This window comes from Sarcophilus harrisii, chromosome 2, assembly GCF_902635505.1.
Source record: "Sarcophilus harrisii chromosome 2, mSarHar1.11, whole genome shotgun sequence".
NCBI lineage: Eukaryota > Metazoa > Chordata > Mammalia > Dasyuromorphia > Dasyuridae > Sarcophilus > Sarcophilus harrisii.
This window is the reverse complement of record NC_045427.1, coordinates 511,382,505-511,869,993: the sequence shown is the minus strand read 5'-3', so window position 1 is coordinate 511,869,993 and position 487,489 is coordinate 511,382,505. Positions and strand designations below refer to the sequence as shown.

General features: G+C 35.5%; 3 protein-coding genes across 5 annotated transcripts; 1 reads left to right on the top strand and 2 right to left on the bottom strand.

Annotated features, from left to right (window-relative positions):
* Positions 1–59,207: 59,207 nt before the first annotated feature.
* Positions 59,208–154,251, bottom strand: FAM81A (family with sequence similarity 81 member A). Its single transcript, XM_003755710.2, has 9 exons — positions 154,122–154,251; positions 133,001–133,068; positions 132,035–132,308; positions 100,153–100,271; positions 87,215–87,344; positions 84,674–84,780; positions 67,599–67,734; positions 63,259–63,454; positions 59,208–62,134 (listed from the first exon to the last, which is right to left on the bottom strand). Exons 2-9 carry the CDS (start codon positions 133,045–133,047, stop codon positions 62,010–62,012), a joined length of 1,134 nt encoding a protein of 377 aa, XP_003755758.1. The 5' UTR covers positions 133,048–133,068; positions 154,122–154,251; the 3' UTR covers positions 59,208–62,009.
* A 44,027-nt stretch (positions 154,252–198,278) lies between these two features.
* MYO1E (myosin IE) lies at positions 198,279–423,105 on the top strand. 2 transcript variants are annotated; one of them, XM_012543770.3, is made up of 28 exons: positions 198,279–198,739; positions 280,245–280,388; positions 292,137–292,226; positions 294,533–294,627; positions 306,576–306,663; positions 311,188–311,277; positions 316,513–316,644; positions 318,140–318,274; positions 319,588–319,720; positions 324,169–324,365; positions 325,583–325,663; positions 326,317–326,403; positions 328,889–328,975; positions 330,077–330,244; positions 331,071–331,156; positions 333,104–333,185; positions 351,613–351,719; positions 361,192–361,290; positions 368,864–369,008; positions 377,939–378,053; positions 378,284–378,453; positions 380,750–380,895; positions 391,463–391,609; positions 396,500–396,657; positions 400,005–400,097; positions 402,276–402,480; positions 420,728–420,897; positions 421,901–423,105. In XM_012543770.3, the coding sequence occupies exons 1-28, from the start codon at positions 198,737–198,739 to the stop codon at positions 421,975–421,977; spliced, it is 3,330 nt and encodes a 1,109-aa protein (XP_012399224.1). In that variant the 5' UTR covers positions 198,279–198,736; the 3' UTR covers positions 421,978–423,105. The 2 variants fall into 2 exon arrangements, with proteins under 2 accessions (XP_012399224.1, XP_031811145.1); XM_031955285.1 differs by lacking the exons at positions 280,245–280,388; positions 292,137–292,226.
* A 5,009-nt stretch (positions 423,106–428,114) lies between these two features.
* Positions 428,115–471,412, bottom strand: CCNB2 (cyclin B2). 2 transcript variants are annotated; one of them, XM_031955284.1, is made up of 9 exons: positions 471,236–471,412; positions 457,392–457,520; positions 457,194–457,307; positions 434,441–434,611; positions 434,186–434,344; positions 432,927–433,163; positions 432,289–432,429; positions 431,254–431,364; positions 428,115–430,099 (listed from the first exon to the last, which is right to left on the bottom strand). In XM_031955284.1, exons 1-9 carry the CDS (start codon positions 471,269–471,271, stop codon positions 429,989–429,991), a joined length of 1,209 nt encoding a protein of 402 aa, XP_031811144.1. In that variant the 5' UTR covers positions 471,272–471,412; the 3' UTR covers positions 428,115–429,988. The 2 variants fall into 2 exon arrangements, with proteins under 2 accessions (XP_031811144.1, XP_003755755.1); XM_003755707.4 differs by lacking the exon at positions 471,236–471,412 and adding an exon at positions 470,817–470,958 and having other exon boundaries at positions 429,912–430,099.
* Positions 471,413–487,489: the final 16,077 nt, after the last annotated feature.

Genomic DNA, 487,489 nt, shown 5'->3' with positions numbered 1-487,489 from the left:
CACAAAAATAATTCGATCAAAAAATCCTCCTGTACATCTATTTACTGTATACTTTGAAGGAAACTAGAAATTCTGCATTTCAAACCTGAGGCACCCCAAAGTTTTGTATGCATCTGAAATGGTTAGCAAGGATCTGACTGAATGTCTACCTACCTCCCTCTGCAGGAGATTCAAATATTCTGCAGGAGAAACCACTAATCATTAAGCAAAAATTTTGAGTGAACAGCTATACTGCACATCTAGTACAGAGTTCCATACTGTGGAGTTTTAAAAACAATGGATAAAACACTAAATGATGTATCCCCAAAGAAACATATAACTTGGAGCATGTTTTTAATCTTTTTGTGTCATGAACTCTCTTGTGCAGTCTGGTGAAGCCCATGGACTCCTTAGAATAATGTTTATAACCATATAAAATAAAATACACAGCATTACTCACAATAATAAACATTTTAAAGTATTTAGGTGCCAGGCATTGTGCTAAGCACTCTACAAATATTATCTCATTTGACCCTCCCAACAACTCTAAGAGGTAGGGGCTGTCATTAGCCCCATTTTACAGATAAGAAACAGGTAAACAGGTTAAATGTCTTGCCCAGGGTAACATAGCTAGTAAGTGTTAGAGGTCATATTTGAACTCAGGACTTACTGACTTCAGGCACAGCAACTTATCCATTATACTATAACTAATCACATTGAAATATAGTAATCAAAAAAATGTTTCAGGTCACTGATCCCTGGTGTAGGAGAAGATAGTATTTGGAGGCAATATGACACCCCAGGCCTGAAGTCAAAAAGATAACTCAAGTTCTAGTCCTTGGAATTTCCTGCCACTTTTGAGTTGTATAATTTTCTTCACATTTCTATATTTCAGTAAAATAAAGGGATTGGATTAGTTGGTCTGTAAGGTCCAGGAGAGAGAGAGAGAGAGAGAGAGAGAGAGAGAGAGAGAGAGAGAGAGAGAGAGAGAGAAACAAGTGATACAGACAGAGATAGATAAATTTAGATAGATTGAGATGATAGTGATATATAGATGTAACCCGTGTCTTAAAAGCTATTTGCATAAAATCGTCTCCTTATTGGTCGAGATGAGTACTCCATTGCATGAGGGACCAGGCAAAGTCGGCAAAAGCAAGAGTTCTCCAGCCTTCTTCAGTCCTTTTTGGGACTCTTTAAGCTTCAAGTCTTCAAGTTTTGAGTCACTCCTGGTGCTTCTAGCTTCCAGCTTCAAGAAGTAGGATGGATGAGGTCAACCCCACTACAGGTTGCTGAAGAAAAAGACTCTGCGAAGACACAAGAGGAGCTGGTGGTCTCCATTATGTCTGTCTCCAGCTCATTAGGGACTATGAAGAGTTTCTCCTTGGTGAGACCTACATCTCACTTTCCTGGCAGAGAGAAGTTATTTCACTCTCAGTGAAAGAACTGCTTCACTCTGTATTGTCTCATGTATTATCCTACATATACCTTCTACAATTTCTCTTTTACTACAATTTGGATAAACGTGTTTCTTTGCTATTTACTATGTGTGTTCGTTGTAGAAGTGGTATGTAGTGGAGAAAGGCATCAAAGCTTGGAAAAGAACTTGTGGTCTTCCTTCTCCCAGTAGCAATGATAAAGCCATCAGAAGTGAGATTGAATACAATCACATCTCCTAAACTAATGATATTTAATTTCTCTAGGGAAAGCAGAGTGACCTCCAGCCTCAACTTTCTGCTTCCCCTCCTGGAAGAAATTAAAGCTTCCCTTGTAGAAGGTGGTGGGAGAAAAGGGTAGAGATATGTAGTCTACAATTCCATGCAACATGGGGAAATCCAGTCATTGCAATGTGTGGGCTCCTACAACATATGGGCTTCTTTCATTACATTATTGTTGAGTCATTTCAATCATGCCACACAATCCATGACTCGAAATTGGGGTTTTCTTGGCAAAAATACTGGAATGGTTTGTCATTTCCTTCTCTAGCCTCTTTTACAGAGGAGGAAACTGAGGCAAAAAGGGAAAGACCCAGGGTCACACAGCTGATCAGTGTCTGAGGTTGGATTTGAACTCACAAAGATGATTCTTCCTAATTCCTGGCAGTCTATCCACTGTACCACCTGCTCTTTCATTATATATATATATATATATATATATATATATATATATATATCTTCCTATCTTAAGGAATTTCTTGAAACTCCTTTACTAAAGCTGCCTAAGTGTGTTCTGATTGCATTGATATATAATGCAAGACTACATCATGGTCCCTTAGGTAACTACACTTTATTAATGACTTAATTAAATATAATGGAATTCTAAATCACCGAAAATGAAAAAGAGACCAAAAAACACCCACCTGAAGGATCAGTCTGCTCATTAATGTTTATCTTTAACCAAGTGCACTCTTGATTCACATTTTAGTCTAGTTTTAAAAACACAAAGTGCTGCTGCTCCTGAAATATTTTACACTCTTGAAATCCCGGCAGAATGTTTTCAATTTAATCAGCATTTGTTAAGCACCTACTGTGCACTTTGCATGCCACTGGGTAATAGAATTTGAGAGTTAGGTCACATATTCCTGTCCCTGGATAAAAAATTCTTCGTTAAAAAGCTTATAAGAATAGGAGTAGAGAATACAAAGGCTTTTGGTTATGCTTATGTTTATTTTTCTAAACCATTTACATAAGTAAAAAAAAAAAAAAAAAAGCCTAAAGCAAGGAACATGGGTGAGGACCTGAATCCCAGTGACTTTTCCTTACCTCTAGGATAAAAAATGAAATCCTGAGCATTTAAAATTCCCTATAATCCAGTTTTAGTTCCTATTCTTTTCTTTTTCTCAGTCTCCAATCCAGCCAAAATGGCTTGCCGGCTATTCCAACATTCCATCTCCCATCTTGTTGTTGCACAATATTCCCTGACCCCTATGTCTAGAATACATTCTCCCTTCACATGAGGAGCATTAAATTTCTGACTCCCTTCAAATCACAATTGAAACGCCATCATTTACATTGAAAGTACTCATTTCTTATTATATATATTATATATTACATATATATATAACACATATAATTTATATATATATATATATATATTCTTATTATAAAGTGTACACAGTTTATTCCTCAGTATAATGTAAGCTCCTTGAAAGCAGAGACTTTTGGTTTGGTGTCTGAATCCCCAACATTTCCTTCTTCAGCTCATTTCCCAAATAAGGAAACTGAGACAAATAGAAGTAAGCCCCAAGTCCCACAGCTAGTGAGTGTCAAAGGCCAGATTTGAACTCAATGACTCTTTCCTGGGTCCAGGCCAAACACTCTACTTCACTACCTCACTATCCCATGTGAAGAGTAGTATATTAAACTAAAAAGAGAGTATAGAGCCAGGTTGTGAAGGGCCCTAAATATCTAGCTAAGGAATTTTTACACCGTAGATACCAGGGAGACACTACATATATTTGAGCAAAGGGGTGACCTGGTCAGACTAGTATGTTAGGAAAATTTAACTTAGAAATCACAATAGGATGAGATTGGAAACACTGTGTACTAGTACTATGTTCCAGATAAGAAGTATATAAGAAGTATTGGAGGATGCAGGCCTTCATGACTTCAAAAACTTTGAGAAATCATGCTGAAATGTCAATTTTCTTTACACAGACAGGACTAGAGAAACTTACATTTCCCAACATTGCCAAGTGATACCAACATAGGAAATGCTCAAGTGAAAATTCTTTCACAATTCCAAGGTCCAACTTTCACAATGATGATGGTTGAAATGAAAATATTAGAGAAAGAGAGAAAAATATTTCCCACTGCTGGAAATATTGTGCAAAATTATTCAAAGTTAAATCTTCTCTCATAAAATTAGTAGAAAGGCCTCCATGATACCTGTATGTTGGTCTCTTTCACAATTTAGAAGCATCCTAGAAAAAAAAGCTTTCATACCCATTTGGGGGCATTACAGAGTAATAGCTTGGCTAGAAAAGCTGCAGGAAGCATATCATTATACTAGATGAGAGGGACCTCTTTCTTCACCCACTTGATGAGGATCCGGGTGAATGGACAGCTTTCAAGAGAAGTGCTGAACATACTCCCTGCATCTGGCACAAAAAAAAAGCAACCCTTGCACAAAATACATTCCAGTTTCTGCTCTAATCTATGATTTTCTGTTAAATCAAAAGAGTCCGATTTTGAAGTATAGTGATTCTGAAGTTCAAATCCCTCTGAAAGTCTCCATTTTTAGATCTTCTTCCTTTCTGGTGAGATATCACAGAAAGTACTCACTTGTGTTTCTGTTGCCAAGGAAGGGACTGATTAGAAGAAATAAAGGAGATGCTCTAAGCTCCTTAATGGTGCTTTTTCATAAACTAATTGGGAATGATGGGCTGAATTTGAGGATGGTATAGTGGGTTTGGAGTCAGAGTTCAAACCCAATCTCTGAACCTTACTCCGTCTATGTTACCTTAAACAAGTCAATTTTCCTGAGTCTCAGTTTGTTCACCTAAGAAAGGAGAGGGTTGAATCAAATGACTTTCCAAGTTTACTTCTTGTTCTAGAAGGTTTTTTGCCCAAGAAATTTTTATGCAACCCCAGGTATATAGACATATAAAACAGGTATAAAAATCAAACATTTACTAATAATAAATCATAGAGAAATTTATTTTAAACCAGTTTTTGATATCTATAATTTTACAATTAAAAACAAAAGCAAATTTGCATGCTAGTGAAATGGGTGTGCTTGTTTATTTTTATATAAAGAATTACATTTTGGCAGAATATATGATACCTTTTACTGTTGCCAAATTTTTTGCAACCCTCACATTCAGCTACCAGATATAGGATCATGATCCACAGTTTAAGAAGCTTCGATCTAGCTCAGAACATGACTGCATAGTTGAGGTAATTAAGGACCCCGCCCCCAGAAATTAGCTGTCTTGCTCAATGTCACACATAGTAAACATCAGATGAAGAAAGGCCCTTATCCCACTTTACTCTCTTCATGTTCTTTATCTCCAGTGAAAACACTTTATTCATCACTATATAGACCCAAACTTTGGCATAATATCTTGCCTTTAGAAGATACATAATAAGTAATTATTGAGTTGAATTGAATGTCCCATATTTTCCAACCTGTATGCCTTTATATATAGTTTATTCATACTGTTACTCATGCTGGGATCTTTCGTTCTTCCTCATCTCTTGAAAAGAATGGTGTTTCCTAAGAGATTTGGAGAAGCCATAACTCTTCCTATCCCTCTCCACTTAAAAATATTTTTTTTAATTTTCTTTTTTGTTATGAACATAACAATCATCAGCAAACAATCATTTCAAAATACAAAATACAAGAAAGACTTGCATAGGAAATTTTCACTATAATTTGGGTTTTTTAAGTGTCTATTAAACTTAAAAGCAGCTATACATAATGAAAATTCCTATTTTCATATGTAGCCCTCATTTTCTGTTCTTTGTATAAAGAGATATTCATGTTTAGTAATTTTTGGCAGAATCATTATAATAAAATAGATTTTTTTAAATTAAGCATATATAAAATTTAACAAAGTAATAAAAATTGTTTTGATTTAGGGGCTCACATCCTTCTTTTTGGTTTCTTATTAATGCTTTTTTGCATTTTTTTTTATTACTACCTTCCTTTCAACCCACAAAAATAAGAGTCCTGCCTTGTTACAAATATAATCAAGTAAAATTTATTAGCACATAAGCTAGATCTAAAATCATATGTCCCAAATGATTTGAATAATTATAACCACTTATTTAAGAAAAGTTTTTCAATACTTAATGGGACTCATTTAGGGAGAAACTAGGATGATTTGTGAATTCCCAAATAGCCGAGAAGCATTCCTTGAGATATCAAAGAAAGGAGAAAGGACATCAAGATTGGTTGTCACCAAACTGACAGATCATAGATTTAGAGCCAGATTTTTAATCTAGGACTCATGAGTAGATTTCAGAGTATCTGAGACTTTGGATGGGAAAAAAATTACCTTTTTTCCCACTAACTTTTAACTGAAAATTAGCATTTCCTTCAAGTATTTAAAAACACCATTCTGAGAAAGAACCTATGGGCTTCACCAGATTTCCAAAGAGGTCCAGGACACATAAAAAAGTTTTTTTTTTAATTTTGGTGAAAAAAACACATTTATTTAAACTCATTGAGCAAGGCTGGTATCCACTGATTCTCTCACAAAAGTAGGAGATAATGAGAGAGGTCTCCAGTATTTTTGACAGTCCCTCTATGGCAATCTTATATCTTTTTTTTTTTTTTTACAAAACATATGCATGGGTAATTTTTTCAACAGTGACTCTTGCAAAAACCTTCTGTTCCAAATTTTCCCCTCCTTCCCTTTACTCCCCCTTCCCCTAGATGGCAGATAATACATGTTAAATATGTTAAATTATATGTTAAATCCAATATATGTATACATATCCATACAGTTATTTTGCTGCACAAGAAAAATCGGATCTAGAGAGAAAAAAAAAAACCTGAGAAGGAAAACAAAAATGCAAGCAAACACTCAGTTCCCATAATCCTCTCTCTGGGTGCAGATGGCTCTCTTCATTACTAGACAATTGGAACTGGTTTGAATCATCTCATTGTTGAAGAAAGCCATGTCCATCAGAATTAATCATTGTATAGTCCTGTTGTTGCCATGTACAATAATCTGGTTCTGCTCATTTCACGTAGCATCAGTTCATGTAAGTCTCTCCAATACTCTCTGAAATCATCCTGCTGGTCATTTCTTATAGAACAATAATATTCCATAACATTCATATACCACAATTTACCCAACCATTCTCCAATTGATGGGCATCCACTCAGTTTCCAGTTTCTGGCCACTAAAAAAAGGGTTGCTACAAACATTCTTGCACATACAGGTCCCTTTCCCTCCTTTAAAATATCTTTGGGATATAAGTAGAAAGACTACTGAATCAAAGGGTATGTATAGTTTGGTAACTTTTTGAGCATAGTTTCAAATTCCCCCCCACAATGGTTGGATCTGTTCACAATTCCACCAACAATGTACCAGTGTCCCAGTTTTCCCACATCCCCTCCAACATTTGTCATTATCTTTTCCTGTCATCTTAGCCAATCTGAGAGGTGTGCAGTAGTATCTCAGAGTTGTCTTAATTTGCATTTTTCTGATCAATCGTGATTTGGAGCACCTTTAAAAAGTTCTTTAAACTTATTTAAAAGCATTATTCTGAGAAAGGATCTGTAGGCTTCACCAGATTTCCAAAGAGCTCCAGGACACACACAAAAGATTCAGAACTTCTGATTTAGAACTAGACGGTCCTTTAAAGGTCATCCAATCCTACCTATTGATTTTCAGATAAAGAAACTGAGATTAAGTGACTTTTCCCAAAGGAAATAACTGTAGCTCCTTTATCTCCAAAACTCAGGTGTTTTCTACCATGTTATACCCACTCTGGTTTCTAAATCTGAGGTTGGTGAAAGAAGTTATCAGTCAGTCAGTGAATACCCATTTATTAAGAACCTACTAAGTGTCAGGCACAGATGTTAACCACTGGGGGATACACAGAGACAAAAGATCCCAGACTTCAAGAAACTCACAATCTAATGGAGAAGATAACAAGGATACAGGATTATCCTGGATATACAGGATACAGGATAAACTGGAAATAATTAGGAGAGGAAGGACTCTAGGATTAAAAGATGTTGGGAAAGACTTCCTGTACAAGATGGGATTTTAGTTAGGGCTTAGGGAAGCCAGTAGATAGAGATGAGAAGGAAAGGTCTTCCAGACATGGGAGCAGCCGGAGCTAAGAGGTGGAGTGTCTTATTCATGGAACAGCAAAGAGATCAATGTTGCTAGATTCAAAGAGTAAATGATGGGAAATGAGGTGTAAGAAGATTGGAAAGGTAGAAGACTATCTTCATAGTATTTAAATAGGCTTTGAATACTAAATAGAGCATTTTATATTTAACCTTAGAAGAGATAGGGATCCCCTGGAGTTTATTAAATTGGGGGGTAGTATGGTTGGACTTGTATTTTAGGAAAATCGATTTAGTGGCTGAATGGAGGATGTATGGGAGTAGGGAGAGATTTGAGGCAGGCAGACCCATAAGCAGGTGATGAGGTGATGAAGGCCTGCACCAAAGTGGTGTTAGAGGCAGATGAGAAGAGAGCATCAAGAGATGCTGCAAGGGTGAAATCCAATGGACATAAGACTCAGCAACAGATGAGAAACTCAGAAATGCCAGTTAGGTTTCAAACCTGATGGACTGGGAGGATGTGATGCCCTCTATAGTAAAAGAAAAAGTAGAATATAGGAAGAGAGGTTTATGGGGAAAGAAAATGAGCTTTATATTGCACATACTAAGTTTAAGATGTCTACTAGATATCCAATTTTAGAAGTCTGAAAGGTACTTGGGAGATGTGAAATTGAGGTCAGCAGAGAGGTTGGGACAGGATGCAGAGATCTGAGAACTGGATTTGGATTCAAAACCCCTAGATCTGATCTTTACTTGGCTAAGTGACAACAAGCAAGTTTTTCAACCTCCAGCCCTTAGTTTCCCTATTTGTAAAATGAAAAGATGAATAAAAGGACATCTCTATTGTCCCCTCCAAATCTAAGTGCTATACTTTCACAAAGTGTAAGGTACTATTACAGAACATTGCATAATAAATTTGTATGGATTTGAAAGTATTTACTTGTTTCTTCAAAAGGTATGATATAAACAGTGTTGATTTATTTTGCTTGATGATATAAAAAGATGGGTTTCTATAGGGAAGGGAAGAATATTTGATGGGCAATGTAAGAAATTTTTTTAAAAAGAAGAAACAAAAGAATATCAATAAAACATTAAAAATTACCCAGGCAAGTAAAAGGAAAGGGACAGAAAACTGCTATTATCATATAAAATGCAACATATGCTTTTAAAAAACAAGCTATGTAACAAAATTTGAACAGTTTCATATATGACCCTCTTTCTGTTCTTTTTTATTGAAATGCTCATATTGCTTATGTGGCTTAAGTTTATAATAAAGAAAATAATATTTTTAAGAATGTAGCATATAATAATTCAGATAGTCCCAAAATATCTGAGGGAGAAAGAGAAAGAATTTGGTTAGTACTTAATGAGTTCCCAGACAGGGAAGTGCTAATGAAGTAATTAGCACCTGTAGCTTTGAGAATAAGCTGAGGTAGTTTGTGGCACTCTCAGATTTCAGCACATGCTCCCCAAACAAGAAATCATCACAAAGCTTATAAGGGATCAAGCAAAACCTGAGGGACAGAGTATCCCAGATCCTTTCTGATTGGCCAGACTCCTGTGGCCCGATTCTAGCACTCTGACTAGAGGCAGACACAGACACCATTTTGCTGCTCTTGCCTTTCCCCAAAGATGGCCAGCACATCGCCAAAGCATTCTAGCCCACACAGAGGAAAGCAGTCTGCCATGATCACCAAACCACTGAGAGTTCTACTAACACCATCCCTTTCTCTCCTTGCTTTAGGTCACTCTGCCTCTTTTGAGATATACATACATACATACATACAACAGCACTGTGTGAGACCAGTAAGAGTTGCATTATCTCAAAGAACTACCATAGTCACAAGTTTATAAGTAAGCTTAATGCAGCCATTGTTAAGGGCAGCTAGGTGGAACGGTGGATGGAGAGCCAGGCCTAGAATCAGGAGCACCTGAGTTCAGTTCACACGACAACAACACTTTCATTTCAAAAATGTAAAAATGGACAACCTTTGGTTGGTGATCCAAAGTAGTTAAATAACTTACACTATAACCAGGAGCAGAATGAAATTTCAAATCCAACTCTTCATTCCAAAATTTTTCCATTGAACCACAGCTGCAATTTTGATTCATCTAGCTTCTGCCCGAAGCCACGTTATCTAATCTTCCAAAAAAAAAATGAGCTTAATCCCTCCTCACTAGGAAAAGCTGCCCTGCAGTGGGTGTATGATGATAATTTTGTTCTCAAAACAGTTCAATAGAATATTAGTAAAGGGTATTTAATGTCAAATATAAGGTAAAATTCATTTTTTTACATTTGGAATTATAGCGTTAGAGCTGGAAGAGATCCAGAGATCATACAATCCAATCTCCACATTTTACAGATGAGGAAGCTGAGGTCAGTGCTCAATGACAGACAGTTAGTAAGGTCAGAGGTAGCATTGGAACCCAGGTCCGCTAATTTTGGAGCCAGTAAGTGCTCTTCCCATTGTACTATATTGAATACATGCACTATTTTTTTTTACAATTTCTTTATATAAAAAGCACAAGTGAATGGATCAAATTTAGCATCTATTATTTTTAGTTATCCACATGTCAAGGAAGCCTAATCACTTCACCCACTGTATCTCAAATGTCTACCAAGGGTTATTAGCTGGAAGCTGCTGTTAGTATAGACATAGTATCTGGGTAAAATTAATCCTTCTACATTATATCAGCTATAGATCTTTTAGCCTATTTTAGTCATGTAACCATCACTTTCATATATGAATTACAAAATTCAGGTTCAGGAGCAATATGTAACTTGCCCAAAGGAATGCAGTTAGTTAAAAGGGCATTAGAATATCAGTCAAGAATCTTGTCTATTTGAATGTTGGAGGGGATGTGGGAAAACTGGGACACTGATGCATTGTTGGTGGAGTTGTGAATATATCCAGCCATTCTGGAGAGCAATCTGGAATTATGCCCAAAAAGTTATCAAACTGTGAATACCCTTTGATCCAGCAGTGTTTCTACTGGGCTTATATCCCAAAGAGATCTTAAAGAAGGGAAAGGGACCTGTATGTGCCAAAATGTTTGTGGCAGCCCTCTTTGTAGTGGCCAGAAACTGGAAAATGAATGGATGCCCATCAATTGGAGAATGGCTGAATAAATTGTGGTATATGAATATTATGGAATATTATTGTTCGGTAAGAAATAACCAGCAAGATGATTTCAGAGAGACCTGGAGAGACCTACATGATCTGATGCTGAGTGAAATGAGCAGAACCAGGAGATCATTATACATGACAGCAAGATTATACGATGATCAATTCTTATGGGCATGTCTGTCTTCAACAAAACAAGTTCCAAAGATCTTGAAATGGAGAAAGCTATCTGCACCCAGAGGGAGAACTATGGGAACTGAGTGTGGATCACAACATAGCATTTTCATCTTTTTGTTGTTGCTTACTTGTGTTTTGTTTTCTCTCTCATTTTTTCCTTTTTGATCTGATTTTTCTTGGAAGAAAGATAATTGTAGAAATATATGTAGAAGAATTGCACATGTTTGTCATATATTGGATTATTTGCCATCTAGAGGAGGAGTGAGAGGAAGGAGGGGGTAATTTGGAACATAAGGTTTTCCAAGAGTCAGTGTTGAAAAAATATCCATGCATATGTTTTGAAAATAAAAAGCTTTATTTAAAAAAAAATCTTGTCTATTATACCATGATCAAGCCCAGTATGTTCTTAGGATTGTCCTCCAAGTAGATGTGCCTCAGAGCAGTAGTCAGGGTGGAACATCAGAATGGAACAGAAAAGGATGGTAGTCTATTGTAGGAAAAAGAAAACTAGATCTGGAATCAGAGAACATGATTTCAATTTCTGGCTTTGCTACTGACTATTGTGTGATCTTAGAAAAATTCCATCATGTCTCTGAGCCTTAGTTTCCTCATCTTTAAAATAACTAGGTATTGTCTAAGATCCACTCTAGCTCTAAAATATGTGCTCCTGGGCTAAAATCAACAGTTAAAAAAAATAAAAAATTTTAAAAAAAGAAAAGGAAAAAACAGTTTCCACTGGAACCTTCCTGACACAACATTCAAGATTTTTAGGCTACTAAGGGATAGGGTAAGCTCTCTTTTTCTGGTTTTATTTATAAGCCAAAAAGTAAATTCATTTTTTTCTCCAGCAGCCTTCAAATAATTTACAAAGTCAAATTCCTTAGACCTTTGCAATTATGCTATTTCCCAGATGCAAAAGGAAAAAATTTAAAACTTCAGTGCAAAGGAAAAATAAGACATCATTTTTTCCACTGAAACAATTTTCATTCATACTGGCCAATTCATACTAATAAATGTTTTTGTCTTGTGGGTGCCTTACAGATTATCTAGTCCACCTTCATTTGGAAGAGTGGGAAGGGAAGAAGAGATGATTTGATCTGATTTACTCAAGTTCACACAGTTAAGCTAGAACCAGAATATCAGTCTGATGATTCACAGTATAAGACCTTGGTATTATACCATGGATCAAACACAGAAAACTGCCTGTCAGTGATAAGCTCATTTTTAGACTAACTTCATCATTTTTATTTTTTTATTTCTGAGTTTTGGTTTTGCTTTTTTTTATTCCCCAAGGCTTCTTCCTTCTCTGACTATGGAATCTGGCATATTTGTCCAAGTATTGGAAACCTAAATTCCAGTTCTTGCTATATCCACTAGGCTGGTGATAATTCTTTTCAAATTTGACTCAATTCAACAAATATTTATTTTGTTTTTGCTTTCTGACTCAATAGTTTATTGTCCTTGGTATTAGCCACTGTTCCCTTTTCTTACTTCTGATTTCCAGAATCAGAATGCTTTTTTGCCAGTATCACCTGCAATCTTTTCCTAGCCAAGTCTCATTAACTAGACATCAACCAGGACCTATCACAAAGGAGTGGTTAATTTCATTGGTAGTCATATAGTACTTTGCTTTTTAAGAAATACTTAGGAACTAAATGACTACATATATTTCTTAGAGGAACAAATATGATATAAGTAATAAAAATCTCAAGTTTCCAGGGTCATGAATGCAGTTCAAGATCATAAGCAGTTATAGAACATGGTCTGGGTAACCCAAGATGTGCCAACACACTTCTGACCATTAGCATTACCATTGACCCTATCCCAAGGATAAGACCATACTGGATTCCCATCCAATGGATCCCCATGAATTAAACAGAATGGATCCCAAGGACCATCAAACCTGATGACTACTACTCACTTCTAGTAATTCATATGAGGTCAAAAGATACTATCATCATTGACAAACAGTGTTGCTAAGGAATATGCATAATGAATAAAAAAAAGGTACTTCAGACGTTGAATATATAAGTGAATTTTTCATTTGTAGGACCAAAAAAAAGGTAGGAGACCTGGGAGGGAAATTATATTCAGGGAGTGATCAACTGGATAAAAGGATGGTATCTGAAAATGTTTAGGGTTACTGAACCATGGCCTAAAATACATGAATGATGTGTTTTTGGCAAGGGATAGAGTGCACCTGGTAAAGCAAAGAGTACACCTATCAACATATTTGTTACAGGAAAAAATATTTGTCTGGCAGTCTCGAAAATCTATTCAAAAGACTTAAAATGAAAGAGGAAGGATTGGGAGAAAATTGCTCATGTAATCTGACAAGCCTTATACCACAGGACATGACAGGCCCAATAATTCAGGAGACAGTACCCAAAAAGAGAGCTAGCAATAATACTTGGACCTCAGATGTCTATGTACAAAAACACATCATATGAACAATAAACCAAATGAACTAAAGAGAATCAAAAGCAAAGGAACAATCATTGAAATCATGTGGTATGAAATTCATAACAGTAATATGGCTGTGAAAAAATATTCCTTATTCAGAAGGAACAAAATAGAGGTGAGAGAAGGAAAATGAAGTAGAAATAGATATTAAAAACATAATTCTTTGAAAATAAATTGAGGGACTTTAGGGGAGAGATGTTTTGGAAAACATATGCATGAGGATTAAAATAGGCATTCCATGTCTACTACCTTTGTCTGAGACACTCCATCCCCTTTTCTGTTCCTGTCAGTTGTAATCATTTCCTGGTCAATTCTCATTAACTAGACACATCAACTAGGAACTATCAGACATAATATTGGAAGAGGGATGTTCCACAGACCATCTAACTAGAACGAGAAATTTAGATGAGAACTCTGAAAAACACATCTCAGATCTAACGAAGAAGCGTGATATTATAGAGATATAGTATCTCAACAGTCTGAATATTAGCTGGTGCTTCCTCACAATATACACTATACACAAGTAGTCAGCCATATTTTGAACTACTCACATCATTTCTGGAGTACAATGTTCAATTTGGGGCACATTTTATGAAAGATGTGCCTGAGCTGTCAAGAAGGCAACTCAGATGATGAAAAGGTTGAAACAATATGCCACATGTTGATTGGCTGAGTAATAGAGAAAGTATAGCCTGAAGAAGAGAATGTTTAGAAAGAGGATATGACAGCTGTCTTCAAGTTATCTGAAAGACTGTGCTGGCTCCCAGAACTATGGAAGTGAAAGCTCTAGAGGAACAGATTTAAGTTTGATTTAAGGAAAAAGTGTCAATGGATGGGGGGGGGAATGGATAGGGAGGGGGAAAGCTTATAGCAAGGCATGTAGATTATCGTTCTCTGAAGGGAATCCTGTATATTATAAATAATTAGTGTAATTATTGGTGCTGTGTGTTCTTCAAGATGAGACGAGGTCTCACCTAATCAAAGAGATAACTGTCAAATCAAAGCTTTTCAAATTATTTTTCTTTCAATGAACAAGCATTTATTTTCTCTTCCTCCTTCTTCCCTCCTCCAATATGGAAAAATGAAAACAAAAACAAAACCTTTAGAACAAACACACATAATCAAGCAAAACAAATTTTCATATTGGCTTTTTCTAAAAATGTGAGTCTTACTCTACATATTTAATCCATCACCTCCATGTTGGATGGTAAATGGCACTTTTTTTCATTGGTCCTGTGCAATACTGATGGATCATGCATTGATAAGAATTAATTTCCCCAGATTTGTTATACTATAAGTTGTTCTTTTTCCCTTCTTCCTTTGATTTCTTGAGGAGCTAGGACTAATATATATTAGACACTGGCTTACAGAAGATGCACAATTCAGTAATTTAGGGACAAGTTTTCAGATTATTTTCCAGAATGACTGGACCAACTTCCAGCTCCAGTAATGGAATATTCACTATTTACCTACATCCCCTCTAACATTTATTATTCTTTTTTTTTTACCAACTTTGTCAATTTGATGGGTATAAGGTAGAATCTTAGGATTACTTTATTATGTATTTCTCTAATTATTAAGGATTTGGAGCGTTTTTCCCCATGGCATTAGTAATTTGAGCAAAAATGAAGATGAAGAAGGTCCTTACTAAGTTCCTCCTAGATTTACCCTCTAAATAAGAACCAGTGTGGTATAAGGACTAAAGTGCCAAACTTGAATTCAGAAAGATTTGTATTTGAATCCTGTTTTACATACCGCAACAACCAAGTCACTTAACTTGTATGCACTTCAGTTTCCCCATCTGTAAAAAGGGGACAACAATCACACCTGCCTCACAGGTTTCTGTAAAGATTCTGTAATGAGAGAAAATTTGCAAAGTGGCTTGCAAACTCTACAATACTTTATAAATCCAAACAATTTATAATAATTAGAGCTATCCAAGAGTGAAGTTGACTGCCTTGTGAGATCATGTGAGATCAAGAGATCCTCTTCTTTGGAGGATTTCAAGCAGAAATTGATTGACCACTTATGTGATTGCAAAGTGATTTCTTGCTTAGTTATGAGATAAACTAGTTCACCATCAGGATAAAGGATAAAAAGATGGTGGGGAAAGGCTAGAATCAATCTGGATCTCCAATGTTACTTCAAACTTAAATAACAAGAAACATGGAGTTAGAATGGATCTTAAAGCCTAGTTCAGCTCTATCTAGAGCAGGAATCCCTGCTTGTGATACTCCTTTCAGACCCCAGACTGTTAGATGTGATGAGTAACCAGGGATAAGGAGGCATGCAATATGACAGACAGAACACTGCCCACTCACTGCTTATCCTCAAGCAAGTTGATTCACCCTGGGTCTCAGTTTTCTCATCTCCTAGATGATGGGGAAGAAGGCTAGAATAGATCAGAGGCTCTTAACCTAAGGTCTGTGAACTTTAAAAAATATTTTTGATAATTGTATACCAACATGAGTTTTCCTGTGCAATTCGTTGTAGTTTATTTTATGTATTTAAAACATTATTCTGAGAAGGATTCATCAGATGGCCAAAGAGGTCTATGATAAAAATTGGTTAAGACCCCTTAACCAGCTGATTCCCAAGGCTTCTCTAGCCTTTCTACATTGTGAAGCAGTTCATTCCTTGGTCAGAATTCTAGTTGTTAGAAAATTCTGTCTCAGGTTAAGCCAAAATCTGCTTCACCCATTGATCCTTTTTCTGTACCCTATAGTTACTCCCCTGGGTCTAAAGTGTCCTCTACATGACAACCCTGAATTCTGAAGAATTCCTAAATATAAGATATTAGGGAGAGGAAGTTGGGCAGGTGTTCAACACAGAGGCAAAGCCTAGCAATCCACTGAAGGAAATGAGAGTTGCTGAATATACTATGATTGCCTAGAAAATATTCACCTAATATAATAATGATAACCACGGCAACAACAATAATAATGAACTTTAGATAATAATGCACTTTCAATGCACTAAAGCTCTTTAATGAACGTTATCTCATTTAAACCTTAGGACATGGCTTACCCTCACAAGGGAAGAATTTCTTAGCTTTTATATATAGCAACATAAAAACATTTACAAGGAGTTTCTTGTTTTCTTTCAGCCCCATTAAATTCATTTTTAGTGGATCTATCACCCGCAGAACGTGCTAGCATTTCTGAGGAGCCACTGAGCTGGCAATATTCCCGTTTTCCATCACAATTGAATGGTTATTAAAACTTTCTCAGGCAGAAAACAGAAGAGCTCAGGCTGTCACATAATGGAACCAATTGCATTGTGAGGTGGTGAGTTCCTTATTCATGGAGGTATTTAAGTAAATTCTGTTTGCCTATGTGGTATAGTGGTAGTAACTTGAAAGGTGGGAATTTTCAGCCTGCTTAGGGATGACTAGGAAAGGGACTAATAATATCTGAAATTTATATGACCCTTTAAAATTTACAAAGAAGTTTATACATATCATTTTGTCAGAATCTCCTAATAATACTTTTGACAGATATACAAATATTCTTACCCACTTTGGTAGATGAGAGAAGTAGGAATCAGAGGGAGTGTTTCACAGAGAGCATTTAGGTAGTGCAATGGACAGAGACCCAGACCTGGAATCAGGAAGACTTCAAATCCAGTCTCAGACACTTACTAGCTATATGACCCTAGTGACTCATTCTACCACTGTCTGTCTCAGTTTCTTCAACTATGAAATGGGCATGATAATAACATCTACCTCCCAGGGATGCTGTGAGCATCAAAGGAGATAACATTTATAACAGTGTCTGGCCCACAGTAGATACTTAATGTTTCTCTCCTTCCTTGTATCCCTAAAACCTAGTACATAATAAGAACTTTATAAATGCCTGTTGGCTAATCAACTGACCAATTAATTTGTTTATGACAGTAAGTATGAGAGGTAACATTCAAACCCAGAGCTTGCTGACTCTAAGTCTAGACTCCCAGCCAGCCTTTATTAATCAATGGTAGTTACAGCATGTCCCAGTAGTAGCTTAGGACACCACATATACCAAGATTCTTAGAGCAGTTTTACTAAAGCTGAAAATGGCTTTAAGGGTTTTCAGACACTCTGCACATCACATTTTAGACTTTACAAAGTGTTTTGTACAGTGCACAGTGACCTTCAGCTGAAGACCCAATGACTACCCGTCCACTACGCTGCAGAGTGCACTCTTGTTCAGTTAGGAGTTGGACAATAAGGTCCCCTAAATCCCTTCCACCTCAAATATTCTGTGACCTCAAAATTCGCCTGTGATTCAGCTCTAACACCTTTCGTACTAATGCCCAAATCCTCTTAGGCTAGAATGACTGATACAATTATCTAATAATTCAAGAAGATAAATTGGGCTGTAGGATAGTATGGAATATCACTGGCCTGGAATCAGAGAACCTGGGCTTACATCTCACATGAGATGCTGGTTGCCCAAGTGATAATGAGCAAGTCATTTATACTTCCTGGACCTCAGTAAGAGAGTCTTTGGGGCCTGGAGAGACTTACACGAACTGATGCTGAGTGAAATGAGCAGGACCAGGAGATCATTATATACTTCAACAACAATACTAGATGATGACCAGTTCTGATGGATCAGGCCATCCTCAGCAACAAGATCAACCAAATCATTTCTAATGGAGCAGTAATGAACTGAACCAGCTATACCCAGAAAAAGAACTCTGGGGGATGACTAAAAACCATTACATTGAATTCCCAATCCCTATATTTATGCACACCTGCATTTTTGATTTCCTTCACAAGCTAATTGTACAATAATTCAGAGTCTGATTCTTTTTGTACAGCAAAATAATGTTTTGGTCATATATACTTATTATGTATCTAAGTTATATTTTAATATATTTAACATCTACTGGTCATCCTGCCATTTAGGGGAGGGGGTGGGGGGGTAAGAGGTGAAAAATTGGAACAAGAGGTTTGGCAATTGTTAATGCTGTAAAGTTACCCATGTATATATCCTGTAAATAAAAGGCTATTAAATTAAAAAAAAAAAAAAAAAAAAAAAAAAGAGAGTCTTTGGGTAAATCATTTAATTTTTTATATTTTAATTTCCTCATCCACAAAACAAGGAGGTTCTATTAAGTGGTATTTTCATTTTCTAAATCTACAATTATATGGTCCTATTTCATTTATCTAAGGCAAATGAGAAGGCAGCTAGGCAGTACAGTGTATAGAAGTAGGAAGACCTGTGTTTAAATCTGATCTGAGATAGTTCTTAGCTACATGATCCTGCTTGCCTCAGTTTCCTCATCTGTAAAATGAGCTGGAGAAGAAAATGGCAAACCACTCCTGTATCTTTGCCAAGAAAATCCTAAGTGATCAGTAAGAGTCAGACATGAGTGAACAACTGTTCAGCCAAGCACTGTGTTAAGTATCTTTGTCAAGAAAATCTCATGAACTTATTCATGGGGTCATGAGGAACAGAACACAACTAAATGACTGAACAATAACAATGCAAATGAGAACTAAATGAGAGAATTCCTCTAAATGAAATCTAACTTCAAATCAATAATTCTTGTCCTGAAGACCTAAATGTAATGGGCTGAGGTTTGAGTTGATGCACTGAGGTCCCAAGTACGTGAGGCTAAATAGTAATTGGGCTATACTCTATTAATATACATGATTGGATAAAGAATGGTCCCTGCCCACTCTCCGTGCAAGTCCTGATGTGTTGTATAGGAAATGATGATTTTGGTGGGTGGAGGCAGAGAGAGAGACAGGAAGAGAAGCTGGGAGAGATTGGGCCTGGGTTCAAGACTCCGAGCTGCTGGTTGTGTGGCTGCTGGTCAAGCTAGCTTCTTGACTCAGCTGCACACATTGCTATCGCCGATTCTCTTCCACCTCCGATCCTTCTTCACTGAGAATAAAGACTGAAAGTTTTCCCCTAACCTGAATTCCTGACTCCTGCTGATTTAAAAATACACGATCTTCACACCTAAATCTAAAGATACCTCATTCTCCCTTTGTCCTTTCATCCCCCAAAATGCTTGCTTGGATTTTGTTGCAAACAATAATCTTAGATTTTAATTCAGTAGGTAGTTAACAATATTCCATGCTGTCATATTATCTTTTCATTAGGACTCATTTAAATTATCTTGGAATTGCATAGGTAATAGAGTAGAACCAAGTAATCACCAAATTGCAGTTACGCTATGCTTATAATGCAATTTTTTTAATGCAGGGTTGTCGAGATCACCATTCTTTCATTCAGTCAATTTTTAACAACTAACATGAACTTTGTGGCCTTACTTGAGAATTAATGAGATAGGCAATGTGCATTGGAAGATTAAAGTTTTAACAAAACTTGATACTTTCAACAACTTGAAACTCAACCTTGACAGTGTCATTTCAATTGCAAACCTTGACCTGACACAGCACTTGGTTTCTTTCTATAGATGAAAACACACACACACACACACACACACACACACACACACGCACACACATATATATATATATATATATATGGATTAATTCAATTCAATAAACTTTTTCTAATGTGTACTATGTACAACATACTTTGTTAAGCTCTGGAATAAAAAGTTCTGAAGTTATAAAAGTCTATCCAACCCTCTCATTTTACAGATGAGGGAAGAGAAGACCAGAGGTATTAAACGATTTATGAAGGATAATGAGAATCAGGACTCAAGCCAAAGTCTCCTAACTCAAAACCTATAGTTTTATCACCATGTGCCTTCATAGAAAGATGAGATCAGACACAATCTGTACCCTTATAATCTAGTTGGGAGGAGAAAATGCACATCTAAATCTCAAGTCCCACAGATAGACGTAAGGGAGTAGCATGAACTAGTTGCTATGGGAGATCCATGAAAGAAAAGATATCCTTTCTGACTATGGGGATTAAAGATTTTATAGAATAGATGGGCCTTGAAGCATTTCCAGGGGTAATAGTTGTTATTCTGATTCAGTTTTTCCAGTCATATCTAACTCTTCTTGACCCCATTTGGGGTTTTCTTGGCAGAGACATTGAAGAGGCCTGCCATTTCCTTCTCCAGCTCATTTTACAGATGAGCAAGCAGAGTTAAGAAGTGTCTTGAGACTGGATTTGAACTCAAGAAGATAAGTCTTCCTGACTCCAAGTCCTGTGCTCTGTATACTAGCTGCCTTTCTCAGGGTAGAGATGATTTCAAATCATTTCTCTCCCTTTTTGTCTTTCCTCAAATCAAAATGAAATCTCTCTCTCTCTTTCTCTCTCTCTCTCTCTCTCTCTCTCTCTCTCTCTCTCTCTCCTTCTCTCTTTCTCCTTGCAAATATTATTTCCTTAAATTTACCTTCTCTCTTCAAGCTTCCTCCTCCATTTCCCAATCTCTCTTCTAGTATAATTATCCCTTTATTATTTCTTCATATATTTATGTTATGCCCTCCACCCAAAATTCTCTTGCCTGACTTAGATAAGAGAGATTCATGCAACCTACTTCCATGTTTGTGTATTGTCTTATAGGGCCTCAATTACTAAAAATAATTAGATTCCTTCTCCAGCTCCCTATTCCATTTCTAGGGTATTTCCTTCCTTCTTTCCTTTTTTTCTCTTTCTTTCTTTCCTTTCTTAATTTTTTTCTCTTCTCTTTTCTTCCTTTCTTTTTTACACTCAGGCTCCAAGTTTATTTTTATTTCCTAATTCATACTAGAGGAGAATGGTTGTCTAAAAGAAAAAAATGTCTTCTCCTTTCCAGATAAAATCATTTGATCATAATTTAGTCCTTTTAAGTTGCAATTTTGTTGGTTTAATTTTATTTTTTTGAGCTTCTCTTATCTCCTGTGTTTCCATTTCAAAGATACTATTCAACTGTTTCTCTCAAAAGGAAAGCTTGGAAATCATCATCCTATTAAATGTACTTTTTCCCTCTGTAGGATTAATCTCTAGCTTCTCATAATAGGTTCTTCTAGCACTTGCAAAGGTTCATAGACTTTTTTCCATTAGTTTTTATTATTTCACACTTCATTGTTCCTTTGCTTTCTCATATTTACTATATAATCCTTTTGACTGAGATTCCCTGGTGTACAATCTGTCTTTGTTCTGCTACGCTTTACAAATTTTTTTTTTAAGTGAGAGCTCTGAAGTTTGGCAAACACATTTCTGGGTGCATTGAAATTGAGATTTCTTTCAGGTAGTGATCTATAAATTCTACTTTCAATAGGAAACTAAGTGGTAGAGCAGATAGAGTCCTAAACATGGAGTAAAAAAATCTGGGTTCAAATCTTGTATTAAATACTTATTAAGAATGGGAAAGTCATTAAACTCTGTTCTCCTGTAGAAAAAATAATAATAATAATAGCATTTATTGCCAAAGGTTTATGTAAATACAAATAATATTTGTAATGTGCTTTATAACCCTTAAAATGCTATATTAATGCTAGCTATTATTATTATCCTCATTAGTATGATTATTCTATTTATATCTGATTTCAATAGTTCTGAAACTAATTTTCTTCTATACTTCCTTGGATTGTGTTGTCCAGATTTTTTTATTTTATCATGATTTTGGTAGAGTTATTGGTTTTAAAATCATCTCTTTTTGTTCTGCTGTCAGTTGTTTTGGGTAGTAGACACCTTGCATATTCTTTCAATTTTCCTAACTTTTAACTACACTTTAACAAGTCATCTCATAGTTTTGAATTTTTGAATTCTTCTTCTCTCATTTTATTTTTCAGAGCATCTGCTACTTTGGCAAGGTTTTCCAGCTTCTCTTCTAAACTATTTATCTTCCTTCCAAGTTTTTCTAGTCTGCTTTCACATACCTTCTTTCATTTTTTTTTCACTAGGCCTGCAATTTCACTCTTAGTATCTCTGTGGCCAATCCATTCCTTTTCTGGTATTTTAAACAGTGGTTATTGTCAAGTTTTTCTCTTTTTTGGGGAGGGGGGGAGAGGCAGAAAGAGGTGATTTCTTCCCTATATTTAAGAGTTTCTTTATGTTGGCTCATTTCATCATCTCTCCAATGGCTAGGGAAAACTGACCCACCCTCCCACCTCAACTTTCTATTTATTTTGAACTTTCCTTGGCTATACAATTGCTGGAATTACAGTCATTGCAATTGCTGGAATAATTGTGATAGTTACTTCCAAAGGGAGTACTGCCAATCCCTCAGCATAGGGCCTAGGATAGGAAAGAAGGATTGTTAGCAGCCAAATAGCATTCTCAGTCCTCAGCCTGAAGCAGAGAAGCTTTCAAGTCTGGATTCTTTTGGGGCCTTTTTTCCTCTCCACACTCCTAGATGAAGACAATATTGAGTAGGGTAAACAAGGCTATTAAAGAACATATTAAAGAACAATGACTTCAATAGGGATCTGGGGGAAGGGCAGTGTCCATTCATGCAGTCATAGACACCTCTCTACCATAGCCATAGCTAACCAGGAGATAGAAGCCATATCTTTTCTAGTCAATGCAAGTTAGTAGTACAGTTCTTTATCATTTTTTTTCTTGTGGATTACCTTATTGTAAATGTTTTATGTTGTCTTTTGTTTCCTTTTATATTTTATGTGTTTTTTAGAGCTCAAATTTTTAATCTGCAATTCATGAACTTTTCTTTACTATTTTTTCTATTTTGATAACTGTAAATCTCTAATCAATACATTTTATATAATACATTGTATTTAATATATAATGGTATACACAATAAGTAATTCAATTGATTCCTGTTGTCATACTATGTATTCTTTTTTAAGCATTTAAAAATATCATTGTGAGAAGTGGTCTGTAGGCTTTATCATATTGCTGAAGAAATTCATGACACATAAAAAGGGGGAGTTAAGGTTAGCCAGAGGCTTTCATATCATAATCTCTATTGAAATTTTCAAACTTTCTTTTAGAAAAAAATGTGTCATATTTCAGAGTCCGATTCTTTTTGTACAGCAAAATAACGGTTTGGTCATGTATACTTATTGTGTATCTAATTTATATTTTAATATATTTAACATCTATTGGTCATTCTGCCATCTGGGGGAGGGAGTGGGGGGACAGAGGGGAAAAACTGGAACAAGAGGTTTGACAATTGTCAATGCTGTAAAGTTACCCATACATATAACCTGTAAATAAAAGGCTATTTTAAAAAAATAAATAAATAAAATAATTTTTTTTAAATGTGTTTAAGAGGAAGATGAAGAAAATTAGGAAAGGTAAAAAGATACCTCTTAGAAGACAGGTGATAGATTGGAAATATTAAATGAAACAAATATTCTCAGAAATCACTTGTTGATTTTACTTAACTATATTATAAAAGAAAGCTTCTGGGATGAGAGAGGTTTTGAGTAAATATAGTAATAGAAGTAAGAAAAAGAGAATCAATAAACCATTAAAATAAAGGAAAGTTCTGAAGGGAATTCAAACAAAGCAGTTTTGTTATTACTGCATTAATTTAAATTATGGTTATTGTTTTGTTAATGTTGTTGTTGTTGTTTTTAAATGTGCCAGGCCAGATGTGGTAGCACATACTTGTAAACCTTGCTGCTGGGGAGACCGAAAGCTGATAGATTGCTTGAATTTGGGAGTTCAAGAGGACTGAAGCTTATCCAATGGATGAAATAAGTCTGGCACCAGTATTTTGAGCTCCTGGCAGAAAGAGCCATTAGACTACCTATGGAGATATGAAACAACCCAAGTAGAAAATGAAGTAGGTATAAAATTCTGTGACTGTTGGTAGTGAGAACAGTCCTTGAGTGGCCAATGTTCTTCCAACTCAGAGGAGATAAGGAGACCAAATCTCAAAACAAAACAATTTTTAAAAAGCTATTGTAATGTAAAAGAAGTTCAATTTTATGATCAATCATCTTTTTTTGTTCTCTGTATATTGAAATGTGCATAAATGATTATTAAATTAATGATAAAATATTTTTAAATAAAGTTTGGGGGAATGAGTCATAAGGCATAAAAAGAAGAGGCTTCCAAATAATTTACACTTGGTTAGAAATAGCTGTCAAAGAGTGGTCCAGGGACCCCTAAGAATCCTCAAAACTTTCCAGGTGGTTTTCAAGGTCAAAACTCTTTTCATGATAATACTCATTTTTAAATCTCAATATAGTAAATATGGATAGATAACCCAAATAAAGCTCTTTGAAAGGTAGTCAATAATTTATGAAAGCATAAAGGAATTCTGAGACCTTAAGTTTGAAAATCACTAAAGTAGAAAAACCAAATTAAAGCTGAAGGAAAAAAAGAATAGAATACTGCTTCTAATGATCCCTTCTGAGTCAATCCCCAGTTGCTCCATATGTTAAAGGCTTCAGATAAGGAGGAAAAAAATTAATTTCATCTGCCTCAGATAATGATAACACTGAAAGAGAAGAGAGGAAAAGGGTGGAAACAAAGGAAAGAAATGAGGGAGAGAGAGAGAGATGAAGGAACAATAGAAGTGGAGAGAGAAGGAAGGGAGAAAGGGGAGAGAGGGAAGTAGGGAGGAAATGAGAGGGGAAAAGGGAAGAAGAATTGGGAGAAAGAGAGAGAGAGAGAGAGAAAGAGAGAGAGAGAGAGAGAGAGAGAGAGAGAGAGAGAGAGAGAGACTATTTTGGTTTGGTTTTCCCCTTATATCAAAGAATCTTTAAAGTCACTTCCATTTCACACATTTTATGATTCTCTGATTGAGTTAAGAATAGTGAAAAGAGTTTTGTGTTTGTTTTTTAATGCCATGTGGGGATCAGTTGAAAGTTCTTTAGCCTGAAAAAAAAAAGTTTAGGTATAACATGATAGCTATCATCAGATATTTGAAGAACTGTCACTTGGAAGGATTAATCTTGTTCTGCTTGGTCTCACAGAAGAGAACTAAGAGAGTTAGAAGTCACAGAAAGCACATTTTAGCTCACTATAAGGAGAAATTTCCCAATAATTCAATCTAAGAGCAAAATGGACTGATTTAAGAAATAGTAAGTTTCTGTGTCTAGTGGCATATGGGTATAGTCCCTGCTTCTGGGGAGACTGAGATGGATGGATCAATTACATTCCGGAGTTCTAAGTTTCAGTACTTCTGAAGCCAATCAAGTGTCTATAACCAAGTACACCACCAATATGGTATGCCCCTTGAAGTGGAGAGCCTCCAAGTTGCCTAAGGAGAGGCAAAACAGGTCTGGTCAGAAAAATAGAGGAAGTTAAAGCTTCCACAACAATCAGGGATCAGTCTCATAATTTGTCATCAGAATTCCAGTCTGGGTAAGATATAGAAATTTATGACAACTTATTAAGAATATTATAGATTGCTACTTAGGTGCAAGATGAACAAGGTAACCTCCATGGTTCCTTTCAAAATTCTGAGATTCTATGATTGTGTAAGATATTAACATAATCCTTAACAGTTTACAAAGAACTTTGGGAATTTCATTTCATCTTTATAACCATGTGATGATATAACATGATTCTTGGCTTACAGTTAAAATAACTAAAGCTTTACAAAGTAAAACAGTAATTTAGGAGAACTAGAATTTAAATCTGTGACATTCTGGATCTAAATTCAGTTTTTCTTCCCTTTACTTGCTGATGAAGATAAGATCAACTAGATGCTTAGTAAGTACTGAATAAATCAAAGAGGTAGTTAAGAAATTAATGCAGGACCTCATAAGAAGCTTAAGTCCCTAGCCCAATGACCAAGTCAGATCCTTCAGAACAAGGTACATCTGTGGAACACCTTGTAATACAAAAGTTCACAGTCTGGAGTTTGAAATATATTTATCTGTGCTTTACTTCCCCTGGGAGAGGTAAAGGAAGGGGTCAGAAATTATTATTGTCTCACCTTTCCATTATCATTCTTAAATACATTCAAATATAATTTCATTGGTATTCAACACCCAAATAGCCTTAGCTTAAATTTCTTTTCTTAGGATTAATGACTTAAAGAAAAAGGATTTAAGAAATAATCTGCTCCTACTCCCTTATGGGACAGCTAAGTCATTTTACTGAAATCATACAAGTAATGAGTAGAGGAGCTAAAATCTGAATCCAATTCCCTACAGTCAGATCCAGAATTTTTCCCCCATAGGAGTTGCCTTCCCCCCAAAAAAACTCATTTGTTTCCTAATTGATCTTTTTAACCCCCCAAAAAGCTTTAGTATTTCTTCTTTCTGTGTTCATTCCAACTAGCCTTTGGCTCTTCTCTTAAAATTCACTATGAATGGTACTGTGAGCCTTCATTTGATAGTATCCATGTGTGTCCCACTGAGAAAGCATTTCCTAAGATTCTAGTGCCCATGGCTTCTTTTCCTAAGCTCATCTTAGAAAAGACAATTCATCAGACTATCAGTATGATGGAAAGACCTTGGATGTAACAAGTATAAAAGTGGCCATGGGGATTTCTCAAGTTACTTAAACTATTAAAGAATCATTGGAATCCCCATCAGCAATTATACCCTGTAAATGATTAAAGATGGCTATCAGATGTTTGAGCTACTTGAATGTGGAAGCCATTTAATGTTTTAGCTGTACAGTGCCTAGTAGAGTGTTTTGCTCTCCTAGTTGCCAAACAAGCATTTTCTCTTTGAAAAGGTTGGGTTTTTTTCCCCTCTGATTTCTGAACACTTTTAAAGCCTGTTATTCTTTTCACAAAAACATGACCTGGCTATAAAATCTGTTGGTAATTAAACATGGGAAATAATAAGATTCTTTAATTAAGGAAATTCTTTAGAATTAGAATTTAAAATTATTTAATTTCCCCTCCTGGTGGTATCAAAGAACAGGATTTTTTTAGTACAAGGTAAAATACATTTGGTTCCTTTTTTAAAAAAAAATCAGAAGAATGAATAAGGTTCAGTTCCATTCAATAAATTTTTATTTTAAAGACATCTTTTATTGATGCATTTTTTACATCACTGTCATTTCCTAATGACCCTACCACCACCATCATAAAACTCTCTCTTGTCATAAAGAATTATATCTAAACAAAACAGATTGGTTTCTTGGCCATTTCTGATACTTTATGCCTTATTCTTCACCTTTAAACCACCACTTTTCTTCTGAGAAGGGAGGTGTATTTCTCTATCAGTCTTCTGAAGTCAACTGTTCATTGTACTGATTAAAGTTCCATTGCCTTCCTTCCTATATTTTAATCCTGTTTTTAAATGACATTTTTTGTTTTTACATTACCTTCATATACAAATATATCCTTCCCCTTCCTACATAGCAAGCCATCACCTCATAAAGATTTTAAAAGAGAAAAAAGAAGCTCAGTAAAATCATCCAACACATTTCATGTCTTTCAGTGTTATTCTCCTTCATACTATTATGGTCAATGAGTAGATTGTTATCCCAGTTCTGTTTACTTTATCCTTATGTACAAGATAAGAGGCAATGTGACATAAGGGATAGAGAGCAAAAAAGATCTGAATTCAAGTCTTTCCTGTGACATTTATTTGCATACATGTACATACATATATGCATACATGTACAAATAAATACAAACACACACACATAAGCTGTACGACCATGTGTAAATAATTTAACCTCTCAGTGCTCCAGCTAATTCTCTAAAACTGTAAATCACAATTAAATTGTCATCATTGAGATAATTTCCAAATCAGATACTCCCTTACTGATAAAATTTGTTTCCAGATTGATAAAGAAAAAACAGAGAAGTTAATAATCTAGTGATATTTCCTAAAATTCTTATGAGAGAAGCACCCAAAGTGCTGCATTATGTCACAAGTCCTTCATAAGAAAATTGTCAAAGGGCCAAAGGGATAGAGTTGTTATATCAACCTCTGCTCCCTCCATGCAGCTACATAATTCTCCCCCAAAAGGAGGATGGCCATTAATTTCAAGAGAATAATAATCCAACCACTCAAATTGAACATTACAACATGGCATGACAAAAAATCTATTGGGGAAAACGAGGTGATGGCCTTTTTGTGATCTTCTAGCATACACACACATACACAGAGACAGACACACACAATCCACCATGCATATTTAATTAAAAATAACTGCCAACAGTAAGTGAGATGAATGGCTCAGAGTCTAAATTATGAGTCCTGGTCATATACTTGAATCATATCTAAGACTTGACATATATAATAAACAAGGAGATAGACAGATCCGATCTACAACTAGTCGTTGAAGTAAAATCTGGGTTATTCAGCTGAAAACTACATTTCCACAAATAAATAAGTAGAAGCTTTAGAGATCCCTGAGCTGTCCTGGGAGCATAAGATTGGGAACCAAAGCCAGACCACAGGTTCCTGAAGCCCAGAAGAACAGTAATCCTGTGCTTCAAGTTATTTGACAAGTTTTTGTATGTCTCAATTCATTTTCTACATAAGACAGGGCTAAACGGGCAAGGAAAAGATAATAGTAGTAGTAGTAATAGTAGTACTAGTAGCAGAAGTAGTAGTTGTTGTTGTAGGAGTAGTAGCTAATTTTTATAGAGAGCTTTAAAATTTTCAAAGTATTATATATGCATATATACATAAATATGTATCTGTGTGTGTATATATATATGTATGTATATATATATCATAACAGCCTTGAGAGGTACATGCTATTACTCTCTCCTTTTTACAGATAAGGAAACTGAGGCAAACAGAGGTTAAGTCACTCAGGCTCACATAGTCAATGAGTATCTGACAGTGAATTTGAACTCCAATCTATCTTGAATGCAAGCTCAGTACTCTTGGTCACCTAGTTGCTAGTTAAAAAAAAAAAGTTTAGATTGGATGTTGGATAGAACTTTATGATCACAAGACCTATAATACAGTGGTATCAGTTATCCAGAGAAATTGCAGCATCCTTTTTTTTCAGAAACTCTTAAAGAGAAAAGATGACAATTATCTGGAATGATACCTGGCACACAGCAGACATTTATTTAATTAATAAATGTGCAGCACTCCCTCTAGGTTTACTTCACCATGGCTGCTTGATCCCCAGAGGCTGGCTGATTGTTCTCAAAATTCTAAAGACTTATGATTTTTATTACTGTTACTCACTAGCCCCAATTTAGTGTGCTCCCTAATATGGATATTGGTTGATAAATATAGTAAGGACAGAAGCTACAAAAATATCCCTAAAATCAGAGGCACATTCTGCATTGTTCACACAGATGATCCCTGGAAAGAGGAGAACATAAGCTAAAACTTAAAACACAAAGGTGCTGTAAAGAGCATGTGAGATTTAAGGACTCTTGGCCCCAGGAGAACTTTTCTCCCTCCAAAGAATCTCCACACATTTCTCTTTGGGGCATATATTCATTAAGGACAAGTCACTCTTTTACTCAGTGAGTCAGTTCCCAGTGAATGCAAGTTTTGGCTAGCAGATCAATCTAGGTCTGTCCTTAGTCCTTATAGGACTCTGTTGCTGCTGCTTCTGTCTCCAATTGTTGTCCTGTTATCCAAGAACTCTCTAATACTCATTCACCGAAGATCAGGAAAGAAAAAATAACAAAAAGGGGAGGGGGAGCCATCCAGTCATGCCCTCAAGGACACAGAGTGTCTGGTGAGAGATCAAGCAGCCAGTATCTCTCCACCAGTGACTCACAATAGTTTTTGGCTCAAGCACTGTTGGAAAGGAAAATGTAAAAGGAGTCAAGCTTTGGGGTATATAGATCATTTTGGATGTGAGCTCAATTCTGGTTCTGTGCTTCCTGAATCATCAGTTCTTCCATCTCTGAAACCTATAAAAAGGCTTTTATCATGACAGTGTGGACCTGAGATATCACAGCCAAAACCAATTTCAGAAATTCAATACACTGGAATGAAAACAGCAGATTCTCATTGACTATTCATCCCTATTTTAAACAAACAAATAAAAAGAATATTAAGTGATTACTTTATGACAAGTCTATGACAAGAAGATGCAAATAGAAAAAACAAAATAATTCCAGTCTTGCCTACAGACCAAGAAAAGAATTAGATGTCTCCTAGAGGACATTGACATGTCTTTCTACTTCTAGAGTTTGTATAGAATTGAATTCTCTATCTTAGTATTCTCTTATACATGGAGAAGAAATGTAGCTGTACAAAAATGGGTAAATTAATGAGAAGGGATTTATTAAAAAATGTCAAATTGAGGGGGGAATTAATTAATATCTCAACTCTGGGGAGAAAAAAAAATGTAGGATTTTCATGATGGAAATGATTCCTTCTAATTCCATAGATAATGGGACAAAACAGCACATAAGACCTCCCCAAAAATGTGACCTCCATGGCTGTGATAGGAATAAAAATAACATCTGTTTAAGATCCTTCACTCTACTAAAATAACATCATCCTCTACCAGATAACATTTTCCTTATTAATGTCAGAGAATATGTATGACATTGCCATGGTAGGAGAAAGAGAACATGCATTTTAATAAGCATTTATATAGCTCCTGTTATGTGCCAGGCTCTCTACTAAATGTTTTTTTTACAAGTTTTATTTCATTTTATGATTTTATGATTTCTTATTGAAAACAAATGATACAACTTAGGGAAACTGGTCTCAATACTTCATAATAAAACCTCCTATCCTTGGGATAATCCTAGAAAGAGATGCATAAATATAATTTGATTCAGCAGTCACTACTGGGTTTGTATCCCAAAGAAATAATAAAAGAGGGGAAATGACTCACATATGCAAAAATGTTTGTGACAATTATTTTTCTAATGGCAAGAATGGAAAGTGAGTAGATACCTATCAACTGTGGAATGACTGAATAAATTATGGTATATGGATGTAATGGAATATTATTGTTCTATAAGAAATGATGAGCAGGATGGTTTCAGAAAAGCCTGAAAAGACTTATATGAAGTGATGCTGAGTGAAGTGAGCAGAACCAGGAGAAAATCATATACAATAACAGCGACATTATGTGATGATCAACTCTGATAGATTTAGCTCTTCTCAATAATACAGGGATCCAAGGCAATGCCAAAAGACTTTTGATGCTATCTGCATCCAGAGAAAGAATTATGGAAACTGAATGCAGATAAAAGTATACCATTTTCACCTTATTGTTATTTGCTTTTTCTTCCTCATTTTCCTCTTTTGTTCTGATTTTTTTTCATAACATGACTAATATGGAAATGTTTAAATTGGTTGTACATGTGTAATACCAGATTACTTGCTGTATTGGGAAAGGGGAGATAAGGGAGGGAGAGACAGATTTGGAACTCAAAATCTTACAAAAATGAATGTTGAGGGGGCAGCTAAGTGGCACAGTAGATAGAGCACCAGCCCTAAAATCAGGAAGATTTGAGTTCAAATCTTAATGCTTCTTAGCTGTGTGACCTTGGGCAAGTCACTTAACCCCAATTTCCTCAACCAAAAAAAAAATGAATGTTGAGAACTACCTTTACATGTGATTGGAAAAATAAAATAATATTGAAATTTTTTTAAAAAGGAGAGATGTACAAAATCCAGATTCTAGGACAATATAGAATGATGGAAAATAGACTGGATTTGAAATCAAAGAACCTAACTTTGAATTTCAGATCCACTGTTTGCTTCCTTTATGTCCTTGGACAAATCACTTAAAATCACTGAATATGAATTTCTTCATTTATAAAGTAAAAGGATTAGACAAGATGACCTCTAATTCTAAATCTATGACCCTGTGATCTAATCCTAGTTCATCCATTATCTAGTTTTATGCATTTGGATCACAGAAAGTGAGATCTAGTGGGGAAAACACTGAGCTTCTAAGTTCAGTAATCAAGAAATTCACTTTTTAGTCCTGATTTTACCACCAGGAAGGCCATTTTGACAGAGAGACTGGTTGGCTGTGTGGAATGATTAGAGGGGCTTTGAAAGTGCTCTTCCTTTTGACCTGCCACAGATTCTTTCCATTAGTCATCCTTTATGTTGCAGCAGAAAAGGGCCCTATTAAAATATAAATATAAACATCATCTGAGAAGACTAACACATAAAATCATTATTACTCATTAACAATTTACCATGAATTGGTTTGTCAAATTAGCCAGCTAGCCATCTAGCAAATCTGTTGAGGACTGGGAAATAGGCTTAGTAAACAGTGATGAATCAGGATATTGCAATGTGGGATGATTTCAGGAAATAGTGAGGTTTCATAGTGAGTGAGAGGTCTGAGCACCTAGGAACATAAATGTAGTTGCAAAAGATTTTACAGAACCTACCTCACAAACTTGCCTACAGACAGCTTTGGTCAAAATTTAGCTGTGACCTTCAACAACATGCTAATATAAAGAAAACACATCATCAACAAGTATATTCCAACAGAGTAGAAGGGAAAAAATGAAAGACCAGACTTTAATGGGGAAATAAAAGTCAAAAGTAGTCTAATGACTCTTCTTTGTCATATATACTAAGGCATAAGTAGGTTGATATTTAATCATATTGAGAAGGTCATAAGCTTCTATACCCACAGGAAATAAGCCAGATTCCATTAAAAATACTCAAGTTTATTACTCTGCCAGCTAACAGAAAAATACTAAGAATATCACATTCTAATCTATTTCAAATTTGTTATCGATCATAAGAAATGCTTTGACTCACTAGGATATAAAGCTTTCTTCATTTTCCTTAATAAGATTAGCATTGGTTCAACTATGTAGATGGGCTTTCTGGAAATTAAGGGGACACAAAAAGCTCAAAATTACTGTGTTTAATGGTTTATGCCCTACAAATCTATTCAGAATATATATTCACAAATATAATATACACACATACACACAAATGTGTATGTACATATATACATGTTCATATATATATATATATATATATATATATATATATATATACATATATTTCAAGAAAGTTGCTGTCTGTCTGCTGGAAATCAGTACCATAAGAAACTCATGGGGAAATTTATCTTTATTTCCATTAGCAACAGTCTTTTCACACCAAGACAATTCAAGAATGCAAGTGATGAAGAAGAGAGACAGTCGACTATCAAACCCATCCAGAATTCCCTTGATGTGATAAGTTGGCAAAGCTATTCCCATTTAGGTATAAAACTTTCCTGGCTACTCACTAGATTTACCTTCAGTGCTTTCTCATGAGCAAATCATTGCTTTGCAGGGCTTCCCGATCTTTCTAATCTTAACTTTTTATCAAACTCTACATAGCCTATTCCTGGTCATTTATGAACTCAAACATAAGCTTTATGACTAAGTTTATATTACAGAGACAAAATCTAGTTATGTCATTAATTAGTCCATACATCTTTAATATATAATTAATTAAATTAAGATCGTTTAGAGCTAGCATCAAAAATAGCATGTCAGAGAATCTAAATACAAACCCAATTAAAAACCTGATGTTGGCTGGGGCAGAACTATAATTAGAAATTTTTGCACCTGTAGTAAATGACAATAAATGGAAATGGGTTGGTTCAGATAGGGTGACACTATGAGATTTTTAAGATATTAAGGGGTCAGGAAGTACCCCTAAAATATAGCTGTTGCATACAAGCAAATGACAAAAAGTGGGCTAGGTAAGGGAAGAAGCACAATACCAGGAAGGGATTGTTCAGAATTCTCTAAATTTCTGAGCTGGAGCAAAGTTCCAATAGTCTCATCCTAAGTAAGATAATCTGTAGTTATGGAATATTTGCCAAGACTATCTTAGCTATCCTTCTATTTACCCATTTTCTCATGAAATCCTGCTGTCTCCTTTTAAATAGTTTATTGTGTCTAATTTAATCTTTGACGTACTGATTTTCCACCCTTCAAAGATCCTCTTGGGTAGATATTTAGAAAAACATATTACTGTGTGTGCTGTAATACAAATTTGATTCAATTTCCTGACTCTCCACAGCTAATTTTCATTCCCTAATTTCCTAATAACTTGTTCTAGGATGTTCTGCTCACCTTAAAAGGCATATCCAACCAAGATTTCCTGAATTAGTTTGCAGCTAGATTCTTGTCACTAATTCTTTTCTTGTGTACTGACACAGAAAGAGCAAGGAAAGCCAGAGGCAGACTCGACATGAGCAATCATCAAGGTCTCTATTGCAGAGCCATTCCCTGTGATGCCAGAAGTCAGAGAGATAGACCAGATCAGGGCTAGTCTTAGGAAGAACTATTAAGGATTATTTGGTTTGAGAATTTGTCCTTTCTTCTTCAAGTCATATTAATGTAAAGTACACTGTCCCTTTAAGGCATTTTAATAAGTAGCAAACATTGATAAAATGCCTCTGCACTAACATCAATTGCTCTGGGATCCAACAATCCCCTCATCATACAGATCTGACTTACCTACACAATATCCCTCAATCTACAAACTTTCTCCTTACCTGCTGTACTACTAAAATCTATTCTCAGTTTTTGTCAAGTTGAAAGTGTCCTAATCAATTAATTCATGTTAAGTTGTAAAGATAACATGATACTTACATTTTTCACAGAGAATCATTCCTTAACCCAAAGTGAGAAAGCTTTCTAATGATAGAATTTCAGGGATCAGTGGGAGGTCAATGAAAATCATATTTTAGTAGGAAAACCTTCCCAGTTCTCTTAAATCATATCATAATAAACAGTTCCTTACTCCATTTGATAAGTTCATCCTTGCCTAAGGCAATCTCCGGCCCTATGACTCATGACTATGAGGTGTGATATAGTAATAATTTGGGACTTCAATTACCCACACTATTCTCTCTCTCTCTCTCTCTCTCTCTCTCTCTCTCTCTCTCTCTCTCTCTCTCTCTCCCCACCCAAAGCAGAGAAGTTCACAATTTCTTAATTTTCCTTAATAATAGTTTCTTTCTTCAAAAGTTAGAGGAAGCAATGAGGAAATTTCCATTCTGGATGTGATTTCACCAACACAGAGAAGCAGGTTCCTGAAGAAGAAATGATGGAAACCTTAGTAGCAAGGAGGGGAATAGCTAATAACCATGTCTCCTTGGAATAAATGAATAAATAACAGAGAAAGAGGAAATTTGGATAGAGTTTGACATGTACACTGAATTACTGAAGAACAGGCTTCAAAGGATTCAAAGAAAGAACAGATACAATGGCAAGAACTAAAATCCTACAGGAGATATCATCTCAGAAGAAAAAAAATCTCTCAAGAATGAAATTCAGAGGACACAAAAAGAAACAATTCCATAAAAGAGTGAGGAGATTTGTCTAAAAAGATCACTGTGGCCACAGAAGATACATAAACCAACTTAGATTTTTTAAAGGAATATAGATAAGATGTAAGAAAAGGCAGGTAATGGAGTATAAATTTAAAAAGAAAAAAGAATCTTTGGCAAGACATATAATGGAATACCAAAGCTAAGAATCTGTTGAGAGCAGCAAGGAAAGTTCAAAACAGTAAGAAGAGTTTTTTTTTTTTTTAAATACAAACTATATTGAAGATTTTTTCTTAATATGATAAGCAGTATCTATCTAAAATCAAGAACCAGCATTATGTATAGTGATGATAAGCCAGACACTTTTCCAGTAAGATCCTGGATAAAGCAAGGATTTCCATTATTACTATTCAACATCATCCTAGAAATACTAGCTATAGAAATAAGAATGAAAGAGAAATTGGGAAAATAAATATAGGCAAAGAGTAAACAAAATTATTGCTTTTTTTCAGATGACATGGATGTTTTATTTAGAGAACCATAGAGAAAAGGGTTAATTGAAACAATGATCAACTTCCACAAAGTTGCAGGATATAAAATAAACCCATACAAATCATTCTACATATTACAAAATCTTTATATAAACAAATATTTCTATATATTACCAAAATAACAGTAGAAAGAGATAGATAAATTCCATTTTAAATAACTACAAAAAATGTAAAATATTTGAGTCTATAAGTCAAGTCTATAAGTCTATAGTTAGAAAAACTATAGAAATACAACTCAAAACATTTTATATACAAATATAGATTTAAATAATTGAAGAAATACTAATTGTTCATTAATTTACAAGACATAATCAAATGACTATGCTACCAAAATTAATTTACTTACTCAGTGCCATACCAAGTAATCCCTTTATAAAATATTAAAAATAACAAAAATGTAAAGGAATAAAAGGTCAAAAATATCAAAAAAGTTAATGAAAAAATGGGAAGGAGGCCTAGATTTTATAAAAAGCCATCATTATCAAAAAAACAATTTAGTACCAGTTAAGAAAGAGAGAGAGTGGTAAATAGAACAGAATAAGCACACAAAATATAGACACAAACCAGCACAATAACAGCAATTGGTTAAACCTGAAGAACCAAATTTTGGGAGCAAACTCCCAATATTTTACAAAAACTGTTGGGAAAACTGGAGAGCAGTCTGGCCAAAAATCAGTACAGATATAATCTCATACCAAGTTAAACCTCAAATAGATACATGACTTAAATTTAAAGGATAACATCATAAAGAGAAGCATTAAAGAAATTACATGTCAGTTCTATGCAGAGAGGAAAAGTTCATGAGAAAACAAGAGATAGAGAAGTTCACAGAAAGTAAAATGGAAAATTTTGGTTACATAAAATTTAAAAGTTTTTGCCCAAGCAAAAACAATGCAGCTAAAATTAGAAGAGAAACAGTCAAACAGGAAAAAAATCATTGCAGAAGTTTTCTCTGACAAAGGTCTCGTTACATAGGTAACTAATTCAAATTTATAAGAATAAAAGACAATCTTCAATTGATAAATGGTGAAAAGATATTATCAAGAAGTTTTTAGAGAATGAAATACAAATCAATAAACCATATGAACAAAATGTTCTACATCTCTAATAATTAAAGAAATACAAATTTAAAACAACCTTAAGGTTCTGTCTCACGCCTCTCGGATTGGAAAAGTTGCCCCCAAAAAGGAAAATAATAAATGCTATAGGTAGCATTGGGAAAGAACTATTGATGGTAAAATGATCCAGCTTTTCTGGGAAGCAATTTGTAAGTAAGTAAGCCTTAAAAGCTATTAAATTATGTATATCCTTTGATTCAGCGATACCTGTAATCCTAAAGAGATTAAATAAAGAGGAAAAGCACCATATGTACAAAAAAAAAAAAAATACAGCACCTCTGTTGATGGTGATGAAGAATTGGAAATTGAGAGTGTGTCAACCAATTAGGTAGGGAATGACTAAATAAGCTAGGGTATATGAATGTAATGGAACACTTATGCTATATGAAGTGATGGAGGGGATGGTTTCAAAGAAACTTAGGAAGACATGAATTGGTGAAGCATGGAGCACAGAGAGGATGATTTATGCAACAACAATATTATAAAAACAATTTAAGTTTTAAGAATTCTGATCAATACTATGACCAGCCATGATTCCAGAGTCTTCATGATAAGATATCCTACCTATCTCCTAATAGAGAAGCAAAGGAATTCAGAGTATATTTTGAGAATTTTTTTCATAGTTAAGGTAGGAATTTGTTTTTCTTGACGATGTAACAAAATTTTTGGGGTTTTGTTTTTTTTTTTTTTACTTTCTCACTGGAAGAAAAGGGAGAGAGTAAACGCAAGTTTTTCTTTGAAAATAGTTATAAAGTTTAATTGTTAAACGAAATTGTATCAAAAAGGCAAGATGATCAAAAAAAGAATAGGGCCACTGCTTAGGATAGATGGATAATAATGATAACAATAAAAGATAGAAGGCAGAGTTATGCAACTCTTATTATGATTCTGCAGAACAAAATTAACTAAGGGAGGGTTAATTCCCAATATAAGAGGGTAGCTAGATGACTCAGTGGATAGAACACCAAGAGGATCTAAATTCAAATACAGCCTCAGACACTTAATACTTCCTAGCTGTGTGACCCTGTACAAGTCACTTAACCCCAATTGCCTCGCCAAAAAATAAATACATTCATACATACTCAATATAAGAAGGGAAATAAGAGATTATCTCATTACCTTTTGATTAATTCAAATTAGCAATCTCAAATGAACTATTTAACTATTTCCTAAGGTAATGAATGAAAAAATTATCCTGAGTAATTGGGGAGAATAAGAAATGTTATTCTTATTAGGATTAGAGAAAAATAAATGTCTCAATTTTTGAAAAAGGAAAGAACATACAGTCAAAAAGCTACAGGGCACTGAGATTTATCAAAATTCCTCATAAAATTCTAGAACATATTATTAAAGAGATTGTTAGTTTAAAAAAATAAGGAAGGAGGAGTAAAAAAGAAATCACAAAGAGCCACCGGCATATTTTTATTAAGAACAAATCAAAGTAGATTATTCTCCATTTCTTAGACTTAATTTTGCTTGGTTCTAGAAGGTGGAGTTATAGAAGAAATTTGTAGAGAGGCAAATTTTAGCTCAACATAAGGAAAAGAATCCTAACAGTTGGAACTGTCCAAAAGATGAAATTATTTCCCTAAAATAGCATTGAATAAATTCTTCACCATTAAAATGATGAAAAAGGACCTTGTTAAAGATATTTTTGCTGAAATTCCTATTGTAGAATCAATTAAACTCTATGTCTGTTATTAGGTGATTAGAATATTTCTTAAATTCATTCTTCCAAGTCTGCAATTCTTTGTTTTTATAGTTCAATTTTACCTAATTAAAGAATAATTTATTGGATGACTATTATTCCAGGACCAGTCCTAAATTGCTGGAGATACAAAGACAGAGATGGAAGAGTGCTGACCCTCAAGAAGCTTCTTTAGTATTCAGGAAGAGAGGATGATCAAAAAGGCCAAGTAGAGAAATGGCTGAGAATAGGACCTTTCAGAGAGCATTTTTCAATAAATCTATGGGGTTGAAAGTCATGTTTTAGAGAATTGAAGAATAATAGGTATAGAAATGGAAGCAATGATTTTAAACTGGACTAAGAGTTTTTAGCAGTGAAAGAAAGGAGAGATATATAACAATGCTTGAGGGTATGACAGGGTTGCTTGGTTGTGATCCAGAGGCTTAAGGGGTGATGTTTTTTTGTTTGCTTGTATTAGTGACAGAGAAGACCTAAGATGTACAAGTGGAAACAGGCAAAGAGCCAATATATGAAGAGAAATTGAAGATGAGAAGCTAGCGATTAAAGAGGAGAGAGGTCAAGGAATACCCAGGAGGCCAGTGTCATTGAGATGCAGAGTGCAGATAGGAAAACTGTGAGAATACTGGGTCAGATTGTGAAGGGTTTTAAATGCCAAACCAAGGACTTTATATTCTGGGGGTAATAGGGAGGTGTTGAGTTTATTGAGCAGGGAAGTTAGATGTGCTTTAGGAAAGTCACTTTGGCGGTTGAGCAGAAAATAGATTGGAGTGAGGAGTTTGATTGTTGTCCTTTGTTCTCAAAAAGAACCAAAATAACATAAGTATTTTAGAGTCAAGTTACAGTGTTTCACTCAAGGCTGCTAGTTGGATGCATCACCTGCTGAGTTCTCTCATAAGAACTGTCCATCTTTCAGATCTACAAGATTCTGCTTAAGGGTGCATGGGTGGTGAGGGGAATCATCTTTGCAGAATTTTTGTACATTTCTTCCTATTTTGACCACAGGGTGGGATCCCTGCTTGCTGGTAATCAGGCCAAGGTTGGGTAAGCAGACAATTTTTAGGCACCTTTTCCAGCCCCTTCCCACACACGGAGGTGAGCAGTCTAGTCCTTAAATAAGGCTGCTCAGAGACCCAGGGGGACTGCTGCTTCCAGAGAGAAGATGGCCCTACGGTCTGGGCCACCTGTGTGCAGGGTTGTGACTACAACTCCCAGTCTATCTGCACCTGCCGCTTCATCCCTTGCCTGTCACCACTGGACTTTGAAACAAATACAAATGGTGAAATGTTATGGTTGATATCTTTTGATTAATTTATAAATTGGATCTAAGTGAGATAGGGTTGCACAAAGTCATTGGTCTTATTCTCACTTCCCCATTCTCTATCACCATCCAGTTGCAGGACAGAGTCAAGACAACAGGTGATGGCTTGGGATGCAGTGAACGACCTTGGTGACCTAAGTTACTGTAAGGTTTTAGACCCTTGGTTACCCTCAACCTGGTCCAGCCTGTCTGATGAGGTGGTTTCCTGAGGTATAGCCTTTGTGCATGCAACAGCTTCTTGGAGACCTAGGTGAAAATTAGATGAATCAGGTGGACCCCAAAGTGAAAAGAAACCCTTAAAAGCACTCAGCAGCCCTCCTGCCAGAGCCACTAGTCTTCCTGAATACACCCAATGCTCCAGTGAGGAGATCCTTGACTGAGGGAGACCTAGGCATGAGGTGATAGGGCCTTTACAAGGATGGTGGCTGGGTGAATGAAGTGAAGGAGAACATAGGAGAGAAATAAAGGTAGAATACAAGAGGGTTCGAGAAGAAGTCAGATTTGTGGGATGAGAGAAAGTGAGGAGTCAAGGATAATACCAAGGTGCAGAGCCTGGGTGAGGGACAGTGGTACCTTCTAAAAATAACAGGAAAGTTTAGAAGTGGAGAGGAAGTAGGAGAGAAGATCATGAGTTTGAATTTTAACCCAATTTCTTATGCTGGATGAGTAATCATAATCTAGTCATTGTATTCCCCTGAGCCTCAGGCAACTTTCTACCACTGTAAATTATAGTTGGGAGATCCTTGGGAGAAGGATTTATGAATTTCATGTGAATTTTTTTACCAATTAAGATTGTGGGTTTATGGAAAATAATCATGTAGGTAAGTGCCTCCAAGTTTACTAGAAAAAAAATATAGAAACCCAATGTTTTTTTTTTTTGGGGGGGGGAGGGATTGAGCTGAGGAAATTGGGGTTAAGCGACTTGCCTAAATCACACACCTAGGAAGTATTAAGTGTCTGAGACCAGATTTGAAGTCAGGTCCAGGTCCTCCTGACTTCAGGCCTGATGTTCTATCCACTGCATAAAAACCCCAATTTTAAAAGATCTAAAACAGATCAAGACCACTTTGACATAATGGCAACGCCCAAGAAAATATCTCTCTGCCACTATATAAGTAGTGTCCCCACAAAATGTTCCTCTGCAGGACAAAAGACCATGGCTATCGGTTTAATGGATGCCAGTCTCATTGTAAAATTCAAGTAGAAATATTTTGTTTTTGAGGACAGACTAAAAGTCTGTCTAAAAGATAGTTAGAATAGTTTTTTGCGGTGTAGTGGAGAAAAGGGGAGGATAGAATTTGGAATTGTCTATATAAGACTGAGTCCTCCTATAATAGAGTGTTTAGAAGATTAATGTAAAGATTTAGAGTTTGCTTCCAGGGCATCTGAATATGTAATTTAGTCACAGGCCAAGGTACAGATGGAATATTAGATAGCATTACACCTAATGTGTCTGTCCTGTCCAGATCATTAGCTCGGCTCCATCTTCAAATGTTTTACCCACTGTCCAAAAATATCTAGATTTCAAAGGTGACAAATGTTATAATTCCTAATTCACCAGATGGTCAGAAAGACAGCCGACCAACAGGGAGTTCCTGGAACTAGAAATGAGCAATTAAGAACCAAAGATCGGAACCCAGTTGGTCCAACTTCAAGGTCAGAGAGTTGGGAAGACAAGAAGAATGAAGTAGAATTTATGCCTTCATTTTAGAAGCTTCAAACAATACCCAGAATCATGCCCTCCTTTTCTCTCTTCTTTGGATTAATATCAGTGTGGGGGGAGATTGAAGGGAAGTAGCATCTAAACCAGCGCTAGTGGCTAAGGTTGGAAGGTGGTCAGGTTAATGGTAATCTGCTTGTAAAAATTCTTGGGCACTATGTGACAGATGGCTCTCTCTCTCTCTCAGCTACTAAGAACACCAGTCATCTGCCCTCCCAGACATGATTTTTATACCATCCTTCTTCCCAAGCTTGGTCTGGAAGTGTAATTCACCCATGAAAGATTCATACTCTTTCCCTCCAAACTCTTCCCTCTTCCTAACTTTTCCCACTCATCAAGGCTCCCAACATTGTGTCATCCTCGACTCTTCACTCTTCCTCGTCTCACACTGGTCAAGTTCAGTCGTTCCTACCTTTACCACATCTCTCTTAGACATCCCTTTCCTCTGCTCATATAGCCACCACCCAGGTACAGGCCCTCATCGTGTTATGGTTGGGCTGCAGTAACAAGGCGGCACAGTGGATAGAGTGCTGAGACTGGAATCAGAAAATTCTGAGTTCAAATCCACCCTCAGACACTTTCTAGTGTCCCCAGGCAAACCACTTAACCCTGTTTGCCACAGTTTCCTAATAGGTAAAATGGGCTGGAGAATGAAATGGCAAACTACTCCAGTATTTCTGCCAAGAAAAGCCCAAATGGAGTCAGATATGATTGAAAAACTACTGAATCACATCCTGTTTGACATTTAAAATCCTTTTTACACCCTTCCTACATAAAATCTTACATTTCACTCCCCAGCACTCTCCAGCTGCACTGGTCTTCTTCCTATTTCTAGCTCACGTCTCTTGGCTGTTTTTGCATTGATTGTCCTCCATACCTGCAATGCTCTACCCTCTCACAACAATTCCTTGGTTCCCTGGAAATGCTCCAAGACTCAGCTCAAAATCTACCTTCTTCAAGAGCACTCTCCCTGTTTCTCCCCCGCTCTCCCCCAGCGCCTTCCTCGGTGCCTCCCCTCTGACGTTACCTCGCATTTATACTGTCTTGCACAAACACAGTTGTTTGAATACTGTCTCCCCGCTTAAAATGTGAGCTCCTTGAGGAGAGAATCTCTATTTTAGCTTTTCTTCATACCCCAGCATTCACCACACTTCCTGCTGGCACATAGTAAACACTCAAATGTTTGTTGATTTTTCAACCAACTCATGGAATAAGGAAAGTGAAGCATTTATTCCCAAAGTACTGATAGCCTAACATTCAGCATGTTGTCAAACCTTTATTCTACATCTGTGTCAGGCAATAGGTACCATACTGAGTTCAAATCAGAAGAGATGTGGATGGCAAACCTAACCCCACTTCTGTGTGTCAATAATAAGAGCCTTGGACAAGCTTCTTAAACTGAATGTGGAGACTGAAAAAAATTCAACAGTAAAAGGTATCAAATATTCCTCCTAGATTTATTCTTCATGTAGAAATAAATGGGACAGCTAGTGATGCAGGGGATAGAGCACCAGCCCTGAAGTCAGGAGGACCTGAGTTCAAATCTGAACTCAGACACTTAACACGTCCTGGCTTTGTGACCCTGAGCAAGTCACTTAACCCCAATTGCCTCAGCAAAAAAATAATAATAATAAATGGATAAATGAATAAGCAGGGGCAGCTAGATGGTACAGTGGACAGAGCATTGGCCTTGAAGTCAGGAGGACCTAAGTTCAAATACAGCCTCAGACACAACACTTCTTAGCTGTGTGACCCTGGGCAAATCATTTAACCCCAATTGCCTCAGCAAGATGAATAAATAGATAGCTAGATAAATAAACACATGTATTTCATAAGTATGTAAATTTGCTTTCATCCTTAATAAATGATAAAATTATGTGTATATCAAAGAATTGCTTTAAAATAAATTTCTTTAGAATTTATTATCAATAAATATTTGATTTGCATACCTATTTTATATACTTATATACACTGAGATCATATAAAAATTTCTCAGGCGAAAAGGGGCCCCAAATGGAAAAAGTTTACAAAGTCCTGGACTAGATGATCTCTAAAATCTTTCCCAAATCTAGTGAGATATGATTTTTCCCCCCAAATCTCAACTCTGCTGTTTATTACTTATATGACCTGGAGGTAGTCACTTAGCTAAATTCACTTTCCTCATCTGTAGGAAGCCACTTTTTGCTCTAAATTTATGATTCTAAAGGTAGACTAAAAGACCTCAGCTTGGAGTTTAACAATGCCCAGAATGTCTGCAGCTAGATTTCTATGGAACAACAGTGACACCTGGTGACTCAATCTGTGACCAGTTCTTACTAGATATTACCTAATATTCATCTCAGTCTTCAGGGGGGTTCTGAAGTGCTTCTAAAAGTGCTCTGGCAATTACCAGAAGCACAGCTTCTACCTTGGGCTACACACACACACACAGTTTAAGGTCATGTTTGTTCTGGTTCTGTTTTGCCTGTACCAAGGCTGAAGTTCTCTGCTCTTCCAAGAACACATTTAGGAATTTGATCTTAGAAAATAAAAGATTTGTTGAGCCATTTTCTCCAATACCTTTACTAAACTTTAGCCAAGTGACCAAAAATGCTCAACCGGCTTTCAAAAGTACAGAGGTGGTGAACAAGCAAGCAAGCGAGCACTTATTCATTACTTCCTATGTCAGATACTATGCTAGGGGATTGGAATACAAAGAAGGAAAAAGGAAAGGAAAGGAAAGGAAAGGAAAGGAAAGGAAAGGAAAGGAAAGGAAAGGAAAGGAAAGGAAAGGAAAGGAAAGGAAAGGAAAGGAAAGGAAAGGAAAGGAAAGGAAAGGAAAGGAAAGGAAAGGAAAGGAAAGGAAAGGAAAGGAAAGGAAAGGAAAGGAAAGGAAAGGAAAGGAAAGGAAAGGAAAGGAAAGGAAAGGAAAGGAAAGGAAAGGAAAGGAAAGGAAAGGAAAGGAAAGGAAAGGAAAGGAAAGGAAAGGAAAGGAAAGGAAAGGAAAGGAAAGGAAAGGAAAGGAAAGGAAAGGAAAGGAAAGGAAAGGAGAGGAGGGGAAAGGAAAAAGGAAAGGAAAAAGGAAAGGAAAGGAAAGGAAATGAAAGGAAAAAGGAAAGGAGAAAGGAAAGGAGAAAGGAAAGGAGAAAGGAAAGGAGAAAGGAAAGGAGAAAGGAAAGGAGAAAGGAAAGGAGAAAGGAAAGGAGAAAGGAAAGGAAAGGAAAGGAAAGGAAAGGAAAGGAAAGGAAAGGAAAGGAAAGGAAAGGAAAGGAGAAAGGAAAAAGGAAAGGAAAGGAAAGGAAAAGGAAAAGGAAAGGAAAAAAAGTGAGAATGAAATGTTCTCCAGACATCAGCATAGTAACTGCAAAGGCACAGAAGTAGGAGATAATAGTGTCATAGGTGAGAAAAATCAAAATAGACAATTTAGATGATAGAGTACAGAAAGGGAGGAACAAGGATGGAAAGATAAATTGGAGTCATGTTCGGAAGGGCTTTAAAAGTCACTATTGACACAGGGAGAGACACAGAGCAGGGAAGTCATTCTAGTTAAGCTATAGATTGAGATGATTCTCTATATTTTGCCACTGTGTTATTTTATTCTCTTGCTGATATTTGACAAAGATATTTAAAGTTCTCAGTTTGGAAAAGAGGTCCTTGATGACCAGAACTTAGTGGGCACTTAAGAAATATTTGATGAATCAAACACCATACTATGACCATGGGCAAATCATTTAATTTCCCTCATCTGAAAATGAAGTGGGAAACTTAGAAGACACTTCTCAACTATATACTCTGCAATCCGTAGTCTTAGATTTATTTCTAGATCCTTAGTAATGGTGACATAAACAGCATGGCTAAGAGGCAGTCTTGAATCCAGATTTTCCTAATTTCTAGTTCAGTACTCAATGATATTATTTTTCTCCAACTCTCCTTTGATCCTTCCCTACCATCCACAATACACTAAAATAAAAGATCTTTAAGGGACCAAAGAAAAAACAGGATGCCTTTGTTTTTCCTTTTGTTAAAATTAACACATGCAGGTTTTTTGGCCATGTTATTAATGGAGTTTAGTTTTGTGGATGATCATTTTTATATTGCATATTGGAATGTTCATTAATGGTTACTAGATTTAGAATTTTTAAAAAGAAAACTACATATTATTACACTGTTCCCCAAGAAAGAAAGAGAGGGAAGGAGGGAGGGAGGAAGGGAAGTAGGGAGGGAAGAAAGAAAGAAAGATGATTCATCCTCCAAAGAATGAATCCTTTCTATAGCACAATTATCACTGGCAACATTTTCTGCTTGAAGATCTCCAGAGATAGGGATCTTGCTATCTCATGAATTAGCTCATTTTCTTCCTTTCTTTCTCTTTCTTTCTTTCTTTTTTTTAAAATACAGCTCTTCTGGGAAGTTTGTTCTACTTTTTAAAAAGATTTCAGTTGTCCAGTGGTTCTCCTCTAAGAAGAAATGGGCTTTCTAAAAAGTTAGAAATAATGAATTTTTTAAAGAGCTACTCATTTGGTTCCCTTTACAGTCTTAAAAATATTGTGGATTCCAAAAAGGTTTTGTTTGTATGGGTTATATGTATCAACATTTACTGGACTTGAAATTAAAAGGATAAAATTTTAAAGTATGTATATTAATTTGCTTAAAAATAATAACCAACAGGGGGAGGATTCTGGCAAGATGGAAGAGTAGGTTGGTAAATTTCAAGCTCTTCCAATTTCCCCTACACATAGAACAAATTTGCCCTTCAAGGCAAACAGACTGGTGAAAAATCAAGAAGACTTGGGGCAAAACAGGGGTTCTCCAGATACAATCTGAGAATATGTGAAGAAAGAGCCAGGGCTAGGGATTAACCTGTCTGAAATGCAAACATCTCCGGTCTAGCTTCACAGAAACATCAATGGGGACCCCCTCTCACTAGTGGGCTGTGTTTGGAGCCTTAGGAGGAGCCACAGAGATTTTCACCTCCCAGTCTGTTTGTCTAGTTGGGGGTCTGAGTCCCGGAGGACTGAGGCTGATTAGGAACACCAGAACCAGCTGTGCTGCTGAGACACAGCCCTGGGAGAGAAGGAATCAGCCCCTGGTGAGTGAAGAGGCAGTGGGGTAGGGACTTTGCTGGCTGTGTAGGGACTCTTCCAAGAGGGAAGAAGCTCTTGGTTTGGGATTCCTTGTCAGAGAGGAGAGCAAAGGGAAGCTTGGGGCACTATCTCCCCAGCCCATGATTAAAGATGCTTACACTAATACCTCTTATTTTAAAAAATGAAACAACAAAGAAGAAAGAACCCCCACCACTGAAATATATTATGGGAAAAGGGAAGACTGGGGTTCCCCTTTAGAGAAGGATCCTTCAGTTTAAAAAAAAAGCTTCTACCCCAAAGAGTAATATGAATTGGATCCCCACCCAAAGAGAATTTATAGAAGAACTCAAAAAAGGATTTAAAAATCAAATGAGAGACATTGAGGAAAAACTAAAAATAAAAAACCATCCAACAAAAACAAGAAGATTATGAAAAAAAAAAGTTTACCGACTAGAAAGAGATACACAATCTCAAAGATGAAAATAATGCTTTAAAAATGAGAATCAGGCAAGTGGAAGCCAGTGAATCTATGAGAGACCAAGAAATAATAACAATAAAAAAGAATAAGAAAATAGAATAGAATGTAAAACATCATATAAGAAAGATGACAGATCTGGAGAATAGATCAAGAAGAGAAAATAAAAGAATAATTGAATTGCCAGAAAGTTGTGACCAAAAAGAGAACCTTGCCACATATAATGCAAGAAATCATCCAAGAAAATTGTACTAGAATGATAGAACATGAGGAGAAAGTTGAAATAGGAAAAAAATCCACCAATCACCACTTCAAAGAGATCCTTTGTGGAAACTACACAGGAATATTGCCAAATTTCAAAACCCCCAGATCAAAGAGAAAATTTTGCAAGAAACAAGGGGAAAAGTCAATAAAAAATATGCTGAAGCTACAATTAGAATTGTACAAGATTTAGCAGCCACAATAAATGACTACAGGTCCTAGAATCATATCTACAACCAATCAAAAGAACTAGGCCTGTAGCCAAAAATATCATATCCAGAAAAATTATCTATAATTTTGAATGAGAAAAAAAAATGGACATTCAATGAACAAGCAAATTTTCAGGACTTTCTATTAACTACACCTGAACTTAACAGAAAATTTAACTTATAAGAGACACTACCAAAGATCAATTTTAAGGAACTCAACGTGGATAAACTGTTTAAACATGGACAAATTATTTATTTTTTTTACATAGGAAATGTATACTACATGTTTAAGATTCACATTAACAATAGGGTAGCTCAAAAGAAAGACTGGCAGAATTAAGGTAAAAAATAGTAATCATGTTATACAAACGAGTTGCAGAGGAAAAATAGACACAGAGGATGAAAGGGGGAAGGAGGGTTCATAGTCCTGAAAACCTACTCACATCAGGAAGTAGGCAACACTACATATACACCATGAAGGGTATAGCATCCACTAAAATCTATAAAGAAATAAGGAGGAAGGGATAGGTGGATGCAGAAGCAAAGGGTGAGGGAAGAAGACTAAGGAAAGATCCTTGGATGGGGGGATGATTAAGTAATAGTAAGATAAGTTGGGACTAGAATTTAATTAAAGAATTAGCAGGAGAGCAAAAATGTGTGTATGTAGGGTATGTGTGTCTGTGAGTAGGTATATGTATGTTTATATCTACTTATGTATATATAAATATATCTTTTCTTAACTGTAGCTTGCTTGGAGGGGATGAAAGAAGGGGGAAGGAATAAAGTAAATAAGGTGTGCAGCAGAGAACCAAAGAACAAATTTACAAGGAAATAAAGAAAAGATGGACACTTATGAATATAATTTCTTCTACTATATATACTTACTTGATCTGGCAATTTGTTGTTATATATTTTGAATCCTCCATGATTTTCTGCTGGGCACATGACAAAGTTCTCTTTTGTTTTATTTTATTTTGTTTTATGTTTCTTTTCTGTTTTTCTTTTTTTTTCTTACTCTGTTTTTCAAATAGGTTATAATAAAAAAAAACCTATTACGTATTAGTATAAATAATATTTTATGTAAAAATAACTATTTTCTCAAAACAAAAAATAGTGAGAATGGCATTGCTTTATATAGTTTTTCAAACCTTTTCATGTCTGCTTAGTTAAAATACTACTAGATAAGCATATTAACTTCTATTGTCAATATATGCTGCAATACATTCTATCAAAGCTACTATAACATATTGTTTTAAATGAAGAAAATCCAGCTTCACACAGATAAATAATTGGAAAAGAGAGGAGTAGTTTAATAGGCAAGTGATGTTTCACTATTGTTATGAAAAGTTTTTGACCTCTCAGACTTCTTGAAAGGGTCTTGGAAACCCACAGGGTCCTCAGACCACATTGAGAATCAAAGTTCACAAGGTGGCCGTTTATGGTAGTGACATGCAAATCATATCTTCTTATTCCACTGGGTCAGCATTGATGTGCATGTGAACTGTTCTACAGCATTTAGAATAATGAAAGATCTGAAACCTAGCTCCTGCCTAAGATAAGATACTGCATCTCTTAATAAGACCCCAAAGATTACAGAGCTCAAGGTAATCGGCACAAAAAGGAACACTGGAAAGCCCTCATCACCTAAAAGGAATCCCTTTTCCATTTTTTCCCTTCTATAGAATTATCCTCTTTAAAGGTAACAAAGAACTTTAATGAGCATCTGGCTCCCTGTTATGCTTCAGTTAAAAAAATGTAAATTCAAAACAATCTTGATAATCACAACAACATTGCATTAGTGAAAATGTGGTCATTTCACAAATATATATTAAACACTTTCATCAGGACTGCCCCAAGAAAGCAGTTAGTTACTTGTAACTGGAGCTCTTAAAGCAGAACCCAGTTGACCATGTATGACAGATGTAAAAGGGGATATTCTTATTTGGATTCATATTGGATTACAAGAACTTTGTGGGTCTATATATACCTTTATAAAAATTGATTTCTTAATTTCCACTATTGTTTTCATAGATGCATTCCTTTTTAACTTGTTTTTACTTATAATACAAAATAGAAAGCCTAAAACCATAAAAATCAACCCTAACATTTTATTTTAAAAGAAATATCTCTTGTCACTAAGGAGACTGGGAACATTTGTTCCTGCCATGAGGCCCTATTAGATAAATTATCTAAACTGAAGATCAAGTCATATGGTATTAAGCATTCATACAAAAGTCACATAAATAAATCCCATATATCTTTGTGTCTAATGATAGCCAACTCCATGGCAGGATCAGGAGAGGGAAGAAACAAAAAGAAACTTACATGACTTTATTATATATTTAAAAGGAATAGCTAGTTGTACATAATAAATTTGCAGTTTCAAATGAAATTATTTTTATTATACTATATTATGGAAATGCTTGTTTTATTCCAGAAAATATTTTTAAATCATCTTGATAACTTTTTCAGACTCAGCTTCCTCATCCACAAAATAAGTAGATGAGCAATTCTCAAGCTTTTTGATCCCAGGATCCTTTTAGACTGTTAAAATTTAAAGACCCACCACCAAAAAGCTTTATTTTCACCATGTTAGAAATTAAAACATCTTAGTATTATTATGAAAATAATTTTGACATCTTGGAATCTCTGAAAAGGTCTCCAGGACCCTTTCTTGAAAACCTGGATGGACTAGATCAGTAATGATCCTTTCACTTTTAGCCTAGAATGCTCTTCAAAAATGCACCAACTACATTGTTGATTTCCACTTCCTTGAGTATTCTTTCTCAAACCATATGATGGCAGCAAAGGTCAAAAAATATGCCCCATGATGTTTGAGAGGACTTCCGAATATTCAGCTGTAAAAGACAGAGATGAAATGAACTTGCTAGTAATCCTTTGCATGTTTTAACTTTCTTTACTACTTTACAAAGAAGAATTATGATAAGAAGTCATATTTGCATTTTGTCATTTGCTAGTATTTATAAAATGAAACACAATACAGAATAGAGCAATAGAAAAGAAAAACAGATCAAAGACCACCTAAAGAGAGTAGAAAAAAATTGATGAAATAAAGTTATATTTAGCTAATCACAAAATTTTAGAATAGGAAGGAACTTTAGAGGTCAACCCACCCATGAAAAAGAATTCATTCTACATCAAGTCCAGCAAATGGATGTCCAGTCTTGACTTAAAGCCCAAAGTAGTCATTCTACTTTTAGATAGTTCTAAATCTTAGGAATTTATTGCTGCTTTTCCTTACATCAGGCTTGAATTCACGTTTTTGCAACTTAAACCCTAGGCCCTAGTTCTGCCCTCGGAAGGATCCAACAGAACATGTCTCATCCCTTTACCAGTCCTTCAGATACGTAAGAGTAGCTCTTGTATCTCATCCTACTCCTGTCATCTGTCTTCTCCAACCAATCTTCTCTTCTCTAAGCTAGGCATTCCCTCTCCTTTCCAACAATCCTGATATGGAATGAACTCAAATGCCCTTCGCCGAGGCTTCTTCTATTCTTTCAGAAGTTCTAGAGCTTTTCAATATCTTTCCTAAAATGTGATGGCCAAAACTGAGTGTAACATTTCAGGTAATCTGGACAGATAGAGAAAAGGACACCTCCGTGTTCTTGGCACCTCTCTTCATGTAGCCTGAGATTGCATTCGATTTCTGAGAAGCCTGCTGATTCATAGTTCTCTTGCAGGTCACTACAACCTCTAGACTATTTCAGAAAAATTGCTCTGTAACCAATTACACAGTGCTTTAAGGTAGCACAACAAGCCTCTCAGGTAATATAAATGAATAGGTCACTCCAATTAGAGACTGAAACTGGTTGTTCCTGGCAGCTAAGAGAAATATATTGAGTTATAGAGGGTGTTTGGTTTTGGTTTGGTTTGGTTTGGTTTTTTGACAAGAGGAAAGACACGAACTTAATTGTAGAGATTAACTCCTTCTTGTAATTAATGGTGGGGCTAAGGCTAACACAAACCTAAAGGATGCATACATTAGTTGCAAAACTTCCTAAGTAAGAAATATAATTGTCTACAATATTCCAGTCATACTAGGTTAATTTTGCCACCAAAAAAAAAAAAAAAGGGTTATTTTAGAATGCAGTTTTGGGTCAGTACTACAGAGTTAACTTAGTTTTATAATTATAGTTAGGGTGAAGGTAAAGTTCAAGGTCAGAATCAAACTCAGGCTAAAGGTTTATATTTAGGTTAGAGTTAGGATTAACTTTAGGATAAGAATAACATTATGGTTATGAATATAACACAAGTCCAATTGACATCTTAGAGTTAGGACTAAGTGAGAAAATTAAAATTATATGGTTAATAAGGTCAGAGTCGAGTTTAGTTCTAAAGTTAGGATTGGGTTAAGGACCCAATACTTTGTTCATTTGGTTCAATAAAATTTGAATGAGAAACTGAGGCAAACAGAGTTAAGTGATTTGCCCTGGGTCACATAGATCTCTAGTAAGTATCTGAAGCTATATTTGCAAGCCCAATGTCCTATTCACTATGCCACCTAGCTGCCCATATTCCTGGATACAGTGATTGTAAAGCACATCATATGTCCAAATTGCATGGAAGGACACATTTTTAAAGTAATGCTTTCAACATCTAAATTTTATCTTGACATAAAATCTATCAAAAAAGAGTTAAATACACATTATATCATTTTTATTTTAAAAATCCATCCATTTAAATTTTTTTCTTGATGTCTCATTGCCATCAACAGATTCCCAAATAGAAGTTTCAAAACACATTATTATATGCCTGTGATCAAAGAAGAATCTTTAATTACACATTGCTTCTTCTACTTACAATGCAAAATTGGAAGATTTGTTTCTTAATTGGTCACAAAAGTTTTTAAGTATATGGGCAATTTTCCTCCCAACTTTTATCATCTACAAATAGAACCAATGTTACTTTTCATATAATTTTTCAAGCATTTTATTTCAACTATATCCATAACTATAAATAGCAGTTTCTTTTATTAAATTAACTTTTTTACATTCAGCAATTCTGCAAGGGACTAATCCTATGATTACATGTATTTTATGTATTAAATGATTTTTGAAAAAAGTTTAATTTTGCTTATTGCTGTCATTGAGTCATTTCAGTTACATCTGACTGTTTGTGAGCCCATTTGAGATTTTCTTGACAAAGATATTGGAATGTTTGCCATTTCCTTCTCCAGCTTATTTTACATATGAAGAAAGTGAAGCAAACAGGGCTAAGTAACTTGTTCAGGGTCACACATCTACTGTCTGAAGCCAGATTTGAACTCAGGTTTTCCTGACTTCAGGACTAGTACTTTATCCACTGTACCACCTAGTTCATTATTAGTATTTAAAAACATATAATTTTATCTTTTGTTTTTTAAAAGCAACTAATTTTATTTGGGAAAAGTCTTGTCTTGCCAACATAGTCTGAATAAACACATTCAAGAAAGCAAAAAACTTAATAAATTGAAATGACTTCTGTGTTAAGTATTTATACCACAGAACACAATGGTTTTTCCAGTTCATCAATAACCCATTTGAGAAGCTTCATGATTAAAACAATGAATTCTAGTTTGTGAATTTAGGCTGGCTTTCTATATCTTCATTATTTAAACAGACTCTATTATCTTTGCTTATACCAATTTGAGCTGCTCCGATAAATTTTCTCTTTAAGCTAATTATGTATTTATCCATCACAAAGCAATATTAATTTTTAAAATAAGAGACAAAAATTTGAAATATTAAATCTGCTAAAATTTTCAGTAATTATAAGTTTTCAAGTTATTCTTATTTTTTTAGCTTTGCAAATTTTATAACTTATTGTATATTTCTCTCTCAAACAAATACCACTGAGAAACAGAATAGATATGACAGTACTTGAACCTTCATACAAAATGTTTGACTTTGAGTTTACATACTTCTCAAACTGCAGGCATCAGTGCAATTACACAACTCGCTCACATATATTATGAATCTAACCTCGACCTGACTAACCAGACTAGCCACCTCCTTCTTTGCTACCTGCTTGTGTTCCTTAGAAATTTTCTATCACCACCCCCATCACCTTTATCCCCTTTAAGTTATTTCCCTCCTGCTCCTTTCAAATTCCCTCTGTGTATTTTCTCTTGTTAAACTGTAAACTGCTTGAGGGAGGCCTTTTCTTTTTCATATTTGTATTCCTAGTACTTAGCACACAGTGCCTGAAACATAGTAGATGTTTGATAAACTTTTATTGACTAACCAGTGTTCACAGTGGTAGATGACATAAGTGCTAAGATTCAAATTTTACTTCATATCTATATTATATACAATACAGCAAGCTATATTTACTTTTCAAATGGAAGAAATTTGCCAGATTAGTCTTGTTTTTGTTCACTTTGATTTAAACTTTGCTTTCTTGAGGAAAAAAAAGTCCGTGTATTTTTATGTGAGTTGTACTTGAAATATCCCATACTTTGGCTGTTTCTTTTCCCCCAAAGTGACACACCCCAGATTGTAAAACTCTTGAGGCAGAGAGTAGGGATTATTGAACAGTGAAAATAATCTCACCCTAAACTATTACCATTTCCTTAAAAACAGGACATATAATGAAAGGTAATATGACCTAGTGTGTAGACTTGGAGTAAAGGAAATATAGATTCAAATCCTGCCTCTGATATATATACTATCTCCGTGTGACCATAAGCAAATCATTTTATCTGTTTTCTCATTACTGTTCCAAAGCAATCAGAGCAATTGGTTCACATCAGTCTTGCCTATTACAGACAATATCTAGCTCTAATCCTCGCTATTAACAGTAGCTATTGAGGTAGCTAGGTGGAGCAGTGGGTAGAATACCAGCCCTGAAGTCAGGAGAACTTGAGTTCAAATCTGACCTCAGACACTTAACACTCCCTAGCTGTGTGACTCTGGGCAAGTCACTTAATCCCAATTGCCTCAGGGGGAAAAAAATAATAGCTATCACAATCTTGGCAAGTTTGTCCCAGAATCCTGCCACTGACTTCTGAGACATCTTGAAGGGTAAAAAGAGTGGCAATTCTTTCCCCAAATTAACTGTCAGATTGTTTGATTTATTTCTAACCAATAAACAAAGTTCTTTAGTGTTTCCTAACATAATCTAAGTTCCTTAAAAGAAAGACTGCTTTTTATTTTGTCTTCGAAAAAAGTAGATATTTCTCTTCAACCCCTGAGCTGAAGGATATCTCCAGGGAAATTTGGAATCAAATTTTACCCCTTCATTGAAAGTAGTAATTCTAGGCCTGGAGAGACTTACACGAACTGATGCTGAGTGAAACGATCAGGGCCAAGAGATCATTATCTACTTCAACAACAATACTATATGATGATCAATTCTGATGGACCTGGCCATCTTCAGCAATGAGATGAACCAAATCAGTTCCAATGGAGCAGTAATGAACTGAACTAGCTACGCCCAGGGAAAGAACTCTGGGAGATGACTAAGAACCATTACATTGAATTCCCAATCCCTATATTTTTGCCCATCTGCATTTTGGATTTCCTTCACAGGCTAATTGTACAATAAAAAAAAAAAAAGAAAGAAAAAAAAAGTAGTAATTCTAAATTTCAGGTAAGGGCAGGGCCTGTATCTTTGCACTGACAAAATCCCAAAATACTTTGCAATCTAGAGTAGCCATCTGTTGTGTCTTGCTTTCTAGAGCCCCCAAGCTGGGATGACAAAACGTACTGTTGTTTTCTAGAGCCCCCAAGTTGGGGTGATTAAAATATACCTTCCCAGTGAAGAAGTGATGAGGTGGGACTCCTGAGGATGGTGGGAAAATGGAGTCTGTTTATTTCAAGGGCTTTCCCCTTTATATAATGTAACAAAAACAACACAGCCCACATGGGACCATATAAACAACTTGCTATTGTGCGTAGTTTGCCACCTGCTATCACTCTTCCACCTGGTATCCCTCTGTTTCAATCTCAACACAAGTTGTCACCGCCCCCTGACTTCTCAGGAAGGCCGAGAGTCCTCAGGGGAGATGAGAGCCAAACCAGACGTTGTCAGCAGGTTCCCTCTGGGCTGAAGGATCTTATACCTCACCCAGAGTTTCCCCACTGACTGTGACCCTCTACAGCTTTCCCTTTGCTGTATGTGCTAAGATCATAGAAACATGCAAGCTGGTACATAAGTAAAACACAATTCCTAACATATGTGCATTGACATTTGAATTTTGCAAAGCCTCAAAATCTCAAAATAATATCCAGTGGAACTTTCTGAATCAATTCCTGGTCACTTTAGACTTGATGATCTGCTAATCATTCTAACATACTCAAAAGCTTTTATGTCCAACTATTCCTTCAATACCTGCCCAAGTATTGCATGTATGTCAAATTTCAAAAGTGTTCATTGACCAAGAAGAAATGGACTTTCAAAAGTATCCTCTAGATTACTAATTAACAGTTCTTTTCAACAGAACTGGCATTTAATTGGTATTCTAAGGTTTGCTAATGACAACTGACAATATAATGACAATAATATAATAATATATGTATAATATAATATATAATAATATAATAATGCTTATTGAGCCAACATTGCCAAACATAGGCAATACCTATCTCTCACCCTTCTCCAAAAGCCATGACTAACACAAATCCTGGAAGATGATGTAATGGCTGGCCCAGCACACCAACTTTCAGGACATCTTTATCACACTAACTTTATTCCTAACCGGTTGTTATCCATCAGTCTCAAAGAGAACTAAAATGACATCACTACATTAAACAAGTTACAGTGGTCCAACAGTTGCTGATCAGACCAATATGAGCTCAGAACACTATACTACAGGTCAGACAGAAATGTCCATGGGAACATTTGAGGTAGGCTCTCTAAATTTGCACATCTTGCGTTTCTTTTGAGCTCCTTCGATTCTGTTTCACTCATAGAACCTTCTCTGATGGGGCACACCATGCTAAGTGGTCCTATGCCAGTGTCTCCCATGTCACACAATCAGTTATAAGTTCTTAAGAGGGTCTGACTTTGAGAGTGTCTTGTTTTATTTTTTCTGACTACCAGGTGAACGCTTGCCCTGTGTGAGTTCTCCATAAAATAGCCTTTCTGGTGAGCACGCCATTTGGCATTTGAACAACATGGCCAGCCCAACAAAATTGTTCTCTCTGCAGGAGAGTTTGAATTCTTGGCAGTTTAGTTTAAGAAATAAAGCTGTGTGCTTGCCCCCATGCTTTTTAGAATGTGTTTTCAGTGTTGTTGTCAAAAGCCTTCAATGAGGGTGAACAGTATCAACCCACTACCCCACTGATGGTAAATTCTTCAACTTGAAAAGGCCATAACCCAAGACGAAAGTGGAGAGAGTGTTAGTTCCTGATTTTTTGTTTAAAGATGACTGTGAACATAAATAAATACAGATTGATTTTCTGCTGCTTGTGCTAATTTTGGCCTAACAACACAACAAAACACAGGTGTTTCATCAGTCAGCACATCATCCATATGTGCAATCATCGATTACAGCAAATGGAGAAATTTTGATTGCTGTGGATAAGTTCACTTACCTTGGCAGGATATTTTCCAGAGATGTCCACATTAATAACAAGATTGACAAATACATTGCCAAAGCTAGTTCAGTGTTTGGGAGGCTCCAAAGGAAGGTTTGGGAGAGAAGAGTAGACTGACTATCAAACTGAACATCTACAGAGCCATTGTGCTGACTCCATTGTTGTATGAAAGCTGGGCAATCTACCAGCGCCATGACAGAAAAATGAATCACTTTCATTTGAAGTGTCTCAGATTCTCAAGATCACCTGACAGGGCAAGGTACCAGATAGTGAGGTCCTTTCTTGAACTTACCTGGCAAGCATTCCAACTCTACCTCAGAGTGCAATTCTAACAACAGTCCTATGAAGGATATACTGCAGAGATTTTTAACTCCCATTTGTACAATATGAAACCTGAGGCTTAGAGAGATTGAGTGACTTACCCAAAATCACACAATTAGTAAATATTGAAGGCCAAATCTGAACACACATCCCTCCTGCTTCCCAATTCAGTATTCTTCCCTTTAAACCAACTAGATTATAATTGACATTGAATAATGATTTAAGGTTTGAAAAGTATATACTATGTCTCATTTGACCCTAAAGACAATGAAAAGTCACTGAAGGTTTTTCAGCAAGGGAATGATGCTTTCAGATCTGTATCTTATGAAAATAATTCTGGCAAACAGAGAAAGGAAGAAGGGGGAAAACAAAAAGATGATTCTGAGGCTTTTTGGTATCATCAAAAGAAGTAAGGAAATTTGGAAAAGAGATGGGGAATCATGTCCAATCTGAGGCATGAATTGGGACATTAATGGGGAGATGTTCTGAATATACTTAGAAAAATGAGGCCACAGTTCAAGTTGAAGATTAAGGTTGCATAGACAAATCTGAAAATTACCTGCATAGACATGATGACTATATCCTATTATAATTTACTTCTTGAGCATGCGCTAATTCCTGACTCTATTTGGCTAGACTTTTAATTAGCCACCTTCCTTTTTCATCTCACATTTGTGTCCTTCCAGTTCTGATCCTTCTTTCCCACTCTCCAATATAATATTTGCCCTGATCTGTAATATTTGTACGTACCCTGAATTCAGCTTGTCTTCCTAGAAGTGACCCAAGATTTTGCTCTTGCCTTTACTCTGCTCTGCTCCCCTGCTTCCAGTCTTCAGAGTAGTACTTTTAACCACTAATTTCTACAAAGTGGCCCAACTTCCAATCTTTTCCCATACTCATTCCCCACTCTGCACACTAGGCCTTGACTCTGTGTAGTTAAATTACCTTGTGATCCACAATCTGCACCCACCTGTAAGACCAATACTTAGTAAACCTTTATACTTTTGCATAAGAGTTCTATATTAAAGAAAAGTTATGTGCTTTACCAAAAAACAACTAAATATACTATTTGTGATATTTTCTTTGCATGTACATTCATGCAATAGCATGAAGAAGCCACTGTATCAATTAAATCAATAGAGACTTCTATGGATTAAAAAAAGGTCCCTTATGAATCCAAAAGTTCACTGACACATCTGTAGAGTGGAGTTGAAATATCTTATCTCATTCATTTGTGGTCTTCCTGAAGGGATTTGGTTACTTAAAAATATAACAAGAATTTTATGACAAGACAATCAAGCAACACAGGTACTAAGACAATGTAAAAAATACATAGAGAATTTTGTGTCATTGAGGAATCTATATAGTCAGGTATTTCAATGGACACATGGTATCCATGGAAACTAAGGTTTGGTAACATTTCATACAATATTTTACAGAGTTAAGTCCACACACCAAATTTAACCATTTTTTTATTAAAAACCATACAACAGAATTTTACATGTGGGGTTTTTATGGCACTGTTTATTACAAATTTCTGATAAAGGAAAATAACACTGGAAATGTTTTACATTTAAACTTTGGTGATAAAAATATAATGTAGCTCATTACATGAAGGACCATAACATCAGAAGCACCTGAGAAATTCAGCACACAGCTGATTATCATCTCCTTTCATATGGGCTCTCCTTCATTAAGAACCTAATTTGGTATTCATCACTTCTTTTAAAGAAGCTCATGGACACTGTTGCTCTCCCCTTAGGAATGGACAGATCAACAGCTAAGGAAGGACAAACCTCCCATCACCATGCATCCTGTGTACTGGGCTTGAAAGGAAATTGGCCTAAATGTCTATGATGCCAAAGAGATGAAATAATTTTAGACTTTCAAAGAATATTATGTTCTTTGTGGTGATTGCTCCTTGCTCAGCGTATGTAGATGTAAAGGTGTGTCTGTCACTCCATGAAGCCCTAACAGACCTGCTCATTTCCCCAAAGGCTCAATCCCATCCCTGGGTCCTGGGTCCAAGGATTTAAAGAGAACATTCATGGCCATAGGATCCCGGACTCCAGGAAAAAACAAGGTCCTTGTCTATGTGGACAATGTATACATACTCCATGGAGCCTGCTCAAACAAGCCCAGCACGCTGAGAACTCACATACCTCTTCAAGGCAGAGGAGGCAAGGAATCACTACAGTATTCTTAAGCACATCCCAGCAAGTTGGGAGCAGCTTGTTCCTTGTTGGGAGCAGCAGGAGTTATTATGTTCCTAATTGAGAAAGTCCAAGTTCTCTACATCAGCACTTCTTAAATTTTTTCCACCTGCAACTCCCTTTTTGCCCAAGAAATTTTTATGTGACCAGGCATATAGATATATATAATAGATATACAAATCAAACATTTACTGATAATAAATCATAATTTCACAACCCCCACATTCAATGATGTCACCTCATAGGGTCACCTCCCACAATTTAAGAAGCTTTGCTCTAGACTAGGATTGGTTTCTATCTCAAAAGGAGAAACAGTTCTGCAGGTTTCTAGAGAAGAGAGCTGCCTTACCCCACCCATTTAGAGCTTGAATCAAGATAAAGAAAATACAGATTGGTGGCCAAATGTTTACAACTACAGTATCATCTATCTGATCCTAGAGGCTTTTTTAACTTTTGCCAAGACAAGGAGAAAAAAAAAAATTTGTAGCATTTTTACAAGGGTAAACAGTAGTAGCCAGTTAAATGATTCGTTTATAACTAACCTTAAAAACAGAAGGTGCTTCTTTTCCTGAGTCCTTAGCTAAAATAAAATAAAATAACAAAAAATGTAAAATAATGCTATTTTTATTTTTTCTATAGCACCCTCACAGTTTAGAACGGTTTTCTCAGTATAGATCTTACATCCATAGATTTATAAGCATCTAGATTAGATTACAGCATAGGTGTTAATTTTCAATTTATCATCAAATGTAGCAATTGAAAATAATACACCTAGAACATAAAAATTCCATTCATCTGGATGAAAATATCTTAACAATGTTATAAATTCAATGCCAGCTTGAATCCCAATCCATACAAAAGTATGAATTATTATTTCATTAAAGAATATACTGAAGTATCATATTTTAACAATGATAAAATTTCTAGTACATTATACAATTTTAAAATACATAGCATTTCATTTTTACATCACATTTTGAATTATCATGCCTTCTATTTTGTCAGCAAAACCTTCAGTGTACAATGCATTGACATAATAAAAACAAGGCACAATAATACAGTTACAATAATAATTATAATATACAAAGTATTTTTGTAGATTTTTAATCTTCATTTTGGAAACATTTAAGAAATAGTTCATAAAAATTCTGAAAAATCTTCACATCATATTGTAGTTAATGGGCAATTCTGCATAAACAGCTTAGTGTGAACCATAATTCCCTTATACAGAATACGGTTCTTATCACACAAGTTGTAGAGTTGAAAAGAATTCAGATATCTCATGTTTTATTATAGACATCTTAAATATCCAGATAATTTAAGTAATTTTTGGCTCCATATTTTCTAGAAAATTATCTTGATTGTCTACTTTATTTCCAAGTAGATAATAATCTATATTGCAGTTGAAGAACATTATGAATTCCTTATACTATCTGAATTGGATGCAAATAGTACTGAATTCAAATAGAATAAATTACAATTTTTTTTTAATTGAAAACTCAAATTATCATGGAAACTCCAAGTGAAGGGGAAAGAAGAATTAAAAGAAGCAAACAAAGTAGGAAATGTACAGACAACAACAAAATCCAAACATGGACTTAAATTTTGAATTATCTCTTCTGTCAAAAGATATCTTTTGCATACCAACTGCTTTAACAAATTCATTAGCTTACTAACATAAATCTTCACACTGACATTTTAAAAATGATGAACAGTCTTAGCTAAAGCATCACTACAAGAATTAATTTTAATTCACAGAAGAAAAATATTTTGAAGAGTTTTCAGTCTTAAAATGAATAAAAGCCTTTCCAAAATGGAACAAATTCCATAGAATTTATATTTATAAGTAAAATTAAGCTATAAAAAATGTACTTACTCTTCTCACGTAAAGATTGTCTTCACAACTCAAGTTAAAAATTTAGGCCCATAACACATTATTTGGCACATGCACATCCTAGAAAGAGGCAAACCATACTGCACAAACATCCAGACTCCTACCCCACTGACAAACTCTTCTTTTAGAACATCCCTGTCCCAAACTCTTTATAAGGGAGCCTCTTGTTTCTTTAGCTGATGAATTTGCTTCTGTATCTGGTCTTTATCAAGTTTCATTTTGGCTTCAAGAACTTGTCTGAGTGATCCTATGCTTTCATAGATGGCTGCAAACCCTTATAAAGATGTAAATTTCACAAGAGTTAAAAATTTGCAAATGCTGCATCAAAGTTAAATTCCATATCAAAATAAAACTTTTAATTACAATGCAGTCCTACTGATTGCAGAAACAAGTTAAAATTAAATTTCAAAGCCTTGTATTTAAAAGCCTCTGACATTGAAAAGTGACTTTTTACAAAATGGCTGGGGGAAGATATTCCTTATGCCACTTTCTTTTATCAATTCCCTTACTATACTGAAAATATATAGGTGTATGAAAATATGCCCATGAATTAATTCATGAAATTAATGTTCTCCAACAAGGATTAATTATACTGTGATGTAATGCAATAGATAGTTCCCTAAGTAATTCAATAACCTATCTAAATAATGTTTAGTTTAGTTAGAACAAAGTAGTTTCTACGGAACTTTATTACCAAGTAATTATCTATCTAATTTATACAAAGTGTCATTTTCTATCTTCCAAAATAGTATTAAACCTTTAACATTTTCAACAAAGTCATTCCCATGCTAATAAGCATCTTTAATTTCTACCTGACAAAAGAAAAACAAATTAGCACTTATGGAGAATTTCCTTCATAAAGGAAGAGCAGCATAAGTAATAGCACAAGCATATCTGTGAAATACATTGAAAATTGGTTTCCTGCCCTTAAGGACAAAACACTAGATTTCCTCATCCCCTAAAAGGCAAGTGAAGGTTTCTACTGATTTCTGTATCATCATAAGTCCCTGAATATATTATGGTAGCAACTTACTGTCTGTTTGGGAAGCACATGAATCTTAAAAGAGACAAACTAAGTTGCCAGCACAACAATTTCACTCTTGAAATAGTTCTTTAAAAGTTCTGGTAATAGTTCACTTTGTCAAGCAAACAGTAATTGTATGGAACTTTCAAAACCATATATGTGTGTGTGTGTGTGTGTGTGTGTGTGTGTGTGTGTGTATATATATTAATAGAGCCTAACTAGTCAGCAAAGTGGTTTGATATACTTTGGGGACACTATGGTATACTTACTTTTACAATTAACATAGTTTCTAGAAGATGGTAGAGAATGATACAAATCATTTTGTTTTCACATTAAAGAGAACATAAATTATGTTTAAAAATTTTTTGCCCTACCAGCATTAACTTCTGCTTTCATTTCTTTCATTTCTTCATTCATCTGTAATTCAATCTTGCTGATTCGAATATTGATCTTCTCATCATCATACTTTGGTCTCTGTGCTTCCATATTTTTCTTTTGTATCTCTTCTATTTTGTCTAGTTTTGCTGACATCTGACTGAACTTCTTCTCTATGGTCCTTTCACTGATTTCCTGGGATTGATGAAAATAATTTCACTTAATCACTCTAAAATGAAAATGCATCCCACATAAAAATTACTGAAGTCACCTAATTACTATGCTGAGCATGAATATAAACAAGAGGTGAATTAAATTCAATACATTATTAAGCACCTACAGTGTTTAAGATATGGTAACAGGCAATGAGGATACAATAATTTAAAATGACTGGAAATGACAGTTCTAGCCTTAAAAAAAAGTTACCCAATGGGGAATCAAGAAAAGGAAAAGGAAGCAGCTATATAAAAAAAATGATGTAAGGCATTGTTTCCCAAAGTGGGGTATGGGAAGAGTTTGGTGGGAGTGCGCGATGCACTGGAGTTTGGTGAGGATATGCACTGCACCAAGCTTAGCTGCACCTAATTCTACATTCTCATGAGTCGAGTCAAGACAATTTTGTGAGACGTGAGATGGCCCGGTGTGACACGGCGTGAATATATCACACTTTGTTACAGAGACAACTTACTTCGTTAATAATTAGTGGCTTCTCCAGGTGCCTGTGTACTTTTAGCTTTTGTACGATTTTTCTTATAGGAAAGGTTTGTTATGTGCTTTAGTAAGTCCCACTGATTTTGATTATTTTTATATAGAAGGATGAAATTGTTTGTGCCGAGATAACAGATCATCATAATTTGGTTCCCTAGTTGTTGCTTTTAATCTGAGATGCGAGTCAACATCCAATAGTCTGTTCCTTTTTTTCGACTTAATGTCTACAAATGCTGAAAAAGCAACTTCACATAAATATGAAGTTGGAAAAGACAAGATGTATTTCAGAACTTTTTCTGTCAAAACAGGATACACGTGTTGCTCTTGTAACCAGAATGATGTTAAAGTACACTCCTTATGTTTATTTTTCAAGAATCCATCTGAAGCCAATTCCAACAATTGCTCTTCTTCTGCATGCGACAAACCTTCTGGCATGGATTTATATTTTATTATGAATAATTTTATTTTTATTTATTATTATTTTGTTTATTACCAAAAAAACAAAAAATAAATATATTTTGATTGTAATTAAAATACATCCATTTTTTAATGAGAGGTATTCAGCATTACAAAAATTATAGAAAGGGGTACACATATGTCAAAAGTTTGGGAAACATTGATGTAAGGGGGAAAAAATCAATCAAACAGTTATTAAGTGCTTACAATGTTCCAGGCACTGTGCTAATCACCAGTGACACAAGTTTAAAAAAAAAAAGAAAAGAAAGAAACAGTTCCTGCCCTCAAGGAGTTTACAATTCAATCTAGGGGACAATTTGCAAACAAATTTATACTTTGCAAGCTATATACACTGGTTAAACAGGCACTAGAGAGAAGGCACTAGAATGAAGAGGGATTGGGGAAGGATTCTTATAGGAGGTGGAATTTTAGTTGGGACTTAAAGGAAGCCAGAGAAATTAGTAATCTTAGTGGAGGAAGGAGAGCATTCCAGGAATGGGGAACAAGCAGAGAAAAATGCCCAGAGCTGAGAGATGAAGTGCCTTGTTCATGGAACAGCAAGGGGACAAGCCAGGCTTGTGATTTAAGAAAATCATTTTAGTGACTAAATGGAGGATGGATGGAGTGGAGTGAGGAGAGACTTGAGGCAGACCCATCAATAGGATATTTGCAATAAGATGATGAGGACTTGCACTGGAGAGATGGCAATGTCAGAGGAGAGGGGGGGTGTTTGAGAAATGATGAAGAGGTGAAATTGACAGGCCCTGGCAATAGCTTAGATATGGGGAGTGAGAGATGGTGAGGAGAACTAAATGGCTCCTAGGTCATGAGCCTAAGGGACTGAGAGGATGGTGCTGTCCTTTACAACAATAGAGAAGAGAGGAGATGGGGAGCATTCAAGGGGGAAAATACAAAGACAGGAAGAACAATAAGAAAAGTTGAGATGCAACAACATCTTTTGCAATGAAAAGGGACCAGGGAATTAAAAAAAAATAGCAGCTAAGTTAATTCTTAAAGAAAGCAAAAGATTTCAAAAAGTAGAAATACCAAGTGCTTTTCAGCCATGAAGGAGAAAGGGCCTGCATCAGTGCAAGAAAAGGCACAGAAAATGCAAATCTTGTAAAATAAGGCCAGTACTAGATGATGGAGGGTCTGGGCAAAGGAGCCACTGAAGGTTTTTAAACAGGAGGAGTCAACCAGATTCTGTATATTGGGGGAAGTTATTTTGTCCACAGTGTGAATGATAGATTGAAGAAGAGGAAGACTGGTCCAAGTTAGGAATTCAAGTAATAGCAGTATAATTAGAGATGATGGAACCTAAAAGTTATTAGACAGACTCAACAGGACTTAGTGCCTGATTCCATGGAGGGCAAGCCAGGGTGAGGAATATGTGTCCCACATATCCAAAATCTAAAAAAATCAATGTGAATCTAAAACTATGGACCAGTTGGATTCTGGTAGATGATCTTAAAGAAACTTGATAAGTCATTTTCATTATTTATCTTTCTTTAAGAGTTAATTCATGAAGGCCATATCTAAGAATCCCCAAATAACCTGGCTGTGATATGGCCAAATTAGAAAGAATCAGTCATTGATGATTTTCATTACTAACCCAGATTCATGCATGGTCAATTCAGGAGCACTGAATTTGGGGAGAACAGAGACCGGGGTCAAATTATGCTGACAATTCAACCATAAATTAACAAATATATATCTTAATCCACAAGCACCTCCTATGTGGCAGGAGTTTATAAACATGAGTACAGTATGTTTCTAACAAGCAAACACTTCTCTTTTCTTAGCTTAAAGAAAAACAAAATAAACCAAAACTTGCACAGGGAAAGATGTGGGAATAGTGTTGATAAGTAATCATAAAAGCATGTAATTTACCTAACACAGCTTCTTGATTTACAGATAAAAGAGATTTAGGCCTAGAGAGGTAAATAAGTATATTATGAAGCTGTAACTCAGACACCATATACAACTGCACATTGACTGTGTCGCACCATCTGAGGTTAAAAACTAATAAAAATGAGTCAGCCAAAGAGTTTTATTGCTCAATAACTTCTGAAAATGGGATGTGTAGCTGGTTGATCAAGGGAATTCCCTGATCAACTTGAAGTTTGAAGTAGCTAGACTTTGAGACCTTATATCTTCCTAGGGAGAATATAAACATACCCCATAGAGGCTGAATTTAGTTTAGAGGAGGTGAATTAGTGGGTTATATAATTTGTCACAGTGACCTACTATTGAGGGAGGAGCAACCCATTTGTGCTGGCCTATGAAAGAGTGACATCAGATCTTTTCAGTCCTTTTTCCTTTTCTTTCAAAAAGGTCCTAGAAACACATGAGAACTAAAAGGAACCTAGGTGCCCTGACTGGAGATATCTTACCCACATCTCTAGAAACCTAGACCACATCTGAGATAGATTAGAAGTTTTCTGGAGTAAACTCTGCATGGGGGCATAAAGAAATCAAAGTGTGTTATGAGGAAGAGTAGGAAAGGAAGGACATCCCCTAAGACAAGTCCATGTAAAGCCAGGGCTTGGGAATTCCTGACTACCTGTAACATTCTGGAAACTATTCCAACTACCATTGTCTATGAATCCCTACATATACAAAATTGTTCTAGACCAAATTTTCAAATGAGTCTGTGAAACTCTGAGAAGTTATTAGGAATCCTTAAGCACAAGAAGAGAAGCAAATGAGAAAAGCAACGATAGATAAAAATTTTACTCTCTACCTTTTTGGAAATATAACTTCTTCAGATATAAGTTATTTTAGGGCAAACGAAATTACTTAGTAATAGAATTGTCAAAACTAGATCTCTGAGGTTAGGTGAATACAAAGCTGATGTCAAAGAATTGTTATTACTTGATTTAGCTGCTTAATGAGGATAATCAATTTGGATAACTTTAAATTAAATTTATTTAGTCCCAAGTCCCTGAATTTATGTCTATACAGGCTAAATAAGCTCAAACAAATCTAAGTCCCTTTGTCTCTTTAAAAGGAAAACAAAATAAAGAAAAAAGACTCTTGTCATTTAAAAAACCTTAAAAACTTATATAAGTAAGCAAACTGACAGACAATTGCTATGAATGACCAAAATAGTCTCTAATACAGATTTTTAAATGTCATTTTATTAGGCAATACAAACATAATAATAGATACCTACACTATTTTCCTTAACAACCAAGGCAAGTTGATCAATCTTCTGTAAAAGTTCTTTTTCTATTCGTTCTTGTTCCTGTTGCAACCAATTCCGTGCAGACAAAATCTGGCTGCTAAGTTCTTCCACTGTACCTTTAAATCTAAGAAAAGAAAATTAGTGAATTGAAAATGGAAATGAACTCCAAAGCATTTTACTCTCTCATTTATAGCTCTGTACAAATATCAGCTTTTCACAATTACTTATTATATACCAACTACATGTTCTGAACTATGATAAGATAATGAAGAACAGAAAAGACCCACAACAGAAAAAGAGTAAAGTATGCTACTTGCTCTTACAGAGTCAAATCAGGCAATAATACTTAAAATACACATGAGACAATTAGAGAACAATAAAAAAAAAAATAGAACATAATCAAGCACCAAAATACATGGTTTAAGGATGTGTGCTGTGGAAGGGAAGAAAGTATTCATTTTCAAATACTGAGAAAAGCTCCCCAAATTTTAAAGTTATTTTATCCTCAAAAAGAAAGAGATTTCATCCTTAGACAATTAGTATATTTCTCTCTGTGACTCAGACTGAAAATATAGTCAAGTTGAAAAAGGACTCTCATCAGGTGTCTCATCAAGACAAGGATAGAGTCTTAAAATGCAAGCCAACAGACCACAACCTCTGATTGTTCCTAATTTGCAAAATTTGAAAAGGCTTAGAGAAAAGACCTACCCTCTGAAGAATGGACTAAGCTTATAAAGACTCATCATCAGAGGGGATTGGGTAGCAAATAGGTGATTTATGTGTGGGAGAAAAAGAGAAGGGTTGACAGTGCAACATGCATTGATGGGAAGAGTTCCAGTACCAGTGCCCTTGAAGGTATGTAGGCTTACAAAGAAGATTTTATTTCTTGTTTAAAGTTATAATCTAAGATCATAACTCTAATAAAGCTGGTACTGTGCCTGCCTGTTTCTTCAAGGCAAGTATCTACCATTCTTTTGCTTCCTCCTAAGAAGTTTATGCAATTGTATTACCTAAAATATACCAAGAGAAGAGCTATTAAAGCAAAGAAACCAGGGCTGGAAATAAAAGAAATTCTCCTCTTCTCCAAAATCAAGGAGTACTCTGCTATATCCACTATACCTAGAAAGAAGACTCTGGCTCTATGTGTATATGCATATACATTCTATACATATAATTTTTTACAAGAAAAAGATTTTTTCATTGTTACAATGGACAACTAACATAGAAAAAAAATGCTTTTAACTTTTCCAAATATCAAAATGAACAACAAAGTTTGGGGAATTGAGTGTTTTTAACTTTTAGATGTAAGAATATATAATTAAAAGAAAGAAGGGAAACATGAAAAAGGTTTGCTACCTTTCTTGCTATATAGCCAAAATGCTTCTGAGGAAACCATAAATCTTTACTTATGAAGAATAGGCAACAGTTTTTGCTCAAAGTTGTTTTCTTACTTAGATGTATCATCATAATCACTACACATTTTGTAATCTTAACCAATTAAAAACAGGCTAGTAGAGAAAATACACAAAAGAACTATAGTATAGGAGGGAAAAAAGCATTGTAATTTTTTTTTTGAGGCAATTGGGGTTAAGTGACTTGCCCACTGTCATATACCTAGAAAGTGTTAAATGTCTGAGGTCAAATTTGAACTCAGATCTCCTGACTGCAGGATTGGTGCTCTATCCACTGTACCATCTAGTTTTCCAAAGCACTATAATTTTTACCTGAATTCCAAAATCCTAGCTCTGCCAATTTTTACAGTACTTGTAGATCTATGGACAAGTCATTTTCCCTTTGGGCCTCAATATCCTTATCTCTGAAATGAGAAATTCAGAATAAATGAGCTGAAATTAGAATAAATGGGGTTTTAGGTCCCTTCTAGCTCTAAAACTATGATAATATAACAAAAACTTAAACTGCTGTGCTGCATTTCAAAGACAATACAATTCTAATCCATTGCACTTGGCAGAAGAAAAGGTAGTTTGAGATTAGGCAGCTGGAATGAGCAACGTGATTTTACAGCTTGGAAATTAAATGTTGCCATGGCTAATGAGTTTATACATCGATAAAGCTGAAGACATTTATACATAATATGTCAAAATGTTGTCTAAATCATATTTTCCTTTGAACAAGATGACCCCCAGATTCTAAAGTAGCTTTTCCCCATACCAGTGGGGAGCCATAGGTCTATATACATCTCATTTTGCACATCTCATTTACATAAGCAACAAAGCTGCAAAGCTACATTCCACCCTATTTCATAATATAGGACCAAGAAAGCTCCCTCTCCTCCAAGTGAAAGAGAAACTAAGGCTGTGACAACGGAAAATAGGAACTGAAAGGAAATAGTTCACATTTTTTTTGGACTCTATGATCTTAATTTTTTTTCATTTCAACAATCCTCTGAAGTAAATTATAGAGTAAAGTAGTGAAAATATAGCCACTTTCCAGGAAATTGGGGCTCAGAAATATCAAATACCTTACCTAGGGTCGCACAGCTAATAACATGATAGAAAGTGATGAAGCTGGAAGTGATCCCAGGTCTTTTGACACCAGTGATGAATTTAGTGCATATGTTGGGAACTGAATTTTACTTAGAAGCAACTATATATTTGTTACGGTGTATTTTCAGCATCCCATACCAATTTCTGTTTCCATCTGCATTTGTTTCTTTTCAAATGAGCAAAAACAATTCATCCAAATGTTGACAGAGCCCAGTGGTTTTCTTCATGTCAACATAAAGAAGTAGATTTATTTGTTTCCTTTTCTTTTAGTAAATGTCTGAGGTATCTTCTTTGGCATATATCAGCAGGGGAGACTTTGGCAAAGAGCTTGCTTTGATTCTCATTTTAAATTTTGTTTCTTCTTTTAGTTGCTTAGGAAAAGGTGGGAGGGGACATACTACAAGTTAAAAAAAATTCATCCATGGACTGCCTGCTGTTCCTCAGAATGTGCAGAATTTTTTTTTTTGGTTTTTATTTAATAGCCTTTTATTTACAGGATATATGCATGGGTAACTTTACAGCATTAACAATTGCCAAACCTCTTGTTCCAATTTTTTTACCTCTTACCCCCCCCACCCCCTCCCCTAGATGGCAGGATGACCAGTAGATGTTAAATATATTAAAATATAAATTAGATACACAATAAGTATACTTGACCAAAACGTTATTTTGCTGTACAAAAAGAATCAGACTCTGAAATATTGTACAATTAGCTTGTGAAGGAAATCAAAAATGCAGGTGTGCATAAATATAGGGATTGGGAATTCAATGTAATGGTTTTTAGTCATCTCCCAGAGTTCTTTTTCTGGGCATAGCTGGTTCAGTTCATTACTGCTCCATTGGAAATGATTTGGTTGATCTCGTTGCTGAGGATGGCCTGGTCCATCAGAACTGGTCATCATAGAATGTGCAGAATTTCACTGAAAGTCTAAAGTTATTAGTTTGAGAAGAGTGGTAGGGGTCTAATGGTATCAGAAGGGAATGGAAATTTATACAAAAGATATTATGAAATTAAAATCAATGCTACTTGGTAACAGATTGTATGTGGGAAGAGGTAAGTAGTGAGACAAGAGTCAAGGATTACATCTAGGTTGTGAACTGAATGACAAGGGTGGCTTTACCCTTGATAATAATAGGGAAGTCTGGAAGAAGAGAGAAGTTAGGGTTGAGTTGGTTTTAGACTGGATGAGTTTAAGATGTCTGTCAGCCATCTAGTTCCAGTTGTGATAGGCATTGGAGATGAAAAACTACAAATTAGAAGAGAGGTTAGACATAGATAAATAGATCAGAGAATAAGATAATTAGATCATCAGCCTACAGATGATAATTGAATTCAAGGTGATGTAATCATCAAGCAAAATAGGTGAAAGGAAGAATTGTTTTTTCTCCAGATAATAGTTTAAATAAAATTCATGTAACTTGTTTTAAAAAGAGCCCATACTATTTGCACTAACAGATTCAAAAATGGAACATATTCATGCTTCTATATTGATTCTAGAAGCCAAAAACAAAAACAAAGACAGGTGCTTGCAAACTAGTGCTTTCTCCTGATCTGCATCTCAGAAGTCTGGTGGGAAGTTTACCAAAAGATTATGGGTCTATCATACTATAAATTCATTAGAAAGGCAAATGAAAGAGGACAAGAAATTCCAACTGAAAAATAATTAACTAATACTACTTCTCTGAACCTGTGATCTCATCAATGTGGATATTCCCTCCAACAACAGACTACAACCCAACTGTAGCCTCTCATTCTGAGCAATAATACTTCTCCCTATCCTTCTATATGTCCTCTACAGGGGCTTTCCTCTAAATTTCTTGTCATTATATGAATATCTATGGATCACACATTGGTCTTTCTCTTTCTCACTCACTATTAAATGATTAAATTACTTTCTTTTCCAACTATACATATATTTGATAATAGCCTCTTCTCTTGCACAATTCTTGGTTAATGATGTTTTGCAGGCTTGCTTTAAAACACTAAAGAAGTCACCTTGAGCTTCTACAATGACCTTTGAATAACTTTAATTCCTCTATGACATGATATTCTAAGACTCACAGCCTCACTAAAAGAATATTGTTTAAAAAAAATTCTTAGGGAGAAGTTGTTGCTCATTAAAAGTACTATGCAATTCCCCAAAGGCAATCTAGGAAGCTCTAGTTTTCAATTCTGAGCCCAACTCCCTGTCCATTTAGTGGCTATCCAAAGCACATGTTGTCTGGTTAGTTGGTTGGTTGGTTGTTGTACTTTACTCTCAAAGAGCACCAAAATATCAACACTATGTTAGAATCGAGTTACAGTATATTCAATTGTGGTTGATCAGATCAATATAAGCTCGGAATGCTCTGCCACAGGTTGGACACAAACAGTCCCTATGAACATTTAGGGTGGCTTCTCTAACTTTGTGCATCTCATGTTTCTTCCAAGCTAATTCAATTCTGCTTTGCTCCTACAGCACAAGACCTTCTCTGAGGAGGGCACGCCATTTCTAAAGTTCTTAAGAGAGATTTTGTGAGTTCCTTATATTGCTTTTTCTGACCACCTTGTAAGCACTTGCCCTGTGTGAGTTCTCCATAAAACAGTTTCTGGTAATCATACATTTGGCATTCCAACACTGTGGCCAGTACAACAGAGTTGTACTCTCTGCAGTAGAGTTTGAATGCTTAACGCTTTCATTTGAGAAATGATCTCAGTGTCTAGTATCTCATTCTGCCAGGTGATCTTCAGAAGTGATTCCGTTTCCTGTCATGGCACTGATAATAGTGTCCAAGTTTCATAGGAATCCAGCAATAAGTCAGCATAACAACTCTGTAGACCCCTGTCTGGTAGTTAACTCTAATACTCTCCTCTCCCACACTTTCCTTTAAAGTTTCCCAAACACTGAGCTAACTCTGGCAATCATTATTAAGTGGACATCTCTGGAAAGCATACTACCAAGGTAATTGAATTTATCCACAGAATTCAAAACTTCACCATTTGCTGTAAGTGATGGTTCTATATATGGATGATGTGGTGTTGGCTGAAGAATACCTGAGTTTTCTTGGGGTTACTTGTTAGACCAAAATTACCATAAACACACAGAATCAATCATGGGGTGAGGGAAGGGGGTCTCTCTCTCTCTCTCTTAATCATTGCTGGCAAGATTCTTGCCAGAGAACTCTTTAATAGGCTGCTCCTGCACCTGGAAAAAGGTTATCTACTTGACAGCCAGTGTGACTTCAGAATATTCTGAGGAACAACTGATATGGTGTTACTGCCTGACAACTCCAGGAGAAACGCCAGGAATTGATTGAACAGAGGTCAGCAAATAACATTTGTAGAGCTGACCAAGGCCTTTGTAACTGTCAGTCATAAGAACTTATGGAAAATTACATCAAAATTTGGTTGCCCAGAGAAGTTCATCAATATGGTACAGCAATTTCATGATGGCATGCTTGTCAGGGTTCTGGAGAATGGATAATGCTCTCACACTTTCCCAGTCACCAATGGAGTGAAACAAGGTTGTGTGGTTGCTGCTATGCTTTTTATCATGATGTTTTCAGCCATGTTGTCAAATACCTTGAAGGAGGACAAATATAGAATCAAAGTCAGCAACTGTACTGATGGTAAATGCTTCAACTTTTTTTGCAGAGGACTGTGCATTCAATGCAGACTCTGAAGCCAAAACAAAACAAAGTATGGATCACTTTTCTGCTACTTGTGCTAATTTTGGTCTAACAATTAATACTAAGAAAACACAGGTACTCCATCAGCCAACGCCACACCATCCATATGTGGAACCATCAGTTACAGAAAATGGTTAAGTTTTGAACACTGTAGATGAGTTCGCTTACCTTGGTGTATACTTTCCAGGGATTCCACACTGATGGATTGTCTACCCAATTTATAAATCATAATCTGGGCAAGAGGCATGCTCCATCAAGTAGTTTTTACCAGTGTGAAGAGTTAGGCTCAACTCTTTTGAGTCACTGTAGAACTCATTTAAGAATCCCTGTAATGATCCAGGATGCATGAAATTAATAAAATGTCGTTTGCAAACAGGAGCATGTGAAGAACTTCACCTACAGAGAATCCTTTATTTGGACTCTATTCTGGGCATCCTCAATGATGGAGGCAAGAATCTTTGGTCTACCTTCACATAACATCTGGCTTGGTTTTAACAGAGGATCAAATAAAATTACCTCAGCTGCAATATTTTTCAAGGAATAGTGTGTGGTTTTGACACATTCATGGGTAATGGCTTACAGGAGGAGGTGATGGTCTATCAAATTAATATCTTTTTATAGTCAACAAACAATGGGATTGTGTATAAACTATATCTTTCACTCAATCGATTGTGTGACTGTAAAGACATAACCTGCTATAGAATATTACTTGAAAAAAGCATTGCCAATTCCCTTCTCATGTTTATCAAGGAGGATGTTAGATTAATAACATAAAATCAGCAGGGAGGAAATAGGAATATGGCTTGGTAGTTATTAATATTCTTTTGTTCACCTTTTTTTAAAGTGTAACAAGGTCAGATTATTTTCTTTGGTATACTCCCCTCTGAGATACCTTCAGAATCAATGTGCTAATGTTCATAAAATTATTTCCCTCTAGCACAGACTTCTTTTGTGTATGTTAGACTAGGCCAGCTGTTCTTCATGTCTCTTTTCTCATGTTGTTTCTACTTCTTCATGTAGAATTTTAGCTACTGTAATATTACTGCCACAGGTCAGTAGCAGAGCATAAAAAGAGTACTCAAAGAAGTCAAGAAGATCTGGATTCATGCCTCTTAATATTTGTCGGATATATGACCACTTCTTGGATCTTTAGGCAACATTTTAAGGCTGTAAATTATAGATAGGTTGTAATTTGTGTCAATGGAGGAAATTCCTACATTAATTAAATTACAGGTCCTCTAAAAATTAATAGTACAGAAATCTTAGAGATATAAAAATATCCTATGGAAATTCTATTAGTGAAACTTCCATACTTTTACAAATATATGTGGCAAATAGGATCATCTATCTATATTTAATGAAATTGAGTTGTAATTGTTAAAAACTGAAGAAGCTGCACGATTAAGCCAGAAAAAAAGGGAAACCTCAATTACCAATTCAAATACCAAACAAGAATTAGTATAAGGCCTTACTCAGACAGATATAGAGGGTAGCTTTGGAACAGTAAAGTGGTCTTTCCTAAGAATATCACTTTTAGAACTTAAGATAAACAATAGAGCCAACTAGGGCCAAAGAAACAATGGTTGATTGATTGATTGGTTGATTCCACTGAGTAATCACAGAACAATTCACCATTCCTCTGAGAGAACAAAACCAAAAAATCCAGCACAGTTATTCATTTTTAGCAAACATGGTACAATAATTAGGGAAGGAAATAAAAGGAAGAGTTAAAGTGACTAATCCACAGGAAGTCTGGAGACTATTTAAAGAAATCACTGAAAGCCCAGGATAAAAATCTGTACTAAGGACAAAAGCAAAAACAAATCTGACGTTTGAAAATTCATTTTGGAGGCTTAGTGAAAGTAGAATATGGTGTTGCTATGCTCTTGAAACTTGAAAGGAAGAGGATCCCCAAATGACAAGCAAAATAAAAGAGGCTATCAAAAGTAATAATCTAATTAAGAAGTACAGGGAATCCCACTTGACTTAACATGTCAAGTGAAAATCATAAATTAGGTGGGCCAAACAAAGAAACACTTGACAAAGGGTTCAAGAAACTACAATGACAAGTTCTTTAAAATATACCAAAGGGAGAAAGTAAGGAAGAAAATAATAGGGATTACTTGATGATGGTACAAAAAATGAATTTAGGGATTAAAAGGAGAAACTAAATTATTTACCTTGGTTTTTAGAAGGGAGGGAAATGGTCTAAAATAACTAAAGTGTAAAATTATTAAACTGTTAACTGAGATGTACAAGTAATTGCTACCATGACCACAATACTAAAATACTTTCAGATTGCTACTGTGACTCACATTGATAATAAAAAATATCTTAGCAAAGACCATAGAGAAAAATGTGACGGTCCATTGGGAACTAAAGAATGATAAAGATTGAGAACTGGCATTTATAAAATCCTGAGGAACAGAGGTAGAATGAAAATAGATTTAATCACCAAATGAAAGAAGACTAGAATTAGCAGGTATCCCTTGATGTTTTACATTTATAGCATCCATTTGTTCGAGAAGCACCAAAATTTATGTAGGGTTGTTTTGGGTTTGGTTTCTTTTTAAGAATTAAGATGTTTGTTTTTCAAATAGGCCATCACAGACTTCCCAAAAATGGAATGTTATTGACTCTTCCACCCTTACAATACATTTTTCAGTATTTCTACTAAACAGAATTCTAGATATTAAAGACTATTTTAACTTGGCTCAATAATGCAATGTTTTAAGTTCTTAAAAATAAAATGGACCTTGATATGTGTTCATGGATATTATTTATGGATATTTAGCCATTTGAAACTCTATTATGGGATGAAGTCAGGAAAGACAAAATCTTTCCTATTCTGAATTCTAGTACAGACTAATTATAAACTATGAGTAATAGGGAATGTTAACTATTAGGTAATATAATTTTCCTCATTTGGATCATAACCACTCTCCTCTACTGCCTGTGCTCCCTCATGTATTTCACCCAAACAATGCAAAAGAAAAAAATTCAAAATTTATTGACTAAAACAAGCATATCCTTCAAAATTTCTCAAACCAAATGCTGAAATAATAAAAGACAAATTACAAAATAGTTGGTAAATCATTGCAAAACTTAAGCAAAACTAATGAAAGGAACAAAAGAAGCAGTTTCAGCATAACTATATATCTTCTGCACATTTGTAAGTTGACAAATGGGTAAGCTCAAATGAACTTCATTTTAACGTGTTCTTTTTTAACCGTGAACTTGAAAACTATCAATAGTATGAACATTTCTACACACAAACACCAGAAAAATAGAGATTATATAAACACATGAATCCACAACTCTACTATACAGTTTATTTCTTTTAAAATGTAATAAACTGAAACCTTGGGGACTGTAAGTCTGGGGGGGCAACTGCATCAGTAATGGCAGCTGCTAGAGTTCAACCCACAGATGATAACAGAATCAGAAAACTGATCAGAATGAGACTACAGGGAATCTTTTGCTGTCACTGGGTACAGGATTTCATTATATTGCCTATATGTGGCTCTAGGTTGAAATCCCAAGGTGGGGAGGAGCATTAAGAAAATGAAGACCCTGATCATAATTCCAGTGTGGAAAAGAATGACTATGGTTGCTCACAAACCAAAACATAGGACAGGAGAGCAGTGATCACTCCTCTCCTTAAATCATAATATGTTGGAAAAACTGAAAACTTACAGACCCCCAGAATTAGCTCTGAAAAAAGCAGCATAAAAAAGCTTAAGTTTGAGATAAATGCCCCTCCACCAGAAGCAGAGACCAAGAAATAGGCTGGAAAATGAGCAAATAACAATATCAAAATAATAATCTGACCACATAAGGTTATTAAGCAGAGAAGGAAAACCAAAACACAAACTCAAAAGACGTTAACCAAGTCAAAACATCTACTTGAAAAGTCTCTAAATATGAATTAATCTCAGGCTCTAAAAAAATTTTCTAGAAGAGCTCAAAAAATGATTTGGAAAATCAAATAAGAAATATGGAGGGGGTGGAAAATGAGAGTTATGCAAGAAAATTATGAGAAAAAAATCAATATGTTGGCAAGGAAACATATAAATAACTGAAAATAATAATGCCTTAAAAAACAAGAATAGGCCAAATGGTAAAAGAGGCATAAAAACCCACTGAAAAGTGAAGAAGATCATTCCTTAAAAATCAGAATTAGGGAAATGAAGGTTATGACTTCATGAGACATCAAGAAAAAAATCAAACAAAATCAAAAGAACAAAAAATGAAATATTTCATTGGAAAAATGCCTTAGAAAATGGATCAAAAAGTTAATTTTAAAATTATTGAACTACCTGAAAGTCATGATCAAAAAAAAAAAAAAAAGAGCCTGAACATCATTTTTCAAGGCTTCATCAAAGAGCACTGCCTTGATATCCTAGAACCAGAGAGTAAAATAAGTTGAAAGAATCACTTCCTAAAAGAGATCCCAAAATGAAAATACCAAGGATATCAGAGTCAAATTCCAAGCTCCCAAGCCAAGAACATATTGCAAGCAGCCAGAAAGAAACAATTCAAATATTGAGGAGCCACAGTCAAAAAAAAAAAAACCCACAGGATTTAGCAGCTTCCAAGTTAAAGGATTGAAGGACTTTAGAATATGATATTCCAGAAGACAAAGAAGCTAAAATTACAACTAAGAATAATCTACCCAGAATAACTGAGTATAATCTATCAGTGGGAAAAAATGGGTATTTAATAAATAGAGGACTTTCTAGTATTCCTAATGAAAAGATCAGAACTGAACAGAAAATCTAATTTTCAAATACAAAACTCAAGAGAAGCATAGAAAGGTAAATATGAAAGAAAAATTATATGGGATTTAATAAAAAATAAAGTATTTACATTACTACATGAGAAGATGATATTTTTAGTTCCTAAATATTTTCTCAATAGAGCAGTGAGAAGAAGTAAGAATATACACAAACTTATAACACAGGTGTGAATTAACTATGATAAGATATCCAATCAAGTTAAATTAAAGAGTGAAAAAGACGTAAATACTGAGGTAGGAAGGGAGAGGTAGAATGGGGTAAATTATCTCACATAAAAGAGGTACAAAAGAGATTTTACTTTAGAGGGGATATTAGGAGGAGGGGTAGAAGTGGCAGGCAACAATTGAATCACTGAAAATGGATCAAAGAGGGAATAATATACACACTCAGTTGAGTATAGAAATCTATCTTACTCTACAGGGACAGGGTGAAAGGAGAAAGAGAAAAGGATAGAGAGAGAAAAATTAGGATGGAGGGAAATACATAGTAATTATAAATATGAATGTGAATGGGATGAACTCACCCATAAATTGAAAATGGATAACAGAATAAATTACATGGCTTAAAAATAAAGGGAGAAACCATAAGCAAATTCGGGATCATGTAGTAGTTTACCTGTCAGATCTATGGGTAAAAATTTATAGTACCATTTTTTTTATGAAGGCAAACTGGGGAGTAAACAAGTTGAGTATATGATTGTGATAGAATTATTGGGCTATAAGATATGACAAGCAGGATGCTTTCTGAAAATCCTGAAAAGATTTGTATAAACTGAAGCAAAGTGAACTGAGCAGAACCAGGAAAACATTATACACAATAACAGTACTACTGTATAATGATCAATGTGTACAACTTAGCTATTCCCAGAAAAAAAAAAAGATTTATGAAAATTTGGAAGCACGTAGGATGAAAAATGTAATCCACCTCCAGAAAATGAACTGATAGAGTCTGAATGAAGATCAGAGTAGATTTTTTTTAACTTTATTTTTCTTGAGGGGGGGGTGTGTATTTTTTTCACAATATGACTAATATGCTTTGTGTGACTGCAGATGTATAATCTTCATCAAATGGTTTACCTTCTCAATAAGTGAGGAGGGAAAGGAGAGAATTTGAAACTCAAATTTTTTTTAAAGAATATAAAAATTATTTTTATGTATAATTGAAAAAAAATTTTTAAATATATATTAAATTAACATGTATGAGAGGAGCAATATCTCAATGCATCTGTCCACACAGGGTAGACTAGTCTTCCTTAAATAGCACTGAGTCATTCCCCAAGACTTGGTTGGCTCAAGAAAACATTGTACATAGCACAAACAAGATTATGCAATGATCAACTCTGATGGACTTGGCTCTTTTCCACAATAAGGTGATTCAGGCCAATTCCAATAGACTTGTGATAGAGAAAGCCATCTGTATCCAGAAAAAGGACTATGGGGACTGAATGTGAATCATAGTGTTTTCACCTTTTTTGTTGTTACTTTCTTGCTTTTTGTTTTCCTTCTCATTTTTTCCTTATTGATCTGATTTTTCTTGTGCAATATGATAACTGGGAAATATGTACAGAATAATTGCACGTTTAACGTATATTGGGTACTTGCTGTCCAGGAGAGGGGGTGAGGGGAAAGGAGGGAGAAAAAATTTGGAACACAGTTTTGCAAGGATGAATGTTGAAAACTATGTTTGCATATATTTTGAAAATAAAAAGCTACTGTTTAAAAAAAAAAACTTAACTCAGAGGAGTAAGGATTCAGAATAAGGTGTTAGAGGGTTCTTCAGATGCTTTTGTGGGGAGGAGGTTGTAATGGGAGTTTCACCTGAATCAACTCAAGGGGTTATGAATCTCTATTCTTGAGGAAAATCCTTCTCTAGAGAGGATTCTGGGAAGATGATAGAGTAGATCAGAAAATTCCAAGCTCTCCAGATTTCCCCCACAAACAGACAAAATTGTGACTCAGGGCAAAAATAGACTTAAAAACAAATAAGAATTGAGGCAGAATAAGATCCTCCTGGGACAAAAGGAGAAGATCCAAAAAAAGCCCCAGTGAAACTAAGTACTTTCAGGTTAGTTCCACTGAAAGGCCTTCCAGACAGTCGTAGCCCAGAACTTGCACCTCCCAGACAGACGAGAGAGTCCAAGTGTCTGAGATGTCTGAGTTAGGGAAAATTGAGGGAACCTCTGTTGATAAAGAATATCAGGCCCAGCTGTGCTGCCCAGATTTGGCCCTGGGCAAGGATGAATACAGAAGAAATAAGGCAGGGACACTGATGGCCACTGTGAGAAATGGATGGGCATTTGGTTTCCACAATGGCAAAGGTTAAATTGGGGAAAGAGGCTGAATTGGAGGGCTGAAACCCACAGGAACATTGGTGGGTGTTGGAGTGGAGTTTATCTCCCCCAAAAGAATGAAAGAATACAAGCTTCTTAGGGGCAGGGATTGGGTTTTGTGATGGAGGTGGTGTTCTTTGCCCCTACCTTTGCACTTCTGAAGTCCCCCTCAGTGCATACACATTTCTTCCATCACATCTCTCCTTGTGACTCTTGCTGATCCCTTTTGAGCAAGCAACTTTGTTTCTTACTCTTTTGTTGCTGGGAAAAGTTCCTGTGTAAACTGGATGTGGATGGTGACTCCATTTTAAACTCTGTATAAATTTGCTGAGAACAGCTCACCTTTGCACTCTCTTGGGTTTTCCTTTTTCATGAGAAAGCAATAAATTCCTTTTTTCCTCTTCTAAAACAAGTCTCTGATTAATTGGAGGGGCTACAGTGACCCTTACCACACACCATGAACACTTGCAGAGGATAGGATTCTGGATTTTGGTTTCTATCCAGAGGAGAGATCTGAAGGAAGATCTGACGTCAGAGGCACCATTCCCCGCACTCCAAGACAAGAGATGATTACACTAATAATCTATTATTAAAAGGAATAGAAAAAAGGAGACACGCATAGAAAATTACTATGGGAATAAAGAAGACTGGGGGGTCATTTTCAGAGGGCAAAACTAAAATAAAAAAGCTCTCCTATCTCAAAGAGCAACATCAAATATTCACCTATACAAGAAGAATTTATAAAAGAACTTTTAAAAGACTTTAAAGAATAAATGAGAGAGGTTGATGAAAAGCTAAAAAAAATCCAAGAAAAGCAAATATTATGAAAAGAAAGTCAATCAAGTAGAAAAGGAAATCCAGAATTTTAAGAAAGAAAATGACTCCTTGGAAACTAGAATTGGCAAGGGGAAGCCAGCAAAGTTATAAGAGACAAAGAAATAATAAAAAAGGATGAAAAGCTAGAAGAGAATATGACACATTTCATAAGAAAAATAACAGATGTGGGAATAGATCAAAAAAAGAAAACATAAGAATGTTTGGACTACTAAAAAGCTACAACCAAAAAAAATTATCGTGATATAATAATACAAGAAATAATTAAATAAAATTGTTCCGGAATGTTAGGGCAAGACAGGAAAATAGATATAGAAAAAAATCCACTGATCACCACCTGAAAGAGATCTTCTGAGAAAATCCTGGAGGAATATAAAACCCTAATTCCCAAACCCCCAGATCATGGAGAAAATATTACAAGCAATGAGAAAAAAAAATTAAAATATGATAGAATCACACTAGACCTACCAGCAGCTAGATTAAAAAACTGCAGGTCTTGGAACACTATATGTTGAAAAGTCAAAGAACTAGGGTTACAACCAAAAATATCATACCAGAAAAATTAAACATAATCTTATATTTTAATGGACATTAAATGAATTATCAGACATTCAAGATTTTGTTGCAAAAAAACCTGAACTTTATAGAAAATTTGACATATGAGATCCAAGAGAAATATCAGGTAAATTACATCAAAGATTAATTTCAAGGGACTCAAAAAGGACAAACTATTTATGCTTTATATGTGGAAATGTAAACCATATGTCTAAGATTGTCATGAGTAAATGAATATTTTGAAAGAAAGAGTGGGATAAAGTTGAGTATGATGTGATTCCAAAAAGCAAAACCACATAGGAAAGGTAAAAAAGAGTAATTAGATTATATAAATAAGATGTGAGAGCAAGAACTGACAGGAATTAGGTAAAGAGACGGGCTGATAGTTCTAAGATCCTACTCACAGTAGGAATGGGTTAAAAAGGGAACAATACATATATTTTTAGAAGAGTATAAAAGTCTTCTAAATCTACTAAGAAATAAGAGATAATGGAATAGGATATGAGAGGGGATAAAAGGGAATATACATTAATAGGAATGGGATAAAGAGGAAGAAAAAAATAGGAGGAAAAGGTAGGGGGAGAAGACAAGAGGATTCCAGAAGAAGGGATAGTTTAAGGAATAACAAGAAAAGGTGTTGGGTACAAATAAAGTAAAGAATCAGAAGAATCCTAGAATTTAGGGAAAAAAAGTAGAGATAATAGTCATTATTCTCAAAGTTTAAGTTAAAATACACTCAATCAAAAAAGAAAAATAGGGAAACTACACTGTCCGCCACATTAATCAATACTGTTTTAGATTATTTAAAAAATAACTAGATAGTATAAGGTTGGGACATTGCTGTGGTATAGGAAACAATAAGTTGATGGATTTAGAAAAATATTTAGAATTTGACTTTAAGAAGGATGATGTTATCTACCTTCAGAGAAACAAAGGACAAACAAGCATAGTATAACAAGCAAATATATGATGTATAGGAATGTATATATATATATATATATGTGCATGATTCTAGAAATCTATGTGTATGTGTGTATGTAAATATATATAAATTTAACTACAGCCTGCTTGGGAGTAATGGAGGGAGAAAAAGGGAAAAACAGAATAAAGTAAAAAATGCCATCAGAGAACAAAAGTAAACCTACCAGGAAGCAAAGAAAAAATGGACAGTTCTGAATACAACATATAGTATTTATTATATATGCTTTCATGAAGTAGAAATTTTTTGTTTCATATTCTGAATCCTTTCTATACTCTGCTTTACACATAACAATGTTTTTTTTTCTTTTTCCTATTTCTATTCAAGTATCAAATAAATATATACATTAAAAAATTTTTAAAACACTAGAATATATAGGAGAAAAAAAGAAATCCTTCTCTAGCTCTAGCCAAGTAAATTTCTTTTTGTTAATACTAAACTGATCTATGAGTGTCTCATTTTGTTCCAATAAAAAACCTGGACTATGAGGAAACTGGCCAAAGTCAAGCCCCACCCAGAACACTGCCCTGTCTTTGTCTCCTTCAGAACACCGCTCTAGTATCATCTGGGTTTTCATTAAAAAGTTTCATCAATGCTCTTTTCTTTCTTTTCTTCCCTTTTTTTTTTATTACACTATCACTAACTGGCAACTTTCCTACCTCCCCAACTAGCACTCTTCAAATAAAAGCTGTCCCTTTTGTTAAACGGTTGTATATATAAATGTATGTACTATTCTGTATCTATAATTTATCACTTTTTCAACAAGAAGTGAGGGACATCTTCATCATGAATCTTCCAGAGTTGTTATTGATCACTGAATTCATTAAACTTCCTAAGTCTCTCAAAAATGTTAGTCTTTATGTTATTGTGGTCATTGTATAAAAAAGTTCTACTTCTACACTTGCTCAGCATCAGTTCATACAAGTTTTCCCACAATTCTCTGAATTTGTCCCTTCCATCATTTCTTATAATATAGTAATACTCCATAATTCATAAAACATAATTTTTGACCATTCCCCAATTGATAGATACTTCATTTCCAGTTTTTTGCTAAAATAAAAAGTACAGTTATAAATACTTTTTATACATATGAATCCTTTCCCTCTTTATCTAATGTAAGAAGAATATTTCTACTAGCAAATGAGCACTTTTCTCCAAATGGGCTATAGCATATTCCTGTAACTGCTAAAAAGAAATTTAAGAAGCAGATTTGGAGTTGTCATATATGAATAGCATAGCAATCAAGAATGAATAACTCTACAGAAACTTACAAATTGCATCCACTTGATTCAACTATTCTCCTAGCAAAATATATTATATATAAGTACTTAATAAATGTTCTCTATATTGAAATGTCTAAATCAAGAAAAAACGTTAGTATAATAGCTACTCACTTAATGTCCAAAAGATGAAGCTGATGGTTGCTATCTCTGTGAGTCATTTTCAGCTTTGTGCTTTGCTCTGATATTGACAGGTCAACTCTGCTTAAAAGCTGAGAAATCTGAAAAAAGGAATTGATGCTTTAAAATTACATATGGAATCTTAGAATTATAGACTTAAATTAACAAGGAACTTAGAGGCCATTACCTATATAGACTTTTACAAAAAGTAACTTTAGGAAAGAGAAATGCATTAATTATATCAGGAATTTTAAAAGCAATCAATAATCTTGTTGAACATTTTTAGCTTTTTTAGAAAACTCCTACTAAAACTCTACTCACAATGCTCATCAAAGTGGGAAAGTAACAGAGTTCTTGAGATCTATGCCAGTGAAGTACATGATCTGGCAGATACTATCAAGCTGGAAAAACTTTTATACTCGCCCAATAATGGGTTGTGGTCCATTGTCCTAGAATCAACCCAGATACAATCAGAGATAGTTATCACCCAAAGGTCAACCTAGAAGTAAAAATTATCTGGGGGGAAGAAGGAGTCTCTTAGCATTCATGAAGATCTATTAAGTCAATGGGAAAAAGACTCAAACAAGAGAAAGAAGAGGAAGAGGAGGAAGAAGAGGAAAGAGAAGTATATCTTCCTCCTCATCTCTCCCCCTTATTCTATCTTCTTCATCCTCCTTTTCCCTCCCTCTTTCTTGAGGTCAGAAGTACCTGCTCCTAATACTGATTGACATAAAAGTTATAGCCTGTTGTTTTTTTCCCTCAAACTTGGGCTGCATGACTTCTAATGAAGGAAAAGCCACTAAATATATAATATCATGTATTTCAATTTAAATTATACATATTTATCTTTCTCTCCAACTAGATGTGAAATTTTGACAATGGAGATCACTTCTTAGACTTTTCTGTATTCCCCACTATACCTGGCACAGTACTATACACATAAAATATTAAATAAATATCTACTAGATGACTAAATTATTATGAAAGTAGACCCAATGTTTTTGCTAGAAGGAACTACCATAAGTCACCATTATCACAGTTACAATTACGCAGCTGAGCTATAGTGAAAAAAGAGGAGATGGTTTCATTCATTTGCTATCCTACCTCATCTCTTCCCATAGGTCCAAACCAATGACCCTACAGCTTTTTGACAACTGTCTGGCTAGTAAAATGGACGTTTTGCTTCAGTCTTTGTACCATCTGTGTGACTGCAAATGCTCCAATCTCTTAGCAGTTTCAATAATGTAACTGGAACAATTCTAATTGTAATGACATCAACTATGTGGGCAGCCTTTCTGGCAAAAGTTCTGAATAGGCTCTCCTCGGGAGACAAGCAGTTCCAGACTGCAGCAATAAACAACTTGTGAAAGGCTACAGACTTCTTATTTTGTGCTTCGCTCGAATATTGACATGAATGCCCATGTTTAACAAAACTGACAGGGCTTGCCTTGAGATTTACCCACAGGAGCACAGTGCCTGCGAAATAGCAGGTGCAATATAAATGCTTATTCTCCCATAATGAACAATGGAGCTTCACCACTTGGTTGTATCTCTTTTCCTAGGAAAAAACATCTTTCTGCCTCACTATTTGGAACCTACGTGACCACTTCTCAAAGATCCTTCTCAGTCATTATAATTAAGTTAAGGCTCAGTAAAAAGACTGTAGAAGGCAAAGTAGTTCTATTCCCAGCCCATGCTGCCTTCCTTCTGGCTCTGCCAACTCATCCCAAATTGGCTGGTGGAAATTGAGTTCATTTTAAAGTCTGAAATAGAGTCAAATGAACCCGGGCAAATGCTTAGGTACATATATCCGCTAACTTCCATACTTTTAGAAGGTGACCTGGTGTGGACAAATGCCCAAGGACCTATCCTTTATTTAAAGAATGGTAGTTTGGGAGTAGGAAGTGGGCAAGGGTGAGCAAGAGGAGTGAAAAAGAGGGGAAAGAGATATTCTTTAGTCTGGGTTTCTTGGAAGAAATTTGGCCTAGTTTCAGTATAGAAAATCCCCAGAAGGGATTAGGTTCATGCCCATGCTGGAGCAGATAAGAGTCTTCACGATGTCCCTGGACTCAATTTGGCTTCTTAAGGTTTTAGGAAATAGAAGTTACTGGGACTGAGCCAGATTTCTTAGAATAGATCATCTGGACCACTTACCACTAGGGTTGAATTATACTGCCAGATCACCCAATACACTTAGGAATTTACCTAGATTCTTTTGAGTACCTGTCACACAATAAAATCAACTGATTCCTTTCATGTATGCAATATTTAAGCAAATCAGATATTATGAAAGACTACTCTCCTAATATATTCAAGATGACAAGGGGCAGTTTAAAGTAAAGAACAAACAATTCTTCCAGTTCTGCATAAATATTTAAAAATATTATATATTAAAAATAAAAATAATTTAAAAATATTTTTTAAAAAAATATATTTAAAAAAAAAACTCATCTTCTTCAAGAAACTATTAACCTAAAGGTATTTGTGCTAACTGCAAATCAACCATTTTAGAAAACTATTTTAAAAATAACATACCTGCCCTTCTGCATCTTTGATTTTAGTTTCCAGAATAAGTTTGGCAGCCTGCTGTTCTTTGTTTAGGTGTTGAAGGCCTTCATATGTTGTTTTATGCTCTGCAGACAATCTAGCTATGCTAGCGTCACATCTGTTCAGGTGAACACCAAAGTTAAAAACAATGAAAATTAAAACAGATGAACCACAATTTTATTTAAATTATCTTAAGATACTTAAGATAACAATATGTTCTGGCAATTTCGAAGGAAGACATCCAAGCTATAAACAAATATAAAAAGGGTCCAAATCTCTAATAGAGAAATGTGAAATAAAGTAACTCTACAATTCTATCTTATACCAATGATATTGGCAAAGATGACAAAAAAAAGAAAATTACATTTGTAAGATGTGTTATAGAAAAATGTTAAGAACACTATTGGTAGAGTTGTGATTAGTCCCACCATTCTGGAAAGCAGTTTGGAATTATGTTTATATTCTCTGACCTAGTGATAATTCACTACTAGGTCTACACAATGAATAGATTTAAAAAAAAAATAAACAGGGCTCATATCTACAAAAATATTTATAGCAACTCTTTTTGCAGTAGCAAAAAGTGGAAAATGGCTAAATAAATTATGGCATAGGCATGTAACAGGCTGGTAAAGAAAGCGAACTTAACTGTGTTCTTACACAGTAATGGGAAGTTGCTGGTTTTATATGGGAGAGTGATGTTGTAGATTAGGGGAAAGGTGAGTATAATAATGGATAGTAGGAGTGAAGAGTTTAATAAGTAGTTAATTACTTTTATTTGGAATTACACCAAAATTTTTAGTTCCTAAGACCAATGGATGACTATTATCCTTTAAAAGTGAGAAAGCTATGGGTTTTAAGCATGGGTTCACCACAATAAAGCTAAAGTGGATGATTTCAAAGAAAAATGAAAAAATCTGATGCCAAATAATTAATGAAATTAACAAAAACCAAGAGAAACAATTTACACAAAGACAATATTATAAAGAAAAACAACTTGGAAAGACCTGAAACCTCTAATCAATGCAATGACCAGCCATCCAGAAGACTGAAGATGAAACATGCTAACTACCTCTAGCTAGTGACATGACAGATTCTAAAAACAGAATAGAATATATACATTTTTGGACCTGTAGAAAACTGTTTTGTTTGACTAGACATGTTACAAGTGTTTTTCAACTTTTTTTTTCAAATGGAGGTAGGAAGGTGAGAAGAGAAAATAAATGCTTGCTAAATTTTTTAATTTTAAATTTTGAATAGTATGTTCTGCAAAGCTTTATTCTAAAGAAAGAAAATGAACAACTCTCTTTAGAATAAATGTATTAAATCCAAATAACAAAATTAAGCAGTGGAGTTATCAATTCGAATCAAGGATTCTCATTTTATTATGCCTACAAAAATTTTAAGAACTTTAAATGTAGGATTCTAGTATGACCACACAATTTCTAATACTGCTCACTGATCATATACTTCTTTGTAATTAAATGAATATAAAAAAAATTTTAAACTATAAATAACAATGCTATGTCATGCTATCACGTGTACCTCACATGGTAGAATTGGAATGATGCTAGTGTTCTAACATTAGATCAGAATTTAATACATATGGTATAAAATCAGATAGCCATCTAGGACATTATGGTACATATTATAGAGCTGTAGAATCTAAACCCCATTTTACTTCTAAATTTCTTTGTGGCTGTGGGCAAGTCAGTAACCTTCCTGAGCCTCACTGTCATGGGCCACAAAGAGAACAATAGGACTAGAAGATGTTTTCCAGCTCAAAAATTCTATAATTCTAAAATGGAGAGATCTCTGACATATATTAGATACTAGCCAAGTCACTTATCCACTCAGGACTCTAGGCCTCTCTCTAAGTAGCACAGAACATTCCAACTTGTGTCAATAGAAAGTTTCCCCAAGCAGGAATTTCCTCTACCAATGAAAGCACAGATGTAGTTCCATCCCTATCTCTCTCAATGCTAGTTGTGTGCATCAAATTTTATAAAGCCAAGAGGTCACACAGAATGAGAATGAAAAAACCCAGTGAATAGAGCAAAAGCCAAAAATGAAAAAAGAGTGGTATAAGTAAGAAAATAGAGAGAACAAATGAAAGATTGTGACACTTTTCAAGTGATAGACTGTACTCATCAATAAACTTTCTGAAAGTCCTGAAGTTTTATAGCTTATGGATTAGTTTTCACCAACTAAGTCTTGGCTCCTTTTGCTAGACCAGAGACATAGGCATTCTCTGACTTATTCACCAAAAACTATTCATTTAAAATATCATTTAGGAACTTTGATTTAATTTATTGATTACTTGATATCCTTACTTAATTCAGAATCTTATCAGCTCTCCTTGCTAAACTTTGGTATTATAAGATATAATTTATAATAAGATTATAACAATATAATAAGATGATAATAAACATTCCAAATTTTCCCTGTGTTGGACCTTTTTAACTGTTACAGGTCTCTATTTTCTGGCAGATTCATTTCTTAGGTTCAATCATGAATAAGCAGAGAGACTCCAATCTCTTTCCAAAAGAAAGATAAAAGTCTGAGAGCCAAGGATCTGTAGATTCCAGTAGAATCTGGTACAGTTGATAAGCCCAAAACTAAAAAGATTTTGGCAAAGTGTTGCAGTGAAACTCTTTCTAATTGTTAATGACATGTTTTTAAGCATTTCCTGAATTGCTCATTTGTTTTAGAGATTAAAAGAATAGCTTTAGTGAACATTCCTCAGCTCTTAGAATTTAGAGGAAAATAATTGGCTAACTTTGTTAGCTATGTATGAAGATTTTACATTTTAAGTCAACAGTGAATTAGGGAGAGAACCTAGAACTTAAAAATTTTAAAAACAAAAGTAAATTTTTTTTTTGTTTTAGATGTAACAGGAAAAATATGAAATAAATAAACCAAATACTAAAGGAATATGATCCAAATATAAACAAATTCTGCCTGATTTCCTATTTATCCCTTTTAAATGTAATTGTGAAATGCACACCATAGAGAAATAGATTCAGAACTGAAAGGTACCTCAGATATCATCTAATCCACTATCTTTCTTTTATGTAATTGGATATTTACATAGAAAACAAGTTCTTTAATTGAAATGGGTTAGGATTGGTAGAACCACTTGATTTAGTTTGAGTTTTATAATCCAAGATTAGCAGATTTAGTGATTTAAAGACCTCTGGGGATATGACAAATTTTCAGCTATCCAATTCTAAATTCTCCTTGAAATTCAATCAAGGAACTTGTTCACACTTTATAAAGAGATCACAGGGTAAATATATTTTTACATGTTTAATACCTTGTTAACATATTAATACTTCAATGCTTTTGGTGTCTACCCTTTGCTTTCTTTGCTTAGAGAAAGTGGAGAAAAACCAACTGATCAAAAACCAACAACCCTTCTCCTCTAACTCTACTACAGGAGGAAGATGAGGTCTGATGGGAAGTGGATTGAGCACAGACAAGAATGAATCCTGCATCCTATAATTCCAAACCAAGCATTCTTTTAACTATGTTATGTTGTCTTGCAAAGGAGTATGCCATCAAACAAAAAGGCTTATGGACTTTAGGGTAAGGGGATTTTCATTCAAAGTCAATAAAAATCAAATAGCCTTTGATATATTATGATCTATAGCAACACAGTACTTATTGCATGATGAGTCAAAAAAAAAAGCCCTCTTTGATGCCCTTCCATTAGCATTTTTTAAATCCTAGGTTCTGAAAAAAGTATTGAAAAAATTCACATGACTTCTGATATGGAACTGTGTCTATCAGGTCTCTGAAAGATCTAATAGCAGTAAAAGAAGGTTAAATACTTTTCTCTCGAAACTATGTATTGACAAATAGCTATAGAGAAATATAAATATCAGATTCTCTATCATCCCATTTTTAAATGAAGCCATATATACCGATTGAAGAAGCATGTTTAGTTTCAAGGACAAGATAAAATAGTGCCTGGCACATAGGAGGTACTTAATAAATGTCTACTGAATGACTAATTGATCTCTTAACTATGACAAAGATTAGCAGGTTTAAGAATAGTGTTAACTATAGTCCATAAAGTTATCTGCTAGCACCAATTGAAAGGGACAGCTTCATCTATCTGGGAGGCCAGCAGATCCACTTTCCTTATCCAAATATCAATTCAATAACAGATCCTGCACTATCACAGTTCTGGCCCAATGTAGCTGAAAATTTCTCCTTATTTTGGATGCATGTATATCAAGCAATTCTTACCCGATGTGCTAGTATTCCATACAAAAAGCAATGAACTATAGATAAAAAAAAATACTAAAAACAAAGACCTTTTTTGAAATTGTAGTGCAAGCTACAGGATACATAAAGAAAGTACATGCCAGAGTGGGTAAAACACTAAGGACAGAGAGAAAGCAAATTATTTCATTTTTATTCTGTCTCCATCCTCATCAGCAAGGAAAACAATTTTTAAATTGGAAGGGATAAAATTTTTAAAAATCTATTGGGAAAAAAAGATAGTAAGTAAAGGATGCAGAAAAACTGACTTGACAGTTTTGTGTAAAACTGTTCATGTAAAAAAGACCAGTGTCTTTTAGTTAATCATATGCTCAAAAGCAATCAACAATATAAAGGGATTACTAAACAAGACAAAATAAAACAACAGCAACAACAACAAAAAAAAAACTAATGCAAGGTTAGACTACATTAATAAAATAAGAGTATACAGATCAAAGGAGTCAGGCATATCCCTGGTACTCTGAGCGGGTCAGAATACTGCAGAAGTATAACATTCAATTCTTGACATCAAACTTGAAGGACAGCAGCAATGTAGGGAATATCTAATAGAGGGTAACTAAAATGGTGAGGGACATAGAAACTTCATCATATGAGAAACTGTTTAGCCTAGGAAATATAACAACTATCGTCAAGTATTTGAAGAGCTAGTAAAAATGTTTGTTGATTGAATGGAAGCAAAACAAGGAAAGAACAATGACTCTTGGAGTCCTCCCTTAGCCTGATGCAGTTGCCTACATGGACTTTGGAGGATTCATTTTGTTTATAACTATTTCAGGTCTGCTTATTGCACAGTGAACAAATGTTTTTTGAGGCTTCTGAGCTGATGCATACAAAAGGCCCAAGAAGTAGATTTTGCTCTTTTTCCTGATGATAAACAAGGCAAAGGCTATTGCAAATTATGCCTTGGAGGATGTAGTAGCAATGACTTCTGCTTACAGCTGCCTAATTCACTATTCAGATCAATATGTGGCCTTGAATATAGGGCCTCTTATCTGTTGGTTCTTAGCATTTGTTCTTTCCTCTTCTTAAATGATGAGTAATGGAGATGAAATGGAATAGGCCATATAATCTCATTATATCTCAAAAAGTCCTAGGCTGGTAGGCCATCTTATGGTTTATCACCAGTGCAACCTAAAGTAGTAACTTATGGGACCTGCCATCCCAGATATCATTTTGTGATCCATCTTCTACTAACTCTGTCATCTTGTTACTATGGTAGAGTTAGTATATTGTAACAAAGGCTTTAAATTTCAGTCTATCCACCCCAAGGACCAAAGTGGAGGAAAGTTTGCCACTGATTCAGAAGGCTGTTTTGCCTTCTGCTCTTGCTATATCTTCTTGGCAAATATCTTTTTATAAAAACTAATTGATAAAAATTGGTTAAATGATACCAGAGCATTAATAAGGAGGAAATTATTGTGTGCAAACCAGATATTCAATAAAGTGAGAAGAAAGTAAGATGAATAACACTAAATTCATTTGGTAACATTTCCTAATTAGAAAAAAAATTATCTTGGAAATTTATATAGACCTGTATAAAAGATAAGTTCTTTTCTCTAGTTTTTCTGCTACATTCCCTCTTTCAGATCAGAAAAAAATAATAGTGTGAATAAGAAAAGATGGTTAATTCTTTCCTTGAAATTGAGGGACTTCTTTCTCAAAGAGAGCTAGTACAAACCATCAATATATCATCAACAATTCTAAGTTCATCAATTTCCCAAATGACTATAAAACTGTGTATGCCCTTTGCTCTTGCAATGTCTACTAGATCTGTATCCCAAAGAGATCATAAAAGAGGGAAAGGGACCCACATGTGCAAAAATGTTTACAGCAGCCCTTTTTGTAGTGGCAAGTAACTGAAAATGGAGTGAGTGGATGTCCATTAGTTGGACATTATATTGTAAATGTAACGGAATATTATTGTTCTATAAGAAATGATAAGTAGGCTGATTTCAGAAAAGCCTGTAAATGTTTACATGAATTGATGCTAAGTAAAGTGAGCAAAACTAGGAGAGTGATGATCCACTCTAATGGACTTGGATCTTTTCAACAATGTAGTGATTCAAGGCAATTCCAACAGACTTGTGAAAGAGAAAGTCATTTGTACCCAGAGAGAGAATATGGAGACTGAATGTGAAGCAAAGAATACTTTTTTCACCTTTTGTTGTTATTATTGTTTGTTTGCTTGGGTTTTTTTTCTTTCTCATATTTTCCCCTTTTGATCTGATTTTTCTTGTGCAACTATGATGAATATGGAAATATGCTTTGAAAGAGTTATACATTTAACCTATATCAGATTGTTTGCTTGAGGAGGGGAAAAGGAGGAGAGAGGGAGAAAAATTTGGAATACAAGGTGTTGCAAAAGTGAATGTTGAAAACTATCTTTGCCTGTATTTGGAAAAGTAAAATACTATTTTAAAAATAATAAATTTTAGGGGCAACTAGTTGTAGTGGATAGAGCACTAGCCCTGAAGTCAGGAGGACCTGAGTTCAAATCTGGCCTCAGACACTTAACACTTCCTGGCTATCTGATCCTTGGCAAGTCACTTAACCCCAATTACCTCAGCAAAAAAAAATTGAAAAAATAATAAATTTTAAAGTTAAAAAATTTCTAAGTTTATGTCAGAAAATGGGTATAAGACATAATAGCAATGCATAAGGAGATATGGTTATAAGGGATCTCAATGTTCATAAACACACAAAAAAATTAAAGTTGTCCCTTAAAAACAAAATAAGAGAAACCAAAATTATATTAAGCACTGATTAATATTAGAGATTTAATCAGAGATACACTGTCCCTAGGTATTTAAATTTCTTTAAACTTTGTATTAATTATGTTTCATTTTCTTAAATTTAATCTTATGCTGTTAAAATTTCATGTAAAAAATGTTACTATATCGTGTTCTGATCTATTCTCTTACTTATTTCTCCTTCAAAACAATTGGTCTATGTAACTCAAAGTCAGATAAAAGTAGACCTGACAACGCAAACCATTTAAATTATGATGAATATCATTGTCTCTTTAAAGTTGGAATCAGCTTGAAAGTGAATTGAAAAACTGCTAGAGATACCATTATTTATCAGCTAATATGTAGATTTAGGTATCTATGGAAAATGTTATTTAAATAAGATCTGACTTTAAAATACAGGGATATAGAGAAGAAATACAATCAGATTGAAGAAAATCTACTTTCTAAATCACTTATAGGAAAGTCATACCAGTAAACAAGTAATATATAAAACATAAATATGACAATGAAACTTGTTTCCATATGTGGAGGAATGATCTCATTACTTTAAAGATATGATATGTGGATAGACATGATCTTTTTCTCCTGGAAGGCCTCATGAAAAGGAAAGGTTGACTTCTGAAGAAAAAGGCACTAATCACTTTGAAAAATGACAATGACGATCATGAATAGCTCATCTAATGAGGAAGTCTACCAAAAGACTAAAACTACAAGTCCTAGAGTCTTGCAGAATTTTAGAAAGATGAATTAGTCACTGACACTGTATTACAAGGAGACAATGTTACATGAATTGGTCATGACACAGTGTTACAAGGAGTCAATACTAAGATTTGTATTCTACATTCTTCCAAAAGGATACAAATCAACTTAAAGATCAAAACTATGTAGCTGAAGAAAATAGAGGAAATAGATATTTTCAAACACTAATCAGCCGTGTTTTCATACATATATATATATATATTTCAGATATTGTGCTAAACACTTAAGATTTAAAAAAAAAAAAAAAAAGCAAAAATCCAGTCGCTGATCTCAAGAAGTTTACAGTCTAATGAGGAAAGAACAAACTCAGGCAAAAAAAAACAACAATATTTGGTTGATAATATTTATAAATAAAAAGCAGAATGGTGCATATGAATCAGCCCTGAATTTAGACTTCAAGGACCTGGGTTCTACACCCATCTCTAGTACATACTATCTATTTAATGCAATCATTCTTCTCTATAGTCTTCAGTTTCTTCATTTGTAAAATAGGCAGGGTTAGATTTGATAATCTCAAGTCCCTAGCTCTAATCTATCATATCATTCCAGCTATTATTTCTTCTTTGGTATAATTTTCTCTAAAGGAAATGAATATTCAATCTTACCTTAAATTAGTTGATATCAACTCTAAGCAACTACATTAAGTAAAAAATTTAAAGCAATCAAAAGTCAAAAGAAGTATCTGAATAAATGCCTTTTTTTTTTTTTTTTTGCTGAGGCACACAGCTTTAGGAAGTGTTAAATGTCTGAGACCAGATTTGAACTCAGTCAGGTCCTCCTGACTTCAGGGCTGGTGCTCTATTCACTGTGCTACTTAGTTGCCCCATAAATGACATTTAAAAAAAAAACATATTACTACTGGGCTTATATCCCAAAGAGATCTTAAAAGGGAAAGGAAGCTGTATGTGCAAAAATGTTTGTGGCAGCCCTCTTTGTAATGGCCAAAAACTGGAAACTGAGTGGATGCCCATTAACTGGAGAATGGCTGAATAAATTGTGATATATGAATGTTATGGAATATTATTGTTCTGTAAGAAATGACCAGCAGGATGATTTCAGAAAGGCCTGGAGAGACTTACATGAACTGATGCTGAGTGAAATGAGCAGGACCAGGAGACCATTATATACTTCAACAACAATACTATATGATGATTGATTCTGATGGACATGGCCATCTTCAACAATGAGATGATCCAAATCAGTTCCAATGGAGCAGTAATGAATTGAACCAGCTACGCCCAGCAAAAGAACTCTGGGAGATGACTATGAACCACTACATAGAATTCCCAATCCCTCTATTTTTGTCCACCTGCATTTTTTATTTCCTTCACAGGTTAATTGTACACTATTTCAAAGTCTGATTTTTTTGTACAGCAAATAACTGTATGGACATGTATCATATATTATATTTGACTTATACTTTAACATATTTAACATGTATTGGTCAACCTGCCATCTGGTAGAGAGAGTGGGGGGAAGGAAGGGAAAAATTAGGGGAAAAAAAAAGGTTTTGCAATTGTCAATGCTGAAAAATTACCCATGCATATATTTTGCAAATAAAAAGCTATAATAAAAAAAACATTCAATATGTGGTAGCATATTCAATAAGTGGAATTTTTTGGAAAAAAATTTATTTATGCTTTCAGCACATATGAATTTCTGCTTGCCTATCAAGTCTATTATTTAGAAAAGGGCATGTAAGTTATATTGTGAAATATTAATTTTCATAGTGGAACAGCCTATACTTTGAGATATGCCCTTTTCCATATCATTTCAACATTACCGTCAAAGTCAAAACTGTCCCAAAAATGTTTTCACAAGAGTCTTTATAATTGTATCTGCATTAGCATTATAAGGAATCTTTGTTTCCAAGAGAACTAAGAAAGGACTTCATCATAGAATTTTTTAAATTTTTTTTAAAGGAAAAAAAGGGGGCAGCTAGGTGGCGCAGTGGATAGAGCACCAACCCTGAATTCAGGAGGACCTGAATTCAAATATGACCTCACACATCTTACAATTCCTGGCTGTGTGTGACCCTGGACAAGTGACTTAACCCCAATTGCTTCAGGAAAAAAAAAAAAAAAAAAAAAAAACCTCATCAAAGCAGAAATACTATGTATTTGTAGTCTGCAGTTCTTAGTGGCAGATAAGTCTACTGCACATTAGGAAAGAGATGGGCCTATGAAATTCCAGAAAAGAAATTTTTTTTAAAAATCATTCAAAACTACTGAACTCTATTTATTAACTAGAATTTATATTAAGAGGAAAGAGCCAATTCAGTGCCATTTAAATAACTATGCTATGTCTCTTCTGTCCTTAATGGCTAAACTCCTTAAGAAAGGTATCTACAATAGGCACCTCCACTTTCTCTCCTCTTCTTGTCAATCCCTTAGAATTATGCTTCTAACCTCACTCATCATTCTGCCAAAACTTCTCTTTAAAGATACCAATGATCTTTAGTTGCCAAATCCAATTCCCTTTTCTCAGTTCTCATTTTTCTTGATCTCTCTGCAGCCTGTGACACTGCTTATCTTCCTCTATTCCTTTCTAAGTTTTTGGGACACCATTCTCTCCTTGCTCTCCTCCTACTGTCAAGCCATTCCTTAGTTTCCTTTGCTGGATGCTCATGCAGATCACACCCTGGGCTCTCTCCTCTTCTCCTTCTATGCTACTTCACTTGGTGATCTCACACCAACTGCCATGAATGTAACTTTCATCTCTCAAATCTAGCTGTCCTGCCCTAACCTCTCTGCTGACCTCTAATCTTGCATCTCCAACTGCCTTCAAACAATTCAAACTGGATGTCCAGTAGACATCTTAACTCCACATATTCAAAACTAAACTCATGTTCTTTCCCCTCCCCCACATTCATTAGATAGAAGGCAATCCTCCTGGTCCCTCAGGCTCTCAATGCAGGAGTCATTCTCACTGCTCACTAGCTCTCACCCACCCTAGCCTCTCTCTCCCTGACATTATCATCCCCTGGCATAGGCTCTCATCACCTCCTACTTGGACTACTGCAACAACCTGCTGTTGAGCCAGCTTGTCTCCACTCCATCTTACATTCAGTCACCAAAGTGATTTTCCTAAAAGGCAGGTCCGACCATGTCACCTTTCCATTCATTAAACTTCAGTGGCTGCCTGTGCTTCCAAAATCAAATCAAATACAAAATCTTCTGTTTGATATTCAAAGTCCTTCATACCCAAGCCCCTCCTGTTGTGTAGAGGGCCACAGATAGTGGGGAACCCTGGGTGAGATATAAGGCCCTTTAGCCCAGTGGAACCCTGCTATGGCAGGGGTTGGCTCCCCATACCCCAAGGGCATCTGGGCCTTCCTGAGAAGTCAGGGGGCCTGACAACCTGTCTGTGGTTGAAGCAGAGATACTGAGTGCAGCAAGATATCTACACATACAAGCAAGCTGCTTCTGTGACCCCCGTGCACAGTATCCTATAGTTGGCGCGTGCCTAGTACAGTTAATGCATGAGCAGTGTGCTATGGTGATGCAAGTATATTGGGGTATTCAAAGCTGAGAGAATATGAAATAAGCAAATTCCATGTCTGACCATCCACATGAGTTCTGCCCCTTCACTCCTCATCCATGATCAGGATTTGGGCCAGGACCAAAATCCTCCAGTGAGCAGATCCAGACGTTACACTATTGTTCTAGCCTTCTTGCACCTTCCTCCCCAATGCTTAGTCTTGAATTCAGTGACACAGGACTCCTAGCTGCTCCATAAACAAGATATTCCATCTCTCAGCTCTGACTGATTGCTATGACTAGAATGCTCTCCCTCCTCATCTCCTCCTCCTGGCTTTCCTGGCTTCCTTAAAGTCCCAACTAAAATCCCACTTTCTACAGGAAGTCTTCCCTAATCTCTTAATTCTAATGCTTCCCTCTCTAAATTATTTCTCATTTATCCAGTATATAACTTGGATGCACATTATCTGTCTGCTTGTCTTCTTCAATAGACCGTGAGCTTCTCGATGAGGAGTTATTTGTATATTTTTGTACAGGCTTAGCACAGCTCCTGGCACATAGTAAGTGCTTAATGTTTAGTGACTGAGTAGGACTTCCTTCAATAGTTGGAGACACTTTGACTCTAAGAATGCTTCATTAATCTATTAACCAAGGAAAAGGTTAACCCCAACCTTAAACAATGAGCTCAAACAATGAGTTTCTAAGGAAACTCCTTAGTTATTAACACAACCACAATTTCAACCAAAGAATTCTATTTTTTACTCCCATTCTATGTAATCAACTCACAGTGGTTCCCAAGAAGCATGTAGTATTAGATCTTGAAAATGTAGCTACAAAAAGTTATCAAACTGTGCATACCCTTTGATCCAGCAGTGTTTCTACTGGGCTTATACCCCAAAGAGATACTAAAGAAGGGAAAGGGACCTGTATGTGTCAAAATGTTTGTGGCAGCCCTGTTTGTAGTGGCTAGAAACTGAAAAATTAATGGATGCCCATCAATTGGAGAATGGTTGAGTAAATTGTGGTATATGAATGTTATGGAATATTATTGTTCTGTAAGAAACGACCAGCAGAATGAATACAGAGAGGCTTGGAGAGATTTACATGAACTGATGCTGAGTGAAACGAGCAGAACCAGGAGATCATTATATACCTCAACAACGATACTGTATTCTGAATACATGTATTCTGATGGAAGTGGATTTCTTCAACAAAGAGAAGATCTAACTTAGTTTCAATTGATCAAGGATGGACAGAAGCAGCTACACCCAAAGAAAGAACACTAGGAAATGAATGTAAACTGCTTTCATTTTTGTTCTTCTTCCCAGGTTATTTATACCTTCTAAATCCAATTCTCCTGAGCAACAAAAGAACTGTTCGGTTCTGCACACATATATTGTATCCAAGATCTACTGTAACCTATTTAACATGTATAGGACTGCTTGCCATCTGGGGGAGGGGGTGGAGGGAGGGAGGAGAAAAATCGGAACAGAAGTGAGTGCAAGGGATAATGTTGTAAAAAAAAATTACTTTGGCATGGGTTCTGTCAATAAAAAGTTATTTTAAAAAAAAGAAAAGAAAATGTAGCTAATATGAAATGTTTTAAAATAACTGTTTACTAAAATAAATATACCAAGTCCTGAAGCCTTACCTTGCTACTCTTCCCCGAAGATCTCCCAAGCCAGAGAGTTGACGCATCTCCAGACTCTTTAAGGCAGAATTTGTTCCATAGCTAATGTTATCCCTGGCACGTATCTGTTCTTGTAGGACCTATGTGCAACAAAAAATTACCAACAAAATCACTTGGATTTGTAGGAAAAAACCTTTAAACTTTCTAATATAAAATTACATATATGATGACAGTAATTTATAAATTAAACCCTTTTCCCTCTTTCCTCTCTCACTTTGATGGTACAATATGTATAGTCTTGTCATAAAGCAGGGCTCTTCTAATCAGATCTAATTGCAAAGAGATCTGTTCCAAAAATAAGTCTTTATATACTAAATATACCAATATATACTAAAAAAGACTAAATGTACTTTAAGTATAAATGTGTTTTGGTTTAGTTTTAAAGTTGATAGAAATAAGGACTGTATGAGTTATAAGCATTTTTAAATGAGCAATATATATGCATATATAAACATATAGGGATATATAGGCTAACTATAGGATCAAGTTGGATAAACTAGGATTTGGGCAATCTATATGTTCTGTTGAACTATCAATCTAAAATCCAGATAGAAACAATGAAGAATATCAGGCTGTGACATATATATGTACAGCATAGTTGCATGATACTATACACCACACAGAAGGCAGGAGCCTTACCTTCCATAGGCTTTATGTCCACCAATAAGCCTTTGCTCCAAGTAGCACTAAAGGGAACTTCTTTCTAAGAAAAGGGCTGATGAAAAGGGTATTACCCAGGGTATACGTTCTAAAACTTAGAAATAACCAGAGACAATATGGGTAATACATCTCTGTAAAATTTAGAATTGATTGTATTATTATCTTTACAAATTTCAAGAAGGTAATTGATTGAAGCCAACTGGACAATGCATATTCAATAATAAAGTCATTAGCACAGAATACCCTGATAATATAATGTACATAATATAAAAATAGGTCATACAAAATTTTTACATTGGAATGTAATTCAAAAAACATTAAATATTAACCTATGTTAACACATTGATTAGAAATGAGGGACACAAAGATGAGAAAACACTTGCCCTCAAGAATTTTACAGTAAGAAAATATATACACAAATAAGTACAAGACAGAAATTGCCAAAGGCAAGAATAAGTCCAGGCAAAGTGAGGTAAAAAATTTGAGGAGGGAAGACATCATATCCCTTTCAACCCTCTTCACTGCTAGCTTCCTACCAACTCATAGGACTAAGTGAAGGAGTGGAATATGTCTTACCTCTGTCACTTTCTTTCAAGTTCAATGAAATCTACTCCCCATCATTTATCAAACTCAAGGTCATTTTTCTTTTCCTGTTTCTTCAGTACTCTCAGTCTTCCTTTCTATTCTATTCTCCAACATCATTATCAAAGATTTCACTTTCTATGTTGAAAATGCCTCTGAAATTATGTACATAATTCATCAATCTCCCTAACAACTACTTCTTTTCCACCCCATTTCAGTTCCAAGCTTACCTCTCCTAAGAAAGGCCCATTTAGGTTTTTTTTTAATCTTTGTATTTGTGGCATCTAGCACAGGACTTCATACTAGCTGCTTAATAATACTGCTTGAAATGAACTGAATTTGAACTTTCAATTTTATTACTTTCGAGATAATAAATTTTTAAATTCTATTTTCTGATCATAATGTTCTATCCTCTACCTCTCCATCTCTCTCACTCACACTAAATTTATACAATTACCTGTTAGAATCCTTATGAAGTGATAGGTTAGTTGCCTAATTTAGCATGGTACTTAGCAAATTCTCTAGCTCACTAATGTATTTAAGTACTCATTGGAGTTCACACTTTTGGGAGATTCACAAGTCAGTATTCAGTATGAAATTCACAAATCAGAAACCCACAATCCCACTCTCTCAGAGGAGGAGTCAACCTTTGAGAGAGCATAAAAACAGCTGAGCTCAGTCAGCAGAGTTCAACTGAAAAGATTGAGAGGGGAGCGTCAGTTCAGAAGAAGCCCACTCTCGGAGGTGGAACCAGATTCATTCATTTCATCTCACACCACTGTAGTGGCTGGCCTCCTGCACTTCCCCCACTGAGACCAAGGCTGGTCTGAAAGGCTCTCCAGAAAGCTGCCCAGCCCCAGGCAAGGAGACAAGACTCGGAAGGAGAAAATAAACATTTGGATTTTATCAGCTGGCTGTATTTGAGGTGATTATTGATCTGAACTGAAACTAAGGCTGCATCCAGAAAATCTCCCCAAGAAACCTGCTCCCAGAGAGAACCATCATATTTTATAAAAAAAAAAGAAAAAGAACACCACAATTACCCTCACCATAAAGTTTGGTTCCTTCACACTTTCTTATTCTTTGAATCTACTTTGGCTTCACTTGCCTCCAATACCATCTTGACCCCATGATTGTGCATTTCAATGATTTACCAGCCATTACCCTAGAATCCTTCATTCTGACCTTCTTCCATCCCCAAAATATGAATCCTAATTTTTCTGCTAACCCCATTTTCCAGTCTCTCTGTTGTTTGTCCAGGAGGGATGAGTATCATTGGAGAAAGTCATAAAATTGAGTTAGTTTCACCCTCAAAGAATTCAAGAACAGTGGTACCTTGGTACTTATTGCTCATTGGTTTCAGAAGGCACAAGTGGAGAAAATGAGTACTGAACAAAGGACTACATCTTCAGTCTGCAGCTTAACCAACCCTCCCCACCCAATTCCACAAAGGGGTCATTGGAGCTTCCAGCTACAGAGAAACAAGCCAATCTAGCTGGGAACTCTTCCTTCTTGACCCAAGTAATTTTCTGAGAGTAACAGTAACCTTTATACTCTTCCCCCACCCTACACCATCCAAGCTTCCTTGGAGGAGAGGGGGAAGAGGGTGGACATAAAGAGAGAAGCTATGGTCCTGAACTGTCTACCACCCAAGGCTCTAGCAGCCACCTGGGCCCTCCTGGGTTCTCCACCAACACCACCTAGACCTGGGTTCCCACAGCTGCTGCTCATGTCAACAGTGCTACTCCTGCTCCTGCTGCTTTTCTTCCTGCTAAGCACATCAGCCTCTCCAAATCCCTTTCAAAACTATTGTTTTGGGAGCCAGGAAATTATACGATCCAGCTACATCATCCTATGGGAACTGACCTGTCCCCTAAGGCACACAATCTCAGCATCATAAGATCCAAGCTAACAATACTATACACCACAGCCTTTGCTGGGGAAGAGCTGCCTACAACCAAGGGCAACAGCAGCAGCTACAGGGGCTGAGTAATACGCCTGGCCAACCTCACATCTCTATTGCTCATCCAAGACCTGCACTTCATTTTTTAAGTGCAAGGAGAGCTGAACAAATATCAAATGCTGAAGCATTTTTTTCCTCTTTAAAATGGATCAAATAGTGAATTCAACAAATATATCGATGAGTACCAAGGTTCCATCGTACTTAGTTTCAGTTGGACCTAAGCTATTATTCAAAAATCCTTCAATTCTATCTTCATCTAATTTCACAATTTTTAATTTCTTCTTTCATCACAGTTTTCCCCTATATTTACATCATATTATACAGCCATCCCATATGCTCAGTTCCGAATCCAAAAAAAAAAAAAAAAAAAGCTTCCTACATCTCCATATTTTACCTTACTACTAAATTTTGAAAAGAACCTTGATTTTGTTCTCCTTAACCCCTTACAATCAAATTTCAATCCCAAACATTCCACTTAGAGAGTAACAAATAACCACATCCAATTAAATGACTAAATCCAAATCTAATCTAATCACCAAAACCAAGTTTTTGTTTTTTTTTTAGTCTTGTCTTCCAAGCCTCAAGCCCTGCCCCAACAATGCCCTCCAAAGGACATCCCCTTTTCTTGGTTCTCCAATTTCTTCTCCAACTCCTAAATGTTCCTCTTCTTTTTTATAGGTTCTTCATCTTCTGCAAGGCTTCTTAATGTGAGTTTTTCTCAAGAATCTCTCTTAGCCCTCTTCTCTTATTCTGCTCATTCTTGGCAATCTCATTCAGTTTTGTAGTTTAGAAATAACTACAAAATTTACATCTCCAGAACTAAGTTTTATTTTTGAGTTCTAGAACCATGGTACTTTCTAAGAGACATCTCTAATTGATTATGCTATGGCTCCTCAAATTCAACATATCTAAACTAAGCTCATTAACTTTCTTTTTTTTTTTATTTAATAGCCTTTTATTTACAGGATATATACATGGGTAACTTTAAGGATTCAAAACCTCTTGTTCCAATTTTCACCCCCCTTTCACCCTCCCTAGATGGAGGATGACCAGTAGATGTTAAATATATTAAAATATAACTTAGATACACAAAAGTATACAACCAAAAAGTTATTTTGCTGTACGAATCAACTCTGAAATATTTAATTAGCTTGTAAGAAATCAAAAAATGAGGGGCAAATAAAGGGATTGGGAATTCAATGTAATGGTTTTATATCTCCCAAGTTCTTTTTCGGGATAATTCAGTTTTAACTGCTCCAAGAAATGATTTGTGATCTGTTGTGAGGATGGCCTTCCATCAGAACTGGGTCATCATATATATTGTTGTTGAAGATATAATGATCCCTGGTCCGATTTCACTCAGCACGCGTAAGTCTTCCAGGCCTTTGGAAAACATCCTGTTTATTTCCAAAAACAGAATATTCCAAATATTCATATACCACAATTTTTAGCCATTCTCCAAGATAATCCATTCAGTTTAGTTTTGACAAAAAAAGGGCCCCACCAAAACACGTAACAGGTCCTTTCCTTCTTTATAATCTCTTTGTATAATCCCAGTATCACTGCTGGATCAAAGGGTTGCAAGTTTGATCTTTTTGACATAGTTCCAAACATTCCAAAATGGTTGGTTGTTCAAGCCCACCAACAATGCATCAATGTCCCAGTTTTCCCGCATCCCCCAAAATCATCATATTTTTTCCCGTCTCTTAGCCAATCTGAACAGGTGTGTTTATTTAGAGTTGTCTTAATTTGATTTCTCTGATTTTGACTTGAGATCTTTTCATATGACTGAAAAGTTTCAATTTCTTCATCTAAATTGTCGTTCATTCCTTTGACCATTTTTCAATTGGAGAATGGCTTGATTTTTAAAATTAGGTTAATTTCTATATTTTTGGTGGGTTTATCAGCCTTTGACTGTAAAAAATATTTTCCCAATTTGCCCCTTCTAATCTGTTGTTAGTTTTTGTTTGTAAAAACTTTTCAGTTTGGTATAATCAATTTTGTATTTTTGATCATAATGACCTAGTTCGCTTTGGTCATAAAGACCTTCCCTTCCACAGGTCTGGGAGGTACTATCCGTGTTCTCTAATTTATTTAAATTTCTTTCTTTATCCTAGGTCAAACCCCATTTTGACCTTTATCTTGGTTCGGGCGAAATATGGATCAATGCCTAACCTATATTGTTTCCAATTTTCCCAGTTTTTTATCAAACAGTAAGTTCTTATCCCAAAAGCTGGGGTCTTTGGGTTTTCAAAACAAAGGGTTATATTTTTCGTTTTATCCCTTGAACCTGTTATTCCACTGATCAACTAACATTCCTTAGCCAATACCAAATGTTTTAAACGCCATAATATAATTTTAGATCTTTTAAAGCAAGCCCCTTCATTTGATTTTTTTTCATTAATGCCCAAATTCTTGGACCTTTTGTTTTTCCATAGAACTTTTTGTTATTTTTCAGGTCAAAAATTTTTGGGAGTCTGATTGGTTAGCGCTAAATAAATAGATTGTTTAGGTAATATTTGTCATCTTTATTATATCTTCCCCATCCAAAATTTAATATTTTTCCAATTGGTTAGACGACTTAATTTGTGTGAAAAGGGTCTGTAATTTTGCTCATAAAGTTTTATTTTTCCTTGGCAGATAGATTCCAAATATTTTATATTATCAGAAGTTACTTTAAATGGAATTTCTTTGTAACCTGACTTTGGTTTTTATGATATAAAGAATGTGATGACTTTGTGGGTTTATTTTAAACCACAACTTTGCTAAAGTTGTGGATTATTTCTTAACTTTTTCAGAATCTCTTTTAAGATATCATGTCACGGAAAGAGGATAATTTGGCTCTTCCCTTTCTTATTCTTAATCTCTTTCCAGTCTTAGCATAGCTAGCTTTAAACACAATATTAAAATGTAATGATGTGGGCAACCTTGTTCCCAGATCTTATTGGGAATGGGGTTTTTCCATTACATATGATGCTTATGATGGTTTTAAAGATGCTGGATTATTTTAAGGAAAATCCATTTTCCTATACTCCAAGTTTTTTAATAGGAATGGATGTTGGATTTTATAAATGCTTTTTTTCTGCATCTAGGATGACATGGTTTTGTTAATTTGGTTATTTAACCCAATTATATTGATGTTTTCTTAAATTAAAAGCCCCATTCCTGGTATAAACCCTACTTGATCATAGTGTATTATCTTGGATGTTTTTGTGTCTTTTTGCTAATATCTTATTTAAGATTTTAGCATCAATAATCATTGGAGATTGGTCTATAATTTTTTTCTCTGTTTCACCACCGGTTTGGAAAATATCCATGTCGGCATGAAGGAATTTTGGGGATCCTTCATTCCCATTTTACAAATATTTATATATATACAATTGTTCTTAAATTTTGGTTAAACACATGTAAATCCATCTTTGGGGGGGTTTTTCTTGGGTTGTTTAATTGCCTGTTCTATTTCTTTTTCTGAAATGGGACTATTCAACAATTTACTTCCTCCTCTGTTAATCTGGGAAGTCTATATTTTTTGGGGTAGTCATCCATTTCACTTGGGTTATCAAATTTATTGGATAAAGGAAAAATAACTCATTATTTTTCTTAATTTCCTTCATTGGTGGGAAAGTTCTCCCCTTTTTCATTTTTTAAGACTACTAATTTATTTTTCCCTTTTTCAATCAGATTTACCAAAGGTTATCTATTTTATTGGCTTTTTCATAGAACCAATTAGTTTTATTAATTAGTTCAATAGTTTTTTACTTTCAATATTTTTAATTTCTCCTTTTAATTTAAATTTAATTTAGTATTTGATTGGAATTTGGGCTTTTTTTTACGGCCAATTATTAATCTTTTTTTCTGTTTTATTCAAGTAAGCCTTAAGGATATAAAATTCCTCTTATTACCTTTGCGATCCCAAATTTTAATGATGTCTCATCATTGTCATTATCTTGAGTGAAATTTTAATTGTATCTATAATTTGCTGCTTCACCAATCATTTTTGAGATGGTTGTTTTTAGTTTCCAATTACTTTTTGGTCTATTTCCCCAACTTTATTTGAATGGTTTTTATTGATTGATCGAAAAAGAAAAGCATTTACTATTTGCTTTTTATTTAATTTTGAGGTCTTTATGTCCTAATATATGGTCAATTTTTGAATAGGTTCCATGAACTGCTGAGAAGAAAGTATATTCCTTTCTATCTCCATTTAATTTTCCAAAGATCCAACATATAATTTTTTAATATTCTATTTACTTTTTAATTTTTTCTAATTTGTTTTGTGGTTTGATTTTTAATTAGAGTCGGTTGAGATCTCCTACTATTAAGTTTTGTTGTTATTTCTTCTTAACTCTTTAACTTCTCCTTTTAGGAAGATGGATGCCATACCACTTGGTGCATTTGGTTTAATATTGATATTGCTTGTTGTTTATGTTCCCCTTTGCGGATGAGTTTCCTTCCTATCTCTTTTTTAGATCAATTTTTATTTTTGCTTCCAGAAAGGATGGCTACCCCCTTTTTTTCACCTGAAGCATTAGATTTTCTCCACCTTTTTCCTTTCTTAGGACTCCCTGCTTTAAATGTGTTTTTTAAACAAATTTAGGGCTGACTTTTGATCCCGTCGCTTCTTCCCTTTATGGGGGAGTTCATCCCATTCCATTTCTTGAATTACTAAATTGTATTTCTGCCATCCTAATACCCCCAGTTTGCGCTTTACTTCCCCCAACCCTCTTTCCCCCTTTTAAACTTATGACCCCTCTTGTATCCGATGTTATCCTCTTTTAAACCCCTCCTCCCCCTTTTGGTTTTCCCTTCCTTTATTTCTTTTCTTTTCCTTCCCCCATTTTTAATGGGAAAGAGAATTTTTCTAAAAAAATGTCAATTATTTTTTTCTTTGAGAACTTATGAGTAAGATTCACCAATGTTCCCCCTCTCTAAGTTCCCCAGATTGATGTTTCCTTTGCCTCTTTGTGGGATGTGGTTTTCTTTTTCCCTCCTTCCCACCTTTTTGCCATCACCCTTTTCCATATCTACCCCTTTTTATGTTATATAGTACAATCAAATTATACATGTATTCTTTTTTGTATATCCACAAAATAAATTTCAAAGTTATTTTTCCTTTTCTACTCTTGAGTTCTTGGTTGGAGATCAAAATTTTTGTTTAGTTTGGTTTTTTCTTCAAAACAAAAATTCAGTTTATTAAATTTCCTCTTCCCTGGGTGCTCACACTGGTGTTTATTCTTGGCTGATCCCAAGTTCTTGTGTTTTCGAATATCATATTCCACCCTTCTTTCCTTTTGTAGGGCAGCCGGATTTGGGTGACCTTGGGCACCCGGTATTTAAATGGTTTTTTGGCTGCTTGTAAAATTTTTTTTCCTTAATCTGATGGGTTCTGAAATCCCCAAATTCCTTGGGTTTTATTTTAGGGTTTTTTTCAGAAGGTGTTGAGAATTTTTTCAATGCCTATTTTACCCCGTTCTATTAATCTAGTTTCTTTGATACTTTGTAAAATACCAGGCCTTTTTTTTCATCATGTTTTAAAGTCCAATAACCCTTTGGTTATCTCTACTAACTATTTTCCGTCTGTCTTTTGCAAGTAGATAATCTGGTTTTTCCAGTTTGCTTTTTTTTTTTTCTTCGTTCTTTGTCTAATGAATCATTATTTCTATTTTTCAGTTCTAATTTTAAAGAATTATTTTCTTCATTAGCTTTTTACCCTTTTCTGTATATGTCCAATTGAGTTTTAAATGTATTGTTTTGGTCGGAATTTTTTCCATTTCCAATTTTTTTTAATTTTTTTTCCAATTCCAGATCCTACTTTCTTTTGGAGTTCCTTGTCTTTTCCCATTCCACAAATCCTACTTTCTAGGAATTCCTTTATTTTTCAATTACAATTTTACTTTCCCGGATTTTTTATTTTTCCAACAAATTTGTTTCCTGTACCCTGGGGAATTTTTAACTTTCCAATTCATATTTGAAGTTGTTGTTCTCTTTGAAGGTTTTTCCTTTCCCCATTTATCTTCTAACTCTTTTTGGATTTTTAAGGTCCTTCGAAGATCAAAGGAGGACAGTCTGATGATTTTTTTGCGTTTGAGGTCTCTTAGGTTTTGGACCTGCCTTTTTTCTGCATAGAAGTGTTCGTTCTTTTCATCTTTTATTCATGTTTTAAAACCTTTAGGGTAGCCCTAGGGATTACCAGCTTCCTCTGAAGAGGGAAATAAACCGTTCCGCCCAGGTATGGGGGTTTGGGGAGTTTTCCCTTCCCCCAACAGGAAGTGGATTCAGCACTGGCCGAATTAAGGCCCAGGGCTGTGTGGGAGCTTGCCCCTGGCTGAGACTGGGGGGTGCCGCCCCAGGCCGGACCCTTGTGGACGTGGTATTGAGCTGACCGAGCCCAGACCACCGAAAACCTGCCCAGCCCCCGCCTGATGCAAATCGGCCCTGGAAAAGCTCTATGGCCCCAAGCCGGCCCCCACGCCAGTTGGAGGCAACCCGGGCGCCTCCTGCGGTAGGATCCAACTGCCCCAAAAAAACCCCCAGCGGGTTGGGGCCCCGCCGGCAGATCTGTGCTTTATTTCGGTTTGAGGCCTCCCTCAGAACCTAATTTCTCCCAGTCTTGCTGATCTCCCCCGGCCCCGGGAACCAACCTTTTGGGAGATCGGATTTTCTTCCCGGGGGGTCTCCTTTTTCTTTTAATTTAGCAGTCAAGACTTTTTGGGCCTATAAATTGGAAAAAGGGTGGGTTAAAGTGCGGGCCTTCTCCGCCATCGGCCCAGCCCAAACTTTCTACTTTTTTTCAGATTTCTTTTGCATCACCATTGTGAAGTCTCTAATTTCAAAAATTTCTGAATTTTCCTTCTCTCTTATGTCTTGTTTTCAATCAATTACCAGGTCCTGTTATGTCCTCTTTTTCAGGGCCCCGTTGGGGTACAAACCCATACCATTGTTTTTAACCTTCATGAGGGTGATTAAAATATATCATCCTACAAAATAGTCAATAACTTTAATAATCTAGTGTTTGAAAACCCAAAGCCCGCTTTTGGGATGTACCACTGTTTGAAAAAAACTATTGGAAAACTAAATTAGTATGGCAAAAAAATAGGCTTGACCCAATTGACACCATAACCATGATAAGGTCAAAATGATTCGTGACCTGGATAAAGAAGGAGTTATAAAAATTTAAAGAACAGAATGTTTACCCTCAGACCTGTGGGGAAAGGAATTTATGACCAAAGAAGAACAAGATCATTATTGATCACAAAATAGAAATTTTATTTATCAAATTTGTTTTTGTACAAACAAAACTAATGCAGACAAGATTATAAAGGGAAACAATAAACTGGGAAAACTTTTTTACAGTCAAAGTTCTGATAAAGGCCCTATTTCCAAAAATATAGGGAATTGACTCAAATTTATAAGAAATAAAGCCTTCCAGTTGATAAGTGGTCAAAGGATATGAAAACATTTCAGACAAAGAAATTAAACTTTTCTACCATATGAAAAAGATGCTCCAATCATTTAAAAGTGAAATTAAGACAACTTTTAATATTACCACACCTGTCAGATTGGCTAGAAACGGAAAATAATGCGGAATTTGGAGGGGATGGGGAAAACTGGGACACTGTACATTGTTGGTGAAAGTACACCAGCCACTCTGAGGCGATTTGAACCCGCCAAAAAGTTATCAAACTGTTTGTACCCTTTGATCCAGCAGTGTTATACACTTATTCCCCGAGATCTTAAAGAAGGTTTTGGGAAGGCACCTGTATGGTGCAAAATTTTGGGCAGTCCTCATGGCCAAAAACTGAAAATGAGGGATGCCCATCAATTGGGAGGCTTTTGGAATAAATTAGGTAGTGTAGAAGGGATTTCGAAAGGCCTGAAGAACTTTAGAACTGATGCTAGGAAATGAGAGACCAGATCATTAATATACTTAACGACAATACTATATGATGATCAACTGATGGACATGGCCCCTTCAAAAATGAGATGAACCAATAACAGTAAGAATTGAACCGTCACCCAGGAGAAAGGAACTCGGAAAATGAGTGTGAACCTTAAACCGAATTTCCAACCCTCTTTTTGTCCACCTTTTTTATTTTTCACAGGTTAATTGTACACTATTTCAAAGTCCAATTTTTTGTACAGCAAAATAACTGTATGAACATGTTATATATATATTGTATTTAAATATACTTTAACATATTTAAATGGTCAACCTCCATCTGGGGGAGAGTGGGGAAGGGAGGGATAAATTGAACAAAAAGGTTTTAATTGTCAATGCTGAAAAATTACCCATGCATATATCTTGTAAATAAAAAGCTCTTATATATATATATATATATATATATATATATATATATATAGTGGAGAAGGGATGAGGCAGGACTCCCGAGGATGGTGGGAAACTGGAGTCCATTCATTACAAGGTCTGTTCCCCCTTTATATCCTTATACCCTTAAGTAACAAAAACACTAGGCATGCACCAAGTATATACTGCCCATGTAGAAATACACAAACAACTTGCTATTGAATGTAGTTTGCCACCTAGTATCACTCTTCCACCTGGTATCTGGTATCACTCTGCTTCATTAGCAACATAGGTTGTCACCACCCCCTGACTTCTCAGGAAGGCTGAGAGCCCTCAGGGGAAATGGGGAGCTGAACCAGACATTGTAGTAAGTTCCCTCTGGGCTGAAGGGTCTTATACCTCTCTCAGAGTTTTCCCATTGACTAATCTTCTACAGGGTCCTATCATCCTACTTCTAAAACATCATTTATATCTGTCTCCTCTTTTCTATACACACCGCCTTCATCCTAATATATAGACCCTTATTAACATTCATCTGAACAACTGCCTTTTTTAAAGACTTCACATCTTCTCTCTCTGCTTCTAATCCATCCTTCATACTGTTGTTTAAAAAAATCAAATTTTTACATAGCTCTACTCATGTCATATTTCTACTCAAAAATCTCCAATGGCTCCCCACTATAAACTAAGTTCAAGCTTTAGCTGGGACTGGTTCTTGTACAATTGGGCACCATCCTACCTTTCTAAAGTATCTTATTTCTCCCTTTTACTGTCCAACCAAACTGGACTACTCCCTGATCCCTGAGCATGTGTTCTACTGTCATACCTCCTTGCTCTGTTTCTTATGCCTCAATTGCCCTTCTGTCCCTTTTTTGACTAATAAATTCCTATCAAGTCTTTGTAGACCCAAGTGAAGTGCCTATGGAAGTCTCCCCCATTTCTCCCTGAGTAGATATTATTCTTCTCTGTCTGCTTTTACATAGAACTGCCCAGCTTTGTACTGAATTTATCATATGTTACTGCAGATATCTATATTGTGTTATTTCCCTATTGGATTCTAAATTCTAAAATAAGGGGACAATGGCCTATCTAAAAGGTACCTTCCTCTATATATCTTCCCCCTCCCAACTACTTAGCTATAGACAAGTTCTTTCACAAATATGCATTATGTTGTACTATATTATATAGTAATGTGCTATACTTTATCATCCTCAAGGTCTCTAGTCTATTCTAATGGATGTGATAATTAATCATGGTTATTGCTGATATTGTTATCTGCTACCACTACCAAGTAAAACTGGTCTCTAATCCCATTTCTTTCATAAAAGAGCAATGATGGAACAAGGATTCAAAGAGCCAAATTCAAAGCCAAGTGAATGGGAGTGACTGGATTAATAGGAGTAGACATGTCAACTTCAAGTCACAATTATATTTTACTGTTCTAGTGTCTTTTTCTCAAAACCATTAAGAAAATAAAAATGCAAACAAGAGATACTCATAAGCAAATGCAGAAGTAACTTGACCCCTATAAGTTGCCCTGCCTTCATAGAGCTAGATAAAGAAAAAACAGCAGCTGGCAAAATAGTAGAAGCCAAAAATACATATTAAGGTATAGACTGCCTCTATTACTTCTAAGACTATATGGATAAGGAATTTCATTAAAAGGTAGTTTACTTCATATCTACACAAATAATTTTTAAAAACTCCTAGTGAATGCATGATGAAACAAATTTTCATCTCTATTTTAAAAAAAAAAAACCTAACGTTAAGTGAGTTTTATAGGGTAAATTTCTTTTTTTAACTAGAAACTCTGAAAAGATAAAGTTCACAAGATCAAAATCATTGGCAGGTTCAAATAACACAATGTTGATAAAAAGCTTTGGAAAGTTTAAATCATAATAAATTATAATTATTATTATCATTAATTATTATTGTTATTAATAAAAAGTAACCTTCTGGAGAGTATATAATGTATAACCTAACCATCACCAATCAAATAAGAAGTCAAATCAGAAAAAACAGGTCTAAGTTATCTCCACACACAAAAAAAAAGTAGCAAACACAAAAGTAAAGTTATAGAAGTAACTTGTGAAAAAAGTAGCTGGCATTTTTTTTTAATTTGTTTTTTTACACATTCATTTTTAACACTTTGTTTTCTGAATTCCCTCTCCCTTCCTAACCCTCTCTTTTCACTGAAAAGGCAAGGAATGTGATATCAATTATACATATAAAATAATGAAAAACAGTTCCATATTTTCTGTTGAGTTGTTTCAGTTATGTCTGATTCTTCATGGGGTTTAAATGAGAAAGATGCTGGAGTGATTTGCCATTCTCTCTCTCATTTGTATTCATTATACTCTCCAGTTCATTTTACAGATGAGGAATGAGGCAAACAGGGTTAAGTGACTTGCCCAGGATCATACATCTAGGAAGAGTCTAAGGACAGATTTGAACTCAGGAAGACTGAAGTCAGGAAGAGTCTTCCTAACTCTAGGCCCAACATTTTAAGTACTGCACCACTAGCTACCCCACATTGGACATTTTGAAAGGAAAAAAGCAAGAACAATTCCAATAGACTTTTGATGGAGAGAGCTACCTGCATCCAGAAAGAAGACTGTGAGGGTTGAATGTAGATCACAACGTAGTATTTTCATCTTTTTTGTTTGCTTGCATTTTGTTTTCTTTCTCATTTTTTTCTTTTTTGATATAATTTTTCTTGTATAGCATGAAAAATATGGAAATATATATATGGAAGAATTGCACATGTTTAACATATATTGGATTATTTGCTGTCTAGGGAAGGGGGGTAGAAGAAAGGAGGAAAATTTGAAACATAAGGTTTTGTAAGGGTAGATGTTAAAAACTAGCTTTGCATGTATTTTGAAAATAAAAAGCTATTATTTTTTAAAAGGTAAGAAAAATAAAGAAAGTGAAAAAATTATGCTTCAATCTGCACACAGACTATATCAGTTCTCTGGAGTAGAAAACATTTTTCATCATTAAGTTCACCAGAATTGGGGCAACTAGGTGGTGCAGTGGTTAGAGAACCAGCCCTGAAGTCAGGAGGACTTGAGTTCAAATCTGGCCTCAGACACTTAAGCCTTCCTAGATGTGTGATCCTAGACAAGTCACTTAATCCCAATTGCCTCACCAAAAAGAAAAAAAAAAGTTCACCAGAATTATCTTGGATCAATGTATTTATCAGAGTAGCTCGATCATTCACAGTTGATCATCATACAATACTGCTGTTACTGTGTACAAAATTTTCCAGATTCTACTCCCTTCATTTTCCAACAGTTCATATAAGTCTTCTCAGGTTTTTCTGAAACAATCTCATGCACCATAGCACAATAACATTCTATCATAACCATGAACTACAACTTGTTCAGTTATTTTCCAGGCCATCCTCTCAATTTCCAGTTCTTTTCCAACACAAAAAGTTGCGATAAATATTTACGTACATAAAAGTATTTTTCCTTTTTCTTTTACCTCTTTGGAATATAGACCCAGTATTGGTAGTATTGGATCAGAGGGTATTCACACTTTTAAAGCCCTCTGGGGGTAGCTCCAAATTGCTCTTCAAAATGATGGAGTTCACAACTCCATCAACAATGCATCAGTGTCTAATTTTTCCATATCCCCTCCAACATCTGCCATTTTCCCCTTTCTAATTTTTTAATTAAATGCCTAATTCACTGAACTGCTCTGATATAAGCATTAAAATATATAATTTTTCCTCTACATACTGTTTTGCTGCATGCCATTGGTATGTTGTCTTATTGTCATTCTCTTTAATAAAATTATTGATTATTTATATGATTTGTTCTTTGACCCACTCATTCTCTAGTTTTAAATTGAAGTTACAGATTAATTTTTAATCTATCTTTCCATATCTTCCCAATCATATGTTTTCCATAGTACTAAAAAAACTTAATTTTGTTTCATGATCTGAGAAAATAACATTTCTTCCTTTTGGCATCTGATGATGAGGTTTTTATATCTTAATACACAATCAATTTTTCTGTAAATGTATATTGCTTTCTTACCCTTTCAATTTTCTTCAGAGGTCTACCATATGGAAATTTCCTAAAATTCTATTCACCTCCTTTACTTTTTTTCTTATTTGTTTATAATTAGTTTTATCTAGTTTTGAGAGAGGAAAATTGAGGTTCCCCCATTGGTATAGTTTTTACTTTCTATTTCTTCCTATAATTCATTTAACTTCTTTAAAAATGTGGATGCTACATGTTTAATCTACATCAGATTCCTTGTTGTCTAGGGGAGAAAGTAAGGGGGGGAGAGAGAGAGAGAGAAAAAAAATGCAACACAAGGTTTTGCAAAGGTGAATGTTGAAAACTATCTTTGCATATATTTGTAAAAATAAAAAGCTATTAATTTTTAATGTAATTATTCATAAAAAACTGGATACTATACTATTTGGAATATATATATGTTTAGTATTAATATTACTTCACTTTGTGTAAAGGGCTGAAACTCTTGAGTTCATGCACTGAGGTCAGGACAACCAAGCACTTAAAGCTAATTACCTATTGGACAATACTCTATTAGCATATGCTTGGAAAATGGCCCTTCTCACTATTCTGTTCTGGCTTGATAATTGGTGTATACAGAGAATTGTAGGAGGGACTAGGGGTGGAGTAAGACTAGCCAGGGGTCACTTTTGGGCAGGAGATGAAGAAGGAAGGTCACAGAGATTCTGCTACCATCCAATCAATCCTACCTCTAAAGATCAAGAATAAAAACCAAGGACTTTTGCTTATCCTGATTCTGGCTGATTCTAAGGTATCCAGGATGCTAACGTGGTCATCACATTTGGTTCCCAACATGTGGACAAAGGACCCTAATTTCACTGAAGAAGTCCCCAGTGACCAGGAAATAGGGTATTTTAATAGACAAACAGGGAACTTACTTTGCTAAGGGCTAACTAGTAACTTTTTCTAGCTGAAATGGGGCAGATATTAGGAAAAGATTCTCCCCCAGCCCCACCCCCGCCCCACCCCCACCCCCACGCCACCCCCATCCCAAAGGGGCGCTATAGAAAGCATGCTTAAGTTGATCATGGGACAAGACTTAATTATAACTTGGTTGCAGATCGCTAGACTCTTGGGTACATTAAAATGCACATCCCCTTGGTTCTTAAAAGAAGAAGAGATAGGGCTAGATAATTGGAAGCTGGGAGGAGATCAACTAAGTGAATACTACAATGATAAAGGTCTTTGTTCAATTTCCAAGGAAACATTCTATACATACAACATAATACAATTGGCCTTAAAGAATCCTGCATGTTATAGAAAAAAGAAAAATTTTCAGAACAGCCAGATGAGAAAGTGTGAGGAAAAAGAGGAAGACAAAGAATGGATTAAAAGTGATATCACCAGAGGGTATGAGGAATTAAGTGAGAATGAAGGGTGTGGTGAAGGGCGTAGTGATTCTAGCTCTCACAAGGCAGCTTCAACCCCACCTAAACCAGAACTGGTTCTTGACACACCCCCATCAACTTCACCTTCAAGGATGGAGTGGGGAAGAGTAGTAGTGGGAAGTGCAATGACACCACCAGCACCTCCCCCCCAGCAATCACCCCCTCCTATGACTGCAAAAGGCATTACTTAAAGCCACAGAAGAAGGGCAGAATTTAGATGATTTGAAACTGGCAATGTATCCTGTGATTCAACAGTTTATAACACTTCAGGTCAAGAAAGTAGAAGATACATTCCTTTTGATATAGAAATCCTCAAAAACCTGAAAAAGGTTTGCACTCTTTATGGGACTACATTAGCTTATGTTAAAATGTTATTACAGAATTTGGCTTATGAAATCTGAACTCCTAGGGACTGGAAATCTATAGCAAGGACATGCTTAGAACCTGGACTAAACTTGTTGTGGCTTCCTGAATATAGTGAGCTCTGTAGGATACAAGCCAAACAAAATAGTCATAGTGGAGTTATTCCTCCAATCACCTATGACCAACTAACAGGGGTAGATTCTTATGCAGACATTTCAGTACAGATTAATTGCCCCATAGCAGCATATGACCAAATTGCTGCTGCTGCTGCTATCAAAGCATGGACTTCTCTCCCCAATAAAAATGACAAGGGTGAAGTCTTCACAAAAATAGCACAAGGACTAAATGAACCCTTTGCTGATTTTGTGGGATGTTTGCAGACAGCTGTCGTAAGAACTAATGGTGAAAATGCAGTAACAAACATTATGATAAGGCAACTTGCTAAAGAAAATGCTAATGAGGTTTGTAGAAGAATTATACTAGGACTGTGCAAGGATGCTCCTTTAGAGGAGATCATAAGATGCTGTGCCACAGTGGGCACAAATACCTTTTATAGTCAGGCTATGATGCAGACTTCCCAAGATCCGAACATGGGAAGACAAGATCCCTTTTGGCAAGGGACTTCCAGAGAGACTTGTCAATGCTTTCAATGTGGTAAAGTAGGGCATATAAAAGCTCGATGTTGGCATAAAGACAGAGTGAGAAAACAGGGTGGGAGAACAAGACCCAATACCCCATGTCCAAAATGCAACAGAGGCTTCCATTGGGCCTCAGAATGTAGACTGATTCAGGGAAATGGGATGAGGGGCCCAGCCCCAGGGCCCAAGACAAAAAATACTTGTGGCATGATGGCAGCTGATGCTACACCCAGAGAGTGCCTAGATGTCCAGTACCTAGACATGACCAATCAGCTAGGAAGCCATATGATGGGAGAAGGGGATTACACAATCAACCAGACAGAAAGCAATCTGATGGGAGAAAGGGATTACAATTGGGGAGAATAGAGTTGTATGCAGCTGAGACAACTGAGATATCCCCTGGAGAGGTGAAATCTGTTCCTCTCCAGCCTATGGATCCCTTGCCTCCAGGCCTAGTAGGCTTGACCATTTCACCTCCTGAGTGTATTTACAAAACAGTGTCCATCCATACCCTGATGTGGGAAACTAGGGAATGTGTAGATAATACCCCAGTCACTAATACAGGTAGATAATGTTTGACATCAACCAGGAGAAGTAGTAGCATCAGGTTTACTGATACAGACTCCTAATAAGCAATCTGGTGTTAGTCACCCAGAATCTGGGTGCAGCAACAAAATTCAGGAATATACTGGACAACAGCTGTAATAGCTGACCGACCTATACTCACTATCTATATAAATGGCATATCATTAGAAGGATTGGTAGACATGGGTGCAGATCGTATAGTCATTAGAGGTGCCAACTGGCCCAGTCACTGGTCAAAGATTAAGGCAGACACCTACATGTCTGGCGTAGGAGGATCAATAGTGGCTGAAGTTAGTGCTACCCCTTTGAGATGGATATTTGAAGGTGAAACAGGAGTTTTCACTCCTTTTATACTTGAAAAAATCTCCATCAATCTGTGGGGAAGAGACATTTTTCAACAATTAGGATTAAAAATGAGCACTTCTGTTTTTTAGGCAAGACTGCTGTTGAAGGCCTGCCAACACTTTCACCTGTTCCTATCCAATGGAAAACTAATACACCAGTGTGGACAGAACAGTGGCCGTTAGGTAGTGATAAAATTCAGGCCTTATTAGATATAGTACAGGAACAACTTGACCAAGGACACTTACAACTTTCTGTAAGTCCTTGGAATTCCCCAGTATTTGTAGTAAGAAAGAAATCTGGAAAATGGAGGATGTTAACTGATTTAAGAAAGGTAAATGAACAGATGGAAACTATGGGAACTCTTCAGCCTGGGCTTCCATCTCCAACTCAGTTGCCTAGAGAATGGCCTCTTTGGGTTATAGATATTAAGGATTGTTTCTATTCTATCCCTCTGGATAATGAGGATATGAAAAGATTTGCCTTTCAATGCCCAGCATTAACTTAGCTGAGCCTTATAAAAGATATGAATGGACAGTTTTGCCATAGGGAATGAAGAACAACCCTGCTATGTGTCAAATGTATGTTGCTGCTGCTCTTACTCCAGTAAGAAAAGCATTTTTAAAAGTTATGTTATTGCATTACATGGATGACATATTGGGATATGCCCCTGCGGAACAAATGTTAGAAGCATGTTTACAAAAGACCATGGAAACACTAAGGAACCACAAATTGCACATAACTCCAAAAAGAATTCAAAGACATGCTCTTTTTCAATATTTAGGATATGAAGTATATTCTAAGGTGCTTACAGTACAAAAACTTTCCTTAAGAACAGAGAAGCTGAACACCTTAAATGACTTTCAGAAATTGATAGGAGATATCCAATGGATGCGTCCAGTGTTAGGCCTGACTACCTATCAATTGCAACCGTTATATGATATTTTAAGGAGAGATTGTGCTTTAAACTCGCCACGCCATCTTACAAAAGAAGCTCAAGAGGCTTTGAGAGAAGTTGAACTGGCTTTATCCAGTGTGGTTGAAAGAGTCACTCAAAAATCCTTGAAAATATCAGTTTTTGCTACACAAGAGGCATCCACAGCAGTCCTTCATCAAGGAAACATTGTGATAGAGTGGGTGAACTTCCCAGCACAACCAGCCCAACCACAACAAAGCCTTATTCCTTACCCAGTGCTTGTGGCTAGAATTTTATTAAAGGCCACTAAGCAAGCAATACAATTATCTGGGATAAGACCTGACAAGATATACACCTTTTATATTAATGCACAAATTAATGTATGCTGTAAAACCATCCCAGAGTGGCAAATTTTTATTAGCCACGGCTCCAAATTTTACACATGGGTCTCCATTAAAAATAACCAGACTATTATATAATTGGCGATGGATTCTTGAAGAAAAGTTTTCTAAAGTTCCTCTTAAAGGACCAACTATCTTTACAAATGCATCTAAACATAATATTTGCACTGTATACTCTTATGACTTAACTATAAAGAGAGTAGTCAGAACTCCTTTTCCATCCACTCAGCAGAATGAATTGTATGCAATCATTTTAGCTCTTACTTATTATCCAGGAGATATAAATATAATATCTAATTCAGTTTATTCAGTAGGTGTGGTACAAAGAATTGCCACAGCCCAAATAAAATTTGTAGCCTCTAATATATATCAGCTCTTTAAGGAACTTCAAGAGCAAGTGAGAAAGCATCCAGGTAAGATTTATATCTTACATGTCCACTCTCATAGTGGACTTCCAGGTCCTATTTTTGATGGTAATTCAAAGGCAGATAGCCTTCTTAACCATGTTGGCCAATACACCTTTATTTCAGGAAGTCCAAGAATCTCATTTTAAATATCATCAGGCTGCTCAAGCTCTATGTTTACAATTTGGAATAACAAGAGAGGAAGGTAGGAGCATAGTAAAAGCCTGCAGAGCTTGCCTTCCTTTCCACGCTCCTACATTCCCTCCAGGGAAGAACTCTCATGGTGTGAGACCCAATGAAATTTGGCAAATGGATGTGACCCATTATAAATCTTTTGGTCATTTGTCTTTTACCCATGTTGTGGTAGACACCTTTTCAGGATTCACTTTTGCAATACCAGCAGCAAAAGAGACAGCCCTCATGGTCACTGAATTCCTTATACAAGCATTTTCAATTAAGGGTGTGCTACAAGCAATAAAAACAAATAATGGAACTGCATATACTTCTAACCATTTTGCACACTTTTGTGCATAGTGTAAGATTTTACATAACACTGGCTTACCCTTTAATCCTCAAGGATAGGCAATAATAGAGAGGAGAAACAGAGACATTAAGACACTTCTCCAAAAACAAAAGAAAGGGGGAGCCACAGGTAACCCTAGAGAACTTCTAAATCTAGCTTTTTATACTTTTAACTTCTTGATTTTTGCCAAAGATGCACTGGCTCCAGCAGACAGGTTTCATAACCCACCAGAAGGGCAGTGTCCAGTGTGAGCAGCTCCACTATCTTTAGGTAATTGCCAGGTGATGTGGAGAGACCCAGAAAGTGGTGAATGGAAGGGACCATATACATTAACTGCTTGGGGGAGAGGGTTTGCTTGTATCTCCACAGATAGAGAAGGAATCAGATGGGTGCCAACAAGCCGTATTCACCTTGTCCATTGGAGAGAGACAGAGCAGACCTTTGAAACGAAGGAGAAGACCCAAGAAACACTGTCTCTGACTGTGCCCACCACTGAAAGAGCCTGGCAGTTATGGCATTTGACTCATAGACATCAAAAATTGTTGGACTTCAAAACCCTCAGGAATCATTGGAATCCCTGGGACATGAAAAGTTTGTTGTAAGACTTCAAAACCCTCAGGAATCATTGGATTCTCTGAGACATGATAAGATTGTTGTAGGACTTCAAAACCCTCAGGAATCATTGGAATCCCTGAGACATGAAAAGATCATTGTAGGACTTCAAAATCTGCTGGATCATTGGATTCTCTGAGACATGATAAAGATTGTTGTAGGACTTCAAAACCCTCAGGAATCATTGGAATCTCTGAGACATGAAAAGATCGTTGTAGGACTTCAAAACCCTCAGGAATCATTGGATTCTCTGAGACATGATAAGATCGTTGTAGGACTTCAAAACCCTCAGGAATCATTGAATTCTCTGAGACATGATAAGATCATTGTAGGACTTGAAAATCCTCAGGAATCATTGGATTTTCTGAGAAATGATAAGACTGTTGCAGGACTTCAAAATCTGCTGGATCATTGGATTCCCTAACACATAAAAAGACTGTTGCAGGACTTCAAATATTTGCTGAGATCATTGGATTCCCTGACATGTGAAGCAATGGACAATAGATTGGTTTTGGATTATCTCTTGGCTGCTGAAGAAAGCATATGTGTGATTGTTGTTTACATACCCTCCTTCTAGGAACTTCTGGAAATCTTTTACAACACCATGTTGATTTATATTGTTTGTTATATCACTATTTGCATGTACAATTCATGTTTGTTACACGACATTGAGCCTGTATGGGATGTGGGGAAAGTCACCACTAATAGCCTGTGCGTTATTGCTATATGCTTGTGTAATACCTCCCATGCTGATGGGTTTGTGCATACCTGTTTCTAATAAGACTCTTCAGCCCAGAAATCTGCTAGCAATCCCCACTTCTTTTTGGTGCTTTTTATCTCCCTTCCTGAGATGTCAGGGGGGACATGATCATCTCCTTTTGGGGGTTCTCACCTCCCTGAGAAGTCAGGGATGGCGTGATCACCTGTGTTCTAAAATAAAACAAAGTGGGAGATGTAAAGGGCTGAAATTCTTGAATTCATGCACTGAGGTCGGGACAACTGAGCATTTAAGGCTAATTACTTATTGGACAATACTCTATTAGCATATGCTTGGAAAATGGCCTGCCCCACTATCCTGTGCTGGCTCCATAATTGGTGTATATAGATAATTGTAGGAGGGACTAGGGGGTGAAGTAAGACTAGTCAGGATCACTCTCTGGGCGGGAGATGAAGAAGGAAGGTCATAGAGATTCTGCTTCCATCCAATTCAATCCTACCTCTAAAGATCAAGAATAAAAACCAAGAACTTTTGCTTATCCTGACTCTGGCTGATTCTAAGGTATCCAGGGTGCTAATGCAATCATCACAATTGTCTATGGTAATACCTTTAGCGAGATGTAGTTTCCTTATCTCTTTTAATTAGAACTTTTCTTTTGCTTGTTTGAGATCATGATTACTATCCCTCCTTTAAAAAAAATATTTTGCTGAAGCAAAATATTCTGCTCTATTCTTTTACTTTTACTCTGTATATGTGTATTTCTACTTCAAATGTGTTTCTTGTAAACAATATATTGTAGGAGTTTGGATTTTAATTCACTCTGCTATCACTTCCATTTTATGGGTGAGTTCATTCCATTCATAATCACAATTATGATTAGTAGCATTATTTCCCTCCATATTATTTACCTGTTTATACTTCTCTCTCTCTCTCTCTCCCTCTCTCCCTCCCTCTGTCTGTCTTTCTATATCTCTGTCTCTGTCTCCCTCTTTCTTTCACACAATTCCCCATCAGAAGTATTCTGCTTCTATCATATCTGCCCTTCCTTTTATTACTCACTCTTTCTTGTCCTCCTCCTCCTCTATTTCCCTATAGAATAGGTAATTTCCCATACCCAACTAAATGTATGTTATTCCCTCTTTGAATCAAATCCTATGAGAGTAAGGTTAAACAATATTCACTGCCCTCCTTTTCCCTCCATTGTAATAGATTTTTTGCACCTCTTCATGTGAGATAATTTATTGTATTTTCTCTCTTCTTTCCCTTATCTTCCTGTACATTCCTCTTTCTCACCCTTTAAAATGTTTTAAATCATCCCATCAAAATTAATTTATGCCCACATATAATGTTCTTGCTAGCTCTCTGGAGGTCCTCCAAATGGGCCTTGGTTTCAGCAGAATAATCACCACAAGAATAATCAGGAATAAACTCCAAAGTCTTTATTATCTTCTTCACAGTCTTTCTCCTTTGCCTGAGGCAGGGATAAATTTCTGGAGGACCTTCAGATGGGTCTTGGTCCCAGTGGAGGAATGCAGGAGGGAAGAAAGCCACCAGGATAGTGGGAGATGGAATGTCTGTGGCTGACTTTGTCCTCAGTTTAAATACCCTATTAAAATTACATCAATTGTAGAATTATTACATCACCATGCTAAGTATATATAAACATCAATTCCTCTGAGTTAAAACGCCTTGTTTTAAGATTAAATCAATCAATACTGAGCCTTAAGTATACCTTTTCAGAGTTCCTGCCCTCTACACTCACATCTATATATATATATATATATATATATATACTCCTTCTAATTGCCCTAATAATAAGTTTTTAAGAGTTATAAGTATCACTTTTCCATGTAATGTAAATAATTTAACCTTATTGAATCTCCTATATTTTTTTCTATTCTGTTTACTTTTTCATGCTTCTCTTAAATCTTGTATTTGAAAATCATATTTTCTGTATAGTTTCAGTCTTCTCATCAGGAATGCTTGAAAGTCCTCTATTTTATTGACTACCCAGTTTTCCCCTGATTATGCTCTTTTGCTGGGTAGATAACTCTTGATTGTAATCCAAGTTCCTTTGCCTTCTAGTTCTTTAATTTGAAAGCTGCTAAATCCTGTGCAATCATGACTATGACTCCTTAATACTTGAATTATTTCATTCTGGCTATCTGCAGTATTTTCTCTTTGACTTCAAGAGTTGTGGAATTTGGCTATAATATTCCTGGGATTTTTTGTTTTCTAATCCCTCTCAGGAAAAATATATTCTGGAGAGAGGATCAACAAGACTTATTAACTAATTTAGATAAAAGAGCTGAGGGAGAAGGAAGGGTCAAGGATTAGAAATTATATGAAAGAAGCATGGAAATAATCTCCAAAAAGGGATATTTAGAAATGAGACAGGTATAAGAATAAAAGTGATGAGTTTTATTTTGAGTTTGAGATTTTGCTGGGACACCTAGGTAAACTCCAACGGCAACTGGTGACATGGGACTAGAATATAAGAGTGATACATGGTTTGAAGATTCACCTGTATGCAGGATGATAACTGTGATCACCAACAGAGTGGGAAAAGAGTCACATAAGACAGGAGATGGATGATAAATCAGCAAATACTTGTATAGCCAAGATTACCAAGACAGAGAGACAGACAAACAGAGAAACAAAGAGAGGGAGAGATAGTTTGAGAGAGATCTACAAGAAATTTAAGGTAAAGAAAATACTATATTTTCTTACTTATTCAATTATATATTCCTTATTCAAATAATCTACAAATACTAGAGTTATTAAAGATTTCAAGAAAGCTATTAGAATATCTTCTGTCATCTCTTTTTTAAGACAAACATACCTAGTTCCTTCAAGTGATATTCATATAGAATAACCTAAAGACTCTTTAGCATCCTGGCTGTCCTGCTCGTAATGTTCTCCAATCTATAAATGTTCTCTCTAAAATGTGGCTCCCTAAACTGAATACATTACTCCAGTTTGAGTCTAATCACGACAGGGTTCGATGAGACTGTCCCCTTCAGAAAAACATGCCTCTCTTAAAGTAACCTAAGATTACTTCAGCTTTTTTAGATGCCATATCAGTCTGCTGAGTCATGCAATTATCAATCTATGAAAATGTCTAGATGTTTTTCAGATGAACTGCTATTTGGCAATGTCCCCTTCCCACCTCCCACCCCAATTAACATATTTATGAAATTAGAGGATTTCTTTTAGCCCAAATATAAAATTTTATGTTTATTTCTATTAAATATGGCCCAACATTTGGTCCTACCAATAAGGCTCTCAATATCTTGCCTTTTGTTTCTCCTATAAACTCCATATCTCGCTTCCCTGCCCTGCCCATACCTTGCCTACCTCAGCCTGCAGAGAGGAATCCCTAGTAAGCACTGAAGTCACACAATGAAAAGTAAGGTTAGGGAACATTAGAGAAATGAAAATTAAACTTCTAAATAAATGATAAAAGAAAAACCCACTAGAGATGGGAACATTTAGAGGAAGCAGAAAAGGCTTCTACTCTAGAACACAAAGAAATCATGATCCCTTCTTTACTTAGGGTCACAATATGTACATATTTAGATTTAAAAGAATATTATTTAGAAGAATTAAGAAGAATTAGAGCATTGTAAAAGAAGAGTTAAAGGGATTGTGTGTTTTTAACAAATGCTTGGTTTTTTCTTAAGTTTTTTCTAGTGAGGGGGAATATTAGGAGCAGTATACCTAAGAAAAATCTGTGTCTTTGCTGAAACCAGGGAGAGATAGGTGAAGTCCAGAAGAGAAAAAGCAGAAAGCTGGCTGCTTATAATTTCCACTGGGCTTTCGGCTCTAGAAAGGAAAAAATCTGACTCTATTTTCCATACATATATATGTATGTTTACATATATATATGTATGTAGTCTATGTGCATATATAAATATATAAAACATATATAATGTATTCAAGCCCCAATATTTAAACTATAAAACATTTTCCCACCAAATTTGAAAGAGTAGATCAGACATCTGCAGTATTTTTAAATGTTTTAAATAAGGTACTATGAAATACTGTTAGTTTACTAGCCCTGAAATCACTGTACTACAGTGCTTTGAAGGATTTGGCAAAGATTTTGTGCATATATTTTCAAACATCTTTAGTGGGAAGCTATGAACAACTCAGCTTTTATTTCTATTGAATTTAATTGATGGTAGGGGACCGGAAAAGCAATTTTAGAGATCTTGATAATTTATTTCAATGATTCTTATAGCTATCCTCATTCTCTTATTCATTTTGATATGAATCTTTGCTTTCTATCTCAGGTTCATCTTAACATTAGCCAGTGTCCTTTCTTTAATCTAGAAAAATTCATCCAGCTAGCTAAATGCATAGGATAACATATGTGACAGACTGTGGCACTAATGTTAATATAGTATATTATTGCATGATATAATCTATATATGGTACACTGCACATTCTGCACAGAGCTTTTTCTGGGCTGCTCTAAATTTTAAGTAGACTAGACAATTGGACATATCCTTCCTATCTAATAAGAGATAAGGGAGATTGAGTTGGAAGAGGAGCAATAAAGATATATATATATAAATGAAAGGCCAAGGCAAAAAAATCACAAATCAGAATGTCAAAAACTCCAAGAAATGCTATAATATATATATATAGCTATGGTGAGAAAGAGAAACAGAGGCAGAGAGAGACAGAGAGACAGAGTTAAGAAAAGTCCCCAAAACAGATTCTACAAAAAGTTCTCCTGTGTCACATTTAAAGAAAGAATGACTTGTAGGTCTTAAGAGCAATTGTTAGAAACTATAATTTTTTTTCCTGCTCATTCCTCTCTAAACTGTACTCTAGCCTTCTTTTACTATGCCCTAGTTCTTCAAGGCTCACTACAGCCATGGAATTCACACTTTGGAAATACCCTCGCTTCTGTGATCCTGCCTCTTACTGAATGGTTCCTTCTACAAACTTCATATAAGGAAAGAGCTGAGACCAGTTCTGTCTCATTCCTCTGTAAGCTGTAATATAGACTTCCTCCATCATATTCCAACACTATGTGCTTGTATTTCTCCTCCCCTTTTTAGCTTCATTTCATTGTTTTCCCCATTCAAATGTAAGTTCCTGGAGGACGAGTATCTATCTTTCTATTTCTATTTGTATCCTCAACACTTAGTAAAATATCTTAAACAAAATAAGGGCTTAATAAATGTTGGTTAACCTATTATTAACCTATATTAACAAAATAAAGTGGAAACCTGAATGTCAAGGGAAGTAGATTAACACTCACTTTATGGACTCATAAATTATAGTAGACTTTCTAAAGGTACAATTCTATTTTAATAAATGAAATTGCAGCATAATACCCAGTTTTAGGTCACAATAGCTACATAGCTTTCACAGCCCCAGTGACAGCATGTTCTCATGGTATTTTATTGATGAAAATACAACAAATTTGGTTGAGAATATACTTTATGAGAAACACATTCAGAGGCCCCATTCCATTCTTTAGACAACATAAATAATATATACTAAATTATATATTAGTAAAATTGACATTTCTCCAAAAAGTATCATTAAGTAGCGATAACATGACTAATTTCTTTATATTGACTGTTATACCAGGAGTTTGGGGAGAAAAAAGGAGTGGGAAGCACTCCATTTCCTGGGTTATCACTTGAATTATGTTATTAAATAAAAAGGTATTCATTCATTCGGTCAAGTCCAACTCTTCAGGATCCCATGAATTATAGCACACCAGACCCTTTTATTCTACATTATTTCCTGAAATCTATCTAAGCTCATGTCTGTTGCTTCTATGACACTATCTATCCATCTCATCTTCTGCCAGGCCTTTCTCCTTTTGCCCTCAATCTTTTTTCCATCATCAAGATCTTTTCCAAAGAGTCCTGTCTTCTTCTTATGTGGCCAAAATATCTAAGCTTCAGTTTCAGTATTTGTCCTTCCTATAGTTAGTCTGAATTAATTTAAGTATTTTCTAATTTAATCTCCGCTGTCTAATGGATTTTCAAAAGTCTTCTCCAGCATCACAATTTGAAAGTGATGCTCAGTTTTCTTTCATAGTCCAAATCTCATAGCCATACATTGCTACTAGAAAAAAACAAAGCTTTTGACTATACAGATCTTTGTTGGCAAGGTAATATCTTTACTTTTTAGTTTGTTGTCCAGATTTGCCATAACTATCCTTCTGAAGGGCAAACATCTTTTCATTCCATGGTTGCAGTTGCCATCTGAAGTAATCTTTGAGACCAAGCATACAAAACTTGACACTGCTTCCATTTCTTATCCCTCTATTTGCCAAGAAGTAATAGAATCAAGCACCATGATCTTAGGGTTTTTTTTAAATATTAAGGTTCAAGTCAGCTTTTGTACTCTACTTTTTCATCCTCATCAAAAGGTTTCTTAATACTTCTTTACTTTCTGCCATCTAAGTGGTATCATCTGCATATCTGAAATTGTTGATATTTCTCCAAGCACCATCCTCAGCAACAAGATCAACCAAATCATTTCTAATGGAGCAGTAATGAACTGAACTAACTATACCCAGAAAAAGAACTCTGGGAGATGACTAGAAACCATTACATTGAATTCCCAGTCCCTATATTTGTGCACACCTGCATCTTTGATTTCCTTCACAAGCTAATTGTACAATAATTCAGAGTCTGATTCTTTTTGTACAGCAAAATGATGTTTTGGTCATGTATACTTATTGTGTATCTAGGTTATATTTTGATATATTTAACATCTACTGGTCATCCTGCCATTTGGGGGAGGGGGGGGGTAAGAGGTGAAAAATTGGAACAAGAGGTTTGGCAATTGTTAATGCTGTAAAGTTACCCATGTATATATCCTGTAAATTAAAGGCTATTAAATAAAAAAAAAAAAAAAAAAGATATTTCTCCAAGAAATCTTAATTCTGACTTTTTATTCATCAAGCCTGGTATTTCACATGATATACTTTGTACATAAGTTAAATAAATGAGGTGACAACATACAAACTTTTCATACTCCTTTCCCATTCTTAAACTAATCCGTTGTTCCTTGTTCAGTTCTAACTTCTTGACCTTATTGCTTTTTGATGTGCCTTCAGCTTCCTCAGGATATAAAATGATCTCTCATCACTTTAAGAACTTGCCACATTTTGTTGTAATCCACAGAGTCAAGGGGAATAATCAACTGCTATTATTGTTTTAGTGATAGGGTAATGAGGGCTTATCAGTTCCTTTTTCTCCAACAGTTATATCTCATTCCTCCTACATCTCTTGGGCTTTAGATACAAACCACAGTCAGCACCCCAATGGACCTTCACCCCTGTATGGGGATGCAAATACTGAGCTGGGTTGCTGCAAATGCCTAATTCTTCTTCCTTTCGGATCAAAAATGCTTAGGCCCCAAATCTGAAACTTAAAAGGAAAGGAAATTCTAAATATAAGAACCACCATCACTTGAAATTGTCCCAAGTTTATTCTTTCTATTTCCATCTCACAAATAAACAGTAAGCAGTCTTTTTCTTTAAATGACATAAAAAGCAAAGGAGAGGAGATCTTTTCAAACCCTAGAAACCAATTAACTTACCTGCTAATTGCAGTAGTAAATGGAGATGGAAACCTCAAAAGATAAATGAAAGCTGGTATTACTTAATAATAAATTAGTATCATAACCTACATGCAGACAGAATTTTAAATTGTATTTCTAATTTAGTTTGGTCAAATGGAAAATAAAAGACCTGGAATAAATTCTAAATATATTGGTAATTTTCTTTATGCCTTTTATTCAAATATTTGACAATTATGCATAAAGTATTTTAATACCATATTAACAATTGGTACTTATAAGTCTTTAGTTATCAGATCTTTTCCAAACTAGAATTTAACAACTAGAGGATAACAACTTTGTGCCTTTTTGATGCTTTGCATACAGTAGATATTTCATGAATATTTACTGATTACAAAAATCCATTATCAGTCATCACTATGTTCATTTAGGAGAAATTTGGAAAAATTAGAAGAGAGTTTAAGTAAAATACTAACAATGAGTGTAAGCTGGAAAATAAAATCTATGATAAAGAATTAAGAAAAGTTATACTACTTAATCTAATGAAAGAAAAGATGATAAATAGTTCAATGTATGTAAAGTTCTTATTTTAAAAATTTGTTTTTTCTCCATGGACCAACAAAAAGAAGCTTATTTAAGAGATCCAAAGGAATTTTGGATTATCCATGAAGAGCATAGACAATGACAAATATTACAGGCAACATGGAACAGTGAGAAGAGCTTTGGGTCTTCTTGGAGCTACAGGATCAGCATTTCAAATTTTGACCTGGCAATTTCCTACATGACCCTCGAAAAATCATTGATCCTCTCTGGGCTTCAGTTCCTTCATCCATAAAATGAAATGCACTGGACTAGATGAATCATGAGGTCCCTTACAGCTTTAAATGTAGACTCTATTATCAAATACAATCATGAATACAAGAATAGCTGTGAAATCTTCTTTCCTGGAAATCATTAGGAAAATGAAAATCATTAGGAAAAAAATATTTATTGGGGATAGTTTAGATTCAGTATTGCCTATAAAATTTCTTGAAAATCCCTCCAGTTCCATAATTTAACAATTATACTAATACTAATAATCCATTTTTTTAAATGTGACATTTTAAAGTGCCTACTATTAGCAAAGTACTGAGGTAAAGGTTCCCTTCTTCCCTCAAATAACATACAACCTATTTAGAAAAATTTGTATACAAACAGCTAAAATGAAAATTAGAGTATGACAAAAGTACTATGATAGTTTTACGTTCTAAAAGAAAAATCATTTCTAACTGAGCAAAAAAAAACCATTATTTCTCAACAAAAAATGAGTAAAGAAGAGTTTTGAAAAATGAATAAGATTTCAACAGGTGGAAAGTGGGGATAGAGAAATTTATATATTGAAAACAATTTGAGTAGAAGCATGAAAGTATCAGAAAAACATAGGACACATTCATGAAAAAGCGATTGATCCATTTTGGCTGAAACACAGAGTATGTAAAAAAGTTTAATTTAAGATAAGGTTTTAAAAGATGGCACCAGCTTGTGGAGGTCTCTAAATGTCAGGCAGAGGAGTTTAATATGTAACAGAAAATCATTAAAGAGTTTTGAACAATGGAATTGCTTAAATACTCAAGGCAAGTTGTAACAAGGACCAGTGACAGAGTGATAGTGCTAGGAAAGGAAAGGAGACAATGAATATAGGAGGTACTGTGTGAATATGAGGTATTTGGCAAGTGAATGGATACAGGAGGTTAGGAGAAACACAAATGAAAAAATTACACGAAGCCTTCAAGGATGTATAACTGCAATACCAACAACATAATATAATCTCTTGACTTAAAAAAAATCTTACCTCAATATCACGATTAAGTTGTTTCACTATTGCCGTGATATTTCTGATGTGCTCTTCTAAGAACAATCTAGCCAATCGATCTCCTCCACCTTTATTTTGCATTTTCTGCAAACTGTTTACAATGTCATCTTTTATACGAAAAGCATGTTCCACAAGTGCTGCAGTTGTTTTTTCATGGCACAAAATTCTATCTTCCAACTGTTCCACTAAGCTTGCAGATGAATATGGAGCAACACTCAAAGACTGGCTATGTCGTGGCATGGTTCTAACTCGCCTGCAAAAGGGAACAATTTCATTTGCATTTCTAACCTAGGAAAAGACTGTGAGTCTGAGTCTACATATTTTATAAAACAAATATAAGCATGCATGCATTATGCAAACAGGGTTTTCTTCCTAATTTTTCCCCACAAGACTAGGTAGCAGCTAGCAAACTACCTGAAGAGTAGGATAAGAGGCAAACAAATATATTAATATCTAATCAGACATAATCTCTAACCTTTGGGGCCCACAAACTACTGGAAATAGGCAGGAAGATCTTCCATCCTACCTTCCATCCTACCTACATTTATCCTCAATATTTACAGACTTTTCCTTCTCAGTAAGGATTCAACTGTCTCTCCAATAGGCTGGGGTCAAGAAACCAGGCAGAATTTTCAAGAGCAAAAATTGATGGCTACTGCCTCAGCTCTTTAACTTTCTAAAAGTACAAATATGAAGGGCTACTCTTCTAGCTATAAGGAAAACAGCTCATTATCTTCTAATATTTTATCCTAGAGAAGAAAACTTTGGAAGAGGAAAGTGAACAATATGTAATACTCTTGTCCTTTAACATAGCTATTTGTGGTTAAACAGACACAGATTAAATACCCACATCACAGAACTATGCAAAATTAGTTTAAAAGAAAAGCAGTATTTGCACTAAAAAAAATTAGGTCCCTAAAAATAGATATTTTTTATATATTATACCTTTCCTCAGTAACAAGGGATGGAAGTACAGTGCTTCGTTGTGCCATTTTCTTTTCAATGATTCACATCTGTTGAAAAAATATGCACCAAATTATTTAACAGTTTATATATGGCACTAAAATAACTTCATAAATCTATAGAACCATAAAAATTTGCAGAAAACTCCAACCCTAAGTTTTCACTCTTTTATTTTTAAGGAAGTTGTGATTTAAATATTAAATAAACAACAAAAGACAAATATTAAAAAGAAACAGATAAAACCAAAAAGTTTCTTAAGACACATCAGACTTATATCCATAAAAAAGCTTGAGCAAAAAGAGTTTTCTTTTATTATCAACATGTCTGCACTCAGTAAATGTGTTAATTGAACTTAGAAAATTATGAGTCTTTGTTAGGAAATTAAATAAAATAATCAATTATCATTATAGTATGATTCTGTGAGTCCATTACTGGCAACAGTCATATTAATGCTATGTTTATATTAACAGCTCATAGAATTTAGACCTGGAAGAGTCTTCAAAGATTACCCAGTCCAATTCCACCCATCAAAAGAAGAAATTGAGGGTCAAAAAGGTAAAGCATTCAGCACAAGGTTGTACAGAAAGCAAAAAAAAAACAGAATCAGGATGTGAATCTAAGCTTTCCTTGAAGAACTATCTCCTTCAAAAGTAGAAGAATTAAGGAAAATTTTATTTTGGATCTGATATTCACTGAGAAGTAGAAATCGGTTTCTCAGGTGGAAACATTAGTGGAAAATGACCATTCTCTTTTAGAGTTTGTGACAGAGGAGAAGAAATTTGGGCATAGTAAGATATACACTATAGATTTTAGAAAAAGGATATCAAAAGGGTCAAAGGAAAGAAAGGGTATAAGCTCATGAACTAAAATGGAAGCCAACACAGGAAGAAGAAGAGATGTTCCAAAACAAAATTCTGGAAACACAAAAACAAATAATTCTAGTGAGAAGGAAACATATGACTTGGGTGAAAAGACTAATATGTATATTCAAAGAATACACATACCAACTAAGATTTCAGCAAAAATCATACAATAATTGTAATGCTTATTAACAAAGATGACTATAGCTGTAAACAATGTCAGGAAGGCAAAAGATCATAATGAGTTAAGCCTGGAGAAGGAAACCAATTCTTCCAGGAAACCAAGGGAAACAGACAAGCATTGAATTAGGTTGTTGTGTTTTGTTGGGGGGTAGGCACTGGGAAAGGATTAAGCTATTTTGAAGAAAGAAAAGCATTCAAGAAGAGATGAGATGTGTGTTTGGAGCAGACAGTAATGATAACTGACAACAAAGAGAAAGCAAAGCTACTCCATTCTTACTTTGTTTCTGCTTCCCCTGCTAAGGAAAATGACTTTTGCAATGATAATATCAGTACAAAAACCATTAATAAGCACCTAATATCCAGATACATTTTCTTAAATATCAAGAAGGTACCTAACTTCCCTGGATAAATGAAGAGAATGAATGAAAAAGCATTTATTAAATGTTTAACATTAAATGTTAAATGCTAAGCACAGGGGATTAAAGAAAAATAAGCTTGGTTCCAAAAGGAAGAATTAGAAGCTGCAAAAGTTTAGACTTGACCACTTCACACCTCTCAGATTGGCTAAGATGACAGAAAAGGGTAATGATAATTCTTGGAGGGGATACAGTAGAGTTGTAAACTGATCCAACAGTATTGAAGAGGTATTTGGAACTATGCCCAAAGAGCTATCAAATCATACATACTCTAATCCAGCAGTGTCTCTACTGAATCTGTATCCCAAAGAGATCATAAAAAAGGGAAAAGAACCCACATGTGCAAAAATGTTTGTAGCAGCCCTTTTTGGCAAGGAACTGGAAAATGAGTGGATGCCCATCAATTGGAGAACAGTTGAATAAGTTATGGTATATGAATGTTATGGAATATTATTATTCTCTAAGAAATGACCAGCAAGAGGATTTCAGAAAGGCCTTGAGAGATTTACATGATCTGATGCTAAATAAAGCGAACCAAGAAAATACGATTATATGATGATCAACTGTGATGGATTTGACTCTTTTCAACAATGAGGTGATTCAAGTCAACATTTGTATGGAGGGAGCCATCTGCATCCAGAAAAATGACTATGGAGAATGACTATGGATCACATTGTTGTTCAGCATGATAAATATGGAAATATGTTTAGAAGACTTGCACAAATTTAACCTGTATTGGATTGCTTGCTATTTAGGGGAAGGAGGAGGTGGAAAGAAAGGGAGGAAATTTTCAAACATAAGGTTTTGCAAGGGTTAATGTATTTTGAAAAATAAAAATCTATTATTATTTTTAAAAAAATCAGAGAATTCTCAAAAAAAAAAGTTTAGACATGATTAGAAAAAAACTTTTTAACAATCAAAGCTGTACAAAATTGAAATGGGTTACATCAGGAAGTAATGGCTTCCCTCTCCTGCAAAGTATTCAAACCAAGGTTATATTAGAAGGATTCCTTTTATGTAAGGGTTAGAAAAGCTGGTAGCTAAGGTTCCTTTCAACTCTCAAATTCTGTAACTATGATTTTGTAATTCAAAACAAATACTCTTTTCATTATATCACATCATCTCACCAATTATTTGGATTATATTTTGGCTATAATAAATATTTTATAATCATCACAAACGAAAGAGAATCATATTAAAAACTTAGTTTTCATTTACTAAATGAATTAGGGTGATAATTTCTTACAAATAGTTTTCTAGATATTGATATTTAATTTGTTTTCATTTAACTTAAAATTTTATTTTCACTAAATATTTTGTATTTCTAATTACATATAAAAACAATTTAACTTTTTTCAAAATTTTGAATTCCAAATTCTCTTCCTCCCTTCATCCCTTATTAAAGAGGTTAACAATTTCATAAAGGTTACACATATGCAATCACATAAAACACTTCCATTTTAATAATGTCAAAGAAAATACAAAAATAAAGAATGGTTTTTAAAAGTATGCTTTCAGGGGCAGCTAGTTGGTATAGTTGACAGAGCACCAGCCCTCTAGTCAGGTGAACCTGAGTTCAAATCTGACCTCAGACACTTAACACTTCCTAGATGTGTGACTCTGGGCAAGGCACTTAACCCCATTTGCCTCAGCGCAAAAAAAAAAAAAAAAGTATGCTTTCATTTGCATTCAGATTCCCTGGGTTCATTCTCTGTAAGTAGATAGCATTTTCTGTCATAAGTCTTTCTGAATTGTCTTGGATTTTATATGCTTGAGAATAGTTAAGTGATTCACAATTGATTATCATATAATATTGCTGCTAATGTTATAATGTTCTCCTGGTTCTGCTCATTTCACTTTGCATCAGTTTATGCAAATCTTTCCAGGTTTTTCTGAAAGCATCCTGCTCATCATTTCTTATACCACAATAGTATTCCACCATAATCATATACCATAAGTTATTTGGCCACTTCCCAATTGATGGGTATCCCCTCAATTTCCAATTTTTTTTATCACAAAAAAGCTACTACGTATAGTTTTGTTTATACAGGTCTTTTTCCTTTTTTAAAAGAATCTCTTTGAGACACATGCATAGTCGTATAATAGTTACTCAAAGAGTATGCACAGTTTTATTGTCCTTTGGGCATAATTAGCTTATAAATTATTAAAATATTTTATGAAAACCATGGTTTTGATATCATTCTCCATCACGTCTTAGAGGGACTTCAACATTTTCCTTATACATATAAGTGATATGTAAGAATAAAAAAAAAAATGTTCTTAGGCCTAAAGAGTTCTCCAATAACTAAGTTAACATTAATAATTTAGGGTACTAATTTTCAGATGAAGAAATGGAAACTATTTCTAGTCATATGGAAAGGTGTTCCAAATCATTGTTGATCAGAGAACTGCAAATTAAGACAACTCTGAGATACCACTACATACCTGTCAAATTGGCTAAGATGACAGGAAAAGATAATGATGAATGTTGGAGGGGATGTGGGAAAACTGGAACACTGATGAATTGTTGGTGGAGTTGTGAACCAATCCAACCATTCTGAAGAGCAATTTGGAACTATACTCAAAAAGTTGTCAAACTGTGCATATCCTTTGATCCAGTAGTGTTACTATTGGGCTTATATCTCAAAGAGATATCAAAGAAAGGAAAGGGACCCATATGTGCAAAAATGTTTGTGGCAGCCCTTTTGATAGTGGCTATAAATTGGAAATTGAAGAGATACTCCAATCAATTGGAGAATGGCTGAGTAAATTGTGGTATATGAATATTATAGAATAATATTGTTCTATAAGAAATGACCAGCAGGATGACTACAGAGAGGCTTGGAGAGACTTACATGAACTGATGTTAAGTGAAATGAGCAGAACCAGGAGATCATTATATACTTCAACAACAATACTATATTATGATCAATTCTGATGGATGTGGCTCTCTCCAACAATGAGAGGATCCAAATCAGTTCCAATTGATCTGTAATGAACAGAACCAGCTACACCCAGAGAAAGAACACTGGGAAATGAGTATGGACCACAGCATTACATTTCCACTCTTTCTGTTATTGTTTGCTTGCATTTTTGTTTTTTTCTTCTCGGGTTATTTTTATCTTCTTTCAAAATCTGATCTTTCTTGTGCAACAAGATAACTGTATAAATATGTATACATATATTGTATTTAACATATACTTTAACATATTTAACATGTATGGTACTACCTGCCATCTAGGGGAGGGGTTAGAGGGAAGGAGGGGAAAAGTTAAAACAGAAGTTTTTGCAAGGGTCAGTGTTGAAAAATTACCCATGCATATGTTTTGTATATAAAAAGCTGTAATAAAAAATTAATAATAATAATTTATGGTACTTATAGAACATGAAAGCAAACTAATAGAAAAATATCAGCGTGAACAATTTAACATGAAATTGTTTATCTGTTATTCATTGTTGGAGAAGATAGACACACATTCTTACACTGTTGGTGAAGCTGTAAATTGATCCAATTATCCCAGGAAAAAAAGGGATACATAGAAAACACTTATAGAGATATACAAATACAAAATAATCTTAGGAATGAAAGAGCAATGCAATTGGGAGTGGAGATCAGAAAAGCATTACCACAAGAAGTATTTAAGGTAAGCAATGGAGAAAAATAGACATTCTAAATAACCTAAAGAAAAAGAAGTAAATCCTAGGGATATAGGACAGCCTGTACAAGACAGCCTGTGCAAAGGAATGGGGCAGCATTAGAAAACCAATGTTGAGTTTAGGAAACAAGAAGGCCAATTTGTTTAAAATAAAATGTGCAATGAGTGAAAATGTGAAATATGTTTAGAAATGTATGATGGTACCAAAGTGTGAAGGCCTTGAAATGACAAGTGAGAAATTGATATTCATCTTAGAGGCAATAGGAGACATTAATGATTCTTGAGCCAAGATAATAGATAATTAGGCCAATGCTTTGTAGTTATTATTTAGTAAAAAGAGAAAGTGGAAGTTACTTAAAAGTTAATAAACTGTTCTTACCTTTGGAATCAATGAAATCACTACTGGGTATATATTATTAGGAAGATCAAAGATAGAAAGGTTTTATATGTACTAAAATATTCACAGCAGTATTATTTATTTTATCTAAAAGCTGAAAACAAAGTATATGCTCCATGATGAGAAATGGTTGAGCAAACTGTTATAAAAACAGAATAAGCGGAATTTTTTCCACTGGGGCAAAAATAGTTGAGGGGGCAGACAAAGAAGTGTTGAGAATAAGAAGGGAGTAGGGGGCAGAGGATAATCTGACTACTGGTATTGTCATGACATAAGACAGGACAGCTTGACTTCCCACTCTAATCAACAGTCCTCCAATAAATTGAAATTCCATTCTCTTTTCCTGGGTCTTCTGTCAGTCCCAAAGGACACCAAGTTGGTGAAATACCAAGAGATAAAAGGAAGATAGTCTCTGGAGCAGTGCAGCAAAGAAGTTCTCTCTACGAGCAAGTTGGTACAATGCACAAAGCACAGACTGCCCTGCCCTAATTATGGTTCTATATATGAATATAGAAGGAAGCATTGAAGCATAACAAAAAGTATATAGTAATATAAAATATATAAACCTTAAAAGTCAGAAAGACCTCAGTTCAAGTCCTCCTCTGATACCTATGGTATCTCTGACTCTGCAAAGTTACTAGAAAGCTAAGACTATTAGTTGCTAAGAAGGATTAACCTACATTGATAGAATTATATCCGCATCTGGGAATTGCCTATTATCAACCGAAATTACAGGTTCAATTCCTGCCCCTAGTCTACATGAACATAGAGACATTTCTGGTCATAAGAAACAAAAACATAAAGAATGAAAAAAACATGGGAAGATCTATATGAACTGGTGCCAAGTAAATAAGGTAGTACCAAAAGAATGCTATATACAAGGACTGTGATCATGTAAATTAAGTTTTATTTTATTTTTTTTGGCTGAGGCAATAGGGATTAAATGACTTGCCTTGGATTACCCAGCTAGGAAGTATTAAGTATCTGAGACCAAATTTGAGCTCAGATCCTCCTGACTTCAGGAGGTGCTCTATCAACTATACCACCTAACTGTCCTGATCACATAAATTAAGATAAAACTAAAAGACAATAAAATTCAGGCCATCCAATGTTGGTTCCAGGTGATTAATGTTAAAATACACTATCTACTTTCCTTTCCATTAACTTAGAAAATCCCACTGCTGTCAAGGACAAAGACTAATATTAGATGGTTTACTTAGCTTTTTTATGGAAAGGTTATTGGGATGTTTGATATGACAAAAAAGAAATTGTGTCCTTAAAAAAAAAAAGTTTTGGGATAGCTAGATGGTGCTAGATAGGGCATCAGCCCTGAAGTAAGGAGGATCTGAGTTCAAATCAGGACTCAGACATTTAATACTTCCTAGTTGTGACCCTGGGCAAGTCATTTAACCACAATTGCCTCTGCCAAAACAAAAAAAAAATTTTTTTTAATTAAATACATATATAGAGAAGTGCTTATAGAACTCTAATGTTAATCTTTCTACTAGAACAAAGAATAAACAGTGACAAAAGTATAAGATATTTAAAAGTAAATACTGAGTCAGCTACAGTTGAATAATAAATAATTAAAGCATATATTTTTTATTTTTTGTAAATAAGGAATAATAAGGGAATTAAATCTAAGACAGGATACCATAGGCTTCAGCAAGATTATGGCTCCATACTAGAGGATGGGAATACCTCTGCTTGACTAAGCTGCCCAGAATTTTGCCTAGAATCCAGCCTTCTGGATTTAATAGCAAGATAGAGATTCATAGATGACCTTGAATGCAGCAGAAGACTTGGTCTTTTTAAGTTAAGATCTTTAACGAATCTCAGTTTGACCAAGCCAACACCCATTCAATAATTAAGGCTAAGTAAAAACTGAGACAAAGAAGAGACTCCTTTACCCAGTCCAAAAAAAAAATCTAATTTGAGAAGGAAAGACCCTCAGGGTTTCTGGCTAAAACAAACAAACAAACAAAAAAAATGCTATTTATATTCATTCTGAGTCAACCGAGACACAAACAACAACCAGTAAAGGCTTAGCCTGGGACTATTGTTGGCTAATCAATGTCAGAAAGATGCCAGAATGTCAAAAGTCTATATATGATGATTGTCTGTGATGGACTTGACTCTTCTCAACAATGCAGTGGGTTCAAGGCAATTTCAATAGACTTCAGATGGAAAATGCTAATCACATCCAGATAAAGAACTATAGAGAATGAATGTGGATCAAAGCATAGAATTTTCTTCTTTTTCGTTGTTTTTCATCCTTTTGGTCTGATTTTTCTTGCATAACATGACATATGGAAATACATTAGGACTGCACATATTTAATTTATATCAGATTGTTTGCTCTCTTGAGGAGAAGAGAGGGGAAAGAGAGAGAAAAAAATTGCAGATCAATTCAGTTGAGTCCCCAATGGGGCAGCTCTACTCACAAAGGTGATCCTTTGCTCTCAAAGAGGATCATGACATCAGAGTGGCAATACCATGACATGAAAGTAAGTCAGAATTAAGTGAAGGAGGGCTGTGCAAGGTCCCCAGCCTCCCTTTCTCCTCCAAGACTCTCTGGTCTAATGGCATTATATAGATTAGGATCAGCAGGTTCATAAGGATCAAAATGAAGACATGCTGTGGTTGGTAACAGCAAGGATAAGGTAGATATTGGTCAATTAGCCTTGTTAAAAAGTTGAAAAAATGGGTGGGCCATGGCAGGGACAGTTGATATTGACTTCCTTCCAATTAAGGATCTTTAAACAGGGGCAGCTAGGTGGTGCAGTGAATAGAGCACCAGTCCTGAAGTCAGGAGGACCTCAGTTCAAATGTGATCTCAGACACTTAACATTTCCTAGCTGTGTGACCCTGGGCAGAATTGCCTCAGGGAAAAAAAGAATCTTTAAACATTTGTTGGAATGTAATTACAATTACAATTCTTGTAATGAAATTCTCCTAGAGGAGGGGACTGAATATAAATATACAAGGTAAGACCCAACAGCCAATTTCTGTTCAAGAGATTAAATAGGAAGTCCACCTTCATATAATCTGAGCAATTCAGCAGTTAATCTGCTCCCTATGATGGCAATAAAATGTTCCCTCAGAATGATACAAAGTATGAGGCTACCTAGAAACACCTTCTTGCAAACATTCTCTGTTAGATAATGGTTCTATTCTTGATTTCAAAGTTTTAATTACTTTTTTAAAAATAAGCTAATCATAATAGAATCATAAATGTAAGGCATTGTCAGCAAACTAGTATTAAAGAATTAAATGAGACATTTCTAAAGTACTTAATCGTTATGAGAGCAACCTACTAGTGACTGCTAGGGATCTACTTCTGTCCAGCAGAATAGATCCCTTCATGTGAGAGGATGATAATGACACAAAGAGACTGAGAGGCAGTTGCATTTTCTGATTCTCCTCTTCCTTCTTGCCCAAAATTTATTTCATCCACAATCCACAAGCAACATCTGAATCAGTAAAGGCTGAGTTGCAATTCCTTCAAGTGTGTTATGATTCACAGATGTGGAGGCTTTCAGAGAATTGGCCTGCCCCTTCACACTTAGGCATGGTCCTTAACACATAATACAAAATTTATCACATTACAGGTGCTTAATAAATGCTTGTTCCTACCCCTCCCTTTAATGAAAATAAACTGATATAGGCCATAATCCAGCTAACATAATTTTAAGTATGGATCTTTCTAAATTAAGAAATGATGACAAGATAAATTCAAACAAAATTTTAACAGAATTTGAGTTAAAGTGGTCTTAAAACAGCTCTAATTTTTCTGTGAGGCATAAAAAAAGTCTTACTCTTTTAGTTAAATTTATTCTAAATTGAATTTGGATATTTAAAAATCAATAAAGTTTATCTTTTCCAAACTATACATATATCTAAAAATGAGAAATACTGGATTAAAAGCATAATTCATGCTTACTAGCTGTGTGATCCTGGGCAAGTCCCTTAATTTTGAAGGATACCCCCTCACACATACATACCCCCAAACACACACACATCACAACTTAGTATAATAAAATATAGTTACCCAGGAAGCTCAGTGAATGAGATTCTAGTTAACTGGATTTTGTGATTCAATGTTAACCATTCAGTCATAGTTGTAAATTATAATATGGCAATTACAATCTTCAGAGGGCAATAACCTAAAAGTCCATGGCTTATTTTGCTATGAAAGCTTACTTCTTCCCATTCCTAAAATGAAGTAACTGATTCAAATATATAAGGACAACAGCCATTCCCCAAGTAATAAGGAGTCAAAGAATATAAACAGGCATTTCAAAAGAAGAAATCCAAACTACCACCAGTTATGTTAGCTCCAAATCATTAATAATGAAAGAAACAGCCAGATTTAAGCTTCATATTTAGGTGATTGGCAAAGATGATTAAAAAAAGGAACAAGAAAACAACAAATATCAAAGGTATGTCACAAAAACAGGTCTATTAATGTACAATTAATAGTTATGAATTGATATCAGCATTCTAGAAAGCAATTTGCAACTATACCTTCAAAGTCACAAAACAGTATATACTTTGCCCTAGCAATACCTCTACTCACATCCCAAAGAGATGAATAAAAGAGGGAAAGGATCTATATGTAAATGCCCCCCCCAAAAAAATGGGAACAGTTTTTTATAATAGCAAAGTTCTGAAAGAGGAGGCAGTACCAATTAATTAGAGAATAACTAAACAAATTATGGTATATGAATGCAATAGAATATGATTGTACATTAAGGCTAACCTAAGACTGTTTTGTTTTACTAAGTATATTGTTATAAAAGTTTTGGTTTTATTCCTTTTTCAGTCAGGGTGGAAAGAAGGAGATGTCAGGAAGGATATAGATAAAAACAAATGCTTGCTAATTGAAAAAATAAAAGTTCAAAATATTTTTAAATTTTAGTTTTTTATTCTAAAATTACTTTAAAATTTAACTGTTTACTCTTCCCTAATTCTCCTAATTGCTCAAGCATCTCAAAACACCTCTACCTTCTCAACAAGTCCTTAACTCATATTTTACTGAGGAAATATGTCATTTGCCTTGAGTTCCCACTTCTCTTACTAGTGTAAATCTCAAAATTCCTTAAAAAAAAAATTCTGTCCTTTATTCTAATCTCCAAGAAAAGCAAAACTCATTCCTTTAGCCTTGATCTCATCTCCCACTGCCTTCAGCATATTGCTTCCACAATCACCCCTACTCCCTCACTAATCTCTCTCTACCTCTACTTATTCCTTCCCTACTACCTACTAAGATGCCCAGGTCTCCCCTATCCTTTAAAAAAAAAATTCATTTGACCCTACAATCCATTCAAGTCATTGTTGTCTCTCTCCCCCCTTTCACAATTATCTACATATTTTGTCTCTACTTCCTCTAATTTCACTCCATAACTCTTTACAAACTGGTTTCTTTATCACTCACCTGAAACTGCCTTCTCCCAAGGTACCAATAGTTTTTGAATTCCAAACCTAAGGGCCCTTTCTCAATTCTCAATTCTCATTTCTTTTGATCATTTAATAGTATTTTACCCTCTTTTCATGGATATACTCTGCTTTGGACTTTTATGACACTTCTCCCCCTTGGTGCTCCCCTCTTATCTATGCAGCTGATTTGGGTCTTCTTTCCTGAATTAAAAACCATGTCCCAACCTTTTACCTATAAGTATGTTCCCAAGGTTCTGTCCTGAGCACTACTCTCACTACTCTTAGGGATTTAATCAGCTCCTTTGGATTCAATTATCATCTCTATGAATATTTCTCTTTGCTGAGATTCAGTCCCATCTCATTACTGGATATTTTCAATTTACCATCCCATAATTATCTCAAACTGCACATAGGCAAAACAGAACTCATTATCTTTTTCAAACCCTTTTCTGAATTTCCTTATTTCTGTCAAGGGGACTACCATTCTTCTAATCACATAGGTTTGCAACCTAAGATTCATCTTTCACTTTTTACAGGCCTTCATCACCCTTTTTACCTGGCCTATTACAACAATCTCCTGTTTTTCAAAATCTATTGTCAAAATTTTCTAACTTTGAACCCTTCTTTTCTCCAGTTTACATGTCACATAGCTAACAGGGATATTCCTAAACAATGAGTCTGATTGTGTCATCCTTGCTCAAGAAGCTAAAGTGGATCTGTCACTTGAAGGATTACATACCAATTCCTCTGTCTAGCATTTAAAGTTCTTTACCATCTGACTCCAATCTATCTTTCTAGATTTAGTACATGTTGTTCCCTTTTATACATTCTATCATCTAGCCGAAATAGCCTACTTGCTGTTCCTCAGACTCACACAACATTCTATTCCCTGAGTCCCTGCCTCAGCAAAGGCTATCCTGTCTCCATTCCTGTGTTGTATTCCCTCCTCATCATCATCTCTGATGAAAATCCCATCCCTAGTTTCCCTCAAATCTCAGTGATTTCAAGGTGAGCTATGACTACCTTGAAGCCTGTCCTGCTCCTTCCCTCAAGTGAATTACCATTACCCCACCTCCCACAATTATCTTATGTTTATTTTGATATCTATTTATATGAGCATATATTTCCCCAAAAAAAGTTAATCTCCCTAAAAGTACAGACTATTTGATTTTTTTGTTTTGCTTTGTTTTGAGCACAGTGCCTGGTACATAGCATGCAAAGTAATCACCTGAGGAATGGTCTGGAATGGAAGAATCTAGGAACTAAAGCCTAAATTCTGGCATTTACCACCTGGATCTGGAGCAAGTCACTTCATGATCTTGTAAGAAGGCAGGGCAGATGGGCTGGGAGAACAAGAAGGCAATAAACTGCCAATAAACTTCTCACCAACTCTAAGAAACTTATAGGTAGCATGGAACAGGGAGAGGCCAAGCCCAGGCGCAGGTCTTCTTCTACTAGCTGTACAGTTAGTTGATTGTAAAAGAAACTCTTTGTGGCAGTACTGCAGTTGTGCCAAGTCTGATTACCCTATTTATGCCTGTTTTCCACTATACCATATATGTACTAGGACAAGTTTCCGTCAAAGAGATCTGATACGAGATGCTGGAATTTTTTGGCACAGAGTAAAATAGGATGGACAATAATGCTTTTGTGTAAACAAAGGCATAACTGGCTACAGAAAAGACTAAAGTTGTAGGAAAATGCTTGCTCTTCTAAAACTGGAGCAGTAACAGATATGCCCCTGGCAATACTTCCTGCAGTTTTCCCTATTTTCCCCATGACAAAGACAAAAATCATAGGACACACAAACTCCTTCTCTGAAACATGAGTCCTCTCTGTGACCACCCTATGTGGAGAATCTTTATCACCTTTTGAAGACCCTCTGTGACAGAGAGTCCATTAACTTATATGATAACCCATTCCATTTTTGGACATCTCTATAGAGTAATTGGAAAAAAATATTAAGTTAAAATGTTTGCCTCTCTGTAGTTTCTAACAAATGGTCTTAGTTTTGTCTACTGAGGGAAGAAAAATAAGTTTAAACCTTCTTCTTTGTAACCATACTCCAATCATCTAAAGACAATGATCTTGCTCTAAGTCTTCTCTACTCTAAACGTCTCCAATTGATTTCATATGGTAAGATTTCAAGATTTCTCATCCTGAACACCTTCTTCTGAATGTATTCCAGGTCACAACACTCTTTCTAATACATAGCATCTTGAATGGAACATAGCATTCCAAATGTAGTCTGACCATACTATTATAAATGCAAGCACATTAGCTTTTTTTTGGGGGGGGGAGAGGGGGAGGTTGCTATCAGCTATTGTACCATACTGAGCTTACAATTCACCAAAACCTCTGGTTCAACTTTTTTTTTAAATTAACTGCATTTGATTTTATCTTATATTTATGAAAACGGTTTTTTAAATAAAAAAATTTTAATAAAAATCTTTTATTTTAACTTCCCAAATAGATTATAAGCAGATCCATGATGCAGAAATGTCTTTATGTCTTGAATCTTTGATGATGCTTTACTGTGCTCTGTTTATAAATACATAATAAATATCTGTTGATGTGATTTTTGAGTCTTGAAATCTATAGTTTCAAATGTTTCCTTCCTTTTCTTTGAGTGATATTTCCTTTGCCAATAGACATTGCCATTCCACCTGTAAGTTTGGCAGACTATTCCAGCTGGCCCTTCAGTAGAAAAAAAAGTCTGAATATTACTTTTTAGGGTGGATTGCTTTTTTAAAAAAATGCAGCAACTATATTTGGCAGGTTTTCTTTCTAACGTTTGAAAAAAATTCCCAAATGTTAAGGAATCTGCCAAATACAACAGCAAAAATAGAAAAACATTTTTCAAAAACTAATGTGTACATCCTAAGACATTGAGGAGCAAGCATTTTTGTACAACCTCAATCTTTTTCAATAGAGAATTATGCTTTTGTTTATTGTTTCACTGAGTACATAAAGACAAAAGTCATAAAAATATACCCTGTGCAACAAAGTACATTTTTTATGAGTTTTGTCTTTATGTTAAACTATGTCACAGAAAAATTCATCTATTAGTTTATTCATCTTTAGAATGAGAGAGTTGGATGACATTATCTCTAAGATTTCTTCCAACACCAAAAACCCTCAACTTTTATGACAGTGAATGTCTTTATCTGAAGTAATCACTTGGATTTGGTAAATTAATCTTATAACCATTTGGGAGAGAGCAGAAGGATCATAATTAATCATTTAAAAAGAAAAAAAACTGAAATCAACAACAAACAAGCTTAAGGCACTAGGAGTGTCTGAATAACATCTTCCCAGTTAAACAATTTTAAGAATCCCATAATGTGAAATCAACCCCCCACACATTCTCTCCCACATAAACATATTTTTTTAGAAGCTACACTAAGCAACAAAGCAGGCTCTCCCATTTAACTTCTCTAACTACCTTATTCAGAAAATTATCTCCCACCAAAGTATTCCTTGAAAAAACAAAGCTGACCACTACATAACAAGAACAAAAAACATTCTGAGAAACACTGAAAATTTCTATCTTGGCTTTTTTTTTTTTTACCAAGATCTGATTATGTGGCATTATATAAAAATTTCTATTAAATAAAGAATGAACATTCTTTTTTGTAACATTTTATTTATATTTGCTTTATTTTTTATATACTCAAAGATTCAAGAAATGTTCGTTTAAACAATTTAGATCGCAAATAAACTTATTTTTTTTAAATCAAGCACCCTCTGATTGGGGGGAGGAAAAACAGCAAAGGAAAGAGAAGGATTGCTGGCCACATACAAACAACAACTTATTTTAGTTTAGTGTGGAGGAAAAAGATCAGAGAGAAAAACAAATTCAACTCATTTTAGATGAAAAACATGAAATAGACATAAAACTTTATTTAAAACACATGCCAATTTAGGAGAAGATGGAAGAAAATGAGATAAGAGAAAGAGAAAAAAAAGAAAATTAAGAAAGAGAAAAGAGGAAGGACAAAAAAGACCAGGGAAAGGTCAGTTAGAGGGGGGAGGTAAAGGAAAGACACAAAGAGATCAGTAATAGGCTTTAAGGTAAATGTGTTAATTGAAATTAAATTGTTCTTGTCATACCCAGCTATTTTTAAAAATTCTTACAGTGGTTTTTAACTCTGTTGTCAGGCAGTCTGAGTTTTTGTTTTGGGGGAATTTTTTCACTAGCTATTATATATAAAGAGAACATGTTTTTTTAAAAAGGAAAAGGAAAACATCATTCATATTACTAAACTAAAAATGTTTTTTTAACTATTCTAAACTCAGTGCTTCATAGTAAGAACACAATTGTGTTAAAAAATGGCTTATCAATACTTTGGTTCAACCTTCCTAAGCTGAAGTTTTGTTACCACTACTCTAAGGCCCCATCCTGGTGTATAGTTTCTCAAAGACTTTTCGGATAGTGCTCTGGCAAGTCCATCAGTAAACAAGTATTTATTTATTAAGTACTTTACTATAATCCAGGGACTGTTCTACCTTGCAGTAGACCCAAATAAAAAAGTAAGGCAATCCTTGACCTCAGGTAGCTTTTAGTTTACTAATCTGGGAAGGCACTAGATATAGCACAATAAGGAGTTTTATGTTTTCATCCAGAAATCAGTCTAGCTAACTTCAGAGTGTCATCAACTCTCCAATCTAGAAGAATGGTAACCAAGTAATTCATTAATTTTAGCTAATTAACTAACAAAACCCAATTACTAAGACACCTAAGGATAAATATTTAATTCAGCACAGAATAAATTAGTCCATGAGTAGAAATATTGTTTCTCCTTCTCAAAATAAGGGAGATGAACATATTTTCCAGACAGTGAGGAAAGACTCAATGGAGAGTATAGAGGCAGCAGAGAGAAAGGAAATAACTGATAACAATGTTTCCAAAGTTGCAGAATAGATTATGATTAAGAGCATTTGCAGAGAACTTAGTCTTAAACAGGCTAAAGGAAAATCTTTTCCTCTATATTGAGTAAGTAAGAAAAGTTGAGTGGCAGTGATAATACAGAGAAATTCTGAAATGATGAAGAGCTCAAAGGAGTTGATGAAATGGTTAGGTAATGCCTCTTCCCCAGATTTCAACATGTGTCTGAGCAGACCCTCTTGTCTAAAAATACATACATATAGAGCACACTGTACAGATGGAAAATAAGCTGGACACAGAGTTGAAAAGGAATAGGAAGGTAGACTAGATTGTTTTGAGTAAATTGCAAAGCAGTTTTACTGACCCCAAACTCGTCATAACAGTAAAGGTCTATATATAATCTTCAGTTCAAATATTTTGCCATTATTGATGTATGCAATGAAACCTGGAATATCTGTCAAAAACTGAAAATAAGTATCATACAACAGCGATGATGTGGTAGGCATAAGCCTATAATCAACAAGGTATTCTAAAGAATTGGAGTAAAAAATATTCATTTTCCATTGGCTGCTCAGCTTGGTTTCAAATCTAGGAACATCAGCTTCCCTCAGGATAAAGTCATCACCTAAAATGCCACCTTCATGCAGACTGACTCAGCTTTTGATACTCAACACTTTCTCAATACTCTTAGTCCCTTGTTCTCTCAAAATGAGCAATAAATTCCTCCCAAATCCTCTTTTTAGAGGGCTCAGAATTTCCAGTCAACTCTTCATTTCTCACCAGCTGCTCTTCTTGGTTTTCATTCCATGAAAATGTTGTCCCATCCCAAAGAGATTATAAAGAAGGGAAAGGGACCTGTATGTGCACGAATGTTTGTGGCAGCCCTTTTTGTAGTGGCTAAAAACTGGAAACTGAATGGATGTCCATCAGTTGGAGAATGGCTGAATAAATTGTGGTATATGAATATTATGGAATATTACTGTTCTGTAAGAAATGACCAACAGGATAATTTCAGAAAGGCCTGGAGAGACTTACACAAACTGATGCTGAGTGAAATGAGCAGGACCAGGAGATCATTATATACTTCAACAACAATACTATATGATGACCAGTTCTGATGGAGCAGGGCCATCCTCAGCAACGAGATCAACCAAATCATTTCTAATGGAGCAGTAATGAACTGAACTAGCTATGCCCAGAAAAAGAACTCTGGGAGATGACTAAAAACCATTACATTGAATTCCCAATCCCTATATTTATGCACACCTGCATTTTTGATTTCCTTCACAAGCTAATTGCACAATATTTCAGAGTCTGATTCTTTTTGTACAGCAAAATAACGTTTTGGTCATGTATACTTATTGTGTATCTAATTTATATTTTAATATATTTAACATCTACTAGTCATCCTGCCATCTAGGGGAGGGGGTGGGGGGGTAAGAGGTGAAAAATTGGAACAAGAGGTTTGGCAATTGTTAATGCTGTAAAGTTACCCATGTATATATCCTGTAAATAAAAGGCTATTAAATAAAAAAAAAAAGAAAATGTTGTCCCAACTGCACCTCTCCCCCTTTTCAGTTTTCTTTTGTGTATTGTCTTCCCCCATTAAGTTGTAAGTTTATTAGAACTGTCTTTTTCTTATTTGTATTTCCAAACTTAACAAAATACCTGTCACAGGATAGGTATTTAACAAATGTTTATTGACTGTGGGCTAAGGATATCATCAAGGAATTGTATGATAAAAAGAAAAGGCATCATTTGACAATAGATGGCTAAAGCCATATGCTATAGGGAAAAATGAGGAAGATCTCTAGCACATTAGGTGAAATGTGCTACATCACACTTTATGGAAGACTTGACTGGGTTTTAATAATGCATGTTGGATGGAACCCTTGAGTTAATTAGATTACAGATACATTTGAGTTTTGGGGAGGAGCTCAACAAGATATTCTTCATCTCAGTAAAGTAGGAGGCAAGTTTATAAGTGTGAGAAAGGTGGGAGGCAGATTGGAGGGAAAAAGGAGTATAAAAATGTATGGAACAATCTCTGTTACAAGTTAAGAGATAAATAAAAGAATAAATAACAGCAGCAACTGTCCAGTTAAAGTTGGACAATAGCATGAATCTGTAGGGGATCCAGTCAGTAATTTTTTATCTATAAAATAATGCTCCGTAGTTTATGTTTGAGAGTTGAAAAATCAAATAGAGATAATCCAGGATTAGCTTTTGGCATGGAAATACTGGCAGAAGATCAAGGAAGCAAAGTATTCTAAAATGCTAGATAGGACTATATCAAAACAGCAGCTCTTCCTTATAGAGGACAGTTGAGGACTAATAGATTGGAAGAATAATAATAGAAAGAAAAGAGTTCACAAAGAAAGCTAAAAGCAATTTCAGTTCCATGAAGAACTGGGACTTGAAGGGTCAACCAGATTTTAGTCAAAAAGAAGACAGGGGAAGTTAGAGGTAAAGCAATTCTGAGTATCAAAATGAATCTCCAAGGTGTAGCCAAACCAATTGAAGCTCAATAGTGATGGAAACTATAGGAGTTGAAAAACTTTGAAATCAGATGCTAGGTGAGTAATTAACATAGACATTAAGTAAGAATAATGGCAAGAGACAGGGCAGAGAAGAAAATTTGAAGTCCTAAAGTTAGGTGGAAGAGTAGCATAAAAATTGATACCATCTTTTCTAGTCCTCCAGATGTCTAGATTTAGACATCTAAGTCTAAGTGCTCTAGACTTAAAAAGCAGCTTTTAGGAGGAGGAAAGAAAGTTAAGGCAAACCCTAGAAGGAAATTCATCTTTCTGGGATATTCCCTCTATTTAGTCAGGGATACAACGCATATTCTCAGAAAATTGTTTTGAAGCAGCTTGGTGGCTCAGTGGATGAAGTACTGGGCTTGGAGTCAAGAAGACATGAGATAAAATTCAACTTTAGATACTTACTAGCTATGTGATCCTAGGTAAGTGATTTAACTTTGTGACAAACCATTCCAGTACCTTTGCCAAGAAAAGTCCATGTACAGTGGTACCTGAAGTCATGAAGAGTCTGACACACCTAAACAACAACTGAGAGTGAGTTGTTCCAAGTCACAGAGTTAGAAGGACTTGAATTTTCATCTCTCAAACTCCAAGGTCCAGTCCCTTAGTAATTACACAACACAGACCCTCTCTTTGCAATAGTTAAATTGACAAATATTTTGTTTCCAAACTAGCACACTTTTAGATTTTTTTTTTTTATGTTTGCTCAGAATATATTTCCAGATCATGGTAATCATACTGAATGCTTCTCCCCACATCCCAGTCACATATTTATAAAAATATATTTGAGCTAAAATGAACATCCTTAGTAAGATGATAAGATGAGATATTAATTCATACTTTCAGAGCCCTTAAATCTACACACACAAAGATGTAAGGTACATATGAAAAGTACTCTTCTCAATTTACAAACAGGTAATAAAAGTTCATCAAAGTCACACAACTACAATTAAATTTTTCTAATGCTCTTTCCACTATACAATACTGTCTGAAGACAGAAGTCATAAAAAAATAAACCCTAGAATTTTGCTAAGTTTAAGATGAAGAGTTTATTATGAGTTAATTATGTGGATATGAGCTCTGTGTTCATAGTATTAGCTTGCTGAGTCTAATTCCTATGTTGCTCTCTCTCTCTCTCTCTCTCTCTCTCTCTCTCTCTCTCTCTCTCTCTCTCTCCCTCCTTCTCTTTTCTTTTCTCTCTCTCTCCTTTCTTCCTCTCTTTCTCTCTCTCTCTTCCCCTCTCCCTCTCTTTTTCTCCCCTCCCCAGCTCTCTCATTTACCTCCCCCTACTCTCTTCTCTTGACTTCTGGTCACTGCCCAGGCAGCAGCTGATTTGCTAAAGCCTCTGCATGGCTCTAATAATAAAATATACTTCTTTTCACAGATAGTTAAATATGGATTTAAAATCTAAAACCTGGATTTTAAAAACTAAATTGTAGCTGTGTACCTATTTCTTTAAGTTTTAAACTGAACCTACCTTTGTCAAACTTAGCAGTTTTCGTTTATTCATGTTAAATCATTAACATTACCATACACAGACTAAGCAGAGTGCCAAAAAAAAAAAAAAAATCTCATACATAATAAAGAAATGACTCACATCATTCCCAGACTCATCTACTATTGGGTTTTGATTTTACCTGTGAAAAATAACAAAGTTACTTTCAGGTCCTACACTCCAGAAAAACAGAGCTCAAGAGGTTCCCAGTTGTGCCGATGATTTAGACAACTAGAAAGCTCACAAAAAGTGGACAATATTAAAATGACTGTTCTCACAACGATCTTTGATTAAAAAAAACAAAAAACAAAAACTACTGGCATTTCTCTGTATTCCCAATCCATTCCATAAAAACGAGTATTAAATGATTAACCCTTTTTGTCTCCAATCTGTTTTTTCCAAATAATGAACTCTTCTCTTTCCAATATTTTTTTTTTCCTCTTTAGATAATGTGCTCTTTCTCAATTCCCATCACATTAATAACAACAAAAAATAGGATGTTTGGTAGAGCTAGAATAATAATGATTGAGTTATTCATCACTTTAATGTTTTCAAAGTGCTTTTGGATCCTCAAAACAGCCCTGTGATGTAAGTTGTAGTTATTTTTACACTGGAAGGAAACTGAAAACTGAGAACCGGGACTTGAGAGATGACCTAGTCCAATTTGGCCTCCCTCATTTTGCAGGCGAGGAAACCGAGGTCTGAAAAGTGACATGAGAGAGATCACCTTGTCCAACCTCATTCTGCAGGTGAGGAAACTGAAACCCATCAGAAATTATAGGATTGAAGTCAAAGGGACGTTCCAAATTTAAATCCTTGTTTGTCCTATTCTTTAAGTGAAATGAATAGCCCAAAGTCACCCAGAGACATTAGTGTTAAGGGCCAAATCAGATTCCCGGTCTCCGCACAATGCCCGCTCTAATGTAACTCAAAGCAACACGATAAGGGCTTTGTCGGCATGCACACTCCCAAGTCCCAGTGCAGTGTCAGTTGTCTGGGTCCAACTTCAGCCCCTCGGTACATCATGCACTCTTCTTGGCAGCAGCAGCCCTCCGCCCCTGGGTCTTGACAGGTCGCGCCCCTGCAGTACCCGACCCCTCACCCCCAGAATCCCCCCCCCTAGGAGGGAGGGGGAAACTACGAAGCCGTGGCCGTCTCAGCAGCAGCCTCCCTTCCTTCCTTCCCTCCCGCCTCCCGGGGTGGGTCCCGGCGGGAGCAGCACTCACCGGCACTGGGGGCGGGCGGGATGCGGCTACCCATTTCCTCCAGCCTCCCTGCTGGGTGGCGGCGGCGGTGGCAGCGGCCGAACCAAGGCGAACCAGGAGCGGAGCACGCGCCCCTCGCCGCCGACACCCCCCTCCCTCTCCACCGCACCCCTCCCTCCCCTACAGCGGGAAGCGCGGGCCAATCGGCTCAAGCCTAGCAGCCTCAGATCCACCGCGTGCCACCCCCCCCTACACCCCCCGCCCCTCCCTACACCCCCCGCCCCCCCGCAGCGGGTTAGCTCCTCGGCGTCTCGAGACCCGCCCCGACCCACTGCGCGCCGGAGCCTAGCGGTTTCCGGGAGCCCGTTGCCTGGACGCGGTTGCTTGGCAGCCCGAAGTGGAGGCTTTCCCCGCCAACCCATCCCTGACAGGTTGCACTGCCCCTCCTCCCTCCCGTTCCCACACCGAAAATAAACTCCCCTAGTCGTCGCTGTTGTTTCCCACCGAGCTCCAAGTAGTGGACGGGGCGGGGATTTCTCGCATAGAAAAATAAATCCCAGGGTTGGAGCGGGATGAGTCGTAGAAAAGGATGCAGCGCGGCATGGCCCGTAAAAATAATAATTATTGCCCTTTAAAAAACAACACCACCAACCAGCCACACTGGGGGGGAGGAGGAGAAAGGGGGGAGGGTGTGGGAGGAAGGATTGCAATAATTGCACCGCTTACGTCGCACCTGAGCAAGGTGTACCAATACTTGGAGGGTTTCATGAATTACCTTTCAATCCACAGCTGAGACTCAAGTTGGTTAATTCCCTGGACAGCTCCTCACTTAGTTTGCATCCTTTACTTTGCACTCCCTTCAGCAGGAGCGGCTCGCACCTCTGTCGGATTTGGGTTCTCTTCAAAATCCATTCTCTCTTTTGACTGCTTCCTTCCAATGCCCCTACCCCCTACCAAATCCTTTCCAGACTTCTGTCTATATTTTGTGTTCTGAGCGTGATGCACGAAGCAACCCACTTCATACATTCTGGAGGAAAAAAAATCTTCCTGGCATTGCACCTATCAGCAGCATCTTTTTTAAACAGCAATCATAGGACATAGGATCATAGATGCAGAGCTGGAGATCTTACAAAAAGTTCAAGCCCTCGTTTTATAGGTAAAGAAACTGAAGCAGATTTGTTTTTTTTTTTTCCTTTTTGTTATTTTTAAAGACATCTCCACTCACAAAGCTTCGGATCTGAAGAAAATTGATCCATTTTAGATGATATTGGCATTGAAAAATAATGCCTATTATAAAATAACAGTAATATTAAGTATTAACCATACTTATAAATAAATTAATCATACATATGAATGTATGCAGTACTGTTTTCAGGGAATGCAAGCTAACCACAACAACATAAAGAAAATTAAAATATTGTTTATTAGAAAAGGTTTCTAAAAAAGGTATCTCTTATAAGACCATTTTTAAAATACTCATTGGCAATTAAGGAAATTCGAATTAAAACAGGTTTAAGATATATTCCTGTTACACAAATAAAAAATAAAATACTGTTAAATCCAATATTGATGAAACAGATACACATAAACTGCTGATGGCAATTTCTTCTTAACTCCAACTAGCAGTGGCAATGTAATATATTGCCAGATTGCTTTTCAGAAAATGTTTAATCCTGGGTATTATTTTGAGCAGTGGAGACAAGAAGACCATCTTGATGGTAGCTGCAGAAGTATGCTAGAGACCCAATAAGGCCTTTTTCAAGAGAAGGAGCCAAGTGAATGTTAAGGATAACAATTGAAAAGATATTGCAGAAGTTGAAACTAGAGTACTTGGGCCGATTTTATATAGGGGTGGGAGAGTGGGGGGATGAAAGAAAAGAGAAGAATAAACAATAGCATACCGAGATCTCAAGCATAGTTATCTGGGGAGATGCTAATATTGCTTTCTTAGGTCCAGAAATCAATTCTCAATACATAACAAAAGTTTGCCAAAAGGGTATTCCAGAACCATTAAAGCCACATAGCAGGTCAATTAAGATCAAGTACACAAAGGAAAGCTAGAAGAATCAAGTTGAAGATATAACCAAGTTCATAGTGTCAAAGGACAATAATTGTTCCTTCTGTCCCAGAACTGCTTTTCCATGCCAGCTGGCACTCAATAGCCAGTGCCAGCACACAACTGCTGGAAGTGCACAGGTGGTGTCATAAATAGGAAGTTCAGAGGGAGGAGCAGGGAAGATGCTTGTGGGGGAAGAAGTTTGAGTAGTTCTGAGTGATGATGAGATCTAGGGTGTGGCTGTGTATATGTGACTGATATAATGGGGTAGAAATGAAGTTTTTGGAGTTGGCATGGGGGAGGAACTGAATAACTGTTAATATGCCAAGTATGTATACTATGTCAACACATGGAAATGTGTATATGAATTAATATGCCAAAACTTTCATGGATCTAATATTTCATTACTGTGTATACATCCTCACCAGTGGAAGTTCTAACTGTTCTATACCCTTTCATTTTTAACTCTTGTTCATTCCATTCTGTAAGCTCTCTAAAGAAGATCTGCCCAATGTACTTCTTTCTCTGTTTTTTTTTTTTTTAATATGTTTCATGGCTAGCAGTGTAGCACTTAGTATCTGTTATCTTTCACTAAAGATTTAGAATTGACCTATCTCCTTTTCTTGTCATGGATGTCTTTGATAATGTCTATTATACTATTTCTCAAATAAATCATTGGTAACATGTTCAATGCTGGATTTCAGGTATAAATTAGTAAGTAATGTGACAATTTAAGACTTTGCAGTATACTAAAACACAATAGAGATTAAAAATTAAAAAGATCATTTTGAATTCAGTATGTTGCTTTCAGGAAATGTTATAAAAACATAAAATACATAAAACACAAAGATAAATAAGGATGAGGAATAGAATTTATGTAAAAAATCAAGCTCTTTCTTTAAATAGAAATGTATTGTTTAATATCTTGACTTCTCTAGAGTGCTGCTATACAAATGGCAATTTTTTTCTTTTCTTCTTTTGTATTTAAATTTAAAAGAAAAAAAGAAAAATATATTATCAAAAAAAAATCAATATAATAAATAGTACTCCAGTATGTATTTGTCCCTCCATGAGTATTCTATAGTTTCTTATATTTCCCATTCTTTTGATTTTCTTTTGTTTCACCTGAGATTTTGATTCTTTTCAGGTTGCAATTTTCTGCAATTATTAGACATATAACTTCACCAATAGACAATTGGTACTAAAATATTAAATAATGCAAAAGGGGAAAAGTAGAATACATAATAATTAGAAAAAGATTTGAAATTATGTAAAAAGAATTCAACTTTGGTAGTTTGGTTTGTTACAGATATGTTTATTCTGTATTTGCATATCTATGTATATGTATAAAATTGCTTTAAGATTGTACTTATAGTCCAATGGATCCATAACATCATCAAGGTGGGTGTTTTCTCCACTGGTATAGCACATCCAAGGCTTCTTATCTGGCACAATTCTTGCCAAACTTTCCTGGAGGCTTTCTTCTAAGTCTTCTTATATTTTGTGAATACAAATATGACATTCATATTGTCTACCCATCCATCCCTCATTCTTGCTGTATAACTGACTCATCTCTTTTTTCAAATGTGCATTTTTCCGTAGAATATACCTTAACTCTATTTCTTGTGCACCAGTCATCAATGAGAATTTATTTCAATTTAAGTTCATAATTGTATACATCTTTTCATCTGTAAAATCTACATGTTCCTTTTCATGTTTTCCTTGTAAATTAGGAATAATGAGAGCAATATTGACAACCAAAGTTAGTAATTTTAACTGAGAAAAAAGATGCCACCTACTTGAACATCAGCTGGAGCTCTGACAACCAAAAACAGAGGTGCCAAGACATTTTAAAACTAATATTTCCCACCCCATTACATGTTAAAATAATTTTAAACTTTTTATTTTTATGTTTTGAGTTCCATATTCTATCCCTCCATCTATCTCTTCCCTCTTTCCTCCTTGAAACGGTAAGCAATTTGATCTAGATTATACATGTATAATCATGTTAAATATTTTCATATTATTCATTTGGTACAAGAAGACTCAAATAGTGTTTTTTAAAAAGAAAAGAAAGGTGAAAAATAGTATGTTCCAGTTTGTATTCAGAGGTTAGTTCTTTCTCTGGCAGTAAATAATATGTTTTATCATGAGTCCTCTGAGATTGTCTTGGATCATTTTATTACTGAGAATGGTCTTGTAAACTTATAGATTCTTTTTGAAAAATAATCTGAAAGTATACAAATGTATTAAAAATAAGTATGCTCATTGATCCAATAATTCCATTTGTGATATTAAAAAAATTCTGAAAAGTGTTATCCAAAAGAAAGTACCTATTCATAAATTTTCATACTTATTTGCAAAAATTGGATGCAACCTAACCACAATACAGGACTTATTAAATAGTAACACATTAATGTAATGGAATAGTATAACAAAACTAAAAAGTATGAGGAATACAAAGAAATCTAGAAAGCTTTATGAAATAATGTAAAATTTAACAAAAAAAAAGAACTAGAAGACTGTTTAGATTATATATATTCAACCAGATAGAAGAAAGGAGAATGAAAATGAACAAAGAAAATCCAATAGTGATTCAGAGGAAATTACTGAAATTTTTCTTATATTTTATGTGTTGAAATTAATTTATATGTAAATAGTTATTAAATAAGCTTATTAATTGTATTTGTGTTGTCAATTTTTTAATAAAACATTTAATTTAAAAAAACTCATTTGATTTTTAATAAGTGGAGAAGCTAATAGGAAGAATTCCTATTTTAGACCTGATTCTACCTAAAAAGGAAGAAATGGTTGACAAAATTAAAATGATGAAAACCTTAGGAACAGTGTATTATGCCAAGAGACCAGCAGAATTTTCAGAAGTGGTCATTTGAAAAACTGTAGCAAACAAGGAAGTTAGTGCAATATTAGACTGGAAATAAGCAAATATCCAAATTTTCAAAGAGGAGAAGATAGATTCTCTAAACTTTCTAAGACATGATAATCTATAAGAGCTAACAGAACTTCATCAAAAACTAGTCAAACCAGACTAATGTAATTGCTCTTTGAAACATGGTTATAAGGTTGAAAGCTTGGGGAATGTCTATGGAATTGTAGCAAGTCACTGAACAAAAGTCTCTCACACTATTCCTATGTACAATATCTAGAGATGAGCACTAGATGATAGATACTTTTCAGCAAATTCAAAGCTGGTTAAGTCATAGAACCCCAAGTTCCACATGACCTAACAGGGTAACATGACAACTAAAAAAGTTAATAAAATTTTGATCTGCACTAATAAAAACATAGTAACTAGAACAAGGAGAATCATAATCCTTTCACGTGCTATCCTGCTCAGATCATATTTAGAATAGTGTGTTCAGATCTTGGAAAAATAAATCAGGCCCTGCCAAATTGCATTGCATTTTAAGGACAACCAGAAAGGTGGAATGACCTAAAAATCATTATATATGGAGATTACTTGAAAAAACTTGAGATGTTTAATTTGATGAAGAAAATACTTGACATTTTTTATTATTTATTTATTCATCTTTATTTAAGGGAAGCTATCTTGTGGAAAGATTAGATTTTTTTTTTCTTGGTGAAAACTAGAAACAACAAATAGAAGGTTCAAAAGAGCAGGTCTTAAGTCTCAATACAAAAAAAAAAAAATTTTCCTAATAATTAGAACTATCCAAAAGTTGAATGAGTTGTGTGGCAATTAAGAGTTACATGGGTGGTTGTTGTGGTTGTTTTTAATCTCTTTACGCCCTCAAGCTAGATGACCATTTCACAGTGAAAGTGTAGAAAAGATTCCTGTTTGGGTATTAGTAATAGATGGAATTTCAACTCTAGCTCTCTGTGATCCTCAGTGCAACTGACAGTACTGGAAATGAAGTTATTACTATATTTGTTCTAGGGATCCATTACTGTCAAATGATTTCCATTTTCTCAGCATAGCATCTTTAAATATATGTTCTTTTTTTTTTCAATCAACAAACTTGTACCTAGAATATAAAAAGCCCTATGCATGTATTCATAATAATACCCAATTTTTATATTTAAAGATGCTGGTGATTATAGTTATTATTTAATACAATCTAACAAATATGTATTAAGTATCTACTATTTTCAAGGCACTCTCCTAAAACTAAAAATTCAAAAATGATGACAGAAACTTGACCCCCAAGAAACTTTCAATCTAATACTTACCTTGTATTTATTTGATATTTACCATTCAAAATATCCTAATACTAGCAAAATTTACTCTTGAATTTTCAACAGGATTATTAAATGATTTATTACAAGTCATCTAAAGATGATGTATAAAATGTTTACTTTTCTGAGCTTACTTCTACTAGACTGGGCATTTAAGAATTTTGTGTGCTAAGTTTGGAAGGTAGGGGAGGTGTTCTGGAGGAAGGAAAATTCTTAAAGAATATACCTTTAAAAATATGACCACCAATTTTTTAATCCGAGTTCATCTGAGATTAGAATCCTATCATCTATGTTCTAATTATAAGAGATTGTGTTCTCAAAAAAGCTCTAAAAAATAATTTTAGTTTAATTTGTAAAATAAATACATGCCATATAGCATTTTTAGAACCAGAAAAAATGTTGCAAAATTAAACAAATGATCATAATTGGGTTACAGCTGGAAAAAGCTAGAGAACTTCTAACATGAAATTTGAAAAAAAAAAAGATAAAAATAGAATCTAGCTTATTGTTAAAGAAATCAGGCTATATCATTGAATAGTCAGTATATTGTGGGGGGGGAGCTATATGTTCCCCCCCAAAAAAGTAGATTTTTGGAATGAGATTAGAAAATATCACTCTGTGAAATTCAAGCTAATTAAAATACACATGGAAAATGGATAAGATTAAGTGGTTGTAGAAGCAATCTATTCTAAGAGACTGTATGTAAATGTTTAAGAGCAGCTTGTCTCTCCATACTTATCAAGGATTAGGCTATATCCCACATCCCATCAAGAAGATACTGATCCAATGTAATTAATGTAAAATAACTATAATTTTGAAAATTGTAATTTGTGAATGGTAAATGCAAACAGAAGGGTGAGTAGTCTTCATGAAGTCTAGAAATAGGAAAGCTAAAATGTAATAATTTGTCAATGTGTCTCAAGCAGCGTCCAGGAGAGTGGGTGCTTTGATTCTTATGACTCATAACAGTTATCAAGCCAGAAATATCCTTAGAGTAGAGAAGGGCAATTACCAGCCTACTGCAGCTTGATAGAAATGTCCCTTAATAACATGAAACTAAAGAAAATGTACTCCAACCCCAATTTTTAACAAAATTCTCTCTTAAGCAAACTTCTAACTTTCAATTTGGTTTGTCATTTAGACTTATATAAGAAAGAAGTATCCTTTGCAATTGACCAGTACTAGCTATTAATTCCAAAGTAAACAGAAATATCTTCAAGAATTCTTTTTCTTCCTCTACCAAGTTTTGCAGTATTTTAAATGGACTCTCTATTTCTTTATAGCGACTTTAGTCTCAACCTATTAAACAACACTTTTGCAGAATTAATTCAGTGAATGAACTTTAGCATTTTATAAATTTGTTTATCATGACAAACATATAAGGATAAAGGAAGATCTTCATTTCACCAAATATGTCACTTTAAGAAACTTGGTAGATATTATTACTTTATTGCAGGTCAATGTTAATAAATGTTTACTGAGAGCTTTCTAAGTATAAGTCTTTGTTAAGCACTGTAGAAATTTTTTTAATAGAAATTAGTATACCTGAGCTCCAATTTTGTCTTTGTCATTGAGTCTTATAAAGTTTATAAAATTTTTAATTTATAAAATTAAAAGTTGGATTAAGTCTCCAAAGTCTTGTCTAGCTCTACTATTCTATGAATCTGAAAAAAAAAATTATTTCCCTCTCTAGGAACTCATCATTAATTGTGAAGATATGTACAATATGAAAAATAAGTAATAATAAGATATATGCATTTTAGTACTTCGGTAGCAAGAGAGGCCACTTTGGGTAAGGATAGTCTGGGAGGAATCACAGAAAACTAGGGTTTGATCTCAGTTTTAAAGGCTTTGAAGAGAAGAGGGACTGACATCAGGGAGCATCCTAAATGATTGATCAGAGTCAGTTTGTGAAGAATTTTGAATTGTAGGCTAAGAAATTTAGCTCTTATTCATTCATTCATTCAAAAACATTTATCAAACATGTAGTATCTTAGATATCTTGCTCAGATGCTAGGGATATGAAGACAGAAACAAAACAATTGCTACCCTCAAGGAACTTAAATTCTACTGATGAAAAGGAAACATAAACTCAGTTAAATTCACAAAAATAGATGAGGTAAATACAAATTCTTTGAAATAAGACATTAAGGAAATACTGATCAGAGAAAGTCTGATGTAGAAATCTGAGTTTGAGCTAAACTTTGAAGTGTATTAGGGATTCTAAGGGGTAGAGGTATCAAGGGAATGCTTTGTACATAAGGGTATGGAAGTGGGAGATGGATTATATATTCAGGGATCAGCAAACAGACTACTTGGTTGGAATGTAGAGTATGTGAGAGGGAGTAGTGCAAAAATTAGTCTGGAAAGATAAATTGGAATCTGATTGTGAAGGGTTTTACATGCTAAATAGTGGTGGGTTTTGTTTTGTTTGTATTTTTTTTTATCCTAGATGACTGAAACATCTTGATCAGGAGAATGACACGATCAGATCTAGGTTTTAGGATTATCAGTCTAGCAGCTGGCAAAAGAATAGGTTGAATAGAGAATAGTTGAAGGCAAGGTGACCATTTGAAAAGGTAGTGCAATAGAGCTTGCAGCCCTGGATTAAGATAGCAGAAATGTTAGCAAAGAAAAGGGGATAGTTGTAAGAGATATGACGGAGATAGAATTGGAAAGACTCAAAAACTGATTGAATATTGAAATTAAAGAGTAGGGAGAATGAAGAATAGAATATGAATCCTAGGTTACAAACTTGAGTGATATGAAATATTATATTGTTGGTAGTACCCTCAAAAGAAATAGGGAGATTTGAAGAGGGGTGAGTTTCATAGAAAAGCTAATGAGTTTTATTTTGGAAATATGGTTTAAAATGACTATAGGAATCCAATTGGAGATGTCCAGTGTTAGTAGTATGGGATTGAAATTCAGTAGACTAGAACTAGACCTGGAGATATCAGTGTCATCTGCATAGAGATAGTCATTGAACCCATAAAAACTAATGAGATCCTTGAAAATATGGAAGGAAGGGGAAAATAAAAGGAACCAGGGAAGAAGACTTGTGGAGAGCCATCAAGCAGTTGTGTTCAATGTTTTAGGAAGACTAATATGACCATTATGTGGGGAATGAATTAGAGAAGCAAAAAACAAGAAGCAGGAATGCCAAATAGGAGTCAACACCATGAAAGAACTCAATTTATTGTCAGCAGACCTAAGTTCAGTTTTGGTTTTCTTAATTACTGCTTGTGTGATCAGAATTTCTCTGGTCTTCAGTTTCCTCATCTATAAAATGAATGATATTTGTGATTCCTTTCAGATTGAAATTCTGTAAACCTATTATAATAGTCCAAGACTTATGAAATAAAATCCTAACTAGTGCTGTGACAGTAGGAAGGGATCAATTAAAAATGTATTACAAAGGATTTGGTGAGTGATTTAGTATGGAGAAATGAGAAGTTAACAAAGATGATTCAAAGATTTTGAGCCTAACATATAGACAAATAGTGATAACCCACAGAAGTTAAAAAAGACAATAATCATTGAAGGAAAATGATAAATTATAGACATGTTCTCTTTGATCTAATGGTAGTTTATCCAAACTGAAATGTCCAGCAAGCAGCTGTGGATTTAGGATTCTTCTCAGAAAAGAATACTGTACATATAAATTTGAGTCATTTTTTCAAAAGTAATAGGCTAGACATTTGAGAATAAATATTTTCCAAACATATAGAGAGAAATACAGAAAATTAAAGTCTAAACCTTGAAGATTGTAAAGGAAAACAATATCAGAGAATCTAACAGAGAAGCTCTTTGAAAATGCAAAGATAATTGACATTCTGTAAAAAGAAAGGTCATGAGAACGAGTACTAAGAAAGGTCTACTGGATTTGGCAATGAGAAAGCATCTTTTTATTTATATGAAAGTCATATGTCATATTATATTTTACATATAATATGTATTATATAAATAAATTTAATTACATATTATATAGAGTTATACATTATTTATAACTTGTAAGGGTTCTAGTAAAATGACTGAGGCATAGAATTAAAAAGAGAATGAATACCTTTTGACATAAGGAGAATACAAAGAAAGAGGGAAAGGTCTTCTCCATACAAAAATATTTTAACAGCATTTTTTGTTGTAGCAAAGAAGTGATTAAGCTATTAATTGTAAAATGGCTTAACAAATTATGGCACTTAAATATAATGGAATATTACTGGGCTATAACAAATGATAAAAGATTCAGAACTGATACAAAGTGAACTGAACAGAACAATTTATACGACTACAATATTATAAAGAAAATATTATATAAAAAAAATAAATTGTATGAAGCAATTTTAAAATCATGATCAACATTTTGATTAATTACTATTTCAGAAAGAAGGATGAATCATGCTTTCCAGATCCTGGAGAAAAGTAAAGAATAAGTATACAATTAGAAATATTTTTAGTCTCCAAAAATATGTGGATTTGGATTTGGATTTAGATTTGTTTTGCATGACTATTATTTTTTGAGAAGACTGAGAGCAGAGAGAAAGAGAAATGAAAGGAAATTGTAGTGACATTAAAAAAAAAAATTAACATCAATCAGTTACTTTTAAATTACACAGAAGAGAGCAGTACAAAGTTCAGAAGAGGACACAAACAAATAGGGTAGTGTTGGAGCCATCATATTAAATATGAATTACATCCACATACACACACAAATTTGTACATAGTAAAGTAGAAAGATAAATTATATATAAGAGAAGTCTTTATTTTGTTTTTTAAGAAAGGGGGATGTTGAGAAAATAGAGGCAAAGGATTGCAAACTATTCTGGCAGTTTGTTGTATAATGAAGAAGAAAAACAGAATAGTAGCTAGAGAACACAAGATCAAGTTCATGATTTTGGGGTATGGTAAAAATCTGTGCATTTTTATAAATATCCATGCACATATGTTGTAGCAGTTATATTAGAGAGTTGTCAATATTCCCTTTGTTCTAAACTGATAACAATATTGTTTATTTTGTGTTTACAAGCTTTTTCTTTTCTCTTTCTTTAGAAAAAAAATTTTAAATATGTGACATTCTAATCAAGTAAAAGTGTCTTAACCTTGGACAAATTAAGGGTTCAATCTATGTGACATTACTCTTTGGTTTATAAGTAAACAAATTAAAAGATTGAGTTAACTGCAAATTCATAACTCCTACAAGGGTCATTTTAAATTAATATTTTTACTTTTACATCACCTAATTTCTTTTTATATTCCCCTCCTCACACCACTTTCTAGTGATACATCTATTAAAATTAAGGTTTTGTTTTGCTGGAAGGGGTTCAAATTTTTAAAAAGGAAATAAGCAAAACTAATCAACATTAAAAAAAAAAGTCTGCCATTCCTATAGATTATTGTTGATAGCTTTTTACTAGTATTCTGTTGTTGATAAGAAACATCTTAGAACATAGGAAATCCTTTTTTTTTTCCTTTTGCAAATAAAAAGCATTGTTTTTTCCTTAAGTTTTGAAACAAGCTGAAATAAACCTAATTGGTTTTGTTAACAACTTCCCTTTATATAGGATGTAATTGTGTCAGACACCTGGATTTTTATAAAAGATCATTGATGTCAGCTGCTCAAGAATTTTTAAAACTAACTACTCTTATTGCAGAACCAGCAGAGGGAGCACAAAATATTAGGATATATTTTTGCTGGTCTTTTTTACATCATATATAATTATTGCAAGATAGATAGATAGATAGATACAGATCTAAGGACAGAATTAGTTTTGCTAGGTGCTCTTATGAACTTTGTTATTCTATGCTTTCTCTTTTTGAAAATTCAGTTGTAGGTTATTTAAATAGGATAAATTGGAATCTTGTCATAGCAATCCTCCCAAAAGTAGAAGTTGGTATTTCTTCTTGTTCCGTTATATCCGACAATTTGTTATCTCATCTGGGGTTTTCTTAAGAAAGATATTGAAATGCTTTTCCATTTCCTTCTCAGTTCATTTTACAAATAAAAAAAAAAAAACTGAAGCAGAATTAAGTGACTGCTTACACAGTCAAAAAGTATCTGAGGTTAGATTTGAACTCCGGTTTTCCTGACTCTGGGGCCAACACTCCATTCACTGAGCCACTTAGGTGCCTTCTAATCTTTTTTGCTGCTCACTTTGTCACTAGTTAATTGTATTCACTACTTGAAATTGACATTTCTGTTTTGAGTATATACAACAATCCTATATCCTCAAGGAACTTAAAATCTAATTTTGAAGATAAAACATGTGCACATGAAGAAGGCAATACATGTAAAAGACCAGAGACAATGCACACTATAAAAGTTCAGAGCAAAATATTTACTTTTCACTAAGATTGTCAAGGGAGGTTTGTTTTACAAGGAGATGGGATTTGATTTGAGCTTTAAAGGATAGGCAGAATTTCAATACATAGTATTCCAAATTAAAAGAACAGAAAGAGGCAAAACAAAAAAGCAAGAATATAGATATGGACTTATTTTCAAATGCCTTCATTCTCTAGGAAAATTATTAAATGAAATAATATGGAAAGTGCTTTGTAAAGTAAACCTTAAAGAGCCATGTAAATGCTAGCTCTTCTAAGTATTAACATTATTATCTGAGCTTGGTGTTAATTTACTTAAATGACTTCGCTTCTCCTTTGTGACAAAGTGGTTGTATTGACAAATCTTGATACTTTGAAATTTTTTGTCTCTAGTGGATCATGTTGGAATTTGATTTTTTATATTAATCAAGAGCAAAATGTTAGGTAGGTAGTTATTATTTCTGCTGACTTCACTATTTTGATATGAAACATACCATCAGCTTCCCTAAGCTGACGTATAATATATAGGGAATATACACAAACCTAGACCAATAGAGATCCTGCAAAAACTATATTTGCTCCAACAGAAACACGAGAGCAAAATCCAAGAGTTCTAAAACCTCTGAACCACTATACAACTTATCATTACTGAACCACTTCTCTCAAACTCACTAGCTTTCTCATCTATTCTGTACCCACACACTTTCTTTTCTCACATATAGTAAAGTTTGACCAAATATATATTCATCCTTTTTCTTCTGTCTGACTCCCGCAATGCCCTGATTAGCTTCAGGCCAATGCAAAAACATTCATGAAATCAGCTCAAAAACTCACCCCAGCTATTCCCCCTAGCCCTGAGAAGGCAGAAATGTTCTTGGCAAGCATCCAAAATAAAATTCATGCATTTCTCCTTGATTTTTCTCCACCCCCAAACCCTGCTGTGCTTTTTTCTTACACTATAAATGTTAATAATCATAGGATCTAAACCATGTACAATGGCAATTATACATTATTGAAAGGATTTGTCCTAGAAATGGCTTTAGAGCTAGCAATGTAGCCCAGTAATTCCATCTAAGTTTACAATAATCAGACATGGATTTTTTTTTTTTTTTTTACAAATAAAGATATAAACCCAATAACCAGATTAGTCATGGGGCATGGCATCAACCAAAGAATCTTTCCTCCAGTCTCCCTTCTATTTTCTGGCCTCTATTATTCATCTTTTCCCTTCTCTTTTGCCTTGTTTCCTTATTCATTATCTTCTTTTCCTTTCATTTAAAAATGGAACAAGCATATATGTCCAAATCAAACTATAAAAAAAAAATGGTGCATTATCCAAAAACTTCAGATAAAGAGAAGATCTTGTTCAAAGTATCCTCTTTAATTAAACAATACCTTACACTAATAGAATTTGCAAAACATTTTTGCTATAACAATCTTATAATAGGACAACTATCATTATCTCCATTTTATAGAGAATATGGGTCCTTATTTAAAGAGAGAGAGAGAATATAGGTTCTTTTTTAGCATTTTCAGTAATTTTTTTCTTTTTTTTAAATAATATTTTATCTTTCCCCAGTTACATGTAAAGACAATTTTAAAAATACTTTAATTTGAGTTCCAAATTTTCTCTCTTCCTTCTTCACCTCCCTCAACCTGAAATAATAAGCAATTTGTTATACCAATTATACAAACCATTTACCAAATTAGTTATATTCTGTAAAAAGTCACAGACCCAAAAAGTGAAAACTGGAAGAAAAAAAAAAAAACAGAAAGTGAAAAATAGTATGCTTTGACCTGCATTCAGACTACATCAGTTCTTTCTGTGTAGCTGGATAGTATTATTCATCCTAAGCCCTTTGGAACTGTCTTGACCATTGTATTGCTGAGAATAGCTAAGTCATTCTTAAGTTGATCATTGTACAATATTGCTATTCCTGTGTACAATGTTCTCCTGTTACAGCTCACTTCATTTTGCATCAATTCATGTCTTTCTAGGTTTTTCTGAAATCCACCTTCTCATTATTTCTTATAATTTAGTAATAGAATTCTATTTACTACAATTTGTTCAGCCATTCCCCAATTAATGGTTATCCCCTCAAAGTACAATTCTTCACCACAAAAGCTGTTATAATTTCTTTTTTGTAGAAATAGGTCCTTTCACCTTTTTAAAAAATCTCTTTGAAACACATCCTGAGAGGTATTGCTGGGTCAAAGATCATGCACATTTTTATAGCCCTTTGTTGTAAATTGCTCTTCTGAGTGGTTCAATCAGTTCACAACTCCACCAATAATCCACTAATGTCACAATTTTCCCACATCCTTTCCAACATTTATTATTTTCCTTTTCTGTCACATTAGCCTATTTCAGTAATTTTTTTAAAAAATAGAACAAAAGCTCCTTATGGTTGTGTGCTAGGCATCATTCCTATAATGCTTCAAAATCCATTATTTCATTTCCTGAATTCACTTCACCAATACAAATCACAATTCCACCACACCGAAGCAAATAATTTCAAGAATTACTATGGTCTGACTATATCATCTGATAATCAACTTTCTGGTGATCAAGTCTCCCTGGACTTAGGTCCAGATAACAATCTCTCAACAGAACATTTTCAAAGCTATTGCAAGTTGACAAGACCTTTCAGAAATGTCCTGAATAAAATCTTTAAGGTGCATTTTCAAATTACAATGAGACCTCAGAACAAGACTTTAATGGAAGTTAGGCACTATGCAAAAAAGCTAGATACAATTTGCCAAATTTAAATTTTATAATCTAAATCTACATATAGAAATCCTATATAAAGACATTCTAGAGACAAGATTGCATAGTAGATAGAGCACTAGACTTGGAGTTAGGAAGACCCAGGTTTGAATCCTTCCTGAAACACTGAATAATTGTATGAATCTAAACAATCATTTAACCTTTCTGAGCCTCAGTTTCCTCACTTTTAAAATGGAAATAATAATAATGATGATGATAATAACAATGATACTTTATAGGATTGTACAGGATCAGATAAAAAATGTACATAATATAGTTTGCCAACATTAGAGTGTTATATAAATGGGAGCTATTATTGTTATTAGCATTATCATCACTATAGAGAAAAGCTACATCTGTCTCTGGGAAATATGAATTCTAAATTGTAAGCTCTGCGGATGCCAAATTGGGGGTAAAGACGAGGACATGCAGTTCCCTACAGTATATATAGATGATAATTAAGTCCAAAAGTTTCTTAAGAGAGATAAAAGTGAGATTAAAAAGAGGAATACACTCATAAAAAAGGATTCAGAGGAAGGGACAGGGATTTGTTGTTTCTCATAATCAGGAGTGAGGAGAATAGACATAAAATTAATCTAAGGAAAGTCTTGAACACTCAAGCATGGACATATATAAAGAGTTTGACATAGAAATATATCAAACTTAACAGAGAAACACATAGGGATAGAAAGAAGGGATTAAAAGGAATAATAATACCTGGGAAAGAATAGATATAAGCAAAACAACCTTCCTGTTTCTTACAGGAAGATTTAAAAAGTGGGGTAGAGAAGAATCAGAATGTAAGAAGGTCTCTTAGATTGCTTCTTCGACAATGAGAAAATAGATGAACAAACTGCAGTATGGATATGATGAAATATTATTTTTCCATAAGAAATTATTTTAAAAGACAATTTTAAAGAATCCACTATAATATGAATTGACAAAGAGTGAAGTGACCAGAATTAGAACACTTTTAAAAGGGGAAGCAACTGTGCAAAAAAAATTCTTTTAAAAAATGACTAGCCATGTCTCCAAAGTACCTGTGATGAAGAATGTTACCTATATCTTGACAGGGAGATAATAGAAAAAAGATATAAATATGCATTTTTGATATGGCTGTTGTATGTATTCATTTTGTTTTATTATGATTATTTATTATATGGGTTGAATTTTTCATCCCTTTTCTTTCTCTTATTTAATGAAGGACAAGAGTTGGGAAAGAGTAATAGTGATGTCCCAACTTCACTCCTCCTCCAAAACAAAAAGATTGCTGAAGCCTTCTTTAATGCACAGAAGAGAAAAAAAGCAAGTTTAGAAGGAAGCCTAGACAAGCAGGACAGTTTTAAAAGCAACATTTAAAATTTATGATATCTTTTTTTTAAAGCAAACAGTATGAAATAAAGATTCATACCTTAAAATAGAATCTATTTTTGTGTTCTGCTATATATGTGTGTGGAAATGCTCTCTTTTTTAGTGTTTAAGTTCAAAATAATAAAGAAAAATAAGAAAATGATGAACACCATCTGCTGTAGTGAAACAACTAGGAAGCTAGGAATGAAGCTCAATTACCAGAGACAGAGTTTAAAAGGACAGTGGTTCCAGGAGCTTAACTGCAGAAAATAGAGCTGTGGGAGGCAGCTAATAGGGCCTCCAAGTTGCTATTTGAATTTGCTGGTAACTCCTGAAAGTAGAGTAAGGAGTAATATGAAGCAATGATGAGTGATGTTTAGAGAAACTTGCTAGGATAAGAGTGGTTCATTGTGGACATCATATTTCAAGGAATTATCAAGGAAAATTGTCCTGATATCCTAGATCCAGAGGGCAAAATAAAAGTTGAAAGAATCCACTAATCAATTTGTCTTAAAACTTAATTTAAAGAGATTCCAAAATGAAAACTCCGAGGAATATTAAAGAGCTCTCAGATCAAAAAGAAAATATTAAAAGCAGAAGATATCATGGAGGCTACAGTCAGGATTCACAAAATTTAGTATCTTCTACATCAAAGAAACAGAAGACTTAAAATATGATATTTCAAAAGGCAAAGTAGTAAGGGTTACAACCAAGAATCATCTACCCAACAAAATTAAGTGTACTCCTTTAGAGGGAAATAGTGATATTTAATGACATAGAAAATACTCCTAATTAAAAGGAATTACAGTTTAAAAAAAATTTTTAATGATCTTCAAAAACTCAAGAGAAGCATGAAAACATTAAAAAAAAACATAGAAAAAAAGAAGAGATTCAATAAGATTACACTATATTCCTATATGGCAAGATAACTTTTAAGAATTATCAATAGAAGGATAAAAATTAAAAAGAATATAAATAGAGAGGGGGGTATGGGTGTGAGATAATTGTCTTAGAATGATATCCAAAAATAAATTGAGAGGTGAGAAAGAAGATTGCACTGGGAGAAGAGGGAAGGAAGAAATAGAATAGGATAAATTATATCACTTTAAAGAGGCATGAAAGACATATTATAGTGAAGAGAAAGATAGGAGGGTAGCAGGCAATGTTTGAACCTTACTCTCATCAGAATTGGCTCAGTGAGGAAATAACACACACACTCATTTGGATATCAAAATCTAGTTTACACCATAAGGAAGTAAAAAGAGAAGAATAAGAGAAGAGAGGTGATAAGTGATTAATAGAAAAAAGGGCAGATTGGGGAAGGTGGCAATCAAAAGTAAAACACAAATGAGGAGGGATAAGTTAAAGGTAAAGGAGAGAAAAGGATAAACAAGGGGTGAAAAGGATGGAGAGAAATACACAATTAGTTATCAGAATTATGAACATGAATGGGATGAACTCATCCATAACAGAAGTAGATAGCAGAATGGATTAAAAAACAGAATCCTACAATATGTTGTTCATAAGAAACACATTTGAAGCACAGAGATACACAGAAAATAAAAGTAAAAGGTAGCAATAATAATTATGATCTCTGACAAAGAAAAAGCAAAAATAGACTTAATTAAAAGAGATAAGAAAGAAAATATCTTTCTAAAAGGTATTTATAGACAATGAAGTAATATCAATTCTGAACATATATGCACTAAATTGTAAAGCATCTGGATTGTTTTTATTAAAGCTTTTTATTTTTAAAACATATGCATGGATAATTTTTCAACATTGAAATTAAAAAATTATCCTTTTAGAAACCTTGTGTTCCAGTTTTGTCCCCATTCCTTACCCCTTCCTCTAGATGGCAAGTAATCCAGTATATATTAAACATGGTAAAAATAGATGTTAAATCAAATATATGCATATATATTTATACAATCATCTTGTTGCACAAGAAAAATCAGGTCAAAAAGGGAAAAATGAGAAAGAAAATAAGATACAAGCAAACAACAGCAAAAAGAGTGAAAATGCTATGTTGTGATCCATACTCAGTTCTACAATCCTTTCTCTGGGTATAGATGACTCTCTTCATCACAAAATCATTGGAACTGGCCTGAATCATCTCATTGTTGAAAAGAGCCACATCCATCAGAATTGATCATTGTATAATCTTGTTGTTGCCATGTACAATCATCTCCTGGTTCTGCTCACTTCATTTAGTATCAGTTCATGTAGGTTTCTTCAGGCCTCTCTGAAATCATCCTGCTGATTATTTCTTAGAGAACAATAATATTCCCTAATATTCATATACCATAACTTATTCAGCCATTCTCCAACTGATGGGCATACACTCAGTTTCCAGTTTCTTGCTCTACAAAAAGGACTGCCACAAACATTTTTGCATATATGTGTCCCTTTCCCTCCTTTATGATCTCTTTGAGAAATAAACCCAGTAGAAACACTGCTGGATCAAAGGGTATGCACATTTTGATACCCCTTTGGGCATAATTCCAAATAAGTATCTAGATTTTTAAAGTAGGAGTTAAATGAGTTACAGGAGAAAATAGATGATAAAATTATAGTAGTGGGGAACCTCAACTTTCCCCTCTCAGAACTACATAAATCTAACCACAATATATGAATGTAATGGAATAATATTGTCCCATAAGAAATAATGAGCAGGCAGATTTCGGAAAAACCTGGAATTACATGAACTGATGCTAAGTGAAAGAAGAAGAACCCAAACAATATTGTATATATGCTATAATATTACATATATAATATATATTATTATATTATTGTATTATATATTATGTATATATATATATATTATATGTAATTATATATTAGTATCATATATTGTATATTATTATTATATATTGTTATATATCATATTATATTATTTTTATTATATATTGTTATATATTATATTATATATAATAATATAATATTAACTATAAAATTAGTTAATAATTATTATTATATTAATTATAATGATAGTAACATTATCTGATGATCACCTTTGATAGGCTTAGCTCCCTTCAGCAATGCAAGGATTTAAAAAAAATTCCAAAGATCTATGATGGAAAATGCTATCCACATTAAGAAAAGAACTATAGAGTCTGAATGCATATTTTCACCTTTTTTTTTGTTGTTGTTGTTTGTTTTTCTTCCTCCCACTTTTTTCCTTTTTTTCTGATTCTTCTTTCACAAAATGATTATTGTGGAAATATGTCTAATATGATTACACATGCATAATCTATATCAGATTACTTGCCACTAGGCAAGAGATAGGAAGAGAGAAAAAAAAAACTTAGAACTCAAAATCTAACAAAAATCACTTTGAAAATTATCTTGCATAAATGGAAAAATAAAACTATTAAAATTTTAAAAAATAAAATAACTGCAAAAAATATTAAACACTTGGGAGTCTACCTGCCGAGATAAACCAAGGAACTATATGAATACAATTTCGCACAAATAAAGTCAGATCTAAACAATTAGAATAATATTAATTGCTCATGAATGTGCTGAGGTAATATACTAAAAATGGCAATTCTATCTAAATTAATCTATTTATTCAAAGCCATACCAAACTATCAAATATTATTTTATAGAGCTAGGAAAAAATTATAACACATTCATCTAGAAGAACAAAAGTTCAAGAATATCAAGATAATGAAGAGAAGAAAGGAGGGAATATGAAGAAAGGAGGCCTAGTCATACCAGGTTTCATTTGATCAATTGGCAATCTCTTGAATGACAATGGGCTTAGATACAAGTCTTTTCTGTGTTTTTTATAAATGAAACAGTTCCTTTTTTTAAACCTTATGAGTATGTACTTATAAATGGAGGTAATGACTGTCTTTGTAGTATTGCCAGACATTGACATTCCCAGTCTCCACCTGGGAGGAGGTAATGAGCCAGAAAAGTGTGAAATCTCCAAAATATATAGCTTTAAGGCTGATGATAATAATAATGAAATCTGTTGTATATGGAACACAACAAAAAGTACTAGTTAAATATATGAAGTAAAATGATCAAAAAAAGCAGTTTGTTAGTGGAACAACTATGTAAAAGTAGAGAAATAGAGAACCAAAGAGTGAAGAAGTAACTGAATTTAAAAGAGCAGTGGCCAATGTGGAGTCTAGTAATTTAAAATGTTCTAGAATGGGAAGTTCGCAATAGGATCTGCAGTAATCTAAGGCATATAAGGATCAAGGAGGTCAACAAAGGTAGGTGTTTCTAATTTATCTCTAGAGCTAACTAGAAAGACTGAGTAGACATTGAGTCCTAGTGCCATCACAATACTTCCATTTGGGGAGCAATGACAGCCAGTCAGTCAATGAACATTTATTAAGCACATGCAATGGGTACAGGCACTGTACTAAACACTGGAGATATAAATATTATAAAAAATAAAAATAATCCTTACTTTCAAAGAGCTTTCAAACTAGTGGGTGAAAACACACGAAAGGAAACTGAAAAGGGGTTGGGGAGTGAATTGACATCAGAAAAGGTAACCACCTCAAGAGAGTAATGCAATCAGTAATGTAGTCCCAAAGTAATGAAGTCCCAAAGTGGTGCATCTAGTTGAGAAAGGAGGGGATGTCTAAGCTGATATTTCTCTTTAAATGGAAGTCTGGGACTTGGTGGTTCCACCCTCCATAGGAATAGAGGTGGAATTTGAAGAGTGATGAGATCATGTAGGATAAGATTTTCCCAAATGAATTTCCTGAGCCAAGGTAGAAAAGTCAAAGACCCTAAGTAGTGCCGCCAGGTAAGAAACAAGGAGAATCAGCTCATTGTATTTCATCCTGTGCCAGTTTCCTGAATCAATATTTTCTAATTTTATTTCTTATTCAGGGAAAAGAAAGATCCAGGGTTGGGGAGAGGGGTACACAAGGAAACATAGGATTTAGCATATGAGCTTAAGAATAGAAATGAGTAAATTGGTACCTAGGAAAAGTTATATAGTGTTCTATATATTCAGTGATCAAAGTTCCCAAGCCACTATTACTGACATTTCAACCTATCGTATGACCCAGGACATTTTTCTATACTCAATGGACATTTTGTAAAAAACAATAATAATTTTGCTATGTAATGGAATAAAAAAGCAGCAATGGAAGAGCAATGCATGCACATACACACATACAGATACACACAGACACATACAAGATAGAGGTGTTTCTGGAATTCAAACTGCATATGTGCTCAGTGTGCCCTATATGGCAGACATATAAAAATTAATTTTAAGGCTATTTCCAAATTCCCTAAATACTTATGGAAAGCTTAGCTTTCTTTTGTCAAAATAGAAATGTCAAAGCCTAAGGACAGCCACAGATAATATGAATACTCCAATACTTTTAGTAGTGATGATTTTATCATTAAGGAATATGCTTGCCAATGAAGATGGCAAATTCTGCATTCTCCATAATGTCCACACATTTGTTGAAGAGTTTCTTTTAACTTATTTAGAATGGTTTTCAAATGACAGACATACAGTATATCACTATACTTGAAGTTCCCCTCTTCCCCCTCTAACCCTCACCATTGATAAAAGTCCAATAGAATTCATGTTCTGTTGATTTCAAAACCCAAGGGAACCTCAACACCAGAAGGGGACTTTAATGAAGGTTACAAATTACACAGACACACATACATACAATATTTAGAAAATGTGTAGCTCATATAGTTTAAGTCATCTACTGCTGCCTTTTTTCCTAAGACCTAAATAATGTCTGTATTTTTATCCAAAATCTACTCTCAAGATGTATGATTTAAAGACTTAAAGTCTTATACATATTATGAAACTTTATTTTAGATGTTTTCAGACATATTAACATTAAGAAAAATAATTGTATTCAATAAAACATAAAACCTGGTCTAAATTTTAGAGAATTTTTCTAAACATATTTAAATAACGTTTGAATAGACAAAAATCAATGAATGTTTTTTACCATCAGCTTAAATCAATTAAAAAGCAATTAAGGTAGTACATTTCTTTTTAAAACATAGCCATAGACTTTTCCAGATTCCTAAAATTGCACTTTAGAAAATTATTCTTTCAGAACTGTATTAAGATTTTAAAGCAAGGCGAAAAAAAAAAAAGAAAATTCTATTTAAGTTTTGTAAAGGGTTATAGGAAAAAAGGATCAATCTAATCTTGTATCACAGCCAAACCTAAATCAAATAATTACCTATTGAATGTATGTAAATCATGATTTTTTTTTTAGAAAGCCCAACAATTTTGAATATGGGTAACTTGAAAATAAGACTAATTTATTCATTGGTTCTTTTTTGTTCATTCAATAACCATTAACCAATTCTACCACTTATTAATATAGAAATAACTATATTTATGATAAATGATATATAGAAGGAAGTCTATTATACAAAAGGAATCTAAATAAATCATGTACAAAAAGATATCAGTCAATAAATGGGCTTTTGCACCAATTCCCCATTACATTTCTGTTACTATAAATAGAAGTTCTCCCTTGTAATAAATAGGTATCATCAAAAAAATTAATTAGTACATGGACTGTTTCTGATAATATCTGTCTTATTCATCACCTCCCTGCCAAGAAGTGAGAAATAGGCTATATCATCAGTCTTCTGTAGTCATGATTCCATTGAGTTCTAATATCTTTCAAATTGTTTTTCTTTCACATTACTGTAGTCATTGCATACTCTATTGTCCTGGTTTTTTTCATTTCACTCTTCCTCAGTTCACATAAGTGTGAACTGGGCTTGAAAAGGGTCGATGCAAAGTTGTCCTTTCTGATTCTGGCCACATAAGCTGATTCAATACTTGGGCACCTGGACAAGCTTCCTAGATGCTTCCTGGGGTGTGACTCAACAGTTTCACTCTTTGAAATGACAATTTCTCTGTTGGCCTCTGAGCTAGGACTCAGCAGATTTTTAGAGAGGAAATAAATTCATCCCTACATAGATCTTCTCTTCTCATTCCAGTTATCTTCCATATAAACTCTAGTGTTATTGGAGAAGATTGTTAACAGCAAGAAGATGAAACTAATTCCCCAGTCCATTTTGCTAAAAGATATCTTCCTTGAAGGGAGTGCAAAGCTGAGATGAAATGTGGAATATTCAATAGGACCACAAACTGTTCACTTTCTGCTGTTTAAAACTGAACCTACTAAAAAAAAAACTGAACCTATTAATGAATTGCAATAGTAGTTACAAGTTATATGTCATTTTTTGTATTTATATCCTCAGAATCTAGCACAGTACTTAGCATAAAGAAATTAAAATATTTATTGATTAATTGATTGATAAGTTGTTGATTATTTAAGTTTTAGAAATTTTGCATGCTGTGAACTTTTTTGTATCACTTAGCATTTATCCCATACATGATCCATAGTGTACATTGTGTATCTTTATACTCTCTTTTGTGGAGACTCTAGACATGAGTCAACACCTAAACCTTAAGCGATTTTTCCCCTGGATGCTAGGATAGAGGATACAATGAGAATGTGAGAAAGAATGTGAGAAAAGAAAACCTGTTGCCTCCTTCTTACAGATCAGATTTTCCTACAACTAAACTCATATGACCACATGGGGTAGGTATAATAGGAAGGCATATAGTGGAAATGAGAAAGGGGAGACTGCCCTAGACCCAAGAACTATTATCAATTATTATTGTTAGTTACATCTTCTCATATTTTTTCCCAATTTACCATATTTTTAATTTTCTATAGTACCACTTTTCTTCCCATCTTTCTGCCTTCCCCAGAAATGTCCCTCCTCCCTTCCTCAATATTTCTACAAAATCTTACCTATCCTTTAAGGCTCATAAAAAATTCCACCATGGAACAGTGCAATGAAAGGAATCATAGATTGGGGAGAAGAAAATCTGACAGATAATTAGCTACAAGGCCTGGGGCAAATTATTTCTTTCCTTTACAAATCTATTTCTATTCTATTGCAAGTAAGGTAATGAAAGAAAACAAAGATAAATAATACAGATACTGTGTAAGCACAAAAACTCAGAAAATCTTCCCTTTGATTAGATATTACCTATCTTTTAAAACCTAGCTCACACTAGATTTGAAGTCAAATTACCTGAATGCTACTATCTATGCTACCACTAAATAATTATAAACTCACACAAATTTATGAGGATTTTATTCAGTAATTTGCCCGAGTATATCTCTTCATCCTTGGGATCAAAAAGTAGGCTTCTTAAAGGAATTAAATATAAAGAAATCATAAAATTAGTATAATGTTAAAAGAAACCCTAAATAAAAATCCTACAGGACCCAAGTTTAAATATTTTTTTTCTTTTATAACATCTGAAGTAATGTCTTTCTCTCAGAATATAGGACTGATAAAAGTTTTCCAGGTTAATTTGATACACTTTAACTCTTAGAAAGAAAAGAGTCCTTTATGGGGTTTTTTCCATGTATTTTGTCATTCTCACCTATGTAACATCTTGAATGATCTTAAAGACTCAGATTTATATACCTCATAGATCCCGTGGAAATAAATTCTTTCAACCATGCTCAATAGAGGTTGTGAATATAAAATGTCTTAGGCTTCTTTCAACCCGTGGGCTGAAAGGGAAGATCATCAGGCACTGAAGAGTGAAGACTATAGCAAATAGAGTTTTGGTGCTGAATACATTTAATTTTCGTTTCATCTTTTCCAGTTCTTCACAGTACTTCCAGGCCCATTCCAAATCTTTTCTCCATAATGGATAATTCTCTACTGATTCAACCAATTTCTCTTTTATGATCTCACCTATCTTTCCAATAGTGTTCACTAATTATAATCATGCTGGCACTGCTGCTTAGGTAATTCAGATATTCTTGACATTATCTCCAGCTTGTTCTACTACTACGGAATCAAAGAGTCTAAGTTGAAAAGCACTCAGAGGCCATTTGGTCCAACAAATGTCTGATCAAGAATTCCCTCTACACCCTTCCCAGCAAAAAATCTATAAGGGAGGAGAACTCTTATCTCTCCAGATATCCCATTCCACTTGTGAGTACCCCTAATTGTTAGGAGTTTTGCCTTGTATTTTATTGAAATCTATCTCTCTACCACTTTCATTCACTACTAATTCTTTCCCTTGGTAATAAGATAACAAATTTAATTCTTCTTGTATTTAAGAGCTTTTTAAATACTAGAAAATAACTATTACATTTTTCTTATATCTTCTATCTAGAGGTCCTTCATTATCTGGGTTCCTTTGTTCTAGACCCTTCCCAATTTATCAATGTGCTTCCTAAAAGTAGTGCCCAAAACTAAACACAGTACTCCAATTATATAATTGCCAGAGCAAAGAACAAATAGATTGTCATTTTCCTTATTCTGGATACTATTCGTTTTTGTTTTGTTTTTTTAACGTAGCTGAAGATCACAATAATCCTTTTGGGAGTGCCATATCACACCACTCATATTAAGCAAAATAAACCCTCAGCCATGCCTCCCTGCATTTAGAAATAGATGAATGAAAAAGCTTTTATCAAGTATTTATAATGTACAAAACAGAATGTTAAGCTCTAGAAATACAAAGAAAAAAAAGAAAATCTCAATTTTCAAGGATATCACATCTTTATAGGGGCAGATAGCATGTAGGAGGGTTTAACTAGACCTTATGGTTCTTAGAATTCGTCAATAGCATGCATGATATGGGAATGATACGGAAAGTTGCAAGGCTAGTGGTTCTTAGATAATAGAAACATTGATTTTGAGCCCAAATGTAAGAATTTTATTTTATTCTTATTGAATTTCATTTATTAAATTCTACCTGATATTGTTATGTTTCCCTGGATCCTCTCTCAGTCATAAAACATGCTAGTGATGCCTAGTTTTGCCTAAATGTGTCAGTGGATCCTCTATGTCTTTAGTCAAGTCACTGGCCAAAATGTTGAACAGCACAGGGTCAAGTACAGATTCTTGGGGTGCCCCACTGTAGATGTCTTTCTAGGTTATCACAGACTGATTAATGATGGCTCTTGTGTTATAATTACTCAATCAGTTCCAAATCTACCTAATATTATTGTCATCTAGCCTCGGAACTAGAACATTCGAGGGCAACCAGGGTTCTGCTCCAAGTGAAAAGGCAGAGATGGGGGTCACTTTTGCTTCTTTGTCCACAGTGTCAGCCATGCCAGCAGCCGCATTCTCCCATCTGGATCAGGGATAATAACACTTTTGTCCTTCACAATTCTCACCAAGAACTAGCTTCTTTATACCTGTCAGGCTACCTGTGAGTCATGAGAAGAAGAATAAAAATAGGAAAAGGAATCATTAGAAGCTCAATCCCAGAAATTGTGAATTTGGACCCTGCCCCTGGTCCTGCTCTCATAACAAATTCTTACTCATTTATAATGCCTACTTCAGAAGTTGTTGGGAAGAACATGCTTCAAAAACTACAAAACATTGTGTAAATGAATTTAATATGTCATAAATTCAGCTTGTGTCCAAAATCCCACTGCAATTCTAGGGTGTTTATTTATACAACATGTGGATTAATATAAAAGAGATTTCTAGCTTTATAAATGATAACAAATGTTTTTGTAGTTTATAGAGAAAATTTAGAAATCACCTAGACTTGTCAATTCATTTGTGAGATATAGAAACTAATGCCTGGATTGTTGATTTGTTGAAACTGAAAACATTTTGGGTACAGCCCTAGAGATGAAAGGTAATATCTTATTTAAAATTCTACAATGGAGCAGCTAGGTGGCACAGTGAATAGAGCACCACCCCTGAAGTCAGGAGGACCTGAGTTCAAATTTAATCTCAGACATTTAATACTTCCTGGCTGTGTGACCCTGGGCAAGTCGATTAACTCCAATTGCCTCAAGAGGAAAAAAATTCTACAATCCCCACATGCATAGGACTGCTAAAATTCACTAAATTTATCTTTATGCCTAAAACTGGGATTCAATTTAAATAAGCCCAATAAGGATCTTATTATGTTTAATGACCAATAATAATGTTATATACCTATAACATGAATTTTTCATCCTTTTTTGTGAGTGCTGGACCTCTCTGGCATAAGAGAGCTGTTGGGTAAACCTTCAAGACTCATCAAAATAGTGTCTTTAAATACATAAAATAGAACAGATAGCTTATTGAGGGTGGTAGAAAAGGAGTGAATAATTCTATACCTACACTAGCAAAAGGAAATATAAAGCTGAGAGAAGAAAGGAAGGATAGATCAGAATAAAGGAGATTGCTAATAATGTTTCAACTTTAAAATACTATTTTTAGCTATTATTATTTTAGTTACTTTCTTCAACCTAATCCCTGACTTCTTTGATGCAACAATAAGCATTCACCCATTTTCTCTCTATCAGGTTGACAAGGGGAGTCCCGAAACTCTAAAACTCCTTGAAGGACAGATTTTCCTTGAATCCTGGCCTCTGTAAAAGATCCAGAGAGACAGGAACCACCCCCATTGATAACACTCACTACTGATTAAGCTTCCCATTGAATTAGAAAGACTCATTCAATTCTATTCAATTCTAGCTCAAGCTAAAACCCAGCCCCCATCAAGAATTGCCCTCAGCTTGTAGCCAAGGCTTCTAGTATAAAAAGAGCCAATTTTAAACTCACTCCTTGCAGAGGACCTAACATGCCATGTCATGCCATACCATGCTATACCAAGCCAAGGAAGCCTCTGACTGCTGAAATGATATTCTCTTTCAGTGTTACCCTCTCTTTATCTTCATCTATTTCCCTAATGAGACTTTATACCTCTCTACCAGGATTTCTCTACTAGAAACTTTACTTCTTTGTCAGGACCTTGCCACTAAGGAATTCAGTCTTTCTATTCATGAATAGCAAAAGCTGACTTCACAATGTCAATGATAAACTTCTTTTTGCCTGTTTAGCTTTTTGGGTTCATAAATTCCTTTACAAAGGACCTCTGCACTGCCAAAAGGGGGTTCCCACAATTCCCAACCTTGTGCCAATCCTAAAGGGACTTACAGGAGCAAAACCTCATCATTTGGTTCCCTGAACCCCAAACCTGCCACTAACCTCATCATCTAACTGCCTGACCACCAGGAACCCTAATCTCATCATTTTGGTTCCCTGAATCTAATCTCATCAAGATCCTGTGCTGGTATTGGGGATACAAAATCAAATTTAAACAGTCTCTGCCCTTAGTAAATTTACTTTATTTTGGAGAGAAACAGCATGTACTATATTTCTATTATGTTTACATTTATTGCACTCTTGCCATCTAGGGGAGAGCATAGGGGAAGGGGGAAGAAAATTGGATTGCAGGGTTTTGAAAAGACTCATGTTGAAGAATTGTCCACATATATTTTTGGAAAAATAAAAACCTTTAATAATAAAAAAAAAAAGAAAAGAAAAGAAAGAAAGAGGAAATAGGATTGACTATCCTGGCTTCCTTATGTCACATTCTCATTTCTATGACTTCTGTCTCTACTCTGTCTTAGCCATAAATAGAATGGCCATACCTCAGACCTTCTACCTTCATACCCTGCTCATCTGACTTTGCTTCAGGTACCATAATTCCTAGTTGTGGCTGTCTAGCTCACTTCTCTCCATCTTACTCAAAAGAAAAAAAACACAACTTTTTTTCAAATGCTTTGCTAAAATCTAAGTAAACTACATTTTCAATATTTCCTTGTTATGGTTACAGTGGTTATTTTTGATGAAGCCATGCTAGCTCTTTGTGATGACTTTGTCTTTTCTAAGTGTCTGTTAACTATTTCCTAAATCAATAATAGTATTTTCTAGACTTTTGCTAGGAATCAAAGTCATACTCAACAGTCTATAGTTTAAAGAGTACTGTCTTCCTTTTTTCCTTCTACAAGAATTGGGATACTATTTACTCTTCTCCAAGCCCATAGAACTTTTCCCATTCCCTGTGATTTTTCAAGGATTACTGACAGTGGTTTTAAAAAATCACATTTGTATATGAATGTTATGGAATATTATTGTTCTGTAAGAAATGACCAGCAGGATGATTTCAGAAAGACCTGGAGAGACTTACATGAACTGATGCTGAGTGAAATGAGTAGGACTAAGAGATCATTATATACTTCAACAACAATACTATATGATGATCAATTCTGATGGATGTGGCCCTCTTCAACAATTAGATGAATCAAATCGGTTCCAATAAAGCAGTAATGAATTGAACCAGCTACACCCAGTGAAAGAACTCTGGGAAATGAGTATGAACCACTACATAGAATTCCCTGCATTTGTCCCCTTGCATTTTTGATTTTCCTTCACAGGTTAATTGTACACTATTTCAAAGTCCAATTCTTTTTGTACAGCAAAATAACTGTTTGGACATGTATACATTTATGGTATTTAACTTATACTTTAACATATTTAACATGTATTGGTCAACATGCCATCTGGGGGAGGGAGTGAGGGGAAGGAGGGGAAAAATTGGAACAAAAGGTTTTGTAATTACTAATGCTAAAATATTACCCATGCATATATCTTGTAAATAAAAAGCTATAATAAAAAAAATCACATTTGCTAGTTTTTCAGTTTTGCCTAAGAACTGACTCGCCTGGGTTTAATGACTTAAATTAATCAAAAGGAACCAGCCAACCTTAAGGCAGGAAAAGGGAAAGTGGAGGGAAGAAAAAAAAAGAGGAAAAGAACATATTTTTGTTGTATATTTGGAGGGAATAGCAAATTGTACATGGTAGATTTGCAGTTTCATGTAGGACCATCTTTTTTATTTTGTTCCGTGAAATGAAAATTTAAAAGAAATGTCTTTTAAACAGGGAATTAAGGGCTTGCTTTCTATGGCCTTAGTTATCTTTAGTTTTAAGCATTCTTTTGTCCATCCTTGTTCTGTCTTTCCAATTAAAAAAAAAATCACTCTCTTTGACAAAGAAAACCAAAGCAAAATAAAATTTGAGTAACTCTTCCTTCTCTAGGGCTTCCATTATTGGTCACAATCACCCTGAGTTTCAGGTCTATCTCTTTTTTGATTCTACTTTTTTACACAGTATGGTTGCTTTCTGTAGCATTCATAGACAACTTGTGTCTTTTTTGAGCATTAGTGCTTTTAAATACTTGTTGGAGGATTATTCCAGACTTGTGATTTCATTCTATAATGCTGCTTGGTTTACCTGCTCTCTATGTTTTTGAAAATCTGAATTAGATGATAAATTCCTTGTGCATTCAAATCTTTCTTTTTAAATAATTCTTCCTTTTCTCCACCAGAATTTTTCTCTTTCTATTTTCAAATTTTCATTTTTGAGAACTTTAGGTTATGAGATCCTACCTATACTTTTTCTAAATCTTTTCAAATCTTCTTTCCTAAAATCTAGGTTACATGTTGGAGTATATCCTTTCTAAGTCTTACAACAAATTCTAAGGTGGAGTGGTTGCTTCCTTGGAAGAATCCCATTGTTCTACTTTAAGAAGTTCTTCCTTTTTAGTGAGAGTTAGATCTAGAAGAGCGGATCTCCACATCATTTCCTCTGCCTTTTGAAGGATAAAATTATCTTTAAGGCAAGCCAAAAATGTATCAGTTACTCCTCTTTTGGTTTAGATGGAGAAATATCCAGCAGACATCCAAATAATTAAAGTCTCCTACCACTATTGAATCTCCATGCCAAGCTTTGAATCATTTCCCAAATTTCTTATCTATTTCCTAGTTCTGTCCAGGTAGCTTTTGGTATATCTCTGCAAAAATGCCATTTCTGTTTCTATCTTCATTAATTGTAATCCAAATAGCCTCTACCATGCTTCCTTCCTCTGGTTCCTGGATTTTCTCACATGCCTATATATTCTTTTTTTAATAATAGCTTTTAATTTTTCAAAATACATGCAAAGATAATTTTAAACATTTACTCTTGCAAAATCTTGTGTTCCATATTTTTTCCCTCCCTTCTCACTTATCTTACTCTCCTTGACAGCAAGTAATCCAATATAGGTTAACCATGTGCAATTCTTCTAAATTTATCTAAATTTATCCACATTTATCATAATTCCTAAATCTTCTATACTTCCTGTTATCTATTCTGTTTCTTTAAGATATTTCCAGTCCATACTCTGATCAAGGGTCATATCTCACAAAGTCTTAGAGATAGCCTCTCTGGTTATTTCAATCTACTCCAATCCAACAAATATATACTATTACCTAAGACTTCATTCATTTATATATAGAATATGAGTTTTATTCATTAGAGCCCCAGTTAGGAAACTTCTTAACCTTAGCATCATAGATTTATTGTTTTAAATATGGAAGAGACTTTAGAGGTCTGGTCACCTCAATTTACTGATTAGAAAACTGAGGCATGGAAAAGTCGTAGAATTTTTCCAGAATCACACAGCTAGTACGTCTTTGAGAGAGGATCTGAACTCTGGACATCTTGATTCCAGATACATCACTCTATCCATTATATCATGCTGCATTTTAAAAATATTACTATCCTCATTTTATAGGTTCATTTATCCAATAAATATTTATTATGAGTCTACTATATTTCAGTAAGTGATGAGGATACAAAAAGAGGCAAAGAACAGTCTCTGTCTCAAGGAGCTTATAATCTAATAGGGAAAAAATACAAATAAATATATACAAAGCAAACTATATATTGTATAGTTAGTTAGAAAATAATTAAAAGAAGGAAAGCACTGCAAATAAGAGGGATTAAGAAAGCTTCCTGTAAAAGGTGGGAGTTTCTTTAGAATTTTAAGAAAGCCAAGGTGATCAGTAGATAGAGCTGAGGAGGGCAAACATCTAAAGCATGGGGTCAGCTAGAGAAAATGCTGGGAGCCCAGAAAAGAAGTATCTTATTTGGAGAACAGCCTGGAGGCCTGTGTCACTGTATAGAAGAATATGTGGCAAGGAGGAAAGCATAAGAAGACTGGAAAGGTAGTTGGGGTAGGTTATGAAGGAATGCCAAGCAAAATTTTGTAATTTTTCCCAGAAGTCATAGGGAGTCACTGGAGTTTATTCAGTAAAGGGATGAAGTGATCAGTCTTCCACTTTGGGCAAATCACTTTGGTGATTGAATGGAGGATAATTAGTGCAGACCTACCATCAGGCTATTGGAATGGTCCAGATATAAAGAAATAAGAGCCTGGAATGGTAGCAGTGTTAAAGAAGGAGTATTCAAAAAATGTTACAAAGGTGAAATCAGCAGCCCTTGGCCATAAGCTGGACATGAAGGGTAAGAGATAATAAGGAATCCAGGAGGCAAAATGAATAGCCTAGGTTCACATGGCCAGTGTACAAGAGGCAGGACTTGAATACAGGTCTTGCTGATTCTTTAGCTACTTCTCTATCTAGGTATTATACTAACTTGTGATTTGAATCAGAAGTTTCTGAATCTGCCCTATTTAAATTCTGTTTATTTCCAATTAATCCCTTTGCTTGGTACAAAGTTTGTCAACATACAGGATAAGTCTTCATAATCAATCATAGATTTTTTCACGAAATAAAAATCAAAATAAAGGAAATAGATTTAAAAGAATAAATAAAAGAGCATATAACAATGTCTATTATCAAGGAGAATGGGGAGGAAAGTTAAAGAAAGAGTGGACCTTTTGGAACTTCTGTCAGTCCTTTCAGAGGCAATTACAACTAGCAACTTCTATTCCACTCTTTTGTTCCAAGACAGCATCAAGGATCTTATACTCTACTATGATTTCTCTCATCTTTGTTCAGATTTAACTCTATTCTCCTTCTCTCTCTCTCTCTCTCTCTCTCTCTCTCTCTCTCTCTCTCTCTCTCATCATCCTTTGCCCCTTGTCTCTCTAGATCACCTCATTAAGTCCTAGGAGGGCACTGAAAGTGTTGCTCTCTCTGCTTCTGCTGTTGCTATCAGCTCCTGCTGCAGTCTAATATCTTTCTCTTATTCTGACTTCTTACCAACTATGTGTGTCTATTTCAAAACTCTCAAGTTTTCCTCTCAGCTCAAAGATTGTGATAATACAAATCTTTTTCTGGGCTGGATGGAACACTTGTCTGTCTGAATTTCAAATTTTAATTGATCAGTCAATTCTTGAATATGAATATGTGTATATGCAATCTATGTGTGTGTGTATATAGGTATATATGTATATATAAACATGTATGCATATACATAAGCATACACACTATACACAATTACATATATATATGCACACACATATACACATATGTGTATGCATGTGTATACACATAAACACACATGAGAACCAGGCTCAGAAAGGATAATTTGCCTAGATTAACATAGTATATACTAAGGGGCCCTTTTCTTGAAGCTGCTTCCAGTCTTGAGACAGTAGCTTTTCAGTGGAGATAGGAGAAGGGATGAGAAAGGCTAGGAGTATTTTTTATTATTATTATAGCTTTTTATTTATAAGATATATGCATGGGTAATTTTACAGCGTTGACAATTGCCAAACCTTTTGTTCCAATTTTTCCCCTCCTTCCCCCATCTCCTTCCCGAGATTGGCAGGTTGGCCAATACATGTTAAATATGTTAAAGTATAAATTAAATACAATATATGTATACATGTTCAAACAGTTATTTTGCTGTGTAAAAAGTGTCAGACTTTGAAATAGCGTACTGTTAGCCTGTGAAGGAAATCAAAAATGGAGGCGGACTAAAATATAGGGATTGGGAATTCTATGTAATTGCTCATAGTCATCTCCCAGAGTTCTTTCACTGGGTATAGCTGGTTCAATTCATTACTGCTCCATTGGAACTGATTTAGTTCATCTCATTGCTGGAGATGGCCATGCCCATCAGAATTGGTTATCATATAGTATTGTTGTTGAAGTATATAGTGATCTCTTGGCCCTGCTTGTTTCACTCAGCATCAGGTCATGTCAGTCTCTCCAGGCCTTTCTGAAATCATCCTGTTGGTCATTTCTTACTGAGCAATAATATTCCATAATATTCATATACCACAATTTATTCAGCCATTCTCCAATTGATGGGCATCCACCCAATTTGACAGGGAGTATTTTCTCCCTTTACTATGCTTTAAGTTCTTTAACTGACTCCAAATGCTACATGGTATACATGTCTGAGTGAGTTGTTTGTCCTTTGTTCTTGAAGAAGATCATGACATCAGGGAGTTGATGCTGTGACATGCAAGTGAATCTATTCTAATATCTATCCTCTTTTTATTATTTTATTATTATAGCTTTGTATTCTAATATTCTAATATCTTTTTCTTCATTATATTTGCATTGTGAAGTTACCATTCCTTGTTTCTCTTATGGTTCTAGTCATTGTGTCCATTGTTTTTCTATAGACTTAGGAAAGATATTGCTGGATCAAAAGGTAGACACAGTTTAATAACTTTGGTGGAATGGTTCCACATGTTAAAGTAAAATTACAGAATGTGATATTAGGAATAATAGGTTAAATCTATTTCTTTAATAAGACATTATTCACAGAGAAAACATAATATAATTAGTTTAATGAATTAGTATATGCCATTTTCTTTGCTGATTCTGTACTGTTTCATACAAAGAGCATTCGAGCTGACTGATGGCACAGAATATGGTTTTAAGGTATTTTTTCCAGTTCTATGTAAAGATAATTTTTAATATTCACTTTTACAAAATTTTGAGTTCAAATTTTTCTCCCACCCTCCCCTCTTCCTAAAATGGTAAGCAATTTGACATAGGTTATATATGTGCCATCATGTAAAACATATTTCCCCTATTATGTATATAGCACCAAGTATCTAAAATCATATGTAAGTTTAATTTATTAAAGCTTAAATATTATTAAAAATAATTAAAGTTTAAGTATTGATTAAACTTTAATAGCTTAATACTGAATTAAAACTTGTAGAACACCAAACTATTTCTCCCTGCTTCTTTTCCTTCACTAACCACCCCCCCACACACTCTGTTTGATTTTCCTAAAGTAAGTTCAATATGAATGAAAAACAGAAGTGTTTATTTTAAAGATGAAGAAACTGAGGCACAAAGAAGTTATGGAAATTGTCCATGATTACACAGGGAGATGAAAGAATTTTTGGGGGGAACTGTAAGGGTCAATTTGGATGGAAAGTAGTATACATGGAGAAGAGTTATATGAAATGTCTGGAAAGGTAGGCAGCAGTTAAGTTATGAAAGGCTTTAAATATCATGACAAGAAACTTTAATTTGGAGTAATATGGAGTCTTTAAAAATTCAAATTATCACTAGTGGGGAATAGACAGTAGGACATTGATATTCCTGATAAGTAACTTTCTTCCTTGAAATTAAATCTACATTTGCCTTTTGTAACATCTATCCATTGCTCCTGATTCTGCTCCTCCTGGAGAAAAACAGAACAGATCTAATTTTTTTTTTTAATGCTTACAGATGATAGTTATATCTCCTTTAAGTGTCTCCTTCAGTTAAACAGTTTATTATTTGTATCATGACTTACCTTAGCAGTAATCTTTCCAAGAATGAACACATTGATTAATAAAGTTGATGCTAAAATAATTGTATGGATATGTATACATATATTATATTTAACATATACTTTAACATATTTAACATGTATTGGTCTACCTGCCATCTGGGGGAGGGGGGAGGGAGAAGGAGGGGAAAAATTGAAACAAAAGGATTTGCAATTGTCAATGCTAAAAAATTACCCATGTATATATCTTGCAAATAAAAAGCTATTATAAAAAAATAATAAAAGTTGATGCTCTTATTGCCAGAGCTAGATCAGTGTTGGGGGGAGAGGTATTAGATTGACAATCAAATTAAAAAGAGCCATTGTGCTAACCCTATTATTATATGACTGTGAAACCTAGACAGTATACCAGTGCCATGCTAGGAAACTGAATCACTTCTATTTGAATTGTCTTGGGAAGATTCTAAAGGTCATGTGGCAGGATTAGGTACATTGAAGTCCTTTCTCAAACTAAACTTCCAAGCATTCAAACTGTAGTTCAGAGAGTGCAACTGCTATGATCTATCCACATTATTTGAATGCCCAATGTACTCTTCCCCAAAAGACACAAGGAAGGTGCTCACATGGTGGTCAGAAGGAATGATACAAAGACACTTTTAAGTTATCTCTGAAGAACTTTGGAATTGATTCCATGACATGGAAGACACTGGCAAAGTAGCATTCAGCACGGCATAATCACATCAAAGAAGGCACTCTGCTCTATGAACAAAGCAGATTTGAAGTAATGCAAAAGAAAAGAAAGATGCCTGTCAATAAAAAGTTATTAAAAAAAAAAAAAAAGAAAAGAAAGATGCACAAATTTAAAGAATCTACCCCAAATGTTCACAGGTTATTTGTGCCTGATCTGTGGTAGAGCACTCTGAGCTCATCTGGGTTTAATCAATCACAGTAGGATACACTGTAACTTGACTCTAATGTAGTGATGTCATTTTGGCCCTCTGAGAATGAAGGACAAAAACCAACAAAGCAACCATATAGACATTATCTAGCTTATCAATGTCTTTCTCAAATTATGGCACCCACAAGTGAACACAATATTCCAGATGAGGTATGATAAGAACAGAACTTGGTGAATTATTTCCTTTTTGGAAACTATTCCTCTCTTAATGCTGCACAATATCACTTGTGCTTGAAGTTTACTAAAAGCCCCAGATTTTTTACTGCTTTCTAATTTAGCCCCCAAACTATCTTGTACTTATGAAGTTGATTTTTTGTACTCAAGAGAAAGATTTTAATCCCTATTGGATTTACTTTATTAGATTCAGCCCAATGCTCTAGTCTGTTAAGATTCTTTTGAATCAGGATCCTGTCATCCAATGTGTTAGCAATGAATGAATGAAGAAAACATTTATTAACTATTTACTATATATTAAGCAAGAAGAGTGGCAATGGGGGTGGGAGAGTGAGAAGAGTAGGCAACAAAGTTATATATGTAATGGTGAATCATGATACTTAGACATTGAACTTTCACTAGTTAAGAGCATAAGATCACAAGGCAGGAATTGGAGTTCCCAATAAGAGGTAGAGGGCAGAACAAGATGAGACAGTATGAAGATGTATGAAAATGACTACAGTGACTCTGGTGGGTCTAGAAATGTATATAATGGTCACATACCTCCAGAACTCACATCATTTTTCACCCAACAACCACTTCTTGCTTATTAATGGGAATAAAATCCAGCATAGAGTTTCCTCTTGCTTGCACCTCAATCTTTTGAAGAATGAATATATCACTAATAACAAGTTAAGAAGTAATTAGCTCCTTTGCATTGGGTAGAGAAAGAACTCTAGCAAATATCTAGATCAGTGGTTCTCAAAGTATGGTCTAGAGAATCTCTGAAACCCTTTTAGAGGGTCTACAAATTCAAAAATAGTTTTTATTTCCAATATGGTAAATGTCTATAAATATAATCCAGATAAACAAAAATGCTTTGGAGAGATCCTCAATAATTTTTCATAGGATATAGATACTCAAAACAAAAGTTTGAGAACCACTGGTCTAGATAATATAATGCCTTTGTGACAGAATTATAATCTTTTCCCAAATTTCTCATTTATTTCCTCCTTCTGTCCAGGTGATCTGTAGTTTAACAAAGCCATTTTTGTTTCTCCTTCCAGGTTTTTTGTTTCTCCTCTTTTTTTTTTTTGTCCCAGTTTCAACCCATTGTTTATGTGGAATATAAAGCTATCTTTTTTTTTTTTTTGCCAAAGGAAAAAAAATAAATAAAAATAAAATAGAGGATCACTAAATTATTAGTTAACTCACTTAAATACTTGAACCTATAAATATGTTGAAAGATTGCTCTAAATTACTAATAATAAGAGAAATATAAATCAAGTAATTTTCAGATTTCACCTTATTTTCGGCAAATTACTACAGATGATAAAAAATGGGAATAGTTAATTTTGATGAGACTGTGAAAATATAAGCCCAAGTGTCATTGATGGAGCTTTAAATTGGGTCCAATCTAGAATGGTAGAAAGCAATTTGGAATTGTGCTAAGAAAGTGACTCTGAACTAGAAATACTACTCTTAGAAAGTATTTCTATGCCCCCAAGAAAGAAAAGGATTAGAAAGAAAAAGAGATGTAAATTCCAAAATATTTATTGCAACTTTTTTTTTTTTGCCGTAGCAAATAAGTAGAAGCAAAATAGTTGCCCATTACTTAAAGAACAGCAAAAACAAACAAAAATCAACCAAACAAACACATCTGTGGTATGGGATGTGGTAAATCAGTTCATATAAGAAACAAGTAATATGAAGAATATAGGGAGGCAAAGTAAGACTTAAATGAATTAATGCAAAGTGAAGTAAGCAGAATAAGGGGGAGGTGGGAATGTATACAATGACTACAACTACAACAAAAACAAAGACTAACAAAATTAAAAAGTAAAAGCATTATAATTTTAATGAGTAAATTTGTCCCTAAATAAGAGAGAGAGAGAGAGAGAGAGAGAGAGAGAGAGAGAGAGAGAGAGAGAAGGGGGAGGGGGGAAACACATATGTACAAAGATATTTCTAAAGGTTTTTTCTGTGATGACAAAGAATTGGAAACTGAGGGAATACTCATCAATTGGGAAATGGCTGGCCAAATTATGTTATATGAATGTAATAAAATATTATTGTATTGTAAGAAAAGATGAAGGGGGTAGTTTCAGAAAAATCTGGAAAGACATAAGAACTGATATAAAATGAAGCAAGTAATTCAGGAGAACAACAGATACAATAACAATGGCATTGTAAAAACTTTAGGAATTCTGATTAATACAAAATCAACTGTAATTCCCTTTTGTCTCTCTCTACCCTTGACTTTTGGGATATATTCTTTTGATTTTCCTACTGCTCTAATCTTCTTTCTTTTGGGCTGGCTCTGTTTCTTTTTTTTCTCCTAAAAGCGAGCATTGCCCAAGATTCAGATCTCAGCCTTCTGTTTTTCACTCTATATACTCTGATCATCAGAGATCTCACTTCTCCCCATTGCTTTAACTCTACAGATCACTTCCAAATCTGTATTTCTAGTTTCCTGAACTACAATCCTACATTTCCAATTACTGGATATTTCTACACAGATATCCTAATATTATATCAAACTCATCAAGTCCAAAACAGAATTCCTCACATTTTCTCCAAAAATAATTTTCCTCTCCTGACTTCCTACTTTTGTTAATTGTAATTATCATACCATTACTGAGGGATAGTAAAGTCAAAAGCAGAGTAAATTAAAAGCCTCTTATTATCAAAACTTGATAGTGCTTCTCTCAAACATTTTTTAATCTATTTCTTTTTATATTCTCTTGTACCAACCTAATTTTGGTCTGAAATATTGCAAGGCTTTAGAATTGGTTTTCATTCTCCTCCATCCTTCCATTTATCCTTCCCACCATAACCAGAGTAATTTTAGTAACAAGAGACCAAGATTTGAAACTGGAATTGAACATGGAGTCCCATCTCAATCCTCAGAGAGACTTAAGGTCTCTAGATTTTAATTGACTTGCCTAAGATCATACAGCTAGCAAATAGAAGAGATGTGATTTAAATTTAGGCTTTCCCACTACAAATATGACACCCTCCAAACATGACTTTGATCATGTCTTTTATCTACACAAATATCCTCAATAGTTTATCATCTTTTATCATCTTTATCATCTAAGCTCTTTAACCTGACTTTCAAATTATAACAATATTGGTCCAACCTACTTTCCCAGTTTTCTCAACCTATTTTCATCACACTTGAACACAAACCTTATACTCTTAAAAAAATTGAAAAAAAATTTTTTTTCTTTTCTCTTTTCTTTCCTCTTATCTCTCTTCCCCACTGAAAAAGAAAAAAGAAAAACAAAGCCCTTGTAACAAGCATGCCTGGACAAACAAAACATATTCCTTAAATGGTCATAATTAAACTGAAATGTCATTGTCCCAAAACATCTCTTATGTTCTCTTGAGTCCACATTTTTTGTTGACATTCTTGCTCCATTGCTTCTTCACCATGTTGATCTCTTTTCTCTTATCCTATCCAAATTCAATTTGATCCCTTAAGTTATAAATCACATTCTACTACTTCTGACTTCCTTTCACTGGAGGGGGAAAAAAAGGGAGCTCCACTCTTATAGCATTTAATTGATAAATGCAGCTTGACATATCACATATATTTTACTTTGGTTACATATATTATTATTCATATCTATTCTGTCTCCCCAATTAGATTGCAGCATCCTTGAAATAAGGGACCACATTTATATGCTTCTTTGAATTTCCCATGGTGCTTTTTTTGACATGATATTTTGTGGATAAATGTGCAATACATAAGGGAAGCTATCAATTCTTATGCTCACTATGTGATGGGTTTGATTTCTTTTCTCATCACTTGCCTGTGGCATCCTTATGTGGCTTATCTTGTGCAATTCTGTTAGTAATGTATAGCAAGGGCAACTAGGTGGCGCTGTGGATAAAATCCCTGGCCTGAAGTTAGGAAGCTGCCTCTTCTGAGTTCAAATTTTCCCTCAGACTCAACTAATTAGGTGACCTTAGACAATTCACTTAACTCCGTTTGCCTCAGTTTCCTCATTTGTAAACTGAGCTGGAGAAGGAAATGGCAAACCACTGCAGTATCTTTACTAAGAAAATTCCAAATAGGGTCATGAAAAGTTGGACTTGACTGAAATGACTCAATAATAGCAATGAATCCATTGTCCAAAGTCTTCAAAATTGGCATGTGGGAATTTGCATTTGGCATTGGGAAGAACTAGGTTTCCATTTTAAATGTCTTCAGGCTAAGGCTGGATGATTACTTATTTAAAAATAAAAATAAAAAAATAAAAATAATATTTAAAAATAAAAAAATAAATTAAAAAAAATAAAAATTAAAAATAATAATAATATTACTTTACATTGGTATAGCATTTTAAGCTTTAGTGAAGCATTCCATGTATAGTATTTCATTTGACTATTTGTTTATGTTATAGAGGGGAATCTTTTTCAAACATAGGTTGAATTAGATTGATATAAAGGTATATTCCAACACAGAAATTCTGAGATTATAACTAATCCTGTGGAGACTAAGCAGTATTCTATGACTCACAATCCCATAGCATTATTGGGGAAAATGCATCAATTTATTGCCAAATCCTGTTGAGTGCCTTTGAAATATAATTACCCCCTTTTTCTCCTCTGATATGGCCACTATCTTCTTGCAGGTCTGCGTTACCTCACACTTGGACTATTGCTGTAGATTTGCCTACCTCAAATCTTTTCCCTCTCCAATCCAACTTTTTCCACTCAATTATCAAAGTGATCTTCCTAAATGCAGGTCTGAACAAGTCACTTTCCTGTTTATCAACTCCATTGTCTTCCTATTGTTGCCAGTATCAAGCATAAAAATCACCTATTTGGCTTGAAAAGTATAATGTGGCTCCTTCCGACCTTTTTAATCTTCTTATACCTTATTCCCTTCCCCATATACTATGATCCAGTGACTGCCATCCTTACCTGAAATCTCCTACTTGTGTCAGCTTCCTAGCTTTCTTTAAGTTCCAACAACTTTCCAACCTCTCCTCCCATGCCTTACCTTTGTTGATTATCTCCAATTTATCTTGTATGAATAATACATCTTGTTTTGTATATTGCTATTTACTTGTTGTTTCTCCCATTAAATTGTGAGCTCCTTGAAAACAAGTTTTGTTTTTGGTCTTAGACTATATCCCAATGTTTAGTACTGTATCTGGCACAAAGTAAGTGCTTGCTGGCTTGACTTGACAGTATTGAAATCCAAGTATCCAAGACTGATTATAGCCTTAGCCTTAGGTAAAAGCACCAGCCTGTCTGCTTGTTATAGTTAAAGCTATATATGACAGGGACCCTGAAATTAGAATTATTGCTGCTTCTCTCACACACAAAGAATAAGAATCACTGCAATTAGAGTCTGAAGAGATGTCAGAGAGCATCTAATTCAACTTCTTCTTAAATAGAAATCCTTTCTACAACATCCTTACTTAACAGTTATCCAGTTTATGTTTGAAAACTTTCTACTAACTCTCAGAGCAGTTCATAGAATGTAAAATGGCAAGAGCACAAAGTCCAATTCCTTCAATTTACAGAGGAGGAAACTGAGGTCAAGAGAGACAAAATGACTTAGAGAGTGAAAAGAAGATTGACTTTAGAATCTGAGCATTATTTTCAAAACCATCTTCTAGCATTATTACATTTCTGACTCTAGGAAACCTTCCCAAAGCCTTCCTAAGTTTTAGTTTATGCAGTTGTTGTTGGGTTTTTTGGTTTTTGGGGGATTGAAGCCTCTTCCAGCTATCGTTTGCATTATCTTCCAAGACAAGATTGTAGTTTTGTCCAAGAGCTGTCCAGCTCTAGCTGTTAAATTTTTTCTTACAATGAGTGAAAAATCTACCTGCCTTGGTACAGAGATTGAAGCAAATGAATAATCAATTTATTCAACTTCTTTAGAGATGCCAGCCCCAAGCTCAGCCTCAGATAAGCCATGATCTCCCCTCCAAAAAGCATTTATTAAGTCTGCTCATGTGCCAGGAGGAGATACAATAACAAAAAATGAAATAAATAGCTTTTTCCCTCAAGAAAGTTATATTCTATTGGGGAAAAGAAAACTATATGCATAACAACTAAAAGCAAAATAGATCCAAAGATATTTTAGGGGGAGCCACTGTATGTTATTATTTGTGAGATCATTTTCAGCTTTAAAAAGTGATACTATCCCTGTAGAAGTTAAGCCTCAGAGATACACTAGACATTTTATCTTTCACAGGGAAGTTATAAGATTTGGCTAAAGTAGGGTTCAACTAGGGACAACAAGGACTCTTTGAGATGTCATTTGGGGTTTTCCTGGCAAAGATACTGGAATGGTTTCTTTTTCTTCTCTAGTTCTTTTTACAGAGGAGGAAACTCAGGCAAACAGGTTAAGTGATTTGCCTAGGGTCACAATGATAAAAGTTCAGATTTGAACTCAGGAAGTTAAAGTGTTTCTCATTCCAGGACTGGCTACCATACCATCTAACTTTCTAAATAGTCCATTATTAGTACTTTTGTGGTTATCAGATATTCTGTAAAAGTTGAGGGAAAGGGTGGGGAAAGGATAACGGTCACCATTTTTGATTTTCCTTATAATCCTAGACCTGAGGGAGAAAAAATAAAAGGATTTCCTCTGGGTTTCTGCCATGACTCTGATCTTCTTTGCTGATAAAATATTTTTCTTCTTTTTCATTGTTCTGGACTAGATTGCTTCTTTAACTTGGAAGATAAGCACAGCTCAGACTTTCATACTGAAAGAAGTTTAAAGCTTTTCTTTACCTTATTTCTTTTTTCTGGAATTCTTTTCTTTTCTAAAAGTACCAAGTCTAAGAGTTTAAGTCAACAAAGTTCTTTTGAAGCTGAAGGGGAGGAGAAAGGAAAAGGCCAGAGGACTACAGGATCCAGAAATCTTTGGAAACCCTAGCTGCTCCATGCTTGTTGGCTGCTGGAGTTTCCCTGAGGAATGACGCTACGAAAATAAACCCTGATTCGTCAGGGCCGAACTGAATTCTCCATTTAAGGACAGATTGCCTGGACTGAGCAGAGGCTTAGCCTGGGGAGTACATAGTGGCAGAGTAAAGAAAGAGGAGGAGCTAGGCTGGCGGCGGAGCTGCAACTGCCGGGACTGCCCCTTAACTAGCACTTCGAGTTGAGAGGCCGGAGGAAGCTCTAGTGTACATCTGACTCCTCACTGAGCAGTTCATTTCTGTGTAGGATGAACAGAGTCTGCTAAAGAAGAGCAACCCCCTTCCCCTTTCCCTCTCTAACCTGCCCTACCGATCCTGCTTGGATGGAGTCCCGCGAGTGTTCCCATTGGCTCCTTTGAGTGTCTAGGGTGTTGGGAGAATTCTACTTTTTCTTTCTTTCTTTTTCTTTTTTTTTTCTGGCGAAAGGAACCAACTTTTGAAGTTAAAAGGAAAATACATTTCAGAATCTCAACTCCCCCAGAAATCGGATTGAGGTGGAGGAGCGACGGCAACCGAAATCACCATGGTGAGTTGGCCGGGGCTTGGAGCTGCCGGTTTCACCGGGGTGGTCAGGGGACCTGGGACCTGGGAGCTGGACCTAGCTGTACGGAAGAGAAAGCCACCTTGCCGGGCCACTTACTCGTCCGTCCTAGAAAACACACCTCGGCCGCTGATTATCCATCGGCCCTGGGAAAGGTTGGGAAAAAGGAGATATAGGGGTCCCGACTCCTTTCTCCCACCTTTTTCAACAGGTTTCTTGAACGAAGAGGAAACAAAAAGTGCTTTAAGTAAATTCTCAGTCTCCACAAACTTGTGTGTGTGTGTGTGTGTGTGTGTGTGTGTGTGTGTGTGTGTGTGATGTGTGTTTGACTGTAAGATTGGCCGTCTGCATCTGGCCGCAGACAGTTGTGGAAAGTGTAGGGCTTGAGCGGGAGGGGAACAAACCACATGTGTTTTCCAAGGGGCACTGCGGGCACGGCCCCTGTCTCGGTGCGTGCGTCCCGTCCCCTTTCTTCCTGTTCGAGGGTGGGGAGAACCCTCAGGGAGTAGTTGCGTTCTTTCCTTCTTGGGCCACCTCTGCCCAAGGCGATGTTGCCGCCTAACCTCAGCCCACCCTCCCCGAGCTCTGGGCAGGGTCTTTTGTCCAACCCGCCAAAGAGCCTAATATATGCCTCTTCTTAGTTCCTTGGGGACCAAGATGGGCTTCCTAATGCTGGCTGGCATTTGCGATGTGGAGTGGGGAAAACCAGTCTGGAGGTTGCTTTTGTTGGCCTGTCCTGGAGAAAGAGAAAGAGGGAGGAAAAGAGAGAGGGTGAGGAGACAGCGCCACCGCCACTGCTATAACCCCGGCCACAAAGGGAGGAGGAGGAAGGGAGGAACAGGTAAAGAGTACCTGGAGATCTCCTGATGGGCTGGGCTGATCGCGCCAAGCGAAAGTGACCGACTGACAGAGTCAAAAATCCTGTAGGTTTAAGAGAACCGGGGCTGGCAAAATCTCTACTTAGAAACACAAAAAAAGCTGTTAATATTTCTCAAACTACAGCCTCGCTGCCCAATTCCCCATAGCTGCAAGGTAACAGTTCTTTAAATAACCGCGAAAGTTTTGAAGGCTCTGCCTTCATGCTCAAATTTTGCCTGCCCTTTTTCGAATTTGTGGTAGTCGCCCATTCTCACCCCACCCTTAGACACAACACAACAGAGTCTTACTTAATCAGTCTTTTCTTGGGTCTTTTCCCTTTCTTGAAAGCCCTAAAAGAAAAGTGTTGGAAGGGGAAGGGGGTTAAAAAAAAAAATTAAAAGATTGGAAAGGCTACAGAAAAGATTACTGAGAAAATACTGAAAGACTAGAGAGACTTTATAGTTTGGTTATTTGCCTTACTGAAAGGAAAAGCTCAGGAAAGTTAAATGAGCTGAATTCGTGTGTGTGTGTGCACTGTGTGCTTTTAACAATTGTAGAAATGGAGATAAGTGAAAATGATACTTAGTACAGTAAAGTATTAGTTTAAAAATGTAGACTTTGTAACAAAGGACAGGAGAGGGTAAAGATGTCCCATAGGGCCTACACTTGCTACTTATCTCCTACTGTCTTGGAAGTCCTATTTATTTACAAAGATCGATCTTTATCTTGGGAAGAACCTCTCTAATCTGAAGGGAACACTTCAGAGCCCATTTTCAATTGACAGTGAAAAATAGCATCATATTTGTCCCGAAAGATAAAGACATAAAGTGCACATCATTTTTTCTTCAGTCGTCAGGGTTCAAGAAGTTATTTAACCCTAAACTTTGGAAACAGTAGCTTATTTAAGTAGAGGGTGTGTTTGGGATTTGTGCTTCCTCGTTGAAATTGAAGTTTAGATAAATGATAGTTCTGTTTAGGAATTTCTAAAATTGATTTCTACAGTTCAGTCTAAAAATTTGGGCAATGAGGTTATGATAAAACATATGTTCTTATAATATTTCAATAGTGAGGGAAAATCCAAAAACTTGGATGCATTTTTGGTGTTCTAAGAGTGCCCCAAAAAGTTATGTGCATTGTTGGATAAATTGAGGCAGTCCATAAACACAGTGTTGAAAAGAAGAATATTATGGCAGAAAAAAATGATATTTCTAAAATTCTGTAAATTATTTATTTTAAGTCTTTCATTGTTTAGCACACATAGCAGCAGCAGGCAGGAGTGTGGCTTACCTATTAGTGGGCACTTTGCCATGGACACAGATGGGCATGTCTGTGGGCAGCCAAGAGACTATCTGTGTATCAGATATGGTTGTTGAGGCCAAGGTTCTCTGTCAGAAAAGTTGAAACAGCTGGCTGCCCTGAAATAGGAGATGGGCCATCACTAAATCAACAGTAATCTAGACTAATTTGCAAAAATAAAATGGATTTTTTTGACTACCATGAAGAATTTAGTGTGCTCATTTTTATAAAATGTGGAATTGCGGACATTCATTATTAAAGGGAGTGAGACTTTATTCTAATAAAAAATATGATATTTTGTTTACGTTGGATTCCATGCCAACTTGGGCACTGTATGTGGATTATGTCATCTGATGCTAAAACCTCAAAATGCACCTTTGTTCAGCTGTGCACAGCTGCACCCTACTGTAATTTAGGGCAGGAAGGGAAGAAGCATAGGGTGGAAGTGGTTGAAAGTTAGGATGGAGACTATAATTGGTATAACTTCAGCCAGGATCTAAGATAATACCCAAGCTGGCTGATTTTTTTTTTTTTTTTAAGGGAGATCTTTCAGGAAATATAGCATGGACCTTACTCTTACACCTCATCAGAAAGTAGCCCCACCTGTCCTGACAAAGACTGATTCATTCCTGACTCATGGAAAATAGCCCTTTTAAGGCTCAGAGGTCTAAGAGACTTTCTTTTAATATCTCTGTCTTGATGATTTTCCAGCTTATTATTTTTATTTTTTATGACTATTTGATGGCAGAAATCTTTACTTATGCATGGCAAATTTGAATGTAGAACTAAAGATATTTGCAATATCATAACAGCATAAATTCACCAGGAAGTTCTACCATATATAAATTTCCTCAGAGAGACCATGTGGTATGATGGATGACAGAACATATCAAACCTAGAATTAGAAAGACCCTGCATTTATGTGATAGTGTGACAATAGGCAAATCTTTGACCTTTCTGTGTTTCATCTTTTTCCTCTGTAAAATGGGGGGAGGGGAGGAAATAACACCTATATCCCCATCCTCAATGTTGTTATGAATTGGTTTTGTTTGCTTGCTTACCATTGCAACCACCAATAGTTATACTTTTTTGACCTTACTCTATTACTAGAGCCTTATGTACATAATTATACTTTCCCCGGGTTCCCAGAAATGACAGTTTGATTTTTTTGTTATTTTTGTTCTAAGGGCTTGAGTAAATTAAATACAGTTAAATCTTTTAGGTCCAAATCTTTTGGCCATACTTCTGTAACATTAGAGCATTCTTAATAATATACTAAAAATCTTACAGAACATGTAAAAGATAACCAATGCCTGGTGATTTACAGACAAAACCCCAATTTTTGCTTTAAAAAGTCTATCAGAAATTGTAACTCAGAATGTAGTTTGTAGTGCTCTAAATAGTAAGTAGTTTTTTTGTGAGGTGATGTAAGAACCTAATTAAAACATACTACTGTAATGATAATATCTGAATCCAGCAATCATAAGTTGAAGACTATCTATTCCAGTTAGAGAAATATAAATCCTTCTCTCATAGATTTTCTATTTATCTCTCCACTAGAAGTTAAGGTTGTGGATTTTGTTGGTTGATGGTAGGGCTACTGGAAATCTAGCATTCTACTCATTTTAGAAAATTCCTGGATGAGGTATGGTTAAAACTTTGAGGGGATTTCAAGATAGGGGAAAAAAGAGGTAGTTTGGTCAATTATAGATTCAGAATCCATTAATTATGAGTAGAAGTACAGGAATACTGTATTAGGAAAAGTGGAATAGGATCCATTTTTAACTAGAGTAAAGAGAGCAGAGTTTATAATGTTAAATGAAGAGTTTTTAAAGTCCTAAAAGAATCAAGTTTGTGCTCTTTGTGAACATGTCCATAAACATAAATTATCAAAGGCTTTTCTTTTTTAAAGAGGCATAGATAGGGAAGTATTTAGTTCTCCTTCAGATCTCAGCCTACTTTAGTGAGGAGAGACAGAATAATCAAAATACATTTGCATGAAACCTTATGATACATTCAAAGGGTCCAGAAATGGATCTCTTGATAGACCCTTCTAAGTCTGGCATGTGTGACTACCTTTTGTAACTGACCTGAAGTTTTGCTATGGTCTAGATAACTGTCACACAAGAGTTAGCCATCAAGTCAAAGTAAAATAGAAATCTAAGACTCGGGTAAAACAAAATGTGGAGGAAACTATGCATTTATTATTAATACTATTATATTCTATAATAGAAATAGCTTTGATTTTGAGCAATTGTATCTTTAAAAAATATCTCCTATAACCAAAAATAAAGCTATTAAAGTATTTCATTATTATATGCCTGACAATGATTTTAACTATTGTGCAACTTTCTAATATGTTTATAGAATGCTAGAATTGGAAGTTATCTTAGAGATCACCTAATACAGTAAACTTAATTTACAATTTAAAAAATTGAGAACTCAAGAAAGGCAAATAACTCAGCCTACATCACAGTTGGTGTCAGAAAGCCAGGACTTATAAACTAGGTTTCTTGACTTTCGATGTATCTATATTATATATTATATCAGACTTTACCATCCCTATGCAAAGTCATGGATCCTAGAATTTAAGTCAATAAATTCAATAAATGTTTATTAAGTGCCTGCTATGTATCAGACACTGTGCTTAGCATTAGGGACACAAAAAGAGGCAAAAGGCAGCCCTTGCTCTGAAAAAGCCTATAATCAAATGAGGGAGACAATGTACAAACAAATATATACAGAGCAAGCTGTTTACAGAATAAAAAGGGAATAACTAAGAGAGGGAAGGCTCTGGAATTAAGAGGAATTGAAGGTTTCCTGGAGGAGGTAGAAGTTTAGTTGGAACTTAAAGGAAGCCAGAGAAGCTAGAGTTGGAATGAAGCAATTGGATTGGAGGACAGTTAGAGAGAATGCCTTAGAACCAAGAGATGGAGTGGTTTCTTCAAGGAACAACCATGAAACTATCATTGAAATATATGTTGGAGAATAATGTATTCAGTAAGTGGGTACAGTGGATACAGTGCCAGACCTGAAGTCAAGAAAACTCATTTTCCTGAGTTTAAAACTGGCCCCTGAAACTTCTTAGCTGTGTCACCCTGGGCAAGTCACTTAATCCTAATATGACTAACAATTCAACAACAATCGCAAGGTTTATAAAAAGATTAGAATTATTGGAGAGGGCTAGGTCTTGAATTTGAATACCAAATCAAGCATTTTGTATTTGTATCTGGGGAAAACGGGAAGCTACTGGAGTTCTTTCATGACAATGAACCTGAAGGGAACTTTGGGGCTGTGTAATCCAACTTCTTCCCTCTGTTTTGCACATCAGAAAACCGTGGCCCAAATTGTTAGTGTAGTCTTGGAAATAGGATCTAAATCCAAATTCCCTGACTTTAGAGCTAGAACTTTTTCCATCACTTCTTCCATACTGAGCAGATAGCTTCTCATCTGGTATGATTTGAAGGGAGGAAGGGTGCTGAAGGTTTCTTTGGTAAAAAGGATTAACTATCACTACATGGTCCTTGAAAAATTTCATGGAAATTACAAGTCATGTAAATGTCACTTTAATGTTTACAAACTCACAACAGTCCTTTGAGATAAGTGAGTGCATATTCCCCCTCCCATTTTATAACTTCTCTTGGCCTCATTTTGAGTAATTTGTCTGTAGCCAAAAAGCCAAAAGTCAAACAAAAATTTCTTTCCTGAAGTCCAGCAGTTTTCCCACTACATACTGCATTGGGAAGGGTAATTTTTAAGAATCCCTGATTAGTTTGTTAGGTAACTGATTTATATCCATTTTGAGACTATATACTTATAAAATGATGTAAGTCTGTATCTTATTTGATACCATCCAGATTATAGGTGGAATAATGGGTTATTGTGGAGAATTGAATTTATCCTGTTTCTTGCTCTTGATTTTTTAAAATTTATTTTTAAATGAATTCATTCCCACAGTTCACAGAATCCTAGAATCTGAGTTTAAATGAGTCCAGTTCTTTATGTGATGCTTGCATCACCTGTAACCTACCTGATAAATGCAGTATTATTTGGCAGCCAGCCTCTCTGCTTGTCACCTGAAGTAGAGAGAACTCTACCTTATTAAAGCAGCCCATCCCTTTTTCTGACAATATCAATTATCAGTTTTTCAGTAATTTTTCAGTCGTGTTGGACTCTTCATGATCCCAGTTAGAGTTTTCTTGGCAAAGACACTAAAGTAGTTTGCCATTTCCTTATCTAGTTCGTTTTACAAATGAGGAAACTGAGGCAACTAGTGTTAAGAGACTTGCCCAAAGCCACACAGCTAGTGAGTATCTGAGACCACATTTGAACTCAGGAAGATAAGTTTTCCTGACTTGAGGTCTAGTACTCTATCCACTGCACCACCTGGCCACCCCAATTGCTAGGGTAGCTCTGTCATTTTTGAGCCAAAAGTTCTTTCCATAGACCTTCTTTTATCCACCCATGCTAGGCCTACACTCTGGACCTTTCTCCTTAGGGGTATTTTGTTCCCAAAGTGCAAGATGAAAAACTTTTATTTTTACTTACTTCCTGACTTTAAATATCAAGTTAATTCAAGGTCTGTTTTAGAAACTATATATAGAGCTAGAATAGAAGCTTAATGTGAACTGAATAAAACTTTCATCTAGCTTCTTAGTGTTTACTTTTATGAGTTTTCATGAGAATGAACTGAACACATTGCTGATTACTTTCTTTCATAATTGGAATTCTGTAATTTATACTTGATGAAAATTTGTAAAGTCTTCATCACCTTGAAAGGGATTAGAGTATAAAATCCCACATGAATGGGAAGTATTATCAGCTACATAATAGAGATTATAAAATTATTCATAATAATTTGGATATTTTTCCAATTTGAAGTCCTCTGCTATTTTTTAATGAAGAGTGGCTAATTTATTATTGTGCCTTGCCTTTTTGTGAAGACAATATTTACTTTTAAAATATGTTTTTCATTCTGGCTTCATTTTTTGGCATCTTATTAATCTTGCTGACTAAGACTTGATATTTACAGAACAAAGAAGAGGTTTCCAAATATCAAAAGCATTAAAAAGTCTCAGCTTCTGGGCACATTTTGTGCTATGTTAAGCAGATTATTTTTTCAAACTTCAATTTCAGTATTTGATGTGGCTGACAAGAGGTTTTGCTACTGCATGACTTTAGAAACTTTGCATTTAGGCAAATGTAGGCTATGATACTCCCTTGTCTGCCATTCCCAAGAGAAATAAGATGGAAGGAGTTTGAAGCAGATTATATGGCGTGATTCTAAAGTGGTGGAACTGATTTTTAAATAATAGACCAGAACTTTATATATAGTCAAATGAATATTATCTTTCAAAGCAATTACTTTGGGAAGCTGCCTTGGTTTTCCTGCCACTACTTTCAATCATCATTAGAACTCCTATGGAATTGTCAGTTGCCTTCTGAGCTACATAAGAAAAGTAGTCTAATTATTTTGTATGAGCAGCAGCATCTAAGTATTTTATTCTATAAGTATCCTATATTTTGGCCACTAACCTAATTCATAACACTAAATAACTTATGGGTATTTCCAGAGCCTGAAAAACTGTGATCATGGAATATATTCAAGAGAATATGTGATAGACTTTGAAGGCAGCTCTGGAAGAGGAGATTCTCCCCCTTTCACCTCCCCACCCCCAAAAAACATTTTGAATAATGGAAGCAGTGTTGTAATGAATGTGTAACACTTGGCTATGGTAAGGGAAACAGCACTCATTTGGATTTGATTTATACTGCATTTGATTTAAAAATCTATTCACATAACCTTGTGGTCATCAGATATTAGAACTAGATGGGACCTTTAAAGATCATTGAATCCAACACATTTAATTTAAAGATCTAAAAATCTTTTTTTGACTGTGACTTGTCCAAGTTCACACAGCATTCATTTTAGTGACATAATGAGAATAATAAGCTGAATCTCCCACCATTGTTGTTTAAGCTAATATGAAATCTTAGTCCTAGTTGAACCTGAGCCGTAGACCAGGTATTCTGCTATAGTGAAGGGTTTCAATAAACTAATTCTCGAATTAGTAAAGTGACACAGAGTGCTGGACTTGGGAATTAGGAAAAAATCCAAGTTCAAAACAAGCCTCAAACACTCCCAGCTTGTGGAATGACCCTACCCTACGCAAGTCACTTAAACTATCTCAGTAATGATAGCATCTCCCTCTCAAGGTTTTTTGTGAAGTTCCATATAAATGCTAGCTGCTATAAGAGGACTTAATAGGAGAGAGTTCTCTCTAGGTTTGTTGTTATTAAATTTATTCAGTCATGTCTGGCTTCATGAGCCCATATGGGGTTTTTTTGGCAAAGGTACTGCAGTGATTTCCCATTTTTTTTTCCAACTCATTCTACCGATGAGGAAATTGAGGCAAACAGGGTTAAGTGACTTGCCCAGGGTCACACAACTAGTATGTCTGAGGTTGAATTTGAACTCACAAAGAGTTTTCCTGACTCTAAGCTAAATATTCTATCCACTGTGCCACCTAAAATCCTCCCTCTACTCAGTAATGCCACTGCAAATTCATCCCGGACAGAGAGGCAGGTTTTTTTGTGCTTAATAACTGGTATTGTCCCTGATGTGCAAATGGACCTTCACACTTTGTAGCATTGTTCCCAAGGCAGCAGACAAATGTGTTGGAGCCAAGGACTGTTTAGGCTTCCAGTCTCAATTAAGTAAACATGAATCTAATTTGAGCAGAGACTTAAAGAGGGTTTCAGGGGAAGAGGTTTATTTCCCTTCCTGGAGGTAGAGCTCAGAGTTGAGCAATGAGATCATGTATTAACATATCAAGCATATTAGATACTGAAATTATGATTCAAGGAAAATCATGACTATTTTGTAATAGTATTTTATTTTTCCAATTACTTGTAAAGACAATTTTTAACATTTAGTTTTGTAAGACTTTGATTTCTAATTTTTTTCTTCCTCCCCTCTACCCAAGACAGAAAGCAATCTGATATGTTACATGTACAATCATTTTAAAGATTTATTGAAAACTGAACACAAAATTTTTTTAAAATAGAAAAACAGAAAAGAAAAACAAAACAAAACAATATTGTCATGTGCTCAGCAGAATAGGGAAGATTCAAAATGTGTAAGAAATTTTTTAAATTTCCATTTCAAAAAAGCACATATAATAAAAGAGATTATATATTCATGACTGTCCATCTTTTCTGTGCTTCCTTGTAGATAATTATTTTGTTCTTTGCTGTGTACTTTTTACTCTATTTTCTCCCCTACTCTTCCACAAGCAGGCTAGAGTTAAACAACAATATTTTTATATATATACACATCATGACTATTTTCCACTTAAAAACATAAACTTAAAAATTTCTTGATCCAAGGAGTCTGTTAGATAATACTTGGAATTTTCAGTTTATAGGCTTTGTACCCATTCCTTTTTTTGTTGTTAAAAAAAAACTGGCCTCTTTCCTTTTTTATTTTTGGAAAGGTATATATTTTAGTAATAACAGTATTAGAAATGGTATGTGTAAAAGCCATTTTATGATATAAATACTCTCAGGCAGAAGGATTTATATTATTTATTTTTAAGGTGTTTTTTTTTAATTTTTGCTTTATTTTTCCCAATTAGATGTAGAGACAATTTTCAACTTTTTTTTTTTAATTTTGAGCTTCAGATTTTCTCCCTTCCTCACTGACATGGTAAGCAATATGATATAGATTACACATGTGCAATCATGCAAGACATATTTCCACATTAGTCATATTATGAAAAAAGACATGGACCCCCAAAAAAATGCACCCACAAAAATAAAGTAAAAAATTGTATGATTCAGCCTGCATTCAGATTCCCTTCAGTTCTTTCTCTGAATGAGAATAGCATTTTTTTTTTTTAAATCATAAGTCTTTTGTAATTGTCTTATATTGTTGTATTGCTGGGAATAGTATTATTTTCATTTTTCTTTAAATAGTAAGGTTTCAAAATTTTATCTGTCCCTCCTTTTTCCTCTAACTGAGCACATTTTAAAGGTGATATAAAATAGATATGACATCATAAAGAATAAAGGCTAAGGAGGAAAAAATTATACTGCACTTGAGTCATGGCGTACGAGAGAAAAATTGAACAAATTAGGATATCCAATAAAATCTTACTTCTTGGTCACTCTGATGGTGCCTATAATTCAAGTTAATGTAGAACCTGGTTATGAGATGTTTTGCCTCTGTGGAGTAATAATGTTCAGGCCTATAAATAAGGTTAAGTTATTTCCTGTTTCCTAGCAGGTAGGGGCAGACTCTTATCAAAGAACATTTTGGACTTAGAAATGGAACCATTTTGAGGTTATGAATGATTTTAAAATATCATTCAAAAACTATTTTCCATGAAACAGTGCACTTATTCTCCCATCTCCTCTCTGCTAGTTCAAGAGTTATAGCAAATGTAAATTCGTTCCTAAATATTAAAGAGTATAATAATTCTCTTCGCTTTACATATTTAACAGCTTTGTAACTCGGCAAGTGTGATATTTGGCCAGACTCCTATTTATCAGGTTTACTATTCTTTTCCCTGGTGTGACCCCAAGAGGAGGTAATGGATGGGCACATTTGTCCTTACTGACCTACATCTTATTACTAGATTCTTTTAATAACAGCTTATTATCTAGATAGTCATCAATTTCATCAAAACCATTAGGTTTCTTTGGTTTTAGTAACTGCTATTTTGATTACTTGAGGCAGAATTAGGCTCAGCCAGAATATGTGGTGGACCAAATTTTCCTCAGTCCTCTCTACGTTTCTTCATAAATGTCAAGGAATCCAGAAGTATTTGGCTTTCTATAAGCTCCACATTTTTTGTAAGCTGTAGGGAATTCCATCTAGCAAATACTTTGCGCTGGTATAGACTCAGCCCTAGTTATTAAAACAAAAACTGAGAAAAACATGAAGGAAAATTGTATTTAATATTTATATAAAAATAAGAATATGTCTTATACAATATGTTTCCACGGCAACGAATAATATCTAACCAGAGAAGTAGCTGGGAGTGAGTCTTACTTACTTACACTTACACTTTTCCAGTTGGTTAGAAAAACCAACACTTCATTGTCCAGAGGAAGAGTGTCAATCTATTCAAAATAAAGTTTAAGTAGCATAGTTTTTTCAAACTGTGGTATGGTTCAATGAAGAAAGAAGCATAGTGTTGTGTTGATTCTACATTATGTACAGATTATGTTGTGCTGCCAGCATACTTTTAGGTGAAAAGTAGGCACCCTACTTGAGGAAGGAAGATGACAAACATTCATGAATGTAGCCACTGCTGATAGGTGTCCAAGTCAGGGCTCTGACATCTTGGTCATAGGAGGAATGGTTGAGGGAAGTTGAGGCATGTTCTGCTTGGAGAAGAAAAGCCTTGGAAGGGGAAGGTGATCACTCTTCTCAAATTTTTGAAGGACTTCTCATGTGGAGAAATGTATACTTTCACATTGTCTTCTAAATAAAGCAAAAACAAAACCCACCCATTCTTTTGTCATCACTGGTTCAGTGTTCTAAGTGAGGGAGGCTTGCACCTCTTTAATATACTGCATGGTCCCCTATCAGAATATTTTGTCACCTGCATTCATAATTGCAGGAAGTGTTAACTTTCAGCCAATAGTTAGTGAAAATAAAGTGGTCATTTTTCCCTATTCAACTTTCCCCAGAAATCTAAGAGTTCATGGACCCTAGGTTAAGAGCCACTACTCTCTAAGTAAGGGAGGCCTATTAAAGCAGAGCCTTCTTCACCCTTGAGGATAGAGATAATCTTATCTTTGCCATGCATTAGGAGGCTCTTTAAAGTTATAATTGGTTAGTTGGGTGGGATAGAGCTGTAATCCACTCCAAACCTCCAAGCAGAAGTATTATATGCCCAAAGTCAATGGTCCTACAAAAGGCATGTTTAAATGAATGATGTATATGAGTGAGCACAGTTAATTCCAGGGCTGCTTTTACAGCCTGAAAAATTCTTATTCCTTATCATGATACTTAATAATTGGAATACATGTGAGTGCAAAGCAATGGGCTGAAGTCAGATTTGAAGATGGTCCTTACTGTTTTTCTCTAAGATTCCTTCTAGCTTCCTAATGCTAGTGTATATCCCAGCCTTGACCATTCACTTTTGAAATCCAACCAGATCATTCTTCATTTTGACTTTCCAAAAGAGAGAGAGGCAAGAAACAAAAATGTGAATGAAAGACAGAAGATTTCTCTATTTAGAAACCAGACAGATCTCATTCCTATTGAGGGTTCTGAAAGTTTACAAAGTGTTTTGAATGAAAGAACTTAAAAGTACCAAAAAAGCTTTCTTCTGCCATTTCAAACACCTTCTTCTACTTCAACTTCTACCTATTAAGGCAAAGGAGCAGCAGTGAAGAATTGTGTACTCTACCATTTGTACTTTGTATTTTCATATTTGCCACTAGACTAAATTCTTTGAGGACAGGAACTATCTTTTATTTATTTATTTTTTGTAATACCCTCTCTCCCACCCCTATCCCCAGCTCTTAGCAAACAGACTGGAACTAAATAAATGTTTTGTTTATTGACTCATTTTTCCTGGTTGCCTTTAAAATCAGTGAGGCAGCATCTTCTCTTTCCTGGGTCATTCAATTGAACAAACTTTATTACCCTGTGTTTCAATGCATAATCTTTCTCTACTTTTGTATTTGTCATTTAAAAGAGGAATAGTTTTCATTTTCGTAGTAAGAAGGTCTTTTTAAAAAATATCTTATTTTCCCTTAACCACATATAAAAACAATTTTGAACTTTTAAAGTTTCAAATTCCTAGTTCTATCTTCTCTTCCTTACCCTTAGTATGATAAAAATTAGATATACACTGATATCTCACACCTTATACCAACATAAGATCAAAATGGATATGTGATGTACACATGAAGGGTGATAACTGTAAGCAAATTAGGAAGGCATAGAATAGTTTACCTGTCAGATGTATAGTTAAGGAAAGAATTTAGGACCAAACAAGATATATAGAACATTATAAAATGTAAAAGTAGAAAGCCTTTGCACAAACAAAATCAATGCAACCAAAATTAGAAGGAAAAAAATTTTTAAGCAAGTATCTCTCTAATAAATACCTTATTTCTCAGATATAGGGAATTGAATCAAACAATCATTCCTCAATTGATAGTCAAAGGAAAAGAACAGGAAATTTTCAGATTAATAAAAACTATTTATAGCCATATGAAAAAAAATACTGCAGGTGGAGATATCTGCCTAGGCTCATTCTTTAGAACTGGAAGGGACCTTAGAGGTCCTCATTTTACAGATGAGATTCTGAGGTCCAGAAATGGAAATATGCTTGTCTACAAAGTCACACGAATAAAGGGAAGAACTAGAATTCAACTCTGAATTCTGACTTCAAATCTAGGCCTTTTTCTTTGGTGCCAAGAAAACAGGATTGTATAAAAGTGAGCTTGAATTTTATTACTTAAGTTATTATTTCCTGAGTTGTTATTATGCCCCCAGAAATAGGATGTAGTTATATGGATAAGCTATGTACTCAAGGGGAGGTTTTGGTCTTGGCTGTATCCCACCTTTCTGTAGTTAATCTAATCTTTAAAAGTATCCTGGGACTGTTATCTTTTGAATAAACGTAGTGGAGTGGAGTCAGGAGTTACATAAATAGTGCTGAAAATCTACTATAGGAAGTTACTCTTGATTATTTAGCCTAGTGAAATGAGAAAGTAATTTGGGTTTACATTAGTTTAAATAGAAAAAAGATTGGAGACACTCTATAGAGTTTCTCCCTTTGGTTGCTGATGCTACTACCTGGGCCTGGAATCAAGAAGACCTGATTTAAGATTTGGCTTTAGACACTTCTTAGCTGTGGCCTTGTTAGCCTTAGTTTCCTTATCTAATAAATAAATAAATAAATAAGCTGGAGAAGGAAATGGCAAACCACATCTTTGCCAAGAAAACTTCAAAATAAGGTCATGAAGAGTTTGGTGTGACTGAAACGTCTTAAAAACAAAAAGCTACCAATCTACTGCTTCTTAAGAGATTATGGGTTGAAATGAGTGTAGATAGGATTTGCAGGTTTAAACTCATTCCAAGTGTAGGGGCAAAGTTTATTGCAATTGTAATGCCAATTGAGGCAAGCTAAATTCCAAAAGGATTTAGCAAAGAACCAGAAGCTAGGAGACAAATTTATCCAGTTCTTCATATCACTGATATGCTACTTTTGTGGCTTAGAGATAGAACTAAGGAGTGGTCTCAGGAATTTGGTTATCACTGACACAGCAGATTATTTATCTGACAATCAACAATATTTGTAAGACTATCCTAAGGCCCAGAGACTTTAGAATCATTGACAAACAGATAATTAAAATGACAGAGCTCTAAGGCCAGGGCACCTTAGGATTATTGCTATGTTTACCCTAGAAGCCTTACCCTGTCAAAACTATTGTTCATCTTTGGAAGCAAGTTTAAGGTGTACTGTCAATGGACATTGGCGTCTCTTCTTCAATCATCAGAACTACTTATTTTCCACCCTGGTAGATATAGTTGAAGTTGGAGCAACCTGTCAACACAGATTTCTATATAACTGTTGAGAGCACTCTCAGTCCCCCCGGGGTTCACAACTTGTATTTGATCATCAGTTCCTCACTTATATTCTCACCTCCGTATCCAATGTCTCAAATACTGACTGCCACATCGTGTTGATTTTGCGTTTGTGACATCTCCTTTTGTCATGATAGTTTGACACTCTGGTGCACGACCTCATCATCTCATGTATCAACTAGTAAAATAGTCTATTGGTTGGTCTCCCTTCTCACTTTTGTTCATGCTTTATTTGGCTGTCAAAATGATCTTCCTGAAGTACAGATCTGACCTGCTCATCTTCCTATTCGGTTCATTTCCCTGGCTCCTATCACCTCCAGGCTCAATATATAATCCCTGTTTGATTTTAAATAGCTTGTTTTGTATATGTGTGTTTGCATATTGTCTCCCCTGTTAAGACTGTCAATTCCTTAGGTCAGTTCTAGAGACTGTCTTTTGCCTAGTGCCAAGCATTCCATAAATGTTTATTTAAATGAATGAATAAAAATCCTGGCTCTGTTCTTTACTATTGTGATTTCACCTTTGTGACCTTGGGATAATAAATGAATAAAAACATTTAACCTTTACACAGCAGTTATACGAGATAGGTATTATTAATATTCATTTCCATTTTACAGATAGGCAAAGTGGGGCTGGAAGAGGTTAACTGGCTTGTGCAAGATCACATCTAGTGTCTGAGGAAGGATTTAAGGCTGGATTCAGTTCTAGTATACCACCCAGGAGCCTGGGATACAGTTTCTATATAAGCAAAAACAGGCAGGCTCTAAATTGTGTAGGGGAGAGGTAATCTAAAGATGGTATTACATCCTACCAGTTAGCAAAAGTAGTTCTTCCTTTCTATTTATTTTTCCTCTTACTAGGTGAGGATGATAGTAAGTTCATCTCAGTTCATGAATGAGACAAGAATCAACGTATCAGTCCTTTCATGAGACAAAAATCATCAGAGGAAAGTAGACTTGATTGTACCCTTCCCACAACCACTTTTTCCTAGATAATTTTGGTTTGGTTGTGTTCTTTGAACGCTGAAGAGGACCAAAATGACATAGATAGCCTTAAAAATCATTAGAAACCACTGATTTCCAAATCCCAAGGCTGAAGTACTTTTGCTTAAAGCCACACATCTTATCCAGAAAGTGTCGGCATTAGAACTCAAGCCTCTAACTGCTTTGAACAACTTGCCAGCCTATTTTTACTGATTTTTTTCCTGATAATTCTCAGTGACAAAATATACAAGACCTACATTCCCGTCCTCACACAGTGATAATACTGACCTTTTAAAAATTGCTGTTATATAAAAATTTGGGCTCCTAGGAGAAAGAACCTCTTCCATCTTATGGTCAGCTGGTGTTGATATTCATATTATTCATTCATCCTTGTTATGCAAATATGAGATTCAAGCCCTTAACTCTTGGCCCAGATCTATAGGATGTGGTGGGAAAGGAACAGAAATTCTTTTGCTGATACTAATTACCAGACAATTGCCTGAGGAGATAAGGATATGCTTTTCTGAGCAATTGAACCTCGACTTTCTGAATCTTTATTTGTGATAGCAGCTGAGTTTAAGTAGAACCTATCTAAATTACGGGGTCCTTTAGAGCTATTAAAAATCATTAGATTCATTGGCTATGACTACAGCTACTATCTCTCATTATATAGATAATTTAGGATTAGCAGAATAAACAACCAGTTTTCCTAAGTGGAAATGAATTTTGTCATCTTTCTAATTCCCTGAAAACCAGAATTTCCAGTTCAGAGAAGTATTTTTCTATTTTTTGCTTGTGGAAACTTCTTGCATTAACATAAATGTACCTAACTTCATATTTGCATTTCGATTAGACCTTTTTCAGAGTTAATCATTTAACAAAGATTTCATTGTATAAAGAAAGCCCTATGTACAAAGAGCCTCTGGAGAAAGACTAAAGTTTTGGTTTCTTTGTTCAGTCTTTTCAGTCATGACTGACCCCTTTGGTGTTTTCTTAGAAAAGACAATGAAATGGTTTCCAATTTTCTCCAGCTCATTTTACAGATGAGGAAACAGAGGCAAACAGGGTTAATTGACTTGCCCAGGGTAATACAGCTAGATATTGTCTGAGTCCAGATTTGAATTTTGGTCTTTTTGACTCAAGGCCTGGTTCTCTATCCATTTTCTTATCTAGCTAAAGTTTAGCAGCAAGTAATGGCTTATTTCCATTAAGTACTTTCTTTATAGTAGCCCATCTATGAATATGGAAACTTGGACTCAGAAATTCAGCAACTGGCTCCTCAGAATTAATGAGGAGGGGAATAGAACTTGAATTCCAGGTCTGACTCCCAGGCCAATCCTTTTTCCATAACACCATTCAGATGAGAGGCAGAAGTAGAGATCAGGTTTTGCAACAAAGTAGGCCTGCATTAAGTCCTGTCTCTGACACATCTGTAACAGTGTGACTTTAAATAAAGTCATTTTACTCCTCCATGTGCTAGTCAATCCTATAAGAATCACAAAAAAGATACTGAGTTGAATTGGTAGTTTTATACAACTAGGAAGTTCTCTATACCACTGAAATCACAGGTCCCCTCAGTCCTTTAACATAGGTCTAAATGCTCCAAAATGTTGGCACAAAGTTCACTTAATATCAGAAAAACTTATATAGTTTCTTGAGCACTTTATGTATAGGAAATGAATTACATGTAGTAAGTCACTTTAAATTGTTGAATGCCTCATACAAATATCTTCTATTGAAATATATTTGCATTTGAAACGTGATGGTTTGTTATTCAAAATGTTTTTTGAAATCACAATTGATTTCTTTATTCCAATATGTTCAAATAAAATGAGGATAGTGGAGTCAGTTACACTTGGAGTGGTGCCTTGCATTATGTAATGAATGCTTTTTTTGATTTTGTTTTATTTTACATTGATTTAAATTAGTAAATCAAGCTTTCTGCAGTGGAAAGCATGATTTGAGCCTGGAGCCCTAGGCTCTGGGTTTGAATTGTACCAGTGTGGCATAGTGGAAAGAGCTGATTCTAGAATCAGAGATGCTAACAGTGTGATACAGTGAAGAGTTCCAGATTCACAAGGTGAAATACTGAGGCAGAGTGGGAAATGATGATATATCTATCATGCCCTTCTTCAATCCTGTTCTGGTACATAAACTGTGTGGCCCTGGGCAGATCTTTTGACATCTTCAATTCAGTGAATTTGGGCTGTGTCAGCCTCAATCTGGACATTTGTGAGCCAGACTGATTGACTTTTTTTTTTAATCTCAACAATTAAATGTTTTTTAAGTTCAGTTTTCCCTTTTGTATCTGGAAGATTTAATTTAGGAATAGAAAAATAAGCCTTTCTCTTCATGGCCTTAGCCCAGGATTAAGGAGAGAAGACATATAGTTGGTTGACCTGAATAATGACTGGTTGAGAAAATTAATTATTTTCATCTTAGATTATGGACAGCACCAATCTTCTTTTACTTCATTATCAGAATTAAAATGCTGTAGGAAACTTATAGGTACATTCCAAGAACTGTGACAAAGTTGTTCTAGTAAGAATTATAATTTAATGCTAAATAAAATAATATCACAAAAGCCAGAAGTCAATATATATCTGGGAGCCTTTAGATTGAATGCTAGAAGAACAAGGATTAGATTAATTTAAAGGATGAGGGATATATCTAAAATGATTTGGGCAAGAAGATCTACTAAGTTTTGCAAAGACAATGTATGGTCTAATTTCTTGAAGTAACACAGGCTCTTTGGTAAGGAAACCAGTAGGTTGGCAGCTAGTTGCTTTTTCCAAGGAGGTAAGGAACTACCTGGTAGTGAGAGATGGGGAGGAAGTACCCCCATTTTTTGTGACCCCTTCATCATCCATCCTGAAAAAATGAAGTTAGCTCTTTATCTTTAGAATAGACTAAGTAGATCTGATTTCAGGGTTACCTCTGCTCTTTGCTCTACTTGCTAAATTTCTTTTGATTGTAGAGTCTGAGGTGAGAGGAAGAAAGTCTTTTGTTTGAGAACTAAGATAAAAGATGGACTGCAAATGCTTTGTTGAGCTAATACTTCATTCAGTCTGATCGAGTTTGCCTGCCTTTTGAGTAGAAATGAAAGATGCCAGATTCTTCTCTGTTTTGTTGGAAGAGATTAGGAAAAGTTTGAGGCAAGAAAGAATACAGAAAGAAGATACTAGTGTGATGAGAGATAAAATTAGACTCAATTTAATGATTTCCCCTAGAGTGGGTACTATTTGCTTTCAACTAGGTGGGGACATATAAAAAGTATGCCTTGTGATATATTTATCATGCAGCAGGCAAAAGCAGGAAACTGGCATGATTTATGAAGATATATATGTATATGTATGTTTATTTATAGATATCTGACTTCCCTAATTCCCACGGAATTTTTAAATTGAAATAACACTCCAAAAACTTCTTTAGTATTCCTTAGATGTACTTAGAACTATAATTTCAGAGCTGGAAGAAAAGTTAGTCAGAAAGCATCTTTAAGCACCTACTGTGTGCCAATCATTGTGCTAAGTAATGGAGGAACCAAAAAAAAAGGTATAATATAATCACGTCTCTCAATAAGTTTATGGTCTAATGAAGGGAGAGAACATGAAAATAATGAGGTATAAACAAGATATACAGGATAAATTATTAGATGATCAACAGAAGGAAGGCTTTCACATTAAGGGTGGCCCAGGAAAGACTTCTTATAGAAGGGTTGGATTCTAGAGTTGGGTGATAAAGTATATTGTTTAAGAAACTGAGTGTCATTAGATCACAGATTTTGTTGGAGTAGGGTATAAGAAGACTGGAAAGGTAAGAGGGACCAGGTTATAAAGGCTTTGAATGCCAAGCTAAAGTTTATTGAATAACACAGTAACATGGTCAATCTAGAAGAAAGATGACTCCAACAACAGAGTGGAGGAGAATGATCATTTAGTATAATCCCCAAATTTTATAGGTAAAGTAACTGGCCTACACCATGCCTAGATCAAGAAATAGAGTGGTGGCCCAGGGAAAGAGGTTTAAGTATGCAAGACACAATAGTCAATGACAGTAGTAATGTACTATTTGATAAACCCAAAGATTCCAGCTATTTGACAAAAATTGCTGGGAAAATTGGAAAACAATATGGCAGAAACTACGTGTAGATCAACATCTATATGCTTGATAAGACTAAAATGAGTTTGTGATTAAGACATAAAACACTATAAGCAAATTAGAAGAGCAAAGGATAGTTTACCTGTCAGATTTTTGAAGAAGGGAAGGATTTAGGGTCAAATAAGAACTAGAGAATACTATGAAATGCAAAATGACTCCAAAATGATCCAGGTAATCATGGGTTACAAATACATGGATTACAAAATGAAATCAAAATGTTATATTAAATTAAAAAGAGTTTGAACAAATAAAATCAATGTAGTCAGAATTAAAAGGGAATCAGAAACCTTGAGGGGAAAATTTTATAGCCAGTGTTTCTGGTAATAGCCTTGTTTCTAAAATTTATAAAGAACTGATTAAAATTTATAAGAATACAAATCATTCCCCAATCGAGTCAAAGTATATGTACAGATAATTTTCATATGTAGAAACTAAAACCATCTATAGTCATTTTTAAAAGTTCTCTAAATTGCTATTGATTAGAGAACTGCAAATTGAAGCAACTCTAAAGTATGACTTCACACCTTTCAGATTGGCTAAGATGACAGGAAAAGATAATGATAAATGTTGGAGGGGATGTATGGAAAACTGGGACACTAATGCATTGTTGGTGGAGTTGTGAGCTGATCCAACCAACTTGGAACTGTGTAAAGGACTATGAGACTGTGCATATCCTTTGGTCCAATGGTGGCACTACTGGGTCTATGCCAAAAGAGTCATAAAAAAAGGGAAAAGGACTCACATGTACAAAAATATTTATAGCAGTTCTTTTTGCAGTGGCAAGGAATTGAAAATTGAATGGATATTATCAATTGGGGAATGTTTGAATAAGTATGGTATATGAATGTAATGGAATATTATTGTTCTATAAGAAATGATCAGCAGGATGATTTCAGAAAAGCCTGGAAAGACTTACATGAACTGATGCTGAGTGAAGTGAGCAGAATCTGGAGAACATTGTACACAGTAATAGCAAGATTACATGATGATCAACTATGATAGACTTAGCTCTTCTCAACAATATATTCTTTTTTTTTAAATAGTTTTTTATATACAAAACATATGCATGGGTAATTTTTCAATATTGACCATTGAAAAAACTTCTGTTTCAACTTTTCCCCTCCTTCCCTCCACCCCTTCCCCTAGATGGCAGGTAGGTCCCATACATTCAACAATACATTCTAAGAAAATTGCAATAGACTTAGGATGAAAACTGCCATTTGGAGCTAGAGAAAGTACAATGAAAACTGAATATGAATCAAGTCATAATATTTTCATTTTTTTTTTTGATAATGAGATAGAAAAGGGGGGGCATAATATCTAGTCAGTAATTATTTGGCTTCATAAGTTCAAATTTGCCCTCAGACATTTACTAGCTGTGTGATTCTGGATAAATCACTTAACCCTATTTGCTTCAGTTTCCTCATCTTTAAATAAGCTGGAGATGGACATGGTAAAAACTATTCCAGTATCTTTGCCAAGAGTCGGATGAGTCCAACTAACTAAAATAATTGATAAAATCACCAAAAACTGGATGATTCAAATAATCCTTATGATTACAAACATAGAAAAATGGAAGGTACAGGATTCAAATTCAGATACTCTGACTCCAAATACACTATATTTACAATGTAACCACGCTTGCTTCTTAGTAACCATTGTATGAATGAAAAAGTTTAAAAATTGAAACAGGATGATGATCATTATTTAGTCTCCTGAATCTTCTGATGCATTCCCTTTTTGGTTGGAAAAAACTCAGGAGGAGAAATAGAAGACAGTTCTGAAGGAGCTCATCTGTAAAAATCTGTATCTAAGATATCTTAGTTCCAGAGTTCCAGAGTGGAATGATTGGTACCATTTGAAACTAAGATGTGCAAAAAACAAATACAAAAGAACTTTAGTACTGAAAAAAAGTCACTTTTTAATCTTCCTGGATGTTATCCCTTCCTTAACACCTTTCCTTTAATAGTTCCCACTTAAGAAATTTCCTCTTCTTGCCAATTTCCCATGAACTTTGGACTATGTGTTGAGGAATTTAACAGGATGCAAAGTAGGTGAAATTTGAATGTAATTCATTGTATAAGTCCTTTGGGGGAAGGAGGGGAAGGAGGAGGAAGGTCTGATTTCCTTAAATAGTTAAGTCAGGCTGAACTCAAATTAAACCAAAGAAGGCAAAATTCTGCAGATCCAGATGTGCAAGAAGCTTTAGCTCAGGTCATCTCGAACTTTCTTAATGTATCTTATTTGCAATATTGACTCTCAGATTACACGGTGGGACTAGATGACTTACTGGGAACAGAGTGTAGATGACTAATGGCCTATCACTATGGCTTTTGTATATAAAAGAAAATAGAAGCAGGAGCAACATAATATTCCCACTCCTTCCTGCTCAACATCCTCCTCCAAACACCATTAATTGATGCACCAGGTTCTCTTTGTTCAGAGAGGATATTTTGTGCTTCAGGTGTCCGACTGGAAATCTTCCTTTTCCTGATCACTTAAGAATTTATATATGGGACTTAAATTCTGAGGTGGCCATCCTCCCTTGAGGTATAGAGTCTTAGAACTGCAATGGCCTACCAGTGAAGAACTGGCTGCTGGAGAGGACTTTACAAATTCAGCAGGAATGATGACTGTCCTCATATTTTTATTTTTTTGCTCTAGTATTTAACCTAGTATTATAGGGTATGTGATGAAGTGAGGCAGGACCCAAACAGAATATCCATCTTCCTTCTTTCCAGGACTATTTGTTGTCTTGGGAAACTTGCATGTCCTCTGTAATTAAAGATATTCAGAATTTAGTCTATTGCATAACAAGGATGAGACAGAACATTTTTGGTATAAACATATATAGTTCTTGTACATCAAATAATCATGTAATTTTGTATATATGTGATGTGTATTTGCATGTATATGAGTTTATATATTGTGTGTATATGTGTGTATGTACATGAGAGAACATCAAAATTAGAGTTTAGGGTGTTATCTATATATAATAAATAAGAACATTGAAATTATAGTTTGAAGTGTATAGATAAGTATGATATATAACATATATAATATATATCTAGAGTTAATATTAATATAATAGTTAATATAGTTAATAGTAGCCCCACAATTTATGTTATACATATAAAGAATAGATATACATTACATATATAATTGCATGTTATCAATATATTTGTGCTTGTGTGTTGTATATGTAATATAATATGGTATAATATTTATACATCTCTACACTCCAAACTCCACACTCCAAATTTCAGTGTTTTCTCTTGGACCTTCTTATTTTCAGCTAAGATTCGTTTTATCTACTCTGTTCTATCTGGTATGTTTTCATTTATACGTGTTGTTTCCTTAGAATATAAGCTCCTTGGGGATTATTTTTGTTTTTTGCTTTTGCTTTGAATTCCCAGCACTTAGCCCAATGCATGGTAAATAGAATGAATTTTTTTTTTTTTTTTTTTTTTTTTTTTTTTTTTTAGTTTACAAGTATTTGTTTTCTCTCTCTCCCTCCTATCCCCCATTGGAAAAAAAAAAGAAAACACTTCAATCAAATATATCAAGCAAAAACAAAATCTCACATTGGCTATTTCAAATAATGTCTCATTCTACCAGTTTGTTTTTCAAAACTATTCACCTTGTTCTCACTTGTCTGCAGCAGCTCATAAGTCTTCTGTGGTTCCTTAGAAACTGTCTTTTTCATCATTTCTTAACTAAAAATAGTATTTATTACATTCATTTTTCATTTTGTTCAACCATTCTCCATTTTAGTTTCCAGTTCTTTAACATTACAAAAAATTCTTTAAATATTTTTATATGGATCATGCTGTTTAATAATTCCTTCTTGATTGATTAATGATTATTTGTTTTTGGTTAAAATTGTTTTTCTTACAGCCACCTTTTCTGTCAAGTTGTCCAATATTCTATGACCAATGTCCTTAAGAATCCTCCATTTGACATTCCCTTTGGTTCTGGGCATTCCCATTTAATGCTTTTCCTTTCAGTTAGATCTGCATATCCTGGATTTTCCTTAGTTTCTTTTTCATCATTTTCTCTCCTGACATTATCTTTAATGGACTCTTTTCCTCTGTAACTTGCAGTTTCTCTTTTAGTCTCTTGTGCTCTTTAAAGCTTTAATCTGCTCTTTAATCTCTTTAATCTGCTCTTTTTAGTCACTTGTGCTCTTTAAAGAAAGATGCTAGCTATAGTTCAGCATCTCATCTATTAATTTCCTAGTAGCCACTGGGCCTAGGAATCAATAGTCTATTAGACTATTGTCTAATAAATTACTAAGTCGCCAATTTCTGACATTCTAATCATGCTTTGCACATTGCTAGGTTTATAATAAGTGTGACTGGCTGACTCAAAACAAGTAGCCCCAGCAGGGCTAATGGGATGTGAAGGCATGATTTTACATATGAGTTATTTCATTATAAGGTGTGTATAGGGTCAAGGGATAAGTAAAAGTAGAAGAGGTCCTCTTTCAGTTTTGTCAAGAAAATCATTGTGACATCAGTAAAATATTAGTACTAGATTTGGTGTTAGAAGAGTCTGAGTTCAAGTCCAAACCATGTTACTTATTACCTGTGTGACTTTTTGGGTATGTCATTTCACATCTCTAAGACTCAGAAAGGGACAAGCATAATGAGGAGTCTGAGGCTCATGGCACACAAGATTGAAGGAATTGAAGGTAGCTGGAGGAGAGAAGACTTCCAAGTAAATATATCAATCAATAAGTATTTTTTTAAATGCCTTCTATGTGCCATATAGTAGAGTACAAGTACAAAGAATTAATCCCTTGTCTTCAGAAACCTTATACTGTCTTCACAAGTATTTGAAGGGCTACCATTTAGAAGAGGAATTAACCTTTCTCTGCTTGACTCCAGAATACAAAACTAGCCTCCAAACAATGGATAGAAGTAGCAGGTGAAAATCTATATGGAAGAGAAAAGAACAATTATAGCTATCCAAGATTGCAGTGGTATGCCTCAGGAGATCAAGTGCTCTGTCTGCTTCCTCTTCCTGGATATTTTGACTCTTCTGAATGCTGGCCACCGACATGATTTATTAATTATGCTGTCTTCCAGCTTTAACTGATCCCATCTAAGGAGCCCCCTTTCTGACTTGCTTCCTAGCATAAAATCTATTGATGATGGAGATAGTGGTTCATGATAAAAATCTATTGATGATGGAGATAGTGGTTCATGATCAGGGATCATTGGATCCCTGGATAGTTTCCGAGTTCCTTTCAGCTCTGAGATTATATAATTCTTTATTTTTGTCCTTTTTTTGATAGTACATTTTACAGTGCGTGGTACATAATGGGTGTTTAATAAATGCTTTTTGATTTTACTTGACTTCTCTAAAGTACCTCAGAGGTCTGAATCTTATACTCAAAAGATCTTACTTGACCTATCTCTCCATGTCACATATATCACTGGATTATGATATCACTTCCTTTCAAAGGGATGTAAAAATTCATTGTTGATTGTAAAACACTTGTAAATAAAAAAGATCATTAAATACTTAAAGAGTAATAATTATACTAATAATAATTGTTGATTTTCCCAAAATTATGTCAGATGTGGTGATTCATTCCACATGTTAGTCTTATTTTTCCTATGATGCATTTTGGTTATAGCTAGCAGCAAATTCTGTCTTACATCACTTTATTTCTTATAGAAAATTTTCATTTCATTAATTTATACTCTTGGGTATATTTCTTAGTTAATGGGAAGATAAAATTAGCTATGTTTAATCACATCAGCCACATTATAGAAAGGAAATTTTAGGCAATGTGTTTCAGTGATTTGCTTTAGGATTTAAAGACCTTTATTTTTGAGCTTAGATTTTTACTTCTCCCTGCAATAAGTTTATAAGCAAGATGTTTTAGACTTTGGTGGTTTAAATATTCTTTTACATCTGTTGCCATAGACTAAGGCCCTATCTTTTGCCAAATGTGAAATTGTAGAACAAAATCAAGCATGTGCTTTACATTAAATTGAATTATATCTGTTAGAGGTACATGTGTGGAAAAATCCTGAGAGTTCACATTTGGCAGATATGTGCACTACAGGATAAAAGTACATATTCACCAATGTTTTTCTTTCTTTAAGGAATTCATACTGGGAACTCTTTATTGTGTTTCCTAGAACTTCAACCCTGTGGTAATGTCCTGCTGGGGAGTGTGTGTGTATGTGTGTGTGTGTTTATATGTATATGTTCATATAGTGTTGTGACTATAAGTTTATCTAGTTTTTAAAGATAATTGTAAATGAAAAAAATGGGAAATATTTCTGATTCATTTATTTTCAAAAAATGATCATTTATTTCTTAAAACTTAAATTATAGGCTTGCTCAAAATAGTGATCCTCAAGGTATAACAAAAAAAAAAATTCAGGTAATTCTAAGTAAGCCTGGTATCAATTTTTTTATGAGATTAAAATGCTTCTTATTGGAACTTTTTGCCCTAAATAAAATGCATTTCCTCTTACATATTTAAAAGCACATAAATGAGCCTATGAGGAATATAACTGTAGAATAATCTTATTTGCTTAGTGTAGCAAAATTTTCTTTCTGTGATAGTGATGGTTAAGTCTGGAGTTGCCTATTTAAGAGAGGAATCCAAGGTACCTTGAGTCCCACCAAAATGGTTCTCAAATTCTCCCAGATCTGAGAACAACTTTGACAAAATTTAACATTCCTACAACTAAACTGAGTCATCAATATGGCTTCTAACCTAATATCTTGGACATATTGGTAACATTTTCAAAGATTTTATGTTTGAAATTATCGATTTTTTTGTTGCCTTTGTTGGAGTTTATTGACCAATAAATTATAAATATAACTATGTGTGTTTCTCCAGGGCACAATAAACAATTCCATTTAAATAGTATATTGGTACAGTATAATTGGTAAGACCTCTTTCTGAGTACAAATAAGTGTAGAATATAGAAAAGAAACCTGGGAATAGGACTAGTATAATTCCATTTGAAGGATTTTTTTTACCTTTAAAAATAATATTCCTTATCATAGTCATTGTGGTTGGAACACAATTCAGATAATAGATGCAGGTAAAATTGCAAAAGGTAATATTTTCTTTATCTGGAATCAAAAACTTCTTAACCTCACGAAATCACTTTTTTTCAATAATGAAAATTTTTTATTTCAAAATACATTTACATTCTTTTAAAAATCATTGTTTTTAACTTATATTGGATTATTTGCCATCTAGGGGAAGAGAAAGAAAGAAAAATTTGAAGCCTAAGATTTTGTAACTGTATGATATGTGTATATATATATATATTGTATTTAATATATACTTTAACATAATTAACATGTATTGATCTACCTGCCATCTAGGGCAGGGGGTGGAAGGAAGGAGGGGAAAAGTTGGAACCAAAGGTTTTGCAAGGATCAATATTGAAAAATTACCCATCATGTATCTTGTAAATAAAAAAAGCTATTAAAAAAAAACCATAAGATTTTGTAAGAATGAATGTTAAAAACTATCTTTGTATGTATTTTGAAAAATAAAAAGCTTTTATAAAAAAAAGTTAATGTAAATTTAATAGCCATTAACAAAGATAATATTAAAAGATAAGATATTTACAAATAACTTTAATGCACAGCATAATGTGAAAATAGAATATGAGTTGCAAATAAAGAATTGCATTAATTAAAAGAAGAAAGGATCACTTCTTACCAGGACAGGAAAGGTTTCATGATTGTCATTTAAGCATGATTGTCCATTGCTTGGAAAGATGAGTTGAAATTGGAGGGGACATTTAATGTTTATTATTCTTATATAGTCAGACTTATTATAAATTACTTTCTGCTTGTGGAATATATTCAAACTCAATCTCTATGTCCATGTGTTCCTCCACTTTACTGGTTCATGGATATCAAAAGAAAATCCCAAAGGAACTGGAAGTATATGTTTATGTTATTAATTGGAGTACAGGTTACAGTTTTAAGTAGACTAACAAGAGAAAACAAATGAGCTCTTAAGATAAAACTTGGAGGGAGGAGAAGGAAGAACTAACATATTGGAACATATAGGTGATATAAAACTATATACAAAAGATTTTGCTTTTTTTTTTTAAAGAAAAAATTCCTTGCACAGAACTTTAAATGTGAAAGACTTTTGCCAATTTGCATCTGATCTTTACCAGTCCAAGACCAAGAAATTTGGGGGCAAGATTTTAGAAATGGCATAGAGCTTGGAATCCTGGGATATAACAATTTCACAGTTATTGTACATGCTTAGTTCTTGCTAAAATATCTCATATTTCATAGACAAAGAATCCTGAGATTAAAAGATAGCTGTAACAAATCTTGTTCAGATTCCTGCCAAACAGATAAATCTACTGTCCAACCCTTGGGTTTCACCCTAAATCAGCACAGTTATCTTTGGGAATTCTGAATTCCAAGGAGTATTAAGGATTAAGATAATGAAATAAACCCATAAATAATCTCTGATATCAGCATTTGATACTAGTAGAAATCAATGCTATAATGTTTTAACAGAAATTCAATTCCAATATTTTGATTTTTTTTTTTTTCAATTCAAGAGAAGTCATACTTTTGTGCCGTCTCAAACCATGTGAAATATCTATTACAGCTAAGGAATTTATTGTGGCTTTCTTTGATAGTGACCCTAGACTCTGGTATATATATTATCTGTTTAGAGCATATGGATCTACACTCAGAATAAAGAGGACTTACTTTTGAAATATTTGGTATTAATCAGTGTCACCTTAGAACATGATCTTTGTTGACATGGATAAAATTTTAATTATGGAAGAAATATTTTATAGTTCTTTAAAATGCTGAAATTCAGTTCATTTTTCTTGTCTTGACGAAGTTTGGTATGGTATTTTTTTTTCCATATATATGAATGAGGATATGTGTCTGTGTGCTTAAGACACTTTCCTTTGGTAAATTATTATTAATCATCATTCCAATGTTTTTCGTGTTTGAAATACCAGTCCACCCTATCCATGGGGATTAGATCTCTGTCTATAATCAGCAGAGGATTCTAGAAAGTGGGAATAGTTGCGGCTTACAGGAAGTTTGCTTGCCCAGGATTTGACAGCTGCCTGTTGCCAAATGGCAGATTCCATATCAAACCATGTGATTCCATGAACTTGGATGAAATAAGATTGTGGGAAAGTTTAGAGGCCAGGTTGTTTAGTTTTGTTTTGGTTTTGGGGTTTTTTATTTTTATTTTTTTTGCCCAATGATTTTAAGAGTGCCTGGAATGTCTTTTAAAGTTTTCCTTGTAGCTCAATGAACTTTGAACATATTTCAGGATCTGTTTGACTTTGGTGTTGGTCTGGGTGTGTTTACATGAGTGCTAGAAACATTTTTCCCATAGTACATATTTGATTCGGTATTTGGAGAATCAGTCAATATAGTAATCAAGTCAACAGGCATTTATTAAGTGTCCACTATATTCCAGGTACTGTACTAAACATTGGAGATAGGCAAAAAAAACTCCAGCCACTTTCAAAGAGCTCGCACTAAGAATGGTACTCTATTTGTAGGTAGAAGACTGGCCCTTAGATCATTTCTGGTCCCCTTCTACTTATCCTCCTGTAATTCTGAAAAGTTCCTTTTGTGTTTTTCTCTTCATTTCCTCTAGGTGTAGGAAAGTTTTAAATAGCATTAATTAATCACTCTGTTCTGTCCTGTTCCACAACAACAATGTACAAGGATTGCAGTTTGTTTTTTGAAGTCAGCATGACATGAGAGACGCCTGGATGCTGAGTCAAAAATCCTTATTTCAGTTGTCAGCACTGCCACTTATTACCCATATGTCCTTTGGGCCTATCTCTTGACCCCTTTGGGCTTCTAATTCCTCGTAAGTAAACTGTGGGGTTTTTAATTTTTGGTCGCCCATGAATGGTTTTGCCTTTTTTTTTTTTTTTTAACTTCCCAGGGACCATATTCATGCATATTTGTATAGAGCAACATTTACAAATGACCAGATTAACTCTACCCAAGTAGAGCGATATTGTAGGTAACAAGTTATCTGCAAATTTCTATATGCAGCCCATAGTGTTAGACATAAATATATTTGTAAGTCTCTCTGAGTAATTCTACAATTGGGTTTACATTTGTGTTTATCCTGTAGCTGCCATTAAATTTTAAACTCCATGAGACCAGCAATAGATTATATCTTCTAGTTCCTTTATAATCCATGTAGGCTTTATACTATGGTTCTGCACATAGTAGGTCCTCAGTAAATGGTGAATGATCTGATCCTTTGCAGTAGACATGCCTCTCCACTTGAGTCTAGGTAATCTAGCATTTGTCCATCTGTCTACATCTGCCTGGTTCAATTCTACTGAACAAGATGGACCTCCCAGGTTAAGTTTATCACCTCTAATCTCATCACCACTGGCTAACTCATGTCCTGACTGCCATTACCTCCATCAGTCTCCTTTCCCCTCCGATTAGAGAGCAAGAGGTTGGAGTATCAAACCCTAAATATTATAGAGAGCAGAAACTGTACTTTGATTCACTTCATTCTGTTTCTATTGCTCTTCCCAATTCCCACTCTACTATCCTCTGGTCTCCTTCACTTTCCCCCACCTCTTTGCTTCCTCCTTTTGTGAATTATTTCCCCTCATTAGATCCTTTTGGGAAGGGGAATGTCTTTCTTTTTAGTAATTATATCCCTAGCATAGTACCTGGCACACAGTAGGCAGTTAATAAATATTTATTGGATTGGGTTGGAATAACTGATATTTTAGTCTGTCTAGCTTTGCAGAGAACTATTTACCAGGATTCAGTGGATAAAGCATTAGGGAGTTCAAATCCATCCTCAGACACTGACTAGCTGTATGACTCTGGGCAAATCACTTAACCTGTATTTGTCTTAATCTGCTGGAGAAGGAAATGGCAAACACTGCAGTATCTTTGCCACAAAAATCCCCATACAGGATCACAAAGATTTGGATACAACTGAACAACAATAGCAATAGAAACCAAAGGGAAAAACAAACAAGGCCATTTAATCAAATTCCCACATGTTTTATAATCAGGAAAATGATTAAAGAAGTTTGACTTTCTATGGCTCCAAATCTAACATTCATTTTCCTACAAAGAAAGGAGATGAAAATGAAAATAGAAAATTGATCTGCAGAGGATTTCTCCATAGGTTCATGATCTGAACTCTGAACCAGAGAATATAGCTTGCCTTATAAAGTCATAAAGAAGATAACTTAGTTGCATTTTCTGATAAGAAGACTGTTACTAAAGCTGGAAGGGATCCTAGAAGTTAAATATTTCCACAAAGAAATGGAAAATAATTTCTAATATTTTTAAATTCTCACTTTCAATTAAAGCTCAGTTACAAAAACAATTGATAAAATATAGCAATGCATATCATCGATAGAAGAGAGTGTGCATAAGTTATTGAGGGGATGATAGAATCATAAATTCACCATGAAAAAGTTCTTCAGAGGCTAAGCATTTTAAAGCCAACAATTCAGTTCATATTTCTTGTTGTGAGTGACATTGAAAAATATGCTGTGATTTTGAAAGCATGAGCCAATCTTCCAAAGCTGCCCAACGTTCTGTGTTCTGTGGTTGAATTTTCCAGAGGAAGAGAGAACCATTTGTGAATGAATAGAAATAAAACAGTAACTCTTATTTATATAGAAAAAAAGTTTATGGTTAGGAAGCTCTTGCCGGGCATGACTTAATTTGATTTCATTGAAAAGTACTGAGTTGTTTAAGTTATTTTTTTTTCCTTCTCATGAACTATTTGACCATGTAAAAGCAATGAAGTAAAAAGGATTGAGAAGGAAGCTAATATTTAAAGAACTTGTGACCTTGAGCAAGCCTATGTAGAATCCTCCTGGGCTTCACACATGATCATCCATAAAAATGAGAAATTTAGACAATATAACTTTTAAAGTCTCTTTCAGTTCCAAATTTATAATCTTATGGCTTCTAAACCTATACTCCTACTTGTATAAATTGTGCTACTGCCTCTTACTTACACTTGGGAGAGATTGTATTGTTTTTTCCTTGAGCCTAAGGACCATAGCCATCTCCCTATTTATTTAGGTACCCAAAATAAAATACTGAAATGCTATACCATTCATCTCAATGGAAGGAAGTTCAGAAAAGAAATTCCATAAATAAATTGTCCATATTTATTTTTTAAAACTTCACTATTAAATTGGGTGCAAAGAATGCCACTAAGTTTGGTATCAGAAGGTCTGGGTATAAAACCCTGCTCTACCATTAATTATCCACATAACTTTCAGTGAGGTGTTTTACGGCATTTATAAAATGTGGCAATTGAATGAGGTGATTCCTAAGGTCCTTTCCAGTAATTGGTATTGTCTCCCAAGAATTTGACTTCAAAACCGGAGAGTCAATTAACATCTATTAAATGATTTTCATAAACTTGACATTGGGCTAAGATAAAACATAGAATATAAAGAAAAAGCAAACATAGTCCCTGCCTCTACGGCAATGACTGAGGAGAAAAGGGGAACTAACATATATAGTGAATACAAGATGGATAAATAAAGATTGGAAGGCACTAATAGCTATGGGAACTGGGTTAAGCCCCCTGGAAGAGAAGACAGAGCTGATTTTTTTTTTTAAGAAATTTTTTAAAAATGAGTCTCAAATTTATAAGAAACCAAGCCATTCTCCAATTGATAAATGGTCAAAAGATATGAACAATTTTCAGATAAAGGAATTAAAACGATTTCTAATGATATGAGAAGGTGCTCTAAATCACTATTGATCAGAGAAATGCAAATTAGAACAACTCTGAGATTCCACTACACACCTCTCGGATTGGCTAAGATGACAGGAAAAAGACAAGGATGAATATTGGAGGCGATGTGGGAAAACTGGGACATTGATACATTGTTGGTGGAATTGTGAACACATCCAGCCATTCTGGGGGTCAATTTGGAACTATGCTCAAAAAATTATCAAACTGTGCATACCCTTGATCCAGCAGTGTTACTACTGGGCTTATATCCCAAAGATATCTTAAAGAAGGGAAAGGGACCTGTATGTGCACTAATGTTTGTGGCAGCCCTTTTTGTAGTGGCAAGAAACTAGAAAATGAATGGATGCTCATCAACTGGAGAATGCTTGTGGTTTATGAATGTTATGGAATATTATTGTTCTATAAGAAATGACCAGCAGGAAGATTTCAGAAAAACTGAAGAGAATTACTTGAACTGATGCTGAGTTAAATGAGCAGAACCAGGAGATCCTTGTACATGGCAACAAGATTATATAATGATCAATCCTAACAGACTTGGTTCTCTTCAACAATGAGATGATTGATGCCAGTTCCAATGATCTCGTGATGAAGAGAGCCATCTACACCCAGAGAGAGGATTGTGGGAACTGAGTGTGGATCACAACATAGCATTCTCACTCTTTTTAATTGTTGTTTGCTTGCATGTTTTCTTACTCATCTGATTTCTCTCATGCAACAAGATAATTGTATAAATATATTTTTATACATATTGGATTTAACATATATTTTAATATGTATAACATATATTGGATTGCTTGCCATCTAGGGGAGTGGTGGGGGGAGGAAGGAGGAAAAATCTGAAACACAAGGCTATGCAATGATCAATGTTGTCAAATTATCTGTGCATATGTTTTGAAAATAAAAATCTTTAGAGAAAAAAAAAGAAATGAGAAGTCTATAGCAGACAGCCAATGCAAAGGCACAGAGATAACAACTGGAGTCATTCCTAAAATATTTTCAGCATTGTATTTATCCTCTGAAATAAAAAGGGAAAAGTTGAATTAGCTAAATTTTTTTGAAATAGAGCTTAAAAACAAAAAAAGACAATAGAAAACATTTCAATTAACCTTTTAAAAAAAACTTACATCACTGAAAATTAATTAAAATGAACAGATTATAACTTATTTCTAATGAAAACATTTTGTAAGTATATTTCCTTTATGAATGTTTTAACTACAATATTTGTTATCCCCAAATAGAATCCAGGTGTTTGAGGAGACAATTGGTACATTATGACATTGAGGTTCCATTCAGTGTATTATCATGAATGAATGAATGAATGAATATTCATTAAGTATTTTCTATGTACAAATAACTAGAAGAATAAAAAAAAATTCTTCTTTTAAACAAGTATGTATAAACTTTAAAAAATGATCCTTCTTACCGCTCAATTTTTTAAAGTCACAATGTTCAAAACAGTGTGTATATGTATATAGACAGCTTTCATATGGTAAATGACCTTATGTTGCATTAGTGTCATGGGAACCATTTAGTTCCTGGACCAGAACACAGACCATCCTATTGCTTACTAAGTGCCAAGCAGTCAGAAATGGTATAGACAAAGAATGAGTCATTTTTGATTACTTATTTAAGTGATGTGTCTTGATCTCAAACTAAACATTAAAGGGACTAAGTCTGAGAAGCTCTAAGAAATAGTTAAAGCCTATAAGTATAACTATAGGAACAAGGTGATAATATGTGGCTAAAGAATACAAGTATTCTCTATGCCAGAGATGGTCTTTCACAGAAAATAATAAGATCTTAAAGATAAAATCAGCTTTAGCGATTCTATAATTCAGCTCCTTGTCTAATATAGAATCTCTCTGCAACAGCTCTAGATTGTGACTATTCACAATGCTTAAATATTTGTTGTCCTGAGGTGCTCTTTATTTCTCCCACCAGTCAGTCAATAAATTTATTCCATTTTGGGATAGGTCTGTTTGTTTTGTTGTGGTTGTTGTTGTAATTGTGTCATTGTCGATGGCATGAGGCAAGAAATTGTACACTTTGGTTTTTGTAGTTCTCAAACTATGACCTCCACACTCCCAATTGAACAATTTTTTTTAGAAGTCCCTCAAAATATAGAGCTCTTTCTTTTTAATAATAATTTTCCCTAGTTACATATAAAGACAATTTAAAAACATTCATTTAAAAATTTTTTGTTTTTTAATTTATGGAATGCAACAAGCATTTTCATAACATAATTCAATAAAAATATGATCACCTATGAAACTGCAAATCTACTGTGCTCAATTTGCTATTCTTTTCAAATATACAACAAAGTTATGAAAAAATTTTTATTCCATGTTCCACTTCCAATAGATACAAATAAAAACTCTTTTTGTGGTAGAGGTATATGTATGTGTGTAAAATTATTCTGTATATGCTTCTATTTATCAGTTCTCTTTCTGAATGCAGATAGCTTCTTTCTTCATGTCCTTTGTAGGCATTTTAAAAACATTTTTGAATTCTAAATCTTCTCTCTCCCCCTTATCACCCCTCTCCTCAAGAGAGTCAGCAATTTGATATAAATGATACATGTTTAATTATGCAAAAACATATTGTCACCTTTAAATTCATATCTACAATCTACACAGCCTGGCAAAATAGATTCTAACAGTAACCATATCTGAAAATGGATGTCACTTTTTGCATTTTAAATTCATCATCTCCCTCGGGAAGTAAATGAAGTGTTTCATCTTCCTTCTTTTGGAGTCTTGGTTTATCAGGGTCTTGGGCCAAGTTTGTGAGAAAGTTCCTCCTTACACTGAGCCCAACCTGTGCCTTCCTATAACTTGCATTCTTTGGTGTCTACTCTTTGCCAGATTAAAAAGCATTTTGAGTTCCCTTAATTGTCCTTTATGAGCTTCCCATACCACTCACCCAACATTTGGTTCTACACTGGATGCTCTCCAGTTTGTTAATGGCTCTCTTAAAAGTTTTGGCACCCAGAACTGAATGGAATACTCCAGATGTGATTTGACTAATGAAATATTCAATGGCACTGTTGCTTCCCTTATAATAAATTTATAAAGTAAAGTTGCATTAGTTTTTGAGTTACGGTTACAGCATACTGTTGGTTTTTATTGAACTTTGTTCTCAACTGAAACCTTTAGGTATTCACATAATTTGTTATTAAATCATATCTCTTCTATACTTGAAGGGATTGATGTTTTCAACATAAATATAGGCTTTACTACTAAATATTGCTGCTTTATTTGAGGCCCATTAATTCAGAGATATTTTTAGATCCTGCTTCCATCATCTGTTGTGTTATCTGTCCCTCCCAATGCTGGGTCATTTGCAGATTTAATAACACAGAATTTCAAAGTAGGGAAAGATCATTTTTTAGTTGACATTATTTGGGAAGAGTTATACTTAATAATACCTAAGATGTATCTTGAAGAATGAGAAAGATTTTAATATTTGGAAATGGAGATGGAGAGAAGAGTTAGAATGAAGCTAAACAGTAAATATATAAGACTTGTAGGGTAACTAGGGGATGCAGTGTGGATGGAGTTCCTGGAGTCAGGTTTAAAGTTTAAATCTGTTTAACCAGTTATTTAGTAGCTATGTGATCCTGGGCAAGTCACTTACTTTAGTTTCCTAATCTGTAAAAAATGAACTAGAGGAGGAAATAGCACACCATTCTAGTGTCTTTTCCAAGAAATCCCCAAAGGGGTCAGATTTAGCCAAAATGATAGAACATTAAACAAGACTTATTAGGAACCATAACAATTAGACCAAACTGTAACTTTGGTAATAGTGGAGGTAAGGCTGGAAAGGTAAACTAAGTTCAGGTTTTAAAGGGCCTTAAAGGTTAAGAAATTTGGATGAGGTAAAGTCTGAACTAATGTTAACTTCAAACATTTATTACCAGCCATCTACTTTCAATGCACCATGAAGTTGTTGGGATGCAAAGGCAAAAATGCCGCCTACTCTGTTTTCACGAAGTTTTCATTCTGTTACAAGATGCTACATATATGTTCATAGATTAATAAGCCTAATGCAAATTGAGGAGAGACAGCACTAATTAGGGACAAAAGAGGCATCAGCAATGTCTTCAAGGTAGTAGCTTCTGAACTGAGCCAGGAAGAAAGCCAGGATTCTGGAGAAATGCAATCCAGGTAAAGGAAGTAACTTTACAAAAATGTGCTGAATGGGAACAAAGGATCAAATATCAAATTGAAATGGAGCTTCTGGTTTGACAGTGTTTACTGGCTCAGGGCAAGAGAGACTTCTGTGCATACTCTATCACATAACTAGAAGTTTGAACCAACATAAAACACTTAAGTCAGTTAGTTCCAAACCAGCATGATTCAGTGGTCAGCTGGTGCAAAATCAGCACTGCATTTGGAGGTAGACCATCGGAGTTTGAATCCTAGTTTTTTCTAACTAGGACATTTTGTGTAGTTTAGTCAACAAGCAGATTATTTTATCTGTGTCTGTTTCCTTATCTGGAAAATAAGTAGGTTGGATTTGTCCCTTCCAGATCTATAGCCATATGAAAATGAGATGTCTAGTCACCTTCAGTAACTTGTACTTTTTGCATTATAAAAAGGAGAATGCTATCATCATAGAAATGGCCCTTTCCTGCTTTGTGAAGGTTCTTGGATCCTTGCTTCATATCACATTCTTTTGTTCTTTGATCCTATTTGATAGTTGAGATGTCAGTTTGGGATTTGTCACAAACATTTTATTTGACCCTAAGATTCAAGTTTATAATTGTATGTTCTTTACAAACACCTCACTCATTTCTCTCTTTCTAAGTCTCTTTAGAAAAGAATGTCTTAACTTTAAAAATAATCTGATAAAAATATTGTTTTAGTATAATTGATTTCCCTTATAACCGTATGTATTGTTATGCACACTTTTCAGTCATATCTGACTCTTCATAACTCCATTTAGGGTTTTCTTGGCAAAAATGTTGGAGTAGTTTGTTACTTTCTCCTCTAGTTCATTTTACAGATGAGAAAACTGAGACAAACAGGGTTAGTTGACTTGTCCCAGGTCATACAGCAAGGCCAGATTTGAACTAATGAAGATGATTTTTCCTGATTCTAGGCCCAACATTCTATCCACTGCACTACTTAGCTGCCCTCAATCTTAGGTAATTTGTTTTTAAAAGGAATTTTCTACATATCTTTGTATTTTATATGTCAACACACTATTAATAAAAATGATACAGTAATGAAAAATATGCAATATTGATAATGATTTATTTTAAAGTCAACATGGCACAATAGATAGGGCCCTTAGAAAGACCTGAGTTCAAATTTGGGTTTAGACATTACCGGTGTGACCCGGGGCAAGTCTATCTGCCTCCATTTCCTCAAATGTAAAATAGAACAAATAATAATAGCACCTACATCCCAGGGTTGATGTGAAGATCAAATAAGATGATAATATTTGTAAAGTGCCTATCACAGTATTTGGCACATAGGAAGAACTTAATAAATGCTGGGTTTCCTTCCTTCCACCTGTGACATAAAAAACTGATTTAAAAATGATATTTTAGGGTAGCATCGTGGACAAGCGCAATCTTGGAATCAAGAAAATCTGGGCTAAAATCTCACCTCAGATACTCACTAGGTATGTGACTTTGGGCAAGTCATCTAGCTTCCCCATACCTTAGTTTCCTCATTTGTAAAATTAGATTTGGAGCTGGAGTCTATAATATTTAATGTTTTTCCCCTGTTCCCAAGTAGGCAGAAAATTCTTAGGAAGGTATCTAGGCCAAGTTTTAGAATCTCTACTTCTGGGCTGCTTCTATTTGACTTTTCTGCTTATAGAATCATAAAGAGGCCACTTTTGGCATTCTAAGAGAACTCTTTCTAACGTCTTCCATCACAGAAATTTGATTTTAATGCTAGCCTCCTTCACTGGTTTTGTCCAAGTTATAGAAATATACCACACCATTCAGTGGTGATGAATAGCCACCAATAATGGGACCTGAAAATCTTGCCCCAAAAGGAAATCATGTAGACACCTCATAAAGTAGTTTATATAAGCAGAAGGCCAGGTGTTCATGTGTGGATGGATTCAAGTCATTTGAATTTTCCCTTACTTCCTGCTGAAGATTCTTGTCCATAGTCTGTACAAGATGGGACCAGAAATGAAGCAAAGAGCATAAACCATGAAGAAAGATGCAAAAACTAGAAAATTTGCTTTCCTTTCTACTATTTACCATTCCTTTTCTTCTTTTCTTCTAGTCTCTCTCTCAGAGAGGAAGTTTGGCTACCAATTCTTTTGGCTGCCTTTGGCATAAAATAATTAGCATTTTGGCCTTCTGTCTGGAGAGCAAATCCTACTCTTTCCTTTGTATGTAATTAGGTGCCATTATGAGCCCTTTCCAAAAGGGGTGAAAAAAATGGCACCCACTCCCCTGACATGAAGTTTTATTTGGGCCAAGTAGACTTTGGCAAGAATCCAGGCTGCAATGGACTTGGCTTCTTATCCAAATAACAAAAGACTTTTGACTGTTTTAGGACTTTTTGACTGTCCATGAGGGCCCAGAGGCCAAATTCTTAAGATAGTGATAATTTGCTGGGCCTCTGTAAGAAGAACTGCTTATATATTTCTCTTTTTTTATTTTTCTTCTTTTATTGGACTTAAGTTTGTTCTCCTCTGTTCTCTCACTTGATGTCTTTGGAATCCATCAAATGAACCTGATAGCCTTATGTACACAATCCAGCATATTCCTTAGAGAGTTCTAAAAAGAGAGTGTCCTAAAAAGAAATATACTTTCACCAAGATATCTAAGTTACTTGATGGACAGGACTTGAAAAGCATCAATTGCCTGATTGAAAATATGTGAAAGATATCTGCATTCCCAGGGATAGACTTTTAGGCTTTTTTCTACTTTTTTAGCCAGTCTTTTAGACGAAGACCTTGTGTGGGACAGTATGGTCCACAAAAACAATCAGAGACTCTCTGAGTAAGAAAAATCAAAAAAGGGCCTAATTATGATCTCATGGGAAGGCATCTTCCATCTGACAAGGTCTTTGTCAGAAAAAGAAGCTCAAAAAAACTGCAAAACACAAAATTAAATAGCCTGAACTCAAAAATCCCCATCCCTCTCAGCCTGGCCTTTTCTCCCATTGTTTAGGGGTGTCCAGGCTTACCTTCTAATTCCTGAAATCTATCCCAGAAATAAAAGAGTACAAGTCAATAATAATAATAATATAAAACTCAATTTAAATTTCCCTAGAGAACTGCTATACAAGCAGATATCCTCAGATAAGAGAATTCAAAGCCATCATTACCTTTAAAAGAAGTACTTAAATACTAACCAAGAGGTGATGGGAAACAGGAGAGAACGAACACCTGTAAATTTTTAGCTATAGCTCTATTTGTTATTATAAAATCTCAAGTCACAATTAAGGTATAGTTTAAGGTTATATTCCCATGAGAGTGTCTTCATTCAGCTAATTCCACACACACACACACACACACACACACACAACCTGATCTATTTATCTGAATAAAGAAAACATATATAAGATAAATGTTTAGTGGAACCTTTTCTTAAAAGATAAACCTTTCAGGGCCAGAAGCTTCTTTTGGGATTGGTTTATAAAGACTTCTAAAGTAATACCAAAAAAGGCCTTTCTTCTATGTATGAAACCTTTTAAGTTGAGATTTCACTAATTGAGAATTTGAGATCACTTGGACAGACAGACAATGGTCACAGGTTTTACCTTTCATTCTTTCTAAAGAAAAGGCTTTCTAAGAAAATGAATAATTCAGATGATTTGGGGAGCAGGAAGAAGAGTTTTGAAGGACTAATCTCATTTATTTCTTGCCTGGATAGAGGCATAGTTCCTGTCATAAAATTTAGAACTGAAACACATGAGATGTCATATATTCCAAAACCCTTATTTTATAGGCAAGGAAACACAAGCCTGGAAAGGTAACTTGCCCACAATCACACAGGTTACTCAATGGCAGAGCCAGAATTCAAATATAAGTCTTTTGATGACAAATCCAACAAAATGTACATAAGAATCTTAGCTTTTCAAAAAGCCATCTGTTAACTCACTTTATCCCTTATATGCCCCAGTGAGACAAGGCAGACTAGGTATTTATTATTAGCCTCTTTTTACAGATGGGGTTATTGAGGCACAGAGAGCACAAATAACTTTTTAAAAAGTCATACCGTTAGTGAGTGGCAAAATCAGCCTTAGATTTAACTCAGGCCTCCCCCAAAGTCAATCTTGTTTTTGTTCTTCTACAACAATAATCAGCTTTCAAAATGGTGCTTAGTGTCCACAGTGGGAAAGTTAAACTTTATGGACATACTTGGGATCTAGCCATTCATGGTTGTGTGTGTGTGTGTGTGTGTGTGTGTGTGTGTGTGTCTATGTGTATGTTGGCTGTAGTCGAGCTGGCAGGAGGATGATCTGTCTGATTCCTGGGGCATAGCAAGTTGAACTGCTCTGGTTGGTCTGGGTGTAACCTAGCTATTATGGCTTCTCCTGGGTTTTTAATACACAAGAACAATTAAGCCAGTGGCATAATTTAGTGTGGGACAGAGAGTCTCAAGCCCAAAATACTTTCCTTGCTTCCCACTTTTAGAATTTGTAACAATTCCCTCTCCACCCACCGCCTCTCTGGACATAAACACAAGAGGATTTTTTATTCCTTTGGCTTAAAAAAAATTTTTTTTATTGCAAGTAGGGCAAGACTGACAGTTCTAACTTGGTTCAGTAGTATAGAGAGCAAGTGCCATACACATAACTCTAAATTCAGGGCCAAGGGCTAATCAAACCTTAAACATCGCCTAGCCAAGTGTCTGCATTCAGTATAGGCTTAAATAAATATTGGTAATAAATATTTAATTTCTTAATAAATATTTAAATAAGTATAATGAAATAAATTATTCTTTCCTGTAATGATGATAGGGACTCTTGAGGCCTTTAAAGATATATATATATGTATGTATGTATTAAGTTTTAGATAACTACTGCTTTTATTTTTTTTTTAAATTTTCCCAAAACATGCTTAGATAATTCTTCAACATTAGCTTTTGAAAAACCCTGTGTTCCAATTTCCCCCTTTTCCCTACCCACTCCCCTAGATGGCAAGTAGTCCAATATATGTTAAACACTGTAGAATTATATGTTAAATCCAATACATATTTATACAATGATTGTGACACACGAGAAAATGTGAAGCAAAATAAAATGCAAGCAAAATGGTATGTTCCCTCAATTCCCACAATCCTCTCTCTGGGTGGAGATGGCTCTCTTCATTACTGGACAATTGAAACTGGTTTGAATCATCTCATTGTTGAAAAGAGCCACGACCATCAGAATTGATCATTATTTAGTCTTATTTTTGCCGTGTACAATTATCTCCTGGTTCTGCTCATTTCACTCAGCATCAGTTCATGTAAGTCTCTCCAAGCCTCTCTGTTCTTCTGATATCACTCTTTATGTCTAAATCATGAACCCATTTTGACCTTATCTTGTTATAAGGTTTTAGGTGTGAGAAAATGCCATACTAATTTCTAATTTTCCCAATAATTTTTGTCAAATAACAAGTTCTTATCCCAGAAGCTGAGGTCTTTAGGTTTATCAAACAATAATTACAGTCCTTGACTATTGTGTCTTGTGAACCTAACCTATTCTACTGATCAACTTCTTTATTTCTTAGCTAGTACCAAATGCTTTTGCTGACCACTGCTTTATAATACAGTTTTAGATCTGGTACAGCTACATACCTGCATTTGCCTTTTTTGTTTTCATTAATAAGAGATAACATTTGAATCTAATCTAATTTTATCTAAGAGATAAATCTCTTAGAACACTGCCTGACATCTATTGGATGCCTAATAAATGCTGATTCCTTTTCATTCCCTACATATTGATAGTTAACTAGCTAAAAGGGCCCTGGGTATGTCATTTTCTCTTAGTCTCAGTTTTCTCATAACACTAGAATAATAATTCTACTATTACAAAATGACAGAATGAGAATTGCTAATTACATACACTTACTAAGTGCTGGGTATATACCAATACAAAAATCAAGACATTCCTGCCCTGTCTAAAAGAAGGTAATAATTTCTTTACTGATTGCCTTGATATCCGCACCAGAGAACATGCGTTGGAGGAACTTCCACTCTGGGGCCCTACTTTCCTGATTATTGACAGCTTTTTCTGGAACCCCTATTAGGAAAGTCCCAGCCAGGGCTTTGCTTCACTTCTTCCTCTCACTTCTACAGCCTCCTCCCACATCAAAGACTGTTCTAAAACAGATTTCACCGCTTAGCCCACTTTCCTCACTGGTAACTGTCTTTCCCTTACCAGTCTTTCCTTTTAATTCTAGAACTTTTGAAACTTGATCAAATCAATTCTTCAATTGTTCCTGGATGGGGTATCTAGTTTCCCATGGCCCCATTCATCCTTAAGTGTTTTGCCTCCTCCCTAGCCATAACTTCCTTGTTGTTTCCTCTATCAGCCCTCCCTCACTTAAATGCAACTCACTTGAATGTCCTTGGATCCTGATGTTATGGTTCTCTTCAAGCTGAAACAATAACACAGTGGATGTAAAACTCCTTGAAATCTGGGACTATTTTTGCTTTTACATTAAAATCTTTATAATTAAATGCTTACCATTTAGCTCAGAGCTTGGCACATTACAACTCCTTAATAAATAAACAAGGTTTTTTTTAATATAATCAATTCTAATTGGAGGAGAAAATACATAGCTGAGTGACTTGTAACCTAGGAAAATGTTTTTTCTATTCACAGAGATGAGCAGGGGAACCATTGAGGAGTCCACTGATACGTTTCCAAATAATGCTAGTATTGAATTTATTTCTGTTGTTGTTCAATTGAAAATCCCAGTTGGGATTTTGTTGGCAAACATTCTGTAGTAGTTTGCAATTTCCTGCTCCAACTCATTTTACAATTGAGGAAACTGAGGTAAACAGAGTTAAGTGACTTGGTCATATAACTAGTATGTCTGAGACTGGATTTGAACTTGGGAAAATGAGTCTTCCTGATTCTAGACACAGCACTCTATCCATGGTGCCACCTAAAATGCCCCACAGATTTTTTTTTTTTAATTCCAAGAAAAAAAAGATGGAAGAGTATAAGGAGGGTTGGGGGTAGGATGGATACTTAGAGAATGACTAGGCTAGTCAACTGGATGGGATATGAATAGTGGTTTGGGGCTGCCTGTGTGAGTGCCTTTCACTCTCTCACCAATCAGGACAGCTCTAAGAACGAGTGAATTAAATGTCCTACATTCCCAACCCTTCCCCTAAACCTGTTCTTTGAGTCCCCAGAGATAACAGAGAGCAGCAGCTGAGCACATGGCAAGAGGATGGGTGATGTGGGTGGCTAGATGGGATGTGAAACAAAGCACGGTATGGTCCAGAGGAACCATGGAGAAGGCAGTAGGCAGACTACCAAGAATTATATGTGGAAGCCATTCTTATTGATAGAAGAAGCAGAAGTAGAACTTGGATCATCTGGCACCAAAATCCTATATATTCTATTTTATAATCAAATACATTTTTAAAAAACTAGCCTATGACTTTAAAAGTTTCTCTCATTCAGACTGGTAGGTCCTCTGCTCCTTCCTCCAATTAATTTGATTTATAAAGAAATCCGTTGCCTTTAATAGAATTTGAAAGAGAAGACTTGAGAGAGGGTACCCAAAGCTAGAACAGATCTCCATCTAGGGCATAGATGTTTAAAGGAAAGGTAGTCACTCCTTCATTATTTCTGAGGGCTTCTTCCAGGAACTAAGCCTAGATGTGCTCAGCTTACACAGGCAGACAAGATCACAGAACCTGAGAAGGGAAGGTTGCATCTCAAGGTGACTCTTGCACACTTTTTTTTTTTTTCCAGTCTAGAATGTTTATTTTTATTTTTTTTTTCAATTAAATAACTTTTTATTGACAGAACCCATGCCAGGGTAATTTTTTACAACATTATCCCTTGCACTCACTTCTGTTCCGATTTTTCCCCTCCCTCCCTCCACCCTCTCCCCAAAGATGGCAAGCAGTCCTATACATGTTAAATAGATTACAGTAGATCTTGGATACAATATATGTGTGCAGAACCGAACAGTTTTCTTGTTGCTCAGTGAGAATTGGATTTAGAAGGTATAAATAACCTGGGAAGAAGAACAAAAATGCAAGCAGTTTACATTCCATTTCCTAGTGTTCTTTCTTTGGGTGTAGCTGCTTCTGTCCATCTTTGATCAATTGAAACTAAGTTAGATCTTGTCTTTGTTGAAGAAATCCACTTCCATCAGAATACATCCTCATACAGTATCACTGTTGAGGTATATAATGATCTCCTGGTTCTGCTCATTTCGTTCAGCATCAGTTCATGTAAGTCTCGCCAATCCTCTCTGTGTTCGTCCTGCTGGTCATTTCTTACAGAACAATAATATTCCATAACATTCATATACCACAATTTACTCAACCATTCTCCAAATGATGGGCATCCATTCATTTTCCAGCTTCTGGTCACTACAAACAGGGCTGCCACAAACATTTTGGCACATACAGGTCCCTTTCCCTTTTTTAGTATCTCTTTGGGGTATAAGCCCAATGGAGACACTGCTGGATCAAAGGGTATGCACAGTTTGATAACTTTTTGGGTATAGTTCCAAATTGCTCTCCAGAATGGCTGGATGTATTCACAATTCCAACAACAATGTATCAGTGTCCCTGTTTTCCCACATCCCCTCCAACATTCTGCATTATCTTTCCCTGTCATTCTGGCCAATCTGACAGGTATAGTGGTATCTCAGAGTTGTCTTAATTTGCATTTCTCTGATCAATAGTGATTTGGAACACTCTTTCATATGAGTAGTAATAGTTTTAATTTCATCATCTGAAAATTGTCTTTTCATATCCTTTGACCATTTATCAATTGGAGAATGGCTTGATTTCTTATAAATTAGAGTCAATTCTCTCTATATATTTTGGAAATGAGTCCTTTATCAGAACCTTTGACTGTAAAAATGTTTTCCCAGTTTATTGTTTCCCTTCTAATCTTGCCTGCATTAGTTTTGTTTGTACAAAACTTTTCAATTTGATATAATCAAAATTTTCAATTTTGTAGTCAATAGTGATCTCTAGTTCTTCTTTGGTCATAAATTCCTTCCTCTTCCATAGGTCTGAGAGGTAAACTATCCTATGCTCTTCCAATTTATTTATGATCTCATTCTTTATGCCTAGATCATGAACCCATTTTGACCTTATCTTGGTGTAGGGTGTTAAGTGTGGGTCAATGCCTAGTTTCTGCCATACTAATTTCCAATTTTCCCAGTAATTTTTGTCAAATAATGCATTCTTATCCCAAAAACTGGGGTCTTTGGGTTTGTCAAACACTAGATAATTAAGCTTATTGGCTGCTTTGTCCTTTGAACCTAACCTATTCCATTGATCAACTAGTCTATTTCTTAGCCAATACCAGATAGTTTTAGTAACTGCTGCCTTATAATATAATTTTAGATCTGGTACAGCTAGGCCACCTTCATTTGATTTTTTTTTTATTAATTCCCTTGAAATTCTTGACCTTTTGTTTTTCCATATGAACTTTGTTGTTATTTTTTCTAGGTCATCAAAATAGTTTTTGAAGTCTGATTGGTATAGCGCTAAATAAATAGATTAGTTTAGGTAGTATTGTCATCTTTATTATATTTGCTCACCCAATCCAAGAGCATTTAATATTTTTCCAGTTAGTTAGATCAGACTTAATTTGTGTGGAAAGTGTTTTGTAGTTTTGCTCATAAAGTTTCTGATTTTCCCTTGGCAGATAGGTTCCTAAATATTTTATACTATCAGTAGTTACTTTAAATGGGATTTCTCTTTGTAACTCTGACTGTTGGGTTTTGTTAGTGATATATAAGAATGCTGATGACTTATGTGGGTTTATTTTATAACCAGCAACTTTGCTAAAATTGTGGATTATTTCTAATAACTTTTTAGTAGAATCTCTGGGGTTCTCTAAGTATACCATCATATCTTGCACATTCTTAATGAAGTTAAGAGATCTGGGCATAAAGGAGAAGATCACACCAACTGGCAGCCAATCTATTGGCAGTCATTTCTAGGTTTGGTACTGAATCATTTGGAAGTAATCTTTAAATCTAGTCTAAAGGTGGTGATTGATTATTCTATAATCAATCAAGTATTTATTAAATTGTCAGCTTGCCAGACATTATTAGGCTGTTGTTCATTCTTCAGTTCAGAAGAGAAACTCGGTTGCTTTTTTTTGTTGTTGTTATTCCTTTATATCTTCTCAGTTGTTGTTGTGCATCTGTCATTTTCTTTTCTTTCTTTTCTTCTTCTTTTTTTTTTTGGTGAGGCAATCAGAGCTAAGTGACTTGTCCAGGGTCACACAGCTAGGAAGTATTAAGTGTCTGAGGTCAGATTTGAACTCCTAATTCCAGGGCCAGGGTTCTATCTACTTCACTATTTAGCTGCCTCACATCCTTCATTTTCAAAGAAGACTGGTGATATCATGGATGTCTTGACTTGTTTTGGAATTGGATTTAAGTGAGGCAGAGTTATACAAAGTTGTCAACTTCATTTTTTTTTTTTTGTTTGTTTGTTTTGTGATGATTTTTTAAATCATCAAAGTCTGGTGGTAGGACAAAAGTCTGGATGTCTGCTCTGGGCTGCAGGAGATGACCTTAGAGTCTCCAATGCCTGATCAAGCTCTCTTAGCCTCCACAGCCCCTGCTTCAGTCACTTTCATGACCATTGGAACAAACTATTCTCATTTGTTGCTCATTCTACTGGGAGAAGTGTTCACATGCATGGGGTAAACATCCCCCTAACTCACCAATGGATTTAACTCCTTTTGATTAGGCAATAATTAGTAAGTTTTAGAAAACTCAAAAGCAGTTATGTAAGAGCAGGGAGATCTGTCTCCAAAACACATATTTTAAAAGATTTTCCCAATTTTCCCAGCTTTCTTAAACTTACTCTGTTTCCTATTCTGCATTTCCCACATATTTCAACTGTCATGGCTCATTTAATGGCTTTGCAACTCACATCTTCCTAACTTCAAGCACAATGTTTAAATCAATGACAAATTCAAAATGGGGGAAGAAAGGAGCAAGAGATAGAAGTAAATCACACAGTTTGAAATTGCAACAGATATATTAGCAATCATCTTTGCCATCTTCATGCTATAGAAATGGAGTAATTTTTTCCAAGTTCACACATCTAGCTAATCATTAGAGCTTAGACTAGAACCCTTGCCATTTAAGGATGACAGACAGTCTTTTAATCAATATAGTAGTTATTGAATATCTACTATGTGATTATTCTCTGCTTTTTGTTGTTGAGTCATTTCACTGACTCCATCTGGGGACTTCTTGACAAAGACCCTGGAATGGTTTGCCCAGGGTCTCTCAGCTAATAAAATCTGAGTCTGGGTTTGAACTCATAAAGGGGATTGTTCCTGACTCTAGGCCCAGTACACTGAATTACTTAGCTGCCCTTCATACTGTGCTAGATAACTTGGCATTCAGAAATGGATATAGAAATGTAAGAAATCTAAACTCTCTAAGGTCCCTTGAAAGGCTAAATTTACAGTACTATTATATGGTCTCTGGCATCACAGAATTTAAATCTCAACAGGGAGTTGAGATATATGTATGAGAGAGAGGACGATACAAAGTAGTAAATAAAGTGTTAAAATGCTGTAGCACACACTGTAGCCTTATGTTAACTCGGAGGAAAGAGAAATCACTTTGGGGAAGTTGAAAATCAAATATAAAAGGCTCTGTCAAACTCCTTTACAATCTGGCTTCCTCCTATCTTTCCAGTCTTTTTTTTTTTTTTCTTCCCAGTCTTCTTATACCTTATTACAAACACACACACACACACACACACACACACACACACAGAGTGATCCAGTGACATTATTTTTGCTGCTATCCCATATCTGGCATTCTCTTCCTTCTCATCTCACCTCCTGGTTTCCATCAAATTCTCAGGAAAGACTTGTATAGGAGTCCTTTCTTGATAATGCTAGAGCTTTTCCTTTATTGAGGACCTGTAATTTATCCTATATGTGTGTCCAGGCTCAGCACTCTATCCACTGTGTCAAATGGTTTCCCCTTTATTATTGCTGACCTATTTGATGTTAGGTGCTAGAATAGACTGTTTGCCTTTAGTCTTGATTATTTTAGATTCGGCCTCTGAATTATATGTATTTCTACACTTCCTTGCCTTTTCACCCTTTGTTCTGTCATTTATTTAAACACTGAACTTGAAGTTAGGAAGGTCTGAGTTCCAATCCACTCTTAGATACTTGTTCTAACTATGTGACCCTAGGCAAATTATTTAATCTCTGCCTTCCTCAGTTTCTCAACTGTAAAATGTGTCCAAAATAGCACTTGCTTTTCAGGGTTGTTGTTAGAATCAAATGAGAGAATAGTTATAAAGCACTTAGCTCCGGGTCTGGCACAATAGTAAGTGCTGTGCTTCATATTTCATCCAGCTATCCACTCCAGGTTTCCTCTTGCTATCTCTCCCAGCCTCCTTCAACTCTTCTGGAAAAATTAATAAAAATTAGAGACTAACTAAATATAGGAGGCAGCTTGATGTTGATTTGGGAATAAGGAAGGTCTGCTTCCAAATATTGCCCCTTTTACTGACATTGCTGTGTGACTGAGAAAGTCATTTACTTACTTGTCTGGGCTTTCTGCTGTAAAATGAGGTTAATAATATCTTCAATACAAGTCTCACAGGGTTGCTCTAATGCTTAAATGAGATCATATATGTAACTTTCTAAAAATTTTAAGCCTCTGTAATCGTTAGTTATTACGAGATTAGTCCAAGGTAGCTGAACCATTTTACAATCTTAGTCCTAACATAGAAGCCAGGGGAGAGACCTTGACCAATTGTAGTTTATTGAAAAGCCATCTTGGATGTACTGAGAACTCCCATGAGTTGGGAGCTATCATTTTTGAGATTCTAAATGCCCAGCCATTACTGGCCCCTTTTCACTTAGATATCTGAGCACTCTCCCTTTCCTGATCTTTTTCATTAAACAAGATTTGTTATTCTTTCTGGGGTCTGCCTCTGGGCATATGTATCCTCCTGTTTTTGTTGAATTCTTGATTGTAAAGGTGAAAATTTCTGGTCAAGTTAGGTCAGGTCAAAGAACAGTCAACTCTGAATATATCCTGGACTAGACATTACAATTAGCTCCATTAAAAAGGTGGTTAAAAAACTAAAAAATTAAGTAGATGCCCATTGATTGGGAAATAGCTAAAAAAAATTTTAGTAAATGAATATAATGGAATATTACTGTGTTTTAAGGAATAACGAATATTCAGAAAAGTTTGGGAAGACTTATAAACTGGTACAAAGTGAAAACAAAATCAGGAAAACTATAGAATACAGGAAATCTATATATGCATACACATATACTTACATAGAGAGAAAAACTATAGCAATGTGAATGGAAAGTTTGTTTTTTTTTTTTTAAAGAATGGAAGAAATTGAACTCCATATAATTTTAATGATCAAGGTTCTCTTTTGTTACAACAAGGACTCTGGATGAGGAGAAATATATTTAGTATGAAAGTTACATTAAAACAAAACTTATCAATAAAAGTCCTACTGGAGTAGAGCTACTTTATTGTACTGTGTATGTATGGGAATTAACACTCTTACTCCAAATCAACTTTTACCAGACATTTTTTCTTCTTCATATTTATATATTTATGATTTATAAAATATTGTGTCAAATGAGGTCAATAAGTATAAAGTAAGGACAAAATCTATCTCCTAAGACATGTGCAAGTAAGGATAATATAAAGGGCTAGTGTAAAGGGGGAAAAGAAGAGATTTAGGATAGCTAAGGAAATTTAAGGAAAACAAAGTGTACTTTAAGATATAGACGGGAGAAAATCTGAGAAGGGCAGGTGAAGGGAATGTAAAATGGAGGAAGCAAGAAATAAGGGTACTCTTGAGTTCTATTTTATATGTATTATATTTTAGGTGAAATCAGAATATTCAAATGGAAATGTCCTTTAGACAGCTATGAAAATGATGTTGGAACCCTGGAAAAGTTGATTTGGAAATCTATGAATAATGCTTAGTCCACTTATCCTGTGATCCAGGTTTTGATTGTTCTCTAGATTTAGCATTCGAATTTCTTTGTAAACCCTTCTAGAGCATCAACTTTTCTTTTGTCTTCTCAGTTCATAAAATTTGGAGAAAAAGCCCTAAGTTTCCTGCTATTAAATTGCTCTCTGTCTCTCTCTGTTTGTGTTTCTGTCTCTGTCTCTGTCTCTGTCTCTCTTCTTTCCCCTCTCCTCCCTCCCCCCTTCCAGTAAATCGCTTTATATTATTATACCTCAGTTTTTTTTTATCTATAAAATGGTGTTTCTGAAGAGGAGGTTATCTCCCTTAGGAAATATTTTGTGAATAACTTGCCTGGAGACTGGTGATGGTTCCATGTAGAGAATACTGGCTCTGAATTGGGAAGACAGACTACCTCTATTTGCCTTAATCCAGTGAAGAAGGAAATGGCAAACAAAACAAAACAAAAAAACACTCCAATACCTTTGCCCAGAAAATCATGGGTCACAAAGACCCAAGCACAACTGAACTACAACAAAATCTTATTGTATTTTGTAAATTAAAAAACATTGCTGTTGCAGGGAGGGGAGGGAAAATTATAAATTGGAGAAGAAAAGCTAATCTCCTTTAGTAACTAGATATTCCAAATGCATTTCCACATCATTTTACAAAATTGTATAATTTTAGTTAGACCCTTGGAGAAGTAAATCCCTTCTTATTAAAAGTGTTCAAAAAAGTTTTTATTCCATTCATGTCAACTTAATCTCCATAAATTTGAATTCACACAGTCATATTCATAACCATATCCAAAGCAAAGAACAATTGGAAGCGGAACAAGATATGCAGGTGTCTCTTTAAATAACAATAACAACAAAACTAACTATGCCAAGAACAAAACTTGGTTACAAGCAACAAAATCTAGAGTCTTTTCAATTTATTTGATTGTATTCTGGTATACATTTAACTACTTAGATGCTTTTTAAAAAAAAGTTACCAAATAAAGTTTTCCTTATGAAACATTAGTCTATTTTATTTCAAAGATGTATATGCATGATAAACTCTAGGCATATATCCTTATATACTGAATAGTTATTGAACATTTATTAAGCTTCTAATGTGTGCGGGGCACTCTGTTAAGCTCTGCTGATACAAAAAGAGACAAAAAACAGCTCCTGTCCTCAAAAAGAGCTTGGGAGAAACTTTACTGAAAACCAAAGAAGTTAACATGGACTAAAGAAGACTGGGAACCCCTCTGCACTATTTGATCCCTAAATTGTCCTCTATATCCTAGTACTCTGGAATTCGTTACCTCCCTGAAATTTTAGAGGAAATAACAAGACTTTTCTGCAAATACAAGTAGCAAAAGTAATTTGAATTATTTGGGATTGGGATGAATAATTTGAATTAAATGATGCTTAATTTTTTGAAGTGATTTTTCTGAGCTCTTTTGAATTGAAATTGCTTTTAGGTCAAGAAAGTTTACCCTCTGTTTAAGACAATTTGCTTTTATAGGATGTTCTCCTTTGAACAGAGATTTGATAAAAGGATGCTCTTTTCCAGGAGTTGGGCTACTCCATGCTAAAGGGGAGACAGAATATGTTCTTCACTACCTGGGAATGTCAAAGGGACAGTTGATACAGATTAGAAAGCATGACATTTCTGGAAATGAGTTTAGGAAAAAAAACAAATTGTGTTTTTTTTTTCTTTCCTTACTAGTACCAGATTCTCACAAAATGCAGACATACTGACTCCTAAATCTTTTTCAACTGCTAATTTTATGTATAGCTGGTATATTTAAGTGGTAATTCTATTGATGTAGAGATTTGGTTTCTAAGTGGATAGTTTACAGAGTAGAAGCTGCCCTTGTTTTTTTCTTCCTGTAAAAATAAAAACATTAGGAGACAAAAATGTGAGAATTTCTGGAAGAATTTCTAAAGTAAATGTGTTTAATTTAGACTAGTGACATAACCTTTTTGTAGATTATATCAGAATATTTTAAATAACCCAGGTCAAATCTTCATGATTTCTCTCTGAGAAAAACTGTTTTAGAGAAGAAGTTTGGAAACCTTGATTTAATAGAGAAACACTGAATTAGAAATCAAGAAATGTGGATTCTATCCCTGGCATTCCTAGGTTTTGGGGATCTCTGGGACAAATTACTTTACCCGTGGGTCTCAGGCAAGGGAGTGCTGGAGTAAGTCACTATACAGCACAGTTTTAAAAGTAAGATGCATTATTAATGTTTTCTTCATCACTTTTTAAAGTCTCAACTATAAAATAATAAGTCAAGCTCTGATCTGACATTTTCAAAATATTAATTTTGGGGGGAAGTTTATTATTAAATATTTACAGGCACATTCCTAATTCAGGTTTTTCTTGTGTTAAAAATAAGGTTGAGTTCAATAATCTCAAAGGTCTAGTGATATTATAAAATACAAAGGATGGTAGGAATTGATGAAGATATGTGTGCATTATCAATCAAATGTTCACCAACAACCTACTATGCTTTTAATATCATGCTTAGCTTGCATGGGATGCAAAAAATTATTTTTGCATCATTAGTTGGTGAGATGGAGCTACATGCATGAAGCCTTTGATGAGTATAATAGCAATATACAACAGCACTCATTACATATTGATGAGATGAAGCTCCAGAATGGATTGGGAATATAGAACATACTAATGACTTTGAAGTATTGCGAAATAAATTTCAAAATTTGCTTCAAAAATGAGAATCACTACCTCTAGTGTATGTTCTAATTGGGTCTTTTTTGTTCAGAAACAGTTTATAAACCTCAATCAAAAAAAACAGACTCTTGTGTTATTACATTCAATTGTTGGTTGTTGATGTTTTTTAATCCCAATAATATTACCCTGAGAGTTTTCCTTTTCAGCAGTTATCTACCCCAAGCAAACAAATTTTTAAAATATCAATCAGTACAGAAACAATGTTGGTGTTGTAGAGACAAATATATAACTTCCAAAAATGACTCCTATTTGGGAGAATCACACTGATATATACCTTAGATTTTAGTCATTGATTTATATTCACATCTCTTAGGCACCAAAAGCCTACATGAATTATTAAAGTATGTGTGTGTGTGTTCATTTGGAGAGAAGGATTTTTATAAATTGATTAGGAATATCAAGATTATGTTTTCTAGTCTTTCTTCATTGAAAGATGAGGTCCCATTTATATGCATGAGTGTGAAAATAAGTTTGTGCTCTGATGTAGTTCCCATTTAGTAGTTTCTATGAGAGTATGGCTGGTATGTCAATGGTAGAAGAGAAGAAAATCATTTATAAAGAAATGTGTTCCTTTAGATTACATGTAAATGTTAAAAATAATGCAATAAATGCAGTTGAACCTTAAAATTTTAAGGATTTTTATCACTTAATACAACAGTGGTCCAATGGAAAGATAAATATTTTATATTCATTACTAGCTATTTTCACTAATTTCTTAAGTGGTTAAGAATAACAAATGAATTTCTGTCTCAGCAAGAGATTGTAAAATTCTTCCATTTTCCGCTATATATTTCTGTGAGATATCATTTTTATTTTATTCTTATTTTAAATCAAAATACTTAAATCAAATCTATGTTTGAATGGTATCAAGCCAAATACTACAAGCCTTTGTTCAAATACAAAAGATCTAGCATTGAGAATAAAGATGATATGATTATTGTTACATAACACATTTTCCAAGTAGTAATTCATTTCATCAAAAATGTTATTTTGACAAAATTTGCAAAAGAAATTTAATGCAAAATCTTATAAATAATAGTAAGCATAAAAGGCCTTGCTGAATTATTTCTTTTAATTCTTACAGAATTTTCCACAAAATATTCATAATTTTTATAATTAAAGTTTTTATGATAGAATAAAAATTGTATGTTTTATAACCATTATAAATCTTAATTTGGACTTTGGATAGGGTCATTATTATACTCACAGTGTTGAGGTTAGGGTCACAGACCAGTGTCTCAGGAATTTGCAGGCTTGAACCTATTTCCAAGTCAAGGGACAAAGTTTATTGTAATTGTAATGTCAGTTGAAGAGGTCTAAATTCTAAAAGAATTTAGGAAAGTAACAGAAGCAAAGAGACACATTTATCTAATTTTTCATGTTATAGATGTGCTAATTTTATGGCCTACAGGTAGAACCAAAGAGTGGTCTCAAGAATTTAGTTATCACTGACTAAAAGACAGTTTGAATGTTTGTTCTAAAGCCAGAAGACTTGAAATCATTGACAGAATATTAGAATAATACTCTCAGAATAATATATCTTCCCGAAAATCTAAGGGAAGAAATATTATCATATTCCTAGGTCAGAGGACTTTTATAATCATTGACAGAACAATAGCATTCTTAGATCATAGGGTCTCAGGATCACAGATTCCAAAGCCAGAAGATTTAAGGACCTTAAAATTATTGCTGTCTCTCCTAGACATCAATGGTATGAACAACAAATTACCATAAAAGTTCATTTTTTTAGTTGAAAAGAGTTTGTTGGGGAAAAAAAGTTGGGAATCACTGAATGGATAGAGAGATCACTAACCACTGTAGTGGGTAGAGAATTGCTTTCACACCAGAAGGACCTGGGTTCAAGGCCTATCTCTGAAACTTATTGGCTGTGTGATCCTGGATGGGTCATCAGGCCTGTGCCCCAAGCAATTCTAAGAATATAAATTGCAGAGAAAGTGCTGCATTGGTAGAAATAATCTCTTTATATGGGTTTTAGTTATTTCTCAGTGGTATCTGATGCTTCATGACCCTATTTGAGATTTTCTTTGTAAAGATACTGGGGTGATTTACCATTTCCTTCAGCTCATTTTACAGATTAAAAAACTGAGGCAGAATGGACTAAGTGACTTGTCCAGGGTCACATAGCTAGTAAGTGTCTGAGGTCAGATTTGAACTCAGGAGGATGAGTCTTTCTGATTCCAGGCCCGGCACTCTGTGCACTATGTCACCACATAGCTGGTCCATTTTATGGGAGTTTCCTATACAAATGAAATCTCAGGTAAAGCCACAGATCCCATCCCTGTTTCTAAATTTTATATTGGCTATAAATTATATGGGTTTTTTTGATTTTTTTTGTTTTCTCTTTATTAACTTTTTATTTTTTCAAAACATATACATGGATAATTCTTCAACATCAATCCTTGCAAAACCTTGTGTTCCAATTTCCCCCCCACTTCCTCAACTCCCTCCCTTAGAGGTCCAATATATGTTAAACATGATAGAAATATATTTTAAATACAATATATGCATATATATTTATACAATTATCTCGCTGCACAAGAAAAATCAAATCAAACCAGAAAAAATGAGAAAGAAAATAAAATGCAAGCAAACAACAAGAAAAAGAGCGAAAATGCTATGTTGTGAACCACACTCAGTTCCCACAGTCCTCTCTCTGGATGTAGATGACTCTCTTCATCACAAGATCACTGGAACTGGCCAGAATCATTTCATTGTTGAGAAGAGCCACATCCATCCGAATTGATCATTGTATAATTTTCTTGTTGCCATGTACATTGATCTCCTAGTTCTGCTCATTTCACTCAGCATCAGTTCATATAAGTCTCTCCAGGTCTCTCAGAAACCATCTTACTTATCAGTTCTTACAGAACAATAATATTCCATAACATTCATATACCATAATTTATTCAGCTATTCTCCAATTGACTGGCATCTACTCAGTTTCCAGTTCCTGGCCACTAAAATAAAAATGATATCTCACAGAAATATATAGCGGAAAAAAGGCTGCACAAACATTTTTGCACATGTGGGTCCCTTTCCCTCCTTTAAGATCTCTTTGGGATATTGGCCCAGTAAGTTTAATAACTCTTTGGGCTAGGCATAGTTCCAAATTGCTCTCCAGAATAGTTAGATCCATTATTCACAGTTTTACCAACAATATAATAGTGCCCCAGTTTTCCCACATCCCCTCCAACATTCAGTATTATTTTTTCCTGTCATCTTAGCCAATCTGAGAGGTGTGTAGTGGTATCTCAAAATTGTCTTAATTTGCATTTCTCTGATCAATAATGATTTAAAGCACCTTTACATATGACTAGAGATGGTTTCAACTTCATCTGAAAATTGTTCATATCCTTTGACCATTTATCAATTGGAGAATACCTTGAATTCTTATAAATTTGAGTCAAATTATATATTTATACATATAACTTATAAATGTCACTTGGATATAAAATGGATTATGGTTTTTGACATTGGAGGTGGAGAGAACAGGAAGGAGACCTGTCTTCCCCAGGGAGTCTACTGTGATTTAGGAAATTTTTAAGTGGGTGGAGCAGGGAGTATATTTCTTGCTGTTCCTAGGCATTTCATATAACCTAGAAAGTCACTATTGTTCAAAGGCACACTTTTTTTGCTTGAATGAGTTATGAATTCCAATTAATGCAACTACTGAATACTAAAGAGATAAGATTAATCCTTTACAAAAGACATAATAACCATAGGTAAGGGGTGAGAGGTGTGTCTCCAAGAAGCTGTAGCATATGCAGTAGCCCCACTGGGATAAAAGGTCTGCACAGAGGAGTTTAAACCAGTTTGAGGGTAATTGCTAAGTTAGAAGAATGTCTTCTCCAAACATGTGAAGATTTATCTTGATGGAATGGGCGGATGAGAATAATTTCTTTTAATGGGCCATGAAGGCAGGAGCCTTAGAATTTGGTCATCCATATCATCTTGAATATTTTCTTGCTACTGGACTTCAGTAACCCTGGAAGAGAAAATGAAGTTTGGGACTTTGTGCAACTCTGTCTAACTTAAATCCAATTCATGCATGGGTCAAAATATCATCCAATGATGTCATTGGTCTATCTTGAAAAGGATGAACAACAACAATAACCATAATAGCTAGTATTTATGGAGCACAAATGATTGCAAAGCATTTTATAAACATTATCACATTTTTTCCTTACAATCTCCCCCTGAGATAAATGCTGTTATTTTCCCTATATTATCTACAGGGTGATTGGAACTAAAGGAATTCTAAAAAGAATTGCAGTGATCATAGACAGTAATCAGGGTTTTTAGAAGCGTGATCTGAGGGAAAAGCATTTGGACTGACACAATAACAGGGGGTCCAATAAAACTGTTGTCATGAGAGTTGCACCAATATGTTTGCAGAAAAGCTTAAATTTATGCATTAAATATTAAAGCACTTCAGTTGGTATTTAAAAACCAAGCTCTCTGATGATAAAACTTTGGTTGATCATGCCAGGCCTTAGATGGCAATCTTTCACATCCTTTCAGTTCCTTTTTTTATTGAGGATCCCCAAAGTTAAATGTGACAAAAGTTTTAATTGAGTGCTTAATAAGATTAAATGGTCCCTTATGGGAAGAAATGGGTCTACCAGAACTCTGATTGATTTTCTTTTAAAAAGAGAATGCCTATAACCAAATCCTTTAATTAGTATCATGGAGGGTGTTTCTGTTGTCAACTATAATCATTTGTTTAAACTAAAGTCTCTTTAAACTATTAAAGTCATTATTATCTGGCTGTAAGCTGCAATATTTCACAATTATAAGAATTATTCATTTCCTTTTGGGGACTGATGCAGTATTTTTACACAATGAAAGAGAATTGGTCTTCTCACCAAAATTCTTTACAATATTGTAACAAACGAGAATCAAATTCATTAATTTCTAAATAGTTTTTCACTATTTGTAGACATTAGCTCAATTTAAAAAGACCGGAATAAAAATGAAGCAATGAATATTTTCAGTCATAACTTAAGGAGTGCTCAATGAGCTAAGAAGCTCGCCAAAATAATTGTTCTTTTTACATAGAATTCTCATGGATGCATATCTAGATGTGTACTTCTTAATTATATAAATTTACTTCTCAGGCTTGTCCCTGTGGTGGAGGAGGGGAGGGAACAACTCATTTTGGGAGAAGAAATGTATTTTATTATGCATATGTGTCCAGTGGCAAAAGTTAGCATTTTTTTTTAACAAAGCAGCCAAATTAATTTTGTGGATTTTAAAAGAGTATTCATGTAGATAAGATCACAGAGCCATTTAACATGAAAGTTTTATTAGTAGCTATTGAGCTATCATTTCGATGGGTAATTTCTCTTAATAAATAAGCCCCAGGTCTTCTTTAAATGTGTGTGTGTGTGTGTGTGTGTGTGTGTGTGTGTGTGTGTATAACTGGAAATATGATTAGAACATTTGTAGGGCAAGATGTTTTATCTTTTTCAATATAGATAATACAGCCTTCCATTCCTGAATCTATTTTCTTATTACCTTGGTAAATATTGTGTTTGCTTGTTGTGGGTATAAACAGATACAGAAAAATATTCCAGCTTTGTGCATCTATTGAACTTAGGGGTGAAGGATATCGCAATTCTTGTAGCACAGCACTCTGTATACTTTCTCTGTTGGATTTCCAACTGGCAGAAAAGGCTACCATGGTGGAGGTCCATCACAGCATCAATCAAGCAATTCCCTTAGGGGAGGCCAAACTTGAAAGCTACAGAAAAATAAGGTTTTGGAGTAAGGGTTTACACTTTATAGAAAGGGAAATAGCCACAAAGGCTTCATATTGTATTGGGAGGAGTCCTGGATATGAACTCAAAAGCTCTCAGTTCGAATCCCTGCCTTGTCAAACTCAGACATGGAAACCCATAAAAACCTGTGGGCAGCAATTAACTTAGTTTTTAAAAAGTAATTTTAAAACTTTTTATTTTGTTGAATATTTCCTAATTACATTTTTATCTGGTTACTCCCCACATATATCCACACATAATCAGGAGTGTTATGGTCCAAATATGTTTGACACTCTTCTACACAAAATTAATTGTCCCTTCTGTTTCCTTATTATGTTTTTATTATTAACCCCCAAAATAACTTTCTCTTGATGAATATTATATATGCATATATATTTATATGTACATATGTGTACACATATATAGAAGAACCCACTTTGAATTTTTTTTTTCTTTTGTTTAGGCAATTGGGGTTAAGTCACTTGCCTAGGGTCACACAGCTAGGAAGTGTTAAGTGTCTGAGGTCACATTTGAACTCAGGTCCTCCTCCTGACTTCAGGGTTTGATGCTCTATCCACTGCACCACCTAGCTGCCCCAACAAACCACTTTGAAGAACCTCTCTGAAAGAGATCATTTCATAAACTTCAAATAAGAGTACCATCTCCAGGAAGGAGGAAGTATTGGTACAATGCCAAAGAGAAAGTTTAATTTGATTTATTTTATTTTCTCAGTTACATGTGAACAAACATTTTTAGCATTTATTTTTTTTAAAAAAATTAAGTTCCAAATTCTCTCCTACTTCTTCAGGGAGGCAAGCAATTTGATATAACTGATAAGTGTGAAGTCATGCAAAACAGAAACTTCCAAACTTCACAATTTAGTCTAATGCTGTGTCCTGGCTCCCCACACCACTGGCTTCATTTTGTTGCTTTTCCTCATACATTTCAATAGTATTTAAAATTTTTTTAAAATTAATTAATATAATTTGAAATGCTGGTGTAAAAACAGCATATCTCTTCCTCAACTCAGCAATCTAATCCTTGTAATAGAAAAATAACAAGCCAAAAAAGAAAACAATTTAGAAAAATTAGCTACTGTGTATCCACTGAGATTGGCAAATATATACAGTGCTGCACATCTTTTGTCCTCAATTCCAATGAAGGGATAGAGGAGAGTTTTTTAATCTCTTCTTTGAGGATGAACTGTATCATTATAATTACATGGCATTCTGTTGTTTCGTTATATTTTTGTTGGGCAACTTCTTATGCAAAGGAGGGAGATAGGTAGATGTATATAGGTTGCTTTAATTGGAATGGAGTGTGGATCAATTCGAATATTATGAAATGGGGAGAAGGTAGGTGGAAGCTAGTTTGAGAGGATGACTTTAAATGGTATCACAAAGTCTATGCTGAAGAGAAGCCCTCAGATTCTCACTCTAATCTTATTAGCCTGAATTTACATTGAATTCCAATAACTAGGTTATCTATTTGCCCTATAGTCAATAAGAATCAGAACGTTTTAAAGGGGCATTGCTGGTACTGGGTAGGTGCATTAATATGTTACAACTAAAACAATAAAATCAGGTTTAACAACTCAAAAAAAGTATGGCAGCCTGGCCTCATTTAGGAAACTTCAATAGTCCCTGAGGACATTTTAAGATGGGTAGTACACAATCTAGTACAGTAGTTGAGTTTTACAACTAATTTATGTCCAGGATAACCTCATTAAGAGGCTAAGAAAGGGAATAATGTATTTTTAAAAGATCAGGAAAGACTTCTTACTTAAACATTCAGCTTTTCAGAAAGTGTAACTATTTGGAACTGCTCAGTCATTCAAGGCATCTGAATAGCAGACGTTTGACCTGTGATAATACTAAGCTGAGATCTTTCTGATAACTTCAAAAAGATGCTAAAAATCCACCTCTTGGGGAGGAATCTTCTTATTTACTTTCTTCCTTATTCAGTCAGAGCTCCTTCCTCTTTCTGGATCAAGGGAACAGTCAATCATTCTGTCCAGCACTTAAAGTCCTCAGGCCTATCTCTGCCCTGTAGAGCCAAAAACTCAAGCTCAGTGATTGCAATAACAGCTCCAGATTGAGGTCAGTAGGAAAACAGATCTGTTTTCAGTTGTAGTAAATGAACACAATGTGATGAGTGACCAGAGAAAAATGTATCCCAGTAAAATGATGGCCTGTGGATCGTGGGTTTGGTTCTGAAAATTCATAAGATACCCAAGCATAGAAAACAGGAAACATCAGTTAAAATGGGAAATAGCTGTGGGCAGAATTACTGTAATTCCCTATTTTACTTTGTAGTTGGCATTGGATAGCAACATACTATAGCTGAGTGAGTGATTGAGACTACATTACAGTGCCTTTCAAGTCTGTCCTTTCTTCTGCAGAGGGTCATACATAGCTAGGCTTATAATCCCCAACTGATGCCTTTTTAGAACTCTTAGAAGCCGTGATTCAGAAAGCTATTGTTGCATTGTCTTCTAGCAGGAAAACAGTATGGGTCTGTGACTGGTTCTGTCTTCCTCTTCCTACCCCTTGTTTCTTTCTTAATGGGTAATAGTCAGCATGTTGAAAGTCATCATCACTTAGTCTACTGACTACTTATTGTAATTTTTAAAATTAGATTTTTATCCACAGTTTTTATTTTTCTGTTTCCCTCATATGTCTCCCTTTCCACCCTCACAGAGACTTAGGCCTCATAGCGAAAAATTAAAAAAGAAAAAAATAGCAAAATCAATTCACAATGAAAAAAATTGGCACTATATCCAGTTTTTCACACCTGTGAACCCTTACTTCTTTTCCTCCTTCTCTTTCTCTTTTTTATATTTCAGCTCTTTTGCTGAATGATTGTAGACTCCTTAAAGACAAGAACTATACTTCTTAAGCTTTTTTTTTTTTTTTTTTTTGCATTCACCATGTCACCTATAGAGCATCTAAATGGTTCAGTGTCAGTGTTGGAGTCAGAAAGACTCTTCTTTGTGAGTTCAAATTTGGTCTCAGACACTTAGTAGCTGTATGACCCTGAAAAAGTCACTTAACTCTGCCTCAGTTTCCTCATTTGTATGACCCTGAAAAAGTCACTTAACTCTGCCTCAGTTTCCTCATTTGTAAAATGAGCTGAAGAAGGATGTGACAAACCACTCCAGTATCTATGCCAAAAAAAACTCCATATGAGATCACGATGAGTTAGACACAAGTGAGCAATAAATGTTGCCTATCATGTTTTAGGGCACAGCACATATGTAAAAGATATCAGTGTTATGAATTGCTGGAATTATAAGTTTCTTATAAAATGTTAGTGAAATTTTTGAAAAATATCTTTACTCATAGAAGAGGTGCAGTTTATAGATTCATATCAGAATTAGAAAGGACCAATTTTAACACCCATCATCTTACAGAGGAGGAAGCAGAATTCCCTAAAAGTAAGTTATGCAAAGCCAGCTTTCTATCTGTCCACGTCTTCAGATTGACCATCACCCTAGAACAGCATTTATCTCCTTATGCTTTATGTATTTCAACTAAATTTATAAACTCTTTTCCATTATTTTCTAGGTTTAGTTCTCTAAGATTAACTTCAGATAGAAAATTGTTTTGGGGGACAGCTGTTTTTCATTTAATAAGATCTTTCCAGATATAAGTCCAGACTTTGACAGAATGTTTTTAAACAAATATAAAATAGTTTTACCAAACCTTAATCCCATGACCTCATTTGGGGTTTTCTTGGTGTAGATTCTGGAAGGGTTTACCATTTCCTTCTCCAGTTCATTTTACAGTTGAGGAAACAGGAAAACAGGGTAAAATGACTTGCCAGGGTCACATAGCTACTAAGTGACTGAGGGTAGATTTGAACTCAGGAGGATGGGTCTTCCTGATTCCAGACCTGCCACTCGATTCACTACACCACTTAGCTGTTCCTTATTAGTAGTAGTGATATTTTTGGGTTGACATAAAATATTTAGGGTGTCATTAGCATAGTGAAATTTAAAGATAAAAATAATAGCTCACATTTTTAGAATACTTTAATGTTTCCAATATCCTTGATAGAAATTATCTCGAATAAGCGTCACAACAACCCTCTAAGATCAGTCTTATCATTGTTCCTATTTTACATTTGAAGAAACTGAGGAACAGGGAAAGAAAGGAACTTGAACAAGTTAAATAGTTAATTCAGGGATGCATCTGAGTCAGGATTTGAATGTGCATCTTTCTGGAGCCAAGACCAGCACTGTATCTACTATGCTTCATGATTCTCTGTGGCAAAGGATTTGTCAGTCAGTTAAACAGTCAGCATGTCTTATTAAAGTCTTGCTCTGTGCCAGGCGTTGTGCTAAACTTTGTGGAGAAGACAGAAGACGATCCTTGATTCCAGGCGCTCACGATCTAATGAAGCAGATCAAATGAAAACAATTATATACAAACAAGATAGATACAGGATAAATTGGTATTAGAGGAAAACAAAAACGTTTTAGAAGGTGCAATGTTAGCTGAGAGTCAGAGTGAATAGGGAGAGAATTTTAGACAGAAGAAGTAGTCATTGAAACTGCCCCACATTGAGAACTGTACAAGTAGGCTTCAGTGTGTCCCTTCTGTTCTTTAGTAGACAGTATAATATTGAGGATGGGAAAATGTATCAGCCTGGCATCAGCCCAGTAGTGAACACCTTTTAAAATAGCTGCATTGATCTCAAGTGATAAGATTTACAGTCTGTCACCCAACTTCAACAGCTTTCCAGTTTCCTGTAGGATATTCTAGATCTTGAATTCTAGTGATAAGACATCTAAATGTCCAGGATTACCATTATACCTTGTTGAGGCATAAAAGTGGTATTCCGACGTAGGTCTTGCTCTCTACTGAACAAATCCCTCAATGCTTCCACCTCCTCTAATCTAAAGGCTTCTACCCAAGTCTTAGAATGCATACCTTATCATTTGGTCTGATTCTTTGGAATCTAAATGTTGCATTTCACCCAGCACCATGTTGTTCTTTGCATAGTTAAAGTGAAATAAATGTTTAGAATAAATCTAAATGTCAGTAACAAGTTAACTTATTTTGTTTTGTTTTGTTTTTCCCAAATGGGATACCCTTAAAAGCAGTTTTTGTTTTATTTTGTTTTCTGAGACAATTGGGGTTAGGTGACTTAAAAGCAGTTTTAAAGCAACTGGGTGCCTTAGCTGCATTTGGAGTTAGGGTTGTAAGTTCAAATTCATACATTTAATAGCAGAATCTAACTCAGAACTCTGAGCTAGATGCTTAACATTTGTCAGTTAGATTTCCTCATCTGTAAAATGAGGATGATAATAGCAACTTGAGATAATTTCTATAAAACACTTTGAAAATCTAAAAGCATTTTTCTAAAAACTAGTTATTTATATTGGCAATAATAATAATTACAAAGTGTGACATGTACTCAAAAACTTTGAAATTAGGACTTTCTAGGTCTAAAAATAATTCCAGGTATAAAAGTTATATGTAATGAGACCACAATTCTCCCTAAGGTCAAAGAAAATTATTTTACAATAGTATTGATATGTGGGCAACAATTGTCTAAGATCCTAGACCTGTTTTACATCTATGAAATTGTGCACCAAGTATACTTTCATCATGTGTCCAATATTTCCAATTTTGTCCAATTCCAATTTCCAATGTGTCCAATTTTTCTTTGGCATTGATATCTTTAAGTCAGGTTGAACAGACTTCCTTGACCCTGCTTAACCCCCAGATCTTTCTGATTTTAACATATTCCTCAGCTGTCCAATGAAAGGATCCTTTTTTCCCAAAACCAGTAGATGGACTAGATAGAGGTCAAGGGAATTGAGCTTCTACCATTCAAATATCCAAGACCTCTAAAAAGGGCTCTTAGCTTTTTTCTATCCAACTCATTGGAGAGTGACATTTTCAATATGATAAGATAAATGATCTAACAGGATTTCTTTTTTTTTCCCCCCCAAGTCTGTCTTGGCAAGTTGGAGTTGTTAATACCTTGCTTGGGAAAAGGGCATTCTTAGTTAATTCTGAACTGTCTGTTCCCAGCTCAGTCCAGATTCAGAACTTAAGATACAAACAGAGTAGGAAGTGAAAAGGAACAGATTTATTTTTTGATCCTGGCACTTGAAATATGAACACCTCAGTCCTCTCATCTTTGACTGTAGTTTTCCCCTCCCAGAACTAAGTATTCTAAAAAGAAAATGAGGAAGAGTTAAAAGGGATCTATTCTAACTATTATGTACTGAAGATAATGAATAGTCCTACTATATTCTGCTTTAATCAGATCCCATCCCAAATATTTGTATTTAGTTCTGAGCCTCACATTCTAGGAAAGACACTGATAACAGAGAACATCCAGTGGGAAAACTTTGAGTTCATGCCTTATGAGGATCTGTGGAAAGAAACATTTAGCCTACAATGAATACTTAGAAATAAGATATGTATTTGAAGTATTTGAAGGACTGTCCTTAAAAGAAGAGTTATATTTATCTTGTTTGGGCCAAGAGGGCAGTACCAGGAACAGTGTATGGAAATTACACCAAAAAAAAAAAAAAAAAAAAAAAGGACTATCCAAATATGGAATAGGCAGCCTCTGAAGCTAGAAGGGCAAGTCAACAAATATTTATTAAATGTTTTAGTTTGTGCTAGGCAGTGTGCTAAACATTGGGGAAACAAGGAAAAGCAATAAAAGGAAAATAAACTACCACAGCCCATCCTCAAAGAAATGACAACTTAATGGAGAAGACAACATGAAAACAACTTTGTACAAATGAGATATATTTGTAAAGCATAGGTATGTCTGTATATAGACAATAAACTGGGGGTAATGAACAAAGAGAAGACACTAGCATTAAGGGACTTTGGGAAAAGCTTCCTAAAGATGAGATTTTAGTTGGTACTTGAAGGGTACTAGGGAATCCAGAAGCAGAGATTAAAAGGAAGAGAAATCTGGGAATAGGGAATAACCAGTGAAAATGAACGATCAGAAGATAAAATGTCCTGTGGAAAGAACAGCAACCTGGGTCACTGGTTTGAACAGTACATGGAGGGAGGAGTATAATGGAAGAGGAGGCTTGAAAGGTAGGAAGGGACCAGGTCTTTAAAAGTCATATAGAGGATTTCTAGAATTTAGGGAAAGGGGTAGAACGTGACTTTGTTGAGGAATGAAGATACCCTAACAGCAATGGGAGTCCCCAGGCTGGTGTCGCAGGTTTTGCGAAAGAATTCACAATCCCAGTCAGCAAGGAGGCTTTTGGCAAAAATGGGTTTATTCCACTGAGAAACTGTTTCTCTCAGTGGGCCGCTTCCTGATTAAGAAGATAACAAAGTTTGGGATACAGTCTTGATTTTTATTGAGCCTTCTATGGTTTGGGGTTAGGGAGCAATTAAGGGCTAATTTCTAAATCAATAAGGGTGGTGATTGTTTCCCAGACCAAAGTGATTCCCAGATCAATTGAAGGTGAGAGTTTCCCATGGAAACTAGGTAGGAGGATGAAGATGGGTTGAGATTCAGGTAGGGATCACCCAAAAGCCAGGTGGCCCACCCTCCATAAAGATCTGAGGGGACACAGAGTCCTAGTACATCAATGTGGTCAGACCTCTACTACTTTTTAGAAAGATCAATTTGAGTTGAGTAGAGAATGGACTGAAGTAGGAAGAGGCTTGACACCTGAAGACAAAACTATCAGGTTGTATCAAGAGCCTGAGCAGGAGGTGATGAAAGCAGCAGGATGGCTGAAGTGTCATAGCACAAAAAGGGGGAAAGGGAAGAGAGAGTTGTTAGAAAGGTAGAATCTTGGGTCTCCTTCAACAAAGACTAGATTACCATTTGTTGTGTGTGCTGGAGAGGGGATATATTGCTTGGATGACATCTGAGGTCCGTCCAACTCCAAAAATCCTGTGATTCAATTCAAGAAATACTTTGCCCCACCCCATGCCTGACCCGCACTCTCAGGGATCAGCCAGAAGGACCTATCCAACACTCTTGCCAAAAACCTCACAAGGAATTCATTATCTTGCCCTCTTTTATTTAGTTCATTCATCCTCTGGTTGTAGCCCCTGGAAACGGGCCGACATGTTGGCCAGTTCAGATTACCCAGGTATCATAAGAGGGTAGTCTCGTGTGTGGATTAAGAAAAGACAGCCCCTCACACACATACTCAGTCACACTCCTCCTGCCCCCAGGCCGGGTGTTCATTTTGCAGCCGGACTTTCTATGGCCTCATTTGCAACTATAGTAATCCCACAATACAGTTGAGATTTTAATCACCCTGGTCAGGAAATTCATAGTGAAGGTTACTACAGCAACCTTAAGTCTGCTCTGGTAAGCATATTCCTTACAATGGGGCCTTTCATTGCTGCTCTCCCTAAACTGGGCAGTGAAACATGCTATTCAAAAAACAATGAGGCGGAATAGAATGGAAAGGAACTGGGCATTGTACTGCAGCCTCTAATGCCATATGTTGCATTTTGTCTTACTGTCCAAGCTTATTGCAAACGTTAATTCCATTTTCCAGTAATATGCTTTAAGGGTCTTCCTAACTCACATGCCTCCCATTTAGAGTATGTTACATTGAACTATTACCATAACACTTGCAATATTTCCTCTTAACCAAGGGAAATAATCAAGTGCATTTTAAGAAAAAAGGGCAAAAATTCTATTCAAGGTATTTGTGTGACTTTTTAAAAGTGGTGCCTTTTAAAAAGGGTGTCATAAAAATACATACCTTCAAAAAAAGGTACAGATGCATTCATGTATAAATTTCTTTCAACTAAATAACAGAATTTACATTGGATTTCCAGATTTTTTTAAAATTACATTTTCCCCTATAATGAAAAACGTTCTATTTCCTCCAAATGACACATAGGACCTTTCTGTGAAACAATTTGGGCTGACTTTTGAGTTTCTCATAAGAAAACATTACTGACCTTTCCAGGTTTTAGTTAATTATGTGAATTAGTACAAAATGTCTTCAGTGTACCAACTCCCAAAGAATCTGTGTGTGTGTGTGTGTGTGTGTGTGTGTGTGTGTGAAGTGCATTAGATTTAGTAGGAAAGAGAATTTTTTTCCCTCTTCTGCTTTTTCTTTAGAGCATTTATGGCATTTTATTTTATTTATTCATACTGCCTACTTTATAACCAAACAACTTTTCTCTGTTGTATCCTCAGATCTCTGAGGTTGCTTTTATTTCCTTCCTTCTTTAATGTTTACCTCATGTATAATTTAAATCATTTGTCTTTTATCTTCCCCAATCTCTCAAGCTATTTCACCTTCTCAGTCTCCTCAGAATATTTCCTTCTTGCTAGGTTCAATTTTTGAAAATGAAATTATATTGCTTTTCCTTTACTTCTAAAATGGAAATATAACCATTAGTTAGACTGCCCTTCCTCCCCTTTGCATTTTGCCTTTCATTCCTGATTCCCATGAACCCTAATTGATGTGCAGTCACTCCCAAATATCTGGGTGTTGGTTATTTGATTAGTAACTAATCTGTAGCCTTGGCATGTCTCCCAGGAAGGGATCCAGGTCAATTCAGCGTGAAGAACCTTGCTGCAGTGCAGAGAGCTCTAAGGAATCTGCTAGAGTTGTTTTGCCTTCTCTGCTCAGCTTTCTAGACTCAGAGAAATAGTGAAGGGAATCATTGTGGTGGGTTTCTAGTGTTGGATCCTAGCAGTGTTTGTCACCTAATGTGCAAATACACATGTGAGCCTTATAGGAATTCCATACAACTGAAAGACTGAAAGAAAATAAGCCATCAGTTATACATAGGTACTTTCTATGCAACAAATCTTGGACCAATCATATCAATTCTTTAGCTCTCAATTTCCTCAGCTATATAAAATAAAGGGAATTAGACTATATCAGGAATTTTTAACGTGGGATCCATGAACTTTAAAACTTTTTTTTAATAACTTTCAACATTAATTTTCCTTTGTACTCCTATGTATTTTATTGTATGCATTTAAAAATATTCTGAGAAAGGCTCCACAAAACCATGGCCTAAGACAGAATGTTGAGCCAGGGGACCACATGATCTCTGAGGTCACTTCTAGCTCCTAAATTCTATGATTCTATGACTCTACCCTTCTCCATATATGACACAGAGCACTCTGCTCCAAATCAATATTTCTCCTCAAATAGGTGACAGCCAGATTGGTCAGGGTTTGGGTATAAATTAGTTTCTGTATGTCTTGCTTTGAGGCAATCCGTAGTCTAATTGCCAGGTACTCTTTGACCTTTGCTAAGTTCTGCCTGCCTTCTGTTGATCATCTTCAATTTATCCCGTATATGTATCTAGTTTGTATATAGTTGTTTTCCTTAAGAATAGAGACCGGGTTTTAATCTTATTGTGCTGTAATAATCTTGAAGACTAATTCTGAAGGATCCTATTGCAGAAGGCAGGATTTAGGACAGCAAAGGGAGAGTGTCATAGTTCCCTCTATCTTTATGAACTAATCAGCAAGCATTTATTGAGTACCCACTAAATGTAGCCAGATCTTATTATAACCAATCAATAGACCATAAGTATTTCCCATGTGCTTTGCCTGTAAGGTATGGGGGCTAGCAAGAAATGAAATAATCTTTGTCTTTAAGGTGATAACATTCAAATTCTGTAGCAAGGACAAAAATATAGTTTACTATGGAGGTTTTGAATAAATCCAATTCAGTAAATATTTGTCAAATGTCTATTATAGGCAGGGTATTCACTTATGTGCTGGTTCCTTTTTTTTTTTTTTCTGAAGCAATTGAGGTTAAGTGACTTGCCCAGGGTCACACAGCTAGAAAATGTTGAGTGTCTGTGGCCAGATTTGAACTCAGGTCTTCCTGACTGCAGGGCTGGTGCTCTACTAGCTGCTCTACACTAGCTGCTTCTCGGGTGCTGGTTCTTTTTTTTTTTTTTTTTTTTTTTTTATTATTATTATAGTAACTTTTTATTGACAGAATCCATGCCAGGGTAATTTTTTTACAACATTATCCCTTGCACTCACTTCTGTTCCAATTTTTTCCTCCCACCCTCCACCCCCTCCCCTAGATGGCAAGCAGTCCTATATATGTTGAGTATGTCCTAGTATATCCTAGATACAATGTATGTGTGCAGATCCAAACAGTTTTCTTGTTGCACAGGGAGAATTGGATTCAGAAGGTAGAAATAACCCGGGAAGAAAAACAAAAATGCAAACAGTTTACATTCATTTCCCAGTGTTTTTTCTTTGGGTATAGCTGCTTCTGTCCATCACTGATCAATTGAAACTGAATTAGGTCTCTTTGTCAAAGAAATCCACTTCCATCAGATTACATCTTCATACAGTATCGTTGTTGACATATATAATGATCTCTTGGTTCTGCGGGTGCTGGTTCTTAAGGGTAAAAAGATGAAAAATTCCAGACAACCTGACTTCCATCAAGGACTTAACAATCTCCTGAATTTTGTGGTTTTTTGACGTTTTTTAGTTTTCATTTTTTAATATATCTCCAATTTACTCAACCTATCTGAGTGAGCCATCCTTGGTGAAGCCAATGGTTTCTCAGTTAAAAATGTCATTTTTGCTAGCTATTTCTTCTCTCCAGTGTGCTTGGGAATGGCTGGGGAGATCTCCCGAACTAGCAGTCCAGTCCCAAGAGGCTTGACTGGGCCCAGACTGAGTTTTGCTGGGCGGTCTGCCTCCCATTCAGGCAGCCATGTTGGCAGGAAGCAAGACACTTTGAGTTTTGGCTGGTGCTCCTGTTGCAAATACTTCTGTAGGTCAACCCCACTGGGGCGCATCAGCTTAGATCTTGTAGCCAGCCCTCTGTTCTGAAATGGATTACAGTTGGCAAACAGAAGCTTTGTCGTTCCCAAACTCCACAGGCTCCTTTTGGAAAAGTGAGTAGAATCAATGTGATCCTAGGCTGTGTCCAGTCACTGAAATCTAATAAGAATCATAAAAAGTCAAATGTAGATAGAGAAAACTTGTGGTGTGACTCCATGACACTGACTGGATCCATATGTCTGCAACTTGCTTATTGTTAGTAATGACTATTCTTCTCTGATCTCGTGTTTCTTCTACAGATTTTTCTTTTAGTTACTTCTCTCAAAAGACTATATTTGACAATCTCAAGGGCGTCTATATTTCATTTGTGCCTTTTCAATTCCTTTGTGTCCAAGACTGGGTCTTTAGAAGTTCTAATCTTTTGGAAGACCCTGATGTTTTTTGTAGAATCTGTGTAACTCATATCTTGGACCTCCAATTTGTTGAGAGAGTCAGAATATATCTCAGTTCATAGGATGTTCCTGACACAAGCTATGTGACCATAAGTAAATAGTGAGGCTCGGTTAAGTCATCTGTAAAATGGATCTAATAATGTCTGAAGTACCCATGTTATAATGTTGTTAAGCAGATATAATTAGATAATGTATGCAAATGCTATATAAATCTCAGTTTCGGGGAATCCCCCAACTTTTATATTTGTTAATCACTTCTTTAGTCAAGACTTTCTTGTGGTTTATAAATCTGAAATTATTTCCTGACTCCTGCATCTATGTGTTCTAGAGCTGAGAGTACTATACAACCTTCATTTTAAAATTTTTCCCACTTTCTGAAGAGTGTAATCTCATATTCCATATATGTTGTCTTGGCAAAAATTCTTTAAGTAATGAACCATAATCCAAATCAGTTCCAATTGATCAGTAATGAACAGAACCAGCTACACCCAGAGAAAGAACACTGGGAAATGAGTGTGGACCACAACATACCATTTATACTCTTTCTGTTATTGTTTGATTGCATTTGTGTTTTTCTTCCCAGGTTATTTTTACCTTCTTTCTAAATCTGATTTTTCTTATGTAGCAAGACAACTGTATAAATATGTATACATATGTTGTATTTAACACATACTTTAACATATTTAACATGTATGGGACTACCTGCTATCTAGGGGAGGAGATAGAGGGAAGGAGGGGAAAACTTGAAACAGAAGTTTTTGCAAGGGTCAATGTTGGAAAATTACCCATGCATATGTTTTGTCAATAAAAAAGCTATAATAATAATAATAAAGTCATGAACCATAAGAAAATGTTCCCTCATTTCCCATACCTATTGCAATTTCATTAACTAAAAGAAATGGTAGAAATTATTGGTGCATCCCTTTTTTATTTGATCTTCAATTCAGCGAATGTTTATTATACATCTCATATTCCAGGTATGCCAGGCACTGGAGATACAAAAACAAAATTTTAGCAGCATTTTTTTCTTTGGGAGATTCCATTCAAAAGAAATGCAACATAGTCACAAATAAATAAATTCAAGCTAGTTGAAAGAAGAAAAGAACTTAACCAGTTCTACTCATAATGGGAAGAAGGAAAAAAAAAAAAAAAAAAAATTGACCCTGAAGACTCATTCAAGTCTAGCTCCAACTTAATTTGGAGTACCTTGTGTGACTCCTCTGTCCTTTCTTCCATTCCCACTCAGCCCCTCTCGGGCTTTAGAGGAGAATTAGCCAGATAGAATAACTTTCATTCCCAGGTATCACTTCACCCAGCCCCAGGAAAAAAAAACCCATCTTCTATATACCAAGAAATTAGTTGAGGAAGTGGGAGAAAATTTTTAACTTCTTCTGAATGGAAGCCTTTTAGGAACTTTGACATCCCAATAATCTTTAAAGCTAAAAGGTCTCTAAGTAGAATGGCCTTATAGGAGATACCTCCTACAAAATAAGGACTGTTAGCAATATTTCATCCCTGTGGGTAATTTAATTTAAAACTAAGTTGTAGAAAGTGTTTAAACACCTCACAGCTCAATTTAAAAGCAATTAGAAGGTACCACAAAGAAAGCAGCTTGGTGCGTTAGACCTCTGGACTTGTAATTAGAAAGACTAATGTTCAAATTGTGCTTCAGATACTTACTAGCCAGGTGACTTTGGGGCATATCCCTGACTGTCAGTTTATTTGGAAATTGGGTGTATAGCACTTATCAGATAGGGTAGTTGTATCTTTGTTATTGCTTGTCTTTCATTTTTGAAAAGGACCTGGAAATCAGAAATATGATGCCTAAAAATGATTTAAGTGAAAGAGGGCTGGGCAATGTCACCAGCCTCCATTTCCCCTCTCTTTCCAGACTCAGTATCACTTCAAAAAAACTGAATCCAAAAAATGATAAAGCTAAAAAAAAGAAAACAACTGATTCAAAACTGAATGCCTTATCCCTTGTTGATTGAAACAAGAACTACCCTGTCTTTATAAGATAAAAAAGTAATAGGGAAGTAGAGCGGAGAAATTGGGGCTGCTTTATGGCCACAAAGGAAGTAGCAGCCCTATAGGACTTCTTCTACCCTGTGACTTAAACTGAAACAGCTGGAGTTTTGTGAAATGGTAATGTTTATAATGACGCAGCATTTAGGCTTTCAATTTTTTGTGGATGTAAGAAAAAAACTACTTGTAAGTTTGATCTTTGTAGATCATGGGAGTTAAGATTGGTGGGAAGTTAAGAGTATTTGTTGGGGTTTTTTTGCCTACTGAGGCACCATTGTTAATTAAAATTGTGAGGGTGGACTGAGATAATAGAATGTTAACCCAAAATTAGTGGTTTCAAGGAAATCAGAAGTGGAAAAGAGGAGAGGGAACTCATTCTAGACATGAAGGAAACCCTCTTTACTATATGTACATCTAGGCTTAAAGTTTTTTGTGTATGACCAGAATTTACTAGCTTTGCTGTGCACATTACTGTGTGTATGGGTCTGGATGAAGAGTAGAATAGTCACACACTGCTGAAGTCCGAATGTTCCAAGTATTGGTTTCTGTAACTGCTCTCCCCCTGCTGCCCCAGTTCCAGCACAGAGTATATCCTTTCAATGAGGGAATAATCATAGCTTTGTTGAATGATTCACCTTTCCTCTCCTTAGGTCACACCCTGGTAAACACACACCATTTAGTGACATTGCACCAATGAAAGTCAGCCAGGGAATCAGCAGAGGCTTTGGCTCTATTTTAAGGGCACCCACAATTGCCTTTACATGCCTTGGTGAAAGCTTGTTCTCAATGTATGGGGAAGAACTGACTCACATGGAGTACTGGCTGTACTTCATTTTATGTAATAGGTGTGTTCTTTCAAAATTGCCCAGAGATCAACAATTTTTTACATGTGTAATTATGCATTAAATATATATTAATCAAAGAAACTGTTCTGAATACTTTCTCCGAGACAGGGACTTTTAAGCTTTCTCTGTGTATCACGGATTTACTGGGATCAAGGCTATGGTTCCTCAAAATAATTTTTTAAAGATATAAAATAAGATAAAAAGGATTCTAAGGGAAATCAATTCTATTGAATTTGAGTTATCAAAATATTTTGAACCTTTGCTCTAAGTAAATGAATAATCAATTCCAATTTTGTTTTTTAAATTTAAATAGTCAATTTTCTTAATTTGATTCATCATATCATTAACTATTACCTATGAGACTGCCATGAAAAAAAAAAAACTTTAAAAAACAACTTAGAAATGACAATTAGAAGATGAGTTATAGAGAAGGGAAATAAAATCCCAAGATATTCTGAATCTATTTAGATATCTGGAAATAACAAATATTGTTTCCTATCTAACCAACATCTTTGAAATTTCCTCCCTTCGTTTTTGTTCCCCTATCTCTGTGGCTTTCCCCAATTCAATTGTCAGTCAGTCAATCAACAGAAGATTAAGCAACTCCTAAATACCAGCTAGGTGGTACAGTGGATAGAATCTGGAGTTAGGAAGACCTGAGTTCAAACCTGGCTCTGTGACCTGGCTCTGGACAAATCACTGAACTGTATTAACATTAATTTCTGGTTGGTAAAATGAGCTGATATAAAGAAGTGGAGAACCATTCCCATATCTTCCCATGAAAACCTCAAATGAGTTATATAAAGTGTTAGAAACAATTGAAAACAACTGAACAAAAGCAATGTGCTAAGTGCTAGGGATACAAAGACAAAAATAAAGCCCCTGCTCTCAAGGAGCTTACAGTCTAATAGGAGAACTTGCACGCAACTGTATAATACAATATATATGTAGAATAAATTGAGGATAATTTCAGGGAACGTACTAATTGTTGAGTGTCTTTGCTTTGGAAATGGTCTTGCTTCTGTATTTGTATCCCAATGCTTAGTACAGGGTTTGGTCCCATAGTAACATTTAATCAATACTTTTTTCTATGATTCATTTATCTGTTCATCATGCCTAGACTAATTGTGCTACATTTTTAGAGGACAACCTGCAATTATCCTTTCTTGCTTCTCAATCCAACTCTGAATCATAACTATTAGGGACTTAAAAGATCATATAGTATCACCTAGTGATCAGCAAACTATGGCCTAAGAGCCCAATATTGTCACCACTTATATGTATGGCCCATGGGCTAAAAAATAAAAAAAATAATAATAATAATAAAGTGTTTTGTATTTTTATAAAATTACATAATTAGTTTAAAAAAAATTTTTTTAATGTAAAAGCCACTTGAAGGCCATCAAAAACAGGCCAGATCTGGTCTGGAGGCCTTAGTTTACCAAATCTTGGATTGTAGATTATCCTTCATTTAAGTTATAGATACTAAAACCCAGCAAAATGAAGTAATTTACCCATTGCCCAAGGTCACACTATTATTCTTTCCAGAGTTAGTACTTTGACTTCTCTCTCCTCCCACAAGAATTCATATTTAATGAATGAATAAGTGGAAAGCATCTCCATCTACCAAGTTCTTATATGAGGGTGCTTTCCAGAGTCCTTGTCTGCTTACCTCATGACAGATGAGTCATTTTTCCCTAAGGAAAGTATATAGTCTTGGCTTCTCACAACCTTAAATTTTGACCATACATTGTACATAATGGACCAAATTTCTGCTTCAAGAAGTAGCAGAACATTCCTCTCATTACATCATATTGGATTGGCCTGATCTGGGTTGGACTGTTTACCCCTACACTAAGCATAAAACAGTGACGAGAAATTAAATGGTATATATTATATGTGCCATAAAAATTCAGAAGAAAGAGAAGTCAGAGTTAAGATAATAAGGGAAAAGTCTTGGAGAAGGTAGACCCTCTGCCCATGAGAATTCATAAAAGTACAAGGGAAAAAGAAAGATTATTCAAGTGTAAAAACTTCAGTTTCTGAAACATGGGAGAATGGGGAAGTAAATTAGATAAGATTTGAGATTTCCTTCCAGCTTTAGATTTAAAATTCCTCAAAGGATCAAAGAATTAGAATGGGAAAGGACCTCAGAAGCCAATTAGTCCATTCTCCCCTTCTCATATTATAGATGAGGAAACTGAGAGATCAGGCAGGTACTAACAAGTAGATTTGAATTCTGACTTTTTTGAGTAACCACATTGACTCATAGTAGTGATGCATCAGGCAAGACCCAGGTAAGGACAATTAAGCCAGAGGGTAGAGGAGTAATGAAAAATAAGATTAAGGAGGCCAGAAAGAATGAGTGAAGTATATGGTAGAAAGCCTCAAAAGCTAAGCAGAGAAATTTAGACAATGTCAAAGGAAGTAAGAAAGTATTAAATAATTTCTAACAGATTGGTGATATGATAAAAGTAATTTTAAGGAAAAGGGAATCTGGGAAGAGTTAAAGAAAGAATGAGTTCAATATATCTATTTCACCTAAATTCATCATTAGGTCAGATTATTTTTCCTCTCTGATTTTACTGTAAAAAGGACATTGATAGGACTGAAAGCTAAAAGATCACAAACCATGAAGACAAAAAAGACCAAAAAAAAAAAAAAAAAACATATTTAGTAATTAATGTTAATGCAAAAATATTAGCAAAGAAACTATATTAATGTGTCTTTTTAAAAGTTATTATAACTAAGCTATGGTCCTATCAAAAATGTAGGGATGGATTAACATTTAAATCATAGTAGTAATGAAAATTAAAATCACATTATTGTTTCAAAAGAGACATTAAAAAGCCTTTGATAAAAAAAAAATACTCATTTGTGTTCAAAACATGAAAAACCAGGATTAAAAGAATCTTTCTTTCATGTCTACAAATCACTATGAAATCACCTTGAGTATTGGTTTGGGGGCTACAAATAAATTTTAGAGAGTAGGTGAATTTACAAATATAGAATCTATAAATCAACTATTGATACAAAAAAATACAACTAATAGGTCATTCAAACTCTTGTCATTTGTAAGGAGGTAGAGTGATAAAATGGGAAAAGGGCTTTAGTTTGAGTCACAAGATAAATCCCATCACTGACATTTGCTACCAATATGATCTTGAGATGTTGTAGTTTCCCCTAAGATCTTTTACAGCCCTACATTTATGATTCTATATAAGAGAATCTTGATCATATCAAATTAAAAGGTTTTCATGCAAATAAAACTAATACAGGTAAAATCAGAAGAATTAAATAGATGAAATTATTTGAGTTAATTGGGACAAGTATTTAAATGCTATAAGGAATTCACACAAATATCTTGAATTACTCCCTATTAGAAAAACAAGTAGAAAGATTCTACCTGGTTTTCAAAAGAAAAAAAAAGTTATCTGGGACAGCTAGGTGGTGCAGTGGATAGAGCACCAGCCCTGAAGTCAGTAGGACTGATTTCAAATCTGACCTCAGACACTTAGCACTTCCTAGCTGTGTGAGACCCTAGGCAAGTCATTTAACCTCAATTGCTTCAGCTAAATAAATAGAAAGAAAGCTATCAGTGACTAGCCTGAAAAAAATGGCAAGTTATAATGTGGTCATACCACCATCTTAATTAGCACTTTCACAAATCAATGCAACAGATACAAAAATGCAAGAAAATTCATGTGGATTGTTGAAGATGGACACACTAAATCACGAGTCGAGCTGTGAAATAGTTCTTCTATTTGGACCATGATTAATTAGAATTATTCAAGATAATTTATTATATTATTCATAATTTATGAGACCCCAAAATCTCACTTGTGGGGCTTTATTCGAGGTTATTGACAGCATGAAAGATTTTTTTTTAACATTATGTTTTTTCATAACATTATTTGTCGTAAGGAAGAGTTGGAAATAAAATATGTATCCAATCATCTCAGCCCAAGTTTCCTCATCCTTAAAAGGAAAGAGTTTGACTTATACCCTCCTGAGGTCCCATCTATCTCATTCAATTCTATGAATATTTTTTAAAGAAAGGCAGGTCTTCCTGGAAAAACTTTTGAAAGTGGAGGTACCTCCACTTCCCGTTTTATCATTTGCCTTCTGAGGCTAGAGCTTGTGTTACTCATCCTTAATTTGAATATAGCCATTCCATTTCCCTTCTTTTCTAATCTGCCTTCATTTAGAAAACCCCTTAGGACTTGTTCTGTAATAAATGCTTGATTTCTAGCCTGAGTTTAACATTTTTAAAAAGGAGAATGACAGGATTTCAAAACAAAAACCCAAAAGTATCATCCCAATTTTTCCCCGTGCCCCACCCTTCTAAGTATGCTGCTCCTTTTTTCCTTCCTGAAGATGTGTCTAGGCTAGAAGAAACTACAGTGGCTACAGAGGTGTTGGGGAGCACACACAGTAAGGAAGGCTTATTGAGCCAACACCTCTAATAAAGCACTTAGAAACATGCAAGGCAAAATATGATCATTGAATACATTTGACATATTGATAATGTATTTATTGTATATATAATAAATATATCTGTTATAGATTTGCTACCGGTAGGTCCCAATTAGAAGGACTATGAACCCCCCAAGATGATTACTTGGATTTGAATTCACACTACTTGAAGTTATAATTACATAAAATATGGTCATTTATTTCCAGTCCAATGGAAATATGCCATATACATTTTTTGCATTAATTTAGCTATATTTTTACATTGAATAAGCTTCCTCTTGGGTGTTCAGTCATATTAATGTGGGAAAGATTCCAATCTTTGATTCCCAACCCCCCCTAATTAATGTAAATTACCCTTTGACTCACAAATCCTGGTCCCTTTGAATTCCAATAGAAAATCCGGACCTGTCCCAGCCCCATCCGGATCTGAGCCAACTTTGGGGCTACACCCAAAAGCCCCTCGAGCTAAGTCTCCTATTACAAAAGGGCCACGCTGGGAACCCCTCTTCCGCAGAGATTCCAAACATGGTAGCCATGTGAGGACTCTCTGTCCACTGGACCCTCTCTGTCCGGTGTCCTCCTTATCTCTACCTTCACCTATCTCCTACTTCTAAACTCAATAATAAACCTCTTTTATCAATCTAGCTCTCGGGCTAATAAATGCTTTTATTGGGGACTCGTGCTGCTACTAGACCTCATTTACCACCGTATCCTTGCGCCAAATCCAAGGGGGTTGAGGGGAGCTCTGTTTGACTCCCTGTACCCCAAACCTGCCACTAGACCTTAACTAAACCCTAATTTCATTTAGGTACCCCAAATCTAGCCCTCAACAATATAACCGATGATTTCATGTGTACTGTATGCCAGGCAACTGTGGGGGCCATAAAAATAAATAAATAAAGCCCCCTGTCATCAAAGAACTTATAATGGGACAGAATGGAGGAGGAGAGGGAAGACGAGCTGGACAAGATAAGTAAACATAAACTTATACAAATTAAACAAAAAGGGATTTAGAATTAGAGTTCCAATAACTGAGAGTATTGGAAAAGGTCTCCGTAAGTGCTGTCATTTGAGCTGAGCCTTGATTGAAACCAAAGATTTCAAAAGAAACATGAAAAACCAGCATTAAAAGAATCTTTCCTTCATATGATCAAAGCATCTATCTAAAAAACTATGAGGTAGCATTGTTTGTGAGGAAGAAAAAACCACAAGGTCAGAGGTAAAACTTAAGGATTCCAATTTCTTTTACAAAGTGCTGAGATGCTACTTAGAGAAATAACAAAAGAAAAAGAAATTGAAATCCCTTTATTCTCAAGTTCTGTAGCTCCTAGAGAACTCTAAAGCACCTAGGGAAGGAGTAAGTTACTGTCGTGAATGGTGATGTTAAGAATCTACATTAAGTCTAGGGGTTGACTTGGTATGCCAAAAAGCCAAATTATCAACTTCTGTCATCATAGAAATCTATAGAAGTCATTGTTTGCCTTATTTAAAAATTTCGCTGTGCTCTGTTATATAATAGCTGCTGTGATCTTATGTTGCCATAACATAATCTTTCCTTTGAATGTGTTTGCCTCAGGTGAAGGAGGGGATTCAATATGTTTAAGCAAACTCATAGTCCCCTCCCCTCTACTCACATTTGTTTGAGTTACCTGGGGGAAAGAAGATGTGCAAACATAGTTGTAATCACACTATTAGATTCTATATTTTAACATGTTTAACATATATTGAATTGCCTGCCATCTAGGTGAGGAGATGAGGGGAAAATCTGAAACACAAGGCTATGCAAAGTCAATGTTGTCAAATTATCCATGTATCTATATGGAAAATAAAAAGTTTTATTAAAAAAAAGTTAGAATGTGTTCTCCATGAGCCAATAAAAGACTATCAGTGTGGATTTTGCTCCTCAGTGGTATAATTCTCATGCATGACCTTCTTTAAATCTTCTATTAAGATTTCACCCAGCACATTGGAACTATTTCATCAATTCTTTAAAAGTTCTGTGGACCGAGGCAGCTAGGTGGTGCAGTGGATAGAGTGCCCACCCTGAAATCAGGAGGACCTGAGTTCAAATCTGGTCTCAGACACTTAACACTACCTAGCTGTGTGGTCCTGGGCAAGTCACTTAATCCCAAATTGCCTCGGTTTAAAAAAAAAAATCTGTGGACCACTCAGACTTTTAATCACTTTCAATGCTTGACTCAGTCTTTTTCCAATCATGTATTTCTTTGTTGATAACTTTTTAATGAAATGTAATGAAATTACCTCATCGGTAATATACTTAAGGAAATACACATGTACTGTTTGTGTTTGTTCTGTTTCCATAAGATCTTAGTGGCTTATGATTTTTAGCTGAAACTATATATTTGTATATAAAACACACTTGTTATAGATACAAATAAACAGAATTAGCAAAACTATACAGCATAGTGAGTGACACATGGCAAGTGCTTAAAGCTTTTTGTTATTCATTTATTTCGTTCACTAAAAAATTGTAAATAAGTCTTTGTGGGAAAGTTTAGGAAGTCAGAAAGTGATCACATCTTTAATTCCAGAAGAAAAATGTGCCTTCTTGATAATCACATTTGGTTTTTTTGGTCTGCTTGTTTTTTCAGGGAAGCAAAGGACATTATCGATACCACTGGCAAAGTCACAATGTTAAACATAGTGGTGTGGATGACATGGTGCTCCTATCAAAAATCACTGAGGACTCCATTGTAGAGAATTTGAGGAAAAGATACATGGATGACTATATTTTTGTATCCTTTGAAGGTTTGATCAGAATGTTTGTAAATGAAATTGTAAGGTCCAAACTATTGGAAAAAGGAAGGTAATGTTGAATTCTGCCCAATTTTCTTGATATTTAACAGAATAAACAGATTTCTTGGCATTCTACCTTAGTTAACTTTTATAACTATAAATTTATATTTTATAACTTTTGAGACTATTGTACTGGCCAGAAGAACCAGTAGGAGTAAACAGGGAGAAGTCACCTAGAATGCTACACCAAAATTTGTTCAGGAGTTCAGGCATATTCATTTCTTCATGATCCCATGGATCACAGCATGCCAGGTCCTTCCATTATCCATCGTCCCCCCAAAGACTGATCAAGCTCATTTCATTGCTTCCACGACCCTACCTATCCATCTCATCTTCTGCCATCCCCTTCTCTTTTTGCCTTCAATCTTCCCAACATCAAGATCTTTTCCAAAAAGTTCTGGCTTCTCATTATGTGGCCAAAGTATTTAAACCTCAATTTCAGCATTTGTCCTTCAAAAGAATAGTATGAATTAATTATTAATTAATAGTATGAATTAATTATTGACTAGTTTGGTCTACTTGCTGACAAAGGTATTCTCAAAAGTCTGCTTTTCAGTATAATTCAAAAATGTTGATTCTGAGATGCTCAGCTTTCGTTATAACCCAACTGTCATAGCCATATACATAACTCCTAGAAAAATTATAGCTTTGACTATCCAGATCTTTATCAGCAGCATGTCTCTGCTTTTTAATATGCTGTCCAGGTTTGCCATAGATTTCCCTCCAAGGAACAAGCATCTTTTAATTTAATGGGTGCAGTCTCTGTCTGCAGTGATCTTTGACTCCAAGACTATATATTAGAATAGATCTAACACTGCTTCCATTTTTTCTCCCTCTGTTTGCCAAGAAGTGATGGAACCAGTTGCATAAGCAAGCTTATAAAATTATTTTAATAATTCATTTAATTTTAATGACAGAAATTTTACCCTGCGTGGCACTTTTGTGATGTCAAGTTACATGTATAATGTTAAGGTTCAAATACTTTATGCACAATAGTGCTCAAGAAACTAATATTTTCTTTAAAATATACATTTTATTATGCCCTTTATCTTGAAATAATTTCTCCCCTCCCTCTTAACTTCTCTTTTGGCAAAGAATAGCAATTAAGTAAAAATCTTCAATTCAATGATTACATTTACCAATGTATGTACAATATCATGTCCTGATGGTTCTCTGCCTTTCTGCCATGAAGGAGTGTTTCATTATCTGTTCTCAAAGACCTTTGCTGCTTTTTCAGTGATTTGAACTTAAGGCTTCCTTTTAGCAATATTTTCATTTATGTCAGAAATGAAAGTCATTATGTGCATTTTTCTCTTGCTTCTACTTGTTTTATGCTGCAAAAGGTCATAGAAGTCTTCTCATTTTTCTCTTATTTTCTTATTTGTTACTCCTCACCACAATACAATATTCCATTGCATTCATTTACCGATTTTTTTCAGCCTCAATCCATATATATATCCACTTTGTTTTTAGTTTTTGGCTACCACAATACTGTTACTATTTGGTATATAATATAATTCAAGGTCATAGCTGTAGAGTTGGTAGAGACCTTAGAAGACCAATCCCCTCGTTATTTATAAATGAAGAAACCAAGAATCAGTGAATTTAAGTGATTTGGCCACAGTTAATGAACAAAGGAGGCAGGATCTTAATCCAGATTTTCTGATTCCAAATCCGGGGCACTTCCTACTCTGCTTCATAGCTTTTTAAAGAAACACAAGAAATTCACTTTTCAAAGTTGGGGTGTGGGAGTAAAAGCAATCAATTCTGAGGGCTTCTTAAGAACTTTTTCCATTCACAACCTCTTTTTGCCTGAGAAATTTTTATGCAACCCTGGGGATATAGGTATATAACATAAATATACAAATCAAATTTTTACTTATTTACTTATAATAAATTATAATTTCACACCCCGCACATTCAGTTATACATTCCCATATGGGGTCATGACCTATAGTTCAAAAAGCTTTGGCCTAGAGCTTACAAAGGCTTTGTTTTCAGCCTGATCTCAGCTGGTTTTAATCTAGAATCATGTCAGAAAAGTCATGGGTTTTCCTAATTTTCCCATGAAGGAGCATTCAGATTCCCCTCTCCTAGTGCTGCTAGGAGAGAAAAAATATTGGAATCATGACAGAAAGAGTCTCTTCTGCCTAACAGACAGACATAACCTTGTTAATAGCCTTCCAGGTTTGAAAAAATTTTTTCAAGGAATTAACAGATTTTTTTTTTAAGTTCAAGAACAAATATGTACATTTTTAAAAGACAGATTTGCATGGAATTTTGGGGGGATTAGTTTTTCAAAAATTATTTCATACCAAAAAAAATGCCAATTTTTCCACATTCTTATCCTAAGGAAACCTCAGCTGCAAATGTATTCCAAGGAATACCTAAAATTCTTGTCTTTCTTTGTATTTCACTTTGGGCATGCCAAAGGCAACTTTTAAAAATTTTTGTAAAAGCAATGTAGAATTTCAATATGAACTTGGGTTACCTTCATTATATAGATGACTAGCTACAGCTAGCATCCTGGGATTGGGACTGGGTCCCAGATGTGCTCCAGCATCCAAGCTGGTACAATTCCTTTCCCTAGGGTCATCCCTTCCCAAAGCCAGATTTGAGAGGCTACCCTCCCAACCCCCAATCCCACCGCACTGTGCTAATTTGGCCCACCTGGCTACCATCTGGATGTCACAAGATCCCACTTGCCCCAGGATGAGAGATGAACTGGCTGCTCTGGACAACCAGATCATGTGGAACACCAGTTGGGAACGTCGGTGTCCTGTTAAAGGTGGTTCACAGGACATCCATGCTGAATTTTGTAGTCACTATCTGCTGCCCTCTCTTCCCACTGCATCTTCTGTGAACCTCATTCTCTTGTGATGCTATGGACCTGATGAGTCAGAGGGCCTGATTTTTAATTTAATTTAGTTCTTGTGTGATTTTGGACAAGTCCCTCCTCCCATCCCCCCAGTTTCTCCATCTGAAAAATTAGGGAGGCCATTATAACTCTTAATCTGTGGTTCTATGATCTTTAAAAACTTAAAGTGATCTAATGATAATCAGTCCTTAATTTCACCCTGACTCTTTCCTAGGTGTTACCAAGCTTAGGTCTTGATTTGCTTTATTCCATGGTCAGGACTCTTTTCTGTTTCTTAGTCAATTTTTGCCCATTTCATGATATGCTCCTGGAGAACAAGGAGCACTATCCCAAGCTTCTTATGCTGGCATGTAGGACTTGATCACTGGCTTTCCACACCAGGGTGACCTAGTGTGGAAGTTCTGTGCCAGGGTTTTGGGTCTTACAGTTTGCCTTCTGTTCTGGGGCTGGAGGCCTCACAGCTGGCCTGCTGCACCACTGGCCTGCTGAGCCAGCATCAAGGGGCTGATTTGTGCTGTACCTAAGAACTTCCTACTGGCTTGCTCAGACACCATCTGCACTGACTGTCCTTCCCTTTTACCCAAATAAGACAGACCTTTCCTGAAGTCCTTCTAAACTATCTTAAACTGGAATATTGTTTCACTGCTTTTGGTGGGTTCTTTCGCTCCAGAATCCATTTAGAAGCTTGAATTAGTGTTTTCAAGGAAAACTGGGGAAAGAGCTCAAGCAACTTAATGGCTTCTCTCTGCTATCTTGGCTCCACCACTTGATTTGTGTTTTTTCCCCAAAAAACTGAAATTTGCCTGTTTATATTACCATAGTGGCCACTTACACAATGGTCTTCCTACAGTTTTGCCTGTATTTCCGTGTTGTATCCTGAAAGGACATTTGCAAGTCAGCTGTTTGGAAATGGAAATACATTTTCTCATATATCTCTCGTGGTTAAATTCTCAGAACAGCTATAAAAGCAGTATGTCAGCTACAATTATGGATAGCTCAGCAAAAGGGAATACTGGATGACAGGATATGTGGCTCCTCCGAACCCCCACAGTCTCATGCAGTAGCCACAGTGATGGTTATTCTTATAGTGAGAAGGAAACTGGGGTAGCACCTCCTTTCCCAACAGTAATTATCCCCCCCAAGGAGATCATAAGTTTCTTGAAGTCAGGGGCTGGTATTATTTATCTTTGTATTTCACGGCCTCTTCTACCCCTCACCATAACTTCTGGCACAGTGCCTTAAAATTTGTGAACTCTCAATAAATATTTCCTGATGGATTGTTTATCATGACATTCTCTTTGAGTTTACACAGCAGGATGGAAACCATGATTCATTTCTGTGGGCTAAAGTATGCAACTTGGTTTTAATTGCCTAAGCTTCTGCTGACTAAGAATGTATTCACCAGTGTGTACCCATGTTAGAGTTAAATTCTCAATGAAAAAGAGAATGAGTTTTTTGAGCACTATTGACATTTAGGGGGGAATTGTACTGATTCATTTTGAATTTTGTATTATAATCATTTTCAGATACATTTTTCCTCCTTCTCTTCCCACCCTACCGCCACCCCAGTGATCCTTCCCTGTCACAAAGAAAAAGAAGTAGTTAAAATCAACCCACACTCCGACAATGTATGCAACATTCTCCAAAGTTCTCCATTTGTCCAATGAAATGGACTATATGATTATCTCTATGTGGGACCAAGATTGGCCATTTAATTATACAAAATTCGATTTTATTTTATTGTTCCTTTAATGTACATTGCTGTGTTCGTTGTATTTGTCTCTTAATTTACCTTGTTGTATCAGTTCATATTCTTCTCATTTCTCTGAATGCTTCATAGTTAGAGTTTTTTCCAGGATAAGAATATTTCATTACAATTATGTAGTATAATTAGCCATTCTCCAACCAGACGATACACATTTTCTTTCTAGTTTTTTACTACCACAAAAAAAATGTCCATTTTAGTCGAATAGCATGAACAACTTGGCTCTTTTTTTCATGCAATTTTTTGTCATTTCCCAGAATGCTCTAACAATGAGTCCAGTAGTGAATATATTAGTTACACTATGGATTTCAAAGAGTTTGTATGGGCTGCTAGTAACACAATAGAGAGAATTGAGGACCTGAAGTTAGGAAGACTCATCTTCTTGAGTTCAAATCATGTTTCCCCCTCCATATTCACAGGCTATTGTCAAGTTTAATTAAATACACAAAGCATTTTCCAACCTTAAAGTGTAATGGAAATGTAAACTTATGTTAAATTTATTATCTTTAATTGCCTCAATGTGGTCGTTCCTTAGGCTACCCTTGCCTCTTTGCCTGCTTTTTACATCCCATTGAGTAAAGAACAGTTTTTACATTTTTAAATACAATAAAACTATTAAAAATATAAGAACCATTCATGTAGAGGCTGACACACCTGAATAATGACTAAACAGTTATTTCTAAAATGAGAAGATTGCCTTTTCTAGTTTCCTCTAATCTCTATAAAAGCTACAGAACACAAGCCATCCATGCTGACCTGCCTATGTGACCTCCATCTTTGTTCTCCCTTGAGTTCTCTATAGGGCTTCCACCCAATGATCTAGAGGCTTTCCTCATCCTCTCCTGGTTGCATGCAGATACTCTTGGACCTCAAGGGATTTTTAACAGTTACCACTTGCTTTGACAAACATGCAGCTCATCTTTTTCATTCATTTGATTAACATCTATAGAAATTAGGAACCATTCAACATAAAATATTTTTCAACCCTTCTGAAAATAAAATAATTTCTGTTTCTATAGCATTTCAAGATTTACCAAGTTACAGATGAAGAAACGGGGCTCAGGAGATGTTAAATGACTTGACCAGGATCACATAGATGTTAGATGCAGATCTTCGTAGGCCATACTATCTTAATAACTTCTTTGTCAGCATATATCTTCCTCACATAGAGGCTTTTGTTGCCTTTTCTTTTAAAGTAATAGATGTCATGGAAATCATAGAGCAGCATTATATTAAAATGATAAGTTTAAGCAATAGTTTTTTTTCCTTTATTTTCTTCCTTCCTCCCTTGCTCTCTCCTTTTCTTTCTTTCTTTCCTTCTTTCTTTCCTTCTTTTTCTTTCTTCTCTTCCTCTTCTCTTTTTCTTTTCTTTCTTGTTAAAGTATTAGATTTCACATTCAATTCTGAAGCTGCTTTCTGTAGCCCCTCTCCTAGGACACTTTTTTTAAATAATTAAAGATCAGCATTTGAATCAATCATTTGTTAATGCTTCCCTTCTGAATGACCATTTCTTTGGACTACATCAAAGTTGGGTTGACCAGGAAAATGCTGACCTTGTTTACTAACAAAGTCCAACATTTCAGCTGTTAATGTTCACAAAAGCATGCTCTATCCTCCATATTTCCTTGGAAAATGGTTATTTTTTTTTTAATTTAAATTCTGCTTTTTCTGAGAGAAATATTGCAGTTTATCCCCCTCCCCCAGACTGAACTTGGAATGACTTAATGTCTAGCTTCTTGGCTGAAAACACCAGTTACTTGTGAAAGTCACTCAGTGTTATATATTCGGCACTTCTTTCCTTCAAGGCTATTTTTGCACTTAACCAACCCCAAGTTATATTTAGCACTTTGAAATATTTACAAATGAGGCTTATAGACTTTGTGCATAGGTCAGGTCAAGAAACACTTAATCTGTACTTTATGCTGGGCACTGTGTTGGCAATACAAGGAAAGGCAGAAATCACCCTGCCCTCATGCAGCCATGTACATACAAGATACAGGCAGGAAAACTGGCATTAATCTCAGAGGGAAGATATTACTCTTGAAGGTGATGAGGACAGGCTTCTTGCAGAAAGAGGGACTTTAACTGAGAATTTAAGAAATTCATGGAAGCAAGAGGGTGTTATAAACATGCAAGACAGCCAGTGAAAATGCAGGGAGTCAAACTATAGTAATGTTGTTGTGCAGTCATTTCAGTCGTGTCTAATTGTCTGAGACCCAATTTGGGTTTTCTTGGCGGAGACACTGGGGTCATTTGTCATTTCTTTTTCCAGCTCATTTTACAGATGAGGAAACTGAGGCCAACAGAATTAAATGATTTGCCCAGGATTATACAACTAGTTAGTATCTGAGGTTTTTCTGACTCTAGGACCCAATAGTATATTCAGTGTACCACTTAGCTGCCCCATATGTAATACCAACTCAACTTTTTTTTTATGAACACTCTTCTTATGACAGTCTTGTGAGATAATCACTAAGCTAATAGTATAATGGAATGCACCAACCCTGTCTTGGGGCAGCTAGTTGGCAAAATAGAGCACTGCTCTTGGAATCAAGAAGATCCATCTTCCTGGGTTCAAATCTGGTCTTAGACACTTACTAGGTGTGTGACCCTGGGCAAGTCGCTTAATGCTGTTTACCTCAGTTTCTTCGTCTACAAAATGAGCTGGAGAAAAGAATGGCAAAGCACTCCAGTACATTTGCTAAGAAAACTCCAAATGGGGTCACAAAAAGTCATGAAGAGGGAGATATGACTGAAATGACCCAACAACAACCTTCTTCAGAACTTTTTCCTATGTCACATTACTTTTATATACTTAATCAATGAACCTAAATTTATTAAATTCCAGTCACTATGGTAAGCCCTAGAGATAGCAAAAAGAACAGAAATAGTCCCAGCCCTTCAGATTGACAATCTGAGAACAACATGTATCAATAGGGACACTACAATACAAGCAGAAGAGAGAGAATATTTAACTCTGAGAAGGAAAGGTTCTGGGTTTCCAAAAGTCTGTGGATTAAGATGAACTCAATGAAGCACCAAAGAACTCAACAAAACAATTTTTACTGACAAAAAAAAAATTATAATTTGTTTTCTCACTCCTGTTCTAGATTTGAGGGAGGCATTGTGATATAGGAAGACTGAATCAGAAAACCTGGGTAGCTACCACATTTTGTGTCTTCCTTGTTGTCCAGTTATCTCCGTCCCTTCATGATGACCCTGTTTGACATTTTCTTTGAGTTTGTCATTTCTTTCTCCAATAATGGTAAATAGGTTAAGGGATTTGCTCAGGATCCCATAGCCAGGAAGCATCTGAGACTGGAATTGAACACAGGTTTTCCTGAGTCCCAACTGGGTGCTCAATCCACTGAACTATGTCATATTTTCTTTAGGTAACTCATTTCACTTATGTAGGGTTATTATCTGCAATCTAATAGTTTACATCCAAATAAAGTTTCAAAACGTTGGAAGCTGAATAATGCAAATGTTATTAACTCATTTCCCAAAGCGGAATCAGAAGGGTGAAATGCCCAAAATGACCAAGTTATTATATAATAGAGCAAGTGCTGAGTTCATATTGTTTTTGGTTCTGAATCCAGGACTCATTCTTCTATACCCCACTCCTTCTAGCCATTCTTAATTTGCCTATTTGTAAAATGAGAGGATTGGATGACATACTCTTTTTCCAGTGAAAAATTTTATTGGAACTGATCCTCATTTGGCATGGTGTACCTTGTGTCACAGAAAAACACATTTTGAAAATTACACTTTTAGGCCACACCTATATGAGTAAAGGTTAACCAGTGGGCTGAAGCAATTAACTGGATCTTTCTGAAGGACCAGCTGAATTATGCAGTAGGACCTGGGAGTCATTGGATTATATTGATGGTTATCTTTGGTTTCCACTTTGCTTTTCTCATTCCACTCCCAATATTTACCCTGTTGCCAAGTCTTGGCTAGTTTGCCATCATAGCATCTTTCATATACAACTCCTTTCCTTTGCCACTGCCACCATCCTGGTGCAGGCTTTTAGTATCTCACTCCTGAACTATTGCAGTAATTTTCTTGTGGGTCTCCTAGGCTACATCTCTCTCTCTCCACTATCAAATTAATCTTTCTAAAGTCTAATATTTACTGTATCTATCTTCCATTCTGTAAACTCATGGTTCCTTCTTACCTCCAGGATCAAATGTAAAAGTCTCTTTGGCATTCAAGGTCCCCACAACCTGAATTCCTACCATTGCAGACTTCTTGTACCCAATTCTCCTCTTCCCTCCCCCTACTGTACTTTGTGAGTACAGTGATACCAGCCTCCTTGTATTCTGCACATGAGACAGTCCATTCCATGTTCCCCAAAGGCTGGATGGAATACTCAGTTCCAGCTCAGATCTCACCTTCTACCAGAAGTTTTTTTTCTGATCCTCCTTAATTCTACTGTCTTCCCTCAGTGTATTGTCTTCTGTCATTATTATTTATTCTTTTTTTTCTTTATTTATTTATTCTTTATCCTGTCTATATCTTCTTTATACATAATTGTTTTCATGTTGTTTAGACCATGAGCTCCTTAAGAGCAGAGACTATGTTTTTGCCATCCTTTACATTGCCTGGCATATAGGAGATGGTTAATAAATGCTTATTGATTGACTGATAGATTATGTTCATGCATCCACTTTGGATCTGTAGACAAGTACTTTAGGCCAAAGGTTTGTTGGGGCAATCTCATCATTCTGCAAGATCCCATTAACCACAGTACTCTACCTTATCACCACCTTTTTTCCTTCTGATAAAAAAGTGGAGCCACTAACTCTTAAAACCAACATGAAAGGAAGGAGCTCAGCTCAAAATACCTCATTTCTAATCTCTCTTCACTGCTTTCTCTGCCTTCTCTGCCTTTTCCACTGTGTCCCCTGTAGAATACATTTCCTGCCCCCCACCCTCTTGCTTCTTAAAATTCCATTTCTGTACTATAAAAGACTATAGTCTTCTATTAGACTGCAAGTTCCTCTTTGAGAATAAGAACTTTATCTTTTTTTTTAATTTGTTTCTTCTGGATTTTGCACTTCTGAATGCACCAACCCTGTCCTGGGGCAGTTATATCACTTATAATGTTTATTGACTGATTTTTTTATCCTGGAGGTGAGGGGTGGGGGAACAACCTAAAAAGCTTAGGCCAGTAGGCATGATAGAGATAGACCCACTTATCCTGTTCTGTGTACTGCTCTTTGTTGTTACCTAAATCATTCTGGTAACTAACTTGGCAGTTAATACCAGAATAACCCATATTCATAGAATCATAGATTCTGATCTGGAAGGAACATTAATAATTATCACTTAATTCATGTGGAAACTTGAGGTCTAAAGAGATAAAAACATTTGTCCAAGGTTATATAAGTATTAAATAGAGGAGGTGGGATTTTTAACTCATTCCTGTTAAAATCTGCATATTCCCACTGCACCCATTTATTAGTCTGAAGTGTATAGGGACTACATAGCTACTAACCAAATTCTGTCTTGTGAGGATTTCAGAATAATAATCTTGTCCTTGCATATAGTTAGATATAGGTGTCTATATCTGTCTTATCTATCCATCTATCTTTCCATTCATCATTGGGATGTCTAATGGTCAGTTTCTGGATGCTTAACCATCCTTATTTCAATCTGAGTTAATGAAGAGTGATTTAAGATATTAACTTTATATATGTTTTGTACTTATCTTTATATGTATTTTATTTTCCCTCAGCAGAATAAAAATTCCTCAAGGATAGAAAAAGATTTTGGGGTTGGGAGTGTGTTTATCTTCTCAGCCCCCAATTAGCACCCACTCAGTGTTTAGGGAGCAGCTAGGTGGATAAAGTACCAGGCTTGGAGTGGGAAGACTCTCAGGAAATTCAACTCTGGCTTCAGATACTTAGCTGTGTAATCCAGACCAAGTCACTTAACCCTATTTGCCTAAGTTTCCTCATCTGTACAAGGAGATGGAGAAGGCAATTTGCCAAGCAAATCCTAAATGGGGTCATGAAGAGTCAGACATAACTGAAATAACTGAACTACAATAATCATTGTTTGTATGCTACTGGACCAAGAATCAGGGGAATCTAAATTCAAAAAATGGTCCTAGACCATTAACTAGCTATGTGACCTTTGATAAGAAAGTTATTTAACCTAATCTCTCTTAGCTTCAGTTTTTTCATCCTAAAGGGGAATACTAATAATATCTGCTTCTCAGGATTGTTGTGAGGGTAATGCATTTTGCAAACCTTAAAGCAGTAAATATTCCTAGCTAATATTAGGTCATCAAGTATTTTGCTAAGAAGAGGTAGAGAGGTAGATTAGACATTTGGCTGGCCCAGGGGAATTGACAAAAGCTTAGCAATAAATATGAATTGCCATGTTAGGGGGCATGAATGGACATTAAGGATGTTGCCTAATAGCCTTAAAGTACTATTAATCATGAAATAATTGACTTTCTTTTGTTTCAAGTTATTTTTATCTGAGATGGTATAATATTTTACAGTTTACAAAGTGTTTTCCCACAATCTAATTTTACTGATTTTATGAAGTTAAGAAAGGTAACATAAAATAAAATAAAGATAAAACAAAAAAGATATCTATAAAGGTTGTTATTTGTAAATCCAAGACTAGTGAATGGCAGAGTTTTAGAACCCAGCTTTGCTAATTTCCAGAGTCTTTAGTGACATAGTGCATAGAGTTCTTGGCTTTGAGTCAGAAAGATTTGAATTCAAATCCTGACTTAGATTCTTATTATCTGTGTGACCTTGGGGTAAATCATTTAACTTCTAACTTGTGTTTACTCATCTTTATGGTCAAACTTGATGCTCTCAAGCATTCCTTCTAAATCTAAATCTTTGATTCTGTGATACTAAGTTCAGCTGTTCGATTTTTCACATATATTTTTCAAGAAAAAAGTGTTCAATAAATAGGAAGAATGAATAACTCTAACTTGGATCAATAATGTTCTTAGGACAGAAGAGCATTCACTTTAAAGATTTCATAATTATGGACCTTAACTAAATGTAAATACAGACATATATTGGATCTGTATTAATTTCTGTCAACCCTTTCAAACAGATGCCATACTTTGGAGATAAGGAAATTGAAATGTACCAAGGAGCTGTAAGTAACATTCTGTAAATGACCATAATATTCTGAGCTGTATAATATAGAGGTTCTTTTCCTTGAAATTAACTATATGTATATTTACCTTACATAAATACATTCCTGCATATCACCTTATCTTGCATAATTCAATTATGTGACAGTGTTTGATCATAAATACAAAAACCACAGGACCATCTAATTTGGTTGTAGTTTTGCATGTTATTAATGGATTTAAGAAAGAAAGAATGTCAGGGGTCATCAGGTACAGTTTCCTCATTTTTTCTGATTAGGATTTTGGGATTTGCCTAAAGCCACCCAGAGGTAATAGTAGCAGAAGTGTGATCAGACCTCAGACCTTCCAACTCCAAATTTTGAGTTTTTTTGGTACCATCTTGCCTCCAGAAACTGGAGCTCAGTGGAATTTGACATTTGGTTTAGATATTTTTTTTCTGTTCAAAATTTACTCCCTTTTCCTCACTTAAAAAAAAAAAAAAAGTCTTAGATCCTATAATACTAATAATACTATTATTACACAATTCCAAATTAATCACAAAAAAAGGACTCTTGCCATTTCTGATTAGGATTGGACTGTATTTAAATGTTCCTATTTTCCTATTTCATATACAAAGGATGATTTTTTTTTTCTAGATGCAAGTGTGCTCCCCATTGAATTCTACATAAAAGCAGTTAAAATGGTAGGGAGAGTAAGATACAGTGTGAAATAAATAAATAGGACATTGGAATGTGGATAATGATATAGCCTGGGGTGGGGGTGGGGGTTGTTTTATTCCTTGGTTACTTTTTGTTTTCCCCTTTACACCTGCTTGTTTTTTTATCTCCTATCCCCACCTTTTTTCTTTTTTCTTCTCTCCTTTTTATTCCTAGGGCAGACACTCTAGAGCTTTCATTGATCCTGATCTTGTAAAAATAAATAAAAAGATAATCTACACAAATTCATTGTAGTGGAAATCCTGAGCTTTCCACTTAGAGCCAGAACCAAACCAGTTGTTAATAGATAAAGGGCCCCGGGGACCTCAGCAGTCTAGAGGGCTGGCTTTAAAATTTTGTCCTTATGACTTTGTGATCCTCGGCAATTCAGTGTCTCAGACAAACTCTGTTTATACCAAGTTACTGGTAAGTAGCCAGCCATCTCCATCAGCAAAGGGAGTTCCCTTGAGTTAAGAAATCATTATTACAAACTAACACATACACTGTTCACTTTATCTTTCTTAACACTTTAATCTTGATTATTTTATTTAAATCTCACTACTATCCTGTGAAATAATCACACCTTTTACTGCTGAGGACACAGGATCTGAGGGATTTGTGGGCCTTGACAAAGCTCTTGACCTAGATCTCCTGACTTTTAGTCCAAATCTCCTTTCTTAACCTGGATTTTAAGTGTTTGTGATTCAAAGTGAGTTTGTGATTAAGTAGGGGTATTGTTTGGAACTAGAGATGGGGCAGGGATAGTTTCAAAAACTGGATGGAAGTCAGTGTGAAAAGGAGAATTTGGTTGGTTACAGAGAACTGAGTTACTTCTATTTTGAGAGCTAACAAAGAGGTCTCATGAAACTGGGAGGAACAAAACAATTGAGTCCTGTTTGTTAGTTATCCACTAGAGATAAAACAAACAGGTCAAACCAGTTTGTTTCCTCAGACTACCACCCTCTCTTCCTCATAGAAAGTCCCACCTCTTTCACCTAACTCCCACCTCACCTGCCCTACCTCATGTCTCCTTCAAGGCCTGAAGTGTTCTCAACTCCTCTCTTCAGGAAAATTGGAGCACTCTAGTTCAGGTGGCAATTAAGTCAAAATTCTATGTGCTGGCTCTCATGAACAGCTTACAGTTTTCAATTTAGTTCAGCCCAAAGGCCATAGGTGGGCAGTACTAATGGGCAGCTCTCACCAAGGTGTGGCGTTAAGTGGTAGGGTGTGGTGTTAGAATATCTGAAGACTATGGTCATGTCTAGAGCTGAATCACATCTGCCTATTGGGTATTCCTGCCATTCAGTTTTCAGAAAAGAAATGCCTTGAGTCAAATTCCACTTTTAAATGCATGTGGAACTCCTGTTGACTAAGAGCAGGGAGCTGTCAGATTCTGACCTTTCATTGAGCGACCAAACAACTTGCAATTGCAAGAACCTGACCTGAAAAAAGGTGTGTTCTAGAAAGGAATGTTTCCACAGTAATTTTGTTTTGTTCCGTTTGACCATATGTCCTTAGGACAAATTACTAGTGTCTCTGGTTCTGCCAAATGTTTAAAATCTGCTTTTATGATTGATGTGTCATGAATGCCTTTCCCTTTTCTTCTTCTGCAGGCACAGTATGAAAATCCGCCCCATATCTATGCGCTTGCTGACAATATGTACAGAAATATGATTATTGACAGAGAAAACCAGTGTGTCATCATCAGGTATGATATTCATAAATTCCATTCCTGGGACTGTCTGGCAAAGCTCCCTACTAAACCACGCCAAGTGCTTTCTCCAGAAGGAATACAAGCAAAGTTGATGTCTACAACACTCACTTAATTGCACGATCTTGTCCACGGGCATGTCGCCCATTGGGCTATTTGTCGAACCTTGTCAATCAGTGGTGCTTTCATGTCGGCAGGCAGTGCTCCAAGCCTGTTCACGTGGTTGAGTCCAAAGTCTGCTGGCTGTTTCATCTTATCTTAGCTTCCTAAAAGCAGCAATAACTAGCACAGAAGTAACTTCTGCAGTATTAGTGTTTGTCCCACGTGGTTTAAAAAAACAACTGACTCTTGGCTTCAAGTCCCATGATGCAACCCAAGATTACTTTTTTCAGGAGAAGGAAAGGCCTTCCTGCCATGTTTTGCACTAAAATAGTAAAGCAGCTGCCCTTGGAAATGACAGTTTCCTTGCTCACCTTCAACTTCCCTTTAGATTAGAAGGGAATACATAGAAGTTTAAGAATATTTCTAGCCAAGGTTTTTTTTTTCTTTAACATGTCAACCAGAGCCTTTATTCTCTTTCTTTTCATAATAGAATTTTGTCTCTTACTAGTGTGAATATTCCTGGTGTGCTTTGAATTGTATGAATAATTACAATTGAACTTCTCTGCTTGCTCTCTCTTACTTCCCATTTCATTATTCTTTTTTCCCAACACTTCTTAAGTTAGTCAATAGCAGGAATGTCAAGGGCTATGACTTTGAGACGTGGGACAGAGGATAATAATTAAAATGCATGAACAAAAATAAAAGAGAAAAGAATCTTATGAATTTACTGAATTTTAAAAACTTTCAGCAGTAAGCAATGAAATTGATTATTTTCCTTCCCAAAGGATTTCCAATCATAACTAAATTTAGTTGTGGAAGAGAGTCTCTGTCATGTCCATTAACTAAAGGGGTTCACAGACTACTAGACAGAAAGGAAGTCAAGACAAGTTTGAGGAAGAGAGAATGAAGTTGGTCATGGGGATGAGTTTTATTAATAAAGTGCCTCTCCTACACACTTTTCTTTTCCTCTGAACCTGCAGCTAAAGCAGGAGGCAAAAATAAATTAACTCCTTCAAGTCTCAGTTTCTTGATCTATAAAAATGAGATGATTAGATTTTTGACCTCTAAGCTCTCTTCTAGTTCTAAAGGTACAATCCTATGAACCTATGAAAGGTGCTATTTGAATTGGGCCTTTGATAGAATTTTGACTGACAGAAAAAAAGCAATTTCTGGAGTCAGAGGACCTGGTCTCAAAATTCTGCCTCTGTGTGAATTTGGGGATATCACATAGGAGGAGGTTGGACCCAGCAACAGATCTGGGATAGTGTTTCAGTCAGGAATAGAATAAACAAAGACAGGAAGGCAGGACAACATAGAACATGTTTAGGAAATAGTAAGTAACTCAGTTTGGCTAGATTGCATGCAGTCCCTAAGGAGAAATAAAGCTGGAAAGGGAGGCTGAAACTTGATTGTGGAAGATTTGGAATTTCTCTGAAGGGTAATGAAGAGTCACTGATATGTTTTGAACAGAGAAGTAGTATGGTCAGAATTATGTTTTTCCAAAGATTACTCAGAAGTGATTCATGGGTTTCTATATTAACCAAGTTCTTATGTATCTGAATAACTAAATGCTTATTTATATGAATAACTATTAGCTCGGCACACTAAGAGCATATGCTTTCAGAGCCTAATGTGTGTATTAATATAAGGCTTTAAGTGCTTTCAACAGGCGTGAACTGGAGCTGCTTCTGTTCAATCAAAATCATGCTTCCTGCCAGCTGTTAGCCAGGTGTTCCAATGAATTAATCCAAGAATTAAAAAGCTGTTGCTTCTCAGGGCCATTTCCATGCTACCATGTTTGGACTCAGAATACAGAGGTCTGTTTCTTGCAGACTGGGGTTGATTGGGTGGTCATTCTGGGAGCTGCCAAAATCCAATCTCACCCTAATTTTTGTCTGCTAAGTGAGACTGGATATGGGGGAAAGGGAAGGGGTGCTTGCCTCTCTCCTTAAGTTACTGTAGGTTGAAATGATAAATCCTATGGATTCATAAGACTTCTGCATCAACCAATAATAATCTGTTGTGATGTTGGGAAATAATTTTCTTTCTCTGGGTGTGTTTTTCCTTCTCTAAGAAATGAGGAGTTCAGACTTAGTGGCCTCCATAGACCTTTCTTCCAGTTCTAAAGCAATGATCTAGCATCCTCAGTCAAAAGTCAAGGGTACGTTCCACTGTTTCTCCTTGTCTTAAGTCCTAACTGAAATCCCTTCATTGAATTCTCTTTCCCTGTTTTCCACATGATCTAATGGCATTCCTGCTATCTGGCATAAGTTGTAGGGCAGTTTTGGCTGATTTAATAAGAAGATGTTGCCCCAGAACTTGAGATTAAAGACTTTCTGTGTAAATGTCAGGTGTGATTGTTATAAGAATCATTTGGAATGGCTGTTTGCCCAAAAGTTATAGACTTACTTCTCAATAGTCTAAACGTTACTGAGAGTGAATCAACACAGCATTTATCAAGCATCAAGCACTGTGCTGAGAATATGAACACAGGCAAAAATAACCTCTGTCCTCAAGGAGCTGATAGTCTAAATGGGGAAATAACAATAACATGAAAATAATTACGTTTACAAGATAAATTGGAGATGATATCAAAGGTGCTGGCTTTGAGGGGGACCCTGAAGACTTTTTGTAAAAGGTAGAATTTTAGCAGAGGTTTCAAAGAAGGCAAAGATCAGGAAAGAAGATTCCAATGATGGGTCTTTATGATATACAAGAAAGAGTTTCAATAGTAAGAGAAGAGGGAAAATATGGTAAGACATCAGGTTACCATGAGGTTGGGACATGGCTCCATTCCCATAACACTTCGGCATTAGTCTCCTGGCAGCTAGTCTCCTTGGCATGCGATTCCCCATAGTCCTCATCCACTGAGGAACAGGTGTGAGTAGAACACTGCCAGATTTCCATCCACTTGCAGTCTTTGCTTCTTGCCACAACACACTCCTAGAAGCCATGTGGTTAAATGGATTATATTTTTCCCCTAGAAACAGTGTTGTAATTGGGGGGTTGTGGTCCGAACCAAGAACTCAGTATCAAATAAATTATAACTATGACCCAAAATGATATAAGTAAAGCTATAATAAATATAAACCTCTATAATCATTATACAAGGGTCCCTAATGTACTATAAAGTATATGATTATAAGATTTCAGTGAAGGGGAGATAAATGTAGGTTAACTACTCAAGAAGAATCTTAAGGAAGAGAACCATCAAGGGTAGAATGTGGGTAGTTCTAGACAACTAGGAAGGAGAGCATTGGGAGAATAGCCAGAGTCTATGATGAAAATTGCCTTTCACCCCCTGAGAAAGCCTCAATGGACTATATAAGTACAAGGTGAGACACATTGTCCAAAACAGCCAGGGTTATTGATTTGTTTTGTCCAGATGCACAGTGTTATAAGGAATGGTTTCATTATAGTAAGGGAAGGGAAAGTGATTGGGAGATAATAGTCGTGTAAGCAATAGAATGATGCATCAACTAAATTTTGGGGGATTGGGAGAAGGCAGGAAAAGACTAGCCTGGACACAAGTTTGGCACATAGGATCACCAAGTCACTTTCAAGAGGAAGTAGGACTGATTGGAGCAGCAGAAGGATTTTGTTGGGAAACACTGTTATGAGCTTCTTGCAAGAAGAGATTATGTCTTGCACTACTTTGATAACTCCCACAGATGATAACATGGTGCTGTAGAATCTAATAGGTGCTTAATATTTGATTAATTGATTAATAGGAGAGATTGGGTTAAATAGATAGGGAGATAGGATTGGAATAAGGAGACAGAGTGTGGCAAAATTGTTGAAGGTCTTGGATACATAGGTGTTTAGATTCATCCTCCAAAGAAAGCATAAATTTTTCATAAAGAAAATCAATGAAAGTCTTTAACTATTATGCATTTGAGGGGTTTGTTTATTTTCATCTTTTGCTGTTGGAAATCTTTCTTGGATATAATTTTTTTTTTAAATAGAGATTTTTAGAAAGTTATCTGCAAGAAGTGTCCAAGGTAAAGGTCCCTACATGTGCCTAGTGTATGATGGAGAAGAGAAGCATTCTTGGTGATATTAAGGAGTGAAGGGAAGAGACAAGAGGCACAAGTGGTTCTGTCAGTCTTAGCACACACACACACACACACACACTCCAGAAAGAACAATGTTGAAAGCTATTGATTATTTCTATTGCTTATCCTATCTCTTTATTAGACTGTAATTTCCCTGAGGACAGGGATTATATTTCATTTAATCTTTTTAATAATGTAATTAATATTTACATATCACCTTACATTTTACAAAGCTTTTTATATTCATTATCTCATTTGATTCTCAGTACAATTCTGTGTGATGGGTATTGTCAGTATTAACCTATTTTTAATAGATTAAACTGAGGCTTAAAGACAGTATTTGCATGTGAGAGTTACCTGAATGCAAAGCCCAGACATCTCTCCACTGCACGATAATGGCTTCTCAGTGATATCTAGTGCAGAGTCTTTAGAAGACATTAGTTGGCATTTCATAAAGTTTAAGGTCAATATTTTTTAATATTATTATTGTCATCCTAGTAGTCACCCAGCTACTATAATTCAAAACTAGTACTCAAAAACAGGTCAAACCAAATCATTCTCATTTGAAATTTAGTTCTCCCAGGGGAAAAAAAGCAGAAAGTTTTTGTCTCATTGACCAACTGTATAAGAGGAGGCAGCAATATAAGACAGCATCTTGTACCTCAAAGCACCATCTTCATAGAAGAAAATGGCAACTTTTACATTCATTTCCAGGAGGCAATTTGATATTGAGATTTCAATGAAACCAAGGGCATTTACCTTTGTAAAGAACTGGGAATGCTTTCCTATATTGCCTTGTAATTTTCCATAAACTTAAAAATTATTTCTTCATTTATTTAAGTTCAATAATCATTTATTCATTTTGTATCTGTAAGATCCTGTCAGTGAAACGTTGTTTGGTTGAAGCTGAAGCAAAATTCAGTCACTAATCTATCTGACAATTCTATCTGTAGATTCAGTCATTTTGCAACTTCTTTTCAGCACAAGGACATAGAGGAGGAAGGATGAGTCGGGAGGGTATTTTTATTGTTTTAGCTTTGGTAAGCTTTTTCTAAAACCATTTAATTAATCATTTCTGAGTAAAGCTTTGCATCTGAGGGGAAATGTTCCAAATTTGACTGTAAGCCATGGAAATGATTATTTTTTAAAATTTAAGAATTCTTTTCTTTGTGAATTTGGAATTCCAAATTCTGTCCCTCCCCCACTCACTGAGAAGGCAAGCAATATGATATCAATTATACATATGAAATCGTGCAAAATTTATTTTCCATATTGGCCTTTATTTTTCCCCCCCAAAAATTTTTTTGGCATTGTTTTCTTTTCTTTTTTTTTAAATTTTGTGTTCCATATGATAAATTATTAACTCTTTGAACAGGAATGTGGAAACTGGTTCACTTTTGACTGAAAACAGAGAGCTTGGTTAATTATCTGATTCAAACAGACTGCTGAGTGGAGGCAGGCTTTGACTGGACCACATACATAATTTAGCTGTTGTTGATGCTGTTGGAGTTTTACTAAGTGCCCACAAACAAATACTGCCTAGAAAGATGTCTACGCTGTCCATTTTTTTGAAGATTAAATGGTAGGACTTTCCTGTTTGACAATGTGATTTAAATATAGATTTATTTGCTATTTGGGAAGAGGAAAATTTTTGTGCACATAATCCTCAAAATCCTGGAAATAAAATTGAGATCATCATTCAAGTAATTACATTTTGCAAACCTAATTCAGCAAGTGTCTATTAAAGAGCTATTATATGCAATCTACTGTACTTAATAGTAGTGACACAAAGATCCCTTTCCATAACAAATTTAAATTTTAGTAAATTTTTGTTAGATGAATGAATTAATTTGACTAGAAGATATAGCATATATTTGTGTATTTATATGATATTTTGAGGAGAAGGAAACAATAATGATGGAATGATTAATAATTTACCTAACATTAAAGGACAAAATGGATAAAGTATAGGACCTAGAAGATGGAAGATCTGAGTTAAAATCTGACCTCACATACTTACTAATTACGTGAACTTGAACAAGTCTCTCAGCCTCAATTTCCTTCTTCTGTAAAAAGGGGGTATTAATAGTATAAATCTTACAGATTGGTTGTGAGGACCAAAGGAAATAATATTTGTAAAGCTCTTTGAAAATTTTAAATCATTATGTAAATGCTATCTATTATTGTTATTGCTGTTATTATCCCTCATTTTGTACTAAGCATTCTTCATTTCCCTTTTAGAGAGAAATTTGTCCAAGTTAATGTTATTGTTCAATCTGACTCTTCATGACATCATCTGGGGGGTTTCTTGACAAAGATACTAGAGTGCTTTGCCATTTCCTTCTCCAGCTCATCTTCTAAATAAGGAAACTGAGGCAAACATGATTAAGTGACTTGCCCAGAGTCACATAGCTAGTAAGTGTCTGAAGCCAGGTTTGACTGCAGGCCTCTTGCTCTATCTTCTGTGCCATCTAGGTGCCATCCCAAGGTCACATATCTAGCTAATTCAGAGGCAGGTTTCAAATTTTAAGTGTTTCTGCCTCAAAAATCCAGCCGTCTTGTCCAATATGAACAGGATCAGGAAAGACTTCCCATAACACCACCTGGGCTGTTCTTGAAGAAGGGCAGGGAATCCAAGAGATGACACAAGAAAGGAGTATATTCTAACCATGAGAGACCAGCCTGTAAACAGGTACAGAGTGGGAAATGAAGCACTTAAGTTCATTGTCAATATAGACATATAATAATTACATTTAAATTGCCAATTTCAAGATCTGAGTTTTGTGTATCTCCTTCCTCACTTCCTCCAAAATGACTAGAAAAGATGTTTTGCATATTTAACATGTATTGGTCTGCCTGTCATCTCGGGGGGGGGGGGGGGGGGGGGGGGGGGGGGGGGGGTGGGGGTGGTAGGGATCGGTGAGGAAGGAAGAGAAAAATTGGAACAAAAGGTTTTGCAATTGTCAATGCTGAAAAATTACCCATGCATACATCTTGTAAATAAAAAGCTATAATTAAAAAAAAGAAGAAGAAAAGAAAAGATGTTTTGAAGGAAAAAAAATAAACATCTTCCCTTCAGACACTGTATCCCTGCCAAGAAAGGACTGCATGAACTGAGTTGTGAGTGATGTTGGGCTGGCCAGAACCCTTCTTTGATGTGGCCTCTCATTCTCTGGAGATTATCTTGTCTTGTGATCATTGTGGTGCAAGGCTATTATTTGTTATTTCCGACTTTGTTTGAGATAGCAAATATTTTTGGCAGAATGAGATTACTAAAGGGATGTGCTTGCATAAAGATGCAGAAAGGATTGGAGTCCTTGAGATTTTGATTCCAGTTAATGAGAGTCATTTGCCAATGAGGATCACCAAATTCTCATCACATTTATGATTGCTTCAGCAAGGTACCTTCAGCAGCTTTCAAATCTTCCCTTTTCTGATGGCATTATTTATTACCTTTTCTTCCGGACTAATGATCAGTTACAGCAATGCTTTGGCCTTGTATAACCTCAGAATTTGCAGCCTCTTTTATTTTTCATTAATTTGATTCTTTTCTTACTTGAGAAATCCCTCACTATTTAAAAAAAAAAGCCAATTTTGATATCAGGCAGCCTCTGGTTTCTGGAAACTGTAGTGCAAAAGAAAGAACACTAAACTTGGAGCCCCGGGACCTGTGTTCAAATCCAACTTTTGAATTTCATTTCTTCTTGGCTAATTCACTAAACATTTGGGGGATCTCAGTTTTTAATTCTCTGATAGCTAGGTGGTACATTGGATAGAGAAAGACTTATCTTTGTGTGTTCAGATGTGAATTCAAACAGTCACTAGCTGTGTGACCCAGGACAAGTCACTTAATCCCGTTTATCTAAGTTTCTTCATCTACATAATGAACAGAGAAGGAAATGTCAAACCAAACTAATAGTATCTTTGCTAAGAAAACTCGTTAGGTTCACCAATAGTCAGACATGCCTGAAAAAACTGAAGAACAATAACAAATTTTTATCTTATTCTTTAAAATGTGGGGAGGGAGGCAGGTAAGATGATTTCTAAGATCCCTTCCAACTTCAAGTTTTTGTTACTCTATAAAATTCTATGTGGTTTATTAATTGAGTACCAGAAATTTCTTCACCTGAAAGATGACTTCAGACTGGAATTCATACCTCTGGATTGGACTGGACCTCTGCACCTGAAGTCCCTTTTCCTCATTGAATGACTCCTCCTAGAACCTTCATTTAAGGAAGACACTCAAGCCAGCAGATAATACTCCTCTGCTCTCCTCCTTTGTGTCCCTTTGTTGGGTACCTTCTCTTCTCTCCTTTATTATTGTGGTTCATTCATTTCAGTTTTATCCTATTTTATATGACCTTTTTGGGACTTTTTTTAAATAAGGCACTGCAGTGATTTCCCATTTTCTTTTCCAGTTCACTATATAGGTGGGGGAAATAAAGCAAACAGAGTTAAATGACTTGTCCAGGGTCAAACAGCTAAGACGTGTCTGAGGCCAGATTTTAACTCAGGAAGATGAGTCTTTCTAACTCTTAAGTCCTGTGTCCTATCTTCTGTGCCCCTTAGCTACTCCCTCCCTCTCTCCAGCTTCCTTTTACCTGCTGCTTTCTCCATTAGAAAATAAGCTCCCAGAGGACAGAAATTATCTTTTTGCTTGTATTTGTATTCCCTTACTGCGTTTCAATTTACATACTTTGTATTGAGTGCTTAATAAATGCTTATTGAGTGACTGACTGAATAGTGAGTCCCTGCTAAGTAGAAAAGACTTTTATTCTTACCAAAAAATAAAGCAGCACATTTGTACTATATTTAAAGAAAAGGAACAAATACTATAAAAACTAAAAGCATTGTAGTACAAAGCCTGTATTGAAAATACTTGGGGGCAGAGGAAGGTAGGGGAGATGCATCTTATCTATAGATGAACTTGGCCCTGATGAGTCTGTAGTTTTCCACTGGAAGAAATGTTTTGTGGTGTCATGAATTTGGATTTGATAGCAGAGGTAGAGATGTATTGAGATTATTTAATTGCTCTTTGGTGCTGAATGACCTTGTACCTGGCTGCAAAAAATGTCCTTGGAGCTAATAATTAAATTACTGTCATAAGTAGTTTATGTTTTGTAAGCCACTTTTCCCATTTCTTGTTGAATTTATACCACATGTTCCAATTTCTGTTCGATCGTGTGAGGAAATGTTAAATTGTGCTCCTATTTAAACTGACATTTTGTATGAAATCTGTGAGAGTTTTTGTTCGAAAGTGTCTCAAAGCTTTTTAGCAGCTGGTTTTCTAAACATAAAGAAAATAAACTCTTAGGATAGTTTTTTGTGAAAACTAAGTCAGAAAAGGGGAGTTCACATTGCTTGTTACCATAAGCATAGCTGATGGTGCTGAAATCTCTTGAGACATTGGTTAATCATTTTATGTTCCATTACCTGTTACTTTGCTTTAGTCTTTCATTGGTGCTATCTCCAAGAGAAGGAAAGCAGTTGACTTTAACCAAAGAGAGCACCAGGTATAATTAAGGTTCCATATACTTACTGTACAATTCAGATAATTGTAACATTCCATCATTGTACAATATTGTGAGCAAATTACCGGGTCAAATCAATAAAACTCTTTAAAAGTGTATGTAAATTGAAACCCATAATGACAATTCAAATCAATGTCTAGACAAATTTCTAATTTCCACTGAAGCTACTAAAAGAGACAACATTTAGAGATCTTAATTCCAGACCAGAAACCCTTAATGTATAAAATCAGTTATTTTCCCTTCCATTGTGATTGTTTTCATTTGCTTTCAGGAAAAGAGAAAATGCTTCAGTTTTCCTTCATTTTCTTCATTATAGTCATAAGAATAGGGAGCAATGCTATCAGGGTTTGTTTTTATTTTCTAATTTATGAAATAAAACAAGCATTTTCATGACTTAGTGTAAATAAAAAGATGATTGTACATAAAACTTCAAATCTATTCTGTACAACTTGCTATTAAAATAATGTAATAAAATTATTATAATCATGTATCTTTCTTTCCCCCTCTTTTTTCTTCTCTTTTCTCCAGGGCAGGAACTGTCTTTTGTTTCTAATTTTATCTCCAGCACTGAGCACAGCACCTAAGTACAGTAGGTGCTTAATAAATGTTTCCCTCAAAGGACTCATAATGAAATAGAGTTCTGTCTACCTCTAGAGAAAGAACTAGTGGCTTCTAAATTCAGACAGAAATATACTAATTTTCACTTTCTTTCCATGATTCAAGTTTTCTTATACAAAATAATTAATATGAAAATATGTTTACACGACTGCACATGTGTAACCTGTATCAGATTGTTCTCATCTCAGGGAGGAGAGAGAAGGAAGGATAAAATTTAGAACCCAAAGCTTTTTTTAAAATGTTAAACATTGTTTTTACATGTAATTGGGAGAAAGATAAAATACTCTGTGAAGACTTAAATGAAAAATATTTGCTTGATTGATGTTTGAAATACCCTTCATATGTGTACACATGTATGTATATGGGGCAGCTGGGTGGTATAGTGGTTTAGAATATCAGGCCTGGAGTTAGGAAAACTAATTTTCCTGAGTTCAAATCTGGCCTCAAACCCTTATTAGCTATGTGATTCTGGGCAGGTTACTTCCCTTTTGCCTCAGCTCCTCATCTGTAAAATAAGCAAGAGAAAGAGATGTTAGACCACTTCAAGTATCTTTGCCAAGAAAACCCAAATGGGGTCATGAAGAGTTGGACGCGATTGAACAAGAACAAAGTAATAGAGCAGTCACTAAAAGTTGTTGTTGAGGTGGTTAGTGGTGGTTGTTATTGTTGTTATTCCAGTTTTTCTGCTAATATATATGGAGGTAGTAGCAAGAAGCTCCATCTGGAAACCTTTGAAGGAAAATAGGTCCTGTTCTCTCTTCCCAAACAAAAACCTCAAACTCTGTTTATAAGCAGGGAGCAAACCAAGGTTTCCAAATAAAGTTTGGGGCTAAACTTAACTCACTGAGATCCCTATATCCTGACCTCATTCATTGTGTTAACTCTGTGGCCAGTGGTAGGAGGAATATATATCTGACTTGATTTCAGCATGTTCTGTACTGATGTCATTATTATACAAGAAGGATAGAATTGTGAAGAGTAGAATGCTATCTTAATCTTTCTCTCTTTCTCTCTCTCTCTCTCTCTCTCTCTCTCTCTCTCTCTCTCTCATACACACACACACACACACACACACACACACACACACACAGCAGTACATGCCATAAAACTGAAGAACAGGAAGGCAGTTCTTTGTTGTTCAGGATGTGATTAATATTGCCTCATCATTTAATTTTGGAATGCCTAAAATAAGAAAGCCTACATCAGTTCCAGGCAAATGGCTTGAAATCTGATATTTTTTCTATCCTTTAAAAAAATTAAGTTTAATAATTTGTTTATTTTCATTCACTTGCCAAAAAAGAAAGAAAGAAAGAAAAGAAAGATTCACAAGGGTACCAGTTCTATTGGCAATGAATCCCACACTCCCAAAGCAAGTATCTTTTTCTGTACAGAATTTTATAGCAGATATATCCAATGGGGGTGACATTTCTTTTCTCAGTCTCCTTGAAGAGATGGAATTGTTTTGGTTTTACCCATCAATTAAATATATTATTAAGTTTTTCATGGAAACCACTTGTTTGGCAGAGCCCTAGTGTTTCTCACTTCTCTATTCAATTTCACACATTTTTAATCAGTTCCTTATTGGTGTTATGTCATGAGTCACTTCATAGATGTTTTCTGTGTGCTTTTCTCTCTTCAGTGGTGAAAGTGGTGCTGGAAAGACTGTAGCTGCCAAGTACATCATGAGTTACATCTCCAGAATTTCTGGAGGTGGCCCCAAAGTCCAGGTGAGTTAATTGAAGTCACTTAGGGCCAGAGTAAGAATGCACATAGAAATGCAAAAGGATAAAAATTATTACAGATCACTTTTCTTGCTCTTATTCTGACCAAAATTTCAGTGCAGAATTGTATGAGTAACCAAATAGCTCAATTCTAAACAATCACAAATATAAGACAAATTAGCAACTTTGGGGAGTTAACAGTAAACATTTCTGTGGTTTATAGCTTCAAAATCTTGTCATACTCCGTTTAAAATGGTTTCAAAGGTTAAATTCTGGTGAGGTTTTGTCTAAGATCTTTCAGAAACAGTTTTTAATCAATGAGTCAGAGATTATCAGAATTAGGAAAGTCAGAAGGGGAAATTTTATAGAGTGGAGGGTCCAGAAGAAGAAAGACATGCTATGGTAATAGACAAAGGCCTGGACTTGAAATTTTGAAGCATTGGATTCCAATGTCACCTCTAACTACTAACTGTGTGACCCAGACAACTCTGTAAACCTATATATTAGACATGAATTTCTCATCTGCATCTGTGGAAAATTATCACAATGATGAAATAATAAATCTAGACAAAAGAGAAGAGTTCCATTTTAGACCTACTAAGTTTAAGGTGATCATGAACTTAGCTGAATCAAGGTCTTTGTGTATTCAAAGGAGCCTTTAAAATTATGTCCCATGTATTCATTGAAGGCTTTGAACTTTGAACTATAAGACAAATTATTTCACAAAAGGAGATTATGTATCTTTAAAAAAATTTTTCTCATTGAAAATACATTAATTCATTCTTTAAAATGTGTCCTATGTTGTATCTCTGTTATTATTCTTTGAGCAGCTCCTACTACTAGTCCTGTTTCTGACCATGATGCCCATTGCATGTATACATTGGAAATAATGGGTCTAGAGAATCACAAAGTGGCCAGGGCTAGAGATGCTAATCTGAGAATCATTCACATAGCAGGTAGATTTAACATTGTGAAAATGGATAAGTTCTTTAGGTGAGTGAGTTTTAAAAGGACAAACTAGTAATGGTTTAGATTTAGGAGGATAAGTTTTTAGGAAGATAGATTTAGGAGGAAAGTTGCAGGAGACCCAAGAGAGAATAACTATCATAGAAGCTTAGAGAGGAAATTGTTTGAAGTACCATGGTACTTCAATTGAAATGAAGGAGAATGAGGATGAATCAAAAGCAACTGAATATGTTGATTGGTAACCTTTAAAAAAGCAGCTTCAGGAATGTCGCTGGGTAGAAGAAGGAATGTCACTTGCTATAACTAGCAAGCAGTTATAAAAAAAGAGAAATAATATAGGAATTTCATGGTTTACCTAAGTTTTTTTTTATATTTATTTGTTTTTTTCCTTTCGTGAATCAGGGCATTTTGTGTATATTGTAGGCAAAAGAGAAAAAGCCAATTAAGAAGCAGGGAAATTGAAGATGAAAGGAAGGGAGACTAATTGAGACAGCAAGGTCCTAGGAAAAGGTTACCGGAAGTGACTTAAGAGCATCAGTAATAAGGACCAGGTAAATAGGGCCAACCAGAGAGATACCATTTAGGTCAAAGTAAGAAGGTTTGCAAAACTGAAGAGCAGCTGGTCAAGGAAGGTCACCACCAATACATGAAGACAAACAAGAATTAAAATGGAGACTAATTGCACATTGACAAAGGCTTTGAAAAAGAAAGATACCTTTGGAATTCCCATGACACTGAGAAGAAAATAGTTTCCTGAAGTACTACTGAATATACAGGGAAAGGTCAAATGGATTTGGAATGGCTTCCTCTGAGGACAAGGAAAGAAGTAGGATCTGGGCAATATACTTCTAATTCTCTGTCTTCATGATTAGATTAGATAGATTTAGAATTAAAGTGGATGTAAAATGTCATGTACTTGTAAATCCCTCATTTTCTTCCATATAAGGACATTGAGGTCCAGAAGAAATATGTGATTGCCTAACCCAGGTTCTCTAAGTTAGAAACTGATGTACCATATCCTCTGTTCTAATATGGATTCAGTGACTTACTGGTACAGAATTGATGTTTCAGCAGAGATGACCAGGAAGTGGTGAGAGCATCAAGTTAGCATTTTCTAATTCACTTTTTTGGGCATCGTCTTTTAAGTATCTGTTCCCCTTTTTCTTTTTTTTAAGTTTGATGGTCTCATTCTCCAACCACTACGACACCAAGTTTCCTTTTTCCCCCACTTCGACTCTTTCCACTTCAGTCAGTGATGTGCTGCTCACCATGTTGTCATACAGCAAAATCTTTTTGTGCATCCCTTATGTATTTTTATTTAAGCAAATAGTAAAATGAAGGCCTAAAAGTTGTGAAAGATACAGACAACAAGTTGGTAAATGAAGCATATCAGTCTTACATATTTCATATTGGAAAATTAAGTTGCCCTGATATAATAGGTCAGATTTTTTTAATTTTTTAAAGCAATTTTTTAGGTTCTGTTGATGAGATCACAAATTCATTGAAGTATAAGAATGTTAAAGAAAGCTAGGATATTTTTATCCCATAGCAACTTGCAAAGCCATGGAGAATTTGCAATAAATATCTCAATGAAGTGACTACCCATATTGATGAAATGATAGTTCTTCTGAAGTGATGCAGCAAGGAGAGATAGCATAATATCATAGAAAGAATACTGGCTCTGGAATCGTGGGACTGGGATTCAAGTTCTACCACTATAAGCACTAATTATGTGACCATGGTTTAATCTTTAATCTTCCTTGGTTTCTTCATTTATAGAATGAGAGAGTTGAATTAGGGTAGCCTTTGAAGTGCCTTCCATTTTGAAATATGTAATATTTTGATCTTTAGATAAAGAGGTATAATCTTTGAGGACACTTTGCCCTCCTACAATATGTCCTTTAGTGTCATTATTTGAGGCTATTATTATTATAATTTTATATTATAATAATTTTAATGTTTCAGTAGTTAGTTGCTAGTCTGTAGACTTATAGTTTAAGATTCCATTCTTCCTGTTTTTCTAAGAAGACAATAATGTGGAGTTCCTGGCTTAGAATTAACCAGTAGCAAAGAGAAAGAATAACCCAGAAAATTGTTATTTCTGGAACTTAATTGTCCATAGCCTGTGAATAATTAAAAGTAGAAGAAATGACTCATTTTTGTTTCAGATACCTCATCAGTATTAACTAATGTCTACTGAGCTGTTTCATGGGCTTGATGGGAGGCTACACAGCATGCAAACTTGCATAAGACTGAAAGTATTGTGGAAGTCAAATTCAGCTTTCCCTTGTAGATTTGCCTGATCTGGGATCAACTTCTACAGATTCTACAGATTGTGGCTTTTCAACCTTTAAGTGCAAAGGGTTTCTATTTTATGATGCCAGTGAAGTCACTGAGCAAGTAGTTGCTAACAGGATAGACTCTTGGGGGAGAATTGGGAGGGGACACTGAACTGACCAACAAATATATCAGAGCCGGGTATGGCAGTTTCAGTGAACTGGAGGTTCCAGTCCACTTGAAATGTGCTGGTATATTTTTCTCTTGGAGAATTATAGATTTTGAGTCATAAGAGACCTTAGAAGTTTCTGATTCCAGCCCACTTGTTTTATAGATAAAGAAATTGAACTCTAGAAAAGTTAAATGGACTGCTAGAAATTGAGCACATGGGTAGAGAACAACAGTGCTAGGATTTGAACCCAAGTCTTTTGACCCACTACCCAAAAATCCAATACTCATTCCCCTGAACCACACTTTCCTGTCTGGGGCCCTATTCCAGTAGACCTTTCACTAAATAGGAGACTGAATGATCAAATAGTTAGATAGAGGTTTAGGAAAGCTCAGAGATGTCTATAATCTGACCATTCTTTTTAATGAATTTAGAAATTGTCATATTCCTACTACTGGGTCTGTATTCCAAAGAAATCAAAGGTACAGAAAAGAGGGGACTCTTTCTGGTGGCAAAGAATTAGAAAGGAAGAAATGCCCTTTAATTGCAGAATGGCCAAATAAGCCTTGGTATGTGAATGCAATGCTATTGTTCCATAAGACAAGATGAAAGGAATGGTTTCAGAGAAATGTGTATGAAATGATGCAAAGTGAAATGAGCAAGAATAATTTGTACCATGAAACAACATTGTAATGATAAATAACTTTGAAAGATTTAGGATCAACAAAATAACCAACTGGAATTCCAGCGACATATGATGAAATACTCCACCTACTTTCTGACTGAGGTGATACAATGTAGATTGAGACTTTTTTTTTTTTGAGACATGATTAATATGGCAATTTTGCAGGATTATACATATTTGATACAAAAATTTTGTTTTTCTTTTCCAATTATCCAAAGTGGTAAGGATGGATTTTTATGGATTAAAAAAAAAGTTTTAAAAAGAAAGAAAGCATGCTATTCTGTATAGACTTGGATGCATCTAAGACAATGGGAAATGAAATACACATTAAAAGGCAATTGCTTTTTTCCCTCTTTTTTCTCTACCAGACAGCCATTTTTTAATAATAAAGAATTGAACAGACAAGTATTTTTGTTTTGTGTGCCATTTTTAGCATGTAAAGGATATCATTCTACAATCCAACCCACTATTGGAGGCCTTTGGAAATGCCAAGACTGTACGGAACAACAACTCCAGCAGATTTGTAAGTCTTCGTAAGCATTCGATCAAATTGTCCAATTCTGTCAAATTAGCTTTCTATTTCTGACATCTCTTAACTGGGGGAAACCTGGCTTTTAAAATTTTCTCAGGAGGCATTGTCTTTGATCATTTCTTCCTTTTCCAGACCCATTCGTTGGCTAGCTTCAGTTACACGTTGATTGGAGTTATTTGTAGGCATTTGCTTTTGTAAGTAAAATTATTTTCAAGACTCTCCTGAATCTGAAGCTTTCTTAAAGGAATCAGAATTCATGAAGAAAGCAGATTGGGCTGGAAGAGAAGAATAAATAAATCAGCTTTGATTTTCCTGCCAAATTGATTTGTAACAAAGATCAGAACAGAGGTTCAGGTTTCATCACTAAGCCAGACCAATTTAGCTGCCTGGAAGTTTACCTAGGGAGCATTGAAGGTTTCCTTTATCTTGGTGTCTGGTGGATCCTTCTCAACATCAACAGGATGATGTTGACCTCAGCACCCACAGTGTTGTGTCTCTACTTCTTGCTATTTATTTGCCCTTGGGTTTATTTTTCTTAATAGCTAATGATGATGATGATGACTAGAATTTTTCATTAATAACTTTATTTTTTCCACTTTTTCCCCACATTTTCCCACATTTTTATTTTTCCAATTACATGTAAAGATAGTTTTTAACTTTAAGTTCTGTAAAATTTTTAGTTTCAAAATTTTTTCTCCATTCCTTCCCTTCCCAAATCAGCAAACAATCTGATATAGGTTATACATGTACAGTCACTTTAATCATGTTTCCATTAGTCATGGATAACTAGCATTTATGTCACGCTTTTAAGTTTTGCAAAGCATGTACAAAAGTTATCTCATTTTATCCTCACATCAACTCTGTAAGATAGGTGTTATTATTATCCCCATTTTTTAAGATGAAGAAACAGACTGAGATGGGTTAAAGTGACTTGTTTAGGGTCATAGTATGTAGAACAGTAGCAATCACAAAAACAGAGACTCTCAATATAAGAAAAAGCAAAAAGGGATTTATTAAGATCTTACAAGAAAGGACAACTTCTAATAGACAAGGTGTTGTCAATAAAGGAGTACAAAGCACAAATTGCAAAACGCAAGATTAAATAGACCCTGAACAAAGAAGCCTTCAAACCTCACCCTCAGCCTTTTCTCCCATTGTCTGGGGGAGTCCAGACTTACTCTTTAAACACAGAAGTCTGTCCCAGAAACAAAATAATATTAGTAAATAAGAAACTCTTAATTCAAATTTTCAAAGAGAACTGCCATACAAGCAGATGAGAGAATTCTGTTACTTGAATTCCCAAAGGCATCATTGCCTTTAAAAGAAGTACTTATATGCTAATTAAGAGTTGGTGGAAAATCAGAGGGAAATGTTCATCCCAGATAATTGAACACCTGCAGCTTTTTAGCTATAGCTCAATTTGTTATTGTAAAGTCTTAAGTCACATTTAGAATATAGTTCACAGCTATATTCCTATAAGAGATCTTCACTCAATTTATCCCATTCACAAATATCTGATGCTACATTTGAACTCAGGTTTTTCTGACTTCAGACCCAGCACTCTTATTTTCTTTGACATTTTGTAATCTGTTAAGTAATAGTATCTCACATCTCAACAAGTCACAGTTACAAAGTATTTTTCTATTTTGCATTTATTTGACACTTCTTGATCCATTTGGAGGGACTGGGTTACTATCATTAAATATTTTAAAAAGCTGTCCCTGAAAGAGGGATTAAGACTTGTTCCACTTAGCCCCAAAAGATAGAACTGAAAGCAACAAGTAGAAGCTGCAAACAGTTTGGAGTTAAGCAAAAACCCTTCCATAGTGGAATGGGCTGCCTCTCTGCAGGTAGTAGATTCCTTACTGAAGGTCTTTAATTAAAGGCTGTTAAGTCCCCCATAGGAGAAATTCAAGCTAGGTAACACCTAGTAAGGAAGTAGGGCTACATCTGTAGTCCAAAGGACTTGAATTCAATATAATAGCTGTGAGATCTTGAGCAAGTCACTTAAACACTTCTAAAATAGCACCTCCCATAATAAGACCTTCCTTCCAGAGTCTTTGTGAGGATCTAGGGAGATATTTGTAACTCTCTTAAAAGTGTATGTAAATGTCAATTCATCATCATCATAAAAGGAGATTCTTGTTCATCAGGGTCTAGATTAGATGCCCTTTGAGGTCCTAAAAGTGTGAAATTCACAAAAACCCTAAAATAAGTAGTATAAAATGAAGTGTAAGATTAAATGACTAAGTATGTACCAAAAAATGCTTTGCAATAGTTAAAAAATAATGTATAAATAGGCACTATTATTATTGTTATTATTATCATCCCCATTGTAGAGGAAAGCAAAATGAAGTTACTTACCCAAGTTCAGTGGCAGGACCTGTACTCAGACCGGAAGCTTCTAACTAGAAAAGGCCATACACGGCTCTTTCTGTTACATTGTGATTTTTCCCAAGTGAAGTCATCTCTTATAGAGAAGGCTCTGTTCAAAAGCATCAATGTATCATGTTGGGGTTTAGATAGTATCTAAACTATAATTTATTCTTGGCATTGAAGTACTATGAAAAAGCCAATGGGAGTCATTCTGAACCTCTTTCATGAATGAATGAGACTTTTAAAGGAGAAAAGCAATCTTTTTTTTTTTTTTTAAATCAGTGTAATGGGAAGTTTCTAACTTTAAAAAAGAGCCCTGTGAAATTCCCACAACTCCCACATTCCCTAATGATTTATGCCTGTCAGTCTAATGACCTTTCACTCCCTTCAGCCCAATGTTATTTGAGATATTTACCTCACATCATAATGTTTCTTTTTCTGCTTAGTATCTGCACTCCATTGACATGGAGAGAGTTTTGAGGGGGCCAGAGCTGGGTTAGGGAAGGAAGTGGGGGGCCAGGACTGGGTTAGGGAATGAAGTGGGGGTTGGGGGTGAGAATTAGGGAACCAGATATGAACCAATTTCCCTCATACTGCATTTTATATATTATATGTTTTTTGAGTCTTTAAAAAAAAATGCTGAAACTTTACCAGGCTGCACAATTTACTTTTCTTTTCAAAACAGCCTGCCTTCCCCATAGGGACCACTCTGGCAATAAAATCAATGAAGTAAGCCTGCTTTCCTCTTTTCCCAGTGTGTAAATTGTACTTTGCTTAGGAAAGTAGCCAAGTGTCTGTGACAGTCTTGTTTGCATATTAACCCTCACCCCATGTCATTTTAGGAAAAAAAGTGCAAGATATATTTTTTCTTGGAAAAAACTTTAATCTTTGAAGGCTCTTCCTGAAATAATTATAATTCATTATGACAGTCTATTGAAATGAATTTTCTTTTCTGGGTTTCTTATTTTCTTTGGTTTTGTTCAACATCAACTTGAGATAAGAAATCAGATAGAATGACGGGTAAGTAAAGAAGGAGGTCTGATTGATAGTTGCTGCCTCACTGAATTCTGGGTTGTGTGTGTGTGTGGGGGGGTGTTTCCTCTTTTTCTCCCAATATATATTAAACACTTAAAATTTGCATGGTACTATAGTTAGTGCTGAGGACAGATAGCAAAAAAAATATATATATATATAAATCAAGGTCCCTGTCCTCAAATAGCTTATATTCTAATTTCTGTTTAGTAGGAAGGAAAATAAATACTGAAAATTATTTCTCTCTCTGATATGTTAGGGATTCATTTCTGAGAGATTAAGTAACTAAAAGAATACTTCCCTCATAACAATAAGGTTATAGTTAACCTTCTGGGTTCAGGTAAAGTATAATTCCATTCTCTTAATGAACTGACCAGTAAATTTGAAAAACTAATTAGCTTAACACTTTCATTACTAAAGAACATTTTTCCTCTGTCAAATATATTCTTGGATGTTATTATTATTGTTATTAGCTGATATGTATATAGCGCTTTAAGATTTATAAAGTGTTTGACATGTTAAGAGTAGTCCATGTTTATTTCTTTTAAATACAAGCAGATACAGTTGCAGTATGGGCAGATAGGTGGCACAGTGGATAAGACTGCTGGCTCTGGTGTCAGGAGAATCTGAATTTAAATCTAGCCTCAGATACTTAATAATTATGTGACCTTGGATAAGTTCCTTTATCCTGTTTGCCTCAGTTTCTTCATCTGTAAAATGTGCTGAAGAAGGAAATGGCAAATCACTCGAGTATCTTTGCCAAGAAAATCCCAAATGGAGGTTACTTATGTTAACTTCTCTGAGTGGAAATGATATAGAAAAAGGACAAAAATAAAAGAAACCCAGTTACTTTTATAAATTGTCATACTCAGTGACTATTTTCCCATTTTTCCATGGCTCTTATTTTATCCCAAATTGAAGGGCAGTATTCTTGATAATAATCATAAAGTCTGCCAAGGAGAATTCTGCTATCAGTTGATCAGGATGCCAGAGTTCACCATCATCTGGGCAATGACAATCCATGATCTCTCCACCCTTTCCCTTTTTAGTATTGAAATGTTAGTGAGGAGAAATGGAGGTACATCATGTGAATAAGCACAGTACATATTTGATCCAGTTAAGTTAAAGAATATAGATCCCTCATTATAAAATGCTATGACTGGGACTCCCCCAAAATGAATGATTATTTCAGAGGAGATCCCAGATAGAAGTGGTAAATTGAGAGGCAGTTAGACTTGGGGTAATAACTGTAGTTGTGTTTGAATTCTCTTCCTCAGATACCATGTTAGCTGTGGTAATCCTTTTTCTTGGTCAGTCATTTTTCTGTAATGTCTGACTCTTTGTAAGCCCTTTTGAAGTTTTCTTGGCAGAAATTCTGGAATAGTTTGTCCTTTTCTTCCCAGCTCATTTTACAAATAAGGAACTGAGGCAAGCAAGATACAGTGAACTGTCTAGGATCACACAGCTAGTATCTGATGCAAGATTTGAACTCAGGAACACAAGACTTCCTGATTACAGATCCAGCATTCTGTGCGCCATGGTACCAACCTAGTTGCTTCTACTGTGCCACCTAACTAACATAGTGTCATTCACCCACCTCAGTTCTTTATAAAATGGTGAATTTGCATCTCTGAGGCCCCTTGCAGCTTTAACTATTCCTATGATCTGGGAGTTAAGTAACTTGGAAAATGTATTTTTTAATTAATCAGTTTCCTCAAATTATGCTGTATTGTGAGCCACTTAAGTGCTTGGTATTTATTTCTGTTCTTCAAAATAATATTTAACCTTCAAAAAATCCAAAACAATCCTTGATTGCAGGGGAAATACTTTGAAATCCAGTTTAGTCCAGGTGGAGAACCAGATGGTGGAAAGATCTCCAACTTCCTTCTGGAAAAATCCAGAGTGGTGATGAGGAATCCTGGAGAACGGAGCTTTCACATATTTTATCAGGTTAGATCATTTTTTTAAAAAATGAAACTTTGTCTAATTCTTTTTTCTTTCCAGATGAATTTTTCTTGAGTATTAGAGGGGTCCTGGCATATACAACCAGCAATAAATAAGCACTCTTACAGACACAAATACATGGGGTATACACACTTGCTGTAAGTGAACAACTTATGTTAAGTCTTGGTAGAGCACACAAAGGAATATAAGAAAGTAACTATAAACTCTGTGGAGAGACAAAAATTGTTTAGTCTTGGGAGAGATACTTAAGCGATTTGCCATTTCCTTCTTCATTTTTCATTTTTCAGATAAAATAACCAAGGTAAACAGGATTAGGACTTGTCCATGGTCACACAGCTAGTCAGTGTCTGAGGCCAGATTTGAATTCAGGAAAATGAGTTTTTCTGATTCCAATTCCAGCACTCTATCTGCTGTGTCACCTAGCTGTCCTGACAAAATACAAATACTAAAAACTATATATTACTTCTAGATTTAAATTCTTTAAATGAAAGTAGGAAAAAATGTTTCAAGGCCATACATAGCTTTTTGCCAAAAGAATGATGAAGAACAGTAGTGTTCACCAAATGGTCCACCAAACCCCAGCTTCTTGAACTGTTTGCAACCCCATACAGGGTCTCATAACTGAATATAGGGGTAGCAAAATTATAATTTATTATCAATAAATATTTGATTTGTATACCTATTTATGTACTTCTATACCCAGAATCATGTAAAAATTTCTCACAGATGGAAAAAATTTAAGAAGCCCTACACTAACTTATACATAATGATTCCTGAAAGCTAACTATTGACTTAGAAAACCATATATTGTTATTACCTATGCACTGTTGCAACTTTGTGTATTTTCCCAATTAAGATTTTGATGTGGTTCAGGTTGCACTTAGTAGTGTTTAGGGTCATGTCTTTGATCTGATCTAGACAATAAATATCACAATAAATGCTAGGGAAGAAGACATTACAAGTACAGAATTGTGTTCACTCTTTTAAAAGACAATACAACACATTTATGGTTCTGTCAGGATACTGATAAGCTAGATAGTAGAGGATTCTGAGATTATGTTGCATAAAGATTAGTTATAGGAATTGGACATTTTCAGTGGAGAAATGACAGCTATCTTCAAGAAGGACTATCACATGAAAAAGAGAATAAGAGAGTTCTGCTTGTGTTCATAGGGCAGAACAAGGAGCAATAGAAGTTGCAAAGAGGAAAATTTGCATTTAATACAGGGCAAACTTTCCTGATAAATACAGCTATTCAAAGATGAAATATTTTCTCTTGGCTGGGTGTTAAAAATTTCTCCTAATTGGATCAAGCAATGATCACTTGTTAGATTTATTACAGAGGGGGTTCTTGTTCAAGCATAAATTAGTGAAATGCCTCTGACAGCCTTTCTATAATTTAAGATTCTGTGTCAACAACATTGCCAAGACTCAAGTACGAATCTATGAATCTATCCATCATGTCCTTTTCTTATTGCAGCTAATTGAAGGTGCTTCTGCAGAGCAAAAACACAGCCTTGGTATTACAAGCATGGACTACTATTACTACCTGAGCCTTTCAGGATCCTACAAAGTTGATGACATTGATGACAGAAGGGAATTTCAGGAAACATTGGTATGGATGGACACCATGACTAAGTGGGTTCTGCTTTGTGAAATGTTGCTGACCACAGTCATGAAGATGGTCAGCTCAGCCAGAAAGTAAATTTTCGACTTAGTCAGTCCCTTATTTTATTCTGAATCAGATGGTTAAACAGCCTTACAAACAATATCTAAGGTATAATTGATTATCTGAGACCTACAAAGAATAATCAGTTTTATGTGTTTTTACTATATTCCTCTCGTCTATCTGATGATTAGTTTGTTAATGATAATAGTGAACATAGTGGAGAGACTTTTATTAAGTGCTTATTATGTGCTCGGTACTGTGCTAAATTCTTCTGAAATACATTTTAAAGTGAAAATAGTATCTGTTCACAAGGAGCTTACTTTCCTAAAGAACACTATAATTAAATGGGAGTGGTGACCTGAGAATACTTTGCTTTGGTTCCTTGGGTGGTGAGTGGAGAAAAGATTGACATACCTTATTCAACAGCAGTGGTTGTACCAATCTAATTATGGATTTGGAGAGACTTGTTAGGAGGAGAATAGGGAGTAGGTGGTCAATATAGAAAGTAGTTTGGCCAGCTCTCATTTGATTTAAAGGGCCATGAGTCACTCACCTATCTGGATGAAGGACTGAGAGTTAAAGATTAATTAACATGATTCTTGGAATACCTATCATTGCTTCCTCCCCACACCATTATTAATTTCTTTTCTATTTCAAAGTCCTCATATCAGGTTCTAAAATAGGAGTTCTTCATTTGTCATCTCTGAACATTTTTTTTATTTTGATCACTGTATTTCAGTATAATTGGTTTCCTTTGTAATTTTCCATGTTTTTTGCATTTTGAAACATTCTTTTTTTTTTATTCTTGTTTAATGTCCTTTTTTTTTTTTTTTTTTTTTAATGAAAGCTTTTTATTTACAAAGCATATGCATGGGTAATTTTTCCAACATTGATCCTTGCATAACCCATTTTGAAACATTCTAACAAGCTTCACCAGACTGCCAGATGTGTTCATGACACACAAAAAAAGATTAAGAACAGTCACTGCAGACTAAGAACAATTCCAGTTATAGCCAAGAGAGGAAGCTCTCTTCATGGAGACCAACCTGAGCTCACTCATTTTGACACCCTACCAACAATGTCCAGATCAATTTATACTAAGCCAAATTATATTTTTTTGTCTTAAACATCCAACATCTTTTTTCTCTATAACCCAACCTGAACTCTGATTCATTCTGTTCATGGCTTATCTCTGAATGACTTGAAGAACTGATAAGAGTATGATTTGTTTGTGTAACTAGGTATCTTTCCTTTTGTAGCATGCAATGAATGTGATCGGGATCTTTGCAGAAGAGCAGGCCCTGGTGCTACAGATTGTAGCTGGAGTACTCCACTTGGGGAACATCAGCTTTAAAGAAGTTGGCAATTATGCTGCCGTGGAGAGCGAAGAGTGTAGGTGGCTCTAAAAATGTGATAGAATGAATGTATCCAATTTAACTGCTCTGAAATGGCCAACAACTTTACCTAGCAGACACTGGAGCCCATAGCTAGAAAGTCAATTTTTTATTGATATAGTTTGTTTCTAATCCCCTTCATTTCTTTACATATTCCCTACCTAGCAAGCCCTCCTTTGCGACAAAGAATAAGAAATTCAACAAAATTAACCAAGACATCTATTGAGTCTGACAGTTTATGCAGCATTGCACATCCACAGTCCTGCACCTCTGCAAAGAAGGGAAGGAAGTGAATTTTTTCATCCTTTCTTCCAGGTCAAACATGCTTAATATTATTCATAGTGTGTTTGGCTTCTTTTAGTTCTTTCCATCTGCATAATTATAGTCATTGTGTGTTATTTTCTTGGTTTTTCATTGGGCATCAGTTCATACAAGTCTTTCCATGTTTCTGAATTATTCATATTCTTTGTATCTTATGGAACAGTATTATACTATTATAGTTATGAGCCACAATTTGTTTAGCCATTCCCCTTTCAGTGAGCATTTATTTTGTTTCCAGTTTTTTGTCATTTTGAAAATGAATATTTGACTGCATTTGTAATCTTTCCTCTCTTGGACCTCTTTTGGGGATATGCTTTATGGTGGCATTTCTGGGTCAAAAGATCAGAATATTTTGGTTGCTTTCTCAGCATATATCTGTATTGCTTTATGGGATAGTTACACCGATCCACAAGTTAGCAGGTTTCTAGCGGCACATTTGAGAAATTACATGGACTAAATCAAACTGTCTTGTTATGAGGGATTAAGGGTAATATCCATTTTCCATTTTCCCCACTTTTACCAGTCATACAAATAGCAATGTCCCTATAGGATAAGGAAAGGGATCCAAGTCCCTGGGAACCCTGGAACATTCTGGCAGAATTTCATCTCTGGATAAAAGAGATTATTTTTCCTCATTAAAAATAAAAAATAAATAGAAAGAATATCTTTATGCCAGCTGACACCCCTATAAGGATTAATCTTTCAGTAAAAAAAGCCCAACTTCCTACATTCATTGCAAAACCTCTAAAAATAATGATAAATTAATGTTCATTTAGGATTGATATGTCTTCGAACCTTATACTCAAAACTCCTCAGAAGTAGTTTTGGAGTGATGGGGTAAAAAAATCAAAGCAGCAAATTTTTTTTGCATATCTATGGATATCTTTTATTCCCATTTATTGGAGAAAAGTAGAAGTGTAATAAATACAAACAGTTCTATTTAAAATTTTTCTTTTATTTTATTGATACCTTTAGTTTTTTCATTTAATTAATATCTGAATACATACCTCCCCTCATTCCTTATCCAGCAAGCCATCCTTTTGCCAAAAACTTATAAAATAAGAAGAGGGAACAGCAGTTCAGCAAAACCATCAAATACCTCAATTGTATTCAGCAGAATATGCATTGTTTCCTATACAGAGTCCCCCATTTTGGCAAAGAAGAGGGAGAAATGCATATTCTCAGATTCCCGAGCATCATTGATGATTTCTTCAAGGAATAACTTCAATGGCTATTTTTGCCATACAGAGAAAAATGGCACTTCACTAGAAGAGAGTTACCAGTTACCTTTGCTTTCAATTTAAACAAAACTTTTGGGGAGTAGTCCTAGGCTTTTGAATTGGAAGCTCTTTGAAGTTTTTCATTTTTAAATGTTCGTGGTCTTTAATGTTAGACTTCTTTCAGTCTTGTTAGAGAACCCATATATCCCTTAACCACCCAAGAAAACATTTCTTTGTATCTTAGCATTCTTTGAGGATGATAAATTTAGAAATTTAGAAATAAATAGTATCCCACTCATTGCTGACAATGCAGTGGAAAATTAGGCATGGGGATATTTCCATTCCAAATAAGGCTCCTTTTTTGTTTTCCTTTTTCTGATAAAGAAGGAAATACTGCTCACTCCCTGATTTCTGATATTGTCAATCTTGTTAAAGCAGATATGGTACATTTCATATATAGCATTGTGGGTAAGAAGTAGAAAACAAGAACATTCCTTAATTGATCTAGTTTTTCCCCAATACAATACACATATATACAAACATGCCCAGATGCATGCATACACACACACACACACACATCTATACTTACACACACATACATTAAAGATAATCACCCAAAAGTACTCATTAGGGTCACTGATACTTGCTCTGTAACATTTCCAGTTTAAAGTTCTTTGGAATTTTTACATAGATAACAATGTTTTCCTTGGCTTTGTAGACATTGTTATATTAGAATCCTTTGCATCCTATTTATATCCCAGAATAAAATCATGAGGCTGCAATTATTTCTCTTGCTGTTTGAGCCAAGAAGAAGTGGTTTGATGACAGGAGGAAGTGACCTTTTCAGCCAACTGGGAACAACCCAGCATTGGCATCTATTAGTGAATTTCCCTGGCCCAAGCTGGTGGGTGGGATGGCCCTGGATAATCCCATACTAATGTATCCAGCAAACTTCCTCTTAACTGTCCTATTATAGGAAGTCTTGCAGTTCTCCCAGCACCACAATCTCTTGATTAGTCTAGAAAAGCAAAATTTCCCTTAAAACCTTTAACCAATGGAACCTTACTATAATGATGTTATAAAAATTTTATATCCTTCCACTTGCATATTTCAGAAATGATAAGTCAACAAAAAAATTGCAGGAAGCTATGTTCCAGTTTGATGAAACAATTTGGCCTAGATGAATTCAACCCATATATTCCATAAAAGCTCATTTTCAAGAAAAATGGAATAAATAATTTACCCCTGAAATCATATTGGGAAAACAAAGGTATTTTACTCTAATGATGAGAAGTAAAAGATAATATTCCTAGTTACATAGCACAGTGGATAGAGTGCCAGGCCTAGAGTCAGGAATATTCCTCTCCCTGAGTTCAAATCCAGCCTCAGATCAGCCTTTGTGGCCCTGAACAAGTGACTTAATTCTGTTTGCCTTCCTCATCTGTAAAATGAACTGGAGAAGGAAATGGCACATCACTCCAATATATTTGCCAAGAAAACCCTCAAAAAGGGGCATGAAGAGTAAGACCCAACTGAAAAAGTCTGAACAATTCCTTTTCCCCACCCATACTCATGTTATGTACATAGAAATTCCCAGAGGACTTAAAAAGTTTACCTGTATCATTCTTCTCTTTATTACTTAATCATTGTTGAGATTATAAAGATTTAAATAAAAATGGAATTTGGTATGTTGCATTTTTTAGGTGAATGATATCTTTGAATTGTTTTTTCTTATGCTGGGGAGAATTAATAAGATGCAGGTATATGATTGCTATATGTTATCTCCCTAGCAATAGATGTAGTATCCTATTTTTTTCTACTGCTAATTTCTTCCACAATCTCTCCCCCATGCCTTGGTTTACAATCCATCCTGTCTCCTCTTGGTCCTCTATATTTGGGATCTTTTACCTAACCTCCAATCCAAACAGATCCCAAAACCCATGATTCCTAATTCCATAATATATCTAGCATCTGTTTCCTCCTCTCCAGTCACACTGCTTAGCTTATTATAATAGCTTCCTGATTGTTTTGTCCTCCTTTGTTCTCTCCTATATATTGCTACTAATCTAATGACTCTCCTATATATTGTTCTCAAACTATACCTTAGATTGTAGGCCCTTCATATAAATATTTTCCCCCAACTAAAACATTTCCCTAACTTAGCCGATTTTATTGTGCAAAAGCTTTTAAATTATATTTTTTATTTAAAATGAGCTGCTTTATCTTTTGTGATCTCCTCTGTCAAAATCACAACTATTAAATTATCTGATTTCATTCTCTTCTAATTTTTTGTTGTGGGTCCTTAAATATTCAGATCATGCTCCTTTTAAACTTATCATAATATGTGTTGATATGTTAATCTAAGCATGATATTGATCAAAGTGTTTTCTAGTGGCTCTTGTCAAAGAGGGAATTCTTCCTCAAATAATTTATATTATTGTATCAAAAATTGTGTTACTGAGTTAAATTGGTTTTATTCTCTCTCTATTCTACAAATAGAATATTTGTATTCTTGTCTATTCTACAAATCTACTTTCCTCTTCTTTAATTAGTGCCAACTAGTTTCAATGATTACTACTTTATAATATCATTTGAAAAATAGAACTGTTATTCCTCTTCATTCTTACTTTTTCATTTTTTCATTACTTCCCTGGAATTTCTAGACATTTTGTTCCTCTAATAAGTTCTGGAATTATTTTGTCTAGTTTTATAAAGTACTCCCATGGGTAGCCTGATTGTTATAGTATTAAGGCTGTAAATTTAAATAAACTTCAAGTATGTTTTGGTAGATTGATTTCCAGATATTTTATGCTTTGTATAGTTGTAGAGCTTTCAAACAATCCATTCAGGTGAAAGGCAAAATATTTTCATTTTGAAAAATAAGAAAATGTGTTTATTTCAACAGTTTTGGCCTTTCCTGCTTTTCTCTTGGGAATAAACCAAGACCGTTTAAAAGAGAAACTAACCAGTCGGCAGATGGATAGTAAATGGGGAGGCAAGTCAGAGTCTATTCATGTGACTCTCAATGTAGAGCAAGCCTGCTACACCAGAGATGCTCTTGCCAAAGCCCTCCATGCTCGAGTCTTTGATTACTTAGTAGATGTAAGTAAAATTAATTTTCTTTGGGGCAAGGTTTTTTATTCACATACAGTTTTATTGTAAAACTATTAAGTACTCACTTTTCACTTTGAATCCCCTTTCTCCTCCTCACTCAATTTTGAATTATATCTTGTCCTCAAGCTCAGGGCTTATCTAGCCATTCACTTCCCAAATTGAGTTGTGAGATACATAACTCCAAATTGAGATAGTTAAGAATTCTGAATGGAAAGTTGATTGAGTTAGGACTGACCACTGAAAGATAAAAGAAAGCAAGTGAATATTGTGAACTTTTTCACTTCTAATAACTCCTAATTCTTAAAATCTGTTTGTAAATATCACAGTCACACACACATTGGAGAGCTAAATTAATTCTCAACTGTTATTTTGATGTTGAGGTAGCTGAGTTAATCAGATTATCCGGGTTACCTGCTACAAAGAGAATGAGGTGACTCCATATGCCTCTCCCTAGAATATATTATATATGATTCCCTGAATGGTTTTTCCATGGTTAAGTCTATAAAAAGTTTAACCACATCCAGAAATAAAAATATTCAAGCTCGGTCTTGCATCCTTTTATTTCACTGTGGACTTAAAGTCCTTCAGATCATCAATTTAAAGAAGAAAATAAAAATGCAAAATTAAAAATAAGTCACAGAAAGAGGTTTTTTGTTTTTTGTTTTCTTTGCTTTCTGAATGGGTACCATATAAACAAAGTTCTTCCTCGAAAGCTGGATTTTTATTTTTAATTCTAGACTCTGTCGGATATTGATGATTCTTGTAATGTAGCTTCCTGGGTTCAGTTATACTTCCAGTAAAATCAATCCATATGAGAATCTATTCTAATTTAAAGTACTCCACAGAAAAGATGAGCCATGCCAGAATTGAACAACTTTCATTATGAAGAGGTGGAGCTTTTTCCACTTTTTTTTTTTTTTTTTTTTGGATCACACTTGGGGTTTGTTTTGTTTTGTTTAAATAATTTTGCTATTTGGAGTAGCAACTTCATGTGGTGAGGAAAGAACACTAGGTTTGCAATAAAAGAACCTAGTTTTCTCATAAAATGTGTGAACTTGGCCAAATAATTTAATTTCCTTGTTTCAGTTTTTTTCAGTCCCAAATGTGGCTAATAACACTCTAACTTGCTGTTCCACAGAGAAAGAGTGGTTTGTTTGTTTTTCTGCAAGAGATGTTGACTATAATTTTGTTGTTTATTTTCTTAGTCCATCAATAAAGCAATGGAAAAAGACCATGAAGAATACAATATTGGTGTATTAGACATTTATGGCTTTGAAATATTCCAGGTGAGTGTTAATGGAGAAGACAAGGTGAAAGGTTGGGGAAAGGGTGAAATATTTCACTGGAGTGCCAAAAAGGTGGTTCTAGCTAATTGAACTTTCAGTCTTTTTTTTTCACTGAACACTATCTATTCTTTACTTCAATAGTTTCCAATAAATACAAATAAACATGTGAGAAATCAGGCCTCTAATAATTTTTGTTAAGATTCAAATGATACAGTTTTGTGCTCTATTATAGAATTGGAATAACCCCACCACTCCAACTGCTCCAGAAATGGCTTTTTCCGATATTTTTTAAAATAAAGTCTTAAAGCAGAGGAGTCATTAAGGATAAGGAAAAAAAGGATACAATAAACATCAGGAATAGAACTTGTTAGAAAAAAAAAGCAGGGCTGGTAAGCATTAATATTAGACAAAGTTAAAGCTAAAATATTTAATCAAAAAAAGAAAAATAGGGAAACTACACAATATGCCAGCCATATCAATCAATATTATTTTATATTTATTTAAAACAACTAGATAATATATAGTATAAAATATCATATAAATAGTACAATTCCAATAAGGTTAGAATATTGCTGTAGAAAGTGATGAATTATAGATTTAGAAAAACATGGAAGAATAAAGTTTTAAAATGAGTCAATTTTTTTATCTTTCAGAAAAATGGATTTGAACAATTTTGCATCAATTTTGTTAATGAAAAACTCCAACAGATTTTTATTGAATTAACGCTGAAAGCAGAACAGGTAAGTCAAGTTCCCTATTTAACTGGCTTACTTGTTTTTAAGTTAAATTGGTTACATTTTAGAACTACAGCTCTCCTCCTTCTCTTCAAGTTTGTCTAGAATAATGAAATGCCACTTCAAAGAATCAAGCAAAGAAGTCCGATGATGTTGTCAACTTAGCCTGTTAAATGATAACACCATCTGTTTCCCTTTTTTTCTCTTCTTAAGCAAAGATACAGTGAATTTGGTCTTATGACTGACTGTGTTTTTTGGGTGTTGGGTTTGTTGATTTGATTTTTTTTTTTTACTACTTTCTGACTCACTGACCAAAGTGGAAAATCTAAACCTGGTTCCAGCCTCGATTGTCATTGTCTGTGGCACACACAGTGTTTGAAAGGAAAAACTTGGTTTTTCTGAAATTTGTTCTATGCCCAATTTTACCTATAAATAAATAAATTCTTAATAGAGACAAGAATTTGGAATCTGACTTGAGATAGTCTATTTTGGCTTCTAAAGAGCAGCAAGATTTGTTTCTCATTGAAGGAAATCAGTACCTTGGTTTAATCATGAGAATAGAACTTTTTTTTCCCCTGAAGCAATTGGGGTTAAGTGACTTGCCCAGGTCACTTAGGAAGTGTTAAGTGTTTGAGATGAGATTTGAACTCGGGTTCTTCTGACTTCAGGGCTGCTAGTGCTCTATCCACTGAGCCACCTAGCTGCTCCGAGAATAGAACATCTTTTAACAACTTACTCCTCTACTTAAAAATCCTCAGTGGCTTCTTGTTGCCTGTAAGGTTAAGCTGAAACCCCTTATCTTCATAATTGAGGCCTTCCATGAGTTGGATCCACATAACTTTTCCAATATCCACAAACTTATATAAAACCTTCATATCAGCTACTTGTCCCCTCCATCTTAAGTTTTTTCATCTTCAGTACTTTCCTCATACTATTGTTTCTGTCTGTTTCCTCCCTCTGAAACCCCCAGGCCAATCCTTTTTTTGTCTGCTATGACAATTCTTCCCCATCCAACTTTACCCTACTCCCAATTCCAGGCTCAGTGCAGATTACATCTTTTCCATGAATCCTGTCTTCAATCCAGCCCAAGTTGATCTCTGTATTTCTTCTCCGTGGGCTTTATTGTTTACATTAAACTTTTTCTTATCATATTAACCTCTATTATTATCTTCTCCATAGAAAAGATTTTTGGGATTTAAGAGATAGAGTTTATATTTCTTCATACATCCCTCCCTGACAGCAACTAGCACCTTGATTTGGTACATAATAGGTATATGGGATTCATTGATTAATTCAAAAAATTAGTTTTATTGATCTGTTCTTACCATTGTTTAATTTCTACTTAGATAGAAAGAACTAGGAGCTGACTGGAGATAGCAAAATTAATACTTCCTCTAATAGGTCCTGGCAGAGTAACAATTTTTGAATGAACGTAACCCCACTTTCAGTTCCTTTCAATTTGCATATATGATTTCCTCTCATCATGTTTTCCTGGTTATCCCAAACTTGTAATTTAAAGTTCTCAACAGCTCTTGGCTAGCCTGAAATCCAGGTAGTTGATTGGATAAGTTTTTGTGTTTCCTGCTTCTTCTTTTGGTGTTTTTTTTGTTTGTTTTTATCAAGCTTATTTCTATATCAAGAAGACCAGTAGAATGCAACAGATACCACATTCACCTTTTTTATAAAGCCCAAGTTTTTCTGTATCTCTAATGTTATAATCAGCATTCACTTGACCTAATAAATTCACAAAGTTTTAATTATTAGTCAAAGAAAAATTACTGGTCCTACATCATAATTACTCAAGAGTGTTTTTTTTTTTTTTATGGTAACAAAGCTTCTATGTTAAATTTTTTCTAGTTGTGTATTTTTAGTAAATCAACAAGATTTTTAATAAATACTGAGTGATAGGCTGGGTACTTGAGAGACACTAACAAAATAAAAGTTACTGACAGTGCTCAGAGTGCTTGTAATATAGCAATAACATGTGCATAAATAAATATATAGAGTATAAACAAGTACGTACAAGCTATTAGGAGATTTAGGAAAGACTTCATATGAAAAGTGTCATTTGAGCTGATGAAGAAAATAGTGCCTTTCAGGTAGGAGGATGGCCATTACAACAAATTCACAGAGATGGTAGATGGAATATTGTGTATGAGAAATAGTATTAGTAGAATGCTATGTTCATCTCTGGGCATTACACTTTAAGAAGGATGTTGAAAATCTGGCAACTTCCCAGAGGAAACCAGAGAACTAAGATAAGATGGTAAAGGAAATTGAATCCATGTTATATGAGATTGATTGAAGGAACTGGATGTTTAGCCTGGCAAAGGCAAGGGAGGAGGGAAATGAAAGATGAAGTGTCATGTGTGAGAAACATCAAAAAGGCCAAGTGCAGCAGTATGCAGCCAGCCTGATCTGCTTACATAGTTATCATAAGTCTCTAGCAATATCAAAGAGGATCATGAGAATTTTGACTTATCTCTTACAGGTGGAGTATGTGCATGAAGGCATTAGATGGACTCCAATTGAGTACTTTAATAACAAAATCGTATGTGACCTCATAGAGAACAAAGTTGTAAGTGTTGAGCCTGGCTAAAATTTCCATGTTCCCAAGTTTATAATAAGGTTTTCTGTATTTTTAAACACGTAATTAAAATTTAAATAAACTCAATCTCAGAATATTGCCTATAATAAATAACATTAGGTTCTGCTGATGTGTTGCTTAGTTATACTGAATTCTCTTTCCCTCCCTCTTCTTCTTCTTCTTCTTCTTCTTCTTCTCTCTCTCTCTCTCTCTCTTTCTTACACACACACACACACACACATACACACACACACATACACATACACTCTTCCTCCCTCCACCCCTCCTTTTCTCTTTCTTTTTCCTCTATTACTCTTAGTCTCTCTCTGAGTGTCTGAATATGTGTTTCCTTCTCAAACCACCCCTCACTATCCTACCCTTGTCTTCCTGCTCTTCTACTTCCCCTTTTTGAGAAAAATGCTCCAAGGAAAGGAGAGATATACTTGGAAACAAAATTGACAAACAATAAATATTTTAAAAATCGGTCTTTAAGATCAAATGAGGAATAATTCAACAGAGATGGATATAAGATTTCAGCTAGTAAATTATTTAACGAATGTGGGTGTGTATGTAGATGATAAGATAATTTTTTATGGTGATCTGGCATTCTCATATAAAGACATTTTTAATAACTTAATCAGGGTTAATAGTCTATCCCTGAGTTACAATAACAATTTTCACATAAACTATGTGCCAATGATCTTAGAAGGTGCCTAGAGCATTGAGAGGTCAAGCCACTTGTTCAAGTTCATACAATCAATATATATCCCAGGTAGAATTTCTGGCTTTGAGACAACTTATATATGAGTTACTATGGTGGAAATATTTCAGAATACCATATGCTCTGTTATTTCAATTAAACCTAAAGGGTATTAAATAGCTTTTCACAGAAAAGTCTTTTTTTTTTTTTTTTGCCCCATCATTATCCCTCTTAGTTGGTCCTCCTCTTTAAGGGTCATTAACTGAATTTTTTTTTTTTTAAGGGAAATGCTGCCTTTCAAGACAGTTGTTTATTTTCTCAAGAAAGAAACTGACATTATCTATATTATTTGAAATTTGTAATGATTTGGCCCTTTTGATTTGTCAAATTAGAATCCTCCTGGAATCATGAGCATCCTGGATGATGTCTGTGCCACAATGCATGCAGTGGGTGAGGGTGCTGATCAGATACTGCTTCAAAAACTTCAAATGCAGATTGGAACCCATGAGCACTTCAACAGCTGGAATCAAGGATTTATCATTCATCATTATGCAGGAAAGGTATGGTAAGAGACTGCTTTTAGAAAGAAAAGGAAAAAGGGATTTCACTATTGACCTATTCAATTTGTTTTATAGGAAATAGTCAATAAGATTTATTAAATGCCTACTATATGCCAGGCACTGTGCTAAGTGAGGGGAATACAAAAAGGCAAAAGACAGTCCTTTCCCTTGAGGCACTCATAATGCAATGTGACTTCTTTGTGTCTAGTTCATTTAGTGGCTAATACAGGGAGTAATTGAAGTGAACCTTTTTGTCAGAATTTGTTATTGATCTCTGAGATTAGTCCTGATTCATTTTGCTGTTATTCATAAGGAATGCCAAAGTATGAATGAATTCAATGAAATGCTACAGGAAATTGGGGCACCCTCAAAACAAATAATTTCCTAGTCTTTTGTTATTAGCACCATCTTTTAAAATAAAAAAAACACAATATGTTTCTTGTGTGTCTTTTAAATGAAATGTTAGTTAAAGGATTTAGTTAGTGATCTTTTAAAATAAAATAACAATATATTTTTGTGTGCCTTTTACATGAAATGTTAGTTGAAGGATTTAGTTGTTGTTAATAAATTTTTTACAAAATTAAGCCCTATTGACCAATACAAATGAAGTTCCCTTTTAAAGAAAAAGTCTGAGCTCTTCAGGTATGCAATATTCAGCAGAACTGTCTACTTATCAGACAATTGAACTGATGGTGTTGACATATAGCATGTGCTCAGTCTAAGTGCAATGTCTGTTCAAATCAGAAAAATGCCTTTATCAATCATGAAAATGTTTTAGTATGGATTTACCAAGATGCAAGCCTAATTACTTATTTATATGGCCCAGGTATCCTATGACATGGATGGCTTTTGTGAAAGAAATCGTGATGTTCTCTTCATGGATCTGATTGAACTTATGCAGAGCAGTGAGCTGTGAGTAAGAATATATGCGTGTGATAAAGCTTCTGGGATTGTTGATTTAGATCTCTTTAGGAATGTGGAAGTAATCTAGTTAAACCTCAAATGAGAACAATGACACCCCCCAAAATTAGAGACTTGCCAATGTCAAGAAGATATAAACCAGGATTTTCATGAAGGTCGTCTGAGTGAAATCCAATTTGCTTTCCATTATAGCATCTTTTCTCATGCTTGAGGGCAAGCATTTTAGTCCAGCCAGATTTCAAGGCTAATAATAGAAAGGCTGTCAACTTCTAGAACAGCATTCTTTTTTTCTTAATTTTTCTTAATAGTGTTTTATTTTTCCAAATATGTATAAAGATAGTTTTCATTATTCATTTTTATAAGATTTTGTGTTCTAGATTTTTTTCTCTGTCCCTCCCCAAGACAGCAAGCAATCTGATATAGGTTATACATGAATAATACTTTTTAACATATTTCCATATTTGTCATGTTGTGCAAGAAAAATCAGACCAAAAGGGAAAAAATCATGAGAAAGAAAAATCCCCCACTCCACCCCCCTAAAAGTGCAAATACTATGCTTTGATCCACATTCAGTCTCCATAGTTCTCTCTCTGATGTGAATAGCATTTTCCATCCCAAGTCTATTGGAATTGCCTTGGTTCATTGTGTTGCTGAGAAGAATTAAGTCTAACATAGGTGATCATTATACAGTATTGCTGTTAACTGTGTACAATGTCCTCTGGTTCTGCTCATTTCACTCAGCTTCAGTTCATGTAAGTTTTTCCTGACCAGAAAAGCATTCTTTTTCTCACTCATTTTCTCTCCCATGTTGCTGTACATTTTTGAATTGCATTCCTACTCCAGACCTTTGCTTCTGTGATCCCACTTCCTTCTGAATTCCCTTTTTTCCCCACTTAACAGGAAGTAGATGATGCTAGTGCTCCACCTTCACCAAGGACATCATATATGAAGATTCTTTATGTCTTTCTTCATTGCTAGCATATTCCCTGACAATGCTAGAAAATTCATGATAAAGACCAAAAATCCAAACAGGGAATGTTTCCACATCTTTAATTTTACCAAAGTGAAAGTTTTTTCATTAGTGCTTTAAAGTTTGCAAAGCAGTCCACATACATTGGTTCTCTCATCTGATCATCATCACAACCCTGTAAGGTTGGCACTCTTGTTATACCCTCTAATAGATGAGCATACTGATGCTGAGTGAAATTAAGTGACTTAGCTAAGATCACTGGGCTACTAAGTGTATGAGGCTGGATTCAAACTCAGGTCCTACTGATTCCAACTCCAGCATTCTATCCACCAGAACACATAATTTGACTAGGCTTATTCTCTGCTCAATTTAAGTAAAGGAAAACACCAAGGGAATAATCTGAATAATTCCAGCAGCTCCAACTAACTATTTGGGAGTAGTGAGGGTTTGGCTCTCTGTCATCAAATTCACTAAACAACTGCATAATGTTAAAATCTAAATGGTATAAATGTAAATTTATAATCAGTAATCAATTAAATGCCTACTATGTGCCAGAGACTACACTAAACTGCTGTAACGTATATAATCCTCATCTACCTTACATATTCTAGAGGACACATAGTCCCATTGAGTTCATTGAACCAAAGCAAAGTAGAGGGTTACAGTGTCAAATCAAAAGTGAATATTATATTCAGGCTTTAAACTTCAGAGGATACTAAATTGCAAGGGCAAATAAAAGAAAGAAGAAAAGTAGGGAAACCGGTTTTGAGAATCAGTTGTCCAGCTTTACATTCTAGTAATAACTGTTGCGTCTTAGGGCATAGTTTACTATGCTCTGAGCCCTCTACCTGGATTCTCCCATTGTTCCTGAATATGCTCATTCTCTAAAACACCACTCTAGGAGGAGAATTTTAGCCACTAAAGCTCTTCTCTGATTTCTTACTTATTCTCTTGCTCCTTTTTTTCAGGCCTTTTATAAAGGCTTTATTCCCGGAAAATCTACAAGCAGACAAGAAAGGACGTCCAACCACTGCTGGCAGCAAGATTAAGGTATGTTTTGTTTTGAGTTGTCATTTAGTCTATGGCTGGGGAAAACTTAGCCAGGAACTGAGTTTCAAGGCTCCAGGGCAAAAGCGAAGCTCAAAGAGATAGAAAGGGTTTGATAAAGAAACCACTGATACAATGGCTTGAATAGGGGTCACAGGTCATCAGCTGAATTTACCTTGGCTGCATATAAATCCCAAATGGATATTAAGTACCTTCACTGACTATTATTCAGCAGATGATAATCAGCTGCTCTCTAAGAGGAAGTGGGTTTTAGCTGAAGCTGGAAGAATTTTTGTTAAATCTAAGAGGAAATTTTCTGATTCAGAGTCATGTCTGGAAGTCTAGTTTCAAAGATGTGTTCCAAATCAAGATATGAGACTGATTAGTTTTAGAATTTTATGGACCTGAAATACTGCTGGATTATTATAGAGAATGTTCATTTCTTGTTCTCCTTTTATTTTTTCGGCCTTCACAAACAAACAATGTTGATTGTCTCATTTGTCTATTTGGATACTCAAAGGCAAGAAGGTCAACATTTGTCAACATATATTTAATATTTAGTGTATATAGAACAAGGAAGAATAATGCTCAAAAAGAGGGTTAGTGTGATCCATGTTTTGATTAGTAGATTTGGAGTTAAAAGACCTAAGTTCAAATCTGGCTTTGCTGCTTAATACTTTTGTAACCCTGGACAAATTCCTCATTGGTAAATGAAGGGAATAGACCTCTGAAGTCTTGAAGCCTACAAAAAAGGGCTTTGATCAAGGAGGCAAGTCAAATGCACATCAATGCACTTTCAAAGAAATTTTAAGTAACCAAATGTTAATAAATAACACTAATTTTTCAACATTATTTTCCATTACTTCCTAATACAACTTCCATATTTCAGGCAGACTATAGCGTTGATCATCCCATTCCCCCTATACCCATGCCACAGATGCACCTCATTCTTTTTCTCTAAAATGACACTTGAAATGTCATTCTCCTTTTCCCTAGACCCATTTATCCATCTTTCAAAGCTCAGTTTAAAACTCATCTCATTGACAAAATCCTCCCCAGTGACTCCAGTCAGCATTTCTTTCCTCTCTTTGTGAATGAATATCTCCATTTATTGTGTGTGTGTGTGTGTGTGTGTGTGTGTGTGTGTGTGTGTGTGTATATATATATCAGGACAATAGTAGGTTTACATTGTCTTCTTTTTCATTTAATGTATTGTCTCCTTTCTCCAAAGGAATTACAAGCTTCTTAAGGGTGTCAGACAATATTAATCTGCTTCCTCTTTTCTAGGATGCCTAGGACAGTATTAGTCACATTGTTATAATAATCACCGCTCAGATTTACATAGGATTTTCTGGTTATGAAGTACTTTTCCATGCTTTCTCATTTGCTTATCACAGCAACCTTATGACTAGATAGTATAAATAGTTATATTCAAATAAATATAATATAAATATATATTATTATTTATATAAAAAATAATACAAATAAATACTCAAAGTAAAGAAGAGCACATTGAAGCTCAGAGATTAAGCATCTAGTTAGAACAGAATCTTTGATTTGGGGACTTGAGTCCAATGCTCTTTACACTATACTTCACTGGAATATCCTCGGGAAATAGCTATTGTATTGAATAAGTGCTAAAGGAGTCAGATGAGTGGCAACATTGGAGTTCTACCTAGAGGAAGCAAGTTATAAGCTGGCTTCTGGGGAAAAGGGAAGAAATCAGCTTGTGTCTAGGGCTGGAGGGAGGAGCAAACAGTCCGGCCATGGACAGCCATCCAATTAGGCTGGCTGGAGCTCAGTGTCCATGGCAAGAATATTCATCGTGAAATAAGAGAAATTCTCAGAAGCCACAAGTATTATTATCTACAACCAGCTTGTGACTCATGAGTTCAGTTGTAGGTACAGACTTTTAAGTCTGGGATGGAAAATCTGGTCACACGGCTCTCAAATTCATATCCAAAAGACCCAGATCAGCAGGGTTGCACATGACCCAAATTTGAAACTAGCTGGATTTTTCCCCATGTCAGTTTCATGATGTATAAAGATGCTTATTAAAAAGGTGATAATCTGTTTCTGACTTGATGCTCCCCTTCCTCATCCTTTCTCCCATCATTAGGTTTAATTATTTATTTAGTTGGTTAGTTTGATTCTGTGGCTTAATAAATAGCAGCACCACACTCAGTGCTAATGGCTAGTACTGTCAGACAATGAATTTAAGGTCTTTGTTCTGTATCTAGTTTAACCTTCATTTTATCCAGCAATTTCTGCAATCTGCTTACTTCTATCCCTCGTCATATCTCATTTTCTGTAACATGTGGTTCATATGAAATGGTACTCAGGAAACTCCTGACCACCCTTTCTTTTAGAGGGGATTTCTTATAGTATACGCTATATACTATACTGAGACAATGTGGCATAGTGAGTAGGGGGTAGATTTTTGAGTCGGCAAATCTGACTTTAAATCCTGCCCTGACACATATTAGCTGTCACCATGGGCAAATCTCATAACCTAACAGTGCATTCAAGAAACTCTCTAAGACAATAATTTACAGGCATGTTGCTGATTTTTATCAGTGGAAAGATTTTCCCTACTAAGAGTTCTCCCAAACCGATAAAATTATAAATTCAGCTCAAAATGAAGCAAAACATACTGTACTAGTCTGTATTGTAAAATCATTTTGAGACATTCCTTCCCATTGGGCACATTGAAATTTTAGGATCTGTCTGCAGGTTCATAACTTTCCATTCCTCTTCTTAAGACTATTTTCTCTCTTGAGGAGTTTCTTGAAAAACATTAAAAGGATTTTACTGCATTGCATAATGATGTACGTGGCATTGGGAAAGGAGGATTTCTTCGTTATGGTTGTAGGAATATGAAGTAAGAACAGTATTGAAATCTATGCCAATGGCACTTGAATACCCAGTTTATGAGATAGGGAAAAAAAATATGTTTCATTTGGTTCCCACTGAGCCAAGTATAAATTAGCAGAAAAACATGGTGAAACTCTCAGCAGAGAGGCTTAGTGAAAATCCAGATGCTGCTGCTCCCAAGTTTATTTTCTAGGACATTATGGAGCAAAATGATCCTTTCAGTTGATCAAAGTCCAAAGCAGAGCTTGGGTGGAGGACGTTTGAAGTTTGAAATTCACCAGTAATTCACAGTCTTTCCCACAGGATAGTTACAGGTACCCACAGTTTCCTCATGTTCACCATCTCCTTCCCTTTTTAATTTGTATTGTCCGCTTTTAGACACCTCTTCATAAGGGAGATACCTCTTTAAAGAAACATTTTATAAGTGTCATTTGGGCTTGAAGGATTGAAATATTCTGGTGTGTCTTCCAAAGTTCTCCTTTATTCTCCCTGAATTAATTCCCTTTTAACTGGACTACCTGAGCCACAACTAGGACAGGGAGAGTAGGGTTTTACCCTGGGACTTTTAAAATTGATAGCCCTTCTATCATAGAAACAAGCCAGCTTAACATCTAGTTTGGCTGAATTAGGAAACTACCAGATGTCAGATGCACCTCAAGTGAACTTTGCACTGACTAGTCCTCTTGGTTGAATTTTTCCTTGACTCTAATCTCCTCCCATGAAGTATTCCCGAAAACATGCAAAAATATACTACCATTCAATTGATTTTTTCTTAAAACTTTGACTTGCAGTCATATTCAGTAATGCTTGCCCTTGGTGTCACAATTCCTAGTCACAGTGGAGATCAGAAATCAGTCTTTTGTTCCATCTCCCAGATTTCACAAGGATTTTTTTTTTATTAATTTTATTCTGACCTAAAGAAATAAAATAAATATTTCCATAACATAGTAGAATAGAAAAAAAAAAGATGATTATACATGAAAATGTAGATTTATTAAATACACACTTGTTATTTCTTTTAAACATATGATAAAGTTATTATGCATTTTTTCTTTTTTTTCTTTTATCTTTCCCTCACCCTTCTCCCCATCCCTCAAAAAAAAGATGATTATACATGAAAATGTAGATTTATTAAATACACACTTGTTATTTCTTTTAAACATATGATAAAGTTATTATGCATTTTTTTCTTTTTTTTTTCTTTTATCTTTCCCTCATCCTTCTCCCCCATCCCTCAAGATGATTGCTACCATTATACACAATATGTATGTAGGGGAAGATGTATGTACATATATATATATATAAATAATTATTTTATACATGCTTTTGTTTATCAGTTCTTAGCTAGGTAAAGGAGTGATGTGGGTGTTAAAGACAGATGACTAGAGATTCTTTTCATTCTTCACTCTCAGAAGTATGCTTTCTGTCAGTGAAAATGTTTAAAATATCATATTCACTAAACTTTTTTTAGTTAGTCCAAAGCAAAAAAAAAAAAATTTTTTTTTAAATTCAATAAGAAAATGAACTCTTAAAGAAAGACAGTGAGAATAGATGCTGTGGTTAAAAAAACAGCTTAGATTAAAGTCTTACAAATGGTTATGTGACATTGGGCTAATAACTTACCTTTTCAGTCTCTCAGATAATTATCTAATATTATAAGTTTCAAATGACCTTCAATGATAGGTATTTTTTCACCAGGAGTTTCCCGTACTGAAAAAGAATCACACATTTGATCCCTTCCCCTAACAACCACCTGCCCCCCACCAAAAAAATATAGAGGGATAGGAAAACTAATAGCTATTGAATCAGTTTTTAATAATTAATAATAATGGTTGCACCAAAAAATGTGCATATAATTATACATGATTGTATCAGGGTGACAGTAAAAAGAACAATGGCTGTACAAGTCAGAAGCCCTCGATTGAAATCCTGCCTCTAATGATTATTCCCTTTGTGACCTTGACAATTGATAACCTCCCTGGGCCTCAGTTTCTTCAACTATATAATTAAGTAATTCATGTAGATTTCCTCTGAGGCCCCTTCCAGTTCTAGACTTATGTATGATGCTATGTATGTGGATGACATCAACTTATGTGGATCTACGAAAAACACATTAAATATAATTGTCTTTTTAATCTTAGGGAACTTGTTTAATAATAATATCTGTAAGTTATTGTAAGTCATTTTCCAATCGTGTACAAGTCTCCCTGACCCCATTTGGGATTTTCTTGGCAGAGATGCTGGAGTGGTTTTCCATTTTGTTCCCCAGCATATTTTACAGATGAAGAAACTGAGGCAGGCAGGATTAAGTGACTTGCTCACACAGCTAGTAAATAGGCCAGATTTGAACTCATGAAACTGAGTTTCTCTGATTCAAAGCCCAGTGTACCATGTAGCTACTCTTCCTTGAGGTGTATATTGTCCCTATCAATAGTTCATGTACTGTTTTATCCCTCCCATTTGCAGGAGTTAGGGGTGTGGCACCCCTGCAATCTGGAAAATCTGCATAAATTTGACCCTCCTTTTGTACCAGAGAAGTCTAAATTTTTTTCTTTTTTTTTAAATGGGGTATTTATCCCATAGAAGTACCTTATTGTAAAATTTGGGTTGATATTATACAATTGTGTGTGTGTGTATTTCTGAGTTTCTAAACTTTTTGTGTGCCATCTTCTCACCTCATGTCTTCTGCAGTTTCCACAAAACTTCCCCCAAATTTTCCATTTAATTTCTTTTGTCAATCCATGATATATGGAAACTGCAGTGTAGGAGAGATAACTATTTGAGTCTATACAGTTTATTATAGTGGGGAACTTTAGGATCCCTTTTGACTCTTAGGCTTCTATAATCCACCTCCTTCCATGCAATGGTGTCCTTCGTTAAAGGTCTGCTATTCCTCTGTAAAGTAGCAGTTACCCAGGTCTATGGAAGGCTTTGCCATCAGAAGAAAAACTCATGCAGATCCTACTAGGAAATCAATCACTGAACGTTTATGGCTTTTAGTAGGTGTCAGGCACTGTGCCAAGTCCTGGGGATATAAAAAGAGACAAAAGTCCTTTAAAGTGCTTACAATCCAATAGGGAGACTCTGGTCTTCCCGACCAGGTTATTTTCTGTGGATACAGTAGTCTTTGCTTTATTACTTCAGAGGCCCATGACTTTGTCCATTTGGCCACCCCTTTTCCCAAAATAATGAACACAACTTTACTATCACTTAATGAATACATGATGTTTGCTAGTTGTGGTAACACCAAAATTACATTTCTCTGCAGACTGTTCATGAGGACTCTCTCTAAATTTAATCTGTCTAGCTTTTGGTAGGACCTGTCAGAGTCTCTACTCTTCTGGTGTAGACTTCTAGAACCCAGGTTCTCTTCCATGACATGGTGAGGTATTAGAGGAAGAGGCTGACAAAGTAATACAGTTTAGTCTATTTATGATTATAAAAGCAAAATACTGCTAGTGCTTTGAGCCAATAGACAGCAACATTGTACTTTTTGGAAAAAGCAATTGGTAAGAGAGAGAAGAACAAAGTATTTGGGGTGATTTGTGGAAATAGTTAAGATGACAGGAAAATAAAAATGGAGGAATGTTTTGTACCAAGGGTTGTATCAGCAAAGAGCTCCTCAGAGTGCCCTCCTCCAGACATATTCAGCTCTTTGACTTGTTGCGCCGCACAGCATGGTGGCACAGTGGATACTATACCAGACTTGGGAGTGGGAAGACATAATTTAAAATCTAGCCTCAGACACGTAATTAGCTGTGTGATCCTGGGCAAGTCATTTGATTTGTTTGTTTCAGTTGCTTCATCTATAAAATGAAAATAATAATAATAATAGCACCTGCCTTGCAGGGTAGATGAGTCAGGATCAGCTGATATAGCATATATAGTCATGTATAAATCTTAAAGCACTATATACATGCTAGCTACTGTTGTTGTACAAAGCAATGTAATACACAAATGTCTTAAATCAATTAATAGAGCAATAGCAAAGCATAGTGAGAAAATCAATGGTTCAAGTTAAGCATGGGTTTCAATCTAAAGCCCTAACAATTGCATATTTTCTTTGAGTATTTAGTTAATCTGTTAGCCAGCATTCAGTCTGACTCTATTGGTCTTTGAAAGATACAAGATAAGTTTTTGGAAAACCTTTGAAGTGCTGCATAGAAACTAATTAATATTATTGAGGAGAATTAGGCGGTGACTTTTGAGGTAGATTTTGGGGGTAACAGGTAAGATTTCAATTGGTGGTCATGGCAGGACAGGCATTCTGGTATAGGAAGTAGCAAATCAAATAGTTTGAGTAATTTTTAAGGGATGTATTTAAAATACACCTTTGTATTTTAAAAGTCTGTATTAATTGTTTAGATATATTCAGTGAAAAGCAATCACAAGACTAGAGGGGGAAAATCTGTGAAACTTTTTTAGAAATGCAATTACTCATGATCACCATCTATACTTTAAATCATTTTATGGTGCTAATAAAAACCAATTTACTTTGATCTTTCTTGACAAATTTTACTCAAGAGGATGTAAGTGGATCTTTGCTACTGGTTTTGATTAGAGTACAAAGAGACTAACTGATCCTATATGTACTAATGCTTTGAGGTCATATAGAGAAAGCCTTTGGCAATGAGACTGTGTAAGGGATTTGAAATGTCCTTTATATTCACCATTTTCTTTTAGATGACAAAGTCTAAATGAGAATGAGCAAAGCACTTTTTTATTTGGACTATCTGCCCCATGTTTTTGTACTGGCAATGAAAATGCAAATTAAAATAAAATAGATTTGTCCTAAAATGTGACAAAGCCTGTGAATTGCTAGTATTTGGGAGAGCATTCCCTAAGGATATATAAGCTTAATGTTTGTTATTCTTTGGATATCTTCCTATAGTTCTGGGCATTCTTCTGAATATGAGATTTGCTGAGAAAGTTGGCTCATCGAATAATACCAGATATTCCATTTAATTTTGAAACATTAAAGGCAAAATCTTAATGTTGCCTATCCTTGAAATTCTATGAAAAGTGAAACATGAAGGAGCTCTTAGGAAGAAATTGTGTCCTAGCATTCTGTGGCAGCAGTACAAATTAAAGTATTATAGATCTAGAACTACAGGGGACCTTAGATATGAGCTGGTCTGATACCCCCCCCCCCCCATTTTTTCACATCAGATATTTAAAGCCTAGAAAAGTTATGTCATTTGTTCGAGGAAGAGGTATGCTGATTAATATTTAACAACCAGCTCTCCCCCCAAAAATGTGGTCAGGACACACTTAAGTTTAATCTATGTCATTCGTATTTTAACAATCGATTCTTTCAAGCCACTTCTAGCTGACTCCAGCATACCCAAGATTCAAGGTCACACTAATTAGTGACTGAGCTAGGAGTTGAACTCAAGTCTTACGAATATGACTTCAATTTTAACATTTTTCCACTCTACTTCCACACAACCTTGTTGGTGAAGACAAACTCTGGAATATGGTTTAAAAGAAACTAGTACTCAATAAATGGCAAGATTTCAAATGATATTCCAGTTGGAGAGACTTTAATTCAAATAAAAAAGAGCAAGTTGAAGCTGCTGATAAGGTGGTGGAAGTGGTATATTGTGGTACTTAGAACATGTGAGATAATGGAGAATGATTTAAATACCAAAAAAAATCAAAAGAATGCAAAGACTGTGAAGGTTTTTGTCTCTTTGATACAGGATTAAAGCCTGCAGAGAGACCGCAGAATCCCTCTGCTCAGGAGGCTATGACTTTTTACATTTTGCTGTGTGAGAAAGACACTTGATACTTTGATGAGAAAGACAAAACAATTAAGGAAGCCATGAGATGGAATTTATTCCTGAAAGTCCCCCTCAGGGTTTGTCACACAGTCAGCAGTACAGCTTGTTAGTTTGACCTCAGACACTCAAAGATGACAAGATTTTAAAGAAAAAGATCTATCTATCTCTTACTAGTTGTTTTAGTCTTGCTGTTCAGAAATGCATCTTTTTAAGTCTACTAGTCAGCAATAAGCACAATCCACAAGGGAGGCTGGGCAGCTTCCTCAATAGGGTAATTGGCCCTTGCATCACAGAGACTAAGCTTCTGATAGCTTCTGACAGGACAGGTTTTAAGCAAGTCACTTTATGTTTCTGGGTCCATTTGCATAGGTAATGGGAGTTCCTCATTGGGAATTCCCTATTCCCATTAAAATATAGGTACATTCTCATCTAACAATAATTAGATTAGTCAAATCAAATAAGTGATGGAATCATATGCAGATCTATGATCACTGAAGTAATGGACAAAGCACCAGGAAAACCTCAGGTCAAATCCAGCCTCAGACACCTAACTGGCTGTGTGACTTTGAACAAGTCACTTAACTACTGTCTGCCTCAACTTGGAACTCAATTGGAAATAAATAAACAAACAAATAAATAAATAGTGGCACCTACCTCCCAAGTTTGTTATGAGGAATAATGAGATAGTATTTGTAAAGCACTTAGCAAAATTCCTGGCATATAATAGGAGCTTAATAATAGCTATTATTATTTAAAGTTGTTAAAAAGAAAAATAATGTAACAAAATAGATTTTCCTTTCTATGCTATCAATTTTTGTTACTGCTACTATGTTTATATTACCATAATCAAAGTTTATTTTAAACTGATTTCTTCTCTCTCCATTACTCTTGAAATTATAACTTGTTAAGGAACAGAGATATATGTGGAGTGTATGTGTATACCATGGAGACTTCACACCCACATCATCTGTGCTGATTTTTATATTTTTGTCTTTTATTCAAGTGAGCATAATATAACAGTAAGATCAAGTAATATGCATATATGACATTGGAATTAGAGGTAAATCACAAAGGAATGCCCATAGTTTTCAGCTATTACTGAAAGGAATATCCATAGTTTTCAGCTATTGCTGTGATAATTGATTAGTACATTAATACAATAATTTTGTCAGTTTAGTAAAAGAGAAGAGAAATGATGAATAAAAAGAAAAGGCTCACATGGCGATGTGTTTGGGGTAGGAATGAAGGAAAGCAAGACAGTACCTGAGCAAGATGCCTGAGTTTGATTTACTTCTGAAGTTAGTGATTCATGGTTAAGCAGTGAGTAACCAACACCTACCATTTGTTTTAGCAAGTGAAGTCAGCAAATATGGATAGAGTCATTTCTCTGTGCTTAGAGTAGAACTCTTGGTCCTATACCTCCTACATCTACCATTCCAAGGAATATTCATTGATATTTTCATTGATGTCTCTGAGGCACTCCCAGATCATAGAATTTTAGAGCTGAAAAGGATCTCCTCAGGGAGATAGCATGGCTCAGTAGGGAAAGTCCTTGCCTTGGTGACAGAAGACTTAGATTCTAAAACTGGTTTGACCACTTAATTAATGCCTGTAGGTTCTTGGGCAAATCATTTAACCTCAGTATCTCAGTTCCTCATTTGTAAAATTTTTGTGCTTGGCTTGGATGACTCCCGAGTTCTCTTCTAGCAATAATTTTGTGATACTATGACTTTAGAGGTCATCGCATCTAACATCTGTTCTACAGTTAAGAATCATAAACATAGAGAAATAAATTGCCCAAATTCATACAGTGAATTAATAGCTATCCATAATTAGCAACTGTAATTCAGGTGTCTTCTTGCCTTGAATTTTAAATTTGTCTTTCTCTCTTTAATAATCTTTCAAACATCCTGCTTTAGATTTGTTACTTGTCTACTCAAAAACCTTCAGTGGCTCCCAGCTCCCAATATTATAAAATAAACTTCTGGTCACCTAAAGTCTGGTTCTAGTTTTTCTAGTTTTTGTCATATTTCATGCCTCCACATACTATACTGTATTTTCCAACTAAACCAAACTATGAACTGATTTCTTGTCTTGAACAGTCATCTGTTTCCTGGTCTTTGCTCACTTTCTTGGAATAGACTTTCCTGTTCCTTCTCACCCCCATTTCCATACATTAATGTCCTTCTCATACTTCAGAGTCTTTCTTCAAGTACCCCTTCTTCCATAAAGCCTTTCCTCACCACCACCCCTTGTTTCAGAATCATGATGATGTTATATATCTCAAATTTGCTTGGTCTTCTTGGTCATTCTCCTTTGTATCCCAGGAATATTATATGTGTGTTTATTTTCCATCTTAGATTGTGAATCTGAAAAAGGGTTAGTATGCTATCTATATTGTATCCTCACTACTGCTTACTAACAGTACCTTTCGTGTTTTATTTAGTTTTTTCAATCTAATGATTTCATTGGTGCAGAGAATTCCTAAAGAGGATATTGTTTCCCCCAGTACAATACAATTGTTCTCAATTGTTTTGGGGAGCTGAGACACTAAGAATTGAAATGCCTTGTCTAGATGCCAGGCTAATATGTATTCCTGATTCCCTACTGGCCTTTTATTCACGTTGTCAAGATGCCTTTCACATAATTAGGCATTTAGTAAATATCTGTTTAGTGGTAATAACAGAATCATTAGAACTTCTCTAAACCTTCTAGTCTCCATTATTCTGGAGTATCAAAGAAAGATTGAGTTCATTATGATTTTAGTGCTGAGTTAAATTTAAGTGTTATGGTTTGAGTATAGTATATTACTGTGTTTATTAACAATCCATAGATGGTAAGTGTCATACTTTAGCTAAACAGAAAATTGAATTAATGGAACCCATGGGGCCCCGATGTTCCTGGATATTGTATAAATCTATGATTTATTGACTTAGGAGCTATTTCTCTCAAGACCATTCATATGCAAAATTACAAAATAGGGCAAGGGAAGGGGAACTTAATATGGTCCTTTTTTCTATTTGTGTTTGTTCTCTAATTAGTTCCTTCTGTTTATTCCTAAGAATTTCCCTTAAGGAAAGAGATGTAATCTTTGTACAAATTTCTATGATGCTTTGTAGTTAAAAAGTATTTTAACCAACATTATCTCATTTGATCCCAGAACAATCACGTAATAATGTATCACTATTATCATTCTTTTGTCAAAATGAGGCATCATGACATAATGGTTAGAAGACTTGAGGTTCAAATCCTATTTCTGATACACGACCCTAAAGCAAACCAACTAGACTCTAAACCCTTTGTTGGTTTTCAGTTGTTGTTTTTTCAGTCATCTCTGGTTGATTCTTCTTGGTCCAATTTGAATTTTCTTGGCAAAGATACTGGAATGGTTTGTATCCTTCTTATTTTATAGCTTAGGAAAGTGAGGCAGAGTTAATTAACTCGTCCAGGGTCATACACTATGGGTCTGAAGTTAGATTTTGAACTCATGAAGATGAAGATTCCTGCCTCCAGGCCCAGCACTCCCACTACTGAGCCACCCAGCTTCCCTTTCTCTCTGTGCTAAGACTGTTCATTGTGAACAAGTTGTTGACCTGCATTGTGGCAGATTTTTCTTACCAGGTGTTTCCCACAGAAATAAAATCATAGGTTTGCATGAATATATTTTTACAAGAGAAGGCTCAGAAAGAGGTTTAAGTGAGACTTGGTAAGTCATAGAGCCCAAGGTTCGGATACCAATTCTACAATGCCACTTGGGCAAAATTCAATTCAAGTAAATGATTCCATTTGTCATTAGCTCTCCTAATGACATAGTGGAAGAGAAGAAGCTTGAAAACATTGGCATTGGTGAAGCTCTGGACTTGTGAATTGGATTTGCCATGAAGGGTCCTTTACCTAGTCTGGCCCTAGAGGAAATTGTGACATGGGCAGAGTTTCAGTTCAGTGCCATCTCTGGAGAATTGTATTTAGTTCTAAAATTGAGTTTGGGGACAGCCAGATTGGTAAGAGGACGAGAGACAAAATAAGAAGAGGGTTGATTAAAGGAACTGAGGGGGATTTGGCCTGGAGAAGTAAACAGTTGTAAAGAGACTTTATCACTCTCTTGCCCTGCTTTACCCCAGGGACAGAATTTAGAGCAGTGAGAGTAGAATTATATTCAAATTCATAAATATTGAGTTTTAACCTTCCATGTTTGACACCCTGTGATAGCCTCTAGGGAGACAAAGACAAAAAAAAAATCTTCACTGTTAAGAGATTTATATTTGATTGCAAAGAGGAAATTTTTAGCTCAGAAAAGGAATATATTTCCTAACAATCAATCATTCAAAACTTTAAAGAAACGGTTTGGGGAAGTAAATGAGTTCCTCTTTATAATAGATCTTCAAGCAGAATGTTGTTGATCATTGTTGCCTTGGCAAGAGGTAGAGGGAGCAGTATAGCAAGAATTCATTTTCATATAAGAAGACCACTGATATCCCTTACAACTTAGAAATTCTGATTCCATCTATTCCCCTTTTCTTTCTATTCGTCGCTCTTTCCCTCTCCTTTATTTCTTTTTTATTTTTCTGTTTACTAATTTAGCCCATCCATGGCTCCCAAATGCTTAAAGTACCTTCCCAAGCCTTATATTAATAAAACACCCTTTGTTCTGTATTTCCCTTCCCTATTTCTTCTTTATGACCAGGGCCCCATTCCCTTTGGATCTTGCACTGACAAACTAATAAACTACTTTGTGCCAAGGAAATAACAGAATGATAGCTCTATTATGTTGCATAAATACTGTATAAGTTATAACCTAACTCATTCCTAACTCATTCACCTTCCCTCCCTTTGCCTTTCCTGACAGTCCCCTCCCCCACCACCATATATATATATATTTTTAATCAATGTTGAAGGCAATATTTTGATTCAGGAGTGGACTAGTTTCAGCCATAGGACTCTGAAGGATTGTATTTTTTTTTAGCTACCTACTTCTCCCTCCCCAACAGCACTTGAATTGCCATCATCAGAAAGGTGAGTGGGTGGGTGGGTACAAATGACCTCTGTGCTTCATCCCTCTTCCAGGAGGGGCTTCTACTCTATTTCTCCAATTTACGGCAAAATAAAGAATTATAGAAGCCTCTCATTATGACTTACAGGGCCAGGGATAGCCTCTTGGCTCGGGGTCTGAGAGAGCCTTATGACTTAAGGTCAGAAAGAGCCTTCTCATTTAAGCCCCAGGAGAGCTGTAGTGAAGAGGGCTGGTCTAGGAAACTTTTGCTGTTTATTCCCACTTATTTGTAGCCTCGGATGGCCCTGAGATGGGGTGGAGAGGGGGGAATGACTAACTTCATTCTTATACTCCAATATGCTTTATTCCCCAAATACCTAAATAGACACCTCAGAGTGTGATTTAACTCAGATTGCCACATGGCAGCCCTGACAAAAGCTGACTCTGATTTGCCTTAAGAAGAAGCAAAACAGCATAATATAGTAGATAGAATGCTGGACTTTCTGTCAGGGAATTGTACCTCAGATGCTTACTACCTATGTGAACCTGGACAAGTAAGTCAAGTCACCCAACTAACATTTTCTGGGCCTCTATTTATTGGGATCTAAAATGGATCACTAGGAGACACAGTGGTTAGAGTATTGGTTTGGGAGTCAGGAAGACTCATCTTTGTTCATTCAAATAAGGCCTTGGTTATTTACTACTTGTGAACCCTGGACAAGTAATTTAACCCTGTTTGCCTCAATTTCCTCATCTGTAAAATGGAAAAGGCAAACCACTCTAGTAGTTTTGCTCACAAGATCCCAAATAGAGTCACAAAGAGTTGGAAAAGATTAAGCAGCAAGGTAGAGTTGACAATAGCACATACCTCAGAGTTGGTGGGGAAATCTGAAGAGACGGTTTATGTAAAGTATTTGTTAAACCTCAAGTACCGCGTTTGTGTGTGTGTGTGTGTGTGTGTGTGTGTGTGTGTGTGGACTAAGGTTATTACTGTGGTAATTATAATTTTTTCTAAGAGAGATGACAGATAAGTCTTTTCTAAGAATGTTCATTCATGTTAATTTCCTTTTTTTCCCCAGTTTTTTAAAGACAAGAGTCTCAGACTTTGTTTATTTCTTTCCTTTCTCTGGGCTCAAGGGTTAAGCTAAGACTCCTTCAAGGATCTTAAAAAGTTAGTTAATTTTAAGGTAAAGGAGGCATGGCCTTTATGCATATAACTGAAATGGAAGGCAGAATGTGCTAGGAGCCACATGAGAAGCGTAGAGTCCAATAGGAGTTGAGGTTGGTGGAAACTTTTGAGAATGTTTATATGAACAATAGCAAGTCTCTTGAATTCAAAGAGCCAAAAGCCTCTCTGGCCTGGGCCAAATCACTCATTTTCCAAGAGTTACCATCAATGAGAAAATCCCGAGGTTTCTTCAAACTCTCCACCTGGGATTAGATAATTCTTTGAATTCTTTGAATCAATAGATGATATGGCAAACTTTTTCTATATTTCAGAATTTGATCTATCATTTAGCTATACTTTGTAAGAACGATTACATTCCATGTTTATTTGAAATAATGTCAAACATTTCATTTCTTAAATTGAGCTATTTATAATTTTATGAACAAAAGTAGCACCAAATGGAAATTAACATTCATCCTGAATCACAGGGTGGGAAGGCAGGTTAAAATTGTCTTCAATATTGCCCCATCTTCAGAGATAAGGGTTTCTATATAGTTAATATCTAATAAAATTCTCTGGACAAGAGTGGGCTGCCATGAATTTGTATAGCTGCATATTTATTAAAAGCCTGCTAATAAGTAGCCAACATTTATATAGCATCCTAAGATTTGCAAAACTCTACAAATACTATTTCATTTTATCCTCACAATAAACCTTGGGAAGTGAGTGCTTTGTTATCTTCCTTGTTCAAATGAGAAAATGTACAAATGAGAGATGTTAAATGGTTTGCCCAGGGTCATGCAATGTCTCAAGCTAAATTTGACTTCCTAGACTTCAGATCCAGCTCTCTAACCATTGTACCATCTAGCTGCCTAATTCTCTGTGGTGATGTTTGAAAAAGAGGATTCTAGCTTAAATTCATCAGTTTCCTTCTGGTCTCATCAGAGGATTGTCATCTATAATTTCCTGATTTTTCTTAGAGAAACCTAGTAGCTAATAACGATAACTATGGCTTATTTTTCTCAACCAGAATGACTATTCTCTCTCCACTTATTATTGGACCCTGCCTAAAGCTGTCTCACCCATCTGATGTAATTCTTTTTGTATTCTCTAAACCTTCCCTTATCTGAGTCGTATGACCAGAAGCTTAAGTCATCTTTGGCATTTTGGATTTTTCTAATGCTACTATGTAGAAATTGTAATGCAAAGCCAGCACTTAAAAGCTTCCTAGCTTCTAGTTCATCTCTTCACTCAGAAAGGGAGTTAAGCAAGGGCAGGAGTGGAAAGGACAGAGAGGGAGAGATTTATTATAACCAGCTCTGAAGTTGTTCAGTCTTCTCTCTATTATTCTAAGCGAATCAGACTTGAGTCCAAAATTAATTCCATATTTTAAAAGGAAAGGATGGAATCACTTTATTTCCTATTTTTAAAATTATATACTGTTTTTCTTGGATGGTATAAAAGGATCATGGACAATTAAGTCTTGTCAGCTACTCTTATATTTCTATCTTACCCTTGATTTGCCTACAGAGTAGCTAGGTGGCATAGTGGATAGCTTACTAGTCTTGGAATGGGGAGGACCTGAATTCAAATCCAGTCTTAGATCCTAACTGTGTGGTCCCTGACAAGTCACTTAACCCCAATCACCTCCCTCCCCCCCAGAAAAAAATTATCTACATGTAAGCCTTTGTACCCCCACCATTTTACTGAAGCTATTAGAGAAAGTCAGTTGTCAGTTCCTAATTACCTGATTAAATGAGCTTTTTTCAGTCTTCATTTTCCTCATTCTCTCTATAATTTCTGACATGGTCTCTCTTGGATTTAGAGAAAACTTTTTCTTCTTCTATTCTTCCTTCTCTAAATATAACTTCTCTATCTCCTTTCCTGGGTTATCTTTATCTAAATCACTTAAGGCAGCCATTCCTCCAAAGATCTCTTGGCCATTTTAACTTCCTTCAGCATTCTCTCTGGTTTAGCAATAGCTCATCTATGGCCATCTCTAGTAAGTGTCCAAGGCATGTTTGCAATCCTGCTCTTCCAAACTTCCAATATTGAACCATGCTGCCTTAGGAATCGTGAGGTGTCACCACCACTCCTAAATTCATGACATACATAATTGAGCTTATCTTGTTCCCAGACCTGCTTTCTCCTTCTGATTTCATTATTTTTATCAGTAGCCCTCTCATGTTAAAAACCTTACTGTTATCTATGAAGCTTCCTTCTCCCTCAACTCTCATGTCTAATAGTTATAAAATTCTGTTGTTGAAAAACCATTCTTACTTATCTCCTTGTCTCTATTCTCTCCATATTCATTTATCATAACATTGTCATAAGATTTTGTCTTGCCATTGGACTTATGATTCTGAAAGGAATAGTGAGAACAGTTTTGCAACTCTACCTCACTTAAATTCAATTTATGAGGAAATCATGAGATATCATTCATACCATTTTCCACTCCAAAGTTTATAAGAACTAGGTGTGCCCTAGCTGTGGTAGAGCCTTTTGTGCTCAAATGGAGCTGATCAGCCCTAGTTGGATACACTGTACCAATGGTTCTCAAACTTTTGTTTTCAGTATCTTTATCCTATTAAAAATTATTGAGGATCTCTCCAAAGCATTTTTGTTTATCTGGATTATATTTATAGACATTTGCCATATTGGAAATAAAAACTATTTTTTAATTTGTAGACCCTTTAAAAGGGTTTCAGAGATCCCCAGGATTCTCTAGACCATACTTTGAGAACCACTGCATTGTACCTTGACCCAGAAATAGTGATATCATTTTGGTCCTCTAGAGGATGAAGAATATCTACCAATCAATACTAAGAAAGCTTTGGTGGATCCTTACCACCTTACCATCGAAACTCTTTTTCCTGATTTTTGAATCTTTCTACAATCTGGAACCTACCTTTTTTTTTTTTTTTAACCTGATTTCAGTCTATTCTCCATTATATCACATTCAGCTAGACTGGAGTCCTAACATCACATGCATTTTTCCCCCTTTTATGTTACTTGAGACATTTTATGCTTAGAATATTTTCCTTGAGCACCTTTGTCAAAATCAACCAGAATATCGCCTCTTCTATGAAAATCATCTCTCTGGTACATTACCATTTAGCATTGTCATCTGGGTCTGGGTCTGGGTCTGGGTCTTTCTCCCCACTGTGCTGCAAGATACAGGAAGGTTCAGACAGGCACTTGTGCAAATTTTGTATCCCCTCCAGTATCTTGTACAATGAATGCTGTTCACAGGAGGCATTTGCTAAGCATTTGTCATATTGAATCAGTCTGTTTTTTAAATGAAAATGAGCTTTATTGGTGGCACTAGAAATGTCTTCATGACTCAAATGTCCATAATTCAAGAAGGCAAATATTCCAATCAGCATGTTTGGTGTGAGGATCATAACAAAAGCACTAGATGGATGGCAGAGAGGAACAAGAAACACCAATAGCTTTTGTTAATAAAATATCATGTGCCTTATTAAATTTAATCCATATTGATAACATTTATTTTGAGCAATAGTTCCATAAAGATGCCTTGTAAAAAGTCTGAAAACTCTTATATATTGGGGTTCTTCTGTGCATCTAAAAGTGTATCATTCATTTTCTCCCCAGAAACAAGCCAATGACCTTGTCAGTACCCTGATGAGATGTACACCCCACTATATTCGCTGCATAAAGCCCAACGAGACCAAAAAGTCCCACGACTGGGAGGAAAGCAGGTAATGTGAAATCAAAGGATGGGGGAAGGGAGGCTGTTATAAACAATGCTTTCTTTGAGTCATGACTGCTGCTCTAGGGGAGAGAGAGAGAGAGAGAGAGAGAGAGAGAGAGAGAGAAGAGGGGAAGAGGGAGTGGGAGGGAGATTGTTGTTTAAGTGTAGCTAAAGATGTATTATAATAGTCAGAGAACATGCTTATCCATCTAATCATTCTATGTCACCTTACCACAAGCTAATTTGAAATGGCTCCCAGATATACCCATCAAAGGCTTTTTGAGAAATTTTTACAATGTCAAACCTATATAGACTTTCCACCATCTCTGAAAATTATTTTGGTCAGTCTGGGCATAATTCAGAGACAAAAATTCCTCAGGTTTGATAATATTACTGGGTCGTGATGGGTTTTAAATTTAGTTCAAAGCTCTGTGTAGGCATTCTTTATGTTTCCAGATCCTTGAAGACATTAACAGGATGTGGCATATAATGCCTAAACTCTGCCTCAAAAACACTGACTCTGAGAGTTGGTTTAAAAAGCAAGCTGTCCTTCCCTTTTGCTCTCATGAATCAGCTTGCTTATAAAAGCATCAAGGAGAAAATACTCTATGTTCTGTCTCTCTATCCAAGGAAAGTATTGATGTTCAAAGAGTGGCTGTGTTAGAGGGGAAACAGCTCTGGGAGCAGTGGGGAACATAGATGGCATTCAGAGACCCTTGCCACAGTTCCTTAGCTCCTTAATGAGCCCCATGTCACACAGATGCATAGTTGCAGTCGTCCAGATCCTTTTCCCTCATAAATATCTCAGAGAGACCTGTCCTGTTCAGGATATGTAAAATACTTGATTGGGTACAGGCAGTGCCAGAAGGTAATTCACAGATGTAATCATTGTCTTCTACTGAAAAAAAAAAACATTTCAGGAGTGCTGATCCTGAACCTAAGTGAACCTGAGAAGGAATGTGAGGTGTGAAATCATGCCATCCAACACCATAAATCTTAGAGCAAAGGACCCATTTCAGCTGGTAGATAAAGGGTTCTTAACCCCTTTCATGGTCCTAACTTTTGGCAGGCTGGTGAAGCCTGTGGAATCATTTTCAGAATATTTGTATATTCGTGGACTTTCGTTAGACCATTTCTAATGTGGAGCAGCAAGGAAAAAGAAATTTACATGATAACTTTGTATATTTAGAAGGAATAGCAAATTATACATGGTGGAATTAGTTTCATATGCAATCATCTTTTTTTATTGTACTACAGTGTGGAAATGTTTGTTTTATTCCATAAATTAAACATTAAAAGAAAAGGAAAAAAGTCAAGGAAAAGAAAATCCTATGCTATTGTCCCCCTTCTGTTATGTATTATATTAAACACACACACATATGTATTATTACAATCTAAAAATCACTTACCTTATCAGGCCAGCCTGGCCCAGGGCAGGTGAGAAGAAGGGAAAAGAATACAGAATATAGAGTTGCAAGAAGGGTTGTACCAGAAGCAGCACAAACTAAAGTAACTCAATTGAGCCCATTTCTAAATTTTTAATGTATTTACACCTCAAAAATCAGCAGATGAGAAGGATGTGTTAAGAAAATGATCACATACAAGTCAGGAGGAGAGCTGGGATTAAAATTTTCCAAACTGCTCATTCTTAATCCTGTGAAAAAGCTGAACTAAACAGCTAGGAAACAACTTTATATTTTAAGAAATCTCCAATAAAGGAAATTCTTAACACATCCTTCTCATGACCACCCACTCTTGGTATCAGTAAGTCAATATGCAAAAAAAAAAAAAAATCTTTAGGTATCATCTGAACACTGGAATTGCATCAGTTATTTTAATTCAACTAATTTTTTTTAACTTTTTTACTTTCAGTTTTATTGGTGTATTTTGTATTGTACTTTACAAAACTTTATAGATTACTATGACTTCATAAGAGATCTCTGATAACAAAGTACATTAGTTAAGTGAGGCTAATAATATAATGACCTGATCTGAATGTTTATGGACATTCCCTATATATAGTACCCTCCCCAGGTTCTCATTACAAATTAATAGAAAGCAGCACTTTCAGAAAGCTTAGCAAACTGTATTCAGTAAATATCTTTATTAATAGGAGCATCTCTTCCAATGCATCTTCTACATCATAAATGGTTTTACCACCATTTCCATTTTGAATTTTCCTTTCTGAAAAATTAAGTCTTCTTGTTTTCAAGGCCAGGAGACTTCTAGTATGGTGATGTAAGGAAGATAATTTTCTTTGTGTTCTATCTTTTACATTTCCCCTCAAATTAGGGTTATTTTTTGAGTAAATGGGTGAGAAAACTACCATGCACCATCACATGCAGCCATATTCTCTTACTATGGCCATTGTGAGACTGAAGCCTACACTATATAGAATAAAGATACATTTAGTTCACTCTTCATCCCTACCTAGCCCTAGAAATAACATTTTTATATATCACATGAGACTATAATGCATTTTATGTACATTATCTCACCTGATCTTCAAACAATCCTAGAAGGGGAAACTGAGGTTCATAAAAGTCAGGTGACTTTGAGGCTAGGTTAGCCAATATACTCTTTCCTACCCCACTGGATTTGTGCCAGATTAGCAGCAGCATACTCCATTTCTGAATGTATCCTCCCTTTCCTGGTGGGTCAGAGGAAGAGAAAGAAGGGAAGAAAAGAATCACCATTGTACTTGTGAAAGAAAAAAAATCTCAATAATATACTCAGACATAACTTGATCAGAAACAATTTTTATTTACTTAACATTCTAAATTCAAGAATTTCTAGCTATAGAAATGTCCAAATTGATACAGTCCATCCCCCCACCTTCAGTCATCTCTACCACAGACAGTTTAAAGTAACATTTATAGGAATCTTGAACAAGAAAAAAGAAAGGATTAAGGGAATAAGTATTTATTTGGTGCCTACTATGTTCCAGGAACTGTGCTAGATACCTTATAAATATATTAATTCATTTTTTCCTTTCAATATTCCTGGAAGATAGGTGCTATTATTATCTCCTTTTTATTCTTAATGAAACTGAGGCAAGTATATTTTAAGTAATCTGCCCCAGGATCACATAGCTGCTACATTTCTGGGGTTGCATTTGAATTCAGGTCTTCAGTGCTAGCACTCTATTCACTTCTTAGCTACCAGTGAAAACTACTTGTATTCATTTTACTTAAATATTGACTATCTGCTATTCCACATAGCTTCCTCATAATCAAAACTCAAACCCAGATTATTGTTAACTTCAATTCCAGTACTCATGGACCAAGACCTCAAGAAATCTCAGAAGTAAATGATCTTGTAATTCCCTAATACTATAGCACCATCTTTTTCAAAAGCTAACTTTAGTGGGTTAAGCCATAGTAGATATAGCCTAAATTTATTAAAATTTTAGTAAAAATTTACTTTAAAATTTACTAATTTTTTGATATTTATGAAATAACAAATAGCTTTTCAGTACATTAGTTTTGCTGGAGTTATTTAATTTCCCCCACCTATGAATTGTGAGCAGACATAACAAGAGTATTAGATAATAATTAATCAAAAGGCATCTGCATTGCTGGATGTCCATATGCATTCAAAGCTTAGTTCTTGGTGGACTTTGTTACTCAGACCATAAACTGTGTGCTGTTTGTGCATTGTGGGTTTGGGTTTCTTTACTCCTCCTTGAAAAATGTGTTTCTGTTTGGATCCTGGCAAAACCACTTGGCCTGAAATCTGAAATGCTGCCATAGTACAATTCTCAGGCCTTGACCTACTTGAGGTTAATGGCTAATGGGAGGCTTGATGAGAGGACTCCTCTCTGGAGGGGAAAACAATTCAGGTTCTGAAACAACGCCGTATTGCTAGAAACTGTCTGATGTTGGCAAGGAGGCAGCAAAGGGAAGAATAATGAGGCTTGGCAGTGTTCTCCAGATGTGAACACAAGAGAAAGCTACAAACAGGGAAACATAATTTTTAAGCATCCAATCTGTATCATGAAGGTGGTGTGACTGCTGCTAGTAGTTGGACATAGGACTTCCTTTGATTCCTTGACTACAAAAAGATAGAGATTTGTGATACTCTCACAGGAGATGTGATCGGCAAATCTGTTTTACCAAGGATTTGTGTCTCCGACAGAAATTGCTTGACTGCTTGAGTGAATCATAATGAGTTTTTTTCAGGGATTTTAAAAACTAAAAAAAAAATACTCTCCTTTTACATGTGATTTATACCAAAGGAATGTGTTTGGACAGTAGCTCCTGAACTTTAAAATCTCAGAGCAAAGCTAAATTTGAAAATTATGAAATTTCTATTAAAATGAGCCACCTCCCAAAATGTGGTTGAATCTGATTGTAAGAGCAAATGGATAGGAAAAATGGTAGCTTGCTGTCCCTGAATTGGAATAATCTAGTCCTTTGAAAGCCAAAGTATGCATGCAGCTGCTATTACCCAGATATTTGGGATGAAAGTAGGTTCTTTTTTCTTTCTTTCTTTCTTTTTTTTTAATGGATTGTCTGGATAGTTCTATTTAGTCTTATCCCAATCTCATTTATACATTTCTTTATAATAGATTTCTTCAAAATGCAAACATTTCTCAAAGTTCATCCTAGACATTTTAAAATGAAGTCCTCCCTTCCCCTTTATGTAAGTTGTTAGAATAATTGAAAATAATAATAATTAAGGCTCTAAATGCAAATTTTTGCTGAGAAAATACCTTCCTGCTTCCTATTCTCTATTTGGAATGGAGAAGAGCTAAGTTTTTTTATTTTTTTATTTTTTATTTAATAGCCTTTTATTTACAGGTTATATGTATGGGTAACTTTACAGCATTAACAATTGCCAAACCTCTTATTCCAGTTTTTCACCTCTTACCCTTCACCCCCTCCCCCAGATGGCAGGATGACCAGTAGATGTTAAATATATTAAAATATAAATTAGATACACAATAAGTATACATGACCAAACCGTTATTTTGCTGTACAAAAAGAATCAGACTCTGAAATATTGTACAATTAGCTTGTGAAGGAAATCAAAAATGCAGGTGGGCATAAATATAAGGATTGGGAATTCAATGTAATGGTTTTTAGTCATCACCCAGAGTTCTTTCTCTGGGCATGAGCTAAGTTTTTTTAAATGACGTGCATGGATGTCATTGGATAACTTTCAAATAAACATTTTTTACATGCATACTTTGTGCCAAACATTGTGCTAAATATTTGAAATGGTCTCTCATCTCAAGGAGTTTATAATTTAGCTGGAGAATATCACATGTGCAAATTGTAATACATGATATTATATACATAATATCCACACATACATGTAAATCTATATATATAATTAATGGGAAGGTATCAGTATTTGGGAAGATGAAAGAAAGCTTCAAGGAGTCGTATTTGAACTGAGCTTTAAAGAAACTAAAGAATCTAAACTGCAAAGATTTCTGTTCTACACATATCTTGCATCTCCGTGCCTTAGCCTTCACTTCTCAAAATACCTGTTTTCCTTTAAGACCTAAATTTAAGTGCCAGTTTTTACATCATCACTGTAACTAGCATCTATAAGGCATTTTAAGGTTTACAAAGCACTTTATAAATATTACTCATTAGATCTTCAAAACAACTTGGGCAGGAGGTACTGTTATTATCATCATTTTACAGTTAAGGAAACTGAGGCAGATAGAGGATAAGTGACTTGTCGTACAGCTAACAAATATCTGAGTCAAGATTTGAACTCAGGTCTTCCTGTCTCCGTGTAAAATGATCTGTCAGCTCCATGAGTGGTCATCTACTAGGGAAAACACCTTATATTCATTCATTTTGCTTGAATTCTAAATGTGCTTATATTTGCCCATTTTGTCTTCCCTATTAAGACTGTAAATTCCTAGAAAGTATGTACTGGTGTTTTTTTTTTTTTTTAATAATAAGTTATAAGCACAGTTCTTGGCATACAATAGGTGTTAAATAAATGCTTGTCAGATGCCTGATCAATAAACTAACATAGTCATTGATGTACATTGGATCATGCCTTTGTTCTCTTCCCATCTTATGCTCAGCAACTTCTAATATAATTAGCAACAAGGAATGATTTATTTATTTCCAACTGTGTGTATATGCAAGTCATGAAAAATTATTATTCCATAGAAAATAATTTTGGTTCACCCTGTGGAACATTAGGTGGTAGATTCTAGGATGATTTTCTCAGCATCTATTATATTCCATGCATATTCCAAAATATATTGCTACTTTAGTGCTGTGTACTGACAAAAAGAAAAATAGAGTTACTTTAAAAAGGATTTGCAGAACAAAGATGTTTGAGTTCTCATTGGTCACAAGTACTTTGTGTGGGCATTTGTAGTTATGAGCTTTTATTAGTCTTCTTCTAAATTTAGATGATAGTCAAAAGCTACAGTCTCTTCAACTTGAATCAAAATTAAACTTCAGTTAAGAAAACAGAAAGAATTCATGTTTTGGGTCTGGAGTCTTTCAGATAAAGTCAAGGCATCCAGCTTCCTCCAGATTATACTGGTAATATTAGCAGTAATGTAGTGCTTTAATATTTATAAAGTAATTTGCAAATCTTGTCTCATTTACTGTCACAATTGTTGTTATTCTTATTTTACAGATAAGTTGCTGAGGAGGACAGGTTAAGTGACTTATCCAGGGTCATAACGCTATTAAGAATATGAGACAGGATTTGAATTCAGATCTTCCTAATTCCATGATTTATGCTCTATTTACTTTACCTTCTAGCGGCCCAATACTGGATCCCATTGATGAAACATAGTAATGAACTACAATTGTATTTGTAATTTGGTGTAATAATAAAGGTCATGAGAAACAGTGTGGTAGAGTAGATAGAAGGCTAGCCTTAAAATTAAAAATCAATCAATAATCATTTATTAAGCCCCAAATTAGTACCAAGCATTATGCTAGATGCTGGAAAGAGAGTCACTAGTTTCAAGAAAAATGTTTTTTGAGATTGGAGGTTGAAAATAAGAGTGATAAATAGATACAGGCTATACACAAACTAAATATATACCGATTTTGAGGAAACACTATTAAGGATGTAAGCAGAAGTGAAGAGGGGAAAACATTCTTGCCATGGAGCACAGTTGTGATGGAAAGGCCTGTATGGAGAACAACAAAAACATTAGTTTTACAGGAGCATAGAGTTCATTAGGAAGAATGATATGTAATCAAATGGCCCAGAAAGATAGGCTAGAGTTGATTACAAAGGGACTTAAATACTGCATAGAAGATTTTGTGTTTTATCTTAAAGACAGTGGTAAACCATTGAAATTTCTTAAGTAGCAAAGTAACATTTTCAGTTCTGCACTTCAAGAGTGTCATTTTGGTAGCTGTATGTAAGATAGAATGGAAAGAGAAAAGGTTAAAAGGAAGGTGGTTGTGGTAATTAAGGCAAAAGATGATGAGGCCCCTGGTAGTGATGGTAAGAGTAAAGAAAGGGACAAGTACAAGAGAGATTGTGGAGCTAGAATCTGTGAAACCCATCAACTGAAAAAGGCAAGGGGAGAAAGGAGTCACAGTGGAGTCAAAGATGACTTTCAAGTTATGTTCCCTAACTGACTAGAAGAATGTGGATGTCCTTGACAGAAACAAAAAACTTAGGAAGAAAAGTGGGGGGGGGGGGGGAGGATAAGAATGACCTTTGATATGGATAAAGGGTATATAGAGTTTGAAATGCTGATGTGTTATGCAGTTGAAGTTAAGGGACTAGAACCTGAGAAAGTATTGGATAAGGAAATAGAGCTGAGATCACTGAAAGAGAAATAAGAGGAGAAACAGTCAGTCAGTAAGAATTTATTGAGCACTTACTATGTGCCAGGCACTGGAAATTTAAAAAAGGACCAAAGATAAAAAGTAAATTAGAAAGAGAAGACATTAGAATTAAAAGGGGTTGGGATAAGATTTCTATAGAAGGTAATGCTTTAACTGAGTCTTAAAAGAAATGAGGAGGGAGAGCATTCTAGGTATGGTTGGCAGCCAGCGAATATATCCAGAGTCTTGTTATTTGTCAGAGTGCATATTGAGGTGTAAAGTAGAAGAATGCTGGAAAAATAGGAAGTAGGTCAGGCAAGTAGGTGGTGAAATAGAGAGAGTGCTGGGTCTGAAGTCATAAAGAGTCAATGTGAACTCAAGAAGCGTTCAGAACTGGCCTCTGATCTTTACAGACTGTGTGACCCTGGGCAAGTCATTTAACCCTATTTGCCTTGGTTCTTCATCTGTAAAATGAAATGGAAAAGAAAATGCCAAACCTCTCCACAATCTTTGCCAAGAAAATTCTAACTAGGGTCACAAAAAATCAAATACAACTAAAAAATGAAATAAAATTATGTGGGGACAACTAGTTTAGGCTGGGAAAGAGTTTGAATGCCAAGCAGGATTTTAAATTTGATCCTATAGATGATCGGTGAGCATCTACTAGAATTTATTGAGTAAATGATCAAAGGTTATGAACAGGAAGTTTTCAGATGAACAAATCAAAGTTACCAAAAGACATGTGAAGAAGTATTCTAAAACACTTTTGATTAGAGAAATACAACATAAAACAATTCTGAGGTAATACCTCATAACTATCCGATTGGCTAATATGACCAAAAGAAAATGTTGGAGAGGATAATTGGGACAACATTCACTGTTGGTGAAGTTGTGAACTAATCCAAACATTCTGAAGAGCAATTTGGAACTACGTCCAAAGGATAACCAAATTGTACATATGCTTTGATTCTGTAGTACCACTACTAAGTCTAGTTTTTTTAAAGGGGGAAAGGACCTACATGTGCAAAAATATTCATAGCAGCCCTTTTCATTGTGGCAAAATATTGGAAATTGGAGAGATGCTCATCAATTTGGATAATGACTGAATAAGCTGTGTTATATGAATGTAATGGAATATGATTATGCAATAAGAAATGATAAATAGATTTCAGAAAAACCTGAAAAGACTTGTATAAACTGATGCAGAATGAAATGAGCAACATCAGAAAAACATTGTATACTGTATCAGCAATACCGAATAATGACCAGCTATGAGTGACTTGGGTCTTCTCAGCAACATAGTGACCCCAAAGACAAATACAAAGTATTCACAAAGGAAAATACTATCTACATCCAGATAAAGAACTAATGGACTCTAAATGCAGATTGAAACTTTTTTTCACTTTATTCTGTTTCATTTTCTTTTTTTTTTTTCCTTTATGTTCTATTTCTTTCACAGCTATGGCTAATGTGGAACTATGTTTTACATGTTAGCACATGTATAACCTATATCAAATTGCCTTCCATTTTTAAGAAGATGGAAGAAAAATTTGGAATTCAAAATCTTGTAAAAAGGAATGCTAAAAATTGTTTTGACATGGGATTGGGAGGAAAATAATATTTAAGAAAGGAAATACAAAGTGTGGGATCTTTGAGTATTACTTAACTTTACATTTCTTCATGTCCTTTTGATCCTTACAGGGTAAAACATCAAGTAGAATACCTGGGATTAAAAGAAAATATTCGGGTCAGAAGAGCTGGTTATGCCTATCGACGAGTTTTCCAGAAATTTTTACAGAGGTAATGAACAAGTGATATCACTTGTCCACTCTTTGATAGAGTTTTGCAATGAAATGCAAAGTTTTGCTAAAATAGGAACATAAATTGTGTTTAGTGGGTTGTAGACCTGCTATAGCATCATAAATTCAAATTTCACTGTAATTATTACCCTAGCTATGCTTGTATAGGGAAAAGGGTTTATAATCTTCAAGTTAATAATATAAAAAATGTTTATTTTAAGAAGTTTTTTAATAGTAAACATTTATTAAGTGCCTACTATGTGCCAGGCATTGTGTAAAGAAAGGCAAAAGACAGTTTCTTCCTTCACGGAACTTGCAATATAATGGAGGAAAAAATATGCAAAGAACTAAGCACAAACTATATACAGATTAAGTAGGAACTAATCAATAGAAGCGATAAACTAGAATCAGGAGACTGGGACAAGCTTCCTTTTTACCTGGGACTCAAAGGAATCCAGGGAAATCACTGAGAAGCAAATATAAGTCAATGTCCTAATTACAAAGATATCTTCTCTTACTGAACCTTGTAATGTAACCTATGTTCTGACCCTAGAACGATCGTGTTCTCCTAGATAGAATTCTAGATAATCAGTTGTAGTAACCTGAAAAATGGAATATAAAATTGTGATGTAAGTGAGAACTGGAAGACTCAACTCTAGCCTTTGAAACCTAATACTTCCAAGAAGAACATTTCCTTTTGAGCTAGTGTTCTCTTTCTTGTATCATATATTCAAGACTGCCTGGCAAGATGACCAAGACTATCTAGCATGTAATGTTAGTTGAGGTTTAAAATAATAGTTATAATAATAAATAATAATAATAAGTTACCACCTAGTTTGGCTCCTTCCTATTAATGACCTCTTGGGAAATAAATGGCTAAAGATATGCCAAGTATATATAATATAGGAAATATTTACAAAACAGAAATGTCTGGATTTAACAAAGTAATAGCTGCTTAATCCAAGTGGCTCATAATACAATTATATCTTTTGGAGGCCTAGTACAGTGATTTATACATTGTAGGTGCTTAAATATTTTTTTTGTTGGGATCTACCAACTGACTACTTTGGACCAATCACATAGCTCTAAATTAGTGATATGGTCCCTTCCAACCTTGGATCTATGTTGCTAGAGTTTTGAGATTCTTTAGCTCTAATAATCTATATTCTTTAATGTTCTTGTGGAAAATGGACCAACTTCTCATCCCCAGTAAAATGCTCAGTCTTCTAACATGCCATTGGTTTTGTGCAAATAAGAAACATCCAGCAAGAATGGAGTGTATGAGAACATACTCTTAGGGAGTGAGAAGTTTTTAACCAATAAAGTCTGTATTTTCAAAAAAACAGTTTCCATAAATTTTCAAAAACCAAAAAGGCTTCTGATGATGAAAACTTTTATTATGAGAACAAACAAATAGAAATCTGGGAGTAGTCACTTCAAAGAAACTGTCAATTTCCATGGAGTAGATCTTCTTTGAACTGGATTTCTAAGTACATATGTAAAAGAACAATTTGATGTAACCAACCCATTCATCATAGTAAAGTGGCTCTGAAAGAATTGTAGAAATGGTCAGCTAGCTTCCAAAGGCCTTACAGTGTATTACCTAAAGTCATGCAATAGCTCACTCTAATTGAGCATTTCATGGAAAAAAAAAATGTCTTCATGGGCTGTTTGATAGAGATAACAGCAGCTTATGTGAGTTGCACAATGTATTGATGGTAGAATATCATGTCAAGAGAACTCATTGTTCTTTTTAATTCTGATTTGCTTAAACGGTGAGTGTCTAATGTAACTCAAGTAAAGATTTAGGACAGAAATGGTTTTAGACATGAAAAGTTAGTGCTTATTTTGTTTTGCATCAGTTCATGTACATATTCCTACCTTTCTTTGAATTTTCCACATTTGTCCTATTTTATGTCACAATAATATTCCATCATATTCATATATCACAGCTGCTTTCAGTCATTCCCCAGGTATTGGGCATCAAGTATGTTTCTAATTTTCTGTATACAAGAATGGAAGAGTTCAGATGTAGGCAATATCTTGGTTGATCATTACAAATGAGCAGCATTTGGCTTTATTTCAGTGTTCTTTTCATATACATTACTATAGTCATTCAGAAATATATATGAAAAGAACCCTGAAATTAAGTCATATGTAGTCCAATCTTCATCCCAGAGAAAAGATGAGAAAGTATACCTCAAATGTAGGGAGTTAAAGGTATAGGATGTTATATATGCTGGCCAATATAATATCTGTCAGTTTTACTTAACCATTTTCATCATTATAAAAAAGAATATCAATAAAACATTATTTTGTTATATTTTTATGGAAGCTTTTTATTTTCAAAAGCTATGTAAGAATAATTTTTCACCATTGACCTTTGAAAATTTTGTATTCCAATCCTCCCCCCTTCCCTCAACCTCCTCTCCTAAATGGCAAATAATCCAATATATATTTAACATGGTAAATATAACATAAAGCATTATTTAAAAAATAAAATAAAATAAATGCAGTGGATAAACTATCAAAAAAAAATCTTTTTGAGGATGTCTTTATGTATATTTAGGGCATCCTTGATGAAAACATGAGGAGGAAATAGATAGGCTTTTGCTGATGATTTTCTATAGCAACCAACATTTCCAGTCCCACAATTAATCAAGAGTATCAAAGAATATCACATCAATCTATTATTTGTTGATTTTTTAAAAAGCATTTGAATCAGTACAACAAAATTTAGTCTTAAAGGTATTTCATTAATGAGATGTCTCCCATGCATACATAAATTAACATTAGGATCCTAAGATAAGAAATAATTGGAAGTAATTTTGTTCAGTGATCTACTAAAAATCAATATCATGTGGAAGTGGATTTCTTCGACAAAGAGACCTAATTCAGTTTCAATTGATCAATGTTGGACAGAGGTAGTTACACCCAAAGAAAAAAACACTGGGAAATGAATGTAAACTGTTTGCATTTTTGTTTTTCTTCCCGGGTTATTTTTACCTTCTGAACCCAGTTCTCCCTGTGCAACAAGAAAACTGTTTGGATCTGCACACATCCATTGTATCTAGGATATACTAGGACATATTCAACATATATAGGACTGCTTGCCATATAGGGGAGGGGGTGGAGGGTGGGAGGGAAAAATCGGAACAGAAGTGAGTGCAAGGGATAATGTTGTAAAAAAAAAAAATTACCCTGGCATGGATTCTGTCAATAAAAAGTTACTATTAAAAAAAAATCAGTATCATGATATAAAATAAGTGATCATGCCTATGCATAAAACAAAAGTGTTTAGGACATTCTTCTCAGAATTCCAAATTGAGGTTGGGTTCCTTCTTTTAGCAGAGTTCTTGAGATACATTGTGTTTGGATACAACTTTTTGTTATTATTATAGCTTTTTATTTACAAGATATACACATGGGTAATTTTTCAGCATTAACCTTTGCAAAGCCTTCCGTTCCAAATTATCATCTTCTTCCCCCCATCCCCTCCCCTAGATGGCAGGTAGACCAATACATGTTAAATATATTAAAGTATATTGGATGCAAATTTTTTAATGTGATTCGTTCTCCAAGACATGACCAAAAGATATAAATAACATCTCCCAAAAGGAAAAGTCCAAATAATCAATAATTTCTTTTAAAAGTGCTGGTAATTATGAGAAGAAAAAACATACATACAGATATATGTCCATAGTAAAACAGTTTTGAGGAATTCAAAAGTTTGCCTGAGGAGTCCATCCAATGTGCTTGAGTTCTGACCCCTTCACACTGTTAGGAGAAACAAGGAAAGCCTTGAGGCCTTATACCAGAAATGACAAAAAGCGACATACTATAATGCTCACTGACTTGTGGAGAAATCATCATGCCAGTTCTTTTTTGCAGGAGCCATGAAGTGATGTGATTATTTTGGAAAGCAAAGTAAAATAGAATAAAATTTATCAAAATGTGAAAGAAGATAGAAAAATACCAAAACCTTTTAAACCTGCAGTCCATCTTCAATTCTCTATGTGGGAAAATAGAAAGAAGGACCCATTTATAGAAAAATATTCATCGTAGCATAACCTTCTCTTAACAGATAAAACCAACACTGGAAACAAATTATGTATCTAATGATTGGGAAATGCTAAATAAAATGTACCACAGAAAAATATTCTATGTCATAAGATATACTGAATATGAAAAGTGAGGTTCTGCATGGTATAATAGATAGAACACTGGACATGGAGTTAGGAGGACCTGATTCTAAGGCCAGCCTCAGACTCTGCCTAGTTGTATGATTCTGCACAAGTCACTTAACTTCTCTGAGCCTTAGTTTTCTCATCTGGAAAATGAAGGGTTTAGACTCAGTGACTTCTAAGGTTGCTTCCTGTTCCAAGTCTCTGGTCGTGGGAATTCAGAAAAACATGGTAAGCTTTACATAAAGTGACATAAATTAAAAATATTACTGCCTAAAAACCAATATGCACAATGATTTCATGGAAGAAAACAGGAAGCAGTAATAAATATAATGGTAAAACATGGATAATAGAGGTGAAAGGAAGCAAGGTGATGGAGTAGTTAGAGCACAGAACTTAGAATCAGGAGCACATGTTCAAAGCCTGCCTCAAATCTTTAACTTAATTGTGTGATCCTCAGCTTTTTTTTTCTATAAAGTGGGATAACAATAGTATCCTACCTCTCTGGGTTATTATAAGAATAAGGTGAGAATATTTAGCCCTTTGTAAATTTTAAACCACTAAATAAATATTTTTGTTATTCAATCGTGTACAACTTTTAGTGACTCCATTTGAGGTTTTCTTCGCAAAGATACTAGTTTGCCATTTCCTTCTCCAGATATAAATATTAGTTATAACAGTGATAATATGTAATATCTATATTGCAGTTCCTATGTGCCAGGCACTTTGTAAGCACTTTGCATTATTATTTCATTTGAAACTCAAACAAACCCTGCAAATGTGGGGCTACTTGTATGTCCATTTTGCAGATGAAAAAACTAAGCCAAGTAGATTAAGTGACATGCCCAGGGTCACTAGTGAGTGTGTAGGGGCAGATGTAAACTTGGGTCTTCCTGACTCTATCTACTAAGTGTCCCAAATAATAGCTAATATTTATACCAATCATTAAAACTAATGCATATGATTTTTGTTTCACTTACTAATTGGGAAATAATTAAAAGATATAGCTTATGTGTGCAAGCATTCAAACCACTTTTAAATGTGGTTTTGTTTAATTGTTTATTGACCTTAGGGTTTTTTATTTCTTTTTTCAATGGTGTTTGTTTTGTTTGAGAAGATTACATTAATCTTTAAAGAAAAATAATAATTGTAGTGCATCTCAAAAGTCTACAAAGTTTTCTCTTTGAAATCTATCATCCCTCAAAAGAAATCAGCTTAACTGCAAGAAAATTTAACTAAAAAACAAAGTCAATTAAAAACATCTGGAAATAGATGATCAAGATTCAGATTTTTAGGTCTGTTGCATATTGTCTGTTTGAGCAAGTGACCTATCCTTTCTGATCTACAGTTTCTTCAAATATAAAATGGCATAATTGGACTAAACATCTTCTTAAGAAATCTTCTAGTTCTGATCTATAATCTATATCTTGCTCAAGTACAGTCTATATTTGAATGGACAGCCAGTCCCTTAGGTTTACTTTGGATTAGATGTATGGTTAGATAAATAGATGGAGGAAGGAAATGAGGAAAGACAGATAGAGAAAGAGACAGACATATACACACAGAGAGACAGGGAAAATGTTGTTAATATCTTTGCTAAAAATAGCATAATTCTAGAATCGAATGAGAAAAAGATATTTGTAAATTGCTTAGCTTAATGACTGGCACATTGCTTAATAAATGCTTATCTTCTTCTTATTTGATCCCATTTTAGAAATTACATAGTATTTTAAAAGATTCCAATTTGTTTATAGAAACAAAAGCAGTCTAGCTGTTCAGGTTTGAATCATGACTTGTTACCATTTCACCAGGGCTGAAATTGCAGGTAGCCTGAGGGGCAATAGAAATACAGAGGGTGTAAATAAGCTATGCATTAATGGGGCATAAAAGACATCACTGTGAAGCTGCAATGTTTTGCAGATGAAAGTTAACAGGTGGAATACCTTTTAAAAAAAAAAAAAAGCAACCACACAAACTTTCAGCACATTTTGTAGATGCTTTTAAACAAAATTTATAGAAAAGCAAATTGAGGGACTTAAAATAGATCGTTAGGAGTTGAGAGCCATAAGCATCAGAGACTTTTCTCATTAACCAGACTCCCATTGATTTGAGCAGGAGTCAGAATTATCTGGGCCTGAGCAGGGCTGGAATTTACTTTTAAATTTCACAAAATGTGCTAAATAATTTAATAGTTTAGACCAGACTATACTCAAGGAAATGTTTGGTCTACTAAAGAAAACAAACTTTGGAGTATTTTTAAAACACTGAGGTAATAACCATATATACCACAAATTCACTTGCCAATTGAAAATGGTGCCTTATTAAGTGATACCTAGTAATACTTCCTCTTGAAAAATCCATTTTTCAGAAGCAGTATGTGGATTAGAGAAGTGAAAAAATAAGATTGGATAGATACAAAGTTAGAGCCAGAATATAGAGAAGCCTAAATACTAAGTATGGGAATTGGGATTTAATGTACTAAGTATTAGGAAGCTGTTGCAGCTTTTTGATCAGGAGAATATTGTGAAGCATTTTTAAAGAAAGATTAATCAGGGATATTCAAGTAAAGGTATTCTGTAAATAGTTGGATATAATAAAATGGAATACAGGTAATGAGAGAGGTTATAACTGAAGATAATTTGGAAATCATCTTCATGTGTAGAAAGCCTATAGCAAGAGTTGAAGGAGAGGAGGAACAGAAAAAAGGGAGATTCAGTGAGTGTAAGGCAAAGAAAATTAGAGGACCAAAGATGGAACTTTTATACTTATTGTTAGAAGAAAAGGAAGAGGGAGAGATAAAAGAGAAACAGACAAAAGAAAAAAAGCATGTTCAAGATAAGTTAGAAGCATTCCCAATAAGGGCAAGGGTGAAAAAAGGTTTCCTGTTATCACCACTACCATTCAATATTATAATAGACATGATAGTCTTAGCAATAAGAGAAGAAAAAGAAATTGAAGAAATTGGAGTGGGTATTGAGGAAACAAAAGAAAAGAATGAGGACATCAAATGCCCAATAGTCAAGGAAGAATAACATTGCAAAAAAGGGTGCTAGACTAAATGCTACCAAAGAGTAGCTTGTAGATTTCCTCCCCCAAAAAAAATTCCTGGGTAATACTATAAGAATGTCATAGGGGGAGGGAGAAAGGAGAGATAAAAGCTAGATCTCAGAGAATCAAGAAAAGATGTTGCTCATATAGGAAAGAGATGTGTAGCTCTAAAATTGATAGTTTTTCACCAAAGTTCTTGCTGAACATGCGCCAGATAAGCATTTTCCTAACCATTTTAATGGATTCCCAAGTCTCTCAGCTATTCTTGTAATAACAGTAGTCACCATTTAGGGCAAGAATCCTGCCATTAAATCCTGAGTTCTTTCTCCTCAATTGTTTCAGGTATGCCATTTTGACCAAAGCAACTTGGCCATCATGGAAAGGAGATGAGAAACATGGTGTAATCCACCTGCTGCAGTCAGTCAACATGGATGCTGATCAGTTCCAACTTGGGAAAAGTAAAGTCTTCATCAAAGCCCCTGAATCTGTAAGTATGTGTTGTGAAGCATGACATGGTTGAATGGGACAGAGGCTCCTCATCATCCAGGCAAGAGGACTTGTGGCAATTTGAATGACCTCTAAATCATTAAGGATGGTCTAAGACATCTTAATACATAGCTATGCCTCTTTTCAAAAGGCTGAGCAAAGTATAGGATGCTTAAACAATAATATATCCACATAGCTTAGAGATTCGAGGTATTCAGGACTATCTCAATGTCAGTATGGGAAGGAGGAAAGAACCTTTAGGAAAAAGGAAGGTTGTTGATAAATAATGTGCTTATATTCTGGAGGGGCACAAAGCTAATGTATTTAACACACTTGTGAATGAGTTATTAAAAAGCTGTAGAGGGAGGGCTGACTTTGGTATTGAATCATTATAGATCTTCTGTCAGATCAGTTCAAATGCTATATTCTACATGAGACCTTTGCTGATAACATCTCCTCCTGCCTCCTAAAGCCCATCCCTCAAAACCCCCACTGAATGTTTTGTTTTTTTTTTTTTTACTTTGTGTGTGTTTTCTATTTATTTATGAAAATGTTTCTACTTTCTTGATAGAATAGTTTCTTTTGTATCCCCAGGTCTTAGCATAGTACCGGGTATCATAGTAGACACTTAATAAGTACTTGTGTTTTGACTCATTGGGGAACAAAAAAGACAAGGTTAGAAGCACTTATGATGAAATTGGTAGAAATACAAATTATGCAAGCAACCCACTCAAGCATAATGTCTTGTAGTTCTCCCACTTGTTAGATCTCAGCATACCAATTTAGAGAATTCTCTTGTCTTTTCAGATGAGGAAGTTAGCTCTGTGTTAAAGATTGACATATAAAATTACTCTTTGGAGGGGAAAGCCCAATATGGTCACCAAATTATCAAAGGCAACTTTGAAATGAATAAACACCTCCTAGGTTGGAAGATTTACAGGTGATAAAATTCAAATAGTTTGGCCTTAGGGGCTCCTAATGTACCCCCATGAACTGCAAGATCTCCTTTTAAGGAAATCAATAGATTTTGTGAAATCTGTTACCAGACTAGCAATCATAAACACTAATATTCACTGGGTACATCAAAACAGAATGGTGAAACGGAACTCAGTCATTTGTTACAAGCATGGATGAGCTCAAACAAATTGACATCAAGTCAATAAGCATTTATTAAGCACTCTTTTATTTTACAGAGGTTGCCCTAACTATTTTGTAGAAGGCTTTTGTAAATAGGAAGATAGTATATCCTCAGCTTTTCTAAAAAGTAGAGAATAAAGACTTGAGCAGAAATATCTTCTTAGCCCAGAAAAACAGAATAAGGAGTAATGTTTGCATCAGGTCCTCGACATATAAAAATTATGTAGAAATTAAGTTTTTACATTTAGTCATGAAACTCTTACCTAGGATATCAGAGTGTGATATCTGTGATTCTCTGTGCTTTATAGCTTAAGAAGAATATGAACTTAAGAAGGGTTCAGTTACTCATAGAAAAAGACTTACAAGATGGAATCTGAGGGAGGGTAAAAAGAGCCTAAGAACATAACCACCTTTTAAATCATAGAATCAGAGAATGTTAAAACTAGCAGAAACCCTTTTTTGTTTGTTTGTTTGTTTAGTTTGGCCAATTCTTCATGATAATCTTATGGCAAAGAGACTGGGTTGGTTTTGCCATTTCCTTCTCTAGCTCATTTTATAAATGAAGAAACTGAGGCAAACAGGATTAGTTGAATTACCTAGGGTTACATAGCTATAATAAGTATCTGAAGCTAGAATTGAACTCACAAAGATGAATCTTCCAAATGTATTTGCCATCACTAAGAAGACAGTTGTTGAGGGAAGGGTCTAAATAAAAGACAGTGAGTTCTCTATATATGTTACTGATTACCAGTAACATTGTGCTAAGCCCTAGAACATGTCTGACCCTCCTAAATGAGATCCATAAATTGCTTTTAAAAATTCAATCTAACTATTCATGTGTGAAAAACTATGTGCATAAAGAATGTCTATTGTCCAAATTATGATATTATTCAATGAGGTTGACCCAGAGCTAAACAGGTAGAAGAAAGAAAGCTAGATTGCCCTTTGTGAAATTTTGCAATGCTTTTAATGATTCCAGTTTTCCCCCCTGCAACTAAGATCTATATCTTTTTAAAATTAGTATTCTTCCAGCAATTCTTTATGGCTGAGTAATAAACTATGACAGTCTCTAAAGAATGAAAACTTTGAGTCACCCAATAGGCATTAAAGTGTTATGTGGTGGGTCAAAGACTATGATACAATACCTAGGCACTGTACATGGTAAGTATTGTAAAAGACATGATCAGAAAGATGTATGACTAGAAAATGATCTGGGTCACTCATATAGTGAGAGTATGGAATACCAATGTTTTCCATTGTTAAATATTAATAGTTCAGTAATACTCCTATCAAGGTATACCAGAAAGTTTCAATTGGTCAGCCAAAAAGCATTTAAGTTCTATGTGCTAAATACTGTGTTTAGTGCTAGGTACACAAAGAAAGGTAAAAACATGGTACCTGCCCTTAAAAACCACAGTCTAGTGAGAGACACTGTGCAAATGATTATGATCATAGAAAACAAGAATAGCCAGCATTTGTATGCCACTTATTATGTGCCTGGCACTGTGTTAAGCACTTTACAATTATTACCTTATTTGATCCTCATAACAATTCAAGGAAATAGGTATGATTATTTTTCCCATTTTACATGGGGAAAACATGACGAAACTGAGGCAAACAGAAGTGAAGTCACCTGCCCAGGATCATTAAGTTTGTAAGACTCTGGAGGTTGGAGTTAAATTCAGGTCTTACTGATTCTAGTCCCAGTACTCTATCCATTGTACTTCCCTGCTATGGTATAAAGGGAGAAAAATATGGACAAGTTATATAAAAGTCAAAATGGGTTACAGTCTATATCTTTTATTAAAAGAAGTATCCATAATAATGAATCTTCAGATCCCTCAAAGTATTAAAGAAGTTCCTCCTCACTTCTCCATCTTAGAATTTTTATCTTTGTTCAAGAGTTAAGTGATATGGAATCATGAACATAGTGGTCCCCTGAACTCCCTAATAGTGTTTTTTTCACTTCAACATGCCTTTGTCTATATTGTTTTTGCCCATGAATATAAGCTTCTTTTGGTCAGGAACACTTTTTCTTTGTATTTCAGGTTCCTACTATGGCATCCAACATATAGTAATTGTTAATAAATGGTCATTGAATGGAATTAAATGACTGTAGAGGTTGGTTTATATTATAAAGGAGACCCAAAAAAATAACAATCATCAATGTTTTCAGGACAGGAAAGAAAATGGTTTTGAGATGGGGGCAGCACCAATTTTGATCTTTGCTTGGCAAGGTCTTTTTTGTCTGCCTTTAAGTAGAACAGTCTAGAAGAAAGCCACAGAAGTTATGTTAATATTTAATCATCCTTGTGCAATTGGTTTAATACATTCAAGAATCTTTCATCAGGTTTTGCGATACTTTCTTAAGGCTAAGGGGTCAGAGCATTTTCATGGCTTTTTGTTCCAATTCAGAACATTTGCCTCTTAGCCTTCAAAATATGAAATTAAATAGCACACATCGATAAAATCCTTTTATGAAAAGGATGTGGTAGCATTTTGTACTTTGGGTTATTTGTAGCTTCACAGTGACTTTATTTCTATATTTAAAATTAAAATGTTGCGTCACATATCATTAAGCAACCCACAGAACAGTTCCGTTTTTTTTGTTTGTTTTTCTTCAATTTTTTCTAAAATGGGACCAACTGATTTATTGGTCCAATGCAGAACACCCTCTGCAGTTCTAGATCCTCTTTTGCTTTTTGACTTGTAGATTTTTCTATGTAATTAAAATACTCAACACATTTTAATGCCCTTTTCTATCTTCCTCCCTCTATCCCTTTGTTGAATTGGGAGGTTCCGCTCCAAAATTCCAAGGGTCTATTTTTGTTTTTTTTCTTCTGCATGCATCCTTCCCAATTGTGTGACTAAAATCATTTTTACCATCCCAATTCCTGCCCCTAGCTTGTGCACACACTCATCAGTCTCTAGCCTCCAGGTGCTTCTGCTAAGGTACCGTTAAATGTTCTTTCACCTTGTTACTTAGCCTTGGCCCTTGTAATGATGCTGCTGAATTTGCAGAATGATCCCTCTGCTTTAAGAAGCCACTTTAGAGAGCAAAGCTTAAAGATGGGAATGTTTTTCCTTCCGCTAATTTTCCTAATTTCTAATCCCAGGGGTTATTTGTTGTTGCTGTTGTTGTTGTTATTTTTTGCCAGCAATGCAAAAAAATCAAGCTGATCTTGGAGGGAAAGCTCCCACTTGGCATTGAAACAGCCTCTAGGCAGTTGTGAATTGGTAGCCTCTTTGTTCTGTTTTGTGAGTCACTGGTGTCTTTTCTCTGGTACTCCCAAAATAATTCCAGAACCAAAAGGAAGCTAAATGTGTTTGCTCAGAAATGCTCAGTGTGTTAAGAAATACTCACTTAGCCTATTTAAAAAGATGATTACTTTGGACAAATAATATGAACTGAAATCACTTAAGATAAATGGTACGTACTAGTGAATTCTCATTTCCTATTCAATTTTTATGAAATTCTAGTTTTGTGTTTCATTGTGGACATGTAGTCATTAGGCTTCAAAGCATAAAAATGACTTTGGGGCAAGGGGTAGTACGTTATATGTAGATAGGACCCCCTTTTCAACCAGTCTTTCTGGATATGGGCAGATTCCTACTGAGGAGGGCATCAAGGAAGTCTTCATGAAGATAGGCTTGAAAGATTGGTATAAATAGGTATAAATTCAGCAGATAAATGGAAAGGGGAGAATATTTAGACATAGAGGAGTGATTGAATAAAGCCATAGCCATAGTAACAGAAGAGCTAGAAAATTGGAGTGTAGACTATGTAAAGGGAATGACCTGATAAAGTAGAAAGATTGTGAAGCACAATAATTAGCATATGGGAGGTAAGAAGGACTGAACACTGGTATAGAGAACTCCCTCTACTAGTGCAAGTGAGCACCTTCTCTACAATTTATAGTTTTATAGAATTTCCCAGGATGCCTTGTGTCACACAACTAGTAAGTGTTAGACGTGGGATTTGAACTCAGATCTCCCAGATTACCATTCCAACTTTCTATCCACTGTACTACTCATCTTCTCAGTGCATTCTAGGTACCTAGAATACACTAAATATTTGTGAACTGACTTCTTAAACAAGATAATCTGGGTTGAATTCTAAGAATCTTTCTGACCTTGAATAAATCATTTTGACCTCTTAAGAGTCTCAGTTAACCTTAATTCTAAAATTAGGCAGCTGAACTAGAAGACTTCCAGGATACCTTCTGGTTCTGAAGACATTCTTGCTTTGAATTCCAGACAGAAGAGTTTAATTTTGCTAAGTAGATAGTAGGCATCAATTAAAAGGTTTTGAGCAATGGGCCATACAACTAAATTTTAGTGTAAAGAATATGTTTCTCTACTGTGTGTAAAACATCTGGATTCAAAGGGAGAAGAGTGAAATTAGGAATTGTTGGGGTGATACTAAAAGATTCCAGCCAAAGAACAGAGGTTATGCAAGTAGATAGAGCACCAGATTTAAGAGTCAGAAGGACCTGAATTCAAATCCAACTTCAAGATACTTACTAGTTATCTGCCCCTGGGAAAGTGATTTCATTTTGGTTGACCTTGTCTCTCCCTAACCCTGACAAATAAGATCCCAGCAGGTAGGTGGTAGCAGTAATAATGAAGACTTGGGCAAGAATACTAGAAATACAGTGGAGGTACAATTGATGGAGCCTATCTACTTATTGGAAAGTACAAATAAAAGAAGAGTCAATGAGAACACCAAAGTTTCTGTCATGGAGATCAGGTGAATATTCATACCACTAATCAAAACAGTGAAATCTAAAGAAGAAATCATTCTTGTGTATTAGAAGCAGTGATGTGGCTTAATCAACAGAAGAGTGCTTAATCAAGAAATTCTAAATTCAAATCTAGCCTCAAAACACTTAGCTTTATGTCTCAGAGCAAATTACATAACTTCTCTCTGTCTCAGTTTCCTCAACAAAAAAGTGCAAACCTACCTCACAGAGCTGCTTTGGGGATCAAATGAGATGATGTTTGTAAAGAACTTAGCACAGTGCCTGGAATACATATTAGAGTGCTTAATAAAGCTGATTTCCACTTTCTTCTCTTACCTTTCCTTTCCTTCATAGCCTGGTGCAAATGAAAGAAAAAAAAATAGTGAATTTAGAGTCCAAAGGCCAGATTTAAACCAGAGCTTTGCCATTTTCTATCTGTATGTACAATATTGAGCAAGTTCCTGAGTCTTAGAACCTCTATTTTCTTTTCTAAAATGAAATTATCATAGTGGATTACCTTAAAGGATCCTTCCAAGTCAAGGTCTATGATAATCTCACGACATAATGAATTTAAGGTGCTGATGGAGGACAATGAAATTGAGGAGCCAGTTAGGTAGTTGGATATATCCCACTATATTCATAGATGGAGGCATAGATTTTGGATGCCAACTTTATCCAGATAATAGTTGAAGCTATGAGTATGAATGAGATTACCAAGGGAGAAAATATAGAAAATATAGGACCAATGACAGACCCAACAGAAACATTGAACATATGGGGTCAGGAAGAGGAGACAAAAAAAAAAAAAAAAAAATTAAACAAACCCTTTGAGAGGTAAGAGGAAAACTGAAAGAAAGTGTGGTATCTCTGATAACAAGCAAGGAAAGGAAAGCAAAGAAAAATATTTGGCACATAGTAGGTGCTTAATATTTATTGACTGAGAGGTCGAGGGGAACAAATGATGATCAATGACCATAGGGTTTGCTGATTAGGAAATAATTAGTGGCTTTGAGACAACAGCTTCAGTGACACAGTGGGTACAGAAGACAGATTGCAAAAAGTTGATGGGAATGTGGGTGGTAAGCAATATAGAAATATGAAATAAGAAATTAAGTCTTGTTCTTTTATAACTATTTTTATCAGAATATTTTTACTATGGGCTCTCAATTTTCTCCATTTGTGTGATTTTTTTTTTCCCTTCAGTTTCATTATGGAAATTGAGAGATATTCTTCTATGTTTGAAAAAAAAAATTGATGGGTATAAAAGAAAGAGGAATAAAAGACAAAGAAATCATTTTGCCCATCTTAAAACATACTTTCATGATTGATCAACTTATGCCAGTCACTCTTTCAAACAATGACCTTAACATAATATGGCTTTACAACAGCAAAAGTCTTTTTCATCACTCATTTCATGTTTCATCACTTTCAATTTAGAGATCTTTTGCAAAATCATATTAGATAGAAAACTGATATTTTTTACTTAGTGAAAAATTAGCCACTCTCCTTTTCAAGGACCAAGATCTGCCTTGTGGATATCTTGAAATGGATTTTTCAAATTCTTTTAAAAGTACTCTATCTAATACCAAGTATCAATTACTTAAAATAAATAAGCTTTTTTTAAAAAGGATATTATGTGTTTGACACTGTGAGAGATACCATATATAAGACAGGATTCTTATCTTCCAAAAATTTGCCATCCAATTAGAGAAATGAAGCAGTGAAGAGGCAGAGTGGATAAACCACTGGAGCTGGAGTCAGGAAGACCCCAGTTCAAATGTGACCTTAGATACTTACTAGCTGTGTGAGCCTGGGCAACTTACTTAAACACATCATCCCTCCATTTCCTCATTTGTAAAACAGGAATAGCACCCAACCTTTCAGGTTTGCTCTGAGAATCAAATTAAACAATATTTGTAAAGTACTTTGCAAATCTTAGAACTTTATAAAATTCAAGTTATTACTTTTAAAATACAATCTTATATGAAATTGTGCTAAATTATATGATGCAGACTACACAATCAGATCCATTTGTTCTCCAACACAAGATCTTTATGAGAAAGAATATCTGCATGAGAATTAGTTGCTGAAATGTATTCCCACATAGTTGAGGATAGAAAACTGAGAAAAAGCATGGATGGAGAGTTGAGTCAAAGTCCAGGGTTGGTTTTGAGACCCTGGGCAAGTCCTTTAATCTTATAGTATTTTAGGCAACTCTTTAAGACTATACATAACAAAGAAAGTGCTAACCTGCATTAATAAAGAGGACTCCTCTCCCCTAGGAGTTCATTATACCAATGAAATCACAGACCCAGTCCTAAACTGTCTCTTTATAAGATCATAGATTTAGAGCTAGAAAGAACCTTTGGAGGTCATCCAGTCCAACTGTCTTATTAGGTAATAGAGGCCCATAGATGTTAAGTGTCTTACTCATAGTTACAAAGGTAGTAATTCATAGAACATGAAAATCAACCCAGATTATTTGGTTCAAGAAACAGTACTCTTTTCTTCTGTGTCATGTTTCTTCCCAAAAAAGAGCAAGCATATGAGTTTAATTCTAACCCTTAATTTCCTTATCTCAAGGTTGATCACAAAATTAAAAGCTCTCCTGACTAAGTAATTAAATTGATTGTGTTTGTGGGGGCCATCCATAGTGATGCATGCCTCCAAGTCCCTGCTACCAAGGACTCTGAGGTTCGTGGATTGCTTGAGTTTGGGACTTCTAAGTTTTAGAGAGCTAAGTACGAAGTCTGCCATCATGATGAGATTCTGGGAGCAGTGAACCATCAGACCACTTAAAGGGACAAGTACTGGCCCACATTGAAACAGAACTTAGAGAACTAGGAAGACCCAGTCTCAAAACAAAACAAAAAAATATCTGGTAGGTTATTGCATATGGTGTCAGAGACTGTCAATAGGTTAGCTTTTTTTGGTGTTAGTAGGCAGGGTTCCCTGGGAGAGGGAGGAACAGGGTAATATGACTGATCTAAAATTAAAGACATCAATAAAACTCAGAAAATAGCTGATATTTGGTTTTCTCTTCATTCAACAGTTATTTCTTCTTGAAGAAATGAGAGAAAGAAAATATGATGGATATGCTCGGGTGATACAAAAAACTTGGAGGAAATTTGTGGCCCGGAAGAAATATGTCCAAATGAGAGAAGAAGGTATATAAATAAATTGATAATGTATTTATCAAGTCTTGAGACTAGATTTGTACCAGATGGTGAATCTTTACCAGGATATTGGCATATAATTCCCCTAAAAGATTCATGTAATATTCTCTGATATTTTCATACTAAGTATTCTCTGATATTTTCATGCTAAGTTCTGTTCTGCCCTTTCTTACATGATCTTTTCTTCCCTCTGTGTTCTTTATTCTCTGGGGGAATCTCAGCCTCTGATCTGCTCCTGAACAAGAAAGAAAGAAGAAGAAATAGCATTAACAGGAACTTCATCGGTGATTACATTGGAATGGATGAGCACCCAGAGCTCCGGCAGTTTGTTGGCAAACGAGAGAAGATTGACTTTGCAGACACAGTCATCAAGTATGACAGAAGATTTAAGGTAGGCACCAGGGCCCAGAAGTCACAAGACTGGCACTGAGCTGCATCTTTTGTTATTCCCCAGCAGCTTTACAAAATAGCTGCTCAACAATTCCTTTCAAGCAACTGACAGTTTACACCAAGTAAGAAATAAGTGTTCATTTGGCTTAGTTTTACTACCCACATAATCTGATAAATAATTAGTGAGTAAACATTTACAAGGCTGCTGAATCCAGCAAAGAGTCTAAAGACAATCTTGCCTGATGAGAAAGAGGCAGATTGGAACTTAATCTAAGGAGGAAACTCTCTAACAATTAGAGCTGTCTCAATGTAGGATGAATGACTTTAGGTGGTAGGAGTTGCTCCCTTGAAAGAGATCTTCAAGTAGATATGGTATGAGTTGGTACTTATGGCTTGCAGATAGCAAGACCCAGATTCACACCTCACTTCAGTCTCTTCCTGTGTGACAGAGCTCTGAATCTCAGGTTCTTTAATAGGGGAAATATAGCACTTTCTTCATAAAACAAAGATAATGTATGTAAAATTCTTTGCAGTTCCATCTAAGTTTTAGCTAACATCACTGTGATATCATAAAGATCTTTGATCAAGAATGAGTAGGAATAGATAGCCTTCTAAATCTGAGAATCTGAATGTTCTAATGTAATGGCAGAGTAAGGAGCTGAATCCAGAGTGCCATACCAGCCTTGGATTTCATCAATTCTCCTAGTTCTTCTGCAAAGTGTTTCATTTTAGGGACAGTCCTCTCCTTCCCTCCCCCCATCTCTCTCTCTCTCTCTCTCTCTCTCTCTGCCTCGCCTCTCCCTCCCTCCCCGCCAGGACTCTTTAGTAAGGATCACTCAAAATAAACAATCAAACCAAGAAATCTTCCACCATCGTCAGTGACTGTATTTGTTTTTCTTGTTCAATAATAGTTCGCATGCATATAGCATTTTGAAGGTTACAAAGTTACCTAATTTGGTCTTCACAACCATCCTGTGAGGTACGATTATTATTCCTTTTTTTCTTATGAAGAGATAGAGGCTGAGGGTTTATGTGAATTAATGCAGAGTTCCATAGAGATTAAGGTAGAATTTGATCTTGGGCCTGCCTGCCTCCCAAGTCCAGCACTGTACTCCATATATGCTGGCATTTTACCCAGGCATAGAAAATTTGGAGTTGATAATTGCAGCTGAGACACCAAAGGTTAATAAAAAAAGATTCTTTCACAAAAGGCAACTTGGTTTCCAGTCACCAAAGACTAGGTTTCTCTCTGTATATCCTCTGCAGCTATAAACAGTTTCCTCATTAGGGAGAAACTGTTTCTACTGTGTAAAAGGCACAAAGAACCTTGATAATTTAGGGAGTGTTTATTCAGTGTTGAGGTTACTATGAATACTCTGCTCCATGGCACCACCAGCAGCCACCTCCTTGTTATTTCACTGCCTGTTAGTCCCTTTCCCAGCGGCTGACTGGAGGAACAGCTAAAACTCAAACCACAGCCTGTGTTCCTTTGTGTAGATGCTCAAGTTTTGGCAACAAAGTATTTTACTTTTTGCCTTGCCATGAGATTTGCTGCCCCGGTACATTACAGAGGATGGGGAAGTAATTATAAAAGCTGCTGTCTTTGGATGCTGATCCAGCTGCTGATGTGGCGCCGTTACAGCCTGAAGTAGTCCTGCAAGCCTCTGGGTAGGCAGGCTTTGGACTATTGTCCCCAGCGTTCTTCATAGGATCTTAAATCTAGAAGATACTTCAGAGATCAATCAGGGATTCTTCTGGGGTCTGTGAACTTTAAAAATAATAATAATAATAACTATATTTCAATATAATTAGTTTCCTTTGTCACCCTGTGAGTGTGTGTGTATTTTACCCTTAAAAATATTATTTTAAGAAGGGGCCTATAAGCTTTTCACTGGACTGTGTCCAAGACACAAAAAAGTTAAGAAACCTTGAGTCATCCACTCTTATTTTTCCAGTAAAGAAAATAAAGGCTGAATAATGACCCATGTAGGAAAGTAGGGACTTGAACTCAGGTCCTCTGGTTACAGGTTCATTGCTCTTTTCATTACATAGTACTCCCTTCTCAAAATATTACTCTTTATATCCTGTGCTACCATACTCATGTCCTTCACCCATGATAGAAAGGGGAGATATTACTTTGCTTTTTCCTAAGATAATCTCCATTGTAGCCTCACATGTCTTTACTAGCACAAATCCAAACCATTCAGCATATTCCTGTTTGGCTCCTTTCCATAAGTGTCATTTTAACTACCATCAACTCTACCCAACCTCTTTCCTGTGTTCATCTTTTATTACAGGGTATAAAGCGAGATTTAGTTCTGACCCCAAAGTGTTTGTATTTGATCGGCCGAGAAAAGGTGAAGCAGGGGCCTGATAAGGGCCAGATGAAGGAGGTGCTGAAGCGGAGAATTGAGATGGAGAGGATTTTGTCTGTGTCTCTCAGGTGAGTGACAAAATCAGTCTAAATCAGGGCTCCACCACCTCCCTGCAGCCTGCCAGGAAGGGTCAAAGAAAAGTTTATGGCTGCTTTCCAGGGTTATTTGGAATCAGAGGCAGAGGTAGTGGGAAGCTTAAAGAATACCTGCACAAATGGTATGGCAGAAATCATTTCTTCTTTTCCTTCTTCCCAAAATGGAAATCTTAACTTCTTGAGCAGCCACGTGGACCTTGGTACAATGGGAACAAAACACCAAGAAGCTATTTATGACTGTGTATGTAATAATAGCAGTTTGCATTTGTATAATGCTTCTTGGTGTAGAATTTTTGCATATATTACCTAATTTGATCCTCAAGAACCCTGTGAATTAGCATGTGTATTATTATCTCTATTCTATAACTAAGCACCTGCCTCAAGGTCATAGAGCTACTTAAATAGGTAGAGCTGAGAGCTGAACCTAGTTCTTTGATCCTTGACCCTGAACAACATTATATCCTCTATTGCAATGCATTAATTAAGTAAGGATGGTGAAAAAGAGAACAAATGATGTTTTGGTCAATCTATAAGCAATTTTTTAAGTGCTTATTATGTGTTAGACATTCTGATAAGAGCTTGAGGATTCAAAGACAGTCACGAAATAATCCTTGCCTGCAGAAAGCTTACATTCTAATGGAGAAGACAACATTTTTTAAAATAGATAATACAGAATCATTGAAAAGTAATCTTAGGGAAGAAGCCTCTAGTACCTGGAGATAGGGGAGAGGAAGAGGAAAGAAAACAGGACTGGAAAAAACCTTCCTCAGAAGATGACATTTGAGCTGGGTCAAGGATTCTATGAGGTGAAGATGATCGGCATGATTCAAAACCACGGAGTGTTTTCCAAGGCCACCCACCAGCCTGAAGGGAACAGGGATTGCTGACCAGTCGTACCAACAAGAGCCAGCTCCTGCAACATGACCTGGAGCAGGGGCTCCCAGCAGCTGCCTTGTAGCCTGTTTGTCGACCTGCTCAAAGATCCTGAAGCCATTACCAAGTAGCCTGGGTTGCCTTTGGGGACTAAAAGCTACACCTGGAAAACCCCTCATCCTCATGAAGCCTTGATGAGAGGAAATAACTCAATGCATGCAAAACAGGAAGACAGGCTTCTGATCCCCACCACTTCCCAGTCCAAGTCTTTCCTCCTTGAGTCATATTTCCGGCTCTTTTTGGAGACTGTTGATCCCCTTCCAGAGAAGCTCTTTGGTCCCCATTTTACAAAGAATGGTGTGGAAGATGAGCACCAGGAATGCAGCTTGTTTAAACAAACCAGGCAGGGCTGTGGTAGGGAGGAAGCCAAGCTCTCAAAATTCTTAAAATCAGCCCAAATAATAGGAATTGTAATACTCTGCAAATTCAAAAGTTCTATGTGCTTAAGTCTCTGTCTCCCTAGACTGAAAGTCCTGGCACTAAAGTGATCAGTTGAATAATCTAAAGCAGACTTCAAATTGTGCCTCTTCTTGTCCGTGTCATCATGGTTTCCAATTCTGTACTTACTGGTCCCAAACAAAAACGGTCTGGGGAACTGGAGAGGCAAAAAATTTTAAAAGATAGCCAGTTCAGGATGTGGTAAAGTTTTTAGGCAAATGAGTCCATCAAGTTCCTGTCTTTGCACCAATTCATTTCTGATATATTTCATCGCTGAAGATTTAACTGGGAAGGCCTGGACCTGTGTCTGGCTTTCAGACGCCCTTCACAGCAGTTATACAAATTACCAATCTCATAGAGAGGGATTTGCTTGTTGCCATTGTCCAGAAAATTGAACAAGGTTTATCAAATGAGACAATTATTACAAAGTGTTCAGCATAGTGCCTGGCACGTAGTGCTACATAAATGCTATTTCTATTATTGTTAACACTTCCTGCTCTCCATACTTAGCCCAGTTCACAATGACTAGAAATCTGCTAGGAAAAAAATCAGGCGAACCTTGGTGTGGAACTGAGGGGGAAACAGACATGGAAACTTGATGTTCTATATTCTCAAAATTATTTTGAGGAATTCTAAAAATAAAGACTTGATAGTTGTCCTATTTATACAAAGGTATGAAAAATAAAATAGTTGCTGAACTTCTTTCAAATTCATAAGACTAATTGTGTTGTTCTGCTGTGGTTCTTGAGCATAAGTTCTGACCAGTCCAAAGGGGCCTAGCCATCAACTGGCATGTCCAGTCTCCAATGAGGACGAGCTTTGTTGAATTGGGATGTTCAGAAGCAGCAGATTGGATACCAAGGACGAATCTTTTAGCCATTTACCCAGGGAGACTCCTACTAAGGTAGATCCCAGATGCAACCTGTGTCCGTGGAAATAAAAACCAACTGAACAAAATCACAGATCACAAAGCTCTTGTACTCAGCAGCTGCTTTGAATGGGCAATGCAAGGGAGACATTTAGATCACTTAAATCAGTGGGGTCAAACTCCACTAGAAATGTGAGCCACGAAACCATACAAACAAATCCCAGTAGGCCACATATTGACCTAGAAAACAGCCTGTTTTTGTATATCTTTCCCTAAGTGTATCGACAATACATTAAAATCAGAGAAGAATTAGTTTTAATCTGGTTCACGCTTCACTTGGGGAGTGTTATGAACTGCATGTGGTCCTCAGACCATGTTTGACACCTCCCAACAACTCATTTTGTAAACAGTAGCAATATGACAAAATGGAACATCTAGTTCACTGCAGATAGTAGCAGGGCCAGCAGCTTGAAAAGAATGTGAAGATGATCCTGTCATCAGAAATGGCAAACCAAGATGGGAAATGAGATATACATTGTCAAACAAGGCCGACAGGTTCATTTGTTTTACATACTTTTTTGTTATGAAATAGCTTTGTTGGGGTTGGAGTAAAGAAGGAAAATTCATTGCAAAATAAATGAAGTTTTCTTTTCAAGATCATCAATACAGCATTTGAGAGAATGTAATTCCTACCTTAGCCAGGATCAGTTGAAATGGGAAGAACCCCCTGACCTAAAATAAAAACTATCTTCAAAGACTGACATCAGCAAATCCAACAATAATGGATGACTTGGCAGGATGTGGAATCATCAGAGGGTGTAAATATACCTACATGGATTTAGTCATCTGCAGATTTCAGGGTTATGGCATGTTTCCTGAATCCCAGAAGACAGAGTCATAACTTCTTATTTCAAATGGCAATTTGACTCCTGGTCCACGCATTGTGCTGATCCAGCTCCTGTAAAAATTCTGACCATTAGTAAGATACCTCAAGCTGTGATGTTTCAGCATCTTTTCATCCCTCTAGTTAGTGTTGGTGAGAGGTACCTTGTTGAACCTTGAAAAACCTATAGGATTTGGATGGGTAAAGGAGGAGAAAGGCCATAGTAGGGAGGCTGAATCCAATTCCATTTGAGAAGCCATTTAGTTCTAAGGAAAATACATTCTGGGTTTGGCAAGACAAAATCTATGCCTGATGACCAGTTGACTGGCAGGACTGGTATGTTTGGGCATGGCCACAGGCCTATATGTCTCAGAATGTCATGGTGTAACTAGTATCTTCTAAAACAGCCTATCCCCCTTTGGGATAGCTCTAATAATTTAATATATCCAGCCAAAAGCTACCTCTTTGCAATTTATATTGAATTGTGCCCTTTGGGGCCAAGCAAAAGCTGCTTAAAGTCTCTCCAGCATGATGATTCTTCAAATTCTAGAAAGCAGCTATCCTGCCCCCCTGTGTCTTCTTCAATTAGCCCTCATTATGGTATGGTCGCCTGTCATTTAAGCCATTCTGCTTACCTTCTTGTCATTGTTCTGCTGTTCAGAAGCAACCATAATATCCCAGATACAGTCTCAGCAAGGGGGAGTATACAGGAGCTATAGAAAGTGTTGAGCATCTATGCCTTTCATACAGACTCAACTTCAATTTATTTTTTTACAATGAAAAATCATGCTGAGCTCAAATTTGGCCTCAGACACTTACTAACTATATGATCCTTCTGTTTGCCTCAGTTTGCGCATCTGTAAAATAGAGATCTTATAGATTAGGAAAAACTGGAGTCCAGAGAAACAGAAAGACTTGGCAAATATCACAAAGATACCTTAGAAATAAAAGAAGGATCCTGAGCAAGTCACTTAACTTCTGATTGCCTCAGTTTCCTTAACTGTAAAATGGAGATAATAGCATCTATCTTAAGGATTGTTGTGAGGATCAGATGAGATATGTGTTTTTTTTAAAGAGAGGAGGGAGTAGCACTTAACACAGCATCTAGGACCTAGTAAATACTAGGTACTATATAAATATTTGTTAGTAGAGCTAGCTTGCTTTTCCCTTCCTTATTCTTTAGTGGGAAAATTAAACAAATTCCACAGATAGAATGAATATAAATTAGATTTCAATATGGAAGGAATCTTTGAGATAATCTATTTCAAAACTCTCCTTTTTGTATGTGGAAACCCATACTTACTTGACTGTACAGGTTATGTCCAAATCAATCAAGAAATAACTGTCCAAAACACCATAACAGTAATGTGAGAAGATAGTAAGACATCATTTAATGCATTTTAATCTAAAAACATTTAGTTGAAAGTTGATATATAATTTCATTTACCTAACGAGCAATTTTAGAAATAAATTCCAACATTGTTGTCAGACCTCCTTTCCCGAATCCTTAATATACCAATGAATTGGTTAAGACCCTTAGTCAACCTAGGTTTCCACCAGGACAGAAGACAGAAGTATTATTAAACAATAATGAATCACCATGACCTTTATTTGATAACTTTGAAAACGTGGGCATTTGACTCATAAATGCCTAAATGGTATAGTGGGAAAAGCATTGGATTTGATGTATAAGCCCTGGGTTCAAAATCATGGTTCTGCCATTTACTACTTATGTGACCAACTAAGACATTTCACTTTTCTTCAACTCAGTTCCTCATCTGCAAAAAAGATAAGGCTACATTAGCTGGCCTTCTGGTTCATAATCCCATAATCCTTTGTACATTCATAAAGGAAGATTCTCTAAAAACCTCCTAAAAGGCAGCACCAGATGGACACAAAGCATAGACTTTGGAGTCCAGGAAGAAGGCTCTGATGCAAATCACATAATCTCTTAAATAAGCCTAGCAACTCATTAAGTCCCTTACCAACAGTTCTAGGTTTATGTAAATTTGTATTATGCAAATTAACTTTATGTCTTCATGAAAGAATTTTTTCCCTTTTTAAAATTTTTTTTTCCTTTGATAGTATTTTATTTTTCCAAACACATGCAAAGATAGCTATGAAGGAATTTTGAAAGGAATCTGCTTTCCAAAAAAGCACCATGTTATCTTTATTGTACAGTATTGTACTTCCCTCTCCTCCAGCCCCAGCCTCTCCACTGTAAAGAAATATCACAAAAAACCTCCAACTGAAAAAGCAGAAGCTCAGAATTATAGAGAGATCACCTCCCCCATAATGAGGGGCTTGGAAAAGAGGAGAGCTTTGCCCCACTCTGTCCACCCCCCTCATAGTACTTTTCCCTTTGCATCTCTCTTCTATCATACTAGGATGCTACACATTTATTCCTGGCCTCCATGTTTTCCTTGTTGGTGTTCTTTTCCAGCCCTGACATTCTGCCCCCAATTCTTGTTTTTCCTGTCAGCTCTACCCAGGCCCCCATGTGGCTGGGCCTGGTCCTCAAATGTTCTTCCTCTTGCTCTCACTGTTTCTTGAGCCCAATCTATGCCACCCCCTTTCTTCCTCTTCAGGCAAAAAGAAAAGACAAATGAGTTTAAATCTTATGAAGATATAAAACTGGGTCATAGCAACAACAACAACAACAAAATTATTTTCACAGTTTAGAAAAATAAATAGTTTTTTTTTTTTATATTTTTTGCTCAATAATTAATGTTCTTGAGGGAGGGAAAAAAGAAGAAATAAAACAATATTTTCAAGTCCCATTAGCCATAAGCCCCAGAGATGAAAGAGAACTGAATACACAGCAAATCAGGGAATAGTAGAGGGCATCTTTCAATACTATATAGTCAAACATCTGTAAGAAATTGCAACTAGAGCATACAAGTAAGACAGTGGTGAGTTCCAAGGATAAGTCTGATTTTTTTAGAAAAAACAAACTTTTAAGTTTTGCTTTGGGACTCATGAGTCTGCACTGAGGAAAGGCAAAAGAGGGAAGACTGGTGTGAAGTAGGATAGCATTGCCAATTTATTCTCCTAGGTCTTGGGAGTGAGGTTTTCCACTGATTTGTTATATACAGAATTTCCAAAAATATGTTGTAGTGGAAAGAGTTCTGGAAGGTGGGTCAGAAGTCCTGGGTTCCTATTCCAACACTGATTTTTTGCTCTTTTGAAGAAACTTACTTGACCTCCTTTGACTTCAGTTTTCTCATCTATAATATTTAAAAGGTAGCTGAAATTATTTCTAAGATCCCTTTCATCTCTGGGATCATAAATAATCTTGTTGCCTTTCTTTTCCTGATAAGCAAACAAATTAAGCCACTCGGGGTTACTTGAATTTGGTTCATTCCCTAATGATGCAAAGATATCTTCTTACTTATATCACCAATCATACTAGAGGTACTTATTTCCATAAATTATCCTGATACAAGTCCCTTAGCAAGAAAGAAGCATAAACATCTATTTGCTCTCATTGCTGAGAATCTAACTGAACCAAACCAAAGAGCATATGTTTTCTTGAATTTGTCAAGAAGGGGTCATAGAGAAATAGACCATTGAATTGAATGAATCTGTTGATCTAGTCTGCTGAATTGCTATAATATGATTCCGACGAGCAAAATGGTTTGAAAGACTTTCCATAGGTTGCTATTGTTTAGTTGTGTCTGACTCTTCATACCCCAAATGGGTATGCCATTTCCTTCTTAAGCTCATTTTACAGATGAGGAAACTGAGGCAAACAGGGTTAAGTGACTTGCCCAGGGTGAGATAGCTAGTAAGTGTCTAACGATATATTTGAATGCACAAAGATGAATATTCCTGATTTTGAGCTCTAGCTACTGAACTACTTAGCTGCCCTAATTAGTCTTTTAATATTTGCCACATCCCTTTATATATTCTCAAAGCACTCCAAGAAAGTAATTAGTCGAGGAATCACTATTTCTATTTTACAGGTGAGGAAAATGAGGTTCAAACAGTTTATGGGAATGCTTGTCCAGGAGGTTTTACAGTGGATTTTCTGCTCAATTACAAGTTGGACTGAGTGGCCTCCTATGTCCATCCATTTCCAGTCCTCCTCCATCCCCCATTTCTTAAATTCTGGTTTTTGCTTCATAGAAAAGGTGATTTTTTTTTTTTACTCCATATTTTAAAATGAAGAGATTAAATAGCTTGCCGATGATCACATGGCTAGTAAATGTTGGACACAGCATTTGAACCTGGGTGGGTTTTTTCCCTGTTTCTAGTGCTATTTTCACTATACCATACTTGCCTCTTCATATTTTCACTATCTTACTTGGGATAATGAGAAAACTGTTTTGTTGACCTTTAAACACTGTAAGAAGAGTGAGAATGCATTAATATAATTGTCTATTATCTATACTGTGACAAATGTGGACCATTTGATCATCATAATCATCCTGAAAAGTTGGTCACAAATAGAAATTCTCAGCATGGGAACTTCATTCACTAATGTAAATATTTCAATCTGTGACTTTGTAGGAAGCAAAGGAAGGTTAAGTGACTCTCCTAGAATTATACAACTATTAGATCGATATCAGAGGCAGAATTTGAATCCAGGTCTTCTCAACCCTTAACAAAATTTCTTCACCTTTTACCAACACTATGCCATGTTATCTGTAAGGGAGATTGGTCTATTATCCCCATTTTGCAGATTTTTCCAGAAAACTGAGACTAAGAGAAGCTATTATTTACCTCTAATAGAAAGAACCAGAAATTGAATCCATGTATCCATGAGGATTTGAAAGTAGTGCCAGTTTGGGGAGAGGGTAAAGTCATTCCTTTTAGTACCAAGAAGGCACAAGTTAGGCTCAGGAATGAAAAGGAGTCCACAACTGGTGGAGGAAAATGCCATTCATGTTCAGCTCTATAGCAAGTCATTCCTTGCTTCCAGATGAGGCTGAGGCAGCTGGGGCAGTCTGAGTGTGAGACAGCCTCAGGCAGCTCTCCATTGCCATCCTTTGGCCTGCAAAATGTGCCATGGAGGTCACCTTTCAAATGTGATCAAGTTCCTTTCCAATCCAATCCAAAACACCCCAGGTTTCAGAAGTTAGTCCCAAAGCAAAGTTTTTGCTTCTGTGACAAAGTCCGCTCTGCTCTATCACCCACCTTTCCTCATTGGATCCTAAGAAACAGTCGATGGATTCCTAGGTGACTACCTTAAAAGATCATAGAGGAGAGAGGGCTACCTTAGTACAATAGAGTCTGCCAGTTGTTGCTGTGGCAACCAGCTCTTGGTTATTTCCTACGCTAAGCCTTCACATTTTCACCTCAACAATTCATGAATACCACATTGCACTTAATTTATTTTTAATAGGAAAAAACAATTTTCTTTTCCCCTGGCAAAATGTCCTTCCCAGAGGAGGCTCATCTGCTGTTACTGATCATTTGTTAAGTGGCACTAGAAGGTAATTGAAAGCACATATAACATGGAGCTTTTGTGAAGTCTTACTGGATGGGAAGGGAAGGGCAGATAGGGGAGATGTTGGTCTGTCCCCGACAGACAAAGAAAGGTGAGGGAGATGGAGAGAGAGACAGACAGACAACAGAGTTGTCTACATCTGATGCAATTTTTAAGTTTCCTCACCTAAAAAACAAATCAGTTGCAGCGTCTCAGGATCATATTGGATCCTGCCCTCCCTCAGCTCTGTTCTTCCAAGATGATGTCTCTTCTAACTCTCCTAAGGATGGTGTCGTAGCTACAACAGTGGACAAGGAATCGCTGCAACTTGGGTTCCAATCCTATTCGAGATACTATTTATGATGTTGTATGACCCTGAACAAATCACTTAAACTCTTTGTGCCTCAAGATCCTTCTATAAAATGGGAATAACAGTGGCAGGGTTAGGCAGTCTTATTAGCTATCATTATTCACCCATGGACACACCCTGTCTGGACCTACATGCCTTACCCCTTGTTTTATAGGACATGAATATGGTTTGAATTTAACTAGTGCCTACCTTGGAAAATAGCAGCTTGTAAGGGAAAGAACATTGGATTTATAGTGAGGAAACCTGGATTTGAATCATGACAAGAGTATTTGTTAACTGTGTGATGTTGGTTGTCTTTTCCCTTTCTGGACCTCATTTTATTCATCTGTAAAAATGAAGAGATGTCAAACGCAAATAGAAACAAAGATCACTAAACCATACATAAATATCCTTGTGGGTATCATACTGATTTAGAAAACCATATGTTAACATGACCTATTTCCCAGTTTCATTTGTGTCTGGTTTGGGCTACAGGACGTGGGATGCTGCCGTATGCTTAACAAGTCTAAAGTCTCTTTCAAATTCTAAATGCTGTGATCTCTAAAGAGTTGTCTCCTTGTGTTTCCCTGTCAGAGTTTAATTTCATAGCTGTGACCAAAAAATTTGTTTTATTGTGGCATTTTTGTGGTATTGAGAATAATTATTTCCTTTCACTAAGTAACACTAGTGCTGTTAATACTTTCATGATTGTGTCTGTTTTAAAAAAAAAATTTTTTTTGGTATGTTTCAATGAAGTAGGATAGCATTGCCAACAATCAGAATTTTTCTTATTGGTTGTATATTCATTCCTCAAACAATGTATTTTAACAAGACTCTTTTAGGAATACCATCTTAACTTTTGTTTTTTATTTTATTAATCTTAAAGACACAGAACATAAAATGAACTTCAGATTGAGTCATAGAACTTTTGTGCTAGAAAGAACCTTGGAGATTCTGTGTTCCTTGCTTTACAATTGGGGAGATAAGCCCTATGAGGATGTTGGTGATTTGCCCAAGTCACATGATTATTCAGTAACAACATCAGGTCTAGAATGAGGATCACTTGTCCAGGGCACCCTCCATGAAACAACACTGTTTTGTTTTAAAAGGAAAGTTTTATAAGTATCAGAAAGATAAAGGGTGGTTTTGCTTTTAGCATAAATATTAAAAACAGAATTTGGTTTTGTACATGAATAGCATAATCATTGTTAATGAAAGATGCCAAACCTCACTGGAACCTGAGAGTAGATAAAGGATAGCTGAAAAATCATTTTGCATATCTTTATATGTTTGGAGGAGTTATCTCTCCTGATCAAATGTAAGTTTCTTGAGGGCAAGGACTGTTTGACTTTTGTCATTTTATTCTCAGTGCCTTAGTGCCTCAGTGGACTTAAGAGTCCAGCTGCTTAATAAATGCTTGTTGATTGATTAGTTTGAGGTCAAAAATCCCTTGATTACTACCTATGTAATTGTGGGTAAGTCACTTCAACTCCCTCAGTTTCTTCATCTGTAAAATGACAGGATTGCACAATATCCCAGTAGTGAAGTCTCATCCACTTTGAGATCTGAGATCCTATAATGGGGGCATTGTCAGAAGTGCAAACCCCTCACCTGATGTTCTGTCTCCTTTCTTTGTAGCACACTACAAGATGATATATTTATTCTCCATGAACAAGAATATGACAGTTTGCTTGAATCAGTCTTCAAGACAGAATTCCTAAGCCTCTTAGCAAAACGTTATGAGGAGAAAACCCAGAAGCAACTACCTCTGAAATTCAGTAATACGTAAGTAGTGGGGCCTGAGAAGCTGGGCTTTTTCTGAGTCTAAGGGATGGTTCCTTTTCCACACAATCCCTGGAGGCAGGGAAAGCAAGACAACTTCCCTGATTTCCTCAATCTCAGCAAAGTCTGCATTCTTATCCCATTCTTTTCCATTGTTCCCTTTGGGAGCCAGTCAAGTGACAATCAAAGCTTTGGATTACTCAGCCTGGGAATGCATTTCTAGGATAATAAGGACAAAATCAAGTAATTTATTTAACCTTTTTTGGAGGAAGAAGAGCAAAATGAAGTGGGAAATAATGGGATTTTTCATGCCAGCCATCCAAAATGTCTATTTTTGTTAATAGCATCATCATCTTTCTGGTATCCCAAGCTCAAAACCTGAGAATTACCTTTCTTTCCCTGCATCCATCCAATCAGCCTCTATCTCTACAATATCTCTCAATACAGTATCTCCTCGCCACTCCCATGCTTTCTCAGTGGGCTATCTTCATATTAGACTGTTGACTAGGTTTTTCCTGCTTCCAATTTATTACCTCTCCATGTCACTTCTCTTCTCAAACATTTTTAATGGCTCCCCTCTGCCTTTCCCCCTCTAGTATTCATGGCCCTTTACAATCTGACTTCACCATCCCTGGCCAACCTAATCTCCTATTACACCTTGTCATGTATTATTTGTGTGGCTGTTTTTTCTCAGTCTCTTTTGCTGGATCATCCTCTACATCTTGTCCCCTAACTGTGGTTGTACCTCAGAATTGGATCCTGTCTGGGCTCATTTCTCTCCCTACCATCTTCTTCAGTGATCTCATCAGGTCTCACAAGGTTAATTCCCACCTTTATATACATGATTCTGATCTTTATAACTAGACCTAATCCACAGTCCCTCATTACCAACTGACTTATAGACATTTCAAGCTGGATGTTCCATAAGAATCTCAAACTCAGCCGGATCAAAACTCTTATTTCCCCCAAACCTACTCTTTTGAAGTTTCTGGAATACAATAAACCATCCTTCCTGTCAACTAGACTCACAATATCCAATCATGTGTCAAGTCTTATCCATTCTACTCCCATACCAATCTCTCTCTTTTTTTTTTATTATAGCTTTTTTATTTACAAGTTATATGCATGGGGAATTTTACAGCATTGACAATTGCCAAACCTTTTGTTCCAATTTTTCCTCTCCTTCCCCCCATCCCCTCCCCTAGATGGCAGGTTGACCAATATATGTTAAATATCCATACCAATCTCTTAGTTGAGATTTTCCCCCTTAGTTTATCATCTCTTTCAGGAATTATTATTATTCCTACCTATTTGGTTTCCCTGTTTCCTGTTTGGGGAGTAGATTGCTCTCCCCATGCCAATTTATATAACTGCCAAAGTGATATTCCTAAAGCCAACAGGTTAAACTCTGATAACTTCTACTCAGAAAGCTTCAATGGCTCCCTAATACTTCTAGAATAAACTATATACTTTGGGCAGTTGCTTTCACAGCCCATCTTCCTGTGCTGATTGTACATTACTCCTTCCATGTACTCTATGGTTCACATAGATCGGTCTCATGCCAATATGCCATCTTCACAATCTTTGCCTTTGTACAACATGTACTCCATGTTCAGAATGACCTCCCTCTTCACCTCTACCCTTAAAATTCCAAATTTCCTTAAAAACTCAGCTTACCACCTATTTATTATAGGAGGCCTTTCCAAATCCTGCTGGCTATTAGCATCAACCTCCTGCCCAGTTTACTTTCTGTTTGTTTCTCTGGTCATGGGCTCTTTCCCTAATATAACATAACATCTCTTAAGAGCACGGAATAAGTTTTTTTGCATCTTTGCATCCCCAGCACAATACCTGACACAATAAGTATTTAATGAATCCTTGTCGATTGATTAACCAGTCCTATTCTCATACTACCCTTTTGCATCTCTGTAACTCTCCTCTATTCCCCAAGTGTGAGGGGGACTCATTCTCACTCCCCAATCTCCATACATTGAAGAAAAGCACTTTATGGCCCAACTCAGCAACCCATCCCTTCATCCTCTGTCCATGGAAGTTTCCATAATCCCTTTCCTCACAGATAATTGTGACTTCTCATTACATTTTCCCTGAACTTCTCCTTTGAATTCTTCTGATGCTCCCTTGTAGCTTAATTATTACTGTATATGATCTTGTTCCTATTAAAATCTAAGCTTCCTGAGTGTAGATTCTTTGTCATGTTAACAGAAAGAGGGGTGGCCAACCAAGTTGGCTTATCTATGGTATAATGATCTAAGCCCCTGCTTCCATAAAATATCTTTGTTTCTTCAGCCTCTACTGTGATAACTTTATCCCTACAGTAGAAGGCTCAGATGTTTGAATGCCCTGAGACTCTGAGACAATGCCCACTGGTTGAGGTCAGCATCTCACTTCTTTCCCTACCATCTTCCTCAGTGATCTCATTAGGTCTCATGAGGTTAATTCCCATCTCTATGCACATCTACTTATAGATGACTTGCCCAGGGTCACAAAACCCTGTAATTCTGAGGCCAGATTTGAACTTGGCTCCTTGATTCTAGGACCACTGGTCTATCCATTTTACCACTTAGCTACCCCAATTTAGTCTTTTTTTTTTTTCCTTTTTAAAAGTATGTGTTTATTTTTAAGCAAGATGTTCACCAATTTTTTTTTTTTATGCACATTAAAAAATATATTCAACCATTTGGCATGAATTGTACTAGTAGATCAGTCCTCAGATTCATTGAACAAACACAAGGTGTTTTTTTTTCAAGTTAGGGTTTAACACCTGTAGTGTCATCTGCACCATACTATCCTGGGTTAACCAATGAAATAAATGTCCATTGGACAAATCACTAATTTGTTTTCTATAAAGGTTTTAGATACTGGCAATTTTCCATCTCCAATAAAACTAGTATTAGCTAGTGCAACATTTTGTGCCATCAATAAGGGCATCCTCTCCAGGCAGAATGACCAGTTCTTATGATGCATGTTAATATGGGAGTTCCTTTTGGGTGAGATTAGAATTAGATAATGGCTCCTGAAGTTTCTTCCAACTTGGAGGTTCCATAAGTCTATACCTTCCAACATAGGATACCCTATCCCTTCTAATAACAATAAGAATCCCTTACTATTCCAACACAATATTATAAAAATGGCACTTGTCACCCCTGTGTAATGGTTATTTCAATAGCTTTTCAAAAGAACCACTGTTTGAATCTGAAGGAATGTTTCATTTTAGATCAGATATTGTCGCTGTACCTCATCATCATAAAATTCTTCTATTTTTTCTTTTCTTCATTTGTAAAACTAACAAATAGGTTCAGTTTAGTTTTCTTCGCATTCTTTTCTATCTGTCTTCCCAGCCATCACAGTTGCCCATCTTGATTCTTTGTCAAACTTGGGTTTTTTATGGAGATGTTCATTGTCCCTCAAGGAAAGTAATGTCCCTCCCCTCTCTTCCTCTTCACTGTTTATTTCAAAATTATTCTTCTTCTGGGATTTTCCTGGGGCAGCATCCATTTCTTTCCTCAGCTAGGAGAGGCAGATCCCAATTTACAGTCTTAATAGAGCTGCTTTGGGCATTGAGAATGACTTATTGTGTATTCAAGTCAAGTAGTGTTAAAGGCAGGACCTGAATCCAAGTCTTCCTAGCTTTGATTCTGGCTCTTTACGTATTATACCACAATGTTTCTACCTTATCTAGTATTACTATTTAGCCATTTAGTTATGTCCAACAATACTATATATGATACTATATATATATATATATATATATATATATATATGATAGAATCCATGGGGTCTTCTTGGCAAAGATCCTCAACTAGTTGTCATTTCCTCCTCCAGTGTATCTCCATTTTACAGATGAAGCACTGAGATAAATAGGGATAGAGTGACTTAGCCAAAATCACAGATTTGCACTCAGATCTTGCACGCAGATCCTGTACTCCAGGACTGGTGTTCCATCCTACCCATAGTAGGTGTTTAACAAATGCTGTTAAATTAAAGTGATGTGCATTTCTGGAGCATCCAAGGTGATCAGGATGATTGTGCTTCAAGGGGGCTAATCCTCACCTTGAATAGAATGTGGAAGCTTCTAATAAAGTGAGCTCCAGCTCCATGGCACATGGATAGAATGCCAGGACTGGATTCAAGAAGTGCCTCAGACATTTAGTAGCTATAACAACCTGGCCAGTCACTTATGCTCAGCCTCTAAAGTCCTTCCCAGTTCTAAGTATATTATCCTTTTGTACTTGAATATGTTTGTTGTATCCCCTGCCACCAGTGTATAGGCTCCATTTCTAGTGATGGGAAAGAAAGAAGGGCCCATGCACATCACACAATGTGTCTGCAGCAAGGAAAACCTCCTATCAGTTAGCTAATACACTAATAGTGAATACGCCAGTACCAGAGCCGGCTGAATTATTTTCACTCGAGTAGCTCAGACAGATTCATGCTGGCATCTCTTCCTTTGCCCCTATTCATTTTTCACTCGGGCAGAAACCAGAATCCAAAGGACCGGAGCTAGAATATCTCTACCTTTGGCACTGAACAAACACTAGTGCTGGCCAAGCCTTCAGGAGCGTCAGGCTACCCCCTGCAGTCCTTGCTAACTTTACTTCTCAGCAAGGACAGACAGGGCTTCCCAGTTCTTGTTGTTCATCGTCTCTGTGTTATTTGTCATTTCACTGGTGTGTGGAACTTCAGGAAAATACTCTCTTCCCATTAAAGACTGGCCAGTGTTCTGTGACTTGCCCAAAGAACTTTCCAGGGGAATTCCAGTCTGATGCTGGACTTGAAAGCAAGGCAGGTCTTCCTGATTCTCATGTTAGCTACAATGTTACACTGCTTCTCTTCTCAGTCATTTATCCCATTTTTATAATGTACTTGTCACAGGCTTGAACTGAAGTTGAAAAAGGAGAACTGGGGCCCATGGAGTGCAGGAGGCTCACGACAGGTGCAGTTCCACCAAGGCTCTGGGGACCTCGCCATTCTCAAACCCAGTAACAAAGTGCTGCAGGTCAGCATCGGACCAGGGCTACCTAAGAATTCCCGTAAGTGTGATTTTCCTTCCCCCTTGCTGAGCAAGAAGTAGGAGGGATGGTTTCCTTCTCTCTCCCTGCTCAGTTCTCTCATACTATTCTTCTGTCTTTGATGTCTAGAATATACCATAGAACCAAGAGGGACCTAATGAAATCAGCTTCTTATTCAGGATTTTCATGTTGCATACATTTGAGTAGATTTTCCAAAATGTACATATTTCATGCTGACCCAAGAAAACTATAAACTGCACATATGTTTTCTTAGACTAATCTGATAAGTATATTGTACCCAGCACAATAGTAATGCCATACTTATATAAAGTGCTTTAAGATTTAAGAAACATTATGTATATGCCATAGAATATGATTCAACTATCTGAATTATTCTCATTATAACCATTCTATGGACTGGAAAACTGGATTGGGAAGACCTGAGGCTCAAATCCTACCTCAGATACTTAACAGCTGTGTAACCCTGGCCAAGTCATGTTTTTGAAGGGTTTGGACTTCAGGGCATTTCAAGCTGACAATTCATGATTCCATAACTAGGCAAGTACAGTGGCTCACGTTTGGTCTTGGTCAAAAAGATAGGGGTTCAAAACCCACACATGGCACTATTAGGCTACCTTGAGGTAGATGTTAACCATTCTGTGCCTCAATTTCCTCATCAATAAAATAGGATTGCAATGATACCTGAAGTTCTAATATTATAGTCTTGTCCCGAGGATCAAATGATATCATATCCAAGGGGCTTTACAAATTTTAAAACACCATGTCACATCATTATCATTGCTGTCCAAGGTGATACTTCAACATTCTTCACCCTGCGTAAGAGTTGCCTCAGTATAGTACACACTATTAATTAGCCACATGAATGAGTTATCATTTGGTTAGCCCTACCCGTTTTCTTTTTACCTAATCTTTCCATTAGTTTCACCAATTGTGCTATGTATCAAGCCCAAGCTTGTCACAGGATCCCCCACACTAATTGAGCTTTTGAAATCCTCAGAATTTTTCAAGTCCTCTGGACCAGATGCTTCAAATATTACTTTGTGAGGTTGTCACATTCCTGCCTTTGACCTTCATGTTACATCACTTCCTGAAAATGTTTTCCTTGCAAGAGCCCATCAAGTTATTGCCTTTCCTTCACTTACATACACTCTTAAACCTGAATCTCTTAGGAAAAGCCCTCCTGTATCCAAAAAGTTATAGCTTTCCTGGATATTGTCCTATATGAGATGCAGATCTCAAAATCATTCTGTCTCTATTGCTAAAAGAAATCTTTCCTTAAAATATGTTTGTATTTTTATAAGTAATATTCACTATTCATAGAGTCCTGAGTAATAATATTAATAGTACTTGTATATTGTTTTAAAGTTTGCATAAATGTTTTACATATACTATCTAATCTGAGACTCACAAAAACCATTTAAAGTATGTTTTATCATCTCCATGTTATTATATGGGAAAACTGAGATGCAGAGAATTTGTTACTTGCTCACTGTCAAGAATAAGAATTTGAACTCATGAGTTTTGTGCTATTGTTACAATATTCCACCTCAAATTGGAGTGATCCTATCTGAAGTGGGATTAAAACATATAATCACTGTGGTTTAAACCTCTACGTCTTCTTCTCATCAGTGTACCATCCTCTCTACTGTAATTTTATGGCCATTTTATTTCCTGAAGCTCTTCCAAACATATTCTCTGCTCTATAACCAAGCTGCCTTCCTCCCTCAGATACAGTATTCATACTTACCTCCTAATCTTTATTTCACTTGAAATGTATCCCCAACCTGACTCTCCTAGTCATTTCCTCCTGGTCAAATCCTGCTGATCAACATCCAATAATTTTTTGTTCAGGATTTTATTGTCTTGTATTTTATTCTATTTCACAGAAGTTAAATCTCATCTCCACAAAAATAATAATGTGAGCTCATTTCAAAAAGCACACATGTTAGCTATTTCCCACAATGTAATCTAGTCTAGGTTCCCAGAAGAATACTTTTATTCCATTGTAAGTAATTTTTTCTGTTGATGTCATCTGTCTTAAGGCAGTAAGGTGCTTTTTTTAAAAAAATGCAATATAAGAGAAGGAACTTCAATGGGAGACAAAAACAAGCAAGACAAATTTGAAACTAATATGTTGGATATCATATACTTTTTATTAAGTTTTTTTTGTTTTCAGTTCTGAATTCTTTGCAACCTGTTCTCACCATCACCCATTGAGAAGACAAGAAATGTGATATACATTGTACATATGAAGTCATGTAAAACATTTCCACATTAGCCATGTTGCAAACACACACACACACACACACTTTTTAAAAGCAAGTGAAATGTACTAGAGATTTCATATCCAATTTTTGTTATCTGTACTTTATATATAAAAATGTGCATGTTCTCTGATGTTTGTCAAGTCCAGAATAACAAAAAAAGTATATTGTTAAAGTCTCCCTAAAAATAAATTTTAAATTTTATTGAAAGATAACAAGAGGCTTGAGAAGAGGATCCCTCAGACCATCACCAAAGAGTTCCATCAGTGAGTGGGTATGCAAGAATGCTTTCTGATGGTCACAGGAGTGAATCCAATTGTTCTCTTCTACAAAGAGCCTTCCAATCATTTTGGTCTTCAAGGTTGCTCACCGGGCTTCTGTTTACATTTCAGTCTTATCTTCTATTGTCTAATGCTACAACCAGTTTAATTTTTTAAAAAAAGAATACTAGAATTCCTAGAATATAAAAGAAAACTTTTGTATAAATACTTTGGCATCAGAAACCTCTCTTTTACACACTAAATTGCATACTCCATTTTTTGGTACTGCAACAATTTAATTCAAACAAAGACAAAGCACACAGTACTATCTAAGAACAAGGGTAATACAAATGAACCATTTGCCAGAAAATGGTAATTAGAGAAATATGGCTCAGTTCATTTTCTTGTACACCTCTAGTCTGTTAATAATGCCCACTGTTTCCACCTTTGTGGAATTGTAGCCCTATATATCTTAGACATACAGTGTCATAGATTCCAAGCTGAAAGGGATCCCTGTGGTCATGGAGTCCAGTCTTCCTATTTTACAAAGGATGCAACAAAGGCCCAAAGAGATTAAAGGATTTGTTGGAGATCACATCTTTCATAAGTAGCAGAGCTAGGATTCCATGGCCTTTGTATCTAGTAATATGGCGCTATTAATACATCCTTCCTTTGTCTTCTGCAAAACCATTTGGGATTTTGGTCTCAAATTCTTCTGGGTGTTTCTTTCTGAAAATCAAATAAAACAGGGGGAAACACCCCACTATCTCTACCTTCTATCCTCATTAGCTGTCTTCATGCTGTATCTTATGTTGATTTTTAGGCCCCACCAGAAGGAGTGTTACCCAACATAGAGGTTATTCCAGTAGTCATCAGAATCCGAACTACCCCATGAGAGCTGCTCCCCCACCTCCAGGTAAGTAGACCTGGTTCTTCTACTTAAACATTGTTTCTTGAGTTAATCCCAATAAATGTGAATTTACTTGTTATATCTGCAAAGCCTATTAGTGAATGAAACTATCCGTAAATACACTTAAAGCATTTACTGCGTCTGGGACTCGGTTTGGAACAATTAAGAACACAGAATCTCGAAAGTTATGACTTCACTGACCACTTGGGTAGCATTTGAATTCTATAGCTGAATTAACTATTTACATTTCATTACCTAACTGAAGGAAAACATTCTTCCATCAATTATAATGGAAGGAAGTCCTCATTCATTACATTCATTCATTTTCCTACTCAACTATTAAGACATAGGATGCTTTCTTTATCATAAGAAAAGTTGACCAGGATTTCATTTATAACTTACTAGTGGTTTACAAGCCCTAATGAGAAGTGAGGAAAATGTCCTTCTTGGTCAGACATTACCTAGAGTACTACAACCTTCCACTACCCTCCAAAGTCCAGGGTTTAAAAGTGAGAGTCAGAATTTTTAGAGGCTTTTGGGGATTTAATAACCAAATGTTTTGTTTTTTTTCATTTCTTAAGAAATAAAAAAATCAATATGCTGCAATTGCAAAATAAATTGAGACTCTTTTCTTTAAAGAATCTGGTTAATATTTGAAAAGAATCCACTATCTGTCTGGGCCTTTTCCTATTTTTATTCCTATTCAGCATTAACACTTCATTTTATAATTGAAACTGAATGCTGTGAAATTATTTCCCCTCCAAAACCATCTGGGTCCAGTGGCCAGATTTAGATCAGGATGACTGGAGACGGCCCTGGATAAGATACCATAAACCTCCCTCTCCCAAAATAAAAATTCAGCAAAAATTTATATTTTTTTATTTAGTTTTTTAAAACTTGTTTTAAAATGTACAAGGACTTTTGAGAATTGGAGGGTTTTGGATTTCAAGGCTAAAAGGGTCATCTTACCAGCTCCTTCAGGGTAAGATTTCACTCATCATCCCAGACAGGTGAATGTAGCCTTTTATTAGAGTTTTCTAGGACAAGTAATTAACAGATTGCTTCAGTCCCCTGCTCCAGCATCCCATATCACATTGGAGTTTTCAACATACACTGTTGAATTTTGAGTCTTGAGTGTGAGAGATTGGGTTCCTGCCTCCTTTTGTCCTGTGCATAGTGGGACCTGTCACTACTTAAAATAGAGGCTTTCCCAAAGATGGTGAAAAGTAGGAAACTGAACGGAGATTCCTACATTGTTCAAGCTGGAAGGGACCTGAGTAAGATCTTGTCTAGCCCAACCTCCCCCGACCAAGTTTTTACAGAAAGGAAACAGAAGTGACTTTCCAATTGTAAGTGGATGACTCAGCCAAGACTACATCTCCTTAAGCATCATGTGAGAACCAAAGTGTATTTTTCTCCTGGCTTGCATATAAATTTGCTTAAGAAGGAATGAAACCCAAGTCAGCCCAGCCTAAGACTGCCCCCTTGTTTCTTCTTCACCCCGAAGCAGGAAGCTGGCATCAGAAGAGGCCCAAGTGCAGAATAACACTGACCCTTTTTGTCTATGGGAAAGAGACCAAGAAAGGCAGACTGGCATTGGCTCAAGGAGAAGAAATCACATAGGGTTGAAATTTGATCTTTTTGACAACTAACTTGATTTGGCTTAGAGTTTTCCCAATCCCAATGGATTTAACCAGAGGGTATTTACCACTGCATGCATCAAGCTCATTTTTAAAAAAAGTGTCCTCTAAAGAAAATTTGGAATCTGGCCTCAGGAGGAATTGTGTGGCCTGCTAGCTAGACAGTGGCCTACTTGCCTGCCTATTTTTTGGCCAGCCCTCTTAGGAAACAGCCATGTATTTTTTTCCCTTTTGGCCACATCAGTACACACACACCAAACAGCTGCAGTTGCTATCCAGCCCAGGCAGTTAGTCTGCCCAGGCTCCCTCCTATTCCAATTCTTAGTACCACCTTATTTGACTGCTTTTATGGAGTCAGTGAAAAGATGGTAACTACCTGATTTTTATTAAACCTTTAAAATGCACAGCTGAAAGTTGGATGTAAATGTTTGAAAGTTATGGAATGTTCTTTAGAGACTTCAAGAAAGAGTGATAAGCTGTATTAATTCAGTTCAGAAAAACAAAGCAGTATTTTCTCCTCTCTCTCCTTCCATTTTCTGTCTAGGATATCATCAAAATGGAGTCATCAAAACCTCCCAGTTTGTCCCCCATCCCCAGGCTCCTGGAAATACAAGGTCCAATCAGAAAGGCCTTTATACATCTATGACACGTCCACCCTTACCTCGACAACAATCGACTGGCTCTGACCGAGTTTCTCAGCAGCTTGAAAGCCTGGACTTCTTAAAGGTCCCAGATCAAGGAGCAGCTGGGTGAGTCTTCACATAGCACTAGCTCAAGAGGGCAACTTGTGTCGCCTCAATAGCAATACAGATTCTGAAACATCTTTGTGTTCCACCTTTACATATCATGTGCCCTTTAAGAAAGATATTACTGGGGTTATAACAGAAAGAAAGGCTGTTGACTGGATCTTGGGGTTTAAGTAATACAACAAATTCCCAGTTGAAGAATTTTCTGCTAATTCAAGATGGCACCTTTCCTGATATTTGGTGATACAGAGTTGTTTAGATCACTACAGGATTACGTAACGTGCCAGCACATGCAGCCAGTCAGTCAAAAAAGCATTTATTAAGCACTTAGTTGGAGCCAGCTTTGGTTGTTGTTCAGTCGTGTCCTAATCCATTTGAAGTTTTCTTGGCAGAGGTATTAGAGTGGTTTTGCAGATGTGGAACATGAGTCAGACAAGGTTAAGTGACTCGGCCAGGGTCACACAGCTAATAAGTATTTGAGGCCAGATATGAACTCACAAATATGAGGCTTCCTGACTCTAGGCTGGCTAGTCCATCCATTTCACCAGCTAGCACCTCGATAATAAAAAAGGCAAAAGATAATCATTCCCTTCAAGGAATTTCCATGCTAATGGGAAAGATACAACAAGATATAAACAGAGTATATGAAGGCAACTTGAAAGGAGAAGTTATTAGCATCTGGGGAGAAAGGCATAAAGGAATACACAGAATTTGAATGAGGATCAGAATTGTCTTTAAAAGTATGTATTCCATTCCATAATCATATGATTGAGAATGATTCAGAGGCTTTTCAGTTTATTGCTGAATCAAAGGACTGAGGTGTGATTAAGTGGTTTTAATCTTCCAAAGAGCACAGATTATGGCCACCTGGTTGTGTGTGTGTATGATACAAAGGAGTTCTAGCCACATAAGGGACAAGGCAGAGGTGCATACAGCTTTGATATATTCAAAGCATTCCTGAGGAGATACTCTTATATGTCTGTTCTTCACAAAATTACTGGTACGTAAGAAGAAACAAGTGCTTGTGTTATGTAGTAAAGAGGTGAGATGATCTGCATAAGAACATAAGAAAATACAAGTCACATAAGTCTTAGTGGTTTGGGGGGGAAAAAAGTAATCACCATATTATTAATTACATTTTTAAAAAACTTATTGGATCCCCCATTTTTAAATATCCATTTCCTGACATTTCCTCACCTATCTTAGAACTCTTCTTTGTATCTTCCCTTACCCCCTCTCCAAAAAAATAAAAAATAAACCACCACTGTTAAGGGAAAATCAACCAATAAAGCTATCCTTACATATGCACATGACCACACATGCCACCTTCTGTGCCTGTGGTTCCCCAACCTCCTTAATAAAAGGAGGGAACCATGTTTCATCATCTATCCTCTGAGAATAAGTGTGGTAATTACATTTAATCTGCATTTAGATGCTCATTAATGATGTGTTTCTTCTGTTGTAGTATGAATGTTGTAGTATGTTACTCTACTGGTCTTGTATCAGTTCCTACAGATTTTCTCACAGTTCTCCGAATTCATTCTGTTTTTTATGATACAAGAAAATTGAGTTTTTTTTTACTCTGGGCTCATGCTTTGGGTAGAAGTACATGACTATGCTGTTAAAATAAGGGCCATGCTGAGTTTTTATCTGAAGTTTCAGTTCCTTAGCTTCCTATCACCTACTTGAAAAAGCCTCTCATTTATTCAGGAGATTCATTTCATAGTGCAGATTGCTACTCATTTATGCCTGCTGTCCAGTGCTATTTTTGTTCACATCCTCCCAAAAGTTAAACCCAAAGTTCCACCCAAAATACCAAAGATCCTCCTTTATTTCTCCTGGCATTGCAAGGATTATCAATGGATCACTCTGGTCTTCTACTTCCTATACTTCACACTTGCTACTGACCAGCCTAGTTTGTTTTCTTACAATTCCTTAGTGACATCTTTTATTCTTGTGCTTTTTCAGAGTTCTTATATATTGCAGTTTTCTGCCACTCAGCACGCACTTGTCCATGCCCATGTGATATTCAACATTAATTCTTCATAATAAGCTAATATTCCATGTCTTGCTGCCATGAAATACCAATCAAATGTTAATATTGAAAAGACAGGTCTTTACTTTCATGAGAAACTATGATTGACTCAGGGTCCTGCTTGCTTCCTCCAACATAAGTTAGGTCCCAAAAATTAACAAAACAAGGATTTTTTTGACTCGGGGTTGGGGCAAGCCTCAAACTGCCTCCCTTCACACAGCTTCAGAGTGGTCATTGCTGGCTGTATGGATGTGGCTTTATTGGCATCTAGGGACAAAGAAGGTCCCACCCATATAGGGTCAGGACCCTTTAGACTTAATGTATCCTGAAAGACCATGTAAAATGAGAATTTGCTCTGTTGAAGTCACCTTTCCATATGGAGATAAAGAGTCCCAACATAACAACTGACATTGCATCTTTGTTGCATATCCTTGCGTCATTGGGGCTAAATAAACCTTCATTTATTAACTGTTCGATGACCTGTGAGTATCTCATGTCACCCCAACAAGAAGCCTGAACTAAGAGAGTGATAAAGACTTGTCCATAATCTGGCCAGTAAAGCAGCTTTGCAATTTCGTTGCCAAAATCTAGCCCACTCTCTACCTCTTCCTATTCATTTATGGGTCCACATCATTGTCCATCTGTATATACATACTGTTGGTCAGACTTGACATGGTGGGTGGAAAAGCCAAACTCTTTTGAATGATTACAGATCTCTCCCAGGATGCTGAGTGTTGATGTATTCAACGTGTCATCCAGAAATAGAACCATCTGAAGGACCTCATCAGGAACCCCCTTTGACTTGAACTCTGCACTTGATTTCTCCCTCGTAGTGGCTAATACCTTTAGAGAGCATTTTTTTTATGACTTCCCTGATATTTGTTGTAAAAGGATTGTTGAACAGGAACTATTTCTATTATTATGCCCTCTTCCAAGGAATCTTAAATGATTTTAATGCATAGATGAGACACTTTGTTGTAATGGAGTCTGTGAGGTGCTGTTTTACCAAATTGAATGTTTTTTCATGATCAAACAAGAAGCATAATGGGATATTATATTCCTAATATCTTTGAGTTGGTGTAAATGTAATTCTTTATTTAATATAGCTTACAAAAGTCTTTCTTATGCTCTGTTAATGCCTTCATTGAGGATGTCCTCTATTTACATAGAATTGATTTTCAAGGACTCTATATAGAAAGCAGAATGGGCATCTAAGTTAGGGAATAATTCTCTCTACTAATGCAAGCCAGATAAATATTCTCAGCTGCCTTTTTTGTATTAAGGTATTCTTGGCTAGTATCTTCTCCTTCAGCACCCTTATAATTGTCTTGCCTTCACAATAGATCTCCTCTATATTTTGTCCAATCTGGCTACTTTTTCTGGCTTGATTCTCCTTTGAGCCTATTCTACTTTCCAGTATCACTGGATCTGGGTTGTTCAACTATAGTGGTTTCAGCATCTTTGATTGGGGGGAGATCATTTTGTTAAAATGGGGAATTTTGTTTTACACTTTTTACAAATCTCCATTTTTCTTCTTTTTGTGGTCTCTCCATTTTCTTTCTGGAATGCTTTTGGATGACCTTACTTAGTTGGATATCTCGCCAAGATTTCTTTGAATTTCTACCCTTTACTGCTTGTTGTTTTGAAACAGCATTTTTCATGTGTCCATATATTTTTGTGTGTGTAAGATCTTATAAACTAATTTATATTCTGACCTAGTGTTGCATTTGGTTTCCATCTCTCTTCCATTTGGCAAGTATATCAGACATTTGCTGACTAAAGCACTTTTTGAGCTCCTCTGATCTCTTTATTGTGAGAACATGTCATCAAAACTTATAGCCATTGTCTGTATTGTTTCTGTTGTCCATTTATAATTTTTTATTTTCAATTCTTGTTTAAGCAGCTTAAAGTTGAGTTTTGTCAATTGTGCACCATATCTTTTACTCATTATCACTCTTTTAAAAACTAATTTTGCTCTTGGCTTTGACAAGTTGATGAGAACTGACTCAGAAAGAATTCCTACATTAATACCAAGTCTTCCTTTTGATTGGAATTTCATTTTTTGATTTTTTTGCTAAGACAATTGGTGTTCAGTGACTTGCCCAGGGTCACATAGCTAGGAAGTGGAATTTCATCTTTTTTGTTCTTTGTGGTATCACTTGATATTATCTATATCTAAGGATCATCAATTCTTTTTTCAAAGAAAGCATCAGAGGTATGAAGCTCCTCTGTGTTCTACAAGTCTCTCATTCCTTTTTTTTTTTTTCCTGAACTATGCCATCCCATGTATTTCTCTTACCTTTCTATGCCTTTGAATTCACTAACCTGGCATATACATTGTTTAAAAGGTTATCAAGTGCTTCAAAGAGCTTCTTACTTTCTTCTTCATCAGTGGATGTAGTTGAACAGTCTGTAGTTGTTTTCATGGTTCTCTTTTATTAAATGTTTATCATCAAAACCGCAACACATAAGGATACACAATATCCCATGCAATAATGTTTCTTGTTGCCTACAAGAATATACCAAAACCCTCTCAGCCAACTCTCTTTTCATTATCTTTCCAAGGAGTATTATTTTGTTGCAATTTCATTCTGCTGGTTTTATTTATAGTGACAATATCTAAATTAATATGATGCAGGTCTTCTAAAGCCATGTATGCTCTTTGATCAACAAAGATCTCACATTTAAAATACCGAAAATCAAATTAAAGTTTATTGCTTTTCTAAAAACTTTAATTCTTCACAAAGACCTGTTCTGAAGCTTCCTTGTAGCATAGCAATCATCCTGGATTCTTGAAGGCTACTCTATTGGATTGTACACTCTTACAAGCTCTACCATTCTGAAAAGACTTTAAATAGACCCTCAGTAAGAGAAAAACCAACATAGCTAACTAAAGAACACACATCACCCACTATTGAGTAAAGACTCAGCAAATCTTTTGACTCTAATAATAACAGCTGTGAAACAGCTCTTCATCTGCTTCCACTTTGTATCCCTTTCTCTGGATGGGCAACAACCATTCATTTAATTTCAAATTAAACTTACACTTGGGTGGCTAGATGTAGACATTATAGTACTTCTTTCCCCAGCACTTTTCTCCCCTGTGTCAAAAACTTTACAACAGGGGGTCCTTAATGGAGTTTTTTGTGCTTTGGCAATCTGGCGAAGCCTATTTTCAGAACAATGTTTTTAAAGGAACAAAAATATATAGATTTGTAAAGGAAACTAATTATACTGAAATCTATTTATTGAGATATTTGAAAAAAAAAAAATCAGTTCCCAAGCCCCTAAACCACTGCTTAGCCAGCTCCTTCTCTGTAAAATGGCCAGCTTTACTGTAGCTGTGTTACAGATGGGAAAACTTGGCCTTAAAGAGAAAATAAATAGTTAGCAGGTAGTCATATTAACTCGCCCAGGAATGGGTTCTCAAGATGGTTTCCCCAGAGTACTCAGCCTAATTAGATGTCTTCTGCCTTAAATTGGGCCAGAAGGTGACTGTTTTCTGACTGGCTGTACTTAATAAAGTCAGGGTTTTTCCTTGTAATGCTGTTGGGAAAGTGAGGCGGCTGACATAGCCAAATGCACACCACTATAAGCTGGAGTTATGCACTTGTAAATCACAATGACGCCAGTTGGGCTTAATGGCCCCTCCCTCCGAGAGCAACCGGAGCTGCCACCATTGGACAGAGCTGTCTTGCCAGGGGCAAGCGCTGGTGCTGCAGGTGAGCCTTTGGGCCACATGTGGCAGCTTCTGTACATGCTGTGCCATTCTAGGGTAGACAGGGTGTGAAAACCAAGCAGTAAATTAAAACAAACTAAATCCCTTTGCTGTCTTTCCTGCTCCCTGCTTGTTTCAAAGTTGGCAGTCCCCAAAATTCCCTCCTGTCCACTTTGCAAGTTACAAGCTCATACACTGGACGAATGGCAACATCTGTCGGCCAAAAGCAGGCAATTTAGAAAATTTGTGTCTTAACCCAGCTGGCACATATGCAGCCTTCAGCTGCCTGGCGCCCCCCTGGGCTGTACAGAATACCCTTTATTTCCTCTGCAGCCAAAGATCATGCATCTAGACTTTAGTTCATTATCTCAGCCACTAACTGTGCCATTAACAGGAGGACTGGTATTTCCATATATTCATTAGCCAATCACTAAGCTGACTGCCTACTGTGTGCAGAACACTATGTGAAGCACAGTAGGGCTCAACATGTTCAGAATCACTATCTTTTTTTCTTTTGTGAACAAAAATCTAATGTAACTGTCCTGTGTCCCTAACAGAGAGGCCACTTTGGCCTGAGAGCAGAGCTTTTTCTAAAATTTTGTAAAAGGACAAGAGGGTGAATTTCTCTCGTTTGAAGCCAGAGAGCTTGTACAGGATATTTCAGAAGTTACAAGATTACCTAAAGATAATAGTTTCTCTTATGCCAAGAAGAATCGAATTTGTCTTCTATTATAGGAGGCTGTTAGAACATTGTCCTGGGCCCAGAATTCCCAGAAGGTAATTCCTAGATCCCATAAGGGAGCCAGATGAGGATCATGATGGTTTAAAATGGGTGCTTAGGTATTATTTCAGAAACAGAAATTCATGCATAATCACAGATAATATTTGTAAAGCATTTTGTCAGCTATATAAATGTGCATTATTATTATTAACCTAATTTTTAAAACTCTCAGGAACAACCTTTTAGCACTTAATATTTGGCAGAACCAAGACTAATACTGCCCTTTTACCCTTTTGGCTCATTTTTTTGTTTTTCTTTAGGAGAGAGAAAAAGTATAATTGGCGTAAACTGATATTCATCTTGGTGGCTCACCCACTTATCATCTGGATCCAATATTTCAAAAGGTCTGCAGTTTCATCAGTGCAGGCACTCCTAATGTTGATTACAGTGCCTTGGTGGAGGGTCTTTGTATATTGCTGTGAGCCAAAATGTTGTTATCTGGTAGCTAATCTTCTGGCACTTGCGGCCCTCTCTAAATTTAGCAGGGTTGGGTTTGTGAAAGCAAATAGGTAGTTTTTCTCTGAGCCTGGACTCAAAACCTTTCTCTTTTGGTCAGACCTGCCTGAGTTTTTGTTCCACAGTGTTACTAAGGTTATCCCTGCTCAACTACAAAGTAAAAGTGTGGGTATCACTTGGTTTCTTCCAAAAAAGCTTAACATTACAAGAGCATTATGTGTGTGTTTAGTCTTTAAAGTCTGTCAGTGACAGGGGAAAATCATGTAATTCTTCTGTTCTTATAAAATTCAATCCTTATAAAAGAAGGGAAAACCATTAACTAGGCCTAGAAAAATCTGGCATAGTAAACAGCAACAATTTGACACGGTCTTACTATAAATCAGAGCCAGTTGGATGAATTAGGAGAATACATTAGCAGTAGTGACAACTAATAGCAAAGGGTTAGACAGGTGGTAGAATTCAGGGATCGGGCCAAGGACCAGGAACAATTCAAGTGTGTAATGGTCAAAAAAGGAAAACCATGGCAGTATAGTAGACTAATGAGCATATGGAATTCAGACTGAGAATGTACAGTAGGTAAAGGATACTAGCCCAAAGGGCAACTAGCTGGCATAGTGTTTAAAGTCCTGAGTATCTGTAATCAGAAAGACTCATTTTTCCTGAGATCAAATATGGCTTCAGAATCTTACTAGTTTGATGACTGGAGCAAGTCACTATTCCCTCAGTTTCCTCATCTGTAAAATGAGCCCGAAAAGAAAATGGCAGACCACTCCAAATGTTTGCCAAGAAAACACCAAATGATCATGAGAGTCAGACACGGCTGAAACCATTGAACAACAAAAAAACAGCCCAAAGGATGAAGCTTGGTACTGAGCCAACCTAAACCTATGGCATAATAAACCTACCGACATGAGACAGGCCATGGCTGTCAGTGAGCTGTAGCTTACACTAAAGAGTCTACGTTTGGAAGGGCAAATTAATCTCGAAAGTAAGAGTTTGTAAAGTTTCTTTTTTGTTGTTTATAGGACCTATAATACGGGCACAACTGGCCGTTAAGTAGCACTTGACCACTTTGCATTTTGTCTTTGCCGGTATCCCTTATCAACTTAAAAGTCAGTTCCCAGAAATACTAGAAAGTCATTGGGGTTTTTTTGTCTTTCTTGGACTATGCAGAGTCCCCATCTAGTGGTGCAAAAAGTAACTTCAGATTATTTGCCTAAATAGGTGTTGGGGCACCTAAGGAAAAGCAAATGAGGCAAAGAGCAAAAGCAAGAAAGGGAAATAGTGATACAGCCTGTAGAGTTAGATCTTCATGAGTGCAAGTCACCCACAATATGGAAAATCTCACTGGCCAAGCTTGCTAACTCGTATCATCCTATGTGCTTTGTTGTTGGAGAGAGCTATTAGTGGTTACACAAAAGGAGATGGATGTTACTTAACTCCATTTCTAGGGGAAAGCCAGCACAAAATAGGGGGGAAAAAGGAATACTCAATAGCTTTCTGCCCTGGGGAATCCCCAGCCGAATAGATATTGACAACTACGCCCATAAAAGACAGTAGGAATCCAAGTCCCTTATGGGGACCCCATATGTAACTATTTGCCAAGTCTTATCATTTCTACCTCCACAACATTTTCCCCACTTGTTCTCTCTGTATTGAAAAAGTTCTATAATTTAAGTAGTCTTTTTTTCTCCAGTTATTCTCTTTCCTACCTACAGCTTCCAAACTGATAGTAGGAGGGGGAAGGAGATATGAGAAAGGGAGAGGATGATGGAGAGGATATTGGGGGAGGTATGGTTAAAAGCAAAATACTTTTGAGAAAGGACAGGATGAAGGGAAAGAGAGAATAGAATAAACAAGAGAGACATACAATTAGCGATAGTAATTGTGAAAAGAATTTTGAAACAAATTTCTCTGATGAAGACCTTTTTTGTCAAACATAGAGAACTGACTGAGTCAAATTTATTTTTAAAATATTTTTTGCCACCATCAAACACATTCATTTGTGCCAGTCCCTCTCTTAAAGATGCAGAGACAAATACATAGCAGTCCTTACCTTTGAGGGACTTACATTTTATTGGAGTGGATAAAATAAATGTATACATAATTTTGTAAAGTTTAAATTCAAAGCCATTTCAAGGAGGCTGCTAACAGCTAGAGGTGGGGAGTAGGAATTGTGGTGAATGTGGCACTTGAATGAAGCCTGTAGAATAGCTAGGTGTTCAAATAAGTAGAAATGCGAGAAGAGCTAACACTCAATGAAGGGGAGATAGCCAGTCCAAAAGCTTGGAATTGGGAGTTGGACTATCATGCATGAAGTACAGCAAAAGCAGTAGAGGTGAATTGTAAAATGAGCCAAGTAAGTTGGAGCTAGATTGTGTAGGGCTTTAAACAACAAAGGAGCTTGCATCATTGAGGTAATAGGGAGACATCAGGATTTCTTAAATAAAAGAGAGGAATAGTCAAATTTATGCTTCAAGTTTTCTAGTTTGGAAGCTGTTCAGAAGAGGGAAGTAGAGAGCAACTTGAGAAAGGCAGACCAATTAGGAGCTATTACAATCACTTAGGTTGAAGGCTATATCAGTGAAGAAAATGGAGACCGAAAATATTGTAGAGGTAGAAATGATAAAACTTGGAAAAGATATGAGTGGTGAGAAAGAATGACTGGATAGAGAGAAGATGAACCTGAGGTCAAGAATAATGGTAGTGTCTTTAACAAAAATAGGCAAGTTTGGAAAAGGAGCAGGTTTTGGACACATTGAGTTTCAAATACAGCCATTCATTTAAAAATTTCTGATAGGCAGTTTGTGCCATGGGATTGGAACTTGGGTAGGAGAGCTGGGAGTTATCTGAATAGAGATGATCTTTGGACCTATGGAGGTTGCCAAGAGAAAATTTATAGTGTAGAAAGAGTACAGAGCCTTAGTTGAGTATATTCACAGCTTAGGGGCTAGATACAGGTGACGATTCAGTGACGTGTGGAAAACCGAAAGAGAAAAGAATATCTATAGAAAACTAGAGTTGTCAATCCTCTCTTGGGAATAACCATACATAACCAAGCTCACAAATTACCCTTTGCTCATATATCTAGTACTTTTGATTAACAAGCATGTCTGTGGCTAGTGATGTTTAGATAAGATCAGCAGGTGGAGAGTCTCTGGGTCAGTGTTCTGTTCTACACTGCTCATCATGTTAAGTCAACACACGGCCATTCTGACCAATACAAGACCCTTGGGCCTGCTTTCTCTTCCATTATGACAGCAAAGTTAAGTGACTTATGAGCAAATGGAAACAAAATATTGTCAGCTCCCCATTATAGTGGGAAGAAGTAAAACTTCAATGATCCAAGGTGCAAAGAGTACCCTGACCTCTGATAAAGTATGATAGACCCCAGTTTCTTAAACCGTGGTTTGTAGCCCCATCTGGGATCTCATAATTGAATGTGGGGGTTGCAAAATTGTGATTTATTATTAGTAAATCTTTGGTTTGTATATCTGTTTTATAGACCCTTATACCTGGGGTCATGTAAAAATATCTCGGGAGAAAAGGGGTTGCAAGGAGAAAAAAGTGACAAATAGAGGAATATATTTAAAAGGATTGCACATATTTAATCTACAACAGATTGCTTGCTGTCTTGGGGAGGGAGGGAGACAAATTGGAACACAATGTCTTGTGAAAATGAATGTTGAAAACTACCTTTATATGTATTTGGTAAAGTAAACTACTACTAACAAAAAAGAAGTTCTGAGCTAGAAAACCTTACCATCACACTGCTCATTCATACTCATTTGATGTGCTGTTGACCAAAGAACATTTCTTTTATATGTATGTGTTGTTTGTATATATATTTTTTGAGTATATCTAATTTCCCTGAGTTCCTTGAGGACTATTGTGATAGTGGGGTTTTTTTCCTATGTAGCCTAATGCTACACATTAATATAGGAGAGGAGACACTTAATAAAAACTTGTTAATTGACTGATAGACAAATAAACGTATCCAGAGGAAAGTCTCTGGGAACATGAGGGGTCTGAAAACCATGATATGACAAACAGAGGAACTAGGGATGCTTAGTTTGAAGAACAGAAGACTTAGGTTAGGGAGCACTTTCAAGTATTCAAAGGGATTTTGTGGAAAAATAGATGTGTATAGCACCAAAGAGTTACAGAGAGATAGGAGCAACTAGATGATGCAGTGGATAGAGCACCAGCCCTGAGGTCAGGAGGACCTGAGTTCAAATCTAGCCTCAGATACTTAATATTTCCTAGTGTGTGACCCTGGCAAGTCAACCCCAAATGCCTCACACTCAAATTACAGGGGTAGATCTGGGGTCAATATAAAGAATTTTCTAATAGCCCAACAGTCAAATGAGCTCCTCGTCACTAGAAGAACTCAAAGACCAAAGTCAAAGTCTAACTTGCCCATACAGCCCACCAAAACTCCCAAATCTGGCCAAATTAAAATATAAGTGAAAAAATGGTTAACAAATAAATGAAATTACAATAAAACACAGATGATGCTAATTTGTGGTTTTCTAAGCTAATAGGCAGCCAAGGGATCTGGCTCCTTTTGAATTTGACACCCCTGGTATAGAGATGACCTGTCAGGGATAAAAAGAATTCTCACCTAGGTTCAGAGCTTAGGTTACTTGACCTCTAAAGTCCTTTCCAACTTGATAAAATTCTGTGATTTTTGTGATCATCCACAAGAATGAAATTTGAGAGATCTGTAATTTTCTAGACTAATGAACTTTGATTTAGTTTAGGAAAGGTACATTCTGAGAGAGTATATAAGAAATAGGCTTCTTGCCTATTTCTATCTAATTCTATCATGGGATAGAATTTGAAAGGAGAAAGACAATAGTGTGGCCAGTACCTGCTAAAAAAATCCAGCAGTGCAAAGTGGAATGCTGTTTGCCCTCTCTCTCTCTCTTCTCTTCCCTTCCCCCAACATATATTTTCCCTACACATTTGCCTGACTCCCTATCAGCATAAACACATGCCTTCTCTCAAGGCATGGGCTCAGTTCAATGGTAAATAATACTCCATTATCTCAAAGCTGTAATGGATTCAAAAAAAGCTCCAGCTGCTGAATGACGAATGTCTTGTTTAGCCAAGTGAAATGACTCAGAACAAAGGGAGTGTTGCAAATCTTAAGTGAAGAGAATGCTTGAGTCATTTTGGTTAAAGTAGAGATTTCGGCTGAATTCTGATGGCTTGTCTCTGCTGCCTTGATTGAGTACATAAATTTTCAAGTTTCTTTTTTTGGGGGGGAGGGGAGAGAGGGACAATAGGAAACTGTCCCAAGGAAGCAAACTGAGACCTATGACTCTCATGCAATTCCAGCTCTCACCTTCCACCACCATCCCCCACCTTTTAGTATACACAAACAGTTCTCTTCAGAGCATGTTGGCAGAGGTCACACTTAGTAAATAAGTGCCTGCCTGCACAGCCTAAAGAAGCTGGTCTGGCCCAAGAGCAGCAAGTGAGTTTTCAGGTGATCTACTTGAATGTTTTTTTATTAAATTTTTTATTATTATTTACCTCTTTGGGTGATAATTTATTAGTATAACCCCCTCCATCTTGAATTCTTTGTTATAAATGAAGTTAAAATGTCAACCATCAGAGGCAATATTCTTCACTCTAAAGGAAGCAAGGGGGTGCATTTTTTCATTTATATTCTGAGAAATACTTTCTTTCATTTATTTTCTGAGATGAGCACTGCATCAATTCGTAGTTCTTTCATGTTTCTTTCAATCCCTCATACTTAAATATTTCTTGCAGAAAAAACAGTATTCCATTACATTCAATACTATAATAGTTCAGTCTTTCCTAGTCAATAGGTGCCTGTTTGTTTCTGGCTTTTTTTTTTTTTTTTAAACCACATAAATATATTGACATGAATGGCACCTTTCTTTCTGCCTTGAACTTCCCTGAGGTAAATGGACAGAAGTTGGAACTTTAGGTGAAGAGTGTGAGCAGTTAAGATTAATTTATATAATTTCAAATTGTTTCATAGATAAGTGGGAAGAATTCACAGCTTTAACTAGCTAATCTTGTAAAAATTAGAAATACTGATTGCTTTGTCAGTGATTGTGTTAGTCAAACCCTTCATTCATACATCTGATCAGTCTTTCAACAAGTGGCTGTAATAGATGTTTTAGGAGATATAGAAGCAGGATAAGATAGTTTTTGTTCTTAAAGGCTCCTGGGGAGACCAGGTGAACTTTTATACATACTCACATGTATGCATGCACATGTGTGATTCCCCCACCCCAATGTGAATTATTCTACGAACCTGTGACATGCTTGTATGTACCCTCAGTGATGGTATATTTGGGAGAAAAACACAAGGCATTCAGAAACAAGTCAGCTGAATAAGATGAGCTATTACAATTAGTGGTATCATTTGGGGTTTAAGGTAAAGCATAATCACAAGAATAAGGAAACTAACTTTTTTCTGAGGTTATGATGTGGCTGGCCCTGAAGGCAGTCCTACAGCGGGCATATCGCATGTGTTTTGAGCCTAGGACCTTCATTGGAATAAATGTAAATTTTTCCAGGGAGACTGTTTTGAAAGGAACAAAATGCTGTCACATGATTTCATGATTGCTACAAATGTGCTTTTTTTTTTGGGGGGGGGGGGGGGGGGGGGGGGGGGGGGGGGGGAGGTTCCTCTTCTTTCACATGCTACTACTGATTCACTATACAATTCAAACTTTCCTCTATCCCAGGCCATAACTTCTGCAAGCTACTAACAGCTTGGTTCCAGTTCGAATAGGTTTCAACTTCTATGTCTGATTCCAACAGCTCCTTCATGTTTTCTCTTCTATGACCTATTCCTAGCCTGGTTTAAGTCTTCATCTCCTCTCAGCTGTTATAGCCTCTGTTCTATCTCCTACTCTTCCATACAGCTGCTGAATTAGTATTCCTAAAACACAAGTCTGACCATTTCACTTCCCTGTTCAAGAATCCTTATTAACTCTACTGTATCTAAGATAAAATAAAATCTTCATACTGGCAATGAAAGGGCTTCATAGTCTGGCCCCAGCCAACCTTTCCAAACTTCAGATTTTTCTTCTTCCGATACAATGGTCATGATACACTAATCTACTATTCTCCAATCTCATGTGACTATTTGCAAAGCCTTTCTTAAAGTGTACTTCCTCCTCTTATGTCTGCCTCTTAAGAGTCCTTGATTTCTTTCAAGACCAGGTTCAGGTAAAATCTCTTCTGCTCCTCCCTCCTATTTGTTAAAATTCTGAATTTCCTTAAGCTCACGGACTAAGAACTGAAAAGAAACATGGACCCTCTCATTTTATAAATAAGATAAATGGGAGGTGGAGTATTATAAAAGGGAGGTGGAGTAAATTGTACAGGGTCACACAGATAGTAAGCATTACAGCAGGATCTGAACCCAGAATCCCTTACTCCAGGGCCACTTTTTTCCTCAGCATTTTTTGTATGCCCAGCACCTGATATGGTGCTTTGCACAAAGAAGGTTCCTAGTATTTTCTGTAGAATTCAGTTGCTTCTAGTTCTCCCTACTTGAGAGAAGCACCAATCAGGAGCCCCGTCAACTTGTGTTAATGGTGCATTTTTCCTGGCATACAGAAGCAGACAAATATTCTCTCTTGCCCACACCCAGTATTTCGTTTGTTTTGTGCTCTCCAACCTGCTTTAATGGAAATGTCAGCTGTATTTTTCTTATAATGGGATTTGACCTTCCATAAGTGGAAAATAAAATAACTACTTCTTAGCTTCTTTCCCACCTCCAGTCCCTCCTTCCTTTTTTTTTATTTGTTATTGCAAAGAAATCAGATGACTCCTCTTAATACCTAGGCTAATGGGCTTTTATTAGTACAGTGCTGACATAGTCTCAATATAAGCTACTTTAATTAAGAAACTACTTACACCGCATACTTTCACAGTAAGCATTTCTCAGAACAGGAAAGCTGGGATTTTCAATAAACATTAACTAGGAAATGATTTAATGCCTGAGATGCATAGCAGGTGTATTTGCCTCTCAAAGGAAAGCAAAGCAATTTGGATGCATGAAAAAGAGGTCAGTTCCAGGGAGTGGATATTGAGTGACCTTTAGGTTCTGTTCCCGCCCCACTCCCGGAACCATTCTTCCGGAATGGAAGGGCCCTGCCACATTCCTGGTACGTTGCCTAAGTTCCAAAGGAATGAGTGAGTCTCACAGTAGGAGGAACATCTCCCCCTGCTGGTTCTTGGGGCTCCACTCTCCTACCCAGCAGCCCTCTCCCTCACCTCCACACCCACCTGTTTGGGATTACAGTGAGCCAGGTGTGCTCACCAGCAGCTTGTCATCTCTAATCTGTCTCCCAACCCCCCAGTTTTCTCTGAAGGTAGGAGCAAAAGATGAGCAGAAACACTTCTCTGGTGGTAAAAAAAAAAAAAAAAAAAAAAAAAAACACACACTTTTATACTGTGCTTCCTGTGCAAGTATGCAGTCAAGCTTTTGCATGCATTTCATCTTATTGGAAAGCACTGATTAAGCGCCTACTGTGTGTTAGGCAGTAGGGATACAATAAACAAAAATGGAATTCTCCTTTTGAGAACCTTACATTTGCTCAAGAAAGCTTGAGCAACAGAGCAGAGGATTTCCTTCTACTTGATTCCTCAATCAAGTCTAGATCATAGGATAGTAATATAGGTTTTAAAGCTGAAAAGGACCCTTAACATCATCTTTTTTGTCTTGGACCCTTCTCAGAACAAGGTTTGAAAATGCATAAAATATGTTGCATGGGATTATAAAGAAAACTCAATTATACCAAAATACAATTATCAAAGTATTTTTATTTAATATCAAATTTTTTGGAAAATGCTATTTTTGTATTCCCCTATGCATAATACATAGGCATTTAATCAAGATTTTTTATTCAATAGTCTCCCCAAAATTTTTTTTTTGAAATTTTTTGTCATTCTGAAGAAAAATAAAAAGCAAGAAACATGAAGATTTCCAGATACAAAGTAATACAGAAAATAAGGATTGTATATGAAATTATGTCTCCGTTACAGAGACATCAATTCCAAATACAAGAGTATATATGCATAAATGTGTGTATGTGTATATTTAAAATTTGTAAACCCCTGTATTATCTAAATGAAGAAACTGATACAGAGGAGGATGCTTATTGTCAAATAGTAAGCTCCACAATATTCTTATAGAGATAGGAAATAGCAAAATTAAGAGGAAGCCAAGAAGTGGCTGGATGGATAGATAGACAGACAAATAGAAAGAATTACATATTTAATATGTGTTATAGGCTAAGTGATCAGTGGATAAAGAATACTGGGCCTGGAATCAGGAAGCCCCAAGTTTGAATCTGGCCTTAGATACTTAGTGGCTATATGAGTCTGAGCAAGTTACCTAATTCTGTTTGCCTCAGTTTCCTCATCTAAAATGAGCTAGAGAAGGAAATGGCAAAGCACTCCAGTATCTTCCAAGAAAACCCTAAGGACAATATCATCCATGTAGTCACAAAGAGTTGGACATGAGTGAACAACAACAATATATTATATACACACAAACATATCCATAAAATCTTTATGTGAACAATATACATATGTATGAGAAGGAAGGGAATTGGGAGGTTTCATAAATGATTTTCTATCAGAAAAATATATTTTGACAACTGAAAAGCATAGAAGCTACAAGAGTTCATGAGATTTATGTTGCTTTTTTTAACCATTTGATTGAGTAGTAAAAATCGGGTGTAAAATGAAATTGTATATCATATAATTTTAGCTGTACTAAAGGCATCAGGCCATCTCCTATGAGTTTGCACAGGCTCGGTATGCACATCCTGCTCCTCTCTGTCTCATGGAATCCCTAGTTTTTCTTCAAAGTTTAGCTTATTTTGCGTTCCCCAGTTCCTTCACCTGCTAGTACTTTTAATTTCCAACACTACCACATCTACTCACCTTTATTTGTTTTGTATGTCCTTCTAGGTATCTGTTACTTTCTCCAAAGGAATTTATGTCCCTTGATGGCAGAAACTGTTTTGCTTTCTTGATATTCCCAGCATCTGGGATGCAGTAGGGGCTTAGTTAAAGGTTTGTCCATTCTTAGAGCCTTGCTGGAGCCCTGAGAGATGATATTTTAAAATATACAACCTATGTCTTTAAGATGAAAGACTTTCAGCCAACATGAAAAAATTAAAGAATTGGATTATGTAATGATTTTCCCTTTTTTTTTCCATTCTATGAATAGTCTGGCAGAAGAAAGATAAGTCGTGATATATGCTATTTTTCAAATTAAGTTCAACTAGTCCAAAGAAACTATATGTGTACGTGTGCACATGCGTGCACGCACACACACACACACACATACTCACGCATAGTGATACCACATTTATCTGGAGACAACAGGAGAACTTCTCTTTATGCTTTCTCTTCCCTCCAGTACTTTTCCTCCCTTCTTGAAGACTTTCCAACTTTTTTCCTAGCCCTGTTGCTGTAACAAAACTTCTCTTAGAAAAAGACTGTCTGCTGTCATTGATTTAAATTTTAGTGTGAATTTAAGGCATTGTAGTTTTTCTCACATATTAAATTTTGGGATGAAGTTTTATCTTTATTTCAGACTTTAATTAAGAGGGTTCTAAAATGACCACTAAGTACTTGCTATCTCTGTCCTATGTGGAAATAATTACATAACCTACTCATTAATGACTGAGATATGACACAGCCCCCATCACAACTAAACAAATTGTATATGAACATCATCAGAAATTATTATACTGTTAAGAAATGACTAATTGAGAGACATGATGAAATAGTAAGCTCCAGAGATTAAAACAAGCAGGACCAGGAGAAGAATTTATGTAATGAACACAATTATGTAAAGAAAAACAACATTCAGAGATATAATTGATTGATGCAGTAATCAACTGTGATGTTAAAGGACTGGTGAGGAAAGCATGTAGTTTGCTTCTCAAAAGAGAAGGTGGTGGGCTATGTGAGTGAAATGAGGAGCCCATTTTCAGACATGGAAAATGTATTAATTTGTTTTGCTTACATATATTTCTTTATGACAGGAAACCATTGGAAAATGACATGTCAAAGGAATAAAAAAAAAAAAAACTTAAACACACACACACACACACACATGGACATGATCTTCACTAAAAATGTGCCTGGTGTGGAGCTGCCTCCATCTCAGAAGTCAGTCATTCCTATGCAGCGAGAATGTCCCATAGACTGTGTATATTCACCATTCTCTTGCTCCTCTCTGCAGTGTCCGGAGACAGACAACAAATCGGCCTCCCCCAGCAGGTGGCAGACCCAAGCCCCAGCCCAAACCTAAGCCTCAGGTACCACAGTGCAAGGCTCTGTATGCTTACGATGCTCAGGACACAGATGAACTCAGCTTTAATGCCAATGATATCATCGATATTATCAAAGAAGGTAAGAGATTGATCATCTGAGAATATTTCTGGAAACACTTATCATTGCATCAAGTTGGGTGGCCGAGATGCAAAAACAAGCTGGGAGATTCAGAACCTGGGATCAGAAAGCCAGGACTGAAGGAATCTGCAGTTACTGGTGCTCAGAAAATGGTGGGTTTTGCAGATGCAGACAGATCTCAAGACCTAAGTCAGGGTGCATCATTTAAATCAGAACATCAGGATATGAAGCAATTTTGCAGTGAAAAAAAAACCTGAGTTCAAATATTCAACTTAAAGAGTTCCTGATTAGACAGAACCTTTTTTTTTTTGGGGGGGGGGGGGGGGGGGGGGGAATTGAGACAATTAGGATTAAGTGACTTGTCCAGGGTCACACAACTAGGAAGAGTTAAGTGTCTGAGGTCATATTTGAACTCAGGTCCTCCTGACTTCAGGGCTGGTGCTCTATCCACTGCACCATCTAGCTGCCCCTATGAATACTCTTTCATTTGATTCCCACAACCACACTTGAGGAGAAGTGCTATTATTGTCCCCATTTTACCCTTCAGGAAATTGAGGCAGAGGGTGATTAGTCCAGAGTCACAGTTGAGACATGTCTGAGATCATAGTGAACTTGATACTCCAGGTTCAGCCTTCTAGCCACTGCTTCACTTACCTACACTGAAAAGAAATGACCAAGTCTTATGAGCATCAAGCGTATGTTACCCAGAAGCAAGCTCACAGTATCACAGAGAGATGGAGGGACAGACCTAGAGCCCTACTTTGGGGGAGCTCACAGAGAGACAGACAGGAGGAGGAAGACGAGGGAAGGGGAAGAAAGGAGATGGACTAGTTACCTCTAAGGCCCTCCCAGCTGTGACGTTTTATGATTCTGTATTTACTAATTCATATTGCAAAACACTTTCTCCTTACATGCAAATGGAACTGCTGGCTCAGCCCCACAGCCAAAAGTGAGGTTTGGGGCCGAATAGCCATGGTAACTTCATCTTTCTTTGAACCCACAGATCCCTCAGGCTGGTGGACAGGTCGACTGAGAGGCAAACAAGGACTGTTCCCCAACAACTACGTGACCAAGATCTGAACACAAAGAGATGCTGGACCATATTTAGGGAGGAGTCCTAGAAACAGATGAAGCACAGAACATCTTAGATGATTCCCCTTCTAAGTAACAGCAAGCAATTTCTTCTCTGTGGCCTGGAACTCTTGACTGCGCCTTCACTAGGGAGCTTATTAAGAAGCCAGGGGGAGGGTGGGGGGATATTGTTAGGAATTATTCTTATCTAAAAGGCAACCAGGTAGACTAAGTCATAGGAATACAGAAGGACAGAGATTTATTTATTGTATTTAAACTTAGTCAGATGGAAGGTGAAGTCCATTCAGTCATTTTGATTTCTGTCAAAGCAGCAAGTCATTTTCCAATGCAGGCCCGGGAAAGTGTTAAAGGCTGTTTGTTGACAAGTGCCTTTTAGTTGAAGTCTCTTTGGTTAAAAAAAAAAAAAACCCAGACAAAACAGAACAAAAACCCCCAAACTTCTTGACACAGTCTTCTCTACACTTCTATGCCAAAGCTGCAACTCTCCCTGGAAGGATCCATCCCAAACAAGGCTCTGGATCATCCTTAGACAGAAAACTGACAATTAAAGAGTATGAGTGAACAGTCTGCATCCAAACGCTGAAGGGGAGGGATGCTGTGCTAAGTCTCTTCAAGCAGATATGGAACAGCTGGTTTGCACTTTGCCCAGAATTGGTTGTAAGGGATGGTCTGGCTGGGTAGGAGCAGGGGGCATGGGAGGGATGGGTTATCCATGTTGCCTTCTTTGCGTCTTAAATTGGAATGTGGCTGGCCCATGTTGGTTTTATGTGTAATGTTGTACCTATTACAAGAAGGATTTCTCTTCCTCAAGCTGTACATTTATAAAAGCAGAACGTATACTGTATATACAAAATCATCAAATGGTAGAAACATGTATGAATGTATAATGTAGTATTCCACTGTACTTAGTTGTGAGTTAGTTTTATTATAAGACTTGCACCAGGTACTTACGAATGTGCACTATTCCTTTCCAATTATAGAATCAGTGTTACTGCTCTAGCCCATGCCTTTCTCCATACCCATTTTGGATGTCTTATTACTTTTTTTATTGGTATCATCTTCATCTCCTTCTCCACTCCACTTCCCAACTCTCCCAAATAAACAGGAATTGGTGAACTGCATTGTTCATTCATAGGTTCAAGCACAGATTTGAATTTCTGTGATTCTTCCTTCCCTCCCCAACTAGGAAATCTCTTGACAGTTGGAAAATCAAGGCATGGATACTATACAGCATGAGGCTGTGACCTGTTTTCTGTTAGAGAAAATAAAATACAAGGACCATGAACTAATATAAAGCACCTTATATCAAGAACTGGAAACATAAAACTTGATTCAATAAATACTTTTTAAAAGCTCTTTAGTTCCATATTATGAGCAGTTAAGGAAAAGAAATAAACAAAAGAGGGAAAGTGAAAATAAGAGAAAGGGGGGGGGAAAGGGACACCCAGAGATAGAAGAGGCATAGTGAGATCACCACAAACTGGAGGGAGGGGTAGGATATTATCCCATCTACCTAGTCTCTTCTTCCTACAATATCCTGCGTCTTGTATACTCTGCTCAGAGGTCAAAAATCAACCCCCTTCCTGATTTCTCTAACTTTACCAGGGACTATCTCCAGCCCTATCAATTCTCACTTCCCAAGGTCTAGCCTTTTTATGCTAGACCCAATACACTTAGTCCAAATGCTTGCCCAGTCTGATCCTGGACCCAATAATCACAAGAACTTCTACTACTAATCCTTAACCTTTGGGCAAACTGCTCGCTATCATCTACTTTTCCTCTTGGGAGTTTGGAGAAAGAAGAAAAGAATATCTTCTTTAGAATAGAAACCTAAAGTAGGGAGGGCACAAATGCATAGTAGTAACTGATGTTTATATGAAGCTTTTAAAGTTTACAGGTCACTTTATCTGCATGATCTCCTGTGTGCTTCTAAACATTCTGTGTATGTTACCTCCATTTTACACATGAGGAAACTGAAGCTCATAGAGGCCACTCATTTGACTCCAGACTCTTCCTAATGTCAAAATCTGTCAGTCCCCTACACCATGTGGAGAGTTATGGGGCCTCAGTCCTTTGTTAAGGCTGCAATGCTATTTCTTTATTGAAATTGGGAGTTAATGCATTCTGTTTGCTCAAATAGGCCTGGGGAAAGGTTGATTCTCCCCATTTCAAAACAGATAATATGGTGATATGAAAATCAATGTCTCTCTGATCAACACTTGATTAGTCCAAATCACATTTCAAGATCTTGATGTGTTAACTGATCTGAATTGATTGCTTCAGGAACACCTCTTCAAAGGATATATAACCTGTGACCCCACTGCTATTAGGTTTCTTTGGTAGAAGAGAGACAGTCAAGTGACCACCCTTTTATTAACTACCTAATAGGCTTAACAAAATAACTAAATGACCCAGAAGAAAAATGGGAGAAAAGGGTAGTACTATTTTAGAAGCTTTATTTTAGAAAATGAGGTAAAATTAAACTGAGGGCCAGCAATTCCCATTCCACTACATTTGAGGAGATCTCTAGCTGGAAAAGATCTAGATTTTTATAGATCTGCAGGCATTGGTTAGGAAAATAAAAGGGATGAAGGATAAAAGGGTTTCTATATAGTAGGCCAAAGTCAACTACTATTTATTTTCTTCAGAGGTTGCTCCTTTCTGTAATCATTGTGTCTGCCTGGTTTCTAGCAGTAGGTACCAGAAAAGAAAGCTGGGTAAAGTACAAATTTAGTCAAGATCCTTGTGATAGACCAGTATTTGGTTATTTTCCTTGAATTTTTTTTTTTTTTTTTTTTTTTTTTGCCGCAGATTTTCCACCAAATTCCAATAAAGTTTATGTTGCCAAACACATGCCATCTTCCATCACAAAATCCCTTGCCAAGCAGATTCCTTCTGAAATCTCAAAATTATTCCCCAGAAGGGGTTCTCTCACAAAATCCTCCCATTCTCAAAGTTGCTCACATTTTCCTTTGTCCTTTTTCTTCTTTCTTAATCTTGCTATTTCTTTTCTTTTCTTTTTTTAGAATATTTTTCTTTCTTATTTCTCCTAGGATTCCTGTTCTGGACTACCTTTTACTTTTCTGGGCCCTACTTTCCCTAGTGATAAGCCCTTCTGCCTTCTTAGCACGGATCACTTCCTCATACAACTTTGTCCTCAACACCCCGTGAGATAAATATCCCTATTTGATGAAAGACACAGAGCAGCCAAAGGGCTGCACCCAAATCACAATTCACTACAGACCAAATCAGAACTAGAACCCTGATATCCAATCCCTTTCCCTCCCCACAGGGCAGAACTACTCTTTGACTTAAGTTCAATAAATGAAATATTTATAGGAAGCTAATGGTTGACAAGCTATAGCTTATAAATTCAGTAGTCTAGAATTTAAAGAAATACTTTCTGAAAACTTAGAAGTTTAATTCATTTAGACTGTTGAAATTTCCCATTTAGACTGTTTGTCCCTGTGAATTTTCTAAGTTAGACCTGGAAAGAATTCTCTTTTATGTAATCTAATTTTTCTTCTTTTTAATCAACTTAGTCATTGGTCTTATACCTGTGTCAAGTAACTGAATTCTTTCCCAAAGTCTATTTAGTACTATATGGATAAGAACCCACTCATTTAGCTAGTTATCGCCAAATTTTAGAATATGAATTATAAGCTTTTTGAGGACAGGGACAATATCTTGTGCATTTCTGTATTTTACACAGTACTTTTTAAATAGCAGATATTCATAATGTATTAGCTAAGTGAATAAATAATTGTGTTCAGGGGAAAGAGGCAACATTTGAGGTAAAGATGTAAAATTTGGCTTAATTTTAAAACTATAGATAGGCAGTGGTATAATCGATAGCAAAGCTAGGAGAGAAGCTGCATCCTGGTTCAGCCTCTCTGATACATCTTACCTATGTGAACTTGAGCAGGAGCCCTAACTAACCCCGAGTTCTCTAAGCAACTTTCTAATGCTCTAAATTGTCAAGCAGATACTGATCTTCCTTAGTAAAGGGTGTTTCCACACCAGGGAGGTTCCTATACAAATAAATTGCATGTCTTATGCTATTTTTGTCCTTTAAAGTCATGAGTGGGAGAGAAAGAAGGCAGAAAAATACTTTTAAGGAAAATTAAAATTTAAACACTGGATTTTATGCAGCCTTATAGATCTGAAGCCATTGTTTAGAAAGATCTAAGTTGTAACTTATTTTGACTTTTAAAAAAATTTATTTAGCATTTTATTTTTCCACAATTACATATACAATCTTTAACATTCTTTTAAAAAAATCTTTTTGAATTCTAAATTCTTTCCCCCTCCCTCCACTGAGAAGGCAAGCAATTTAATATAAGCTATGCATATATAACCATTTGAAACAAATTCCATTATACTTAGAACTACTTAATACCTTATTACTTAATTTAATACCTTCATACTTAAATACCCCCAAGTGGGGGTGATTAAAGTAGGTATGGGAAAACTAGAGGGAACAACTTATTTTTCTGACTTTAAAGTCCTCAGAAAAAGCTCTAAGTTTTCTCCCCCTAGCAATTGTTTACTGAATTTTACTTTACAGATGCCCACTCCAAGTGCTACTCATCCAAAGGGACAGCCCCCAGAAAAAGCTCTAATTTCAAGAAACAAACAAAAAAAAATTTTTGTTACAGAAATAAAAACTACACAAGTGAGAGGATAACAAAAAAAAGGATGAGTAGTTGAGATAGTGCCAGAGCAGCTCAGATCCTGAGAAGTTATCCCATATGGATACCATAGGGCTGTTAATAACACTGGAATACTCTGAAACATGACAACCATCTTTAATTAGGGCCAGCAACAAATGGAGAACTAAGTTGTACTTGAAAATTCCTGTCAGCTATACACGTGTACTGTTTGTTAAAATTTACATCTTGTGTGCTTCATGAAATCCAGTTGCAGAATTGGTCTGCCTTTTATTAAAGAGCGCCAGGTAATAAGTTCTGCCAAGCCACAGAGTATAGTATCAAAGGGAAAATGCTTTTTTTTTTTTTAAACATCAAAATACTTGTTTTGCTTTTCCAAAAAAATAAGATAGGAAACAGACTGAAGAAATAAAATGAGGTGCTGCCATCAGTATTTCTGGATTTCTTGTAATTAAATTGTGCCCATTAGTGACACATTGTTCCTATGGCACTATTATAGCTCAAAGCTTACGCATACCTTTCTCTCACCTAACAGTGTGACTTGGAAAAATCATTCAAGATTTGAGGGATCTCTTCCCACCAAAAATATCCACTAAATGGGTTGCCACAAATTAAGTCTAAAAGATAATGCAACCCCTTTAAAAAAAAAAAAAAGTGGGATATGGATAGGATATTTACCATTTTACAAAAAACTTTTATTTCATGGAACAATTTGACCCTTCTCTAAATTCATATTATTAATGAACTTACATAAAAGGGGGCTCTAGAAAGGCAACCCGGTGTTATACAAGTTTGTCAAAATCAGCAAGGCTTGGGTTAAAATCCTACCTCTGACACTGGCTATCACTGGATGTCACAACCTGAGGGCTACAAACAACTAAAAGAAAATAAAAATCAAATACTTGAGACTTTTACCCTTTTGAGAGAAAAGGATGTGTGAGCATGGAGTATTAGGTAACTCCACTTTATTAAGTGGAAAAGGCAAGAAAGGAAGCCCTTAGGAGCAAGCAAAACAATCAGGGAGACCATAGTGTAAGTATTATCATTATACAATGATGACCCTGATCAGCTTTCTAGGACAGGAACAGTTCACTTTTATAAACCACTGTTAAGCTGCCTTCTGGATGTGAACCTATAGCTGTTTCCCCTGTTAGCAGGGGAAAGACTGTAGGTCACCCTGGTTCTCCATTGGCTGACGGCCAAAGGCACTGAGATTACCTCCCCAAACCCATTTAGAAATTACACTCCTCTACTACTGAGAACTGGGCAGGCAGAGTAATTTAAAGAGTTCAGAGATTTCTGCAGCAATGTTGATAAAGAGAAGTTCGCAGGCTATGTGGAAGATAGACCTGAAGTTTTCCTTTTCTTTGTACAAGTCATAAATAATTTTCCTCAGATCATCCAGAGTGATCAGGCTCTGATGAACCATTTCATAATACTAAACTCACAAAAGACTCAAAAATAAAGCAAAATGGAAATTTATTGATTTACAGAGGGAAACATTGGTACAATATACCCTTCATGGTGGAAAAGTCTACTAGAAAAATCAAATTACAGATCAGAAGGTTGCTTGGTGAATGGAAGATCAGAGTGAAGAGGTAGACAGTTCTTATATTTTCATCAAGATGAGAGAGAGCCAGGATTTTCTTCATCTTCAGGATATTTGTCCTAGAACAACTAGGATTAGTTGCCTACTCCTGCCCTGGACAATGTGCTAGGGACAAATTCCTACCCTTCTCTTTCTGTGTTCCAAGCACACCATCACCATTCTCTTTGTACTTTTCATTATCACACTCCTCCTCTTCATTTAAATATGCTTTAACAACCTAGATTGTTTCCAAGTTTATAATTTATTTACACTGATCACATTTTAGGTACATTGCCTCACAAAAAAAAAAAATATATATATATAAACTATGAAAGGACCTTTTATTTCTATGTCCTGAAACTAAATTAGTCCTGAGACAGGCTAAGTAATATTATATGAAAAATGTTTTTGAATAACCTTTAAAATTTGTTTCATTTGACAGTCTGCCCATAAAATTGATCAGTACAATATGGAGAGCAGTATCAACAATGGCTAGATAAATAATCTTGCTTTGATTAAAGACCTTTTAAGAATAAATGCATTTCCTGATCACATACATTTTGACTTGGCAGCAAGAAAGTTGCTATGGTATTTTCTTACCTACTCATGGTTTTTGCCAAGTTAAAAAAGGAAGAAAGTGACATTTTAGATTTTTAAAGTCTCCATAAGATTTACAAATGATATCAAGTGAACCTTCAACTTGCCACTGAAAGCTCAAATTATTTTGATCTGCATAAAGTAGAAAAGGTATTGGAGAGCATGCCCAAGTCAGGACCCTTATCTACACAAGCATAATTATTCCCTTTTTGGATTCAAGAACTAAGGAGGAAATCTTTATTTTGTGATTAAAATAAGAAAGAGGGCTTTGAAATTGTTATTAGTCCATTCTTGGCACACAGAATGATTTTTATCCTATTTGTGACTCTAATGTTCATACAATCACACTGTCACAGTAATAGAAAAGTCCCAAACTTAGTGATTACATTCCCAAAGTTCATATTAAGAAGTTATTTGGAGCTTAGAAAGTATTCCTGTAGAAAAAATATAATTTAAAAAGTGGTTAGCACATAAATCTTTTAATAAATATTATTGAGAAACATTATTCTAAGTTCCAAAGCTAAAATGTGCAATACATTTCCCTTTTGCAAAAAGGGAATAATGCCCCTAATCACCTTAAATGTTGTATCTGCTAGCTATCCAACACATGAGGAACATAAAAGCCATTCATTCCCAACTCACTCAAGAAAAAAGCTTCCTGCATACTTTCCTCCTAACTGCCCTTATGCTAGCCATTTCTATATGTAAAATCAGAAAAAACTAAGCATGCCTAACTGAAATCTTCCTGCTTATTCCATATTGAACTGATCAATAGCTATAGCAAAAATCTGTTCACATACAAAATTTTTTTTAAAAAATTCAAACCTTTATCCTGTTCAAAAGGTTTTGAAATTCAATCATCTTTGGGAGAATAAAAGGAAAGTTTGTATCAGTTACTCCTTAATTTGATACCAAATCAAAACAAGTTTACAATGATTGAGCATTAAATTCTGAGGGAAAATATACACAAGTTTCCTTAAGGAAAATTATGGTTTTATTTTTCCTCAATATACATTGAGAAAATAAAATAAAAAGGTTCCACAAAGCAGGCCGAAAGATCACGTACGAAAGCAGATGTGCCAAACGAATGCCGACATACAAGACTGTGTGGACTGAGGATTCTTCCAACTTGAGTCCAATCATCTCATGACCTTCCCAATAAAGGTGAAGCGAGGTCTTGGACAATTTTTGAATTTAGCTGAGGAATGGTGCTGATCTTCATGAGTTTGCTACTTGCATATTTATTCTTGATGGCCTAAATGATTTCAAGTAAAGTAATGTCAAGATGTTAGTTCTGGTCATTTCCAAAAGCAGCTGATAAAACATAAAAATGTGACCTAACATTGATTCTCCAAAGAGGACTATTATCTCCTGAGAAGGGAAATGTGGAAGCTCTAAGATGTAAGACAATAGTCATTTTTGTGGTGCTTTATTTATAGTTATAGGATCAGTTACTCAAAAATGTTATTCTGTTTAACCCTTACCCACCACTTCAGAATCACCCTGTGGGCTCAGTAACACTAAATATTCTTGGTTCTTCCCATATTTGTTAATAGGAAGAAAAAAGGCTACATATTGTTAATGGAGATAAAGTGTTTTGGGAATTCAAAGAGTAAGGTTTATAGATTAAGTATAGTTTCAGAACTGTCACAGTAAGCAGTAAAGACCAGCAAGCTAACGATCAATAGGTCAAAATCATCAAGGACCTGGATATGACTTGCTAGCACAAATGAGACCCCAAAAGGGACAACATTCTGCCCCACCAGTGCCTGATATTCTAGTCAATCTCATATCCAGGAAAGTGAATCAGGACTTGGGGCAAGTAGCTCTTTTCCTTGGGTAAATTAGAAGAAAATAACAAGAGGCCTTTTAAAGAAAAGATTCTTGTTTGAGGAAAACAGACTGCAATGTGTCCATACAGACAGTAGAGGGATCCGCTGACCTGCCTTAAGGCAGCCACAAAGCTCTCCCAGCTACTTAGGAAGCCTTCCATAAATATTTCTGGTTACTCATCCTTCACATAGTCCCATCTTCCTTTTGATCTTTTCTTTTAGAAGTTCAGGATGGTAAAGTGGTATAAGGATAAATTTTAAAGAAAAACAACTGGAGGAGACCCTTAGAGAACTAATCAAAACCTCTCGTTTTGGAGGGAAATGGAGCTTAGTGAAGTCACGTAGGTAATTGGAGGCAAAGTCAGATTTCAAAACTAGGACTTCTGATTTTGAATAATGAAGTATCCCTCTTATGAAACTAACTAATAAGTCCTAAATATTTCCAGAGCTGACTAAGTACTACCCCAAAACTATATTACAAATACATAAAAAAATTTTTTGTAGGAATTGCCTTGCATATCTACTGAGTAAGACATTTATTTAACAATCCCAAAACTGAAGAAGAAATAATACTTACAATAAATTTTGTCAAGTTTTCATTTACTTTTACTATGTTCTTGGCCATATGCTGCATCACTTCTAATACATCATTCTCTAAGTAGCCAGTATAATACTGTTGCTTTAAGCTCTAGAATATACAAGTAGAATAAAGAGGTAAGTGATGGCCTTAAGAAAGGAAATCTGTTAACACTTCAACATCTTAAAATAGCTCATTTTACAAAGAGAGTTTAGGTGATTTTCTAAAACAAGAATCTCATCATTAAAAAAAATAGGTCCTTAACACTGATTAATATGGTTGGACTGTGAGCTTAAAGACCATCTAAGCTTATATCCCCTCAGCTTATTAGGACTATGTTTTTACTCTGAGGCCCTGAACTAAGTGAAATTCTAATATTTTTAAATGAATTAATTCTTTTCACAGAATAATACAGAACTATTTTTCTATAAATAAAGCTTTCATCTTAGATGAAGTACGTCATGTGGAACAAAAATCAAAAGGCAAGGTAGAGTTATGTTGAATCCCCTTACATAAGAAGTATCTCTACTTCTATAGCTGAAAGTTGAGGTCTCTTGTCAGAAATAGGAAATAAAATGTTGCCAAAAGCAACCCACCCATTGAACTAAATAAAATGTTACCCTACAGGGATTTTTATTCTACTTTACTTAAGGCATAGTAAACAAGACACCACTAGACCAAATAGCTAAAATTGGCTTTTAATTTAATGAATGTTATTAATAGGACTTATCAATTTGGATCTTAAGATAACTTCTTAAAAGCCAAAATTCATACCTTCATCCATAGAGTAAATATAAACTCTGAAAATTATACAGAAGCAAAGAAAAAGAGTAGGATTTTTGAAACAAACTAATGAAGCATAATGAAAATTTGAAAACTAGCAAATGTATATTCCAGAAGGGCAGTTACACAAAATTTGAAGCAAGTAAGCCGAAATGAGCACACCCAGGAAAAAAAGAGTTGCCACTTTCCTCCCACCTCCCACTGGGAGACCCTAAACTGTATCATAAGCTTCTGACAAAATTCTGCACTCACCCATTTCCCTCGACCTAAAACTTTCTGAGACAAGCAAGAAGCAGCAGCAGCAATCTGAGAAGGATGATAATGCACCATGTCATAATCAACAATCGTTAGCTCCATCAAGTATTTGGCTAAGGTATGCTGTTCGGCATCTGCCTGTGAAAGAATCACATTCATTATAGCATCAGCGTTGTTAACTTCAAAAAAATCAGTCAAGTGAGAAATCATGGTATAGTGTATAGGGGACCAACAACTAGGACAAAAAATCCTACCGCTTTCAAAATACTGACTGTGTGACCCTGGACAAGGTTCTTAACTCCTCGTGGTCCCTGGCAACTCTAGAAAATTAATATTACAGAGTAGCTATATAACCCCAATGAAATTGAAAAATCAAAAAATAAATAATCCAGAGTAAAGCTACACAGGCACCCCACCATTGCTGGGTACTGAAAACTGTTGCATGTTCGTTAGAAAAAAAAAAAAAAAGAAAAAAAAAAAAAAGAAAAGCAATGGAAAAGAAAGGTAAAGACACTTCCTAGTAAATTCATAATTTCCTATCAGATAAATGGATGTAAGGTAGTGTGTTATTTTAAATGTCAAAATAGCAGTTAGTCAAAATCTTAATTGGTAGTGGCAGAATTGAAGACCCTTACCTCACCAGCTTTTGATGCTCTTCTTAAGAAATGGAGTGGAAGTGGCCGACCCAATTCAAATTTCAATTCTTTCAGAATCAAAATTTCCATTTCTCGAATTTGAGAGCTAGTATATGCATTATCTGTGATATAAACAAAGTCCTCAACATTTGGAGAGAATATCTCCTCATACTTGGAAGCCAAAAGCAAAGCTGTAACTCCAACCAACTGAAGCGTCTTCCGAGAGACTGGTTGAACCTACATGAACAATGTTTATTCTATTACACACAAAACAACAAGAGACCAAAGCCTCCCTCACACATTTGCAAACCCTACAAATTATTGAAATGGATTCTAGAATCTAGGACACCTATGTAGAACAGACAATGGAGAAAAGGACTTCTCAGAAGTGAAGAATTCCTACCCATTCCCTAAGGTGAATCAAGCTGGAATACTGAGAGTTAAGCCTGAGGTGGTTGTCCCTGCCCTCCTGGATGGTGATAGCTGGGGATAAAGGAAAGAAGTTTTCTTCATTGTTGCAAACCTCAGATCAGTCCATTCCCCTGGAGTAAATCATATTTATAAGTTATGGGGAAAAAAAAGAACATTCTACAGGCGAGAAACTCTTAATATATAAATATTACAGAAAAATATGCTATAATCTTTGGAATTACTTTTAAAATTATGATGTATTTAACTTAATTAAAACTTTAAATAAAATGTGGTAGCACTATTCATCTGTTTTCTCAAACTAAAAATTTTAAGTCATTTTTTCCCCTAGCAAAGAATCATACAATTTGATCAAAAAGACATATGTATAGAGCAGCTAGGTGGCGCAGTGGATAGTGCACCAGCCCTGAAGTCAGAAGGACCCAAGTTCAAATCTAGCCTCAGACACTTAACACTTCCTGGCTGTGTGACCCTGGGCAAGTCACTTAACCCCAATTGCCTCAGGGGGAAAAAAGACATATATATTCTGGTGAAAAAAATGATTCAAGTTGTTTGGGTTATTACTTTAGGAGTTAAAGCTTTTAAACTTCCTTAGCTAAAGTTTTCAGGCCTCATCTTTAAAAACTATGGAGATCCAAATGTAGATCCAAACTTACTTTCTAATTTAGCAAATATTTACTAAGTACCCACTGTGTGTAAGATACTATAGATTATGAATACAAAATATGAAAATTCAGGTTTCTTTCCAGAAGCAGATACATAAAAGATAACAAAGTAGCCCAAAGAGATTAACAAAATCATTTATATGAAATTTCTAATGCTATACCTACTTGTAAGAAACGATCCATGATAGCAATACACATATAAAGAGTTTCCTGCAGAAGGTGAAATTTGGAATGGACTTGTACCAACCAATCAACAAGGATTGCACGCATCCGCCCATTGATGTCTTTTCCATCTAAGAAATGTGGGTTTATAGATTGCTGAACCTGTAAAATTTAAAAATAATAATTCTATTGTCATCTGTTACTCTGGATACAATCCTCTAAAGTAACACAATATTCTATACATGTAAACAATTCTACCTCAAGTTGTCTCAGATACTGGTAAATATCCTTTACATAGTCACTACAAAGCTGAGGATTCTCCCAATCTTCACTATCAATATCTTCTATCTTGCATAATAGTGCATTAGAGAAAGCCTGACACAGATCTTCTTCCTTCATGGAAACATCCATAGGGGTTGGAGACAGACCCTAAAACAAGAGAATTTAAAATTATAAGGTGCACAAAAATAAAATGTAAAATAAAAAATATAAACAGATTTTACATTCAGACCATAAGAGGTTTTTGTTGTTTTTTGAAACCAAAAAAAAAAAAAAAAAAAAGGAAGAATACCTCTTTTTTAGTTCAAATTGAAAATATGTAAATGAACAGTAATGGCATAAAACAATTGCAATAAGTTTCCATGATAAGGTTGAATCATTCAGGTAATTATTTGCTGATGAAGATTGTTTTTAAAGTTATACCAGAAAACTGGAAAACGTCATCTAAACATCTGGATTCAGAGACTACCAATGTAAGAATCCAAATCAACAGAAGTAGCTTCTGCAGGTAAAGAAAGAATGTTATCTTGTTAGACTAAATCATTCTAAATTGAGAAATCACTTGAATCTGAAAGATTAGGAAAATTTGCTTTTCTTCTTCCAATATAAAGATAAATAAGAGGAGGAAATAGCCTGCATAATCTAATATTTTAACTTCAAATGCTGATCTAGTTGGAATTCTCTTTTATCAAGAAATTAATACAACTATCATTTTTTTAACTGAAATCTACATATGTCTAGCTGAAATTTTTAAAATAAGTAAAATGATAAGTAAGGCCTAAACCTTTAGCTACCTGATATAAAACCTTTATCTATCTGAGGTATAGAAGAGGCAGTATAGTATATAGAATAGCAGTATAAAGTTATGAGTAATATTCTTTACTTATTTAAATTTAGCCTAGCAATTTAAGTCTATCTTAAAACTCAACAATTTTTTCATTCATTTTATGACAACATAAAAGAAATACTAAACATAAAAATCAACAGCTGACTATTTTTCCATTAAAGGAAAACTTTAGCTGAAAATTTATTTATTTTACACTTTAAAATATAGTGGCCAATCATACATACACCGGAAGATCTAGTTATCATATATAAAATACAATATGTTTTTAAGTCTTGATTTTTTTTGGGGGGGGGTCAGTCTCTTGAAATAAAACATCTAGTCAGATTTAAGCCAAAGTAACCTTAGTTAACCACAGATATGTCCACAAAAGGCCCTTTTCAGATTTCTATCACCAATATTTCTTCTCACACACTGTGTAGAAAATAATTTCTTGTCTACCTCCAAAATAAAACTTAAATACTTTTAAACTCAGCCTTCTATTATTCTTTTGTTTCTCCAATCAAAACAATCTCATTCAAAGATGAAATTGATCTATTTTACCAATTGTGTGACTTTGGACACTTCTCTAAACTTCTTTCCTCATCTGTAACATGGGAATAATAGGAGTTGCCCTTTCTCATATGAAGTGTGTAATAATAATAACAGACAATAATCCACTGATAGGCTGGTTATCCAAGAAACACATGTTTAATTGTGGTTGAGTGAACTAATCTACCTCTATGAAGAAACTTCAATAGTGTCCATATACCAAATTGGCAGAGAGTAGACAGGACATTTCCTGAGCTCTCCCCATCTTCCCCTCAGAATCAACACTAAAATCAAGCCTCTGAACAGATTTGAGAGTGACAGAATCCACAAAAATTTCAAGTGTAATAATTTTCCTGCTTAAGATATCTTGGAAGGACTTAAGGAAAGATTTGTCTCAACTGAGCAGAGGGTTAACTAAGCCCAGTACAATTGCAGCAGCACAGAGAGGCCAGGTGTATGAAGTCTAGCAGGAGGCTCTTAGCAAAAATACAGCATCTTTAGCTACTCTATCCTGGATCAGAAGGCCAGCAAGTCAGCAAACTAGCTGACACCTCTAATGCAATTACAGAAGGCAAATTGTGAGCCCCCAAACCCAAGCACAACAGGCAGGTCTTGGACAGGCCCACCCAGCACAGTGAGGAAGCCTGCAGGCCCACCAACCCTAGCACAGGTAGTGAGAAGCTCCAGTGGTTCTGCAGAGGAAGCTTGGAACAATCTCCCCTGTGCCCTCAACCTTTACAAATGAGCAAAAAAGCCAAAAGAGCTCTGTCTACAAAGAGCTACTATGGAGAAAAGGAAGATCAGAATGTAAACCTAAAACACAGCAAAGACAAAAGGACTTCAGGTAAAGCTTCAAAGGGGGATATGAAGTGGTGTCCAGTTCAAAAGGTTCTCTTGGAAGAATTCAAAAAGGATTTTAACAGAGATGGAAGAAAAATGGGAAAAAGAAATGAGAGCTATGCAGAAGTTATGAAAATTTCTGGGCGGAGGGGAGGGGGAAGCAGAAGCCAACACCTTGGAAAAGGAAACACTGAAGTTAACTGAAGAAAACAACTCCTTATAAATTAAATTTGGCAAAATAGGAAAAGAAAAAATTCCTTAAAAATAAGAATTGGTTATTATTTTTCTGTAAGAAATGACCAGTGGGATGATTTCAGAAAGGCCTGGAGAGACTTGCATGAACTGATGCTGAGTGAAATGAGCAGGACCAGGAGATTATATACTTCAACAACAATACTATATGATAATCAATTCTGATCGACGTGGCCCTCTTCAACATTGTGATGAACCAAATCAGTTCCAATAGAGCAGTAATGAATTGAACCAGCTACACCCAGCAAAAGAACTCTGGGAAATGCCTATGAACCACTACATAGAATTCCCAATCCTATTTTTGTCCACCTGCATTTTTTATTTCCTTCACAGGCTAATTGTACACCATTTCAAAGTCCGATTCTTTTTGTACATCAAAATATCTGTATGGACATGTATACAAATATTGTATTTTAACTTATATTTTAATATATTTCAGATGTATTGATCAATCTGCCAATTGGGGCAGGGGAGGCAGTGGGGGGAAAGGAAGGGAAAAATTGAAACAAAAGATTTTTGCAATTATCAATGCTGAAAAATTACCCATGCATATATCTTGTAAATAAAAAACTATAATGAAAAAAATAATAAGAATTGGTGAAATGGAAAAAAAAAAATCCACTGAACAAAACAACTCCTTTTAAAAGTGCAGAGTATAGTTGGTATTTCCACTCAAATGAAAAAGTGTTCCAAATCACTATTGATCAGAGAAATGCAAATTAAGACAACTCTGAGTTACCACTACACAACTATCAGATGACAGGAAAAAATAATGATGAATGTTGGAGGGGATGTGTGAAGACCGTGTATTTTTAAAACAGCAGGAGGCAGGAATTCAGGTTGGGGAAAATCGTCAGTCTTTATTCTCAGTGAAGAAGGATCGGAGGTGGAAGAGAATCGGCGATAGCAATGTGTGCAGCTGAGTCAAGAAGTTAGCTAGACCAGCAGCCACACGACCAGCAGCTAGGAGTATGAAACCCAGGCCCAATCTCTCCCAGCTTCTCTTCCTGTCTCTCTCTGCCTCCACCCACCAAAATCATCATTTCCTATACAACACATCAGGACTTGCACGGAGAGTGGGCAGGGACCATTCTTTATCCAATCATGTATATTAATAGAGTATAGCCCAATTACTATTTAGCCTCACGTACTTGGGACCTCAGTGCATCAACTCAAACATCAGCCCATTACAGGGATGCGGGAAAACTGGGACACTGATGCATTGTTGGTGGAGTTGTGAACGAATCCAACCATTCTGGAGAGCAATCTGAAATTTTGCCCAAAAAGTTATCAAATTGTGCATACCCTTTGATCCAGCAGTGCTACTACTGGGTTTATACCCCAAAGAGATACTAAAAAAGGGAAAGGAACCAATATGTGCCAAAATATTTGTGGCAGCCCTTTTTGTAGTGCTAGAAACTGGAAAATGAATGGATGCCCATCAACTGGAGAATGGTTAGGTAAATTGTGGTATATAAATGTTATGGAATATTATTGTTCTGTAAGAAATGACCAGCAGGATGAATACAGAGAGACTTATATGAACTGATGCTGAGTGAAATGAGCAGAACCAGGAGATCATTATATACTTCAACAACAATACTGTATGAGGATGTATTCTGATGGAAGTGGATTTCTTCGACAAAGAGAAGATCTAACTTAGTTTCAATTGGTCAATGATGGACAGAAGCAGCTACACTCAAAGAAAGAACACTGGGAAATAAATGTAAACTGTTTGTATTTTTGTTTTTCTTCCTGGGTTATTTTTACCTTCTGAATCCAAATTTTCCTGTGCAACAAGAGAACTGTTCGGTTCTGCACACATATATTGTACCTAGGATATACTGTGACATATTTAACATGTATAGGACTGCTTGCCATCTGGCGAAGGGGATGGAGGGAAGGAGGAGAAAAGTAGAAACAAAGTGAGTGCAAGGGATAATGTTGTAAAAAATTACCCAGGCATGGGTTCTGACAATAAAAAGTTATAATTATTAAAAAAAAAAAAAAAAAGAAAGAAAGAAAGAAAGAAAGAAAGAAAAGTACAGTTGGCCAAATGCAAAAAGAAGTTTAAAAAAAAGCTAACTGAAGAAAATAATTCACTAAAAACTAGAATTGGACAAATAGAAGTGAATTTTTCAATGAGACATCAAGAATCAAACAAAATCAAAAAAATGAAAAAATTGAAAAGATTGAAAGTACCTCGTTGGAAAAACAACTGACCTGAAACATAGATCCAGAAGAGACAATCTAAGAATTATTGGACTACAAAAGACTATTGGAGTAAAAGCCACAATGCAAAAAAGAGAGCCTAGACAGCATCTTTCAAGAAATCAACAAGGAAAATTGCCTTGATGTCCAAGAATAAGAGGGTAAAATCACCACTGAAAGAATCCAATAATCATCTCCCAAGATTCCAAAATTAAAATTAAAAGGTATATTGTACCAAAAAAAAAAAAAAAAACAAAAAGTATATTGTAGCTCCTTATTAGATTAAGGGAATATACTCAAACAGCCAGAAAGAAACAATTCAAATACTTAGGAGCCATAATTAGGATTACCTAGAACCTAGCAGCTTTCATATTACAAGATTATACCGCCTGGAATATGATATTCTAGAAGGCAAAGAAACTTGGATTACAGCCAATAATCAACTCCCTAGATTATTAAGCATTATCTTTTGGGAGAAAAGATGGATATTCAATGAAATAGGGGACTTTATATTATTTCTGATGAAAAAACCAGAGCTAAACAGAAAATTTAGTCTCCAAATACAAGACTCAAAAGAAATATAAAAAGGTAAATGGAAGGAAAAAAAAAAGATTTTTAAAGGAAAATGTTTATACTCCTACACAAGAAGATGATACATTTAACTCTTGAGAACTGTATCTTTGTCAAGGCAATTAGAAAGGGTAGACTTAAGAGGTTGTAGGTTATTGGTTGACTTTAATGTGATGATATAAAAAAGAAATTAGAGGAGAAAAAGGGATTGTACGAGAGAAAAGGTGAGATAAAGGGGGTAAATTACATCATATGAAGAGGCACAAAAGACCTATTACAGTTGAGGGAAAGAAGGAAGGGGGATGAGCATTGTTTGAACCTTAATCTCATTGGATTTGCTTCAAAGAGGAAATAATATACATACTTAGTTTGGTACAGAAATTTGTCTCACCCTATAGGCTAACAGAAGAAGAAAGAGGAAATGTAAAGGGGAGGCTAATAGAAGAGGAAGCAGAAGTAGGAGGATAAAGGCGGGGAGGGGGCTGAAAAAAGGTAAGATTGCGGGAGGTGGTGGTCAGAAACAAAACACTGGTAAGGAGAGAAAGGGTAAAAGGAGAGAAAAGTGTAATTTGGGGAAAATACAATGGCAGGAAATAGAAAGTTAGAAATCTAAACTTTTATGAAAAAATAAAAAGAAATAAACAGAGACTAAAATCCTAATTTGAGCCCCACAGTTCCGTGAGACCACTGAGCCAACTATTCTTAGGTAGAATTTCTGCTAATCAGAGAATGTAGGTGCTTCTGGAAGATCATGTCAACCAACTACAATTAAAAGTGCTGTTGAAAGGCCAAATTTGAGTAGTAGCATATCTAGCATACTAATTCAAGTGCATTCTGGAAGATGATTGAATGAGTTACAAGAGGCTCATGGTTGGCAAGAATCTTAGTAAGATCATGACATCATAGATCTAAAACTGGAAGGGACACTATCAATCATGTAAGCCATCTTGCTTTTTTTTTTTTTTTTTTTTTTTAACAGCAATGAAAAAAGGCCCCAAAAGGTTAAATAATTCAATGTTACAACAGCAAGTAAAATGATTTTACTTGCTGGATTTGAACACAGGTCCTCGGCTACCAAATTCAACATTCTCCATTTCATTAGGTTTGCTTTTCAAATATAGCAAAAAGTTGTAAGAATATTACATATATTTATTGGTTATTGCTTATTATTTTTGAGTCATTAATTATCTGATTCATCACAACCTCATTTGGAGTTTTCTTAACTGAGATACTGGGAGTGTTTTGCCATTTCTTTCTCCAGCTCATTTTACAGATGAGAAAACAGAGGCAAATGGGTTAAGTGAGTCACACAGCTAGTAGATGTCTGAGACACTCGGGTCCTTCTGACTCTAGGGCCAGCACTCTGATCGACTGTGCCACCTAGCTTACCTGATTACTATGCAGAAAATAGGAGTATAATACAAGAAAATTTGTGAAAATCAAAACAAATAAAATATGATAGTTTTGATATAACAGATTTTTCCTTTAATCATTAAACTGGCTCTATGTTTACAACATCGAAAAAACTGACTAAGAGCCATTAAAAAAAGTTGTCTATAGAGATCTAACTCGGTTTCAATTGATCAATGATGGACAGAAGCAGCTACACCCAAAGAAAGAACACTGGGAAATGAATGTAAAAAAAAATTATTTTTTTGTCTGTATTTTTGTTTTTCTTTCCGGGTTATTTTTACATTCTGAATCCAATTCTTCCTGTGCAACAAGAGAACTGTTTGGTTCTGCATACATATATTGTATCTAGGATATACTGCGATATATTTAACATGTATAGAACTGCTTGCCATCTGGGGGAGGGGGTGGAGGGAGGGGAAAAGTCGGAACAGAAGTGAGTGCAAGGGATAATGTTGTAAAAAATTACCCAGGCATGGGTTCTGTCAATAAAGTTATAATTATGAAAATAAAAAAAAAAAAAAGAAAGAAAAAGTTGTCCATTCCCAGGGGCTGCTTCTTACATTTTTACCATTAGAACAAAAAGAAGTCACTGGGAAAACAAGTTAATGAGATGTTATTAACAAAAGGATAACTTAAAACAAAGATTCTCAACTTGAAGCCCAGGAATGTATGAAATGAATAAATTATAAATGTATGAAATTAATAAATGAAAGGAATGTATGAAATGAGATGTATGAACTTTAAAAAAAGAAAAAGAAATACATCTTTATTGTCACCAAAAACTAGCATTTCCTTCTATTACAAATGAAGGCAACAAACATAATGAGGGATCCAAAGATTTCACCAGATTACCAATAGGTGCCATGATGAAAAAAAAAAAAAAAAAAAGTTTGAAACTCCAAATCTAGAATGATTTAATCCCACTAAATAAACTAGAAAATTTCCTCACAAAGGCATCAAAATAAATGGATTCCAATCATAAACCTCCAAGCAAAGCCTCAAGGAATAGCAAACTGAACACAAGTTCATCAAGAATTCCTACAAGAGCTGAAGAAAGTTTAAAAAAAAAAAAAGAGCTTTTTTTTTTTTTTTTTTTAAATCAACGAAGAGCAGTCAAGGAAAAACTGGAGAAAGAACTGAGAGGTATGCAAAAAAATTACAAAAATATAATTAACAGCTTGCTTTTTTTTTTTTAAGGCACAAAAAATGCTAAGGGAAATATCTACTTAAAAATCAGAATTGACCAAATGGTTTAAAAAAAAAAAAAAAAAAAACACCTCACTGTGAATAACTCTTTAAAAATTAAAATTGGTCAAATGGAAATTAATAACCCCATGAGACATCAGAAACAATAACAAGTCAAAAGACCGGGGAAAAAAAGTGAAATATTTCACAGGAGAAATAACAACCTAGAAAAATAGATCAAGGAGAGAGAATTTAAGAATTCATGGTTCATCTGACAGTCATGAGCAAAAAAAGAACCTTAAGATAGCATTTCAAGAAAATATAAAGGAAAACTGCCCAGGTATTATAGAAGTAAAGTATGAAATTGAAAGTAAAAAAAAAAAAAAAAAAAAAAAAAAATCAAGTGGTTGCCTCCAAAAAAAAATCCCAAAAAGAAAACTTCCAAGAATATTATAACCAAAATCCAGATCTTCCAGGTCTAAGAGAAAATACTAGAAGTGGCCAGAAATAAAGAATTCAAATAACAAGGCATCACAATCAAGTTCTCATCAGATTTGGCAGCTACCATGTTAAAGGAATGGGAGGCTTAGAATGATATTCCAGAAAGTAAAGGAGCTAGGAATACCACCAAGAATAACTTACCCACAAAACAGCATAATCCTATGGCAAATATATATATAAAAAATGCAATAAAAACATTTCAATCAAGCATTCCCAATAAAAATAAAAAACAAAGCTGAATGAAACATAGGCTTTCAAGAGAAGCTTATAAAGATAAAGATACAAATGAGAAATCAAAAGGGACTTAAGGTTAAACTGTTTACATCCCTTTATCATATGACATGACCCTTAAGAACAATCATCATTAGGTCAGCTAGAAGAAGGTATAAGTGTGAAACTTTTGTGTTGAGATGATCTCAAAGGAAGAACAGAAGGGTGAGAAAGAGTGCAGAGGGAGAAAAATGGGGGAAATTATCTCACTTAAGAGGACCAAAAGAAAGAAGTTATATGATGGAGGAAAAAATGGGGGTAAGTGGGCAAAGTTTAAAATGGAGAAAAACACACACACACCACCCCTCTCTGTTACGGGGAGAAAAGAACACCCCCCCCCCCACACACACACACACACAAACACACCCTCTCTGTTATGGGCCAGAACTCTGTATTTGAAACAAGGATTCTAAAAAGGTGCTAACTCACTGAATTGGTGGCTGGCCTCCTGCACTTCCCCACTGAGACCAAGGCCGGTCTGAAAGGCTCTCCAAAAAGCTGTCCAGCCCCAGGCAAGGAGACAATAAAGGATTTGGACTTTAACTCCTGGCTATACTTGTGGTGATTACTCAACTGAAAGGAAGGCTGCTCCAAGACCTCCAGAAAACCAACAAAAACACTACACATATCGGATATTGAAATTTATCTTACCCAAGAGGGATGTAGGAGAAATGAGGGAAGGGGAAGAGAAGATAAAAAGAAAGGTACATTAAAGGGAGGCAGTAGTCAGAAATAAAACAGCCAGGGGAAAAAACATAAATCTAAATATAAGAGAATAAGATGGAGAGATATTTATATCCTAATCATAAATATAAATGAGATGATGTCACCAATAAAATAGAAGATAATAGCAGAATAAACTAGAAACCAGAATTCAATAATATATTATTTATAAGAAAGAGATACACTTGAAATAATATGTTAACACATAGCATTAAAATAAGGGGGATGGAGTAGAATCTATTATGCTTCAGTTAAAGTTTAAAAAAAGAAAAAGATAGCATTCACGATCTTAGACAATACAAAAGCAAAAATTGTTATAATTAAGAGAAATGATCAGGGAAACAACAATTTGCTGAAAGCTACTATAGACAATGAATATCAATGTTGAATTTATATGCACCAAAAGACAAAGCATCTAAATTCTTGAAGGAAAAGTTAAATAAATTACAAGAGAAAATAATAAAATTATACTAATGGATGAGGGAAGGCTCAATTTGCCCCTTCTCAGACTCAGATATATCTAACCATAAATAAACAAAAATGAAGTTGAGGTAATTAATAGAATTTTAGAAAAGTTATATATGAGACATCTCTGGAGAATGTTGAATGGGAACAAAAAAGAATATACTTATTTCTCAGCATGGCAGCTTCACCAAAAAGAAAAAAAAAAAAAAGAACATATGTCAGGGTATAAAAATCACACAAATAAAGGTAGAAAAGCAGAAATATTAAGTGTAATTTTTTCAGGCAATACTGCAACAAAAATTATAGCCAATAAAAAATGTTTGAAACATAGGTTAAAAATTAATTACAACTAAATAACCTAATCCTAAGAATGAGTGGATCAAAGAACAAATCATAAAAACAATCAATACTTTAATTAAAAATTATGGCAATAGGACAACATAACAAAATTTATGGCATGCAGTCATAGCAGTAGTAGTTATGAAAACATTTATAACTCTAAATGTTTACATCAATAAAACTGTGAAAGAACAGATCAACGAATTGGGTATTTCAACAAATTAGAAAAACAACAAATTTTAAATCCCCAATTAAATGTCAAAATATAAAAATTAAAGGAAAGATTAATCAAACTGAAAGAAAAAAAAATCCCTAAACTAATTAACAGTTAATTTTATGGAATATAAATGAAATTGACAAACCACAAATTAATTTGATTTTTTAAAAAGAAAGAACGAAGCCAAATTACCAATTTCAAAAATGAAAAGGTGGCACATTTTTTGCACACAATAACACAACCAATGAAGATAACATTAAAGCAATTAGGAACTATTTTGCTCAATTATATCCCAACAAAACTGACAATTTAAATGAAATATAAACAGCATAAGGTATAAACAGAAATTTCATTTAAAATAGCTGTAGACAATATAAAATAATTGGAAGTCTACCTGCCAAGACAAACCTAGGAAATATATGAACAAAATATACATATAAAGACTGATCTAAACAACTGGGAAAATATCAATTGCTCATGAGTTGCACAAGCCAAAATAATAAAAATGATGATTCTACCTAAACTGATCTATTTTCTCAGTGCCATACCAATCAAATTGGGGGGGGGGGAGGAAGTTTTCTTTACAGAGCTAGGAAAAATAGTAACAAAAGATCAAGAGTATCAAGAATATTTGTGGGGAAAAATGCCAAAGAGGGTAGCCTCGTCAAACTAGAACTAAAACTGTAATAAAACTGCAGTCATCAAAACCATTTGGTACCAGCTAAGAGATAGTGGGGGGGATCTATGGTATATGCTAGGTATACAAAACATAGTAACCTAAAGACTTCAGCTTCTGGCATAAGAACTCACCATGTGACTAAAATTACTGAGAAGACTGGAAAACTATGGCAGAAACCATGCATAGACCAACATCTAACATCTTATATTAAGATAAGGTCGAAATGAGTTCATGCTTTAGACAATAGAGTGATACTATAGGCAAATAAGAAGCACAAAGAATAGATTACCTGTCAGATCTTTGGGGAAGGGAGGAATTTATGACTAAACAAGAAATAAACAAAATTATGAAATACAAAATGGATAATTTTGATTATATTAAATTAAAAATGTAATCAAAATTAGAAGGAAAGCATAAAGTTAGGAAACAATTTTTATAGTTCAGTGTTTCTGATAAAGTTCTCATCTCTAAACTAAATAGAGAATTGAGTCAAATTTATAAGAATATAAGTCATTCCCCAATTGATAAATGGTCAAAGGATGTGAACAATTTTCAGGTGAAATTAAAACCATCTATAATCATAGGCAAAAACACTCTAAATCACTATTGATTAGAGAAATGCAAATTAAAATAACTGTTAAGTTAATGTGCAATGATCAACTATGAAAGACTTGTTTCTGCTAGTGTTTCAGTGATCCAAGGCAATCCCATTAAACTTTGAATAGAAAATGCCATTTGCATCCAAAAAAAAAAAAAAAAAAAAAGAATCAGCCGGAGTCAGGATAAGCAAAAGTTCTTGGTCTTTAGACACAGGATAGAAGCAGAATCTCTGCAACCGCCTTCTCCCTTGTCTACCGCAAAAGAGTGATCCTGGCTAGTCTTACTCCACCCCTTAGTCTCTCCTACAATCCTCTGTATACACCAATCATTGAGCCAGTACAGCATAGTGGGAAGGACCATTTTTCAAGCATATGCCCATAGAGTATAGTCCAATCGGTAGTTAGCCTTAAGTACTTGGCAGTCCTGACCTCAGTGTATCGACTCAATAGTTTCAGCCCTCTACAGAGATTGAATGTAAATCGATACATGCTATATTCACTTCTTTGTTCTCTTGGGGTTTTTTTTTCTCCCATAAGTTTTTCCCTTTTGTTTTGATTTTTCTCTGCCACATAACTCATAAAGAAATGTGCACTAAAAATAAATAAAAATTTTAAAAGGGGGAAAAATCAGCTTTAAGGTACTACTTCACACCTGTCAGATTAGCCAACATGACAGAAAAAAGAAAATAATAAATGTTGGAAGGGATGTGGTAAAACTGAGATGATAGAATTGTGAACTGATGTAACCATTCTGGATAGCAATTTGGAACTATGCTTAAAGGGCTATAAAACTGTGCATATTAACAGACAATTCTCAGATGAAGAAATTGAAACTATTTCTAGTCATATGAAAAGAGGCTCCAAGTCATTATTAATCAGAGAAATGCAAATTAAGACAACCCTAAGATACTACTACACACCTGTCAGATTGGCTAAGATGACAGGAAAAAATAATGATTGTTGGAGGGGATGCGGGAAAACTGGGACATTGATGCGTTGTTGGTGGAGTTGTGAATGAATCCAACCATTCTGGAGAGTAGTTTGGAACTATGCTCAAAAACTTATCAAACTGTGCATACCCTTTGATCCAGCAGTGTTACTACTGGGCTTATATCCCAAAGAGATTATAAAGAAGGGAAAGGGACCTATATGTGCACGAATGTTTGTGGCAGCCCTCTTTGTAGTGGCTAGAAACTGGAAACTGAGTGGATGCCCATCAGTTGGAGAATGGCTGAATAAATTGTGGTATATGAATATTATGGAATATTATTGTTCTGTAAGAAATGACCAACAGGATGATTTCAGAAAGGCCTGGAGAGACTTACATGAACTGATGCTGAGAGAAATGAGCAGGACCAGGAGATCATTATATACTTCAACAACAATACTATATGATGACCAGTTCTGATGGACCTGGCCATCCTCAGCAACGAGATCAACCAAATCATTTCCAATGGAGCAGTAATGAAATGAACCAGCTACGCCCAGAGAAAGAACTCTGGGAGAGGACTAAAAACCATTACATTGAATTCCCAATCCCTATATTCATGCCCACCTGCATTTTTGATTTCCTTCACAAGCTAATTGTACAATATTTCAGAGTCTGATTCTTTTTGTACAGCAAAATAACGGTTTGGTTATGTATACTTATTGTGTATCTAATTTATATATTAATATATTTAACATCTACTGGTCATCCTGCCATCTAGGGGAGAGGGAGGGAGGTAAGAGGTGAAAAATTGGAACAAGAGGTTTGGCAATTGTTAATGCTGTAAAGTTACCCATACATATAACCTGTAAATAAAAAGCTATTAAAAAAAAAACTGCATATTCTTTAATCTAGCAATACAACTACTAGGTCTGTATCCCAGAAATATCATAAGAGCCTACATATACAAAAATATTTGTAGCAGTTCTTTTTGCGTTGGGAAAGAATTGGATTGGAAGAATGCCCATCACTTGAGGAATAGCTAAACAAGTTGTAGTATTTGAATGTAATGAAATACTATATTGTTCTAAGAAATGATGAGCAGGCTGATTTCAGAAAAAAAATGGAACTACATGAAATGATGTTGAGTAAAATAAGCAGAACAAGGGGATCATTGTACAAAGTAATAACAATGCTGTATGATGATCAGTTCTTCTCAGCAATACAATAATTGCTGAGACAATTATTGCATTGAGACAAAAAAGACAATTCCAAAAGATTTTGATGGAAAATGCCATCCATATCTACAGAGAGAACTATGAGACTGAATGTGGATGGAGACATACTATTTTTTTTTTTTTTGCTTTTCTTTCTTATTTTTTTTTTATCTTTTGGTCTTATTTTTCCCCCCACAATATGACAAATATAGAAATGTTTAAAATGATTGTGCACAATGTATATAACCTATATCATATTGCCTGCTCTCTTGAGAGGGAAAAAAAAAATTAGGAGCTCAAAATATTACAAAATTAATGTTGAAAACTATCTTTACATGTAATTGGAAAAATTAAAATACTACTGGGGGGGGAGGAAGGAGGGAGAGCTTGTAATGGAAAATGTCATCCACATCCAGAGAGAGAACTGAAAGCGAATCAAAGACCTGTCAGATTTTTGAGGAAGGGAGGAATTTATGATCAAACAAGAAATAGAGAACATTATAAAATGCAAAATGGATAATTTTGATTACATTAAACTAAAAAAGTTTTGTACAAACAAAACAAATATAACCAAGGTTAGAAGGAAAGCAAAAATTTAAGTAACAATTTTTATACCTAGTTGACTATTTTCATTTTTTTATTTGTTTTTTCTTTCTCAGGATTTTTCCCTTTTATTCTGATTCTTCTTTCATAACATCACAAATATGGAAATGTTTAACACAACTGTGTGTATATATATATATATATATATATATATATATATAGAGAGAGAGAGAGAGAGAGAGAGAGAGAGAGAGAGAGAGAGAGACTGAGACTATATCAGGTTGCTCACTGTCTTGGGGAATAGGGAAGGAATAGAGGAAAAAAAATTTGGAACTCAAAATCTTAGAATAATGAATGCAGAAACTATCTTTATATGTAATTGAAAAAAATAAATATTAAGTGGAGGAAAAAAGACTACAATTAATATAAAGATTTCATTTATATATGTATACACACACACACACACACACACACACACATATATACACAGACACATATAAAACGTACTAAGCTTATTTCCTCCTATTATCTGTTTCTATGAAGGTGGATAGCATTTCCAAACTTTTTGAAAATCAAGCACCTCACAATTCAGACCACTTCTAATGGTCTTGTGATAGCGAGCCATCTGTACCCAGAAAGAGATGTGGGAACTGAGTGTGGATCACAACATACTATTTTCTTTCTTTCTTTTTTTTTTTTTGGTTGTCATTTGCTTGTATTTTGTTTTCTTTCTCATTTTTTTCCCTTTTTGATTTGATTTTTCTTGTGCAAAATGATAATTGTGGAAATAAGTATAGAAGAACTGCACATGTTTAATATAAATTGGATTATTTGCCATCTAGCAGAGGAGGTAGGGAAAAGGAAGGGAGAAAAAAATTTTGGGAACACAAGGTTTTGCACAGGTGAATGTTGAAAACTATATATGCATATGTTTTGAAAATAAAAAGCTTTAAAAAAAAGAGAGAAAGAGAATCAACTAAAAAAGAAAAAAAAGAAAGAAAAGTTCCAACTCTGTCCAGATAATCTGATTCTATAAATTGAGAGTGGGACAAAGTTGACAAGATAACTCTTGGAATTTTTTTTTTTTTAATGAAATAAAAAGTCTACTTCTGGGGAAAGAAAAAAAAAACCCAACCAACTCATCATTTCCTACAAAACAGCAATATTCCAACACAATCACATCCTATCTTTGTCTATAAAAGTTCCCCCCCCCCCAATTTCCTGCATTCTTCTATATAGTTACATTAAGTTTTACTTATACAAGAAAATTTTAACTTAAAATAATTGAAATTATCCCTTTTACACTTCAACTATGCTTTCACCTTATAATATAGTTTAAGATCTGATACTGTTAAATCTAGTTCCTTTACATCTTTTTTCCCTGGTTTCTTTGAAGTTTCCTGATCTTTTATTCTTCCAAATGAACTTTGCTATCACTTTTTTTCTAATTCAGTACAATAATTTTTTTGTAATTTGATTGGGATGACATTGAATAAATAGATTAGTTAGGTAAAACTGTCATTTTAAAAAACTATATTAGTGTTACCTACCAGGAACAATAAATATTACTTCAGTTATTTAGATTTAACTTTATTTGTATAAAAAATATTTTATGTTTTTGTTCACTTAGCTATTTTGTCTGTTTTGGCAAGTGAGCACTCAGGTATTTTATTTTATTATTTTTTTCTTTTGCTGAAGCAATTGAGGTTAAGTGAACACTGCCAGGAAGTATTAAATATCTGAGGCCAGATTTGAACTCAGATCCTTTTGACTTTAGGGCTGGTGCTCTATCACCTACACCAACTAAGTGCCCCTCAGATATTTTAAATGGTCTAATACAAAGCCGAATAATATTGCTAACAGGCTATTTTCTCTGTTTTCACTTTTGATTAAATCTATTTTAACTTCAACTTTGAGATCATGATTATAATCCCCATTTTTTTTTAACATACTAAATTCAGTTGCTGCTTTTTATTTTATCTTTGTGTATCTCGTTTTTAAATTTCCTAAAAGTACTATACTGTTGAATTCAAAATTTTAATTTTTTTGTTTCTTTTATGGGCAAATTCATTCCATTTACACTCCAAACTATTGTCTTGTTGTCCATTTTCTTTGTTCCTATTTTTTCTCACTATCCTTCTCACCCCATCCTTCATTCCTTTGCTTTATTTCTACCTGCTACCTTCTCCTACTATTCCTTAATCTTATCATCCTTCTAAAGAATTCTTCCTTTATCCTCTCCTCCCACCCTATTTTCTTGCCTTCTTCTTTCTGAAATTAGAAGACTTTTATATATATATATATGTTTTGTTTCTTCTTTAACCTGATGAGTTAAGATGTCAGCACTACCTACCCTCTGCCCTACTAGCTTCTTTTGTATTAATTTTTCTTTTTATGCCTTATTTATATAATTACTGCTTTTTATCTCTTCCTACATCATTTTATTTTTTTAGAATTACCCCATCATAGTCAGCTCAGCCCATGCTTTTCTTTCAAATTACCCAAATAATGATGACAAACATAAAGAGTACTGTTAATATTTTAACACATATGAAGTGAACAATTCGACATTATTGAGTCCCTTATAATTGATCTTTAATGTTTACCTTATATTTTTCAAGTATCTTATATGTTGAATTTTCCCTTAAGTTCTGAAATTTTTGTCACAAAAACCTGAAAGTCCTTAAGTCCTTTAAATATCCATTTCTTGTTATTGTTTTCCCCCATTCAATATTATACTTAACTTTGCTTGGTAAATTACCCTTGATTGTAAGCCCAGCTCTTTTGCTCTACAATATATAGTTTTCCAAGATCTATGGTCCTTCAACATAGTAGCTAATAGGTCTTGTTTAGTCCTTGTTGTATTTCTATGATATGTAATTTTTTTTTCATATATATACACACATATACAATTGACCCAGAAATATCACTACAAACTATAACTCAAAGAGATCAAAGAAAAGGGAAAAAATCCACATGTTCAAAAATACAGCAGCTAAGAACATAAGAACAAGAAATTGAGAGAATATTGTTGTAATGGGCTGAGGTTTGAGTTGATGCACTGAGGTCCCAAGTACGTGAGGCTAAATAGTAATTGGGCTATACTCTATTAATATACATGATTGGATAAAGAATGGTCCCTGCCCACTCTCCGTGCAAGTCCTGATGTGTTGTATAGGAAATGACGATTTTGGTGGGTGGAGGCAGAGAGAGAGACAGGAAGAGAAGCTGGGAGAGATTGGGCCTGGGTTCGAGACTCCGAGCTGCTGGTTGTGTGGCTGCTGGTCGAGCTAGCTTCTTGACTCAGCTGCACACATTGCTATCGCCGATTCTCTTCCACCTCCGATCCTTCTTCACTGAGAATAAAGACTGACGGTTTTCCCCTAACCTGAACTCCTGACTCCTGCTGATTTAAAAATACACGATCTTCACATATTGTGATAGATGATTAACCAGATCTCTATTTTATTCCAATCAGTATTAACCAGTTCAATATGATTTCAAAGGGGTAGTAATTATAAGTTATGATAGTAGGTCTCAGAGCTGTGAACTGAAGATTGTAAGTTCAGTTGGTTATTTTTATTTCCTCTCCATCCCATTACTCTATTGCCCAATATAGATATGAGTACATAGCCAATGAGTAACCCTGGCTGCCAGACTGTGGCCTGCTCTTCTACTGGTCCACTGGTCCATGGAGATGTTTTGACAATCCGCTTATCAGCCCAACTCCATGAGCCCAATCATTATCTTAGTAGGAACTTCTGGAAGATCAAAATAGTTCTGTTAAAGTCTGATCACTAGACTGTTTGTCAACCAATGGCAGTCTGTATATTGTACCTTCTCATAGAAGGTAATGGGTACATTCTATCTACCAAACAAAAATACAGAGTATTTTTGGCCTGCTCTACCTCTAATGGCCAAGTATTAAGCACTATAAAACTAAGGCCCTAGAGAAAGGAGGCATCTCAGATGATAAGGAAAATCTGAGGTCTGCATTATTCAAGTTGGCCATGGACCTTTTCATAAAATGTAATTAGCTCAGAGTTCTGCTCAGTTTGTTTTTCTTACAGACTGTGCAATTTTGAAAACCCTCACAATATCTATCAATTAAGGAACGGCTGAACATGTTACATTATCTCAATATTATGGAATACTATTTTCTAAAAAGACCCATAGGAATTGATGCAAAAAAATAAAGTAGAGTCATAACAACAAAGTACACAGTAATAGAAGTATTATAAATACAGTCAACTGTGAAAGCCTTAGTAACTCAGATCAATTCAATAATCTACCAAAACTGCAAAAGACTCATGATGAAAAATGTTATCCACTTTCAGAGAAAAGTGACAGACTCGCACACAGAATTAAACATAATTTCTCCTTTATTTTTCTTTTTTTTTTTCCCTTGAAGATGGCCAAATGTTTTACATCACTTCATATGTATAATGGATAACCAATTTCTTGCTTTCTCAATGGATTGGCAAAGGGATGAAGGAATGGAAAGAATTTGAAAGAAAAAAAAATTTTTTTTTAATTTAATGAAGATGCAAATACATCTGAATCCATGTTCCTCAGATCAATTTCCAGTGAGAGGAGGTAAAGGAAACATAGGTATAGTGAGGTAAATGAAATGATCCTAAAATATGCTCAAATTCAACTCCCAGTCTTAGTAGAGGTCCTACAATACGTTTTGTTTTCATCATAACCATAAGGTTTTTATATTCTTTCCCTCTACATCATAGGAAATTTGATCCTTATTTATAGTAGGTCAAAAGTGTCTTTCTTGTACTAAGAGGATACAATATAAGCTCTCTTAAGAGATTAAGGATTGAAGTAGTAGTAAATTAATAAAAAATTAATATTCCCGCCATACTCTACTTTCTTAGATCAGATTTGTAGAAATGTATTCATTTCTATGTTTTAGGAACAACATTAATATGCTGAAAAGTTTATTCCATACTATAAAGATTAGTGAAAAGGGTTCCAATCATAAAACTTCAATCATGTCAACCTAGGAACTGGGTTTGGAAAACAAGTGTGGTATGATAACCTGTTGAGGGCTGGATCAATTGCAAAGGGCTGAAAAGTGTACTTGAATCTAAGACAGCAGAGTACGTAAGGCTAAAGTACTATTCAATGTAAGATAATGGTTCTATAAACATAAACTTAGGTGATATGGCAATGAGATGGCTCTCCTCATAATTGGGCCTGAGGAATGTGGTGTAGTGAGGTAATCTTAGGGAAGGATTGGAGGGCTGAGGGAGAGGGTCAGAGGATCTCTGCTGCAGCCTGCACAGCAGGGAAGATTTCAGGTTCCAGACTCCAGAGTCCAGGATCCATCTTTGACAAGCCACATACAGCTTGCCTGTCTCCTCCATTTCTCCTCCTAAAGACCAAGGACTTTGACTGATCTTGACTCTGACTGATCCTGAAACCCTCCAGAGAGCTAACCCAGACATTACAATAACCCTCAAATATATGAAGGGCATACTCCAAACAAACATAATTGAGGAGAAGAGGCAACTTCTAGATATAGGAAACAACATGAATGACAAAAGTGGTTAGGATAAGAATGAGGAACAGAACTAGCCCAGATTGGCTGTAACATAAAGTATGGGAAGATAAATTGTATAAAATAAGATTGGAAAGGTAGATTAGAGAAAATCTGTGGTAGAACTTAAATGCAAAGACAAAAAAATATTCAAGGAAATTTGTTCCCCCCAAAATTAAAGGATTTGTCCAAGACCCTATAACTAGTCAGGAGAAAAAGCTAGATAGATCTCCTAACTCTCAAATCCAGAACACAAAACTTCCCCTAACATATTTCTGCTTAAATCAGATCTGTAGAAATGAGTTCATTTCCACGGTTTAGAAAGAACATTAATAAGCTGAAAAGTTTCTTCCATACCACAGCAAGGTTAGTGAAAGGGGCTTTAATCATGAACCTTCAGTCATGATCAGTTGGCTTGGAACTGGATCATGGGCTTGGAAAAAAAAAAAAAAAGTGTTGTATTTGATAAACCTCAATTTGTGTACATGAAGGGAAAAAAACCAGCTTTCTCCTTGGCCTCATTAACATTTTAAGAAGAAAGCCGTTTTTTTCCCCCTTATGTTAACATAAATGGCAAAATATTGTTGTGACTTTGCAGAACTACAATATTTTGGCACTAATATTAAGGTTGGCACAAAAATTTCCCCCATTCTGAAGTCCTCATGGGTCAGTTTAGACTTTCAGCAGAGTTGTATCCATTACAAACAATAAAAAATTGTATTTTATTTGTTTTGAGATTAAAAGTAAATATGATCCTAACATCAGCTCAAAGCATGACAAAGAAAACTGTGGCTTTGGAATAAAAGGAACCAGACTCACAACTTTTCTGGGCCTCATTGATAAAATGAGGAGTGATTCTTTTTCAGCCCTAGATCAACAATCCTATGATCTTAAATTACCACAAATATTAATAACTGATTTCCTTTGAACTACTGGCATAAAAGAACCAATTCAACCATTCTCAAGAGCAATTTGGAACTATTCCCAAAGAGCAACCAAACTATGCATACTCTTTGATATAGCAATAACACTACTAGGTCTGTATCCCAATGAGATCATTAAAAAGGGGAAAGAACTCACATGTACAGAAACTTTTATATCAACTCTTTTTATGGTGGCAAAGAATTGGAAATTAAAGGGATAACCATTACCTAAGGAATGCTTGAACAAGTTGTGGCATATGAATGTAATGGATCTAGTATATTGTTTTGTTCTAATACTTCTTTCATAACATGATTAATGTGGAAATACGTTTAACATGATTGTATAAATATAATCTATATCAAAATGCTTACTGTCTTGAAGAAGGGGAAAGAAGGGAGAGAAAGAGAAAAATTCTGAGGTCAAAATCTTACAAAAATGAATATTGAAGACTATCTTTACATGTAATTGGAAAAGTAATAAAATACTCTTAAGTAGGAAAAAAAAAAAAGTATCACCATTGAGGATTATCTAGGTTTCTATGTGGTTATCCATATGTTTATGTTTGCTATCTTTTAGCAAAGTGAGAGTAGAAAAGAAAGTTTAATTTTCATTATTTGAAGTTGGGAGATCATGTGCCCTAGAAAATTTCCATTAATAAAGTCCAGTTATTACAATGGCCCCCTTCATCTGGAAAATCCACATAAAATTTCATACCAAAGAAGTCTGAATTTTTTTCTTTTTCTTTTATAGAGTGTTTACAGTACCTTATTGAAAAATTTGGGTTGATATTACATAATACTATGTGTTTATTTTATGCCTTTTTGAGTTCCTAAAAATTTTCTGTATTGTCTGCTGATCTTTGCATGTCATCTGTGGCTTCCACAAAATTCCCATTTAATTCCTTATGTCAATCTGCAATATATTGAAACTGAGATGGGAAAAGTTACAATGTAGAAGGGATAACTGTATTCACAAAAGTAATTAATGTGGAAATTTTATTAGGCAGCTAGGTATCACTGAGAAAAAGTTGCTTACCCTGTTTGCCTGAATATCCCCATCTATAAAATGCAGATATTAATAAGACCACCCTCCAAGATTATTATGAGAATAAAATAAGATTTGTAAGGGACTCTGAAAAGATGAAAGTGTTACATAAATGCTAGCTATTATTATTTATCATAATCCTACTAATTACTTTTTTCTTTTTCATAAGAACAACCATCCACGGTGCACCTAGCAAACATTCAGCATGAATCTCATAAAAAATTTGAAATGTTTGCAATAATAATTTGACTAAAATGCTCCAAAATGTAATGGGTGACTTTTTGTCACTTTAAATCACAAAACTTCTCAATTCAATAAAATACAAATATTTGGTTTGTGTAGACAAAATAAATAGTTGCTTCACAAAAAAAAAAAAAAAAAAAAATACTGGCACAAAGCAGGGATCTGGCTGTCAATTTCCATTTTTCTATGGAAAAAATTAGTTCAAAATAGCACTGACAATGATGATGACATAACATTTAAGAATTTATAAAATACTTTCTTCAAACCCATGTGAGATTGCCATAAAATAAATCAAAGGCAGAAAATCAAGAAAAAGATGGATCATCAAAAAGATGACGTAAAAGAAGTAGAGAAGCAGACAGGGTTAAGGGCACAATAAGAGGAATGTTAAAGGGCATAGGTGTAGTTAGTTATATGGAAGATAGGAGAATACTACTAGAAGTTAAACAGATTAAATATTATTTTAGTTTTAGAAATGAGGAAATAACCAAAGTCATATTGCTAATATCAGAGTCAGCACCTGAACCTAGATATTTTGATTTCAAATACAGAACTCTTATTTTCTATATGTACTAAGATATATATTAAGGAAAATCAAGTATTTTGGATAAAAATTAGCCAAGCTAATAAATATCATTCCTACCTTTGGAGCTAAAGTTTCCTTTGGCACTGGTTTTACAACAGCAGCAGGTTTTACTTCTTTCGGGATATTTGTGGCTTTGGGTTTTTTCACAAGCACTTTGGTTTTCTCAACTTTCTATGATAAAAAAATTAAGGCATTAGTGTTAATATCAAGCTTTTCCAATAATTAAAAACTATACATACATAGTAATAAAATTACCTTAGCTACTTGTGTTCCCCTGGTTGTAACTTTATTTCCAATTTCTTCAAGAGCAGCTCTTCTAACAGTAACTTGCATTGTGGCTTTTGAATTAATTCCTTTGTTAACATCCTCCAAAGCATTAGACACCTAAAGAAAAAAAATCATTTAAGCTTTTGAGACAATGACATATTTGGCAGTTGGCAATCATTAAAAACCCTCCAACAAACTAAAAACTGTTTAATTATAATGTTCTTAAAAATAATAAGAAAATATTCCCCTCACTTTTTTGGAAGGAAGGTATCAGTTGGGAAGGAAGGATCAGTGATATGTTGATTATTTGGCTAAATGATTACTTTTCCTTCTTTTTTTTAATCTATGTTTAGTAAGAGATGGCATTCAAGGTAGAAGAAAGGTAGAAGATATTCAGGTAAGAATGTAATATAAAAACAAAAGACCAGTAAAAATTATTTTTCAGTAGGAAATAAGAAATGACCTTTTCCCTTACTATACTTTTCCATGTTAAGTTCCTTACATTGCAAGGATATTTTGAAGATTCAATAGGGTCTCATCTGTAAGAGTATTTGAAGGCTTCATAGAAAAATGATTATGGAATATAGAACTTAAGACATTTGTTACAAATCCTTGAGATATAAATTGTGATGACTGCGTATTTTAAAATCAGCCAGAGTCAGGAATTCGGGTTAAGGGAAAAATCTTCAATCTTTATTCTCAGTAGAGGTAAAGAAGGATCGGAGGTGAAGGGGGATCGGAGGTGAAGGGAGGGATTGTGATAGCAATGTGTGCAGCTGCGTCAAGAAGCCAGCCAGCCGTCTCTTCTGCTCTTCTCTCCACCCCTCTGCCTCTACCCACCAAAATCGTCATTTCCTATACAACACATACAACACATCAGGACTTGCACAAAGAGTGGGCGGGGGCCATTCTTTCTCCAAGTATATATATTTATAGAGTATGGTCCAATTATTATTTAGCCTCACGTGCTTGGGACCTCAGTGCATCAACTCAAACTTCAGCCCATTACAATAAATGTTATTAATTTAAAGTCTTCCTTTTCAGAAACCCCATTTAGAAACAATATTAGAAAGCCATTCTGTTACATTATTTAAAAGCAGGTATTACTTTATTACACTTAATTCTGCTTCTTATCAAGTCTTTCCAGGCACCAGAAATGTTTGACTTAAGTGGACCATTTAAAGTTACAGCACTTTTACAGCTTTCTTACAGAAGAGTAATATTTAGAACTGAATTTAATGTCTGAATTTCTATTTTAGATATCAAAAGATATGAGAATTAAATTTTCCTATATTCTATAAAAATATAACCTTGTAATCATCAACTGAATTGGTTCTAGACCAACTTGTTTAGGGGAAAAGAAAACAAAAACTTCATAATGATAAAGATTTACTTTAAAATACTTTAAAATTATTAAGTTACAATATCACTATCATCAGTTATTATTTCATAAAGACATGTATGATGATGGTCCCATGAGGGCTCAAAAAGCTTTTCTGAGAATAGATTTTGATAAAATGACCAAGATATATTTCAAGACTGAGGAGAATCAAGCTAATCAGTATTCAGGAATTTTGGCTATTAACAATGTTATGAAAAGATGTACCAGTTTTTCTTCTTTGCACAGAACAAGGGGTATAAAAAGATGGAACTTTGCATGTGATACTAGACACAATCCTGTCCTCAAACTAGAGGGGATTTCAATATAGATACTGATGGAGGGTGGAACCAAATGACAGAGAAAAGCAGGGCTTTGCCTGAGCTCTCCCAATTCCCCTCCAAACAACTTTAGTGAATTTTGGAATGACAGAGAAGTCCACAAAAGGTTTGGGATGTAGCAATTTTCCAGTTCACTTAAAAGGTTGGCAGAAAAGGTATGTCACACTGGTGTGAGAGTGGAACTCAGTCAAGCACAGTCTGTGCCAAGCAAGCCAGTATCTTGGCTTTGAGACCTGGCACAAGCCAGCAGTGTAGCACTGAGTCAGCCTCTGTATCAGGCAACTAATAGCAATCATAATAGGTATAAGCAAGCAGCAAGCATTGGGGCCCACTGGCAGCTTCCACAGGTTTCAATAAACAAATGGTAAGGAATTGGAAAACTGGTCAGAAGAAGATTATAGGCATCCCTTAGCTGGAATGGAGTACAAGACTTTGTTGCATTGTCCATATATAGTTCCAAGTTGTTGTTCCAGGGTGAGGAGAAACCCTAGCATACCAGAGCTTGTGGGAGTAGTAGAGCAGGGACCCTGGTCATAGTTCTAGGGTAAAAAAGAGTGCTTATGGTTATTCACACACCAGAAGAACAGTAACACCTCTCCTTAGATCAAACCACCTTGAAGAACTGAAAATTTATAAACCTACAAAACTAGCTCTAAAAACAGCTACATAAAAACCCTGTAGCTTAGGACAGTGCTCACTTCACCTCAAAAGCAAAGCCCCACTTAATATCAAATTAAAAATCAAAAAATAACCTGAAACAAGAAAAAGAACATGACCCAAGAAAATTACTATGGAAACAGAGAAGATCAAAACACAAATTCAGAAGAAGACAACAAAGTTAAACAAGTATATGCAAAGCCTCAAAGAAAAATGTGAATTGGTCTCAGACCCAAAAAGAATTACTGGAAGCATTCAAATAGGATTTTAAAAATCAAAAAAGAGAAATGAGGAAAAGTTGGGGAAAGAAATGAGTGAGATACAAGAAAATCATGAAGCTTGGTAAAGGAAGCACAAAAAAGAAAAAAAAAATAACCTTTAAAAAAAACAGAATTAACTAAATGGTAAAAGCACAAAATTCACTGAAAAGAATTCCTTAAAATTGGCCATATAGGAAAAGATACACAAAAAATTCAGTGAAGAAAAGAACTTTTTAAAAAGCAAAACTGGCCAAATGGAAAAGAGGTAAAAAACTCACTGAAAAAAATAATTCCTTAAAAATTATAACTGGGAAAGTGGAAGCTAATAACTCCATGAGACATCAAGAAATAATCAAACAAAATCAAAAGAATGAAAAAAAAAAAAGAAGACAATGTAAAATATCTCACTGGAAATAAAGCTAACCTGGAAAATAGATGCAGTAGAGACAATTTTAAAATTATGACTATCTGAAAGTCAGGATCAAAAAAAAAAAAAAATTAGACATTACCTTTCAAGAAATCATCAAGGACAACTGCCCAGGTATTCTAGAACCAGAGGTTAAAATAGAAATTGAAAGAATCCAGTGATAACCTCTTAAGAGAGATTCTACAATGAAAACTCCCAGGAATATTTGAGCTCCAAAATAAAAAAGAAAATATTGCAAGAAGCCAGAAAGTAACAATTTAAATATTTTGGAGTCAAAGTCAGGATAGATAACACAAGATTGATTTAGCAAATTCTACATTAGAGGACTGGAGGGTTTAGAATATGATATTCTAGAGGACAAGGGAACTATGATTGCAACCTTGGGGGGTGGGGGGAGAAAGGATATGGATAGGAATGAAAATAATAAATTATTTATTATTCCTACATTCCTATGTTATTCTTTTAATAAAAAATTATTATTATTCATATATATGAATAAAAATTTGACTTTTAAATACAAAACTCAAGAGAAGCATAAAAAAGTAAACAGGAAGGAGAAATCATAAAAGATTCAATAAGGTTAGACTGTTTACATTTCTACATGAAAAAAAATTATGCTTGTAACTCCTAAGAACTTCTTTATCATTAGAAATATACAAAGAAAGTCCAATTCTGAATTTAATATGATGGAATGACATCAAAAGAAATTAAATTAATGAATAAGAAAGAAGAATGCACTGGAAGAATGGGAAAGGGATAGGAAGAATTCAATAAATTATTTCACATAAAAGAGAGGCAGCAAAAGAGCTTTTACAGTAGAGGAAATGTGAAGTTTGTTGTAGGGCGTATACTGGGGAGCCTTGAGCCATACTCTTCATCAGAACTGACTCAAATTACATAGTCAGTTGGATACACAAATCTATCTTAACTTACAGGAAAGTAGAAGGAGAAGGGGATAAGTGAAGGTGAAGGATGGGGATGGCCATAGAAAGGAAAGTGATTTAGGGGAGGCAGGAATCAGAAGCAAAACACTTTTGAGGATGGGGTAAAAGGAGAGATAGAGTAGAATAAACAAGGAAAATAGTATAGAGGTCAGTTAAAATTATGAGAAAACTTTTTGCAGCAACTTTCTCTGATAAAGGTCTCATTTCTTTTTTTTTATATAGCTTTTTATTTACAAGTTATATGCATGGGTAATTTTTCAGCACCGACAATTGTAAAACCTTTTGTTCCAATTTTTCCCCTCCTTTCCCCCACCTTCTCCCCCAGATCAGGTAGACCAATACATGTTAAATATGTTAAAGTATATGTTAACTATAATCTATGTATACATATCCATAGTTATTTTGCTGCATAAGAAGAATTGGACTTTGAAATAATGTACAATTAACCTGTGAAGGAAATCAAAATGCAGGTGGACAAAAACAGAGGGATTAGGAATGCTATACACTGGTTCATAGACATCTCCCAGAGTTCTTTCGCTGAGTGTAGCTAGTTCTATTCATTATTGAACAAATGGAATTGATTTGGTTCATCTCGTTGTTGAAGCGAGCCATGTCCATCAGAATTGATCATCATATAGTATTGATGTTGAAGTATATAATGATCTCCTGGTCCTGCTCATTTCACTCACCATCAGTTCATGTAAGTCTCTCCAGGCCTTTCTGAAATCATGCTGCTGGTCATTTCTTACTAGAACAATAATATTCTATAACATTCATATACCACAATTTATTCAGCCATTCTCCAATTGATGGGCATCCACTCAGTTTCCAGTTTCTAGCCCTACAAAGAGGGCTGCCACAAACATTCGTGCACATACAGGTTCCTTTCCCTTCTTTAAGATCTCTTTGGGATATAAGCCCAGTAGTAACACTGCTGGATCAAAGGGTATACAGAGTTTGATAACTTTTTGAGTATAGTTCCAAATTGCTCTCCAGAATGGCTGGATGTATTCACAATTCCACCAACAATGTATCAGTGTCCCAGTTTTTCCACATCCCCTCCAACATTCAGCATTATCTTTTACTGTCATCCTAGCCAATCTGAGAGGTGTGTAGTGGTATCTCAGCGTTGTCTTAATTTTTATTTCTCTGATTAATAATGACTTGGAGCATCTTTTCATATGGCTAGAAAAAGTTTCAATTCCTTCATCTGAAAATTGTCTGTTCATATCCTTTGGCCACTTATCAATTGGAGAATGACTTGATTTCTTATAAATAAGAATCAATTCTCTATATATTTTGGAAATGAGGCCTTTATCAGAACCTTTGACTATAAAAATGTTTTCCCAATTTAGTGTTTCCCTTCTAATCTTGTCTTCATTAGTTTTGTTTGTACAAAAGCTTTTCAATTTGATAAATCAAAATTTTCTATTTTGTGAGCAATAATAATCTCTAGTTCTTCTTTGGTCACAAATTCCTTCCTCCTTCACAGATCTAAGAGGTAAACTATCCTATGTTCTTCTAAGTTATTTATAATCTCATTATTTATGAAAGGTCTCATTTCTTAAGTTTACAGAAAAGTAAGTTAAATTTATAAGATCATAAATTATTCCCCAGTGGTCAAAAGATATGAACAGGAAGTTTTCAGTTGAACTAATCAAAACTATTTATAGTCATATTTTTAAAAATGCTTTAAATAACTCTGACTAGAGAATGCAAATGAAAACAACTCCAAGATATTACTCCATATCTAACAGATTGGCTAATATAAAAGGATATTTTAAAAGGAAAATGTTTGGAGGGGATATAGAAAAATTGATATAATAGTGCACTGTTGGTGGAGTTATGAACTGATTCAAGCACTCTGCAAGTAATTTGGAACTACCCAAAGGGCTACAAAACTGTATTCCTTGGGGCTCAATATTAGGTCTATATCATAAAGAAGGAAAAAAAGAACAAAAAAAAAAAAAAAAGAAAAGAAAAGAAAAAGGGGCCCATATGTATAAAAATATTTATAGCATTTCTTTTTGTGGTGGCAAAGGAACAGAAATTGAGAAAATGCCCATCAAATTAGAAATGGCCTAATAATTCTGGTATATGATTCTTATGGAAATATTATTGTGCTATAAGAAATGATAAACAAGATGCTCTCAGAAAAATCTGGAAATACATGATGTGATGCAAAGTAAAATTAGCAGAAACAGGAGAACATTGGATACAATAACAGTAATAGTTTACAATGATCAACAGTGAATGATTTATTCTCAGCAATCCAAGACAATGCTGAAGGACTTATGATGAAAAATGCTATACACCTACAGAGAAAGAACTGATGGAGTCTAAATGTAGATCAAGGAATGCTTTTTAAAACTTTACTTTTCTTGGTTTTGTTCAGTTTTTTGTTTTTGTTTTTGTTTTTTTGGTCTGTCTTCTCTCATAACATGACTATTATAAAAATGTTCTGACAAAATACATATATATTACATATATATAAAACCTATATCAAATTGCTTGTAGTCATTCTTTTTTTAATTTATTTTGTTTCCAATAGTATTTTATTTTTCCAAATAAATGTAAAGATAGTTTTCAATATTCATTTTTCTAAGACTTTGCGTTTCAGATTTTTCTCCCTTCCTCTTCCCTCTGTGCTTCCCAAGACAGTAAATCTGAAATAGATTTAAAATGTGCGATTCTTTTAAACATATTTCCATACTTATCAAGTTTTTCAAGAAAAATCAGACCAAAAGGGGAAGACGCCCAATAAAGAAAAAAAACAGACAAAAAGGTAAAAATATTATGCTTCCATCCATATTCAGTCTCCTTAGTCCTCTCTCTGGATGGGGATGACATTTTCCATCCCAAATCTATTGGAATTGTCTTGACTCACTGCATTGCTAAGAAGAGCCCAATCCATCACAGTTGAGCCTCATATAATTTTGTTGTTACTGTATACAATGTTCTATTGATTCTGTTCACTTCACTCAGCATTAGTTCATGTAAGTCTTCTAGGCTTTTCTGAAATCAAACTGCTCACCCTTTCTTATAGAACAATAATAATCCATTACATCCAGATAACTTATTTAACCATTCCCCAAATGATGGGCATCTACACAATTTCCAATTCCTTGCCATTACAAAAAGAGACACTTAACACTTCATAGCTATATAATCCTGGGTAAGTCACTTAACCCTAATTGCCTCCAAAAAAAAAAAAAAAAAAAAGAAAGAAAAGATTTTAAAAAAAGAATCCCAAAATTCCTTTTTCTCACCATAATCTTCTATTATTTGAACTGTCTTCATGCCGTATCTAAACCTATTGATTCTCATTATGACCTCGAGCCCTCCATCCCATAGTATACTTTTTTGGGTCACTAGCACTACTCTGGCTAAATACAGTCTCTTCTCCTATTCTTAATATCTTGAAAACCAATTCAACTCTATACTACCTCTCTTGAATACCTTCAACCTATTACCAATCAAATCTCACCAAACTCCCATCCTTAGAGTGCTCTCACTATCTACTTACTTCGATCAGATTTATTTCATCAAAAGTCTGAACAGATCTAGCCCTTCTGGAGAACAGTTTGGAACTGTACCCAAAGTGCTATCAAACTGTGCATACCCTTTGACCCAGCAGTGTTTCTTCTGAGCTTATATCCCAAAGAGATCTTAGAGGAAGGAAAGGGACCCACATATGCAAAAATGTTTGTGGCAGCCCTCTTTGTAGTGGCTAGAAACTGGAAACTGAGTGGATGCCCATCAATTGGAGGATGGATGAATAAATTATGGTATATGAATGTTATGGAAAATTATCGTTCTGTAAGAAATGATCAGCAGGATGATTTCAGAGGGGCCTGGAGAGACTGACATGAACTGATGGGAAGTGAAATGAACAGGACCAGGAGACCATTATATACTTCAACATCAATACTATATGATGATCAGTTCTGATGGATGTGGCCCTCTTCAACAATATAATGATTCAAATCAGTTCCCATGGTTTGGTGATAAAGAAAGCCATCTACACCTAGAGAGAGGACTGTGGGAATTGAGTGTGATCACAACATAGCATTTTAACTCTTTTGTTGTAGTTTGCTTACATTTTATTTTGTTTCTCTTTTTTTTCTTGTTTGATTCGATTATTCTTGTGCAGCAAGATAATAGTATAAATATTATGCATATATTGGATTTAACATATATTTCTTCCATGTTTAACATATATTGAACTACTTGCCTTCTAGGAGAGGGAGTGAGGAAAGGAGAGGAAAAATTGGAACACAAAGTTTTGCAAGGGTTAAATGTTGAAAAATTGTCCATGCATATATTTTGAAAAATAAAAAGCTTTAATAAAGAAAAAAAGTCACATCAAATTCACAAAACCTTGCTTGATTGGATTCACTACAAATTTACACAATCTAATATAAATTAGAGCCCTCAAAGCAACAAAGCAATCCTACTTGCAAAGGAAATTGTGATTTTTATATTCATCAACATAATATGTATAAAGAATATACTAATAATTTAGATTTTTAATTGCACGGCAGATGCAGCTTAGAATTATTAATCAATTCTTGCCAATGTTCTCACAAGCACCACATATCTGTGTTTGTGTACAATAAGTGAAATGAATCAAAGACTGCAGAACCTGTTCCCACCACAGAATTTAGTCCTGTACCCCAGCAAGTAAAAACACCCAAGAATTTAAAAAAAAAAAAAAAAAAAAAAATCACTTTGAGAACACACCTGTACCGTTTTGAATTTGTGGGCTTGTTGTAGGAAACCACTTAAGCTGTGGGAAACTACTCAAGCCCTGGAAATGATTTTGTTGTAGTGTACCTTCCCTCCCTTTCCCACTTGTGATTTATGTATATAAATTGTGCCTTCATTCTAAGCATGTGAAGCTCTCCTTCTCAGGAGAACTTCAAAGGTTTGAAATTAATTAATTAAACCACTACTTCACTCCTGACACACAGATCTCTAACCTGCTTTGTCTCTGGCTATTTTCAGGTTAGAAAGAGGTCCTGGACTACATTTAAAACTGTTAATATATTCCTTTCCTCATTTATTCTCTATCCCTCCCAACACAAATGATGCTCCCCTGAAGACCTCTCTCAAGCCCCAATGACATACCTGCTGTTGTGTGAACTCTCACCTAAAGATCTCCTCATACTTTACCAAAAAGCTTAAGTCCATCAAAAAGACCTCTCTTCTCATTTCCTTTGAATGTTTTCTTTTAGTATCTCCTTCATTCTCATTGTCTCAAATGAAAAGGTGGGCTTTCTGTCAAGACAAACCCCAAATGCAGACCCTCCTATGTGTTTTAGAAGATTGCCCACACAAGAATCCACTGTCTTTCAAATCTTCCTATAAATACTGGCTGCTATCTACAAACATCTCCATGCCTCACCTTCCCTTATTTAAAAAAAAAACAAACAAAAAAAAAAAAAACACTAAATTCTGACCTTATCACTCAAAGGAAAATATCCTCTTTAAAGTTACCAATGATCTCTTTATTCTTTAAAAGTTTTCAAAGTTCTTTTAATTGACAAATCTAAAGACCTCTTCTTAATCCTTCTTATTGGTCTTGATCTCTAGAATTCTGACATCTTGGATTACCTCTTTCTGGATATTGCCACCTTTAAACACTTCTCCTTTCTAAGGCATGCCTCTTCTTAGTAGTATCTTTTGCTGATTTTTCTTTTAAGTTAAATCAACTAATTATGTTATCTGTGAAGGATCTGTCCAGGACCTTTTTTTTTTGTCTAAACTTGGTGATCTCATCAGGTTCTATAGGTTCAATTTTCATCTTTATGCAAATGATATTCAGATCAATATATTTAGCTCTAAATTGTTTCTCAAGTTCTAGACAAGCAGAAGCTACTTTGGGAAATCTTGAATTGTGTATTCCACAGATAAATAAAACTCAAGATATCCAAAACTGAACTCATTACCTTAAACTCTCCCTTTTTCCAAATTTCTACATTATTTTTGAGGGCACCAGACCCTTTCAGTCAAGCAGATTCCCAACTTCAAAATCATCCTTCAGTCTTCACTCACCCCAAATATCTCATCCATTTTCAAGTCTTGTCATTTTTACTTTCACAACATCTGGCACATATATTCCCTTCTCTCAACTAAAAAACCACCATTCTATCTAAGGCTCTCATGATCTCTTGATCTCTTGCCTGGATAATTGCAATTACTTTCCCTACTGGGTTGCTAAGGTGATTTTTTTTCCCCCTAAAACGTAAGTTGACAATGTCATTTCCCCTGTCCCTTAAACTCCAATCAAATATAAATTCCTTTATTTGACATTTAAAGCTCTTCATACCATATCATCATCCTACTTTTATAGTCTTTTCACATTTACCCCCTTCCTTACACTTTATTAAAGCCAACTGGCCTATTTGTAGGATCATTCCACCTTTTATTTCTGGGACCTTTCCTCTCAAGATTCAGTTCAAATCCTACATTCTGCAGGCCTACTCTAGATTCATCTTATAAGTATCTAGTTATTAACATATTATATGTTTCATTCAAATGTGAGTTCTTTAAGGACAGAGGCTTTTACAGCCTTTCTTTGCATTCCTAGTGTACAACTGCTGGCACACACTAAATGTTTGCTATCTCCTCTCCTCCCCCATGTCCAGCAGATTGCCTTCACAGTCATCCTCCCTTTCTCTCCAAAATTCATTCTCTCCTTAGATTTCTTTACACTGCAAAATTGTTCTTTGCCTCCTACAACAAGACCTGGATTTTCCTGAACCCCTGCCCCAAACATTGGGAAAGTTGAACTCTTCACCTTTAGAGCTCATTAAGCTCTTCATTGGAGATCAAAGCAGCTGATTGGTGACTGGCGGGTGTCCAGGTCATGCAACAGCTTTACATGCCTTAGGCTATTCACTCAGGATGTCGCATAATCTTCCAAATTATATTTGTCTCCACATTTTCCTAAGTCTATCTATCTAGACGATCGTTTTTAGAACATCCAATCCCACATCATCGACTACATGCTGGGCATTTCAAACTACATGTCCTCTAGCACATTTCCCCTCAGAACCTACCCCTCTTTCAAATTTCCCTGTTACAGTCAAAGGTACCAAAATCCTTTTCAGTTTCTCAGGTTGACAAATTCAGAATTATTTTTGATTTTTCACTTTCATCATACACAGCTAATCAATTGCAAAAATTTGTCATTCCCCCCACACACATACACACACACACATCTTTCATATTTGTCCTTTTATTTCTACTTAATACAACTACTACTTAAGTCACACCCTCACCACCTCTTTAGTGAGCTACTCCTATAGCCTCTTAATTGGTCTCTGTAATAGGCTGAAGCTGAGTGGTTGCACTGAGGTTCCTCTTAGCACTTGAGGCTAATTACCAATTGGACAATACTCTATTTATATATGCTTGGAGAAAGGATGGCCCCGCCCCCTCTCTGTGCAAGTTTGATGGGCTGTATAGGAGATTGCGTAGACGATTTGGGGTGGAGTATGCCAGGCCCTGCTGGCGGAATTGGTGTCCCATGTGCTCTCACTTCCTAGCTCCATTCCCCTTCATCTCCACAAAGAATAAAGATCAAGCATTTTCCCTTATTCTGACTGCGGCTGATTTTAATATACTCTGGGTGCTAAACCAGGTCATCACAGGTCTCACTACTCCACTCCACTGTACCTTTCTGTAGAGCTGCCAGAGTGATTTTCCCAAAGAACCAGTTGTTCACTCACCAGCCAACAAGTATTTATCTATTCAGGGCTTGGCCCTGTATTAAGACCCGAGTGTATAAAAGAATGGCAAAAACACGGTTCCTGAGTTCAAGAAGCATCCTGAGCCCTTCCTCACCTGCAGATTTACTTGGCAACCTCAAATACAGAGGGAGGAGAAGCAGCCCTTAATAAGCACCAAGCATTTAACTTAATATATGCCAAGCACTACGTTAAACTTTACTATGCTCTATAAACATTATCTTCTATGATCCTCACTATAACCCTGTTAGACGTTGCAAGTGAAGGAGAAGATCAGTGATTTGCATACAGGATTACACAGCTAATTAAATTTGAACTTGGCTCTTTTTGATGGGGCCTAGCACTCAATGAGGGTACAAAAACAAAACGGTTAAATGCTACGTAAATGGAAAACAGTGTCAGAAGTACAGCCCCAGCCCTTTTTGTAGTGGCTAAAAACTGGAAACTGAGTGGATGTCCATCAGTTGGAGAATGGCTGAATAAATTGTGGTATATGAAAATTATGGAATATTACTGTTCTGTAAGAAATGACCAACAGGATGATTTCAGAAAGGCCTGGAGAGGCTTACAGGAACTGATGCTGAGTGAAATGAGCAGGACCAGGAGATCATTGTATACTTCAACAACAATACTATATGATGACCAGTTCTGATGGACCTGGCCATCCTCAGCAACGAGATCAACCAAATCATTTCTAACGGAGCAGTAATGAACTGAACCAGCTACGCCCAGAGAAAGAACTCTGGGAGATGACTAAAAACCATTACATTGAATTCCCAATCCCTATATTTATGCACACCTGCATTTTTGATTTCCTTCACAAGCTAATTGTACAATATTTCAGAGTCTGATTCTTTTTGTACAGCAAAATAACGTTTTGGTCATGTATACATATTGTGTATCTAAGTTATATTTTAATGCATTTAACATCTACTGGTCATCCTGCCATCTGGGGGAGGGGGTGGGGGGTAAGAGGTGAAAAATTGGAACAAGAGGTTTGGCAATTGTTAATGCTGTAAAGTTACCCATGCATATATCCTGTAAATAAAAGGCTATTTAAAAAAAAAAAAAAAAAAGTACAGCCCCAGAGCAAAAGAGGGCGAAGGCAGGGAAAACCTCCGGCAGACAGACAGAGTGGGATTGGGAATGGAAGAAAGCCGGTTAGGGTAACGAGGAGACGCCGGGTTCCCCGAGCAGGGGCTTGTCCTTTTGGCACGTTGGCCTGGCGTGGGCAGAGACTGGAGCCGGGATACCTCCCACTAAGCTACGGCAATCCTCCGGGCCTAGCCGAGGGCGGGGGAGGGGGGCGGCCTTTCGGAGCAGTGTCGGTGTCAGAGGCCGACAGGGGCTGCAGCGCGCGGGAATTGAGTGGAAAGGAGGAGAGGATGACGCCCAGCCCGTGAGCCGAGGCTGCTAACGCGGCCGGAGAGTGACCGACCCTCGATGAGAGGAAACCCGGAGAGCAGAACGTCCCAGAGCTCTGAAAGGGAAGAGCAGGGATTCGAGCCTGGGCTTTGGGACGGCCCTACATCAGCAACCCCTCGCCCTCAGGAAGGGAGGGAATGAAAGCGGGAGGGCGACCGCCTGGGGGGCGTCTCCGCGAGTGACAGAACGACAGGAGCCAGGGAAGAGCCGCCACGCCACCAACTCACCGCGGGGCGTCGGAACAGCGCCATGGTGCCAGGGGTAGGCCAGAGCCGGAGCCGCAGGGTCTAGGCTAGCGCAGAGAAGCGATAAGACGCCTAACCCCCCACCCCCCCACCCACAATAGAACCCGGTCCCAGGATCACGCCGCCGCAGGCCCTCAGTCCTACGGCCGGAATTCAAAAACCGCACCACTAGCGCTCTCATTGGCCCTTCCGCCTGGCCATGCGCGCTCCTTATTGGGCAGGCTGACGAGACGCATCTCCCCCCGCTACACGTTGATTGGCTGTTTCCAGGAACCTGTTGGGCTGTCATAGCAATTGGAGATTGTTTTCCTTCATGTATGTGGAGGTTTTTTTAAGTCAAAATAATACATTTTTAAATTTAAAAATGGCCGAGTGGAAATAGAAACAAAATGGATCCGAACCGAAAGACGGAAATAAAAAACTGACAAGTTTTCCATCCATTCGTATAACTCCAAGACCCGATGACATCTCGCGATGTTTCTACCAGATTTGGGCGGAAGTTGGAACTGTGAAGCATTCTAAGAGCTTCAATTCCTTCCTCTGTGACCTGAGCCGGAAATGGGTGTGCTGAGTTTGAGGTCTTCCTTCCTAAATGACGTGCCTGTTTCTTTGTCCCCGTGTGAGCGAGGCAGGTGAGGGTCAGGTTGGGCGGCACCTTTTTCAGTAGCCTCGCCTGGGAAGAGGGGTGGAAGGGAGGAGGCCCGTGAGGAGCCTGCCCGCACCTAAGCATGTGTCCGCCCGCCTCCGTTCTTTCCGTACCGCCGGGAGAGAGGCTAAAATGGGACTCTTTTCCGTCCAGAGCGAGAGAGGTACTGCTGGGAGATTCCTCCTCCCAGCCACGAAGGCGCTAGCTACCGTGAGAGGCGGAGGAGGGCCAGATGGGGCGCGGAGGAGAGGCGGAGCGCGCAAAAAGCTCAGTGCAACCTCGGTTAGCATCGATTGAGTGTCTGGGGCAGGTGCTGGTTAGAGCTAGGCCGGAGATAATCGGAAGGAACCCAATAAACGAAAAAACTCTCCTCAAGGAGCTGAACGTTATTTCGAGGAAACCGCTAGTTCGGCCGTTGGGTAACAAATTATGCCCCAATTCTCAGCTCCAAGCAGGTCCGTGTTCTCCAAATGCCCTTCTTGTAAAGGGAATCGTTTTTGTGCCACAGCCACTTTGTTGGAGGGGAGAGGAAGGGAGCGGGGTTAAAAGCTGTGGGGCCGTAAGATTGGAAAGTCATTTCATCTTTCAGCCTATTTTCTGGTCACACGGGGGATAATATTCGTGATTTTTACCTACGTTAGACTTTTTCCCGACGCCTAATTACCTTGTGTAAGATAAAAGCTATTTCTCGTTTCCAGGCAGAGTAGATAAGAGCAATAGGACAATAAATCAGGGAACAGGCTGATCATTATGCTCTGAAAATGAGCAACAGTCCTCAGCTTAGATTAAAAACCTTTCAAAAATAAAGGAGAGGAACGGCTAGGAGGTGCAGTGGATAGAGCACCAGCCCTGAAGTCAGGAGGACCTGGGTTCAAATGTGACCTCAGACACCCAACATTTCCTAGCCGTGTGATTCTGGGCAAGTCACTTAACCCCAATTGCCTCAGCAAAAAGCTAATATAAAATGAAGGGAAAAGCCTTACTGCCCTTCATTCCCAACTCCAAGAATCTTACACTGACAGTGTTAGTATGATGTATATTATGCAAAAACAGTTCAAATAAGTAGTAGAATGAAAAAGATGTACTACTAAAATGTCACAAGAGTTTTAAGGAAGGAAAGGTACTTTCTCCTTAAGGCTTAAACAGAAAGTTGCTATGCACAGCAGGGAAATGAATGGGAGAAATACAAGACTTTGCCTATGGGAGAGAGAAAAGGCTTAAAGGAGTATAAAATGTTTCAGAGTCTACTCGTTTACTTAGTTTACTTATTCAGTGCCATACCCATCAAACTACCAAAGTTATTTTGTAGACCTAGGAAAAAATAATAAAATTCATTTGGAAAAGCAAGAGGTCAAAATATCGAATCAATGGGAAAAAAAAAAAAAGTCAAGGAAAGCTCCCTAGAAATACCAGAATCCAAACTATATTACAAAGTAGTAATCATAAAGATAAGTTGGCACTGGCTAAGAAATAGTATATGTGATATACTGAATTAAGTGACTATTGTAATCCAATGTTTTATAAACTCGAAATTCTAATCTTTGAGCGTATAAACTTACTATTTGACAAAAACTGCTAGGAAAACTGGAAAGCAGTCTGGCACAAACTAGACATAGGCTGAGATCTCACACCAAATACAAAGATAAAATTAAAATGAGTATATTTCTTTTATATAAAGAGTAATGTCGTAAGTATATCTTGTAAGCATGGGGAAAAATGATCTGTCACCAAAAAATGTTTTTGGTTTTTTTTATTAAACAGATAAAGACAATTATGGAAGGTGTCATTGAAAATGACTAAGAAAAGGGATGAATAAATTATGATCCACAGCATTAGAAGGAATATCACCAATCAATAAGCATTGTTGGTACAAAGAAGGTAAAAACCCCAAATAGGCAGTTATCTACATTAATAAGAGCTTTGATCTGTTGAGGCACTGAACTATACTGGCATAGGATATAAGAGAGAGGAGACTATAAACTCTAGTCTGGACTACTAGATCTGTATCCCAAAGAGATCACAAAAAAAGTAAAAATTCTTATTTGTACAAATATATAAGAGCCCTTTTTGCGATAAAAATTGGAAATTGATGGGGTGCCAATCAGTTGAGGAATGGCTTTACAAGTTTCAGTATTAAAGGAATAATGTTGTACTATAAGAAATGACAGATGATTTCAGAAAAGCCTGAAAAGACTTAACATGAATTGATACAAAGTGAAGTGAGCAGAACCAGAGTTTTGTACACAGTAACAGCAATATCAAATGATGAACTATGAATGACTTAGTTATTCTCAGCAAAACATTGATCTAAGGCAATACTATAGAAGCTCATAATGAAAAATGCTATTGACCTCCAAAGAAAGAACTGATATCTGAATACAGACTGTTTTCTTTCTTTCCTCTTGTACAAAATGACTAATATGGAAATGTTTTGCCTGACTACACATATATAAATAATATCAGATTGCTTACCATCTCAAGGAAGGAGAATAAAGAGAGAATAGAATTTAAAGATCAAAACTAAAAAAAAGTAATTGAGGGGAAATCAAAATATTAAAAAACAAAATAAAAACTTCTGGCCTGGGAAGCAAAAACAACTAGAAGGGTTTGATGAGGTTAGTGGCAGTGCAGAGTTGTGGGAACTCCTGGTCAGCACAGCTTCAATGTGAAAGAATTCACGAACCTGAAAAAAAAGACTGGCAAAAAGAAATTTATTGGCACTGAGAAGTCAGCTTTTGCTAGGAGGCTGACTTCCTCAGTGGCAAGGTCCTGACAGAGAAGTAAAGGTCTAGCAGAGAAATTCTGGCAGAGAGAGGGGTGTTAACACTGAGAAAAGGGTATCCTTTTCCTAGGATCCTAGCAGGCAGCTATGCCAAGGAGAGAGAGGTTCCTTGGCCTAGCATAGTCCTGCTTTTGGGCCTCTGCAAAGAAATGAGTCTAAAATTGCATGTGTTTCTAAGGAAATCTGAAACTGAAGTTTCAACCAAAGGAAATTCCCTCAATGCTGTCACTGTCCCCAGGCCTAGATTTCGGATTGAATGAGTGGTACTGAGCCAATTTTTAGCTCAATCTAGATCTCCAGCTAAATGAGACCACTTAAGTTCGGGCTAAGTAGGAGTGATCCTGGGCTCAATAGAGGGGGCAGTTAGTCCCACCAAGATAACAGAATGAAACCACTTTATCTTGATTCCCTGAGGCAGGCCTGTCCCAGAGGAGAGTTTCTCCAAAGTTCAAGGAGAATTTCTATCCCCCAAAGTCAGGACAGTTTCAGAGTTCCCCCATCAGGTAGTGTCATCAGTTGAAAAACAAAGTTAGGAGAGGGAACATTTATTCAGTCATTTTCATGAGGAAAGAATGTAGGTCATAAGTTCAGTTTAGAAATGCTGTGTGAGGGGCTTGTGAATATTAAAGTGGGCATAGATAGTTGGCAGCTTGAAAAAGATTTGAGAATCAAAATTTGAAAAACAGACAAGAGGGCTGAAAATGCTATATTAGATGGTTACATAATATGGATGGGGGTAAACCCTGAAACTGTCCCCCCTTTAATCTGTAAAAGAAGGAGATTGGGGGTCTCGGGCTTTTCCCCTGGGAAAGCATATCTTCCCAGAAAAGCCCTTCCCAAGTTAAGTAGCTTCATTCAATCAGAGATCTTGGTTAAATCACCCTCCATGGAAACGGAGATCCTTTGTGGGTGGCCAGGATCCTTTTCAGGGAATTCCCAAAATGGGGGAGTGGAGGGAAGAGGAAGAGGAAACCTTTGAACTCTCAGTTAAGTGATTTTATTCAATTGGAGATCTCTGTCTGATGGTCCTTTATTGATTAGCTCAGACAGTTCCCAGCCCCAGGTCAATATTTGCCCATATAACTAGGGATCTGTTAACACACCTTTGCCAAATTCCTCATTAGGAGTTTTGCCCACTAAGAGAGCTCTTTCTTAGTGAACAATAAACTTCCCTTTTCTGCCACTCAGACTTTTCAGGTTTGTGAATTCTTTCACATTGGACCTACACCGACCAGAGGGGATTCCCTACCCCAATTCTTGAACCTCTTCACTACCACTAACACCTCATTAATATCAGAGGAGAAGAATGATAAAGGTATCAATAGAACCAAGAGATTACAGATGTGTAAGCCAAAAGAGGAGATAGTATCAAGGAGTGAGTGATTAGATGGCTCAAATGGTTGACAAGGAGGATGAGGACTGAAAATTGTTGCGGTATAGATTTGGAATATCTAAATGAAATTAGGGTTTAGTTGAGGGCTAGTGGCAGGTTCGGGGTACAGGGAGCCAAATGGAGCTCCCCTGCAATCCCCCTGGATTTGGCGCAAGGATATGGTGGTAAATGAGGTCTACTAGCGGCACGAGTCCCCAATAAAGGCATTTATTGGCCCAAGAGCTAGACTGATAAAAGAGGTTTATTATTGGGTTTGGAAGTAAGGAGATAGATAGGTGAAGGTAGAGATAAGGAGGGCAACAGAGGGTCCAGTGAATAGAGGGTCCTCACATGGCTAGCATGTTTGGGATCTCTGTAAAGGGGGGGTTCCCAGTGTGGCCCTTTTATAATAGGAGATTTTAGCTAGAGGGATTTTTAGGTGTAGCCCCAAAAGTTGGCTCAGATCTGGGTGGGGCTGGGACAAGCCTGCATCTTCTATTGGAATACAAAGGGACCAGGATTTGTGAGTTAAAGGGTAATTATATTAACTAGAAGGGGGTGGGAATCTAGAAAGGAATCTTTCCCACATCAAAAATGGCATTGGGTTTGGCAATTAGGAAGTTATTTAGGACCTCCTGGAAAATGACTTCAGTCATGGAGAAGCTAGAAACTAGACAATAGAGTAGGCATCTGCCTACCAAATTGTCTTGCATATAAAACAAAATGTTGATAAATTTTGAATTGAAATAATTTTTTAAATTACAACCCTGAACTTCCATTTCCTGTTCCTCATGTGACAATTTCCCCTTCCTCTTAAGCTAAAGAATCATCTTGTCTGGAGTTTATTGAAGGTAAGAAAGGAAAGACATTTCCTTTGGAGAATAAGATTAGAAAGAGGCAAAATCTCTTGAGTTACTAGTGGGATAATGAAACTTTGTAGAAACCTGGTAAGGGAAGATTATGGAATTAGTAGAGGAAAGAGGGCTGGAACAGGATTAGTTTTGTTGAGGTGAGAGGTTGAGACATCCCCTGACAGCAGTGGGATCCCCGGCAGGTCCGCAGGTGTTGCAAAAGAATTCACAAACCCCAATGAATACAGGCTCGAGATTTGTGGCAAGAATGGGTTTATTTCACAAAGAAAACAGCTTTCTTGGTGGGCAAACTCTTATTAGGACTTTTCCAAAAATGGGTTTACTCTGAGAAGCAACTCAGCTGGTATTCCTGATTAGGAATTATCAGAGAAGGATTGACAGGACTTTGGTTTGTTTTGGCCCAAAGCTGGGGGACCTTTCTTTTTTTTTTTTTTTTTTTTTTTTTTTTATTTAATTAGCCTTTTATTTACAGGATATATACATGGGTAACTTTACAGCATTAACAATTGCCAAACCTCTTGTTCCAATTTTTCACCTCTTACCCCCCCCCACCCCCTCCCCTAAATGGCAGGATGACCAGTAGATGTTAAATATATTAAAATATAACTTAGATACATAATAAGTATACATGACCAAAACATTATTTTGCTGTACAAAAAGAATCAGACTCTGAATTATTGTACAATTAGCTTGTGAAGGAAATCAAAAATGCAGGTGTGCATAAATATAGGGATTGGGAATTCAATGTAATGGTTTTTAGTCATCTCCCAGAGTTCTTTTTCTGGGTATAGCTAGTTCAGTTCATTACTGCTCCATTAGAAATGATTTGGTTGATCTCGTTGCTGAGGATGGCCTGATCCATCAGAACTGGTCATCATCTAGTATTGTTGTTGAAGTATATAATGATCTCCTGGTCCTGCTCATTTCACTCAGCATCAGTTCGTGTAAGTCTCTCCAGGCCTTTCTGAAATCATCCTGTTGGTCATTTCTTACAGAACAGTAATATTCCATAATTTTCATATACCACAATTTATTCAGCCATTCTCCAACTGATGGACATCCATTCAGTTTCCAGTTTCTAGCCACTACAAAAAGGGCTGCCACAAACATTCGTGCACATACAGGTCGCTGGGGGACCTTTCAATAGAGAGTGTTGATCATGCCCCTGGCAAAGATCTCCAATTGAATAGGAGATTACTATCTAGGAGGTGAGGCCAGGAGGGTTTGAGACTCAGGAGTACCCTTCACCCTCCAAAATTAAAGGGTACACAAGTTTACATCAGGGCCTTTCCAACCCTTCTCTCCCCCTCCCCAGAAAGATCAGGGGAACAGTTTATATCAGTTTCATTCTCCTAAGCTTCATTTAGTTGTGAATATATTTCTGAATGGGACATGTGAAGATCAGACCTGAGGCCTAAAAGTAGGAGTGGGAGAGGCCAGGATATCAACACATTAAGCTATATGTGAACAGGAATTGTAGAAGCAGAAAAAGGGAGATAGATTTTCCTTTATTTTGCTGGTACTTTTCCCTTCAATGGGGCTTCTTTAAAAATGATTTTTTTTTTTTTTTTTTTGTTCTTTGCCCCTAGCTTTCCACTGTTATCTTCCCCATCTATAATGGAAGCTTCTTGGGACAGAGAATGGATTGGGTGGAAAACATCCTACTTTGTTTACCATTTCATAGCCTCAGACTTAAGAACCTCATTTTTTAAAAAATAAGTTGTGCTTTAGAAACCCCAGGCAATGAGGAAAGGAGCCAGGGAGTTGGGGAATAAAGAAGACAATGCCCTTTGCCTTTATGCATGTCTCTAAAACCACACTTTGTGTGTCAGAGACTGTGCACCCTTTCTCATGAGGAAGAAATATTTTCCTACTCATAAAAAATAAAAATGATACATTTTTAGAGTTTAGAAATGCAATATGTTCTATAGACAGCTAGATTTCCATTTTTGCAAGATAATGGTGATTTGACTGATCTAAAAATAACTTCTGGAAAATTATTTGGAATTATACTAGAAAAAGCCACTTTGATCCAGCATTACTACATGGTATATATACTTTAATGATGCTAAATTCTCATACCTGTAACATATTATAGGGAAAAAAGTTGTTGAGGCAGCAAAGAACTGGAAGGAAATGAGTGCCTATCAATTCTGGAATGGCTGTGCTCAAAAGAGTACTGTATGGCACAACAGAATTTTCTTTTTTTTGCCCTTAAGTGTTTTTTTTTTTTCCAATTCCATTGTAAAAGATAGATTTCAGCAATCTTTTTTATTAAAGCTATTTATTTTCAAAACATATGCATAATTTTCAATATTCACCTTTGCAAAATCTTGCGTTGCAAATTTTTTTCCTTTTCTTCCTCTATTCCCTCCACAGATGGCAAGTAATCCAATATGTTAAACATGTGCAGTTCTTCTATACATATTTCCACCATTATCATGCTGCACAAGAAAAATCAGATTAAAAAAATGAAATGAAAACTATAAAAAAAAAAAAGTGAAAATACTATGTTGTGACTCACACTCACTCCCCACAATCTTCTGAGTACAGATGGCTTTCTCCATCACAAGACCATTGGAACTGGCCTAATCACCTCATTATTGAAAAAAAGCCACATCTATCAGAATTGATCATATAATCTTGCTGTTGCTGTGTACAATGTTCTGGTTCTACTCATTTCACTTAGCATCAGTTAATTTAAGTTTATGCTGATCATTTCTTATAGAATAATAATATTCTATAACATTCATATACCATAACTTATTCAACCATTGTCCAACTGATAGGAAGCCACTTGGTTTTCAGTTTACCACTACAAAAAGGACTTCAGCATTCATTATTGTATGATTTTTTTGTTGGAATCCTTACAAAGTGTTAAGTCATTAGAATTGATAGACAATAATTATCTAATTTAGCATGGTTCAGTATGATTGATCTGATCCTACAAGATGTTATGGGCCAGAATTTGAAACAAGGTACTAAGTGGAATTGAGGAGACAATGGTTAAATCTAGTTTAGCATTGATTTAATCCTACAACAAATAATGGTTTCCCAGTGATATAATGATTGGTGTGTACTCAGTGTACAGCATATAAGCAAGAAGCTCTCAGGGCCAGAGAGCACTCTGAGAGATTGAGAACCAGGAGTGAGTGGAGGTGTCAGTTGAGGAGATTCAGAGAGAGCTGGAGGCAGAAGCTGGCAGACAAGCTGCAAGAGCTCTTGGAACCAAGGAGTGAGATAGGCCTCTAAGAAAGCTAACTAGGCCCAAGGAAAGAGCTAAGACTGGAAGGAGAAAATAAACGTTTGGATTTTATTAACTGGCTGCATTTGAAATGATTATTACTTTGAACTGAAACAAAGGCTGCCTTCAGAAACCTCCCCCGAGAAACCTGCTCCCAGAAAGAAGCATTATATATATTATAAAAAAGAAGAGAACACCACATTTTGGTGCCGAATGTGGGACTGACAGGGACCCTGATCTCGGGGTATATTATGTAGGATTCAAGCCCAAAGCAATACACAAACAGGAGCTATTGTACAAATCACTTTTGACCAACTAGCTGGTGAAGGTCAATATGGCGAGAATTCAGAACAGATTTATTATCCCATACCAGTGTATGAGCAAATTTCTAAGGCTGCAATAAAAGGTTGGGGTTCCCTCCCAGGACAAAAAAATCAAGGGGAAGCCTTCACAGAAATAGAGCAAGGTCCCAATGAACCTTTTGCAGATTTTGTGGGATGTGTGCAAACAGCTGTAATCAGAACCATTGGAGATAATGCAGCTACAGAAATAATGACCAGACATCTGGCTAAGGAAAATGGCAATGAGGTTTGTAAAAGAATTATATGGGGACTAGACAAAGATGCTCCTTTAGAGGAGATCATAAGGTGCTGTGCCACAGTGGGCACAAATGCTTATAATACCCAAACTATGATGAACATGGAAAGACAAGGTCCCTCTTGGCAAGGGACTTCTAGAGAAACTCATCGATGTTTTCAGTGTGGAAAACTTGGACATTTGAGAGCTCATTGTAAATATGGAGATAGAATGAGAAGACAGGGTGAGAGAAAACCCAAAACCCCATGTCCAAAATGCAACTGAGGCTTTCACTGGGCCTCTGAATGTAGGGAAATGAGTAGCAGGGCCCAGCTTCAGGGCCCCAAATGGGGCAAGATGGCAGCCGAGGTTACACCCAGAGAATCTTTAGAAATTTAATATTAAGACATGATCAGTCAGCCAAAAGGCAATCAGATGGAAGAAAGAGATTACATAATCAATCAGCCAAAAGGCAATCTGAAGGGGAAAAGGGATTGCAATTAGCAAAAACAGAGTTGTATGCAGTAGAGACTACTGAGATATTCCCTGGAGAGATGAAATCTGTTCCTGTCCGGCCTATGGATCCCTTGCCTCCAAGCACAGTAGGCTTGACCATTTCACCTCCTGAGAGTACTTACAAAACAGTGTTCATCCATACACTGATGTGGGAAACTGGAGAATTTGTAGCTAATATCCCAGTCACTAACACAGGTAGTAACCTGTGATTTATCAACCAGGAGTTGTAATAGCATCAGGTTTACTGTTACATACCCCTAATAGACAATCTGATGATAGTTGCCCAGATTATGACTTTAAGCAGCAGAGTTCGGGAATATTTTGGACTGCAGCTATGACAGCTGACTGACCTATGCTCACTATTTATGTGAATGGAATACCATTAGAAGGATTGGTAGACACAGGTGCAAATTGTACAGTCATTAGAGGTGCCAGCTGGCCCAGTCACTGGCCAAAGATTAAGGCAGACACCTACATGTCTGGTGTAGCAGGATCAATAGCAGCAAAAGTTAGTGCTGCCCCTATGAAATGGACATTTGAAAATGAAATGGGAGTTTTTACTCCTTTTGTGGTTGAAAAAAATCCCCATCATTCTGTGGGGAAGAGACGTTTTACAGCAGATAGGATTACAATTAAATACTTTGGCTTTTTAGGCAGGGCTGCTGTTGAAGGCCTGCCAGCACTCTCACCGGTTCCTATTCAGTGGAAAACTGATGCACCTGTGTGGGTAGAACAGTAACCCTTAACAAGCGAAAAAATTCAGGCCTTAGTAGATATAGTGCAAGAGCAACTTGACCAAGGACACTTACAACCTTCTCTAAGTCCTTGGAATTCCTCAGTATTTGTTATAAAAAAAAAAAAGAAATCTGGAAAATGGTGGGTATTGACTGACTTAAGAAAGGTAAATGAACAGATGGAAACTATGGGAACTCTTCAGCCTGGGCTTCCATCTCCTACTCAGTTGCCTAGAGAATGGCCTCTTTGGGTTATAGACATTAAGGATTGTTTCTATTCTATCCCTCTGGATAAGGAGGATATGAAAAGATTTGCTTTTTCAATGCCCAGTGTTAACTTAGCTGAACCTTATAAAAGATATGAATGGACAGTTTTGCCACAGGGAATGAAAAACAGCCCTACTGTGTGTCAAATGTATGTTGCTGCTGCTCTTAACTCCAGTAAGAAAAGCATTTCCAAAAGTAATATTGTTACATTATATGGATGATATTCTGGGGTGTGCACCTGAGGAACAAATGTTAGAAGCATGTCTACAAAAGACTATAGAAACACTAAGGAACTACAAGCTTCATGTCGGTACAGAAAAAATTCATAGGCATGTTCCTTTTCAATATTTAAGATATGAAGTATATCCTAAGGCACTTACATTACAAAAACTTTCTTTAAGAACAGAGAAGTTAAACACCTTAAATGATTTCCAAAAATTAATAGGAGATATCCAATGGATGCATCCAGTGCTAGGCTTAACTACCAATCAGTTGCAACCTCTATATGACATTTTAAGGGAAGACACTGCTTTAAATTCACCACACCAGCTTACAAAAGAAGCACAAGAGGCTTTGAGAGAAGTTGAACTGGCTTTATCCAATGTGATTGAAAGACTCACTCAAAAACTCCTGGAAATATCAGTCTTTACTACGCAAGAGGCACCCACAGCAGTCCTTCATCAAGGAGACAGTGTGATAGAGTGGGTGAACCTCCCAGCCCAACCATAACAAAGCCTTATTCCTTACCCAGTGCTTGTGGTTACAATTTTATTAAAGGCTATTAAGCTAGTGCAATTATCTAGGATAAGACCTGACAAAATATACACATTTTATACTAACGCACAAATTAATGTATTCTGTGAAACCATCCCAGAGTGGCAAATTTTATTGGCCATGGCTCCAAATTTTGCACATGGGTCTCCCTTAAAGATAACCAGACTATTACATAATTGGCGATGGATTTTTGAAGAGGTTTCAAAAGATCCTCTTAAAGGACCAACTATCTTTACAGATGCATCCAAACAAAATATTTCTGCTGTATACTCTCATGATTTAATCACAGAGTAGTCAGAACTCCTTTTCAGTCCACTCAGCAGAATGAATTATATGCAGTCATGCTAGCTCTTACTTATTATCAAGGAGATATAAATATAATATCTGAATCAGCCTATTCAGTAGGTGTGGTACAAAGAATTGCCACAGCCCAAATAAAATTTGCAGCTTCTAATATATATATATCAGCTCTTTAAGGAACTTCACGAGCAAGTGAGAAAGCATCCAGGTAAGATTTATATCTTGCATGTCCATTCACATAGTGGATTTCCAGGTCCTATTTTTTGATGGAAATTCAAAGGCAGATAGCCTTTTTAAACTATGTTAGCCAGTACTCCTTTATTTCAGGAGGCCCAGGAATCCCATTCTAAATACCATCAGGCTGCTCTAGCTTTATGTTTACAATTTGGGATAAAAAAAGAGGAAGCTAGGAGCATAGTAAAAAGCTATACAGCTTGCCTTCCTTTCCATGCTTCTACACTCCCTCCAGGGAAGAACCCTCATGGTTTGAGACCCATTGAAATGTGGCACATGGATGTGACCCATTATAAATCTTTTGGTCATCTGTCTTTTATCCACGTTATGGTAGACACCTTTTCAGGATTCACTTTTGCAATGCCAGCAGCAAAACAGGCAGGCCGAGTGGTCACTGAATTCCTCATCCAAGCATTTGTAATTATGAGTGTGCCACAAGAATTAAAAACAGATAATGGACTTACTTATACTTATAAACATTTTGAACACTTTTGTGCACAGTATAAGATTTTACACACGATTGGCATACCCTTTAATCCTCAAGCAGGCAATCATAGAAAGAAGAAACAGAGACATTAAGATACTCCGTCAAAAAACAAAAGGGGGAACCATGGGTAACCCTAGAGAACTTCTAAATTTAGTTCTCTATACCATTAATTTTTTAATTGTTGATAAAGATGCACTGGCTCCGGCAGACAAGTTTTATAACCCACCAGAAGGGCAGTGTCCAGTGCAAGCAGCTCCACTATCTTTAGTTAATCGCCAGGTGATTGGAGAGATCCAGAAAGTGGTGAATGGAAGGGACTAGATAGGTTAACTGCTTGGGGAAGAGGGTTTACTTGTATTTCTACAGATGGAAAAGGAATCAGATGAGTGCCAACGAGTCATATTCGCCTTGTCCATCAGAGAGAAACAGAGAGAAAAACCTCAAAACAAAGGAGATTTAAGAAACATCTGACACTGAAAGAACATGGCTGACAATGAGAACTTCTTCAGAAAATTTCAGAACTTTCTTCAGAAAATCTTCAGGAATCATTGGATTCCCTAACATAAGATGAGACTGTTTCAAGGACTTGAAAACCAGCAGGAATCCCTGGATTCCCTGAGATGAAAAATTGATGAGACTATTGCAGTACATCAAAGCTTACAGGAATTATTGGATTCCTGGCACATGAACTAATGGACAATGGATTCCTTTTGGACTATTTCTAGGACTTATGGACAGGTATAAATTCTCATATTGATTCATGTTATTTGTTACATTACTACTAGCCTGTGTTATATTGCTATGTGCTTATGTAATTATGTGTAATGCCTCCCATATTGATGGATTTATGTATACCTATTTCAAGTGAGTCCCTTCAGAAACCTGCTAATCTGATTTGATTTCCCATTTCCTTTGGTGTTTTCATTTCCCTTCCTGAGATGTCAGGGAGGGTGTGACCACCTTCTTTTTATGGTGTTTTCATTTCTTTTTTGAGCAGTCAGGGAAGGCGTGATCACCTTTTTGGGGTTCTCATCTCCTTGAGAAGTCAGGGAGGTCATGACCACCTTATGTTCTAAATCAAAAAAAAAAAAAAAAAAAAAAGCGGGAGATGTTGGAATCCTTACAAAGTATTAAGTCATTAGAACTGATAGACAATAATTTATCTAATTTAGCATGGTTCACTACAAGGAGATGTTATGGGCCAGAACTTGAAACAAGGTACTAAGTGGAATTGAGGAGACAATCTAGTTTAGCATTGATTTAATCCTACAACAAATAATGGTTTCCCAGTGATATAATGATTGGTGTATACTCAGTGTACAGCATATAAGCAAGAAGCTCTCAGGGCCAAACAGCACTCTGGGAGATTGAGAGCCAGGAGTGAGTGGAGGCATCAGTTGAGAAGATTTAGAGAGAGCTGGAGGCAGAAGCTGGCAGACAAGCTGCAAGAGCTCTTGGAACCAAGGAGTGAGATAGGCCTCTAAGAAAGCTAACCGGGCTGAAGGAAAGAGATAAGACTTGGAAAGAGAAAATAAACGTTTGGATTTTATCAGCTGGCTGCATTTGAAGTGATTATTACTTTGAACTGAAACGAAGGCTGCCTCCAGAAACCTCCCCTGAGAAACCTGCTCACAGAGAACCATTTTATATTATAAAAAAGAAGAGAACACCACAATTTTTGAGTTCCAAATTTTTCTCCCTCCCTTCTCTCCCCCTCCCTAAGATGGCAAGCAACCTGATAAAGACTATATACTACATTTAGTCATATTAAAACATATTTCTACATTGGTCATGTTGTGAAAGATGACTCAGAACAAAAGGGAAAAACCCTAAAACCAAAAAATACAAAAAATGAAAATGGCAGAAGTATTTTAATCCATACTCAGACTCAATAGCTTTCTCCTCTGGTTGTGAATGGCATTTTCTTTTTTCTTTGGATGTGGATGGCATTTTCCATCACAAGTCTTTTGGAATTGGTTTGCTGAGAAGAGCCAAGTTTATCATAGTTGATCATAGCACAATTTGCTCTTGATTGTGTTCAGTGTTCTGGATCTGCTCACTTCACAATCAGTTCATTTTTTTTCCAGGTTTTTCTGAAATCTACCTATCATTTCTTATAGCACAATGGTATACATTACATTTATATACCACAACTTGTTCAACCATTCCCCAACTAATGGGCAATCCACTCAATTTCCAATTCTATGAAAACTGGGGGTCCTTATACTACTTTTGAAGACCAATGTGATGAGTAGATCCTAAGAGAAAGGGCTGGATTTACTCTTCAACTCTCCTTGGCGATTCATTTCAAGATAGTAGGAAATGAAGCACACGAAAAAAGATACCAACGGGTACAGTTCTTTATCCAAGTTATTCCATTGTGTGGGCATGAACTTGTGAGCACACATACATATGTACACACCTTTAGTCTATGTGAAGGTTCAGATCTGTGATGGGTCAGATCCCCATTTAGAACAAGTTATTTACTGCCTTACCAAGAGATGAAGGGCTGACCTTTGAGCTCCCTTCAGAGCTGATCCATTGCTACTTCAGATACCTAGAAACTGAGGTCTGAGAAAATGGGGAGGGAAAGCTTACATGTCAGATAAATGTATCTACAACATCATGGTAGATCATGTCTTTGGACTGAATCAGTGATGAAATTTAAAACAAAAATGTTTATTTTCCCCCAATTTTAAAAAGTATTTTTATTTAAAGTTTTGAGTTTCAAATTCTATCCCTTTGTCCCTTCATTCCTGCCCCCCCTCTTCTGAGACAGTAAGCAATCAGACATAAGTTATATATGTGCAATTATGTAAAAAATTGCCATTATTAGTCAAGACTCAAATAAAAGAAAAAATAGCCTGCTTCAGTTTATATTCAATCTTTCTCTGGAGGTGGATAGTCTGCTTCATCACTAGGCCTTTGGGATTGTCTTGGATCATTGTATTGCTGAGAATAGCTAAGTCATTCACAATTCAAGGACCAATATTGCTGTTAGTATGTACAGCATATTTTCTTCTGGTTCTGTTCACTTCATTATCCATCAATTCATGTAAGTCCTTCCAGGTTTTTCTGAAATCAAAAAAGATGAAATTTAATGTAGATCTACCCTTATACTTGGGTTAAAAATAAAATACCTTTCTAATATAAAAGAGCAGAATGGGAATGGGACAGGAATAGGAAGTTCATCTGAAAAAGATCTGGAGATTTTAGGCTAGAGATCAATTTAAGTGGATATGGATATGGAAGACTAAAAACCTACTTCCAATTTAAGCAATACTAAAAGATATTTAGTATTTATAAATGTCAACTCTTATTATGTTTGCCATAAAAGTATATATTGGGAGGGAAATTGATTTGGGTCATGCCCTTGAGTCATAGATGTTTGGATAATGTCTTAAGGAAGACCAAAGAGCAGTTTGAAAAGCAGATGAGTTTAAAAGAAAAAAGAAACAGGAATTAGGATTTTTTTTAGTACAGTTTAATTCAGAAAGGGGTTAAAAAGTAAATAAAGTTTTGGATTGCTTTTTACTAGGCTTTTTTTTTTTTTTTTTTTAAATAAGTTCATAAGAACTTTATAGCTAAAATGTAGCTGTATTAAGTCTGGGGTGGGAGGGGGGGATTATTAGACATTGATCTCATAGTTGTCTTGAGTATTCATTGTGATGTTATGCCGTAGAAACTTTTATTCTAGATCTTTGAATTAATTCCATGACAAGAATATTCCCAAAGTATCGTTTCCCAGAAAGAGGTTTCGGAGAAATAGATATTTCTGGGTGGCAGTGGAGACATTTTCCTTTCAAAGATTCTTCTGGTGAATTTGAATATTTCTTCATTCTTTGGTGCCT

Bases quoted from the DNA above. Each gene is read 5' to 3' on its own strand.
- FAM81A (XM_003755710.2), bottom strand. From the start codon at position 133,047: ATGGCACAACGAAGCACTGTACTTCCATCCCTTGTTACTGAGGAAAG. The intron at 100,272-132,034 runs GTAAGATTTTTT...TGTTGCACATAG, and splicing joins AACTTAATCGTGATATTGAG to GTCCTACAAGAACAGATACG. The intron at 62,135-63,258 runs GTAGGGCAAAAA...CATCTTTATAAG, and splicing joins GAAAGCAGAAGTTAATGCTG to GGTTTGCAGCCATCTATGAA.
- MYO1E (XM_012543770.3), top strand. The intron at 325,664-326,316 runs GTGAGTGTTAAT...TTTATCTTTCAG, and splicing joins ATGGCTTTGAAATATTCCAG to AAAAATGGATTTGAACAATT. The intron at 378,054-378,283 runs GTATATAAATAA...GGGGAATCTCAG, and splicing joins TGTCCAAATGAGAGAAGAAG to CCTCTGATCTGCTCCTGAAC.
- CCNB2 (XM_031955284.1), bottom strand. From the start codon at position 471,271: ATGGAAAACTTGTCAGTTTTTTATTTCCGTCTTTCG. The intron at 457,521-471,235 runs GTTCGGATCCAT...TTTTTTCTTTAG, and splicing joins TTTTTTATTTCCGTCTTTCG to GTGTCTAATGCTTTGGAGGA. The intron at 434,612-457,193 runs GTAGGAATGATA...CTCTTGTTTTAG, and splicing joins AGGAAACTTTAGCTCCAAAG to GGTCTGTCTCCAACCCCTAT.